The sequence below is a fragment of the Rhodnius prolixus genome, unplaced genomic scaffold (assembly GCF_049639745.1).
Source record: "Rhodnius prolixus isolate KJV_2025 unplaced genomic scaffold, Rpr scaffold_23, whole genome shotgun sequence".
In the NCBI taxonomy this organism is placed as follows: Eukaryota; Metazoa; Arthropoda; class Insecta; order Hemiptera; family Reduviidae; genus Rhodnius; species Rhodnius prolixus.
This window is the reverse complement of record NW_027411627.1, coordinates 1,422,158-1,944,343: the sequence shown is the minus strand read 5'-3', so window position 1 is coordinate 1,944,343 and position 522,186 is coordinate 1,422,158. Positions and strand designations below refer to the sequence as shown.

General features: G+C 32.5%; 10 protein-coding genes and 1 long non-coding RNA gene across 44 annotated transcripts; 5 read left to right on the top strand and 6 right to left on the bottom strand.

Annotated features, from left to right (window-relative positions):
• The first annotated feature begins 76,104 nt into the window (after positions 1 to 76,104).
• Positions 76,105 to 90,756, top strand: Elp4 (Elongator complex protein 4). 6 transcript variants are annotated; one of them, XM_074139191.1, is made up of 9 exons: positions 83,743 to 84,063; positions 84,142 to 84,263; positions 84,350 to 84,601; positions 84,840 to 84,875; positions 84,955 to 85,070; positions 85,347 to 85,557; positions 87,397 to 87,644; positions 87,719 to 87,925; positions 90,590 to 90,756. In XM_074139191.1, the coding sequence occupies exons 4-9, from the start codon at positions 84,848 to 84,850 to the stop codon at positions 90,680 to 90,682; spliced, it is 903 nt and encodes a 300-aa protein (XP_073995292.1). In that variant the 5' UTR covers positions 83,743 to 84,063; positions 84,142 to 84,263; positions 84,350 to 84,601; positions 84,840 to 84,847; the 3' UTR covers positions 90,683 to 90,756. The 6 variants fall into 6 exon arrangements, 3 of the variants coding, with proteins under 3 accessions (XP_073995292.1, XP_073995291.1, XP_073995290.1); XM_074139190.1 differs by lacking the exon at positions 84,350 to 84,601 and having other exon boundaries at positions 83,744 to 84,063; XM_074139189.1 differs by lacking the exons at positions 84,142 to 84,263; positions 84,350 to 84,601 and having other exon boundaries at positions 83,754 to 84,063.
• Positions 90,757 to 95,129: 4,373 nt separating this feature from the next.
• Positions 95,130 to 138,735, top strand: LOC141459785 (mothers against decapentaplegic homolog 6-like). 4 transcript variants are annotated; one of them, XM_074139225.1, is made up of 8 exons: positions 95,130 to 95,288; positions 100,698 to 100,821; positions 102,972 to 103,469; positions 116,261 to 116,314; positions 117,327 to 117,389; positions 123,687 to 123,968; positions 132,865 to 133,074; positions 133,209 to 138,735. In XM_074139225.1, exons 3-8 carry the CDS (start codon positions 103,112 to 103,114, stop codon positions 133,532 to 133,534), a joined length of 1,293 nt encoding a protein of 430 aa, XP_073995326.1. In that variant the 5' UTR covers positions 95,130 to 95,288; positions 100,698 to 100,821; positions 102,972 to 103,111; the 3' UTR covers positions 133,535 to 138,735. The 4 variants fall into 4 exon arrangements, with proteins under 4 accessions (XP_073995326.1, XP_073995324.1, XP_073995323.1 ...); XM_074139223.1 differs by having other exon boundaries at positions 100,698 to 100,829; XM_074139222.1 differs by lacking the exons at positions 95,130 to 95,288; positions 100,698 to 100,821 and having other exon boundaries at positions 102,751 to 103,469.
• Positions 138,736 to 139,827: 1,092 nt separating this feature from the next.
• FER (tyrosine-protein kinase Fer) lies at positions 139,828 to 189,050 on the top strand. Of its 6 annotated transcripts, none has more exons than XM_074139210.1 (14): positions 139,829 to 140,568; positions 160,592 to 160,688; positions 163,314 to 163,509; positions 165,301 to 165,438; positions 166,728 to 166,928; positions 168,878 to 169,034; positions 170,807 to 170,956; positions 171,096 to 171,287; positions 179,574 to 179,750; positions 180,432 to 180,645; positions 180,714 to 180,866; positions 181,224 to 181,346; positions 181,511 to 181,633; positions 187,932 to 189,050. In XM_074139210.1, exons 1-14 carry the CDS (start codon positions 140,104 to 140,106, stop codon positions 188,072 to 188,074), a joined length of 2,529 nt encoding a protein of 842 aa, XP_073995311.1. In that variant the 5' UTR covers positions 139,829 to 140,103; the 3' UTR covers positions 188,075 to 189,050. The 6 variants fall into 6 exon arrangements, with proteins under 6 accessions (XP_073995312.1, XP_073995311.1, XP_073995313.1 ...); XM_074139212.1 differs by lacking the exon at positions 139,829 to 140,568 and adding an exon at positions 140,687 to 144,324; XM_074139211.1 differs by lacking the exon at positions 170,807 to 170,956 and having other exon boundaries at positions 139,828 to 140,568.
• On the bottom strand, positions 188,960 to 193,077 carry eIF2Balpha (eukaryotic translation initiation factor 2B subunit alpha). Its single transcript, XM_074139227.1, has 9 exons — positions 192,925 to 193,077; positions 192,650 to 192,751; positions 192,435 to 192,574; positions 192,236 to 192,352; positions 190,519 to 190,631; positions 190,284 to 190,428; positions 190,089 to 190,214; positions 189,812 to 189,999; positions 188,960 to 189,097 (listed from the first exon to the last, which is right to left on the bottom strand). Exons 1-8 carry the CDS (start codon positions 192,935 to 192,937, stop codon positions 189,850 to 189,852), a joined length of 906 nt encoding a protein of 301 aa, XP_073995328.1. The 5' UTR covers positions 192,938 to 193,077; the 3' UTR covers positions 188,960 to 189,097; positions 189,812 to 189,849.
• A 285-nt stretch (positions 193,078 to 193,362) lies between these two features.
• On the top strand, positions 193,363 to 201,332 carry LOC141459784 (xylulose kinase-like). 5 transcript variants are annotated; one of them, XM_074139221.1, is made up of 14 exons: positions 193,363 to 193,515; positions 193,634 to 193,838; positions 193,951 to 194,033; positions 194,224 to 194,371; positions 194,527 to 194,706; positions 194,967 to 195,068; positions 195,150 to 195,281; positions 195,385 to 195,538; positions 195,812 to 195,956; positions 196,754 to 196,869; positions 197,905 to 198,078; positions 199,900 to 199,997; positions 200,251 to 200,388; positions 200,464 to 201,332. In XM_074139221.1, exons 2-14 carry the CDS (start codon positions 193,791 to 193,793, stop codon positions 200,530 to 200,532), a joined length of 1,587 nt encoding a protein of 528 aa, XP_073995322.1. In that variant the 5' UTR covers positions 193,363 to 193,515; positions 193,634 to 193,790; the 3' UTR covers positions 200,533 to 201,332. The 5 variants fall into 5 exon arrangements, with proteins under 5 accessions (XP_073995322.1, XP_073995318.1, XP_073995320.1 ...); XM_074139217.1 differs by having other exon boundaries at positions 195,150 to 195,293; XM_074139219.1 differs by having other exon boundaries at positions 193,403 to 193,515; positions 193,621 to 193,838; positions 195,150 to 195,293.
• A 2,178-nt stretch (positions 201,333 to 203,510) lies between these two features.
• Positions 203,511 to 229,199, top strand: Vha100-2 (V-type ATPase subunit a family protein Vha100-2). 7 transcript variants are annotated; one of them, XM_074139203.1, is made up of 19 exons: positions 203,511 to 203,690; positions 209,347 to 209,475; positions 210,671 to 210,847; positions 211,128 to 211,256; positions 213,564 to 213,590; positions 215,097 to 215,161; positions 215,857 to 215,983; positions 216,076 to 216,252; positions 216,938 to 217,150; positions 218,945 to 219,095; positions 219,177 to 219,316; positions 219,396 to 219,632; positions 221,744 to 221,853; positions 223,312 to 223,436; positions 224,543 to 224,679; positions 226,057 to 226,170; positions 226,290 to 226,524; positions 228,213 to 228,384; positions 228,959 to 229,199. In XM_074139203.1, the coding sequence occupies exons 2-19, from the start codon at positions 209,359 to 209,361 to the stop codon at positions 229,059 to 229,061; spliced, it is 2,556 nt and encodes an 851-aa protein (XP_073995304.1). In that variant the 5' UTR covers positions 203,511 to 203,690; positions 209,347 to 209,358; the 3' UTR covers positions 229,062 to 229,199. The 7 variants fall into 7 exon arrangements, with proteins under 7 accessions (XP_073995304.1, XP_073995309.1, XP_073995307.1 ...); XM_074139202.1 differs by lacking the exon at positions 203,511 to 203,690 and adding an exon at positions 206,778 to 206,929; XM_074139208.1 differs by lacking the exon at positions 213,564 to 213,590.
• osp (myosin phosphatase Rho interacting protein outspread) lies at positions 227,244 to 291,012 on the bottom strand. 8 transcript variants are annotated; one of them, XR_012461620.1, is made up of 29 exons: positions 290,480 to 291,012; positions 276,037 to 276,117; positions 269,608 to 269,673; positions 266,916 to 267,104; positions 266,079 to 266,163; positions 265,396 to 265,554; positions 265,160 to 265,318; positions 264,897 to 265,069; positions 263,686 to 263,823; positions 263,455 to 263,616; positions 262,193 to 262,317; positions 261,180 to 261,371; positions 260,962 to 261,097; positions 259,482 to 259,598; positions 259,323 to 259,405; positions 256,150 to 256,470; positions 255,830 to 256,064; positions 242,928 to 244,097; positions 240,405 to 240,895; positions 240,219 to 240,321; positions 238,900 to 239,106; positions 238,663 to 238,810; positions 237,477 to 237,600; positions 237,250 to 237,402; positions 235,987 to 236,059; positions 233,364 to 233,421; positions 233,055 to 233,132; positions 232,788 to 232,967; positions 227,244 to 231,863 (listed from the first exon to the last, which is right to left on the bottom strand). XR_012461620.1 is itself a non-coding variant. In XM_074139193.1 (28 exons), exons 1-28 carry the CDS (start codon positions 290,606 to 290,608, stop codon positions 231,748 to 231,750), a joined length of 5,271 nt encoding a protein of 1,756 aa, XP_073995294.1. In that variant the 5' UTR covers positions 290,609 to 291,011; the 3' UTR covers positions 227,244 to 231,747. The 8 variants fall into 8 exon arrangements, 6 of the variants coding, with proteins under 6 accessions (XP_073995294.1, XP_073995295.1, XP_073995297.1 ...); XR_012461621.1 differs by lacking the exon at positions 233,364 to 233,421 and having other exon boundaries at positions 290,480 to 291,011; XM_074139193.1 differs by lacking the exon at positions 232,788 to 232,967 and having other exon boundaries at positions 290,480 to 291,011.
• Positions 291,013 to 292,055: 1,043 nt separating this feature from the next.
• On the bottom strand, positions 292,056 to 380,620 carry Sur (Sulfonylurea receptor). Of its 2 annotated transcripts, none has more exons than XM_074139200.1 (31): positions 380,474 to 380,620; positions 371,512 to 371,701; positions 369,967 to 370,144; positions 368,433 to 368,624; positions 340,130 to 340,351; positions 339,703 to 339,876; positions 339,121 to 339,270; positions 338,874 to 339,041; positions 338,584 to 338,721; positions 338,354 to 338,516; positions 336,055 to 336,233; positions 335,861 to 335,977; positions 334,592 to 334,784; positions 334,070 to 334,175; positions 333,718 to 333,979; positions 332,279 to 332,416; positions 331,857 to 332,057; positions 302,025 to 302,278; positions 301,097 to 301,174; positions 300,923 to 301,015; positions 300,752 to 300,849; positions 300,474 to 300,685; positions 296,657 to 296,878; positions 296,420 to 296,577; positions 296,151 to 296,346; positions 295,289 to 295,526; positions 294,359 to 294,483; positions 294,095 to 294,282; positions 293,886 to 293,989; positions 292,634 to 292,830; positions 292,056 to 292,437 (listed from the first exon to the last, which is right to left on the bottom strand). In XM_074139200.1, exons 2-31 carry the CDS (start codon positions 371,649 to 371,651, stop codon positions 292,282 to 292,284), a joined length of 5,040 nt encoding a protein of 1,679 aa, XP_073995301.1. In that variant the 5' UTR covers positions 371,652 to 371,701; positions 380,474 to 380,620; the 3' UTR covers positions 292,056 to 292,281. The 2 variants fall into 2 exon arrangements, with proteins under 2 accessions (XP_073995301.1, XP_073995302.1); XM_074139201.1 differs by having other exon boundaries at positions 336,055 to 336,206.
• Positions 380,621 to 381,696: 1,076 nt separating this feature from the next.
• On the bottom strand, positions 381,697 to 443,022 carry LOC141459852 (matrix metalloproteinase-2-like). 3 transcript variants are annotated; one of them, XM_074139388.1, is made up of 11 exons: positions 442,693 to 443,021; positions 420,097 to 420,152; positions 414,817 to 414,918; positions 414,310 to 414,473; positions 389,677 to 389,826; positions 388,282 to 388,430; positions 388,034 to 388,192; positions 387,224 to 387,483; positions 385,526 to 385,667; positions 385,185 to 385,445; positions 381,697 to 384,086 (listed from the first exon to the last, which is right to left on the bottom strand). In XM_074139388.1, exons 4-11 carry the CDS (start codon positions 414,420 to 414,422, stop codon positions 383,770 to 383,772), a joined length of 1,551 nt encoding a protein of 516 aa, XP_073995489.1. In that variant the 5' UTR covers positions 414,423 to 414,473; positions 414,817 to 414,918; positions 420,097 to 420,152; positions 442,693 to 443,021; the 3' UTR covers positions 381,697 to 383,769. The 3 variants fall into 3 exon arrangements, with proteins under 3 accessions (XP_073995489.1, XP_073995487.1, XP_073995488.1); XM_074139386.1 differs by lacking the exon at positions 420,097 to 420,152 and having other exon boundaries at positions 442,693 to 443,022; XM_074139387.1 differs by lacking the exon at positions 420,097 to 420,152 and having other exon boundaries at positions 414,358 to 414,473; positions 442,693 to 443,022.
• On the bottom strand, positions 414,957 to 419,202 carry LOC141459853 (uncharacterized). The gene is made up of 3 exons (XR_012461644.1): positions 418,954 to 419,202; positions 417,374 to 417,489; positions 414,957 to 417,290 (listed from the first exon to the last, which is right to left on the bottom strand). It is a non-coding gene; the product is annotated as an uncharacterized lncRNA (long non-coding RNA).
• Positions 443,023 to 454,994: 11,972 nt separating the features above from the next.
• On the bottom strand, positions 454,995 to 468,412 carry LOC141459821 (beta-glucuronidase-like). The gene is made up of 12 exons (XM_074139336.1): positions 467,190 to 468,412; positions 466,922 to 467,098; positions 460,291 to 460,457; positions 459,116 to 459,258; positions 458,662 to 458,876; positions 458,423 to 458,575; positions 457,229 to 457,395; positions 456,705 to 456,842; positions 456,545 to 456,632; positions 456,287 to 456,460; positions 455,889 to 456,027; positions 454,995 to 455,280 (listed from the first exon to the last, which is right to left on the bottom strand). Exons 1-12 carry the CDS (start codon positions 467,505 to 467,507, stop codon positions 455,117 to 455,119), a joined length of 2,043 nt encoding a protein of 680 aa, XP_073995437.1. The 5' UTR covers positions 467,508 to 468,412; the 3' UTR covers positions 454,995 to 455,116.
• Positions 468,413 to 522,186: the final 53,774 nt, after the last annotated feature.

The following is a 522,186-nucleotide window of genomic DNA, read 5'->3' as shown; positions in this document are numbered from 1 at the left end:
AAATGCTACAGTCCTCTAAATAAATTAACCCTATTCCTTCCACTAAAGAAAACTTTTAACATATAAAACTCTTATCTCTCTTAACTTAACTAACCCAAACAAAATTCTAAAACATTATTTCCCACCTAACTTCCAAAACCTTTTATTACTTCCTTCATTTCCCAACCACACACAGCCAGGCTTCCTCTTATTTCTTTCTCTATACCTAAACTTTCTTATAAACAATGTCATTATTTTTACACAATCAAAAAATTACAATTTTCCTTTACTATATTCATTTAATTCTTCAAAAATTTACATACTATCATCCATAAAACTATACATTTCTTTTTTTATATCAATCAAATAACAAACATATATGTATGTACATTAAAATTATTATGAAAACATATAATCCTTAACAAAGTACTTTACAAGTATCAATCCTTTCTCAAACCATAATCAACACAAACAACTAATCATAACAGTATTTACCATTCTATTCTTTAAACACTAATATTTTTCAAAATACCCACTTTCACTACATAAAAAACATTAAACTCACTCAAACCTTCCATCTGGTTACAATTTCACCAAACGCGCGCTATAATAACGCATAAAATAAACTACTCCAACCAACAAACAAACTTCCTTTCGTCAAATAATACTACACACATTAATCAACACCCAAATTCATTTCTTTTAAACAATATTTCAATCAAAGTTCACACACTACACAACCACTTCTAATTCTCTCACAAAACATAGTTTTACTACTCAATGCACTCACTAAACACATATTACCAACAAATACATTCTACTTTAATTCTTTATTCCTTCTTTCTTTCTTCATCATATTTCATCAATGTACAATCAGTTTTATTCATTCATACAAATTCTTAACTATAAATCACCAATTTCTATACAGTGTCCAACAAAAGTCTACATACCCCACAATATTTCCGGAATTTTCAAAATAAAAAATTATTACAGTAAAAATGTTATTTCTAACATTTCTAACTATTCTTACTAAATATATATATGAGAGATGAAAATATCTCTGCCATCTCCCATTGCATATAAATAAAAAGATGGCAGTTCATGCCTCAACAAAAGTCCATATACACAATTCATAAATTCAATATTATAATAATACTTACTAGTTAGGGTGGGTAAATCTTAATATTTACAAATTTATTAGTTATAGTTGAAACATGAAAATAGGTGGATTTAGTTAACAATTTATTATTATTTTAAATGCTTCACCAAAGAAAGGAAATTCCTGTGTCAGAACGCACATTAATAGTTACATTAAATAATCAAGGATTTTCATATCGTAACATTGCAAACATTAATCAAAGAAGCCACGCAAGATATCCTTTCCCACCGAGATAAAAGACAGATTTTCAGGGTGTGTGCAAACTTTTGATCGCCACTGTATGTACATGTATCAAAATTCAATTCATTCAACACATCTTCTTCTTCATTTATTTACTTTTTTCCTAATAAAAACCTTCATCAAACAATCCCATCAACTTCAACTAAAATATTAAACAGAAAAAAAAATAATCACAAATTTATTTCTATTCAAAAATTACAATTAAATGTACTTTGCTTCCCGTACGATCCGCTTGTATTCTCCCTTACTAATCAAATGCCTCTTCACCGGGCTGGGGTCCGCATTTATGCTCCCTCCTTCTCACTTTACCACCTTTCTTTCCTAAAACAATAGAACATGTTCATCATTATTTATTTCTTCAAATACTCACTAAAATCATTTATTCTCATTTACTTTCTTCAAAAATCATACATGCATCTCCTACTTAACACTTCATTCATAACAACTATTTCTCTTACAATAATAATAATAACATTTCCATTATATTCAATCTACATAAATAGAATATCTACTTTCTTTCTCCTCTTCTTCTTTAACTACATCAACTCATTTATCTTTTATTCTCCAAAAAATCATCACAAACATACCAACATAACCAATCCTTAACAAAAACTTACACTTTAAAAACTCAAGTATAAGGGTTGATTAAACGCCAAAAGCTACACAAATCACCAAGTACCCAACATTTCATTAATACTTCATTCATACCCTTAACAAAAACTTACAGTTTAAAAAGTTAAGTATAAGGGTTTGTTTAAACGCCAAAAGGTACACAAATACCAGCACCAACTAACCTCTAATCCCTCACAGGATGTCACGTACATCCATCCACCTATCTAGCACGTCATCTTTCTTCCTGTCTACCCTAAACACACCAAACTTTACACTTTATATCACACTTCAAAAATTACTTCTTCATTCTACAATATCTACTTCATTCTATTTTATTTCTTATTTACTATTTTTACTATTACATTACAAATATTACACGCCGCCCACCGCTTTATTTTCTTACCACCCTCTTATAAAACAACATTCATCTTTCATTAACCTTCATCATTCAATTCACTCAATCTAAAATTTAACTAATTTACTTTTTCTCATCTATTATTACTCATCTACCTCAGTCCGCCTCAATTTAACCATACTCATTCCCTCACTTTTCCTTATCTAAACATTTTATCCTACGTATTAACCTATAGCTTAAAGGTCAAAAGCTTCTTTCTTTCTCCCCCCCCCCCCCGTCCACAAACCTTTTTACAATCATACACTAACATACATTTCTTCCTTTATACACCAAATACCAACCATCATTAAAACTGTCCGCTAGCACACTTCTATAAGGCTTAATCGTCAAAAAGTCCACCGAAATAGTCTAACCTTCAAAAACACACAACTTTCAACATTTTTTCTCTCTTCTTCTATAAAAAATTCAATTCTCAAATTTCCTTTCAAATATAGGCCAAGTCCTCCTTTATAACTCTAATTTTTTTGTCAAAACCCACATTTAACACACTACCGAGACAAAAGTTGCTGAAAATGAGCAAAAAAAGAATTTTCAGAAAATCTTCTTCTTCTTCTTTTTGTTGTTACCTTTTTTGTAAACAACGTAGCGCCTAAACGCGCGAACCGATTTTCATTAATGAGGTGTCATTCGATTCGGAATTTTATCTCCTTAACAAAAACTTACAGTTTAAAATGTTAAGTATAAGGGTTGATTAAACGCCAAAATGCACACAAATCAGCAAGTATCCATCATTTCATTCATACTTCATTGATATTATTTAAGTAATTTTACTACATTAACTTTTCCTTCACATTTTTTGAATTTATTAGATGTTTCACAGACCCTTATGCTGGCCATTTTAATCTACAAAATATATGTTCAAGTAGAACACCATTTAACTTAGATTGACTGTAATATCTACTGTTTTTTTCTACTTTAACATGCATGTATAGATACTACATTAACTTTTACATTATTTTTGTACCGTACATTAACAATGTAATTTTACTCCATTAACTTTTTATAAATTTTTTTAGAATTTATTAGATGTCACAGATTATGAATGAACTGGCCAGCATAAGGGTCTGTGAAACATCTAATAAATTCAAAAAATGTGAAGGAAAAGTTAATGTAGTAAAATTACTTAAATAATATCATCAATGAAGTATGAATGAAATGATGGATACTTGCTGATTTGGGTGCATTTTGGCGTTTAATCAACCCTTATACTTAACATTTTAAACTGTAAGTTTTTGTTAAGGAGATTTTTGTACCTTTTGGATAGATTTTTCTTTTTGTCTATTATTTGGGTGGGGCAAACTCCCCTCCTTATGAGCCATAGCGTCGAGACTTTTAAAATACAAGTCTGAACAAAATTTCGATTCGAATGACACTTCATTCATGAAAATCGGTTCACGTCTCGATAATTTGAAACGATTGCTATACTTCCTCTCAACAAGTGTAAGAGCAGAATGTCGTTTTAATGTTACGTAGGGAAGCCATAACCCTATGATCCTACCAAATTTTATCAAAATCGGGCCAATTTTGGAGGGGGCCTTACATAAAGGGGGCTAACTCCTCTCCCATTCGATGTACAGCGTCGAGACCCCCAAAAGGCACATCTACATAAAATTCCGAATCGAAGAACACCTCATTCATGAAAATCGGTTCACGCGTTTAGGCGCTACGCAGTTTACAAAAAAGGTAACAACAACAACAACAACAAGAACAACAAGAAGAAGAAGAACATCCATTTTTGAAAATGCCGTTTTTGCTCATTTTCAGCAACTTTTTTCTCGAAATCTATTATATCTATGTTTTTGAAAAAAAATTACAGTTGTAAAGGAGGATTTGCCCTATATTTTAAAGAAAATTTGGGAATTTTATCTTTTATAGAAAAAGAGAAAAAAATTGTCAAAGTTGGGTGTTTTTCAACGTTACGCTTTTTCGTGCAGTTTTTGACGATCAACCCTTATACAACTGCCCTACCGGACAGTTTTAATGTAGATGTGCCTGTTGGGGGTCTCGACGCTGTACATCGAATGGGAGAAAAGTTAGCCCCCTTTATGTAAGGCCCCATTTTTATATGGAGACTACTATTGTCTATAATCGTGTAAATTTTAGAAAAAATCTATCTAGCAGAAAACAAGATATTTAGTGTTAATGTTTGTTTCCGTTTTATAAAGTGAAAATTTTAACATGAAATATCTCGAAAACTACTCAATAGATTTTCTTTATATGTGACTTGTTTATGGAGACTACTATTGTCTATAATCGTGTAAAATATAGTAAAAATCTATCGCGCAGAAAACAAGATATTTAGTGTTAATGTTTGTTTCCGTTCTATAAAGTGAAAACTTTAACTTCAAATGTCTCGAAAACTACTCGATAGATTTTCTTTACATTTTACTTTTAAATGGAGACTACTATTGTCTATAATCGTGTAAAATATAGTAAAAATCTATCTAGCACAAAACAAGATATTTAGTGTTAATGTTTGTTTCCGTTCTACAAAGTGAAAATTTTAACAAGAAATATCTCGAAAACTACTCAATAGATTTTGTTAATATTTTACCTGTATATGGAGACTACTATTATCTATAATCGTGTAAAATATAGTAAAAATCTATCGAGCAGAAAACGAGATATTTAGTGTTAATGTTTGTTTCCGTTCTATAAGGTGAAAATTTTAACATGAAATATCTCGAAAACTACTCAATAGATTTTGATTATATGTTACTTGTTTATGGAGACTACTATTGTCTATAATCGTGTAAAATATAGTAAAAATCGATCGAGCAGAAAACGAGATATTTAGTGTTAAAGATTGTTTCCGTTCTATAAAGTGAAAATTTTAACATGAAATATCTCGAAAACTACTTAATAGATTTTCTTTATATGTTACTTGTTTATGGAGACTACTATTGTCTATAATCGTGTAAAATGTAGTAAAAATCTATCTAGCAGAAAACAAGATATTTAGTGTTAATGTTTGTTTCCGTTTTATAAAGTGAAAATTTTAACAAGAAATATCTCGAAAACTACTCAATAGATTTTGTTAATATTTTACCTGTATATGGAGACTACTATTGTCTATAATCGTGTAAAATATAGTAAAAATCTATCGCGCAGAAAACAAGATATTTAGTGTTAATGTTTGTTTCCGTTCTATAAGGTGAAAATTTTAACATGAAATATCTCGAAAACTACTCAATAGATTTTGATTATATGTTACTTGTTTATGGAGACTACTATTGTCTATAATCGTGTAAAATATAGTAAAAATCGATCGAGCAGAAAACGAGATATTTAGTGTTAAAGATTGTTTCCGTTCTATAAAGTGAAAATTTTAACATGAAATATCTCGAAAACTACTTAATAGATTTTCTTTATATGTTACTTGTTTATGGAGACTACTATTGTCTATAATCGTGTAAAATGTAGTAAAAATCTATCTAGCAGAAAACAAGATATTTAGTGTTAATGTTTGTTTCCGTTTTATAAAGTGAAAATTTTAACATGAAATATCTCGAAAACTACTCAATAGATTTTCTTTATATGTTACATGTTTATGGAGACTACTATTGTCTATAATCGTGTAAAATATAGTAAAAATCTATCGCGCAGAAAACAAGATATTTAGTGTTAAAGTTTGTTTCCGTTCTATAAAGTGAAAATTTTAACATGAAATATCTCGAAAACTACTCAATAGATTTTCTTTATATGTTACTTGTTTATGGAGACTACTATTGTCTATAATCGTGTAAAATATAGTAAAAATCTATCGCGCAGAAAACAAGATATTTAGTGTTAATGTTTGTTTCCGTTTTATAAAGTGAAAACTTTAACTTCAAATGTCTCGAAAACTACTCGATAGATTTTCTTTACATTTTACTTTTATATGGAGACTACTATTGTCTATAATCGTGTAAAATATAGTAAAAATCTATCTAGCAGAAAACAAGATATTTAGTGTTAATGTTTGTTTCCGTTCTATAAAGTGAAAATTTTAACATGAAATATCTCAAAAACTACTCAATAGATTTTGTTAATATTTTACCTGTATATGGAGACTGCTATTATCTATAATCGTGTAAAATATAGTAAAAATCTATCGAGCAGAAAACGAGATATTTAGTGTTAATGTTTGTTTCCGTTCTATAAAGTGAAAATTTTAACATGAAATATATCGAAAACTACTCAATAGATTTTGTTAATATTTTACTTGTATATGGAGACTACTATTATCTATAATCGTGTAAAATATAGTAAAAATCTATCAAGCAGAAAACGAGATATTTTGTGTTAATTTATGTTTCCGTTCTATAAAGTGAAAATTTTAACATGAAATATCTCGAAAACTGCTCAATAGATTTTGTTAATATTTTACTTGTAAATGGAGACTACTATTATCTATAATCGTGTAAAATATAGTAAAAATCTATCGCGCAGAAAACAACATATTTAGTGTTAATGTTTGTTTCCGTTCTATAAAGTGAAAATTTTAACATGAAATATCTCGAAAACTACTCAATAGAATTTGATTATATGTTACTTGTTTATGGAGACTACTATTGTCTATAATCGTGTAAAATATAGTAAAAATCTATCAAGCAGAAAACGAGATATTTAGTGTTAATCTTTGTTTCCGTTCTATAAAGTGAAAATTTTAACATGAAATATATCGAAAACTACTCAATAGATTTTTTTAATATTTTACTTGTATATGGAGACTACTATTATCTATAATCGTGTAAAATATAGTAAAAATCTATCTAGCACAAAACAAGATATTTAGTGTTAATGTTTGTTTCCGTTCTACAAAGTGAAAATTTTAACAAGAAATATCTCGAAAACTACTCAATAGATTTTGTTAATATTTTACCTGTATATGGAGACTACTATTATCTATAATCGTGTAAAATATAGTAAAAATCTATCGAGCAGAAAACGAGATATTTAGTGTTAATGTTTGTTTCCGTTCTATAAGGTGAAAATTTTAACATGAAATATCTCGAAAACTACTCAATAGATTTTGATTATATGTTACTTGTTTATGGAGACTACTATTGTCTATAATCGTGTAAAATATAGTAAAAATCGATCGAGCAGAAAACGAGATATTTAGTGTTAAAGATTGTTTCCGTTCTATAAAGTGAAAATTTTAACATGAAATATCTCGAAAACTACTTAATAGATTTTCTTTATATGTTACTTGTTTATGGAGACTACTATTGTCTATAATCGTGTAAAATGTAGTAAAAATCTATCTAGCAGAAAACAAGATATTTAGTGTTAATGTTTGTTTCCGTTTTATAAAGTGAAAATTTTAACAAGAAATATCTCGAAAACTACTCAATAGATTTTGTTAATATTTTACCTGTATATGGAGACTACTATTGTCTATAATCGTGTAAAATATAGTAAAAATCTATCGCGCAGAAAACAAGATATTTAGTGTTAATGTTTGTTTCCGTTCTATAAGGTGAAAATTTTAACATGAAATATCTCGAAAACTACTCAATAGATTTTGATTATATGTTACTTGTTTATGGAGACTACTATTGTCTATAATCGTGTAAAATATAGTAAAAATCGATCGAGCAGAAAACGAGATATTTAGTGTTAAAGATTGTTTCCGTTCTATAAAGTGAAAATTTTAACATGAAATATCTCGAAAACTACTTAATAGATTTTCTTTATATGTTACTTGTTTATGGAGACTACTATTGTCTATAATCGTGTAAAATGTAGTAAAAATCTATCTAGCAGAAAACAAGATATTTAGTGTTAATGTTTGTTTCCGTTTTATAAAGTGAAAATTTTAACATGAAATATCTCGAAAACTACTCAATAGATTTTCTTTATATGTTACATGTTTATGGAGACTACTATTGTCTATAATCGTGTAAAATATAGTAAAAATCTATGGCGCAGAAAACAAGATATTTAGTGTTAAAGTTTGTTTCCGTTCTATAAAGTGAAAATTTTAACATGAAATATCTCGAAAACTACTCAATAGATTTTCTTTATATGTTACTTGTTTATGGAGACTACTATTGTCTATAATCGTGTAAAATATAGTAAAAATCTATCGCGCAGAAAACAAGATATTTAGTGTTAATGTTTGTTTCCGTTTTATAAAGTGAAAACTTTAACTTCAAATGTCTCGAAAACTACTCGATAGATTTTCTTTACATTTTACTTTTATATGGAGACTACTATTGTCTATAATCGTGTAAAATATAGTAAAAATCTATCTAGCAGAAAACAAGATATTTAGTGTTAATGTTTGTTTCCGTTCTATAAAGTGAAAATTTTAACATGAAATATCTCAAAAACTACTCAATAGATTTTGTTAATATTTTACCTGTATATGGAGACTGCTATTATCTATAATCGTGTAAAATATAGTAAAAATCTATCGAGCAGAAAACGAGATATTTAGTGTTAATGTTTGTTTCCGTTCTATAAAGTGAAAATTTTAACATGAAATATATCGAAAACTACTCAATAGATTTTGTTAATATTTTACTTGTATATGGAGACTACTATTATCTATAATCGTGTAAAATATAGTAAAAATCTATCAAGCAGAAAACGAGATATTTTGTGTTAATTTATGTTTCCGTTCTATAAAGTGAAAATTTTAACATGAAATATCTCGAAAACTACTCAATAGATTTTGTTAATATTTTACTTGTATATGGAGACTACTATTGTCTATAATCGTGTAAAATATAGTAAAAATCTATCGCGCAGAAAACAAGATATTTAGTGTTAATGTTTGTTTCCGTTGTATAAAGTGAAAACTTTAACATGAAATATATCGAAAACTACTCAATAGATTTTGTTTACATTTTACTTTTATATGGAGACTACTATTATCTATAATCGTGTAAAATATAGTAAAAATCTATCGAGCAGAAAACGAGATATTTAGTGTTAAAGATTGTTTCCGTTCTATAAAGTGAAAATATTAACATGAAATATCTCGAAAACTACTCAATAGATTTTGTTAATATTTTACTTGTATATGGAGACTACTATTATCTATAATCGTGTAAAATATAGTAAAAATCTATCGCGCAGAAAACGAGATATTTAGTGTTAATGTTTGTTTCCGTTCTATAAAGTGAAAATTTTAACATGAAATATATCGAAAACTACTCAATAGATTTTGTTAATATTTTACTTGTATATGGAGACTACTATTGTCTATAATCGTGTAAAATATAGTAAAAATCTATCGCGCAGAAAACAAGATATTTAGTGTTAATGTTTGTTTCCGTTGTATAAAGTGAAAACTTTAACATGAAATATATCGAAAACTACTCAATAGATTTTGTTAATATTTTACTTGTATATGGAGACTACTATTATCTATAATCGTGTAAAATATAGTAAAAATCTATCAAGCAGAAAACGAGATATTTTGTGTTAATTTATGTTTCCGTTCTATAAAGTGAAAATTTTAACATGAAATATCTCGAAAACTACTCAATAGATTTTGTTAATATTTTACTTGTATATGGAGACTACTATTATCTATAATCGTGTAAAATATAGTAAAAATCTATCGCGCAGAAAACAACATATTTAGTGTTAATGTTTGTTTCCGTTCTATAAAGTGAAAATTTTAACATGAAATATCTCGAAAACTACTCAATAGAATTTGATTATATGTTACTTGTTTATGGAGACTACTATTGTCTATAATCGTGTAAAATATAGTAAAAATCTATCAAGCAGAAAACGAGATATTTAGTGTTAATCTTTGTTTCCGTTCTATAAAGTGAAAATTTTAACATGAAATATGTCGAAAACTACTCAATAGATTTTGATTATATGTTACTTGTTTATGGAGACTACTATTGTCTATAATCGTGTAAAATATAGTAAAAATCTATCGAGCAGAAAACGAGATATTTAGTGTTAAAGATTGTTTCCGTTCTATAAAGTGAAAATTTTAACATGAAATATCTCGAAAACTACTCAATAGATTATGTTAATATTTTACCTGTATATGGAGACTACTATTATCTATAATCGTGTAAAATATAGTAAAAATCTATCTAGCAGAAAACAAGATATTTAGTGTTAATGTTTGTTCCCGTTTTATAAAGTGAAAATTTTAACATGAAATATCTCGAAAACTACTCGATAGATTTTCTTTACATTTTACTTTTATATGGAGACTACTATTGTCTATAATCGTGTAAAATATAGTAAAAATCTATCTAGCAGAAAACAAGATATTTAGTGTTAATGTTTGTTTCCGTTCTATAAAGTGAAAATTTTAACATGAAATATCTCGAAAACTACTCAATAGATTTTGTTAATATTTTACCTGTATATGGAGACTACTATTATCTATAATCGTGTAAAATATAGTAAAAATCTATCGAGCAGAAAACGAGATATTTAGTGTTAATGTTTGTTTCCGTTCTATAAAGTGAAAATTTTAACATGAAATATCTCGAAAACTACTCAATAGATTTTGATTATATGTTACTTGTTTATGGAGACTACTATTGTCTATAATCGTGTAAAATATAGTAAAAATCTATCGAGCAGAAAACGAGATATTTAGTGTTAATGGTTGTTTCCGTTCTATAAAGTGAAAAGTTTAACATGAAATATCTCGAAAACTACTCAATAGATTTTCTTTATATGTTACTTGTTTATGGAGACTACTATTGTCTATAATCGTGTAAAATGTAGTAAAAATCTATCGCGCAGAAAACAAGATATTTAGTGTTAAAGTTTGTTTCCGTTCTATAAAGTGAAAATTTCAACATGAAATATCTCGAAAACTACTCAATAGATTTTCTTTATATGTTACTTGTTTATGGAGACTACTATTGTCTATAATCGTGTAAAATATAGTAAAAATCTATCTAGCAGAAAACATGATATTTAGTGTTAAAGTTTGTTTCCGTTCTATAAAGTGAAAATTTTAACATGAAATATCTCGAAAACTACTCAATAGATTTTCTTTATATGTTACTTGTTTATGGAGACTACTATTGCCTATAATCGTGTAAAATATAGTAAAAATCTATCGCGTAGAAAACAAGATATTTAGTGTTAATATTTGTTTCCGTTCTATAAAGTGGAAAATTTAACTTCAAATGTCTCGAAAACTACTCGATAGATTTTCTTTACATTTTACTTTTATATGGAGACTACTATTGTCTATAATCGTGTAAAATATAGTAAAAATCTATCGCGTAGAAAACGAGATATTTAGTGTTAATGTTTGTTTCCGTTCTATAAAGTGAAAATTTTAACATGAAATAAATCGAAAACTACTCAATAGATTTTTTTAATATTTTACTTGTATATGGAGACTACTATTATCTATAATCGTGTAAAATATAGTAAAAATCTATCAAGCAGAAAACGAGATATTTTGTGTTAATGTTTGTTTCCGTTCTATAAAGTGAAAATTTTAACTTCAAATGTCTCGAAAACTACTCGATAGATTTTCTTTACATTTTACTTTTATATGGAGACTACTATTGTCTATAATCGTGTAAAATATAGTAAAAATCTATCGCGTAGAAAACGAGATATTTAGTGTTAATGTTTGTTTCCGTTCTATAAAGTGAAAATTTTAACATGAAATATATCGAAAACTACTCAATAGATTTTTTTAATATTTTACTTGTATATGGAGACTACTATTATCTATAATCGTGTAAAATATAGTAAAAATCTATCAAGCAGAAAACGAGATATTTTGTGTTAATGTTTGTTTCCGTTCTATAAAGTGAAAATTTTAACTTCAAATGTCTCGAAAACTACTCGATAGATTTTCTTTACATTTTACTTTTATATGGAGACTACTATTATCTATAATCGTGTAAAATATAGTAAAAATCTATCAAGCAGAAAACAAGATATTTAGTGTTAATGTTTGTTTCCGTTTTATAAAGTGAAAATTGTAACATGAAATATCTCGAAAACTACTCGATAGATTTTGTTAATATTTTACTTGTCTATGGAGACTACTATTGTATATAATCGTGTAAAATATAGTAAAAATCTATCAAGCAGAAAACAAGATATTTAGTGTTAAGGTTTGTTTCCGTTTTATAAAGTGAAAATTTTAACTTCAAATGTCTCGAAAAATACTCGATAGATTTTGTTAATATATTACTTGTATATGGAGACTACTATTGTCTATAATCGTGTAAAATATAGTAAAAATCTATCAAGCAGAAAACAAGATATTTAGTGTTAATATTGGTTTCCGTTTTATAAAGTGAAAATTTTAACTTCAAATGTCTCGAAAACTACTCGATAGATTTTCTTTACATTTTACTTTTATATGGAGACTACTATTGTCTATAATCGTGTAAAATATAGTAAAAATCTATCAAGCAGAAAACAAGATATTTTGTGTTAATGTTTGTTTCCATTCTATAAAGTGAAAATTTTAACATGAAATATCTCGAAAACTACTCAATAGATTTTGTTAATATTTTACTTGTATATGGAGACTACTATTGTCTATAATCGTGTAAAATATAGTAAAAATCTATCAAGCAGAAAACAAGATATTTAGTGTTAATGTTTGTTTCCGTTTTATAAAGTGAAAATTTTAACTTCAAATGTCTCGAAAACTACTCGATAGATTTTCTTTACATTTTACTTTTATATGGAGACTACTATTGTCTATAATCGTGTAAAATATAGTAAAAATCTATCAAGCAGAAAACGAGATATTTTGTGTTAATGTTTGTTTCCGTTCTATAAAGTGAAAATTTTAACATGAAATATCTCGAAAACTACTCGTTAGATTTTCTTTACATTTTACTTTTATATGGAGACTACTATTGTCTATAATCGTGTAAAATATAGTAAAAATCTATCTAGCAGAAAACAAGCTATTTAGTGTTAATGTTTGTTTCCGTTCTATAAAGTGAAAATTTTAACATGATATATCTCGAAAACTACTCAATAGATTATGTTAAAATTTTACCTGTATATGGAGACTACTATTATCTATAATCGTGTAAAATATAGTAAAAATCTATCGAGCAGAAAACGAGATATTTTGTGTTAATGTTTGTTTCCGTTCTATAAAGTGAAAATTTTAACATGAAATATCTCGAAAACTACTCAATAGATTATGTTAATATTTTACCTGTATATGGAGACTACTATTGTCTATAATCGTGTAAAATATAGTAAAAATCTATCGAGCAGAAAACGAGATATTTAGTGTTAATGTTTGTTTCCGTTCTATAAAGTGAAAACTTTAACATGAAATATCTCGAAAACTACTCAATAGATTTTCTTTATATGTTACTTGTTTATGGAGACTACTATTGTCTATAATCGTGTAAAATGTAGTAAAAATCTATCGCGCAGAAAACAAGATATTTAGTGTTAAAGTTTGTTTCCGTTCTATAAAGTGAAAATTTTAACATGAAATATCTCGAAAACTACTCAATAGATTTTCTTTATATGTTACTTGTTTATGGAGACTACTATTGTCTATAATCGTGTAAAATATAGTAAAAATCTATCTAGCAGAAAACATGATATTTAGTGTTAAAGTTTGTTTCCGTTCTTTAAAGTGAAAATTTTAACATGAAATATCTCGAAAACTACTCAATAGATTTTCTTTATATGTTACTTGTTTATGGAGACTACTATTGTCTATAATCGTGTAAAATATAGTAAAAATCTATCGCGTAGAAAACAAGATATTTAGTGTTAATATTTGTTTCCGTTCTATAAAGTGAAAACTTTAACTTCAAATGTGTCGAAAACTACTCGATAGATTTTCTTTACATTTTACTTTTATATGGAGACTACTATTGTCTATAAGGAGTTTGACCTTGTGTTTGGTGCAGGCAACACGTTCATAATTTGCTCTTCAAATAAACTAAATTTTTAGTGGTTTAAAGTGCTTTGAAAGAAGTGATTTTTTGCACAGAGATTATTTAAATGTAACTTTATTAAAATTGACTATTCTTACAAAAATTTATTTAATACATTCTGTGAATTTGGTGAAAACAGTTTTAATTTAAAAGATAACAGTGCTGGGAGATATGGCCGAAACACAAATTAGTGCAGGTGGGAGTAGTCTTAGCAAGGTAAGTGGGGACAGCTTGTTGAACTTATTATTATCTCGCATTGATGCAATGTGTGCTGACATAAAATCAGTGAGAGAAGAAAATAAAGCAATTATTAACAAAGTTGATTCATCAGAAAAAATTTTGAAAGAAACACTTTCATCTTTGCAAAAAGAAACTATTAATAATAAAAAAGATATCACAAACCTGAAAAAAGACAATATCCTGCTAAAACAAGAAAATTTCCACATGAAATCGAAACTTAATAACATCGAACAACTAACACGTTATAACGCAATAAGAATAACTAATGTGCCTGTGGTTGAAGGTGAAAATTTAGGAGAAATAATTGATGCCATTTGCAAACACATTAACTTCAACTATAATAATAACAATATTGAGTATTTCAGATTGAAATTAAATAATACAGAGTACCCTGCTCCGATTATGTTAAAATTTTTAAAGCAAAGTGACAAAGAAGAATTCATGAAGTCATTGAAAAGCATTAACTTTAATGTAACCACGGATATAATAACAGATCTGACTCAGAAAAACCCAATTTACTTCTCTGAAAATATGTCACCTTTTTACTCCGCACTTTTTAGGAAAGCAAAAATCCTAAAGAATAACAACTTAATAAAATTCGTTTGGTTCAAAAATAATAAATTATTTATAAAAGTCTCAGAAAATTCAAAACCTACGGTTATTCAGTGTGAAGAGGATTTGCATTTGCTCAATGAAAGGGAAATGTTCAACATTAGGAGATCTAGTAAATCTGTAGACGAGGTGGAAATTTCTGACTTAGACACTGACGTCTCGGAATCTTCAAGAGCGTCTTATAAGAAAAGGAAACTAAAATCAGCTGGCTCTGCCACTCTCCATAACTTTTTTCGTCAAACAAGCTCTCTCTCTCAAGGAAAGTAACAACTCTACTACAGTACAACAACAACAACAACTACATCAGTCAAAGGTTCCTGTCCAACATAGCACATTTGAAATTCGTTGTAATTTAACAAATTCTGTAAGTCTCTCAAATCTAAACATTATTTTTCAAAACTTAAATGGGCTTAACTCTCTAAATAATTTAGATATTTCATCACAGAATTCTTTAACAAAATATGACATTCTTTGTTTCTCTGAAACTTGGAACATCGGTGATAGACCTAAAATCCCGAATTTTTTAAATAATTTTGAATTATATTCAGTTAAAGCGGTAAAAGATAAATCGCAGGGTCGCCCTAGTGGCGGTTTGTTAATTTTGTTAAATAAAAATTTGAATTTCATTGTGAACATTTTATATAAAGATGATTTTTTAATTATTCTGAAATTGGCTGAAGGCTTTAATATTATTATATAGGGGTTAATTTACTGGAGACCCGGTAAAATTTATGATTTATACTTAGATACTTTAACGGAAATTATAGAAGATTTGTCTGGGGAATATGGAGAGTACCCTGTTATATTGGGTGGCGATTTTAACTCACGTATAGGCCATTCAAATCAATTATCGAGTGAAGTAACTGAAAATTCGTGTTTACTTTCTTACCGTGACTCATTAGATTCAATTTTTAATAAGAGGGGAAAGAAATTGGTAGAAATGATGGAAGAGAGTGGTATGATAGTGTTTAATGGTCGCTCACCAAATGATTTCCCGGCACAGTTCACTTTCATTTCCCAACAAGGACGCAGTACGATAGACTTGGTTTGGGGCAATATTAGTAGCTTAGATATATGCATAGATTTATCGGTAAATAACAATATTTTCCCCTTCCTTAACCACCTATCTTGTTCATTAAAACTAAGTTTACCTGGACTCCGCCCTCAACAACAACCCACTGAGACGAACTTCATTGTAAACACTTCTATCACAAAATATAAATGGTCCAATATTTTAAAGAATGGTTATCATTTAAGCATGAATGAAAACAGAAATTTATACTATAATAGTAATAATCCAGAAGATCTTTATCAAAATCTTAATTACGCTATAAGTAACTCCGCTAAGTACTTAAATATGGTGAATTTGACTCGGTGTACACATGTAAGTAATTTTAAACAAAGTAGAAATGATTGGTTCGACGCGGAATGCTCAAATGCTAAAAGAATTGTCAATAAAAAATATAAGGAATGGAAGAAAAATGGAAGCGAAAATGTATTCTTGGAATTCATCGATTTACGTAAAAAATATTGTAATCTATTAAAAATTAAAAAGAAAGAAAAAATAAATCAGAAGATTGAAAATATATCCAACGTGAAAAATTCCAAAGAATTTTGGTTAGCGGTGCGGGAATCAACATTTAAAATAAAACATGAAAAGCCTCATGTGAATGTGGACACCTGGACTAAATATTTTAATGATTTTTACTCTACCCCAAAAAATAATTTAATTATATACCCCCCTTCTTTTAATTATACTAATTATGACTTAGAACGAAATATAGACCTTTCTGAACTTCACTTAATTATATCCAAATGTAAAACCAATAAAAGCCCGGGTAGAGATCTTATTCCTTACGAATTTTACTGTAACCTACCTCCCTCTTGGATGCATTATATTATAAATATGTTTAACATTATCTTGAGGAAAGAAGAGGTTCCCGATTCATGGTCTTGTGTAGACATGAAGATGCTGCATAAAAAAGGCGACCCCTCCAATCCATCTAATTATAGGGGCATAGCCCTCTTGAACAGTCTGCCCATGATATTCACTTCGATTCTTTCGGAAAGGCTGATAAATTGGGCTGAAGATTCCTGTTTAATACCAGAAATACAATCTGGTTTTAGAGCTGGAAGGGGCTGCCGGGATAATTTATTTATTCTTTCAACCTTAATTGACGTTAAATTAAATAAAGGTAACCCTTTCTTTGGAATTTTCATAGATTTTTCGAAAGCCTTTGACACGGTTTCACACAATCTTTTATGGTCCAAGCTGCTTAAACTTGGTGTCGGCCTAAAAATAGTTAACATTATAAAATCATTTTACCAATCCGCAAAAATGCGCGTTTTATCACGAATGAATTATACCTCAAACATAAACATAACCACTGGCGTCCTACAAGGTGACCCACTTTCCCCCCTTCTTTTTAACTTGTTCACATCAGATTTATTACAGTTCTTCTATTCGAAAAATGCAACCCTAGTACGTTTAGACGGTGATAATAAACTCCTTATGCTGGCATATGCGGACGATATAGTCATTTTTGCGAACTCCATAATAGATATTAATGAAAAACTGAATATACTGGAGGAATACTGTAAGCTTAATGAACTCACTGTTAACACTGCTAAAACTAAAATTTTATATTTTTCAAAATCTACCCGTCCAAAAAAATTTAAAAAGATACTCTATGCTGGTCAACATCCAATCGAAATAGTTCAATCATTTCATTATCTTGGCATTCCATTCTCCTCTACTGGAAAATTCTATCAAGCCTCCAAGCACTTTGTGTCAATGGGGAAACTGGCCACTAACAAAATTAAAAATATTTTAATAAACGCAATAGCCACCCAACATAACTCAAGGTTAAAATTATTAAATTCAATAATAAAACCTACTATGCTGTATACGTGCGAAATCTGGGCATATCGATATTTAGACGAATTAGAAAGAGTTCAGCTTCAATGTATAAAAAGTCTGTATAATCTACCCAAAACAACACCTAATTCATTTGTCCGTATGGAATACAGAATCACACCAATCAGAGTAACCGTACTGAAAGCCATAATTTCTTTTATAATCAATTTACTAGAAATGGATAACTCCCGTCTACTCCGCGTTTGTTACAACACTTTATATTTGAATAATGCTACATCTACTAAAAAATTTGGATTAATAAACTATCTGGAAAAATCTTTAGAATCAATCAATAGTTTGGACACCTTTATAACACAAGACTCGCTGATCATTAGAAAAGAAAAAAACAATATAATAAATAAATTTATTAATAAACTCCATAGCGAAGATGTCGAAAATATTCTAAATAGTAAATACAATAATTTATTTAGGCTCGTTTCAAATTTTGGAGTGGGAGAGTTGTATTTAGAAATGAATTGCAAAATAAAGAAAATAAGAGTGATTTCCCAGCTTCGCCTTTCAAATATAAACAATGCCAGGCTACATATTAATAATTCTTTTTATACGTTTGATTCTGATAACGTTTGCTTGTTATGTGATTTGAAATCGCCAGATAATTTGTTTCACTTCCTGTTCCACTGTCAAACCCTAAATCCAATCAGATCTTTCTTTTTAAAACAATATTGCTCTCCAGGTATTTCAGATAAAGATAATTTCGAACAACTTTTTACAATTGACTCAATTCAACAGATAAACAATATCTATAATTTCTGTAATCAGTCTGTTAAAATAAGAAGTTTTGTACTTTCAGAATTTTAGAAGTTACTTGTTCTGTTTTCTTGATTTTTTCTTGTAAAAGTTTTCTATATTCATTAATTGGTTCTTTTTTTTATAATTGTATAGATATACTGTAAACAAGTCAAACTCCCTGCCAAGGGAATGAAATGTATTCCTTATGCAGACACAAATAAATAAAAATAAATAAATACTCAATAGATTTTGTTAATATTTTACTTGTATATGGAGACCACTATTGTCTATAATCGTGTAAAATATAGTAAAAATCTATCGAGTAGAAAACGAGATATTTAGTGTTAATGTTAGTTTCCGTTCAATAAAGTGAAAATTTTAACATGAAATATCTCGAAAACTACTCAATAGATTTTTTTAATATTTTACTTGTATATGGAGACCACTATTGTCTATAATCGTGTAAAATATAGTAAAAATCTATCGAGTAGAAAACGAGATATTTAGTGTTAATGTTAGTTTCCGTTCAATAAAGTGAAAATTTTAACATGAAATATCTCGGAAACTACTCAATAGATTTTGTTAATTTTTTACTTGTATATGGAGACTACTATTGTCTATAATCGTGTAAAATATAGTAAAAATCTATCGCGCAGAAAACAAGATATTTAGTGTTAATGTTTGTTTCCGTTCTATAAAGTGAAAACTTTAACATGAAATATATCGAAAACTACTCAATAGATTTTGTTAATATTTTACTTGTATATGGAGACTACTATTATCTATAATCGTGTAAAATATAGTAAAAATCTATCGCGCAGAAAACGAGATATTTAGTGTTAATGTTTGTTTCCGTTCTATAAAGTGAAAATTTTGACATGAAATATATCGAAAACTACTCAATAGATTTTTTTAATATTTTACTTGTATATGGAGACTACTATTATCTATAATCGTGTAAAATATAGTAAAAATCTATCAAGCAGGGAACGAGATATTTAGTGTTAATGTTTGTTTCCGTTCTATAAAGTGAAAACTTTAACTTCAAATGTCTCGAAAACTAATCGATAGATTTTCTTTACATTTTACTTTTATATGGAGACTACTATTGTCAATAATCGTGTAAATTTTAGTAAAAATCTATCTAGCAGAAAACAAGATATTTAGTGTTAATGTTTGTTTCCGTTTTATAAAGTGAAAATTTTAACATGAAATATCTCGAAAACTACTCAATAGATTTTGATTATATGTTACTTGTTTATGGAGACTACTATTGTCTATAATCGTGTAAAATATAGTAAAAATATATCGAGCAGAAAACGAGATATTTAGTGTTAAAGATTGTTTCCGTTCTATAAAGTGAAAATTTTAACATGAAATATCTCGAAAACTACTCAATAGATTTTCTTTATATGTTACTTGTTTATGAACACTACTATTGTCTATAATCGTGTAAAATATAGTAAAAATCTATCTAGCAGAAAACAAGATATTTAGTGGTAATGTTTGTTTCCGTTTTATAAAGTGAAAATTTTAACATGAAATATCTCGAAAACTACTCAATAGATTTTCTTTATATGTTACTTGTTTATGGAGACTACTATTGTCTATAATCGTGTAAAATATAGTAAAAATCTATCTAGCAGAAAACAAGATATTTAGTGTTAATGTTTGTTTCCGTTTTATAAAGTGAAAATTTTAACATGAAATATCCCGAACACTACTCAATAGAATTTGTCAATATTTTACTTGTATATGGAGACTATTATTATCTACAATCGTGTAAAATATAGTAAAAATCTATCGAGCAGAAAACGAGATATTTAGTGTTAAATATTGTTTCCGTTCTATAAAGTGAAAATTTTAACATGAAATATCTCGAACACTACTCAATAGAATTTGTTAATATTTTACTTGTATATGGAGACTACTATTGTCTATAATCGTGTAAAATATAGTAAAAATCTATCGAGTAGAAAACGAGATATTTAGTGTTAATGTTAGTTTCCGTTCAATAAAGTGAAAATTTTAACATGAAATATCTCGAAAACTACTCAATAGATTTTCTTTATATGTCACTTGTTTATGGAGACTACTATTATCTATAATCGTGTAAAGTATAGTAAAAATCTATCGCGCAGAAAACGAGATATTTAGTGTTAATGTTTGTTTCCGTTCTATAAAGTGAAAATTTTAACATGAAATATATCGGAAACTACTCAATAGATTTTGTTAATATTTTACTTGTATATGGAGACTACTATTGTCTATAATCGTGTAAAATATAGTAAAAATCTATCGCGCAGAAAACAAGATATTTAGTGTTAATGTTTGTTTCCGTTCTATAAAGTGAAAACTTTAACATGAAATATATCGAAAACTACTCAATAGATTTTGTTAATATATTACTTGTATATGGAGACTACTATTATCTATAATCGTGTAAAATATAGTAAAAATCTATCGCGCAGAAAACGAGATATTTAGTGTTAATGTTTGTTTCCGTTCTATAAAGTGAAAATTTTGACATGAAATATATCGAAAACTACTCAATAGATTTTTTTAATATTTTACTTGTATATGGAGACTACTATTATCTATAATCGTGTAAAATATAGTAAAAATCTATCAAGCAGGGAACGAGATATTTAGTGTTAAAGTTTGTTTCCGTTCTATAAAGTGAAAATTTTAACATGAAATATATCGAAAACTACTCAATAGATTTTGATAATATTTTACTTGTATATGGAGACTACTATTATCTATAATCGTGTAAAATATAGTAAAAATCTATCGAGCAGAAACGAGATATTTAGTGTTAAGGTTTGTTTCCGTTCGATAAAGTGAAAATTTTAACATGAAATATCTCGAAAACTACTGAATAGATTTTCCTTATATGTTACTTGTTTATGGAGACTACTATTGTCTATAATCGTGTAAAATATAGTAAAAATCTATCTAGCAGAAAACCAGATATTTAGTGTTAATGTTTGTTTCCGTTCTATAAAGTGAAAACTTTAACTTCAAATGTCTCGAAAACTACTCGATAGATTTTCTTTACATTTTACTTTTATATGGAGACTACTATTGTCAATAATCGTGTAAATTTTAGTAAAAATCTATCTAGCAGAAAACAAGATATTTAGTGTTAATGTTTGTTTCCGTTTTATAAAGTGAAAATTTTAACATGAAATATCTCGAAAACTACTCAATAGATTTTGATTATATGTTACTTGTTTATGGAGACTACTATTGTCTATAATCGTGCAAAATATAGTAAAAATCTATCGCGCAGAAAACGAGATATTTAGTGTTAAAGATTGTTTCCGTTCTATAAAGTGAAAATTTTAACATGAAATATCTCGAAAACTACTCAATAGATTTTCTTTATATGTTACTTGTTTATGAAGACTACTATTGTCTATAATCGTGTAAAATATAGTAAAAATCTATCTAGCAGAAAACAAGATATTTAGTGTTAATGTTTGTTTCCGTTCTATAAAGTGAAAACTTTAACTTCAAATGTCTCGAAAACTACTCAATAGATTTTGTTAATATTTAACTTGTATATGGAGACTACTATTGTCTATAATCGTGTAAAATATAGTAAAAATCTATCGAGTAGAAAACGAGATATTTAGTGTTAATATTTGTTTCCGTTCAATAAAGTGAAAATTTTAACATGAAATATCTCGAAAACTACTCAATAGATTTTCTTTATATGTCACTTGTTTATGGAGACTACTATTATCTATAATCGTGTAAAATATAGTAAAAATCTATTGCGCAGAAAACGAGATATTTAGTGTTAATGTTTGTTTCCGTTCTATAAAGTGAAAATTATAACATGAAATATATCGAAAACTACTCAATAGATTTTGTTAATATTTTACTTGTATATGGAGACTACTATTGTCTATAATCGTGTAAAATATAGTAAAAATCTATCTCGCAGAAAACAAGATATTTAGTGTTAATTTTTGTTTCCGTTCTATAAAGTGAAAACTTTAGCATGAAATATATCGAAAACTACTCACTAGATTTTGTGAATATTTTACTTGTATATGGAGACTACTATTATCTATAATCGTGTAAAATATAGTAAAAATCTATCAAGCAGAAAACGAGATATTTAGTGTTAAAGTTTGTTTCCGTTCTATAAAGTGAAAATTTTAACATGAAATATCTCGAAAACTACTCAATAGATTTTGTTAATATTTTACTTGTATATGGAGACTACTATTATCTATAATAGTGTAAAATATAGTAAAAATCTATCGCGCAGAAAACGAGATATTTAGTGTTAATGTTTGTTTCCGTTCTATAAAGTGAAAATTTTAACATGAAATATATCGAAAACTACTCAATAGATTTTTTTAATATTTTACTTGTATATGGAGACTACTATTATCTATAATCGTGTAAAATATAGTAAAAATCTATCAAGCAGGGAACGAGATATTTAGTGTTAAAGTTTGTTTCCGTTCTATAAAGTGAAAATTTTAACATGAAATATATCGAAAACTACTCAATAGATTTTGTTAATATTTTACTTGTATATGGAGACTACTATTGTCTATAATCGTGTAAAATATAGTAAAAATCTATCTCGCAGAAAACAAGATATTTAGTGTTAATTTTTGTTTCCGTTCTATAAAGTGAAAAATTTAACATGAAATATATCGAAAACTACTCACTAGATTTTGTTAATATTTTACTTGTATATGGAGACTACTATTATCTATAATCGTGTAAAATATAGTAAAAATCTATCGCGTAGAAAACAAGATATTTAGTGTTAATGTTTGTTTCCGTTCTATAAAGTGAAAATTTTAACTTTAAATGTCTCGAAAACTACTCGATAGATTTTCTTTACATTTTACTTTTATATGGAGACTACTATTGTCTATAATCGTGTAAAATATAGTAAAAATCTATCTAGCAGAAAACAAGATATTTAGTGTTAATGTTTGTTTCCGTTCTATAAAGTGAAACTTTTAACATGAAATATCTCGAAAACTACTCAATCGATTTTTTTTATATGTTACTTGTTTATGGAGACTACTATTGTCTATAATCGTGTAAAATATAGTAAAAATCTATCGCGCAGAAAACAAGATATTTAGTGTTAAAGTTTGTTTCCGTTCTATAAAGTGAAAATTTTAACATGATATATCTCGAAAACTACTCAATAGATTTTGTTAATATTTTACCTGTATATGGAGACTACTATTATCTAAAATCGTGTAAAATATAGTAAAAATCTATCTAGCAGAAAACAAGATATTTAGTGTTAATGTTTGATTCCGTTTTATAAAGGGAAAATTTTACCATGAAATATCTCGAAAACTACTTAATAGATTTTGTTAATATTTTACTTGTATATGGAGACTACTATTATCTATAATCGTGTAAAATATAGTAAAAATCTATCTAGCAGAAAACAAGATATTTAGTGTTAATGTTTGATTCCGTTTTATAAAGGGAAAATTTTACCATGAAATATCTCGAAAACTACTTGATAGATTTTGTTAATATTTTACTTGTATATGGAGACTACTATTATCTATAATCGTGTAAAATATAGTAAAAATCTATCTAGCAGAAAACAAGATATTTAGTGTTAATGTTTGTTTCCGTTCTATAAAGTGAAAATTTTAACATGAAATATCTCAAAAACTACTCAATAGATTTTGTTAATATTTTACCTGTATATGGAGACTGCTATTATCTATAATCGTGTAAAATATAGTAAAAATCTATCGAGCAGAAAACGAGATATTTAGTGTTAATGTTTGTTTCTGTTCTATAAAGTGAAAATTTTACATGAAATATCTCGAAAACTACTTAATAGATTTTGTTAATATTTTACTTGTATATGGAGACTACTATTATCTATAATCGTGTAAAATATAGTAAAAATCTATCGCGCAGAAAACGAGATATTTAGTGTTAATGTTTGTTTCCGTTCTATAAAGTGAAAATTTTAACATGAAATATATCGAAAACTACTCAATAGATTTTTTTAATATTTTACTTGTATATGGAGACTACTATTATCTATAATCGTGTAAAATATAGTAAAAATCTATCAAGCAGGGAACGAGATATTTAGTGTTAAAGTTTGTTTCTGTTCTATAAAGTGAAAATTTTAACATGAAATATATCGAAAACTACTCAATAGATTTTGTTAATATTTTACTTGTATATGGAGACTACTATTGTCTATAATCGTGTAAAATATAGTAAAAATCTATCGCGCAGAAAACAAGATATTTAGTGTTAATGTTTGTTTCCGTTTTATAAAGTGAAAATTTTAACAAGAAATATCTCGAAAACTACTCAATAGATTTCCTTTATATGTTACTTGTTTATGGAGACTACTATTGTCTATAATCGTGTAAAATATAGTAAAAATCTATCTAGCAGAAAACAAGATATTTAGTGTTAATGTTTGTTTCCGTTCTATAAAGTGAAAACTTTAACTTCAAATGTCTCGAAAACTACTCAATAGATTTTGTTAATATTTAACTTGTATATGGAGACTACTATTGTCTATAATCGTGTAAAATATAGTAAAAATCTATCGAGTAGAAAACGAGATATTTAGTGTTAATATTTGTTTCCGTTCAATAAAGTGAAAATTTTAACATGAAATATCTCGAAAACTACTCAATAGATTTTGTTAATATTTTACTTGTATATGGAGACTACTATTGTCTATAATCGTGTAAAATATAGTAAAAATCTATCGCGCAGAAAACAAGATATTTAGTGTTAATGTTTGTTTCCGTTCTATAAAGTGAAAACTTTAACATGAAATATATCGAAAACTACTCAATAGATTTTGTTAATATATTACTTGTATATGGAGACTACTATTATCTATAATCGTGTAAAATATAGTAAAAATCTATCGCGCAGAAAACGAGATATTTAGTGTTAATGTTTGTTTCCGTTCTATAAAGTGAAAATTTTGACATGAAATATATCGAAAACTACTAAATAGATTTTTTTAATATTTTACTTGTATATGGAGACTACTATTATCTATAATCGTGTAAAATATAGTAAAAATCTATCAAGCAGGGAACGAGATATTTAGTGTTAAAGTTTGTTTCCGTTCTATAAAGTGAAAATTTTAACATGAAATATATCGAAAACTACTCAATAGATTTTGATAATATTTTACTTGTATATGGAGACTACTATTATCTATAATCGTGTAAAATATAGTAAAAATCTATCGAGCAGAAACGAGATATTTAGTGTTAAGGTTTGTTTCCGTTCGATAAAGTGAAAATTTTAACATGAAATATCTCGAAAACTACTGAATAGATTTTCCTTATATGTTACTTGTTTATGGAGACTACTATTGTCTATAATCGTGTAAAATATAGTAAAAATCTATCTAGCAGAAAACCAGATATTTAGTGTTAATGTTTGTTTCCGTTCTATAAAGTGAAAACTTTAACTTCAAATGTCTCGAAAACTACTCGATAGATTTTCTTTACATTTTACTTTTATATGGAGACTACTATTGTCAATAATCGTGTAAATTTTAGTAAAAATCTATCTAGCAGAAAACAAGATATTTAGTGTTAATGTTTGTTTCCGTTTTATAAAGTGAAAATTTTAACATGAAATATCTCGAAAACTACTCAATAGATTTTGATTATATGTTACTTGTTTATGGAGACTACTATTGTCTATAATCGTGCAAAATATAGTAAAAATCTATCGCGCAGAAAACGAGATATTTAGTGTTAAAGATTGTTTCCGTTCTATAAAGTGAAAATTTTAACATGAAATATCTCGAAAACTACTCAATAGATTTTCTTTATATGTTACTTGTTTATGAAGACTACTATTGTCTATAATCGTGTAAAATATAGTAAAAATCTATCTAGCAGAAAACAAGATATTTAGTGTTAATGTTTGTTTCCGTTCTATAAAGTGAAAACTTTAACTTCAAATGTCTCGAAAACTACTCAATAGATTTTGTTAATATTTAACTTGTATATGGAGACTACTATTGTCTATAATCGTGTAAAATATAGTAAAAATCTATCGAGTAGAAAACGAGATATTTAGTGTTAATATTTGTTTCCGTTCAATAAAGTGAAAATTTTAACATGAAATATCTCGAAAACTACTCAATAGATTTTCTTTATATGTCACTTGTTTATGGAGACTACTATTATCTATAATCGTGTAAAATATAGTAAAAATCTATTGCGCAGAAAACGAGATATTTAGTGTTAATGTTTGTTTCCGTTCTATAAAGTGAAAATTATAACATGAAATATATCGAAAACTACTCAATAGATTTTGTTAATATTTTACTTGTATATGGAGACTACTATTGTCTATAATCGTGTAAAATATAGTAAAAATCTATCTCGCAGAAAACAAGATATTTAGTGTTAATTTTTGTTTCCGTTCTATAAAGTGAAAACTTTAGCATGAAATATATCGAAAACTACTCACTAGATTTTGTGAATATTTTACTTGTATATGGAGACTACTATTATCTATAATCGTGTAAAATATAGTAAAAATCTATCAAGCAGAAAACGAGATATTTAGTGTTAAAGTTTGTTTCCGTTCTATAAAGTGAAAATTTTAACATGAAATATCTCGAAAACTACTCAATAGATTTTGTTAATATTTTACTTGTATATGGAGACTACTATTATCTATAATAGTGTAAAATATAGTAAAAATCTATCGCGCAGAAAACGAGATATTTAGTGTTAATGTTTGTTTCCGTTCTATAAAGTGAAAATTTTAACATGAAATATATCGAAAACTACTCAATAGATTTTTTTAATATTTTACTTGTATATGGAGACTACTATTATCTATAATCGTGTAAAATATAGTAAAAATCTATCAAGCAGGGAACGAGATATTTAGTGTTAAAGTTTGTTTCCGTTCTATAAAGTGAAAATTTTAACATGAAATATATCGAAAACTACTCAATAGATTTTGTTAATATTTTACTTGTATATGGAGACTACTATTGTCTATAATCGTGTAAAATATAGTAAAAATCTATCTCGCAGAAAACAAGATATTTAGTGTTAATTTTTGTTTCCGTTCTATAAAGTGAAAAATTTAACATGAAATATATCGAAAACTACTCACTAGATTTTGTTAATATTTTACTTGTATATGGAGACTACTATTATCTATAATCGTGTAAAATATAGTAAAAATCTATCGCGTAGAAAACAAGATATTTAGTGTTAATGTTTGTTTCCGTTCTATAAAGTGAAAATTTTAACTTTAAATGTCTCGAAAACTACTCGATAGATTTTCTTTACATTTTACTTTTATATGGAGACTACTATTGTCTATAATCGTGTAAAATATAGTAAAAATCTATCTAGCAGAAAACAAGATATTTAGTGTTAATGTTTGTTTCCGTTCTATAAAGTGAAACTTTTAACATGAAATATCTCGAAAACTACTCAATCGATTTTTTTTATATGTTACTTGTTTATGGAGACTACTATTGTCTATAATCGTGTAAAATATAGTAAAAATCTATCGCGCAGAAAACAAGATATTTAGTGTTAAAGTTTGTTTCCGTTCTATAAAGTGAAAATTTTAACATGATATATCTCGAAAACTACTCAATAGATTTTGTTAATATTTTACCTGTATATGGAGACTACTATTATCTAAAATCGTGTAAAATATAGTAAAAATCTATCTAGCAGAAAACAAGATATTTAGTGTTAATGTTTGATTCCGTTTTATAAAGGGAAAATTTTACCATGAAATATCTCGAAAACTACTTAATAGATTTTGTTAATATTTTACTTGTATATGGAGACTACTATTATCTATAATCGTGTAAAATATAGTAAAAATCTATCTAGCAGAAAACAAGATATTTAGTGTTAATGTTTGATTCCGTTTTATAAAGGGAAAATTTTACCATGAAATATCTCGAAAACTACTTGATAGATTTTGTTAATATTTTACTTGTATATGGAGACTACTATTATCTATAATCGTGTAAAATATAGTAAAAATCTATCTAGCAGAAAACAAGATATTTAGTGTTAATGTTTGTTTCCGTTCTATAAAGTGAAAATTTTAACATGAAATATCTCAAAAACTACTCAATAGATTTTGTTAATATTTTACCTGTATATGGAGACTGCTATTATCTATAATCGTGTAAAATATAGTAAAAATCTATCGAGCAGAAAACGAGATATTTAGTGTTAATGTTTGTTTCTGTTCTATAAAGTGAAAATTTTACATGAAATATCTCGAAAACTACTTAATAGATTTTGTTAATATTTTACTTGTATATGGAGACTACTATTATCTATAATCGTGTAAAATATAGTAAAAATCTATCGCGCAGAAAACGAGATATTTAGTGTTAATGCTTGTTTCCGTTCTATAAAGTGAAAATTTTAACATGAAATATATCGAAAACTACTCAATAGATTTTTTTAATATTTTACTTGTATATGGAGACTACTATTATCTATAATCGTGTAAAATATAGTAAAAATCTATCAAGCAGGGAACGAGATATTTAGTGTTAAAGTTTGTTTCTGTTCTATAAAGTGAAAATTTTAACATGAAATATATCGAAAACTACTCAATAGATTTTGTTAATATTTTACTTGTATATGGAGACTACTATTGTCTATAATCGTGTAAAATATAGTAAAAATCTATCGCGCAGAAAACAAGATATTTAGTGTTAATGTTTGTTTCCGTTTTATAAAGTGAAAATTTTAACAAGAAATATCTCGAAAACTACTCAATAGATTTCCTTTATATGTTACTTGTTTATGGAGACTACTATTGTCTATAATCGTGTAAAATATAGTAAAAATCTATCTAGCAGAAAACAAGATATTTAGTGTTAATGTTTGTTTCCGTTCTATAAAGTGAAAACTTTAACTTCAAATGTCTCGAAAACTACTCAATAGATTTTGTTAATATTTAACTTGTATATGGAGACTACTATTGTCTATAATCGTGTAAAATATAGTAAAAATCTATCGAGTAGAAAACGAGATATTTAGTGTTAATATTTGTTTCCGTTCAATAAAGTGAAAATTTTAACATGAAATATCTCGAAAACTACTCAATAGATTTTCTTTATATGTCACTTGTTTATGGAGACTACTATTATCTATAATCGTGTAAAATATAGTAAAAATCTATCTAGCAGAAAACAAGATATTTAGTGTTAATGTTTGATTCCGTTTTATAAAGGGAAAATTTTACCATGAAATATCTCGAAAACTACTTGATAGATTTTGTTAATATTTTACTTGTATATGGAGACTACTATTATCTATAATCGTGTAAAATATAGTAAAAATCTATCTAGCAGAAAACAAGATATTTAGTGTTAATGTTTGTTTCCGTTCTATAAAGTGAAAATTTTAACATGAAATATCTCAAAAACTACTCAATAGATTTTGTTAATATTTTACCTGTATATGGAGACTGCTATTATCTATAATCGTGTAAAATATAGTAAAAATCTATCGAGCAGAAAACGAGATATTTAGTGTTAATGTTTGTTTCTGTTCTATAAAGTGAAAATTTTACATGAAATATCTCGAAAACTACTTAATAGATTTTGTTAATATTTTACTTGTATATGGAGACTACTATTATCTATAATCGTGTAAAATATAGTAAAAATCTATCGCGCAGAAAACGAGATATTTAGTGTTAATGCTTGTTTCCGTTCTATAAAGTGAAAATTTTAACATGAAATATATCGAAAACTACTCAATAGATTTTTTTAATATTTTACTTGTATATGGAGACTACTATTATCTATAATCGTGTAAAATATAGTAAAAATCTATCAAGCAGGGAACGAGATATTTAGTGTTAAAGTTTGTTTCTGTTCTATAAAGTGAAAATTTTAACATGAAATATATCGAAAACTACTCAATAGATTTTGTTAATATTTTACTTGTATATGGAGACTACTATTGTCTATAATCGTGTAAAATATAGTAAAAATCTATCGCGCAGAAAACAAGATATTTAGTGTTAATGTTTGTTTCCGTTTTATAAAGTGAAAATTTTAACAAGAAATATCTCGAAAACTACTCAATAGATTTCCTTTATATGTTACTTGTTTATGGAGACTACTATTGTCTATAATCGTGTAAAATATAGTAAAAATCTATCTAGCAGAAAACAAGATATTTAGTGTTAATGTTTGTTTCCGTTCTATAAAGTGAAAACTTTAACTTCAAATGTCTCGAAAACTACTCAATAGATTTTGTTAATATTTAACTTGTATATGGAGACTACTATTGTCTATAATCGTGTAAAATATAGTAAAAATCTATCGAGTAGAAAACGAGATATTTAGTGTTAATATTTGTTTCCGTTCAATAAAGTGAAAATTTTAACATGAAATATCTCGAAAACTACTCAATAGATTTTCTTTATATGTCACTTGTTTATGGAGACTACTATTATCTATAATCGTGTAAAATATAGTAAAAATCTATCTAGCAGAAAACAAGATATTTAGTGTTAATGTTTGATTCCGTTTTATAAAGGGAAAATTTTACCATGAAATATCTCGAAAACTACTTGATAGATTTTGTTAATATTTTACTTGTATATGGAGACTACTATTATCTATAATCGTGTAAAATATAGTAAAAATCTATCTAGCAGAAAACAAGATATTTAGTGTTAATGTTTGTTTCCGTTCTATAAAGTGAAAATTTTAACATGAAATATCTCAAAAACTACTCAATAGATTTTGTTAATATTTTACCTGTATATGGAGACTGCTATTATCTATAATCGTGTAAAATATAGTAAAAATCTATCGAGCAGAAAACGAGATATTTAGTGTTAATGTTTGTTTCTGTTCTATAAAGTGAAAATTTTACATGAAATATCTCGAAAACTACTTAATAGATTTTGTTAATATTTTACTTGTATATGGAGACTACTATTATCTATAATCGTGTAAAATATAGTAAAAATCTATCGCGCAGAAAACGAGATATTTAGTGTTAATGCTTGTTTCCGTTCTATAAAGTGAAAATTTTAACATGAAATATATCGAAAACTACTCAATAGATTTTTTTAATATTTTACTTGTATATGGAGACTACTATTATCTATAATCGTGTAAAATATAGTAAAAATCTATCAAGCAGGGAACGAGATATTTAGTGTTAAAGTTTGTTTCTGTTCTATAAAGTGAAAATTTTAACATGAAATATATCGAAAACTACTCAATAGATTTTGTTAATATTTTACTTGTATATGGAGACTACTATTGTCTATAATCGTGTAAAATATAGTAAAAATCTATCGCGCAGAAAACAAGATATTTAGTGTTAATGTTTGTTTCCGTTTTATAAAGTGAAAATTTTAACAAGAAATATCTCGAAAACTACTCAATAGATTTTTTTATATGTTACTTGTTTATGGAGACTACTATTGTCTATAATCGTGCAAAATATAGTAAAAATCTATAGCGCAGAAAACAAGATATTTAGTGTTAAAGTTTGTTTCCGTTCTATAAAGTGAAAATTTTAACATGAAATATCTCGAAAACTACTCAATAGTTTTTGTTAATATTTTACCTGTATATGGAGACTACTATTATCTAAAATCGTGTAAAATATAGTAAGAATCTATCGAGCAGAAAACGAGATATTTAGTGTTAAAGTTTGTTTCCGTTCTATAAAGTGAAAATTTAGCATGAAATATCTCGAAAACTACTCAATAGATTTTGATTATATGTAACTTGTTTATGGAGACTACTATTGTCTATAATCGTGTAAAATATAGTAAAAATCTATCTAGCAGAAAACAAGATATTTAGTGTTAATGTTTGATTCCGTTTTATAAAGGGAAAATTTTACCATGAAATATCTCGAAAACTACTTAATAGATTTTGTTAATATATTACTTGTATATGGAGACTACTATTATCTATAATCGTGTAAAATATAGTAAAAATCTATCGAGCAGAAAACGAGATATTTAGTGTTAATGTTTGTTTCCGTTCTATAAAGTGAAAATTTTAACATGAAATATATCGAAAACTACTCAATAGATTTTGTTAATATTTTACTTGTATATGGAGACTACTATTATCTATAATCGTGTAAAATATAGTAAAAATCTATCAAGCAGAAAACGAGATATTTAGTATTAAAGTTTGTTTCCGTTCTATAAAGTGAAAATTTTAACATGAAATATCTCGAAAACTACTTAATAGATTTTGTTAGTATTTTACTAGTATATGGAGACTACTATTATCTATAATCGTGTAAAATATAGTAAATATCTATCGCGCAGAAAACGAGATATTTAGTGTTAATGTTTGTTTCCGTTCTATAAAGTGAAAATTTTAACATGAAATATATCGAAAACTACTCAATAGATTTTTTTAATATTTTACTTGTATATGGAGACTACTATTATCTATAATCGTGTAAAATATAGTAAAAATCTATCAAGCAGGGAACGAGATATTTAGTGTTAAAGTTTGTTTCCGTTCTATAAAGTGAAAATTTTAACATGAAATATATCGAAAACTACTCAATAGATTTTGTTAATATTTTACTTGTATATGGAGACTACTATTATTTATAATCGTGTAAAATATAGTAAAAATCTATCGCGCAGAAAACTAGATATTTAGTGTTAATGTTTGTTTCCGTTCTATAAAGTGAAAATTTTAACATGAAATATCACGAAAACTACTCAATAGATTTTGTTAATATTTTACCTGTATATGGAGACTACTATTATCTATAATCGTGTAAAATATAGTAAGAATCTATCGAGCAGAAAACGAGATATTTAGTGTTAAAGTTTGTTTCCGTTCTATAAAGTGAAAATTTAGCATGAAATATCTCGAAAACTACTCAATAGATTTTGATTATATGTTACTTGTTTATGGAGACTGCTATTGTCTATAATCGTGTAAAATATAGTAAAAATCTATCTAGCAGAAAACAAGATATTTAGTGTTAATGTTTGATTCCGTTTTATAAAGGGAAAATTTTACCATGAAATATCTCTAAAACTACTCAATAGATTTTGTTAATATTTTACTTGTATATGGAGACTACTATTATCTATAATCGTGTAAAATATAGTAAAACTCTATCGAGCAGAAAACGAGATAATTAGTGTTAAAGATTGTTTCCGTTCTATAAAGTAAAAATTTTAACATGAAATATCTCGAAAACTACTCAATAGATTTTGTTAATATTTTACTTGTATATGGAGACTACTATTATTTATAATTGTGTAAAATATAGTAAAAATCTTTCGAGCAGAAACGAGATATTTAGTGTTAATGTTTGTTTCCGTTCTATAAAGTGAAAATTTTAACATGAAATATCTCGAAAACTACTGAATAGATTTTCCTTATATGTTACTTGTTAAAGGAGACTACTATTGTCTATAATCGTGTAAAATATAGTAAAAATCTATCTAGCAGAAAACAAGATATTTAGTGTTAATGTTTGTTTCTGTTCTATAAAGTGAAAACTTTAAGTTCAAATGTCTCGAAAACTACTCGGTAGATTTTCTTTACATTTTACTTTTATATGGAGACTACTATTGTCAATAATCGTGTAAATTTTAGTAAAAATCTATCTAGCAGAAAACAAGATATTTAGTGTTAATGTTTGTTTCCGTTTTATAAAGTGAAAATTTTAACATGAAATATCTCGAAAACTACTCAATAAATTTTGTTAATATTTTACTTGTATATGGAGACTACTATTATCTATAATCGTGTAAAATATAGTAAAAATCTATCGAGCAGAAAACGAGATATTTAGTGTTAATGTTTGTTTCCGTTTTATAAAGTGAAAATTTTAACATGAAATATCTCGAAAACTACTCAATAGATTTTGTTAATATTTTACTTGTATATGAAGACTACTATTGTCTATAATCGTGTGAAATATAGTAAAAATCTATCGAGTAGAAAACGAGATATTTAGTGTTAATATTTGTTTCCGTTCAATAAAGTGAAAATTTTAACATGAAATATCTCGAAAACTACTCAATAGATTTTCTTTATATGTCACTTGTTTATGGAGACTACTATTATCTATAATCGTGTAAAATATAGTAAAAATCTATCTCGCAGAAAACGAGATATTTAGTGTTAAAGTTTGTTTCCGTTCTATAAAGTGAAAATTTTAACATGAAATATCTCGAAAACTACTCAATAGATTTTCTTTATATGTTACTTGTTTATGGAGACTACTATTGTCTATAATCGTGTAAAATATAGTAAAAATCTATCTAGCAGAAAACATGATATTTAGTGTTAAAGTTTGTTTCCGTTCTTTAAAGTGAAAATTATAACATGAAATATATCGAAAACTACTCAATAGATTTTGTTAATATTTTACTTGTATATGGAGACTACTATTGTCTATAATCGTGTAAAATATAGTAAAAATCTATCTCGCAGAAAACAAGATATTTAGTGTTAATGTTTGTTTCCGTTCTATAAAGTGAAAATTTAGCATGAAATATCTCGAAAACTACTCAATAGATTTTGATTATATGTTACTTGTTTATGGAGACTACTATTGTCTATAATCGTGTAAAATATAGTAAAAATCTATCTAGCAGAAAACAAGATATTTAGTGTTAATGTTTGATTCCGTTTTATAAAGGGAAAATTTTACCATGAAATATCTCTAAAACTACTCAATAGATTTTGTTAATATTTTACTTGTATATGGAGACTACTATTATCTATAATCGTGTAAAATATAGTAAAACTCTATCGAGCAGAAAACGAGATATTTAGTGTTAAAGATTGTTTCCGTTCTATAAAGTAAAAATTTTAACATGAAATATCTCGAAAACTACTCAATAGATTTTGTTAATATTTTACTTGTATATGGAGACTACTATTATCTATAATTGTGTAAAATATAGTAAAAATCTTTCGAGCAGAAACGAGATATTTAGTGTTAATGTTTGTTTCCGTTCTATAAAGTGAAAATTTTAACATGAAATATCTCGAAAACTACTGAATAGATTTTCCTTATATGTTACTTGTTAAAGGAGACTACTATTGTCTATAATCGTGTAAAATATAGTAAAAATCTATCTAGCAGAAAACAAGATATTTAGTGTTAATGTTTGTTTCTGTTCTATAAAGTGAAAATTTTAACATGAAATATCTCGAACACTACTCAATAGATTTTCTTTATATGTTACTTGTTTATGGAGACTACTATTGTCTATAATCGTGTAAAATATAGTAAAAATCAATCTAGCAAAAAACAAGATATTTAGTGTTAATGTTTGTTTCCGTTTTATAAAGTGAAAATTTTAACATGAAATATCTCGAAAACTACTCAATAGATTTTCTTTATATGTTACTTGTTTATGGAGACTACTATTGTCTATAATCGTGCAAAATATAGTAAAAATCTATCTAGCAAAAAACAAGATATTTAGTGTTAATGTTTGTTTCCGTTTTATAAAGTGAAAATTTTAACATGAAATATCTCGAAAACTACTCAATAGATTTTCTTTATATGTTACTTGTTTATGGAGACTACTATTGTCTATAATCGTGTAAAATATAATAAAAATCTATTTATCAGAAAACAAGATATTTAGTGTTAATGTTTGTTTCCGTTTTATAAAGTGAAAATTTTAACATGAAATATCTCGAACACTACTCAATAGATTTTCTTTATATGTTACTTGTTTATGGAGACTACTATTGTCTATAATCGTGTAAAATATAGTAAAAATCAATCTAGCAAAAAACAAGATATTTAGTGTTAATGTTTGTTTCCGTTTTATAAAGTGAAAATTTTAACATGAAATATCTCGAACACTACTCAATAGATTTTCTTTATATGTTACTTGTTTATGGAGACTACTATTGTCTATAATCGTGTAAAATATAGTAAAAATCTATCTAGCAAAAAACAAGATATTTAGTGTTAATGTTTGTTCCCGTTTTATAAAGTGAAAATTTTAACATGAAATATCTCGAAAACTACTCAATAGATTTTCTTTATATGTTACTTATTTATGGAGACTACTATTGTCTATAATCGTGTAAAATATAGTAAAAATCTATCTAGCAAAAAACAAGATATTTAGTGTTAATGTTTGTTTCCGTTTTATAAAGTGAAAATTTTAACATGAAATATCTCGAAAACTACTCAATAGATTTTCTTTATATGTTACTTGTTTATGGAGACTACTATTGTCTATAATCGTGTAAAATATAGTAAAAATCTATCTAGCAAAAAACAAGATATTTAGTGTTAATGTTTGTTTCCGTTTTATAAAGTGAAAATTTTAACATGAAATATCTCGAAAACTACTCGATAGATTTTCTTTATATGTTACTTGTTTATGGATACTACTATTGTCTATAATCGTGTAAAATATAGTAAAAATCTATCTAGCAAAAAACAAGATATTTAGTGTTAATGTTTGTTTCCGTTTTATAAAGTGAAAATTTTAACATGAAATATCTCGAAAACTACTCAATAGATTTTCTTTATATGTTACTTGTTTATGGAGACTACTATTGTCTATAATCGTGTAAAATATAATAAAAATCTATTTATCAGAAAACAAGATATTTAGTGTTAATGTTTGTTTCCGTTTTATAATGTGAAAATTTTAACATGAAATATCTCGAACACTACTCAATAGAATTTGTTAATATTTTACTTGTATATGGAGACTACTATTATCTATAATCGTGTAAAATATAGTAAAAATCTATCGAGCAGAAAACGAGATATTTAGTGTTAAAGATTGTTTCCGTTCTATAAAGTGAAAATATTAACATGAAATATTTCGAAAACTACTCAATAGATTTTGTTAATATTTTACTTGTATATGGAGACTACTATTGTCTATAATCGTGTAAAATATAGTAAAAATCTATCGAGTAGAAAACGAGATATTTAGTGTTAATATTTGTTTCCGTTTTATAAAGTGAAAATTTTAACAAGAAATATCTCGAAAACTACTCAATAGATTTTCTTTATATGTTACTTGTTTATGGAGACTACTATTGTCTATAATCGTGTAAAATATAGTAAAAATCTATCTAGCAGAAAACAAGATATTTAGTGTTAATGTTTGTTTCCGTTTTATAAAGTGAAAATTTTAACATGAAATATCTCGAACACTACTCAATAGAATTTGTTAATATTTTACTTATATATGGAGACTAGTATTATCTATAATCGTGTAAAATATAGTAAAAATTTATCGAGTAGACAACGAGATATTTAGTGTTAAACATTGTTTCCGTTCTATAAAGTGAAAATATTAACATGAAATATCTCGAAAACTACTCAATAGATTTTGTTAATATTTAACTTGTATATGGAGACTACTATTGTCTATAATCGTGTAAAATATAGTAAAAATCTATCGAGTAGAAAACGAGATATTTAGTGTTAATATTTGTTTCCGTTCAATAAAGTGAAAATTTTAACATGAAATATCTCGAAAACTACTCAATAGATTTTCTTTATATGTCACTTGTTTATGGAGACTACTATTATCTATAATCGTGTAAAATATAGTAAAAATCTATCGCGCAGAAAACGAGATATTTAGTGTTAATGTTGATTTCCGTTCTATAAAGTGAAAATTTTAACAGGAAATATATCGAAAACTACTCAATAGATTTTGTTAATATTTTACTTGTATATGGAGACTACTATTGTCTATAATCGTGTAAAATATAGTAAAAATCTATCGCGCAGAAAACAAGATATTTAGTGTTAATGTTTGTTTCCGTTGTATAAAGTCAAAACTTTAACATGAAATATATCGAAAACTACTCAATAGATTTTGTTAATATTTTACTTGTATATGGAGACTACTATTATCTATAATCGTGTAAAATATAGTAAAAATCTATCAAGCAGAAAACGAGATATTTAGTGTTAATGTTTGTTTCCGTTTTATAAAGTGAAAATTTTAACTTCAAATGTCTCGAAAACTACTCGATAGATTTTCTTTACATTTTACTTTTATATGGAGACTACTATTGTCTATAATCGTGTAAAATATAGTAAAAATCTATCGAGCAGAAAACGAGATATTTTGTGTTAATGTTTGTTTCCGTTCTATAAAGTGAAAATTTTAACTTCAAATGTCTCGAAAACTACTCGTTAGATTTTCTTTACATTTTACTTTTATATGGAGACTACTATTGTCTATAATCGTGTAAAATATAGTAAAAATCTATCGAGCAGAAAACGAGATATTTTGTGTTAATGTTTGTTTCCGTTCTATAAAGTGAAAATTTTAACTTCAAATGTCTCGAAAACTACTCGATAGATTTTCTTTACATTTTACTTGTTTATGGAGACTACTATTGTCTATAATCGTGTAAAATATAGTAAAAATCTATCTAGCAGAAAACAAGATATTTAGTGTTAATGTTTGTTTCCGTTTTATAAAGTGAAAATTTTAACATGAAATATCTCGAACACTACTCAATAGAATTTGTTAATATTTTACTTGTATATGGAGACTACTATTATCTATAATCGTGTAAAATATAGTAAAAATTTATCGAGTAGACAACGAGATATTTAGTGTTAAACATTGTTTCCGTTCTATAAAGTGAAAATATTAACATGAAATATCTCGAAAACTACTCAATAGATTTTGTTAATATTTAACTTGTATATGGAGACTACTATTGTCTATAATCGTGTAAAATATAGTAAAAATCTATCGAGTAGAAAACGAGATATTTAGTGTTAATATTTGTTTCCGTTCAATAAAGTGAAAATTTTAACATGAAATATCTCGAAAACTACTCAATAGATTTTCTTTATATGTCACTTGTTTATGGAGACTACTATTATCTATAATCGTGTAAAATATAGTAAAAATCTATCGCGCAGAAAACGAGATATTTAGTGTTAATGTTGATTTCCGTTCTATAAAGTGAAAATTTTAACAGGAAATATATCGAAAACTACTCAATAGATTTTGTTAATATTTTACTTGTATATGGAGACTACTATTGTCTATAATCGTGTAAAATATAGTAAAAATCTATCGCGCAGAAAACAAGATATTTAGTGTTAATGTTTGTTTCCGTTGTATAAAGTCAAAACTTTAACATGAAATATATCGAAAACTACTCAATAGATTTTGTTAATATTTTACTTGTATATGGAGACTACTATTATCTATAATCGTGTAAAATATAGTAAAAATCTATCAAGCAGAAAACGAGATATTTAGTGTTAATGTTTGTTTCCGTTTTATAAAGTGAAAATTTTAACTTCAAATGTCTCGAAAACTACTCGATAGATTTTCTTTACATTTTACTTTTATATGGAGACTACTATTGTCTATAATCGTGTAAAATATAGTAAAAATCTATCGAGCAGAAAACGAGATATTTTGTGTTAATGTTTGTTTCCGTTCTATAAAGTGAAAATTTTAACTTCAAATGTCTCGAAAACTACTCGTTAGATTTTCTTTACATTTTACTTTTATATGGAGACTACTATTGTCTATAATCGTGTAAAATATAGTAAAAATCTATCGAGCAGAAAACGAGATATTTTGTGTTAATGTTTGTTTCCGTTCTATAAAGTGAAAATTTTAACTTCAAATGTCTCGAAAACTACTCGATAGATTTTCTTTACATTTTACTTGTTTATGGAGACTACTATTGTCTATAATCGTGTAAAATATAGTAAAAATCTATCTAGCAGAAAACAAGATATTTAGTGTTAATGTTTGTTTCCGTTTTATAAAGTGAAAATTTTAACATGAAATATCTCGAACACTACTCAATAGAATTTGTTAATATTTTACTTGTATATGGAGACTACTATTATCTATAATCGTGTAAAATATAGTAAAAATTTATCGAGTAGACAACGAGATATTTAGTGTTAAACATTGTTTCCGTTCTATAAAGTGAAAATATTAACATGAAATATCTCGAAAACTACTCAATAGATTTTGTTAATATTTAACTTGTATATGGAGACTACTATTGTCTATAATCGTGTAAAATATAGTAAAAATCTATCGAGTAGAAAACGAGATATTTAGTGTTAATATTTGTTTCCGTTCAATAAAGTGAAAATTTTAACATGAAATATCTCGAAAACTACTCAATAGATTTTCTTTATATGTCACTTGTTTATGGAGACTACTATTATCTATAATCGTGTAAAATATAGTAAAAATCTATCGCGCAGAAAACGAGATATTTAGTGTTAATGTTTGTTTCCGTTCTATAAAGTGAAAATTTTAACAGGAAATATATCGAAAACTACTCAATAGATTTTGTTAATATTTTACTTGTATATGGAGACTACTATTGTCTATAATCGTGTAAAATATAGTAAAAATCTATCGCGCAGAAAACAAGATATTTAGTGTTAATGTTTGTTTCCGTTGTATAAAGTCAAAACTTTAACATGAAATATATCGAAAACTACTCAATAGATTTTGTTAATATTTTACTTTTATATGGAGACTACTATTGTCTATAATCGTGTAAAATATAGTAAAAATCTATCGAGCAGAAAACGAGATATTTTGTGTTAATGTTTGTTTCCGTTCTATAAAGTGAAAATTTTAACTTCAAATGTCTCGAAAACTACTCGTTAGATTTTCTTTACATTTTACTTTTATATGGAGACTACTATTGTCTATAATCGTGTAAAATATAGTAAAAATCTATCGAGCAGAAAACGAGATATTTTGTGTTAATGTTTGTTTCCGTTCTATAAAGTGAAAATTTTAACTTCAAATGTCTCGAAAACTACTCGATAGATTTTCTTTACATTTTACTTTTATATGGAGACTACTATTGTCTATAATCGTGTAAAATATAGTAAAAATCTATCGAGCAGAAAACGAGATATTTTGTGTTAATGTTTGTTTCCGTTCTATAAAGTGAAAATTTTAACTTCAAATGTCTCGAAAACTACTCGATAGATTTTCTTTACATTTTACTTTTATATGGAGACTACTATTGTCTATAATCGTGTAAAATATAGTAAAAATCTATCAAGCAGAAAACGAGATATTTTGTGTTAATGTTTGTTTCCGTTCTATAAAGTGAAAATTTTAACTTCAAATGTCTCGAAAACTACTCGATAGATTTTCTTTACATTTTACTTTTATATGGAGACTACTATTGTCTATAATCGTGTAAAATATAGTAAAAATCTATCGAGCAGAAAACGAGATATTTTGTGTTAATGTTTGTTTCCGTTCTATAAAGTGAAAATTTTAACTTCAAATGTCTCGAAAACTACTCGATAGATTTTCTTTACATTTTACTTTTATATGGAGACTACTATTGTCTATAATCGTGTAAAATATAGTAAAAATCTATCGAGCAGAAAACGAGATATTTTGTGTTAATGTTTGTTTCCGTTCTATAAAGTGAAAATTTTAACTTCAAATGTCTCGAAAACTACTCGATAGATTTTCTTTACATTTTACTTTTATATGGAGACTACTATTGTCTATAATCGTGTAAAATATAGTAAAAATCTATCAAGCAGAAAACGAGATATTTTGTGTTAATGTTTGTTTCCGTTCTATAAAGTGAAAATTTTAACTTCAAATGTCTCGAAAACTACTCGATAGATTTTCTTTACATTTTACTTTTATATGGAGACTACTATTGTCTATAATCGTGTAAACTATAGTAAAAATCTATCGAGCAGAAAACGAGATATTTTGTGTTAATGTTTGTTTCCGTTCTATAAAGTGAAAATTTTAACTTCAAATGTCTCGAAAACTACTCGATAGATTTTCTTTACATTTTACTTTTATATGGAGACTACTATTGTCTATAATCGTGTAAAATATAGTAAAAATCTATCAAGCAGAAAACAAGATATTTAGTGTTAATGTTTGTTTCCGTTTTATAAAGTGAAAATTTTAACATGAAATATCTCGAAAACTACTCGATAGATTTTGTTAATATTTTACTTGTATATGGAGACTACTATTGTATATAATCGTGTAAAATATAGTAAAAATCTATCAAGCAGAAAACAAGATATTTAGTGTTAATGTTTGTTTCCGTTTTATAAAGTGAAAATTTTAACTTCAAATGTCTCGAAAACTGCTCGATAGATTTTCTTTACATTTTACTTTTATATGGAGACTACTATTGTCTATAATCGTGTAAAATATAGTAAAAATCTATCAAGCAGAAAACAAGATATTTAGTGTTAATGTTTGTTTCCGTTTTATAAAGTGAAAATTTTAACATGAAATATCTCGAAAACTACTCGATAGATTTTGTTAATATTTTACTTGTATATGGAGACTACTATTGTCTATAATCGTGTAAAATATAGTAAAAATCTATCAAGCAGAAAACAAGATATTTAGTGTTAATGTTTGTTTCCGTTTTATAAAGTGAAAATTTTAACTTCAAATGTCTCGAAAACTACTCGATAGATTTTCTTTACATTTTACTTTTATATGGAGACTAGTATTGTCTATAATCGTGTAAAATATAGTAAAAATCTATCAAGCAGAAAACAAGATATTTTGTGTTAATGTTGGTTTCCGTTCTATAAAGTGAAAATTTTAACATGAAATATCTCGAAAACTACTCAATAGATTTTTTTAATATTTTACTTGTATATGGAGACTACTATTGTCTATAATCGTGTAAAATATAGTAAAAATCTATCTCGCAGAAAACGAGATATTTAGTGTTAATGTTTGTTTCCGTTCTATAAAGTGAAAATTTTAACATGAAATATATCGAAAACTACTCAATAGATTTTTTTAATATTTTACTTGTATATGGAGACTACTATTGTCTATAATCGTGTAAAATATAGTAAAAATCTATCTCGCAGAAAACAAGATATTTAGTGTTAATTTTTGTTTCCGTTCTATAAAGTGAAAACTTTAACATGAAATATATCGAAAACTACTCAATAGATTTTGATAATATTTTACTTGTATATGGAGACTACTATTATCTATAATCGTGTAAAATATAGTAAAAATCTATCGAGCAGAAACGAGATATTTAGTGTTAATGTTTGTTTCCGTTCGATAAAGTGAAAATTTTAACATGAAATATCTCGAAAACTACTGAATAGATTTTCCTTATATGTTACTTGTTAAAGGAGACTACTATTGTCTATAATCGTGTAAAATATAGTAAAAATCTATCTAGCAGAAAACAAGATATTTAGTGTTAATGTTTGTTTCCGTTCTATAAAGTAAAAACTTTAAGTTCAAATGTCTCGAAAACTACTCGGTAGATTTTCTTTACATTTTACTTTTATATGGAGACTACTATTGTCAATAATCGTGTAAATTTTAGTAAAAATCTATCTAGCAGAAAACAAGATATTTAGTGTTAATGTTTGTTTCCGTTTTATAAAGTGAAAATTTTAACATGAAATATCTCGAAAACTACTCAATAAATTTTGTTAATATTTTACTTGTATATGGAGACTACTATTATCTATAATCGTGTAAAATATAGTAAAAATCTATCGAGCAGAAAACGAGATATTTAGTGTTAATGTTTGTTTCCGTTTTATAAAGTGAAAATTTTAACATGAAATATCTCGAAAACTACTCAATAGATTTTGTTAATATTTTACTTGTATATGGAGACTACTATTGTCTATAATCGTGTGAAATATAGTAAAAATCTATCGAGTAGAAAACGAGATATTTAGTGTTAATATTTGTTTCCGTTCAATAAAGTGAAAATTTTAACATGAAATATCTCGAAAACTACTCAATAGATTTTCTTTATATGTCACTTGTTTATGGAGACTACTATTATCTATAATCGTGTAAAATATAGTAAAAATCTATCTCGCAGAAAACGAGATATTTAGTGTTAATGTTTGTTTCCGTTCTATAAAGTGAAAATTTTAACATGAAATATATCGAAAACTACTCAATAGATTTTGTTAATATTTTACTTCTATATGGAGACTACTATTATCTATAATCGTGTAAAATATAGTAAAAATCTATCGAGCAGAAAACGAGATATTTAGTGTTAAATATTGTTTCCGTTCTATAAAGTGAAAATTTTAACATGAAATATCTCGAAAACTACTCGATAGATTTTCTTTATATGTTACTTGTTTATGGAGACTACTATTGTCTATAATCGTGTAAAATATAGTAAAAATCTATCTAGCAGAAAACAAGATATTTAGTGTTAATGTTTGTTCCCGTTTTATAAAGTGAAAATTTTAACATGAAATATATCGAAAACTACTCAATAGATTTTGTTAATATTTTACTTGTATATGGAGACTACTATTGTCTATAATCGTGTAAAATATAGTAAAAATCTATCGAGCAGAAAACGAGATATTTAGTGTTAAATATTGTTTCCGTTCTATAAAGTGAAAATTTTAACAGGAAATATATCGAAAACTACTCAATAGATTTTGTTAATATTTTACTTGTATATGGAGACTACTATTGTCTATAATCGTGTAAAATATAGTAAAAATCTATCTAGCAGAAAACAAGATATTTAGTGTTAATGTTTGTTCCCGTTTTATAAAGTGAAAATTTTAACATGAAATATCTCGAAAACTACTCAATAGATTTTCTTTATATGTTACTTGTTTATGGAGACTACTATTGTCTATAATCGTGTAAAATATAGTAAAAATCTATCTAGCAAAAAACAAGATATTTAGTGTAAATGTTTGTTTCCGTTTTATAAAGTGAAAATTTTAACATGAAATATCTCGAAAACTACTCAATAGATTTTGTTAATATTTTACTTGTATATGGAGACTACTATTATCTATAATCGTGTAAAATATAATAAAAATCTATTTATCAGAAAACAAGATATTTAGTGTTAATGTTTGTTTCCGTTTTATAAAGTGAAAATTTTAACATGAAATATCTCGAACACTACTCAATAGAATTTGTTAATATTTTACTTGTATATGGAGACTACTATTATCTATAATCGTGTAAAATATAGTAAAAATCTATCGAGCAGAAAACGAGATATTTAGTGTTAAAGATTGTTTCCGTTCTATAAAGTGAAAATATTAACATGAAATATTTAAAAAACTACTCAATAGATTTTGTTAATATTTTACTTGTATATGGAGACTACTATTGTCTATAATCGTGTAAAATATAGTAAAAATCTATCGAGTAGAAAACGAGATATTTAGTGTTAATGTTTGTTTCCGTTTTATAAAGTGAAAATTTTAACAAGAAATATCTCGAAAACTGCTCAATAGATTTTCTTTATATGTTACTTGTTTATGGAGACTACTATTGTCTATAATCGTGTAAAATATAGTAAAAATCTATCTAGCAGAAAACAAGATATTTAGTGTTAATGATTGTTTCCGTTTTATAAAGTGAAAATTTTAACTTCAAATGTCTCGAAAACTGCTCAATAGATTTTCTTTACATTTTACTTTTATATGGAGACTACTATTGTCTATAATCGTGTAAAATATAGTAAAAATCTATCAAGCAGAAAACAAGATATTTAGTGTTAATGTTTGTTTCCGTTTTATAAAGTGAAAATTTTAACATGAAATATCTCGAAAACTACTCGATAGATTTTGTTAATATTTTACTTGTATATGGAGACTACTATTGTCTATAATCGTGTAAAATATAGTAAAAATCTATCAAGCAGAAAACAAGATATTTAGTGTTAATGTTTGTTTCCGTTTTATAAAGTGAAAATTTTAACTTCAAATGTCTCGAAAACTACTCGATAGATTTTCTTTACATTTTACTTTTATATGGAGACTAGTATTGTCTATAATCGTGTAAAATATAGTAAAAATCTATCAAGCAGAAAACAAGATATTTTGTGTTAATGTTTGTTTCCGTTCTATAAAGTGAAAATTTTAACATGAAATATCTCGAAAACTACTCAATAGGTTTTTTTAATATTTTACTTGTATATGGAGACTACTATTGTCTATAATCGTGTAAAATATAGTAAAAATCTATCTCGCAGAAAACGAGATATTTAGTGTTAATGTTTGTTTCCGTTCTATAAAGTGAAAATTTTAACATGAAATATATCGAAAACTACTCAATAGATTTTTTTAATATTTTACTTGTATATGGAGACTACTATTGTCTATAATCGTGTAAAATATAGTAAAAATCTATCTCGCAGAAAACAAGATATTTAGTGTTAATTTTTGTTTCCGTTCTATAAAGTGAAAATTTTAACATGAAATATATCGAAAACTGCTCAATAGATTTTGTTAATATTTTACTTGTATATGGAGACTACTATTATCTATAATCGTGTAAAATATAGTAAAAATCTATCAAGCAGAAAACGAGATATTTAGTGTTAAAGTTTGGATCCGTTCTATAAAGTGAAAATTTAAACATGAAATATCTCAAAAACTGCTCGATAGATTTTCTTTACATTTTACTTTTATATGGAGACTACTATTGTCTATAATCGTGTAAAATATAGTAAAAATCTATCAAGCAGAAAACAAGATATTTAGTGTTAATGTTTGTTTCCGTTTTATAAAGTGAAAATTTTAACATGAAATATCTCGAAAACTACTCGATAGATTTTGTTAATATTTTACTTGTATATGGAGACTACTATTGTCTATAATCGTGTAAAATATAGTAAAAATCTATCTCGCAGAAAACGAGATATTTAGTGTTAATGTTTGTTTCCGTTCTATAAAGTGAAAATTTTAACATGAAATATATCGAAAACTACTCAATAGATTTTTTTAATATTTTACTTGTATATGGAGACTACTATTGTCTATAATCGTGTAAAATATAGTAAAAATCTATCTCGCAGAAAACAAGATATTTAGTGTTAATTTTTGTTTCCGTTCTATAAAGTGAAAACTTTAACATGAAATATATCGAAAACTACTCAATAGATTTTGATAATATTTTACTTGTATATGGAGACTACTATTATCTATAATCGTGTAAAATATAGTAAAAATCTATCGAGCAGAAACGAGATATTTAGTGTTAATGTTTGTTTCCGTTCGATAAAGTGAAAATTTTAACATGAAATATCTCGAAAACTACTGAATAGATTTTCCTTATATGTTACTTGTTAAAGGAGACTACTATTGTCTATAATCGTGTAAAATATAGTAAAAATCTATCTAGCAGAAAACAAGATATTTAGTGTTAATGTTTGTTTCCGTTCTATAAAGTAAAAACTTTAAGTTCAAATGTCTCGAAAACTACTCGGTAGATTTTCTTTACATTTTACTTTTATATGGAGACTACTATTGTCAATAATCGTGTAAATTTTAGTAAAAATCTATCTAGCAGAAAACAAGATATTTAGTGTTAATGTTTGTTTCCGTTTTATAAAGTGAAAATTTTAACATGAAATATCTCGAAAACTACTCAATAAATTTTGTTAATATTTTACTTGTATATGGAGACTACTATTATCTATAATCGTGTAAAATATAGTAAAAATCTATCGAGCAGAAAACGAGATATTTAGTGTTAATGTTTGTTTCCGTTTTATAAAGTGAAAATTTTAACATGAAATATCTCGAAAACTACTCAATAGATTTTGTTAATATTTTACTTGTATATGGAGACTACTATTGTCTATAATCGTGTGAAATATAGTAAAAATCTATCGAGTAGAAAACGAGATATTTAGTGTTAATATTTGTTTCCGTTCAATAAAGTGAAAATTTTAACATGAAATATCTCGAAAACTACTCAATAGATTTTCTTTATATGTCACTTGTTTATGGAGACTACTATTATCTATAATCGTGTAAAATATAGTAAAAATCTATCTCGCAGAAAACGAGATATTTAGTGTTAATGTTTGTTTCCGTTCTATAAAGTGAAAATTTTAACATGAAATATATCGAAAACTACTCAATAGATTTTGTTAATATTTTACTTCTATATGGAGACTACTATTATCTATAATCGTGTAAAATATAGTAAAAATCTATCGAGCAGAAAACGAGATATTTAGTGTTAAATATTGTTTCCGTTCTATAAAGTGAAAATTTTAACATGAAATATCTCGAAAACTACTCGATAGATTTTCTTTATATGTTACTTGTTTATGGAGACTACTATTGTCTATAATCGTGTAAAATATAGTAAAAATCTATCTAGCAGAAAACAAGATATTTAGTGTTAATGTTTGTTCCCGTTTTATAAAGTGAAAATTTTAACATGAAATATCTCGAAAACTACTCAATAGATTTTCTTTATATGTTACTTGTTTATGGAGACTACTATTGTCTATAATCGTGTAAAATATAGTAAAAATCTATCTAGCAAAAAACAAGATATTTAGTGTTAATGTTTGTTTCCGTTTTATAAAGTGAAAATTTTAACATGAAATATCTCGAAAACTACTCAATAGATTTTGTTAATATTTTACTTGTATATGGAGACTACTATTATCTATAATCGTGTAAAATATAATAAAAATCTATTTATCAGAAAACAAGATATTTAGTGTTAATGTTTGTTTCCGTTTTATAAAGTGAAAATTTTAACTTCAAATATCTCGAACACTACTCAATAGAATTTGTTAATATTTTACTTGTATATGGAGACTACTATTGTCTATAATCGTGTAAAATATAGTAAAAATCTATCAAGCAGAAAACAAGATATTTAGTGTTAATGTTTGTTTCCGTTCTATAAAGTGAAACTTTTAACATGAAATATCTCGAAAACTACTCAATCGATTTTTTTTATATGTTACTTGTTTATGGAGACTACTATTGTCTATAATCGTGTAAAATATAGTAAAAATCTATCGCGCAGAAAACAAGATATTTAGTGTTAAAGTTTGTTTCCGTTCTATAAAGTGAAAATTTTAACATGATATATCTCGAAAACTACTCGATAGATTTTGTTAATATTTTACTTGTATATGGAGACTACTATTGTCTATAATCGTGTAAAATATAGTAAAAATCTATCTAGCAGAAAACAAGATATTTAGTGTTAATGTTTGTTTCCGTTTTATAAAGTGAAAATTTTAACTTCAAATGTCTCGAAAACTACTCGATAGATTTTCTTTACATTTTACTTTTATATGGAGACTAGTATTGTCTATAATCGTGTAAAATATAGTAAAAATCTATCAAGCAGAAAACAAGATATTTTGTGTTAATGTTTGTTTCCGTTCTATAAAGTGAAAATTTTAACATGAAATATCTCGAAAACTACTCAATAGGTTTTTTTAATATTTTACTTGTATATGGAGACTACTATTGTCTATAATCGTGTAAAATATAGTAAAAATCTATCTCGCAGAAAACGAGATATTTAGTGTTAATGTTTGTTTCCGTTCTATAAAGTGAAAATTTTAACATGAAATATATCGAAAACTACTCAATAGATTTTTTTAATATTTTACTTGTATATGGAGACTACTATTGTCTATAATCGTGTAAAATATAGTAAAAATCTATCTCGCAGAAAACAAGATATTTAGTGTTAATTTTTGTTTCCGTTCTATAAAGTGAAAACTTTAACATGAAATATATCGAAAACTGCTCAATAGATTTTGTTAATATTTTACTTGTATATGGAGACTACTATTATCTATAATCGTGTAAAATATAGTAAAAATCTATCAAGCAGAAAACGAGATATTTAGTGTTAAAGTTTGGATCCGTTCTATAAAGTGAAAATTTAAACATGAAATATCTCAAAAACTGCTCGATAGATTTTCTTTACATTTTACTTTTATATGGAGACTACTATTGTCTATAATCGTGTAAAATATAGTAAAAATCTATCAAGCAGAAAACAAGATATTTAGTGTTAATGTTTGTTTCCGTTTTATAAAGTGAAAATTTTAACATGAAATATCTCGAAAACTACTCGATAGATTTTGTTAATATTTTACTTGTATATGGAGACTACTATTGTCTATAATCGTGTAAAATATAGTAAAAATCTATCAAGCAGAAAACAAGATATTTAGTGTTAATGTTTGTTTCCGTTTTATAAAGTGAAAATTTTAACTTCAAATGTCTCGAAAACTACTCGATAGATTTTCTTTACATTTTACTTTTATATGGAGACTAGTATTGTCTATAATCGTGTAAAATATAGTAAAAATCTATCAAGCAGAAAACAAGATATTTTGTGTTAATGTTTGTTTCCGTTCTATAAAGTGAAAACTTTAACTTTAAATGTCTCGAAAACTACTCGATAGATTTTCTTTACATTTTACTTTTATATGGAGACTACTATTGTCTATAATCGTGTAAAATATAGTAAAAATCTATGTAGCAGAAAACAAGATATTTAGTGTTAATGTTTGTTTCCGTTCTATAAAGTGAAACTTTTAACATGAAATATCTCGAAAACTACTCAATAGATTTTTTTTATATGTTACTTGTTTATGGAGACTACTATTGTCTATAATCGTGTAAAATATAGTAAAAATCTATCGCGCAGAAAACAAGATATTTAGTGTTAAAGTTTGTTTCCGTTCTATAAAGTGAAAATTTTAACATGAAATATCTCGAAAACTACTCAATAGATTTTGTTAATATTTTACCTGTATATGGAGACTACTATTATCTAAAATCGTGTAAAATATAGTAAGAATCTATCCAACTTAAAACGAGATATTTAGTGTTAAAGTTTGTTTCCGTTCTATAAAGTGAAAATTTAGCATGAAATATCTCGAAAACTACTCAATAGATTTTGATTATATGTTACTTGTATATGGAGACTACTATTGTCTATAATCGTGTAAAATATAGTAAAAATCTATCTAGCAGAAAACAAGATATTTAGTGTTAATATTTGATTCCGTTTTATAAAGGGAAAATTTTACCATGAAATATCTCGAAAACTACTCAATAGATTTTGTTAATATTTTACTTGTATATGGAGACTACTATTATCTATAATCGTGTAAAATATAGTAAAAATCTATCGTGCAGAAAACGAGATATTTAGTGTTAATGTTTGTTTCCGTTCTATAAAGTGAAAACTTTAACATGAAATATATCGAAAACTACTCAATAGATTTTGTTAATATTTTACTTGTATATGGAGACTACTATTATCTATAATCGTGTAAAATATAGTAAAAATCTATCGCGCAGAAAACGGGATATTTAGTGTTAATGTTTGTTTCCGTTCTATAAAGTGAAAATTTTAACATGAAATATATCGAAAACTACTCAATAGATTTTTTTAATATTTTACTTGTATATGGAGACTACTATTATCTATAATCGTGTAAAATATAGTAAAAATCTATCAAGCAGGGATCGAGATATTTAGTGTTAAAGTTTGTTTCCGTTCTATAAAGTGAAAATTTTAACATGAAATGTATCGAAAACTACTCAATAGATTTTGTTAATATTTTAGTTGTATATGGAGACTACTATTATTTATAATCGTGTAAAATATAGTAAAAATCTATCGCGCAGAAAACAAGATATTTAGTGTTAATTTTCGTTTCCGTTCTATAAAGTGAAACATTTAACATGAAATATATCGAAAACTACTCAATAGATTTTTTTTATATGTTACTTGTTTATGGAGACTACTATTGTCTATAATCGTATAAAATATAGTAAAAATCTATCGCGCTGAAAACAAGATATTTAGTGTTAAAGTTTGTTTCCGTTCTATAAAGTGAAAATTTTAACATGAAATATCTCGAAAACTACTCAATAGATTTTGTTAATTTTTTTACCTGTATATGGAGACTACTATTATCTATAATCGTGTAAAATATAGTAAAAATCTATCGCGCAGAAAACAAGATATTTAGTGTTAAAGTTTGTTTCCGTTCTATAAAGTGAAAATTTTAACATGATATATCTCGAAAACTACTCGATAGATTTTGTTAATATTTTACTTGTATATGGAGACTACTATTGTCTATAATCGTGTAAAATATAGTAAAAATCTATCTAGCAGAAAACAAGATATTTAGTGTTAATGTTTGTTTCCGTTTTATAAAGTGAAAATTTTAACTTCAAATGTCTCGAAAACTACTCGATAGATTTTCTTTACATTTTACTTTTATATGGAGACTAGTATTGTCTATAATCGTGTAAAATATAGTAAAAATCTATCAAGCAGAAAACAAGATATTTTGTGTTAATGTTTGTTTCCGTTCTATAAAGTGAAAATTTTAACATGAAATATCTCGAAAACTACTCAATAGGTTTTTTTAATATTTTACTTGTATATGGAGACTACTATTGTCTATAATCGTGTAAAATATAGTAAAAATCTATCTCGCAGAAAACGAGATATTTAGTGTTAATGTTTGTTTCCGTTCTATAAAGTGAAAATTTTAACATGAAATATATCGAAAACTACTCAATAGATTTTTTTAATATTTTACTTGTATATGGAGACTACTATTGTCTATAATCGTGTAAAATATAGTAAAAATCTATCTCGCAGAAAACAAGATATTTAGTGTTAATTTTTGTTTCCGTTCTATAAAGTGAAAACTTTAACATGAAATATATCGAAAACTGCTCAATAGATTTTGTTAATATTTTACTTGTATATGGAGACTACTATTATCTATAATCGTGTAAAATATAGTAAAAATCTATCAAGCAGAAAACGAGATATTTAGTGTTAAAGTTTGGATCCGTTCTATAAAGTGAAAATTTAAACATGAAATATCTCAAAAACTGCTCGATAGATTTTCTTTACATTTTACTTTTATATGGAGACTACTATTGTCTATAATCGTGTAAAATATAGTAAAAATCTATCAAGCAGAAAACAAGATATTTAGTGTTAATGTTTGTTTCCGTTTTATAAAGTGAAAATTTTAACATGAAATATCTCGAAAACTACTCGATAGATTTTGTTAATATTTTACTTGTATATGGAGACTACTATTGTCTATAATCGTGTAAAATATAGTAAAAATCTATCAAGCAGAAAACAAGATATTTAGTGTTAATGTTTGTTTCCGTTTTATAAAGTGAAAATTTTAACTTCAAATGTCTCGAAAACTACTCGATAGATTTTCTTTACATTTTACTTTTATATGGAGACTAGTATTGTCTATAATCGTGTAAAATATAGTAAAAATCTATCAAGCAGAAAACAAGATATTTTGTGTTAATGTTTGTTTCCGTTCTATAAAGTGAAAACTTTAACTTTAAATGTCTCGAAAACTACTCGATAGATTTTCTTTACATTTTACTTTTATATGGAGACTACTATTGTCTATAATCGTGTAAAATATAGTAAAAATCTATGTAGCAGAAAACAAGATATTTAGTGTTAATGTTTGTTTCCGTTCTATAAAGTGAAACTTTTAACATGAAATATCTCGAAAACTACTCAATAGATTTTTTTTATATGTTACTTGTTTATGGAGACTACTATTGTCTATAATCGTGTAAAATATAGTAAAAATCTATCGCGCAGAAAACAAGATATTTAGTGTTAAAGTTTGTTTCCGTTCTATAAAGTGAAAATTTTAACATGAAATATCTCGAAAACTACTCAATAGATTTTGTTAATATTTTACCTGTATATGGAGACTACTATTATCTAAAATCGTGTAAAATATAGTAAGAATCTATCCAACTTAAAACGAGATATTTAGTGTTAAAGTTTGTTTCCGTTCTATAAAGTGAAAATTTAGCATGAAATATCTCGAAAACTACTCAATAGATTTTGATTATATGTTACTTGTATATGGAGACTACTATTGTCTATAATCGTGTAAAATATAGTAAAAATCTATCTAGCAGAAAACAAGATATTTAGTGTTAATATTTGATTCCGTTTTATAAAGGGAAAATTTTACCATGAAATATCTCGAAAACTACTCAATAGATTTTGTTAATATTTTACTTGTATATGGAGACTACTATTATCTATAATCGTGTAAAATATAGTAAAAATCTATCGTGCAGAAAACGAGATATTTAGTGTTAATGTTTGTTTCCGTTCTATAAAGTGAAAACTTTAACATGAAATATATCGAAAACTACTCAATAGATTTTGTTAATATTTTACTTGTATATGGAGACTACTATTATCTATAATCGTGTAAAATATAGTAAAAATCTATCGCGCAGAAAACGGGATATTTAGTGTTAATGTTTGTTTCCGTTCTATAAAGTGAAAATTTTAACATGAAATATATCGAAAACTACTCAATAGATTTTTTTAATATTTTACTTGTATATGGAGACTACTATTATCTATAATCGTGTAAAATATAGTAAAAATCTATCAAGCAGGGATCGAGATATTTAGTGTTAAAGTTTGTTTCCGTTCTATAAAGTGAAAATTTTAACATGAAATGTATCGAAAACTACTCAATAGATTTTGTTAATATTTTAGTTGTATATGGAGACTACTATTATTTATAATCGTGTAAAATATAGTAAAAATCTATCGCGCAGAAAACAAGATATTTAGTGTTAATTTTCGTTTCCGTTCTATAAAGTGAAACATTTAACATGAAATATATCGAAAACTACTCAATAGATTTTTTTTATATGTTACTTGTTTATGGAGACTACTATTGTCTATAATCGTATAAAATATAGTAAAAATCTATCGCGCTGAAAACAAGATATTTAGTGTTAAAGTTTGTTTCCGTTCTATAAAGTGAAAATTTTAACATGAAATATCTCGAAAACTACTCAATAGATTTTGTTAATTTTTTTACCTGTATATGGAGACTACTATTATCTATAATCGTGTAAAATATAGTAAGAATCTATCGAGCAGAAAACGAGATATTTAGTGTTAAAGATTGTTTCCGTTCTACAAAGTGAAAATTTAGCATGAAATATCTCGAAAACTACTCAATAGATTTTGATTATATGTTACTTGTTTATGGAGACTAATATTGTCTATAATCGTGTAAAATATAGTAAAAATCTATCTAGCAGAAAACAAGATATTTAGTGTTAATGTTTGATTCCGTTTTATAAAGGGAAAATTTTACCATGAAATATCTCGAAAACTACTCAATAGATTTTGTTAATATTTTACTTGTATATGGAGACTACTATTATCTATAATCGTGTAAAATATAGTAAAACTCTATCGAGGAGAAAACGAGATATTTAGTGTTAAAGATTGTTTCCGTTCTATAAAGTAAAAATTTTAACATGAAATATCTCGAAAACTACTCAATAGATTTTGTTAATATTTTACTTGTATATGGAGACTACTATTATCTATAATTGTGTAAAATATAGTAAAAATCTATCGAGCAGAAACGAGATATTTAGTGTTAAAGTTTGTTTCCGTTCTATAAAGTGAAAATTTTAACATGAAATATCTCGAAAACTACTGAATAGATTTTCCTTATATGTTACTTGTTAATGGAGACTACTATTGTCTATAATCGTGTAAAATATAGTAAAAATCTATCTAGCAGAAAACAAGATATTTAATGTTAATGTTTCTTTCCGTTCTATAAAGTGAAAATTTTAAGTTCAAATGTCTCGAAAACTACTCGGTAGATTTTCTTTACATTTTACTTTTATATGGAGACTACTATTGTCAATAATCGTGTAAATTTTAGTAAAAATCTATCTAGCAGAAAACAAGATATTTAGTGTTAATGTTTGTTTCCGTTTTATAAAGTGAAAATTTTAACATGAAATATCTCGAAAACTACTCAATAGATTTTGTTAATATTTTACTTGTATATGGAGACTACTATTGTCTATAATCGTGTAAAATATTTTAAAAATCTATCGAGTAGAAAACGAGATATTTAGTGTTAATATTTGTTTCCGTTCAATAAAGTGAAAATTTTAACATGAAATATCTCGAAAACTACTCAATAGATTTTCATTATATGTCACTTGTTTATGGAGACTACTATTATCTATAATCGTGTAAAATATAGTAAAAGTCTATTGAGTAGAAAACGAGATATTTAGTGTTAATATTTGTTTCCGTTCAATAAAGTGAAAATTTTAACATGAAATATCTCGAAAACTACTCAATAGATTTTCTTTATATGTCACTTGTTTATGGAGACTACTATTATCTATAATCGTGTAAAATATAGTAAAAATCTATCAAGCAGAAAACGAGATATTTTGTGTTAATGTTTGTTTCCGTTCTATAAAGTGAAAATTTTAACATGAAATATCTCGAAAACTACTCAATAGATTTTGTTAATATTTTACTTGTATATGGAGACTACTATTATCTATAATCGTGTAAAATATAGGAAAAATCTATCGCGCAGAAAACAACATATTTAGTGTTAATATTTGTTTCCGTTCTATAAAGTGAAAAATTTAACATGAAATATCTCGAAAACTACTCAATAGATATTGATTATATGTTACTTGTTTATGGAGACTACTATTGTCTATAATCGTGTAAAATATAGTAAAAATCTATCGAGCAGAAAACGAGATATTTAGTGTTAATGATTGTTTCCGTTCTAAAAAGTGAAAATTTTAACATGAAATATCTCGAAAACTACTCAATAGATTTTCTTTATATGTTACTTGTTTATGGAGACTACTATTGTCTATAATCGTGTAAAATATAGTAAAAATCTATCGAGCAGAAAACGAGATATTTAGTGTTAATGATTGTTTCCGTTCTATAAAGTGAAAATTTTAACATGAAATATCTCGAAAACTACTCAATAGATTTTCTTTATATGTTACTTGTTTATGGAGACTACTATTGTCTATAATCGTGTAAAATATAGTAAAAATCTATCTAGCAAAAAACAAGATATTTAGTGTTAATGTTTGTTTCCGTTTTATAAAGTGAAAATTTTAACATGAAATATCTCGAAAACTACTCAATAGATTTTCATTATATGTTACTTGTTTATGGAGACTACTATTGTCTATAATCGTGTAAAATATAGTAAAAACTATCTAGCAGAAAACAAGATATTTAGTGTTAATGTTTGTTTCCGTTTTATAAAGTGAAAATTTTAACATGAAATATCTCGAACACTACTCAATAGATTTTGATTATATGCTACTGGTTTATGGAGACTACTATTGTCTATAATCGTGTAAAATATAGTAAAAATCTATCGAGTAGAAAACGAGATATTTAGTGTTAATATTTGTTTCCGTTCAATAAAGTGAAAATTTTAACATGAAATATCTCGAAAACTACTCAATAGATTTTCTTTATATGTCACATGTTTATGGAGACTACTATTATCTATAATCGTGTAAAATATAGTAAAAATCTATCGAGCAGAAAACGAGATATTTAGTGTGAATGTTTGTTTCCGTTCTATAAAGTGAAAATTTTAACATGATATATCTCAAAAACTACTCAATAGATTATGTTAATATTTTACCTGTATATGGAGACTACTATTATCTATAGTCGTGTAAAATATAGTAAAAATCTATCGAGCAGAAAACGAGATATTTAGTGTTAATGTTTGTTTCCGTTCTATAAAGTGAAAATTTTAACATGAAATATCTCGAAAACTACTCGACAGATTTTCTTTACATTTTACTTTTATATGGAGACTACTATTGTCTATAATCGTGTAAAATATAATAAAAATCTATCTAGCAGAAAACAAGATATTTAGTGTTAATGTTTGTTTCCGTTCTATAAAGTGAAAATTTTAACATGAAATATCACGAAAACTACTCAATAGATTTTGTTAATATTTTACCTGTATATGGAGACTACTATTATCTATAATCGTGTAAAATATAGTAAAAATCTATCGAGCAGAAAACGAGATATTTAATGTTAATGTTTGTTTCCGTTCTATAAAGTGAAAATTTTAACATGAAATATCTCGAAAACTACTCAATAGATTTTGATTATATGTTACTTGTTTATGGAGACTACTATTGTCTATAATCGTGTAAAATATAGTAAAAATCTATCGAGCAGAAAACGAGATATTTAGTGTTAATGATTGTTTCCGTTCTATAAAGTGAACAGTTTAACATGAAATATCTCGAAAACTGCTCAATAGATTTTCTTTATATGTTACTTGTTTATGGAGACTACTATTGTCTATAATCGTGTAAAATATAGTAAAAATCTATCTAGCAGAAAACAAGATATTTAGTGTTAATGTTTGATTCCGTTTTATAAAGGGAAAATTTTACCATGAAATATCTCGAAAACTACTCAATAGATTTTGTTAATATTTTACTTGTATATGGAGACTACTATTATCTATAATCGTGTAAAATATAGTAAAACTCTATCGAGCAGAAAACGAGATATTTAGTGTTAAAGATTGTTTCCGTTCTATAAAGTAAAAATTTTAACATGAAATATCTCGAAAACTACTCAATAGATTGTGTTAATATTTTACTTGTATATGGAGACTACTATTATCTATAATTGTGTAAAATATAGTAAAAATCTATCGAGCAGAAACGAGATATTTAGTGTTAATGTTTGTTTCCGTTCTATAAAGTGAAAATTTTAACATGAAATATCTCGAAAACTACTGAATAGATTTTCCTTATATGTTACTTGTTAATGGAGACTACTATTGTCTATAATCGTGTAAAATATAGTAAAAATCTATCTAGCAGAAAACAAGATATTTAGTGTTATTGTTTGTTTCCGTTCTATAAAGTGAAAACTTTAAGTTCAAATGTCTCGAAAACTACTCGGTAGATTTTCTTTACATTTTACTTTTATATGGAGACTACTATTGTCAATAATCGTGTAAATTTTAGTAAAAATCTATCTAGCAGAAAACAAGATATTTAGTGTTAATGTTTGTTTCCGTTTTATAAAGTGAAAATTTTAACATGAAATATCTCGAAAACTACTCAATAAATTTTGTTAATATTTTACTTGTATATGGAGACTACTATTATCTATAATCGTGTAAAATATAGTAAAAATCTATCGCGCAGAAAACGAGATATTTAGTGTTAATGTTTGTTTCCGTTTTATAAAGTGAAAATTTTAACATGAAATATCTCGAAAACTACTCAATAAATTTTGTTAATATTTTACTTGTATATGGAGACTACTATTGTCTATAATCGTGTAAAATATTGTAAAAATCTATCGAGTAGAAAACGAGATATTTAGTGTTAATATTTGTTTCCGTTCAATAAAGTGTAAATTTTAACATGAAATATCTCGAAAACTACTCAATAGATTTTCTTTATATGTCACTTGATTATGGAGACTACTATTATCTATAATCGTGTAAAATATAGTAAAAATCTATCGCGCAGAAAACGAGATATTTAGTGTTAAAGATTGTTTCCGTTCTATAAAGTAAAAATTTTAACATGAAATATCTCGAAAACTACTCAATAGATTGTGTTAATATTTTACTTGTATATGGAGACTACTATTATCTATAATTGTGTATAATATAGTAAAAATCTATCGAGCAGAAACGAGATATTTAGTGTTAATGTTTGTTTCCGTTCTATAAAGTGAAAATTTTAACATGAAATATCTCGAAAACTACTGAATAGATTTTCCTTATATGTTACTTGTTAATGGAGACTACTATTGTCTATAATCGTGTAAAATATAGTAAAAATCTATCTAGCAGAAAACAAGATATTTAGTGTTATTGTTTGTTTCCGTTCTATAAAGTGAAAACTTTAAGTTCAAATGTCTCGAAAACTACTCGGTAGATTTTCTTTACATTTTACTTTTATATGGAGACTACTATTGTCAATAATCGTGTAAATTTTAGTAAAAATCTATCTAGCAGAAAACAAGATATTTAGTGTTAATGTTTGTTTCCGTTTTATAAAGTGAAAATTTTAACATGAAATATCTCGAAAACTACTCAATAAATTTTGTTAATATTTTACTTGTATATGGAGACTACTATTATCTATAATCGTGTAAAATATAGTAAAAATCTATCGAGTAGAAAACGAGATATTTAGTGTTAATATTTGTTTCCGTTCAATAAAGTGTAAATTTTAACATGAAATATCTCGAAAACTACTCAATAGATTTTCTTTATATGTCACTTGATTATGGAGACTACTATTATCTATAATCGTGTATAATATAGTAAAAATCTATCGCGCAGAAAACGAGATATTTAGTGTTAATATTTGTTTCCGTTCTATAAAGTGAAAATTTTAACATGAAATATATCGAAAACTACTCAATAGATTTTGTTAATATTTTACTTGTATATGGAGACTACTATTGTCTATAATCGTGTAAAATATAGCAAAAATCTATTGCGCAGAAAACAAGATATTTAGTGTTAATGTTTGTTTCCGTTGTATAAAGTGAAAACTTTAACATGAAATATATCGAAAACTACTCAATAGATTTTGTTAATATTTTACTTGTATATGGAAACTACTATTATCTATAATCGTGTAAAATATAGTAAAAATCTATCAAGCAGAAAACGAGATATTTTGTGTTAATGTTTGTTTCCGTTCTATAAAGTGAAAATTTTAACATGAAATATCTCGAAAACTACTCAATAGATTTTGTTAATATTTTACTTGTATATGGAGACTACTATTATCTATAATCGTGTAAAATATAGTAAAAATCTATCGCGCAGAAAACAACATATTTAGTGTTAATGTTTGTTTCCGTTCTATAAAGTGAAAATTTTAACATGAAATATCTCGAAAACTACTCAATAGATATTGATTATATGTTACTTGTTTATGGAGACTACTATTGTCTATAATCGTGTAAAATATAGTAAAAATCTATCGAGCAGAAAACGAGATATTTAGTGTTAATGATTGTTTCCGTTCTATAAAGTGAAAATTTTAACATGAAATATCTCGAAAACTACTCAATAGATATTGATTATATGTTACTTGTTTATGGAGACTACTATTGTCTATAATCGTGTAAAATATAGTAAAAATCTATCGAGCAGAAAACGAGATATTTAGTGTTAATGATTGTTTCCGTTCTATAAAGTGAAAATTTTAACATGAAATATCTCGAAAACTACTCAATAGATTTTCTTTATATGTTACTTGTTTATGGAGACTACTATTGTCTATAATCGTGTAAAATATAGTAAAAATCTATCGAGCAGAAAACGAGATATTTAGTGTTAATGATTGTTTCCGTTCTATAAAGTGAAAATTTTAACATGAAATATCTCGAAAACTACTCAATAGATTTTCTTTATATGTTACTTGTTTATGGAGACTACTATTATCTATAATCGTGTAAAATATAGTAAAAATCTATCGAGCAGAATACGAGATATTTAGTGTTAATGATTGTTTCCGTTCTATAAAGTGAAAATTTTAACATGAAATATCTCGAAAACTACTCAATAGATTTTTTTTATATGTTACTTGTTTATGGAGACTACTATTGTCTATAATCGTGTAAAATATAGTAAAAATCTATCTAGCAGAAAACAAGATATTTAGTGTTAATGTTTGTTTCCGTTTTATAAAGTGAAAATTTTAACATGAAATATCTCGAAAACTACTCAATAGATTTTCTTTATATGTTACTTGTTTATGGAGACTACTATTGTCTATAATCGTGTAAAATATAGTAAAAATCTATCTAGCAAAAAACAAGATATTTAGTGTTAATGTTTGTTTCCGTTTTATAAAGTGAAAATTTTAACATGAAATATCTCGAAAACTACTCAATAGATTTTCATTATATGTTACTTGTTTATGGAGACTACTATTGTCTATAATCGTGTAAAATATAGTAAAAATCTATCTAGCAGAAAACAAGATATTTAGTGTTAATGTTTGTTTCCGTTTTATAAAGTGAAAATTTTAACATGAAATATCTCGAACACTACTCAATAGATTTTGATTATATGTTACTTGTTTATGGAGACTACTATTGTCTATAATCGTGTATAATATAGTAAAAATCTATCGAGTAGAAAACGAGATATTTAGTGTTAATATTTGTTTCCGTTCAATAAAGTGAAAATTTTAACATGAAATATCTCGAAAACTACTCAATAGATTTTCTTTATATGTCACTTGTTTATGGAGACTACTATTATCTATAATCGTGTAAAATATAGTAAAAATCTATCGCGCAGAAAACGAGATATTTAGTGTTAATGTTTGTTTCCGTTCTATAAAGTGAAAATTTTAACAGGAAATATATCGAAAACTACTCAATAGATTTTGTTAATATTTTACTTGTATATGGAGACTACTATTGTCTATAATCGTGTAAAATATAGTAAAAATCTATCGCGCAGAAAACAAGATATTTAGTGTTAATGTTTGTTTCCGTTCAATAAAGTGTAAATTTTAACATGAAATATCTCGAAAACTACTCAATAGATTTTGTTAATATTTTACTTGTATATGGAGACTACTATTATCTATAATCGTGTAAAATATAGTAAAAATCTATCGCGTAGAAAACGAGATATTTAGTGTTAATGTTTGTTTCCGTTCTATAAAGTGAAAATTTCAACATGAAATATATCGAAAACTACTCAATAGATTTTTTTAATATTTTACTTGTATATGGAGACTACTATTATCTATAATCGTGTAAAATATAGTAAAAATCTATCAAGCAGAAAACGAGATATTTTGTGTTAATGTTTGTTTCCGTTCTATAAAGTGAAAATTTTAACTTCAAATGTCTCGAAAACTACTCGATAGATTTTCTTTACATTTTACTTTTATATGGAGACTACTATTGTCTATAATCGTGTAAAATATAATAAAAATCTATCAAGCAGAAAACAAGATATTTAGTGTTAATGTTTGTTTCCGTTTTATAAAGTGAAAATTTTAACATGAAATATCTCGAAAACTACTCGATAAATTTTGTTAATATTTTACTTGTATATGGAGACTACTATTGTATATAATCGTGTAAAATATAGTAAAAATCTATCAAGCAGAAAACAAGATATTTAGTGTTAATGTTTGTTTCCGTTTTATAAAGTGAAAATTTTAACATGAAATATCTCGAAAACTACTCGATAGATTTTGTTAATATTTTACTTGTATATGGAGACTACTATTGTCTATAATCGTGTAAAATATAGTAAAAATCTATCGCGCAGAAAACAAGATATTTAGTGTTAATGTTTGTTTCCGTTGTATAAAGTGAAAACTTTAACATGAAATATATCGAAAACTACTCAATAGATTTTGTTAATATTTTACTTGTATATGGAGACTACTATTATCTATAATCGTGTAAAATATAGTAAAAATCTATCAAGCAGAAAACGAGATATTTTGTGTTAATGTTTGTTTCCGTTCTATAAAGTGAAAATTTTAACATGAAATATCTCGAAAACTACTCAATAGATTTTGTTAATATTTTACTTGTATATGGAGACTACTATTGTCTATAATCGTGTAAAATATAGTAAAAATCTATCGAGCAGAAAACGAGATATTTAGTGTTAATGATTGTTTCCGTTCTATAAAGTGAAAATTTTAACATGAAATATCTCGAAAACTACTCAATAGATTTTCTTTATATGTTACTTGTTTATGGAGACTACTATTGTCTATAATCGTGTAAAATATAGTAAAAATCTATCGAGCAGAAAACGAGATATTTAGTGTTAATGATTGTTTCCGTTCTATAAAGTGAAAATTTTAACATGAAATATCTCGAAAACTACTCAATAGATTTTTTTTATATGTTACTTGTTTATGGAGACTACTATTGTCTATAATCGTGTAAAATATAGTAAAAATCTATCTAGCAGAAAACAAGATATTTAGTGTTAATGTTTGTTTCCGTTTTATAAAGTGAAAATTTTAACATGAAATATCTCGAAAACTACTCAATAGATTTTCTTTATATGTTACTTGTTTATGGAGACTACTATTGTCTATAATCGTGTAAAATATAGTAAAAATCTATCTAGCAAAAAACAAGATATTTAGTGTTAATGTTTGTTTCCGTTTTATAAAGTGAAAATTTTAACATGAAATATCTCGAAAACTACTCAATAGATTTTCATTATATGTTACTTGTTTATGGAGACTACTATTGTCTATAATCGTGTAAAGATAGTAAAAATCTATCTAGCAGAAAACAAGATATTTAGTGTTAATGTTTGTTTCCGTTTTATAAAGTGAAAATTTTAACATGAAATATCTCGAACACTACTCAATAGATTTTGATTATATGTTACTTGTTTATGGAGACTACTATTGTCTATAATCGTGTAAAATATAGTAAAAATCTATCGAGTAGAAAACGAGATATTTAGTGTTAATATTTGTTTCCGTTCAATAAAGTGAAAATTTTAACATGAAATATCTCGAAAATTACTCAATAGATTTTCTTTATATGTCACTTGTTTATGGAGAATACTATTATCTATAATCGTGTAAAATATAGTAAAAATCTATCGCGCAGAAAACGAGATATTTAGTGTTAATGTTTGTTTCCGTTCTATAAAGTGAAAATTTTAACAGGAAATATATCGAAAACTACTCAATAGATTTTGTTAATATTTTACTTGTATATGGAGACTACTATTGTTTATAATCGTGTAAAATATAGTAAAAATCTATCGCGCAGAAAACAAGATATTTAGTGTTAATGTTTGTTTCCGTTCTATAAAGTGAAAACTTTAAGATGAAATATATCGAAAACTACTCAATAGATTTTGTTAATATTTTACTTGTATATGGAGACTACTATTATCTATAATCGTGTAAAATATAGTAAAAATTTATCGCGTAGAAAACGAGATATTTAGTGTTAATGTTTGTTTCCGTTCTATAAAGTGAAAATTTCAACATGAAATATATCGAAAACTACTCAATAGATTTTTTTTATATGTTACTTGTTTATGGAGACTACTATTGTCTATAATCGTGTAAAATATAATAAAAATCTATCAAGCAGAAAACAAGATATTTAGTGTTAATGTTTGTTTCCGTTTTATAAAGTGAAAATTTTAACATGAAATATCTCGAAAACTACTCGATAAATTTTGTTAATATTTTACTTGTATATGGAGACTACTATTGTATATAATCGTGTAAAATATAGTAAAAATCTATCAAGCAGAAAACAAGATATTTAGTGTTAATGTTTGTTTCCGTTTTATAAAGTGAAAATTTTAACATGAAATATCTCGAAAACTACTCGATAAATTTTGTTAATATTTTACTTGTATATGGAGACTACTATTGTATATAATCGTGTAAAATATAGTGAAAATCTATCAAGCAGAAAACAAGATATTTAGTGTTAATGTTTGTTTCCGTTTTATAAAGTGAAAATTTTAACATGAAATGTCTCGAAAACTACTCGATAGATTTTCTTTACATTTTACTTTTATATGGAGACTACTATTGTCTATAATCGTGTAAAATATAGTAAAAATCTATCTAGCAAAAAACAAGATATTTAGTGTTAATGTTTGTTTCCGTTTTATAAAGTGAAAATTTTAACATGAAATATCTCGAAAACTACTCAATAGATTTTCATTATATGTTACTTGTTTATGGAGACTACTATTATCTATAATCGTGTAAAATATAGTAAAAATCTATCGCGCAGAAAACGAGATATTAAAACTGTCCGGTAGGACAGTTGTATAAGGGTTGACCATCAAAAACTGCACGAAAAAGCGTAACGTTGAAAAACACCCAACTTTGACAATTTTTTTCTCTTTTTCTATAAAAGATAAAATTCCCAAATTTTCTTTAAATCTTACTCCAAACCCTCCTTCATAACTGTAATTTTTTTGCAACCACCCAGATCTAATAGGTTTCGAGAAAAAAGTTGCCGAAAATGAGCAAAAACCGCTTTTTCAAAAAATGTTCTTGTTCTTGTTCTTCTTCTTGTTCTTGTTCTTGTTCTTGTTCTTGTTGTTACCTTTTTTGTAAACTGCGTAGCGCCTAAACGCGTGAACCGATTTTCATGAATGAGGTGTCATTCGATTCGGACTTTTATGTAGATGTGCCTTTTGGGGGTCTCGATGCTGTACATTGAATGGGAGAGGAGTTAGCCCCCTTTATGTAAGGCCCCCTCCAAAATTATTATTACTAATTACTCTGTAAATCTTGGCCCGATTTTGATAAAATTTGGTAGGATGATAGGGTTAGGGCTCCCCTACGTAACATTAAAGCGGCGATCAGCTCTTACACTTGTTAAGGGGATGTATAGGAATCGTTTCAAATTATCGACACGTGAACCGATTTTCATGAATGAAATGTCATTCGAATCGAAATTTTGTACAGATTTGCACTTTAAAAGTCTCGACGCCGTGCCTCATAAGGAGGGGAGTTTGCCCCACCCAAATAAGGCCCTTTCTAAAACTATTATTACCAATATTTCTATAACGCTTAGTTTGATTTTGATAAAATTCAGCTCGAATAAGTGGTTAAAGCTCCTCTACATTGCTGATGCTCTTGCACCTACTAAGAGGAAGTACTGCAATCGTTTAAATTATCAATGAGTGAACAGATTTAAATCAATGAATTGTCGTTCGATTAAAAAATCTTTGCCTCTTTGCCTAGAAGTTCTGCAATCGCAGTTTATTTTTCTTACTCCTCTTAAAAGGAAGTAATGAAATCGCAGTTTAATTTTGCTATTCACGCACAAATACCTTCCTATGTTATTCAAAACGCTTTTTCAAGAAAAGTTGTTACTGAGGATGGTTTGGGGGACCTTAACGATAATCATTCTTTAAAAAGATCTCTCTAGTGGTAGTTACGGTTCCGACTTACCATCTTATCAGGTTATAATGATAGAATTGCTTATTCCAAATTTAAAAAAATCTGTAAAGCAGATATGTAACTTTGTAAAATAGACAAAAAGGAAAATCTATCCAAAAGGTACAAAAATCTCTTTAACAAAAACTTACAGTTTAAAATGTTAAGTATAAGGGTTGATTAAACGCCAAAAGGTACACAAATCAGCAAGCACCCAAAATTTCATTAATTCTTCATTAATATTTAAGTAATTTTACTGCATTAATATTCATTAATATTTTTTAGAATTTATTAGATGTCACAGACCCTTATGCTGGCCATTTTCGTCTACAAAATATTTGTTCAAGTAGCACTGTAGATTGACTGTAATATCTAGTTATTTATAATAATCAAACTGTTAATTACAGGTTAAAAAGGAAAACGATATAAAAAATAAAAAAAAATTATGAGGCTAAAAAATTCAAAACTTTTTTTTATAAAAAAAAATGTAATATGTAAAATAAAGTAAATAAGATATGTTATTTTTAGGACAGCTAATTATTCCAGTATTTTACTATAAGTAAAATTAAATTAAAATAGAGAAATCAATAATTGTTGTTGAATAATCTACTTGTTATAACTGTGTGTTATTTGTGCTCTCGAATATTTCGGTAAGACGAATTCAAGACAGTAGCCTACTCTAACTTTGTCTTTTTCTACTTTAACATGCATGTACATATGTGTGATTTATCATAATTATAACAAAAAAATATTATAAATGAAGTGGCCAGCATAAGGGTCTGTGACATCTAATAAATTCTAAAAAATATTAATGAATATTAATGCAGTAAAATTACTTAAATATTAATGAAGAATTAATGAAATTTTGGGTGCTTGCTGATTTGTGTACCTTTTGGCGTTTAATCAACCCTTATACTTAACATTTTAAACTGTAAGTTTTTGTTAAAGAGTTTAGTGTTAATGTTTGTTTCCGTTCTATAAAGTGAAAATTTTAACAGGAAATATATCGAAAACTACTCAATAGATTTTGTTAATATTTTACTTGTATATGGAGACTACTATTGTCTATAATCGTGTAAAATATAGTAAAAATCTATCGCGCAGAAAACAAGATATTTAGTGTTAATGTTTGTTTCCGTTCTATAAAGTGAAAACTTTAACATGAAATATATCGAAAACTACTCAATAGATTTTGTTAATATTTTACTTGTATATGGAGACTACTATTATCTATAATCGTGTAAAATATAGTAAAAATCTATCGCGTAGAAAACGAGATATTTAGTGTTAATGTTTGTTTCCGTTCTATAAAGTGAAAATTTCAACATGAAATATATCGAAAACTACTCAATAGATTTTTTTAATATTTTACTTGTATATGGAGACTACTATTATCTATAATCGTGTAAAATATAGTAAAAATCTATCAAGCAGAAAACGAGATATTTTGTGTTAATGTTTGTTTCCGTTCTATAAAGTGAAAATTTTAACTTCAAATGTCTCGAAAACTACTCGATAGATTTTCTTTACATTTTACTTTTATATGGAGACTACTATTGTCTATAATCGTGTAAAATATAATAAAAATCTATCAAGCAGAAAACAAGATATTTAGTGTTAATGTTTGTTTCCGTTTTATAAAGTGAAAATTTTAACATGAAATATCTCGAAAACTACTCGATAAATTTTGTTAATATTTTACTTGTATATGGAGACTACTATTGTATATAATCGTGTAAAATATAGTAAAAATCTATCAAGCAGAAAACAAGATATTTAGTGTTAATGTTTGTTTCCGTTTTATAAAGTGAAAATTTTAACATGAAATATCTCGAAAACTACTCGATAGATTTTGTTAATATTTTACTTGTATATGGAGACTACTATTGTCTATAATCGTGTAAAATATAGTAAAAATCTATCGCGCAGAAAACAAGATATTTAGTGTTAATGTTTGTTTCCGTTGTATAAAGTGAAAACTTTAACATGAAATATATCGAAAACTACTCAATAGATTTTGTTAATATTTTACTTGTATATGGAGACTACTATTATCTATAATCGTGTAAAATATAGTAAAAATCTATCAAGCAGAAAACGAGATATTTTGTGTTAATGTTTGTTTCCGTTCTATAAAGTGAAAATTTTAACATGAAATATCTCGAAAACTACTCAATAGATTTTGTTAATATTTTACTTGTATATGGAGACTACTATTATCTATAATCGTGTAAAATATAGTAAAAATCTATCGAGCAGAAAACGAGATATTTAGTGTTAATGATTGTTTCCGTTCTATAAAGTGAAAATTTTAACATGAAATATCTCGAAAACTACTCAATAGATTTTCTTTATATGTTACTTGTTTATGGAGACTACTATTGTCTATAATCGTGTAAAATATAGTAAAAATCTATCGAGCAGAAAACGAGATATTTAGTGTTAATGATTGTTTCCGTTCTATAAAGTGAAAATTTTAACATGAAATATCTCGAAAACTACTCAATAGATTTTTTTTATATGTTACTTGTTTATGGAGACTACTATTGTCTATAATCGTGTAAAATATAGTAAAAATCTATCTAGCAGAAAACAAGATATTTAGTGTTAATGTTTGTTTCCGTTTTATAAAGTGAAAATTTTAACATGAAATATCTCGAAAACTACTCAATAGATTTTCTTTATATGTTACTTGTTTATGGAGACTACTATTGTCTATAATCGTGTAAAATATAGTAAAAATCTTTCGCGCAGAAAACGAGATATTTAGTGTTAATGTTTGTTTCCGTTCTATAAAGTGAAAATTTTAACAGGAAATATATCGAAAACTACTCAATAGATTTTGTTAATATTTTACTTGTATATGGAGACTACTATTGTTTATAATCGTGTAAAATATAGTAAAAATCTATCGCGCAGAAAACAAGATATTTAGTGTTAATGTTTGTTTCCGTTCTATAAAGTGAAAACTTTAAGATGAAATATATCGAAAACTACTCAATAGATTTTGTTAATATTTTACTTGTATATGGAGACTACTATTATCTATAATCGTGTAAAATATAGTAAAAATTTATCGCGTAGAAAACGAGATATTTAGTGTTAATGTTTGTTTCCGTTCTATAAAGTGAAAATTTCAACATGAAATATATCGAAAACTACTCAATAGATTTTTTTTATATGTTACTTGTTTATGGAGACTACTATTGTCTATAATCGTGTAAAATATAATAAAAATCTATCAAGCAGAAAACAAGATATTTAGTGTTAATGTTTGTTTCCGTTTTATAAAGTGAAAATTTTAACATGAAATATCTCGAAAACTACTCGATAAATTTTGTTAATATTTTACTTGTATATGGAGACTACTATTGTATATAATCGTGTAAAATATAGTAAAACTCTATCAAGCAGAAAACAAGATATTTAGTGTTAATGTTTGTTTCCGTTTTATAAAGTGAAAATTTTAACATGAAATATCTCGAAAACTACTCGATAAATTTTGTTAATATTTTACTTGTATATGGAGACTACTATTGTATATAATCGTGTAAAATATAGTGAAAATCTATCAAGCAGAAAACAAGATATTTAGTGTTAATGTTTGTTTCCGTTTTATAAAGTGAAAATTTTAACATGAAATGTCTCGAAAACTACTCGATAGATTTTCTTTACATTTTACTTTTATATGGAGACTACTATTGTCTATAATCGTGTAAAATATAGTAAAAATCTATCTAGCAAAAAACAAGATATTTAGTGTTAATGTTTGTTTCCGTTTTATAAAGTGAAAATTTTAACATGAAATATCTCGAAAACTACTCAATAGATTTTCATTATATGTTACTTGTTTATGGAGACTACTATTGTCTATAATCGTGTAAAGATAGTAAAAATCTATCTAGCAGAAAACAAGATATTTAGTGTTAATGTTTGTTTCCGTTTTATAAAGTGAAAATTTTAACATGAAATATCTCGAACACTACTCAATAGATTTTGATTATATGTTACTTGTTTATGGAGACTACTATTGTCTATAATCGTGTAAAATATAGTAAAAATCTATCGCGCAGAAAACGAGATATTTAGTGTTAATGTTTGTTTCCGTTCTATAAAGTGAAAATTTTAACAGGAAATATATCGAAAACTACTCAATAGATTTTGTTAATATTTTACTTGTATATGGAGACTACTATTGTCTATAATCGTGTAAAATATAGTAAAAATCTATCGCGCAGAAAACAAGATATTTAGTGTTAATGTTTGTTTCCGTTCTATAAAGTGAAAACTTTAACATGAAATATATCGAAAACTACTCAATAGATTTTGTTAATATTTTACTTGTATATGGAGACTACTATTATCTATAATCGTGTAAAATATAGTAAAAATCTATCGCGTAGAAAACGAGATATTTAGTGTTAATGTTTGTTTCCGTTCTATAAAGTGAAAATTTCAACATGAAATATATCGAAAACTACTCAATAGATTTTTTTAATATTTTACTTGTATATGGAGACTACTATTATCTATAATCGTGTAAAATATAGTAAAAATCTATCAAGCAGAAAACGAGATATTTTGTGTTAATGTTTGTTTCCGTTCTATAAAGTGAAAATTTTAACTTCAAATGTCTCGAAAACTACTCGATAGATTTTCTTTACATTTTACTTTTATATGGAGACTACTATTGTCTATAATCGTGTAAAATATAATAAAAATCTATCAAGCAGAAAACAAGATATTTAGTGTTAATGTTTGTTTCCGTTCTATAAAGTGAAAATTTTAACATGAAATATCTCGAGAACTACTCAATAGATTTTGTTAATATTTTACTTGTATATGGAGACTACTATTATCTATGATCGTGTAAAATATGATAAAAATCTATCAAGCAGAAAACAAGATATTTAGTGTTAATGTTTGTTTCCGTTTTATAAAGTGAAAATTTTAACTTCAAATGTCTCGAAAACTACTCGATAGATTTTCTTTACATTTTACTTTTATATGGAGACTACTATTGTCTATAATCGTGTAAAATATAGTAAAAATCTATCAAGCAGAAAACGAGATATTTTGTGTTAATGTTTGTTTCCGTTCTATAAAGTGAAAATTTTAACATGAAATATCTCGAAAACTACTCGATAGATTTTCTTTACATTTTACTTTTATATGGAGACTACTATTGTCTATAATCGTGTAAAATATAGTAAAAATCTATCTAGCAGAAAACAAGCTATTTAGTGTTAATGTTTGTTTCCGTTGTATAAAGTGAAAATTTTAACATGATATATCTCGAAAACTACTCAATAGATTATGTTAAAATTTTACCTGTATATGGAGACTACTATTATCTATAATCGTGTAAAATATAGTAAAAATCTATCGAGCAGAAAACGAGATATTTAGTGTTAATGTTTGTTTCCGTTCTATAAAGTGAAAATTTTAACATGAAATATCTCGAAAACTACTCAATAGATTATGTTAATATTTTACCTGTATATGAAGACTACTATTATCTATAATCGTGTAAAATATAGTAAAAATCTATCGAGCAGAAAACGAGATATTTAGTGTTAATGTTTGTTTCCGTTCTATAAAGTGAAAATTTTAACATGATATATCTCGAAAACTACTCAATAGATTATGTTAATATTTTACCTGTATATGGAGACTACTATTATCTATAATCGTGTAAAATATAGTAAAAATCTATCGAGCAGAAAACGAGATATTTAGTGTTAATGTTTGTTTCCGTTCTATAAAGTGAAAATTTTAACTTCAAATGTCTCGAAAACTACTCGATAGATTTTCTTTACATTTTACTTTTATATGGAGACTACTATTGTCTATAATCGTGTAAAATATAGTAAAAATCTATCAAGCAGAAAACAAGATATTTAGTGTTAATGTTTGTTTCCGTTTTATAAAGTGAAAATTTTAACATGAAATATCTCGAAAACTACTCAATAGATTTTGTTAATATTTTACTTGTATATGGAGACTACTATTGTCTATAATCGTGTAAAATATAGTAAAAATCTATCAAGCAGAAAACAAGATATTTAGTGTTAATATTTGTTTCCGTTTTATAAAGTGAAAATTTTAACTTCAAATGTCTCGAAAACTACTCGATAGATTTTCTTTACATTTTACTTTTATATGGAGACTACTATTGTCTATAATCGTGTAAAATATAGTAAAAATCTATCAAGCAGAAAACAAGATATTTTGTTTTAATGTTTGTTTCCATTCTATAAAGTGAAAATTTTAACATGAAATATCTCGAAAACTACTCAATAGATTTTGTTAATATTTTACTTGTATATGGAGACTACTATTGTCTGTAATCGTGTAAAATATAGTAAAAATCTATCAAGCAGAAAACAAGATATTTAGTGTTAATGTTTGTTTCCGTTTTATAAAGTGAAAATTTTAATTTCAAATGTCTCGAAAACTACTCGATAGATTTTCTTTACATTTTACTTTTATATGGAGACTACTATTGTCTATAATCGTGTAAAATATAGTAAAAATCTATCAAGCAGAAAACGAGATATTTTGTGTTAATGTTTGTTTCCGTTCTATAAAATGAAAATTTTAACATGAAATATCTCGAAAACTACTCGTTAGATTTTCTTTACATTTTACTTTTATATGGAGACTACTATTGTCTATAATCGTGTAAAATATAGTAAAAATCTATCTAGCAGAAAACAAGCTATTTAGTGTTAATGTTTGTTTCCGTTCTATAAAGTGAAAATTTTAACATGATATATCTCGAAAACTACTCAATAGATTATGTTAAAATTTTACCTGTATATGGAGACTACTATTATCTATAATCGTGTAAAATATAGTAAAAATCTATCGAGCAGAAAACGAGATATTTAGTGTTAATGTTTGTTTCCGTTCTATAAAGTGAAAATTTTAACATGAAATATCTCGAAAACTACTCAATAGATTTTGTTAATATTTTACTTGTATATGGAGACTACTATTGTCTATAATCGTGTAAAATATAGTAAAAATCTATCAAGCAGAAAACAAGATATTTAGTGTTAATATTTGTTTCCGTTTTATAAAGTGAAAATTTTAACTTCAAATGTCTCGAAAACTACTCGATAGATTTTCTTTACATTTTACTTTTATATGGAGACTACTATTGTCTATAATCGTGTAAAATATAGTAAAAATCTATCAAGCAGAAAACAAGATATTTTGTTTTAATGTTTGTTTCCATTCTATAAAGTGAAAATTTTAACATGAAATATCTCGAAAACTACTCAATAGATTTTGTTAATATTTTACTTGTATATGGAGACTACTATTGTCTGTAATCGTGTAAAATATAGTAAAAATCTATCAAGCAGAAAACAAGATATTTAGTGTTAATGTTTGTTTCCGTTTTATAAAGTGAAAATTTTAATTTCAAATGTCTCGAAAACTACTCGATAGATTTTCTTTACATTTTACTTTTATATGGAGACTACTATTGTCTATAATCGTGTAAAATATAGTAAAAATCTATCAAGCAGAAAACGAGATATTTTGTGTTAATGTTTGTTTCCGTTCTATAAAATGAAAATTTTAACATGAAATATCTCGAAAACTACTCGTTAGATTTTCTTTACATTTTACTTTTATATGGAGACTACTATTGTCTATAATCGTGTAAAATATAGTAAAAATCTATCTAGCAGAAAACAAGCTATTTAGTGTTAATGTTTGTTTCCGTTCTATAAAGTGAAAATTTTAACATGATATATCTCGAAAACTACTCAATAGATTATGTTAAAATTTTACCTGTATATGGAGACTACTATTATCTATAATCGTGTAAAATATAGTAAAAATCTATCGAGCAGAAAACGAGATATTTAGTGTTAATGTTTGTTTCCGTTCTATAAAGTGAAAATTTTAACATGAAATATCTCGAAAACTACTCAATAGATTTTGTTAATATTTTACCTGTATATGGAGACTACTATTATCTATAATCGTGTAAAATATAGTAAGAATCTATCGAGCAGAAAACGAGATATTTAGTGTTAATGTTTGTTTCCGTTCTATAAAGTGAAAATTTTAACATGAAATATCTCGAAAACTACTCAATAGATTTTGATTATATGTTACTTGTTTATGGAGACTACTATTGTCTATAATCGTGTAAAATATAGTAAAAATCTATCGAGCAGAAAACGAGATATTTAGTGTTAATGTTTGTTTCCGTTCTATAAAGTGAAAATTTTAACATGAAATATCTCGAAAACTACTCAATAGATTTTGATTATATGTTACTTGTTTATGGAGACTACTATTGTCTATAATCGTATAAAATATAGTAAAAATCTATCGAGCAGAAAACGAGATATTTAGTGTTAAAGATTGTTTCCGTTCTATAAAGTGAAAATTTTAACATGAAATATCTCGAAAACTACTCAATAGATTTTCTTTATATGTTACTTGTTTATGGAGACTACTATTGTCTATAATCGTGTAAAATATAGTAAAAATCTATCTAGCAGAAAACAAGATATTTAGTGTTAATGTTTGTTTCCGTTTTATAAAGTGAAAATTTTAACATGAAATATCTCGAAAACTACTCAATAGATTTTCTTTATATGTTACTTGTTTATGGAGACTACTATTGTCTATAATCGTGTAAAATATAGTAAAAATCTATCTAGCAGAAAACAAGATATTTAGTGTCAATGTTATGTTTATGTTGTGTTGTAAAAGATAAAATAAATATTGTGTTTTGGTTTTTGTTATTTTGTTGTTGTTGAGCTACCATTTTAGTACTACAATTCTCAGGTGTGGGGTTCACAATAAATAAACTATAAATAAAAGACAAACAATTTTTGGTGATAGTGAGGTGAGGTTAAGTGGTTAATTTAAACTGTTTAAAATATTTTTTTTAGTAATAATTAGACATTTGTTTTGTTAGAATAGTTCTTTAGTTTATCTTTAAAAAAAGAAATGAGTAAATTAGGAGATTATCAGGCAATAGCGGCCAACATTAGTAATGCTGCACTTTCAACTATTGTAAGTTTCCATAAATTTATTTTTTCTGAAGAAGGTAATAGGAATAAGAGGAAAAGAATTAAAGAATTTACAGGTTTTAATTTCTTAAAAGATTCTGAGAGCTATAAAGATAAATTTAGTTGGATTAAAGTAAATTTGAAAATAAGTGAACTGTACAAGATTTGTGCTTTACTAAATTTGGAATGTGAAGATGATTTCGATGATATGACTATTACATTATTGGATTGCTTTATCGATTTAGCACTACTAGCGCCTAGAAGTAAGGTGGAAGAAGATTCCGATAGTGAGGCAGAAGGAAAGAGTTATAACGAATATGTTGATGCAGAGGTTATGACCACTAGAAAAGAGAAGGCCAATAAATTTGTAATGTCTTTTCGCGATGTGCAAGATTCCATACGTTCATTTAGCGGCGAAAATGACTATTCCATCGAAGCTTGGGCCTCGGATTTCGAAGAATTATCTGATATAATGGAATGGAGTGACATACAGAAGCTAGTTTTTGCAAAGCGTTCTTTGACAGGTTTAGCAAAATTGTTCGTACAAAGTGAAAAGGGATTGTGTACTTTTAATAAATTAAAAGCTGCTCTGTTGGAGGAGTTTTCTCACCGTATAAGTAGTGCAGATTTGCACCGCCTTCTTAGTGAGAGACGGGCTAAGAAAAATGAAAGTCTGCAACAATATTATTTTACCATGAGAGAAATGGCATCCAGAGGGTCAGTGGAACCGAAGGCGTTAATCCAGTATATTGTAGACGGAATACCAGATGCGGTTAACAATAAAATTACGTTGTATGAGGCCAAAAGTTTAAAGGAACTTAAAGACAAGATAATTATTTATGAAAGCATAAGAGAGAAATTGGAAAATAAACAGAAACCTTCCGCTCTGACTTTCAAAACTGAGGGTAGCAAGGCATCTAAATTTACGCAGAACAACAAGTGCTACAACTGCAATGGCGAGGGTCACCGAGCAGCAGAATGTCCTCGTCCTAGGCGGGAAAGGGGCTCTTGCTACACCTGTGGAGAAAAGGGCCACCTACAAAACAGTTGCCCGAACAGAAAGCGCTCAGCAGGAACATCCGTTGCAGCCTCAACTTCTAAGGTGGTGGGCATTGTGGCAGAAAAACCTCCACTGCCGCCATATTATACTTCTTTGGTGATAGATGGAAGCCGAGTACAGAGTGAAGTAGAAGCTGTTATAGATTCCGGATCATGCATTTCATTAATTAGGAATGACATGGTGGAGTCTGACAGAATTCTAGTCGCCCCATCCAATATTAAGCAGTACGAAGGTATAAATAAGTCCAAATTAAGCATTATAGGTATATTTTGTACAAAAGTATTTTTAAATTCATGTAATATATTTTTAGATATTAATTTTTATGTTGTTAATAATAATGCAATTCCTTGTAGTTGCCTTTTAGGTAGAGACTTCATCTCAAATAAACAAATATGCATAACGTTTTCTGATACCGTTAGTATTGTCGCTAGTAAACATAATTTAGATATTAAAGATGAAAGTTATGACTCGAACGTGCAAGCTTTAATGCTAATAAATAATAACGTAGTAACGAGTGAAAAAGAAATTATTTTGAATCAGAATCTAAGCATAGAGAATAAGCTCTCTGTAGAAAAACTTATTAAAAATTATTTAGGTGCCGATAATACCGCGAATAACAAGTCAGTCATTCATCCAGAGGTAGAAATCGAATTAGTGCCTGGTCACAAACCGTTTAATTTCAGTCCGAGAAGGTTAGCATATACGGAGAAAATTGAACTTCAAAAACTTGATGATCTGTTGTCGAGGGGAATTATTCGTGAGAGCAGATCCCCTTACGCTTCGCCTATTGTACTTGTTCGGAAAAAAACGGGGGAGTTAAGGTTATGCGTTGACTACAGAGAACTAAATAAAGTCACGATTAAAGATAGATTTCCGCTCCCATTAATCGATGACCAATTGGATAGGCTCCAAGGAAAGAAATATTTTTCTAAACTCGATCTTAAGAGTGCGTTTCATCAGATTAGGGTAGCTGAAAAGTCCGTTAAATACACTTCGTTTATCACCCCGCTAGGACAGTACGAGTATTTGCGAATGCCGTTTGGGTGGTGCAATAGCCCAGCAATTTTCGCTAGGTTTATTAATCAAATATTCAAATATCTCATTCTCGATTCAAAAGTGTGCGTTTTTCTCGATGATATTTTGATTGCGACGGAAACAATTGATAACCATTTGACAATTCTTAAAGATGTTTTAGGTTTACTGGCGGATAATAAGCTGGAATTACGTCTGGACAAGTGTGTGTTCCTGATGACCAGTATAAATTACCTTGGGTATTCTGTAGATGCAAATGGGATCTCTCCTTGCAGTGAACATATTGATGCGATATCTAACTATCCAGTTCCACGGAACTCAAAGGAGCTACATAGTTACTTGGGGTTGATTAGTTATTTTAGAAGGTTCGTACCCAATTTTTCAATTTTAGCCTCTCCTTTATATGATCTTATTAAGAAAGGGATCGAATTCAAATTTAATGCAGAACATATAAAATGTTTTAATAATCTTAAAAAACTTCTAGTGACACCTCCTGTTTTGTCTATTTATTCACCCACCGCTGAGACCCAGCTACATTGTGATGCCAGCTCTCTAGGATTTGGGTCGGTACTTATGCAGCGACAAGGTGACGATGGGAAATTTCATCCCGTTGCTTATTTCAGTAAGCGTACTAGTGATGCAGAAAAAAGCTAGAATGTCTGTGTTTGATATATTCTATAAAACGATTTCACATTTATCTTTTTGGAATACCCTTTAAAATTTTTACAGACTGTCAAAGTTTGAAATTGACCTTAGATAAAAAGACATCTGTCCAAGAATAGCTAGATGGGCACTAATGCTGCAAAACTATAATTATCAAATAGTTCATAGGTCTGGGAAGGGTATGGGTCACGTTGATGCCTTAAGCAGATGCCAGAATGTTTTAGTACTGCATGAGAACACGTTGGAGCAAAATTTAGCTTTCCAGCAGTCTCAAGATAAAGCTATTATCAAGATAAGAGATTATTTAGAACACAACGAACATAATAAGTTTGAATTAAATAACGGCTTAGTCTATAGAAAGAAAGATAAAAAGATTTTATTTTTCGTGCCTGAAAGTATGGAGAATAGTGTTATTAAGATTTATCATGATGAAATGGGACATTTCGGTGTTGACAAAGTAATTGAGTTAATAACAAGATCTTACTGGTTCCCACACATGAAAGACAAAATCAAAAATTACGTTAGGAATTGCCTTAAATGTATTGTCTATTCACCCAACTCTGGTAAGCGTGAAGGGGAACTGCATAGTATTGATAAAGGGAATGTTCCATTTAGTCATCTACATATAGATCATTACGGGCCCTTGCAAAAAACATCCGCGGGATTTAAATACATATTCGAAGTAGTTTGCGGGTTTACGAAATTTATCAAACTATACCCTTGCAAAACTACCAATAGTAAGGAAGCGATTAAACATTTAACGAACTACTTTAGACATTATAGTCAACCAATTAAATTAATTTCTGATCGAGGAACTGGCTTTACCTCCAATTTGTTTGAGGAATTCTTAGAGAAGAGGGGGATTCAACATATCCTAATAGCTACTGGTACCCCTAGAGCCAATGGGCAAATAGAGAGATTTAATCGCGATATTACGCCAGTTCTAGCTAAAATTACGCCTGAGCTACATAAATGGGACACTGTTTTAGATCGTGTAGAATTCGCGTTTAATAATACCTTCTGCAGATCTATTAAAAATACTCCTAGTAGATTACTGTTTGGTGTGGATCAACAAGGGGAAATACTAGACGCGTTGAAATTTTACTTAGATGAAAGTGATAAGAATAGAAACTTAGTTGAAATTAGGGACTCCGCTGCTAAAGCAATCGGGGGTACGCAAGCACATAATAAAGAACTCTTTGATGCACGGCATAAAGCACCTAGGAGGTATAAAGAAGGTGACTATGTTATGATAGTTAATACGGACGTAACACCGGGCATTAACAAAAAATTATTACCAAAGTATAGGGGGCCGTACGAGGTCAAGAAAGTGTTACCCAATGATAGGTACGTGATAGCGGACGTGGACGGTTACCAAATTACTGGCATACCGTTTGAAGGAGTCTTTGAATCAGGTAGAATGCGACCATGGCAAGAAAGTTCGAACTCTGGCATGGATTTTGATTTTTTAACTGACAATTAGTTAATCATTTTAATAAAACTTGACACTTATGTGATGATTGCCACAAATTTTATGAGTTGTGAATTAGCATAGACTTCTGCTATGTTCAATATTATGTCATTTTGTGGTTATTGTTTTAATGTATTATTTATGTATCATTTTTAATTAATGTTATTATACTTTAGTTTATGAGTACTGCTCAAGAACAAGTTTGCACCGTTTTTATGATTAAGTTTTAAGATTATTTGTCAACAATAATTTATGATTATCTTTCATTTAAGGCAAAAGAAATGTATTTTCCAATTATCTTCCACTATGTTAGTTAAAGGTTGATTGATCGGGTCGCTCAATCGTCAGGTTGGACGAGATGTAGTAGTAAATAATAATAATGCCATGTGGAGCGCTGGTGTGCGCGCTAGAAAAAGTCAAGTTGGCGTCTTATGTGTCTTATGGCGATTGCTTGCGATCAATGTTATGTTTATGTTGTGTTGTAAAAGATAAAATAAATATTGTGTTTTGGTTTTTGTTATTTTGTTGTTGTTGAGCTACCATTTTAGTACTACAAAAGTGAAAATTTAACTTCAAATGTCTCGAAAACTACTCGATAGATTTTCTTTACATTTTACTTTTATATGGAGACTACTATTGTCTATAATCGTGTAAATTTTAGTAAAAATCTATCGAGCAGAAATCAAGATATTTAGTGTTAATGTTTGTTTCCGTTTTATAAAGTGAAAATTTTAAAATGAAATGTCTCGAAAACTACTCAATAGATTTTCTTTATATTTTACTTTTATATAGAGACTGCTATTGTTTATAATCGTGAAAATATAGCAAAAATCTAATGAGCAGAAAACGAGATATTTAGTGTTAAAGTTTGTTTCCGTTCTATAAAGTGAAAACTTTAACTTCAAATGTCTCGAAAACTACTCGATAGATTTTCTTTACATTTTACTTTTATATGGAGACTACTATTGTCTATAATCGTGTAAATTTTAGTAAAAATCTATCAAGCAGAAAACAAGATATTTAGTGTTAACGTTTGTTTCCGTTCTATAAAGTGAAAATTTTAACATGAAATATCTCGAAAACTACTCAATAGATTTTGATTATATGTTACTTGTTTATGGAGACTACTATTGTCTATAATCGTGTAAAATATAGTAAAAATCTTATGATCAGAAAACGAGATATTTAGTGTTAAAGTTTGTTTCCGTTCTATAAAGTGAAAACTTTAACTTCAAATGTTTCGAAAACTACTCGATAGATTTTCTTTACATTTTACTTTTATATGGAGACTGCTATTGTCTATAATCGTCTAAAATATAGTAAAAATCTATCAAGCAGATAACAAGATATAATGTGTTAAATTTTGTTTCCGTTTTATAAAATGATAATTTTAACTTCAATTATCTCGTTAACTGCTTGATAGATTTGGTTTATATTTTACATGTACATGGAGACTACTATTGTCTATAATCGTGTAAATTTTAATAAAAATCTATCTAGCAGAAAACGAGATATTTAGTGGTAAAGTTTGTTTGCGTTTTATAAAGTGAAAATTTTGAATTGAAATATCTCGAAAACAACTCGATAGATATTCTTTACATTTTACTTTTATATGGAGACTTCTATTGTCTATAATCGTGTAAAATATAGTAAAAATCTATCGAGCAGAAAACGAGATATTTAGTGTTAAAGTTTGTTTCCGTTCTATAAAGTAAAAATTTTAACTTCAAATAACTCGAAAACTACTCGATAGATTTTCTTTATATGTTACTTGTTTATGGAGACTACTATTTTCTATAATCGTCTAAAATATAGTAAAAATCTATCGAGCAGAAAACGAGATATTTAGTGTTAAAGTTTGTTTCCGTTCTATAAAGTGAAAATTTTAACATGTAATAACTCGAAAAATACTCAATAGATTTTCTTTATATTTTACTTTTATATGGAGACTGCTATTGTCTATAATCGTGAAAATATAGCAAAAATCTAATGTGCAGAAAACGAGATATTTAGTGTTAAAGTTTGTTTCCGTTCTATAAAGTGAAAATTTTAACATGAAATATCTCGAAAACTACTCAATAGATTTTCTTTATATGTTACTTGTTTATGGAGACTACTATTGTCTATAATCGTGTAAAATATATTAAAAATCCATCGCGCAGAAAACGAGATATTTAGTGTTAATGTTTGTTTCCGTTCTATAAAGTGATAATTTTAACATGAAATATCTCGAAAACTACTCAATAGATTTTCTTTATATTTTACTTTTATATGGAGACTGCTATTGTCTATAATCGTGAAAATATAGTAAAAATCTAATGAGCAGAAAACGAGATATTTAGTGTTAAAGTTTGTTTCCGTTCTATAAAGTGAAAATTTAACTTCAAATGTCTCGAAAACTACTCGATAGATTTTCTTTACATTTTACTTTTATATGGAGACTACTATTGTCTATAATCGTGTAAATTTTAGTAAAAATCTATCGAGCAGAAATCAAGATATTTAGTGTTAATGTTTGTTTCCGTTTTATAAAGTGAAAATTTTAACATGAAATGTCTCGAAAACTACTCAATAGATTTTCTTTATATTTTACTTTTATATGGAGACTGCTATTGTTTATAATCGTGAAAATATAGCAAAAATCTAATGAGCAGAAAACGAGATATTTAGTGTTAAAGTTGGTTTCCGTTTTATAAAGTAAAAAATTTGAATTGAAATATCTCGAAAACTACTCGATAGAGATATAAAACCTCTATATCTGCGTTCGTATTGTTCAAAATTCTATGATCTCTTTACCAAATTGTAGAGAAAAGTTAGTTCTATAACTTATGTAAGTGGGAATGTTTTAGTAATAATTGTTAATGAGAAATGGAAGGTTAAATTTTGGAGGTTTTCAAATATTTCAAATTTGAAACCTCCTATATTGTTCAGCATTCAATGATCTCTCTTCCAAATTGAACATTTTATACTCTTGCTATTAATTCTATATTACACACCCCTCCCAATGATCTTTCTAATTACAACAATTAAGTAACAACAATTAATTCGCCTACTAGTATCGATTCACTTATTAACATGCCAAGTATCGATCTTCCGTTTCAGTATTAGGACAAGTATTTCATATTTATAACCTTATGGATTTGTCCAACTGTGTTTTCTACAAGAAGGGACTGAGGTTCAGTACTCAATTAACAGTGGCAAGTGATGTAAGGGAAGAGAAGTGATTATACAAATTAAGAATTTTTATAAGGGACAGGAATGAATTTTGATTCCTCTTTTATTGGTTTAAAACCACACGAGACAATCGCTTCAGGTATCCCACAGTTAGATGCTGTTCTAGGTTAGTTGAATACACTTTTGTTTATAAATAAAATCTGATGTCTGTCTGACTGTCTTTTACTAAATTTTCGACTTGTAGGAAACGTATAAATAATACTTCTACGAATTAAGAAGGCATTTTGGAAAATCTCTGAAAAATCCATTGAGTTATTCGGTACTTACTCTAGTTTGGAAATTGTCTATTAACTCGGAATTAATCAGGTCACTTAACCGCCTTTTATCGCATAAAAAATAGAATTGTACTTTTTATTGAATTATATATATTTTTTTATTTTATTACTTTATAGGAAGGAATAGACGCTCCTAAATTCTTATTAGGAATAAATTTTTCAAGAATAAATTCTTATTATTCTTGAAAAATTTATTCCTAGTGCAAACGAGAATGGAATATAAAAGCCATTATTAGATATTCCGGAACCATTAAATAACTCATACAGTATAGTGGTTATGACCTTTTTTTTGTGATCAACTGGATTCGAATATTCTTAATGCTTCAGACTCTGAAAAACTGTCTTGATGTTCTGTGAGACAGGATCCAGGTAAAAATGTTACAAGAAGAAATGAAACTAAAAAAAGTAAAAACAAAAAATAAAAGGGCATCTCGTAATCAATTTTTCTAATTGGCTGATAGTTCACTTATTATATAAACGTTTTTGGTTAAACCAAAAGTAATAATAATAAAAAAAAGGTTTTGTTTATTCTGTGTTTTGTTCTCTATTATTTTATACATGAATTAGCTTTAATAAATCAGAATCAACGTATCATCTTTCTGTATAGGAGGTGGAATGCTCATAGGCTCGCTAATACTGTTAAGTAAGTAAAAGTAAATAAATTCATATTCATTATTTTGATTTGTATACCTAATTTTAATATATATATACTTAATTTACAGGCGAAGATGAATTAGGTACTTATTCAGATATGTTGCTTAAAGTATTCTTGGCTCAAGGCATTGTAAGGGAAGATGAAGTACTGCTAGCTAGCTGCGACACATCCCCACGATCATTTGTAAATATCGCTCAGATAGGTATATATATTTATACCTATGTATATGCCTATACCTATATATATTTATTTATTTATATATAAAGGTTCTTAACCCCTAGTCATTATGCCCAAATATATATTGATTTATTTCCTAAATTTAGCTATAAATTACAAACTGTAATAAATCTTGAAAGGAATCAGGCTTTGAAACATAAAAGAAAGATAACCTCTCTTGTTCTAAAAAATATGTTCACACAATGGAAAGGGCTTTTCTGATTTAACTCAATTTTGTGATAGATGAGAAAACTGCCACAAAAAACAAGGAAAGAAGTGAGCATCACCAGACAAGTCCCCACTGGTCCCTTACAGATAGCCTGGCGGTATGAAAATAGTCCTGCAACATCCACTTTAGACGGAACAAAATCTAGTAGTGATAGCTTTTCTTTCAGAGGTACCATACCAGAAGAGATAGTACAATCTTCAGTGCCACATTACTGGTCGTCTAAAGGTAATAAATTCTAATTAAATTAAATCCTATCATGTAAGGAAATATTTTAAACAAGTGCTATTCTTATAAGCGAAAGTTAATTTGCTTAGTTTCAAATAGGGTACAATAGAAAATTTTGAAAGACCAAGTCTAACAGATCAGGGAAGTTTATTTGTAAGATTCCAAGTTTTACTAGTTAATACCTAATTCCGATATAAAGGTGATCTGTTAGTGGGTTCAAAGGTTTGTTAAGGCTTATTCACATTTTTATCTTTTTCAACAGAGCAATTGTGTGTGAAATTGAATTTGGAGTAAATACAAATTATATGAATTTTTGTTTAAGTACTTGTTTAAAATATTTCCTAACATTTTGTCAAATATTTCAGAGAGATCAGAATTAAATGTTTAAAGTTCAATTTGAAACCTTTGACTTCCGTATTTTAAGACAGCCTACATTAAAAATTAACTACTAGTTCATCTAAAAGAGTTTTCAATGAATTAAACAACTTGATAAACTAACATTGTTGTGTGCTCGTGAACACGTTTTCTTGCAAAACAAACTTGATTTCTCATTCGAAGATAAAAGGAATCCTGGAAAATGATATACCATTAGGAAGCCTATTAGTCAAGGAAACTTTGATAAAAAGTGCCAGCACCTAGGTCTGATAATGATCACATAAAGGCCTAATGAGTTTTCTTAAACATTTCGATTACTTTTATTTTTCCAGTATCCGGAAGAAGATTGAGGCTGTTGGGAGAATGTTTTATGCTTCGAAATGGTATCAATTTTTAGAAAATTTATCTGTCTTTCTAACCGTATTATCAGATTCGAATTCGGACTAAAACTTTCTGAGTAATAACACTTTTATCGCAAAAAAGTAATGTTTTTAGAGAAAAAATATTGTGACATCATTCAAGAACAGTGGAAAATATGAAGTTGGCCAATTCGTCATTGAACTCCACTTTAGATGTACTACACACAGTAGGCCTATGGACATTACTTACTGGTTCACCCTGTATGATTGAGAGGACTTGAAGTAAACTGAAAAAATAAAAATAAATAAAACTTATCTCGATAAGTAAATAGTGGTTCTCGTTTAAATTTTTGTCTTATTCAAAATCTGAGATCATTGACACTAGGGCTTTTTTTCACTACACTCCGGCTTCCGGCCAGATTTCTCTCGTTAGAGAAAATATAGTCCAACATCAGACCGTGAGCTGTAAGAAGTACTATTTTCTATTAGCTGGATTTAAACAGGGAGCTCTGCTTGGGAATCCAGTAAGCTGATTGAGCTTAACCCGCCGCCGCTCTCTTTTTCTTATTGTATTTTTTTTTCTTTTAATTTAAGGCGCGAAAACAACTGAGGTCACTCCGCCCGGATCTTTTTCTAGCATTGCCGGTCTCCGAACATTGTTCTTTCTATACAGACAACACTATCCATCACTGGACCGTCAGCTGTAGGAAGCTTTTAAGAGGAAAAGTAAAGACCAGTAGTTGGATTCGATCCGGAATCTCCACGTTCGAATCCAGTATACGCTGACCACTGATTAATCCCTTCCCTTATTTATTGTTTGCATTTTGGGTGTCGTATGTAATTAGAAATTAAAGAAGACAACCATAAAATCATACATATAAGCAAGTTTTTCTTGAAAATTTAAGCATTGAGTAAAACATTTAAGTGAGGGCATTATTTTGATCTAATGAAATGAAAATTTTCCTATTAGGGTTTTTTTTTTTATTTTTTTTTATGATAAATAAAAATTGTGAGTGATAGAAATGAATTAGCTTTTTTTTTGGATTTTGCACATTCGTGAATAAGATACGTTGTTTTCTAATGAAATTTAGCTTTTCTCTTTTAGAAAATCCTGAAACCTATGTGCATTTGCTGGATTTTATTTATAAAAAATTAATTTGTGGCCAAAATTTAAACTATCAAACACCAAAGAAGCAGAGTAAAGCCGTATTACGCATTGGTATACATCGCTTGGGATCATTATTTTGGAAACAGCCTCAAAGGCAACTACCTCGATTTTTGTACAGTTTACGTGGAATGTTGCATCACTCTCGTTCTGTTGCTGTTGTTACATTTCCAAAACATTTGATTCAGGTAAGCACCTTTAATATTTAATCGGTGGCGGCAGCTAGTACTAATTTCTGAATTGATTTTAACGTTTATTTCAGGATTCCGAAATAATTTCTCGATGCGAACAACTGTGTGATTCTATTATTGAATTAGAATCTTTTGGAACTGATAATAATCCGTTATTTAAGGAGTTGGATGGATATATCAGGTTTAACAAGATGTGCACTTTGAATTCACTTTGCCCTCTAATGAAAGATCCCGATGATTGGGCCTTCAGATTGAGTGTTAAGAAACTATTGATTGAGGTATTGTCTTTCTATTCTAGGCCTGTTAGTTTAATTTACATAAGTCTGAATTATCTCAATTCCATGATGGCGAAAATCCAAGAGGTAATGGAAATTGTTGTTTCATTATTGAGATAGATATGTATAAAACATGGATGATAATCCCGTAACACGCATTTGATTAAACGTTCAACTGTACCGACATCATCATTTATTATTAAGTAACTAAAGTCCATTTCGTCAAGTTCACTTTTTGTAACGCTATAACATTTAACAATACTAGGTCTTATGATGCTATGTAAGTAATTTCTTATGATCAGAATATAAAAAAGAGTTTTACTTAATTATCTCTGATGAAATTTTTATGATGGAAATATTTCCATTGGCTAGTATGAGAAAGTAATAATCCACGGAAAGGATGGCCGTTGAATGAAGACACGTTCTTTAAGAAAAAGGTTGTGATGCTATGAATAAAGAAAAAGGCCGCCAATTTTCTGACAATCTTACCATCTTTTAGCGAGAGAAAATTAAATAATAATAAAATGTATTAATTTTTTTCTATTTTGGAGCACTCCATTTCCATTAAAACTCATTCAATAAATTTGAATGAATTGGATGAAATCGTAAGAAACAAAAAGGCGAGTTTACATAATTTAGAACACACACAAAAAATAAAATACTTTATTTCAACATTTAGTAGTTGTTTTCGTTCTTGCTGTGAGAGTGATTACTTCATGTAGCACATCGGGCTTTGATGAAGTGGGGTTTTGAACTTCAATTTGGCAATGTTTTCCAATGATTCATTAACCTTATAATAGATCTTGCTTAAGGATATAGGACATACTATAGTTATTAACTAATAACTTACTTAGTCCCCACCTCATCTACCTTGAGGTGTAGAGGTATAACTAATAACTTGTAGTAATAATTTTTAATTTTATTAATTTATATTTTGATAATCATTCTACGTATTTAAAATATGTGGTACCTAGTGGCTAGGGCGAAAGCTGGCAATTAAAACATATTCATTTAAAATTATTAATAAAACTGGAAATTATCTAGCTACCCCTTAAGTCTAGAACCTTTAATTGAGATTATCTAATTAAATTTTATTAAATAATTAGTAAAGTATTTTAATAATTTCTTTAATTGTAAAGTTTTATAATCAAATAATTTGTAAAACGATAATTGCCTATCCTAAAAATATGCATGTCTTTATCTATTTTATATTAAAATACATGTACATAATATTATAATAAATAATAAATAAATGGGCAAAAGATCTGGGGATAAATTACAATAATTAAAAAATATAAATATTAATGCATGCAATTCAATATAAATATTAATGTTGTTAATATTATTAAATGCAATTGTTTAATGAGGTCAATTGAGAGTCAAAAGTTTTCGAACTCCCTTTAAAGCAAGAAAACATTTTTTAGTAATCTGTTGGATCTCCTTTATTTCTTAACACAGCTAATAAGCGATGTTTCAAGGATCCAACTAAATTCTTTGTAATGACGGGAGAAATATTCCACTACTCACCTAAAAGTTCTCTTAAGCTTTGTTGTTTTTATTCTTGTTTTTAACATTTATTTTTTAAATGTTCCTTCCAATATGTTTTCTAAGATTTAAGTCTAGCGACTGGGGTGGTTTTTGGATCTGTCTGGTGCATTATATAGCAGCCATTCCTGTCATCCTTGCCATGTGCTTAGGACCGTTATCCTGCTGAAAGCAAGCCCTTGGTACGAGTCCCTTCAGTACCAAGTTTTATAGCTCTGATCTTTAAATTTCTTTCCAAAAGATAAAAGTACAGACACTGATCGATTATCCCATTAGTTTACTTACTCCATCTTGCGCCATCATCCCCACATTAGCGCATCCCATTCCATCCCATACTTTACAGGTGGCATTGTTTTCTCTTTTGTGTTCCTCTCGTTTCCTCCATACTTTTTTTATCTTATACATTAAACTTGCTTTCACCCGAGGAGATTACAGTTTCCCAGAAACTGTGGGGTTTATTCTCATATTCCCTTGCGAATTTCAGGTGTTTTCCTTCATTCTTCTTACTCGTGAAAGGCTTTTTCGAGAAACGGGACCGTCTAATCTTAGTCTTTTTAAAGTATTGTGAACTACTTGGGAGTCTTGATTTAGCACACCTGCTGTTTTGGTATCATATTTTTATGGTATACGAGTAACTCGTATTACATCCAACACAGCTTTTTTGGGATATGATATTATTTTTGAGGGAGGCCAAAACGATGCCTATTAGCTATAGTTTTAAGCTCGCGATATCCTACTTTTATGAATGAAGCGTGGACGCAGATTTGTTAAATATTTTCCAATTTCATAACCTGATCCCAATCAGTTCCCAAACTTCTATAATGAACTCTATAAACTGACTTGAGTTCTTTATTTCTCATAAGAGATTATTTATTAGCGGAAAATAGAAAAACAAACAATTGTTTACATAATTTGGACTGGCAATATTTACATACGGAGTATTAATGCTGAAATGAAAAGAAACTTTGGTTGAGGGAAACTCAAAAAAGTCCTAAAAAAAAAAACTTTCAAAGTTTACGTTTTGATGTTTTCTTGGTTGTTTTTAACTTGATTGTGAATTAAACTTAATACAAATGCAGGCAGAAAAATAAATATTCGTGTTGAATTTGTGCTGTGTTGTAGAAACTGAGATTACCACCAGAAGATGCTAAGTCTACCCAGAGAGAAAAGCAAACCAAGACAGTTTGCTATCAAACAAAGAACATGGACTTTTGATTCTACTTCTTGAAAAGCTGGAATGATATCATTGTAAATTTATCGTAATAAATAAATCTTTTACATTACGATTCCTTATTTGTATATTATTGTAATACCATCAATTTTATCGAAGGGTGCACTTAAAAACTTGTAACTTTAATAGGAATAAAATGGACTGCTATAAACTATTATTTAAAGTGAATGAAACATTGAAGTCGCCATCTTGTTATTTACTATATGTTTATTATAGCCTATGAGAATAATAACTATGATGAAGCCAAAAATGACCTATATTGAAGAAATAAAAGTTCCTTTTCTACGTATGTGTAGCAAAATATCTTTCATATATGTGCTACAAGAGATTTTACAAATCAGATACGAGTATACATAGCTTCGATCTTAATGGCAACACAAATGTTGATTAATATTAATTGGTCAATTAATACAAATACTCCTTATTTTTTGCTATTTTCCCTTCAGTAGGTTTTGTTGAATTGTAAGAATATGCAAATTTCATTCAGAAATACTTAGTTAAAATAGTTTTGAACAGTCAAAATTTTATGGTTTCTCTCGTCATTGTAGTGTAAAATATGTATGTATATTTACATTTTTAAATATGGCAGAATTTTCATAGAAAAAGTGGGTTTTTTTAATAAATTAATGCACCGAACTGGTAGTAGAGCTATGAAGAATTGTAATAGTAGAAGAGACTTACATCAGAACGCTCAAGTTTTGATTATTTAAATGAAATAGTTTTATAGATACCTTCATATTTACGAACAACTACTGTCTTCTCAGTAAAGGGGAATTTCATCTGATACTGCTAAGAGAGAATACCTTTTGAAGTAGACTTTGAAAAATCAAAATTTGATCTTTTGCAACTTGGCTGAATTAAATGGAGTTTTCACAATGCTGTCTTAATAGAATTTCTATAAAAACGGAACCGTAATCGAAAATATATCGAATGGGGGGGAAAAAATTAAAGGTATTAAAGTACTTTTCTCGCATATAATGGGGACATTATAATTAACTTGTGACATAATTAATATTTGATATCTAATTTAAATAGTCATCAAGAGGAATATATATAAATTTTACGATATTTTTGCATGGGAAATCCCAGTGAGATGATGTTTCACCAGAAGAAAGACTTCTTTTCAGAGGGAATGCAATGTGATGGATATCTACTTTCCATCGTAATTAATTAAAGTAATCCAGGAAAGTCCCACTTGGTAGCCGAATTGCACCAAACTAGTTTTAGGCATATTGATGAGGGAAACAGAAGAATAGAATATGAGAAGAAGGAACGGAATAAAGGATGCTAGCGTGAGAAATCCCTTGAATGTAGGTAGTTATTATCAAGTATTAGTTGAGGACGTTCTTATGTTTTAAATAGTAGACTGAGAGTTTTTTTTTTAAGGTTGCTAAGTTTCGGATGGTTTTTTGGTTGGAGGTGCTAATGGAAGAGTTAATGCTTAGATATATGTTAGTATGTAAGAGAACATTCCTTTTGGAAGGTTCGTGATTTTGTTGTTTTTTAAAAAAGGCGTTTATGTGTTGTATTTATTGAATCAATTTGAAGTTTGATTGAACTGTATTTTAAAAGTAAAATACGGCAGTGATTTGTTATTAAAATAAAAACCTTCGTTATCCCCTTCGCTATGATTAATTATAGAAAATGACCAATACATAAAAACGCCACGTTTTCGTACTCAGGAGATCTTAAAAAGATATTTCCATTAAAAACTCTATTTGAAATGTTGGACAAGGCAGAAAGAGTTTGGGGAAATAATTGAGCATGAGGGTGTGAGTGGATGAAATTACAAGGAGCAGTAGCTAGTGGCGCCGACTGTGGCCGCGCTGGTAAACAACTAGAGACGACCAGACGCAACTCTGTGCCGCCGTCAACATCTCAACATAGATACATTACCCCTCACATAGTCACTCACATTAGCAACCAAACAATCCTCAAACATCTTATCACCTTGCATAATGGTCCTAATTAGCCTACGACCTAATCCGCAGAGTAGATAAACAGTCAGAAGGTGGCATTCTAATCCTCGGCCTGAACAATTTTCTCTTCTAATACATTATGTTTGGTTTATCATAATACTTTCTCTAACTACTAAGTGTAGTGTGTAGAGTTTAAATTTGGATTTATGTAAAGAAAATGCTCAGAATGGAGGCAGAAAAGAAAATGTTAGCGAAATTGCTAACAAAAGAGTGGACTGCGGTCTAATTCATAAATTAATTTAAATAATTAAACTAAAAAACATAAAATTGAAAATTGAAGGATAATCCAAAAGTTCTCTTCAACTGTCATTAGGGATATGCACACAAAAATATCCCAATCCTAACGAAAATTGGCAAATAAATGTTAGATCGTACTTAGCTAATCGGGATAGTCTTGATGTTCGGTTTATAGAGAGTGAACTGAGCTTGAATTAAACATGGATAAAACCGAATCTGAATTTAGAGTTACAAAGGTGGCAAAGATGGTAAGGAGGAACTTTAATTTTGAGTTTCTATCATCTTTCCAGAAACTTGGTATCACTACTCTAAAAATTTGTCTCACTCTGCATGTTCATACCAATAACATTGTACTTTATACCCTATAACTTAACAAGTTTTCTTACACTATGCATCTAAGGTAGCATTTACGGTACCATTCCTCCATAATTCTAGCAATTTTCTTATAACCAAGCGTAATTACCCGAAATACTTTCCACTTTTATCCGAAACGTTTTCTTAAGAAAATTGTTTTAGTGGAGTTCTTGGAGGATATTAACTCGTAAGCTTTCTTTAAAATATTCTCCAGAGCTAGTTACTATTCCGCCGTCTACACAATTTCAAGTTATATTGAAATTTTTGCTTATTCTAAATGTTAAGAAAATCTGTAAACCAAATACGCATCATTCAGAATAAACTTTTGAAGGATTAGAATTTTCTGAAGAATAGCTTTATCGATTATTTCTAAAGTTATGGCTCCCTTTTAAACATTTATTACTTTTATTATAACTATAAATCTTATCCCGATTTTGATAAAATTTGGTAAAATGATGAGGTTTAGTCTCTCCTGCATAACATTAAATTGCTGTCTTACTCTTACACCTACTAACGGGAAGTAATGTAATCGTTTCAAATTATTGACGCATGAACCGATTTTAAAGAATGAAGTGTCACTTGATTCAAAATTGTATGTAGATTTGCATTTTAGTGGTCTCCACACTGCGCATCATTAGAAACGGAGTCACTAATAACTAAGTAAATCTTAGCCCAATATTGATAAAGTTTGTCAGGAAAAAGTGATTTGAGCTTTGACATTAAAGTGTGTCATTAAGTTATCCTGCTCTTTCTAAGGGGAAATACTGCAATTTCAAATTATTAACTCGTGAACTGATTCTCATGAATGGAATGTTATTCAATTTGAACTTTTTTTTGTAGATAAGAAATTTCTAACTCTTAAGAGGAATTATTGTAAAAAATTAAAATGCGTTTACAATACTTCTCCCTTAAAGAACAAAGATAAACCAAACTGCCAATATGGTGCTGTAGCAACAATTCCCGTGCCACTTCTTCCTGGCAAGTTTTATTAAAAGATGGCAAAGATTTACAGAGTTATTATTTAATTATAGTTTAATAGGGGGCCTTCTTAAGGGAGGTCAAACGCCCTTCTTAAATATACGTCATCGAGACCCTAAAAGCCATATGTACAATAAATTTCTAATTGAATGGCAATTCATTAATGAAAATCAGTTCACGCATCGATAATTTGAACAATTGCAGTATTTCCCTTTAGTAGATGTAAGAGCAGAATAACTTAATTATACTCTTTATAAGTCAATAGTTTAATACTTCCAATAACAAGTTAAATGGTGTGTTTGCTCTTTACAGAACAAATATTTTGTGTATTAACATGGCCAATATTAACGAAAATTTAATGCAGTAAAATTACTTAAATGATGTTCTTGTTATAAAATTTGAATAAAACACATAAGCTTTTACGAACTTTTCTAAATGGCTGAAATTACGAGCTGAAGTATGAATGAAATGTTGGGTACTTGCTGATTTGTGTACCTTTTGTTGTATAATCAGCACTTAACTTTTCAACTTTAAATTGTGGCAAGGAGTAAATATAACATTGAGTTTATCCAGTTTCTTACATCACAACATTTTGCAGCGTTCCTTCCCTCGATTACGATTTTTTAGGAGGGTCCTCGAATAACAGATACGGGCTAAGCCCCCCACTACTGATAGGAAGTAACTTTTTAATTTATCCTATCAACTTTCTCTGGCAAAAAATTAAATAATAATCAAAGTTATCTTACACATATTCTTGCCTTCTATATTATTAATTTATTTCTTGTCAAATGCGTTGAAGGGTTGTGTGAGTCCAAGAAGACATGTGCAGACAATCAGACGGAGGATGCGCGACGGTAGGAGTTAAATAAGTGGCGGGCTCCAGCCTGCCGGTCGGTCAGGCAGTCGTGCCGACTCCACAGTGCTGGCCTGTGCCGGGGGTGGCGCCGAGAGTGGTCTTTGGAGGCAGCAGTACCACTCCACCATCTGCCGCCTGCCACCTCACAGCACTGTTGCCAGCACAGCCAACTCGACTCTCTACCACGTGAGTACTATCTTAATTATAGCTTCTTCTTAAGTCTGGTGCTAGAATTATCAATTATTAAAACAATAAATGATAAATATAATGCTCTTGTAAGTGTTTCTCAACTACTAGTTCATAACTGTCAAATTTTCCATGTCTATGGAAAAATATATCATATTTATCGAGGTGATTTTTTTTTTCCTATCTCAGTTTACCTTTTCACAGCTATAGCATTCATTATTTTCATTTTTTATTTTTCTAAACTATTTATCACACTTAAACTAACCATTATTGTATTGCAAAAATTATACGTAATTCTCAAGATGCTAACTCATATATTTTCTTAAAACACCAAAAATTTTAAATATATTTAATTCTTAGTAACATTAGAAGTTTGTAAAACCGCACATAAAACGGAAATAACTTTAGTGGGAAACCCCGAAACTGTCCTAAAATGAATATTTCTTGAAAAATTATGGAATCAAAAGTGTCTCATTTTACTCTCATTAACACATATTTTGACTCATTTATTATTTTTCTTGATTACCTGGGCTATTTGCTTATATTAATGTAATAATTCTTCGCCTGCAAATAGTTGTAACAAAAAAATTGGCAGTTCTGGGGTGTAGTACTTATATAAATCTCCTTAACAAAAACTAACAGTTTAAAATGTTAAGTATAAGGGTTGATTAAATGCCAAAAGGTACACAAATCAGCGAGTACCCAACATTTCATTAATATTTAAGTAATTCTACTGCATTAATTTTCATTAATAAGTTATTTTTTAGAATTTATTAGATGTCACAGACCCTTATGCTGGCCACTTCATTCATAATATTTTTTTGTTATAATTATGATAAACCACATATACGTACATGCCTGTTAAAGTAGAAAAAGACAAAGTTAGAGTAGGCTACTGTCTTGAATTCGTCTTACCGAAATATTCGTGAGTACAAATAACACAGTTATAACAAGTAGATTATTCAACAATATTTACTCATTTCTCAATTGTAATTTAATTTAGTCCCCCTAATTTTACTTATAGTAAAATACTGGAATAATTAGCTGTCCTAAAAATATGCATATCTTAAATTTAATATTACATATATACAACATTGTGGGATGAATACCTAGATTGAGAATGTAATTGAAGAAAACTATATTATTTGCGATAAAGCCAGATAATTATAAACGTTTGACTACTTCATAAAATAACAATTACTTTAATCGAAGAATGAACTTAAACCGACGATTTTTATTTAAAAATAAAAATAAATAAATAAAATATTCAAAATCATTGATGTATGTTGGTGTAAGTTTTTTTTTAAAAAAAGGTTTTGAATTTTTTAGCCTCATATTTTTTTTATATTTTTTTATAACGTTTTTCTTTTTAACCTGTAATTAATAGTTTGATTATTATAAATTACTAGATATTACAGTCAATCTACAGTGCTACTTGAACATATATTTTGTAGATGAAAATGGCCAGCATAAGGGTCTGTGACATCTAATAAATTCTAAAAAATAACTTATTAATGAAAATTAATGCAGTAGAATTACTTAAATATTAATGAAGTATTAATGAAATGTTGGGTACTCGCTGATATGCGTACCTTTTGACATTTAATCAACCCTTATACTTAACATTTTAAACTGTAAGTTTTTGTTAAGGAGATTTTTGTACCTTTTGGATAGATTTTCCTTTTTGTCTATTTGGAACGTTACATATCTGCTTTACAGATTTTTTTAAAATTGGGAATAAGCAATTCTATCATTATAACCTGATAAGGTGTTAAGTCGGAACCATAACTACCAATGGAGAGATCTTTTTAAAGATTGATTATAGTTGCGGCCCCCCAAACCATCCTCAATAACAATTTTTTTGAAAAAGCGTTTGGGGTAATATAGGAAGGTATTTGTACGTAAATAGCAAAATTAAACTGCCATTTCAGTACTTCCTTTTAAGAGGAGTAAGAAAAATAAATTGCGATTGCAGTACTTCTCCCTAAAAGGCAAAGAGGCAAAGATTTTTTAATCGACAATTCATTGATTTAAATCGGTTCACTCATTGATAATTTAAACGATTGCAGTACTTCCTCTTAGTAGGTGCAAGAGCATGATAGCACTTCACAGCAACGTAGAGGAGCTTTAACCACTTATTCGAGCTGAATTTTATCAAAATCGGACTAAGCGTTATAGAAATATTGGTAATAATAGTTTTAGAAAGGGCCTTATTTGGGTGGGGCGAACTCCCCTCCTTATGAGGCACAGCGTCTAGACTTTTAAAGGGTAAATCTGTACAAAATGTCGATTCGAATGACACTTCATTCATGAAAATCGGTTCACATGTCGATAATTTGAAACGATTGCTTTACTTCCCCTTAATAAATGTAAGAGCAGATCGTCGCTTTATTGTTACGTATGGGAGCCATATCATCCTACCAAATTTTATCAAAATCGGGCCAAGATTTACAGAGTAATTAGTAATAATCATTTTGGAGGGGGCCTTACATAAAGGGGGCTAACTCCTCTCCCATTCAATGTACAGCATCGAGACCCCCAAAAGGCACATCTACATAAAAGTCCGAATCGAATGACACCTCATTCATGAAAATCGGTTCACGCGTTTAGGCGCTACGCAGTTTACAAAAAAGGTAACAACAAGAACAAGAACAAGACCAATTTTTGAAAATGCCGTTTTTGCTCATTTTCAGCAACTTTTTTCTCGAAATCTATTAGATCTGTGTTGTTGCAAAAAATTACAGTCATAAAGGAGGATTTGCCCTTTATTATAAAGAAAATTTGGGAATTTTATGTTTTATAGAAAAAGAGAAAAAAATTGTCAAAGTTTGGTGTTTTTCAACGTTACGCTTTTTCGTGCATTTTTTGACGATCAACCCTTATACAACTGTCCTACCGGACAGTTTTAATATTTCTACATCCCTCAAAATCAGTCACCTTGGTCTTCTTGATCCTACAAGGAGGTGTTCTTGGGTCACACGATTTTGTCAAAACCTCAGCTTTGTTTTTACTGACGAAGTGGACAATTCTCATCTGGTACTATCGTAAATGTAACCTGACTAAATGTGACAATTTTCTTTATGATGTTCCAGTGTTGCTTTATTTACAGTATTCATTGGTTCACTGTATTTGTTTCAAAATAAATATACTTTCTTTTTTGTAAGCTTGTTGCTCATTGGATTACAATATTTGATCTGCTTTTTCATTGCCAGATTCGCCAAAGTGGCCTGGTATCATGCAAGTCACGTGAGCGAAGTTCTTTTTTAGTTTTTTAATTAAAATCATTGGGTCATCTGAGAATGTATCCTTCAGAGTCATCAGAGCACCTAATGAATCAGACAACACAAGTACTTCATTGTAATTTTTATCCAATTTAAATTTCAGGGCCTGGCTATTCCGTCCCTTTTTGCCGTTACTGGAGGAAGAATTCTTGCAAGTTTAACAACCTCTATCTCTTTACTATATAGAATTCCAATCCCTCTGTTTACATTAAATATTTAGCCTGCACCCTAAGAGGTACTTTTAAAGAGGTATTGTACGTCCGCGTGCTTTGCTGAAGAAATTCTTCGACTAGATTTTTTTCGAGTACAGCTTGAATAAATGGATTCCCTGGATTCTCCCATATTCCAGCAATGCAACACAGTGAGTACAATTTTCTTCTTAGCTGTGGCGGCCGCAACACCAATTCTAGAAGGAAGAGGACTGGTACGAAAGGTGCTCATTATTAATCTCATTCCTTCATTATCATGCAATTTGCGCACTAACATGTATTCCTAGACATTCCAATAACAGTGTTTTTTAAAATATCACGGACTGTTCCTCCATCTGTAGTCAGGCAAGAATTTCAACATCAAGCGATCTCTCATGTAAGAAAATTGTCAAAGTTGGGTGCTTTTGAACGTTACGCTTTTTCGTGCAGGTTTTGACGATCAACCCATATACAATGTCCTACCGGAAAGTTTTAATTATTTACAGTTTCGTCGCATTGAGTTCTGTGTTCACTTCAGAGTATGCAACATAGAATAGAAATTTGGGTGCAGTTGCTGGTGGCTCCGGGACTTACTGGACTTGTACGCATATAAAATCTAAATAATTTCTTTTCTCAGGATACCCATTTTAAATCCTGGAACTTTCTTCTGTCAGGTAAATACCTTCTACTGGTCGGACCATTTATATATATTCGTTTAACCAGCGTATGAACACGATAAAATAGATCTTGGTTTTTGTTTCTTTTTGAATGGTTAGTCATGTTATCTTAAATGGAATTTTTCTCTACAGGTAATTAAACAAATGAAAAATTGGAGTCTAAATTTTCTATCAATGAGAATGAAGATCGAATCGTTTAGCGGTAATTAATCTAAGCACTGTTTCATTAATAGATCAAGATTATTTTTATTAAAATGACTATTTTTTTCGGCTCAAATTTTAACTGTGGAATGAGTTATGTTTTTTAAAAGACGAAAACAGCCATTACTCAGTTTACCTGTTGTAACTCAATGCGCTCTATTGGCAGTAGGCTGAAGTAATTAATTTATAGAATTGCATTATTTGACTATTTACTAATATTCTTACTACCTTCTACTGATAATCTTGTTAAAATTATTTGATTATCTTAAATTAAATTGATATAACGTTTTTTTAAATCTTTTTATTATTTCATTATCATTCCTTAAATATCGTGATAGGGTTTTGAGAATATTGAAAAAACCTTCTCTCACTCTTAACCCTTATACAACTTACCTATCTACAAGACAATTTTAATAGTCTTGGGCGGAAATACCATCGCTGATTTAGGGTTTAATCCTGAAGCCTTCTCATCATATCTTCAAAGCTAAACCACAGGACTATATCAAGCAGAAAAACCTTCTATTTAGCACGGCAGGGGGGCCTTAATCTTAATATTCTGGAGGTTTTCCTTCACTGTTTTGAACACCATGACGATGACAGTCGGCGCCCTCTGTGATATAATTATTTTTTTGTGATTGAAGATAACAAAGTTTTTGAGATTGTTGTCTTGAGATCACTTCTGAGAGATAATGATTTATTTTATTTTTTAATATTTTTTTTTATAGAGGACGATAGCGTTGTAGCCTCATTTAGTGCGCTGCTAGTCTCCGGGCAGTAAGTTCTTGTGACAGACGACAGTGCCCAACACTGTAAAGAGGGGGCTGTAACAAGCTGTAAAGCTTCTGATAACAGAAGATAATGTTTTTTAAAATATGCTCTTTTGATCACTCTAGAAGATAATAATTGTTTTTATTTTTAAATTTGTATAGCAAGTATAAATGCTGCTGAGTTTCTATGAAGCTGCAAAGAGGAGGCTCAGGAATTAAGAATCTCTTTGAATAAAATACACAAATTTTTTTTTTTTACCAAACCATATAACAATACTGGTATTTTATGTTACAGAAGAGTCTAAGAGACGTGAAGTGCAGGAGAGGTCTTCAGCATCAAGCTTGGTCAAAATTACATCGCTAACTCTTCAAAGCTTTTCTTCCTTTAAGTTGTCACCATCTTATACACTTCCCTCTATGTGCGTCAGTAGGTGTCATAATTCTACATTTCGTTTGTATGATTCAAATTTTATTTCTGAGATACACACTTTTACCAAGTGGCACCAAGGACAATTTATTTTCTATTAATTTCCAGAAAGATATGTTGTGATCTCAACATATTGTATGAAATGTTCATCACATTAATCTGTGTTTTTAATGGTGGTTTTTCCATTCTTTGGCTCTTTGCTGGAAAGTGGCTAACCATTCACTTTGTACTTTGAATGTTTGCCATCCAGCTATTAATGAAAAAGGCCACTAAATGCTATTCAGAATCCTAAGTTTAAAAATTATAGAATATCCGGACACTCAACTTTATAAATAAGTTTTTCGAATAACAGAAATAAGTTTTGTAGAACTTTTTCGAAAATGGCTGCTTTGTGTTTGTTTAAGGTAGGCAAGTCGGCCAACGTTGCCATCACTTTCATCTATTTATCTCCCAAGAACATTGATATTGACAGACCTGTGCGATGAAACTTGAGCTTAAAATATTTTTGGTTCAGACCCATAAGAGGTCCCAACTGTAAATTAACGAATAAAATTACAAACTGGGAGTGTTACTTTATTGACTGAAATTTCCCCTTTTGAGTTTTTCTTGAAAATGGCGCAATTTCTTCAAAAACATGTGCACATTAGATTTTAAGAGAATCATCAACTTTTATTTGACATATTTCTCAAGAAAATTCTATTAAGAGACTTCATTAATGATTTTAGAGAGGGTTAGAAATTCGGAGTTTGAGAAAATTTATTGCAAATTTAGAAAGCCTAAGAATTGTAGTGTGAAAAAGTGGTGTGAGTTTACTCACCAATTTCTACTTTCTCCTTCTAAACTAGAAATAACTGTGGGCCTAATTTTGGAAATTGAATTTTCGCCGCAAATATCTTTTTTTAAGTCCCACCCCCTGAGTCCACAAAAGTTGGTCTCAAAATTTTCAGGTTTTTCCTTTCTTTTACTTTTCCAGAAAGGAAAGGTATTGTAATCGGGCAGATTGTTTATCTTGACATTTTACTGGAGATAACCGCTTTTACCTGAGTACAAAGAAAAAATAGTTTTTATAAATTGGAGTGGGTATTTGTTTGCGTACTCACCCGTCTTAACCCAAACAAAAAAACCGAGCAAGTTAAAATTTAAAATTTCGATTTGATGCTCCCAGGGGATTGCCACAATAAAGTTTTGGTCGTCGAAATCGGCCAACAAAAACCACTTTATCTGGATTGTTCTTTCAGATATTTGTGACTATCGAAAACAGCCTCTATTTTAATTGAACTTGTAATAGTAATTGAATGAGTGCAAATCTATAACGTTCATTGGTAACAAACATCAAATGCGGAACTAAATTTCCAAATTAGCAAGTTAGCTAACCGCAAGGGATATTCTCAAAATGGGCTTCTATGATTTTTCTTTTTTTAACTTGGGTAGTGATTAAAATCGTAATAATCTACTTCGTCTATACAAAAATTTTCTTGGGATGTATTATTAAAAGGATTCTTCTGAGTTAGGGGTAGGTTAGGCTTACAATAGTTTATTGTATGAATAAAGATTAAAAATGTCATCCTAACTTTTTATTTTAAGAAAACTGGCATTTCACTCTAGGTTTTTTTAATTTATTTTTTAGCGATTTTTCCGGAGAAGATGCTTTTAAAAGGAGCATGTATCGTATATTATTGTATCCAACTACTTTAGCACAAGCCTAAGTTAAAAAAAAAAAATGAATTGAGTAAACTGTGATTAGAGAAAGTCGTATGAATGTTCACACAAGATTTACAAATTTGAACTATGGCTTTCAAATGCGCTGTAAATTAGAATAAAATTGTAGTTATCGGGCGGCTAATTTGAAGTAATCACCTACACACATTCATACTGCATTGGTGGCAGCTTGGGCTATCTGCCGTTAACGCGCTAGTGTCGACACAAGCAACATGGCCGACTTGCTCAGCCACACTAGTCGAGCTAGTGCTCTCATCATGATCGTGTGTAGATTCAGTTCTCTTTGATCTTTTTTTTGTTTTTATTTACTACTTTTTTATTTTTTTATGTTAGTTTGTGTTAATTTCCACTTGTTTTCTCAAGTGTGTTAGTAAATGTAATCAATAAAGTGAAAGAAAATGTGCCTTGTTTGTGTGTCGACAGTGTTTAGACGAGTGGTGTGATCAAGTGTAGACTGGAAGCTGGAGTTTGTTGGCGTTAGGCAGCAGCAAGAAGCAGTAGAAGAAGTGTTTGTTTCCTGTGGGACCAAATGTCCTGCGCCGGAGGCGGATCTCCGGAGGCACATGTTGATGTTCCGGAGCCGTCGGAACGCATTAATTAAGCGACTGTGGAAGGCTCGCCTGGGGGGTAGTGATGAGGAAGGTCGCGAGATAAGGAAGTGGTTGTTGAGGCGTCTAACCGAAGACCAGTTGGATACCCTGGCTGCAGCCATAGAAAGCCGAGGAGGTGGTTCAGCCGATTGTGTACTAGTCGATCAGCTAGAAGAGTGCCCTAGTCCAGAGTTGTTGTGCTGTCAGGTCTGGCGTTGGCCAGATCTTCATTCTACCAGACAACTGAAGAAGCTACCAATGTGCAAGTCGGGCGTCCTCGCCGGCTCCAACTGCTGCAATCCGTACCATTGGAGTCGCCTGTGCCAAGCGGGTATGTTTTTTCTTTCTATCTTTTTTCATATAATTGTACTAACGAAGAAAAATTGTTTCCTAAATTCTTATTTGAGTGTGTGAGCGTGTGTGTATATATGATGAAAATTGATTGCGGAGACAGAGCCGAGAGGTCGGTCGAGGCGTGTAAGTGGCGCCAGTCCGGCGGAGGTAACCTGTTGCTAACCTTGCTGCTACCCCACCCGCGCCTTCCCGGACTGTCTACAGTGCCGCCTCGACGTCACCTTACGATTTCACCTCCAGTCACAATACTGCCTCTTCCTTTAAAATTATTATTTTAATTATCTGGGAACAAAGCCGAACTCCTCAAAAAGTAATGTTCAAATTAAAACTGTCCAGTGGGACAGTATCGTCAAAAACTGTATGAAAAATTTACTTTTAAGGGATGATTCAGTTAACTTGTCCCACCCCCTTTAGCAAATGAACATATTGTGATATCGTAGAACTGATTTCTGTTTCAGTGATTTTTTAAGTTTATGTACATAATTTTTCGTGCGTTTTAAACATTTAATTTGAAATTTGTAGAATTCTAGGGATACTGCGATTAATTATTATTGTATTAGATATAATAATATAATATTTATAGTTATTATTCGGATGTTATTACTTTCTATTACTCTATTTTTCAAGAAGGTATTGAAATCGACTTGCTTATCACCGGCAAATTGAGGTCTCTTTAGTCAGAGAAAAAAGGGTTTTTAAAAAGTAGTCATAATAATAACAATTTGTTGGTTTGCTCTAGAATATTACATACATATGTAAATATGTACGATGGTCGTTTGAAAAGTCCGTGCAAAGTCAGAGAGATAGCACTACTGGCGCGTATCGAGGTTATGTTTAGTTAGTAGCATCTCTAGGAAGAACACACACCAAGTTTCAGCCAGATCGGTCTATTTCTTTGTGTTTGGCATTCGTTTGAATCGAGGAAGTCGAGTGATTTTCAAAAAATGGACGAAAAAGAATTTCGTGTGTTGATTAAACACTACTTTATGAAAGGCAAAACGCCTCAGGAGACTAAAGAGAAGCTTGATAAACATTATGGTGACTCTGCACCTTCGATTAGAACAGTTTATAAGTGGTTTCAAAATTTTCGGAGTGGCCATATGGGCACAAGTGACGCTGAACGTTCTGGACACCCTGTTGAGGTTACTACTCCAGAAATCATTGATAAAATCCGTGATATGGTGATGGATGACAGAAGAGTGAAGGTGCGTGAGATTGCTAGTGCTGTGGGCATCTCGAATGAACGGGTACATAATATTTTGCATCAACATTTGGACATGACAAAGCTATCCGCAAGATGGGTGCCGCGGTTGCTCACGCTTGACCAAAAACGAAATCGTGTGAAGTGTTGCAAGGACGGTTTGCAGCTGTTCCAGAAGAATCCGCAGGACTTTAAGCGTCGTTTCGTCACTGTGGATGAAACATGGATACATCACTACACTTCTGAGACCAAAGAACAATCTAAACAATGGGTTACCAAGGGGGAATCTGCGCCAAAAAAGGCGAAGACCGTTCCTTCGGTCGGAAAGATTATGGCGACTGTCTTTTGGGATTCGCAAGGAATAATCCTCATCGACTATCTGGAAAAGGGTAAAACTTTTACAGGTGCATATTATTCATCGTTATTGGACCGTTTGAAAACCGAGCTGCAAGAAAAACGCCCACGATTGGCCCACAAAAAAGTCCTTTTCCATCACGACAGCGCACCAGCTCACACCTCAGCAGTTGTGGTCGCAAAATTAATGGAAATAGGGTTCCAACTCGTTTCACATCCCCCCTATTCTCCAGACTTGGCTCCCTCGGACTACTATTTGTTCCCCAATATGAAGAAATGGCTGGCGGGAAAAAGATTTTATTCAAACGAGGAGGTGATTGCAGAAACGAATGGCTATTTTTCAGACTTGGACAAATCCTATTATTCGGAAGGGATCAACAAACTAGAGCAGCGTTGGGCGAAGTGTATAAGCCTAAAAGGAGACTATGTTGAAAAATAAAAAAGGTTTACCCCAAAAAATTAAGTAGTTTTTATTTTTGCACGGACTTTTCAAACGACCCTCGTATATATGTATATTATATATATAAATTAAAAATTTATTTCCAATAATTCAGAAATTATTTTCTTTTCTTCTCATATTACTGTTTTTTCTTTTTTTGAACAGAGCACATTTTTATAAATAATAATAGTGATACTTTATAGAATAATGGCAGAAAATTAACAAAAATAATAATATTTTAATAACAGAATACTTCTAATACAAAACAAAAAATAATAGATTTGTTATACATATAAAAGTCACAAAGCAAATAAGTAAAGTTAATCACTAAATGCCAAAAGTAAACTTGCGACTATCTCAGACTATGGATAGATAAAAAGAGTAGTAATAAAAAATTAAATAAAGAAAATATACTGGCTCCAATAGATTTACAGATCATCCAATTATTTCACAAAATAGTATGTGTGTGTATCTAAATTGTTAGTTCAAATTTGATATTTCACAATAAGGTTTTGTTTGGGCTACTAATAGTACCACTTTTCTAACTCAATTTTTTAGGAATCTCTCAAAAACGAGTCCAATGATTTTATTTAAACTACGTATTCTAATTGTAAATATGTAGAACTGTTACTTTTGTTTGAAACATTTTTAAGGGCACTTTTGGTTTAGATTAGTTTTGGTTAGGTTTTCCTTTAAAAAGCTATTTTTATATATTCTGCTACCTTGCCACTAATACAGTTTTGTTAAAATCCCAAATGGGACTAAATTGCTAAATTTAATGAAAATCAGCCTTCCGGAAATACCACTTCCAAAGTCAAAGTCATCTTTCGCTGTTTTTTGACACTCTTACGATTTGATTTTATCTTCATATTGATTATTAAAAATTATATTGATCTACAACTTACATATATTTGAAAATTTTATCTGGACAATTCGATTAAAGGTACCTCTGAGAATGGGTTTGGTAAGCGGATTTCCTCTTGAGAGCTAATTTTATGTAAGCTACGATCTTATTTGTTGCACTTACCTAGGGCGCTAAAATGCATATTTAAAATCAGGTTTGAAGATCATTATTACTCTTCGGAAGAACCTTTTTATTCAGTGTTAGTTCACCCTCTCGAAAATGGCTTCTTGGCTATCTTGGAAGCTGTAAACTTCTTAATGATTGGAGTGGACTTTTCTCTTAGATTATATTTCAGGGTAATTGACGGTTTTGTAAACTAAAATTCATTTAACGGTGGGAATTAATATGGGTAAAATATTCTGGGTTTGAAGAAATTAATGAAACATTGAGAATTGTAGTAATTGAAGTAAGTGGCGCTTTTAGCTAAATGAAACATTTCTAAAAGGTTGATTCTCTTCAATACAATTACTCCTTAGAACCGCACAAAATTTAAAATAAAATTTACAGTTATTTATAATATGTTGATACATATATTTAATAAAATTAAAAATATATTAAATAAAATTTAATTCTTACATTTTATTAACCTTATCGGTTAATTCCAGTGATACTTTGATCAGCTTTTTAAGCATTAAGGCCTGATAAAAATTAACATTATTCTTAAGTAACTTTAAAAGCATGGTTTCTTTTCCCTGAGAACCCCCCACCAAATAAATGAGGGAAACTTTCAATAAATGTCCTTTACATATGACGCCTAAAGCAAATCGATAGGACGACTTTCGAAAACCCTTTACTGAAAAGAATCACGTCGCATGATGATTTCAGCCGAAACCTTGGAACTTTTACTAAATCCAAAATGCAAGATTGAACCTTCTGCCATTTTTCTGTTTTATAATAATCTTTACACGCGCGCACAAAAGGCACTAAGAACTTTTGACTGGTACTCGAAATATGTATTTCGGCGAAAACTCAATTTTGAAAGGTTTTGTACAATCGCAGAAGTTGGTACTTTGAATCGAAATAGTACCTTGAAACACCTTGAACTGAAATGGTACCTTAAAGTATAATGAAACCTACCTACCTTCTTTTCCAAAAATTAATGTTGTAAACCACTCATCTCAAATGAGTCCAATAAGTAGGATATTTAAAGAAAAACCATTGCAGCCATTTTGGAGAAAGCCTCAGTGAAGTCTGTTCTGTAAGGTGTACTTCTGTATCTGTACACTGTCGCCATTGTGGCGGCATCTCCTCCAAATGTTTCATCCTTTTCTTTTGCGATCAATACCATAATATCTCCTTAACAATAATGATTTTATTAGTTACAACAAGTAACTCTTACTATAATAGTTACATAAGAATTATGTTCAACCAAATAAAGAAACTACGTACATTTAAGTGCGGCCCAAATAATTATTCTTATAATATGGTTGTCTGATACTTTTCTGTCCGATTTTTTGAAATTTTATAATTTCAATTTTTTAAAAAAATAACTTTTTGTTGAAATTCTCAACTGCAACAACTGTTGCAACAAGCAAACGCGATATAAGATAAAAATATCATGAATATGGATAGGAGTGGTGGTACTCCATTAACTAACGGAATTAATTTTTGATTTCATTTTTTTTTATTTTAAAAAAACCGACGGAAAAGTTTCAAACAATCTCGAGTTCAACAACAAGGAGAGTCAAGGAATAATAATTCACCTTCTTCCAATGTGACTAGCAAAGCCAAAAGGTAGGACACTCATGGTCTAGACCAGGGATGAGGCCCGCCACACTTTCTTGTGTGGCCCATTAAGAGTTCCAGAAAAAATTATAGTAAATTTAAAAAAATATATAAAATTATAGTTATTTGTATTTTTAACCTAAATACACTCAACAGCAAAAAAAACCGGACACTCAGATTTGGTCTCATAATTTTGTTAAATACGCTAATCTTTTTAATTTATGGTAAGAATTGGTTTATTTATAAGTTATTTACAAAAAATCTGCCACAAATGACTAATTTTTATTAATTATTAACACAAAAATATAAAATAAAGTAAAAATAAGAAATTAACACATTTTTTTTAAAACTTTATTCTTCATTTTTATCAGGTTTTCTGACAAGGGATGTTCTTCTAATAGTGGGTATTTCTCCCTCTTCTACGGCGAAGGGCCCTAATCCTGTCAGGTTAGAAGAAATTAAATTTTGGACGTACTCCACCGGCAGAGCATCCCACTCTTCACGAAGAGCAATTTGGAGCTGATTTAAGTCACTAGGAGGAGGATGACGATGTCTAACACGCCTTCCTAAATTATCCCATAAATGTTCTATGGGATTCATATCAGGAGTTCGTGCAGGCCAGTCCAGAACTGTGATTCCCACTTGCTCCAAGTATTCGGTAACAATTCTGGTGGTATGTGGGCGAGCATTATCCTGCATCAAAATGAATTGGACACCAATAAATGGAGCCGACGGGATCACAGCTTCTAGGAGCAGTCAGAGCCCCCATTATCAATGAAAATCAGTTCAGTACGGGCGTGGAAATTGATTCCACCCCAAACCATAACTGATCTCCTTTCGAAAGGTCGTGACTCGCGAAGAGTACATTGAGCAAATCGCTCCCCTGATCGTCTCCAGACTCTGTCTCGATCGTCTGAGTGGTATAGACCAAAGCGAGACTCATCTGTGAATAAAACTGTTCCCCATTGCTCTACAGTCCAATAAAAATGTTGGTCCGCTAATAATTGCCTTTCTCTACGATGCCTTTCCAGGAGTTGGGGCCCTGCCGCGGGGCGCCTTGCTTCAAGTCCACGCTCCCTTAGTCTCCGCCGTACTGTGTCCGAGCTAACACGCGTATTTCGCGCCACTTGAAGCCTGTCCCGAACCTCAGGAGCAGTTAAATGGCGGTCTCTCAATACTGAGAGCGTGATAAATCGATCGTCAACTTCAGTTGTGGCCCTTGGTCGGCCACTGCCAGCCCTCCGCTCGTAACTGCCAGTCTCCCGGAAACGCCGGAATGCATCATTAATGGCGGACTTTGCTACTCCAAGGGTTTCTGCGATAGATCGGACGCTCCGGCCTTCTCTTGCCAAGGCATCAGCTCAGGCTACGTCTACACTCGAAAGAACCATTATTCTGGACCAAAATGAAAAAAATCACGTCTATTAATGACAGAAAGGCGCGGTTAATAAATTAAAGATCTTTAAAGGTGCGAAAACCTACTTACAGTTTAGAAGAGTTCCGTCAGGTAAAGCAGCTTCAAGACAAATAAGCCACATCTGAGTCTTATCTCATGCCCTACTAATCCTGACGGGATTAGTTCAATGGACTTAGACCCTTCCTTCACTGTAAAAACCAGATTACCCATAAAAACAAACACATTACTGATAATCAGCTTTTAATATAAAAAATATTAAGTGTCCGTTTTTTTTTGCTGTTGAGTGTATCTCCAAGATTTTGGTTTCAAAATTTTTTCTTCCCACCATTTAGTGTAGAGGTGGAAGCCGTTCCAGATGATTTACAATTGAAAGTAATGGATATTCAAAATGGCAGAGAGACCAAAGAAAACAAATTTCAAAATGTTGACCGGCTGAGTTGTCTCATCACTAAGGGATTTGTAAGAGTAAACAGTTTGGCTTACTTGGGCACTCAATAGCCACAATTGTTCGTTTGATCCAAAGCACAATAACCAGTTCCTAAAATGTGACAGCTAGACAGCTGTTTGATAGGTTCGTTTTAGGATATAAGAGAAAGAGGTGCCGACGCCCCTTCTAGTCAAGGCCTCACTATTTGTTGGTATAATTTACGTTTCTAAGTTTGGTAAAATTATTTTTCCCATTGAAGTTGGTCGCTATCTACGGTGATGTTAGAAAAGAAAGCGCAGCGATAACTATCGATCAGTTCACTCAGTTCTAACGATTTTTCATAAAAATGGTAAAATTTCCGCAAAGATAAATGGTCCATAAATTAATTTCACTAATTAAGTATTAATATTATATGAGTCCTTTTTGTTTTCGGTAGATTTCAGAATTGATGTTTTCCGAGAAAACTATGTTTGAAATTGTTTAATTATAATGGAGGGGGGGGGAATCTATTCATATTTTTCTGTAACTGAGGGGGGGGGAGAAATATTCCGGTCATATAGTCTTTTTTTTTATTTATTGTTTTATATTTCCCACCTTTTGTTTGTATAGCTTCCGGCCTATGGACTGTGATCATCTTTATTTTTTATGATCATAAAATTAACATAGTAACAATCAACACATAGTCTTTGGAGTTAACTTCAAGTTACCTTCTTCAAACATACTTGTAAAAATCGCCAAGTGCAGTTTAATTATCGTATTAAAAACAAATGTAATATGTAAAGGTTGTGGTAACAAGCCATGAAGATGATTTACCACCCATAAGTCGAAAGCTAGAAAACATAAATTAAACATATGGAATTGGCGATAATTACTCTACCCTTCTTGAATAAAAATGCACTTAATAAAAGTGTAATTGAATGCTTAATTATCATGTTCAATTGTTATAGTTAATGCTAAATTTTTATTATGTTCTTCTCTATTAATATTACATGTAATTTATTTACTAAAGGACCTTTTTTAAAGAAAGTAAAAATTATAATGGGAACGTCATTTAAGTAATGTCTAATATATCGTGCTCGAAAATTTAGAAATACAATTCTTCGAGCTATCAGCATGGTCAGCATGAGTCGCGTGGCAGCACTTCTTTGTCAGTTTGTAAGGTACAATCTAGCTGTTGTGTGCTGTAGAAATTTTGTCAGTTAGCAGACAGCCAGAGAAAGTGCCGGCGACTGCAGAATGTGCTTACACAATGTTGACAACAGTTTGGTAGCTCGTCAGGCGCCGGGGGCTGGTGGTGGTGGTTTGTTTTGCAGAAGTGTCTTTAAAGAAAAGATGTCAGCACAACAAGGCTATAGCATAATTGTGAAGATTATTTCGGTCTGAGTACCAGTTTATTTGTTCATTAGGGAGGCGCGCGCGGGGGGTATTTGTGGAGGGGGAAAGGCGGCGCCGCTGGTTTCTGGTGTCGCCGGCGCCCCCACTATGCCGCCTCTCAGGCGCCAGCTGCCAGCTCGGCGCCTCTCTCTCGGCGCACTCCACTCTCCTCCATCTTCTCTTCTCTTCTCGCGCTACTAATCACTAGTCACCCCCTCCTCACTAGTCACTCCTTATTGCTGCTGCACAATATTCTTCTTTTAGTTTTGATCTAAAAATAAAATAGTCTTCTTGTATGTTCCGCGCTCCAATCCTATCAACAAACCAACTAGCCCCACACCCATCAGCAAAGCCTCCAATATTTGCATTTTTTAGCTGTTAAAGTGTTACAATTAAATATTGGCTCGCTAAAGAAATGTTTACTGGTAAATCTCCTGAGGTTATCGCCCCGCTCAGTCGACCTTACCTTCCTTTACTAATTCACTCTCCCTTTATTCTTCCCCCCTACCTTAGGAGAGTTCAATTGCGATCATGCGAAATCTCATTTGAGTACACTATTAACGTACAATTTGAGAAGAACCCGAAGTCAGAAAAACTGGGTTTTAAAAAAATTATAGTCAAATAATCCCAGGGAGGTGAAGCATAATAGTTCGAGTTATACCAATATGTTAGAAGTTCTAGAATTTTAATAAGAGTTTTTCTGTCAGTTAAGATAAATTAAGAAATTAGAGATTGATTAATGTGATTTTCATAACTATGGAGAAGTGAAGTTTTGCTTCTCCGTTTGTATGTATGCATTACATATGTATTTGTCAAGTTTGCAGACCGAGGTTTTTCGAGTTTTTTAAAACCAGTGCAAAACCTCTATAAATAAGGAGGACCTTCTTTGTTTTTATTTTGCAATTTTTTGGCGTTTTCTCTTTTTAAATGCTTTGCTGCTTGGGTTCCGATCTCAATATAAGTTGGCAGGGGCAATTGTTCTTTAATAATTATTGTAAACCACTTGGACACCAATTCTGTGAGAGGTGTGTGAGTTTAAAAGTGTAAATGTTTGGTGAGTTAAAAGGATAATGACATTGGACTGGCTGAAGACACTGACTGGAGTGGTTCCCCTTGAGCGGACAGAAGACCGCCAGTGCTGCAGGCGCCTGACAGGCGGCCGCTCTCAAGGTGTTCCACAGTCAGACTCCCCGATTTGCGTAGCACTCTATTTTTAGTGTTGCTCTCCATCCTTGTCGCAAGGTCGTCACATTCCACTGTCTCTACCTCCCTCCTCCACCTCCATCTTGCTAACCACTCTCTATTAATTACCTTTCTTAATTACAAACACCTCTAGAATTGTGAGAGTCACACAGAATGATCTCCTCTTACCTGCCGCGCCATGATTTTCTTCAACAGTACATTTTATTTACATTCATTGCCAGCGATTACACTATTCTAATGGAAAAAGTTGTTGGAAGCTTCTGTTGCTTCTATTCTGATAGAGCAGGATCTTTTGTGAAATTTGGGTTGGCTTCGTATAATAGTTGTCGGAAATGGCATTTATGGTAATTAAAAAAACCCATTTTTTCAGATGGGCTTTACGTCCAACTACCTAATTAGGGATCGTGTACGGAGGCGATTAGCAAACATAATTCACTGTTAAATTCTCATATTATTCTTTAAATAAAGTCCTCGACCTAGACGAGGAATCGAACCCAGTACCTCAATATATCCTAGCATTGCGGGTGCCGCCTCTAGTCGCTCGGCTATCGTGGTCTTAGTAATTATCTAAACAATTTAAAATAATGATCGTCAATAAGTGCACGAAAGAGCTAACGAAGAAAAACCCCCAACCTGTACTATTTTTTTTTCTTTTTCTTTAATAGATAAGATTCTCAAAGGTCTGGTTAGATCTACTAACCAGTTTGGCACATCCATATCTATTAAATAATCCTCTTTTACAAGAGTAATTTTTTGGAACTAGATTTCATAGATTTCGAGAAAAAAGTTGCTTAAAATGTGGAAAAACGTTTTTTTAAAAAAATCGTTTAAAAATAAAACTTGTTGCTTCAACCTCAATGCATTTAAGGTAGTTCACAATTCAGCTTGTTATTGCGTTTCTTATTCTCTGATACAGGAGAGCATCTGTGTTGTTGGATGCCCCAATTTCTTCCCAGAAGTAAGGTAATTCAGAGTGGCTTCTACGACGATGGAGATGACCTAATCCTAAAAAAAATTATTTTCTAAGGTCTGAATGTGGAAGGGGAACATCTTTATCAGGGTATGTTTAGACCCGGCTCGAAAGCAGAATGGGATAACTCTTATGTGTATTCATATAAATAATGACATCACTACAAAGAATGACGTACTGTAATAAGTGGCATGTTTAAATGAAAAGATCGACGCAATTGCAATACTAATCTCAACTAGTGAAAAAATACTAATATGCCAAGTACTTTCGCTGCCAAGTATTTAAGAAGATTGGTACTAAATGAAATGAAACAGTTACGAGCAGCCTTTGAGGCAGAGAAAGAGCAGTCTGTATTAGCGTGGGTGTAGTTAGGAGTTCATCGCTAGTGGAGAGTTTAAATACCTTGGAATAAGAACATGAGTTTTCTTCCAGCTCCATCACCATCACTAGATCTCCAGAATTTGTGCATAAATTCCAGTCAGACAAGAAACTTCTCATATTCATTCGTACATGAGCAAGAAGAAAGAGAATCCAAGTTGAGTGACTAGTCCTTGGCATCTGCTTTCTCTCAGTCTCTCAGTCTCTCTACAAGGCCACTAAATAGCCAAATCTCAGCAGCCTAACCAACTATTTTAGTCCCCAGCATTTTTAGCCTTCCTTTATGTTTTAAGAATTTTCTTCTTTTTTTTTTCTGGAACTCTAGATTTACTAGAGTTCATGATGTAACTGGGGTGCATTGCGCAAATCTTCTTGTTCTCTGGATCAGTGATTCTCAACCTTTTTTTACTCGTGGCCCTCCAAAAAAATATATTTGCACGCGTGGCTCCCTTCCCACTTGCATTTATTTTATAATTTTTTTATTATGTTTTATACAATATACCTACCTACATATAGAAAAAAAAATGTGCAGTATAAAAAATTATATCTTATTCTATAAAATTTCTCAAGGATCCAATTTTCTTATATCTGGCTCCATAGTTGTCAGTGACAGGCGAAGATCTCCCCTTTTTTCAATATCAAGTCGATTTCGTTCTTTTGATAATAAATAAACCACTCTACTAAATGCAAATTCTACTAGGTAAGAACTGGGAAATGCTCTAAAAAATAAATTAGCTTTTTCCCAAAGCAAGGGAAACTTACTAGCAATTTCATTACAAATCTCGAAATTTTGTTTATTAGATTTATATTTAGCTTGAGCTGTAATATCGCATTTTAGCTCAATAAGTGTTTCTTGTATATCTGTATCAACTTCAGCAGTATCTACTCCAAATACACCTACTTACCAGTTTGGCACATCCATATCTATTAAATAATCATTAAATCGGTATTGCACATCATTATGCAGTTGTTTCAAATGCTCAACATATACTATAATGTCATCATCTTTCAATTCTGCATTAAGGGTAGCTAATGATGAAAACTGTATCAGAACACGTCGTCCAACATTGCGTCAAAATAGTTTGAGTTTTCGAAGGAAAGATTCTTTCGAAGAAATAAGACTGCTGATTCTTCCTTGCAACTCCTTATTTAATGAATTTAATTTTTCGAATCTCCTATCTGAAAGATAAAATATATCACATTTAACAGCAATATTTTCTTGCCCAATCGATTTATCTCGTAAAAATGATACAATGCTATCTCAAAGTGTAACAAAACGGCGGAGGCAATTTTGTTATAACTGAAATTCACATAGATAATTTTAAGATCACAATTTACGAATGTATTTTTGGCGCGTTTTTAATGTGAGATACGATTTCTAAAAAAATGAATATACGAGGAAATATAAAGTGCGAGCAGATCAGCGCAAATGTGCGCATAATTGCACTCTTGCACTATTAGCTATAATTTTGTTTTGTGTGTGAGTAATGGCGCGCCATAATATATCCACAGATACAAATTGACGTGAAAATATTCATTTTTTTCTATTAAATTGCTACGTTTGTTTTTTATTCATTTTTTAAATATTTAAAATACTGTTAGTGAAAATTTTTCTGGCCCCCTACAGAAGTTTCCGTGGCCCCCTAATTTGACTTTTTTTTCTGTGGCCCCCTTAAAATACGTTGTGGCTCACTGGGGGCCATTGATAAACACTGGTCTAGATCATATGTCTACCTTCAACAGCATGGTCATATCTGGGATATTAACTTGGTTGAAGTTTACCACAAATCCTGTTAATTTTATTCTAGAACTTCAGGAGACTGAAGACGATTCAACAGGAGATTCCTGGCAGAAATTTCTTGCTGAAAGACATAATAACTTAGAAATTGATGGAATTTTTTTTTTCTTTTTTGCTGATTTAAACAGTTTGTGATGCCAATATACTTTGAGGGTTGGAAGTTCGTTTGGATTGATTATTAAAGGATATTGGGTCTGCATATTAGCTCTTAGCTCTTACTACAGGTACTGCTATTTAACTAATTAACAAAATCTCTAATTAAGACTAATCTCTTTAACTAATCAAGAGTATTTCATGCAGATGCTAAGGCGATAAGCTAAGGGTAGAATGTATTACGATTGATGGGAAAAGTTAAAGAAAGACGAAGAGATAATGCTGAGGTTGTCCTGATGTGAATTCTTTAATTTGTCTTATCTAGAAACATGGCGATAGTGTCCAGTCTTTGTTCCATTATACCTAATTAATAGTTAATTATATCATTAGTTTCTGAACATATGTTAACTTATAACACCTTTAATGTTAATTAATTACTTTTTTTTTCTGCTCCAATTAATGAGAACCTTTTCTGTTGTTTGCAGAATGCCCGCCACCTCCATATTCCAGATTCAGCAGTGAGAGGCTTAAACCTGAAGGTAAGTGTCTCCATGATTATTCACTCAATAAAAATTGCTTCCCTCCTACATGGGTAGCTCAGCAGCTAAGAACGCGAGCCAGACCTATGTTATGTGTTTACCATTGTTATCTGAAATTCGCCTCAAGATTTTTTTGGCGTTTTTTCCATGGAACTAAAACTTTTAGCAACCCCCCTCCCAACCCCTCATCAATATAGAAGTGCCACTTTAGTATAATTTACACTTTCAACGCGTGTGTAACAAAGAAGAAGAGATAGTATCACAAGCAGGCTACAAGTCCGAAGTTTTAGATTGTTTTTGATTTATCGGAAGTGCGCTTTTTTATTTCAACTGCTCTCTAAATGCACCCCATCTGTTGTGCTTTCTGCTGATGCCAGGTAAGTCACTATGGCTCCCCCCAGGTGAAGAAACCTTCAAGGATGATATTTTCTCAAGGAAGAGAGGGAAACCGCTAGTCAGAGATAATCACTCTTTGTACCCATACCCTCCGCTCCAAAGAGTCTCCTAAATTGAATGAAACTAGATTAATTCTAGATAGGGTATGTTTCTCTTTTTAGGGATTTCCCAGGCTCTGGAAGGAAGAGCGGAAAGCTGGCTGTAGGGGATTACCTTTCCTACCTCAACATGCTTTCTATTGAGATAAAGGAATCACGTTCTAGTCTGGAGGTAAACTTGGTGACATAAGAACACTCCTTGATGCTTGGCGACCCCTCCCCTAAGCCCTCTCTAGTTATTGAAATAAAGAATTCAATTTCTGAATCGAAAATGTGGGAAAGAAGTTGCGTTTTGTTATCGAGTTATTTTGGGCTAATATCTTGCTTTATCTGCGAAACTCGATAATTTACAAATTAGAGTTTTCTGGGATATTTAGTTACATTGAGAAAGCAACCTGTGCTCATTATTGACGCTGTAGCTTTACACTGACGCAACAATAATTAATTACATGTGCTGCTGAAGGAGCACTATTTGTGAAATAAGTGGTGCTGTTCTAATAGAGTATTCTTATGTGTAGATCGAGCACCCAGTGAGACCAGCCAGCTGGAACTTAGAGGATCGTTGAGCACCAGCGGCCAAGGTACTTGTTTGTTGGTTTTGTTTAGCTAGCTCTATTAAAACTCAGTCTAGTTTTGAAAGTATTTAAATTTGTAACTTCCTAACTAAAATGTCTACAAAATGGGTGAGAGTTGCCATTGGCGAAGCGGGTAAGCAATCTAAAAGCAATATCACTAAATAATACTAAATCTGTACAAAATATTATGCGATAGATAGTTCTAAAGTCTTCCTATTAGAAAGTAAAATCGAATATGGCGGCTCTCTTATGACGTTCCACGCATAGAAATCCGGGAGTATTGTGGACGTGAGGCTCACTCTCCCTAGGGCATTGTGCTGATTGCTGGGCAATACGTACATTATTTTTTCTAACAGTGTACTAATTTTTAATAGCGAGGAGTTGTCTACAGACTAAGTCGGATCTGGGACTATTTGAGCGTGTTCGGTTTGATGAAACGAAACAGATTCAAATCGCTATTATTGTTTTTTTCCATGATGCCGCCAAAATTAATGGAATTAAATTCAAATAATTTATTAAAATTAATGTAACTCAGTTGTCACACACACACACACACAAGATTTAATTAGTTTCCCTAATTTAGTTTTCATTATCAGAGGTTTGACGTTTAAAAGACATTTGCTTTTACGGTAGTAATACAATTAGTTTTGCAGTTGGAAGGATAAATTCTATTTAAATAAAGTTTTTACAAAATAAAAAATGTACCTATGTTTGGATGTATCAAAAGATCACAATTAAGTGGAGATAAATAAAACAAAGGACCAAAAATGTTTATTGAAGATTACTACTCGAATTAATAATTTGCTGTATTTATTTCATTGTGGTAGAACGCCCATGTGGTAGAAGGCGGTTATTTGTTTTGCCCATCATTATTGGTCTCCGGGTACTTTGAAGTTACGACTTTTTGCAAAATATGAAATCTAAATTTCTTTTCACACTCCTCAAGTTAATAAACTTGGCAACGGCGCAAACTGTTCAAATTTATTGACTCCTTAAAAAGTATTCTTGATATCGTTTTAAGAGTGTCGAAACTATTTAGTGCATTTTCCATATTTTTTTTTATAATTTGTGTACAAAGTGGTCTTACCCAGGGAAAGTTTGAGGCAGTAATCTTTTATTATCCAAATAGTTTTTCCGACCAAAGCTGGTCTGGTTTGTGATTGAGCTAATCTTTTATTAAACTAACTAATACTATTGTTAATAGTATTAAAACTAAGTAGCTAAACTTAATAGTGTTGCTTGTATTTTCAAACTAATACGTTAACAAAAAATATTACTAATTCTGAAACTAGCCCATTCTCAAGGATCCCAAGAAGTTAGAAAATAGAGAATAGTCGACCACTAGTCAGTACATTCATACTTTTAGAATTAATTTTGCTGAATGTTAACCACAGTCAAGAAAATACTTGTACATATAACTAAAATGGACGTAGTTTGCCTTTCCATGTCAGCTGTCTAGAGAATAAAGTGACCAGAATGAATAATAAAATAGAGGAATATCCAAAAGAACTCAGGATTTACTGATTGTGGTCCAATAAACGGAGGTTGTAAATTCAAAAAAATTATTCTAATAGTTGTCTTTAGGAACTCTGTAATTTCGGCTCCCACTCATCCCAACTGGGACTTCCTCTAATTAGCCTTAATTCCGAGTGAGTCTGCCCCTCCGTCACGCGGCCTTTAAAAAAAAAATTGCCGTTTGAATCACTGCAAAAGCGAGGTAGTGAGACACCCACGGAGTTGCTTTGAAGAAAGACAAAAACATTGTAACGGGGATGCAGCCAGAGGTGACCTTGAGCGGTGCGCGTAACTGTGCGATAGTAATTAGAAGTTAGGTGCTGCAGGTTTCGCGAATCTAACAGTTAACATATGTCCGCTCTCTTTACGCTGACATGCTGACTACGCTCATGAGAGTTTCTGTTTTTCATATTATCACGTTTTACTTACCTTTGGAATATTGTGACGCATAAATATGTAAGAAGTAATGTGATAAAAGAAAACTGATTGATTATCTACAGAGGATGTCCATTGAGCAACCTCTAGATATTTGCAAGGAATGAGGTTCGGTTGTTTGCAGATGATATGTAATATACGGAGTTTGCTGGTGAATTAGCAAAGAAGTTGACGAGAGGTGTTTGGAGAATAAAAATAATTGCAAAGCAATAAAATATAGAGCGAAGATTTGTTGTGCGAGCAGAGGTTAGGTACAAATACTTGCTGTGCTAGTCTTACTAAGCGTTTTGTTGCCTCCGATCGGGCATCCTCCATCGTCAAGATAGATCCATAACAAAATGTTGACTTTACATAACTGAGGCTACTACATATTATAGTTACTCTCAAGTGCAAGGTTTACTAAATCACTTTAAGATCAGTTATCAATAAAACATTCTTAAATGAGTGTGTAGTGAGAATAAAAAGGATTTACAAGCTCCTAACTGCAAGTGTTCTAGGTCCCGTGAACGGTGAAGCATTTTTTGGCAATTTTGAAAATATTGCTTGCCAAATCCAAAACGTAACATTGCATAATTATTTCAATCACATCTTTGAATGTACAATGAATTAATAGTTTTTAGGTAAAGAGTAAACAAGCTGAAATATAAACTGCTGCAGCATTCAGATATTATCTCTCAAACACTCAGACTCAGATGGCATAACACGAAAACAATAGGATTTATTTTTTTAAAAAAACATCTTTGTGGACATTCTCATAAATGGTCGTGATTTGATTGATCCTCTCAAATATTATATTTTCCAATACTCAGTGCTCAGAATACTAAGTACTCAGTACTTAGTACTCTGCCTCCTAACCAACCGATCTACTGGCCAATGTCTCAGAGGAATCTTCCTTATCTCTTCCACTTCTTTGTCTGTTAAAAAATCAAACATCCATACAGAAATACAAACAATGAACGATTTCTCATCTGACCATAGACCTAGATCCTAGAAGTGTACCCTAAGCCATACCTAGGACACACCCTATTCTAAAAAAAAGAAATAGGACTTCACTCAGGGATAAGTCTGATGAGAAGTTGAGAGAAAGGAAATTTCTTTAATGCTCCCTCTTTCTCATGCATTCTTTGTTGGGTTCTCTAAATTCATGTTAATTCGATTCTTTTTTCTGTTGAGAAAATTCATTAAATTGATTGAATGAATCTAGACCTAACCTAACCTAACACACTAGCCAATAGAAAACTATCAGTGTTACCCTCTTTTTTTCTTTTTTTTTTTAGAAAACATTCTATATCTCCACAGCTGCTGCTGTCTACCTGTGCTTACAGCAGCTTTTTTTGTTACATTTCTGCATCTTAGCTAGCAAGTTACTGTTCTTCCTCACAATATATTGGTCTCGAGTGTCAGCTGCATAAGTGAATCCTTGGGCTGATTACTGTCCCAGCCGGACTGTATATTGCGCTTGGTTTCAATCTTCAGTCTTACACTACCTTTCACATATTATCCTCTCACTTGACTTCCATCCAATCAATATGTTATCGCCAGTGTAACAACACTCTTCCACAACTACTTTACTATCCATGAGCCCCTTTAATTGAAGGATTCCGAATCTCTCGTTTTAGCATGGTTTAATAAAGAGCACCTCGAAGCACTTCTTTGGCTTAATGAACAGATCTAGTAGCGTTTAGATAAAAACACCTGTTGCATTCAGACCTCACACTATTCTTTCTTATTTCTGATCTCTCTAATTCTTCTTCTTCTGGATTCTTCTGCCCACTTGGCATCCATTGAATTGGTAGGTTGGTAGGAGAAAGTTTTTAATCGAAACGAAAATAATTGTAGTGAAGAGTGCCTTCTCTTCCTTCCACGTTATACTTATTTTGTGTTTGTTAATAATTGTGGTTTGAAGTAAGGTCGGCGGCAGCAGCAGTCTGTGAGGGCGGTCTATTGAGGGTGCGATGACAAAGCGAAGATGACGGAGAGCGCCGTCTGCAGGGCGCCAGGCCTATCGACTGCCCCCTCCTCTACTCAACTTGATTTACCTGCAGTTCATTCTCTTCTACACGGCACTATTCTATTCTACAAATATTCTAGTTTTCTTGTTTATGTTCCCTTTTGTCGCAAATATTTATCAATAATTATTTCTGGCATAATTTATGATATGGTAAAATTTACTTAATTTTCTTTTATGCTTCCAAGTAAATTGGTTTGTTCAAATTGTAAATGAATAATGAACACAAAATTAGTGCCGATATCAAGGTAAACAAAATCTTGCATTCATTGGTAAATTGACGTTGAACTTATACACTCATTGGGAACGTCCCACTTTTAAAATAAGATCGATAAGACACAATCGATAGTGGGCGAAGGGTTCACCTGTCAGAGCTCCTCGGTTCTGTTCAGTTTCCTTATTAAGCTCTTCTTTAATATGCGGAAATACGATTTATCGATTCACCTTGCTCATTCTTGATGATCACTTCAACAATCTTCTAGAAAGATGTCATCAAACCACTGATTTTGCTTGATTCAGTCGGCTCTCACAAAACTGAGGAAGATCTAAAAACTTAGATCCAAAACATAGATTCTAAGAAGTTCACTTAACGCGAATATTGTATTTTTAGTTGAAAAATCTTTTCAAAATCGAAACTTTCAATAAGTTGAGATAATTAAGTTGAGATTCTATTAATAGAAATATCATATCATTTTATAGTAAATAGAAATCTCATAATAATATTTTTTTGGCAAAAAGCGGTCCCGATGCCTCCATTAGGTTAAGTTTTCCTTAAATTATTTTAAAGTGATCGCAGGCCAATTTTTCTTGAGGCAGATTTTGCCTGTCTCTGTTATGTTTGTTAGGTCATCAAACTACAGATTATTCACGCCGCCGCATAACGACTTAAGTAACATGAAAGATTTAAGTTTGTGTCTCTGTATTTTATTCAGACCACAGACTCTTTTTCTTTGTCGTCAGGGAGAGATCATATTAACGAAAACAATTTCTATACAACGCACTTATCCCATGCTCGTGGCTGTTCTAGTTTCTATAGAAAAATGGTTTAAATTTGAGCTTGATGCCATATTACTGTAAGAGCTATAACGAATTGAAAAAAGCTCTCCCTGCGTTCTAGTTCTTTTTAGAAGCTAAAGAAGAAAACAGCAGATTAGACCTTCCAATAAAGAATTCCAATAAAGAAATCACAGGCGTACTAACCCTCATAAACTCCACGAATGTAACACGGCTGAGCAAACCCTATATAACCTCTTTAGAAAATAAAGCATACCAAACCCTCAGTACCGAATTAAGTAGCAGGGCATACAAATCTTCCAAATTTCGTAAAAGGAAACTCAGATGACAGGACCCTATTGGAGCCCATAAAGTTGAGATATGGCATTTCCAACCAATCTGAATTTAATTAAATAAATTTAAGTAAATTGTTTATAAATGTGCACTTTAAGTGTGTAATTGGAATACCAATTTCAAAACTGATGAGATCTTTGCTAGGTAGGGGGGGGGGATGGGCGCTGGAGATTGGATCAAGAAGAACTTTCAAGTTTTACAATTCTCAGCATATATCAGTCAACTTTGTACAAATTTTGTTGCTGCTGGCATTGACTAGTTCCGGTAAGATTGCTTGCAGATAGATATTGAGATATCAAACCTGCTTTGTACGCAAAGTTTGTAAAAGTCAGAATCGGTAAGCTGAACGTTTTGGCTATAAATAGTGAAGTTTTCATTCTGGTACAACAGTACATGTTGGCCTAGAAGGTGAAGAGGTGTCACAGGAAAGGGCTTAACTATCCTCTTTACGACTGATAACTTTTCTATGACAAGAGGGAAGAATCTCTTTAAGAAAAACTGCAAATGGAGATGGGAGCCAGCAGTCCTCGAGTACAGCCCAGAACCAGACAGAACTATAGACCGGCAAGGAAAACGAAGTGATGCTTTCATCAGCCTTCGATTCACATAGCCTTGATCTCGTTTAGAATGAGCATTAATATATTTTCCTATGATTTTGTAGAATTGTGCAATTTTCTTTCTGCTTTTGGTTTTCCTAATTGTATGAAGAATTGACCCGTTGTGTTAGAGGTTCCGTCCCTTTGAAAGCAACTTAGTACAATCTCCTTTTCCTCTTCTTCGTTGACATCACCTTAGCCTTTCTTGAAGCTATCAAGCAACATGCCACATCTTACAATATGCAGACAGCAATTATTAGACAAACTCAGATGATCGTATGAAAACCTTAATGAGGGTTGATTGTTAAATTAACTTAACGAATGTCTTAGAAGCTCTAAGTGCAATATGTGAATTATATTGTCTGAATGATTGTTTAAAGCTCCTATTTATGCGGTTTGTAGAAACTGACTCGTCAGACGCTTCAGACATGGACTTGCAAGTAGAAGAAAATTTTGGTAAATCGATGGATCAGTTAGGGCAGCGGAATTCGGATGCCACCGAGGGACATGGACAGAATATTGAAGCTGATCAACGCTCGAATACAGCGCTGCCTGGTGAGCACGAATGCAATCGATCCGCTTGTGAACCTGCGAGCGGCCGACAAAGAACACTGTTGTCCAAACCCGATCTTGTTTATTCCAAATTTGATGAAATTAATGTTTTCACAACGATACAACAATCAGGTGAGGAGAATCCATCATTTCCTGTTATTTAATAACAAAAACTGCATGTCTAGCATCCACATCAACATTCATTCTTATTTCCCACTAATGAAAGAATCGCTGGATAAGTCTTTAAATTGTATTGCGTTTTCCATTAACTTATTTTGCTACTTGCTCATCTAAGTACCATCATTTATTGGAAACTTTTCCTAAATTGCATTTTTTTTGCCCCCGGAGACTCTCAGGGAATTTCCTGTAGAGTGTCACTTCAGACACTCTACAACATCCCGTACCCTTGCCTTTAGTATCATTAAATGATGTTAATACGTCATGCTTAAATCCCGGGGTGAACCGGAATTGGGGCTGTAAAGAATGAAATTTTAAAATGGTTGGAGTTACTGGAAAACTGTTGTATCAATTTTATTTAAGCTTGAAATGACAGCCACACACACATACTGTTCTGTGTATATTTATATTCAATAAAATATTTTTCAAAAATATTAAAACCAACCTTTTGAAAATATTTGAAAATTTAATCTTTTAAAATATTTTTCCAGTAAAGGCAATTGTAGAATGGATTTGAGAATCTGGAGGGAGAATGTGTAAAGTTAAGGTCAAATCTATCAAATCTGGGTTGTTGCAAAAAAATTACAGTTACAGAGGAGGATACGCTCTATAATTTAAAGAAAATTTAGTAATTTTATCTTTTATAGAAAAAGAGAAAAAAATGGTCAAAGTTGGGTGTTTTTCAACGTTACGCTTTTTCGTGCAGTTTTTGACGATCAACCCTTATACAACAGTCCTACCGGACAGTTTTAATAATTAGGGGCTTGGCAATTAACCATCATGATCCTCCGATTCTGTGGATACACAATGTTGTCTTTTATATTGTTGTAGGAGAAAATGGTCTGAGTGTAACAATATTTGTTGCTCTGAGTAAACTGAGCATTAACCTGAGTAAATTTTCCAAGAGAATCAATTCAAATAAAATATTTAGATCTACGCATATGAAATGTTCAAGTATATATGAAGTTTAGAGGCAATTGTAGGAGCCTTTTTGTTTTTTTTTTTTAAAAAAAAAAAAATCCGTTATTTATAAATTAATTTTAGAAAAGTAAAATAGTTTTTATCTATTAGAAACTATGTAGTGATTTCAATGGAACGATGGAGGTGACTTCTAATGAAGAATATTAAAAATGCATTTCGTTACAGTGGTTATCAGCACATTCTCAGAAGACCGGATGATAGCAATCTTCTGGTGGTATATCGTCCGGTTCGCTGAAACTGGCGAGCAGCTGTTTGAGGTGAATCAACGTATTCTACGCTTGAATCGGGAGAACGAGCTTCAAATTTCTTCTTTTTTTTTAGTTTAACAAATTCATACTACGAGAAACCGAGCGTTTTATTATCGGAAGATGGTACCAATAGATAGAACTGGCTACTAAGCCAGCATGACCGTTCAGCATGGTATATCCAACCTGGTCTTAAGTACCCGACTTATTCCGATGAGTATTGAGTCCGTCTCAACTGAAAATCAGAAGTGACATACCAAATCAGTGGCATTGATACACGATCTCATATCAGCCGTGTTAACTCGTCAAGCAAACTCAAAAAAACGTCTGATTAAAACTGATTGGAAAACTGAATTTTCGTGAATCAGACTCTTTATTTTTAGTATTGGCGGTTCCAGAAAAAAACTGATTACGAAAATGAAGGTTTTGGTTTTTTTAGTTATGATATAGCTCTACATTAAACTTCACAAACTTTTTTATAATACCCTGAAGAAGGTAGTAAAAATTATCGAAACGTTGGTATAAAGCAAAAAAGTTGTATTTATTGATGACCGCACTTCGATATTACCCAAAAATCATTTATAACGAAAAGTTTAAGTCCTCGACAGGTTCCTTTTATTTTATTTTTTAAATTATTAATTTACATACGGATCAAAAAGATAGCTGCCTCAACCTTCACTCGTGACGATGTTCTTGTAACTGCCATATCAGATAGCCTTTTAAACAAAAGTTTATATTTTCGAAGGAACTGGAGATGGTAAATAATAATATGGATGCTCTGTAGTATTGTGGAAAGATGAAAGATCAAGTCGGAAACCAAATTGGTGAAAACCGAATATTTGGCCCGATGATTCCTGTGATAGTAATTTTTAGGATGATAAATTAAAGCGGATGGATTTCTTTTTCTCCTAATTGGAGATTAGAATATGGAGCCAAGTTTGACTGTTGGAAAGAGGAAGAGATGGCAAAGCTGAATGATAGATGAATAGCAGCAGATTAAAGATATGTGAGGTGAACAGGCCATCTAGTGCGATTGATAGTAACTCGCCATATTTACAGATGGCTATCTGAAGTGGCTATCTAGAGTGGCTCCACGTGATCGGTGTTTGATAGGCGAGGTGGTGAATGGTTGTGCAGACGGCCGCAAGATGGCAGTGGCGAGGCGTCACCACAGATGTTTCCTCAATCACCACCAGTTTGACTACTTCCCTCCCTCCATCTGACCTGCCACCTATCTCTTAGCTTGCAGCTTGCAGCTAGCTTATATTAGTTATTATTCTCTACGCAGTTGCGTAACTAACTGGGGCAGAGGTTGTGAACGAAGCTCCGGACACCTGACTTAAGGGCGCCGCCAAGATAAATGTTGCTTACTTAAAGCTTGGCCCATTTTAATATTCTAATATGTTATAATTATAGTTTGTTGGTTAAATGACACTATTATCTATTCTCTACTCACAAACATGTATCTCCAATTAACTTACAAAAGTGGTCAACAATAACCTCAACAACAATCAATTGACCTAATTTCTATAAAATCACGTTTATTTGAATGTCCTTTTTAATTCATACACTAAATCACGAACAAGTGGACCCCGAATTATTTAATAACTACATTAAATTAGCATTTATTGCCAAAGAAATTTTTAAAGATTCTGTTTAATAATCATTGTTTTGCTGAATCAAACTAATTTCTTTCGTTTCCTTGGTTAATGAAAGTGTATTGGTACAGATTAATGATTTCTAGTTTCACCTGATTTTGCGGTGCTCTGAGTACGAAAAGTATCTTTTAAAAATTTGTCAGCCTGGAAGAATGTGAGCACCATGATTAAGCAGCTTGCATATTTGATATTTATTTTAGATGCTACTACGTATTAAGGTCCTGTTTCATTTACCTTTAATCCGAAATGATGGCATATCTATGTGAAACATTGCTCTGAAACTTTGATTTTAAGGAGAGGTTCGTGGGATTCGATTGTTGCGAGGCTGCTTTCTTACCGGCGGGGGATTGTACTACAGCCGCACAACATTAACTTGAACGAAGAGAACTTGTCATTTATAAACGTAATTATTAGTTCTCTACTCCGTGTTTTCTTTGGGTAGCCACAGAGATTGTCCCCTAGAGGGAGCGCAATTTGAAAATTGACAGAGTAGAACAATAGTTGCTATGAGGAGCCGCCGGAGAGTGAAGATGAGAGAGTGATTGTTGAAATTATTGAGCAGGGTAAAGCGGGAATTTGGTGCTGCTGCCGAGCAGCCGCTTCACTGTTATTAGGGAGCTGAAGAGGCGGACAGACGGGCCAGTACAGCCTGACGTCAGAGCGAGCGGGCCGTGGCGCCTGTCTGCCCTGAGTGCGGCTATTTTTACTCCACACACACAGAGTAAGTCTGCTGCGCATGCGTGCCAACCTCACATCTCCACTCCAACCTAGGCTCACATATGCTACCCCAAAATTGCACTCTCCTATTTTACAAATTTTTTGAATTGCGTTTCAGTCCGGCTAAGCGTAACTAATTTCCACTGTAAGCGCAACTTTATTGAATAGAGCTTTCTGTATTTTGCAATAATGGTTCCGTCACATTTGCTCTTCTCAATGGCTCAATCTTCTTTAGCCCCTCCCTACGATCTCATCCTGTGTAATGTATAGGCTTTAGGTGGCCAAATTAGGCCTTTTTTGACAAATTCAATTGTTATTAACGTAGACATGTTTTCGCCTTCAAATCTATAAACATGGAATATACTATCCTCAGCAATTAGAAAGCTAAAACATTTTTCTTTTAATTCATAGCTAAATATACACATGAAGACTGCACTTTCCTTAAAATATGTTGAGGATAGTAGACGTGGGAGAGAGGTGGAACGGATTAAGGACGTACTTCCTACAAAAGTGCCAACATTTTCCAAGATAAATATAAAGGCTTTCCAGGATAAGGCATTACCTCCATAAATACCAGTCGAACTGATTACTTTTAGTTTTTAATTACTGTATTTTTGTTTCCTTTGTTATTGGCCTCTTGAGCTAGCAAATCATCCATAATTACTGTACTTGATCAATAAAATCAGGTTTATCTAATTTCTGATCAAGTCAGCTGGGCAGAACATATTGGGTCTGATGGGAAAATTTCCTTTTTTTTTTAATGAACAATTTAACAAAATGTTGCTCCGTGCCCTAAGACTTGGAGCACGAATATAAGTTATGTAATTTAGTTGTGTAGACATTATATTCTAGATCTAGATGAAAACGTTGTACTTTCTTTTCTCCATCTCTCCGTAAAAGAAAGTAGTGGCCTCGTGGTTGATTTTGAGTTTTTAACAGAATTAAAATTTTGCGGTCATCAGGCCGCAGAAAAAGAGGGAAAGAGGAAATGGTCCACGGAGTTAGTCCATGTTTCCGTATTCTGATCTGTGACGGTGGTCAGCACAGCTCAAAATAAAAAGAGGGAAAGAGGAAATGGTCCACGGAGTTGGTCCATGTTTCCGTATTCTGATCTGTGACGGTGGTCAGCACAGCTCAAAATAAAAAGAGGGAAAGAGGAAATGGTCCACGGAGTTGATCCATGTTTCCGTATTCTGATCTGTGACGGTGGTCAGCACAGCTCAAATTAAAAAAAACAACTTCAAAATTGCAATTTGATTCAGATGCCTCCAGAGTTTTGGTAATGCACTTTGCTAAATATGTACCTAGATTTTTATTTGTCTGCCACTTTCTCTAATACTTTTCAACACACTTCACTCATAGAGTTCTGGAATTTATTTTTGAGTCATTATAGAAGGAAGTCAGAAAATTAACTAACAAATTGCTCTCAGAATTTGAGATTATTAGTAAATGTTAAATCTGATCTATGGTGCAGGTTCAGTTAAATTTTGCATGAGGTCACAGCTTCTCAGAACGCCCCTTTATCTCAGTAATAACTAAAAACAAAATTTAACTGAAAGAAAAGTGTGGCCCTACCCCCTTCCCTCTTACCACAAAAATTTTTATGTCCAAAATTTATAAACTATGCAAATTTGGAATATCCATCATTTACGGTGGTCATCTTGCCATTACAGTGAAATGGCTGTCTAGAGGAAAGCCTTTTCTCTTTTCTTCTCTCCGGAATTACCCAATTTTTTATTTTTTTCTTGAAAAACGATTTGAAGAAAAGTTATAGATTTCCGTAAATAATGTAGACATGATGTTTCAAGTGTGTGTTCGTATCCATTAGGTTTTCGCAGGTAATGCACATTTTGGGACTGGAAAAATTGATTTTTAGAAAATAAACTGTTTGCTCCTGAAGAAGCATGTAGCTTAAAAACAAAAAATCACTTTTATTTACCTCCTCGAAGCCGAGAATAACTCAGCGATGAAAATCCATAGCTCGAAGTACCACTTTATTGATTCGGTTTTCATTCTTTTTTGCGGTTTGTTCGAAAATCGGTTTCTACCATTTTCAATTTTACGCCTTATTTTATAAATTTGTTTGTACAGCCTTTACTTTTAAATTCTTCCTTGGAAAGTATAATTAGGTGTATGTGAGAATGGGAACAATGTATAACCTTATTTATTGTTGCCGCTAATTATCCAAAGGGTTTTCCCATTTTTTCACGTTTTTCTCCAAAACTATCCGCTGAATTTTTAAATTTCTTAAATATCACACTATAATTTTTCTCGTGTAGATTGATCTTTGGAGCGTTCCAAGAAGGGGAACTTATTTATTCTCTCTCAGGAAATTGAGTAAGCTGAAAATGGGACTTAAAAGTACATGAAGTACTAGAAATTCCAAGTTAAAAAAAAAAAAGATAATTTGCCGAGGCCTGCCCAGTCGGGTTGTGGTGAGTGAAAACGATGACGGTACTGGAGTCACTGGAAGCTCGATTGGCCCCATTAGTGAAGTGACGTACCTGTGAGGTAAGAGTCTGCTACTCTGCTGCTCTTACTCTACCACAGAAGGACCGCTCTGATTGGCTGCAACAAAAAGAATGACCGGAAAAGTGAAAAACAAAATTGCCTCCTTATTAAAGGATCTCTTTAAATTTTCTGAAACGAATTTTCACGGGATGTGCCCGTTTTAAAGTCTTCTGATTCGAAAAAAATAGTTTCTTAGGGTCGGCGGGATGGGGATCACCAATGTTGATGATGATTTTGATTTCTAAGTCGGTGGACGGAGCATAACGGTCGAAGATGTGAGGAGGAAATGCCATTTTATCTGAGTTATCAAGCCGAAGGGCATGTTGCTCATGTGGGCAAGCGCCTTCTTCCAAAGCCTGCTCTTCCACGCCCATCTTGACCACATATTCTCTCCTTCGAGTTCCAAACTTTATTTCTTTTCTTTCTGTTTATTATTAAGATGCTTTAATAATTTACCAACTCTATTGTATAAGAAATTTCTTAAATTAATAAAAAATAAATAATAACAATTATTATTATTATTATAAAGGAAGGGATTAACTATGCGGTTAGCGTATTGGAGATCCGGGGAAATCCAGCTGCTGGCCCTTAGATTTTCTCTTCCTAGGAGCTTCTTACTGCTCACTGCCCGCTGATGGACAGATGTTGACGCGCCTTAAATAATTAAAAAAAAAAAAATTAAATAGTACTATATGAGAATCAAAAAATAATGTTAATAAACTAGGTGTATGCCAAGAAAGCTTTAGCATTAATTAAAGCCAAATGTGATCTAAAAGTTCATTGAACAACAAAACTAACTAGACTGCGTTATCTTACGTGTATGTAACATAACTCCCTTCCGTATTTGTTCTGTTTTCAAATAATATTGATTTTTTGTTTGAACTTTTTGCATCGGTTTTGCCGTCTGTGTTAGGTTAGGTTAATAATTTGAACCTTGGAAGTCCTTTAATTTCATAGTATAATTAAAAGAACATTTTTAATATTGGGTGGGGGGGCTCCAATTTTTACAATGTACAGTTTATTCCGGATAGTGCATATTTTGTTTTTTTAGAAGAGTTTTCTTTCTGACTCAGTGCATGCTGCAATGTCTCCGTGTAATACGGAAATCGTATAGGAAGTTGAGCACATGAATCGGGATAGGGGTATTTGTTGTTTGCCTGCGTCAGTTATACAGATTATAATGACTGACGAAGGCCTAATGACACAGGTAGAGCCATCAATTGAGAATGCGGCGGTGAGTGGTCTGTACTTGGTCTAAATGTTTGGAAATGCCGGCGACTTTAAGACGGTGCTTCTTGCTGTGTGGTGGTGGGGGAAGCGATACAGTCGGTCTGAGAGGCACCGTCTTGGCGTCGACTGTACGGGCAGTATGCTAGGCTAGCGTTCGAGCCCTCAGAAAACAGCGTCATTCATTCAACAAAATTTTGTTGTTTTTGGTGATCAGTGATCACTCTACTGAGACAATAAGATAACTAAGACTTACATTAGGGCAGAAGTTCTGCGATTATCATCATTGTCACCAAGAGTAAACAGATTTACAATAAGCTGCAAAACATCGACTTTTTTTTACAATTCTTAAGGTTAACACATTTTCAGTTAAAATGTTTGTATCTACACATATTTTACGATGCACAGAAATAACCTTCAGAGGACGACTCCTAAAAATAATTCAAAATAGTTACAAAAAATAAATAGTTCAAATTAAAGTTATGGAGGAACTGTTTTATAAAATATACTTGCAAAGTTCCATCTCGACAAGTTTTCGAAATTCTAGTTTTTGATAATTATTATCTTTACTGTCGTTTAAACATATTGAGTGTCCAATTTAATAAAAATTATCGTAAAACTGGATATGAAGGTACCAATTTCATGAAAAAGGAAGTAGTTATATTCCGTGGTAAATACTTTAGAAGGTGGAGAATAAAACTACGAATTGAACAATGTTAGCCAAGTTTCCACTTGTAGATGCAAAAGACTTGATCTATCACGATATTTTAGCTATGGTTGGATGCTGGATGCATATAAGGATGCATGTAGCTCAAAAATAAAATTCAAGGAAATTTTAAATTTGCTTTCTGGCTAGAGAGGAAGGATAATCAGGTTTCGATCCTAATAGATATACCTTAAGTTCCAATTTACTCAATGGGTTTTCTTGGTTTTGAGATTCTCTCAAAAGCGACACTTACGACTTTTTTTTATAAATTTTATAGAGCAAAAGAGTTTTTTTACTTTTATTTTAAATATTCTCCAGGGACGTTCGATTAAGAGCACTTCTCGACGAGGGTGTTTTGGTCTAATGTAAGGTTATCACCTATTAGATATTATTAATGTGATCTGTAACCAAAAGTACTACTTTATTTAAAGAATTTTGCAGTTTTTAAAAGTTTCATCAAATTAAAAATTTATGGTAAAGAGCTTTTAGTAGAAAATCTCAATTTCATAGCCCCTGCTATGTTATTGTTTTTTCGTGTCCTTTTTTCATTGTTTGTTCAGTGACGGATATCTCAGAGGCAGCGCCAACTTATCTTACGTCCGATGTTGGTGGGGAGATTAATTTTATAAGAGCTTATTTTTCACTTTTGTTTAAGTTCGTAAGCCGTGTACGTTAGGTGCTCAAGTCTGGGTCAGAATTTTGGAAAAACATATATTGCTGTTTTTATGTTTGGAGTACTTTATGAGTCCAACGGGCTTTGGATTGTATCGTCTTCGGTCAAATAATAGTGTGATGTGAATGTGTAGAGGAACAGCTGGACGCTGGCGATCAGTGGTGCAGACTAGCCTATTGGGAGCTGGCTACCAGGGTGGGACGTCAGTATCCGGTCCAGAGTCCTGCCATAAACGTGTTCTGGAGTACACCTCACGGAGATGGGCTGTGTCTAGCTACGTTGGCCATGCATTCCTTCTCTCCGCCCAACATTGTCCGCAGAACTAGAGAGAAAATTGGCGAAGGTAATCTAAATTATTTTACTTGCAACCATCAATAGTGCTTATTTAAGTTACATTAGATTGGATTGAAGAAAATATTTATTTGTACAAGTGTTCCCGTAAGAATCACGTTCTTAAATTTTTTATTATTTTTACAGGTATAACATTGAGTCGAGAAGATGATGGTGTTTGGGCGTACAACCGTTCCGACTGCCCAATGTTCGTAAATTCTCCAGCTTTGGACGACGAAGATGGCCGCTTTATGCTGGTCTATCGAGTTCCGCCTGGACATTGTCTGAACATATTCTCGGAAGCGGCAAGAGCACATCTACCAGTAGGGTCTATGTCTCGACCTCATGTCGGCCCAATCGATCCTAATTCTGTGAGGATATCTTTCGCCAAAGGATGGGGTCCCAAGTATTCTCGCCAGGAGGTTACTTCCTGCCCAACGTGGTTGGAAGTATTGTTAGCACCGTGTAGGTGACTCTTACCAAAAGTAATTGTATATATTCTATCGTCATCAAACAATTGTCGCAGTTATCATCGTATACATTCTCTGAAAGTTCTTGAACTAACGTTAACTTCTACTGTAATTTTAGCTACATGTATCTTTAAGCAAGTATTCCATCAACTGAACACAATAGGTTGACATGTTTTTGCGAGTTTGCCTCCTCTGTGTGTGTATGTGTGTGTGTGAGTGTGTGTGTGTGTACGTATATGAGCGTTTGTGTTTTGGGAATATAACTAAGTACCTAGAAAATGTTATTTTTTAAGCGGTTTATCAAGTGGTATGATTCTTAAACTGTAGGGACAGTCGGCCGCGTCTGCGCAACCAGAATATTACCATTCTCAGATTGGTAAGTTGCCGGCGAAACTCTGCCAGGCCTCACAAAAAAGTGTAACTTTATTTTCTTCTAAAACTCAAAAGTTGGAAAGTTTTATCGACTGATTTTAAAATTTTATTTACTGAAAGTTTTTATTTACTGATGAAAGGTTAAAAAGATAATATTAGCCCAGAAAGAGTAAACTTTAGATTGAGCTAAGAGCGGGCGAGTTTCCAAGTGCTTAAGAAAATTGCTCAAAAATTAGTTTAAAAACTTTGAAATGAGTCAATAATTCGTAAATCTCTTAATTGTCATCTCCCTCCATTAGTTGCTTTAACTTTGCTATTTTCTCATTGATGTACGAATGGCCGGAGGGTTTTCACCCAGTACAGCTTCGGCTATTTGTTCATCTAGCTTTCTAGGCTCCGTTACTGCTTCATTTGGGAGTGTCATAAATGACTGTAGGTTCTTTGATGATACGAAGGAATTACTTTCGCACAAAAAGATGCCGACTCCTTGTGCATTAGTCCTGAATGCTTTCTTAAAAATTTTACCTCCGATTGGCGCCGGCTTCCGCCATTTTTTTTGCCTTGGAGTCGTCCTTGAACCATGTTGAAGCAAATTTTGTTACATCTATTTTATTTCACAACGAAGAGAATATTATTTTGCCGAAATTATTTTATCACCGTATTCGGAGAAGCGATTTCTCATATAGAATGGTTGTTCTCAGCTCTAAATGAAGTGAATAGTTTTTGAAAGGGGAAGTAACGCATTCACTTCTCAAACTGAAACCCTCCAAACAAATTGTGTATATACTATTTCACTATCTCTACAAATACTATCTCTAGGTGAATGTCCATCTCTTTAAAATCATCACATAGTTATAGGTATTGCATTATATAACTGAACTTTTTTTTAAAAAAAAAGAACATGGATTACAGTAACCAAATTAACTCCATGACATAATGTGGTCCATTAATTAATAAACTGAAAACTAATTATTTCACTGGACAGAGTTTGTTGCGGGAGAGTAACATGTCGTACCTTTGAGGGGGGGAAAGGTAAATATTGTAGTGGCGTGACGTTTTGCCGGCCCCGACTTAACTCTCTAGCCCCCTCACAAATAAAAGAAATTAAAGTTCTCCACTATTTTTGGAATTTACAATAGAAAAATGTAGACTCAAATGAAACAGGGCCCCAGACAATCATTACCATTATATTGCAACTGCGGCCAAACACTCAATTAATTGATTAGTAATACAATATTTTGAGAAAGAAGTTGTGTTTATAAAATAAAATGTATTAAAATTTCACGCAATTTAAGCCAACGGTATCATGTTGTTCCCGATGTTAAAGAATCATCCCAGTTGATTGTAATTTAATGTATTGCAAATACATTATGAGGGAAATATTTTATTCGTAGTCGAGTTTATTCATTTTATTCGATTCGTTCTGTCGATAAATTTGAGAGCTATGAAGTAAATACTGAAACAGTACAGTGCCTTCGACTATGTTATGTTAATTTGTATATTTCTTTTTTCAACATCCTCTCAGGGTCAAAAATTGTGTATTTTGGGGTAATTTTTTAAAAAACAAAAGCTTCAGATTTTCTTTGGTTTATGTAGTGCCTACACATTTATGTAAAATATGCCTTAGAGGTGAAACAATACTACTTCGTAACTTCCTTTCAATAAGTGTGTTTAAAAAAAATCTATATTTTCGCAGGTCATAAAACAGGAATATTGTTCGTAAGAAAGTTGAAATTAAATAGTGAGGAAACTATCAATGAAATGTACTGAATAGACTAGAACTGCCTTAATTAACTAAAGTAAAACATAATAATTGTAAATTGTCTCCTTAAGAGATTATTAACTAACTGTAGATAAACATAATGCCTGTTGTAAATGGTATGGAAAGCATAATTATTTTAAATTATTTAGCAAAATTGAAGCAAAAAATGCCTTTTCGATGCTGAGGAGGGGCAAATGACCCCTTACTCACATAGGACCGGCATTAAAACTGTCCGGTAGGACAGTTGTATAAGGGTTGATCATCAAAAACTGCACGAAAAATTATACACTGTGATGTCACAATGTTCCAGGCTGACTGAACTTGTAACAAGCGCATTCCCAGCTCAGTAGCTCTCTCACATCCCGGGAGTGCCCGCAGCCCATACCTCGCTAACCTTTTCCTTTCTTCAGAGGAAATTCCCATAATGCGTCTTCAGGAGTTCATTCTCTTATAGCTATCTCAAACAGTCCAATTTGCCAATTTACAAGAGCCTGTTCTTTTAACTTTGTGTCCAGTTCTTGACCGTGATTTTGTTGAGAATTCAATTTTCTGTCGCAGAAAAGTTCGTCCGCCTGTGTTATGTTTAGGTTTCGGATGTGTGCGGAAGTGTTTTATTTATCTTCGCCTAAATTCCGCTTATATCAGACACTTCTCTGTAAGTATTCGTCCAGAAACATTAATGTAGAGAGCGCTGTGGAGGTTAGTTTGTTAAGTGTTTACAGTCTACCCTGTGAGAGATGTGGCATTCGATGTTCTTATTATCAGGTGGTTTGTAGTCTGTTTAAGTGAGTGGGTACTTACCGTTCAGAAAACTCGTCTTTGCTACATTATTTCTCTTTTTTATATAATTGATAATTATGTAAACTAGGGAGGTCTGTAGACTGGCTCAACCATAATATAAATAAATATATTTTCCTAACGTATACAATGCAAAGTTGTTAAAAAGCAGCTGAGAAATTAATTAGATTCGCTGGTGCCTTCATTATAAAGTTTTAATATTTACAAACAAAAAGTAAAGAAAACAATAAATAATATATTATTGCAACTCAAACTTTATTGTCTTGGTTCCAAGTAAAAAGGTTTTACCTGGTTTGTGCCTATGAATTATTTAAGTTAATTGATTTGTTATGATGTCCGTCTTGATGTTGCTTCACAACTTGTAAGAAAACCTGGCGCGCTTCCTAGCTCCCACTATCAGCAATCACCAATTAAAGAATCGCTGAAGATGCCTTTTTTGTGAATTGGTTGACTGGCCAGCCAATTCACTAGATATCCTAGTGCCTTTAGCATTGTTCTTTTTAGCCGCCACTGTAGCCGATTACCAATGTAATACCAGTATATATCACCAATGTATTAATTATATAATGTAATAATAATAGTATCTGACCTAAAACTTTACCCTGAATCTGCCTCGCACCATACCGCCTGGGAACCACTTTTTACAAAAAAAAAACTTTTTTTTAACTAAAGTTACAAAAAAAGTGATTGGTTATTTTACGGTCAATATAGAGTGAGCACCACCATGAAGACATAAAACATTTTTAGGTCGAGGGAAGGCTTGAAAAGAGAACTCTGTATCGAAAAATTTGGTGCTTGCGGCAGAGGAGAGATTGACGTGTATATTGGTAATGTCATGGTTGTAGTGCAGAAAGTACCGCCCTTGTACTTTAGTTAGTATTTGCGTGCCTTGTTCCTTGCAACCCTCAGCTACTGATAATTGTTCATTAAAGGATAGCGACTGAGACGCCTCTACGAACGCATATTCTACGTCATGTAGTTTATAGCTTACTTACGGCTTTTGCACGGGACCTTGTGAATTTTTTTAATATTTTATGGGAAGGTTATCACAAACTATAACTGATCAAATGTTTGTATTTGCTGTTAGACTTCCAAAGAGATCTGTAATTTGGGAATAAAAACCAGCGTGCTATCTGCTCTGATGTCGACATCGAGCTTTTGTGAATGGTAATGTGATATCATTACCTCGTCGCCCGCCCTTCCCTCACTTTTATGGCGGCTACATTCAAGGAAACAGCGTATTAAACAACAGTTACGATGCTTACCAAAATCATTCTATTCTAGTCGGATGTTTAGTTTGAGGGTTAGTCAATGGTGTTTATGAAAACATTAACTAAGGTTTTTTAAATGTCACTGGGTACTGGCGCGAACTTATGGATGTATTCGTGTTAAAAGTTTGCCAAGATCGCAGTTCTCCTTGCACCAGTAGTAAGAGAAGATAAAAAATGTAATAACATTTAAAATAATACTGAACGTTCAAAAAATTATGAGTTATGTAAGAATCCAAAGCAAATATAAACAAAGTTGTAAATGCACTTTCTACCAGCAGTAACGCATGCGCTCCAGGTCTCTTACGAAGTTGTCTAGCAAAGAAGAAAAATTTCTCCAATAATCGCAGTTATTTACAGAATTGTTTGATCACTTCTAACGCTCTAATCAGGATAAATAGAAATAAAAAAAATTAATTGATGTTTCCCAGAATCTGAGGATTCTGCTTCCCAGTAGCAGAATGTTTAGCTCTCATCTTGCTGCTAATACTCAGTATATATATATATATATATATATTTCGTGGGACTTCCATATTGTTGCTGTAAACGGCTTTATTTTCATTCAAACGTATTTATTTTTAATTAATGTAATTAAAAAACAATTATTTTTAATTTATACCACCCACTGAATCATCACCTTTCGATAACATATTTGTTTGTGTTAAATTATTTTTGTTGTTACTAGGTTATGTAAACAGTTAGACTGTATCTTTGTTAATGTTAATAGTATTTATTACAAATAATTATTGTAAATATTTATTATAAATATATAAATGCGTCCGAAAAAATCAGGTGTGCAAAAGTGCCTGATAAAGAGAAAGAAATCTGTCGCCAATGTAAATAATTTGTAAAATCTCCTGCAAAAAGTGCAGAAAATCTTTTAACAGCATAATAATAATAATAATAATAATAATGGGTATTTATGTACATAGTTTACATAACTTGTAACTAAATACAGGGAAACATATTTCTCATTTATATTGCATTAAACAAGTGAAAATAAATGACACATTTATTAATTCAAGCCCTTTTTTCTTTTCGAATATTGCTGCAGCGATAGAGGGTCCCTTCAACCTTGATAGTGGTTACAATTAAAATAATAATTTTAGGTCATCGGTAAGCATGAGAGTTCTGATGGAAGGTCATTTATCATCAGCAGAAATAATATAGGGCCAAGGTTTGGGGTTCTCCAGAGTTGACACTAAGTGATGTAGAATAGACCGAACTTTTGTCGACGACCGTATTCAGGTAACTCCGAAACAATTAAAGCAAAACTCAATTAAAACCATGGCTTTAATTTCAGAATTAATTTAATCAGAACTTGTACTAGACTGGTGTAAAAACATCTGCTGCTGAGAAATCTAAAGGCTTTCTTTTACAATCCTCCTATTGTTGAATTAAAAAGAAAAATTTTAACATCTAAAAATGCCTAAAAGGAATTTTTAATACGCTAACCACTGAGCTAATCCCTTTCGTTAGTAAATAAACAGGTACTTCCGGTCGAGGAATTTTAGCAAAACATTTAAAACTCTCTTTGGTTATATACAGAAATAAAACTGTGGATTGTATTCAAGTGCTCCTTTAGTGGAAAGCCTGGGAACATTTTTAAAATAAGTTCTCGAACACCAAGAGTCCGTGAGTACATTGTTTAACGCAAAATGGTGGAGCAATGTGTGAGTAACCTCAAACAAGTGAAAAATTAATAACTAGTACATCCCTTTAAGTGACTGATGACTAGGTTGCAATCAGATCCGCTACAGAAACCAATCTAAAGTTCCAGAAACTTGGATTCAAGAGGGCCACCCAACGGATATTTCTGATGAAATCTCGAAATACTTTCCTTTCCGGGTTAGATAATGTGCATACTGATGTTGCAAGAAGTATTGATGGATTGAATCATTCAAGATTCAAGTCTAAGTGACCGGGAAAGGTGCCTAAGGTTACAGAAGATATACATGTTAAATCTAGTTCTGAGCATGACTGTAACTTTTAGTGCAGTAATAGTTGCCATGGGGGGGGGGGGTTCAATGTTGTGACGGAAACATTGTAGCGCCAAGTGCTGCTATCTACTCACCGGCAAATTCACTCAATACAAACAACTAGACGGCAGTCACCGTCGGTCCGTCCAGTCAGTAGTCCGTATCGGATAAATTTGTACAGTCAGTTAGTGTTAGTTTTTACTCACTGTTCGGTTTCTCCTCACCAACATGAATAACGATCGCTCCGACATATTTTCATCTGCTGTATCATCGAATATTCTTCTCGATTTTATTTTCTGTTTGGATTTTTGATTTTTATATTGGCATACTTGAATTACAAATAGTGTTACCTTCATATTTCTTAACAAAATGTGTTTTGGGTAAGGTTGATTAATGACTTATGAAGAAGGCAGTGTGGTACAGGTAAAATGTTTTCTGTCGAAAGTGACTAAAAAGTTCAACTGGCCAAACATGGGCTTTTCAACCTATTTACAGAGCAAGGCGGCCCACGAGGCATTGCTGTCAAGACAGGATGCTGAACTGAGGTTGTTAGAAACTATGCGGAGGTGCATAACGAACAAAGTAAAGTGCGATAAGGATTATGCCCTAGCTTTGACCGCTATTGCAGGCCTAGGACAAAAAACTGAACGATCTGAAGATTTGTTTGGATCGTTGGTCGGTCAAGCTTGGAAAGGAATGATGGAAGAATTAGACAGTGCTGCTAAGCTAATAAAATTAAATGCGGAAACAGTTGAAAAGGACACTTTGGAGAAGGTGAACACACTTTGTCAGGAGAAGAGAAAAGCCCGGAAACAGTATCTTGAAGAGTATACAAGGATCACACAGCACTTCTCCAATGTTAGTTATTTAATTTTATTGCATTTTTATAAATTCAACCAAATTGTAATTCATGGTCAAGAGGTGGGATTAAAATGCACCTATTCATTACTGCTAATAAACAATATCTAATTGCAGAATTTGCATTTCTAACTTTTTAAAAACTGGTGATAGTTGTGTGTATATAAGCGAGGTACAGTCGCGTAGGCGAGTTTAAAGACCTGCTGCACACAGCTGACCTCTGTCGCACTCTGCCGCCATTCCCATTATTTTCTCTTCACTCCGATTTATCTTGGCTTCCTCCCGTCTTATTTAACTTCTTGTAAAAATGACCTCTATCTCCAACCTGTAGAGTTTAATGGGTTGAAAATATCCGTTGTAGATGACCTCTCTAGTCAATTGGTATTATCTAGTACGGATAGGTACTGTTGATGCATTTTCAGACGGTGCTGGGTGGTTTTGGAGTTTTGACTCAAAAGCAGAGAATGCAGTGCTGACTAAGGCGCTACTTTAGCTTTGTCTACATCAATTTCACCAACAACATAATGACAAGGATTAATGCATAGTTGGACACATGGGCTAATTTCTAAAGGATTTTTTTTGGCCTTATTACCTTGATTACCATTCAATGTTTCACTTGAAACTTAAAACAGCGCTTTCTAAAGAATTTCATTGAAAATTTCACACTACTTTTACGTAGTAAAAGTGTTAAGATTTTAATTTGGCGGAACATTTTAATTTTTCGTATCATATTACTCTCCATTAATTAGCATATTAATTAGACATTAGAGATAAGAAGCTAATCTTTCTACTCCTTCTCCAAAACTCCTTAAAACAAATTATTTATTTATTCTACAAATTATCTTGATTAAAACTTATAGATGTGTTTTAAAAATGAAAAAATCTTATCGGCCCTTTTCTAAAAAATTTCAAGTAAGTGATAAATCTGTAAAGAGGATACGACCGTTGAAAAAAATTCATTTAAAGTGGAACTTGTAACAGAATTTAATTCTTCTAAATTGTACATAAGTGGCGAGTGCGAAATAGTATAATAGTTTTGTGAGAAAAACTGTTTTTGAAAAATTAAAATTGCTTTTGTAGTTCCCAAGTTATGCATTTTTGAACAAAAAAAAACAATTTTTTTTTACCGCTATCTGCTGGAATTTTATTAAAAAACAATGAATAATGATTATGGATTGAGCAAAAAGGTCTTCCGAAGAGCTAAAACAAAAATGCAAGATGAATGTTTACACAAATGCTCTCTTGTTTACTGTTTTAATCCCATAAGTTGTAAATCTTCAAGAAGCTTGGGAAGTATTTCTGACAAAAAATTAAAAAAAATTCTCTCCATTAAGATTTTGTTCTTAAAAGTATGGGCCGATTATTTATTTTCAATCAATCCACACCATACATTTATGCTTATATAACAACTTGATTGGAATCCAGCAGCTGACCCTTAGATTTTCTCTTCCTAGGAGCTTCTTACAGCTCACTGTCCGGTGATGGACAGTGTTGTCTGTAACGAGAGAACACTGTCCGGAGGCCGGCAGTGCACTGGAAAAAGCTCCGGGCGCTAATGACCTCAGCTGTTGATGCGCCAAAAAAAAAAAAAAAAAAAAAAAAAAAAAAAAAAAAAAAAAAAAAAACAACTTGATGATGTGACCCATAAGATAGATGGGGATTTTGGTCAGCCCACGAACGGAAATTCAACAAGCGGAACGTTGTAGCAATATGAGCAATTTTTCCGGTTTGGTGTCTTCGTTGAGGGTTTTGGTAAACCCTTGCAGCTGTTTGAGCTTGACGACGGCAATCAACAAAAATGTCGTACATATCAGTTTTTCGTTTTTAGAATATGGACGGTTCATCTTGCCGGAACGAATGGAAGATTAAGGTAGACTGAAAGTAATTTTAAAAACAAGGCATTGTTTACAACTTATGGGATTATAACAGTAAACAAGAGAGCATTTGTGTAAACATACATTTTGCATTTTTGTGTTTGCTCTTTGGACAGACCCTTTTGCTTTATCCATAATCATTATTCATTGATTTTTAATAAAATGCCAGCAGACAGCGCGCGCGCGGTAAATTTTTTTTTTTGTTCAAAAATGCAAAACTTGAGAGAACTACAAAATTGATTGATTGATCAGTAAATCAATTTCAAATTCTAACAATAAATGCAAAATATTCCCTAAGTTAGAAGTTTCAGTAACCAAAATTATTTGCTTTTAAATTCTGTACGAAACACATAAAAAATGAAGTGATTTTAACGTTAATTAATAGAAATTTTTCAAAAATGTATTTTTTTTTTTAAATACAGCTTCTTTAATTATTCCATAACTTTGAAAATAAAAAGGCCATCAAAATGATTCCAACTGCATTGTCTTAATAGCAAATTATATTTAAATAAACTTTGTACAATTAACATGTTTTGCTAATAATTTGAAAAGATACAAAACATTTAATTAGGATTTTTTATAAAGAAAAAAGCAAAACAAAAATTTTTTGATCAATGGTAGCGACCTCTAAATATTAATCGATTTTGCTCTACTACGGACGAAACTTTTTGTTTTTAAATGAACTTTGATTTTCCGTTCGGCGCTCTTTAAAATTTAATAGTTATCATTTTTTGAAACACCCTAATATATATATAAAGGGTCGAGTCATAAATATCTTCCGACGCAGAGCTAGGTACAATCTATATTCGTATTTACCCATCATAAGTCATCGGGACAAACGAATTTTTGTTTTCACTAAATAGATGAAAGTTCATTTAGTCATCTGACAGTTATGAGAAGTGCACGTTTAAATAAACTGGTGTTCATTAACCCCTAAAATAGAGAGTTAAAAAGTGCCATATTGGGCATGTGATCTTTGGGAATTTAAACAAGGCAATATTGCTTCTGTAACAGCTGAAAAATATGCATTGTATACGGTGATGGTCTAATAAGCGTTTGGGCAGTTAGACGTTGGTTTGCCAAATTCCGTCCTGGAGACGTCCTTCCGACCTTGAGAGAACCTTTTAAAGTCAATAGTGGAGAAAATTCCACGTCAATCAACAAGAGATATAGCAGGAAGGTTGAATACTTCACAATCAACTGTTTGCCGCCACGTGGAGAAATTAGGGAAAATGAAGGTACCTCACCATGGAATAAAGAAGATGGCATGTCAATCGCTACAAGTCTACTATTACGGGCGAACCGAGCCTAATACCGAGAATTTTTTAGGCAGGATTATAACAGGGGATGAAAAATGGGTTACCTATGACAGTATCGTCCGCAAAAGACAATGCTTGATGTGGATCAACCACCCCCTATCACATCCTAAAGCAAAACATCCTTGGAAAAAAGATTTTGTTGTGTGTATAATGGTATTGTAGAGGTAAAATTCATCATGAGTTTAATGATTATTGCGAATGCATACGTTCACAGCTGCAGAGTGAAAGAAAAACTATTAAAAGCATTCTGCACTCGTCAGTCGCAAAAACATCATTCTTTTAAACGACAACGCGTGACCACACACAGCAAGATTGATTCAAGAAAAGATTCTTGAACATGGATGGTCAGTTTTACTACACCCACCTTACTCCCCGCGCCTTGCCCCAACAGACTATCATCTTTTATGTTCCTTGCAAAAAGTTTTGAATGGATAAACCTTCAATTCTGAAGAGTAAGTCAGTCCAGGATGTGGAAAAGCTCTTCCAGTCCAAACCAACCACATTTTACTAGAAAGGAATTGATAAGCTGTCACGAAGATGGGAGAAAGTCATACATAACAAAGGTAAATACATAATAAATTAATATAATCTATTTGTTATTTAATGTAATCAAAACAAATGTCTGGAAAAAAAACGGAAGTTATTTTTGACTCGACTTAAATGGATACAAGGTGATCCATTTAAAACGCACCAATCGCTAATAACTTTTTAGGAAAGCGGAATTTCGAAAAAACCCACGAACTAAACTATATGGTTTTTGGGTCTATTTTCAAATTTTCCATCCTCAATGGTGTTTCATTTGTGGCGGAGTTACGGGCAAAAACCTGATCGAGGTTTCATAAGGACCACGGGTTTTGACAATGATTATGAAAACTAAATAAAAAATTGTGAAAAATGACGTTGACCCCGTTTCGATATTTCTAATATTTGTCGAGATATTTAAGATCAAAGTTACAATTTTATCTTATTCGTGAACGGTTTTCAATATTAATTTTCCACCAGAAATACACGTTTTGGTGACCCTCTGACTGCAAGAAATGTTATTTGCGACGCAAAGAACAAAAGTAATAATAATTGAAGCTTTAAAAAAATGTAGTTTTATGTAATGGTTGTGGGTGAATCAGGATAAATTTGTTTCATCATCAAATAAAAGCAACCATCACATCAGTTTAATGTACCCCGTATGCAAGACTTCTTGACCTGTGATTACGGTAAGAAAATCCTTTGGGGAAACAGCTTACGTAGTATTATTTAAAAAAAAAAAATGCCGCGGAAATAGTTTAGATAATTGGTCTCCCTATTTTAAAGAGTATTTTCTTGAGAACAGCCCAACTAGCTGACACAATCTATTCTATCCAACATCTCTATTGTGTTATTGTATTATTGAATGCTACATGAAGTGTGAATGTGAAATAAAATCACATCGTATCCATGACAATCAAAAGGGAAGTGATGAAGGAGGGTAGTGAAATCGAAACTGCTTGTTTCTCACCTGGAATTATCTTCATCCTTTTGTTCCTTCTTCAACTCAGACGGGTGTCTGGCTTCACCTTCATTGCTAAACTGCTGCTCAATGTGCGATGATTTCCTCTAAATCTACTTTACTGAAAGCTGCTCTTCTATGCTTGACAATCCTTAATTCTATAATTACAAGCCTAAATTCTTCCCTCTCTTCCGTGGCTTCTTGGTGATCATCACGTATTTCAAAAGCTTGAATTCAACTTACTTGAATAGCACACACTGTTCCAAGAATAAGCAAAAACTAGATCTTCCACTCATACGAACAGTTCTTGAAACAGATTCTGTAGAAGGAAAGTAGAGTAATCGCATCTTTATTTGAGAACTAGAAGTGATCACTTCTTCATCACTCTTATATCTTCTACAATCACACCAAGTGATTGTTTTATCAATTATTAGTTATTAGTAATTAATTAGTAATGATTTTATTTTTTCTTTAACGATACCGCTATAAGAAGAAGACTAACATCATCAACATTTGCCCGGCCGTATTTCTTCCTTTCCTTCCTTGATATTGGCAAAATAAGGTAATTGATACTTCACCCTGAAGCAGCTGTTTAGGAACGGTCTAGTGGATTCTTCTGCAAGCTTCTTTGTAGGGCAATGACGTAATGGATGAGCAGCACATCTTTAAGTGCCGTGCTTGTGTTAATGATGCAGGCGAAACTCTGACCTCGGCGGGGTTCACCCTAAGCATTAAATTCTCTGAGAAATAAATTGGCACCCTTGCCAGCAGACTAGGCGTAACAGAAAATAAAAAAAATTAATGCTGGAGTGCTATTATTTAAATAAAAAGACAAAGGCATAACCATCTCCATTACTTTTGCACATATTTACAGAGCTAATTTATTTCTATTTTCACTAAGTTAGAGATCGCTCTAAAGTTAAGTGATGTATGTTTAGACGATCAGAATAATGTGTGAAGAATTAAATATTTATTTTTCACAAATTTGCATTTTTCAGACCTAGGAGATCTCAAAATGGATATTAAAACTGTCCGGTAGGACAGTTGTATAAGGGTTGATCGTCAAAAACTGCACGAAAAAGCGTAACGTTGAAAAACACCCAACTTTGACAATTTTTTTCTCTTTTTCTATAAAAGATAAAATTCCCAAATTTTCTTTAAATTAAAGGGCAAACCCTCCTTTATTACTGTATTTGTTTTGTAACGACCCAGATTTAATAGGTTTCGAGAAAAAAGTTGCCGAAAATGAGCAAAAACGGCTTTTTCAAAAAATGTTCTTGTTCTTGTTCTTCTTCTTCTTGTTACCTTTTTTGTAAACAACGTAGCGCCAAAACGCGTGAACCGATTTTCATGAATGAGGTGTCATTCGATTCGGAATTTTATGTAGATGTGCCTTTTGGGGGTCTCGATCCTATACATGGAATGGGAGAGGAGTTAGCCCTCTTTATGCAAGGCCCCCTCCAAAATTATTATTACTAATTACTCTGTAAATCTTGGCCCGATTTTGATAAAATTTGGTAGGATGATAGGGTTAGGGCTCCCCTACGCAACATTAAAGCGGCGATCAGCTCTTACACTTGTTAAGGGGAAGTATAGCAATCGTTTCAAATTATCGACACGTGAACCGACCGAAGTGTCATTCGAATCGAAATTTTGTACAGATTTGCACTTTAAAAGTCTCGACGTCGTGCCTCATAAGGAGGGGAGTTCGCCCCACCCAAATAAGGCCCTTTCTAAAACTATTATTACCAATATTTCTATAACGCTTAGTACGATTTTGATAAAATTCAGCTTGAATAAGTGGTTAAAGCTCCTCTACGTTGCTGATGCTCTTGCACCTACTAAGAGGAAGTACTGCAATCGTTTAAATTATCAATGAGTGAACCGATTTAAATCAATGAATTGTCGTTCGAATAAAAAATCTTTGCCTCTTTGCCTTTTAGGGAGAAGTACTGCAATCGTAGTTTATTTTTCTTACTCCTCTTAAAAGGTAGTACTGAAATCGCAGTTTAATTTTGCTATTTACGTACAAATACCTTCCTATGTTATTCAAAACGCTTTTTCAAAAACATTGTTATTGGGGATGGTTTGGGGGACCGCAACTATAATCATTCTTTAAAAAGATCTCTCCAGTGGTAGTTACGGTTCCGACTTAACACCTTATCAGGTTATAATTATAGAATTGCTTATTCCAAATTTTAAAAAAATCTGTAAAGCAGATATGTAACTTTGTAAAATAGACAAAAAGGAAAATCTATCCAAAAGGTACAAAAATCTCCTTAACAAAAACTTACAGTTTAAATTATTAAAACTGTCCCGTAGGACAGTTGTATAAGGGTTGATCGTCAAAAACTGCACGAAAAAGCGTAATGTTGAAAAACACCCAACTTTGACATTTTTTTCCTCTTTTTCTATAAAAGATAAAATTCCCAAATTTTCTTTAAAATAAAGGGCAAACCCTCCTTTATAACTGTAATTTTTTGCAACAACCCAGATTAAGTAGATTTTGAGAAAAAAGTTGCCGAAAATGACCAAAAACGGCATTTTCAGAAAATGTTCTTGTTCTTGTTCTTCTTGTTCTTCTTCTTGTTGTTGTTACCTTTTTTGTAAACAACGTAGCGCCTAAACGCGCGAACCGATTTTCATGAATGAGGTGTCATTCGATTCGGAATTTTATGTAGATGTGCCTTTTGGGGGTCTCCACGCTGTACATCGAATGGGGGAGGAGTTAGCCCCATATATGTGAGGCCCCTTCTCAAAATTATTATTACTAATAACTCTGTAAATGTTAACCCGATTTTAATAAAATTTGGCAGGATGAAAGGTTTAGGGCACTCCTACGTAACATTTAAACGACGTACTGCTCTTACCCTTATTAGGGGGAAGTATGGTAATCGTTTCAAATTATCGAAACGTGAACCGATTTTTATGAATGAAGTGTCATTCGAATCGAAATTTTGTACAGATTTGCACTTTAAAAGTCTCGTCGCTATGACTCATAAGGAGGGGAGTTTGCCCCACCCAAATAAGGCCTTTTCTAATACTATTATTACCAATATTTCTATTACGCTTAGTTCGATTTGGATAAAATTTACCACGAAGAAGTGGTTAAAGCTCCTCTACGTGGCTGTGAAGTGCCATCATGCTCTTACACCTACTAAGAGGAAGTACTGCAATCGTTAAAATTATCAATGAGTGAACCTATTTACATCAATGAATTCGATTCAAAATATTTGCCTTTTAGGGAAAAGTACTGTAATCGCAGTTTATTTTTCTTACTCCTCTTAAAAGGAAGTACTGAAATCGCTTTTTAATTTTGCTATTTACGTACAAATACCTTCCTATTTTATTCAAAACGCTTTCTCTAAAAAATTGTTATTGAGGATGGTTTGGGGGACCGCAACTATAATCATTCTTTAAAAAGATCTCTCCAGTGGTAGTTACGGTTCCGACTTAACACCTTTTTAGGTTATAATGACAGAATTTATTATTCCAAATTTTAATAAAATCTGTAAAGCAGATATGTAACTTTGCAAAACAGATAAAAAGGAAAATCTATCCAAAAAGTACAAAAATCTCCTTAACAAAAACTTACAGTTTAAAATGTTAAGTATAAGGGTTGATTAAACGCCAAAAGGTACATAAATCAGCAAGTACCCAACATTTCATTAATACTTCATTAATATTTAAGTAATTTTACTGCATTAAATTTCATTAATATTTTTTTGAATTTATTAGAGGTCACAGACCCTTATGCTGGCCAGTTCATTCATAATTTTTTTTTTTATTGATTTAAATCGCGTCAACATCTGAGGTTATTGGCGCCCGGAGCTTTTTTCAGTGCACTGCCGGCCTCCGGACAGTGTTCTCTCGTTACAGACAACACTGTCCATCACCGGCCAGTGAGCTGTAAGAAGCTCTTAGGAAGAGAAAATCTAAGGGTCAGCAGCTGGATTCGAACCCGGAACCTCCACGTGGGAATCCAATACGCTAACCGCATAGCTAATCCCTTCCCTTAGTTCATTCATAATATTTTATTTTTTGTTATAATTATGATAAAATGTATATTATATCTTCGTAATTAAATAGGTACTTTATTATAGCTTTATTCCAAATTATTCTTTTGATTTATCTTTATTAGGCCCTTTATTCTGAATAGTCACATATACATGCATGTTAAAATAGAAAAAGACAAAGTTAGAGTCGGCTACTGTTTAAATTTGAATCACGGATTTAAAACAATATTTCAGTCTAGAATTCTTCTTACCGAAGTATTTGTGAGTACAAATAACGCATAGGTAATATCCAGTAAATTATTCAACAATAATTATTCATTTCTCAATTGTAATTTAATGTAGTCCCTCTAATTTTACTTATAGTAGGTAAAATACTGGAATAATTAGCTGTCCTAAAAATATGCATATCTTATATTCCAAATATATAACACTGTGGTAAGAATACCTAGATTGAGAATTGAAGAAAACTATTATTTACTATAAAGCCAGATTAATTATTACCTATTATTAAAAACGCTTGACTACTAAATAAAGTAACAATTACTTTAATCGAAGAATGGACTTAAACCGAAGATTTTTATTTAAAAATAAAAATAAATAAATAAAATAAACAAAATCATTGATGAATGTTGGTGTAAGCATTTTTGAAAAAAGTTTTGAATTTTTTAGCCTCATATTTTTTTTTTATAAAGTTTTTTTTTTTTAATCTGTGATTAATAGTTTGTTGATTAGATATTACAGTCAATCTAAGTTAAATGGTGTTCTATTTGAACAAATATTTTGTAGATTAAAATGGCCAGCATAAGGGTCTGTGACCTCTAATAAATTCAAAAAAATAATGAAATTTAATGCAGTAAAATTACTTAAATATTAATGAAGTATTAATGAAATGTTGGGTACTTGCTGATTTATGTACCTTTTGGCGTTTAATCAACCCTTATACTTAACATTTTAAACTGTAAGTTTTTGTTAAGGATTAAGTATAAGGGTTGATTAAACGCCAAAAGGTACACAAATCAGCAAGTACCCAACATTTCATTAATACTTCATTAATATTTAAATAATTCTACTGCATTAATTTTCATTAATAAGTTATTTTTTAGAATTTATTAGATGTCACAGACCCTTATGCTGGCCACTTCATTTATAATATTTTTTTGTTATAATTATGATAAATCACATATATGTACATGCATGTTAAAGTAGAAAAAGACAAAGTTAGAGTAGGCTACTGTCTTGAATTCGTCTTACCGAAATATTCGAGAGCACAAATAACACACAGTTATAACAAGTAGATTATTCAACAACAATTATTGATTTCTCGATTGTAATTTAATTTAGACCTCCTAATTTTACTTATAGTAAAATACTGGAATAATTAGCTGTCCTAAAAATATGCATATCTTATTTACTTTATTACATATATACAACATTGTGGGATGAATACCTACATGGAGAATGTAATTGAAGAAAACTATGTTACTTGCGATAAAGCCAGATAATTATTATAAACGTTTGACTACTTCATAAAATAACAATTACTTTAATCGAAGACTGAACTTAAACCGACGATTTTTGAAAATCATTGATGTATGTTGGTGAAGTTTCTTTTAAAAAAAAGTTTTGAATTTTTTAGCCTCATAATTTTTTTTTTAATTTTTTGTAACGTTTTTCTTTTTAACCTGTAATTAATAGTTTCATTATTATAGATAACTAGATATTACAGTCAATCTACAGTGCTACTTGAACATATATTTTGTAGACGAAAATGGCCAGCATAAGGGTCTGTGACATCTAATAAATTCTAAAAAATAACTTATTAATGAAAATTAATGCAGTAGAATTACTTAAATATTAATGAAGTATTAATGAAATGTTGGGTACTTGCTGATTTGTGTACCTTTTGGCGTTTAATCAACCCTTATACTTAACATTTTAAACTGTAAGTTTTTGTTAAGGATTTCTAATGAAATCTGAAAATCCAAAAACCGCTCAATCGCAATTGCTCAAGAACGTCGTACAGGAAGGAGAAACTTGATGTGGTTTGATACCATTTTGTTAGGACAAGAAATGCATTTTTTTTTTTTTGCTGATATGCACTTTTAATTTTAACTTTTAGTTCATCATTTGATGCTTTTGAATTCGTTACCCTTCAAAAATTAAGGGAAAATAAATGAATAAGTGTGACAATAATAGTCCTGGTACATTTCACTGCTGCTAGCAAGAGTATTGGTGGTGAGGTAGAGGTAATTAATATAAAGAATACTGATGAACGAAATTGTTGGTTGATAAAGATAAGCAAACGAGATATTGGTTATCTTATCAGTGAGCAGAGCAAACAGCTGTTTTGCTGCACAATTTTTAGCTTTTAATCGTTCTAAATAACTGTTCGGAAATCTGGCTTGGAATTTTTAATAATTTAAACTGGAATCGTTAAGCTGTTGAAGAATTAAGTGTGTTACATTTAGTCATATTGCCAACTTCAAACGAATAATTTGCAAAGAGAAGCACTTTCAGCAGCAGTGGGGGGGGGGGGGAGCGCTTTAAAAAAAACATCAGAAATACTTTCTGCAGCACGCAGATATATATATCTGGAGATTTTATATTATAACTAAGATAATATTTAGGTAACGGCTCTAAGTCAGTGATTTCTTTTCAATAGTTTTATTTACTCGTAACTACTTCTAAAAGAACGAAAGGAAAAAAAGGGTATTGTAATCGAGTAGAATTTCGATTTTAAGTTTAACCAGAAATATCCGTAATTGGGAGCTATTTATAAATTGGATTACTTTATTATACAAATAAATGATTTTAAGGAAGGCAGTGGCCGACTGGCGAGAGCACTGTCTTCCTTCGTATTCGAATCCAGCTGCCAGCTCATATATTTTCTGTGTATAGGAACTCCTTTCGACCAATTAATTGGAACAATGTTTTGTTAGTTTAGAAAACTGAAACGTGTATCTATGCGTAAACTGAATGTCGAAAATTAGACAATGGCCGCCGTACTTGCTACTTCTCGCCCTAGTAATACCAAAACAGAAAGTAGTTCTCTATTTCTTGCAGTATGTAACGCGTTTGAAGTTGGTTCGAAATGAAGAGGACAGTTTTGCCAAGATCAGCTAATTATATTTATAGGCGTGACGTAAGTTAGAAGTGATTCACAGATCTGTTGGTCACCAGCCACTTTGCACCGTGGCTCACGAAACCCAGTTCTCTGCCATATGTAGCCAGCTGTGACCTGACTGGCACCAAGCTCTTCTCTGACAGAGGTTAAGCGGTCATCAGAGTTTTAACAAATTATAATTAGAAAAACTAAAATTAATTTTAAGAAATTCTAATTTGTTTTATAAGCAAGTTTTTGTCCGAGACAGATTTACTGTTATTTCAATGCTAGTGGTCACATTACATATTTCTACCAATTGTGCAGACTATCATCATTGTTATTGCTCATCTCCTCCTCATTCAATCCTGCATTTACTTCCTCTTGAACATATTTCTCTCCAATGGTGAGCAACTATAAGTGTTTGCAACTTTACCACTGGAATACGCATTCTAGTTTTAGAAAATAGAATTCTATCAAAATGATTTTCTGCAACAATTTTGCGAATATTCACTGTTGTGCACACCCTTTCACTTTCCTCAAATTTCAGGTACATTTCCTCCATATTACAAATTTTGTTAGCATATTTACTTCTTACAAATATGAGACTGCCAACAGTTCCGAAAATGGAAAAACACATCTGTGGGAAAAAAATTGAACAAAAGAATTTTAGATTTGATTGGTTTTAATTATAATCTTTGGAATTAGAGTTATAAGTTAACGTACTCGATTCCCACGCGGAGGTCCCGGGTTCGAATCCAGCTGCTAACCCTTAGATTTTCTCTTCCTAGGAGCTTCTTACAGCTCACTGTCCCAGTGATGGACAGCTTTGTCTGTAACGAGAGAACACTGACCGGAGACCGGCAGTGCACTGGAAAAAGAGAGTTATAAGTTGTTCGGATAGTTATTACCTTCACCAACTTACTGCGAAACACCTAATACGAATATTTTTGACAAAGGCAACAATTTTACTTGCCCAAAACAAGTCCATTTTAAAACCAAGCACACTCAGTACCTAAACAGTCAGGATAGGAAACCACCTTTTAAATTAACTCCCGCAACTTAATGCAAATTATAATTGTTCATAAGTATGATGTAAATAATTTGAGAAAACTATTGATCATGGCTGGCGAGTCTGTGTTAAGGAGGCCATGATTTGTAGCGTCATCATTAAATTAACACGTGTTTAACTAGTAATCTTTTGACAACATGCTTTTTTTGACGTCGGACTGATAAAATCAACGTTATTATCCTAACCTCATTTTAAATAGCTTTTATCTGTCAATAATAAACTAATACTGCATCGATATTTTAGCTTGGAGTTATACTGCGTAAAAATCTTCAAGTTATAAATTATTTATTTAAATATTTCCTAATATATATATATATATATCATGAAGAATTCAGGTTGATTGAGTAGTAGCGACCCGCACTAGTTGAAGGTAAATGTTGGAGTTGATAACTGGCGGTTCAGTCCGACGGAGAAGTGTTCGCTTAGCACGCTTAAGGTAAAATCAGCAGTATTTTTTGCAATTCCAAAGTAGCGCTCAAGATCCACTGACATGGACTAAAAAATCTTTTTTTTATTATTGTCATTTTACCAGCTGACACCTCCGCCCTGTCCACGAAGTAAATGAGCACTGTTTTAGAGATCCACCGTCTGATGGCTAAATTTTCTTTACCAGATTTTTTACTTGTTTCTGCCCTTTAGTGAAATAAATAAACTATTTTAATCATTTCTATACAGTATTCAACAAGATTGTTCATCAGTTCGTAAAGAAAGCTTTGAATTAAAGCAAATGACAGGATTAGAGTATCTGCCCTCAAGAGTGAAACAATGACGAGTGATTGAAGAGAAGAGGATGTGGTGGCCAATATGGCGGCGAGGAATGTCAGGGTTGACCCAGATCGGAGTTCAGATCGGAGAGGGGGCCATAGTTGAGAAGAGTGTCTCAGCTAGCCGCTCTATCTTGTCCTCTGCGTATGGTCAGGGCAGACTCATTTCTTAAGTTGCCGAGTATCTTCCGTTAACACTAATATTTTTATATATTCATTAAACTTGTTTTGAAAAATAATTTTTAAGATTCCCAGAAAAATTAGCTTATATCTAATGTTTTTGCATTAGAAAAAGACAGTGGTATAAAAATTGCAAGATAGGAGTGTAATTATGTAGTAAGTCCTCTCGCATGGAACTTGGTGGTAAAACAAGGAAAGACGGAAAGCAGTTTGCTCTTAATCTTTGTTTCAGCACCAAGTTTCTCTTATCGCTATTCATCAACTGTCAGTGAAAAAATTGCCTATGCCAATGGTACAAAACCTAACCTATGCCAATGGTACAAAACCTACCTACGCCAATGGTACAAAACCTAACCTGTGCCAATGGTACAAAACCTACCTACGCCAATGGTACAAAACCTACCTACGCCAATGGTACAAAACCTACCTACGCCAATGGTACAAAACCTAATGCACGGCGCTCAAACACTTTTCAAATCCTTCGGATAAAATTAATGGAGAGGTAATTAAATTAAAATTTCGAGCCGGGGCAGTAAAAAATGTGCTACAACTATTAAAAAAGCTCCCCTTGCTTTATCTGGTAGGAACTAATAGCTCGTAGAGCAGCCTGACTATCCGGAGGTTCAGGGAGAACCGGGCATTAAGTCTTCGTGAGTTTAGCTTTTCTCGTTGGAATATCAACAAGGCAAAGTAGAAGTCATATTGTGAACAGCTCATTGATAAGCATATAACGAATTTTGGAACAGAAACGTAGTATTTAACAAAAGGATTATTTGATTTGTGTATAACCATTAAATTTAGATCCAAAGTGGCGTAGGCCTTGAGGCCTCCCTAGTTTAATCTAATCTAACCATTAAATTTGAGCTTTAAAAAGTGTTTTAAGGAGTTTTAAGTAACACTCGCCTTCTAAATCGATGCATTTCAGAATTTGAAGAAGGAAAGTGACTGAGCAATATAAAAGCGAAAAACACTAATGACTTTAAGATTATAAAGAAACAAAGCAGATGTCCAAAGAAAATGATTACCTCGGAATAAATGCTGACGAAAATTGAGAAATATTGTTTTCAATTCTATATATTTCGCCAATTCTTAAAATTGTAACAATCATTTTTTGGCAACTTGAAAGAAATATAGGAACTAGTATTTAATTTAGTTATCTATTTTAGAAAGCTATTTAAAATATCAAGTCTGTAACCCAGTCCTTAAACTATCGTATGAAAATGGGCCATTCAAACCTAAAACTTGGCATTGCCATTTTTTTTCTATTAACGCATATTAATGAAGGAGGAAAGTGACTGAGCAATATAAAAGCGAAAAACACTAATGACTTTAAGATTATAAAGAAACAAAGCAGATGTCCAAAGACTTATTACTTCATACTACTACTTCTACGACTACTACTTCATTAGAAAGGGACTTAAAACTTGAAGAATAGTTTATGTGAAGAAGGCTTGTCACTTCCAGTTTTGAGGATACAGAAAGAGAAAGTGGATTGTTGCTCAGCAGGTTCTTTTTGCACCAGTGGTATAGAGACTCCAGGCAGGAGAGCTGGTGATTGTGGTAACCATGAAGACAGGTTGCTGGAGGTGTTTACTGGTGCGCTTCCACTTTGTTTTAAAAATTGACCATTTGGTGTGATATGTGGAATGGGCGGGGCGAACACACTTGGCACGGCTGCAGCTCTATTTATAGGGCACGCTCTGATCACTAAACTATTTTAGTCGTATGTCTCCTCTAACTGTTCCACTCTTTAATTTACTTCAGCCTACATGTTTTCTTTTATTTCTCTGTTCAGAGCAGCGTCAGTATTGCAGTATTGATGGTCTGCCTGTTGGATAGATACTTACTTCTAAAATTGTTGGCAGTTTTATTATGTGAAAAATTGGCCAATGGCTAATGAGCTGGCTAGGCTCTGGCTGGCTTCTTCCACTGGAAAATATTATTTTTTTATTTATTCTTTTCTGTTTCTTCTTAAACCATCGGCGGCTGATGACCTCAAATCTTAAAGATGTTTAATGAAATTACTTGTTATTATAATGCATAGTCTCTAAGTTAAATAGATCAGCCGAAATACATGTGGCTTGAACATATTCAACTTTAAACCCTTGGACAACCCTCAGATTGTAGAATTCTCACAAACTTCTCTCATATAATTTTCCAATTTATATGGTATTTTCGTTAGCCATTTATGTAATAATAAAAAATGTACGAAGGCACAACAATGTGGCCAAGTAAAAGCGCGCAAGAAACTTTAGTTTAGTGCTGGATGTCATCCCTTACTGCAAGAACAACCACCAGTCCGTGAAGTCACTTTGCTATCTTCTCTAATGAGAGCTTTTTTACATGCCAGCAAAATACAAAGCAATTATAATAACAGTAATAAAAATGAGGGCATATTCAGTTCAAACTATATTATATACATACTTGTTTGAACTATTTAATAAGCCACCGCCTTCCAATTTCATGTATATAAAATAGAAAATTAAGAAATCAATGCACACTCCTTATACACAAAAAGGCACAAATTTAATTTATTTCCTCCACACAATAAATCTTATTTATTGAATTTTAGTGAAACAGATATAATAAATACATTAATACGAAATGCCCCCAAAGCACGCCCTCTGTCATGCCTACCGGATTGCAATGGCTGCTAGTTGAAATTTACATCACAAGCTCATAACTACCATTAGCATAGTTTATAAAAATCTGTTGTCACATGACTTTCTTTTTGAAGTTTCTATCTCATTAAAATTCTTCAAACTTGGTAATATGGTACACCCATATTATACTCACTCATTATACTTGTAGTTTGTAAATCCGTACATTACAAGGAAATGTAACCTTACAAAGAAGGTTACTCCAATCAATACGAAATCTACAGAACAGCCCAGGAGCCATTTTCGATAAAGTGTATTATTCATTAAATAAAGGGGTACTTCCGGTAATGGATTTTTCTTCTAACTCGTGCCAGAAACGTATTATAGCCTCCTCTATAATTTGATCTTTCTGCAATTTTGCGATCGGGAGGGGGTTACGACGGATATGGCCAAACTGACAAACTGGCACATACCACTTTTTAGGTCACAGGTTTTTCGGATATTTCCAGTGAAATATAAAAATTCAAAATCTGCACTACTACTATAGTAGAGTGAGAGAAAATAAGAATAAACTATGGAAATTTTTAGCGCTTTTTTAAAAAGTCATTGTTTTTCTCAGTAACTTGTGCAAGCACTGGTTTAGATCAGATATTCTCAAGTTGCACATTATTTTTAGGTCAGTGGGCTGGGTTTAGCTACTAAGTGGCTGCAACGATTTTCTTTAGACTTCATTTCCGTTAGTACTCTATCGGCTTATCATCGTTTGAAAATTTTGCCAGAAAAACTGATTTTTTGGAAAGCTTTAAGAGCCTCAAATTTCTCTCTAGAGTTAACTTTATCAATAATTTACTATTGTGTCGCAATAAAATATTTATGGAAATCAAAATCAATACTAGAAATCAAGTTTGTGGAAGAAAAATGGCAAAAACTATTTTTTTTTTTTCATTTTATTACTAACCACTATGACATAAACCATAAAAATCTGTCATAAATCATGAAGAAAAATTATTTTGAGAGTACTAAGATCTGGTGTCGGGTATGGTAAGGGAGGAGAGCTCATAAAGGGAAGGAAACCAGTTTGCAGAAGTGAATGAGATCCATTCATAAAACTTGGTCAGAACTTAGAAGTGCTGCACCCCACCAGCTACATTTTAGTTTACATGAACACTTTTAGTTTTAGGAAAACTTGTAGACAAGATTGTAACTTGTAAGAGAATGTTCAGTTCTTCAGGAGGCAGTGTAAGGCTGGGTTAGAAGATAATTTGCACTATATTCATTATCAGCGCCCTCTGTAGGCAAATTGTCCTCGCAGATAGGGAGTAAAAATCCATTTAGACCTCTACCAGAGCGAAAGTGTCCTCCACATCATGTTCATACTCCTTCCCGAGGCGGTCCTTCTGTGAACTAGAAACACAATAGTAAGCCTCATTTCCATGGAATCTACTAATTTCACCTTGAAATCTAATTAATGAAATGTAATATAAATACAGTTATATTTCCTTCCAATATTCTCCTAAAAATAACCAAAAATACTTTTAATAAATAATAAATGTAATAACAAATTAATCAATTAATTATTTTCTGCAATTTAAGGCTCCTTTCAAGTAATTACTCAGATTTGCCCAATTAAATTGTTAATACAGCACAAGGATCACATGATAGGTCTAAAAATAGGACATGAATGACAGGCAAAATGAACTTTGACATCTACGAGTACTTGGATATTACAGTGTGCGTAACTGCCACAAATCAGATCTAGAAGGTCGATAATTTAAACTCAATGTTTCGATTCAAGCCTTCAGTATGAGTTCTTCTCATCTTAACTGTCGTTCTAGTAGATAAATAGTTTACATTTTAAGTTAATTTCGGTTTTAATTCCACCATTCCGTTGATTCTGGAGATGTCTTCTTCTCTATCTTACAACTAATTTCATATAAGCTTTCCAAATATCTGATTCTGATTTCATTTCCACAATAGCTATATCAAATAGTGAGCATAAATATTCCACTCTCTCTATTTGCAGTACGTTAGTAGAAATTACTTTCTCTGCGACAATTCTTGGCAGTTTAGTAACTTCATTACCTTAATTATATAATTAAAGTGTAATTGCATATTGATAAAGGTAGATAGATACATTAGATGTAACTCAAAATCCAAAGAAAGGTTTGATTTTTGGAGGGAGAGATAAACTATTTAGATCCTTCTGCATATTCATATTTTTTGTGTAGCCAAACTTTGGCTTCATACTTGCCCTGGTCACCTCCAAGCAATATAAAATAATTTGTATTTACAATCTAGCGGAAACATTCAGACCAAAATTGGCGGTGCCTAATTTTGTCTTTAAAAAGGGTTAATAAGAACGTTTCGGCGCTAATCGATCTTCTTATTACTTCTTGGTTATCTTGACCTTCCTAGAGCTGTCGGGCACTCTTTGCTACCTTTCATTCTGCAAATTCAGATTTCATTTCACACTTTTCCAAATTTACAATAATCGCCAATGTTGCCAAGAATTGGTTGAGTAATTAATCATTTATTGTAGAACATCCTTATTCAGTACATTTGTTTGATAATGTTTGATATATTTGATATTTTCTGTCTGAGCGATACTTCAGATAAGGGCGCTAAAGACCATTGTAGCCGATGCAAATAAAAAAGCAACCATCTTCTAAAACTTCAAAGGAAAACTCCAAATCCTACAAAAAAGTTTCTTATTCCTTTGGTCTTTTCCTCTATATCGTGCTCGAAACGTTTGTATAAATCATTAATCAGAAGCTGTGACTTATAAAATCAACAATAAAATTTTGCAATAATTAATTTATTATTTTTTATTAAGCAGTTAAAGAGAAATACACATCTTAATCAATGTACTACACCTCTTAACTATGTGTGACATAATTTATGTTTATCATGTAAGAATATTTTCTATAAATTGTAAAAATAAAATTTAAACATTGCTTAGCTGGACACACATCTGGGCAATTAACAGCTTTAAAAAAGCCGAAATCTCGTTTAAATATTCAATTTAAACAAATTTTCAATCTGCCGATTAGTAGCGAATATTATTCTGGAATGATAAGTGTCACCTAACTTTTTGCAGATGGTTATATCTGAAAAAAGTACTCACAGCAATCAACTATCAGGGAAAGGATCAATCTTGTAAAGTAATGTCGAAAATAATTGGAAATCTTGTTTTGTATATATCTTATTTTTCATTTTGTGTCTGTATTAGGGCGTCTATTAAAATTAAAATTACTAAAGTACTACTTAAAATGTCGGCTTGTTTAAAGAATTTAAAACTAAAAAATGAGTTTTTAGTTTTTATTAGTTCATTTTCAACATCTGGTTGGATTATCCAGTACTAGTCATTTTCTGTCTGCACGATACTTCAGATAAGAGCACTAAAGACCATTGTAACCGGTGTAAATAAAAAAAGCAACTATCTTCTAAAACTAAAAAAGTATTCGAATACATACGAGTACATATCAGCCAGCACAGTTTTTCTTTTACTCACATTGTATTTATTAATGCCCTCCTTCCAATTAAAGGCATTATTATTATTATTGATCAGCTCGTATATTGATTAATATTGTATTAACAGGCCTATGACTGTTCCAGGTAACCGAAGAAGTAGGACGTAAGAAATCTGATTATCAAAAACATTTAGAATTTTACAAATTAATGAGATCCAGATTTGAAGAACATTATGTTAAAAGTAAGTATTATATTTAATAATTAATTCGACCTGATGAGAATATAAAGAACTGATGGATGTCTGAAAAAACTCGTTAAAGTCGCCCCTTGTAGCATTGACGCAAATTCTTTGTATAGATTTTACTTAGATCATTTCCTCCAAAATTTACTCTTACAGTACTCCCTTCTTCCGAACATTGTTTTCTCTGAAAATGTAAAAGTAAGATAAGTGGGGGGGGGGGCAAAACCTTCAGTTGGGATTTCACTAGGACTTAGGAATTGTTCTAAGTTTTGTCATTTCAAAATGAACTAAGAAAAGGCTGTTGATTGGTTGCTCGCTAAGATGAAAAGTATGACTCACCCCAACAACTAAAAAGACAAGGCACATTTGAATTCTTTACTTTTATTTAATTGGCAAGAGCGCATTTAACATTAGATAATATCTGATTGAATGGTATTTTCAGTTTCTTCACTACTAGCTGAGGGACTGATTGAATTCCGGAGGGAAGAACTGTCAAATGAATGTGTCTATTCTGTTAGATTAAGCCCTCATGCTGGTGTTGTCTGTGGCAAAACCTCTAGGATTTCTTGATGATCAGTCTAATAATAAATACTCTAAGAATAGCTCTCTCGACTTCAGCTTATTTGCAGCTGAACGATATCATCGAAACTTCTCCACTACTTTTCTGTTTACATCAATTCATTCTCTAAATGATCTTTTTCCTAATTACTAGCCAGTTCCCTTACTAACTGACTCTAGGCCTACTATTACCCTTGGTGAATCTGGCTGGGAACTATCCCACACAACTATTTAACGACAAACTGAATTTATAAAAATAAAATAACAACTTGACGAGCTAGTGTACGACTTAACAAGTGAATCTTCACAAATCTTCGTTACGAAACTTTTCAATAAATCGTTCTTCCTCTTTAAGTTGCAATGGTAATAATAACTAACAAGCAAACCCAGATCAATGTGGCGTCAGTCTAGGCATCTTTCCTGCAAACCAGTTTATAATAGTCTTACAAGTCATGGCACTTGAGCGAAACATGCACAGTTACAGTCTTACTCACTTACGAGTGAAAACAAAAGCATAGAATTACTTACGAATATCATCTTCTTTTTATATTCTAATAATCTCTGTTCTTCATTCAATGAAAATTCTTATCTACCTTACCGACCTAGCGATCTACCTTACCGTTCTAGTTTTCCACCACTAATGGATACAATTTTAGAGATGTTTCTTAAACGTTTTCATTCATTTCTTGAAGAACAAAAGATATTACGATCGTACTTCATCAGTTATACTTTGTAACCTCTATTCGATTATTCTTTAAATGACATTGTCTAGCCGTTTAGTGGGAGAGTGTCGAATGCTCGAGTGTCTTTCTTAACAGTACTCAACCAAATAATCGGGTCTGGCATCCACGATTACTGGGAACCTACCTTATTGTTAGGTAATTAGAAGCCTAGGCCCTGTTTCTTAGGACACTTGACTGGAATAGTTTTACTGCCTTATTCTCATATAATAATATCTTTCTAAAAGATACTTCTTTATTAATGAGGACTCTTCTCATGCTCATGCTGAGATTTCTCAGGCCAGCATTATTTGGTCTATTTCCTTCAGTTTACATCCATCAGAACATCCATTTCATTCTAACCTAACCTAACCTACACCTATCAGACGATGTAGTAGCCATCTTTGGTCCAGTACAATCTTCTCTCATCTTTCAGCAATACTTACATCTTCTAGAACATGATTTTGGAAAATCAAAGGGGTACAGAGAAGAGCTAGAATATGACTTTCTGATTCAGACGTACAACTTTTCAAATCTTGGTTTGGCCCCTCTTTCTAGGGAACAACAGTTTTAAGGAACTATAGAAGTTAAATTTCAACAACTCTTTATTATTTACTTCTCACTTAAAATGATAACGTATATTTTTCTTCTGATTTAAACAAATTTTATTTTATTAATTTAACGATCTTTTAATTTAAATGAAGTAAAAACTAACTGCGTTTTTTGCTTGCTTAAACACAACTTAACTATCTCATTTAATTTATACAGCACTTCCTTGCGGCGATATTGTCAACATGGGCAAACGACTTATATAGAATACTGACATACAAAACTCGATAACATAAATTAACAATCGTTTGTCAGTTGCTCTACTACTTGACGCCATCATTACAGTAAATATCGTATTCATCAATAATTAAAGTCCAGTGACCAATCTCCATATTTGTTTCTATAAAAACAATTCATAATTTTCTTAAAATCCATTATTAATCTTAAAGAAAATATTTCATTCTCTCTTTTCTGTTCATCTTATACCATTAATTCACCAGCTCTCATTTCTGACAATCCCAGTCTCTGGGCGAAGGCAGTCGTCTGTGCGTGGTAGCAATTCTCATGTTTCTATCTCAGCTTCTTTACTCTTGAGGAGCTAAGAGTTTTGATGTCCTACAGGGCAAAAAAAAACTTGTTGCTCTTCTTCGTCTTCCTTGTTATCTGCATTAAGAATGTTTTATTTTCTTTGGATTTCAATTTATTTTTGAGGAAAACATTTTAATTTCAAAGGTCGTAACATTAGGTTGACATGTGAGCTGGATGAGGTAGAGTGATGAGTGATGATGTGATGTTGCAGGCGGACGAGGCGGGCGGAAGCTGGATGAGGTGCGCGAGAAATACCAGCGGGCCTGCCGGAAACTGCACCTGGTGCACAACGAGTACGTGCTACTGCTGTCCGAGGCGGAGCAAGTGCAGCGGGACGTGCGTACTGCTTTGCTGCCCGCGCTTCTACACCAGCACCAGGCCTCGCTGCAGGCCTTCGTCGCCAACTGGTCAGTATTCTAGAACTCACTAGCTTACCTGATGCTCTGCTGCTTAACAGCAAACACCAAATCTAGATCCTAGATTCTTCTAGTCAAGGAAAATAACGTTCAAGCACCAACCAGAGCTGACATTCAAACAACCGCCTAACAGAAACATTATTTATTCCAAATATGCGTGTTTACTTGTGTTATACCTACATCTGCACTTAAATTTTCTCCATATTAGCTATGAACTTTACTAAGTAAGATTGCAATTATCATTATTTTATTACTATTATTATTGTGATATGAAATTTCCTGTGTAAGGAGTATTTATCGGAAATATCAATTTCGAGGTCCCAAGAATCCAAAATTTACAAATTGGTCTAATTGATTGTAATTGATTATTGATGTGGTAAGTTTGTAATATATTGTCTGTATATTTTGAGCATAAATTAAAAAAGTTGAAAATCACATAAAGTTTAAGTTTCAAAAAGTTTGGTTGCTGGCCATCAGAGCTGAGAATAAGTAGTTAGACAAAATTAGCCATTTTGAAGGGTCACTATACTGAATAGATTTTTCATTTGACTTAATATTCAGTCGAGTCTGAGAACAATTACAACTCGAATTTATAAGAGCAGATTACATCTCAGTAACAGAATGTTTTAGCTACTAGTTTTGGCTGAATATGGTTGTGACCAGTTTTTCTAGGCTTATCTAGCCTTGCATATACGCCATTCCGCCCCTTCTCTTCTTGTAGCCGTTCAAGAACCTCACAGAGATAACTTTAATCATAGTTACTTATTTAAAAATGACTGTCAGTTATTAATCTTTAGGTTTCCGCTTAAAGAGATCACATTGACTAAACATTACTTTGTAAACTCTCAGAAAAAATCACGCCAAGAAACTAAGTGTGTTGACCTAACTAAAACCTAACCTAACTAAAACAAAAAAATTTTCAAACTAAAAATAATAAATACAATTCTGAAACAACCGTCTGATAACTAAATACTGGCTGTGCTAATGCGTGAAAGTATGATTGTTAGCATGAGAATACATCGTGCTGGGGGCATCATGTTGGGAAGAGAGATTATTGTTTCTACGGCAGAAAGTATTTTGTTATTGGGAGAAATATTACGTTAACAAGGAAATTTAGTTTACATTGAGAAGATAGTTTTTGGCTTCCCCAATACGGAAAATCTTAAGAAATATGTTTGTGTAATGTGTGATTTTCAGCAAAAATCGTAATAAAAAAAGTAAAATAGAATGCATAGATCAGTTACTAGGGGCAGAAAGCGTATTTAAAACAGCAGAGTTAAAAGTGAACTTAATGTTGTTAGGCATCTAAAGGGAAAGTAACGAACACTTAAAATTAATAAATTAATTAACGTAAAATTGATAAACCGTAGTTCTTGATTGAAAAGGTTGCTGAAGTAGAAAATGGTAGAGTCTGGAAAATAACATTGTTGTAGAACGGTGTGCTCTCCAATATAAATGTTAGGAACAATTTAGGGACGAACCTGCCGTTACCTCTAACTTTAATTTCTGCAGTGTCTAGTAGTTATAACTGATGGCTGGATGCTGTGCGCTTGTGTAAAAATAATTTGTTTTCCCAACTACTTAAAAATAAAGCTACAATTTTTTTGTGATTATCAACTATTCTCTTTACTACAATTCTTTTGTGTTTAAACAACACCTTCTTATTACATTTCAGTGTTTTGGGTGCCTTTTTTTAAAAACTTTAAATGATCCACTACATATTGTGTATCCGGTATCATTGAATTGTTTTTTTTTTATCAAATTACACTTTCTATATTTTAGGCGAAGTATCTTGAAAGAAGTGTGCTCTCATTGGAATTTCGCTTCTAAAGAGTTTGTCGATAAATTTACCAAATCTGCAGACCATGTGGACGCCATTATTGCAGCTAACGAATATACTGATTTTCTACAGAAGCAGATGTAAGTAGTAATAGCACAGTTTGATTTGGCTACCAGCATCAAAAGTTGGGTTGGAAACCCAACATTGACAATTGTATCCTCTTTTTATATTCCCTTAACAAAACATTTCAGTTTTAAACATCAAGTATACAGGTAGATTGAAAGACAAAAAGCAAGTGTCCAGTTCGTAATTTCAGCCGGATAGAAACGTTCAAAAAAAAACTTGTGGGTTTTATTCTAATTTTCCTCTATTCTATCGAACTGACTTCCCTTACTAGTTTTTTTTTTTTTTTTTTTTTTTTGTGATTTAAGGCGCGTCAACATCTAAGGTTATTGGCGCCCGGAGCTTTTTTCAGTGCACTGCCGGCCTCCGGGCAGTGTTCTCTCGTTACAAACAACACTGTCCATCACCGGACAGTGAGCTGTAAGAAGCTCCTAGGAAGAAAAAATCTAAGGGTCAGCAGCTGGATTCGAACCCGGGACCTCCGCGTGGGAGTCCAGTATGCTAACCTCATAGCTAATCCCTTCCCTCCCTTACTAGTATTTGGACTTTATAGTTCACAAAGCAAGTGCCAACTTGAAATTAAAAAGTTTTCATGAATCCTTACAGAAGATATTAAGAACATATCAAAATCCATTGCACTTTTGAAACTATTGACTTCATTTAAATAATTTTCTGCATTACATTTTTTATTAATACGTATTGTTTAGAATTTATTAGATGTCACAGACCTTTTGTTGGCTATCTTTAAAATATTTGTTCAGTTGCACACTTATATTGATTGTAGTAGGTGGGCATTATGCATTAGTTTTTAAAAAAATATTAATGGAAAAAATAATTATTATGACATTAATTATTATTATTATTATTTATTTATTTTTGGCCTTATTGGAGTACGCAAATTAGCCATTGGTACTGTGTACTTGCGCTTAATTTAAAGTCGAACAATCGGATTTAGTACGTGTGAGTGGGGTTGCGAGATGTTATAGTGCTAAACTTCTTCACGAGTACTCTATTGAAGTATATTAAATTATACTTTAGAAGTGGATTCTCTATATGTAATTTAACCTTTTGATTGTACTTGTGCATGTCTGGCTAGGATAAATGGTTCTTGATGTCTGGAAAGGTAAACGCGAAAACATCTAACTCATCCAATAAATGTATGTAACCTCCACCTTTAACCTATGGCTGTCTTTCTTAACCCTTAAATAGTAATTTATTTAATATAAAGTTTAAATTTTAAACTGACCTGTAGGACTCCTTATGGCAGAAATGTACATAGTAGATCCAAATGGCTGAATGGTTACAGGAGTGTTCCTGCTGATATGGCAGACTTGTCATTCGACAATAGTTTGGTAGAAGACACCAGTGGCAAACTGTTGGCCAACACTTTGACAGTGGACAATCTAACGGTAGAGTGGGTTAGAGCTAAGTTGGCTGAGATGGAACCGCGTCTAAGAGATTGCCAGGAGAAGCTATCTAATAAAAATACTCACCTGCAAGAATTAAGGTAAGGAACTTTGTACTTCTACACATAGTTCATGACAAGAATAATTGCTACCTAAATAAATGAAGTTCAAGTAAAATAGGTTAGGGTGCGATAGTAGCACCAAAACTAGGAATGAAATTTGAAATTTTAGTGATTTAGCTTGTTTGAGTTGAGGAAAGGATTGAAGATAGTCAATGAGCCTTCTGCATATAATAGCCGAAATTAAAGTTGAGAGTTCTCTCTCTCAAAGTTAGACGTTGATAAGAAGTTATAAATGACATATCAATTTTAGAAGATTAATTGGAAAAATATAGAAGACCTTCCTTAAATGTTTTTAGAACACAATTATGTGAAGTTTATGTGATTGTAAGAAAGTAACCATTGTGTTGCTGAAATACTCTTGCTTTAGTTCTTTGTTGAGGCCATCCTTAACAATTTTCAGTGTAGAACTCTACAGATTTATATTCCCAACGATTTCCTGCCAACTTGATTTCATTATTGCAAATGTAATTACAACTGTCATTTGGAACTTTTGTCCAGAAAATTAATTCTTAAGAACTTGAATCATAATCATAAGCTTCCCGCGGCTTTGATCCTTCTTATCAAATTCCTGTTTTGCATCCATAAAATATTTAGGGAAATTAAAAGCAATACTAGAATTTCAAGTTTTATTTTAAACATTTATCTATAAAAATTGTTTTTGTTTAGTTCTTAGTTGTGAGCATTAGGATGTCTCCATCCTACTCTTGTTCGTAAAAGCAAAAAGAGCGAAAGGTTCGATACTAACATTTAAACCCAGAAACGCTTAAGTGCTTTTCCTCCCTCAACAACTTTTGAGTGATAAACACGTTGTTTAAGGAAATTAGTATTACTGTGAGAATGACTAAGAAAAAGTTCGGACATTGAGTTGAGAGTTCCTCGCCAGATTCATTTTCTTTTTGCCCCTGTATAATTCTATTATTATTTTGTTTTTATTATTGAAATAAGCGACATCAGTCATATTTTCTTGGTATTATGTTAATTATCTTTCATAGTCCGGCTATGAGCAACTCTTCAGTACTACTTCCAAAGGTTGTGCACTCGTGCTATAGACTATTATTTGTCTTTATAATTTTTTATGCTAAATATTGCACCGTTATATTTAGAGCCATTATTGGGACTATTCAGTTTTCTATTGGTAGCGCCTGATTCGTGTAATTCATGGGAAAACATATATTGCACAAAATTCAAGGGCCAAAAATATAACATATTTAGAATGTTACCGAAAAAGACAGACATGTAACATAGTGTCCATACTACAATCCTAATCATGTACAGAAATATGTACGCAAGTATATAAATAACTAATAATATAAACAAGTATAATTTTTGTAACAAGTATAATTAGTGTAAACCGATAGATTTTTTTGTATATGCTGTATTTGTTGGTGTTGAATATTGTTTTGTTTTTGTTGTTTAAAGTATTATCTTGATCAGTTTTCTTTGATTTTTGTCGATTTCATTTTTTCAGATTATTTATTTACTCATGGTGGTTTACAATGTTTATTTCTATAATATTCCAGTAATTTTCTTTATGGTTTCTATAATATTAAAGTAATAATGATAATTAATATTTTTAGAAATCGGAGTTTGAAAAACGTATTAATAAGATCGTGGAAAATTATAGCTAGAGTAAGTCTGGTTAAATTTTGTTTAATGCCTCTTAACCACACATAGTGCAATATTGCAATCCTGCAGATTTTGGATTTTGAATTTTCACAAAAAATATATGTTTAAGCGTCCATTGAGCAGGAAAAAAATGTTTTAAGTTGGTGGTTAACTCAAAAACAAAGCTTTACAGAATTCAAATTTGATACTTTTGGTTGTCAAAATCGATTTAGAGAGATTTTACATTTAGATTTATAGTTTTTTAGATGTTCTCGAAAACTACTGTTGTATTATTTATCAACCAAAATCTTACTATTCCACAGTGAAGTGGAACTGGCAGAGTTGAAGTGTGAAGAGAAAAAATTAAGCCGGCAATTAGATGTAATTAAGAAAGCGCTGACGGAATTAGGTTGTGAAGAAATCCCTCCAGGTTGTGATCTTCCTATGGATGCGTCCGCTGATCCAACTCCTGAAAGTCAGGTAAGTACCCATTTAGCAAAGGAAATTGTTCAATAACAGATTGAATTTACTCTTCACTTTATTAACAACTTAATGTAGCCGAGCAGTCAGACTTTGAACATAAATTTTTTCCTTTCATTCTCCTTTAAATTGTCATGCAAAAATACTGCATGCTAATTTGGTAACCAAAAAACATTTATCTGCAACCTGCCAAATATACCTATGAGTACATAATAAATTCGCTTCATTATCTTCAGTAGTACCGGACGTACCACAGACTGCCCCTAGTCAAATAACAAGAATATCTTTGATTTTTAATTAGGCCCAGAACATTATCCAACTTTCATTCAAGCAATAAAAACACAATCCGCACATTTTAAAATTAACTGAAAATTTCATTCAGCGCAGAATTTTTCCTGATATTAACAGAAAGATGGTCGGTGCCGGTATCGCTATTTTTGTGGGTACTCATTTGATGCAGATAGCTTATGTACGTGTTCAAGAGGATAATCGCCACATACCAGACATGAAGGTTTCAATATTCACTTATTAAAAGCTGATGGTATGTGAAGGAGGAGCATGCAGTGGCATGCGGTGGTTATCCTTTTAAAGGTGAGCATGGGCGAAGGTAGTTCTGGTTGATTGAAATCCATTTCTCCATTCGTTAGCAGATCAGCCACTTCATATTCGGACATGTGACGGAAATACGCGACCCAACTGTGACATAGGTTCATCATGTTATTAATCATGGAGGCACAGAAGACATTATGTGATAAAAGGTGCCCTAGAGAAGTTACCTAGACTAGCAGAATTATTTATTTCATGTATCCATATGCGTTAGCCGAAAATTACAAACAATAATTTGATACTAAAATTATTTTAAAACTCCGTGTGTAAACTTTAGTATCACGGTGATGAATACAACAACTTAAATTCAACTAAAAGAAATTTGTTCAAGTCCAATAAAGCTACGAGCGTGATGACTACCTAAATTTTAGAACCAGCGAGAAGTCTAAAAAAGTTATAAAATAGAACAGTTCTTCGGAAACAAACGGATTATTGTTGACCCAAGTCAACAATAACTGAATTGGTTGTTTAGATTACTTGAAATACGTAATCGTGTATATGTAGTTAGTTAGCCTTATGTTAACAAGTCTGTTGTAAATTAAAATTGAATGTTTTAGCAAATATATATACATTCAAAAATATATTCTATAAATTAAGTTAAGTCGCAACAATTACTTTAAAAATAAAATAAAATAAATAAAACGTAAATAATGCCTTTCTTTAGACAGCATGCATTGCGTAAAATTTGAATTTGTATCTAATTAGACGAGTTTACTCTGTGATAATTCGGATTACAGTTTTTCTACAGAAATGGGTCTGGATTCGCTGCTGCACAATACGATCCTTAAAAACGGCATTCTAAGTCCTTCTTCAGTCGAAGAAACGTGATATGTGTCTAGAAGCGTGGTTTGATCACAAGGACTTGCCGAACTGTGAATGATTTTTTATCGCTTCAGATGAAGTTTTTTTTATAAAGAAGGTATCACTTAAATAAACTTGGAACTGTCCTGCGCATAGTAGGTCTAGCGCAAAACTACAAAAGATATTTTATCATAACGATCTAGACAATCTATTGTATCTGATATCTTTATCCAAGGCTATGTTTATTTTAGATAAACACAATTGAATGTTTAATATATTTAATAACATAGCTGAAAAAATAAAAATTAAAATAATAAAAAATAAAAATAATAAAAGTCTGCTTAAAGAGTGCAAATGGTTGGCAGGTTGTTGAGAACTCAGTGATAACCAGGAAACCATCCCTTCCGTCTCCTCCTGCGCCACCTCTTCAGCCGACCAGCAGCCTAGTGGATATTCTTAGGAAACCCTTCAGACGTAAATCGGTGCCAAGTTCTCCAATTAGTGCAAGGCATAATGTGAGAATTTTGATTTCTACACTTTTCAGAGATATTTGAGTACTCATGTGTTTTTTCACATAGCCACATAAGCGATTCTTTCATATAAAATAATATTTCAAAAATGTGAAGGTACAAAAAACAATTTTTTGGTTTGTAGGTTGGGCCAGCTAGATCTCTAGTCGATGAGGAATGGTTCCATGGCGTGCTGCCCAGAGAAGAGGTTGTTAGACTTTTGACGAGGGAAGGAGATTTTTTAGTTCGAGAAACGACTAGAAATGATGAAAATCAAACAGTTTTGTCAGTATGTTGGGGCGGACATAAACATTTTATCGTTCAAACTACTACCGAGGTTTGTATACTAAATAATCATTATAGTATAAAAGAAAAGGTTTACTTAGCTGAGTGGTTTGCGTATTGGATTCGAATCCAGCTGCCGGACCTTAGGTTTTCTCTTCCTAGAAGCTTCTTAAAGCTTACTTTACGGTGATGGTGTTGACTTAAACAAACTGTCCGAAGACTGACAATGCACTGAAAATAGCTCCGGGCACCAATTACTTAAATGCAGATAATTATAAATATATAATAATAATAAATAATAATAATAATTATTATTATAATGTACAATAATAATAATAATAATAATAATAGCGCATTTATTAAGAAGTATAATACATTATACAGAATTGATAAACGTAAATTAAGCACTTATCAGCATGGATAGTAATGTACAATAATAATATATAATAATAATAACTTTATTTAAATTAATTTACAATCTTTACAGTGGAAAAAACAAAACAAAAGGTTATGCATGCGGCTTGGTAATCCGTCAGCCGGAAATTAGATGCTTTTTTTTTTATAATTAAATACAAATAAAACAGAAAATGACTCATTAGAAATGGGATTAGAACAAAACAAAAATCATCATTAACGAGGAAGAAAGAACACAATTATTTTATAAATGTAATAAAGAAAAATTGCTTCCATGAAGTACATTAAATATTCGCAGGAAAATTAAAGAGAAAATTAAAAATAAAGCCTCAAAAATAATAATAAAATTAATATACACGTACATATTCATAACCTAATAATTAAATTCTTGAATCAATTGGTATGTAATTAAAATTTAAACAGTTAGCAGATCTTGAAAGTTCTCTTAAATTAGGCAAAGTTAAGAACGAACATCAAAGTATCGCTCTCTAAATTCTGCCAAGATAGGACAAATAGCCAAAAAATGAACAATGTCCTCTCTTGCCTTTAAATTACATAGATAGCACAACTCCACTTCTCTGTCAACACATGGGGTAAAATTCAAATAGAGTAGTTCGCCTCTCATCTTAAACAGTCAATTTAATTCTTTTAAATTTAATGCTGTAGACTGACTTGAAAAAGAAAATAGACAAGCATTAACATTAAGCTCTCTGTAAAAAAGGTATCTACTTGTGTCTTTAGCGCTTGTAACAAACACTTCCCGATGAACTATATTTATTTTATCTCACAGGACAGCAAACTGAATGTGCCATAATGACACGTCATTATAGGAAAAACTGAAATTAAGACTGTATTTTTCAAACAGTTTTATCCATCTGTCAAACTAAAAAGTCTTGTGTTTCACGATTTCTAGTGCAACTACTTTAGGGGAAGTCTGTACGCCGTTAATTCAAGGATTTTCAAAGCATATCTGAAATTGAGCCTCAAAATAAACGTAAATAACAAATCAACAACAGTTTCAAGGTACAGCAAGATGTTTGGAGTAATTGAAGACCGGGAATATAATTTTTTAATAAAAAAAAAACTCAATAATACCTCATACTGTTCAAACCCCCAAACCTGAGCAGCGTTACAAGCGATAGGTCTGAAAATAGTATTAAAAAGTTTAAACTTATGTGACAGGGGAACCATACTCTGAGCAACAAGGACTGACCAGACTGTATTAAAGGCCATTTAAGCCATACGAACTCTCTTCCTTAAAATAATTTTGGAAAGAAAAGCGATGAGTCATATACATATATATTTATAATATAAATAATTATCTGCATTACGCATTATATACAAATATATATTATATAATTTTATACATACTTATATGTATATAGAATAGAAATGTACTGAAGTAAAACTACAGGCAAATAACAACGGCTACTTTTTAATTAAAACTGTCCGGTAGGACAGTTGTATAAGGGTTGATCGTCAAAAACTGCACGAAAAAGCGTAACGTTGAAAAACACCCAACTTTGACAATTTTTTTCTCTTTTTCTATAAAAGATAGAATTCCCAAATTTTCTTTTAAATACAGGGCAAATCCTCCTTTATAATGCAATTTTTTTGCAACAACCCAGATTTAACAGTTTTCGAGAATAAAGTTGCTGAAAATGAGCAAAAACGGCTTTTTCAATTTTTTTTTTTAAATGATTTAACATAAGGCGCGTCAACATCTCAGGTTATTGGCGCCCGGAGCTTTTTTCAGTGCACTGCCGGCCTCCGTACAGTGTTCTCTCGTTACAGACAGTGTGCTATAAGAAGCTTCTAGGAAGAGAAAATCTAATGGTCAGCAGCTGGATTCGAACCCGGGACCTCCGCGTGGGAATCCAATACGCTAAACGCATAGGTAATCGCTTTCCTTTCTTCATGTTGTTGCTGTTACCTTTTTTGTAAACTGCGTAGCATTTTTCATGAATGAGGTATCATTCGATTCGGAATTTCATGTACATATGCCTTTTGGGGGTCTCGACGGTGTACATCGAATGGGAGAGGAGTTAGCCCCACTTATGTAAGGCCCCCTCTAAAATTATCATTACTAATTCCTCTGTAAATCTTGGCCCGAATTTGATAAAATTTGGTAGGATGATAGGGTTAGGGCTCCGCTTTGTAACATTAAAGCGACAGTCTGCTCTTACATCTTTTATTATTATTATTTATTTTTTTATTTATTTTGTGCATATCAAGTTACAACAAAAGAAAATTTACAACAAAAATAATACCAAAAAATAAAATAAAATAAATAAAACAAATCATACTTCTATTCACATCTATGCACATAGACAATGGATAAAATCCGTCTGTCAAGTCTGTATTTTACACAAAGTGTTTTTAAATAAATAAACATATAAAAAAACAATAACCAATTAATTAAATAACTTAAATTAAATAATAAATGTGTAACACATTTTAAATAATGATAAATTAACAGATTCTTTTTCTTTTCTTCCTTATCTCTTCTAATTTTTTTTTTTTAATATATAACAAAAATTAATTACTTTTTACGCCCTCGAAAATATAATTGCAAATAAACAAACAACATTTCAGTAAAAAAATGAAATAAATAAACATATACCCTTTCTAACAAAACAAATACAAAAACAAAAGAATAGCCGAAATAAATAATGGCTCAAAATTTAACTTCATAAAATAAAATCATAAAATAAAATAATCCTCCTATGCCCTTTACCAATTAAATTCATTTATTAATTCATTTCTGTAATAACTGGCTTGCCTTAGGTACATAACGAGATTTGACCAGTTTCCACCATTTAACAAATTAAAAACCTCTTCCTTAGACAATTTTTTCTTTTTTAACCATTTGACCCTCCATTCAGATAGAACGGTACACACCCCAATGAAGTGATATGTATCCTCTTTTTCACTGGAATTACACAGTGAGCATCTAACTGTATTGTCTCGTTTCCAGTGTTTAAAATTCAGATTTAGGGATTTAGTTCTAGCCTTACAAATCCATCTCATCGTATATAAATCACTACCATCATTCAAATATATAGTGCCGTCCCCGACAGAACAAAGCTTACCGTACAATTCATACCTTGATTGCATACAGTTATTTAAGGCTTCTTCTTTTTGAACTTTTGTTACATCTTGCCTCAAACTTTGTGATTTTTGCCGCAATGATGGGATATTTGACAAAGGTAAATGTGCTGCACCCAACTCCCCCCATTTTTTATACCAGTATATATTCCTTTTAATAGTCTCATTACACATAATGTGGGGCAAACGAATGGAAGGCATTTCTAAAACTTTTAGTATATACTTGAAGTGAAGCTTCAAAGTATAAGAATATATAGAATCAATTCCGGTTTCAAAATCAACTATATAATTTGGGGTACACCGGGGAAGTGATAATAATTTCTTTATAAAGTACCTTCTAAATTTTTCTAAACAGTCATAAGGCTCAAATCCCCAGACTTGAGACCCATAGCTGACTACTGAACGAGAAACAGAATGAAATACTTCTAACTTGGTGGAGTAGGGAATATCCTTTTTCATCATTAAGTTATGCCAAGTAGTGTTCAGCCCAAATTTTGCATGACTAATTCTTTCTAGAAAATGCTCGCTAAGAGATACTTTTGAGGAGATGGTCATACCAAGGTATTTATAAGAATTTACAATATCGATTTGTCGCCCCTCTAAATACCACTTTTCAAATCTTGAAAGTTTACCACCATTTCGGAACACTACGACTTTCGATTTTGCTAAATTTATATTCGTATGGTATTGAATCAATTCCTGGGGCTTTGTTATTTTTCGCTTTTCTAAGAACATCTTTCAATTCTAGTAGTGTAAACTGTTTATCTAAATCTGAATTAGACCAGAACGGTTCGGCATAGAGAATTACGGCATTAGTTACTGAAGGGTTTAACAATTCCTGAAAATAGTTCATAAATTGGATCTTAGATATATTCGACTCATTAATATAATTACTAACTTTAAATTGCTTTATTAGTTTCCAGTAGTCTTTCGAATCTCTCACATTTTTAAATTTATCTTTTAAACTTTCAATATATTTTTTCCTTTTATTTTGGCATACCTGTTTGAAACTACTGTTCGCTTCAAGGTATAATTGTCTCACATAAGTATTATTATGTTTTCTAAAGATCTGTAAAAATCTAAATGAACGCTTGCGATACTTTTTACATTCGTAATCAAACCATATTTGTTTACCGATTTTAGCGATATTTGGATTATATATTTGGTTACCGTAGTGGGAACAATCTACAATACAGTTTAACAACGCATCTAGTTTTTCTTCCGGCTTAATATGTTGTTTTGCCAGCAGCCCTATTTTCTTACTCAATTTTAGTTTAAAATGTTGTTCGTCTTGGTTTGACCAGAGCAATTTTGAAAGCATGCGATGTTTGCTAATATTGTTTAACAATTGTTTGTACTCGAAGGTAATCATAATTGGCATGTGGTCAGAATAAATTTCTGGAATTACCTCAAAATCAGAAACCAGGTTTAACAAATTAGGACTGACGCAACAAAAGTCAATTACTGAATTACCTCTATCTGAAATAAAAGTAAATTCTCCGTTACTGTCACCCTTGGTACGGCCGTTTAATATAACAATGTCCGAATCTTCACAAAACTGTAAAAATAATTTACCCCTATTATTCAAACATAAATCTTTTGAATTCCTAAAACTTTCTACAATACACTTTTCTTGTGCAATACAATCAGGTAAGCTTTGTCCGTCAGCAACTCTTGCATTCATGTCCCCTATCACCACACTATTACAATTTATGGTTTCCATCACATTATTTAATTTGTTAAAATCTGAATCCCAGTGTGAAAAATTAAGATATACTGGTATTAAATAAAATTTCTGGTCATAAGCGATAATCTCGATAACATCATAATCAAGAATTTTAACAAATTTACAATTTAAATTCGGATAAATATTAGATTTGTAAGCTAATAACATACCTCCACTAGGTCTTCCAAATTTATTTAATCTTTTTGCACCCAGCCAGTTAAGTTTAAAGCCATGAAAATATTTACTAAATCTATGACACTCCTCACTAACTAAGAAAGTTTCATACAGCAATATAATTTCATATTGTTTTAAAAACTCAAAAAAAGAAACATCATTAAATTTACTAAACAAGCCATGAACATTATATGAACATATTTTAAATTTGTTTGTTATGCACTTACTTGTGTTAACCTGACAGACGTCTTTAAATTATACAACTTGTTTATTACAGACATTTACTGAGGTTGTTTCTCTAAAAGAACTTTGGTCTTCTTTCTTCTGTTTATCTTCTCCCATCTCTTCTTTTCTTAAATTTAACTTCTCAGCTGATACTTCACTCAATAACTTTTGAATAACTGTGGAAAAATCGTAATTCGTAATTTCTTTTAATTTACTTATTCCACACTCTCTGCCAAAAATAAGCCCTTCTTCCTCTATCCAATGAAATCTGGAATTGTTAATAAATAAATTTTGATTCCATACTGATACTTGCAATTTAGGGTTTGTTTCTTTTATGCATTTTCTCAGATATAAAAGTTTTCTTTTTATATCTCTCTGCAACCCTGTGAGATCTTTCTCCACTGATATTCCCGTTCCCCTCAGTATTCTGGCGTTTTTTAAAATGTTCTTCCTTTCCGCTTCTTTTGGAAATTCCGCTAGAATGATTTTCTTACTGGCATTTTTATTACCTAAAGGCTGAGCTCGATTTATTGTAATATCTTCTGGAGTGTTTAATTGATTCAATCACAAGTTTTTTACCTTTTGTAAACAGTTTTCTTCAGGGCTCATTATAATACCTTTAAAAATTAAATTTTTTCTTTTCACTTCCCTTTGAGTAAATTCCATCTGACTTCTTAATTTCCTATTTATGTCTTGTTGCTTTTTTATTTCTAATTTCAGGGTGGAATGTTCATGACGAAGAAGCTCCAACTGGGCGGAGAGGATAGAAATATCTTGTTTTGTCGCCATATTTTTCAACTTTAAGTCAAATAGCTCACTTAACTGATTCACATTCATATTTCCTACCTGTTCCATTGGGCTTGCCATGATGTATTTTTCCCTTCTCTTAACTTCCTCCTCAGTTTCCGGAGAACTATTACTCCTCTGTCTTTTACCTTTTGATGGTTTTGGAGGGTAAAAATCCTCAGAATTTTTGCTCATAAATAATTTAATGTAATGAAGTTTTCTAATTCAATTTAATTTGCTATAGACAAATAACATGTATCAATATATAAGTGCAATTTTTTCTTCTTTTTTTTTATTTATTTTTTTTTTTTATTTTAATTCTTCAGAATTAAGATCTAATTAGAAAAAAGTAAAACCACTTCTCAAAAGTTCGGCACAAACGTAACTGAAGAGCAAGCTCAAGCCAAAGTTCAACTGGCCTTGAAACTTCCCCACCACAATTCCTATCACGAATTTGCAGATTTGTGCATTAAATTTCATCAATTAATTGTTGTTAATTACTCACTTATTTTAAGTTCTTAGGCGGTAATTATTTTCTGAATCAAAGGTCTTTTCATATAGAAAACTATTATCCAAAAATTTTTCCGCAAAAGTCACTTTAACACAAAGAAAAAAACACTTTAACTTAAGAGAGGCAACAGCACGTCTTACCTCGTTCGCTACTAAATACAGACTCCCTTACATCTTTTAAAGGGAAGTGAAGCAATCGTTTCAAATTATCGACACGTGAACCTATTTTCATGAAAGAAGTGTCATTCGAATCGAAATTTTGTACAGATTTGCATTTTAAAAGTCTCGACGCTGTGCCTCAAAAGAGGGGGAGTTTGCCCCACAAAAGTAAGGCCCTCTCTAAAACTATTATTACTAATATTTCTATAACGCTTAGTCTGATTTAATAAAGTTTATCACGAAGAAGTGGTTAAAGTTTCCCTACGTCAGTCTAAAGTGTCATTATGCTCTTGCACCTACTAAGAGGAAGTTCTGCAATCTTTCAAATTATAGACGCGTGGACGGATTTATGTCAATGAATTGTCATTCAATTCGAAATTTTATGTGGATAAAGCTTTTGTGGATCTCGACGTTATCATCATTAGAAACGGAGTTTGCCCCACTTATTTATGGCCCGCTTACAGCTACTAAAGGGAAGTAACGCAATCGTGCGTTTTTGAAGTTTAATTTCCCTTCGCCCACAGTGTTATATGTTTATATGGAATATAAAATAGATAAGATATGCACATTTTTAGGACAGTTAATTATTAAAGTATTTTACTACAAGTACTCAATTAAAGGGACTACAGTAAATTACAATATAGAAATCAATAATTATTGTTGAATCATTTACTTGTTATTAACTGTGTGTTATTTGTGCTCTCGAATACTTCTGTTAGACGAAATGAAGATTCAAATTTTGTTCTAACTTCGTGATTCAAATTTAAATAGTAACCAGCACTACCTTAGTCTTTTTTATATTTTAATGTGTATGTGCAATGTGCATTTGATTACTCAGAACAAAAGGTATAATAAAGATAAATCAGAAGAATAATTTGGAATAGAGTTAAAATAAAGCTTCTACTTAATTATGAAAATCAAAAATACGTTTTATTATTTTCGCAATATATATATATATATATATATATATGTATATAAAAATGAAGGGGCCAGCATAAGGGTCTGTGACATACATCTAATAAATTCTAAAAAAAATTTAATGAAAAGTTAATGATTCAAATGACGTCAATGAAGTACATATTAATGAAATGATGGGTACTTGCTGATTTGTGTACCTTTTGGCGTTTAATCAACCCTTATACTTAACTTAATAGGATTACCTATTACAACGTTCACATTCTCTTGAATGGGATACTTCCCGTTAAACCAATAAGTAAATAAACAATATTTTTTCAGGGCCAGTACCGTTTTGAAGGACCGGCATTTGGAACCATACAAGAGCTAATAATGTATCAGTACCAAAGTGGGCTTCCTGTTACGGGTCGTTCCGGTGCAGTACTCCGGCAGCCAATAGCTAGAGAGAGATGGGAACTGAACAACGATGATGTCATACTTCAAGATAAGATTGGAAGGGTCAGTTCTGTGAAAATTGAATTACTGCTTTGTGTGTGTAATACTAATTTCTGCTTTCCGCTTCTTGGTTCGGGTCCAGTCAGAATTTCGGCACAGACTCTTTGAAAGTAAATTAGAATGGAAGTTCAGCGAGTTTGGGAACTTCACGAAAGTGTTCTTGAGCTATCTCCATTCAAGGCATTTCTCTTGTGGTATTTTATACAACACATCTGTTTATTCCAAACGAAAGATCATTAAATTTTCTATAAATCTGCTTAACCCAGCGCCTCAAAACGTTCCTTATAAATAATGAAATTTTAACTTAAATGTCTAAAAAATTCGTTCTCGATGATTTTTGTTAAAAATTTCCATTTGTATTTTTTCGATGATTAATGAACCAAGGAGTCACCCAATTATAGCACCAATTACAACATTTTAATTAACACCGCATAACCTGGCTACCCCACTTAGCAAGTGCAATGTGAAACGGAAGGAAAGGTATTTAAGGCAAATTCTCTGCACCAAACTGATTGACCAACCTTCAATGTTTGATGAAAGACAGGTTTACAACAAAAAACTTGCATGCCACCACAAATAAAGTTAGTGATATTTGTAACGCTCTGGCACAGTGGTATTGGAGAATTTTACACAAAGTTGATGAGTCATTTTATATCTTGCTGCTCCTTTCCCTAAATTTTACAGGGAAATTTTGGCGATGTGTACAAAGGGCGACTTAGGGCGACCGACCAGGAGGTAGCGGTGAAGACTTGTAGGATTACAGTGGCTGAAGAACATAAAAGAAAATTTTTACAAGAGGGAAGAATACTTAAGCAATATGATCATCCGAACATAGTAAAACTCATAGGAATATGTGTACAGAAACAGCCGATCATGATAGTCATGGAACTGGTTGTAGGTGCGTATGTCTGAATACCTACATCTTCCTTGACATTAACTTCTATCTGAGCCATGTGTTCTGTATAGGTGGTTCATTGCTGACTTATCTGAGAAATAATTCCACAGTGGTTACCACCAAACAGTTGTTGACGATGTGTAGAGACGCTGCTGCTGGGATGAGGTATCTGGAGAGTAAAAACTGTATTCACAGAGATTTGGCAGCTAGGAATTGTCTTGTTGGTCAGTATTTATTTCCTTAAAGAAACTTACGTTAGATCATTATTCTAAATTAAGTAATTAAATGTGTTAGTGCCTGTTTAGTTTATAACTTTTTCCTCAAAATATTTTGCCTGATCAATGATAATATCTGTGTCAGTCAATTCCCAAATACTTGCAACAAATCGCAACATCCACCTTCTTTTCAGCATAATGTCATTCTTCATTTTGCAAGTTTTTTTCGTTTTAAATAATATTACATTTCACTTATTGAATTATATCAATACCTATATAAACTACATTTTTGATCACTAACTTTAAAAAATTCTAACTACGCACCCAAATGTGTTCTATAATTTTAATAACTTGATTTAAATGTAGGAGAGAATAATATTGTGAAGATATCTGACTTTGGTATGTCCAGAGAAGAGGAAGAGTACATAGTTTCAGACGGCATGAAGCAGATTCCTATAAAATGGACCGCTCCTGAAGCATTGAACTTTGGTAATACAATTTTTGATAAATTAATGAATGTTTTGGCCGTTATTAAAATATAAAGAAAATTGTGTTTTTTTGGCTTCAACAGAAATAGTATTAAAATTTCGTTTTCTTCTCAAATCTATTTATAGTACAAGCTCATGAATAAAAAATTTCTCTTTGATTTTTAGGTAAATATACCTCATTGTGTGATGTTTGGAGTTATGGTGTGCTTTGCTGGGAGATTTTCGCCAAAGGTGGCACACCCTATCCAGGACTTAGTAACTCCAAGGCCAGAGAAAAAATTGATTCAGGTATTACTGGTGACAACCTTGAAATAGTCGATAATTGTTTTTTATCACTCTTTTATTTAATTTCCTACGACCATTGCAAAAAAGTCAAATTTGCATAAATTAACTGATACCTAAATAAATAGAGCATGAAAGATATTTTGATAAAATAATTTTGACTGAAGTAGATTGACATCAATTTAATTGGCGGCCTAAAGTAGGATATCTTGCATTCCTGCGGAGAGACTTGCACTAAGAGCCGTGCTAAACGTAACTTGTCCGGACAGCATATAACCTGAACAAATAAAACTATTGTGCAATTCGCACGAAAACTTAAAACTATCTTTGAGAAATTAGTAAAATTTTGTGCCACTTTTACTAATATAATATTTTAGAAAAATTTATTTAAATGTTTCGATTAGACCTCTTAATTTTTGTTTTGTTTTTGTGTTTTTGTACCAATAACATTCGTAGCTACGAAAAATGGCAATTTTTCAGCAAAATTAAAGTTCAGACAATTTTGGGCACCTTTCCTAGTTATATTAAAACTGTCCGGTAGGACAGTTGTATAAGGGTTGATCGTCAAAAAGTGCACGAAAAAGCGTAACGTTGAAAAACACCCAACTTTGACAATTTTTTTCTCTTTTTCTATAAAAGATAAAATTCCCAAATTTTCTTTAAAATGTAGGGCAAATCCTCCTTTATGACTGTAATTTTTTTGCAACAACACAGATATAATAGGTTTTGAGAAAAAAGTTGCTGAAAATGGGCAAAAACGGCATTTTCAAAAATTGTTGTTGTTCTTCTTCTTCTTGTTGTTGTTGTTACCTTTTTTGTAAACCGCGTAGCGCCTAACCTTCATGAATGAGGTGTCATTCGATTCGGAATTTTATGTAGATGTGCCTTTTGGGGGTCTCGACGCTGTATACTGAATAGGAGAGGAGTTAGCCCCATGTATGTGAGGCCCCTTCCAAAATTATTATTACTAATTACTCCGTAAATCTTGGCCCGATTTTGAAAAAAATTGGTGGGATGATAGGGTTAGAACTCCCCTACGTAACATTAAAGCGACGATCTGCTCTTACACTTGTTAAGGGGAAGTATAGCAATCGTTTCAAATTAACAACACGTGAACCGATTTTCATAAATGAAGGGTCATTCGAATCGAAATTTTTTACAGGTTTGCACTTTAAAAGTCTCGACGCTAAGCCTCATAAGGAGGGGAGTTTGCTCCACACTTTCTAAAACTATTATTACCAATATTTCTATAACGCTTAGTCTGATTTTAATAAAATTTAGCACGAAGAAGTGATTAAAGCTCCTCTACGTGGCAGTGAAGTGCCATCATGCTCTTACACCGACAAAGAGGAAGTACTGCAATCGTTAAAATTTTCAACGGGTGAATCGATTTACATTAATGAATTGTCGTTCGATTCAAAATCTTTGCCTCTTTGCCTTTTAGGTAGAAGTACTGTAATCGCAGTTTATTTTTCTTACTCCTCTAAAAAGGAAGTACTGAACTCGCAGTTTAATTTTGCTATTTACGTACAAATACCTTCCTATTTTATTCAAAAACGCTTTCTCAAAAAAATTGTTATTAAGGGTGGTTTGGGGACCGCAACTATAATCATTCTTTAAAAAGATCTCTCCAGTGGTAGTTACGGTTCCTACTTAACATCTTATCAGGTTATAACGATAGAATTGCTAATTCCAAATTTAAAAAAAATCCGTAAAGCAGATATGTAACTTTGGAAAATAGACAAAAATGAAAATCTATCCAAAAGGCACAAAAATCTCCTTAACAAAAACTTACAGTTTAAAATGTTAAGTATAAGGGTTGATTAAACGCCAAAAGGTACACAAATCAGCAGTATCCAACATTTCATTAATACTGCATTGATATTATTTAAGTAATTTTACTGCATTAATTTTCATCAATATTTCTTAGAATTTATTAGATGTCACAGACCCTTATGCTGGCCAGTTCATTCATAATATTTTTTTTTTATAATTATGATAAAATGTATATTATATCTTCGTTATTAAATAGGTACTTTATTTTAACTCTATTCCAAATTATTCATCTGATTTATCTTTAATATACTCTTTATTCTGAGTAGTTACATATCGTGCATGTTAAAGTAGAAAAAGACAAAGTTCGAGTCGGCTACTGTTTAAATTTGAATCTCGGAGGATTTAAAACAATATTTTAGTCTTGAATTCGTCTTACCGAAATATTCGTGAGCACAAATAACACACAGTTAATAGCAAGTAGACTATGCAACAATAATTATTCATTTCTCAATTGTAATTTAATTTAGTCCCCCTAATTTTACTTATAGTAAAATACTGGAATAATTAGCAGTCCTAAAAATATGCATATTTTATTTATTTTGTATTACATATCTAGAAGAACACCTAGATTAAGAATGTAATTGAAGAAAACTATTATTTGCGATAAAGCCAGATTAATTATTACCTATTATTATAAACGCTTGACTACTACATAAAGTAACAATTACTTTAATCGAAGAATGAACTTAAACTGAAGATTTTTATTTAGAAATAAAAATAAATAAATAAAATAAAATCATTTATGTAAGTTGGTGTAAGCATTTTTTAAAAAAAGTTTTTGAATTTTTTAGCCTCATAATTTTTTTTTTTATAACGTTTTTCTTTTTAACCTGTAATTAATAGTTTGATTATTATAGGTAAATAGATATTACAGTCAATCTACAGTGCTACTTGAACATATATTTTGTAGACGAAAATGGCCAGCTTAAGGGTCTGTGACATCTAATAAATTCTAAAAAATATTGATGAAAATTAATGCAGTAAAATTATTTAAATAATATCAATGCAATATTAATGAAATGTTGGATACTGCTGATTTGTGTACCTTTTGGCGTTTAATCAACCCTTATACTTAACATTTTAAACTGTAAGTTTTTGTTAAGGAGATATTCATATAAGAATTCCTCATTTATTCATTTTAGGCGGACGTTTTTTCTTTGGCTTCTACGCTTTGCCAGTGTGTCAGAGAAAGAGGAAAAATTTTATTTAAATCAGAATTAATTTTTATCTTTAGGTTTATATTTTGAATCGTGAGTGTACTAGTTTTTGCCGCTGAAGCAGCTTTAGGAGGGTTGGACAACTTGATTCTGCCAATACCATCAAACAAGTTTCACCTTCGTCAGTCATTATGAAACAAACCTCGAAAGAGTCGTTCATTTTACCTGAAGAAGCCTTAGCATTTTTGTTTGACTCTGAAAAACGTCCTAACACAAAATTTAATCTGATTATTGACAAATTATTTTAAAAACCAGTCGTTAATTGAGCTTTTAATAAAAAGTGTGAAACGAAGTTTTTTCAGCTGCTTTAAATATATATATATTTGTGTATATTCGTAATCTATGGATCATTTTCTGTTAGGTTCTGTTTTCCAGGATTTTTTGTCCTTTAAATTAGTCAGTCGCTTTACTATTCAGTGGCCCTGATGAAAAACAAGAAGCGGAAGTTCAGTCTGTTTTCATTTTATGAGGCATTCTTGAGTTAATATTCACTTTTACAGTTGGTTTTGAAATTTATAAATTATGTGGTTAAAAAAGTTGCTTAATATTATCGAGACCATATTAACGATTTCTACAGATATGGTCTTAGAATTGATGAAATGGCAAATAGAAGGCAGGATGTATGTATATTAGGTCTTATGTAAATGCTGCAGACATCTCTGTTATAGAGAACTGTGAAATTATCGGCAATGAATAATGAGAACGCTACTCGTGTGGAAGAAATGTAAACAAATCGCAGAACTTCAATCTTAATTAATTAGCTGGATTGACTCGATCAGAAAATAACACATCCCCTCTAACAAATGTAGGCAACTTCATCCAACATACTTATTAGGAACAATAACGCCAATTTCGTTTGTTGACATTATGTTTTGTGTTATGTTTTTGCATTGCCTCTTTTTTTTTTTTTTATAAGCGTAACGTTGAAAAACACCCAAATTTAACAGTTTTTTCCCCTTTTTCTATAAAAGATAAAATTCCTAAATTTTCTTTTATTATAACTCTTTCCTACGTGACATTAAAGTGCCATCATGCTCTTACATCTACTAAGGGGAAATCGTTCAAATTATCGACGAATGAACTGATTTTCATAAATGAATTGTCATTCAATTTGAAATTTCATGTTACGGCTTTTTGAGGTCTATTATGGTGTATACTTTAGGAGGGGAGTTTACCCCACGTAAACGAAGTCCCCTCTTAAACTACTATACTAATAACGTATTGAATCTTCGCCCGTTTTAGATCAAATTTGGCAAGAAGAAGACTAAAGAGTGCATGATATTTAACTGCCATCCTGCTCTTACTCCTATCAAAGGGAAGTATTGCAATCATGCCGTGCAGATAATTTTTCTTTCCACTATTTAGTAGAAGTTATTGTGATCACAGCTTAATTTTTCTTACATTCCTTGAGAGAAAGTTAAGTTATCATTTGTCTTACCAATCATACTGGAAGGTACTGTAATCGCAAGTTTTATTCTATTATCGCTTACAACACGATGTAATTACACTTTATCATCCATCACTTTATCCCACAACTTTTTTTTAGTCTTATCTTCCAATTCAAAGGAACAAAAAGAAATAGCTATCTAAAAAGCACAAAAATCTACTTAACAGAAACCTACAGTTTAAAAAGTTAAATATAAGGATTATTAAACAACAAAAAGTACCCAGATCAGCGAGTAAATATATTTTCATTAATTTTTTTTCTAAATTTATTAGATCACACAGACCCTTATGCTGGCCACTTTTACCTATATAAAATGGTTCAGTAAAATATAGGCACTCATTTTATTAGATTGACTGTAATAAAAATAATAAACTACTCATCCACCTGTTAAAAACAAAAAAAAAATTACAATGTGATGCGAAAGGGTAAATTCTGTGGTTTTCAAATTCGTTAAAATTTCAAACGTTTATATCTTTTATCGTATTGTTCAGATTTTAATGAATTATTTACCGCACTGTAGAGGAAAGATAGTTCTGTAACTGACATAAATTGCAATATTTTAGTGATAATAGTTAATGAGGTATAGAAGGTTGATGTTTGGAGGTTTAAAAATTCGCCCAAATTTCAAACGAAATTTTATGTGGATATAGCTTTTGTGGATCTTGATGTCTACAACTATCAAAAGGAAGTTTGCCTACTTAAGATAGGCCCCTTTTAACCTATTATCAATCATCTTCGCCTAATTTTGATTAAATGCGTGTCATTAAAGTGCTATCCTATTCTTACTCTGTTCAACAATAATTATTTATTTCTCTATTATAATTTACTGTGTTCTCTTTAATTGAGTACTTGTAGTTTTATTAATTTATTGGCTGTCCTAAAACTATGCATTTCTTTACCTACTTAATATTACATATATACAACATGGAAAAACACGCAGATTAAGAACGTAGTTGAAGAAAGCTATATTATTCAATATTAACTTTGATTAATAATTATTACCTATTATTATTAACGCTTGACTACTTCATAAAGTAACAATCATTTTAATTGAAGAATGAACTTAAACAGACGATTTTTATTTAAAAAATAAATAAATAAACAAAATCATTAAGTATGGTGGTGTAACCTTTTTTTTTAAAAGGTTTTGAAATCTTTAGCCTCATAATTGCTTTTATATTTTAATCTTTTTCTTTTTAAGCTGTGATTAATAGTTCGAGTATTATAGATTAATAGATATACGGTCAATCTTAGTTAAATGTTGTGCAACTTGAACTAATCTTTTGTATATGAAAATAGCCAGCATAATAAAGTCATCTAATAAATTCTAAAAAATATTAATGAAAAGTTAAAACAGTAAAATTAGGGAACAATGGGCATTTTGGATTGACTGCGTACCTTTCCCTTTTTGGTGGAACCACCCTTTATTACAATCTAAAACAGTAAAATTACACAAATGAAATCAATGAAGTATTAATAAAATATTGGGTACTTGCTAAGTTGTGTACCTTTTAGCGTTTAATCAACCCTTATTCTTTAAGTTTTTGTTAAAAATATTCGTTATAAATTGTTCCATTCTTTCATTTTGACCGGTTTCATACAGAGTCTCCATTAGCTTTGGATATAGAATTTGATTTCCACTTTTAAAGCTCGATCAGGCGAGCAACATAACAAATTTCTATTTTTTTTTTTCTAGCTACATATACAATAATTATAACTTCAAGAATACGAATATCCTGAAATGTTTACTAATTTTTTGTAAAGATCATAAAGTACAATAAAATCAACAGTTTTTATGTTGCAGGATATCGTATGCCGGCTCCTGAGGGAACACCTGAAGAAATGTATAGAGTAATGTTGCACTGCTGGGAATACCAACCAGAAAATCGTCCTCATTTCGATCAGATTTACTGCATAGTTGAAAATCTTAATTCATCCTACAGATAACCAATGTTACAGGGCAGTTTGCCATTTCAGGCTCAGTTCTCTAGCAAGCCTGTTGAAATTACTTTTTAAATAGACATGTAGTTTTTAACAGATACATACTCTTCAGAATTAGACAAGACTCTTAGTTTCTTATTTCCAATTTATGATCTCAAGATTTTTATTAGACTTTTTATATTGTTCCCAATTAGCTTACCCCGGTTCTTCCGCCCAGTTACTTCATTGATCGTCCCAAACCAAGAAAGTGATTTCTGTATCTTTTATATTATTATTGAAGTAAGAGCAGCTTCATATCAAGTTAGACACGCGGTCTTCTCTCCAGGAAAGCTTGTGCACTTTCAACAAAAACATATAACAATACAGAAACATTGAACCAGCCATACTTGTTACTTTCTTCCTACCCATTTCACTGTATTATGTTTTTTTTTTTTTAATTTTAAGTTAATTATAAATATTTAACCTTTTGTTGCACATTCTTTCTTTCCTTTTTTTTATTTTTTTGTGTGACAAGCTTTAAGAAGCTGGAATCAAACAGTTAAAATCATTTTATGGTGTAAAATTTATAACCTCTATATACCTAGCAATTATACATACATATGGTTACAAGTCTCGTAATAGTAATTCCTCTTCTTGTGCAGCTTACCAAGTTACTTTTGTGTACTAATGTGAACATAAGTTTGTTCAAAATAAAGAATCTGGACTTATTTAGGAAAATATTGAGTGCCATTTTAAGAGAAAGTTGTTTTCAATTGTATTAATTTATTTTATTCTTAATTTACGAGGCGCGTAAGGGTGCCCCAATGTAATTATTTCATTTTACATAAACTTTAATTAAATTATACACAAATAAGTAAGTATTGTAAATATATTTTAATTTAATATGTAAAATTAAGATTCCAAAAGTGCCACTTTATTTTTAAATTGCAAAGTGATAAAACAAAAAAATTATTTTGTACTAATAAAAACAGTAAAATGTTTACATTATGTGTTTTCTGAGATTTTTATCCAGCATTGCGGATCCAACATCTAGAAAGAAAATTGGGCGTTAATTGATAAACTATCAACATGAAATATTATTTTTCTGTTATCGCCTAATAATGGGTCAATTTTTGTAATAAATTTAGAGAAGGAAGTTCAAATTACAATCACTCTTTTGCATGCTATAGTGCTTAATCAGCAAGGAATACTTTAACATTAACCATGCAACCAAAATAATTATACATTTAATATAATGCTAAATTCAATTAATTAAAATAATTTAAAGAAATATGCACAAAAAATTAATAAAAAATTTATTAACCACCTATTCTGTAATGAGAAAATCTCTCATAATGGTTTAGCATCAACGTAGCGACTAACTTCAAAAGATAGTACGAATATGTTTTTTGAAAATACTCCTAGAATTGAATCAGCTGCAAGATCGAACAGGTAACTCATTTAAATTTACTAATGTAATAATCCATAGCTTAACTAGATTACCTAGCAACGCAGTTTTGGAAAAAATTGTAAGCACAATAAACATCAATGTTACGAGACCATCGTGAGATAGTCTTTGTGTAAACAGAAACTATTTTAAAGTAGCCACGTTTTTGGATTTAGAGGACCTCAAAACGAATATTTTTGATTAACACTCCATATTAACACAATGGTTATAATCTTTCTGATTAGTTTCTGTAAAATTAGCGTGTCACACCGTCTGGAAAGAGACAACCAGTGAAAACAACTTTAAATAATGCTTACTTGTAACGACAGCCAACAAAAATGCATGTCTTTTGTATTTATAAATATAATTTGATGAGCTCGTCGCTGACGGCTGAAGGAGTCAGAATACCGAGATCAGTGAAAAGTAATGAAATATAGGAAGGGGGAGTGTAATCCACCAGAGGATGTTCTTGGCTCAAATCTTTCTTTAAGGCACTCCATTTATACTGAAATATATTCAATGTTTAGGTTCGGTTTAGTGATGAATATATAACTAATAATAATAAAAAAAAAATTATAAATCAAATTAACATACTTTAAATTCGTCTGGCAGATCTCTTTGATTTAAAGGATATAATCTGGAGAATTTGAAACTTTCTGTTAATACATAAAAGGGTTTTTTCATTTCTCTAGCACAAAGTGCCATTGTGTAGCTGCCTACCTGCAAATTTATTTGCGAAATGAATTTAGGATTTATTTTAGGCAAAATTAGATTAATTGATTCTTTTACTTTGTTAATAACGCCTCCACTCTCCACCACACCTTCTGCACCGATCATTACAATATCCATCTGCTCCATTACATAACCGATCGCTGAATCTAGTATTACCGTGCAAGGAATATTCATCTTTCTCAGTTCCTCAGCCATTTCTTCCCTTGAAAACAAATAAACACAAATGGTGTCTTTGGACAAAATAATGATAAATGGAGCTCTAATACAACAAAATAGAGGAAATTGACCTTACCCGCTACTGTCTGGTGAAGATCTTGTCACGTACACATGAAACCTCTTATTTGATTTAGTCGCTTCTTTAAAAGTTTCATATACGACTCTAGACTTAGAATGAGTCAGTACTTTCTAGAAAACAAAAGAGCACATTGCTTGTTAGTGCAGCAACAATCAATTCATAAACTCACATTAAAATAAATAATTGCAAAATCAACAAATGTGCAACTAAATGAATAATTCTTGCTAAATGTTTACGGTAGATCCCAGATTATCGTAACTAGGTGATTGGGTCCAGGGGTGCTTCTTATTACCGAAAGGTTGGGGGAAATTAAATAAACAGTACGAGCAATTCTTTGAAACCTTTCATAGTAACAATAAGTTTTTTAAAATGTTTTATTTTAATGTGAGTAAAAAGGGGCTTGCAAAGCTTGCAATAGATATACAGGGTGTACTCAGAGGAGAAGTCGAAACTTCGGGAGATGATTCAGCATCTCAAAAGCCACAAAAAATATTCTATTCACTTGGCCCGATTCTCAATAGTGTCCAATGTATTTGCATTTTTAACTTTTGGATCTATATTCGCGTTTTCCACCATATAAACAGTCGTAACTCAAAATTCGTGTTCAGCCTTCCCACCGGCGCAGAGTTCGAGCTCTCTACAATAAACGCGTGCCCCTGCACTGATCCATCCATATAAACATGGAGTGAATCTTGTACGGGATATCGGACGTGGATGGTTTCTAGTGCCAAAGATCTCATTTCCCACATGGGGTCAGATCCTTAATTTTTGCTTGCACTTGATCTGCCCCATATGCAAGCGGCACATAGCTATTTTCTAAAGGCTGCCTTGCGCCTAGATCCAAGTCTCTTGACACCAAGACCTCATTCACTCTAACAGCAAAAGGCTTTTGCGTTTTTAGACGCTGTGCCGATGTTTCCTGCCTATTCCAATTTAGATGTTCAGTCTTTTTACTCTTTCAAAGATGCTAACTGCCGCTATTTTTCTTCTGATTCGGAGGGGTTCTAGGCCAGCTTGGATCTCAATAGCTACAATCGGTGTAGATTTTACAGTTCCTGTTATCAGTCTTAAAGCCCTATTTTAAACTAGATCTAACGTTTTCAATGAGTAATCTGACGCAGTCAGTAATATCTCATTCTCGTATTCCATGACAGGTCTGATTTAAGATTTATAGGTCCATGCCATGAGGTCCTGGTTTTCACCCCATTTAATTCCCGCCAGCCTCTTCAACAAGCCGAGCCTACCTTCTTCCTGTTGCGCTAGCTTCTCAATATAGTTCTTCCATCCAAGCTTACCGTCCATCTTAATGCCGAGATACGTGGCCGAGTCAGTTTGTGGCAGCACCACATTCAACTTCCTCCCTTTGCCTTTTCGTACAGAGACTGAGGAACTGAAACTCTGTTTTAGAGATGTTAACTTCAAATTTGGTTTCTGCAGACCATTCGCACAGAGACTCCATTGCCTTATTCTGGTACTACTCAATGACATCTATATGGCTACTGGTAGCCCAAATGACTAAATCGTCCGCGTGTAACAAAGTTGCACACCTGGAATAGCTTCCAGGTGTGCAACCACGTCGAAATTGTTTTTGTCTTTGATTAACGTTACTTGATGTTAGTAGTTATTTTCTTTCGCTCACTATTTTTGTCTAACTTTGTAGACCACGAATATACTATATATTCTGCAATATAAAAGTAGCAAATTGTTCACTTACCGAACCATCAACAATAAAAGAGGAACCCAGTTTGGCTACTTTCCCTCTGGCTTCTTTCAATTTGTTAAGAAAAACTTCTCCGCGATGTAACATTATTTTCTTACAATCTGCAAATGTCTACACATTCAAGAAGAAAACTTAAGATAAGTATGAAACTTTTGAAAATAATGCAACCACAAACTACTTAATATTCACTTGCCGAATAATCTAACGTAGCTAATGTAATAAACCTTAGAAAAAGTTCGGAGCCGGAGACAACTGCTGTAATAGGACAGTCAGTACTCCGCATAATTTTTACTGCTCTTTTCAATTTTGTCACAAGTTCTTGTATAGTTTCCGCTGTAACCACTCAAATAATTAATCACAAAATTCCATAGGAAAAATAACAAATTTCTATTTTTATTTTCAACTTACATTTGTCATGTTCCAAATATTTTAATAAAGTGCAAATAGCAGCTATGCCTGCAGAAACTTGCTTATCATTGGCCATGATATTACAGAAGAATGCTTCTATTTCTAAATCACAAATTAAGTTATTACTTTATACACGAAAATTTCTAGTTAAAAATTAGTAGAAATTTTATAAAGCTATCTATGCAAGTAAAATAAAATGGCAATTTTATGAAATTAAATTAAAAAAGACCAATCTACTGCTTATGAAGATTAAGTAATTTCAGATTCACGACTACCTTTATCATTCATGATGAACTATTCCATAAAACTGAATCTTAGAACTATTGAATAACAGTATGTTATGTGATTCTTAACTTAACCTTCTTCATATAAACTTCAGAGAATTTGATTACAATATCCGCGGTCATTATATCATCTGTTATCGATACATAAATATCGGACAGTGTTTTACTTTATTAGATTTATTATTCTTAAAAAAACTTTTTTGAGAATTAATTTCTTGTAACAAGGCAAAGTTGCTGATCTTTTTACCTAAATGTAACTTCTGTAGGCACTTGTACCTACTTTATCAATTTGTTTTCCATTTATTTTTAAAGTTTTTTTACAATTTTATTTTTGAAAAATTGAAGTATAAAAATTTTTAGCTGAACGTCTGTTGCAAGTGACTAGATACAGTAAAGAGACAAATAATCAAAAAGTAAGTTTTTCGATATACTGAATCTTGTCGGGGCGAAATTGTACTAAGTTTTAGGCACTTATGCAATATTGGTCATTTTGTTGTGCAGTAATGAAACCTCTCCTGGTATTCACTTTAGGTTCACTTTTGAAGAGAGAAATGCATAATTATTTTGAAGGTGCCCTCAACAGTATGTCTTCAAGAACAATTTAATACCCATATTCTTTAATATATATGTATATATTTTTTAAAGTTTGACTGTAAGAGGTATAATTTTTATTTTATTGAAATTTAGTTGTTATGTATAGGTAAATAATCTTTACAAAAAATTGATTTACTTTGGTGCCAAAGGAAGCACAACATGTGAAGTAAAATCAAGTTAAGCAGTGACAATTGATATGAAATTGTACACCAATTCATCATGCACTAATTTTTATTGTGATAATAACGAAATTTTATTACACGATGGTAACGAAGGATGCTTTTATTGGATTTGACTTCAGCACCCAACAGGTAAAGCACTTTTGTACAGAGAGCAATCTGTCTTAAAACTTACTTTTTCAAGGCATAGTATGGTCTTTTATTTTATGATAATGATATTCGGTTACTTTTTTTTTTTTTTTAGTTAAAAAGTGTTGTTATCAACAAAAAGCGGGAAATCATATACGATGCTGTTGTTGAATTTGATAGCGATCTTCCGGAGTTCAGGTAGGACAGTTCTATCAATTGTTCATTTTACTTAATTTTTCCTTTACATGTAATTCTTTCCAACTTCATTGTTTATATTGATCTTTAAACTCGTGAAAGGCGAGAGCTTTGTAACGGAGAGGTCAAATTTCACAAAATATAGATTCCCATTTATTTACATTTGTGATGATTTTTAAATTTTCGTTTGTAGAACACAAAAAGGAGTAGTCCATAGCGGTAAGAACACCGTCAATGCACCCGTCCTAATGTGGGTTAAGGCGCTAGACATGGTTCTTGAGAGATTAAGGATTTGCGGTGCTGATTTTTCAAAAGTTGCTGCTCTCTCGGGATGTGCACAGGTAATTCTCTGTTAATTTCTCTAATTTTATACAAGTGAGCTATTGCTTTCATGCGTTAGACTCGTTTAGTTAGCATCAGTATATTGTGATTTTAAAGTAGTTATCGATCAATTTTTTGTTCGAATGGTTGTTCTGAGAAAACGATTACATTTCAGCAACATGGCACGGTATACTGGGCCGTCGGTGCCCAAGATGTATTGAATTGCTTGACGTACAGCCATTTCCTTCACACTCAACTTGCATCCTGCTTTTCTATAAATAATTCTCCAGTATGGTTAGATACTAGTACGAAAATTCAGTGCGAAGCTTTAGAGAAAGGTGTCGGTGGTTCATTGGTTAGTATTTTTTAAAAATAGTATTAAGTATTGCATTAAATATAACTTGATAATGGAATAAAGTTTTGAAATGTTTTGTTGAGAAACGTAAAATTTGTGAAATATCGCTGGACCCTTTTGGGGGCCTTCATCTGGGTTCCTCTTTTTATTGTCCACAACAATCTTTCTCTTGTTTAAAACAAGAGGACATTGTCTGGAGGCACTTTTATTGTTCAAAGTGATTACAAAATTATGTTTACTGGTAAAGACATTTTTCCTAGGAGCTGGCCAAAGTGACAGGTTCTAGGGCTTATGAGAGATTTTCTGCCGCACAAATTTCTAAAATATGTCGTCTTAAACCAACAGCCTACAAAAACACCGAGGTTATTACTAATGTTAAATTTTTTGTTGTGGAAGATTAATTTTTTAATGGTACGTTAAGTGTATGATACAATCCAAAACAGAGAATATCGTTGGTGAGCAGCTTTGCATGTAGTCTGTTTCTTGGAAGATACGCACCTATTGACTACGCAGACGGTTCTGGCATGAATCTACTCGACATCACCACCAGAACCTGGTCGTCAAAGTGTATGGAGGTGGGCCATAACGTGAATATACTGTCATAACTTGCATGTCAACGTTCAAAGGACATAACTTGTTCTGATTAAATAATGACACAAGTTGTAAAATATTTTTCAGTTTACTGCTCCTGATTTAGGAGATAAACTTGGTGAACCAGTTCCAACTGCTACCTGCTTAGGGAACATTTCCAATTATTTTTGCGAAAGATTTGGTTTCAGTGAAGAGTGTAAAATATTTGCCTTTACAGGTGATAATCCGTCATCGCTGGCAGGTGAGAGTTTTTTTAGAATTTATTTCTCAAAAATTTTGTAATGTAATAGTTGCGTATTTATTGTTGGGGATGAGTGTTTCTTGGGAATTGGTTGTAAATATAAACTTTTTATTGAAAGATTCCCAGATTTTTTTCACGTGTGGCTTCCTTTTTTTATCCAGCAAAAGTGTTAATAAGCAGATGTGTGCTTCCGCCCTGCGTAGATGAACGTTAGGCCTCGCTTAAAAAAAAAAAAAAAAAAATAAGGATTGCTTTATTTTACTTATTGTTTAGGAATGAGTATTAGCGGCAATGATATTGGTATTAGTCTGGGCACTAGTGACACTCTGTTCGTGACTTTGTACCGGCCGGTACTTCTCTCAGAAGGTCATCTGCTTATTAGTCCCATATCGTGTGAAAAATTCATGGCCCTCATTTGGTAAGTTGAAGTTCCATTGCTTTATTTGTCATTATTGCGGATTTCTGTATAATTTTTAATGTTTACTGCATAATGTATCCCACTTCAGCTTTATTCACCCATGATCCCAAATTTTGGCCCTTTTCCAGAGTCGTACAGCTATGCTCTGGTCACGCTAACACCGTGTTCAATTTGTCAGGGTTTTGAAGCAAATTTGTGAATATTATTTCTCAAGAGGGAATGGATTAGCCATTTCTTTAGGGCTCTGAATGCACGGTACAAACCTCGCTTAACACTGATACCCTATCATCACTCAATACTCTATAGAATCTGCAAAGTTAGTTAATTGTGATTTGATTGATCATGCAACTAGCTGCATGAGTGTCTGCAGATATTACATTTAGCGAAATCTTAGGTAAAATTAAGTTTAGTCCAATATAAGTTTTCATGCGACCTATAATGGTACGGGGTAACTGTTTAAAGAACATAAACATAGTTGTCTAAAAATATGGAACTTCTGGTCTCCTTGACAATCCACAATTCAGGATTTTCGAACAGACAACCCTTTAGCCGCATCACATAAAAATTTAATGATACTATATTTCAAATATAATTTTCATCGGCACAAAAAATATATGATCCTGCAAATAATCCTGAAACTTTTCAGTGCGAAGTTCTGCATTTTAACTTAATACAAATTGGTAATCAGCAATGAATAGATTATAACTCAAGTATTAACCATTTTTACTTACATACAACTTCATCTTCATCTTAGATAATTATTTATCATTAATTAAAGCAATGGTTTACATTCGCAGTTATAAGAATGGTTCATTAAGTCGGGAGAGAATCAGTCAGATCTACACTGGCGGCAATTGGACAGAGTTCAACAAGTTGTTGGAAAGCACACCTCGAGGAAACTTTGGCTACATTGGTTAGATATTTTTTTTACTACTAACTCTTCATTCTACTACTCTACTCTTCATTGCTGTAATTGTGATTATATTACATAGCCAATAGTGAGTTTAAACAGCTTCATTAAATATTTCAAAAATAATTTGAGGTTTTCAAAATATTAATACAATGACACAGGGCAGTTAAAATTTCTTAATAATTTGGTCAGATACCTTTTATTAAACCTACTTTTGTTTAAAACTGTACCCTGACTAATTATATTATAAAATCTTTAAGCTATGATGGGCAGTGAGGGAGTCCGTTCTGAGAGATTATCTAGGTATTGTTTTCGGAACTTTATGGAACTCACGTACAACTATTGACCTAGGAATTGATCAGGAGAATTGAAAATCATCTCGTTTTTCTATGGGCTGGGAACATCTCTTTCTGATGCTAGCTTAATTAAATTTCATTTCAATGATAATTTAATTTTTTTTTTTTTTTTTAATTTGATGAATATTTAATTGTGATGAGTAAATAGATGTTTCGAGTTTTTGGGTCAAGCTGAACATATAATATTTATGGTTGGACATTCATTTTTCTAAAGTGAAGTTAATCGTACAATTACGTCCAGCTGGGAAGCGAACATCTTTAGTCATGGAAAAAAAATAATAATAATTTAATTGAGACCAAATACATATATGTTTGTCATTTTTTGTAAGAGCGATGATATTTCATTTGTTTGCTCATTACATATTTCCCAGAAAACAAGATACGACTATTTATGCTATTAAATGTGTCAGACAATGTATTTAATTGCTGAATATTTCCTACTGAGGACACATTAATATTTTTATTTTGTAAAATGACTTAAGTTAAAACTTATACTTAATTCATCATGAATACAACTAATTTTATAACCAGCAGTTTTTTTCTTTTTTTTTGCTTCCTGGAGTTTGTAGATCGCCATAACCAGCATTTTATTTTATGTAATTTATTTAGCAAATAATGTCAAAATCAACTTGTTACTTGCATATATGGTCGAAATTAAAATAACTTATACTGTATTTTTCAGGGCTGTACTATGACGTTGAAGAGATTGTCCCTAATTTAGAAGGAATCTATCGATATGACAGGGCTGATAATTCTATAGAAAAATTTCCCTCGGCAGAAATTGAAATCAGAGCATTGATTGAAGGGCAGTTTTTGGCGAAAAGAGCTATCATTGAAGATTTAAACATGAACATCGGTAAGCTTTACAGTAATTTCAAGTTAAGGAATTTTTCTTTACTCTAAACGAATTCTAGATTTTTAATATAATAACCGAAGTATTTTTAGCCTCCAAACAATTTTTTTTTTTTAATTTCATCAATACTCTTTTAGAACGTTAGTATCAGGGTCATAGAAAAATCTGGCAAATTCTGATTCCCCTAAGAGAATTTTAGTTGGGATTTATTAGAGTAAGAAAAATGTACTATCAATGCACATAGCCTCTACTGAGAATGCCCTTCGAAGTGGCAACAACAAGATGAAATGGAGAATCAACTCCGCTGAGGAACTAGGTCCTCGTTGCTCCCATTTTGCTTGATACCTTAGCAAATTGCAGGATTAGTAGGGGAAGCACTAACCAGAGGTCAGGCGAGAAATTTATAAGCAGCTACCGGGCTGAAGCCCGGCTAATGAGATGATCGCCTTTTCTCTGGCCTTTGTAGATTGAATAAACATACATTGCACTGGCTCAGAAGTTTTCGACCGAGGTAAATTTCTCATTAAGTAATCTTGAAAACTGGCAAAAACATCAGTCAGATATCCTAATAAAAATTAAAGATAGTTTTCGAGAGCAGTCTCTTAGGCAGGCCAGATGTACAGAACGCTTTCTTTTGTACAGGCACTGGTGGACTTAAGTTCTCAATTTGGACTGTTCTTTGGTGAAAATGCAAAAAAGTAAGTTGCTATTGAGTGATATGCGTTGGCTTTTTAAACTCAGAGGGGAATTATTACCCTCGAGTTGTGTCCCTTGGATTAAAAAAGCGGACCCTCAGAAGCTGCGTCCTCTTTGCTCCCAAAGTGTCCAAGAAGACCTTTTTCACTTCTTGATTGATTGTCCGATATTAACGGAGCTTCGATCTCAGTGTTTAGGGAAATCTAGTGTTACAGGTTATCACATAGTTAATCTTCCCGTTATTACTTTTGCCTGCAACTACAGATTAAAGCACTTCAATTGTTAATTTTCTTTAGTACATATATTTTCTTTGTCAGAGAAGAATTGAAAATCTTTTGGTATAACTTATTTTTTTATTTTTACTCTCCAAGTATCTTTTATTTTTTCATTTTATAATTGTATATTATCTCTTTTTCCTCTCTTTTCGTTCTCATTAGTGTATTAATATAACATTGTAATAAATATCTTAGTAATTCATTCTTCTGAATATATTTTTCACTTATTTTCTATAAGCAGCTACTCCAGCAGAAGGCACTGGCCATGCTGTTACCTTGTGCACTTGTCACTTTTGTAAAATTGTATTTATTAAAATAAAGGTTATAAACATACATCGCAAAGTCTGGGCGGATGACAGCCTAAGTAGGTTTTGTCAGTAAGAAGGTAAAACAGTACTGTACATATTGTACCAGTGTTGAAGGGCTAGTTTGGTTTAAAGTTCGGTTCTTCATTGAAGAAAAATTTACGCCTTCAAACTTTGCCCTGGTGCCTCTCACGGAACTTCTAAATGTAGTCAAACAGACATGGCTGGTGGGGTTGCTTTAATCAGTGGGTGTCACAATAAATTCTGTGCTCAAAGAGGTGGCGTAGACTTTTCGCCAATTTTCTTAGATATTATCTAATCATGCTTGATGTTAGACCTTTTTATGGATCTTCTGAATATGTCCGAAAATTTACGTCTCCATGCAAGAGGCCAGGAACCAGCCCTGGTCTAATTCTTGTATACTATGAGTACTTGTGAGCGAGTAATGCACCTTCTTTTCATGTAATAATTACGTCGAGATTTAATTTATACTTATACTTTTATACTGCTTTTTTTTTTGTTTTGTTTTTTTTTTTGTTTTGTTTTAGGGGAAAGTACAAAAGTTATTGTATCTGGAGGAGCTTCTGTAAATGAAACCATTCTACAGGTTATATCGGATATTTTTGCAGCCCCTGTTTACAAGTTGGTAAGTTTTTACGAACGTTTCTAAATTAAAAGATGAGATGGAATGAAATTTTAGGTACTTGCTGATTTTTCAACGTGACAATCACTGGACAGTGAGCTAGAAGAAGCTCCTGGATGAGAAAATCTAAGGGCTAGCAGTTGGGTTCTAACTGGGAGCTCGTCGTGGAAATCCAATTCGCTAAGCATTCAGCTAGTTGTCTCCTTTATTGTGTTTATTTTGATGCACTTGTGGGCATGTTCATTTCTTGTTGCAGAGGTATGCTCATTCCGCAGCCTTTGGTGCAGCCTACCGTGCAGCTAGTTGTTTGGAGAATTTAGTTGAAAACCTAGAAGAAGAAGAATATGACGCTAATCTTTTATTCGTGTGCAAGCCGTTTGAAGATTGTAAACAGGTAACTAAATGTTGAGTTTGTGCCAGATCAGGTTGTTTCTGACATTTTGAAGTTGATAATGTTTTTCTTTTCTAGATATACGATCCAATGGTAGCTCGATTTAGGCAAATCATACAGAATCTTCATCTTAAACGGAATCAGTGACTTGGATTTTTACATTTATTTCAGTCTATAAACATTCCTTTATTTTCTGCAATAAAATATATTTTTTATCTCCGTTTGTTGACTTCCTCTTTCGTTAGATGACAACAAAGAAGGCACTGTGTTGGCAGCCATTTAAAAAATCGCCCCAATCTGGTGGACTTTAAATATTCAGGAACGATAGTGGTATTTTAGTGCGTTACTTTAATATCTTATGTAACGAAAAGGAAATATGAATTTATAACTAAATGACACCAAACGGAATCTATCACAGAATGCTCTGCCAGCTCTGTGGAGTTGTTTACATAAATAGCAGCTTGCAACCCTACGATTTAGATGTAATTGTGAAGTTTAGAGGGGAATTTTAGTGAATAAATTTCAAACTTTTCATCCTGAGAAAAATGTACACTTGTTCTCTGTGCAACATAGAAGAATCGAAGAAGACCATTTCCTTGGTCGTTGCGCTCCTCTTCCAAAAAGTTGGGTGGATATTTCCAAAACAAAACTTGCTGTCAGCTCGGAAACGTTGGATGACTAAAATGAACCAATGGCAAATTTATTTGATTATCTTAATAATGCATTGATTTACAAGATATTTTTCTTAATCAATTTAATTATAAATTTCTAAAAGTATTGTTGATTTTGCATTTTTTTTTTTTAACTATTGCTCGATGGTGAGAAAACAATTTAGTTATTGTATTTTTTTAATATTTATTTATTTATTCATTTTCTCTTTGTATGAATTTTTAAATTTTAACTAATATGTTTTAATATAAAATAAAAATGTATTTCAAAGTGTAAAATGCAGTGTCATTTCAAATTATAGGTAATTAATTAACTTAGTACTCCTGATCCTGACAGCAGACAGCGTCTGCTCTAATACTTATTTTTTGGGATTTCTTGACGATTTCAAGAATAAACTATTTTTCTTTATATGATGAACTTCTCTAGTTTCACTGAATATCAGAAGGGCAACTCCATCCGTTCTATTTTATCAGGAGAGAGATTCAAGTGCAGTCTGCTTGCATAGATTATTGTTAAATTCCTAAAGAGGATTCCAACTTTCGGTTTAAAATAAGGGTAATTGAGATATCTGTTCAATTTTTTCTTGAATAAAAAAGGGTTATTCTCATTTAGGTTTCTTGACTTTGGTTAGCATTCGACATGTTTGGTTGAAAATAAATTTGTAGTTTTTTTACTTAGAATGTAATATAAATATTTGGTGCCAATGATCACAGTGTGTGCAAATTTATATATATATATATATATATTTATTTATTTAAAATAAATCAAATATTTGTTAAGTAGTCCTGGACGGGTTATCAAATGTGGATTGCGAATTTCTATTTATACCGAATTTAGTTTTTAATAAGGGAGAATTTCAAATTTTGCTAATAAATGATTGTTCACTGGGTAACTTCTCCCCTCAATTAGTGAGTTTGTAGTGGTCAGTTATTGTCATTGTTACTAATAGTGCATCTAGCGCTAGTGTAACTTAACAAATAAATAAAAAAAAAAAAATAATAAAAAAAATGATTGTTCTTTTGGTTTTACCTGGCTTGAATTGTATGCTTCATTTATAGGAAAGTACTTAAATTATTGATTTGAAACAAAGTAATGCCCATTTTACTAAAAATAAAAATGGGGTTTTAATTCATTTATTTCTATTAATTTCAAAGAAGTTTTAGTTGTTGAAACTTGCAATGTTTGTTTAATTTTAAAGTTATTTTTGCAATTTGAGAATTTTTTAGAGTTAATCTTGGGAAAAGTGATCGCATTTTAAAATTAGACTGCCAAGTTATAGAAATAAACATAAAAATGGGGTTTTAATTCATTTATTTCTATTAATTTCAAAGAAATTTTAGTTGTTGGAACTTGCAATGTTTGTTTAATTTTAAAGTTATTTTTACAATTTGAGCAGTTTTTAGAGTTAAAATTTATTATAGATTTGTTTGTGACTTAGTCTACGTGATTTTGTTTTTTCGTCTTTTGAGAACCGAGACATTTCAATGTAAAAGTATGTTATCTCTTTGTCATGGCAACAGTTTGCTAATGATATTACCACTCATTGTTAATAGTTAATTTATTACAGGTTTTATTTATATTTTATAATCGTATTTTTTTTTTGTAAATTCTTTTTTGCTCATAGGGAATGGTCCCACAATATTGATTGTGTGTAGCCAGTGTGGACGTGTTTTCTTACCCGTGCGGTTACGACCTGTCTTAGAGGTCGTTCGTAATAAAGCTTTCTTTCTAAGCGCATGTGGCCCGCTCTTATTATTTTTTAAAATCAGACTTAAGTGGCATTATAGAAACAAAGCCTTATTTTCGTAATTTAGAAAGACGTTGGAGGCCATGCTGATGTTTTTAGATTGACTGAAAATTTTCCCTATTGCCCAGTCGCCTTTTTAGTGGAATAGGTCCTTTTGTAAATAAACATAAGTTTAAACCAAAAGTAAAAGAGGCAGCTAATAACGACGTGTGTACAAGATGTATATTCATATCATTATATTTTTTTTGTGGTAGTGAATTTTGAAATTCATTGAATTTTGTAAATTGAAAATCTTCTTTTTCGGGTGCAATAGTTTCATCGCGCACTTGCTCATCAAACGGTTGGCCACATCGAGCTCTACTTTTTATAAAGATATCGATGTACAACCCTCTTTCTAGGAGCTTCTTACAGCTCACTGTCCGGCGATGGACAGTGTTGTCTGTAACGGGAGAACACTGTCCGGAGGCCGGCAGTGCACTGGAAAAAGCTCCGGGCGCCAATAACCTTAGATGCTGATGCGCCTTAAATCATTAAAAAAAAAAAATATCGATGTACAACATCGTTCTGGGGCTAATAGTCGATGAACAAAAAAATAAAAAATAATAACATCTAATAGATAACGTAAAAAGTATGGCTTGTGTGCGAGACCAGACCCCACCATACATTCCCTCTCCAATCATCTGGCCCTGCATTCTGCTGAGTACAGCCAGTACATTACACATTGCATGCGCACTATTGCTTACGGTTCTTTGGGCAAGTGGTCTATAACATACTCTAAAAATTCGAAAGTACAATATTCACATCTTCGAAGAACAAAATTGTGGATAAAATTTCAGGACAGAACTTTCCATATCAATGGCAAAGATTTAGTAACAACAATTATTTTCAAGTGAGTACACAATGTTATTAATCTTATCACAATTTTAAACAATCGAGTTCACATAGATAAGATAAAATTGTTGAGATTGTTTACCAGTTTATTTTATTTGAGGACTGATTTATTTTGTATTTTTTTGGCCCAGTCAAAAAAAAAATGTAAGACAAAAGTTTTTTCGTTGAGGAAAATTATTGCTTCTTTTTTAATCTGATTTTTTGATAAAAATGACCCTCATTTATCCTTTCATTAATTATTTACTTTTACAATAATTATAATAATTTATGACGTGATAAGTGATCAAATGCTGTATAGGTGAAATGTAAATTAGAGCTAAGCACCTTTGGAAAACAATATTATGTTGAAGTAAATTATGTATTATGAAGTATAGTTCAGTATGTAGGTGAATTAGTGTGCTAGCGACAAGTCATTTTATTCTTCTCTTTGGTTACTTGTGACTTTAAAGCTATCTCTAATTTCCGAGGTTCAGTTTCATTAACCCGTTGTAATTGTTAAAATTAATCTTCTCCCCGTTTGTTGAAAATTCTTAGTACAGTATCATTTTTATAGTAAAGTAATTTTCTCCTTAAAGTACGTTTTCTTAAACGTTTTTAACTTGAGCAAAAATTGAATTAATGACGAGTAGAAGATTCAATGTACAAAAATATAGTGAGTGCCTCTGTAGAGAGTGATTTAATAAAGTTCCTACATATTGGCTAGAACAGGGTGATAGCAATAAATTATGTAAAGAGACGATTGATTGTCGAGTCTACGCGTCATCTATGCTTCTTCAATTACTCACTTGAGCTCATTGATTTATTGATTGAAATAATTTTTTTCTTATTCATTTAAATTATCATATTATTTTTTATTATTCAGTTAATGAAATTAATTCAATTGCAATATAGTAGGGTGAAAATTCAATGTCAAAAAAAAAAAGCAATATATCGGATAACAATTTTTAGGTTTAAAGATTCCCATTTAATAATTAATGGTTTCTGAACATTACTAAGCGAGATATTCGGACTCCTTCTCTCCCGAGAATCTACAAATTCAGCATCCTGTATCTACCGGCCGTATGTTGGCGCTTCTGCCATATTTCTATGCTTTACGAATAGAAACGATGTTTTATTCTTTCAAAAAAACAAAATAAACTTTGTCAAATAAAAGTGACAGGTTTTTTATCTAGACTGTTAGTATCTGTATAAAGGAAGTGAGGTATAATTTTCATCTATGTGAGAGTGACGTCACAAGAATCTTAGTTATCTAATAAGAGACATGAAAGCATCAAATCTTCATGAATGAATCTTCAAAAAACGTTGGAAGTTCAATCTAAAATTTCGTACTGGTTCTGCTTAGTGACCCGTCCGAAAAAGTTGGCGGTAAAAAATTATTTTTTCCTTAATTGCACTATATCACGGGTTTACCACTTTTTAACATTTTCTCAAAAATGATGTAAAATTTTTCTTGACTACTTACTCTCATTGCACTAACATACTTTTAAACATTTTGTTTGAAACATTTTTTATAGAGAATTCAATTAAGGTCTAGGAAAGGCTTTCTGTGAACACATATATTTTCATATTTTGTTTGCACAAACGTAGACCGGGCACATGTACCTCTACGGTATTTACAATATGATATATAGAATAAGTGTTTTATATTGTTCGCTATTTTCGTTGTTTACCAGCCGGAACGTGGTTCTCATGGTTGTGTTTAGTCAGCCTTGGCGGGATGACAAAGTTCCAATTTAGAGACATGTCAGTTAGGGTGCTGCGAATTACAATTCTGCCGCCATCAGAAGTATAATATGGCTTATGTGTGAGAAGTAAGCTAATGAGGGCAAACAAATATAATAGATCTGTGTGTTTGGTAGAAAGTAATACAGCTGACGCTATGTAGTTCAAGGTGTGAACTGTTCACCACATAGTTACATCTCGTACAACTTTAATCGCATATTTTTTCGAGGATTTTCATAATGACGTAGATTCTCTCACACAAGCTTTTCTCTTTTTACTCTACTGCATTAAATGAAGGTATTGTTATAGTGCAGTTTTCCACTTTGTGTTTTCACCGGAAATAACAGATTGCCTCGAATTACATGTACAGGGTGACCAGAGTTATATGCTCCACCCTCTTTTTTTTAAGCGACGGGAAATTTCGAAAAAAATAAAAAACACTTATTTAATCATTTTTAGCCTAGTTTATTTTCTGTGATTGACTCATTTTTTTAAACCCCAATATCCCGATATACAGCATCCAACTTTTTTTTCAAATGGAACGTTATCTTTTTTTTTGCATATTTTTATAGTATTTGAGCTCCTAAAAAAACAAAAAAAAAATTTAATCGGTTAGGTTTTGCAAAAGTTATGGTAATTTAAAATATGAAAAACAAATTTCAGTTCGAAATTACATTACTTTTTTTTAAAGAAGCTATTCAAACGGGGTACCATCAACGGATAGCAAGCCAAAACTCTGGACTCCCACACTCGGTTTGTAGCAGCACTTATGGTAGCGAATTCAAGATCTCTCTAGACTAGGGTTACGATATCGTGTCATAATAGGTTTTGTCCTGACATTTAGAATTCGATTTAAATGAGTGGTGATTTTTGTGATATAAAGTAAATGCAGTTTATAAGGATGTATTTAATTTGAGAAGTTGATTAATTGAGACAGTTTAGGTTGACTCTTTTTTCTTTCTAATCTTCACCAGTTTCATTCCATTTCGGTAGGTCCTGTATAATTAATACAATTAGTGCGTGACGGAAATGGTTTGAAACTCTGGATCTTTCCGTTGAATAACTGTTTTATTGGCTTTCAACTGTTGACTGTAATGTAAAAGTGATATAGTGCCTACTATTTCAGGCAGCTTTACGTACATCAAATTTGGTGTCGCGAACGGAGTTGACTACCAAACATATTTTACTATAAATTTCTTATAACACCATTAAATAAAGTCCAAGGCCTTGATAAGGAATCAAACACATTTGCGGACCTCGCCTCTAACCGCTCAGCTACCGTGACGCCTAAACTTTGATAGTTTAGGAGACGTTGCTTTTTTGTAATGAATTAATATTTATTTTTATTTGGCCGTAAAAATAAATTCTGATGGAACTGTGCCCCTCCTAGTTACCTGAGTTCGTTATCTCTGTCCCCTACTTTTCACTGATAAGGGCAATGTCTTACCTCTGGGCTCATTAGACATTCCAGTCTAATAATCGACTACTTGGCAACGTTGACTTCAATACTCTCAGGTGAGTGTAGTTTAGCCGATTCCTGAAACTCAGGGTCAAACTGGCATCTGCTGTAATGGTGTCATAGACAGTCCAGCTGTGTCACGGAAACTCTCTCGCTTTCGAACAAGCAGCTCAGCCCTATTATAATGTAATTATTAGCGCAGCGGGGATTTACCCGAGGTGATTCCATTCGCAAGTGTTGCCATCGTGTTAAAACATTGTTTTACAAAAAATAAGTTTCTAGTCTGACTGTGTGTGGAACAGGGGTGAGAGTTCCCTTAAGTGATCTGTCGCCATATTTTATTATCTAACAGTTACTTGCTCTGATCTTAAGAATTAAAACATTTTTATAAAAATAGCAAAATGAATTAATGAATAAAATTAATAAAATAAATTAATGTAAGTGTTTAAGTTTTCTGTATGTGTTCTACATAGGTGTTGTTTTAGATTGGTCCAGTTGGATTTGTATTTTAGCAGAAAACATTGAGTCGATGTAGTTCCCTTGTGGGCATTTTTAGCAATCTACTCTCTAGGCCAAATATAATCTACTTGAAAGTTCCAAGAAATTTGTATTACTATGCCACCTTAGCATCATTATATCTATCCTATTCTGAAAGGGCTCCTGAGATCCGGAGCAGTTGGCCATCGTGTAAGTCAGGAATGTCAAACTCAATTAAACCACGGGCCACTTGGTACAACAGTCAAGATTCACATGGGCCACAACATATTTACAAATTTTTCCTTGATTTCCAATATCTGGATTTAAAGGCTGAGAACAGACTATCTTCATTAAGGTAGATAGATGTTTATCAGTCAATCTTGATCTGTATGCTGATTTATTTTATTTCATGGACGGAAATAGTTGCCGACATAAGTACTTACTCCAAAAATAACACAAACTTTTTACAGCAGTCATTTTTGGATATTTCTCAACTAAATAAGAATATAAATATTTTGGAAATACCTACTTCTACCTTCTTTTAACTCTTAACTTTTTTTAAACTCGTATGACTTCCAAACATCGCCGGAACTATGTCTGCACGTTTATATAAGCCCACAGGAAAGGCCCTGGGCCACGTGTACACTCGCCTTCAGTAGTTAACGGAAACTGGGAATCGTGTGTACGATGTTGCCTCGATCTCCTCTAAGCGCTATTTCCTTCGTAAAAACTTTTTATATTTTCATTTTATTTCACAACAACGTTGACCACAAGAAATGGCCTCGGGGGTCTCATGCGGCCCGCGGGCCACCAGTTTGACACACCTGGTGTAAGTGAATGATTAACTAGATGTATTAAAATAAGGAACATCATAGATGCGTATCGAAAATGATCTCGTTCACGGAAATGCTTGATTAGATGTCGAAACTTAATTTTGAGAACTACCAGGCTATCTTGATGAGTACTCTAACATGACAAACGATACCATTTAAACCACCTACACTCTCCTAGAGATAAGATAATATTGTTTATTAAATAGTTAAATTTATGATATTATTTAGTGTTTGCATATTTGCACTACTATTTGAAGATTTTTTCAACATTTTGGAACCAGCATACATACATATGTACATATTATATATATAATATGTAATACATATATATTATATATATGTATGTGTGTATGTCTAGTATATATGTATGCTTATGTATATATATAAAGCAGCAGCTTTAACGATTTTTTTTGAAAACTTAATGCACATGTGTGTTTGACTTCGGCTGCCAGGGCATAGCTTGCATTATCAGTGACGTCATTCGATATAAGAATCTGTTTCAGAAGGAAGAAAAGAATAACGTAAATTTCAGTCTTGATTTTTAGTCATGATTTCAGTCACTAAAACAATGAACAATACTAGAACCTGTCTTCAATCCATTTATATCGGCAACCACGTGATACTCCTTGCTATTCGTTTTTCTTGAATTTAAATTTATTATTGAAACCTTAAGCTTCATCTTACTCCATTTTGTTTGTAAAATTTAAAATTTCATCTCAACTTTATGGTTTGTGCAAACTTTATAAAAATTTAACAACCAGAGGGAACAAATACAACAGACGTGTGATTCCTCGTTGTTCCATGACTTAAACGTACGGGGAAATAAACCAAGTTTTTAGAAAGGTGTACAACGTGGTTGTACTGGTTTTCGTACAGTCGCCAAGTAAAATTCATTTGAACTTGGACATAAAGAATGTTAAAGTAGGTTTGAAAATATTTTCTGTGAACAATAATTTATTGAATGCGGTGGAAGCTCTGACTTTACACTTCCTTCAATAGAATTATTGAACAATATTGAAGTCAACTATTTATTTAGTTCAAATTATGAGTCAAGAGAAATTAATTATGCATATTGTGGTAGGAGGGTTTTGTCAGATTTTTAAAAATAAAAATGAGCTTCAGAGGATAACTATAAATTAAAAATATTTAATATTTGTTTTCAGGTAGAAGTGAAAATGGGCAGTTTGTTCAGAAGCGAGCAGATGTCTCTTTGTCAGCTGTTCATACAGCCAGAAGCTGCTTACGCTTCTGTCAATCTGCTTGGCGAGGAAGGCATCGTTCAGTTTAGAGATGTAAGTTTCTAGATTGGTGCATCATGAATTCTGAACTTCTTCTTTAGTCTATTTTCATCATTTCTAATGGTCTTTTAGTTAAACAGCTGTTTAGAAACAAGCCTTTTAGAAAGTAGGCAACCCAGTTCTTACACCTTAACTAAACTAAAGTATAATCTTATCTCTGAAACAATCAAAAAGGGCTAGTATGATATGATTTTTTTTTTCACAGACGGCTATAGTCGTTTGCCACCGAATGCTGGCCTCCATTTCATGACCCAAAAGCAGCTGTAACTCATAGATATTTGTTCTCTTGCCAGAATTAAGGGCCAATCCTAGTGCTGGCAAGTGCAAGCTTTGAAGTACGAGTAAATACACAACTTATTGGCTTCAAGAAGAAGAAGAAGAAGAAGAATTTATGGAACATAGAAATTTATTTCTACATTCGGACCCAGTCTTTCTAAATAAATTTAAAAAAATCGTGTTGATCATTTTCTGTCATTGTAACCCTACCGATTTGTCCTTTTTAGATCATATTTTTCGACCTCAATAGCTCGTAACAGTATCCGAACATCTCCACAGTCCTTTCCTTGCCTTAGATGACAGTTGCAGATGTTCTTTTAAACGTCACATAACATATCTTCGTGTCAATCAACATTCACCCTGAACGCGTTTCAAATCCGCTTTTTAGCTGTGAGGGATGATGAAAATGATCCTCACAATGAAAATTGAGAGTTTGAAGTTTGTCCTAAAAAGAGCGGTTGAGAGAATTGGTTTGAGCTGTTGGCGCATGCGCTCACTCTCCCTGATAAAAATTCTGAAATATATTTAAATATAAGAGTAACCACAAAAAGTGCATCAAAGAACCGATAGACAGACCTAGTTTATTGTACAGAAATGAGAATTGGTGGGACCTGTAGCGGGTCTATTGCATGTTCAGCTAGAACCGTTATAGCTGCTGTCGGTGCTGTGCAGCATTTCATTGAAGCTGCTAGAACTCCTTATTCTCCGTGGATCTCAGTCAAAACCTGTTACTAGTTGCTCCCTGTTATTTTCAAGAAAGAGATTCTCTTCTATTATAAATGAAACATTTCTAAAATGAAAAATCCATGCATTTACTTGTGAAACTAAACAAATGCATGAAAAAAATTCTGGCTGCCTCTGAGGGAGCGAGTGAGTTAGGGACAAAACCTCTCTACTTATTAACGAGTTTCAGCTTAACGGCGAGATGAGTGCTTTCCAAAGGAAATTTGTGTCAGAAGTAAGACGTTGCGAGGAAGTTGAACGCAAGCTGCGCTACATCGCTGCGGAAGTGAAAAAAGATGATGTTTGCATTCCTGAGTTGCAAGAGATTCCAGAAGCACCAAATCCTAGAGAGCTCATCGATTTGGAAGTAAGTCGTGCATTGTATTTTGTTCTAATTTATGTAAGGCATATTTAGCCTTATATAATTCTACAGGAAATTTAATTGAAAATCTTTCTATTTAGGAGTTAAAATAATTTGCCTTCTAATTTATCCATTACATCTAAAATTCTATTTCTGTCAAATGAATGGACAATTACTTTGTACTTGCAGAAATATTCCATCATTGCAATAATAATAAAATAAATAAAAATTTATGTTTACTCTATTTAATTATATCCGTTCACTTCTGTGGTATTTGTGTTTTTAGGCCCAAGTGGAGCGCACTGAAAATGAAATTCAAGAACTAAGCCATAATGCGACGAACCTCAGATCAAACTTTGTAGAACTGACCGAACTAAGAAATGTTCTGGAAAAGACTGACGCTTTCTTCCAAGAAGTAAGTAAAGTTACTGCACCTAATTAAGAATGCAAGGCTTGATCTTGCAAATCGGATTGAGTTTAGAAAACCATATATTTTAATGCTCAAATTATCTGTCAGTCGCGTTCTCCTAATATTTAAAAGTAAATATGTATTGGTCTTTCTTGACAATAGAAAAAATACGTTCTACTGCAGACACTAGTACAGTAATCGTCAATACCTAGTTCGTTAACTTATAAATTTCAGTAAACGCTTTACTGAGGCAACATTTTTGAAAATCTTTATCAATTTTTGAAAACTGGTTTATTAAATTCTGAAAAATTTACTCTGCCAATTTATTAGTTTTTAATGAGAAAAAATATATCTAGGAAAGTTATGAAATAAGGTTTATTTAACAGTTGAACAAAGTATAATTTTGATAACAACTTACAGCGTGATTCTGACTTATGTGTCATCAATAATTTGGTATTGCGTATACTTTCATAATTACTGGAATTGCAATTTCTCGTTTATATTAAGCTATGTTTCATCAAATTCAATCTAATTTTTTCGACGAAAAAATTTAATTTTTAAAATAAGTTTAAATGCAATTAAAGTGTGTCTACTAAAAGATATTTTAGCTGTTGTATTAATTTTCGCGTCTAATCCAATTGCCTTTTTTTTTGTTAAGTCTTTCTCAAAATATTGAGGAACGATCTAATAAAAACCCTCACGCCACTAGAATGTAGGGAAAAGTTATTCTTGTGCACTTGGATGGCGTAGTTTTTTTTTTTTTTTAATTGTTGGTACGAATAATGCAAATAGTCAACTTGATCTGACTAATATTTATGTTTCATTCGACTTTTCAAAGTAGGCATCTCAGAGAACTTCCTGTAATGGATAAACAGGAATCTGATAAGGGAATTTCGATTTCAACTGCCGAAGCAGTCACTGCCACTGTTTTCTGGAATCCAAAAATAATTAGTTTTATTACTTACTTGCAAAGAGTAAATGAATATCTGGTTAATAATACGCAATTCTTCTGGACTAAATAATGAAAATTTCGTGATAAGAGAATGGATTATCATAATGCGACTGCCTCATATACATAGGTGGTTTGGCAATGGGGGAAAAAAATTGAAATTAGAATGGTTTGTAACTTCCACCTATTTTCCACTATTCCTATTAATTTAGCACTCTCCAGTTCCCACTATCCCCAAATCTAAAAATATTTGGTTGGAAAATATCTTGAGTCGAAAGAAGAGAGGATAGCAGCCGTATGTGGATATTTTGCCCACATCCAGAACTGCACTTCAAAAAAAGCGATACTTTTTTTTTACGGCGCATCAACAACTTGATCAGTAGCGCTGTTTAAAACCTCGTCGTCTAAAACCTCTCGTACTGTGTATGGAGCCAAGGGATACTGGAGCTTATCGCCCCATTTCAGCCCTTAACAAATACAAATGAAATAATTTGTTGGTTGTAACCGCAGTGCTGTAAACGTGAAAGGTAGTTTCCAGCACTGCGGATTCAACGAAGTACGTTAGTCCTTTATCTCAATGTATACTTCACACTAAATAAAGCGGCTTCAAGACAAAATTTCCCATACTTTTCAATCACACTCAGCGAACTTATCGAAAAAAAAATAAGGTAGAATCTTTTTCCTGATTGTCAAGCAGCTTTTAATCCGCAAAGGTCAAATTTTGATAGTAAAATTAACAATTAATCGGGCATCGGCTTTTGGGCGGAGAGTAAAAAAACTATTGTTGACGTTTCGACAATCTTCAGGCGGATAAAAAAATATAACCAAAAACCATGTTAATTAAATTTAACTGTCCGAGATGAATAACTGTTGCATTACTCCCAGGAATGGCAGTGTGTAGTTAGAAGGCCTTGGCGAGGAAGCCTGGTGGGGGCCTTCCACCAATTTATTGATAATCTCATCATTAATAATTATTTTACAATAGGATAAAAAATAATTAACAGCAATTATTCTTTTGCCATAATTGGCTTAAACCATGGTATCTTTTCGTGAGGAGTTCCATTCTTTATGGGAGAATATTTATGAAAATATTTATTCCAGAAGTTTTCCTGGCTATTGTTTCCCAAACTTGCTGCATCTTACCTCAACTGAAAATACCATAACTTATTAATACCACTTTTGAATTCATGTCGGATTTTCCAAAATGTTAGAGCAATTCTTATATTCTGCTAGTGTACCACTTCTTAACGTTTCTATTGGGAACAAATCAGCAGGCCATTTCTGAGAGCTACCACCTTTTTTCTTAATGAAATTACTTACATAGTCTAAGGTAAATGGCTAATTGAAGTTTTATTTCTGTTGAGCTTGACGAGGATGTGAACTTTCTAGAAGTAAGTTATGAGAAAATAGAGGAAATTTTGTAAATAAGCCACTAATTTCAGATATCTCGCTTTAGCAAAATAAAATAAAAATGTCTCATCCTTTTTATATCTTAAAATGCAAATCTGCTTAAAATTCTGTAAAGCTCTATACCGAATGTATTTTAGAGAGTTGCTTTCATTACGTAAATAATCTTATAGATGGTAGTCTAAACGGCTGAATACTGTTTTCATGCTTTTATCCGCCGCAGCATTCGAGTTTTCAGATTTTCTTTTTTACTTAGAGAAAGGTTCATCAGATTCTGTCGGCTAATGTCACATGTGGAAGTCAAATTCCCTTAACAAACGTGATATCCTACTTCAGAAGGTGGATGAAAAAAATTGAACTGAAGAAAAGAAAGCTTGGTATGTGTAGAAAATCAAGGATACGAAGGATAAATCCTCTGAATGCAGCCAATGGGCTTAGACGGCAAGCGCCAAATATCCTCTTACAAGAAATTGACCAAATACGATTTTTCATTTGTAAACGTTGCACTGTATATATTTCAAGGGAATGCATGTGGATCACATCTGTGTTAACTTTTATTTTTTTTCACTCACACCTTGATTATGTTCGTATATCGATCTTACTAACATCGTTCACTAATGTAATCTATTCTAGTAAATCAAACAATTAATTCTAGTAGATCATAATACTCATAAATTTACAAACTAAACTGGGTATAATTCGTTAGAAGATAAACCAACTGCTCTTCAGGTGATTGTACAAACTAGATAAATGTTATTAAAATGTCATTCGTCCCAATTGATTGTATTTTAAGTTGCCTCATTTATTGAATATGGAAAAATACTGAATTATGTAAATATAGTAGTGGCACCGCTTTTAAGTCACAAGTAAAGAGCTTCGCGCAGAACTATTGCTTACGATCATTGAGACTGGACGGCGTTCTTTTCTCAGGAGCAAAATCTGTAATCATATGATTAATGAGCGCAACTAGAAAGTTTGTGTAAATCATTCAAGTTTTCTTGTGCATTATCTATATTGCAACAGAAGAGTTATAACACAGTTCCACTTAAAAAAATTAACTTTTTAATTTTCTTGATTTAGGACTTGTTTCTATTTTTCAGTTAAAAATTCCGAACTATTGAACCAAGTATAAAAATCGTGTTCATCTTTTATTATCGACAGATTTCCAAACTAAGATGAGCAATTGCAAACTTATACTGCTGCTAACCGGTACTGTTCTATTGTTATAACCATAGAACAATGATTGCAAGATCGCTGGCTAATTAGTTTGGCAGAGCGAAGATTTTATAACTTAACGGTTAAATATTTGTAAATATTTATTGAAGATAATAAATTACTTTTCTATTGTTGTTTTTATTAGATGATTGAAAAGTAAAATGCTTACTAATTTTAATTGCTTTGCGATTAGTTTGGTGTTTGGTCAATGTTTGCTTGTGTTAGCGCCTCTTGTCCATAGGTTCTGTTTTCTCCAGAGTGTTTGTTTCCAACAGCAAGAAGGTGAAAGTGTCAGCCGGGCACTGATTGGAGATGAACCTTCCTCAAGGACCCAGTTAGGGTAAGATTTTTTTTATATACATATTTGCAAGACATGTTAATGTACATTCAAAGATAATGTAAAATGTAATATTCCTTCATCTAAGAATTTTCCATCTTAAAAGGGTTTCTTAAGTTAAAATTACAGAAGCCGTCATAGTAAAAAAAAGAAGAAGAAGAAAAAAAAAAAGTCAAACAGGAAAAGGCTGATTACTGAATCTTGTGGGCGACTCAGACCAGATATTGAGTTTAGACATCTTACTTTATTGAAACGAGAAAATAGCATTAACGAAATGTTGAATATCTCAACTGTAATGCCTTATTCAAAAGTTTTCTAATCCAATAGAAAGATTGTCCATTTTCAAAGAAAAAGTCCATAGAAAACGTGTCAATTTTTCTATTCTCTATCAAGACTGTTTGAAAACGGTAAAGACTGCCACGGTACTTTGTTTTGTATTAAATACTGAGGCAATATATACTTGTTAAGTTGTGTACTATGTCTCCATTCTGTTCTTGGCAAGTTCTGTTCCTTGTCTCTTTTTGGATGAGTAAAATCTCACCTTTAAAGAAATATGTGTTGTCAAACAATTCAGAAGGATAGCTTTTGACTTTACTCCAAGATTAATGAGAAGTTGTTAATACTAATAATACCTAATAACGATAGTATCCATTTATAAATATTTATTATTTATTTAATTCAATACATTGGGATTTCAGTTTTGTAGCTGGGGTAGTGCCCCGGGAAAGAGTGTTTAGTTTTGAGAGAATGCTGTGGAGAATCTCCCGAGGCAATGTATTTCTCCGAAGGGCCGATATTGAAGAACCCCTTTTGGATCCAACAACTGTAAGTATTTCCCAGTAACTAATAGCCTAACTTAATAACAACTAACTAATAGAACAACAATAATATTCTTAATTCTAAGTTTCCTTTTGTAGGGTAAACTCTTAGTTAAAACGGTGTTCGTGGCGTTCTACCAAGGGGAACAATTAAAAACTCGAGTGAAAAAGGTTTGTTCTGGGTTTCATGCAACTCTTTATCCATGCCCTTGCACTCTCGCCGAAAGAAATACCATGGTCACCGAGGTCAAAACAAGATTAGAAGATTTAAACATGGTCAGTAATGTTATTGATTTATTCATTTCTTTCCAGCTCAACAGTTAGAATAGCCAGCAGGTCAAAACTGGAATGTACGGAGTATTCACCCCTCATTCTCTCACAACAAATCCATTCCATAAATTCCCATGTGAACACATTCAAAACTTTTAAAAATTCCAATTTTAAGTCGTCCTTGAGCATCACTCAATTGGAGATGTTTGACCTAGGAGTAGATCCTACTGACCATCACTATTTTTCCACTCTCTAAACATTGTAACTGATTAAATTGAATGAAGGGCGCGCCTTGTTCTGAATTCTACAGAAACTAGAACGGACAACAAACATTTGTTGGGACCAAAAATCATCACGCCCCGTGCTTTCTTACTAGACCATACCAGTTAAGGTTTATGAATGTATGAGAATATAATTTCTATGGCAAACGGGTACAAATAATATTATGTCTAAAACATTCTCCTGAAATTGAGGGACGTTATCCCTGCTTCAGAGTACAACAGCACTTAAATATTATTTGGAGAAGAAGCACCTTTTACCAACCTGAGCTTTTGGTCATTACTGTATTTAACTGCTTCAATCTGCTCCGCTTGCAGATATAAGTGACCATATTATATTTACTCATATACCCGACTAATTATTTGTTTAAATTTTATTATTGTCAATTATTAAATAAGATAATTGTTCTCAGGTTTTAAATCAGACCGACGATCACCGGCAGCGAGTATTAGTTACAGTGGCCCGGGAAATTCCCAAGTGGACCGTGATGATCAGGAAAATGAAAGCAATATATCATACAATGAATATGTTTAACATGGATGTGACGAAGAAGTGTCTTATTGGGGAGTGCTGGGTGCCGACCAGGGATCTCGGCACAGTCAATAGGGCCTTGGCTGACGGAGGGGTAATCACATCAATATAATTAAATTGCTTTAATAGTAATTAAAATTTAACGATTTTTCCCCAGAAACCTTTTATATTTGCACTCAATTATTTTGCAACAGTCATTGGTTGCAAAAATTGTACTTTAATAGGGACTTAAAATCTCAACTGAATCATTTAAATTACAAGACAAGGCAAATATGTACTGCTTTTTCAGTACCTGAAGAAGTTCTTTGTTTGAAAAGAAATTTATTTTGTTCGCAAAAGATTTAGAATGCAACTTTATTCCCACTTTCAAGACAGATGCAGTTTTAAACGTGTGAGAATATTTTTCTGGGCAGGTTTTATGACGGATGGAACGTAGGAGTGCTTGTCATAGCAGGTGAAAACAGTATTCAGAAACAGTACACAGAAAGGCCATACTACTTTGCTGCCTTGCCCTCAGGAACATACAATCTTGGAAGCTCACCATTGTAACCAGCCGAGCTGTGGTTTCTTAAAATCCCACTCTCTATTCTCTGGATCTCTTTGGAAAATATAAAAATAAGCGAATAAGATCCGTCTATAGCTTAACAATTTTTTTCCACATTTTTGTGAGTGGACTTTCTCATTACGACTAAGCGAATTTTTCCTAGAAAGACGGTCACGTTTTGAGTTTTGGGGATGAGCTGGCTTCGTTGACCAGCTGGTGGACGAAATGGAAGGAAGAAACAATTTTTTAGTCTCCCAGTCGAACAGACATCTCATGAAAGTGGAAAGTTCTTGCCACAACAAGAGTAACCTGCTTTTTTATTCTGAGCCTAGACGAAATATATCCTGTCTATTATTAGTATTATTTATATTATTATTGTTTTCATTATTATTTATATTATTATTATTTTATTTATAATTATTAATATTACTATTATTTATATTATTATTTTTTTATATTTTTATTATTTAAAAGAGATAATAATTAATAGATTACATTTAAGTTAACTCCCCCCTCTCAAAAAAATAAGTTAATTAGTTAAATAAAATTAAAATAAATAAAAACCTCCAAAATTAGGTTTTAATTAAACTAACAGAAAATAAGAGCGGCCTACAATTGAAGATAGTGTAGGTTATTTTCATTTAATTTAAAAAAGAAAAAAAAGTATTTCAGGACAGACGAATAATGAGGGTACTAAATTGCTTACATGGGATAAGTAAGTCAGCCTTTAAATGAAGAAAACATTATTTCTTTTATAATTCCCTTTTTACGGCGTAGAGACTTAGATTATTAAGAGACGATAGAAATGGATTTTTCGAGGCGCGCGTCCGGTCGGATATAGCTGGAGCATGTTCTCCATTGTGAAATAAAGAAGAATGCCAACCTAAATGAGGTATTTCACTCCATTGATACGAGGTTTCTGCTGTGGTACGGCCATATGATGCGAATGGGAAAGAAGAGATGACCTAAGAAGCTGTTCCAGTCTGTACGTTCAAGCAGAAAAGTGGAAACGAGACCAACCGAAAAAGAAATGGTGGTAAGGCATGAGGAAAAACTTATGAGACGAGCACTGCAAGATTCGGATTAAATGGACAGAGCATAATCAAGCAAGGGGTTTTGGGCATCTATGTATGGCATAATGGTCGAATAAAAAAATAAAATAAAAATAAAAAATTAGTTAAAATATAATTGTTCAGAATTTTCTTTAGTTATTTATAGTAGCAGTAAATTTAATTTTTCTAATATATTGCTTTTCCGCCAAACCGACCGACATTGGCCGGGTAATTTGATGTTCACCTTTCCTCTTCGGGTCTAAGATATCTTCAATGTAGATTCACTTTGCAGAAATCAGTTGGCAGTTCAATTCCCTCCTTTTTAAATGTGATTCAAGCCTGTGGTCCGCCACCCACCTTCAACAGGACAAATAAATTTACTCAGGGATTTCAGAATCTTATAGACAGCTATGGTATTGCATCCTACAGAGAAGTGAACCCAGGTAAATGATGAATCGTCATAGATTGGTTTATTTTATGTTTTGGGGGAAATAAAGAAGTGAAAAATGTCAAAAATCTTTCAGCTCTGTACACTATAGTTACATTTCCATTTCTTTTCGCGGTGATGTTTGGTGATCTGGGCCATGGCATCATTCTGGCAGTATTTGGATTGTGGATGGTCCTGCGCGAACAGGCGCTCACCAAACAAAAATCCAACAATGAGGTCATTATATTCATACTAACATGAGTGTGAACACTGCCATAAGGTTTGGATTGTGAATTTAGATTGTTGTTTGTTTTAGATTTGGAACATATTCTTCGCAGGACGATATATAGTGCTCATGATGGGGCTCTTCTCCATGTACACCGGCTTTATCTACAATGATATCTTTTCAAGATCTCTGAATATCTTTGGGTCATCATGGAAAATTAATTATAATACTTCCACAGTTTTTACTAACGAAATGCTACAATTAGATCCGGCCACTGATGATTATAATAAGAAGCCTTATCCATTTGGAATAGATCCTGTCTGGCAGGTAATTTATTCTAGAATAATTTTTTTTCATTACTTATCACTAGCAAAGATTCCATTGTGTTTTGAGTGAGATATGTAGCAATATATTGGTGTCTGATGAGGAAAAACAGAGCAAGTAATCAGGAGTTGCTGTAAATTGTCAACTTCGCCAGATTTACAGAGTCCACAATATTTAGGTTCCGAGAATTCATGCTTTATTCCAGATAGAAATAAGCGAATTTTTTTTACTTGGTTAACGAATTAGCGTTATTAGCCTTAACTTCTTTATTTGAGAAAGAAACTCAAAATGTGGCTCAGGGAAACCCAGAGCGCTAATTTTTTTATAATAATTATTAAATGAAGAGTTGACAATTTGGTCATTACAATTCAGCTTGTGGCAAACGTTTTAGTGCAAGAAAGCTACCGTTTTTCTTAATGCTTTTTGCTTTCGATACCCAATCCTGTATCAAAAGGTAACTTTATAAAACTCACCCTGGAAGTAAATGCAAAGGTTTTAATACTTTCAAAACCAAAATAGATTATTTTTTAGATTACCACATTATTTTCTGGTACATGTTGGCGTTAACGCATTTCATCATAAAGGAAACGATTTATTAAAATTATTTTTAATTTATTTCTACAAGTCACAGACTATTCCTTCGATTACAACCCCTTGGTGTGTTGGTCTATTTCTTCATTGTATTTTATTCTTAACATTAACAAACACTATTAATTTCTTACACCAGCTTCGATTTCTACCTCTATAGTGCGAGTGAGTACTTGTATAAATACAGATATCGTCCGCGTATTGAATTACTTTTTCATCAGACGGCAGGATTTCTACTCACGCAGCAAACTGTAAAGGACTTTCCACCTTGAAGAAGGCCTTATTAGGGCCCAAAATAGTGCCATTTAATCTGAAATATACCTCTCTATCTGAATTAATTTCACATTATAAACGAAATAACTGGAAAAACTTATTTTTTTTTTTTAAATTTTGGGCTCAATATTTCATCGTAATTTAATATTTTTGGTTTAATTTATATTATCTTATGCAACATATTTGCCCTAGAACATTACAGATTTATTTACTGTAAAAATCAAAGGACAAAAATAAATTGTGCATTTCTAGAGATAAGGAATTTACTTTTTCGGATTCCAATATTTTGTCCAGTCTATTCTTTCCGCTTTTTACTAAATCTAAAGGAATGAGTGTGAGGAATTAGTCAATGAGACGGGTGAATGTTCTGACAAGTCGTCTATAGTGGGTACAATAGTAAATAGCCCATGTAATATTAGGTATCTCAGGTAGGTTTCTTCCTGGCGTAGCCAATAATTGCTTCAATAATTATCAATTATGAATTGATACTTATTACCAACAATAACCTTTTGAAGATGAGTTTCTATTGGGTTTGCTAACCCTACTTTGAAATATGGGGTGTTTGACGTTAAAATCCCCACCAGCAATAAATGTATTCCCTAACGATGAAAGAACATACGAAATTTGTTTAAGTCAGAGCTTCTATTTGGAGAAAAGTAAATAGTTTTAACTATTGGATTCAGCTGGCATTCAACTTGGTCTGTAAGTTGACTTCAGTCCAGCTTTGCTGGACACTGTAATTTAATCCTATTATCGTGGTGATCAGTCCTAATGGTTGTTGATTTCGAATATACAGATTAGTTTATGAAGTCAGATATGATTTCGTCAGAAGAGAAATGCCTCTCCCATTTTCCGTTCAATAAAATTTCAACAAATTCGTTTCTGTGTGAGGTGACACCATTACAGTTCCCTTTGAGAACTTCATTGAGTCGTCAGCCATTCGTTTTTTGTCATAAAAGTTCTTGAATTATTACGGTTAATAGTGTTATTAGTGGTGTGATAGTGTTTTTAAATTCATTTAAGAATTATTTGATATTAAGAGTAATGTCTTGGTAGTTAAAAGTAAAAGAAAAAACTAGATATTACTTTAATTTTTTAGTACACGATTTTTTAATATTAAACAAATTATTGTACAGTATATTAACGAAAACAAACTTCTTTTAGTATTTAAGCTTAAAACGATGAGTAAGAAATCACAAAAATTTTAATTTTAAAAGCCTCTTTTTTTCAACCTCTAATTTTTTTGTTTGTAGTTGGCAGAGAACAAAATTATATTTCTAAATACATACAAAATGAAGTTATCCATCATCCTCGGGGTCGTACACATGATCTTCGGGGTTTTCCTCAGCACTGCAAACCATGTGTAAGTTAATAGTTGAAAATATTAAATAAAGTTAAGGTAAATCTTAAGAATATTGGAATCCTTTTCAAAACTAGCTCTAACTAGTAGTGATGGCAAACGCATTCAATGGTGACACGCAATGACAGGGACAAAAAATTATTATATAATTTTAAATAATTTAGCGAGTACTTTGAAGAAATTACGGTAATAATTGAGAATAAGTATCTTGTAAACTTTTCTCAGATCAATTACCATAAAGTGCATCATTTAATAAACCTTTTTTTTTTTACTATGATTGCAAATTTCAAAAATTTTTGAATATTTCTATATTGACACAGCGCCAGAAGTTAGGTAGGGTTTTCCAAAATTTTGACACGCCGAGCTCAAAAGGTTCGCTATCACTGGACTAGTAGATGGCTTCTTGTTCTGAAAGTAAATAACTAAACATTCCTTTCTATCGAATAGTGATCTGTGGACGATTCTTAAGTTTAAGAACTAGGTAAAAATTTTCGTCTCAATATAATTTTTTTAAAATAAGCCAGCAAATTCTTGCTTTGTAAACTATTTAAAAATTAAGATTAAAATATCGATTGCTATTTAGGTGACAAAATATAAACTTTTTTGCTTGTACTGAAACGTATGAATTTAATTTACAATTTACGTAAACAAAAACTTCATTTAATTTTCAAAAGTTCCTTTTTTACACACTCGTAGAACACTAATCTTACACTCTCTTACAACTTTTATTACTGCTTCTAATTACTTCTTCTACAGCTACCCTTGATGTCTTCAACAACTTCCTTTTACCCACTTCTTTCATGCGTTTGTTGCCGTTTAAAAAGACAATCCCATCTACATTTCTTGAAAGATGAAAGATTTCCTTTCATTATGTAGGTGGACACAGCGAACCTTTCTTTCAGTATTCTTCAAATCAGATCAGCCTTGAGCTATTACTTTTTGCCTTGTCTTCTTCGTGACACCGATATAAAATCGTGGCATTATTTTGTTGAACTTGTTGTAATGACTTTTATTTGTATTTTAAGGTTACCAATACTGATTGTAGTTATACTCCTCACTCAATCTCATCTACCAACAACTACTTTTTCTTTTTCCTGACATTCGGAATTTTATCAAAATAAGCACATTAATTAGTATGGACTTTGGATGTGTGCGTTTATTACATTATTCTTCAATTGATTAAGCGCAGTGAGCATTTATAAAAATTTTAATGTGGGGTACACCGGAAAGGCGATTTCTTTACTTTATAAATTTCACTCATTTAATCCTATTAGTAGCTTCATGAAAATAATTTTGCTGGTAAATTTTGTTAGAATTCTAGGGAAAATGTTTTCCCCGCTCAGGAGAATATAGTTCGTTAAGGACGTACGATTCAATATCACAGTATTAAGAACATTTGTGATTAAGAAATTATTAGAATTTTGTTATTATTTAATTTGATATGTAACTGTATAATTTCAGACACTTTCGCAAAGCTGTTTATATAGTTCTGGAATTTCTACCCCAGGTATTGTTCCTAATTCTTTTGTTCCTCTACATGGTTGTCATGATGTTTATGAAGTTCGTCATGTACGCCGCAGAAAACCGTAAGTGTTCGTACTTTTTATGAAAAAAATTCAGTTCAAAATAAATAACTATATTATTCCAGTCAAAAAATTTATTTTTTTATCAACATGGTATATTTTATTTTCTTTCTAGGTTTAAAAAAAAAAAAATGGATCTAAAAATGTAATTTACTTTAAAATAGCAAAAGTAGTGTTCGTTGCCCTAGTGTCAACAAGCTAGAGCCCTGAAGATGACCTAGTCCATAGGCAGAAAATAAAATAAAAAATCATGACTGAAATTGGCAATAAATAATCTTCCTTCCTTAATTTTTTTTACATTTTCTAAAAACTAAAAGTTATAAAATTTTAAGATCTCATATGCATTTCAAACCGTTGTAATATGCATAAAATAAATATAAAATATAAAATGCGTAAAATACCGTTCTAAATCAATAATAGGTACACGCAGAAGATGTAAAATTAAAACTGTACTTCAAATTTATTTAAATTAATTAAGAAATGACTATAAAAAAGGCCCTCCAGTGGAGCAGGAGCAATCTACTCCGAATAATTTGGAAGGCGCTTCTATGATTGCTGTGACTGCAACTTCATCATCATTTATATTGATCATCTAAAGAAAGGAGACTGTATCGATATGTTGTAATTGACAGAAATATTTGTCTTTTCTAGATAACCCTGTTATCTTCGAATGTCCTCAAGGGCTTTATTAAGTCAATTTTTTTTTTAGCAGGCTTAACAGCCAACTTCCAGTAATGTATTAGAGGACAGTCTAGGGTTTTATAGATTACTTATGATTCTTCTTTAGCTGAGTTTAAAAGCTCACATGAAGGAAAGCTGAACTGCTAGCCGTTCATAATGAAAGCTGGCCCAGTCTGGCCCTCTAGTGGTATGTGAGCGTTTTTAGCACTTACGCATTAGCCCTTCTTACAAACGTGTTAATATTAACTAAAAATTAATATTACAATGAGTAAATAGGAAAAACCTTCTTCGTAACGGTATGTAACATCTGAAAGAATTACCGTAAATACCTGACAAATTATCGTAGGTAGGCTTAAAGATTTTTCTGTGGGTTGGGTGACTAAGAGAGCAGTGTCTGTATTAGAGCTCTAAAGTAATCTTTGTTGCAGCTCTGAAGAGAAGCGCTCGGTGCGCGCCATCCGTTTTAATCATGTTCATCAACATGATGTTGGTTAAGACTCCAGAAGATAAAGAAACTGATAAGCCACCTGAGAAAAAATGCGACCTTTTCATGTACCCTGGACAGGTAAGTACATTAAAGTTTTACAAATACACTTTTAGACAAATTTTAATGCCCTTAATTTTTATTTTCTCTTACTTTTTAAGAGGAAGTATTGCGATTGCGTCAAATTTTCGATTTTGAGTTTTCACCAAAATACGAGTATAACTTGCGGCACCCCTGAGTCCAAAAAAGTTGATTTAAGAAAACGGTATGTGTGTGAATTTCTCAAAAACGTCTTCATAAATAGAACACGAATACAATTTTTAATGAATCATTTTTCCAAACAAATTTTATTAAGGGTCTCACTAGGAAATGGTGGGATATGAAATGAAAGAATGGCCTTCCTTTGAAATTTCACATTGCAGTAAAATTTTCGGTTTTCATCTTATTAATAAAAAATAATAGTTTATTTAGGTATATGCAGGCAACCGAATCCTCGCAAACATAATCCTAATTATGATGTGGAGATGGTTTAATGGCAAATGCTATATCATCTTTAAAAGTCAGAAAAATTAAGAAACCTGAATGAAGTGAAATTAAAGTTCATTTACAGTAGAAAAGCCTAGTTACAAATCATATGTAAGAGAAAGAGTTTTTCTGACTGTAGTTCCAATATACACTCTCATGAAAACTATTCTTATAAGTAGTTATAACCTTAATTTACAAACTAAGGGGTAAAAATAAATGAACTGTAACTACTTAACAGAGTTTTTGAAGCAAAATGTGCCAACCTTTTTAAATAGCGAACTCTGAACGCTGCAGATAATTACTTAGTCTAAGGTAAGCTTTCTGGAAATCCACAATAATTGAACCAAACTGTAAAGAGTGTTCTGCATAAGCGAATAAGTGGTTAATGTAGACTTTTGTTTTCAAACCGTGTGATTCCAGTTTTATATATGTATGTAAGTAGAAATTAGAGAAGAGGCTTGTTGACTTTCAGTTATTTTCGCTTGTCACAATAAGTTTGAAATTGCTCGGTAATTTGTAATGATAGATATCACTCTCATTGAAAATAGGAATTATGTAACCCGTTTTTAGCACTCAGGAAATTTTCTCGATAGAAGAATTTGTTTATTACCATTATTAAGAACCAGAGTTATAGTTTTAAAAAACTAAGGGCTAGGTTAACTAGTCCGTCATTGCTAGATCCTTTATGAGTGTTAAGAGAAGAAAGTTTTATATTTATGTCATCAACTGAACCTGGAATGTGATCCACTTAATAAAATGTCTTACAAACAGAGTTTGAAGTAAAATCCTCCACCTCATGAACCATTCAACGTCTGGATTTATGTTTTCTTGGTTTCGAGAATGTCATCAATCCTAGATTCGTCCTAGACTGTGTGTACCCATTGTACATGTAAATGTACATTTATTTTTTTGAAAATTAATTTGTTCGAATAGCACACTGTGCAGTTAGTGTTACTATTGGTTGCCCTGCTATGTATTCCTGTTATGCTGATCGGAAAGCCAATGTACATCCTAATGTGCAGCAGCAGAAGAAGAGACCGCAAAGTGGTAAGTTTCAGAGTGAAATATTAGAATTCAAAATTTTGATCTACTGTCAGCAGTTACAAAAAAATGATTTCCGTCTTTAAATTTTACAAAAAAAAAAAGAAAAACAAATTGTTTTTTAGGGATCGAACGGTACGCAAAGTACGTCTATCGAAATGCAGGTTTTGAATGGTTCGGCTGGAATTGCCGGAGCTCCATCCAGTAAAAGTGAAAATGGAGGTCACTCCGACCACGAAGATGAACCTCCCATGGAAATCATTATTCATCAGATCATTCATACTATAGAATATGTACTAAGCACTGTGTCACACACAGCTTCATATCTGCGACTTTGGGCCCTGTCGCTGGCGCATGCTCGTAAGTACATACTAGTTACATATTTAAAAATGTAGCCCTGCACTTTATTCTTCATAATTATTAATTTGCATATAATAAAATTCAAGGTAGCTACTCCCGTTGTATTTAAAATAGAGAGCAGTAAATTTAGATAAAATTCAAGTCTTTCCAACTACCTTTAGAGCATTCAAATCTCACTTGTTGCAATGAACCTATTAAAATCGTAATATTTTATTTTCTGTTATCAAATTAAATTTAGAGATTTAGTTCATGCTCATTGAAGGACCACTCCTTGTTTATATATTTTCTAGGAATTCAGGAATATACTGTATTTATTCAGGTATTCTGACCATCATCTTAACTGTTCCAATAATTTCGACCTAATATTCGTACTTTGCTCACCTATATTAAAAATGCATAATTTAAAACCCTTTCTTATGCTATAATTCATTAAATGCTTCTAAATTTACTATTAAGTCCAACGAAGTAAACGTTATATATTTTAGAAGACGGTTGAATAACTCTTAATTTTTTCTCTTCAAAATCTAATTAAAATGTGTTTTAGGAAGTTAAACAAAAAAACTTGTGAATTTTAATATTTTTAGTAAGCTCTGTTTTCTTACAATAGTGTGCTTCTTAAAATAAGCAGCCCCTGACTTATTTTGATTGGACCACCGATGATGGCTAGTAAGCAATGCAAACATAAAACACCCAGAGGCTGGGAATTAATTACCAAAAAATGGAAGAAGAAAAAAAATAAATCACCTTTATTTAATTTTTAGTTCATGCATTGATTCAAATGCATACCTGCAAATATGAGTATAATCAATACACTTTTTATAGAAAAAAACTTTATAAAATGACCATGAAGTAAATTATATCAGAAACGAACTAAAAATCTCACCTGCCTCTCCTATCAAAAATAATCAACACTAAAAGTTTGAAATTGTTCTAAACGCTTCTCCAACATATATACACAGTTTTTACTAAATCTATCTTTATACCCCATTTTTTTGTATGACTCTATAATTTTGCTCACCATACATTCACACCCTTTTACTCAATGATGTTTCGCTTTCACCACTTCGCATACTGCGCCCTATTAAGGCATATTGATTATGTTACAGCCATTATTCATTTCCAGAACATATTGATACCTTTAACGAATGGTGTAGGAATTGGAGAATTCAATTCAAAAGTTGTGGGGAGATTGTAGCTCTCCGAATCCTTTCCTGAATGTCATATTGATATGGGTTAATAATATCAGTTATTAGTCTGTGATGTGCTATGACCTGCTTAGAGATTGTACAATACCCAAGCAATTAGGAATTGATGTTCCTACAGATTTCAAACCGATTGCCAATTGTTTGTTAATCGTAAGTTCCAACAAAATCGAATTAACTTCAACTGGTTTCAGTGCAGTCAGAGAACTAAAATGTACTAACTACCCGGGCATGCACTACAGGGCACAGGAACGTTAAAATAAAATTGCTTGCAAAATTTGTGGGTGTGCCTAGAGTATTAAAGCTTACCAAGAGAACTCTAATTCGAATTAGGAGCCGCACTAGCGTGCTAGGGTATCAAAACAAGTTGGAAACTAACAACAAATTGCTTGTAACAAACCTATTGTAATGTTCGATATTTAATTGTACTCATTCTAAGCGTTTTCCAAAAATACAGACAAGTTTTCCATCTGTATTTGATTTCAGAATTGTCGGAAGTATTGTGGACAATGGTGATGCAGAACGGCTTTATGTTTCGAAACTATGGAGGAAGTGTACTTCTGTATGTAATATTTGCAGTCTGGGCTGCACTTACCGTCTCCATTCTCGTCATGATGGAGGGTTTATCTGCATTTCTGCATACACTGAGGCTGCACTGGTTGGTATTTTTCTCTGGAAAATTAATATGCATTTAGATTAAGTACGTACTCAAAGTGACAATTTTTCCGCCATGCAAATTTTTGATTCATTCTTATTGTTGGTTTATGTAAATTCACGCAAGCCATTCTTTTTTTTCCATCATTTAAACTAGTTCGTTACGCCTCATATCTTCGCATGCTTGGCTCCGAATGTGTATGTCCTTGGTTTAGTTGTTCCAATCTCATTAAAAAAAATATTTTGATTAACTAAGAATTGTTTCCATAATTCATAAATTCTTATCCTGAATGAGGTATTTTAGGGCAGCCTTAATTACCGCCACAAGATTGATACTTTATTTAATAAAATATTTCCATTATTTCCTTATTGATTTTTTGGCAAAGCACCTATTGTACTTCAGAATGTGAAACATCTTCAGAAGTTTCTTATTAAGTTTAGCTCAGTATTGACTTTTGGTTTTCTTGACCTATGTACGATTTTTGTAACAGTCAGCCCTCTCAAAGTTTATGAAGGCGATTTATGCTGAAGTGACCATTTTTTCCAGTTCCACTCAATTTGTTTCAACAATATTTTAGGGTCGAATTTATGAGCAAATTCTACGAGGGACTTGGCTACCCATTTCAACCGTTTTCTCTGAGGAAGGTGATGGATGAAACAGAAGAGCCCATTGAAACTTAGTGAACAATTTTAAATATGTTTGAACCGAAAAAAGCAGATTGTTTGAAGTGAATAAATATATCGTACTCTAAAATATATTTAGTTTATGTGTGTAATTTATGTGGTTATAAATAATTAAACATTAAAAGAGTGATTTCAGTTATGGTCCTTATATTGACTACCTATGTTCTTTTACTTAACATCTGTGAGGGCACCAAAACTATTCTCCTGAAGATGTTTTTGGCAAGCGATGTAGATAATTTTCATACATCTTAAGGGATGTGTTTAACAACTTTAAAAAAGTTGAGAAAATTGCAAAAAAATCTGCTTCAAACACTCATAAGACTTTCTTATTTATTATAATTGTAGTTAAAGGTTCTTTCTCAGTTTTTGGGAATAGGATTTTTACTAGTTACTTTTAACTTTGGAGTTGAAGAATGTATAAGTTAAAATTCTAGAACAGACAATTTTTCCGGAAAGCGAGTCCTAACAAAATATTGAAGTGACATTATCTACGCGGGTGAGTAGTAAGTAAACGAGGTTTAAAGAAAATCTTTGCAGCGATTTTTGCAGTAATTTTCCTGGAAATCGCTGTGCTAAAAGCCAATTTCTAAATTTCAGCCGATACCTCAGACTTCTTAGTGCCCAGAAGCAACTCATTATCCAACCTTATTCTTTCATTCCCTTACCACCTCATCCACCACTAATTACTACCACCTACGGTCGTCTTCAAACATGTTCTTTCGTTGAGAACTGATTTCGAAAATGTGGTAGGATGCAAAATAAGAACGAGTACAAAAATTGAAATATCTTTAGATAATAGAGGATGGTGATGATTATTCGATTCATTGGTTTTGAAAAATTTCCTGCTGGCGCCTAAGCGAAATATGAAATATCTGTATTCTGGCAAATTGCTGATCACCATATTAATGCACCACCACTTTTTAAAAGCGACTTTTTTTTACTCTAAAGAGATCAAAAGGAGATTTCCTCTGCCAACTGCAATCAAGGAAGTAAAGTAATCACCTATTTTTTTCAGGCGGGGCTTAACGTCCAACTACCAATTAGGTATCGTGGCCGGGGGCGGAATCTCATACTTTACTGGAAACAATTTTTTCCTAACAAATAAAAAGTAGCCATACGCGGGATTCGAACTGGGGACCTTCCACTTAAGATAAGATTCTAATAGGTGGCCCTTAAGGCCTACGCCACTGCGGCCCCCTTTGGATCTAACCTCCCACTTCCTAAGTCATGTTCATGACTATTAGACCAACTACCGCCCCCCCCCCACGATTGCAACAATACTTATTTTTATAACGGTAAGAGAAAGTCGTGTGAGTACTCCAGATTTGTTTCGAAAATAGACTCTTCGCAGCAATGAGATGAAAGTATTTGGACAGGAAAATTGTTCTCAAGGGAGCGACATACTCGCATCACTAGCATTCAATATTCACAACCAAATCAATAACAACACATGGTTTCTTAAAAAAGTTATATAATACCAAAACAACGAAACTCTTTTAAGATTAGGTACATTTAGTAAGTTGCTGGTTCTCTTTTTTGTTTATAACAATCATTATACAATTGAGGGTTGGTACAAACAATATTTGTATACAAGTGTACAAACATACAAAATATCCTTGGTAAGAACTCAGATTGGTATTTAGCAGGAGGTGATTGGAGAAAATGCGCTAGTGCCTATCTAACATACCAGTGAGATTTTTACAAATTAAACTAGATGGTGTACACACACAAAAAGGCGCGTGTTTGAGCAAGAATACAAACTTAATAGATAATACCTGACCACCGGCGCCAGTATCTTTCACTGGATTAGTACCGTATGAACTAATGGTAGTGTGTGTATTTACATGAATTTAAATTCAAGTTATTTTTGAAGAATAAAATACTATTATGCGCAACGTCTCTTCAATGAAATCAAATAATCCAATAATTAACAATCTCAACAATAGTAAAATATTAACACAAAAAATAAAATGAAAATCCATTACATATATTTATATTCTTTAAATAAAGTTGAATGTTAGTAGAATGGCCGTCTACTTGAAGTCTGTCTGCCCTGAAATTCTGACTTTCAGACAACACGGCTAGCATACGAATTCCAAGAATATTTCTTAACATCATAGTCTAACAACTGAACAGTTGTTACAAGTAACAATATTTAATTTTGTTAAATTATTACAAATTAATAAACCCTAACTAAACTGCTTCATTAATTTCTCAACTATTAGAATTTTTTTTTATTATATCTATATTTATTAAACAACTTCTTTTGTTACTAATATATTTAGACTGTTTAAACAGTGGTAACAAACAGACAAAATTAAAATTAACTTTAGACGGCAACCAAAATATCTGAGAACAACCTAACCACAGTTAAGAGTGTAATCATAAAATTATTTAAGTCATAAAAAAAAACAATTATTTATAATATACTTTGGTGAATTGGGATATACAATGCTTCATATAACTATATCAAATTACTTTATAACATAATTGGTGTTGCTCTTACAGACCAATATGTACATCGCAATAAATACTGACCTTTTCGTTACTACTTTTCTTCGCTGACAAAACAGAGATAGATATAAATGGAAAGGTAACTGTAAAAAAAATCAACGTCACCCAGAAAATGCAGAAATTGTTAGGAGAAGAATGGAAGGAAAGAGAGAAGAAAGTAATAAAAGGTTCAGACTGGCGTGCTGTTGAAGCGGTTGGGGGCGCAGCGCCGCTCAAACTGCAGCCTCCGTCTGGAAACCATGCCGCTGCACACGGCTTCCACACCTTCAGGACACCTACTCACCTCTGCAACAAAATAGTCTCCTTAATAATCTACATCAACTTAGAAGCCGGCTCGCTTACAAACAATTCATCAATAGCTAAAGTCGTACCCATATTTAAAAACTGAACCCAAACATTTCTAACATATGTACCGCTCGCAAAGTTGTACTAAAACAGTATCGCGAAATACTTCCAAACTTGACAAATTTTTAGAAACAGTTTCTGTACAAAACTAACACATTTCTTAATTGTTTTAACGACTCGGAGGAGAATGTGACAAACTGCTTTACAGACGGTTCCAGGCAATAGCCGGGCGAACATTATAGTCCGATTACTATTTAATTAAAATTCTTTAAGGCGGTTTTAACAATTCACTTTTGACGATCATCAAGGATGATTTACTAGGAGGGAAACAAAGTTACTTTGGTAAATTCAATTTTCTTTAAAAGGATCATCCAAAATGAATTGATCAGTTCTCTTCGTTTGCTGAAATGAATTTAATTTGCATCCGTATGAAAAAAGTATCTTTCCTTTGTTTTATGCATTTTAAAGCGTCAGCAATACATAACAAAAAAATTCATGTCCGTCTACGACACCTAATTTGGTAGTTGAACGTAAAGCCTGCCTAAAAAAACATGCAATTACTTTACTTTAGATAAAAAAAAAAGTAAAGAAAAAGAAAGTAAGAGAGTCATGTTCGATTTGTAAACAACGTTGTTTTGATCTCTAAAATCAAAATTAGCTGCTGTAGACATGAAAAAGTTTAGCCATATTAATAAATTCTTATTAATTTTTTTCTCACAAGGAAAAATTTTCTTGGGGTCATTCTGGATGAAAACTCTTGATGTTTGCTGATTAGGCTGTACACTCGAATTCACTTTTGATAATCCTCCCAAAGTCAAAGGTAAACAGTTTACTACCGCTTTTACGTACAAAATAATAACATACCTGAGGGAATGGATTAGCTGAGTGGTTAGCAAATACTGGACTCCAACGCAGAGACCCCGGGTTCGAATCCAGCTGCTGGCCCTTAGATTTTCTCTTCCAAGGAGCTTCTTAAAGCTCACTGTCCGGTGATGGACAGTGTTGTCTGTAATGAGAGAACACTGTCCGAAGGCCGGCAGCGCTCTGAAAAAAGCTCCGGGCACCAATAACCTCAGATGTTGACGCGCCTTAAATTCCAAAAAATAAAAATAAAAAATAAAAATAACGTACCTGACTTTAAAAGAGGTGGTGGTTCCAGGTTTGTTACACTCAAACTGGACTTCGCGTAGGCCTGGCCTCCATTGGCAGCTAGTAAAACAGGTTTAGTTGTCAAAATACAATTTTACAACGCCAATTATTTAAGCGATAATTAATTCAAGTTTGTCAGTTTATAAACAAGTTAGTATTATTATTGAATATTATAAATAAAATCAAATATGCTTGAAGGCTGATAATGTAAGCAAAAAGAGAAGTGGCGTAATGATTAAATGATAGGCTAGAATGACTAAATTAGTTGAATAAATAAATAAGTTCACTGACCTGTCTGTTTGGCAATGGGACTCACTACTCTCCGTCGAGTTGTAACACCCTCGCCATGCTAAACACACCATGCGCATGTCACTACAAGTGCCCTCTACATCTATCTCTCTTGCTGCACCTTCTTACTTTTTACATTGCTCTTTTATAATTATACTAGTGCACAGCTTTTTTTAGCCAATTACTTACTACTTACATATTATTATAAAATGAACTTTCTTGAATCTGGGTAGGAACGATGCAAGTAAATTGGTTGAACACAAGAAAAACACCACTTGGATTTGTCTATTTAATCGAGTTCAGGATGCAGCCGCAGCTGTAATGGGACAAAAAATTAGTAAATAGAAGCGTTTGCCTACTTCTCGAACTTAAACCCAGTATTATCTGTAAACATAGGTAAGGCCAAATAAGAAGACAAAATAAATTGGCCTTCTTCTCCGCCACCAATAATATGTAGCTACTTTGGAGGAACCGAACTTTGAACAATATACCATCTTATCCAACAACGGCTAACTTGAGATATGTAAGAGAGCATCTCCCAATCTGTTCAGCCTTAACAAATAGTCCCTGCCCGGATAATTCCACCTTCGTTAGTTGGCAACGAAAGTTCTTCGATTCACAAGGCTGGTGGAGGTGGACACAAGATGGTTTTGGGCGGCTGTTTGAAGGCTAACCTCTTGAAACGTAGTGATTACGCAGCAAAGGTAGAATGAATTTTTCCAGGCCCCCAAGTGCCCCATCTCTGAAAACCCAAGTGCCGACCAATTGAACTTGCATCGAATCCTTCTTTCTACATGCTAAAAAAAAGTGGTCATGCGCTTCTTGAATAATAAAAGAGAGTTGCACTTTTGAAACAAAAAATGGAAATTGTAAACGCTTTGAAATATTTATAAATAAACAAACAATTAGGATGGGAGGGGGCAGCAAAGACAAAAGCAAGTGTAGAAGATATAGTTATAATAAAGCCGCAGGGGAAAACATCAACATTTTGCCATGATACAATAACTAATTAAGACCAAAACCATACATTAAACTAAAATGGCACTTTAGAGGAAACCTACCCCCCCCCCTACTTCAGCGTTACTCTTATTCGACTATTTTATTAATAAGTTGTTGATTTATAGGTTTCACTATTAAAAGTTTTAATAATAAATTGAGGACCGTTTTGGAGAAAAATTCAAAATGCTGGAAAATTTATTTAGTAAAGTGGCACTTCCGGGGGAAGGGAACTGATCGTTATGTTTGAAGAAAACGAGTTCCATGATTAATCAAAATAATTATTATACAGGTGGCACGACAATATAATAAACCATAATGGCTTTTTAGAGGAAAGCCTCTAGCCTACCCTCTCACTCTCTCTCTCTCAGAAGTGCCCCTAAAATGTTTCAAGTTTTAAAGTTTAGACAAGAAACCAGTTGACCAAGTTTAAAGAAATTAACTCGAGCTGTTTTCGAGAACATCTTGAAGACCGATTTTGACCAAAATCTTATTGGCTTCCTCTAGTGGTACCTCATCGCAATATCCGGTTTCTACTTCCTGCGTTTCTTCGTTTTTGAGTTAATATTAATATTAACCATATACGAGGCATGTCCAGAAAGTAAGTATACTGAGGCTTTCACAGTCGGAGGGATTTGTTTTTCGACATGTTGGCTACACTGCCGTGTAGCCTGATTCCTCCCCTCCGCAATGAGACCGGTTCGAGGTCAGTACGTTGAGAACTGTCGACGCGACAACAGGTTTCGTGAAAAACGTCAATCCAATCTCCCCCAAGTGCGAAATACTCGGCATCATCCGCTACCTCGTTTTGAATGGAAAAAATCCGGTTGAGGTTTATACTGAGGTAAAAACTGCAAATGGTGATAAAGCTATGAATCGTACGAGTGTGTTCAAGTGATGTCGCGAGTTTAAAAACGGTTGTACGTCTGTACATGATGATCAGAGGAGCGGAAGACCTTCAATTATTGTGACTGACGAAATTGTGGAAAAAATCGTAAATGCGCTCCGTGACGATCGCAGATTGACTGTGGATGAACTTTCTGCGATGTTTTCGCAAATCTCCCTTTTCCCCTTCCTAACGAGATAACGGATGACGCTGCGTATTTCGCACTTGGCGGGAGATTGGATTGACATTTTTCATGAAACCTATTGTCGCGTCGACAGTTCTCAACGTACTGACCTCGAACCAGTCTTGTTGCAGAGGGGGGAATCACTGCCGTGTAGCCAACATGTCGAAAAAAAAAAATCCCTCCGGCCGTGAGAGCCTCAGTACACTTACTTTCTGGGCATGCCTAAAATCAGTCTTTACTATTTAAAAACAAAATTATAATACTCGTGCAATCATGAATTTTTATGGTACAATGCAAAGAAGTGAGAGTTAAAGAGTTAAGGTGGTGAGTAAATAAGGGAACCATCCAGTCATGCGTTCAAATTAAGGTGATCAATAGATTAATTACTAAAAGTATTAGAAAATATTAGAAATGATGGTCTTCTATAGTGTTGAAAGTACGTTAATCTGAAGGTAATTATGAAAAAGGAAATCAGGACAGCTGTTACTACAGCTCAAATCGTATTTACATCAAGAACAGCCAAAGGACTGCAATAACGATAGCAGGTGGAAATTACTTACTGGATGGTCGTGCAGGCGCGACACGGACTCGCTGCTCGCCTCTGCCACAAGGTGCGCCCTTAACTGTCTGTTTCTGCAACATCCATACAAAATACAGTAGTTATTCATCCAGGTTTCCCATCAGCTCGCAAACTAGAAACTTTTTTATTACGAACGATTACAACTAAAAGGGACGATGATCTTAATCGAGCAACGCTAGGAATTTGATCACACATTTTAATTAACCTAGAAACGAACTTTTTAACATTTTAATTAGATAAGAATTGACTTCTAAAAAAAAAAAATTGCGCAGAATATTGCTAAAGGTATTATTACTACATTGAAATATCCAAATACATTTGCAAACCTTGGTTTTGTCTTGAGAAAATTAAAAATTTTAATTTCTTTGGAATTCATAGAACCAAGATTTTCCAATTTACAAAACTGATGTAAGCTATCTTATAGCTATGTTGATGTCGTTGTCCCAAAAACATTATTTACATTAACATAATTACAAATAGAGCCATTATTGTGTAAGTAACAATGTGTCCTTAGATTTTCTCTTCCTACAATTCTTTTACAGCTAAATGTGTGGTCTGCAGTAAAAAGCCTACAGTCGCAAATGATCTGAGCCATTTCATTTTAACCACCATTTAACCATTTGACCCCCACCCACCTGAAAAACATTTGCTCTGAAAAAAAGTAATAAAAGAAAGGTGCGAACTCTTACACAACTTTTTCTTACTACATTCTCTTGGTACTAATTTTCTTCAAATTCTGATAATTTGAATCATTTTTAATTCTTGCCCACATTAAATATTAAAAATGTGGAATGGGCCTGTGCTTGAAAATCTTACACCCAAAAAGTCAAATGCTACCACAATTTCTTCGACTCAACTAAAATATTTTTATTTTCTTTTTTCGTACGCCTTTACAAAAACACTATTTTGGTTTAAGATGCATTTGCAACTAGATTACTATTTCTGTAGTATCTAGCAAGAATTTCAATCTAAAAAGTCTGGACACAAAATCCCATCTTGGTCATGGATATTTCAGCAAGTAGAAGCTGGGTCTCCTACTCTTAAGGATGCATAATTAAAAGAACTTTATTAACTGGCAACTGACGCGTCGATTTTTTATTCTCTGAGTCGTTTTCCAACTTTTATAACACATCGTAAAAATGAAAAAAAGTTACATTACAATGTCCTAGTACTGACGACATTTCAGTAAAGGTGAAAAGGTAGCGAAGGAAAGTGGTGTGATAGAAAATGAGGTATGAGTTACCTGGCGTCCAGTTGGATGATATGTTGATGAGCGTGGGCCAGCTGTTGAGTGGCGACTCTTAATTTATCCTCTAAGGAGACACTCTCCACACACTTTATCGAATATTTGTCAGTAAGTGACAAGATCTCCTTTTTAATTTCTTCCATTTCAGCTCTGAAACAGCCGAGTTTTAACAAACGATGCCGCACTGCACACTTGGACTAGACACAAGTTCTCAAACTACTTACTGGTGCTGTTTGTGGAGCGCCGTAATGTCATGGGTTGACTGCATCTTACTTACGTATTCAGCTTTGAACTTGGCAACTTCTTTCTGCACTTCTGCTTCATGCGCCTTTCGCATTGCATCCAAGGCTGAAAATGTCACACAGGTTTAAGGTAAAATCGGTATGAGATCAATTTTGTAAAAACAACTTTTTCGCGCTCAGGGAACTTCAAAACGGGCATTTCTGGAGAAAACTTAAAAACTATAATCTGCACGATAACAATACCTTCTTTTAGTAGAGTAAGAGAAGGTAAAAAAGGGTAAAACTTGTAATTTTTCTAACTAAATGCTACTCTTCTAATTGCTTCTGCGCAGTTCTCATATTTGGTAATATAAAATTCGTTGCTTCTCTTTTATTATTACTTTTGAACTCCAGTTCAAATCTATTCCAATAGATTATGGTTGGGTATAATTGATACAAGACTGATACAAACCTTCGTGATTACACTACCAAATCATCCCAGTTTTTCTTAATGTAATCCATTTTCTTGTAGGGTAACAACTACTTTTATTTAAAGTTAGATGATTCCAATAGATAACAATGGAAAGTGGTCCGGTCAGTACCTATGCAGACTGAATTGTTTCTCTACAGAAAGGTGTGCAGTTATAATTGCCACTACTTTCCACTAGAATGGAGAATACAGTCGTTTTCACATTCTCTGAGGGATGTTATGATGCGAGAAATAATATCAATATAGTCTATTTAGTATTAATGCTGTTTAAATTTACAGATGCATCGAAACACTAATACCATTTAAGAAAAATAAGTAGATTTTCATTTTGTTTTTTGTTTAATGCCATCCCACCTTTCATATATTCTAGATCTTCTTTATTAAGGAAAAACGGAAGTGCCTTATCACATGGAAGTCCCGGGAAAATGTTTGAAACATAAGTTTTAGAACTTCTTGTATACAATTAGAACAACAAGCAAGCTTTAAGAAAAGTAGCTATTTTCGAGAAAATATCAACAGTAAATTCTATTAAGTAAAGCGGTATCTCCGGTTGATCGATCTTGTTAAAACCTTATCGATATCACTTGTAGGCTCTCTGAAGAAGCCCTTAAAATGTTAAACTAAAATTTAAAGTGTGAAATAAAGTAATATTAGGTATTGGGTAGTGAGCTGAATGTAAAGTAAGCAAAGCTAACGCACCGGCTAGAGTAGCGTGAGTTTCTTCCGCCAGAGCTTGCTCTTTCTCTAATTTCAGCGACTTCAGTTCTCTTTCATGTTTTTCTTGAAGTTCCACAATTTGTCTCCTGTGGGAATTCTCCATTCCTAACAGACCTTTTTCACAAACAGCCTGCAAATTACCATTACCAATATTTTACTAATAAATAATTCTTGAAGCAGTATCAAAATAAAGCTGTCAACATGATTATAGTTCTTTACGCGAAGATGTTGTATTTCCGCTTGATATCTTTGCCTCATGTTCTCTTCTTCGTCCAGATCAGCAGCTGTACTGTTGAGTGTTTTATTATAGGCCGTCTTAATATCTTCAGATTCTTTCATAAATTCCTCCTCCCAAGATTCCAGTTTTAATTCCAATCTTTTGTTACGATCAATCAGTTTACTTTCCTCGGCCTTATAATGCTGCAACTAATAAGAGCACAAGTATTTATTAACGTAATAATGAATTAAATTTTGAAGGGGCTTTGGCTTGCATCAAGTCAAACATCGGAATGTCTTTAACAACCAACCGATATCCCAATAACAAACAATCTCTAGTTTAAAGAATTACGCACTCAGCTATCCACGATTTAATACAACACACCACTAATTTTTACTTTGTGTAGAAGAAGTGATCCGATCATTTCTAATTTTTAACTACAGTTATTATCGGAAAATTTCGTTTTGACGTCTCCTAAATGAACAAAAAAGAAGAGAATTTAGAAAATGGTCTGTTCATGTCTGACGCTATAAAACGAGAAATCGCTGGATGATGAGGACGAGTAGGTATTGGACCTGGCCATAACTTAGCGATAAAAATCCCTTAACCGTAAGTTCTACTGCAATGGAACAGATTTATTGATTTCTTATTATTGCAAATCGGCTCTTATGAATTTTCTTTAAATATGAATCAAATTCCTAGTAATTGCTTTTCTGGGAGGTATGTGGATGTTTTGTTGTAATAGGTATGCTGCTAATTCTTACATAGTCATAGCCAAGGATTAAATAAAATCTAAGTTTGAAGACTGGAAATGCTAATTTCTTGCTAATGTTCTCGAAAAGAAGTTTATCCTTAACTTTGTTTACGCGAGAACACCTCAATTCAAATATACTTTTAATGTGTTTCTGATAAAATAGATTTTAGGAGCTTATCCCAGGGTGTGAGGTATTTAAGGCTTCCTTCTAAAGTGTAATGCCTCAAAATTTCATGGTTTTCAATCAAACCATTTATTGTTAATGAAAATTATATGCCACTATAACTCTCAAGATTTTGATTGTTACTTTAATTGGAAGAAGAGTATGTGTGTTTCATAGAAAACATTTTTATTGATAAGCCACAAACATGACTAGCGTATTGCTAGTTCGAATCCAGCTACTGGATTTAGACTATCACTTCCTAGAAACTTGCTATGCTTGTCCGATGATGAATAGTGTGTCTTTAACAGAGAATACTATCCGGAAGATGATAGCTCATTGAAAAAAGCTCAGGGCATTTCTCTGTCAATGCGATTTAAATAAATAAAAAAATAAACATGACTTACAAGATTCGCTTTCTGTTCTTCGAAATCGGCCTTCATTTTATTCAGTTCCAGTTCCTGCTTCCTCTCTAACTCACTAATCTCCTTTGAATGATGTTTTTCAAGGCTAGATGAGAAAAACTTTGTTTATTTATGGAAAATTATCATGCCAACCTAAATAATCATTTAGTAAGAAAAAAATTATTTTACCACATTATTTCTTGCTGCATTTCTATACAATTTTTACATTCTTTACTACTTTCGCCAAGTTTCTGTAAAGTTATCAGCTTTTCCCTTAACTGTTCACATTTTCTGCAAAGACTATCAATCCAAGCATCATTTTTTCCTTCGCTTTTTTCTGGGCTTGATATTTTTTCTTCAGGATTTAAAATTTTTGAAAGGCAACAAACTTCTTTTGAAATACGTTCAACGGCTTCTTTTAAACGTTCCTCATCTTTAGAATCTTGTGACAATTCACGGCAGAATTTTACATACAGGAATTGTATTTCTGATAGAAGACTATTTTCATCGAAGGAGGTCTGATCGGGATCCACCATTGGATCGGAGTAGTCTGAAGAAGAGAGGACAGCTACCCGGGCGTCCAAGAGCGCCTTGTGTGCTACTACATCCACCAGCTTACACAATATCTCTCTGTTGTGCGCCTCGTCTTCCTCAGTTGCCCTGACCACCAGTCTTTCAGCCTGCAGAATTGGTCCAAATCTTAGAGTTTCCAATGTTTTATTTCTATTAATAAAGAAATAACCCCACCTAATATAAATGATGGTTTCGCTACCGATTCAAGTTTATTTCAGTTCAGTAACGAGATCAGTGGATCATGCAAGTTCTCTTTGAATATATTCTCAACTGTGTGCTTTGAATGTTTTCGAAGGGTTTGCGCACTGAAATTTAATCTTACTATCTATTTCATGCACTGAAAGATACACTTTTTACAGATTCATACACAAAGATTCAAGTTTCGGTATAAATTAATAATTAAGGATTTTTTGGCCAGATAATGATCAACAGCTAACATATATCCGGAATATTGCAACATTTCTATTGTACCAATAAGCTTCATGTATCCCACAAGATCGAATTATTAAACTCATCGAATCAAGTACATTCGCAATAGCTTCTTAGGGATGGCAACGAAGTACTGATCATACTATAACTTTTCAAGTGCTTGTGTTCAATTATGTCTTTAAATGTGAAATACTGATTTTGACCCAATACTTTTGAACACAGTCAAAATTAAATTTGTTACCTATCGGTTTTAGCTGCATGTAGAAGAAAGTAAAGCAGCCAAGGCCTTTCAACACAGGCTTCCTCACATTACTCCGTTGTTATAGCAGAGTTTGTGATTGAAAAACCTCAAATTTTTATGCGTAGCAAAGAAGGTAAGAGAAAATGACACTCTAAACAGATTTGTAGAAAGTAAAAAAAGACCTCATACAACCAAATTTGAAAGATACCCACTCTTAAAAATCTACATTTTTTTTCCAGAATCTTTGATTTATTTTATTAAATATAAATAATAAATTTGAACTTATAAACATTTAATTGCAAAAACTGTTACATGCAAACAGTACTTTAAAAAGTGAATAAGTTTTTGACCAATTCTTTACTATTTGTGATGAGTATCTTTCGTTTCTAATTACCCCTCTTAGTTTTGAGAGTTAATAAATTCTATTTGAAAAAAGTGTTCATTAGGTACCGGGGTGTAACAAAAGTCTCTGGTTTTTTGCAGTTTTAAAGAACAATTCAAAAATAAGACTTACTTTTTAAAGTAAACTCCATCTATTTTGTATTTAAGGCGCGTTAACACATGAGATCTTTAGCCAATACCAACGCTAAGTTTAAATAAACCGACTTTCCAACTAAATGAAAGAAAAAGCACAGTTCTCAGCCATACACTATTATTATTTTAAACTAGAGAAAATTTCAATGACCATCACTTGGATAATTCATATTATTTCTTCCAATATTAAAACTATCCGGTAGGGTTGTAAAAGGGTTGATCATCAAAACGTGCACGAAAAATCGAAACGTTGACAAAAACCCAACTTTGACCAATTTTTTTTCTCTTTCTCTGTAAAAGATAATATCCCCAAATTTTCTGTAAAACTATAAACTATAAAGGAAATATCCTCGTTTACAAGAGTAATTTTTTTGCAACTACGAAATTTAATAAATTTCGAGGAAAAGGTTGCCAAAAATGAGTAAAAATGGAATTTTCTTATTAATATAGTGGTGGCCATAATCCCTATACCTTAAGCTCTGCAGCAGCTGAAAACATTTAAAAGTATTATAACATTAGAAGGATTGTACAATATCATAAAAAAGAGAATTATTCTGTTATTAAAAAAAGCGGTACGTTGACTGCTCAAAAACTACATTTTTTATAACGAATCTTCTATTAATATTAAGTTCAATTTTTTTTTTTTTTTTTTAATTAAAATAAAAGTTAATTTGGAATAATTAGAAGGTGTATAGATTAAGTCACAAAAGAGAGCAGTGAGGTTAAGTAAGAAATCGCCTACTTTTTCGGACGAGGCTTAACGTCCAATTACCAAATTAGGTGTCGTGGATAGGGCTATAAACTTCACTATAAACAATTTTTCTAACAAATAAAAAAAAGTCAAACACGGGATTCGAATGGGGGATCTTTCACTTACAAAGCCACGCTCATGACCACTCGACCAACACCCGCCTCAGTAGAGTGGTTAAACGAACCTTAAATTGATGCAGACGAGCTTTATACTCGTGTTCCAACCTTGTGACTAAGGATGCCATATCTCGAGCCAAGCCCTCATCAGCCAAAGCCATCCACATTTCAAGATTAGCTCTCTCCTTGACAATACCAGCAAATCTAGTCTCATTTTCCGCTTCTATATAGCTGCGATAAGTCTGCGATGCTTGTGACAATACTTGAGTAATTTCCACTTGGATGAGTTCCTGATTGACGGCTTCCTGAGCCATGGTCCATGCATCTTTTATTCTATCAAGATTTCTGTCTGGTTGAGTGTCATCTGCCAAACTTTCCATGGAGAATGCACTTGCTAATTTATGAACAACTTCATTTATATATTTTTCTACTTTTGAATCTAACGCAGACTTCTTGTTCATTAGTTCAGCGATCACAGGATCATGTTTCTTCCTCTCTTTAACTTTACGGCTCACCCTCTTCACCCCTTGCTGGGTGAGATGTTTGGCCAAGGATTTCACTAGATAATCTAAAGAAGTTTCAATATTTGGTTTGCCGCCACTAATTTTACTATCTAAACTATTAATAAGTCTCTCTGCATCGGTTACATCTAAACATTTACTCTCCATCACGGCGTCGTGCAGCCTTCCAATAAGTACAGATTCATAGGCCAACTTTTCAGCCAAAAGGTTCAATTTTGCTTCATTAGTCCACTGGCCAGCCTTCATCAGAGACTCTTTCTTCTTCGCCAATACCACTAATTTTGTTCTGAGTAAGTTTTCCATTTTTTTCACTTCATTTACCATTTCCGATTTCTGCGAACCATCCATTTCATCGCATTCACCATTGAATAATTTCAATTCCACCTGTTTGTTATCTGAAGTCTCGATTTGTGTCATTGCTAGTTTTGCTTCTAAATTGCTAAGCCTTAGAAAAACTTTTAGCGGTTCAGAACCTGTAGCACTGTCTAGAGATTTCCTGCGCAAACGAGATGATACTTTGTCTACTTTCTTATTCTCCAGAGGAACAACACTCACAGGCGCTGTTGAAGGGTTTATTATGTTCATTTTATTTTCTAATTCGGTCAATTTTTCTTCTAGCTCTTTACAAATTGTGAAAGATTCACGTCCTTTTAAGGAAAGCGATCTCCTCTTTTCTCTTGTTTCAGTTTTGGCAAGCTTCTGCTTCAAAGATCGAATCTAAAATAAGAAACAAGCACTGTTAATGAAATAAAATCTGAAGTAAACCATAAATAAGACTGTAGAACAAAATGCTTTCAATTACCACCTACTTTCATGATTTTAAAGAACTACTTTCCAACCAGAGTTGGGCAAAAATTTAATCAATTAAAAAACAATTGAATTAAACCGAAATTTAATTTTAATCATGATTAAAATTAAAAAATTTAATCGGCCAAAATTAGTTGATTAAAATTAAATTCACTTTTAATTTAATCGGAATTTAATCAATTAAAATTTTTAATTATAACTAAAAATTAAGATTAAAATTAAATAATCAGAATTTTAATTGATTGAATTAAATTCCAAATTTAGTTTTAATCACTTTGGACGATTAAATTTTTGAATTTAAGCAAAATTTGAGAGATTAAATTTTTAAAACCAAACATTGCCAATGGTTAAACCAGAATCGGACCAAAGCATCTTTATTCCGCCTAGCTGGTGCCTCTTCTCTATCAATATTATCCACCTTTTCCAAACTTGGCACCTTCATTCTACCAGTCTGGTGTCTCACCTGTACCATGTTGGTGACTCTCAAGACTTACATAGGATCACCTTACACTCACATTTAACAACGTTTACCACTCACTAGACTTAGATAGGACCACCTTACACTCACATTTAACTATGTTTACCACTCACTAGACTTAGATAGGACCACCTTACACTCACATTTAACTATGTTCACCACTCACTAGACTTAGATAGGACCACCTTACTCTCATATTTCACCATGTTTACCACTCACTAGACTTAGATAGGACCACCTTACACTCACATTTAACATAGTTGGCGACTCACTAGACTTAGATAGGACTAACTTACACTCACATTTACCTATGTGCAGTGGTTCTAAACATTTTCATAGACGCGGAACACAATTATATGTATATATTTTTCTCGCGGAACATTAACATTCAATAGTTTGAAAATCGGTATTTAGCAAGAACTAAAATTAAATTCAATTAAAAAAAAAAGGAAGAATTTTTTGTTTTCGTATCTTTCCAAAGTTTCTAAATTTCAATACATTCAAAATTGAAACTTCGCGGAACACTTGGACCATATTCGCGGAACACCGGTTAAAAACCACTGCTTTATATCTTCCAAAATTATAGATCTGTGCACAAAATAACTATAGTTTATAATTGAGAAAAACAAATTGTATAAGAGAAAAAAATTCCATGTCAATACGTGCTTCACAGTGGGAGATATAGAACGGCCATAATATTAAAGAATTTCATGACCCAAAAAGTTTTCAACCCTTTATATCTTCTACATTTATAGATCTGTGCATAAAATAACTATAGTTTATAATTGAGAAAAACAAAGTGTACAAGAGAACAAAATTTCATACGAATACGTGGTTCACAGTGGGAGATATAGAACGGCCATAATTTTACAGAATTTCATGTACCAAAAAATTTTCAACCCTTTATATCTTCTACATTTATAGATCTGTGCACAGAATAACTATAGTTTATAATTGAGAAAAACAAAGTATATAAGAGAACAAAATTCCATATCAATACGTGGTTCACAGTGGGAGATATAGAACAGCCATAATTTTACAGAATTTCATGACCCAAAAAATTTTCATCCCTTTATATCTTCTACATTTATAGATCTGTGCACAAAATAACTATAGTTTATAATTGAGAAAAACAAAGTGTACAAGAGAACAAAATTCCATACCAATACGTGGTTCACAGTGGGAGATATAAGAGGCCATAATTTTACAGAATTTTATGACCCAAAAAATTTTCAACCCTTTATATCTTCTACATTTATAGATCTGTGCATAAAATAACTATAGTTTATAATTGAGAAAAACAAAGTGTACAAGAGAACAAAATTTCATACCACGGTTCACAGTGGGAAATATAGAACGGCCATAATTTTACAGAATTTCATGACCCAAAAAATTTTCAACCCTTTATATCTTCTACATTTATAGATCTGTGCATAAAATAACTATAGTTTATAATTGAGAAAAACAAAGTGTACAAGAGAAAAAAATTTCATACGAATACGTGGTTCACAGTGGGAAATATAGAACAGCCATAATTTTACAGAATTTCATGACCCAAAAAATTTTCAATCCTTTATAACTTCTAAATTTATAGATCTGTGCACAGAATAACTATAGTTTATAATTGAGAAAAACAAAGTATATAAGAGAACAAAATTCCATATCAATACGTGGTTCACAGTGGGAGATATAGAACAGCCATAATTTTACAGAATTTCATGACCCAAAAAATTTTCAACCCTTTATATCTTCTACATTTATAGATCTGTGCACAGAATAACTATAGTTTATAATTGAGAAAAACAAAGTATATAAGAGAACAAAATTCCATATCAATACGTGGTTCACAGTGGGAGATATAGAACAGCAATAATTTTACAGAATTTCATGACCCAAAAAATTTTCATCCCTTTATATCTTCTACATTTAAAGTTCTGTGCACAAAATAACTATAGTTTATAATTGAGAAAAACAAAGTGTACAAGAGAACAAAATTCCATACCAATACGTGGTATACAGTAAGAGACATAGAAGGCCATAATTTTACAGAATTTCATGACCCAAAAAATTTTCAACCCTTTATATCTTCTACATTTATAGATCTGGGCACAAAATAACTAGAGTTTATAATTGAGAAAAACAAAGTGTACAAGAGAAAAAAATTTCATACGAATACGTGGTTCACAGTGGGAAATATAGAACGGCCATAATTTTACAGAATTTCATGACCCAAAAAATTTTCAACCCTTTATATCTTCTACATTTATAGATCTGTGCATAAAATAACTATAGTTTATAATTGAGAAAAACAAAGTGTACAAGAGAAAAAAATTTCATACGAATACGTGGTTCACAGTAGGAAATATAGAACAGCCATAATTTTACAGAATTTCATGACCCAAAAAATTTTCAACCCTTTATATCTTCTACATTTATAGATCTGTGCACAGAATAACTATAGTTTATAATTGAGAACAAAATTCCATATCAATACGTGGTTCACAGTGGGAGATATAGAACAGCCATAATTTTACAGAATTTCATGACCCAAAAAATTTTCAACCCTTTATATCTTCTACATTTATAGATCTGTGCACAGAATAACTATAGTTTATAATTGAGAAAAACAAAGTATATAAGAGAACAAAATTCCATATCAATACGTGGTTCACAGTGGGAGATATAGAACAGCCATAATTTTACAGAATTTCATGACCCAAAAAATTTTCATCCCTTTATATCTTCTACATTTATAGTTCTGTGCACAAAATAACTATAGTTTATAATTGAGAAAAACAAAGTGTACAAGAGAACAAAATTCCATACCAATACGTGGTTTACAGTAAGAGACATAGGAGGCCATAATTTTACAGAATTTCATGACCCAAAAAATTTTCAACCCTTTATATCTTCTACATTTATAGATCTGGGCACAAAATAACTAGAGTTTATAATTGAGAAAAACAAAGTGTATAAGAGAACAAAATTCCATACCAATACGTGGTTCACAGTGGGAGATATAAGAAGCCATAATTTTACAGAATTTTATGACCCAAAAAGTTTTCAACCCTTTATATCTGCTACATTTATAGATCTGTGCACAAAATAACTGTAGTTTATAATTGAGAACAACAAAATGTACAAGAGAACAAAATTTCATACCACGGTTCACAGTGGGAGATATAGAACGGCCATAATTTTACAGAATTTCATGACCCAAAAAATTTCTAACCCTTAATATCTTCTACATTTATAAATCTGAACACAAAATAAATATAGTTTATAATTGAGAAAAACAAATTGTATAAGAGAAAAAAATTCTATGTCAATACGTGCTTCACAGTGGGAGATATAGAACGGCCATAATTTTAATGAATTTCATGACCCAAAAAGTTTTCAACCCTTTATATCTTCTACATTTATAGATCTGTGCACAAAATAACTAGAGTTTATAATTGAGAAAAACAAAGTGTACAAGAGAACAAAATTTCATACGAATACGTGGTTCACAGTGGGAGATATAGAACGGCAATAATTTTACAGAATTTCATGAACCAAAAAATTTTCAACCCTTTATATCTTCTACATTTATAGATCTGTGCATAAAATAACTATAGTTTATAATTGAGAAAAACAAAGTGTACAAGAGAAAAAAATTTCATACGAATACGTGGTTCACAGTGGGAAATATAGAACGGCCATAAATTTACAGAATTTCATGCCCCAAAAAATTATCAACCCTTTATATCTTCTACATTTATAGATCTGTGCATAAAATAACTATAGTTTATAATTAAAAAAACAAAGTGTACAAGAGAAAAAAATTTCATAAGAATACGTGGTTCACAGTGGGAAATATAGAACGGCCATAATTTTACCGAATTTCATGACCCAAAAAATTTTCAACCCTTTATATCTTCTACATTTATAGATCTGTGCACAGAATAACTATAGTTTATAATTGAGAAAAACCAAGTATATAAGAGAACAAAATTCCATATCAATACGTGGTTTACAGTGGGAGATATAGAACAGCCATAATTTTACAGAATTTCATGACCCAAAAAATTTTCATCTCTTTATATCTTCTACATTTATAGATCTGGGCACAAAATAACTAGTTTATAATTGAGAAAAACAAATTGTATAAGAGAACAAAATTCCATTCCAATACGTGGTTCACAGTGGGAGATATAAGAGGCCATAATTTTACAGAATTTTATAACCCAAAAAATTTTCAACCCTTTATATCTTCTACATTTATAGATCTGTGCACAGAATAACTGTAGTTTATAATTGAGAACAACAAAGTGTACAAGAGAACAAAATTTCATACGATTACGTGGTTTACAGTGGGAGATATAGAACGGCCATAATTTTACAGAATTTCATGACCCAAAAAATTTTCAACCCTTTAGATCTTCTACATTTTTAGATCTGAGCATAAAATAACTATAGTTCACAATTGAGAAAAACAAAGTGTACAGGAGAACAAAATTCCATACCAATACGTGGTTCACAGTGGGAGATATAGAACGGCCATAATTTTACAGAATTTCATGACCCAAAAAATTTTCAACCCTTTATATCTTCTACATTTATAGATCTGAGCATAAAATAACTATAGTTTACAATTGAGAAAAACAAAGTGTACAAGAGAACAAAATTTCATACCAATACGTGGTTCACAGTGGGAGATATAGAACGGCCATAATTTTACAGAATTTCATGACCCAAAAAATTTTCAACCCTTTATATCTTCTACATTTATAGATCTGAGCGCAAAATAACTATAGTTTATAATTGAGAAAAACAAAGTGTACAAGAGAACGAAATTTCATACGAATACGTGTTTCACAGTGGGAGATATAGAACGGCCATAATTTTACAGAATTTCATGAACCAAAAAATTTTCAACCCTTTATATCTTCTACATTTATAGATCTGTGCATAAAATAACTATAGTATATAATTGAGAAAAACAAAGTGTACAAGAGAAAAAAATTTCATACGAATACGTGGTTCACAGTGGGAAATATAGAACGGCCATAATTTTACAGAATTTCATGACCCAAAAAATTTTCAACCCTTTATATCTTCTACATTTATAGATCTGTGCATAAAATAACTATAGTTTATAATTGAGAAAAACAAAGTGTAAAAGAGAAAAAAATTTCATAAGAATACGTGGTTCACAGTGGGAAATATAGAACGGCCATAATTTTACAGAATTTCATGACCCAAAAAATTTTCAACCCTTTAGATCTTCTACATTTTTAGATCGGAGCATAAAATAACTATAGTTTACAATTGAGAAAAACCAAGTGTACAAGAGAAGAAAATTCCATACCAATACGTGGTTCACAGTGGGAGATATAGAACGGCCATAATTTTACAGAATTTCATGACCCAAAAAATTTTCAACCCTTTATATCTTCTACATTTATAGATCTGAGCATAAAATAACTATAGTTTACAATTGAGAAAAACAAAGTGTAAAAGAGAACAAAATTTCATACGAATACGTGTTACACAGTGGGAGATATAGAACGGCCATAATTTTACAGAATTTCATGACCCAAAAAATTTTCAACCCTTTATATCTTCTTCATTTATAGATCTGAGCATAAAAAAACTATAGTTTACAATTGAGAAAAACAAAGTGTACAAGAGAACAAAATTCCATACCAATACGTGGTTCACAGTGGGAGATATAGAACGGCCATAATTTTACAGAATTTCATGACCCAAAGAACTTTCAACCCTTTATATCTTCTACATTTATAGATCTGTGCACAAAATAACTGTAGTTTATAATTGAGAAAAACAAAGTGTACAAGAGAACAAAGTTTCATACGAATACGTGGTTCACAGTGGGAGATATAGAACGGCCATAATTTTACAGAATTTCATGACCCAAAAAACTTTCAACCTTTTATATCTTCTACTTTTATAGATCTGTGCACAAAATAACTGTAGTTTATTATTGAGAAAAAGAAAGTGTATAAGAGAACAAAATTCCATACCAATACGTGGTTCACAGTGGGAGATATAAGAGGCCATAATTTTACAGAATTTTATGACCCAAAAAATTTTCAACCCTTTATATCTTCTACATTTATAGATCTGTGCACAGAATAACTATAGTTTATAATTGAGAAAAACCAAGTATATAAGAGAACAAAATTCCATATCAATACGTGGTTTACAGTGGGAGATATAGAACAGCCATAATTTTACAGAATTTCATGACCCAAAAAATTTTCATCTCTTTATATCTTCTACATTTATAGATTTGGGCACAAAATAACTATAGTTTATAATTGAGAAGAACAAAGTGTATAAGAGAACAAAATTCCATATCAATACGTGGTTCACAGTGGGAGATATAAGAGGCCATAATTTTACAGAATTTTATGACCCAAAAAATTTTCAACCCTTTATATCTTCTACATTTATAGATCTGTGCACAAAATAACTGTAGTTTATAATTGAGAACAACAAAGTGTACAAGAGAACAAAATTTCATACGATTACGTGGTTTACAGTGGGAGATATAGAACGGCCATAATTTTACAGAATTTCATGACCCAAAAAATTTTCAACCCTTTAGATCTTCTACATTTTTAGATCTGAGCATAAAATAACTATAGTTCACAATTGAGAAAAACAAAGTGTACAAGAGAACAAAATTCCATTCCAATACGTGGTTCACAGTGGGAGATATAGAACGGCCATAATTTTACAGAATTTCATGACCCAAAAAATTTTCAACCCTTTATATCTTCTACATTTATAGATCTGAGCATAAAATAACTATAGTTTACAATTGAGAAAAACAAAGTGTACAAGAGAACAAAATTCCATACCAATACGTGGTTCACAGTGGGAGATATAGAACGGCCATAATTTTACAGAATTTCATGACCCAAAAAATTTTCAACCCTTTATATCTTCTACATTTATAGATCTGAGCGCAAAATAACTATAGTTTATAATTGAGAAAAACAAAGTGTACAAGAGAACGAAATTTCATACGAATACGTGTTTCACAGTGGGAGATATAGAACGGCCATAATTTTACAGAATTTCATGAACCAAAAAATTTTCAACCCTTTATATCTTCTACATTTATAGATCTGTGCATAAAATAACTATAGTTTATAATTGAGAAAAACAAACTGTACAAGAGAAAAAAATTTCATACGAATACGTGGTTCACAGTGGGAAATATAGAACGGCCATAATTTTACAGAATTTCATGACCCAAAAAACTTTCAACCTTTTATATCTTCTACTTTTATAGATCTGTGCACAAAATAACTGTAGTTTATTATTGAGAAAAAGAAAGTGTATAAGAGAACAAAATTCCATACCAATACGTGGTTCACAGTGGGAGATATAAGAGGCCATAATTTTACAGAATTTCATGACCCAAAGAACTTTCAACCCTTTATATCTTCTACATTTATAGATCTGTGCACAAAATAACTGTAGTTTATAATTGAAAAAAACAAAGTGTACAAGAGAACAAAATTTCATACGAATACGTGGTTCACTGTGGGAGATATAGAACGGCCATAATTTTACAGAATTTCATGACCCAAAAAACTTTCAACCCTTTAGATCTTCTACATTTTTAGATCTGAGCATAAAATAACTATAGTTTACAATTGAGAAAAACAAAGTGTACAAGAGAACAAAATTCCATGCCAATACGTGGTTCACAGTGGGAGATATAGAACGGCCATAATTTTACAGAATTTCATGACCCAAAAAATTTTCAACCCTTTATATCTTCTACATTTATAGATCTGAGCATAAAATAACTATAGTTTACAATTGAGAAAAACAAAGTGTACAAGAGAACAAAATTCCATACCAATACGTGGTTCACAGTGGGAGATACAGAACGGCCATTATTTTACAGAATTTCATGACCCAAAAAATTTTCAACCCTTTATATCTTCTACATTTATAGATCTGAGCACAAAATAACTGTAGTTTATAATTGAGAAAAACAAAGTGTACAAAAGAACAAAATTTCATACGAATACGTGGTTTACAGTGGGAGATATAGAACGGCCATAATTTTACAGAATTTTATGACCCAAAAAATTTTCAACCCTTTATATCTTCTACATTTATAGATCTGTGCACAAAATAACTATAGTTTATAATTGAGACAAACAAAGTGTACAAGAGAACAAAATTTCATACGAATACGTGGTTCAAAGTGGGAGATATAGAACGGCCATTATTCTGCAGAATTTCATGACCCAAAAAATTTTCAACCCTTTATATCTTCTACATTTATAGATCTGTGCACGAAATAACTATAGTTTATAATTGAGAAAAACAAAGTGTACAAGAGAACAAAATTTCATACGAATACGTGTTTCACAGTGGGAGATATAGAACGGCCATAATTTTACAGAATTTCATGACCCAAAAAATTTTCAACCCTTTATATCTTCTTCATTTATAAATCTGAGCATAAAATAACTATAGTTTACAATTGAGAAATACAAAGTGTACAAGAGAACAAAATTTCATACGAATACGTGGTTCACAGTGGGAGATATAGAACGGCCATAATTTTACAGAATTTCATGACCCAAAAAATTTTCAACCCTTTAGATCTTCTACATTTTTAGATCTGAGCATAAAATAACTATAGTTTACAATTGAGAAAAACAAAGTGTACAAGAGAACAAAATTCCATACCAATACGTGGTTCACAGTGGGAAATATAGAACGGCCATAATTTTACAGAATTTCATGACCCAAAAAATTTTCAACCCTTTATATCTTCTACATTTATAGATCTGAGCATAAAATAACTATAGTTTACAATTGAGAAAAACAAAGTGTACAAGAGAACAAAATTCCATACCAATACGTGGTTCACAGTGGGAGATACAGAACGGCCATAATTTTACAGAATTTCATGACCCAAAAAATTTTCAACCCTTTATATCTTCTACATTTATAGATCTGAGCACAAAATAACTGTAGTTTATAATTGAGAAAAACAAAGTGTACAAAAGAAAAAAATTTCATACGAATACGTGGTTTACAGTGGGAGATATAGAACGGCCATAATTTTACAGAATTTCATGACCCAAAAAATTTTCAACCCTTTATATCTTCTACATTTATAGATCTGTGCATAAAATAACTATAGTTTTTAATTGAGAAAAACAAAGTGTATAAGAGAACTAAATTTCATACGAATACGTGGTTGAAAGTGGGAGATATAGAACGGCCATTATTTTACAGAATTTCATGACCCAAAAAATTTTCAACCCTTTATATCTTCTACATTTATAGATCTGTGCACGAAATAACTATAGTTTATAATTGAGAAAAACAAAGTGTACAAGAGAACAAAATTTCATACGAATACGTGTTTCACAGTGGGAGATATAGAACGGCCATAATTTTATAGAATTTCATGACCCAAAAAATTTTCAACCCTTTATATCTTCTTCATTTATAAATCTGAGCATAAAATAACTATAGTTTACAATTGAGAAAAACAAAGGGTACAAGAGAACAAAATTCCATACCAATACGTGGTTCACAGTGGGAGATATAGAACGGCCATAATTTTACAGAATATCATGACCCAAAGAACTTTCAACCCTTTATATCTTCTACATTTATAGATCTGTGCACAAAATAACTATAGTTTATAATTGAGAAAAACAAAGTGTATAAGAGAACAAAATTCCATACCAATACGTGGTTCACAGTGGGAGATATAGAACGGCCATAATTTTACAGAATTTCATGACCCAAATAATTTTCAACCCTTTGTATCTTCTACATTTATAGATCTGTGCACAAAATAACTATAGTTTATAATTGAGAAAAACAAAGTATATAAGAGAACAAAATTTCATACGAATACGTGGTTCACAGTGGGAGATATAGAACGGCTACATTTTTATAGAATTTCATGACCCAAAAAATTTTCAACCCTTTATATCTTCTACCTTTTTAGATTTGTGCACAAAATAACTATAGTTTATAATTGAGAAAAACAAAGTGTACAAGAGAACAAAATTCCATATCAATACGTGGTTCACAATGGGAGATATAGAACGGCTACAATTTTACAGAATTTCATGACCCAAAAAATTTTCAACCCTTTATATCTTCTACCTTTTTAGATCTGTGCACAAAATAACTATAGTTTATAATTGAGAAGAACAAAGTATATAAGAGAACAAAATTCCATATCAATACGTGGTTCAGAGTGGGAGATATAGAACGGCCATAATTTTACAGAATTTCATGACCCAAAAAATTTTCAACTCTTTATATCAGTGGTTCTTAACTTTTTTATACACGCGGAACACAATTATATGTATATATTTTTCTCGCGGAACATTAACATTCAATAGTTTGAAATTCGGTATTTAGCAAGAACTTAAAATTAAATTCAAATTAAATAAAAAGGAACAATTTTTTGTTTTCGTATTTTTCCTAAGTTTATAAATTTCAATACATTTAAAATTGAAATTTCGCGGAACACTTGGACCATATTCGTGGAACACCGGTTAAGAACCACTGGTCTAGAGACTCATGAAGAAGTCCAACTCTAGAAAAATTAACCGAAAAGTAGTTATTGAAGACGCTCAGAAAAATTGCCTTGCCAAAACGTGGTTCGAACCATTGGTTGAATTCCATAAAAGTGGATGATTAAATTAGTTTGATTAACGATTGAAATTGAACTAATTCGGTGATTAAAATTAAAGTAAAATTTAATTCTCAGATTTAATCATAATTTTTTTAGTTTAATTAAATTAGTTTGATTAACGATTAAATTTGAAATTAATTGATTAAATAATTGTCATATGATTAAAATTACGATTAAATTCGCCGATTAAATTCTGATTAAAATTAAAAATAAATTTAATCAATTAAAAAATTTAATCAATTAAATTTAGAATTTAATTGTTTTTTTAATCAGTGCCCAACTCTGTTTCCAACAATGATTTTGTTATCTAGTGTTTTCTATGTTTACATACTCATCAACAATGCTCATCGCCGAAAAGAGAGATGTAAGAGTTAGCCACTGAACCACAAACCTCAATTCATTCCCTTTTTCAACTGTTTATCGCTACAAAATAGTATTTAAATTAGAAGAAAGTACCTGTTTTTCAGCGGACGATAATTTGGAAGCCAGATCTTGTATCCGCGCTGCCATCAATTTACTGCTAGCTTCCGCTTCTTCCTTCATACCCTTAGCTTCCTGGCGTGCGCTCACCACACTCAACTCCAACCAATCGGCCGCCGCTTGTGATTCACGTAATTCTCTTTTTAATGCTCTAATTTCACTCACCGCTTTCTCGAATCGCGTTCGTAAATCATTATATTCTTCAGCAATCCTGATTAAAACATGTTAGATTAACTAACTCAAATCTTCTATTAGATTGGTATTTTTACAATAAATCCTAAAAACACATAAATTACCTGTCCTTGTCTAGTTTGTCTAAATCTAAATCCAGATCAATGTTTGTAAGATCGGAAAGGGAATCCACGGAGCGAGCTCGATCTCTGGCCGCGGAGGAAGGTCGGTCTAACTCTCGAACCCGTTGGTACAGAGCTTCATTGTCGTCAATGGCGCAAGCCAGCCTAACTTCTAACCTGTGCAGTTCACCCTCTAATCTAGTCTTCATCTCACGCTGCTCCGACACTTCTGTACATAAGCTAGCTACCCGGGAGTTTGCATTCTCTAGTGCACTCTCTACAGACTGCATCGCTTTTTCCCACTCCACCTTTTCCTCAACATACCTGTTACAACAATTTAAATTAAGATTGCTTAAATTTAATATTACTTAAAGTGAAAACGCTACTGAAATTTTTACTCCTATCTATTTTTTTTAGTCCCATAAAAGTTGAGAATTTACTTTTCTTTTCAATTATGCGTGGATGTATTATATATATGCACTACGAATTATGAATTTTAACAAAGCCATGGACCCACCCAAAAAAGCCACTGTTTTCTTAGACGGGCTACAGATAATCAAAATGTGACGAACCCAGTTTTTAAGGGAAGTCCTGCTTAAGATGTATAAAATGAAATCTTCATGCATCCTAACCAAGGAGCTGAACAGTTAGAGCGTTTAAACTGGCCTCAAGTTAAACAGTAAATGTGGACTTTCCCCAACTAATATGCTTGATACATTTTTTTGCTTAAATTTCCTTAAAAAATCTAATCATTTTAAATAACATTTTTTCTAACAAAACATTTTACTGTATGTAACCGAACTTTAAATTAAAACCTAACCTTACAGGAAAGCCTACCCAAACCCCACCCCCCACGATTACTGCTCTAAAACGAATTTTCCTAGGAATAAAGTGATTAAAGTTAAAGTTATAATAACAGATATTTATAAAGTTATAATATAATATATTAGCTTTTAGAGAATAAATTTTTCATTGCTAAGGAACCAGATGTGAAACGAAAAATGAAAGAAAAAAACTTATTATCTTGGAATTACAAATAATGATAATCTTATTGCTATTGGAAAGAAATTTAACTATCAAAATAATAAAAACATGTCTCACATACATGAAAAATTAAGTTTTTGAATTTTATATCAAATTTGAATCTCACAAAAAAGGAAAAATAAAAAATCCGTGAAGTTTAAATAGTGGAACTTCGATCAGGTTCTGGAGGGACCCAATAGAAATATTTAGTTCTTGTTTACTGCGACTTTTTGTTTTAGAGATAATTGGTTCAAAATCAAATCAAATCAAATCAGTAGAGTGAAGAATGCTCAATCTTGAGGAAACATTCTGGAGTGGCGAACGTCTTTATATTTGTCTTTCTGCGGAGGTCTGGCTGAATAGAATAAATATATCATTGGTAATTAGTATTATCAAATGTAAATAGCTTTTATCTGGGACTATATCTCTCAACTCAAGGGTTCATCCAGCTTTATACAGGGTGTTCATTTTAAGACGGCTCAAACGCATTTCATGCTTAAACGGTTAATCTCAGCAAAAAATGGTAGAGGAAAAATTTGTTGCCCGTCACCTCTAGTTTCAGAATATGTGACTTGATTTTAGATTCCTGCCTGCGTACGCGGCTGACGCGCGACCAAAAGTAAGGGTTCGCAGTTGACCCCCATTTTCATATACACAGTTTTAAAGAGTTTAAAAAGTTATGAAAGAAACCGGAAACCGCAATTCGATATTTTCAAAATTAAAGGTGCTAGGCCATTTCAAAATCTGGAATTTATTAATCATATTTCAATTTTTTAACTTGTTATCAAAGAGAAAGAAGAGCACGCGATAGGTCATTTTTATGTATTTTTTCATCCCCTTTCTACTGAAAATATTGCCAAGGCAGTAAAGCTAGTATTTCTATTAATATCGGGAAATAAGTCGTTTTCCGAGTGATTTTTCTAAGAAAAATCAAATGTTAAGAGCTTTAGATGTTCTCAAGCATACTCAAAATGGCTAAAAAATAATTTTACATCTGTTACAAACAAGAAGGTTTAATAATTATTTGGTAATTTTGGGAGAGTTGCGTTTAATTACCAAATGATTATTAAACCTTCTTGTTTGTAACAGATGTAAAATTATTTTTTAGCCATTTTGTGTATGCTTGAGAATATCTAAAGCTCTTAACATTTGATTTTTCCAAGAAAAATCACTCGGAAAACGACTTATTTCCCGATATTAATAGAAATACTAGCTTTACGGCCTTGGCAATATTTTTAGTAGAAAGGGGATGAAAAAATACATAAAAATGACCTATCGCAAGCTCTTCTTTCTCTTTGATAATAAGTTAAAAAATTGAAATATGATTAATAAATACCAGATTTTGAAATGGCCTAGCTCCTTTAATTTTGAAGATATCAAATTGCGGTTTCCGGTTTCTTTCATAACTTTTTATACTCTTTAAAACAGTGTATATGAAAATAGGGGTCAACTGCGAACCCTCACTTTTGGTCGTGCGTCAGCCGCATATGCGGGCAGGAATCTAAAATCAAGTCACATATTCTGAAACTAGAGGTGACGGGCAACAAATTTTTCCTCTTCCATTTTTTGCTCAGATCAACCGTTTAAGCATGAAATGCATTTGAGCCGTCTTAAAATGAACTCCCTGTATATAAACGGAACCTAATGAGCAACATTATGATTATTGCAGAGAATCTCTTCTGTAGCCTGCTTCTAATGGATGCTGACCGAAAGAATCTAGTTTGTCTGCTCTTACTGAGTATTTATATCTAATAACTACGTACTTAATTAGTATACTTATGAGAAGAACCTCATCCCTGGGATCACTTCTTATTTGACTAAATAAATGTTCACAAATTTATTTCTAAAATCTTTCGTTTTCTAAACTTTACTAATGCTAAAATATTTATTAACATTTTAAAGAGGTTTTTTTTAAATAAAACATTTTATACAAGTACTTGTCATGTTTATTAAATAGATAGCTTTGTTTGTAATGACCAACGTTATATTATGCAATAACCTTTCGCGATTTAGTTACTTCAGTAACCTAACAGGCTATATAATATAACTCTATTAACCACACCTATCTAGAAAGCTCTGGAGTTAATTCTAAACAAGTCTCCTTGCACACAAGAGCCACCTCATCTTAAAAAAGTTACTTTATAGTTAGTTACCTGCTTTTAAAAGACTGAAGTTCTGCAAAATCTTTCGCTCTTAGATTGCCAGTTTCTTCGCCTTTTTTAAATAAATTTTCAACCTGAAATATACAAGGTAATAATTAAAAAAGAAAAAACAAACACAAAATTCGGAACTTGAAATTAAAGTCTTTATACCTTTCGTTCGAGTGCTACGACATCTGGGGAATGTTTCTGTCTAAATGATTCATCCTTGCTGTTCTTTTTCTCTTTAAACACAGCGCCATCTTGATTAGCATCACTCAATTCCTTAGCCTAGACATTACAAGTTTATTATTGATTGGAAAGCGGAAACAAGATACTAGCAAACAAGTAAAACTAGATGAGTCACTTGACAAGGCGGTTAACTTGATAGAATTGCAAAAACCTTCATTTTAATATTATTTTTGACCTAACTAAAATAAAACCCTTTTATTTTTTCTCACCATGCAAAGGAAGAAATAATGAAGTGTCAAATTTTCGAAACTGAGTTTCCACGGGTATTTTCCCCAGAGTCCAAAAAATGGTTACTACAAAATGATCCATAAATACATATAGTTATAAGTAAGGAACGGATTTTTATGTATTTAAAAATGCCAAATATTTAATTAAAATATGCATTTATTTTCGTCAATTATGTGGAAAATATGTGATTTTCTTAAAATATTTTCTGGAATATTTAAGTAAAATGGACATTTTTTTTATGAAAATGGATTTTTTTTTGGGGCGGGCAAGTTATAATTATTTATACAAGAAAAGAACATTTTTACAATTTATAATAATTTATTAGGAACAAAATAATTTGTTTTTACAAGTTATAATGATTTATACAACAAAGAACATTTTTACTATTTATAAAAAGATGTGTTAAATTTTCAATTTTGAAAACTTCACTCTTCGAAATTGTTTGCAACCACATGAAATTTCAAATGTTGGAACGTAAAGTGACGGCGATCTGGGCATAAGATGTACTTGTAACGACTAAAAGATCGTTCAACATCTACAGATGTTATAGGTGCCTTGCTGAAAGAAGTTATCTCGTTGGTTGTAAAGGGTACACGATGTTCTGAGGTGACTTCTGTTCCACTGATAATATCAGAAATCTAGCAGATGGTCTCCCACCCTTTGTTCTTGCTCAGTACTTCTAACAGTTTTGATCTGATCAGATCTCCCTTTTCCCAGGTATTCCTTCCACCTTTTCGATGTCTTTTTTAACGTTAGACACGTTTTCTGTCAGTCGAACATTTTGGGACTCAAGTTGGGTAATGGGCTTGAAAAACGTCTGTAAATTGCCTAGAAAAAAATATGTAAATACATACGAATCCGTTCCCTAGTTATAAGACAGTCAGTCTGTGTGGAGAGAGAGACGTCATCATAACTCAAATACGAAAAATATCAGGAAGTTCAAATTAGTTATTCAGTTTAGATTACACAATCGCAAGTGAAAATAAACTTACTCGTGTAGATCAAATTAACCAAACAGTTTTTAAAATCTCTTTATAGATTTTAAAACATTTTTTCGAATATCAGTTTTGGGTTTTGTGAAAATTGGCATCTACAATTTTTTTAAAATTTGTCATATTTCTTGTAATGCAGACCTACCTCTTTTCTCTTTAAACACAAATTTAAAAATAACTACCTTATTTTCTGGAATCAGTGGCTGACTGCAAGCAATGAGCTCCTGACTTGACACAGAATCAAGTGTTGATCTTCGAGAGTTTGGCGGTGAAGATCGGGATCTTTTATTCCCATAACCTCGCCATTTGGACACTCCTCTGTTAGAAAAAAAGTTTCAGTGAGATATAGCAGTGAGTTTGTTAATTTTTAGATAAAAATATAGTTTGGAGATTAGAGAACCTTGCTCTTTCTTTCACTCTAGACATGGGTGTTCTGTTAAGTGGGGGCGACGGAGGTAAAGCCTCGCCCCACTCGCCGCTCTCCCTCCTAGCACTACCAGACTCTGAGGCTGTTTTGTAATCGTCGTCAGAAGACAAGAGCAACGATCTAGCCGTCAGCGTGCTGGACGAACTAAGTGCTAGCTCACCCTCCCTGCAACACAACGGATTAATACTGCAAATAAGGAGAGAAATTCCCAACCTAAATAATATGTATTTCATCATAAATAAATAACACTTCGGTTCGCTGTGCAACTACAAAGAAAACGAGGACAGTTTCCATGTAATCGATGGATGCTCTTTTTTTTTTTAATTTTTGCCTAAATATATGATACGCTACTGTTTAGGTTAGCTGACGAAACTTGCGCGAGCGCAGTAAACACAGTTCATGGCAAATTTGAAAGAATTCAAGACTTCAGTGCAATTGAAGTGATTGAAATGATTCAGATATTTTTAGTATACCTTTTAATGTAAACTGTGAAGTAGTGAAAACTTAACTGAAGCTTAAATTAATTGAACTCCAATCTATTTATTATCTCAAACAAGTGTTTCTAAATGTTCCAAATTCAGAGTTCTACAAGGGCTTGTAGAAATCCAGTTTATCAAATTTATATCACACGCTCAGAAAATTTGTGCCATGTTTGCATCTTCATATATCAAAATTAGATTGACTGACGAATGAACACTTCAGTTCCCTCTTAGGAACAACTACGTTCCAATTTGAACCAAAGTATGACGATCTATTATCAAAACATTCTCAGCTTCATCCATTGCATTAGTTTAATTTTGATATTATCAAAATGTCTTACTCAGTATTTTTTTTTTTTTAAATAAACAAATTATTATGGCCATCTAAATTTGTCCTTTTAGCTTTTGGCCCTCTACTAAAAACGTTTGCCTATCACTGGTCTAGAATATAGAAAATTAAAAGGATTGCTATATAACCGCTGTAAAATCTACTAAAAATGAACTTACTGGGTAGGAGATGACAAATCTAAAGAGGAATCTTGAATCCCAGCAGCTTTGCGTAGCGCTGACATCCAGTTAGTTCTAATTCCAGCAGTCACAGCTGACAGGACAAACTGTCTTCCATCCCACGTCTGAAACATTAATAATCTATCAATGAGCTGAAAACATTTGCATTATTACACTAAAGCAAAAGTACAATTAGCTAAACAATATTTTCAGCAGCTTGAGAAAACTGAAAAAATACAGGTTCTATGTCAAACAACTATTATTCCTAAAGCCTAATATTTCTGAATTTTCTAATTTCAATTTTTCTCTTATTATTTACATGTTTGTTCGATTATTAATTGAAAATTTCCCAACTTTGTAAACGGTTATAACAATTAGTATTTAATTTGTAGAATCTATATATCAAATAGATATTAAATAAGATTTTATAATATGAAGTGCACAATCATGTTATCTGATATAAAACGCTTAATCTAATTAAATATGAATGAAAGAATACGAAAAAATGCTCGGATATACTCCACTACTTTTCTGGCTCTTTTGAGATGGCAATATATGGTAGCATTACACTGTCACCTACGATGCAATAATAAGGTAATTACAAAGACTTGTAAAATATGTGGTATGCGGTATAAGGGAACCACCACCCAGATAAGCTCCATTCTAGCCTCAGAACTTAGTTCATCTCCCATAAAATGATGTTCCTCCGAAATAGCATCCGTTAGGCTACTTTTTGTTTTGGACTTCTTTTACTGTGCTCCTGAAGCCGAGATTAGATCGCCATTAAACTTTATTAATTTCGCCCCTTAATGAAATTTATTTATGCTCCAGTCCAAAAACGTTTCTTACATTAGGTACATTATAATGGTCAAGATCAATGTCCTAATGTCTGATCTAGTTCCTCTCAGTTGAGGAAATATCTAGGCAAGCTAGTTCTCAACATCCCAGTAGCCTTAGTACATTCCTATTGGGTAGCGACTCATAGGAGAGCAGCCCGTTGAAAACGCAACAATGTCTGACAGACTAAATTAAGAAATCCAATCCAGAGTCGAAATTACTATTTTGTAAGTACACCTATTACATTTAATATTTATTTTATTTAAATTCGATTCGACTTATTTAATTTAACTATTTAAGAATATGAACTTCAAATGGAGTGTTGCATTTCTGTAGTTTCCACTTCCAAAATGGACTTCTAGATCCTGAAAAATGGCCAATCCTATTTCCCGAAGGAAATTATCCTACAGATAAGACAAACTTACACACAATTGAAGGCCATAATTTCTTTGGACTTGGCTTTCTATCACAGAGCTAATGCTGGACAGATCTATAACTCCATCCAGTATGCCTTGGTCTTCCGCTTTAGGATCTCTATAATACAGCAATCCATTTCCGCGTAGAACAAACCAATGTTTAGTCCACTCCTAAAAAATGAATGGTTTTTAAAATACGCGTTTGTGAATTTTCAGATGTATTAATAGAAATATCATTACCTTATCCTGTCCTTGTTTCATCAACCAGCCTCTCTTGATGTTCAACAGATCTTCTGCCGGAAGATCAACTCTCAGATCACTTGGCGAGTATCTCATCAACGAAACATCAAGACCACATCCATCTGGATCTCCTCTTACCTGTTCCATTGCACAAAACGAATACTTTAGTATCATATAAATCAAATGTGTCCGCAAATTATTAAATTAAGTTTTCAATATTTTAGCTTGCTTCTTTTCCTCATAAATTCTGAACTTCATTTCGTCTTGTCTCGTTAAGAGTGCAAATCATCAAGAGTGAGATGGGGCATTAACCTCCAAATTCTAAGTGTCCGTCTTATTTATTTAATGTGGGAGCAACGACTCTTCAATAACAATGGAGTTTAATCCAGAATCTGTCAGAAGTGAGGAAAAGAAGGCAGCTGAGGCCGGCCACTACGCGTTATTAGGCAGAACATCTATATCCATCACCTTGAGTCTATGGCAGAAAAGTCGCTGAAAGGCGTGTGGCAATAAAAATAAATGAAGACTGTCAAGGAGCCTTAACTTGAAGTAGCATAAAGCTATGCATTATGGTAAGGAAGTTGGTAGAATTTTTTAAAAATAGTTTTATTTGAAATTTAGAATTTAGAAAAAAAAGTAATTATAGATAGAATTACTATAAGAAATATGCTTCTATGCTTTACAGAAAGTTCAAAATATAAGAACTAACTGCCAGTGTACAGTGTTCTGAAGCATAATAAGACCAGAGTGTCATCAAACCCAGTGAGACGGGTTTCGCCAAAGGATAATTAAGTATCATTAAACATGTCAAAAACATCATCTTCTTATAAAATGTGCGATCGTATCGATGGAGAACAGAACCAATGAGGAGCTACGTATTCTCTACGATCTGCCAAATTTAGAAACCTTTGTAAAAAGCGGTCCCTTAAGAAGGGTGTTTCACGTTAAGCGATGGAACCGGAACACATCCCTCGGAGATTGCTATAAGGGAATCCGGGTTGTGACCGCAGATGTGAAAGCCCGAGGTCTGGTATGGTTAATGATGCTGAAGGTTATTGTTGTAAGGAAAGAATGACAAAAGATCTCTAAAAAGGCCTTGTTAAAGCGCTGGTCAGCGGAAGAGAATTTGCTAACAAATAAATATTAACAATGAACATATTAAGATTGTTTAATTCCTGATTTGAGTGTAGGTATTGTTAGAAGCGAGAGACCTGTTTGTGAGCGGAAGGATCACCGTCTCTGGTGGGCTCAAGACAATGCTGTTGGCTGCTGGCTGATATTGCAGTTCTGCTTCTCGGTCGAGTTATGCTGTCTGCGATGTTCTTTAACTTGCACTCACTTTCATACTCTTCAAGCAGCAAACGATGCGAAACTTCAGGATGATCTGCAAAATAATAATAAAAAGCTCTGTTCCTAATTTGGATTATCCAAATAAGCTGTCTCGACCTTCATTGATAAATGAAGTTAAAGTTACCTTTTGAAGACGGTTTGTCTTGCCAGGATGGCACCATTTTCGTAATATCTTCCGAGAAACTTCTGCCGGACTTCAAGCCCCTTTTCTCCCTGTTGGCCATCCTTCTAGTTCTACTTTTTTCCTCCACTTTATCTCTAGTCGGCGGTGACCCCATATACACTAGACACCATATACATTCTTAGTACTGCATACTACCACACTTTAGAGCTAAATTAATGTAGTAAATAAATAAAAACCTTTTCTAGTTTCTGAAGAAGTATTATTCCGAGATATCTGTTCGATAGGTGAAGATTTGGGTGATGCATTATCTTTGGTGGGGAATACATCGTCTCCTTCCCAGACAGGAGTTGATATCCGACTGTTGTATTGGTTTCTTATGGCGTCACTTACTGGTCCTATGTATTGAATAATAAAAAAAAAAAAGCAAATTTAGACTACAACTTTCATTTTAAAAAGACCAAAAACTTTTACTTATTTAGCATATTAAGACCTTTCAGGATCTATCATCTTATTGATCGAAAGAATAAGTTGTGTTAGAGGAAAGAATGGTATGGCGATTCCCCAAGAAAGTGTCAATATATTATAAGAAGCAATTCTTTTCTCCTTTAAAGCGCAATTAACAGCCAGAAGAGACAACGAAATAAAACAATAAAGAAATAAGCTCTCTTGGCCACAGTTACTATATTTGTAATATAATTTAAAAAATAAATAAAATATAAAATAGAATTTTTGTTTTCTCCAGTAATTGGAAGTTTTTGGTGGACCCATTCAAGAACCAAATAGAATCGTCTGCCGTGTAAATATGGTATATTAAAAAATCAAGAACCCGTCGGTCGTCGTGTCGTTATACAAAACACTGAGCAACCTTTTTGCTACTAAATACACTGTCTATTACAAAAAATTCTGAAGGAATACTAACCCCTGATTGGTGGAGTCTGCAGGATGTGGGTACTTTTTGATGAGCACTGAGTGCCTGGAAATGTTGCGTTCCTCTTGTGCCGGCCCTGTAATTTTGTCTCGATAAATAAACAGATTTTCTTTATTTATTTATATAGTAAAGCTATAATTGAATTCTATCCCATAATTTTGCATCACAGCTGGTTAGACTAAGTATTTCGATAGGACAGAATTTTTGGTCGAAACGAAAGCTTTCAGGTCCCCTGAATGAGATGGTGGTTCTGGGCAGAATGACAATATGGCAGAAATATGAGCCATCAGGAACAGTCATACCGCCACTTTTTCCAACAGTTACTCAGTCTAACCCTGAAACTTTTTCTGTCCCACCTTCATTTTCAATATGGCTGCTGCCACTGAGCTGTTTTTTTTGCCATTGCGCATGACCCAACCATGACAATCCTCTAAATAATCTCTTATCGCATCCTCTCTTAGATTTATTCCTCCTTTCTTGATTAAGCAGCACTTCACATCCAGCCAGTAAGTCAATACTGATATAAGTATATATTTAAGGTGTTCAATAGTAACGTTTCCATTAGATGTTTCTGTACTTAAAAAAAATAAACTGAATATCTGGGAAGGGAGGAGCGGGATGAATTGGCAAGGACAGCCATCCTTCCGGTCTACACTTTTCCTGGATGACCGTGGAAAGAGGGTAAATCACCTTCGGGAGCATCACCAGCAGGGCCTTTATAGATAATCAGAGTTCTTTATTACTTATTACGTGACTTTTATGTATCCATAAAATTCTATTATTTTCTAATCATCTGTAAATATTGTATTATTTTACCCTTGTACGGACCTTAGATCTAGGAAAGACAGAGAGCACGTCATTCCAGAAGCGAGCCTCCTCTCTGGAGGTGCCTTTGACAAAGTGAACTATATCTGGGGCGGTGATGGCGAGACTGAATGGGTTTCCAGTGATCTCCTCAGCACTTGCTACTTCCAGCACCTTGTTCATGTCTATACTCGCCTGGGGCACAGTTTCCGGCTGCAACACAACCAAAAAACAATTTAAAAACGTATTTGCAAAATACATAAAATATGTGTTTATATTGAGTTTGAGGATTTCTTGAGCCCATGAAGCAACATTTGGATACTTTAATGGACAATGATGTTTAAAACATGTTCGTGAGCTTCAGCTGTGAATCTAGTTACAAAGGCACGGAAAAAGTACACAGAATAGCAAGAAAGGCTATCATAGCGTACAACAATTTACAGTAATAAAAGAAAATGCGGAAATGCAGCTGGCTAAGATGCAGTTTGCCTAAATATAGAGAAGAAGAAACCACGAGATTAAAGCTAAGCATGCTCTGGATTTATAGCTGTCACCTAGTTGGAAATTACGAACAGTAATTGGTTCGAGGGTCTGTCCGAGAAGGTAGATATATCCTCCCCTACCGGAAACATTCAAAACTCCGCTATTTAAACGTTTCAGTCATCAATAACCAAAAAAAGTAAGTAAAAAAGCCATAGCACTAGTGAACGGGCTTCGAAGTTGTGTCCATTGAAGCGCGCAATGTGGGCATACATATCGCACATACCGGCGAGTCTAATACCGATCTACTGTCTATATTCAAACGCCTGGAATTGGAAAAAAAACACTTAAAAGATGCTCATCAAACCCTTAGCACTTTAGAGCACCAAGTTATTGAAGCAATTTTGGGAGACCTCGGAGTAACTGGAATATTTTGCAACCAACATCTTTCAAGGAGGAAATAGAGAATCCAGCATCATTAAAAACAATCGAACCAATAAAGTAACAAAAAAAAATAATGAAAAAAGAAGAAAAAGTGGCCTCAGGATGGTTGCTGGGAAAAATGGAAAAATAAAAAGGCGAATTATCCTCTTAAAAGCCAAAAAATACACTTCGGAGAAGGCAGGTTTGGTCACTGAGGAAATATTCTAAAAAATAATTGAAATTAGCACAATAAAATATAACATGGTTATAGGACAGTTTAGATGTACTACTATCCGGACGGGGATTCCAATGCCTTCTACTAGGTGTGGGGATGTTGCCGGAAGGACGGATTCTAGCGGTTAAATACAGTATGCGCTTGAGACTTCAACAATCCCAGAAAATTATCTGGATAGTTGTAGTAGGAGTGAGGATTACTGAAAGTCTTGTGTGCCTTTCACAATAGGTTTCACACAAAGAAAATTAGGCCCAAAGCTATGTCGGTGTAAAATTGTAAATGACCTACATTTGTGTGAGTAGAATGGAGAATAAGATAAAAAGGTGGCGCGCAGGTGGCTAGAGAGGGGACACTGAGGAATGTGGGTAGTGGCTGCCAGCCCACACGTGCAGCGCTAGTATCGTGGACACACCTATATACAGACCACCACAACTATTTATACTACTATTACGCACTGAATATTCCAACGCAAGTCGCCTGCCACCTTCGGACATTCAAGCGCATACAAACGGAAGAACCCAAAATGAAAGAGATCAGTACGTCATCACAAGACCAGCCTTCATTGGGTTCGCCCATTGGCTCCAACGAACAGCCCACCTACAGCAACCAGAAAAACTTCTAAAATGTTGTTTTTATCGGATTTACGCGTTTACAAAGCTCCGATTTCGAAGATTTTTTTTTTTTTGAAAGCTACTTGCAGTTTAAAGAGATCATGTTGCATTAATTCTGAGGCATTCCCAGTGGCTGTACCAATTGATTAAAAATCCATTATACTTGATTAACCACTTTAAAATATAGGTTAATTATTAATGTAAAGGAAGAAATCGTGTGTTGTTTTAATCTTTATAAATTGTCTCCATAATATGGAGTATTTCCCTGGCGGCAATGCTACCCCCACTATTTCCAATACTTCGGTTTAGGGTATCCAAGGATCAAACTGGCACTCATTTCTCGGGTGGAAGCAGTGAGCAAATACGGTGCGAACACTCGCACGACCTTCTTTTACCACGATTTACAAGTTAAATTTTCTTAAAATTTACAATTTTGTATCAAAAGGCAATACGCTGACTAACTGGAACGTATGACGTCACAGCTCCACCAGTTGCCGCCGAAAAAAGTACAAATGAGAACTTACAGCAACTGACCAAACAAACAATACATAAGAATGAAGATGGCGTTCAGCACAGTCTCATCTACAAGGATAAGTAAATTTGAAGCCTTGGTGGCCAACTCAACAGATCATTGAACTACTAGAGGGGGAATAACGCATCGACAAAAACTTCATCTCCGATCCGAAATTCATATTCATCATAATGTTTTAACGCAAACATCACTCATCTAAAGCACTGATTTGTTGCTTTGACCCGAAGAAGCAGTTGCTGGAATAGCGAGACCCGTTAGCAGGATGGACAGGTGCTTATTTCCGGTGTGCATAACACGTATGACGGCGCTCACTAAGTCAATCAGGGCGAATTAAAGCCAGTCGTTATACTTAACCCGCTGAGATCAGCTTTGTAGCAGCATTGAAACTGAAAAAATTAAATACAAGAAAATCACCTGATTGGGTTGAATACTCACGTGTTCGTCCAGGGAGTAGCTCAGCTCGCCGTCGTCGTACAGCACGAACCACCTGCGCTGCCATCTCTGCAACAGAAGCAATTAGTTACACAGTGTGTGTTACGTTAGTGATTGACTAAATTAGTCCATTTGAAATTATAACTACAGAATCCATTAATCCATTTGAAATGATAACTACAGCAGCTATTAATCCATTAATCCATTTGAAATGATAACTACAGCAGCTATTAATCCATTAAGTCACTCACCCAAGTTCCTCATAACGCAGTTCAGCTAATTAATTTTTCTTAATCTTGCGACTAAACACTTTAATGTTATAACTGTTTATCTTAAATGCACCATTCTAGGAAAAATCCATAAATACTAGAATTATCTATTCTGCCACTCGGTTGGCTGTTTTTTATAAAAGCTTTTGTCAAAATATCGATAACCTAAACCAGGAATCAAATTTGCACTTCCATTGATTTATAGTTTAAACTAAGTTGACCTCATTTTTCAAAGACAGACACAATCCTAACTGGAAAACCATTTTTTTGAATTCATGGTCTTAAAACGATATTTCCTGTGAAGCAAAGCGGCGGTGTTTTAAAGGCAAGGATTGAGGATAGACTTTCTAGATGAGAATAGCAATGTTTCAAGTAAGGCAGAATATATTTATACGTAAATTGGTTATATAATTAATTTACATAATGTCTCAAGTATGGCGGGTTACAGAGCGTTGGAGATGTTCCATTCAGGTACGCGGTCCCCAGACGGCGAACATGCACAGTGAAGGAGATAGATCGCCCTCTGGTACTGAATATACAGGAGCTAAGATAGTCGAAGACTGCCTTCGCGTTGCGATCATGACCGCCTCGATCATATGTACATCTTTTTACATTATTATATTACATACTTCTAGTCATTTAATTCATAGTATTTTTATTAAGAGTTGCAATTTTTTATTTCTAAAAGTTTTAGTTTAGAGATGTGGAAATCTCCTCACCAAACTAATTAATCTACCTCTAATGATGGATGAAAATCCGAAACCGGGGGCAGAGATAGAATACTCGTACACATGCGCGCTCTGACGGATGCTGTGACGTAAAGACATAATTTTATCTGACCGAAATTTACGTAATTAAATTTTCTTGAAACTTACAATTAGTTCGCATCTGAATTAAAAAGATTCTGGAGCAGATAGGCGATAAAAAGCAAAGCATTGACAGTTATTATGTCACCTCACAGTAAACAGACTGCATTTACCTTGTGTATGGTATCAATTAATTAACTGAAGCTCAAGAAGATAACACTGCTGAAACTGTGCTGAGAGATTTCAAGCCCCCTAAGTTGGGCATGTGAGAATGCGACCACTACTTACACCTCCAGCCTGCTGATAAAGAGAGTTGGAGCCCCGAGTGAACGACCTCAGCACTGATACTGGCCAGTGAAAGTACCTCAGCTGGCAACTTTCTCTCTGGGTGCTCCTTTCTAACTTGTAACTGCACATTGGTAACCTGTCGCCACAGTCCAATAATAAATTGTCCCTTCAAGATTGCCGGCCAAATAGAGATAGCGAGTAATGTATGATGAGAGTGACTTTGTGTTCCAGCTCGGGGACACATCTTATTGCCGTATGAGAAGATCTACTGTAGAGCAACAATTCACAGCTATATCCCTTAATACAACACATTCCAGCTTCTTTAAATAATCGAAGGATTGGCGTATTATTAGTTCTCTGCTGGCGAAACGGGATTGCAATCTGGGTGCTCCTAGAACACTTGAACCTAACCAACTCTTACCCCAAAAAATTAAGAAACAAGGAAAAGTTTGATGACTAATATCTGCAGAGCGTAAGCATTTCAGGCTTACGAAAACGCGATAAAATAGAAAGTAGCTTAAGCAAATAGCTTAATTTTGCAATGGTCAATCCCCAAATTTCTATTTTCTTGAAATACTAGGATATGAGGAATGGAGCAAAATATTGAGGATATGTCAAATACAACTTCAACAGTTACGAAGCCGCGAGTTGGGAGCGTCGGTCACAACCTCGTTTTTTCTGCTCCGACAGACATTTAATCCAAAGGCTGCGACTTTCCGATCACGTGTGACCGCAGACCGGGTCCAAGGAAGTTTGTTTCTCCCAAGACAGCTGGCGTGATCGAAACTGGTCATCCTCTAGCCAACTATTGTTACACTAAACTTCCGCTACTCCGGCGTAGCTTCAGTGGAGACGGGGTGGGCCGAGGTGTAGGCACCAGAGATAAATAAATAAAAAAAAAATAAAATAAAGTGTATAAAAATTGGAAATATATATATATATATATATACCTGCGTTATATTTGGGCGCCACGCCGTTTTAACATGAACTTCCGTAGTAAACGGCGAAACCTACGGGGGAAGGGGGAGCAGGAAGAAAATCAAAGAAAAGGCAAGTAGGAGTATATAAAGCGTATATTAAAAACTATTAAGCACAAAGAAACAGAAATAATAGCAAATGCAACCTAGTTTACTTGTTCAAGTTTGAACGTTACGCTAATTACCTTAATTACGGAAGCTTCCTTACACAGACAATAAAAACTAGAACTTATATAAAAGCTGAATGTTAACACAAAATTACTAGAAACACTTTTTATAATGAAAACCTTAATACCACAAAGAAAAATTAATTACATGCAACAAAAGAAAGAATCGAAATAGTAGAAAAAGGAAAATCCGGTCCTTCACACCGCACGCTAGCTCTCACACTGTCCTCCTAGCCCTTTCCTTTCCAGAACTTCCCTAATTTCCCAACCAGGAAAATTAGAGGTCCAAATCCGGCCTAGCCGCAGGAAAAGGTGGCCATGTGCCTCGCACCGAGCTCCAGCGCTCACTGACCCTCACACCTCTTAACTATGCGCCGCTCTGCTTTTTTTTCCCTTCGTCAGCAGTACGAAGTACACCTTCACTATATTCTATTGTTTTGTGCATAAAAACTACGTATTGCTTATGCTAGGCTTGCATTTGCTTAATAGATTAAATTATTTAAAATTAAAAGTATAACTAAATTTTGTTACCCGAATTTTAGTCGGTAACACTATAAAAGCGAGCCTTAAGGGAAGAAATGAGTCTGTGCAGAGTAAGTTTTTAGTCCGGTAAAGTTAGTGGTGGATCCTCCACTTAATCTTATCATTTTTGTTTTTATTTTATCTTTGTTGAATTTTTGAAAAAAGTTAAATGATATTTCTCCAAAATCTCTCAACAATCACATGTGTTAAGACTCATAAAATTAATACATTTTTGAAGCACGAGTGTTATAGCCAATATAAAATATAATCGGTTCTATAAAAATTTACGAACCATGTTTATTGAAAAAGTAGGGCGCGCAGCGCAAAAACTCAGTTGCTATATCGCAATCCCCACCAGTCTTTCAGTTGGGCGTGTCCTTAACATTCACACACACCAACACAACTTTAACAACACCAACAGTTTATGTATGATTTGAATTTTTCCTAAACCCAGCAACTATAACTCCCTTTTATTCCAATAAATTTCTAATCCAAATGAGAAGAAAACACTGCGAAATAAAGAAATGAAGTCCCCGCAAGTAGCGCGAGATATAAGACAAGTGACAAGGCCATTCAACAGCATTAAGGCCACTTCTAGCAAAAGTAATAGCGCTCAAAGTATTATTATTTAGAAAGGCCAAAATGATAAAATAATTTTTTGAAATAATGAAAAAGTGAAACACTGGTGTACGTAGCATCATGTCCAACAGATCGGAACCGGTGGTTGTAGGCAAGAAGATCAAGGCCGCTATGACTGATAGAAGGTCGTGTGTTCTTCAAACAGCAAGAGTGAACGAGAAATACATGACAAAAAGAACAATCATCGCCACATCATACCGGCTACAGGATAACTACATACTAGCAGGTATACTACACTTCTGAAGACGACATTTTACCCATCCTATACAACACGTCTACCGGGTACCCAACTACATACTCGTAGCAGGCGTCCAAAAGTGGAAGCCAAGATTAACACCTAACCGCTGCTAGACTCTCAGTCTCCGAAGTCGGCCGGGCCCAAAATTGAACAAACTGTTCATTTTGTTCTGCTTTTCAAATCTGTAAGCCATATGGGTCAAGATGATTGCTCGAAGAGTATCTTTGAAGACGAGAGATTTGAGTTTGAGTGTAGTGTAAGTACACACCAAGAGCTAACATTGCTGAAGGCGCCACGCGCGGACATCGTTTCTTCACCTATTTTAGCTCTTTAGCAACCTGTTGATGCTAAAATTTCTCTCCTACACCGCTGCCATTGGCCAAATCTAGAATGGCGAGATAAAATAAGCTAAATTTATCTGTAAGAGAGTATAGTGAAATTGAAACTGGTTAGTTGGGAGGGACGACCAGATCGCGGCTCTAACACTTTCACTGCAACCTCAGCGCACTATGCACTTTCTCGGTAACTACCAACCTCGAGACTATTTCTAGCTGGAGAATTAATGTTCTCCGTATTCCTCTATTCTTACCTCTCACCTAGCTGAATTCTCAACTCCCTCTAATGGTAACTCCTACTCTCAAATGACCCTGTGTGATGAACACCACGTTGCTCACTTCCAAATAGGGACTTTGCACTCCTAGATAGTGAAACAATCCCACACACAATCATCAGCAAATCTGACTATGTCCTGAAGAAAGGGCAATCTTCTAGGCATTGGCGTTTCAATGTGGACCTATTGAAATTTGAGATTACTTTAAACTAAATATTCGTTATAATTTTCCAGCTTGTTGCATCCGTCGTTAGGTGCAATTCTTGGAATTAAAAGTGCCCCCCACCATGAGATACCATGGGGAGTGGTCAGAAAGCTATGCCCTAAGAACAACCACCGCGACCCAAGGCGTAGACTGTACACTAAAGTGGCATATCAGTTCAGGTTACGGAATTATCACTGTACAAACAAGCTCTTAGAAGAGCTTAAGTTGGCGCTGAAATATAGGTTAGCAAAAAATATAGGTTTTAGGAAGGAAGTGAAACAATTTTTTGAGGAAATATCTCTGGAGTTGGAGTTTTACTAATATCTAGATTACAGCGAGACAAATGCAGTGCAAAAAGTATGAAATTGAACATTTCATTATCACACAAGCAATATTTAGCCTTTAGGAGAAGTGCATTTAATGGCAAAAGGTGATTTCTGACTCGGTTAGGGCCAAACTTGCTGCAGAAAGTTTTTCTTTCAAATAGTGAACTTAGGAGAAGAGCAATGTTATTATACCAAGATATTTGGATCAGTTATTTCTGTAGAGGCACTGCAAACTTGGCTATTTCTCTCCAAAACTACTATACTACACTTTGATCTTGGCCAAATACCAAACAAATTGTTTCTCTGCAAATCAACTGGACTATTTGGATTAATTGCTGTCGGCTTTTAGGAAGGTGTTGATCTTCAAGTTGTCCATCAAATCACCACCCTTGAATGGAGAAGGAATATGGTCGTCGAAGTGGGAGGGACACCCTTGCTCCACAGGCAGACATCAAAAACTCCCATCTCTTCGGCGCTCTGCTCAGCTTCCCTGATCTTTCAGAATGCTAACAAACTTGGATGAAACACCGACATTAAGAAATTCAAGTTTTTACGTAATTCTGAGCTGTGCTTTAAAATTGAGGAATAATCGGTACAGTTTTGTCCCAGTTGAAGAAATTGAATATTTATTAAAAGTGTATATTTGCATTTGTGCTTTAGTAGTTAGGACATAATGTTTGTATGCAACTCTCCCAGGGAGGGCGTGTGTGTGTGTGTGTGTGTGTGTGTGAGAGAGAGAGAGAGAGAGAGAAATGCATAACCTTGCCATAATAAACAGCAAACTGCATAATGAGAGGAAGTTTGCTGGGACTGTCCTTGGCTCGTAAACCAGAATGACCACCTCATTCATGTTTTGTGACGTGTTCGCCCTGATTGTCTCCATACCTCTCTTTTGTTGTTCGAGGTGTAGGTAAGAAGTGGCAGATGTGCCGGATTGGACGCTGTATTGCAGAGAGACGCCCAGCTTCACATTTCATGTTTCCATTTTCACACACTCCATAGTTCAGAGGGGTAGCTCCATCTAATATTAGATTCCATCTACTAACCCTAATTTAGCATCCTCCTTGGCTTTTCAATCGAACATGCATGCCAAGAGAAGAGTGACTGCGCCAAATATCCAATCCCCAGGACCCTTATAGCCACTCTAAAGTGAAATTGCCCACATTTTCGACGGTTTGTGTGATCTGCTCTTATTCAGTTTTAGACAATTTTCAATGGCAGCTCCGAACTGAAGTTGCCAATTCTGTGACTAAGGCATTGCTACACTTCATTAATGAGACATCCACCGAACCGAGAACTAATTATTGCTTTTAAACTCCAACAACAAAACAGATAATGATTCCAAAGCAGTGACATTACAAATAATCTATGATTACAAATAATACCTTGGTTCGGTTGATCGGGATGGTGAAGTCCCAGCCTGGCGCCACAAACAGGTACCCACATTTTGCAACTTTCCTGGTAGCCTGTCAACAGATTGTCTCAAATTAGTAAGAATATCTACTCTATCGTACATGCACTTTTCGGCGTACTTCTTACACACAAATGAATATTTAAATAATTTCTCTTTATTTTGGTTTGTTTCTATTTTACTTTATTCTATTTTAGTTTCTACTTCATATTTATGCAGTATTTTACGTTCGTCATAAATGCTTGTTGAGTCAAAGTATTACGCAGTTGCGAATTGATCAATAAAGGTAAAAAAAAAAAAAAATCACGATTAAATATTTTATACAATAAGTAAATAAGATGAGGGGCGAGCAAGGAATGAAGAATAGAAGAAAATTTACCCATTGGTAGCACTCTACACGAATTAATAACAGTCCCGAAGGATTCCTCAGGATTATAACAGTCAGAGAGAACTGTAAGGTATTTTTTCCTGAGGAGTTATTATGTTGGTACGTTGAGGTCGTTATGAAGAAAGTTTGGATAGTAGAAAGGAGCGTTCAACTAATGTCGGAGAAACTTGAATTGCTACGTCCATCGTACTGTTCGAATGTTTCTCAGTTTAGCTGAATCTCATCATTTCTTTAGTTCCGTAGTTAGTGTAGTGACTTCCGGATAGAAACCTGTGGTGCGTTGGCCGTTACCGAAAAGAATTTAGTTCTGTCGTTTAATATCCAGTTTCGCAATTAATCCTAAGGTCAATCGAACATGAGTCGTACTTGTGGAAGGGGTAATACTTATGACCTTCCTTTACTTTACTTTTTCTTAATTTATTGTTAGATTAGGCTTAATGGGCGGACGTGAAACAAAGTTTTAGAAGCTGTATAGAGGCTAAACGTTTCACGAGCCATTATTTATAAAATGATACTCTAGAACTAGAAAAAAATTATTTGCACTTGATTAATCTCTTTCCTACAAAAAGTACTAGGCACGGCACAATAGAACATATTACAAAATATAAAAAAAATAATTAAGCCTACGAAAACTAGAGATAAATATACAAAAATACTAACTACGCTAAAACAATTTTGCCCTCTAATTTTTTTGATAGAGAAACTATCAAGGAGGAATAAATCTGTTGGCTGAACACAATGAACTACTTCTTCACAGGTTTGTCGGACGATTTGACGCATAGTAACGATGATATGGTAACGAGAGAGCCTCTGATACCACTCTGAGCACACTTATCATCAAACCAATAACTGTTAAATACCGTCACCAACTGACAGGTTGGTAACCTTCCTTTCGTGATCAATAAAGATAGAAATGAAAGATATAGGTAAAATAAGGCAGTTAGAAACAGCGTTAACTAAGGTCCTTCATTCAAACGAAACAATTCTGAATATAAATTCTGATCTCCGATCAGAAAAGATGGTGGCCCTTCGGAATGTGGGACTAGCCTAATAAACCACCAACAATATGCACACACACACACACACACACAATGAAACCCTTTATTTACAAACCCGAGCATGCACGAGTAAAGACGAACTCTTACGGACAGTAATTTAGCACTTGGACCTTTAGGATCACATTTTTAATTAAACGGATTTACTGGATATTTGAATGCATTTTGTATATCAGTCAGCTATCCACTCTGCACTGCTGGTCTCCGTCCATCACCGGACAGTGAGCTGTAAGAACCTTCTAGGAAGAGAAAATCTAAGGGTCAGCAGCTGGATTCGAACCCGGGACCTCCGCGTGGGGGGTCCAGTATGCTAACCGCATAGCTAATCCCTTCCCTCTCTACTAACTGTTATTGCCATTAAGAAATAAGGAGGCCGACCGACTTTCCATTAAGACTCGACTAAGAGAACGCGGCAGTCACTATTTACTACCCATATTTGCAACAATACACCTGATGAGTGAATATAAAGTTGTTTAAAAGAAGATAAGATTTGAAGGGAAGAGACGGGCTGCAGTTGTGATTTGGAGGAGCTGGTTAAGGTTGGTGACTGCAGCACAAGTGTCTTGAAGAGGATGGCAGTTGTACGTGCAGCCATCTCACTACCGTTGCGCACACAGTTCCAACTGTTATACTAACGGTTCGACACACAAACACTTCTCTGTGTCTATGTATGTTAGATTTCCGGTGAGTACAAGTAACTCTTCTCCGTAGTGCAACCTAACCTAACCTACTTAGCCTAGTAATACCAGCTGACCGGCGCGAGGAAATCTGATCAAAGCTGTGGCTGCCTCCCCCATTCAGCAGACTTCACACCTCCAGCCCAACAGCACTAACATCACTTTCTCTTCTATTACAATTTCCACTAGTCTAATTCATAAACTTTCTTCAAACTGCCAGTATTTGGGCCATACCAACGTTCTTACCAATATTATACTGTTTGACACCCTTGGGTGGTGGTAGTGGTGGGGGGGAATGCGACCCTCATTTTGTTCACACAACTCTCATAAAAAACAAAAACATTTTAATAAGGGAAATATTTAGTCCACTGTGTGTATGCGTAATGAATGCAGTCAGGTAAGAGATCGTAGGAGCTATTTTCCTAGAAATCTCTAGAAAGAGTAAAATCTGACATGTGACTTCCGGTAAAACTCGGCATTCTAGACATACGTTTGCCAGAACGCTAACAACCCTTTTTTCGGCTACCTTTTTGGATGACATCATTCGACTTCAAAGTCAAAATTAGTCTTTCATAACGAAATTTCAATTTTTACCTTATGGATAGTAGTTAATTTACGAGAATAGATTAAGTAATTAAGAAATAATATGAAATTTTCAAATCTTAAGAAAAAACGTACCCCATAAAAAAGGTTTTGGGAAAAGTAGGGGAATGAAGTTTGCACGTTAAGCTCCGCATCATTGGTGTAAAGTGCATCAGTGAATTGCGATTAGATGGTGATGATTGGAATTGTATCTCAGATGTGCAGACACAGCACGGAATGTGTTGGTTGCTAACATGCTGAACATCTATTTGCCACAACTATCCACCACCGGCCAACTTAAACATCTATATTTCTTCATCACAAATTCTACTCAGGGTCTGTTAGCAATGTGACCCAGTTATAAGGAGCCAAACAAGCTAAAAGAGCTGCTTTAGAGCTGTTCGTCCAACACCAGGCAGCTCTTCTTCTAACTTGCCTGAGAAGAATCCGCACGTCCGGATACGCTCGACACTTCTGTTAGCTACTTCTTCTGCTACTGGCTGCCAACTTCGCGTGATTATTCCAAATTCGTTAGGGCCATTTTTAATCGCTCGGCCATACATAGCAACCTCCTCTACTTACTAAATATTCAAGGCAACATTATTACCACCATCTTAACTTTCCTCACTTAATACCTACCCAGCGCAATGGAATCTACTTCTCTTGGAACGGCCAACAAGCAAACCTTTCTTCAAAGTACACATTGTACAGAACTTTTCCTTCGGCTACTTCAATTAGACGTATAATTTCAACAACGGTTCGTTTGACCACTTTTGCTCTTTAAACTTTCCAAAATTTAATTTGGAACTTTACTTAAATGGTTGGTTCCAATCAATACCCTACGGTGATGAAGCCGTACATTGCATTTAAATGCACTTTGGAGAGAGCATCTTGCCACCCTCAAAACAGTCTATTCGAATTTTTGTGGGAAATGCTAGAAACAGAAATTATATGTTATTTAACGGAAGTGTTAGAAGTAGGCTGAGATTATTCAAACGAGTTTCTCAAACTCTCAATGAGCAACTAACAGAAAGGAAGTGCATACATCTTCAATAGGCCGCAAGGCATTCATTGAACCCATTTCATTCATTTGCCTCAAATTTGGGCAAAGGTTGTTTCAAAAACCATTTTCCGAATGATTTCAAGTAATATCACGCGCTTAGACTCCTCTATTATGGCGGCTCAAGTTATTCCTCAAACCGCAAGTTCACTTTACTCGACACATTTTGAGATTTCCTTATCTCCTTTTTCTTCTACATTGTTCTACAATTTTGATTTTTTTTTTTTTAAGAAGATATGTTTTATGAAAGCTGTGGAGATTGGGGAGAGACTAACCCTCCGACATTACAAGTGGTTTAATTTAAATGAATAAAACTTAATTTCGCAAAATGTGCCTGGATGTATGAGTGTAAGAGAAGGGAAAAAGATGGCCAATCATACTGAGTGTAGACAAACCGTTACAAAAGCACTGCGATTTGGAGGACATTAGGAGTGTGTACAAGGTAAACACGTGTGTGAGCGTGCGCTTCAAGGCCATTCACTTCGCAACAAAATTCAGGCAAATATTTACAGGTAAGGCAACACACAGCTTACTGTGCTTATATACAGGGGTAAGGTTCCCAGCTCCCACTTTCAATATTAGGAAAGCACTTCTCTTAAGACCGTCAGACCTGTTTTCCGCACTAAGCTAGAAGTAGAGAGGAGCTGCTCAACTTATGGTTCACAGGAAAAGGAAGATCACCAGCGTTACCAGGAGTATGCCTATGGTCTCTCCTACACTGACGGTAGGTTTTTTGATTGAAGCAGCTTCTAACTTTTTCTTCCAAATTTGGCAACTTTTTATCAAAATAAACGTCACTCATAAACAAAATAAACCTTTAGTTTACAGAAAATTAGGTGATTTCATATTTTTTATATCCAAGAGAAATCAAATTTGGGTGCTTTTAAATAGTATGTCTTTTCGTGCAGTTCGACGATCAACCTTAGTGGAAGTTCGTACTGGAGAGTATTAGAAGGAGTTTGGCACTTAGTATGCATAATAAAGATAGCACCAGATTCCAGTCCTTCAACCTAGATGCTGGATGAGCCCTATTATATCAACTAATACTTACGAACTGCACTTGAATCATCTTATATAGTCATCTTCAACTTTATCATCCTAGTCATTACACACTAAGCGTCCTGAGCCACCTCGAAGAAAGGTTAAAGATATTTAGGACAAGGGCCAACGGTCACAGCCACGCCCGGTAAATCGTACACGTGACATTCTCACAAATACATTTGGCAATCAAGGTCACCGCCGAGAAGTACATAAATGAAAATAATTCTAAGTGGCTAGTTGGGCAATTTAACATGTAAAAGGAGCACATGTGCAATATATATTGAGGGGAGAGTATGGCGACTAGTCCGGAAATTCTGCCATTCCAAGCGCTGCTTGGCTCAGACTAGTGCCAACAATCTGATCTACTTCCATCTGGCTTATTATCTACTAAATGCAGTTTAATTTGCATTATAACCTTCACTTTTGTAGACTTTTGCTTGATTCAACCAAATGACATGTTTCTTTCATAAACACAATTTAGTTGCGAACATCGGTGTATATCGTATTATATTTGATAGGCAGGCAAAGAAATCTTGCCTGTAATGTTGTTTTCAAAAACAAGAGAGTTGGGGCAAGATCTCTCCGCGTCAAGTAACTGTCAATCAACTGCCCCTTCCTAACTTGAGTGTATCACCAGAGTGAAAAATGTTCTACTTGCGAGTAGTACTCAGATTACCTAAACGAATTTTAGTTGAGACCTTTACCATCTGAGAGATTTACCACTTATGGTGTGGAGAATTCGACCAACATTCCTATATTGTACGAGTATTTGTCACCTTCCTGTTAGAAACATTAAACAAAAAAGGTCCAATTAACTAAACCCATCTGATAAGGCATGAAAATCCAAAACCAACCAAAAGAGAAAAGAAGATAATGAGGACAAAGGATAGAATCACTTTGCAGAACAGTAGAGGACAGCAGAGTTGTCTGATGGCCAAACCAGAGCATGCGACAGTTGAAGGCGGTGACGTAGTTGGAGGACACTCCCCTTGGTCCACTTACCCATCACAACACTCCACAATTAGAAACTACATCCGTTCGACTGTCATTCGCAAACAATACTATTGCCACTGTACTGCACTCGGTTCTACGTGGCACAATTATTACTTCAATTACTAATTCTTCAGTGCTATTTATTATCTAATTAGTTGCTATTTTATTATAATAATAGTTCTAATGGGCAGTAAATAAAGAGCGGTCATTTGTAGCAAGCATTTATACCTTTAGTGGGGGAACTCTCCTAGATCTTAATAACGTCCATTGTGAAACCCAACAAAGTCAAAGCCCAAGAAGGTGAAATGGGTGGCCGACGAGCTAAGGAGGCATCCAGCGCACTTCCGTCCAAAATCTTACGTTGAATACATGGAAAAGAATCATTGCAGTTGAGACCTAAGTTGGAAAAGGTATTCAGATTACAGTTATCTTTGCAACATTTAGCGCATGAATCTAGCTAATAATTACCATCAGGGCGAATGGGAGCCTGCCTCCACCGCTTTAATAAAATTGAAAGCCCTCAAGCTCCTGTGAAAGGCACTGACGGAGCAAGTATCTCTCAGGTAATGGAAACTGAATCAGAGAGAATTCAACAGGCCCAAATAGTAAACAGATATTTCCGTGTTAGAAAATAATAATTTGACGATTACAACCCCTTCTTTTTATGATGAATAAGAGAAATTAGGCAATTATTCTACCAAAATTAATCAAATTAATATGAAAATAAAGTTGCTTGGAAGATCCCCAAAAAATACACACTCAATGAGTTAACTTCATTTGCGAACTTCAATTGAAGTGCAAGTTCGAGTCACTTCTATTTAATTATTCCTTCAATTGCACTACAGAACAATAAATATTTCAAAATAACTTGAAATGAAAAACAATTTGTTTTATTGCTAATAAAATTATTGGCATTATTGTTGAGGCCTAAAATGCCTTAACTTTCCTTATCATTCCTTAAATCCATGGCATAGAATAAAATTTAAAACCCTCAAGGAATTGGTGAACTAGTTTTAGGAATCAGTAATGCACCCGTAACGAATAGTGAATTTAAAGCAGGTGGAGAATTTTTGATAAAATTTCTGACTGAAATAAGATACTGTCTTGGCCTGATCCAGTCTGGGGCAGAATACTCTATCCAGCAATCAACCACTAAAACTAGCGGCAATCAAATTAGTTTAAATTGATTGCTTGTGTTCCGGTCACTTAGAATGTACGAGATAGATACCCAGAAATCTAACTTTACTATTTTCGTTATATTGTAAAAAAATCCTGCTCCATACTGCACCCAGTGCTAGGACACTACCGCAACAGATGGAGGGAATCGTTTGTTTGTTAATGGACGGTTGTCTTTAACCCCGAAGTGGGCAGTGCACTGGTAAAAACTTCGGGCGTCAATAACCTCAGATGTTGTCGTGCCTTAAACTGAAAGAAAAAACTACCTGTAAAGATGACATACTGGCAAGAAGAGGGGTTAGTCAGCACTGCCACCAACAGTCCAACAAGCACTGCGCACCAAACAACCTTCCACTGCCACTGCCTCCTAGCTTGGCTTGCCATGACAGAAACAGGTGACTGTGGTCCTTGAGAGTTTCCCTAGCTGCAATTGTAATCATCACGTGTAGCCACACAAACATCCACGAGATACAAAACTAGAAGCAAGCTTAAGAGGTGAGATAAACTCAGTGCAGTAACCTTGACTCTGCATGTTCCCTTCTTTAGCAGGCTATATCAGCTGAATTTCATAATCCATTTTAGTTACAAATAAAGCTTTCTTTAGGGAAACAGAAGAGAAGAACAGCTGGTATCAAATTTTGGAAATAATTTCTTAAAGGAGGAAATAAATGCACAAATTGCTTGCCAATAACTTGCTATGCTCAATCACACTAAATCTCGTATAAATCACTCAACAGTTTATATCGTAACTGTACGTATGTTTGTTAGGCGCCTCCGTCCATGATATTTAATTAGGTAGTTGGGTGTAAAGCCTGCCTGAAATAATAGGCATTTCTTGACTTCTTACTTTACTTTTCCAAATTATAAAATCGCTTTTTATTCGAATGCTAGCAAAGGCGAGTGGTAATAGTGGGCCTAAACTCAGCCACAGGAGTTCCACACTTCTAACGCCCACATGGAAACCAAACATTTTTTTACAAAAATATGTAATATCAGGCTCCTGATAAGAAAACTTAAGTGGCACTTCCTGTTCTGGGATTCTGATGGCTAAGTCCTGCGATTTACTATTTCCGAGCAATTTTTACCAAATATGAGAAGTTCTTCTTACCTCAGTTCAGATGAAGATTTTAATTCGGAGAGAATCGTTCTTTTGTGGAATTCGCAAGTTGCTATTTCTTCACGCTCGGAACTGCAATAATTCTGTTTTTATGAGAAAAGCCTATGGGTAACTGTTTTGAGGGAAGTCTGACCGACCACCTCTTGTCCCAGTAGGTCTTTAAGCGACAAGACAATACTAAAGCGTAACCATTCGCTGAAGTTCAAAGTTGATAAAATGCGGTCGTACGACCGGCTAGCCAGATGGAAATGTTTTCGGTTTCGCCGTGGCCATTGTACATTAGAGTTGTACACAATGCGATCGATTAATGTTTAGCCCATCGGACAGCTAGAACTGTGTGAAAAATCGTAGGCTACTTTGTATGTATGTGAGCCTTATAACGTCAGATTGTTCCAATTAAGTGCCTGAGGTAAGGTTGGACTGACGGAAGGTGACGGTTGGTCAGAATAGAGTGAAAACGAATTCAGGAAGGAAATACAACCAACATAATTTCAGATATCCACCCTTATTAAAGAGGCACTGGTCACACTGAAGCAGCTAAGTGTCTTAATTACAAGCAAAAATGGGGAAGTTAAATCTGGCGGAACAGAGTGTACACACGTTTATTACTGCAGTGTAACACAGTAATTAGATAATTCTCTGTCCACAAAGACTCGTTTACGTTATAGAATTAGTTATGTAATCGACGGGCCGAGTTGAATGAACATTCAGGTGAAACTTCCAGCTTCTTGACTGGAACGAATAGAAACGGTTCGCTGGCGCAATTCTATTCTGGCCATACATTCAAGCAACACAATCACTTGGACCGTTAGCAAGCTCACCAACTACTACAATGCTTCTAAATTAAACATATGATTTAATGAAAAATCAATGTACTTCTTTAACCCTCTGATTACAATATCTCTGATCGTCTATCTCTTAGAAATATGGCGCAGGGAGATCGGCAGATTTTCCATTTAGGGTTATCTCTTGATTTGTTTATTTTGAGTCCTCTGGTAGCAACACACGGAAGATCGCGTTGTTTAACTTTCAGTTCAGCTGCATTGGATCAATAAAAATTTTTTTTTATAAGATTAGCAGTGGATGTGATCTAGACCTGGCCGATTTTAATAAATCCCTGATATTACTCAATGAAAGCTTTCTTCTTTCAATACAATTTAAAGTCTGTTTCTAAAACATTATGTCTAGAAATAATATGGCCGTAACTATTACTTACTACTCGTAATGTAAGCTCGGGGTCAACAACTGTCTCAGGCTCCTCAGAGAAACTAGTCCCATTTTGACTCGCAGACCAATTTACCTTCCAGTGAGGAGCCCTCAGCCCACACGACCCCCCCCCCTTCATTTTATTTAGCATTTCAACTTTTATTTTAATATCCATATGAAGGTGAGGTTTCGTTCTGTGTGCAAAAAATTTACTAAAATGAGGAAATTATATTCTTAGTGGGAGAAATTTTCTTCAAGTTAATAATTTTGTTGGGATGGATTTTATTTAATTGGAAAATTTGGCCAAATTGAACTTTAATTTAATTTTAAAACTGAATTCAGATTTGACACCTGAGACACTGAAATAGATGAGTTCGAACAAGACACAACAGTCTGTGTTATGTTTCAGCGATTTTTAACAAAACACATTCTTAAAAAAATTAAATACCGGTTATATTTGATTAGTGAGGGCTGTAAATTAGATTTGCCTTAATTAGTTTAACAGCAGCTGATTGTATGGATTCCTTGTGTTGTTTGCCCATATTAGGAGTGATCGCTTAGACAGCCCAGAGTGTGCGCTCAGCAATATACGGTGACTCCCTTTTATTTGGTACAGTCATGCAACATTATCCACCACCAATATTCACCAAATTCACGTAATTTAAGCACAAAACTAGTGCGAGAGGTCAAGTTAACCAATATGGCGACCTACCAAAAAATCTTCTGAAAATTATTAACAAAACCCAGTCGTACGTTATTCGTACTCTGCATTCCTGAGCCAGGGCGCTAATGAATATACTCAGTTAAGATTAGATATCCTGATCAAAGTCAACAATCCACATACTCACTCGACATTCATTTCTTTTAGTTGAAGAGAGGTCAACATTCGAGGTCATTGGTGCCCGGAGCCTTTTTCAGCGCTCCGCTGGCCTTCGGACAGTGACCTCTCATTACAGGCAACACTGTCTAACCGCGGACGAGCTGCAAGAGGCTCCCAGGAAGAGAAAATCTATGGGCCAGCATCTGAATTCCTCACCCCTTTAGGTCATAATATAAAATAAAATGCCCCAGACTAAAGCTGTATTAAACATATGTTCACCAGCAAATTTTGGACAAGCTCAGATATTGACTCCGTCACGGGAGACTAGTGGCGCTCTCTGGAAGTAGCCACTGAGATCTGCTGGGTCTGATAGAACCCCTTCCTCTAACACTATTTAAGGTGGGGTAAAGGACAGGTGCCGTGACTCAAACACAGACATATTCACGAGATGTTGGCCAACAGTTTCAGGTATTTTGATGAAGAAATCCCACACACACACCACACTGCTGTTCCCCTCCACCCCCCCCCCCCCGCATATCTATTAACATTAACAATAATCACTAGTTTAAAAATAATAATGGTATTGTACGAGTAGTTCAGCTGGTTACTTCTTCTATCAACATTCTGCCTAAGATTCTCTTGGCCCATTTAACCTTCACATTATCTACCCTAACTAGCAAAGATTTTACCATGTACCAAAGCTTCACATGGACCCTTACCAGAATTGCCCCTAAATCTTAAAACCAACGAAATAGAAGACTAGCAATTTGAAGTGCTAGGACTAATCCGACCATGGTCTCAATCAACAAAACTAGGGGTGTTGATAATGTATTTGGGTAGAATAAAGGTAGAGGTTAACACATACATAAAAATAGCACGGAACAAAGTAAGATCAAGTATAGAAACTTACCAGATAAGTTCACAATAATTTAATTAACAAGTGCAGTTGAAAGTTGCAAACTGGCTAGAGGCGGTGCTTGTATTTAATAAATCAGAAGTGAACTTTCTGAGGGTCGAGGTCAAAACTAGGAAGACTATGGATTAAATCTGTGTTATAAATCCATAGTGGCTAGTGTGTACTAAACTGGATTAAAGTTTAAGAAGACCTGGTGGGCAGTCATAAACGGGCATTTTGAAAGAAAAAGATATGGATAGAGTAAAAAGGCGATAAGATTGGATTTAGAAAGCAGCGCAATGCTGGAGCTAGCAGGTAGATGGCCGGCCGCAGGTAAAATGGGGTCACTGACCTACTTGCAGCACCATCTCGCACTGTCTCCAGGAGGTCACCCTAGTCTAGATTCTGCATTGCTGTAAAACTTTCACTCAGATCGTCCTACACTTTTGAGATGGGAATTCGAAGCGATCCCAGGGCTTCCTTTACAGGCTGCCAGAAAAAGTAAAAAAGGTGGAACTGAAGAAACCTCAAAATAAGATGCGCCGATTTAAGATCTAATCTCTCATTTAATACCAAACGACTATTGTACACATCTATTCTAAAACCTAGCAGGATGTACCGTACTGAACTGTGAGGTTTAACGAAACGTTCTAATCATCAACGAATTCAACCCCTCCAGACCAAATTCTTCATATTACATTAGCACTCCAATTTTCTCTGGTCAGAGTAAGACAGCAGTTAGTGCTCACATAGCGAGTGAGTTGATGTGTCAGCAAAGTGGTCAATCTCGAGTGTACTATTCAAAATGAATTGAAAATCACTTTGCACTTTGAGAACTGGCCCCTCACTCCGTGCAGACTTCACTCACACCTGCTGTGAGGAGAGTGCAGGACTGTTTGCGAAGGAGGCAGAGATCGAGACGGCTCAAGCTTGGCAACTGTCTGTAGAGAAAGCAAACAGCTTGTCGCCAATAAGAAAGCAACAAACATGACAGCAGTACTGCAATCATACAATTTCATTTGGGCGAAAATAGTGAAACTTTGTAGTGGTGAGCAACCTGAATTGGCCACTAAATTGACAGTGAAAGTGACTGGTCCATACCAGAAAACGGGCAAGTGAACTGAATTTCTAAAGCAAGCCCCTCTGCGAGAGATTTGGTCGCTGGAATTAAAGATGTCTGCACCTCAATATCGTCCGTCAGTGATGGCTAGAGGATCTCATCTAAAATCCACAACACTAACACCGCTAACCACAGAATGATACCCTCAGTTGTCGTTTTTATATGTTATGTACAAACGCAGTTGCAAAGCGCAGATCACAAGAAGGAGAAACAGTTTAATAGTGGCTACTCACTTATACTCAGCCTATCCACTGTTCATTTAACAAACAAAAGAATCGCCAGCGGATTGCCAATGAGCTTCTGTTTTTTGAGAAGATAAAACAAGATACAACAAGCTGTCAGTCTAGTCTGACTCAAAATAAATGCCTTCTCTCTTTGCCTGAACTCACAGTTTGAGTACGGAGCGGTGTTCTCTCTCAGTTCATACCTTTTAATTGAAACCTGGCTCTTCTGTCATCCTTGAGAACCATTGGTTTATTCCTTTACAGTTGAATAAAAAGTAAATATGTTTCTCCTAATTATGGAGTTTCAAAACAAGTTCACTCGATCAGAAGTGTGAATTACAGTTCTGGCATCGGGAAGAATGAATGCGGTGTATTACAACTCAAATCTCTTGTGCAACAGGTGCTCTTCTTTTTACTACAATTCCACAGTTCTCTCACCAGCAGAAAAATTGATTTTATAAAAGTTTCAGCCTAGTTAGTAGTAGAGTTAGAGAAGCCTCTAGGGATATTTCAGTGAATTGATCCAACTAAGTTTAGGAAAAGCGGAGAGAAAGCGAGATTTGAAAACCAATTTTAAGTATTTCAGAGGAGGAGGTGGTGTAACAGATATCACAATTACATAATAAATAAACAGATGATAAGATAATGTTCTTACCGTCCGGGTTGGTTCCAGGAATAGTCTGGTAATTGTTTCGTAACACTATCACCTAAAACTGAACTACCGCTTAGATGAAAATTTCTGACCGCCGACGGTCAACTTGCGTACGTGCGAATAATTATGAAGTTTATTTGACTAAAGCGAAAACTGATATGAAACGGAAATAGCACTGCAGATGGAAGCCTTCCCAACCCCCTTTCAAAACAGGTTCCAGTAATTTCGAATAAAAGTTGACGATTTTAAATGCGCAATGAGTAGTTTACCAAATTTAAATAAAAATTTAAATTAAAGCCATTTCCGGAGAAGCCCAAAGAGGGTGAACAAAAAATTCATCACAGGAAACTTCCTGGAGTCTGATTTCGGCAAAGCACTTTCTAACGCCCCACAACAGTATTAAGACTAAACATAAAATTTGACAGCCATTTTCCGTTTTACATACTCTGCAGACATTATACATTAATGTTTTCACCGTAAAAACCACATTTTCTATCTTTGGGGGCTTCCTAACTTCATTTCAGGCGAAACTTCAAAATAGAAAATGTGCACGATTTCAATACTTTCTCTTTCGAGCGGTTAGAGTAAATGAAAATATAAGCAAGCGAATGTCTTAATAAAAAATAAAATAAGAAACTCGACGGCAACAGAGCAGTAAAAGAGTGAAATAGGTTGTACTGTTAGTTCAATGACCCACAACACAATTATGACACTTTCTAATCAATGTATTCACTTAGCTGCAGATGGTCATAATTTGTGCATTTCCAAAATACTGATTTTTAGTTTTCGTTGAATTAAAAAAAAGGTTTCAAATTTAAAAAAGAAACCCTAAAACAGTCTAAACTTTGTGACGTTTGTGTAGATTTTTTTAAAACATAAACCATTGTAATAAGGTAATTTAAATTTCCCAAAAAAGAAAGAAAAAGATATTTTTATTTTTCAACAGCGCTATTTCATTAACTCTTTGCAAGCCGTCCCAGAAATTCAGGTAATTGAAAGTTGCGAAAATGGTCTCGAGATTTGGTAATAGTTTACATAATGATGGAAGATTAGTTCCAATGTGTTTCTTGAGAAGTTTTGGGCCATACAATCAACACCTACATATCCACTTCAATTAAATTTACCTTATGCACTTTCTGATTCTCAATAGAGTGAAAATAATTCGTTAAAGAAGTGTATAGACAGATAAAATGTCTCAGGCTTATTAAATTTAAGTTTCCCTCTTTTCCATAAACAATAAGCTTGCAAATAGGAGACTGAAATTAAAGCTATGGAAATTTCCCAGTGAAACAAGACCAATGCCAGCAAATTGAATTTTCTAAGCCCATGTAAATGATTTCAATACACATGTTAAAATGATCACAAACATTAATCAGGCATTCAAACAAAGCTTTACTCTAGAACTGCTTACCCTATTGCTTTCCAAAGCTTCTGCACTATGCTCTTCTTTTTGTCGAAAACAATTAGTACACTTAGTTTTATTAAATATGTTTGGTGAAAATTTTCTACATTCACCAGAGCGAATTAATTGGCTTGACATATTTTTTTTTCTTTTTTTGGCAAGAGGAATTTAAATCTGAAGCATTGTTACTAAATTAACTCACAGAGCACAATTATCCAAACCACAGTATATTTTAAAAACATGAAAACAAAATTATACAAACTGCGAACTTTTTTACATCCAAGCTCCCAGACAAAGATATAACTGTGTTCAACACCGGTACTGGGTTTACTACATGGCGACGATGTATTCCAATATTGTATGCAGCAGAACATTTAATCACTCTGTTAAACGATAAAACATGAGATTGCACAATTACTCTTTTATGAAAAAAATATGACGAAGGTGAGCATTAGATATAGGACAACATTAACTACCGCACCTCGCCGTTTTGCGATTCAACAAGAACTGAATTCCTACAAGCAATATGGCCACCACACTAACCAATGTACAACATGGCTGCCCACAACCAGGCAACCTGGCGGCCTTATGCCCAACTATCGTCTGCGCGAGTTTAGAGCGCCCAAACTTACGTTTCAGTGAGCTCATTAATTTGAATTTTGACTTGATAACAAATAGTTACAAATCTAACCTGCCTCTCCTAAATAAAACTGCAAACATTACTGACTTAAAATTCCTCTTCTTGGGTTCACCGTGCAGAAAATATATGTAGTTGTATGATTGTAAAATTTGGGGATCCATCAAATCTTCTAACTTCAAGAAAATATAGACATTTCAATCTAAACTGATACGATTCATTACTGACAGATCTTACTATCCTTAATCCTTTCGCTAAACACCGGTATTAACATACACATATTTTGTTACTAATAATAATAAAAAAGTTTCCAGAAACAGCACAACTCAACTTTCCCATAATCCAAGTACCCCCACTTTGTATTTTAATGTATGAATTCTTCAACTTAATTACATCTTTGAACTTTTTTTAATTATTATTTATCAGGCTATAATTTTAAGAGAAATATTCTATCTAAACATATTAGATAAGTCGGGAAAACTAATTGAACTTGTAATACATATTTGTACAGGCTACATTGGTTTCTAGTTCTAGAAACTTTACAAAATACAGTCACTTATAAATTACAAATGTTTAATAACTTTTTTCAAACATTATAGGACCATCAAAAAATCTCAAACCCGTTATTTGTTACTATATTTCCTCTCTCTCTCTCTCACTCACTCTCTCTCTCTCTCTCTCTCTCTTGGTGGACGTTCTTACTTTTCCAGAAAGAATTCAGCGGTAAAAATAGACAAATTTGAGACAGTTGTAATAATTATACATATAGCTACCAGACATCTCTACATTCTGAGATTGAACTCAATAGGAATAAGTCAGAAATTGGACTTCAAAATAAGCAATATTTTTAATTGAATTTGATAGCGCATGGCGAGCCTGTATTCTCCGAACTCATATTGGAGAATTCATCACTCTTTAAAGAAAAGGATAATGTTCATACTACTCTCATACTCTTATGTTATATCAAAATTTATTTGTGCTTTACACTACCTCGAAAAACCAATGTAATTACACAAAAATATAATATTTACATTTTAACACAAAATATAAACTATATCAACTCTTATATAACTGTCCTGCCGGACAATGAACAAATTCTGTCTGTACATTTCTTCACAAATGGTCATTTAGTTGATGATGTACTGCAAGGAGAAACTTAGAGGACAGAGACAGGTCAAGGATGTTGTACGCTGCCCATGGAAGATCTCAACATTGATGAGAATATACCCATTGATCGGCTCAATAGTTCAGAAGGTGATCCATCTTCAACTATCTTTCCTAATTCTAATACTATGATACGATCGCACGATAGCAACGTTGTCAGGCGGTGCTGTATCAAGAAGCAAAAAAAGATTATAGACATTTGTATTTGAGGGTCTCTGTTCAGGATGAGACTTTGTCCTATACAAGCGTTCAAATATAAAGCTGACACTTTATTTCGATCTAAGAGGAGACATGTCTCATTCTAAGCAGGTTTCCACGACAATTACATTAAATTGACTTTAAGTAATATAGTAATTGCTTACAGCTATTGTTATAACAGTCTTATTTGCAAAGGCTTTCTCAGCGGCATGAGTGAAAGTTTTTTCTGTGGTTAAATCAAGTGCACTTGTGGCCTCATCCATAACTAAGCATGCAGCGTCATGCAGTACAGCTCTGGCCAGGCACAACAGCTGACGCTGTCCTGCACTCAGGTTCACTCCTCCTTCTTTCACAGGCCCATCTGAAAGAACCCCAACAAGAATATAGAGTTTAACAATTTCTCTCTTGTCAGAGGAACGCTTGAACAAACCATATTTGCAAACGTCTTCAGACACGTTCCGTAACTAACTGTGAAAACTCTTAAAGCAAGAGCATTAACTATAATATGGAGTAAATACTCACTCGGCTTCCACTCACCCTATTTCACATAAACATCCTTTCTTTGTTTTAAATAGGTGCTTCATTCCTATCTTCCACAAATAAAAATGATTCTATTGAAGGAAATTTAACTAGTCATTTCCCCACAATCCCACAATAGAATTTTTGTTCTCTGACAAACTTCGAAAATCAAAGTATTCGCTCACTTAAGTTATGTCCAAGCATTCTTTGGCACTCTTTAGAAGAGCTAATATTTTTCGAACTCGGACTTTTCGATAAAAAATTGTTATTCGCTCAATTTTTTTAATTTAAGAAGCTTCTTAATTTAAGATCAATGGCGCCCGGACCTATTCAATGCACTGCAGCCCTCCAAATAGTGTACAGAAAAAAAAATCAATCAGCTGATAATGAGTTGTAAAAAGCTCCAAAGCTGTAAGCCATAACTGTGTCTGATGCTAGACTTCTGTCGCCCTCATCAAAATAATTATTGCATTTTTTCTGGAGGGGGCTCGCTATGGACGTACTAACTCAATCACATTATTATTATTATTTTTTGAGCACTGTAGAATTAGATAATAACTTATCACATAAGATGTTACTTAAGGATAATAATTAATTATTGCTAAAAATCCAAAATTTGAAAAAATCAGTTGATGTCCCTGAAGGGATTGTTTACTGCTGTTGCAAGAATTTTAATAAAATTCTTTTAAAAATTTGTTTTATAGCTTTATCACATTAGTGAGCAAATATTTCTTGTAAGACTGAATGGAAGGTCCATTCGTGATAAGATCGTGAGCAAGTCCAAGTCCAAGTTTAACAGTTTCTCCTATAACATTAAAAAAAAATACCGAATTGTAGTCGTAGAACCTAGCTTTGATTCTACTAACTGTACCACTCTAAAAGATTATTTATGTGAACCTAAGCCTCCAAGTTGAGAAGATATGATTTCTTTCATTTGTGCCATTTCTAAGGCTTCCCACAACTTCGCATCGGAATAACGGTTTTCCATATCCAAATTTTCCCTGAAAATAAATATTTCTTTTAAATCTTAATAAATTCCAAGATGGTAATGTAAGATAATAAATCAGCTGACTTATCGATTACTTCCAAGTTATTTATCAGATTACCTAATAGTGCCACTGAACATGATGATATCTTGAGGTATAATGGACAGGCGAGAACGCAGAACTTGTAGTGGTAGGGACGATATGTCAATACCATCGATTAGGATACTGCCTTCGATGACCGGCGACATTCCAAATAGTGACATAACTAAGGAAGATTTCCCACTTCCAGTTCGTCCGCAAATACCAATCTATGAGCAATTAAAACAATAAATCCCTTGATAATTAAATTTCATGTCAAAGATGCAGATTTTGTGGAAGACAAACCTTTTGTCCTGGCGGAATAAACAGGTTCAAATTTGATACAGCCACCTCATGCCTTTGATCGTAGCGCAGTGACACTCCTATAAATTTGATTTCACCTTTCGCCGGCCAACAGCGGGGGACAAAACCTAAAAAAAAAACACATGGCTCTAAAACAAATTACTTCTGAACTAAATTGACATTAGGTAGTCACCTGGAAATCAGGAAAGGATTAGATTAAATCAAAAGACTTGCTTCTTTCATTTGAAATGTTTCGTGATCGAGTTGATGAAATTTTGGTTTTTAATGTAACCTAACCTTTAAAATTAGATGTAAGTGTGTAAATGTTTATATATCCAAAATTTTTGAAAGTTTATTTATGTCAATGCATTGCAAACTAACTCTATTTGTTTGGGGGAATATCCCTACACATGCAAATAAATAAATCTATCTATCTATCATTTAAATAAATTTAAAGGCTGATTAAATTGTAATCGAACTCATTGTATTATTTTAGAAGGTGTGAGCTAAACTAGTAATGACAAAAATATTCTTTGTGGTTTCTAATATTTAGTGAATATATCTATTCACTAGTGAAAATATCTGTAAATTGACCATAGCCACATTATACCAACTGCAATTTTAACAATGGTTGAAAATTTGCCATGAACTTATGACTTTTTCCATTACTTTTTCAATAAAATATTACCAATACAAGTGTTTCTTCTTTGTTCTTTGATCTTTCTTTCTTGTAAGTTTTATAGGGTTTGAATTCGCGGACGCTAAAGCCTTAAGAAAGTGGGCATTTCCTATGCGTTACGGGAATCTGTAGAAGGTTATATCCAGCGGAAGTTTAAAGGTACTCATATACAAAGAACGATTGAAAACGTCAGAAACACACTGACAATAGTCAAAAATTCCCACGGAAGAAATACCAAGTAACTGATGGCGTACCATTAACTTTATAATCTTCCGGTTGCATCTTGATATAATGGCATACTCTTTCTACGCCTGCCATGTACATCTCCACATCTGAGGTGAATTTGACGACCCAGTTCAGGTAGATAGGAACTAGAAGGGTATAGTTGATGGCCAGACCTACCAACGCTGGTGTCACAAGGTCAGGCATCAGTTGGCTGCATATTAGTGACACCAACATGGCCACTAATACTATCGCCGCTCCAAGATAATCCTGCAAAATTGAATAGTAAGTTATTCATAGCATTTAAGAAGGCGGCTAAACATCTTGTCTGACTTTAACCACTATTTATTGTACAAACCAAATCTAAGATAAATAAATACATAATTGTCATTGCAGGCAAATGAGACGTGAATAGCGTGAGGAGAGTAGCCCTCCATTAAAGATTCTCCAACATTGAACAAGTTCAGTCGCTAGGGATATCCTTAGACCACTTCCTTTTCAGTCTCCTCGCGGTGTTTGGTGTAATAGAAGAGAGAGATTAGCTATGAGAGACCTGTGTTGGGCTAATGTTTTATGTTAACTGTACAAAGGGGGGGAAAAAAAACTTGACGTTCGATGAATAGTGTAAGGTTTAAAAAGTAGTAAGGTACGAAAGTTATTTGCCATAATCGTTAAGATTAAAATGTCTAAATCCTGTTGAGGCTGGAAGGTTTGGCGCATCCCCAAACTTCACAACCTTTGTACATAGATCTGATAACAGTCTTGTAAATTAGCCACACTGTGTAGAGGCTAAAAATTCTAAAATAGTTTAGATTCAATTTGCATTTTAATTAAAAATATCTTCATCTGAGAAACAGATTTTCAATTCAACATTATCAAAATAATAAGACTTACAAGAGCGATTCCAAGCCATCTGGCAGCTGAGTTGGCTATTAAAAATGCATTTGTATGATTATCTAATTTAAAAAAAAGCGCCGCGATGAATCTTCTCTGCTGTTTGTACGCCCTGATTGTTTCAAGGCCAGATATGGTTTCACACAGATGAGACAAAATAGGTGTTCGAGTCATACTGTCCAGCCTTTGTAGCTCCCTGATTATAAAGACAGCAAAATTATTGTTTGTTTTAAACGTTTAAGTTGATGAAGTTACAAATTTTCACCGACCTGGATGAACAGCGATAAAACTTTTGTACAGCGTAATATACTATACAAATTGGCACAGCTAGAATTAGAAACCATGGAGTAACTATTGCATTCACTAAAATTGCTGAAAAACATAGCAGAAGGAATTGTAGTAGTCTCTGAACAGAAGTAGTTAATTTCTGAAATCACACCCGAACTACAATGAGAGATCGTTTTGAACATTTATAGTGAATTAGCTAAAAATATTTGCTGACTTACCTTGTCAATAACCGTTATATCAGTTGAAAATCTAGCCAGTATCCTGCACAGAGGAGTAGTTTCAAATATTCTCATTGGCAGTGCGAGCACTGAATACAACAGATATTTGTGCAATCTTCGTCTGGCCTTGGCGCCGCAGTACTGCCCAATCAGGTTGGCCATTAGAGCTATTAGGACGCAGCCGAATGAGAAACCACAGTACACTATCAAGTAGTAAAACGTCTGAAATATATTTAGCTAGCTGAATAAGTTTGCTAGATTAAAATATACCAGAGTAAGATAATAAATATTAATTCGCTAGGATAATACAGAGCTAAGTTAATGTACTTTACTTCGTACTCACACACTCTAGTCTTCTTCAATTCTGACCAGTCTTAATTAAATCGGATAAGAAACTCATTACAAATTATTAGGACATGGGTTGAGGCTAGCCCACAAAAAGGAACATAATCTTACTCAAATTATGTGAAAATAACATTTTTTTTTTTTAATTAGCACTTATGAAATAATCGAACTTGAATTGGATACATATAATAATTTAACACAATGTAGGTGAAAAATAAAAATTTATTAATAACAATAAAATTGTATCCTAACCAAAGTCAATTTTTGTTAAACATTTTTAGATTAAATTGACAAATTTTAAAAAAATTAATCATCAATAAAATTTGTCACTGTTTTCTTTATTCGTTGCTGTTCTAGTTTTCAAGTTGCAAAACGACTGCGGTGCTGTGCACTCTTATTTATAGACACACTCCTTTCTTTTCATGCAGCTCCTAAATCCACTTTCAATCTAGCATCATTCTGAAACTATCTAATGCAAAAAAGTAACACATTATCTAATGCTTTTTCTTTATTTTTATTGTAGTCAAAAATAGAACAGGACTCATTTTACATAAGCCCGTTTTACTCAAGAAAAGATTATATTTTCTTTTTAAGTTTCACTCTAAATGTACTTACTCGTAGTTTGGATGAGTGTGATTCGTTTTTAGCTTAGGTCTACGTAAAAAAATTGCTTAAGATATCCAATACATCCAAACCTATCACAAGCAGTAGAGGGAAAAAGAGAGATCTGGCGCATGACGTCATCAACGTCGGATCCAAATCCCCTCCTTCCTTCATGTGGGTTGGGGGGTTGGGGGTCAGGTTAATATAAGAAAAAAAGTTTTTTAAAATACTCCTAGCTTCGATCCTGCGATCTTTTACTCTAAAGTCAGCAACTCTAACCACTAGACCATCAGTGTTACTGGTAAAAATATGTATTATTTAAGGTCTATCAAGTTGGGGTGGTCACTCCGCCTTTCCTCGCCGTAGCTGTGCCGATGGAGCGTGAGGTGTATGTGTGTGTGTGTGTGTGGGGGGGGGATGTATTGCATTCTCCACAGCTTCATCTATCATCTTTTCCTGGTTAAGACCACTAACCTTTTTATATTAAAATTCATAGCTCTCTATATGGTCACATATTGAAATGCTAGGTCACCAATACTAGAAAATGCATATTAATCTTTAGTAAATTAGTTCTACACAATGGGGAAATATTAAAGTACTAAGTGTCCGTTCATTACCCTCCGCATCTCTACATACATTGTATGTATGTACATACATTACATTACTTCCGCATTAGTTGAAAGTGCAAATGCTAATATTACTTTGAATTGCTGATATTAAATTTTTCCCACGCACATAAACATTCTATAGCCCATCTTCATAAACATGGCTGTTAAAGTACGAAGAATCATTTACCATCGCAAGTTAAATACGAGTTGGTGGGGGAGGATATTATTGTGTTTATAAACCACCTTCAGCTAGGATTTTACTGAGTTTGCTGTCCTGTGTGTCTGCTGAAGAAAACTCCCATATCACAGTTAGTACGATTTGTATGTTTTTTTACTTTTTTTCTTTCAGAGTCTATAGTAACTAGTAGTTAATTAGCATTACTTTTAATTTCCCTGTTTTTAGATGTTATAAAAGTAGAAATCACTAAAAGTCTTGTAGATCCCCCCCACTCACTCTTCGCCAAAACGTTTAAAAAAATATCGGTAAAAAATTAAACTGAGAGAGGAGGTGGTATAACGGAAGTTACTTGAGGAACTGTACAGCTAGGGACGTGGAAGAGCACCCTCCTACCCATCGAATAGGGGGGGATCTAACCGTGAACAGAGATGAAGCTGTGGAGAATGCAATACATCCCCCCCCCACACACACATACACCTCACGCTCCATCGGCACAGCTACGGCGAGGAAAGGCGGAGTGACCACCCCAACTTGATAGACCTTAAATAATACATATTTTTACCAGTAACACTGATGGTCTAGTGGTTAGAGTTGCTGACTTTAGAGTAAAAGATCGCAGGATCGAAGCTAGGAGTATTTTAAAAAACTTTTTTTCTTATATTAACCTGACCCCCAACCCCCCAACCCACATGAAGGAAGGAGGGGATTTGGATCCGACGTTGATGACGTCATGCGCCAGATCTCTCTTTTTCCCTCTACTACAAGCTCTTTCGATACTACAAAAAATGAGCGATTGATACTAATATTACGCATTTTGGATTGAATTTTCCAAAACATCCTAAGGATCCATTCTTATGAGGCCACTATGAAGTCGGTCTGCTGCTTGCGTAATCAGCTGATGGCATTTCTAATAGCTTATCTTCTTCTTCCTTTGGCACTGCGGCCCTTGTAGGACCTTGGCCTCCTTAAGCAGATTAGACCAGCCGTCTCGATCTACTGCCTTTCTTCTCCATTGGTGTATCTGCATTTTTTGGAGGTCATCCTCCACATCTTGCAGCCAACGGAGTCGCGGTCTACCCCGCGGTCTTTTCCCCCCAGGATGCCCCTCAAAAGCCTTGCGTGGGCCTCTCCAACGATCCATTCTTTCTAGGTGCCCCAACCATCTCAGTCTTCCGATTTTAATAGTGGTCACCAAGTCTGCATCCTTATACAGCTCCTTCAGCTCGATGTTCCTTCTACATCTGAGAACTCCATTGTCAGCTATAGGTCCGTAGATAGTTCTAAGGACCTTCCTTTCCCAGCAATTTAGTCTACTTTCATCGGCCACCGTCAGCGCCCACGTCTCCGAGCCATACATAACAACCGGTCTAATAATCGTTTTATAGATGACCGCTTTGGCCAGCCTGGACAAGTTTTTGTTCCGGAGCGTTTATCTTAGCATGCCCAGGCATCTATTCCCAGCTGCTATTCCGCTCTTAACATCGTGGCTCACCTCGTTCTTGGATGTAAGGGTAGCTCCCAAATATTTAAATTCCCTCACTCCTTCGAAACTGTGTTGGCCAACTTGTAGCTCCCTAAATTGCCTGGCTCTTCTCGTAGTCACCAGATACTTGGTTTTTTGAGCGTTGACACACAGTCCATTCTCGGCAGCGTTTTTCTCTAGTTCTATAAAGGATGATTTTAGTGACGCTGCGGATCGAGCTATCATCCGCATAGGCGAGACACTGCACTAGCCGATTGTATACATTGCCGCCGGATATTGACAACATATTTCTTATCGCCACTTCCAATACCAAATTAAAGAGAAGCGGTGACATTGGATCTCCTTGTCTAATAGCTTATAGGATTACAAAAACCAAATAAATCTTCTTTTCATTATCCTTCCCAATGTTTCACACACGGAGCAATAGAGCTGGGATATTAACGCCCTGTGTATCGTTATTAGTATGTCGCCTGCAGTAATATTTCGGTCCGTAAATGTATCTCTCGCATGGAGGACCGCATAATGCACAATTAAGCCGATTGCTATAAAACCAATCAGGGCCACACACACTCAATGATGAATAAAACAAAAACATTATACCTCATTGACTTTGTGAACAGGAGAATTCTGGGTCCATTTACTCAACCAGAAATCTGTGTACACTTTAAAAGATTGCCACGATATGGCCAACATGATGTAGAATGCTGCAGCAACAAGACCGCAAGCTCTGATGTACGATAAGTAGACATACGGAGATATTGTTCCATATTCTCGTTCGTCCAAAGAACTAGTGCCGCACCAATCTGCATTCACTGCAAACATTGTAACACAATTAAAGAAAGTCTACCAACTGTATAGCCTGACAAAATAATTCTTACAATTTTCCTCTTCATCATATAAATCATCGCTACAGTCACTGCACACAGAAGGAATTCTCTGTATTGGATGTCGGTCGTTGTCATTGAATACAACTGATCTAAAGTCAAAAATGTGATATTAGTCAACTAGCCGATCACTGATCTTTAAAGGTCAAGTCACACTTTACCCACTTAATAGATGAAGATGACATTAACCTCTTCAACAGATTCTTCTCTTTGAAACTGGTTGTGTGAGCAGGAGGTTCGCTACCACTGGTTACGTGCCTAAACATACCCCCCCACCAATAAATTAATAATCTGTTACGTCTGTAATTTGTCAGAAAATGGTTATTTTACAATTCTTACTTGCTGGTAGTGATGAAAATTTGTTTTAATAAATTTTCTCCATGCGAAGTCATACCATCAAATGTATACGTTCTATGTCTGAAAGTTTTAATAACAAATGATTAAGAAACTCCATGAACGTGGGCACATCGTTTTGTATATGTCTGACGTGCTAGGGTATTAGTACATCTTAGGTCATGGGTGACAAGATGCCAGCATCGGTGGCGGATTTACACTTTTAAGGCCCCAGGAACAATTCAATTTAGCCTAATATTTTCGTACGACTATAGTGAATGTTCTAGGCACACATTAACTTCAGGTCCCACAGCAACCTCGTGGCAGGAGAACAGAACAGAGGGTACTAATATCAGCGCATAAGTTAACACGTAGTTGCTGCAGATAGAAATTCTCTTCTATTAATCATTACTGATCACCTCTTTTTACATCTCATGGTTAAATTCAACACCGAGTTCCCTCTCCAGCTTGGGCTTCCATGGATAGACGGGCACATAGTCGGAAGAAGAGATATCCTTCCTTGAACCCTCTAACTTTAACTTGGGAAGTGACTGGGTTGAGGTGAGTGGCGCCATGAAATGGTGATTACGCGTAACTGCCGCCTTCCCCCGCTTTTGTTGGAACCTTCCTCAGTGAACCTGGGCGAATAGTTTCATCACCTGGAGGTCACACCTGGCACCTGAAGCATTTAAGGTCGCAGAACACCCTGTTACCAAAAGTAAACCAACAAATAATATTCGCACGAGTTTACTCACTTTTCATATTGACTTTAGTTCTATTCAATTCAGTAAATAATAAAGAGGAGAATAAAACATTAAACTGACTAGAAGAGACTAGAGGTCCCCTTGGTATAAGAGGAAGTAGAATAAAGTCCGGCACTGACCTGCATGTCATTACTAATTTTGCCATATAGATAGGTCACTGGCGTACCTACCTTGAACCTTGGTTGATGGAGGGAGTGGACGCCTGCCGGGTTACCGAGTTAATGTGAGTAGGAGCCAAGGAATGTGGCTGCAGGGAGCTGGCACGCGCCACAGGTCTGTGCCTCGGAAGCGTGCTGGACCTCTGCAACGACTCCATTTCTCCCCTTCCACTCTGCAACGGACTTGGCAGTGGCAACTCCTGTGCCCAGTAGTACTCACTTCCGGCGCTCAGTCTTTTTCTGAATGGAATGAATAACTGTTTCCCCTGCAACAAAAAAATTATTAATTCTAAATCTAAAAAAGTGTCAACTGAAATAAATCTTTTTATAATCAGTGCCTAGAGTAGTGTATAAAATTTTCAAATTGAGAATCGCCACATGTCCCAGTAGTAAGGACGGCAAATGAAATTTCAAAACAAACCATTATCCAATATTTCCCACTTTCGAATTATTAGGTGTTTATGCTTAATTAATTGTATAATTAATGGGCCAACCCCATCTCTATGTCTTGTTGACTATAACAGAGGTAAATGTAAATAAATAAATAAAATAAATTATTAGGTGTTTTAGTCGAATTCAAATTTTTTTAGAAAGTCACAATTCTGAACTTCCTCAAAACTAGATTAGAAATTAGACTTTGCTTCTGACAGGTGAGAAATAATAAAGATTTAGAAAAAGAAAGCAGATTTCAAGGAGGTACATGATGCCATTGAAACTAACTTGCTGAATATTATTGCCGTTTTTTGATAAATTGATATATGTATATACAGGGTGACCAGAGTTATATGCTCCACCCACTTTTTTTTTAAACGGCGGGAAATTTCGAAAAAATAAAAAACACATTTAATCATTTCGTGTCTAGTTTATTTTCAGTGATTGGCCCATTTTATTAAACCCCTGTATCTCAAGATACAGCATCCAATTTTTGTTTTTCAAATGGAACGTTATATTTTTTTTTTGCATATTTTTATAGTATTTGAGCTCCTAAAAAAAACAAAAAAAATTTTTTGAAATCGATAAAGTTTTTCAAAAGTTATGGTAATTTAAAATATGAAAAAAAAAATTCAGTTTATTGTCAAAATTGCGCTATTTTTTCAAAGAATCTGTTCAAACTGGGCACAATCAACGGTTAGGCAAGCCAAAACTCTGGACTCCCACGCTTTGGTTGTAGCAGAACATATGGTGGCGATGTCAAGATCTAGGCAGGCTAGAGTTATTCGACGTTTCAGGTCGTCGACTAAAGCCACGGGATTAAGGTTACTGTACTCTTTATTTTTTAGATATCCCCACATAAAATAGTCCATTGGGGTTAAGTCCAGTGATCTAGTTGGCCATTGGATGGGACAAGGAGTCCCTAAGCACTGTCCAGGTAACCTCGAACAACTCTCGCATTATGTGCCGGGCAACCATCTTGTTGAAAATACATATCGTCGCCTAAGAAGTGATACCTCGTAACTAGAAAATATCAACTTTACAGGAGAAGGAAAAAACAGGATATAAAATTCATTTTAAGGCATACAGTAATTCTTCTTTCAATATTAACTATTAGTGTGACTGTCGTCTTGAAAGTGTAATTTATAAAAAATAAATTTTATATATATATTCATTTTTTATATATAAAAATGTAATTTTCGTTGAAATTGTAGTTACGAGGTATCACTTCTTAGGCTACGTTCTAGCCGACGTTTTAGAGGAACATCTTCAAGCAGAACTGGTTTGCCAGTACTGTTAAAAAAAGTTAGATACCTTGCACCACTTAAGTTCTCTCTGTAGAAGTATGGGCCGATTAGTTGATTTCCTAAAACTCCACACCAAACGTTTGTAGAAAAAACAACCTGAACGTCGAATAACTCTAGCCTGCCTAGATCATGACTTCGCCACCATAAGTGCTGCTACAAGCTAAGCGTGGGAGTCCAGAGTTTTGGCTTGCCTACCCTTTGGTTGTGCCCATTTTGAACAGATTCTTTAAAAAAAATAACGTAATTTTGACAATAAACTGTTTGTTTTTCATATTTTAAATTACCATAACTTTTGAAAAGCCTAACCGATTTCAAAAATTTTTTTTTTGTTTTTTTTAGGAGCTCAAATACTATAAAAATATGGGGAAAAAATATAACATTCCATTTGAAAAACAAAAGTTGGATTGCTGTATCTCGAGATACAGGGGTTTAAAAAAATGGGTCAATCACTGAAAATAAACTAGACTAAAAATGATTAAATACGTGTTTTTTATTTTTTCGAAATTTCCCGCCGTTTAAAAAAAAAGTGGGTGGAGCATATAACTCTGGTGACCCTGTATACAGGGTGTTCATTTTAAGACGGCTCAAACGCATTTCATGCTTAAACGGTTAATATGAGCAAAAAATGGTAGAGGAAAAATTTGTTGCCCGTCACCTCTAGTTTCAGAATATGTGACTTGATTTTAGATTCCTGTCTGCGTACGCGGCTGACGCGCGACCAAAAGTGATTGTTCGCAGTTGACCCCCATTTTCATATACACAGTTTTAAAGAGTATAAAAAGTTATGAAAGAAACCGGAAACCGCAATTCGATATTTTCAAAATTAAAGGTGCTAGGCCATTTCAAAATCTGGAATTTTTAATCATATTTCAATTTTTTTAACTTGTTATCATAGAGAAAGAAGAGCACGCGATAGGTCATTTTTATGTATTTTTTCATCCCCTTTCTACTAAAAGTATTGCCAAGGCAGTAAAGCTAGTATTTTTATTAATATCGGGAAATAAGTCCTTTTCCGAGTGATTTTTCTAAGAAAAATCAAATGTTAAGAGCTCCTGCCACATATTTGAGAGATCAATATCTTTCACATATGATCGTTTGAATAGTGGAAGTGTTTTTGCTCTCTTAAAAAATAAGTTCTATTCTAAGCAAAAACAGTGGAAACAGTGCTCGCGACAAACCTGTAAACATTGGAAAGTGTTTGTGAATTGTTTTTTCCTTTTATTGTTTTTCTCTTAATTATTTTACACGGTGAGTATGTCTGCGGATAGTGGGGGCCAAGGGCCTCCGGAAAAGCAGAAGATAAGTGCAGATACATCAGGAGCTACGGGTAACAAAGTAACAGAAAGTTCTAACATCCAACTAGCTCCTAACGATACCCTAATTAATGTTAATTACAGTAACCAACACGTTGACATGGAAATGGATTCTCACACACTTAACCCAAATAAACGTCCAGCTGATTCTAATAATAATGGTTCAAGGAAAGTGCATATTTATGAAAATAAACTTTCGGTAAACCAAAGTAATGCAACAATAAAGGACGATTATATGAATAAAACCTTAAATAATAGATATAAAGTGAACGACAAAGGGCCCTATGTAGTGAACCTAGAAGGCAACCGCGGGAATCTGGGGAAAGTGCATAGAATGGCAGTGGGAAAGTGGCTATTGAAATCGACTTCCTCGCTTAGAGACAATATTATTGACATCGCTGTGAGCGGTAAAAACCGAATAAAGATAACAACCAAAACTCCACAAGCAGCTAATAACCTACTGACACTGGAAACCCTTAAAGAGAGGGAAATAACAGCATATATCCCCAACTTCAGGGTACAAAGCACAGGAGTCATCAGAGATGTGGATATCGAATTGGATGAGCAAGAAATAATAACGGAATTGATCTCCGCTGTTACACCTATAAATGTTCGAAGGGTGACAAAGAGAACCTATAACCAAAATAACATAGTTCACGAAAAAACCCCGGTCTGCTTTGTAACATTTGACGGCCAGTCATTACCCGAATATGTTACATTATATGGAGCAAGATGCCGGGTCGATCCCTATGTACCTCCAATACGACAATGCAGAAATTGCCTGCGTTTCAGACATGCTGAAGACCAATGTCGTAGTGAGCCTAGATGCGACCATTGTTCTGAATCTCACAACATTCAGGAATGTACAGCAACCGAAGCGATGAAGCCCGTCGGCATACACTGTAAGGGTGAGCACAGGTCAACCTATAAGGACTGCCCAGTAAAGCTAGCCCACAATGTTGAGGCTAAAAATAAAATTCTGAACAAACCCTTATTCTCAGCTGTCACCAAAAACAAGTACCAACTACTAACTGACACAGAAAATTTTCCACAATTACCGGACACTTACTCAACCCCTCAGCCATTTAACAAATCAAAAAATTATAAAATAAACAACAAAAACAAACCTATAATTAAACCTACTATGTCCAAAGAGTATCGTGACAGCCTCAAACACTCTCCTGAATTGGAAAACTTTGAACCTCTAAATGAAGAGGCGAGTGCACCAATCGTAACTAAGAAGCCACCTCAGAAAAAGGCTCTTAATCAAAGCAGCAACATCAACTACATTATAAATCTAATTGATAAAATAGATAGTCATCACTCCAACAGTGAGGAAATATTTAAACAACTCACTAATAGGTTAGAAGAAATTTTAATTGAAAATAGCAAAAAATCAGCGGACCAAAACCCTACAATCAGAGCTGCTACACGATCAAGTATCTTACCTTTAAACAATAATCCAACACACAGTGTAATAAGCCCAACTAACATTTCCCAACAAACGACGTAATTCCATTCTGCGTTTATATGTATTCCCAATTCACGTCCCTACTAAATAATATTTGTGCAGTATGGTCCGCTTCATATAGTTGTATTCCTTTTAATACGTTACTCGACTCCCTTAATGCTAATTGGCTGATATAATGATCTCAGTGTTACAATCAAATATTTGTAGTATTTCAAGTAACAGAAATTACCTAGAGGCATACCTAAGAATTAACAGCATAGACATCGCTTTGCTATCTGAGACCAGAGTTGGGCAAAAATTTAATCAATTAAAAAACAATTGAATTAAACCGAAATTTAATTTTAATCACGATTAAAAGTAAAAAATTTAATCGCCCAAAATTAGTTGATTAAAATTAAATTCACTTTTAATTTAATCGCAATTTATTCAATTAAAATTTTTAATCATAACTAAAAATTAAGATTAAAATTAAAATTAAATAATCAGAATTTTAATTGATTGAATTAAATTCCAAATTTAGTTTTAATCACTTTGGACGATTAAATTTTTTAATTTAATCAAAATTTGAGAGATTAAATTTTTAAAACCAAACATTGCCAATGGTTAAACCAGAATCGGACCAATGCATCTTACTCCGCCTAGCTGCTGCCTCATGTCTATCAATATTATCACTTTTCCCAAACTTGGCACAATCATTCTACCAGTCTGGTGACTCATCTATACCATGTTAGTGACTCTCAAGACTTATATAGGACCACCTTACACTCACATTTAACCATGTTTATCACTCACTAGACTTAGATAGGACCACCTTACACTCACATTTAACCATGTTTACCACTCACTAGACTTAGATAGGAACACCTTACACTCACATTTAACTATCTTAACCACTCACTAGGCTTAGACAGGACCAACTTACACTCACATTTCACCATGTTTACCACTCACTAGACTTAGATAGGACCACCTTACACTCACATTTAACTATCTTAACCACTCTCAAGACTTAGATAGGACCACCTTACACTCACATTTCACCATGTTTACCACTCACTAGACTTTATATCTTCTAAAATTATAGATCTGTGCACAAAATAACTGAAGTTTGTAATTGAGAAAAACAAAGTGTATAACAGAAAAAAATTCCATACCAATACATGGTTCACAGAGGGAGATATAAAACGGACATAATTTTACAGAATTTCATGACCCAAAAAATTTTCAACCATTTACAGTGGAACCTCGCATAACGAGCACCTCGCTTAACGAGTAATTCGCATAAAGAGTAAAACAAATTGATTCTTATAGCGAGCGATGTTTCGCATAACGATAGTTTTCTAATGACATTTCGCTGACTGCGCAGTTTTCGCTGACTCATCGAAAACTGCGCCTTCTTCGATTAGTCATTCCTGTTTACGCATATGCGTTTCATATTCTCCACGTATCTAATGCACTGATACAGTCGAAACCGAACTTCACCGAATGAGTGGTGTATAGGGAAAGTCCATATAGTGACATTTGTGTTTAAATATTGTAACGAAGTTGCCCTGGGCAGAGAAGAAAGGCTTAGATTGTTCTAGGGGTTGAACGATCATAGTCAAGAGCTATCCACAGAGGAACTTGTTGAGTTGCAACACATTTCACAACAAGAATTGGTGGAAGAGAATTTATTAGACAAAGAGGAGAAAATATCAGAGGAACAACAATCATCCAGCGCAATAAGAAAAATGTTGAAAGCATGGGAAACTGTTGCAACACACGTAGAAAACTATCACCCGAATAAGGCTGTGGCTATGCGATCTATAAATTTATTTAATGATAATGCTGTGTCACATTTTGAAGACATTTTAAAGCGACGGCAGAAACAAGGAACATTGGACAAATTTATAATTAAAAGGATTAATTATGAATGTACATATTTATCTCAATTAATATATGTAATTTATATTATATTACATAATATGTACATATGTATATAATTTTTTCAAAATAAATGTTATAAAAAAAATTTTTATCAATATTTTTTTTGCATGGAACCAATTATCCCCTTTTATTTTAATTTAAATGAAAAAAATTGTTTCGCTTAACGAGTAATTCGCTTAACGAGTAAGGTTCTGGAACGAATTACGCTCGTTAAGCGAGATTCGACTGTATATCTTCTACATTTTTAGATCTGTGCACAAAATAACTATAGTTTATAATTGAGAAAAACAAAATGTACAAGAGAAAAAAATTCCATACCAATACGTGGTTCACAGTAGGAGATATAAAACGGCCATAATTTTACAGAATTTCATGACCCAAAAAATTTTCAACCCTTTATATCTTCTACATTTATAGATCTGTGCACAAAATAACTATAGTTTATAATTGAGAAAAACAAAATGTACAAGAGAAAAAAATTCCATACCAATACGTGGTTCAAAGTGGGAGACATAGAACGGCCATAATTTTACAGAATTTCATGACCCAAAAAATTTTCAACCATTTATATCCTCTACATTTATAGATCTGTGCACAAAATAACTGTAGTTTGTAATTGAGAAAAACAAAGTGTATAAGAGAAAAAAATTTCATACCAATACGTGGTTCACAGTGGCAGATATAAAACGGCCATAATTATACAGAATTTCATGACCCAAAAAATTTTCAACCCTTTATATCTTCTACATTTATAGATCTGTGCACAAAATGACTATAGTTTATAATTGAGAAAAACAAAATGTACAAGAGAAAAAAATTCCATACCAATACGTGGTTCACAGTAGGAGATATTGAACGGCCATAATTTTAGAGAATTTCATGACCCAAAAAATTTTAGACCCTTTATATCTTCTACATTTATAGACCTGTGCACAAAGTAACTGTAGTTTGTAATTGAGAAAAACAAAGTGTATAAGAGAAAAAAATTCCATACCAATACGTGGTTCACAGTGGGAGATATAAAACGGCCATAATTTTAGAGAATTTCATGACCCAAAAAATTTTCAACCCATTATATCTTCTACATTTACAGATCTGTGCACAAAATAACTGAAGTTTGTAATTGAGAAAAACAAAGTGTATAGGAGAAAAAAAGTCCATACCAATACGTGGTTCACAGTGGCAGATATAGAACGGCCATAATTTTGCAGATTTTCATGACCCAAAAAATTTTCAACCCTTTATATCATCTACATTTATAGATCTGTGCACAAAATAACTGAAGTTTGTAATTGAGAAAAACAAAGTGTATAACAGAAATAAATTCCAAACCAATACGTGGTTCACAGTGGGAGATATAGAACGGCAATTATTTTACAGAATTTCATTACCCAAAAAATTTTCAACCATTTATATCTTCTACATTTATAGATCTGTGCACAAAATAACTGTAGTTTGTAATTGAGAAAAACAAAGCGTACAAGAGAACAAAATTCCAAACCAATTCGTGGTTCACAGTGGGAGATATAGAACGGCTATAATTTTACAGAATTTCCTGACCCGAAAAATTTTCAACCCTTTATATCTTCTACATTTATAGATCGGTGCACAAAATAAGTATAGTTTTAAATTGAGAAAAACAGAGTGTACAAGAGAAAAAAATTCCATACCAATTCGTGGTTCACAGTGGGAGAGAAAGAACAGCTATAATTTTACAGAATTTCATGACCCAAAAAATTTTCAACCATTTATATCATCTACATTTATAGATCTGTGCACAAAATAACTATAGTTTTTAATTGAGAAAAACAATGTGTACAAGAGAACAAAATTCTATACCAATTCGTGGTTCACAGTGAGAGATATAGAACGGCCATAATTTTACAGAATTTCATGACCCAAAAAATTTTCAACCCTTTATATCTTCTACATTTATAGATCTTAGCACAAAATAACTATAGTTTTTAATTGAGAAAAACAAAGTGTACAAGAGAAGTAAATTCCATACCAATTCGTGGTTCACAGTGGGAGATATAGAACGGCCATAATTTTACAGAATTTCATGACTCAAAAAATTTTCAACCCTTCATATCATCTACATTTATAGATCTGTGCACAAAATAACTATAGTTTTTAAATGAGAAAAACTAAGTGTACGAGAGAACAAAATTCCATACCAATTCGTAGTTCACAGTAGGAGATATAGAACGGCCATAATTTTACAGAATTTCATGACCCAAAAAATATTCAACCCTTTATATCTTCTACATTTATAGATCTGTGCACAAAATGACTATAGTTTATAATTGAGAAAAACAAAATGTACAAGAGAAAAAAATTCCATACCAATACGTGGTTCACAGTAGGAGATATTGAACGGCCATAATTTTAGAGAATTTCATGACCCAAAAAATTTTAGACCCTTTATATCTTCTACATTTATAGACCTGTGCACAAAGTAACTGTAGTTTGTAATTGAGAAAAACAAAGTGTATAAGAGAAAAAAATTCCATACCAATACTTGGTTCACAGTGGGAGATATAAAACGGCCATAATTTTAGAGAATTTCATGACCCAAAAAATTTTCAACCCATTATATCTTCTACATTTACAGATCTGTGCACAAAATAACTGAAGTTTGTAATTGAGAAAAACAAAGTGTATAGGAGAAAAAAAGTCCATACCAATACGTGGTTCACAGTGGCAGATATAGAACGGCCATAATTTTGCAGATTTTCATGACCCAAAAAATTTTCAACCCTTTATATCATCTACATTTATAGATCTGTGCACAAAATAACTGAAGTTTGTAATTGAGAAAAACAAAGTGTATAACAGAAAAAAATTCCAAACCAATACGTGGTTCACAGTGGGAGATATAGAACGGCAATTATTTTACAGAATTTCATTACCCAAAAAATTTTCAACCATTTATATCTTCTACATTTATAGATCTGTGCACAAAATAACTGTAGTTTGTAATTGAGAAAAACAAAGCGTACCAGAGAACAAAATTCCAAACCAATTCGTGGTTCACAGTGGGAGATATAGAACGGCTATAATTTTACAGAATTTCCTGACCCGAAAAATTTTCAACCCTTTATATCTTCTACATTTATAGATCGGTGCACAAAATAACTATAGTTTTAAATTGAGAAAAACAGAGTGTACAAGAGAAAAAAATTCCATACCAATTCGTGGTTCACAGTGGGAGAGAAAGAACAGCTATAATTTTACAGAATTTCATGACTCAAAAAATTTTCAACCCTTCATATCATCTACATTTATAGATCTGTGCACAAAATAACTATAGTTTTTAAATGAGAAAAACAAAGTGTATAGGAGAAAAAAAGTCCATACCAATACGTGGTTCACAGTGGCAGATATAGAACGGCCATAATTTTGCAGATTTTCATGACCCAAAAAATTTTCAACCCTTTATATCATCTACATTTATAGATCTGTGCACAAAATAACTGAAGTTTGTAATTGAGAAAAACAAAGTGTATAACAGAAAAAAATTCCAAACCAATACGTGGTTCACAGTGGGAGATATAGAACGGCAATTATTTTACAGAATTTCATTACCCAAAAAATTTTCAACCATTTATATCTTCTACATTTATAGATCTGTGCACAAAATAACTGTAGTTTGTAATTGAGAAAAACAAAGCGTACCAGAGAACAAAATTCCATACCAATTCGTGGTTCACAGTGGGAGAGAAAGAACAGCTATAATTTTACAGAATTTCATGACCCAAAAAATTTTCAACCATTTATATCATCTACATTCATAGATCTGTGCACAAAATAACTATAGTTTTTAATTGAGAAAAACAATGTGTACAAGAGAACAAAATTCTATACCAATTCGTGGTTCACAGTGGGAGATATAGAACGGCCATAATTTTACAGAATTTCATGACCCAAAAAATTTTCAACCCTTTATATCTTCTACATTTATAGATCTTAGCACAAAATAACTATAGTTTTTAATTGAGAAAAACAAAGTGTACAAGAGAAGTAAATTCCATACCAATTCGTGGTTCACAGTGGGAGATATAGAACGGCCATAATTTTACAGAATTTCATGACTCAAAAAATTTTCAACCCTTCATATCATCTACATTTATAGATCTGTGCACAAAATAACTATAGTTTTTAAATGAGAAAAACTAAGTGTACGAGGGAACAAAATTCCATACCAATTCGTGGTTCACAGTGAGAGATATAGAACGGCCATAATTTTACAGAATTTCATGACCCAAAAAATTTTCAACCCTTTATATCTTCTACATTTATAGATCTGAGCACAAAATAACTGTAGTTTGCAATTGAGAAAAACAATGTGTATAAGAGAAAAAAATTCCATACCAATACGTGGTTCACAGTAGGAGATATTGAACGGCCATAATTTTAGAGAATTTCATGACCCAAAAAATTTTCAACCCTTTATATCTTCTACATTTATAGACCTGTGCACAAAGTAACTGTAGTTTGTAATTGAGAAAAACAAAGTGTATAAGAGAAAAAAATTCCATACCAATACGTGGTTCACAGTGGGAGATATAAAACGGCCATAATTTTACCGAATTTCATGACCCAAAAAATTTTCAACCCATTATATCTTCTACATTTACAGATCTGTGCACAAAATAACTGAAGTTTGTAATTGAGAAAAACAAAGTGTATAAGAGAAAAAAAGTCCATACCAATACGTGGTTCACAGTGGCAGATATAGAACGGCCATAATTTTGCAGATTTTCATGACCCAAAAAATTTTCAACCCTTTATATCATCTACATTTATAGATCTGTGCACAAAATAACTGAAGTTTGTAATTGAGAAAAACAAAGTGTATAACAGAAAAAAATTCCAAACCAATACGTGGTTCACAGTGGGAGATATAGAACGGCAATTATTTTACAGAATTTCATTACCCAAAAAATTTTCTACCATTTATATCTTCTACATTTATAGATCTGTGCACAAATTAACTATAGTTTATAATTGAGAAAAACAAAATGTACAGGAGAAAAAAATTCCATACCAATACGTGGTTCACAGTGGCAGATATAAAACGGCCATAATTTTACAGAATTTCATGACCCTAAAAATATTCAACCCTTTATATCTTCTACATTTATAGATCTGTGCACAAAATGACTATAGTTTATAATTGAGAAAAACAAAATGTACAAGAGAAAAAAATTCCATACCAATACGTGGTTCACAGTAGGAGATATAGAACGGCCATAATTTTACTGAATTTCATGACCCAAAAAATTTTCAACCCATTATATCTTCTACATTTATACATCTGTGCACGTAATAACTGTAGTTTGTAATTGAGAAAAAAACAAAGTGTATAAGAGAAAAAAATTCCATACCAATACGTGGTTCACAGTGGGAGATATAGGTAGAACAGCTATAATTTTACAGAATTTCATGACCCAAAAAATTTTCAACCATTTATATCATCTACATTTATAGATCTGTGCACAAAATAACTATAGTTTTTAATTGAGAAAAACAATGTGTACAAGAGAACAAAATTCTATACCAATTCGTGGTTCACAGTGAGAGATATAGAACGGCCATAATTTTACAGAATTTCATGACTCAAAAAATTTTCAACCCTTTATATCTTCTACATTTATAGATCTTAGCACAAAATAACTATAGTTTTTAATTGAGAAAAACAAAGTGTACAAGAGAAGTAAATTCCATACCAATTCGTGGTTCACAGTGGGAGATATAGAACGGCCATAATTTTACAGAATTTCATGACTCAAAAAATTTTCAACCCTTCATATCATCTACATTTATAGATCTGTGCACAAAATAACTATAGTTTTTAAATGAGAAAAACTAAGTGTACGAGAGAACAAAATTCCATACCAATTCGTAGTTCACAGTAGGAGATATAGAACGGCCATAATTTTACAGAATTTCATGACCCAAAAAATATTCAACCCTTCATATCTTCTACATTTATAGATCTGTGCACAAAATGACTATAGTTTATAATTGAGAAAAACAAAATGTACAAGAGAAAAAAATTCCATACCAATACGTGGTTCACAGTAGGAGATATTGAACGGCCATAATTTTAGAGAATTTCATGACCCAAAAAATTTTAGACCCTTTATATCTTCTACACTTATAGACCTGTGCACAAAGTAACTGTAGTTTGTAATTGAGAAAAACAAAGTGTATAAGAGAAAAAAATTCCATACCAATACTTGGTTCACAGTGGGAGATATAAAACGGCCATAATTTTAGAGAATTTCATGACCCAAAAAATTTTCAACCCATTATATCTTCTACATTTACAGATCTGTGCACAAAATAACTGAAGTTTGTAATTGAGAAAAACAAAGTGTATAGGAGAAAAAAAGTCCATACCAATACGTGGTTCACAGTGGCAGATATAGAACGGCCATAATTTTGCTGATTTTCATGACCCAAAAAATTTTCAACCCTTTATATCATCTACATTTATAGATCTGTGCACAAAATAACTGAAGTTTGTAATTGAGAAAAACAAAGTGTATAACAGAAAAAAATTCCAAACCAATACGTGGTTCACAGTGGGAGATATAGAACGGCAATTATTTTACAGAATTTCATTACCCAAAAAATTTTCAACCATTTATGTCTTCTACATTTATAGATCTGTGCACAAAATAACTGTAGTTTGTAATTGAGAAAAACAAAGCGTACCAGTGAACAAAATTCCAAACCAATTCGTGGTTCACAGTGGGAGATATAGAACGGCTATAATTTTACAGAATTTCCTGACCCGAAAAATTTTCAACCCTTTATATCTTCTACATTTATAGATCGGTGCACAAAATAACTATAGTTTTAAATTGAGAAAAACAGAGTGTACAAGAGAAAAAAATTCCATACCAATTCGTGGTTCACAGTGGGAGAGAAAGAACAGCTATAATTTTACAGAATTTCATGAGTCAAAAAATTTTCAACCCTTCATATCATCTACATTTATAGATCTGTGCACAAAATAACTATAGTTTTTAAATGAGAAAAACAAAGTGTATAGGAGAAAAAAAGTCCATACCAATACGTGGTTCACAGTGGCAGATATAGAACGGCCATAATTTTGCAGATTTTCATGACCCAAAAAATTTTCAACCCTTTATATCATCTACATTTATAGATCTGTTCACAAAATAACTGAAGTTTGTAATTGAGAAAAACAAAGTGTATAACAGAAAAAAATTCCAAACCAATACGTGGTTAACAGTGGGAGATATAGAACGGCAATTATTTTACAGAATTTCATTACCCAAAAAATTTTCAACCATTTATATCTTCTACATTTATAGATCTGTGCACAAAATAACTGTAGTTTGTAATTGAGAAAAACAAAGCGTACCAGAGAACAAAATTCCATACCAATTCGTGGTTCACAGTGGGAGAGAAAGAACAGCTATAATTTTACAGAATTTCATGACCCAATAAATTTTCAACCATTTATATCATCTACATTTATAGATCTGTGCACAAAATAACTATAGTTTTTAATTGAGAAAAACAATGTGTACAAGAGAACAAAATTCTATACCAATTCGTGGTTCACAGTGGGAGATATAGAACGGCCATAATTTTACAGAATTTCATGACCCAAAAAATTTTCAACCCTTTATATCTTCTACATTTATAGATCTTAGCACAAAATAACTATAGTTTTTAATTGAGAAAAACAAAGTGTACAAGAGAAGTAAATTCCATACCAATACGTGGTTCACAGTGGGAGATATAGAACGGCCATAATTTTACAGAATTTCATGACTCAAAAAATTTTCAACCCTTCATATCATCTACATTTATAGATCTGTGCACAAAATAACTATAGTTTTTAAATGAGAAAAACTAAGTGTACGAGAGAACAAAATTCCATACCAATTCGTGGTTCACAGTGAGAGATATAGAACGGCCATAATTTTACAGAATTTCATGACCCAAAAAATTTTCAACCCTTTATATCTTCTACATTTATAGATCTGAGCACAAAATAACTGTAGTTTGTAATTGAGAAAAACAATGTGTATAAGAGAAAAAAATTCCATACCAATACGTGGTTCACAGTAGGAGATATTGAACGGCCATAATTTTAGAGAATTTCATGACCCAAAAAATTTTCAACCCTTTATATCTTCTACATTTATAGACCTGTGCACAAAGTAACTGTAGTTTGTAATTGAGAAAAACAAAGTGTATAAGAGAAAAAAATTCCATACCAATACGTGGTTCACAGTGGGAGATATAAAACGGCCATAATTCTACAGAATTTCATGACCCAAAAAATTTTCAACCCATTATATCTTCTACATTTACAGATCTGTGCACAAAATAACTGAAGTTTGTAATTGAGAAAAACAAAGTGTATAAGAGAAAAAAAGTCCATACCAATACGTGGTTCACAGTGGCAGATATAGAACGGCCATAATTTTGCAGATTTTCATGACCCAAAAAATTTTCAACCCTTTATATCATCTACATTTATAGATCTGTGCACAAAATAACTGAAGTTTGTAATTGAGAAAAACAAAGTGTATAACAGAAAAAAATTCCAAACCAATACGTGGTTCACAGTGGGAGATATAGAACGGCAATTATTTTACAGAATTTCATTACCCAAAAAATTTTCTACCATTTATATCTTCTACATTTATAGATCTGTGCACAAATTAACTATAGTTTATAATTGAGAAAAACAAAATGTACAAGAGAAAAAAATTCCATACCAATACGTGGTTCACAGTGGCAGATATAAAACGGCCATAATTTTACAGAATTTCATGACCCTAAAAATATTCAACCCTTTATATCTTCTACATTTATAGATCTGTGCACAAAATGACTATAGTTTATAATTGAGAAAAACAAAATGTACAAGAGAAAAAAATTCCATACCAATACGTGGTTCACAGTAGGAGATATAGAACGGCCATAATTTTACTGAATTTCATGACCCAAAAAATTTTCAACCCTTTATATCTTCTACATTTATACATCTGTGCACGTAATAACTGTAGTTTGTAATTGAGAAAAAAACAAAGTGTATAAGAGAAAAAAATTCCATACCAATACGTGGTTCACAGTGGGAGATATAGGTAGAATGGACATAATTTTACAGAATTTCATGACCCAAAAAATTTTCAACCCTTTATATCTTCTACATTTATAGATCTGTGCACAAAATAACTGTAGTTTGTAATTGAGAAAAACAAAGCGCACAAGAGAACAAAATTCCAAACTAATTCGTGGTTCACAGTGGGAGATATAGAACGGCTATAATTTTACAGAATTTCATGACCCGAAAAATTTTCAACCCTTTATATCTTCTACATTTATAGATCGGTGCAAAAAATAACTATAGTTTTAAATTGAGAAAAACAGAGTGTACAAGAGAAAAAAATTCCATACCAATTCGTGGTTCACAGTGGGAGAGAAAGAACAGCTATAATTTTACAGAATTTCATGACCCAAAAAATTTTCAACCATTTATATCTTCTACATTTATAGATCTGTGCACAAAATAACTATAGTTTTTAATTGAGAAAAACCATGTGTACAAGAGAACAAAATTCCATACCAATACGTGGTTCACAGTGGAAGATATAGAACGGCCATAATTTTACAGAATTTCATGACCCAAAAAATTTTCAACCCTTTATATCTTTTACATTTATAGATCTGTGCACAAAATAACTATAGTTTTTAATTGAGAAAAACAAAGTGTATAAGAGAGCAAAATTCCATACCAATACGTGGTTCACAGTGGGAGATATAGAACGGCCCTAATTTTACAGAATTTCATGACCCAAAAAATTTTCAACCCTTTATATCTTCTACATTTATAGATCGGTGCACAAAATAACTATAGTTTTAAATTGATAAAAACAGAGTGTACAAGAGAAAAAAATTCCATACCAATTCGTGGTTCACAGTGGGAGAGAAAGAACAGCTATAATTTTACAGAATTTCATGACCCAAAAAATTTTCAACCATTTATATTTTCTACATTTAATCTGTGCACAAAATAACTATAGTTTTTAATTGAGAAAAACAAAGTGTACAAGAGAACAAAATTCCATACCAATACGTGGTTCACAGTAGGAGATAAAGAACAGCCATAATTTTACAGAATTGCAGGACCCAAAAAATTTTCAACCCTTTGTATCTTCTACATTTATAGTTCTGTGCACAAAATAACTAGTTTTTAATTGAGAAAAACAAAGTGTACGCGAGAACAAAATTCCATACCAATTCGTGGTTCACAGTGGGAGATATAGAACGGCTATAATTTAACAGAATTTCATGACCCAAAAAATTTTCAACCCTTTATATCTTCTACATTTATAGATCTGTGCACAAAATAACTATTGTTTTTAATTGAGAAAAACAATGTGTACAAGAGAACAAAATCCCATACCAATACGTGGTTCACAGTGGAAAATATAGAACGGCAATAATTTTACAGAATTTCATGACCCAAAAAATTTTCAACCCTTTATATCTTCTACATTAATAGATCTGTGCACAAAATAACTATAGTTTTTAATTGAGAAAAACAAAGTGTATAAGAGAACAAAATTCCATACCAATACGTGGTTCACAGTGGGAGATATAGAACGGCCATAATTTTACAGAATTTCATGACCCAAAAATTTACAACCCTTTATATCTTTTACATTTATAGATCTGTGCACAAAATAACTATAGTTTTTAATTGAGAAAAACAAAGTGTATGAGAGAACAAAATTCCATACCAATACGTGGTTCACAGTGGGAGATATAGAACGGCCATAATTTTACAGAATTTCATGACCCAAAAAATTTTCAACCCTTTATATCTTCTACATTTATAGATCTGTGCACAAAATAACTATAGTTTATAGTTGAGAAAAACAAAGTGTAAAAGAGAAAAAAATTCCATACCAATACGTGGTTCACAGTGGGAGATATAGAACGGCTATAATTTTACAGAATTTCATGACCCGAAAAATTTTCAACCCTTTATATCTTCTACATTTATAGATCGGTGCAAAAAATAACTATAGTTTTAAATTGAGAAAAACAGAGTGTACAAGAGAAAAAAATTCCATACCAATTCGTGGTTCACAGTGGGAGAGAAAGAACAGCTATAATTTTACAGAATTTCATGACCCAAAAAATTTTCAACCATTTATATCTTCTACATTTATAGATCTGTGCACAAAATAACTATAGTTTTTAATTGAGAAAAACCATGTGTACAAGAGAACAAAATTCCATACCAATACGTGGTTCACAGTGGAAGATATAGAACGGCCATAATTTTACAGAATTTCATGACCCAAAAAATTTTCAACCCTTTATATCTTTTACATTTATAGATCTGTGCACAAAATAACTATAGTTTTTAATTGAGAAAAACAAAGTGTATAAGAGAGCAAAATTCCATACCAATACGTGGTTCACAGTGGGAGATATAGAACGGCCCTAATTTTACAGAATTTCATGACCCAAAAAATTTTCAACCCTTTATATCTTCTACATTTATAGATCGGTGCACAAAATAACTATAGTTTTAAATTGATAAAAACAGAGTGTACAAGAGAAAAAAATTCCATACCAATTCGTGGTTCACAGTGGGAGAGAAAGAACAGCTATAATTTTACAGAATTTCATGACCCAAAAAATTTTCAACCATTTATATCTTCTACATTTATAGATCTGTGCACAAAATAACTATAGTTTTTAATTGAGAAAAACAAAGTGTACAAGAGAACAAAATTCCATACCAATACGTGGTTCACAGTAGGAGATAAAGAACAGCCATAATTTTACAGAATTGCAGGACCCAAAAAATTTTCAACCCTTTATATCTTCTACATTTATAGTTCTGTGCACAAAATAACTAGTTTTTAATTGAGAAAAACAAAGTGTACGCGAGAACAAAATTCCATACCAATTCGTGGTTCACAGTGGGAGATATAGAACGGCTATAATTTAACAGAATTTCATGACCCAAAAAATTTTCAACCCTTTATATCTTCTACATTTATAGATCTGTGCACAAAATAACTATTGTTTTTAATTGAGAAAAACAATGTGTACAAGAGAACAAAATCCCATACCAATACGTGGTTCACAGTGGAAAATATAGAACGGCAATAATTTTACAGAATTTCATGACCCAAAAAATTTTCAACCCTTTATATCTTCTACATTAATAGATCTGTGCACAAAATAACTATAGTTTTTAATTGAGAAAAACAAAGTGTATAAGAGAACAAAATTCCATACCAATACGTGGTTCACAGTGGGAGATATAGAACGGCCATAATTTTACAGAATTTCATGACCCAAAAATTTCCAACCCTTTATATCTTTTACATTTATAGATCTGTGCACAAAATAACTATAGTTTTTAATTGAGAAAAACAAAGTGTATGAGAGAACAAAATTCCATACCAATACGTGGTTCACAGTGGGAGATATAGAACGGCCATAATTTTACAGAATTTCATGACCCAAAAAATTTTCAACCCTTTATATCTTCTACATTTATAGATCTGTGCACAAAATAACTATAGTTTATAGTTGAGAAAAACAAAGTGTAAAAGAGAAAAAAATTCCATACCAATACGTGGTTCACAGTGGGAGATATAGAACGGCCATTATTTTACAGAATTTCATGACCCAAAAAATTTTTAACCCTTTATATCGTCTACTTTTTTAGATCTGTGCACAAAATAACTATAATTTTTAATTGAGAAGAACAAAGTGTATAAGAGAAAAAAATTCCATACGAATACGTGGTTCACAGTGGGAGATATAGAACGGCCATTATTTTACAGAATTTCATGACCCAAAAAATTTTCAACCCTTTATATCTTCTACATTTATAGATCTGTGCACAAAATAACTATAGTTTATAATTGAGAAAAACAAAGTGTACAAGAGAACAAAATTCCATACCAATACGTGGTTCACAGTGAAAAATATAGAACGGCCATAATTTTACAGAATTTCATGACCCAAAAAATTTTCAACCCTTTATATCTTTTACATTTATAGATCTGTGCACAAAATAACTATAGTTTTTAATTGAGAAAAACAAAGTGTATAAGAGAACAAAATTCCATACCAATACGTGGTTCACAGTGGGAGATATAGAACGGCCCTAATTTTACAGAATTTCATGACCCAAAAAATTTTCAACCCTTTATATCTTCTACATTTATAGATCGGTGCACAAAATAACTATAGTTTTAAATTGATAAAAACAGAGTGTACAAGAGAAAAAAATTCCATACCAATTCGTGGTTCACAGTGGGAGAGAAAGAACAGCTATAATTTTACAGAATTTCATGACCCAAAAAATTTTCAACCATTTATATCTTCTACATTTATAGTTCTGTGCACAAAATAACTAGTTTTTAATTGAGAAAAACAAAGTGTACGCGAGAACAAAATTCCATACCAATTCGTGGTTCACAGTGGGAGATATAGAACGGCCATAAATTTACCGAATTTCATGACCCAAAAAATTTTCAACCCTTTATATCTTCTACATTTATAGATCTGTGCACAAAATAACTATAGTTTTTAGTTGAGAAAAACAAAGTGTATAAGAGAAAAAAATTCCATACCAATACGTGGTTCACAGTGGGAGATATAGAACGGCCATTATTTTACAGAATTTCATGACCCAAAAAATTTTTAACCCTTTATATCGTCTACCTTTTTAGATCTGTGCACAAAATAACTATAGTTTTTAGTTGAGAAAAACAAAGTGTATAAGAGAAATAAATTCCATACCAATACGTGGTTCACAGTGGGAGATATAGAACGGCCATTATTTTACAGAATTTCATGACCCAAAAAATTTTTAACCCTTTATATCGTCTACCTTTTTAGATCTGTGCACAAAATAACTATAGTTTTTAATTGAGAAAAACAAAGTGTATAAGAGAACAAAATTCCATACCAATACGTGGTTCACAGTGGGAGATATAGAACGGCCCTAATTTTACAGAATTTCATGACCCAAAAAATTTTCAACCCTTTATATCTTTTACATTTATAGATCTGTGCACAAAATAACTATAGTTTTTAATTGAGAAAAACAGAGTGTACAAGAGAACAAAATTCTATACCAATTCGTGGTTCACAGTGGGAGATATAGAACGGCCATTATTTTACAGAATTTCATGACCCAAAAAATTTTTAACCCTTTATATCGTCTACCTTTTTAGATCTGTGCACAAAATAACTATAGTTTTTAGTTGAGAAAAACAAAGTGTATAAGAGAAATAAATTCCATACCAATACGTGGTTCACAGTGGGAGATATAGAACGGCCATTATTTTACAGAATTTCATGACCCAAAAAATTTTTAACCCTTTATATCGTCTACCTTTTTAGATCTGTGCACAAAATTACTATAGTTTATAATTGAGAAAAACAGAGTGTATAAGAGAAAAAAATTCCATACCAATACGTGGTTCACAGTGGGAGATATAGAACGGCCATAATTTTACAGAATTTCATGACCCAAAAAATATTCAACCCTTTATATCGTCTACCTTTTTAGATCTGTGCACAAAATAACTATAATTTTTAATTGAGAAGAACAAAGTGTATAAGAGAAAAAAATTCCATACGAATATGTGGTTCACAGTGGGAGATATAGAACGGCCATTATTTTACAGAATTTCATGACCCAAAAAATTTTCAACCCTTTATATCTTCTACATTTATAGATCTGTGCACAAAATAACTATAGTTTATAATTGAGAAAAACAAAGTGTACAAGAGAACAAAATTCCATACCAATACGTGGTTCACAGTGGAAGATATAGAACGGCCATAATTTTACAGAATTTCATGACCCAAAAAATTTTCAACCCTTCATATCTTCTACATTAATAGATCTGTGCACAAAATAACTATAGTTTTTAATTGAGAAAAACAAAGTGTATAAGAGAAAAAAATTCCATACCAATACGTGGTTCACAGTGGGAGATATAGAACGGCCATAATTTTACAGAATTTCATGACCTAAAAAATTTTCAACCCTTTATATCTTTTACATTTATAGATCTGTGCACAAAATAACTATAATTTTTAATTGAGAAGAACAAAGTGTATAAGAGAAAAAAATTCCATACGAATACGTGGTTCACAGTGGGAGATATAGAACGGCCATTATTTTACAGAATTTCATGACCCAAAAAATTTTCAACCCTTTATATCTTCTACATTTATAGATCTGTGCACAAAATAACTATAGTTTATAATTGAGAAAAACAAAGTGTACAAGAGAACAAAATTCCATACCAATACGTGGTTCACAGTGAAAAATATAGAACGGCCATAATTTTACAGAATTTCATGACCCAAAAAATTTTCAACGCTTTATATCTTTTACATTTATAGATCTGTGCACAAAATAACTATAGTTTTTAATTGAGAAAAACAAAGTGTATAAGAGAACAAAATTCCATACCAATACGTGGTTCACAGTGGGAGATATAGAACGGCCCTAATTTTACAGAATTTCATGACCCAAAAAATTTTCAACCCTTTATATCTTCTACATTTATAGATCGGTGCACAAAATAACTATAGTTTTAAATTGATAAAAACAGAGTGTACAAGAGAAAAAAATTCCATACCAATTCGTGGTTCACAGTGGGAGAGAAAGAACAGCTATAATTTTACAGAATTTCATGACCCAAAAAATTTTCAACCATTTATATCTTCTACATTTATAGTTCTGTGCACAAAATAACTAGTTTTTAATTGAGAAAAACAAAGTGTACGCGAGAACAAAATTCCATACCAATTCGTGGTTCACAGTGGGAGATATAGAACGGCCATAAATTTACCGAATTTCATGACCCAAAAAATTTTCAACCCTTTATATCTTCTACATTTATAGATCTGTGCACAAAATAACTATAGTTTTTAGTTGAGAAAAACAAAGTGTATAAGAGAAAAAAATTCCATACCAATACGTGGTTCACAGTGGGAGATATAGAACGGCCATTATTTTACAGAATTTCATGACCCAAAAAATTTTTAACCCTTTATATCGTCTACCTTTTTAGATCTGTGCACAAAATAACTATAGTTTTTAGTTGAGAAAAACAAAGTGTATAAGAGAAATAAATTCCATACCAATACGTGGTTCACAGTGGGAGATATAGAACGGCCATTATTTTACAGAATTTCATGACCCAAAAAATTTTTAACCCTTTATATCGTCTACCTTTTTAGATCTGTGCACAAAATAACTATAGTTTTTAATTGAGAAAAACAAAGTGTATAAGAGAACAAAATTCCATACCAATACGTGGTTCACAGTGGGAGATATAGAACGGCCCTAATTTTACAGAATTTCATGACCCAAAAAATTTTCAACCCTTTATATCTTTTACATTTATAGATCTGTGCACAAAATAACTATAGTTTTTAATTGAGAAAAACAGAGTGTACAAGAGAACAAAATTCTATACCAATTCGTGGTTCACAGTGGGAGATATAGAACGGCCATAAATTTACCGAATTTCATGACCCAAAAAATTTTCAACCCTTTATATCTTCTACATTTATAGATCTGTGCACAAAATAACTATAGTTTTTAGTTGAGAAAAACAAAGTGTATAAGAGAAAAAAATTCCATACCAATACGTGGTTCACAGTGGGAGATATAGAACGGCCATTATTTTACAGAATTTCATGACCCAAAAAATTTTTAACCCTTTATATCGTCTACCTTTTTAGATCTGTGCACAAAATAACTATAGTTTTTAGTTGAGAAAAACAAAGTGTATAAGAGAAATAAATTCCATACCAATACGTGGTTCACAGTGGGAGATATAGAACGGCCATTATTTTACAGAATTTCATGACCCAAAAAATTTTTAACCCTTTATATCGTCTACCTTTTTAGATCTGTGCACAAAATTACTATAGTTTATAATTGAGAAAAACAGAGTGTATAAGAGAAAAAAATTCCATACCAATACGTGGTTCACAGTGGGAGATATAGAACGGCCATAATTTTACAGAATTTCATGACCCAAAAAATATTCAACCCTTTATATCGTCTACCTTTTTAGATCTGTGCACAAAATAACTATAATTTTTAATTGAGAAGAACAAAGTGTATAAGAGAAAAAAATTCCATACGAATATGTGGTTCACAGTGGGAGATATAGAACGGCCATTATTTTACAGAATTTCATGACCCAAAAAATTTTCAACCCTTTATATCTTCTACATTTATAGATCTGTGCACAAAATAACTATAGTTTATAATTGAGAAAAACAAAGTGTACAAGAGAACAAAATTCCATACCAATACGTGGTTCACAGTGGAAGATATAGAACGGCCATAATTTTACAGAATTTCATGACCCAAAAAATTTTCAACCCTTCATATCTTCTACATTAATAGATCTGTGCACAAAATAACTATAGTTTTTAATTGAGAAAAACAAAGTGTATAAGAGAAAAAAATTCCATACCAATACGTGGTTCACAGTGGGAGATATAGAACGGCCATAATTTTACAGAATTTCATGACCTAAAAAATTTTCAACCCTTTATATCTTTTACATTTATAGATCTGTGCACAAAATAACTATAATTTTTAATTGAGAAGAACAAAGTGTATAAGAGAAAAAAATTCCATACGAATACGTGGTTCACAGTGGGAGATATGGAACGGCCATTATTTTACAGAATTTCATGACCCAAAAAATTTTTAACCTTTTATATCAGTGGTTCTTAACCTTTTCATAGACGCGGAACACACGAAAAGTGGATGATTAAATTAGTTTGATTAACGATTGAAATTGAACTAATTCGGTGATTAAAATTAAAGTTCAATTTAATTCTCAGATTTAATCATAATTTTTTTAGTTTGATTAAATTAGTTTGATTAACGATTAAATCTGAAATTTAATTGATTAAATAATTGTCATATGATTAAAATTACGATTAAATTCGCCGATCAAATTCTGATTAAAATTAAAAATAAATTCAATCAAATAAAAAGTTTAATCAATTAAATTTAGAATTTAATTTTTTTTTTAATCAGTGCCCAACTCTGTCTGAGACTTGGCTGAAAAATAATAAACCTTTTCATATCTCTGGCTACTCTACAGTCCGAGCTGATCGGGAAGATGGCTACGGAGGTTCCTGCATATTAATTAGAAATAAAATATACTTCTCTGAGCTTAGTTTTAATCGCAAATTTAATAATCGCTTCATTCAGACATGCGGAATTACTTTGAACATACAAAATACAGAACTAAAAATCCTTTCCTTATATTGTTCACCTAAACACAAATTATCTTCCGATTTCTGGGTTTCATTAATGAGGAGCGTTAAACACCCTGTTCTTATCTGCGGTGACTTTAATGCGCATCATCATAGCTATGGATGTGCGTTCGGTGACTACGAAGGCAGACAGTTGCTAGATGCAATTAATTCGGAAGACCTTTGTATTTTGAATGATGGATCCCCCACACTATTCAGTAGATTGGACTGGCGACCTTCCGCAATTGATATTTCTCTGTGCTCTCCCCCCTAGTAACTAGATGTGAATGGAAAGTAATTGAAGAACCTTTCGGATCCAACCATCTGGGCATACGCATAGATGTAGACAAAACTAATTGCCAAATACCAGCCAATCAAAATCCCCACTTTAAAAAATGGAAATTGAAATCCGCAAATTAGGAGAAGTATTCATTGCTTTCCGATCAGTTTCTCAGCAATAGGTGTCTCTCTTCCGAACACTCCTCTAATTACAACAGTTTTATCAGTGCCATTCTCAAAGCCGCCGAAGATTCGATACCTCAAGCCAAGCCTTATAAGGGATGTAAACCAAAATTCCTGAAAAAGCCGTGGTGGGACGATGAGTGCGACGAGGTCAGAAATGATAACATACAAGCATTCAAACAATTTAAAAGATTCCCGACTCTCTCAAACTTTATCAACAGCAGGAGATGTACAGCGATATGTCGCAAAATTTATAAATCTAAAAAGCAAACTAAATGGGTCGAGTTCTGTAACTCGTTTAACGCTCAAACGCCTATAAAACAAATTTGGGATGGGGTGCGGGCGCTCAGTCGTGGGGGCCCTTCCCCCCAAAATGATGGTAAATGGCTCCCAGATTTCCTAGATTCTCTTACCCCAGAAACAGTACCTGAACTAGCTCCTGAGATCCCCTCACGCCCCCATAGAATCAGTGGCCCTTTCAGCTATGGGGAACTGCTCCATGCACTAAAAACAAATGCGAATCCTCCTGGAGTGGACACCATACACTGCCCAATGCTCTTTCACCTGCCTGATGCAGGGAAAAAAGTATTCTTGCGAATCATCAACGATATATGGATCAACCACATTTCAGTTGAAGACTGGAGTAAACAAATTGCGGTACCCCTGCTAAAACCAAACAAAGACCCGTCTGAGTTTACGTCACACAGACCAATAGCGCTATCATCGTGTGTGTGTAAGACCTTTGAACGCCTAATAAAAACGCGTCTTGAATGGTGGATTGAAGCAGAAGGCAAGCTCCCGAGTCATCAGACTGGGTTCCGTAAGAAACGAAGCACACAGGATGCGCTCTCCAACTTCGTAATGGACATCCATAGTGGTTTCTCAGACAATATGTTCACAGTTGCTGCTAATGTGGATCTAACCAAAGCGTACGATAACGTCAGCATCTCAGTCTTGGTTAAAAAAATGATAAACATGGGTGTTCCTTCTCGTATAACTACTCACATCTATAACCTGTTTCATGAACGGCTGATATCAGTACGTCATAAGGGGAAAATATATGGGCCACGACATACCCACAATGGATTACCACAAGGGGCAGTACCTAGTCCCATTTTGTTCAACCTATATACGGCGGATATGTGTATGACTCTGTGTCCTTCCATCAAAATTTCCCAGTTTGCAGATGATATCATCCAATACAGTAAAGCGAAGTCACTCGAATCAGCCATTGATGCTCTGGATACGGCTATGTACGCTTTTAATGACTGGTGCATCAGTGTAGGCATGTCTATCTCTGATAGCAAGAGTAGTGTAACCATCTTCACGAGACGTAGAAAATATAATGTGACATCCCCGGTAGTTCTCGGGGGATGCAGTCTACGACTAGAACCAGTGATGAAAACTTTGGGAATGTATTTGGATGGAAAACTCCTCTGGAGGACTCACATAGAATATCTCATAGCTAAGTGTGAACAGAGTCTGAATATTTTGAGATTTATGAATCATAAAATGTATGGAGCAGATATAAAAATATCCTTGATGATATACCGTCAGCTAATTCGCTCCAGGATTGATTACGGCTGCTTTCTCTATGGGGATTCGGCACCTACACATCTCCAAAAGATTGACCGCATCCAATACAAAGCCCTTCGTACATGCCTGGGCGCTCTCAACTCAACCCCCATTAACGCGTTACTAACGGAGGCGAAGGAACCTATTAGCCTCGCGCTATATCGCTGACAGACTGCCCTTGTTGAATCAACCTGTCATTCAGAAAATAAGCAGACTCGCTCCCCGAATCCTCACTGAAAGTTATTGGTATAAAAAAAGTACACCAATTCTTGTACATCAGTTCTGGTCTCTGTCGCAATTCATGCAGTCCCTACACCGGAGTAATCATCTCCCAACATTTTCTTTTGACCTTGAGTGTACACTGGGAGCTCCAGAATGTGTCATACTCATAACTAACTTCTACCAGTACGATAAAAGCATCCCTGAATCGGCAAATAATGAATACTTATCGGCGAAACTAAATACCAGGTTCCCAAGTGCGTACTTCCTCTACACTGATGGGTCTAAATCCCCTGAAGGGGTGGGATGTTCAGTGTATGACCCGCAAACCAACCTCAGTAGACTATATAAGTTACACCACCATGCCTCAGTCTTCTCGGCTGAACTCACTGCCATCAATAAATGCGCAAATCTAGTGGCCTCGACAGAGGCACAAACAGTTATCATACTTTCTGATAGCAAGAGTGTGCTCAACAAGCTTAAATGTCCCGGGTATAACGCCGATTTCACGGTGCTCGAAACTGTCCACCTCCTGAAGAGAGCGGGTCTTAGCGGAAAGACAGTTCGATTGATATGGATTAGGGGCCACTCAGGGATAACTGGCAATGAAATTGCAGACTCTAAGGCAAAAGAGGCAATACATCTGGAGAATCTAAAGCTCGAGAAACTGTTACCTTCAGATCTAAAGAACTTCGCTAAACGTACCTATTACAGGGCATGGTCTATAGATTACGAAAATTCAAAATATGCCAAAGGTAAATTTTACACTTCACTGCAGCCGACAATACCTAAAAAACCGTGGTACTCTGACTTAGCAGAAGGTAGAAAGTTCTTTACTACTCTGATCCTACTGCGCTTCAACCATAACTTCTCGCCCCACCACCTCAGCCGTTTAGGAATCTCAGTCCCTCCAATTTGCTCTTGCCCCTCTGATACAATTATAGACGCCAACCACCTGATCCTTGATTGCAATAGTCACCAGATGATAGGGACAAACTGTGGAATGCAGTCATCAAAGCGAAATGTCCACTTCCTGCCAACCTACATACCATCCTCACAGAACCGATATCCGAAGCGTATCTGGCTATTTTTCAATTCATTACTAAAAACAAAATCAAACTTTGAAAATAAAAATAAAACATAAAACATAATAGCCACTAAAACAAAAATAACAATAGTACTCATAACACATATCATTAAATAATACACTGGTACATCTCTGGCTAATCTGCACAGACAGGAAGCCATAAAAAAAAAAAGAAAAAAAAAAAAAAATATATATATATCTTTTATGTAAAGGATCAAATTTATTCCTTAATTTATCAAATAATGCACTTTTGCAGCATGAACTGTGTCTTGAAAGGTGCCTCCTCAGACTCGCAAGCCAGGTAAGCCAGGAGGTTATCAACTGCTCTCTGTATCTGAAGAGACACCTTTGAAGGCACAGTACATGCTTCACAAGTTGAGTAAAGTACATTATTTGATAAATTAAGAAATAAGTTTGATCCTTTACATGTAAGATATTGATCACTTAAATATGTGGCAGGAGGTTTCCAAATTTTTTGGTAATTAAACGCAACTCTCCCAAAATTACCAAATAATTATTAAACCTTCTTGTTTGTAACAGATGTAAAATTGTTTTTCAGCCATTTTGTGTATGCTTGAGAATATCTAAAGCTCTTAACATTTGATTTTTCTAAGAAAAATCACTCGGAAAACGACTTATTTCCCGATATTAAGAAAAACACTAGCTTTACGGCCTTGGCAATATTTTTAGTAGAAAGGGGATGAAAAAATACATAAAAATGACCTATCGCGTGCTCTTCTTTCTCTTTGATAATAAGTTAAAAAATTGAAATATGATTAATAAATACCAGATTTTGAAATGACCTAGCAACTTTAATTTTGAAGATATCAAATTGCGGTTTCCGGTTTCATTCATAATTTTTTATACTCTTTAAAACAGTGTATACGAAAATGGGGGTCAACTGCGAACCCTCCCTTTTGGTCGCGCGTCAGCCGCGTATGCGGGCAGGAATCTAAAATCAAGTCACATATTCTGAAACTAGAGGTGACGGGCAACAAATTTTTCCTCTACCATTTTTTGCTCAGATCAACCGTTTAAGCATGAAATGCATTTGAGCCGTCTTAAAATGAACACCCTGTATATATTTTTTTTGTGTAGACCAAAATTTGTCTTTTTTACCAAATAGCCGCAATGATATTCATTCTATGATCAGTACTAAGTCATCAAAAATTATTAATGTATCAAATTAAGTGATATGTTCCAGCTAGGTCCTACTCAGTGACGCATCCACAAGTATGTAAAGAAAATCTGGATATTAAAAGTAGCTAACACTAAAAAAATCTATTTAACAAACTCCTCTGCTCATTGTCCGAGAGTTTGGAATTTTATGTAAATATTTAATTCTAAAAAATGTTAAACCAAGAGATTTCACAGAAAGAAACTCTTAAAAGTGGAGGTAAACTTCTGATTTAAGAAGGGTTTCTACATGAACACATACTCATGCAATGGGCACACCAGCTTCGATCGATACATCTTTCTTTGAGAAAATCTCAATGATGTGAACAAATCCATAACTCCCGACACTTCCCGTTGGATTTTCTTCATTAAGTTATAGTCAACTCCCATGGAGAACTCGAACGAAATATAAATTAACAACCACATCGCTATTCATTTGCCAGGACCAAATTCTATCAACACGACATTTTACCAATTTCTTTCACATTTTCAGTTAAGCATATTGTAAATGGTATATGTGCTTACTTGGTACTTTATGTTCTGCTGTCTGATGTGATGCCCCAACTTAGAAACCAGCTTCACTAATTGCCAGCGCTCCCTGGCGGTCCTGCCTCGGGAATCAAACCTCAAGTCGGGTTGCTCCATCCCGGTCACAACCCCATCAATCAACTGCATATCTCTCAGTTTGCCACACGCTCGCATCTTGCCATTCTCCAGTGCTATCACCTGAAACAGTTATCAGATCTTGGTACTTAATATACACTAACTTTTTCAACCATTCCTTTTCTACGACCAGTTAAACCTGGCATATAAACTAAAGTGGCAATTAGGTAAAAAGATAACGCGAGAGCGAACAAACTAGAAGTAAAATATAAAAGCCTTAACTTCACTCTTAGGCACTTTTAACAACCCGCCTTCAAGTGATGAAAGAGCACGTTGACACACACCTTATGCGCGTAAGTCAACAGGTGCCAGGAATGGGTCACCATGATTACAGTTTTCTTTTGCTTCGTCACCAAACTCATTATCCCGTTTTCAAAAACATGTTGGGCCACATGATAATCCACAGCTGACAGGGGATCATCCTAAAACAAACAAAAAAACTCTTGCATCCATTTCTATCTCGCTGGTCATAATTACTCATTGAAAACTTTAACCAAGAAACTAGGTACCCATAAAATTAATCAGTTCGTTAATTAATTAAAGTTTTATTTTTCCAATCATGCTGTACTCAATTCGTTTTATTATCCATTAAATTTACAAAAGTATTTTACTTTTTTCTGTAAAATAAAAACGAAAAGTTGAAAAACTCTTCTGCTGACGGTGAAGTGTGATCCAATCAATCAAATAACATATTAAATTTTTGTTAAGAAGAGTTAACTCTTCCACATTTTTTAAATACATATATTTTAACTGGTGAGATGCTTATTTTAATGTTCGTTAGTTGACAAAAAAATTAAAAAAAATAAACACTGCTTCTGAACTAAATGTTAGGTTACATATTGTGGCAAACAGAATTTGCGCTTTATTTGCAACAGTCGAGTAATTCATTCCAAGCATATTTTGCGACGAAGAAGCAAATGAATGAAAATTTTAAACTATTTCTTGTTAATCTTGATTCCATGACGATAATTTAACTAAAGATGGAGTAAAGTAAGTTCAAGTGGATTCCAAAAAATGCAATATCTGATACGACATTTCTGCTAAAATGTGCTAAATTGGAATCGTTGCCACCGCTGTTGAAGAAAACCCTGCAAATTCTTGGGCCATTCGTCAGCTACTGTGGAAGATGGGCTTTTATGTATTTATTCAAGTGACAATAAAAGGCAAAAAATCTTTTGCATAAAAGCAGCGATTTGAGTTTGGCTATTTCAAAGAAAGAGCCAAGTTTCAGGAAAAAAAGTAAAAAAAAAAAAAATGGATTGATACAAACAGCCAATAAGAATTAGCCAAATACACAATCCATTAAAATAAAATTATCCAAACAGTTAGGGGGGGGTGCATTGATGTTTGAATTATTTAATCTTCTAGAGTAAATTGCTTCTTCACGCTGCGAGTGTTTTACTGTGCGGTGAATACAGTTATTTTATAATTATTTGTATGTAGCTACTATTTAGTGTAGGTTAAACTGCTTTAAAATATATAATGGTCATGAACAAACAATTTTCTGAAATCTGACCGCCAGATATGTTCTAATCAAAAGATCTGGGGATTTTCATATTTTAAACGTTGCACAAAACAAAATAAATAAATAAACGATTAAGATGAAATAAATGCCTTGATCTATGGAGAAAACTCGAAAGTACTTTAACTACAACCTGACATACGGCGACTTCCATTTCTGGTGAATATTTAATTTCAAAAATGAAAAAAGGTATGCACTTACCAGGATGATTGTAGTTGCCTTAGAGTAAAGTGCTCTGGCTAGAGCAACTCGCTGTCGCTGACCGCCCGAAAGATTAATCCCTTTCTCACCCAACTCCGTCAGATCCTTATTTGGCAGAATGTCTATATCGGGCTGCAGAGCTGTAGCTGCGATCACCCGGTCAAATCTACGTGGTTTGTACGACAATCCCATCAGGATATTTTCCCGTAAAGTTGCATTCAGAAGCCAAGGCTGTTGCGACACGTAGGCAAAACTAACATCTCTAAAATTTCAGACATAATTTCTTGTACAACATTTAGCAGAGGTAGTGAGTAGAAATATCATTTTTTACCAACAGTTCAGATAGACTTACTTTTCCCACTTCAGTAATCCAGATGTGCACTTGATTTCGCCTAATAAAGCGTTCAAGAAGGTAGTTTTACCGCAGCCAACTTTACCAATGACAGCAGTTAGTTGTCCTACACATTACAATGTGAGCAGTTAGTTGTCCTACACATTTGGGAAGAAGGATTCTGCGTAAAGATTTGCTAGTGGGTGCAGAATGTTAAATATCATGTAAGTAATAAGATTCATAAATTGTAAATTTATATATTTTTAATTTGAGTAGCTTCAATATTGGGACAAATTAATTATTGCTTTTATATTTGGGATTATATTGTTAAGTCCAGTGAGAAACAAAGGTTACTCTTTTCTTTTCTAATTTAACTGAATAGCTTCAACTTGTGATTTAAAATTTTTGTTGAAGCCTCTCACACTCAATAATGAGTGTTGTCTACTGTTACAGAACACTTTCTGAGAAGGAAGCGAATACTAGAGTATGATAGTAGTTGGTATTATGAGGAAGCAGAATATGGTGTGTATACGAAGATCGCACCTTTAGGAATGTTGAGGCTACTGATCCATAGCGAAGGTTTGCCGTTGTCAGTCCAAGAAAAACTCGCTTCTCTCAGAATGCAAACGTTACTTCCTCTCAGGGAGCTTTGTTTGCTTTCTCCGCTTCCGTCTTCGTCCAGCTCCTCTTCCTCCAGCTCCTCAACTATGCCTCCCAAGCCAAACATTCTGCCTTTCTATAAGTGTAACAAACTAAAAATAAGTTTCTAAAGATAGTGAATTTATATTTTTCATTCACCTGCCTGAAAGTGTACTTAAGTTACACCACATTACCAACCATCAATATTACGGCAATTTTAGAACTAAAACTGAAATCTAGTCCTCCTTCCTAAATCTTCATCAAGTTATCGATAATGACAATGCTTTATTTGCGAAACATATATTATTTTTGTACTGCATGTATCTATAAATTCGATTCCGGAAATCAAGTAACCCAAAATTTAACGTATAAATGAATAAAACTAAAGAGAAGAAGAAGAAAAAAAAAAGAATTAGAATCAAAGGCTCTGCTTAAGGCTTAGGTTTAAGGTAATTTTTTATTGTTTTAAGTCTGGTTTGCTCCCAACTAGAATATGTCTTCACTAATTGGACACAATATTCTGCCAAGGACTTTCTATTGATTGCATTAACTACAAAGAAAATGAGTCCGTTTTTTTACGAGGTGTTATCACAGAAACTAATGTTTATTTTAAAATTCACATCGGAGACAAAGATTGGCCAGAGTTTTGGACTATCTGGGTCTCCTCAGCGTCGTTGAGATGAACTAATTTTCGAGTTTTCAAGGCGAACAGATATTTTCGTGACAAGCCAAGTCCTTTTTTTTATGATTGAAACGAATTTATTATTTGTTTAGACCAAAAATTTTATCTGGTTTGCTATCATTTCTAAAGTCTAGACCTGCTGGATTCGTATAATTAGTATTAAATTTAGACTTGAAAGCTTTTTGTTAATAGGATGGTTGCTGACAACTACATTCTTCATCTCTAAATGTTCTGTAAGTAAAACAATTTTTTTTTGCCTAGGTACCTAGACTAGAACAACCATATCTCGAGGATATTAGTCTTTTTGAACTTTCTTCATCAATCAATCATTCATCTTTTTCTATTCAAGATCCTGATTTTTCAAGATGATGATTCAAGATGATTTTACTCTGCAAAAATCACTCAGTATTGAATATTTTGTACGGTCGCCATGTCTCAGACAGGGAGTTTTTTTGTTCACTAAATGATTAGAGATATTCACTAGATCTCACATCCTGCCATTTTTTCTGGGGAGTTTTCTTAACGGTGACCAATGATGTAGAGTCTACTGGGAAATAGCTGGACGTTTCTTGCTGCCCCAGGAATTCTTCCAAACGTCTTGTACTAACCTACGCAAAATGTATGAGTTGATTAAAGTGCTTACAGAGCAGAGCGCTAAAGAAATGAATTGACTTAAGTGACCTACCATAGCGCTAATTACGATTGGTACTGTGATGGGGAATATGAATAAGGGCACGGTGAGCTGGTTGAACAAGGCGAGTGCACTGAAGACGTTGGCTGCGGAAAGCTGGCCGCCTTCCAGGTAATAACAGGCGACTAGGGTCACCAGGGTGATCACTGTGGATGATGCTTGCGTTAGAAAGGCTGTAAAATAGGCAACCTTCAAACAAACATTATAACAATATGCTTTAAGTTTAACTGGCTGCCAACGGATCTTTTAGAAAAACGTCACATGTTATTTTCCAAATCTAGGCCTAATGCCGCCAAACAGACCAAGTAGTTAAAAAAAAGTTTCCATTTTAAATTTTCTTCTTAACAGACATCATTCTTTTAAAGGGATACCGGCTCCTTCTGTAATGTGTTTAACAGGAATGATCACACCATGTACTGGTCTGAAACAAAATGGAATCTGTTACTAAGTCGAGACATTCAACGGCACGCAAGAAAGTTGATGCAGATTAGAAGCTCAGCAAGTTATTACTTTAGTAGAAATTAACTGCGAAAATGTTTTAATTTTATCAAATAAAAGCCTAAATAGAACTCCTTAACAAAAACTTACAGTTTAAAATGTTAAGTATAAGGGCTGATTAAACGCCAAAAGTTACACAAATCAGCTAGTACCCAACATTTCATTAATACTTCATTAATAGTTAAGTAATTCTACTGCATTAATTTTCATTAATAAGTTATTTTTTAGAATTTATTAGATGTCACAGACCCTTATGCTGGCCATTTTCGTCTACAAAATATATGTTCAAGTAGCACTGTAGATTGACTGTAATATCTAGTTATTTATAATAATCCAACTATTAATTACAGGTTAAAAAGAAAAACGTTATAAAAAATAAAAAAAAATTATGAGGCTAAAAAAATCAAAACTTTTTTTTATAAAAAACTTACACCAATGATTTAGTTTATTTTATTTATTTTTATTTTTAAATAAAAATCGTCGGTTTAAGTTCATTCTTCGATTAAAGCAATTGTTATTTTATGAAGTAGTCAAACGTTTATAATAATAGGTAATAATTATCTGGCTTTATCGCAAGTAATATAGTTTTCTTCAATTACATTCTCAATCTAGGCATTCATCCCACAATGTTGTATGTATGTAATATAAAGTAAATAAGATATGCATATTTTTAGGACAGCTAATTATTCCAGTATTTTACTATAAGTAAAATTAGGGGGACTAAATTAAATTACAATTGAGAAATGAATAATTGTTGTTGAATAATCTACTTCTTATTAACTGTGTGTTATTTGTGCTCACAAATATTTCGGTAAGACGAATTCAAGACAGTAGCCTACTCTAACTTTGTCTTTTTCTACTTTAACATGCATGTACATATATATGTGATTTATCATAATTATAACAAAAAAATATTATAAATGAAGTGGCCAGCATAAGGGTCTGTGATATCTAATAAATTCTAAAAAATATTAATGCAGTAAAATTACTTAAATATTAATGAAGAATTAATAAAATGTTGGGTGCTTGCTGATTTGTGTACCTTTTGGCGTTTAATCAACCCTTATACTTAACATTTTAAACTGTAAGTTTTTGTTAAAGAGATAAAGTAAATAAAGTGATGGAATGCTCCATACTATTTAATGGTCCTACTCATAAAAATTTCCAACAAGAATTATTCATTAAATTTGAATCAATTCCTTGGTGGAAAGTTATAATCTCCTCAATAATTTTTCTTCTATTTTATTATTTAAGAAGCATGCTAAGTATTTCCTATGATATAATTCATAGCAGCACTAATTGTCAGAATTATCTTTTTAGGTTTTTTGAACAAATATTTCTTACCTATTGGACCTTTCAAAAATAAATTTAGGTTCGATTCGAAAATTTGAAATAGCTTTATATCTTCTTTCGAACTTTTCTAGCATTATTGTTCTTCCTTTCAAGACTGGTGAAGTTCATTAAAACTGAGATAAAGCAATTTCTCTACATCGACTGGGCAAAAAAAAAAAAAACATTTGCTTTTTTAGAATTTACAAGTTTGCACTGATCAGGTTCTATATTTTAATTTAATTGATTCAGTTAGAGTTTTTTTTTCTTTTCTTTCCGCTCCAACTAGTACGGATTCATCAAACAATATTGTGATCGAAATTACCCCAGTAACACATGTTTTTAGTGGTCCAGCGAACCTAAAAATTTGTTTAGCCAACGGCCTGAGTGAACGGCAAGCACAAATGGTGGGCTATAATTTGGTGACAGATACAGTGAGTATTTACCTACTAATTGCGATACGTACTCATTAGAGCCCAGTAAAGAGAATCTCTGTCCAAAAATTTCAATTCTTTGTTTCTGGACACCATCAGTCTTGAACAGAAGTGAGTCTCCCAGGCGCACAGCTTAAGCGCTTTGATACCTTGCAGCATCTCATTCGTCATCCGTAGCCTCTCATCGCATAGATTCTAAATAAAACGAAAAAAAGTCATATTTTTGGTATACTAACAAAGTTGTATTGGTTCTCTTACTCACAGATATAATTTTAGAGTTTATCGATATTTTCTTTCCAATGAAAAACTGTAAAGGGGTCATGAGGACGATGCAACATGAAGCTCCGATGACTGCGCTGATGCCAAGTTTGCAGTACAACAAGTACATGAGGAGAGAGATCTACAATCAAATTTGGTAAAATCAGTAAACATCCTTGTTTGCAGTTTGCATTCTATAATCTAAGTAAAGTTGAAAAATAGCATTACTAGGTTTGCGATATAGCCTAGCAATTGCCATTTTGTAGTGATAGTGTCATGCTAAAAATGTCATACTTTTACGGGAATGGCCCAGATGTAGTGTCCAATCCATAAGCCGGTCATAATATTGAAAGTGTCCTCTGCCATCAAGTTAGTGATGTTGCCAACTTTAGAATCCGTATTAGTAGATTCGTCATCTTGATTTGAAAGGCTTAGTTTTAGTGCTTTTCCATAAATTATTCCCTAAAAGAAATATATTACTTCTTTTTAATTTGCATATAGTTTTTATAGCTATTGAATTCTAAAGTAACTAAGTAACGACCTGCAGAGCAGTTTTCAGACGGATGCCCTCCACGGTGACGAGGTGTGTGCTGGCCTGGGAAAAGCTGCCCTGAGCCACAGCACTGATAAAGATGATTGCGGTCATGATGTAGCCATTTGATAGGAAATCTTTCACTGTCACAGAATACCCCTGTAAGAATACCCCTGTTAATTAATATTTACTTTTTTAAGAGTTTCAACTGGTAGATTCCATTCTGGCCCCACCACACCAAAATTCCCCACCCTTGATTTATTGTTTTTGTTCATGAGGATTTTGCATTCTACATTTAAAAAAGTTACTGTATCCTTCACTGGAGCCAGGCTCACCCGTCAACTCAGATATGAATCTAGAAACTCAAATGCTACTTTAAAAGATTCTGGTGTCTAAACTTCAAGTTTAAACCAGTCTTTCTCCTGCTACTAATCTTGACTACAGAGGATTTACTTCATTTTAATCAAAACCGGAGCTGCGGCTGAGAAGTCCGATCGCTTATTGCGTTTAAGGACTCAGCCAAACACATTAGCTATTAGATCAGAAACAATGAATTCTGGAAATCAAGATGACAGTTTGTCTGAAGACTACCTGACTTTGTTCAGCCAGCTGGGATTGAGCAGCGTAGTCGACGACCACTGCAATGCCCAGCGGCGCCACCAAGCCCACCAGGTCCCCTGCTAGTTTCAGGATGCCTCCCAGCAGGAAGTTCTTCCAGTGACAAAGGAAGTAACACTTCCACAGCGACGGCACTTCCTTGCAGCCCTGGTATAACAAACAAACAATAAAACTGAATCTTCGCAGACCAGACCGGAGTGGCTCGTGTTTAAAAATTATTGGAAGCAAAATAAACTTGATGGTCTTGAAAGAAATCAATAATATCAAATTAAAAAAGCGTTGCATCTACATGAGTAGCAACTTAAACTAGTCATCTCATTGAATGCTGCAGAATGTCAATCATGGCGGCAAGTCATCAAGAAAACATAATGACTTCGAACAATCAAATCCTTAATATTACCTTAGTTTTATTGAAAACCCTGATGAAGGTTTCGTACTGATGAGCAGAAGACTCCTTGGCAGGCAGTTTACCTAGATCGTCCAGTTCCAAGGGATTCTTGAAACCCATCTTCAAGAGTGGTATGAGCCAGAAGAAGGTTACTCGGGAACACCACGTGGCTTTGTGGTGTCTGTAGCTCTCAAAGGCTCCTACAAAGGCTTTCTCTTCCTCTTCCAACTTTATCTGCATCAATTCAAGACAAACTTGAACTACATAACTGACATAATCCAAAGATAAGAGTAGGGTTTGAGCGCGGACTTGTGGGGAGGAACTAGGTATTAAAACTGTCCAGTAGGACACTTGTATAAGGGTAGATCGTCAAAAACTGCACGAAAAAGCGTAACGTTGAAAAACACCCAACTTTGACAATTTTTTTTCTCTTTTTCTATAAAAGATAAAATTCCCAAATTTTCTTTAAATTATAGGGCAAACCCTCCTTTATCACTGTATTTGTTTTGTAACGACCCAGATTTAATAGGTTTCGAGAAAAAAGTTGCCGAAAATGAGCAAAAACGGCTTTTTCAAAAAATGTTCTTGTTCTTCTTCTTGTTACCTTTTTTGTAAACAACGTAGCGCCTAAACGCGTGAACCGGTTTTCATGAATGAGGTGTCATTCGATTCGGAATTTTATGTAGATGTGCCTTTTGGGGGTCTCGACGCTGTACATTGAATGGGAGAGGAGTTAGCCCCCTTTATGTAAGGCCCCCTCCAAAATTATTATTACTAATTACTCTGTAAATTTTGGCCCGATTTTGATAAAATTTGGTAGGATGATAGGGTTAGGGCTCCCCTACGTAACATTAAAGCGGCGATCAGCTCTTACACTTGTTAAGGAGAAGTATAGCAATCGTTGCAAATTATTGACACGTGAACCTATTTTCATGAATGAAGTGTCATTCGAATCGAATTTTTGTACAGATTTGCACTTTGAAAGTCTCGACGCTGTGCCTTATAAGGATGAACCGATTTAAATCAATGAATTGTCGTTCGATTAAAAATCTTTGCCTCTTTGCCTTTTAGGGAGAAGTACTGCAATCGTAGTTTATTTTTCTTACTCCTCTTAAAAGGAAGTACTGAAATCGCAGTTTAATTTTGCTATTTACGTACAAATACCTTCCTATGTTATTCAAAACGCTTTTTCAAAAACATTGTTATTGAGGATGGTTTGGGGGAACGCAACTATAATCATTCTTTAAAATGATCTCTCCAGTGGTAGTTACGGTTCCGACTTAACACCTTATCACATTATAATGATAGAACTGTTTATTCCAAATTTTAAAAAAATCTGTAAAGAAGATATGTAACTTTGTAAAATAGACAAAAAGGAAAATCTATCCAAAAGGTACAAAAATCTCCTTAACAAAAACTTACAGTTTAAAATGTTAAGTATAAGGGTTGATTAAACGCCAAAAGGTACACAAATCAGCAGTACCCAACATTTCATTAATAGTTAAGTAATTCTACTGCATTAATTTTCATTAATAAGTTATTTTTTAGAATTTATTAGATGTCACAGACCCTTATGCTGGCCACTTCATTTATAATATTTTTTTGTTATAATTATGATAAATCACATATATATGTACGTGCATGTTAAAGTAGAAAAAGACAAAGTTAGAGTAGGCTACTGTCTTGAATTCGTCTTACCGAAATATTCGTGAGCACAAATAACACACAGTTAATAACAAGTAGATTATTCAACAACAATTATTCATTTCTCAATTGTAATTTAATTTAATTATACCTAGATTGAGAATGTAATTGAAGAAAACTATATTACTTGCGATAAAGCCAGATAATTATTACCTATTATTATAAACGTTTGACTACTTCATAAAATAACAATTGCTTTAATCGAAGAATGAACTTAAACCGACGATTTTTATTTAAAAATAAAAATAAATAAAATAAACTAAATCATTGATGTAAGTTTTTTATAAAAAAAAGTTTTGATTTTTTTTGCCTTATATTTTTTTTTATTTTTTATAACGTTTTTCTTTTTAACCTGTAATTAATAGTTGGATTATTATAAATAACTAGATATTACAGTCAATCTACAGTGCTACTTGAACATATATTTTGTAGACGAAAATGGCCAGCATAAGGGTCTGTGACATCTAATAAATTCTAAAAAATAACTTATTAATGAAAATTAATGCAGTAGAATTACTTAACTATTAATGAAGTATTAATGAAATGTTGGGTACTGCTGATTTGTGTACCTTTTGGCGTTTAATCAACCCTTATACTTAACATACTTAACTGTAAGTTTTTGTTAAGGAGTTTACAAGTTTAAATAAAATCATTAAGTGAGAGCATTTAGAAATTATAAAAGGGAAGGCGTTTAAGTGGTTACATTAGATTTACTTTTCGAGTTAGACAACATCAGAACATGAATTTCGGTGGAAAGTTTAACTTCGGATCGCACCTTTTATATCTTGGTGTCAGAGAAAGCTACACAATTCAAGAGTAGACCTTAGAGTATATTCTACTTCTTAATTAGTATCAGCTGGGTAAGAAGACAATGAAGGTTAGTTAGAGGAAACTGGATGAGCAGAGCAAATAGTCTAGCAGATTAGAAAGAGATGCTGTGAGCTTGTCTGGAGAGGGGCAGTCCATACTGGAGCGACTGAAAGAACAGCTGGAGAATGAACAGCCTTCTCTTATAAATATTGATGCTCTATCAATCAATTTTCATCATCTCATTACTCTGGTGCTGACATTTACACAGCTCTTCATGGCCCCTTCGTTTCATGTTCATGATCACGTCTCTCCTCCATGTTATCTCCAGTTTGTTTACATAAATTGTTACTAGTCCAACGTAATTGTTTAGATTGACGAAGCAATTAACTAGCCAGATTAACTAAGACGATTTCTCTCTTGATGAATTCCCCTCCTAGTGAGAGAGTAGGGCTGCTTCGTGCTCCTGGTGAGCCAATGAGATAGTTTTATCAGAGTTTAAAAGGAAATTACATTACCGGAAGTGCTACCATATTGGATGAATTTTCTCTTTTATTTTGAGATTTTCTCAAAAATGGCTGGAATTCCTTAACAAAAACTTACTGTTTAAAAAGCTAAGTTGATTAAAGGGAACACAAAACAGCAACTATCCCACATTTAATTTATACTTGAGCTCGTTATTTCAGCTGATTTGCGTAACTTTTTGTCGTTTAACCAATTCATTTACTTTACTTTTTAAACTAAAAGTTTTTGTTACGGAGGTTTTTTTATCTTTTAGCATAGATCTTTTTTTATTCCTTGATTTAAAAAACTTTAAATATATCTAATAATAAATAAATATTAAGATACCTGGAATTATTAGGCTGATATACGCCGGAAATAGAGGATAAGAAGATTTCATTAACGTTTTGAGGTTCTGCACACCCAGGCGCATAAACATTTCACATCAATATCATAGATTCCAGAAATAAATCCAACTAATTATTTGTTTGTACTTCCTAATAAAATTAATAGATAAATATTTCTTTAATTTTAACTTTTAAAATAATCGACAATGCCGTTTTCCAGAAGATTCCAAATCTTAGAAAGTCTATTCGGTAAAGTTGGTTAACCGAAAGGTTAATACTGTTAATCTGTCGGTAAATACTCTTAGCTATTTCGTATTCAAAATTAACAAAAATTAAAATATTGTAAAGGAAATTTGGGAATTATAACTTTTATAGAAAAAGAGAAAAAAAGTTGTCAAATTTTGGTGTTTTTCAACGTTACGCTTTTTCGTGCAGTTTTTGACGATCAACCCTTATACAATTGTCCTACCGGATATTTTTAATACATTTTATGGGCAGTTTGGAGAGGTGTTGGGTTAGGCTTCCATGTGTGTAAAATGGGATGTTTTGATGCGATCACGGATGCTATCTCTTACTAAATAAAGGAACGTAATGAAAGATGACAAGTTTAAAGAAAAAGAATCCCGATAAGTTGTTGGGTTCACATCTGACCGGAAATTCAAAACTTGTTTTTATCCTTTTCTATCTTTGTTACTTTCTGCATTTAAAGTGAGAGGAGCGCTAGTTGGCTGTTGCGATTGCGATGAGGCGAGTTAATCTGTTGCACAGCACTAGTACTTGCCCCTGGCTGCCTGTATGAAGTAGACAGATGATGAGAAGCTGCTCGGGTCATCTTGATTACAATGATTACCCGGCCTACCTATGTTTAGCTCCTCCACCATTCATCATTCCTTCATTTAAAATCGGTTAATTTAATCGATTTATCGAGCCGAAGTGTACTTAGTTAATAAGAGGAAGTCAATGGCGCTGCGCCATGTTAGAACCTAGTGTTACCCGGGTACTGGGTGGTCCTCAGCTCAAATATATTTCGGTATGCTGCTTACAGACTTCTTGTTAACCAATTGTTGGCCTCTCTGTAATCCCTAATTCTCTCTGTTATTCCATTACCACTAAAAAGTGATTTTCAGAAAAACCACTGTGTTTGTGCTCTACCTGTTTCGCGGTTCCGGTCAGTTCAAAACTTTGCGGTGAAAATCGCAACAATTGTTACCAATCTCAAGGTTTAAATCCGACTGTTTTCCGAGATTTATTGTTTACGATTTGTTATTACTCAAACACACAAGCCACAGCAAGCAAAAATAACCACCATTGAATTTAAGCAATAATTTAAAAAATTATTGTTTCCATATGTAATTTATACGTTGCATTATGCCCAGGAATTCCAAAATTTCATCTCAATTTTCCACTATGCTCAAATTAAAGTTTCTGCTGAGCCAAAGAATCAGCATTTTGTTCCAGCGAGACACCTTAACTCGTTCATTATATTATTCATAAACTAATATTATTCATTACTCATCGAGAAATACAGAAACCACGACGAAAGTTTAAAATTTGGCGCATTGGTGAGGTATAGGCCGCAAAACGTGAATAAAAAATTGCCGTTTGTTCTAAATCAACTTGGTTTTTACCATAGTTTTACCATTGCGGACACAGATTCACTATGAAATAACTTTAAATGTAAACCAAAGGTTTTAAAAACTATAACGCCTACCCGCGAAAGAGAATATCTGTCCCTAAAATTGCACCATTTTAAATTTTGACGCCTCCTAGAAGTTTGTCTTTATTTATTTTCTTTTTGCCTGCTTGGAATTTACTCTAACCATGAAAAGGTGGACATTGAAACTTCAGTGAGGGTTTTATGATGTGGATATCCCTCAGATAAGCAGCTATAGATCATGAGCAAATAGATAGCTTTCTGTAGAGCGTCAGCTTATTGCAACAATGATCTCGCTTAGCAGCTGACTTGGCTACGGACATCATCAGCCCAAAACCCCCTCCCCCTTCCTACTGAAATACTCATAATAATACTGATTCATTCGAAGCTCGGGTATTCAGATATATTTCAATATAATTAATAAATAATTATTTTTCAATAATTTTGATATTTTAATGTGAATATTCTTGTCTATTATACTGCTGTTTGATTGGATTAATTAAATATTACTTATTGGAAGCACAGCTGAAGCAGTTCATTTAACTGGTGTCTCTAACTGAATGGTGCAAACCAATTGGTCCAATTAAATAGATAGATCTTATGTCCTGGGGGCCAGTTGGATAGATGGTTGCATTCAGCATCAATAGTCTACTGAATATGAGGAACATTACAAAGTTACACCGCGTACTCTCCGCAGTGCTTGGAGCACTCGCCCACCTGCCAGACGTTCGGGCAAGTTTATTATGAAGGTGTTCGTCCAAGGATCGATCAGATGGTGTGACGTACTCAGTGTCTATTGCAACGTTGCACCTATTCAATTGAATGAATTCTTGATTTTGGTTTAAATCCACTTTGGGTCTGCTAGGTACAGAAGAGTTAGACAACATGTGGCTAGAAGCTGCGATAATTAGAGCAGCTGATTAATGAACTATGTATCTGCTCCAACAAAGAGCTAGGAACACTTGATGCTCTGGAGTTTTCAACTTAAAGCAAATCGTACCTATAACATCAACTTCTAATCTCTATCAACGTATGGAGTGTTGTAGATTGCAAAAACGGCGTAACTAATCTGGATACTTTTTTAAACTTGGAGCTCCCATTGGGTACTAACTTCGCTATTAGTATAAGACGACATTCGCGACCATAAATACGACTAGTTACTAAATAACCTCAATTATCCCAATAGTTCACGATTATCTTTAAATGTTCCAAGGCTTTTCTTGTTTATGTAATTTTTAAATACCAATTACTTTAATTAGAAACGTTTTCATATTAAATTGATTTTTGGGGACAATTTCCAATAACCTTTTTCACATACGTAAATGCATGAGCGAAATTTAACAACGGAAAATCTAGTGTAATATGACGTCTGTCACGGACTATTTCCCTACTCCTTTAAATTTCTTTAAAATTCGAATTGTTGAAACAATTTTTAATTTCCTTTTTACCAAAACAAAATTCAGTTTATAATGCAGACTAATACCGGAGTGGCATTTGACGACATATTCGCTTACTGTAGAGGGGAAATGTTACAGTGATACTGTTGCCGTTATTGCTGTAAATAACATGGCCGTCCTAATGTTCTTACCCACCTTCTGGGTAATATATCCATTGAGCAGTATTGCAAGTCTGTCTTCGAGTCTTCGGAGCGTGCTGGCGGGCAACTACAACCATCTGAAGAGCCAAATGTTTCCAAATAGGTTGTATCAAGAGAAATGAACTTGGGAGGGGGGAGTAGTTGAAAGACTGGATATTCAGGAAGGCTAGAAATCATTTACACGTCATTAAGTAAATAGACAATATTCAAAAGAAATCTTAATCAAGTAAATTCTATTTTCCCTGAACGTTTTTTAATGAAATGATTTGTAATTATTGATTAGGTGTTAAGATTGGTAATGGCGATAATTATCAAGTTGGAGACGGGACTTGTGCAGAGACAGGGAGCTGGCACTAAAGACTGAAGGGGCGCCATTATCGTCGTAGTGACGGATCTGCTGGCTCATCAGGATGTATCAATGTGATAGTTTATCTCCCTGCCAATGACCTCAATTTGTGAATCTAGTTCACCAGCTACCTACACTGCATACACCTGGCCCTCGCTCAAATATTTCTAAATTTCTTCAAAAATATTTTAAATAACCCCTTACATAATCCTTAAATAACCTCCCTAACCTGCACCTCACACATATTATTCTTTCTAATAATCGATTTAACAATCATAAAAGAAGCATTAAGATGATCCATGGTTGAAGTGATTAAATATTTGAAAGAGATTGCTATGAAGCCATTTCTGAGAGAAAAGCAGAAAATTGAAGAGAAAAACTTCGGCTGTTAAATAAATAAATAAATGGATCAAATCCCGCGATTAAATAAAGTTCCTTAGATCAAATGGACACACAAAAGTTTATTGAAACTTGAAACGAAAACCATTTCACTGAAGTAACTATTAATGTCCATTGTTCTCTTCAAAATTTCAATTTTGAAGTTTCTCTTAATTTATAATTTCGATTATGCTGCGGACGAAGTACTTAACAATAAAGTACTATAGTACCCCCGAGGAAAGCCTAGTTTTCCGGGAATATATTTCTAAGAATGGGAACAACAAGTTAGTTTTACTATCCGTATACCTGGTTTAAACAAACCGAAAATTGAAAAATTGATTTATTAAAATGGTACTTCCGCGAGAAGTTTACAGTCTGTTCCTACCATTGCGGCTAGTCTAAATAGCCAACATAATGCTCTACGATTCTTTTTTAGTTAGGATAAATTCTACTGGACCAACGGCCACAACGCGACGGTTTGTAAACATTTTCAGCTATTAAGCTCAAAATGGATACTTCCAATTATAAAGACTGCCTCCATATTAGAATAACCTGTGACGCGAAGTTAGAGGAATTAAAAGTAATATAGATTATATAAGTTGAAAAATATTTTGATCACTCTGCATAAATTGCCTCATTGAACATTATCTTGCAATAATATGCAGAAAAATGCATAATATGCCGCCTTTGTAGATTTCAAGCGTGCCTTCGGTTCAATTGATCGTCTTAAACTATGGAATAAACTGTTTCAAAAGGGAATCAGTTGTAAAGTATTGAAATTATTAATGAACATTTATGAAGGGGCAAATAAAAAGTAGTTCTAAATTCACTAGATCGTTCAGAGTAACGGAAGGGGTGTTACAGGGAGATCTGCTCAGCCCAATTTGTTTTTAAGCGATATCGAAAAATACTATAGGGAGAATGGTCAGACTGGTATTTTTGTCTCACCTACCTGTGATACATTACTGCTATTATACGAAGACAATTTGATTATATTTGGTGATTGCTATAGATATAAAGAAAAAATTAGATTTACTACAAATGTACACCTTAACAACAACTCACTGACAGTAAACACAACTAAGACTGAAATTCTCAAATTCCAGAAAGGAAGGCCAAAGAAAACATTAAAACTATTTTATGATGCTATAGAATTGAGTCAGATTGAAGAATTTAACCATTTGGGTGTTCAGTTCTTGAACTCGGACCTCTTTATTAGGGCAGCGAAGCAGGCAATTTCAAAAGCTCGTTTGGCGGCGGGCTCGGTTTTGAATATCTGTTTGAAAACTAGGCTGTCCTCCTAGGCCTCTAAGAAGAGACTCAATGGAGCTGTAATCTCTAGCGTGCTGATTTATGGTGTTCAAATATGGGGCCTTCGATACGTAAATGATTTGAAGAAAGAAGCGCTATATTTTCAAAAAGTACCCCGAATTATATGATTCGTCCGGAAACGGGACAACTAAATGTAACTTTCAGAACCTTAAAGTTAAGCCTAAGTTGGTTGTTGAATATTTTGGAAATGAGTGATCAAAGATTACTAAGAATATGTTACCGGAAGTTGTATTTCGTTATTTAATTCGGACTCGCGATTTAACTGGCCAGTCCAGATCTCCTGCAACCAATTAACCGATCCGACAGAGTACATATTGAAGATGCCTATAATTTAAAAAAGAAAATTCCAGAAATTTTAAAGTTTTACCGAGAGTATTTAATTAATTTAGATAATACAAGAATCCAACAATCTAGATGTAACAGCCACTATGTAAATGTTTTTAACCCTTCAATTGAAACTCAGTCGTACCTAACATATAAAATGCCGTTTAATTATAGTAAATTATTATTGCAACTTAGGACAAGTGGAAAGTACTTAATAAAGTTAACCCATTATCGATTAATATGCAAAATAGATCCTCAGTTAGACTCCGGGTTATTACAGTTACAAAAGAAAGAGGACCTGGTGCATATTCTTGTGGAATGCCCATTTTACAAACCCATTAGATAGTATAACTATTCTGATGAAGTAAGGGGAGCAGATTGCAAAATTGTTGAACCCAGACACTGTCAACTCGGCCCATGTACTTTATAAATACTATGTAAGATCCATTTTGAAATTAAGGTATTTTCTCTCAAAATAAGTATGAATAGTTTTATATAAACTTACATAAGTTTGGTTTGCAAACTTATTCTGTTTGTAGTATCTTATTACATGTTTCTGTATAAGTAATTCATTTATCTAATTTGCATGTTTTTTTCCCCTTTTCAGCATTTGTTTGTTTATCAGTGTATGAGATTAGTCTGTACCTAAACTACTTTGCATGGAGTCTGCCCCCCCTCTATAACAAATAAATAAAATTGAATTTGAATTGAATATGCAGAAAAATAAGGTAAAAGAGGGCCATAGATGTGAATAAATCACTTTTTCTGACAACTTGAATGAAGGGAGAAATGGTATTTGAAGGAACTGTGGGGAATGAAGCGCGTTTGTTTCCAAGCGGCTGTTTTGTTTAGTCTGAGCTTCTACTTCCTGTGCAGCATTTAGGTGTTTTAGAGTATTCAAAATGGAAAGAAAATGAGTTAATCGTAAGTACTACTAAAATTCTTTTGAAAAGGGGCCGCGTGGGAAAAATTAGTTTTGTGATGAGCGATAGCGTCACGCGCACAGCCAGAACTATCGGCGTGCACCTGAAACAATGTCGCTGCCAATTTGATTTATTATTTATATGAAATAGGTATATAGATAAAAATCAGCAGGTCGGAAGTAGTGAGTTCCCTTGTTAGAAACTAGAGATATTCAATTAGATAGATCCGGTAGCAAATGATACGGTGAATGCGCCAGCAAGGTCGACCATTCTTTGTTCGCGCAGTTCGCGATGTGCACCGGACCGCAATCAGCAATTGTCAGTCTCACGTCGGAAACACAAAATACATGGTTTGTGTTTAAGCTGACTTTCTCTATAATCTATCAGTTTCGAAATTTCAGGGTGGGCCGTAGGATGAAACATGGCACAAAAAGAGCTACGTCTTAAAAGATGGACGTTAGAAAGAAAGCTGACTAGTGAGTCTGTTGGCTATCAGTGCTACCTGACCAAGCACTTTACTTCCGTTACAGCCTGCCACAGATTCTGCTAATTCCCACATTCTCCATTTCTCCTTCCACTTTGTAGCAAATACTTCCAATTTAGTTATCAAAAGAACTCATCATTTTGAGATCCGGAGTGAACCAAACGATTAAATATGTTGGGAAATTCATACTTTAGAAGCTCTAGAGGAAGTGGAGCGAATACAGGCCTAGTTCCGTTTATTTTGAATAGATGCAGCTTTCCGATTGGTAAATAATTCAGAAAGTGGCTGACTCAGATACTTGACGACTGACCATCAGAATTTGGGAAAGTCTTTGCTTAGTTTTAATTTTCCGATAAATTATTGAGGTTAACGGCTTCTCTAAAATAATCGATAGGAACGTAATCAGTCTAATCTGAGCGTTATTTATTGTCAGTGACGCGGCTATCAGATTACCCGAATGCCTGGTATCGCTGGCAGGCCTATTCATTAGTCCTTCTCAGGGAACTGCTGTAGATACAGAGAGATGATGGCTGTGTGACGCGTCCAGGTAGAGAGTGGTCCTCTGTAAATATTTGTAGAGATGGCGTCATGGTGATAATGTACCTGTTCACCTCCTGCCGTTCGCCAGATTCATCTCATCATATTCATTGCCATACCCTTTCATCTTTCATTATGGAAATTTCATAGTTTCCAACAATATCGATGATAAAGGGGACGCCTTGATTTGTTAAAATAATTTAGAGAACAACAGCCTAAAACAAGTGTTCTCAAACAACAAATTAATGAACGAGAACAATATAGCCATGTGGCAGTGGCAAGTGGACATGTGATTCTAGTTGGGCACATTGTGCTCAAGTTTTGCCGCCGCGATACCGCCTCCAGTTGGGCTTTCTGCCCCGCGCTGCTACTCCTTTGTTCAAACATTCTATCTACCAATCATTTCTCCATTTAAAACACCTTCTCACCTCTGCTACACTTACTTTTAAATTGTTGATTTTTCATGTTCTCTAACAAAGCTAATATTTGCGATCGTACAGATTTGGACTTGATGTTTCCAACGGAAAAGCTCATCTCAAGGCCCCCTTGTTAAAGAAAACGTTGTGAGAACCAATACGGAATTTGGTCTGAGCATATGCCTGGCTGCCTCGCTGGTGGAAGTAATGGAAAAAGACTCTACGCGCAATTCAAAGTTTGACCGAGAGGAGATGTATTATAGTGAAAGCTTCTCCCTAGGCGTCTTCTAACCTTAGATATTGGCTAATCTGCATGTCCAGAAGGCCAAACAAAAAAAAAAAAAAAAAAAAAAAACCTTAGATATATCTCTTCAGACATCTGAATGATACAGCGTAGATTGCACAATCACCAGGAATCTTTCAGGAGAATAGATACTCCCACCCACCTGTGAGCAGCAGCCGAATCATTCCACATTTCGCGAGTTGTCGCCCAACAGGCAGAGTGGAAAACACTTCATCAAGCGAATTGTTAAATTAGATTAAAATTTTATGGTGATGCCCCAACTGAGACGAAAAACAAGAAAGGACAAGGTCCTGAAATGTAAAGATAATATATTAACAAGGATCTAACCCCTTAAAGCCACTGCTGAGATCGCAGGAACTAGATAGTTATGTAGGTTTGACCAGGTACTAAGAATGGAGGAAGGAAGACTAGCGGGCAAAGTAGGAGGGAACGTTCAGCAGTTTCTGAGAGACCAGTTTGACTATAAACGTCAATCAAGTATGTCTAGAAAAAGTTACAGATTTATTTGGCTTGATAATGAATCCAAACTGAAATGCAACAATCAAAGTTCCAGTGAAGACTCCCATACATTCTTCTGTTTAGTAAATTTAAATGAAATTTCCATTATCCCAACCGAACATGATCTTATCAACATCTGCGGCCAGTTACCTGTCATCCAGCATCTCTAGCTGGACCGTCCTGTCATCAAGCGATTACAAATTCCCATCGTGAAGAGAACCGAAATTATTTCACCAGCTGACTATAGTTATCAAGAGGCGTTGACATTTCTTCCATCCAATTCAAATATCCCACAGAAACTAGTTTATTTAAGTTAAACCCTTTGGATAAATAACTGTAAGAAAAAAAATTGGGTTTTTACCTTTTACAGGGATCTCACGCTAAAAAAGGTTATAATCTACAAAATGATTTATTATTAATTGATTAATTTTCTAAGGAACAGGTTTGAGAAGAATCCTCAATTTGAGGGGAGTCACTAGCGGCTTGAGACAACACTGTTTTCTCCTTTGAGAAGTTTTTGCGAAGTCATAAAATGGTGCTCTTTCACTTTCATTTAATGATCTAGATTTTCTTACTTATACTTCAGGAAAATATTTCGATAACTTTTTTGATTCTGCACTACGTTAGAAGTATGAAACCGGAAATATAATGTTCAGAACATGTTTATTTTGGACATTTTTACGATAGTATTTTTTCTTAGAAATAATTACCAAAAACTATTGGCTAATCTCATTGGCGAACGGGATGTGTGAAGTGGGCGGTCTTTAGCTGATGACGTATGGCACCGTAAGCCACTCCCTCACCAATAACTGCACAGTTATCCAGTACATAAAATGGTGCTCTTTCACTTTCATTCAATGATCTAGATTTTACTTACTTTTACTTCAGGAAAATATTTCGTTAACTTTTTTGATTCTGCATTACATTAGAAGTATGAAACCGGAAATATAATGTTCAAAACATGTTTATTTTGGACATTTTTACGATATCAATTTTTAATGCATTATTCGATAATTTATTAAATACCTATGGGGGAAAAATTAGTAAAAAAATTTTAAATAGTATTTTTCTTAGAAATAATTACCAAAAACTATTGGCTAATCTCATTGGCGAACAGGATGTGTGAAGTGGGCGGTCTTTAGCTGATGACGTATGGCACCGTAAGCCACTCCCTCACCAATAACTGCACAGTTATCCAGTACATAAAATGGTGCTCTTTTACTTTCATTCAATGATCTAGATTTTACTTACATTTACTTCAGGAAAATATTTCGTTAACTGTTTTGATTCTGTATTACATTAGAAGTATGAAACCGGAAATATAATGTTCAAAACATGTTTATTTTGGACATTTTTACGATATCAATTTTTAATGCATTATTCGATAATTTATTAAATACCTATGGGGGAAAAATTAGTAAAAAAATTTTAAATAGTATTTTTCTTAGAAATAATTACCAAAAACTATTGGCTAATCTCATTGGCGAACAGGATGTGTGAAGTGGGCGGTCTTTAGCTGATGACGTATGGCACCGTAAGCCACTCCCTCACCAATAACTGCACAGTTATCCAGTACATAAAATGGTGCTCTTTTACTTTCATTCAATGATCTAGATTTTACTTACTTTTACTTCAGGAAAATATTTCGTTAACTGTTTTGATTCTGCATTACATTAGAAGTATGAAACCGGAAATATAATGTTCAAAACATGTTTATTTTGGACATTTTTACGATATCAATTTTTAATGCATTATTCGATAATTTATTAAATACCTATGGGGGAAAAATTAGTAAAAAAATTTTAAATAGTATTTTTCTTAGAAATAATTACCAAAAACTATTGGCTAATCTCATTGGCGAACAGGATGTGTGAAGTGGGCGGTCTTTAGCTGATGACGTATGGCACCGTAAGCCACTCCCTCACCAATAACTGCACAGTTATCCAGTACATAAAATGGTGCTCTTTTACTTTCATTCAATGATCTAGAATTTACATACTTTTACTTCAGGAAAATATTTCGTTAACTGTTTTGATTCTGCATTACATTAGAAGTATGAAACCGGAAATATAATGTTCAAAACATGTTTATTTTGGACATTTTTACGATATCAATTTTTAATGCATTATTCGATAGTTTATCAAATACCTATGGGGGAAAAATTAGTAAAAAAATTTTAAATAGTATTTTTCTTAGAAATAATTACCAAAAACTATTGGCTAATCTCATTGGCGAACAGGATGTGTGAAGTGGGCGGTCTTTAGCTGATGACGTATGGCACCGTAAACCACTCCCTCACCAATAACTGCACAGTTATCCAGTACATAAAATGGTGCTCTTTCACTTTCATTCAATGATCTAGATTTTACTTACTTTCACTTCAGGAAAATATTTCGTTAACTTTTTTGATTCTGTATTACATTAGAAGTATGAAACCGGAAATATAATGTTCAAAACATGTTTATTTTGGACATTTTTACGATATCAATTTTTAATGCATTATTCGATAATTTATTAAATACCTATGGGGGAAAAATTAGTAAAAAAATTTTAAATAGTATTTTTCTTAGAAATAATTACCAAAAACTATTGGCTAATCTCATTGGCGAACAGGATGTGTGAAGTGGGCGATCTTTAGTTGATGACGTATGGCACCGTAAGCCACTCCCTCACCAATAACTGCACAGTTATCCAGTACATAAAATGGTGCTCTTTCACTTTCATTCAATGATCTAGATTTTACTTACTTTAACTTCAGGAAAATATTTCGTTAACTGTTTTGATTCTGTATTACATTAGAAGTATGAAACCGGAAATATAATGTTCAAAACATGTTTATTTTGGACATTTTTACGATATCAATTTTTAATGCATTATTCGATAATTTATTAAATACCTATGGGGGAAAAATTAGTAAAAAAATTTTAAATAGTATTTTTCTTAGAAATAATTACCAAAAACTATTGGCTAATCTCATTGGCGAACAGGATGTGTGAAGTGGGCGGTCTTTAGCTGATGACGTATGGCACCGTAAGCCACTCCCTCACCAATAACTGCACAGTTATCCAGTACATAAAATGGTGCTCTTTCACTTTCATTCAATGATCTAGATTTTACTTACTTTTACTTCAGGAAAATATTTCGTTAACTGTTTTGATTCTGCATTACATTAGAAGTATGAAACCGGAAATATAATGTTCAAAACATGTTTATTTTGGACATTTTTACGATATCAATTTTTAATGCATTATTCGATAATCTATTAAATACCTATGAGGGAAAAATTAGTAAAAAAATATTTAATAGTATTTTTCTTAGAAATAATTACTAAAAACTATTGGCTAATCTCATTGGCGAACAGGATGTGTAAAGTGGGCGGTCTTTAGCTGATGACGTATGGCACCGTAAGCCACTCCCTCACCAATAACTGCACAGTTATCCAGTACATAAAATGGTGCTCTTTCACTTTCATTCAATGATCTAGATTTTACTTACTTTTACTTCAGGAAAATATTTCGTTAACTTTTTTGATTCTGTATTACATTAGAAGTATGAAACCGGAAATATAATGTTCAAAACATGTTTATTTTGGACATTTTTACGATATCAATTTTTAATGCATTATTCGATAGTTTATCAAATACCTATGGGGGAAAAATTAGTAAAAAAATTTTAAATAGTATTTTTCATAGAAATAATTACCAAAAACTATTGGCTAATCTCATTGGCGAACAGGATGTGTGAAGTGGGCGGTCTTTAGCTGATGACGTATGGCACCGTAAACCACTCCCTCACCAATAACTGCACAGTTATCCAGTACATAAAATGGTGCTCTTTCACTTTCATTCAATGATCTAGATTTTACTTACTTTTACTTCAGGAAAATATTTCGTTAACTTTTTTGATTCTGTATTACATTAGAAGTATGAAACCGGAAATATAATGTTCAAAACATGTTTATTTTGGACATTTTTACGATATCAATTTTTAATGCATTATTCGATAATTTATTAAATACCTATGGGGGAAAAATTAGTAAAAAAATTTTAAATAGTATTTTTCTTAGAAATAATTACCAAAAACTATTGGCTAATCTCATTGGCGAACAGGATGTGTGAAGTGGGCGGTCTTTAGCTGATGACGTATGGCACCGTAAGCCACTCCCTCACCAATAACTGCACAGTTATCCAGTACATAAAATGGTGCTCTTTCACTTTCATTCAATGATCTAGATTTTACTTACTTTTACTTCAGGAAAATATTTCGTTAACTGTTTTGATTCTGCATTACATTAGAAGTATGAAACCGGAAATATAATGTTCAAAACATGTTTATTTTGGACATTTTTACGATATCAATTTTTAATGCATTATTCGATAATCAATTAAATACCTATGAGGGAAAAATTAGTAAAAAAATATTTAATAGTATTTTTCTTAGAAATAATTACTAAAAACTATTGGCTAATCTCATTGGCGAACAGGATGTGTAAAGTAGGCGGTCTTTAGCTGATGACGTATGGCACCGTAAGCCACTCCCTCACCAATAACTGCACAGTTATCCAGTACATAAAATGGTGCTCTTTCACTTTCATTCAATGATCTAGATTTTACTTACTTTTACTTCAGGAAAATATTTCGTTAACTTTTTTGATTCTGTATTACATTAGAAGTATGAAACCGGAAATATAATGTTCAAAACATATTTATTTTGGACATTTTTACGATATCAATTTTTAATGCATTATTCGATAGTTTATCAAATACCTATGGGGGAAAAATTAGTAAAAAAATTTTAAATAGTATTTTTCTTAGAAATAATTACCAAAAACTATTGGCTAATCTCATTGGCGAACAGGATGTGTGAAGTGGGCGGTCTTTAGCTGATGACGTATGGCACCGTAAGCCACTCCCTCACCAATAACTGCACAGTTATCCAGTACATAAAATGGTGCTCTTTCACTTTCATTCAATGATCTAGATTTTACTTACTTTTACTTCAGGAAAATATTTCGTTAACTTTTTTGATTCTGTATTACATTAGAAGTATGAAACCGGAAATATAATGTTCAAAACATGTTTATTTTGGACATTTTTACGATATCAATTTTTAATGCATTATTCGATAATCTATTAAATACCTATGAGGGAAAAATTAGTAAAAAAATATTTAATAGTATTTTTCTTAGAAATAATTACTAAAAACTATTGGCTAATCTCATTGGCGAACAGGATGTGTGAAGTGGGCGGTCTTTAGCTGATGACGTACGGCACCGTAAGCCACTCCCTCACCAATAACTGCACAGTTATCCAGTACATAAAATGGTGCTCTTTCACTTTCATTCAATGATCTAGATTTTACTTACTTTAACTTCAGGAAAATATTTCGTTAACTGTTTTGATTCTGTATTACATTAGAAGTATGAAACCGGAAATATAATGTTCAAAACATGTTTATTTTGGACATTTTTACGATATCAATTTTTAATGCATTATTCGATAATTTATTAAATACCTATGGGGGAAAAATTAGTAAAAAAATTTTAAATAGTATTTTTCTTAGAAATAATTACCAAAAACTATTGGCTAATCTCATTGGCGAACAGGATGTGTGAAGTGGGCGGTCTTTAGCTGATGACGTATGGCACCGTAAGCCACTCCCTCACCAATAACTGCACAGTTATCCAGTACATAAAATGGTGCTCTTTCACTTTCATTCAATGATCTAGATTTTACTTACTTTTACTTCAGGAAAATATTTCGTTAACTGTTTTGATTCTGCATTACATTAGAAGTATGAAACCGGAAATATAATGTTCAAAACATGTTTATTTTGGACATTTTTACGATATCAATTTTTAGTGCATTATTCGATAATCTATTAAATACCTATGAGGGAAAAATTAGTAAAAAAATATTTAATAGTATTTTTCTTAGAAATAATTTCTAAAAACTATTGGCTAATCTCATTGGCGAACAGGATGTGTAAAGTGGGCGGTCTTTAGCTGATGACGTATGGCACCGTAAGCCACTCCCTCACCAATAACTGCACAGTTATCCAGTACATAAAATGGTGCTCTTTCACTTTCATTCAATGATCTAGATTTTACTTACTTTTACTTCAGGAAAATATTTCGATAACTTTTTTGATTCTGTATTACATTAGAAGTATGAAACCGGAAATATAATGTTCAAAACATGTTTATTTTGGACATTTTTACGATATCAATTTTTAATGCATTATTCGATAGTTTATCAAATACCTATGGGGGAAAAAATAGTAAAAAAATTTTAAATAGTATTTTTCTTAGAAATAATTACCAAAAACTATTGGCTAATCTCATTGGCGAACAGGATGTGTGAAGTGGGCGGTCTTTAGCTGATGACGTATGGCACCGTAAACCACTCCCTCACCAATAACTGCACAGTTATCCAGTACATAAAATGGTGCTCTTTCACTTTCATTCAATGATCTAGATTTTACTTACTTTTACTTCAGGAAAATATTTCGTTAACTTTTTTGATTCTGTATTACATTAGAAGTATGAAACCGGAAATATAATGTTCAAAACATGTTTATTTTGGACATTTTTACGATATCAATTTTTAATGCATTATTCGATAATTTATTAAATACCTATGGGGGAAAAATTAGTAAAAAAATTTTAAATAGTATTTTTCTTAGAAATAATTACCAAAAACTATTGGCTAATCTCATTGGCGAACAGGATGTGTGAAGTGGGCGGTCTTTAGCTGATGACGTATGGCACCGTAAGCCACTCCCTCACCAATAACTGCACAGTTATCCAGTACATAAAATGGTGCTCTTTCACTTTCATTCAATGATCTAGATTTTACTTACTTTTACTTCAGGAAAATATTTCGTTAACTTTTTTGATTCTGTATTACATTAGAAGTATGAAACCGGAAATATAATGTTCAAAACATGTTTATTTTGGACATTTTTACGATATCAATTTTTAATGCATTATTCGATAGTTTATCAAATACCTATGGGGGAAAAATTAGTAAAAAAATTTTAAATAGTATTTTTCTTAGAAATAATTACCAAAAACTATTGGCTAATCTCATTGGCGAACAGGATGTGTGAAGTGGGCGGTCTTTAGCTGATGACGTATGGCACCGTAAACCACTCCCTCACCAATAACTGCACAGTTATCCAGTACATAAAATGGTGCTCTTTCACTTTCATTCAATGATCTAGATTTTACTTACTTTTACTTCAGGAAAATATTTCGTTAACTTTTTTGATTCAGTATTACATTAGAAGTATGAAACCGGAAATATAATGTTCAAAACATGTTTATTTTGGACATTTTTACGATATCAATTTTTAATGCATTATTCGATAATCTATTAAATACCTATGAGGGAAAAATTAGTAAAAAAATATTTAATAGTATTTTTCTTAGAAATAATTACTAAAAACTATTGGCTAATCTCATTGGCGAACAGGATGTGTGAAGTGGGCGGTCTTTAGCTGATGACGTACGGCACCGTAAGCCACTCCCTCACCAATAACTGCACAGTTATCCAGTACATAAAATGGTGCTCTTTCACTTTCATTCAATGATCTAGATTTTACTTACTTTAACTTCAGGAAAATATTTCGTTAACTGTTTTGATTCTGTATTACATTAGAAGTATGAAACCGGAAATATAATGTTCAAAACATGTTTATTTTGGACATTTTTACGATATCAATTTTTAATGCATTATTCGATAATTTATTAAATACCTATGGGGGAAAAATTAGTAAAAAAATTTTAAATAGTATTTTTCTTAGAAATAATTACCAAAAACTATTGGCTAATCTCATTGGCGAACAGGATGTGTGAAGTGGGCGGTCTTTAGCTGATGACGTATGGCACCGTAAGCCACTCCCTCACCAATAACTGCACAGTTATCCAGTACATAAAATGGTGCTCTTTCACTTTCATTCAATGATCTAGATTTTACTTACTTTTACTTCAGGAAAATATTTCGTTAACTGTTTTGATTCTGCATTACATTAGAAGTATGAAACCGGAAATATAATGTTCAAAACATGTTTATTTTGGACATTTTTACGATATCAATTTTTAGTGCATTATTCGATAATCTATTAAATACCTATGAGGGAAAAATTAGTAAAAAAATATTTAATAGTATTTTTCTTAGAAATAATTACTAAAAACTATTGGCTAATCTCATTGGCGAACAGGATGTGTAAAGTGGGCGGTCTTTAGCTGATGACGTATGGCACCGTAAGCCACTCCCTCACCAATAACTGCACAGTTATCCAGTACATAAAATGGTGCTCTTTCACTTTCATTCAATGATCTAGATTTTACTTACTTTTACTTCAGGAAAATATTTCGTTAACTGTTTTGATTCTGTATTACATTAGAAGTATGAAACCGGAAATATAATGTTCAAAACATGTTTATTTTGGACATTTTTACGATATCAATTTTTAATGCATTATTCGATAGTTTATCAAATACCTATGGGGGAAAAATTAGTAAAAAAATTTTAAATAGTATTTTTCTTAGAAATAATTACCAAAAACTATTGGCTAATCTCATTGGCGAACAGGATGTGTGAAGTGGGCGGTCTTTAGCTGATGACGTATGGCACCGTAAACCACTCCCTCACCAATAACTGCACAGTTATCCAGTACATAAAATGGTGCTCTTTCACTTTCATTCAATGATCTAGATTTTACTTACTTTTACTTCAGGAAAATATTTCGTTAACTTTTTTGATTCTGTATTACATTAGAAGTATGAAACCGGAAATATAATGTTCAAAACATGTTTATTTTGGACATTTTTACGATATCAATTTTTAATGCATTATTCGACAATTTATTAAATACCTATGGGGGAAAAATTAGTAAAAAAATTTTAAATAGTATTTTTCTTAGAAATAATTACCAAAAACTATTGGCTAATCTCATTGGCGAACAGGATGTGTGAAGTGGGCGGTCTTTAGCTGATGACGTATGGCACCGTAAGCCACTCCCTCACCAATAACTGCACAGTTATCCAGTACATAAAATGGTGCTCTTTCACTTCCATTCAATGATCTAGATTTTACTTACTTTTACTTCAGGAAAATATTTCGTTAACTGTTTTGATTCTGCATTACATTAGAAGTATGAAACCGGAAATATAATGTTCAAAACATGTTTATTTTGGACATTTTTACGATATCAATTTTTAATGCATTATTCGATAATCTATTAAATACCTATGAGGGAAAAATTAGAAAAAAAGTATTTAATAGTATTTTTCTTAGAAATAATTACTAAAAACTATTGGCTAATCTCATTGGCGAACAGGATGTGTAAAGTGGGCGGTCTTTAGCTGATGACGTATGGCACCGTAAGCCACTCCCTCACCAATAACTGCACAGTTATCCAGTACATAAAATGGTGCTCTTTCACTTTCATTCAATGATCTAGATTTTACTTACTTTTACTTCAGGAAAATATTTCGTTAACTTTTTTGATTCTGTATTACATTAGAAGTATGAAACCGGAAATATAATGTTCAAAACATGTTTATTTTGGACATTTTTACGATATCAATTTTTAATGCATTATTCGATAGTTTATCAAATACCTATGGGGGAAAAATTAGTAAAAAAATTTTAAATAGTATTTTTCTTAGAAATAATTACCAAAAACTATTGGCTAATCTCATTGGCGAACAGGATGTGTGAAGTGGGCGGTCTTTAGCTGATGACGTATGGCACCGTAAGCCACTCCCTCACCAATAACTGCACAGTTATCCAGTACATAAAATGGTGCTCTTTCACTTTCATTCAATGATCTAGATTTTACTTACTTTTACTTCAGGAAAATATTTCGTTAACTTTTTTGATTCTGTATTACATTAGAAGTATGAAACCGGAAATATAATGTTCAAAACATGTTTATTTTGGACATTTTTACGATATCAATTTTTAATGCATTATTCGATAATTTATTAAATACCTATGGGGGAAAAATTAGTAAAAAAATTTTAAATAGTATTTTTCTTAGAAATAATTACCAAAAACTATTGGCTAATCTCATTGGCGAACAGGATGTGTGAAGTGGGCGGTCTTTAGTTGATGACGTATGGCACCGTAAGCCACTCCCTCACCAATAACTGCACAGTTATCCAGTACATAAAATGGTGCTCTTTCACTTTCATTCAATGATCTAGATTTTACTTACTTTAACTTCAGGAAAATATTTCGTTAACTGTTTTGATTCTGTATTACATTAGAAGTATGAAACCGGAAATATAATGTTCAAAACATGTTTATTTTGGACATTTTTACGATATCAATTTTTAATGCATTATTCGATAATTTATTAAATACCTATGGGGGAAAAATTAGTAAAAAAATTTTAAATAGTATTTTTCTTAGAAATAATTACCAAAAACTATTGGCTAATCTCATTGGCGAACAGGATGTGTGAAGTGGGCGGTCTTTAGCTGATGACGTATGGCACCGTAAGCCACTCCCTCACCAATAACTGCACAGTTATCCAGTACATAAAATGGTGCTCTTTCACTTTCATTCAATGATCTAGATTTTACTTACTTTTACTTCAGGAAAATATTTCGTTAACTGTTTTGATTCTGCATTACATTAGAAGTATGAAACCGGAAATATAATGTTCAAAACATGTTTATTTTGGACATTTTTACGATATCAATTTTTAATGCATTATTCGATAATCTATTAAATACCTATGAGGGAAAAATTAGTAAAAAAATATTTAATAGTATTTTTCTTAGAAATAATTACTAAAAACTATTGGCTAATCTCATTGGCGAACAGGATGTGTGAAGTGGGCGGTCTTTAGCTGATGACGTACGGCACCGTAAGCCACTCCCTCACCAATAACTGCACAGTTATCCAGTACATAAAATGGTGCTCTTTCACTTTCATTCAATGATCTAGATTTTACTTACTTTAACTTCAGGAAAATATTTCGTTAACTGTTTTTATTCTGTATTACATTAGAAGTATGAAACCGGAAATATAATGTTCAAAACATGTTTATTTTGGACATTTTTACGATATCAATTTTTAATGCATTATTCGATAATTTATTAAATACCTATGGGGGAAAAATTAGTAAAAAAATTTTAAATAGTATTTTTCTTAGAAATAATTACCAAAAACTATTGGCTAATCTCATTGGCGAACAGGATGTGTGAAGTGGGCGGTCTTTAGCTGATGACGTATGGCACCGTAAGCCACTCCCTCACCAATAACTGCACAGTTATCCAGTACATAAAATGGTGCTCTTTCACTTTCATTCAATGATCTAGATTTTACTTACTTTTACTTCAGGAAAATATTTCGTTAACTGTTTTGATTCTGCATTACATTAGAAGTATGAAACCGGAAATATAATGTTCAAAACATGTTTATTTTGGACATTTTTACGATATCAATTTTTAATGCATTATTCGATAATCTATTAAATACCTATGAGGGAAAAATTAGTAAAAAAATATTTAATAGTATTTTTCTTAGAAATAATTACTAAAAACTATTGGCTAATCTCATTGGCGAACAGGATGTGTGAAGTGGGCGGTCTTTAGCTGATGACGTACGGCACCGTAAGCCACTCCCTCACCAATAACTGCACAGTTATCCAGTACATAAAATGGTGCTCTTTCACTTTCATTCAATGATCTAGATTTTACTTACTTTTACTTCAGGAAAATATTTCGTTAACTTTTTTGATTCTGTATTACATTAGAAGTATGAAACCGGAAATATAATGTTCAAAACATGTTTATTTTGGACGTTTTTACGATATCAATTTTTAATGCATTATTCGATAATTTATCAAATACCTATGGGGGAAAAATTAGTAAAAAAATTTTAAATAGTATTTTTCTTAGAAATAATTACCAAAAACTATTGGCTAATCTCATTGGCGAACAGGATGTGTGAAGTGGGCGGTCTTTAGCTGATGACGTATGGCACCGTAAACCACTCCCTCACCAATAACTGCACAGTTATCCAGTACATAAAATGGTGCTCTTTCACTTTCATTCAATGATCTAGATTTTACTTACTTTTACTTCAGGAAAATATTTCGTTAACTTTTTTGATTCTGTATTACATTAGAAGTATGAAACCGGAAATATAATGTTCAAAACATGTTTATTTTGGACATTTTTACGATATCAATTTTTAATGCATTATTCGATAATTTATTAAATACCTATGGGGGAAAAATTAGTAAAAAAATTTTAAATAGTATTTTTCTTAGAAATAATTACCAAAAACTATTGGCTAATCTCATTGGCGAACAGGATGTGTGAAGTGGGCGGTCTTTAGTTGATGACGTATGGCACCGTAAGCCACTCCCTCACCAATAACTGCACAGTTATCCAGTACATAAAATGGTGCTCTTTCACTTTCATTCAATGATCTAGATTTTACTTACTTTAACTTCAGGAAAATATTTCGTTAACTGTTTTGATTCTGTATTACATTAGAAGTATGAAACCGGAAATATAATGTTCAAAACATGTTTATTTTGGACATTTTTACGATATCAATTTTTAATGCATTATTCGATAATTTATTAAATACCTATGGGGGAAAAATTAGTAAAAAAATTTTAAATAGTATTTTTCTTAGAAATAATTACCAAAAACTATTGGCTAATCTCATTGGCGAACAGGATGTGTGAAGTGGGCGGTCTTTAGCTGATGACGTATGGCACCGTAAGCCACTCCCTCACCAATAACTGCACAGTTATCCAGTACATAAAATGGTGCTCTTTCACTTTCATTCAATGATCTAGATTTTACTTACTTTTACTTCAGGAAAATATTTCGTTAACTGTTTTGATTCTGCATTACATTAGAAGTATGAAACCGGAAATATAATGTTCAAAACATGTTTATTTTGGACATTTTTACGATATCAATTTTTAATGCATTATTCGATAATCTATTAAATACCTATGAGGGAAAAATTAGTAAAAAAATATTTAATAGTATTTTTCTTAGAAATAATTACTAAAAACTATTGGCTAATCTCATTGGCGAACAGGATGTGTGAAGTGGGCGGTCTTTAGCTGATGACGTACGGCACCGTAAGCCACTCCCTCACCAATAACTGCACAGTTATCCAGTACATAAAATGGTGCTCTTTCACTTTCATTCAATGATCTAGATTTTACTTACTTTAACTTCAGGAAAATATTTCGTTAACTGTTTTTATTCTGTATTACATTAGAAGTATGAAACCGGAAATATAATGTTCAAAACATGTTTATTTTGGACATTTTTACGATATCAATTTTTAATGCATTATTCGATAATTTATTAAATACCTATGGGGGAAAAATTAGTAAAAAAATTTTAAATAGTATTTTTCTTAGAAATAATTACCAAAAACTATTGGCTAATCTCATTGGCGAACAGGATGTGTGAAGTGGGCGGTCTTTAGCTGATGACGTATGGCACCGTAAGCCACTCCCTCACCAATAACTGCACAGTTATCCAGTACATAAAATGGTGCTCTTTCACTTTCATTCAATGATCTAGATTTTACTTACTTTTACTTCAGGAAAATATTTCGTTAACTTTTTTGATTCTGTATTACATTAGAAGTATGAAACCGGAAATATAATGTTCAAAACATGTTTATTTTGGACGTTTTTACGATATCAATTTTTAATGCATTATTCGATAATTTATCAAATACCTATGGGGGAAAAATTAGTAAAAAAATTTTAAATAGTATTTTTCTTAGAAATAATTACCAAAAACTATTGGCTAATCTCATTGGCGAACAGGATGTGTGAAGTGGGCGGTCTTTAGCTGATGACGTACGGCACCGTAAACCACTCCCTCACCAATAACTGCACAGTTATCCAGTACATAAAATGGTGCTCTTTCACTTTCATTCAATGATCTAGATTTTACTTACTTTTACTTCAGGAAAATATTTCGTTAACTTTTTTGATTCTGTATTACATTAGAAGTATGAAACCGGAAATATAGTGTTCAAAACATGTTTATTTTGGACATTTTTACGATATCAATTTTTAATGCATTATTCTATAATTTATTAAATACCTATGGGGGAAAAATTAGTAAAAAAATTTTAAATAGTATTTTTCTTAGAAATAATTACCAAAAACTATTGGCTAATCTCATTGGCGAACAGGATGTGTAAAGTGGGCGGTCTTTAGCTGATGACGTATGGCACCGTAAGCCACTCCCTCACCAATAACTGCACAGTTATCCAGTACATAAAATGGTGCTCTTTCACTTTCATTCAATGATCTAGATTTTACTTACTTTTACTTCAGGAAAATATTTCGTTAACTTTTTTGATTCTGTATTACATTAGAAGTATGAAACCGGAAATATAACGTTCAAAACATGTTTATTTTGGACATTTTTACGATATCAATTTTTAATGCATTATTCGATAATTTATCAAATACCTATGGGGGAAAAATTAGTAAAAATATTTTAAATAGTATTTTTCTTAGAAATAATTACCAAAAACTATTGGCTAATCTCATTGGCGAACAGGATGTGTGAAGTGGGCGGTCTTTAGCTGATGACGTATGGCACCGTAAACCACTCCCTCACCAATAACTGCACAGTTATCCAGTACATAAAATGGTGCTCTTTCACTTTCATTCAATGATCTAGATTTTACTTACTTTTACTTCAGGAAAATATTTCGTTAACTTTTTTGATTCTGTATTACATTAGAAGTATGAAACCGGAAATATAATGTTCAAAACATGTTTATTTTGGACATTTTTACGATATCAATTTTTAATGCATTATTCGATAATTTATTAAATACCTATGGGGGAAAAATTAGTAAAAAAAATTTAAATAGTATTTTTCTTAGAAATAATTACCAAAAACTATTGGCTAATCTCATTGGCGAACAGGATGTGTGAAGTGGGCGGTCTTTAGCTGATGACGTATGGCACCGTAAGCCACTCCCTCACCAATAACTGCACAGTTATCCAGTACATAAAATGGTGCTCTTTCACTTTCATTCAATGATCTAGATTTTACTTACTTTTACTTCAGGAAAATATTTCGTTAACTGTTTTGATTCTGCATTACATTAGAAGTATGAAACCGGAAATATAATGTTCAAAACATGTTTATTTTGGACATTTTTACGATATCAATTTTTAATGCATTATTCGATAATTTATCAAATACCTATGGGGGAAAAATTAGTAAAAAAATTTAAATAGTATTTTTCAGTAGGTATAACAGAATCGCCCCCCCGTATCGATATAACACTATTAGGCATGTAAAGAGATTTCTCGATAGGCAATTTGATGGGCGTGTTGTATCGACTCGGGGGGGGGCGATTCAGTGGCCACCTCGTTCACCGGATTTGACACCTATGGACTACTTCCTTTGGGGATACCTGAATAACAAGATGATCATTCATACCTTTTTTCTTTCTTTTCTTATTTCTGCTTACCTAAGAGCATTTCTAAATCTAGGTGTGTCAGAATCAAGCCGGGATTGCATCTGTAGATGAACTAAAGCAGAGAATAATAGATGCCTGTAACTCGGTGAAAGCCGAATCTATTTCTTTGGCAGTAAGGGTCAATTGGTAGGAAAGAGCATGTCTATGCAGCTCTAATGGTGGAGGCCAGTTCGAGCATGGTCTGTATTAATGAGGAGTAAAATTTATAATAAATTAGTACTTTTCTTCTTATTCAATCAAAAAACCGTTATTATATTATCATATTGAAATTTCTTATAAGAATCATGTTTTCATTCATAACTTGTAAAATATCGCTCACAGAAAAAAACCGTTCAAGTAAATTTTTCTTTAAAAAAATAGAGGAATCTATTTCTTAAATAAAAACCTCAACGGAGCATCGAAAAAAATTTACAAATTAAATTTGAATTTATAACAAAAAACTATGGGAACACTTATTTTTTAGTTTTTTTCTAGCTATCTTAGTTTCCGAGAAAAAGTCGTTATACATATAGCTTGGGGCACCCTGTATATATACTTATATACATACATACATATATATTTATATATCTTATTTTTTAGAATGTACAAGTGACGGAATCAAACTGAACGCAAGTATGGCAGAAGCGGAAATGTTGAGATACTTGCCTCGTGGATGAGTGCGATGATGTCGTTGAAGGCGTGAGCGTAGTAGATAGAGGAAGAGAGAGCGGCCGTGCACGTAGTCAGGTGCCGGAAGTCGCGCAGTTCCAGCAGTCTGTAGAGAAGCACTCCGCGTGCCAGACCGCAAGCAAGGTACAGCATGCCTGTGGCTGCCAGGTAGCCGCCCCGACCAAAGTTCTGCTCACAATAGAAGTCTCATTTAGCTAATATTATAATCGATAATGCAGAGTACATTGCAAAGAACAAATCATTTACGCATTATCAATCAGAGAAAAAAGAAGAGGAATGAAGTGGCAAGAACTCGAGAAAGCAAGGAGATGATCACCTTAGCTGGTATGAGACCCACCGCATCTTTCACCATGTTTGTGAAGACCACACAGTTTGCGCATGCGCACAAGCAAGTTTCTAAGATCTTGTAATTTACAAGCTTCTATTGATGTCGGTTTCTGTTAACTAGCTAACAAACCTATTGGCCTCATGAAGATTACTAAACCAAAACCAGTGATTTTTAATCTCGAATAGCCAATTTCTAGAGCAGGGCTAAATAATAATACAATCTCTATTGTCCTCATCTACCTCCTACTTATTTGTAGGCAGGTATAGTGCTCCACCTCCTCTCTCCGCTTTTATTATTTGAACTGGAGCATTACGCTATCAAGTTGCCCACTAGAAAACAGATAGAGTGCATTGAATTTGTGCAGATTAGCAAGACCGAGTTGGGCCAATGCATGGGTTACCGCTTCAAGAAACATGCCAGTTTTGTCCAACTCCAAGTAGAAAGATGGCTCACAATGCCTCCTGGACATGTGTAATGTATGCACTCTACAACATTATTAAAGTTCACCTGAATGCACGAGAGAATTATGTGTGTTTAGTCAGGTGGCAGTTAATAGATTTTATAGCCCGCAGCTATGGCCTGCCTTTGAGCTGGTTGCCCTCGCTTCTTCAAGAGAATCCTCACTTCAAGTTGTTTCGTTGTGGTGAAGACCGTACCTGTTGAGGTAAGTAGGCATTGAGATTCTTTCGAATCTCAGTTGCGGGTAGGTTTTTTCGAAGGCTTTTTCATCTATTCTGTAATATGATCGTTTAAAGAAAAATTAAAGGGTTTTAAAATGGTCTCTAATGGTAGTTGGACGTTAAGCTCCACCTGAAAGAATAGGCTGTTACTTCACTTCCGCTCCACCTGAAATAATAGGCTGTTACTTCACTTCCTTTATCTAACCCTTAGGTTAGGGTTATTTGCCCAGAAACTTGATTAAAGCAGAAACTTATGCAGGGGAGATTCCAAGCTTCTTAAGTAGAGGGAATCCAAGCTCTGTCTAAAGTGATTGAATAGTCAACTAGTATAGTAACTAATACAGTCTGGTACGCTGTTAAGCTGAAGTTTAGCAAAACCAAGCATTTACATCACTTACTTCTTATGTCTTATTTGTGAAAGCGTTTTCTCATGATGACTGAAAATATGTTGTACGAAGAGCATAATATACACAAAACATGTTGCTGCTGGAGAAGTACTTACTTCGATAGTAACATAAAAGGCTTGGACTGAGACGAAGGCAAGGTTTGCAAGAACTGGCTGCAGCCAGAAGTGTCCTGCCGCCAGGAGCTCGCCGAGTTCGGCCAGGTGCACCAGGAGCAGCAACAGACTGAGCACCGCACGCGGCCCATGTCCTCGCAGCAGCCGGCCATATGGGATTCTGCACACACAAACACACACAAGGATCTCCTCAAAGATCTGCAACTTAGGATCTAGAAAGCAGCGACAGACTACGTATTTCCCAATAAATTGTTTCCTAAGTTTGTTGCGTCCGACTCGCAACCACAAACCGCAACATTTCCTCGCATTTTCCTAGAACTAGCTTAGAAGTATTTTCCTTGAAATATGTATTAAATAAAAACTGTACTATCTTCAAGTGTGCAATGAACGTACCAACTTTAAAATTTTTGGATTAAATGCCAAATACTGAAAACTCGATCCTGCCGGTTGGCTAATTTGTCCAAAAGCTTTAGACCCAAATATCAAATATAACTTTCTGCAACTTTAAGTTATCTGTATAGAATGTATATTTGGATGATTGCAACACCATCTTTTCTATCGTAAAGCGAAACGGAATCTAGTATGACTATGATTAACTTCCTCGTTCTACATTATCTAGGTTCAATATTGTTAAAAGTAATTATCAAGACAAATACTTAAATTTACCAACATTTGGAATATTCAGTGAAATAACGATTTAGAGACGAGCTTTCCTTCAATCCTTTGTAAAACTGCCATTAATTACAAATGATCAAAATGGCTGGATATGGTATGTATGAAATAAGGCAAACTGTAAAGATACGTTTCTGTGTTTCTGTTAATTGAAATTCACTACAATCTGTCACACTGTCACCTCCTTATCCCTTCCCGACTCGATAGAGACCTAGAGACTGGCTTCTAAAGGTATCTCCCTTGACCACTTCAAAGATCCTGATTATGCTCTTGGTGTCCAGTCAACAATCATCACCAGTGTATCCGTAGCAGTAGATCCCACTGCACCTGAATTTGCTGAAGAAATAGATCTCAGTATTTACCAAATTGATTGTTCTCTCAATAATAACCGGTATTTGATACAAATTTGTAGAACAACTCCTTGCTGGTTGTGCAATAGTGAAGAAGTTTTAAATACCTTTAAAAAGAAACTAGGAATCAATATCGGTTTCTAATTCCTTTCTTTTATATAATATTTCATTCGGTAGTTTCTCTATTCTAGTTAAGTTAAACTACCAGTTCTTACTACATTTTTCCTTATTTTTTCATGACGAAATTTTGTTGGACCTCCAAATGACGACTGTATTGTGATCATGACGTCACGTTTCCTCAAAGATAGTTCTTTTAAATCAAATATCTTTCTATTATAAGTTCTAAGTTACAAAAAGAATAATTTGTGTTAAAAAAAAGTATTTCTATTCAGACCAGGTTTTCTATTTCCAGTTGTCCTTGAGTGATTTTCACTCTGATTACTAACTCCACGTCTGGGAGTTGATCCCCTCTGGGTCGGAGTAGTAGCGCTGGACATATACTTACGGAGATTTGGCACAGCGCAGGTAGATATTGAGCAGCAGAGTGAGGTAGCCCAGGGTGGCGAAACACACGCAATTAGCCAACTCCACGTAGCAGTGAACTGCCGGCCCGCCAGTTAGGTTAATGATGCATAGTGACGTCATCTTTTTAATGTTCCCTTGGTACAGAAGTACATCTTCCTGATCTCTGCACTCTGCAATTTAGAGTAGTATTTAATGTTATTAGAGAACTTAGCAGTTACTCTGGCTCCTCGCAACGGGGGCTTGTAAGTTGTAAGTTCAAGAATAAGTTTTTACCAAAACATGGCTGAAAAAATGTCTAAACAGTTTGAGAAAAGATGATTTAGAAACTATAAACAAGAACTGTTAGTGAATGTAGACCATAGGTTTCTGAGTTGAAAACGCCAATGGCCTCCACTTTTACCAATCATACGAGAAATCACAGTCAGACAGATTTTCCCGGAAATAACTAATGAGTTCTCCGGGTCAGGAAGAAGTACTTCCTACTTCCAGTGTGAGTATCAACATAACTAAATAATGGATAAATTGTAGACACTTCAAATTTTATATTTAAATAGGTGACTTCATAAGCTTCATGAGTCTCCGCTATTCCAAATATCAAGTTCATCACTCGGCAACTTGAGTCATGTTAACCAACAGATTAACTCAATACTTTATCGTACTTCGGGTGAAAACTCATAATCTGATATCGAACAACCGGAATACTTGTTCTTAGAAAGAGGAAATGGGAGGTAAACTAATCATAATTTGTTAACTAATCAAAAATTGTTCCGTTGTTTTGATCGTAAGATGGAGAACATGATGTGATTTCTGTTGAATGCCAGGGCTGAAGTAACCGCTAAGAGTACAAAGACCCTGACTCATGAATCACAACAGCCGGAGATGATTTCAAACAGGGCCTCTCAGCTGACTGACTAAATATAAACACTAACATTAGTGGCTTTGCCAAATGAGCCTCCTCGTGTTACGTCACATCAACCTGTCACATTTCTACCTTGCGACCGACCGGGTGTCTCCGACCGTTCCTCACTTACTTTTACTTTCACTTGTTATTTTTAGGGGAAAATTGGTTTTATAGTTTTTCAGTATCATTAATAAATGTCATGAAGTCATGTAAGAAATGTCATTAAATAATGTAAGAAATGTAATTCTACAATGTATAGAAATACAAAAACAAAAACAATGGTTTTTCAAATTTACGCTTTTTACAGTTTTTGATGATCAATTCTTGTGCAAGAGTATCCTACAGGACAGTTTTAATCTCATAATACTAATCCACCGGTTTAGTAACCTTCCGGTAACCGGTAACCAACTTTCCAAGAAAAATTAACTTTATAAAAGTTAGGTTACTCGTATTGTGTACTAGTTCAGAAAATATAGTAGAAGCCATTTAAGAGAAAATTTTAAAAATGATTTTTTTGGAACATGGAATTTTCAAATTCACTTAAATCTCCTTGGCATCACACTTGATAGAACTCACCTTATTGAATCTCTGCTCATACAATTACATCTTATAATAATTATACGAAAGTAGGGCTTCATTACACTCTCCTAGTCGTGACCTTTTTTCAATGCACGCCGACTGCCGGTCAGTAATCTCTCGTTACAGGCTGTAAAAAGCTCCTGGGAAGAGAAAATCTAAGCTGCTGAATTCGCACCCGGGATCTCTCGTTGGAATCCAGTATTCGCTAACTATTAATATTCCCCTTAATCAAATTATTGTGGAGAAATGTTTCTTTAAAACATGTGACGATAGCACACATACACACACCCACTGACACCCTTAATCGAACATCGAGAAATTTTTCTAAAAACTACTTTTCCGGGCACAGAGAAGCTCAAAAAAAGAAAATTGCAGTGCTATAGATGGCAAAATTTCGGGATGATACACGATCGAAGAGCACCAATTCCCCTAGCTAGCCATAAGGAAAACGATGAAAATCAATGGAGTGGTAGCCCTATTCCGCCATCAAGAGGGACCTGCAAAGATGCTGAAAAATAAAAACTACCGTTTTAGAAAAGATGTGTTGAGACTGCCAGAATAAAGAGTAATAAAGAGCTTGTGACGCAGGCAATCCAGGCAAAATGGAGCCAGAACTGCTATTGCACCAGACAATAGTGGACCAACAGCATTGCGGAAGTTAAAAAATGGCCGAATTCTTTGCTCTCACACCCGAAAGTGAGTGACCTATTTTTCTTTACAGTCTGGAACTACCGATCGACAAGAGTAAGTTCCATATTTCCCTGCGCCATTTGTATACATAGTTTTTGCCGGGAGAAATGACATTAGTTCGAGAACAATGACGACACTTCGTATAGTTGGTCAAGCCAAAACGCAGTACGCGAACGCACATGTTATTGAGGCCAACTGCTAATTTATAAGACCTAAATATTTACAGATTTGCAGCACAATTGCAAACAATCAAATCCAGACAGCACTTTGACCTCTTACAAATCTAACTCAACAATCGATCTTGGCCCATTGGTCAGCTGTTCTCTTAATTTTCTTAACTTAATCCTTTATTTCTTACTGCTCTGCTACAAACTTATGTCTTAAGTGTTTCATTAACTTTCTGTCGAGCACACAAAAAAGGAAATTAATAAGATTTATTAATGGATCTAGTTAGCCGCCACGCTAGCCGGGGAGCGGTCAGAGGCGAGACCTGTAAAGCTTATATGTATTGTGGTTAGTGGGTTCGATTCCCGGTCTTAGGCCTTGGATTTTATTTAATGGTTAATAAAAGAAATTTACAGTAAAGTATGATAAGATGATGATAAGTAAGATGCTAGTCGCCTCCTTCCACGACACCTAATTGGTAGTTGGACGTAAAGCCCGCCTGAAAAAATAGGCAATTACTTTACCTTCACTTTTAATGGATCTAGTTAGCAGGTGAATGTTAGTATTTTTAAGTAATTTACAATTTACTTATTCCAATAGTAGCCGTTGTTTTATTTGGACCAGAATTCTTTTATTCGATAGAAAAAGGTTTACACCAGAAGAAGCAGGCCGTCCAAGAGCTCAACTCTTAATCATCTTCCTAGACTAAGCCAGGCAAAGGTTCGAATGTGAAATTATATAATTATAATTATAAGTGTTCTGAAGCGTGGTTTGGCCTGAGCAAGAATGGGCTGCAGCAGCAGTTGGGTTTCCTGGCTGAAAGCCCAGGCGGTGGTATTGTAGGCGGAGGGATTAATAAAGCTTGTACTTGTATTTTCGACCAGAGGGTGTTAGCAACAAAATGGTGACTGTACACAAAATAATAAACGTTTGTAACTATTATGAATAAAATGGCCATTTTCAAATTTTTTCGCTCTTAAAACATTTCGACTTTAGTTTGAAAGGCGTCCTACTACCACCCTACCCTTTGAAAATGTACGGCCCCCCACTTGAAGCTTTGCTAAGCGGCCGGCAAATATAAAAAGATAGGAACTGTCGGTAAGAGACGCAGAAATCATTGCTAAAAAGTACAGCATTCTACCATGTTATTTCTTAATCCATCACTTATTCTACCTAAGTGTTCTACTCTGAAAGAAAGTACAGTCGGTAGCAGAATCATCAGTTGGGGGCCAATCACTTATGAAATGGGTTTGGACAGCAATCACGTACAAACAACCAGGATGCTTGATCGTATTTTTCCTTGAAGGGAATTTCAAACAAACCTCCAGATTTTAATCACTTATGGACAGGATGAACATGCATATTGTTCATAATTATCAAATTGTCGCGTTTTTAAATAATCAGCGCAGACACGAACATTGTGAGCCAGAATTAGCTCCAATTGAATAGCCACTCCTAACCGCAGGAACCGGCTTTCTCCTTTAGCGAACTTACCATTGGATTATAGCTGCTAATTTAGCCTTCCCCCTCCATACTCTGCTGCTCAGAATCAGCGAACGGTTGAAAATCCTTAACATCTGATAGCTTTATGTATGCCCCACTTTAGGAGAAATGTAGTTAACCGAGGGATAAAAGTAAATTACTTTCAGTTATGAATGTTTACTTTAAAGGACTATCACTCGGTAGTGCTTGCTATCTTTATTTGAAAAAAGGGAGGTAATTTTTAAACAGAGTGAACTTCGGATATTACCAACAATTGTTTAAAAAGTAAGATTTATTGTCTAACAATTTCATAAATTGAACTAATTCAAGTAAAAAATGTCTAAATCTTTAATGTGAATATGAACGATGAAAGATTTAGCGTAAGTTCACGGTACTTTAACCAATCATTGCGCATGATCAGTTGATTGTGGAAATTAATAGTGCTACCTGCATGTGCAGTGGAGGGTATGAAGTAATTTAACCTTGAAACGCCAATTCGAGTGACGGCTACTGAGGCGACCATAGCAACGGCCGCATTCAGCAGACAAGAGCGCTTCCAGATCGCTCCCAAAGGGAGCGCTTTATTTCTCTGAACGCTCTGCTACTAATATAACCAAAACATAACCTTTTTTCGAATTAATATTGGCGAGGAATCGGTCCAATAAAAAACAACTCGTCTTTTAAATTAAAAAGTGCTAGGCCATTTCAAAATCTGTTATTTATTAATCATATTTCAATTTTTTAACTTGTTATCAAAGAGAAAGAAGAGCACGCGATAGAACATTTTTATGTATTTTTTCATCCCATTTCTATTAAAAATATTGCCAAGACAGTAAAGCTAGTATTTTTCTTAATATCGGGAAATAAGTGGTTTTCCGAGTGATTTTTCTAAGAAAAATCCAATGTTAAGAGCTTTAGATGTTCTCAAGCATACACGAAATGACTAAAAAATAATTTTACATCTGTTACAAACAAGAAGGTTTAATAATTATTTGGTAATTTTGGGAGAGTTGCGTTTAATTACCAAAAAAATTGGAAAAATTTCAAAATTGTTTTTATAAATACTCGTACTTTGCTAGTAGCGATCACCGCTCCGTCGAAGTAGCATAGAAAATTTCCGCTCCATAAGATGGTGTCCGCTGCCACAACATATTGTGAGAGCGATGCTAAAAGTGCGCCATTCAGCGGATAGTTCCGTAGCGCTCTTGTCTGCTGAATGCGCCCAACATTAGGAAAGGGGCGTGGTCGCCATCTTCTGATTGGCTAACTCATCCGCCTATATTTTACACATCTACTGTTACATTCTGATTGGATAATTATTTAACACTAGATGTTTATTTGAAATAACAAGTATAGATTTTTTTTACTAATTTGTTAAATTTTCAGATTATGCATTAAAAATTCTATATGAAAAACACCTATTTAATTGGGTTTAATTTAAACACCTATTTAATGCAAATTTATTCGTTTATCTTATTGGATAAAAGAAAATTAGGTATGTTTGAACATTTTTAGGTTAGAAGAAGGGAAAAACAAAGTCTGCTTAGAAGTGGGTCCGGTGAAGAAGTCCACCATTTAGTCGAGTTGATATGGTGGATGCCTTTTATTGAATAAATATTTATATAGTTGAAGAGATGATTTGTTAGTTATATTGAAGAATATCAAATCCGAGGAATAATGCACGATTCGGTTGGTAACTGTATTAGGTAACCCTCTACATTCTCCAACACAGCATTTGACAGAGACTTGGAATTTGATCTTTCACATCTCAAGCAGTCAGAAATCAACATTTCGAACTGATATTATTATGTTTATATAAATTAGAAACAACTTGTTTATTGCTATTTATAAAATAAAAATTAATGTTTCATTATCGGTTTATAAAAAGTTATGTACGATATTACACTAAATCTTGTCTTTTTATTAATACTTTTTTCCTGCATCTATTTTTGGAGAATTTCATTTTATATGTATTTATCATGTCTTTTTCAATAAAAGTGCAAATTCACTGCAGTTCTTGTGGAGACTCCATTTCGAAGATTTAGCTAGCGTAGAGAACTTCCTCTTGACCGAAGTGGCAGTTCTAAAGTTTTCATCATATAAATAAATTAATTGCAAAACTTTATTCATTGATTGCTAACTAAATTAGTCAGCTGACAGAGCTAGTTAAGGCGTATTCTCGTGAGTTTAGGGCTTTAGATTCCATGAATGCACGCGCGTGTTTGAATGTGTGTGGACGGGTGAGTGCATTACTGGTGGCAGTACGCCAAGTTGACATTCCTCACCATACCGTGTTAACTCGTACACTTTGGAAGCTGATTTCTTCCAGACATTAACTTGAGGAGGAGAGGAGTGAGTGTGGTCTAACGGAGGCGGTGACGCACTTGTCTGCAAATATTTGCATAACTAGGCACATCATCCTCTTCTAGATGGCTGTAATTCAGGTCAAGTAAACATCTCGATCGATCTTAGTTATTTATGTACAGAGTCATCGTAGTTTGGGCTTCACAAGTGGCGGTTTCTTTATAATTGCATAAATAAATTGCAATTGTGACTCACATTAGTATGAAGCATTTAAATAGATTCAGCAATGTCCAGAGTGCAGTTCCTTCTTTGCCTCCAAGAATATCTATTCAATATACGTATTGTTATAAAGAAATTTGTTTTTAAAAAATATTTTCAGCAATTGAATGAAGCACTCTAGGGTGGTGGTGGTGATTTTGGATTTTAGTTCCTTGGCTAGCCTGCAGCAATTAGAGCTCGACCGGAAGGTAGCTCAGACTGTGGCTCGAGCAAAGTTCTTGTTGGATGAACATATGAGTCAGATGAGAGAACTGAGACGAGGACCAAGTCCTGAAAATATTAGTTTATGGAAGTCCAAATCAATACATGGTAGTGATTTTAATAATCTGTTTTGTAAATACTTGGTTTTAAGAGAAAGTAGGAATGTAGGAAATAAATTACTTGAATAAAGTAAGGGCTAAACTGATTAAGTAGTTGGATGTTAAGCTCCAACTTAAGCAAAAACAGGCGATTACTTTATTTTTTACATATCTCAGGAAAACGTTTTGTAAAGGGTAACCAACCATATTGATAGAACTAGAATTTTTGTTTTCCAGGGCGAAGGTTGAACAAATAAGGGTGTAAATATATAATGTAGGGTAAAATTTGAATCAAAATCAAGAGAGTGATTCCATAACTGGACTTCAAAGGGCAGTCGATTTCGCAAATGACATGGAATCGGACAAAAGTTCTCAATAAAAATGTTAAGCCTAGCTTCTTCACTGAGCCGTTAGTATTTTCAGTGCGAGGAAATCCGTGGAGAGGTTTGCATAAAATTGGAATCTTGAACTGGAATTCAACATTTCCAGAAGGTCGGCAAATAATTTAATTTTCTTCGAAAAAATTGAAATTAGCTTGTGGAATAGTTTAGAAAGATTGGCGGCATTATTAGAAAATGGCTAAAAACTGAACAAAAAAAAATAGTTTAAAATGTTTCACTTCCGCTTTAGACATATTGTACTTAGTTATACAATCTGATCTTATTCATGGAACAAGAATTAGAGACTGCAGAGATTATTTGCGGAATTACTGTGCGGGTGGGCTTTCCTTAACATTCAGGAGACTGTGTACTCGTAGAACAGATGAGGTGAAGACGAGTAAAGAAGACAATGAGTGGTCACCTTGCGATCTCAATAGAGGGAGGAGAGCGCGCTAAGCAACAAGTGGCTGTAGACAAAAGCTCTCAACTGCTCTCTCTTCATGAGCATCAGAGCCACTAAAAGCTCTCACTTGTAATAAAAGAAAGAGTGGCGATCGTGTCGTATACCAATTGAGTGTCACCGGAAATACATTTCTGAGGTCCCTCCAGGAATGGGAAGTAGTTTTTAGGACATCAAATCGTGTTCAAGCACCATATTACGTCAGTACGATGCGAAAATAATTGTGGCCACCTTAGATTCTCAGCCTGAATCATTAAATCTCCTTTAAAGCCAGTTTACTCAACAGATAGCTTTTCTTGGTTTTTTATACGGAAAGAATTTCTATTCCTTAAAACTGCGCATGTACTCTTGGAAAGTTTATAAGGAAATTAATTTTTGGAGGATTGTTGGGGGTGACGAGGGCAAACCTCTAACGTGCCTTTTTAGCTCAATGATAGAACCAATCACCATTACTAAAGTTTAATAGAACAGATCAATGATCAATGTAATACCGAGTTGACAGAAATTCACTATAAACAAGAATATCTTGATTTGTTTCTAGTTTTGGAAAATTGTTGAGAAAGCAATGAAGAAAATCCGGCGTCAGGCAGTTGAACATTTCTTCCTTTTCACAACCCGGAAAGCGCAACGCTAGTCATTTCACTTTAGTTTGCAGTGTTGTTTTCTCTTGTTTTAAGAAAACTAATTCTAAAAATACACACCTTCCAATACAAACATCTAATGCGCACACTCATTAGACTTTCTTAGTTCCAATTCTTCCGAATTCCCTCTTGTCCTTGTATTTCCTCACAGGAAACAATTTTATCTTTTAGAACAATTATTCGAATAAAAGTTATGTCTTAGTGAGTGAAAGGAAATGTAAAAAACGTTTTCTGGCAAACGACGAAGCATTATTCCCACAATCTTCTGAAAATGGGAAAAGCTAATAAGTAGTATGGCAATGCAGGATGAGGGTTTATTAGCATTTGTCTGACGTCTTTAACATTACTGAGTGACGTCACTCATGGCAAAGAAACCACCCCTACCTTCCCACCATCACATTTTTCTGGAAAAAGTTTTTTAAAAAAAGTAGTAAAGTTATTTCTGTAACCTATTTGTTCATAAAGAAAATGGTTGAGTCGTTTTCTAGATAATCGCGGAATATTTCAAAATCTATACCGGAAGTAAAGACTCTTCCGGTTGAGGGATTTTGGTCGCTTCTTGCCTAAAAGTGGATTTGCTACTTCTTTCCGGTTTCGTTTTCCACAATTGGACACTATTTTCTAAATACAACTTTTTCAAAGTTAGGGCACCTCATCATAGTTAAAAAATTTAGGACTGCTGGTTTGATATTTGGAATAAAATTAAAGTGGAAAATGCTTTCGCAATGAATAATGTAACAGAAAAGAAATCAAGTGAAATACCTAGTGAGGAGAGTATAGTTGGCTGGAAGACGACTGGTGCTGTTAGAGTGCTGGTGATGGCAGAGTGTGTCGCGCGCCGAGGATCTCAGCCGACTGATCGGCCTCCACGTTCTGGCGAAGCGCCCCTGGTGCAACTATGTGCAGTCTAGCGCGCGTCTTCTGCCCGCTGCCCGCTACTCATAGCTGCACTTCCAACTGGCATGCCTTCAACTCCATTCTAGTGTTTTCTTTTTATTTAAGGGTGCATTGGATTCCCTCTGGGACTGTGTAATATTAAGGAGGTTTAAAGAGCCAAGTATAAAAAAAATAGAGTGATTCGGAATGCAGATTTCTTTATCTTCCGCCATTTCTGTGGAACCGGAAGTGTAGATTTCCTTACATTTGGTATGACCGAACATGCGAGGTCATTGCTATAACAAGACCTTGAATATATGAAAATTAATCATATCCTGTTAGTCCTAGCAAGAGGAAGATCCGCAATATTCACCAGAAAAACACGTTTCCAGGACCTCCGCATTCATTTAGAGATGTTTTATTTATTTTTCGTGATTCTCTCACAAAGCAATTGGGCTGAACTCTCAACCGCCTTTATCAGCTCTCTAACGATATTTACTCTCTCACAATGAAATTAAAAATAGTTATATTTTATGGTTTACTGATTTTGGTGAGTGATTGATTCACTAATTCAGTCGGAAGAAAAGAATGCCACTTTCAGTCATGATTTTTTTTATTTTTTCCGAGCTTTCCACCTTGGGTCTAGGTCATGTAAAGTTCATAAGCAGAAAGGAAAGAAGATAAACCAACTTTATAATAATCAATATGCCCTGAAGATGACCTAGTCATCAGGTCGAAAGCTTAGCAATATAAAAAAAGTCAAGACTGAAATTGGCATTATTCTTTTCTTCCTTCTGGTTGTACTTTATATTAATATTAATTTTAATTTAAATTAAAATTAAATAGTTTATACATAGGAGAATTTAGTCACTTAACCGTGTTATACAGTTGCAATTCGTTTAGTAAAGTGTACGATCTACATTACAATTGCACTTCTTGCAGTAAATAATAATTGGAAAACAATTATTTTTGATAAATTTTTGGGGCTACAGGGAACATCCAATGTAGTTTACTCCTCAAACCATCCACTATAGTCCAATCCTCAAAACATCTTCTGGAGAAATATATTAATAGAAAAAAATCTGATTGAATATAGGTGAAAGATTCCGTATTTTGTTATATTTTTTATTAATTTTTGACAATGTGAATGTATACATCCTTAATTACAAGTTCAATAATTAGCCATATTATATTTATATTATGTTATTATTAATAAAAACAGAATTTACAAAAATAACATCTGTAAGAGAATCTTATTTATTTAGAACATTACAATAAAGAAATAGAAACGTTCCATATTTAGGTGAGAAAAAAAAAACCAAAAACATGCCCTTTTAGAGATAGTCAGATCACTTAACCGAGGATGAATGGAGGTAGATTAGAAATGGTCATCGGTCTATTTTACTGCTAGAAAAGCAAGTGGCGAAAAGAAGGGGATCTTTGGGCCAATAATAAAGTTGAAAATTATTCCCGCAGAGAGACAATTTACTGTCATGTACTTGTAAAACTTAACATAATATTCCATAAATAATGTAGAATATATGTGACCTGGTCTTAACCAAATCAAAAACCCATCTTTTATTGTTACGACGATTTTAAAATACTTCTTTATTGGAATGCACTGAGACTGAAGATGATCAACTGTGGATCGAGAGAACTAAGGCTGCCTCGAACAAAATCTGTGCATTACCGGTTCACTTGCGCAACTTACGCCTCGGTCCAAATTATATCAAAATGGCTTCCAAATTAAAAGAATTCTAGAGATGGTACATTTTCAAGAAATCTTCAAGGTATCCAACTTCTTCAAGTAATTCAAGGGAGACCGAGGAGCTGAAGATTAGCGACAACCTCTCCCGGATTTCAAAAGTTCCCACGTTGTCCCATTGAAGCAAAGCAACAAAACATCTGTTAAAAGTGGACTACAAACTCTAGAATCAACGGCCAGTTACTACCTAACTGTTATCTGCAGCTAATGTATAGAAAAACGTAATGCTAGAAAAGGCAAATTGGTCAGCCATTTTGGTCAAATCCATCATTTTAAACGACTTACACTTATTTTTTGCATATTTTTATTCAATCTATCAAATTTATTTTAAGAAATCTGTGCAGGATGAAAACGAGTAGGTACATAAAATATCACAAGTTTGAAGCCACACTTGTTGAGTGAATACAGTTTCAGTGTTCATTTATATTTGTCATTACATAAATATAAATAGGGGATGTACCAGACTGAATTCGGCATATTCACATAGTCATTCGCGACAAATAGTTTGTTGAATCCATCGTACGATTCTCAGTTAAAGCGGTCATTTTATGATTATTTTTTTAATGCTTCACGTTATGACTGTAGAAACAACCTTAAATTTGCCAAGAGAAATAAGAAAACTTGACTGTTAAGTAGGGAATTAGGGACAGTACGAAAATTTGGTGAAAACATAAAAGTCAATGAATAGATTTGCAAAATATTTGATACGTTTTCTTTATTTAAGAAAATTGAAAATTATTTCACTTTTTCTTTTTTAGTTTTACTTTTAACATTTTCCAGTAAGAATATTAAATATACATCACTGTTTTGAGTTTCATATTTTTCACCATTTATATTTATATATGAAAGTGCAATTTATGCGGCATCTCTTCAAATAAATGTGAAATAGAAATAGAATTAGCTTGAAGAGCATTAAATATTTGTATTTGATATATTTTATGAGATTTCAGCTTATTCTCAACGAAACGAAAGAATGTGATCAATTTTGCCTAATGAAAATGATAAAAAAAAGTCAAATTAAATTGCATTACTAAAATACGCAAAGAAACATGGGAAAGCTTCGATTTGTATTAATAAATTTGCTTCAACTATGTTCCCCCAAAGAGTTGAACAAATTTTTGCCGACAAAAATACCTGAAGCATTATAAAATGGCCGCTTTCTTGAAAACTGTTGAAATGCGAATGAATTAAAGTAGCTTTTTTGTCGTAAATAAACCAACTCTTTCCTGTTCAACCTGGTACTTCCTGGGTACTGCTGAATTACAGACAAAGTATTTTTTACAATTACGTACTAACAGACTTGCTTCATGGTGCTCCAATTTCTATATTTATATTGGAGCGTATTAATTAAGATTTACAATTTTATCACAACTTCGGCACCCAAATTAAGTCATACATTTCCTCCATTCTACATACATCATACATTCATATATATATTTACACAATATACATGGTGAGACAATAATACTAATGTCATATATGGCAGTGTTAGTGATGTCAGCATAACAAACATATTCAGATTTATTGTGTTGGCTGAACTGGAATCTTTTATTCTATTAAATCTATACTTGGGTTTATCAGTGGGCAGAGAATTGACAATTATCGGATCCTCACTTTCTACAGCTGGACAACCAAACCAAAATTTTGACGACTGCAGCGGTTTTTCATTGATCACTCGCATCTGCATATCATTAAACTTCCAAAAACCTGTACCCTTAAAGAAATATGTGGAACCTGAAAGAAAATAACAGTAGAATAAGAAAATAATAACATTATAACATCTGAAGTCAGAGATTTATCATAACTGAACTACAATTTAAAAGGATCATCAAGAAGATCGGATCACTGCGCCCTCCCCATAACTGGGTTCCGTCAATTTTTATAATGAATGCAGGCGTTCCGAGACGGATCAACTTCCTCATATCTAGTTTCTCTTACTGCAGCTGGTAAGGTAGTGTTGTAGTGATCGCTAGAAATGCGTTTAGGTTTCCTGATCACTTAAAAGGTTATTAGTGGAATGCGTAACTCTCAATAAACTGTCAACTTGACAATGTCCTAAAATATCGTTAATACATATGTATATAATAGAACTTGTTGACAAAATCCGGAAACAATCTTTTCAGCCCATGTAAATTACAAAAACATGACCCCCATGAAGTCCAAATTCCCATAATTTGCCTGTGAACGACTCACCTGCCGCGCTTTGAGTTTAAGTATAACATTTATAAGAAGAATAGAGTGATAAAATCGAAATGAAATCTTACACTTCCATTTTGGGGCAGATAACTATTAGGAAAAACTGTCTGGCGCCCAGAGTGCACATAGCATCTAGAAATGCTTAGGGAATGAAAATATTTTCCTTTCACAAGTATGCAAGCAGTTCCTCGTCAAAAGTGTCGTCAGTGGCTCAGAGCTGTTAAAGGTATAAGGGTGATTCTGCAATGAATCCAGTATAGATACATCCTACATCACAGAAGGAAATTTCAATCATAATTTAGTATTAAATCATTATTTAAATTTGGGACAGTAGGAAATTCCCAGAACTTTCTGCCAAGTATTACTACAATCCTACCGACTCAGAAAAGAAAAATCGATTAGCCACAATAATTGCGAAAATAGTATGATTTTTAGAAATCCAGAGCTGAAGACGACTTGGAATGGCTGCGCGCTAGGGCAAAAATTTTGCTGTTAATTGTAAAATAATAAGTTAAATATTTAATAAAAATCATGCCACATAATTAAAATATAATATGAATAAACGATTATAAATGTTTCAAGTAGACAGGAATAAGAAGATTGGAAGAGGTTATATCTCATTCCAATTATACCTACCATCTTTCCAGAGAAAAACAGTGTCGATGTTGTAACCGACACCCCGCCATACGGACATGTCGCGAGGGTAATCCAGTTCGACCTGGCCGTCGTCCTCCAGCCGCCAGTACATGGTCCCACTGAACAGGTAAGTCTTACTGTTGTGACCCCAGATCATTGCCGCATCTATTTTGTCCAGTGTGCTGGGCAGCCCCAATGCTGTAAGTGGCTTTGGATAGCCAGGTTCTAGTGCGACCGCTTGAAATACATAAAACAATTTCCCTACAATAAACGGCCAAAGTTATTTCAATGTTCCATTCTGATAATTAATATTTCTGAAATAGAGTGAAATTATTAGTTACCGATGAAGAAAACAATCTTCTTATCGTGGCGTTCGTAGACTGCATCCACATGAGTAAGGTTCTTTGGCAGCTTCACCCACAGCCTTGAAGTCATAGCAGGGTATCCTTGATACAATCCACGGTCTCCAATCCGCCACATGTACTATATTTAACAATGTTAAACTAAATGCCCAAAATTCTGATTGATAGTTGCGTTTTGTAGTTAAGTATGAGCGCAAGGGGGCGCTCCATATTAGGATATGGCCGAGCAAGTTTAAAGAGTAGGACCAGTTCAGATACGACCAGATTAAAACAATTTAGCGCACCAGACAAGTATTTCTTTGGCACCACCTTTTTGTACTTTCACTTACTCTGGTACTCTGGATAACTAAAGCTTTTCTCAAATGATTAACAGTTTTTTACTAAAGAATAAATTATAGAGTGTATTTTTTATATATCATTTATAAGTTACACAGTTTATGGGCACTTTAGTTAGATCTTAAAACAGCTGGGTCTTTGAAGGTGAGAAACATTCAATAGTTTATTTAATTTTAAATCTGTTTTTTACAAGAGGAGAGTTTGTCACATAACATATTTATTGAATGATCACTAATGATGTACATTAAGAAATAGAAATATATAAATATAAGGTAGTTCGATAGGGCCAAGGGTCTGCAACCTGTATACTTGTTCAACAGAGCCAAGGGCTACCATCTCTAAATTTGTTCGATAAAAGTAATGTCTAGCAGGGAAATAACATGATTTACATTGTTTCCAGCTTATTTGAATCTAAATTCTAGTTATGAGGGACTCTTTAGGAGTTTTAGATGTTTGAGGGTGACTCATTCGTCAAATTATATAGTATTTTAAAAAGAGAATCCAAAGTAGTTGGGAAAGAGTAATCCTTTCTCCCATTCTTTTTAAATTAACAGCTGTAATTATAATTCTACTAGTCTGACCCAACAGTAGGTCATCGTACTGAAGCATCCGTGTGCTTTACCGTGGCAAAGTTGACCTTCAAGATGGCTTTCTGTTCAAGTCAACCTGCTGTAATATCCATAGCCGTACGTAACCCGCTGTTTGCTAATTGTGGGCCTTGATTTTATGTACTAATAATTTTTCGTTTGTTCCTTTATTTTAACATTTCATTCTTGCGTATATATTGAGCTCAATTTTAATAGTTTTAGTACACTAGATAAAACTTTTATTTCAGGTGACCAATCTTATTTTAAAAGTGTAATTGGACAGTTCTGGATAAAATCAAAGATATTTTGTTTTAATTTCTTAACTCTAATAAAACCAAGAAATAGAAAGTACGTGAAAAAATGCCCTGCATGTTAGGATTGACCAAAAATTTGGAAAGTTAGATCAAACAAAGAAACTTTTTTAAACATGCCGAATAATGCTGAACCAATATTCAAACTTTTGTGGAAGTTTAGTTTAGTCGTCTGTCGTTGTCACCCGCCCGTTCACCAGAGACTTCTCTCTAAAGTGCCTTCTTCGCCTTTACGAGGACCCATAGACTTAATGGGCCTCTTAATCCGGCACTACAGTCATTTATGATTTCATTTTCTCCAACTTTACAAGAAGACGTGATTAAAAGAACTCTTTGTTTTAGTTCGCTATTAGTAAATATCTAGACAGATGAGGATGCAAACAGTGGAGTAGTAAACATTGAATAACCTCCACATTCAATTGCAGGTAAAAAAGAGTGAATACCTTTCCTCTGAACACAAACACTTCTCCTCTGATGATGGAGATGGCATCGTACGACGTATTACACTTGTTCGGTTTGTCGAGGTCCAAGATAGGCGTGCTGGCCTTAGGCGTCGTTGGCCGATGTGTGGTTGTGCTGGCCGTAGTTGTCGAAGAGGTTGTCGTTGTGGTGGTGCTAGGCCTGGGTGTGTAGCTGGGGTACAGTGTTGTCTTCTGCCCAGGTTTGTCCCCGTAGTTTTTGCCCCACAATCTTGCATTCGCTCCTGAATTCACAATTTTTCACACTTACACAAGTACAATGCTAATAAATAAAATCGCCATATTATTGAGAATTTATCGCAATCGAGAGATCCTCAAATCACCATCAGAAAGAGCGTTTTAAAATTTTACTTAACTTCCACCTGAATGGCCGGGCACCTAAACAATAAGGCTAACGAATTTTTATCTTTAGTTCAGGGCCACGTAAGACATTGCCACGAGAGCTGACAGTCTATCTAAGAAAATGGCGATCCTGTTGTTGACAATACTCGTCTTATTAGCAGCCCAACTGAATACTTCACCTAGCCTTGACTGAAAAAGTGCGACTAGCTTTTATATTTATTTTTATTAACAGTAAAATATATCGTTATTTTCAAGTCCATTCGACCTCGCTTTCAGTACGAATGGACTCTTTTTGAATGGACAGCTGTGAGGAAGGTGACAGTTTCCAAGAGGATATAACTTAATTTAAGAATTAAATTAAGATTATTAAAATAAGTAATTAAACCAATAAAACTACCGAATATAAAAGGGAGATGTTGATGCTAGAATTACCATAAATCTGTTGGATTCCATATTTATCGTCATCAGGTAGGTCATAATCTTCTTTGAGTCCTTGGTACCAGGGGTACATGAGTGCTCCCGGCACCGAAGAGTGCGACAAGCCGAGGGAGTGGCCGAACTCGTGCGCCGCCACTGCGAACAAGCTTGTTCCTGCAACAGTAGCGTCACCTATCACCCTCCGAAAGAGAAACTAAAATGTTCTAACTGGGTATCACACTCAAAAATAATGCTAAAATAACCATCTTCTTTGAGTTGGTCGTCTCCAATTAGTTGCCAGATCTCTTCAATGTCAAAATGGACGTCACCTCCTCGACCTGAGCCAGGGAAGAAGGCGTGTGCCAGGATCTGCCCCAGTCCGTCGAATGGATACCCATCTCCGTGATAGCCTCTGCAACGACCACAAATAATTTTATTATATAATTGTTAGATGTGGAATTTTAAAAGAAGATATTAGGTATGTCTTTCTCTTTCAGTCGGAGTTTGAGTGTAACCTATATTTCCGACGAGTTCTCAGCTTTTTTGCAGGAAGGATGTGGAGGAGCTGCCATGTGAGAGCTGTCATTGAATCGAAGACTCTCTTCAAATTTATGCCCTTATTATGAATTCAGTGGTCCCATAGGGTGGCCTAGACAAACCTCAAATCCAGCTATTCCATGCTCCATGGCTCCTATTCTATATTCAAACAGCTCCTTAACATCTAAAGGACATCTCCCACCTCCATCCAGGCGACATTCCCAGTTAAACTCAGTGGCAACCCTATCTGTTTCTGCGGCCTCCATGTTCTGAATGTCAAGAAAGCTTTTGTTTTAACTACCATTTCTCGTCAAGAAGTTCAATGTTCTTCCTATACAGTTTTAGATAATATAAATGGGAGATCTCTCAAAAAAGAAAAGAAAAGAGAAAAAGAAAAGTATATCGATGTTGGAGGAAAAGGGTCTATTGATGGTCATTGTATCGTGAACCATAACTAAACAGTTCACATGAATGCCTAAGGTGTTTTAGGCAGCGGAGACAAATATTCTGTCATTATCAGATACCGATTATGTTTATTTATTGTGCCTGCCAAGAATAGGTCAAGGGATGTCACTCAATTGCAGTAACGTAAATTAGAGGAATACATCCCCACCATTTCGTATAAGTAAGCACTAGGAAGGAAGCTTCTGTCCTTTTTCTTCACTCAAGCGGAGTTCTTACTGGCATTGTATGATTTCTTCCAAACATTTACCCATTATGACGTATATTTTTAGCTTTTGAGTGTATTTAGATCAGCTGGGCTATTTGTACGATGTAGATACGATACATAGATCTGTAAACAGCAGTAAATAGAATGTGGGTGTAGATCTGTATGCAACTGCAAATAGAATTTTAAATGAGGTTTAGGTTTCTAGAGGTATGACAATATTGAGTAGTGTCCTCGACTATGTCACTTAGAGGATAAACGAGAGGTTTGTAGTGTTTGTAGTGAAATGGGAGATCTGATATTGTCACGTGAAGTGTACGAATACGATTGATCCTTCTGAGACACTACAATTCGATGCAAAAAAAATTGGGTTGCAATAATTAAAGCAGAATTAAAACATTATTATGAAAATAATTTATTACTTAAGAGAACGACTTGAATAAATGATCATTACTTTTCGAAATAGACAAGTATGTCAGCGTCATCACTGTTGATCTCTCGAAACTGCAGCTTGGAGTGCCTGGCCCATATCTGGAGGGCCTTGCTCAGGTCGTACCTCAGTCGGCCGCGGTCCAATCCGCTGACGAAGAACTTTGTCCTTAAACTGAAAGAAAAATCTTATGAAAAATCTTCTGGGCTTCAGTTGGAGACAAATCATGTCTCTTTACACAGAAATTTCTGCTGCGAGACAGTACCAGCTAATTCGATAACACAACAGCTAAACTACCTACCATTCTTCTGCATGTTTTCAGTTAAAGAGTACCTAATTGTAAAATACAAGTGCCCTTCAGTAAATGTGCCATAGCATTTACAAATCCATCACACTCCTCATTGAATTCACACTGCCCACGTAAATTCTTGACGAGTCATCTCTATCGAGGTTGGATCTACCCAGCCGGTTTGAACACAACAAGCTTTAATTAATAAGATGGTTCTCCTGGGCCAGTAAGAATTAGGGTGGGAAAATTCAAGAATGATTAGAGACATAGGGTGCTGTCCGGCATATTAAGTCTGGGTGAGGCTGTAAAGAGGTAATACTGTGACGCAGAGGGAGATTGATTACGGGTCTGGCGACGCCAAGGGGCTCTGAGGCGGCGCCCCAAGTCTGCCGATCGATGGCCCGGCTCATCTCTTCAGCTCAACACGCCACAGGTCTGCTCGCCATCCCCCTCCTCCCCGCCCCGCGCGCTAATTGATACATTTCTGGTCACCCTCTTTATGTCTGAGCAGAGATATCCGGAAGTTAGCTCCACACTTCCACAAATCTGGAGAGTGAACACTTATTTCTAAAATTATCAAACTAACTCAAACTTTCAAATTTTCTTCAACTTGAACTGCTTACGAAAACTTAAGCTGCCTTCAAAACTAGTAAACTTCAAACACTGTGATGGTGCCGTTTGTTCTGTGTGCCATTATATATAAAATAATTAATATCTAATTATTTAAATCGTATGAAATGAAATCATATTTGTTAAAAGATTGGTTTTTAAATCATTCTAAAGAGCATTAACTTGGACTTCTGGTTCAGTATATTTTAAATAAAATAAGAAAGGTAAGATTAATTATCGGCTTGCCCCTCGCACAGAGAAAAGTAAAGGCAGGATGATAAAATAGGAGGAGAGATTTTCTAAGTAATAAGTTTCTTTCAACTTGGTTTATTACTTGAGGGTGACTTTAAAAATTCGCCACGCCAAACTTCTTTTACTCTGCACAAAATTATTGAATACCTACGTAAATAACACATGTAATAAAACAAATCTGAAGATTAAAATTCTCTTCGAACCATGAATATATCAATCAATTTTAATTCTTACTAACACTAGAGAGGTTATAAAATCGTATCCTGCACTTCAGGAGCTGAAAACTACATCAGACCCGTCACCAGGACTGTCCAGAAAGAACTATCTCACGGAAATAATAATATCAAAATTTGGAGCAGAGCTCTGTATGCACATTGTCAATATTTTATTTATCTTTGCTAAGTTTAAGTCCTGGGGACTAGGACACAAAAATGAACTTGGTTCAATCGGCCCATTTCTTGATTTTGCTACGTTTCCTCGAACATACTAATTTGATGAGGTTATGAAGGAGCTGTCACGCCAATGACATCACGCTTCTAACATCTTTTTATTATAGCAATACGATAAGATGTCAGACTATCATATTAGCATAAAGTGTAGTTTTATGAAAGTTTAATTACGAAAAAGGAGGAAGTGAAAGTGTTGTGTGTTAGTAATAATAGTAGAGATAACAATGTCCTGCACGTTACTTCCGGTAACTCCTTTGGCAGGAGTTTGGAGCTAAATTCCAAATTGATCAATTTTGAATGTAGACATGTGCGATGTCTGATGTTCATTAACCTGACAATCGGACCAACTTGGTCTTGGCGTCAGTTCTAGTTTAACCGTAAACAAGATGTTGCTTAAAAAAGAAAACATCTGTTTAAACATTAAACGACTTTTGCTAAACGCATTGACTTACATAAAGTTTGACTGAAACTTGGGTTATGTAGCCAATTGGCTGCGCATTATTGTAGAACTCTTCACAACAATAAAATGTTTTTTGTTGAAGTATCGATGTCTCAGCTTCCACAGAACTCTACCTTGAGAAACAATTTCAACCAAAGTACAGTTACAAATATTCGGCCCTCTGAGTGATTGGGGAACAGATGTTATGTATGTTCTGTGCGCGCTATGCAGTAATTCTAAATGGAAAAATCGATGAGTAGAATCGGTTGTAGCCACTATTTTATAATAAATTACAGAGAGTATAATGCAAGTAAAAATACACTTTATAACTAAATAATAAATTCATCTACCACGGAAGTTCGTGAAAGTTTAAAATAAAAGAATAGTTATCAAAAAACACAGTTTAGTACATTTTAACTAGACAAACAAAAACCAGTGTAGTAATATTTTACTTATTAGTATGATAAAGCTAACCAAAGTTTATTTTTAGATAAATCAGATGAATTCTTAATGGAACGTACGGGTTTACTAAATGTACAAAATGTGAGCAGAATTAAACATCTCGCTCTAGGGAGCATATTGAGTGTAACAGCGTTTGAAATAGCTATAAATAGTATAACAAGATATATTCCTTCTCTGGTTAAATCAGTTCTCTTTGGGGCGATTTGACTGCCTTCGTCACCAAAGACAGTGTCCTGCAAGAGCAACATGCCCTAAATAATTTGGATTAATGATCCAATCGTAATGGCCTCAAATTCCACTCTTCTTAAAAAACTAAATACATGATTTTTTCTAGAGAACGTCCTCAACTTTGCTTATGCTTGAATGAAACTGTAGGAACTGCGGTAAAAACTTGCTACCTAGGACTAACAGTGGATCTAAGCCTCACATCCGAGATATTCGCTTATCTTTTATCTTGAACTTGAGGGGTGGAGTCAGCGAGGTATTGTTGGAAGCATAGAGGACAATAATCTGATCAAAAATCGACTATAGTAGTTTGTAAATAGTTCTGTCCGAGAAACTGCCTTAAAAGTTTAAACCCTAAACAAAACCAAGGTATCGGAGCACGCTATCGTTGGGTGCTTTCAGAACTAGCCCGGTGCCCAGCATGTATGAAGAAGCGGCTGAAATAAGGTACACAAGTAACTTGTTATCCAACACAGAAAACAACTTAGTCTCACCTTCAAAGTTGTGAACTGTTCGTCTTTGGAACATGGGCTCATTATTCCGACAAGAAACCTGGCGAACTCCATCGATATTTTATATTTAAACTTGATAAAACATCAAAAATATATAAAACAGAAGAGGTAGAAAGTTGGAAAAATGTAGATAAGATATTATTAAAGACGGCTCTAAAAATCTTGATGGCTGAGATACAGTAGTCGCCATAGAGAATAAAAAAATATATATTTCTGTTATATCAATCAAATGGGATCTGTACAGCAGAACTATAAGCAATCTAGATGGCACTGAGCACAGTGGGTGTGGGTTGGGGGACTGATGCTCTGATTTCATGCTTCATTCAGTTCTTTACAATCATTAAAACTCAACTATCCAAAGCATTCCAACGAATAGGATATTCATAGATTATTGTTCAACTTAAAAAATGAAGGAAATTGTTTGGGTTCTTGAGATGGTAGACTAAGTGGCAACATGATTATTGGCTCGAAAGCAAGGGAAGCTGCTGCCATGGTGATGAGGAGCATTCCTACTGAAGTAGTAGAGGCACGGCAAAGGTGATTGTCTACTGCTCCAATGGAATGTTATAAGTATTAAGAAAACTGTGGGACACTTCCCTCAGGTCTATCCGGGGAGAAGAGGTAGTAGTAGCAGGACTGACAATCGTTAGGGGCCTACTTGGGTCTCCTGAGATATACAGCTCATGCATCATGTTCCAATTGAATGCACTTTATTCGCACAGCGTAGGAGAAACAATATGTTCCTTAACTCATCGTTGATACCCTGAAAATTTATCTAAACAACAAAGATCGGAAGAATCTCTTCTTAAAGGTGACAGCAATGCACCAAAAAATTGAAAAACAATATTAAGATGTTTATGAAATTCGGAGTTTAAGGTTATATGGGGTACATCACAGTAAGAAAGATAGTTTGAAAGCGTGCCAGTGTCGCAGACTACTAAATATTTAGTGACACTGAGCCTAGTTTTATCGAAAGCTGTAACTGCAACAAAGACAAGGCTGCCAGGTGGCATGGTTACATAAATGAATAAAATCTAGTTGGTTAGCGTAACTGATGTAAACAAACTTCTTCTAGCTGAGTAATGTCCTTAGCAGCACCGTTCTCATGATCGTTGCACCAACATCCATCTGACCACTCATACCACTTTCAGTTACTGCAATGTCTCAAACTTCTTATTTACTGCTTCAAAGTCATATTGTAAATGAATTAATGGTTAGTTGGCTTCACTATCCACATCGAATCCAATTCCGAGGGAAGCGTGACGTATCAAACCCCCAAAATGGAATAACTTCTGTGCTACTTTCATTTCTATTTACCACTTTGTATTTATTTTTGTAATAAGTTAGAGCTACCTCCCGATATTCAGAATGTATCAACTAGACAGTATCAAATTCTATAGAAAAGTAAAAAAGTGAAGCCATTTAATCTCAGAGCTGAAATTTCCCAACTCTCTTAATAACAGTTTGTAATACATCACATTCATTGAAAACTGATGTCTTCTTTTTACACACGAGGGGAGGGTAAGCTAACTTGGGTGGGGCAGCAATTTATTGGCGATTCGAGACCTAAAGGTACACTATGATTCATTATATATAATTAAGATAAACAGATCAGTGGGTAACTGATGTAGGAACACTGCTATCACCCGCACCGTCCGTCAGCAATCAATGTGGTTGTTGGAAGGTACGAGCAGGGTTATATTCGCTCACTCAAGGAGGTTGTGATGGGGACATTAACTTGCACATCACACCCAGATTGAGTGAGTCAACATAACCTGCACGCATTCTGCTTCTGAGCGCTGGACCTCAGTTCACCTCCTCTAGTTCTTACTGCCGCTGGGGCGCCATCCATTCTGCCACTGCGAGCATCCTAAAAAAACATTCTTAAACCATGGCCAACTATTCATTCCGTGCCTGGGAGCCAACTTTTTTAGGCCCCCTCTGTAAATTCTTATAATAAAACATTAAAAAAGAAAAAAAAATAGTACTGAATATTCAAACTTCTAGGAAATGTCATGCTCATGAATGTAATCTAAGGAGTTCAAAAAATAAGGTTCCTGAAAGGGTTCTTTACAATAACCTCGGATGACTCCGCACCTTAAATAATTAAAAAAAATAAAATAATAAATTAAAAAAAACAAAAAATGGAACATTAATTTAGTAAGGGGGCGCTTCCTGGAAGATTTGGTCCAAAGCCAAGCTCTCATCTTTTCTGAACGCCACCACTAAACCAAACACCAAAATTGAACTACCATTAATTTTCTGTTTTTAATTTATGCTGACAGCGCACCCAAACAGATCAAATTATAAAAAAAAAATCCACATTTTTGGCCACAGAGTAACTCGAAACGCACATTTACGATACAAAACAAAGTATAACATTTGATACGATTACAATATTTTTTGTCCAACTACTAGCTGGAAGTAGTAAGAGAAAGTAAGAATCTAGGCAGCAGTCGGAGAAAACTTTGCATAAATCTAGCGTCTAGCGGTAGCGGATAGACAGTGAAGATTCGGCTAGATAGAACTCTACAGCTGTAGACGTTGAATAGAAATGGAGTAAGTTATGTGAGGGTAGCACACGTCACAGATGTGCAACACAGATGTACATATGAGGCGACAGAGCAGGTTTACCAACTGCAGCCAGCCACTCTCTGCTGCAATCCTGGCTTTCATCCACTCGCATTGAGAGTCAACAACAACAATGATACGATTTCTTCTTACCAAAATCTGCCACAATGTTTCCCTTCACTAATTTTAAATGGCGGCAAAGATCATCCTGTTAAAAGTAATTATACAAGTCAAATACGATAAATGTGTACAGCTTGCAACGTGAAAAGATGGAATAATTCCAGTTGCAACAGGTGGTTTTTAATGAGACACTGAGATAGTGTCACAAAATTCAGTTGAGTGCACTTGACCCAGAAGAATACGTTTAATGGAAATCATCTCTGCTCTGTCGAGAGTATCGATAAATAATTAAATATATATGGAATAATAATCGGGAGTTGGAACAGATAATCCCGCCTGAAAATAAGCGATTACTTCTCTTATAGGATATAATTTAGGTTAGAAATTCGAAGCAGATAAAACATTGTGGTCTGGTACTAGAGAAGGATATTCTTATATATCAAAAATGGGTTCTTCTGAGAACGTTTTTTTCAATTAGGGCCACGTTGGCATCTGAGGGTCATTGTGCCGGAGTCTTTTTGTGCACTGCTGGCCTCCAGACTGCGTTCTATGTAATCAATCAACAATAAGCTGGAAGCAGCTCCAGCACAAGATAATCTGAATCCAGACCGACAGCTGAATTCGAGCTAGGCTATAGTATGCACTAGTGAACGCTGAAATGCTACTGTTACCAGATTGTGGTCTGAATAGATACTGAAGCACATGTAGGCTAGTCAGTCAGCAGGTGTTTGACGCACCCAGTTCCATGCAAAGCTCAACTCTTCCGCCCTATTTTTAGTTACCATAGTTTCGCTTGCGCACTTCTTTTACAAAACCAATCAAGCACAATTAGAAAACACCACAAGACTGATCCCCGCACAATTTCGCTTCTAACGAATAAATTTGCAGAATGAAGAAGTAATTGCTATAAAAAACTTCTATTGGACGCGCAGATATTCTTTTTTAACTTAGGCTTCCCCAACTTCTTTATCAGATTTCTTGATGGGGGCATGAAGGTTGATGTAACAATATTTGGACCAAATATTGCAGTTCCAGCGGCATCCAGCATACAATGTTGGCAGCAATGCTAGCAAAGTTACCACCGCAATAGCCCCTCGATACCGCTCTATCTTACGCCTTTTCTTTGAGGAACTGTTGACTCAAAAGAAACCTGAAGAGGCCAAGTCTGAACTTGATGGCGCCTGCAAATTAAGGAGGATGGAGGAAACCTCAATCAACTCCTGACTGACTGCGATTTCATTATCCAAGCAAGATTTTTACAATTGGCGAGTTATCAGGTTGCGAAGGCAGATATACTCTCTCTGGAAACAACTAGGGTCCTACTTTTCAAGGCTACTTAGACTGGAAGAGATGTTGCAGGCCTCTTGTGGCGCCAGTATGGATCTTGAAAGTTCGACAGTATAACACTTTTATACACCGAATAAAGATACTATCGCTCAATGCTCTCTGGTCAGCTGAACTGCTAATCTCAGACTAGTTCGGCACCAAAACAATTTCTATCAAAAAAACTAAGCTAAATGTGAACTAACAGAACACAGTGAAAGGAGGATCCCAACAAAGTTCCCTTCGAATCGGGAAATGTCACAGGTCAAAGAGTTTCCACCTGACCTTTCTTGCAACTTGTAATTCCAAGGAAGGTTTATAAAGGGCACAGGTAGCTTTGTAAAGGGTAGAGGTAGTTTTTTACATGGCAGAGGTAGCTTTATAAAGGGTGCAGGTAGCTTTATAAAGGGTGCAGGTGGCTTTATAAAGGGTGCAGGTTGCTTTTATTAAGGGCAAAAAGACAAGGAAAAATAATGCTGCCTTAAATTTCAATATTGAGTCACGTGACGTGTTCAGCATCAAACGTGGAATTTTATGCCAACTTTATTTATTAATAAATACTATGTGGCAGGTTTGCGTCTTTGGAAAATTTCAAGATTTGAAGATAAAATATTAATTGTATTATTTCGAGTAAGGGGGTCTTTTTGCGCGGCCACACCAGATTTTAGCGGTAACCCGATTCTACCAGGTGTAAGATGAACAAATCTGCATCAATACCGAAAAAAGTGTGTAATTACGTAAGAAGGTTTTAAGGGATCAGCGGTCCCCAGTAAATATTTGTTCTAAGTTCGGCCCGAAATAGTTACAGCAGTAGCGTGGCCGGTGGGAGTATAGTTCTGCCCTCTCCTTGCTCCAACACCGTGTATTGTTTACAGATACACACATGGGTCTCCATGGAGACGAACACGTCACAACATATACCAAAATACACAATAACCCGAGCGCTCAGACAAGTGATGACGCTTCTTGCCTAGCAGCCTGCTTAGCTTATTGGCCCCATCACATTCCTACCCAAAAATCTGCTATTTACTGCCCCATTTGAGGGCCTAATTAGAAGGTTCCAACTGCCTTTCCTAAGGATTTTCCAAACTTTATTTCAATAATTGTCCTCCTCCTCCTCCGAGGATGACGTGACATTTTCCAGAACCGAACTTTACACGCCCAGTTACCATAGGATTAGCCAGCAAGGCGCCCAGTTAGGTGCTCCTTACCTCCACCACACACCGCTTAAAGAAAAAAGCAATATTTTGTTCCGAAGAAAAGGAAATAGATCATAAAGTTTTGCAAAATATTGAGAGCAATATTAAAACTATGCACACGCATAGATTGTTACATATGATCATGATTTTAGAAGGACAAAGAAAGTAAATATGTTTACAAATATTTTAGTAGTTACAAACTTGACGATTAAGGGTATTGGATGCTCTCAAGCCAGCGGATCTCAGACTAGTTCGGCATCGAAACATTTTCTATCAATAAAACTGAGCTAAATTTGAACTAACAAAGTAGCAGCGAAAGGTCGTTTTTTTTAGGAGGATATGGTGGAGCAATTTTGATGTATCTGGCGGTACCCAAATGTAATGTTGGGTTTCCCGCGATATTTAGCTGCAGTTATCGTGAATGTAAACAATTTTAAATTGTGAATGTAAACATTTTATAACTTTAATTTCATTTCTGAGACCTCTCTCAGCTTCTCGATTATTTGACCTTAGTTAGGAAAATCTCACTTCCAAAAGTTCCACTTTTCCCGATGTTTGTTTATTTGCGATTTTTTGGGAGAGGTTTTCAATGATTTTCTTTAAATTTGGAACGCTCATTGAATGATGTATGTTGATGTATTTTCCAGGGAAATTCTATTCAAGAGCTTTCAGGGACGGGGGGAGATGTCTTTAGGCTTTTCTTATAGAATTGCCTATTCAGTGTCACTATACGATCATATCACTTATGTAGAATTAAAAAGGTTGAAGTTGTTGTAGAAATCGCAATTCGAATAGCATTCCTCGATCGTAAGTAGTTTTCTTAGTGAGCCCGAAAGTTTGTAAAAACATTACATGTACATCTTCTACTTGGAAATGTTCACCACCAAGAAACAGCTGATATAGAGGAAGAACGGCCCTTTAAAGTAACACTCGAATGTTTTACAAACTAAATAATGGGAGTTTTTCATTTTCGAGAATTCAGTCAGAGAAAATGCGTGAGAATATGTAAAGCATAATTTTCGGATGGAGAGCCAATCAAAACGTGAATTTCCTGTGAAAGCCAAGTTTGAATAGTTGGCACAATCCTTATATTTCCTGCCAGAGATAGAAAGTGAGAGCATAAGTTGGAGTTGGAAAAGAATGAGATATTGGAGGGGCGGGGGGGGATGCGGATGAAGTTATCAGCAGCAGAGATAAGGAAGTGCAGAGACAGGCGGATAGGGGCCGTCACAGTTTGTTATCTGCACCACAGGCACCATTCTCGAGTCTGGATGCTGCTGCTATGCTGATGCTAGATGAAAGTATGGTATGATTAAAATTACTGGTCTAAGTGGATCCCACTGAGCACGAACAGCCCAATTTCCCTGACTTCTAAAGAAGAAGTTACAGCACTTACGGTAGATTTGGAGTTTTTACAGCAAATATCCGTTTTGAAATCTCCAGAGTGCGAAAAAGTTGTTTCATGATATTTTGGGTATCCAAGGTAACTAAAAAAATCGCGGATACTTTTAATCTGCGAACATGACTGGCAACAACAATGTTACTGACTGGATTTTCTGAGATTTTCTCTTGGGGACCCCCTTCTAAAATTTTTCAAAAATTTGAATGCTCATGAAAGAAATTTGAACGTTGGTATATTACGATCTATAATAACTAGCATTTGAAACAGTTGGCCTAGAAAACTTATTTTAGCGGCCTTCCTAGAGAAGGGTTCTCCTACAAAGGGCTTCTTAGTAAATGCACTAAATCCAAGTGCCTAAATAACAAAATAGTACTTGATTGAAAAAAATATTACATAGGAAAGTAAGGACAAGCAATCCATGACAATGGACTCTTTTATTAAATTAAATTTAATTTGAATACAACAGAAATTCTAAAACTAGTAGTCAAAAGGAACCAAATAATCAAAATAAAAGTGGAACATGAAAACACCAGCAGTGATGGCTGTGCCATCTGTGACAAATTGTAGCGACAAGTCCGACACGGAAGAATTGCAATCTCTGAAGCGGCATTGCTTTCTCGAGTAGTTAGTTCCTCTCTGAAAAATTTGAACTTGGACATGAATTATATTAGACCTAAACTTTGGTTTAAAATTTAGTCAGAGAACAATTTTCTGCTGAGGTAGGGGAGAATTGTGACGTCTGACTTCCATAAGGATAATTTTATTATATTAAGCTTCCTGTTAAAATGTCATTTCGGCGCCATTTCTAGTCCACCCTCTCTCATACACTTTGTTAAGCCAGATTAAATGTGTTTCTAAAATCCGAGGGTCGGAAGTAACACTCCTCAATACGGATTTTTCTTTCACGATTTGTTTCCGTTTATCTATTTAAAGTTTCCAAGGCAATAGAGCGCCTTGAAGCATTTGAACTGGCGTGGGACAAGCCATCAGTAATATTTATTCTTCGAATTAGGTGCCGAATTCGAAAATGGCGCGGCAAGGATTGTCTGGAAGTGTCAAGAGGAGAGCGAATAGAAAGCTTTGGGTGATCGGATAAGAGAGACTGAAGCCTCCAGAAGGGAATGTTTTGGGCCATAGTGAACGTTTGGTACTCACAGGACCAAAATAAGTAACTCTGGATACTCTGGGAGAAATTGAAGTTAGCAATTATTTAGCATGGTAAGATATTCCCAAGTTCCTAAGTGCAAATCGCTTGCACTAGGATGCTGCTATCCGTAATTTGATGAAGAGTTAGTTTTGAACGTGTGTCAACGAGTTGTGCTGGAAAGTAACAACATAACTTTGGTTCTTGTCATTTTTTGTCAGACGTTAATGTACATTCTTAAATATGAGGCAGTGTCGGCACAAAGAAGCGTGACCTCTTGCAAGTAATCATTTAAATAAATAGAGTTGTAAGGGAAGGTTGTTGAGATGGGTTTAGGCGGAAGTGGCGTAATAAATTAAAATAATGAAGAAATTATTTAAGAAACTTACTAAGTCTGTTGAAGAACAGTAGCTGTGAAAAGGCAATCTTCACCGTTTAGTAAATGAGGAGGTGGAAGACGAAGCGGAACTGAGACTGACCGTGGCAAAGACACGGCTATCTTGTGCTCCCACAGTGCGCATGCCCAGAACACATATGGGGCGGCTCGGCACAATTAAATTCTGTTTACAGAGAAAGAGACAGAGAGAGTAATGGTAATGCTAATTCTTCTTCGCCTTTTATTATTCTATCGCCCCAACTAACACTCGCCGCCCCCGATAGTTGCCGCCAAATATACTCGTATAGTTCCTCTCACTCCCTCCCACAGCTGAAATCGCGCTCATTTTCAATTTTAATATTTTCACCGGAAATATTATGTCCCTATCTCTGTGTGAGTACCACCGCAACTCAAATACCCAAAATCGCAGAAAGACTAAACTTGAAATTTCGCTTAGGTGCTTTAAGAGAACCTCAGATTAAGGTATCAATTCAAAATGTGACCGCGGAAGTACCACTATACCGAATCGATTTTCCAGTTTTTTAAGATTTTATCAAAACTATCTTTAAAATTAGGGTACTTTTGGGGAAAAAAATGATTATGCCTTCCATGCTCTAAACTATCTGTATTGTTTTGTCTTGCCATCTCAATAATATTAATAAGAATAAATTGTAAGGCTAAATTGCCCAATTTAAAGAGATTTGTACCTTATTAGTACCTTATCGAATAGACGTTTACATCGCTGCTACCATTTTATTTAAATTTCTAATATTTATTAAAAACTTTAAAATCTACAGCCCCCCCTTCCTATTTGAAGCACATCCCCAGAAAATTCTATTAAAAAGTTTGAAGTACTTTTGGGTGAGGAAGTGGATAGATTTCTTCAAATTAATATTTCTATTGTATGTATTGAAGTCCAACTCTCTTTGCTACACTAATTAAGCAATGTCTGATGATGGAAGAAGCAGCGAAAGGGTCAAGGGTACCAATACGCATGCGTGCTAAGAGAGAGATGGAAACAATGATAACCTTCCCAGTTATTATGATTTTGTCGAAAAGAGTTCCTACGATTTATTTAAATTTTGTAATCTATTCTATAAATCTAGATGACAACTTTTGACACATTTTCTTAGAAGGCAAATGTAACGGAAAATTGTTGAAGGTTCAAATTTGATATTTCGAATCGGTGCAACTATGGACCGGCAATAAGCTTGCGATATTCGCTACAGGGCGTTGGTTTGTTAATCCAGCTGGAACATTATCTACCATTTCTTCAGCAATAAGTATCAGATGCTTCTTTAACATTTGGCTGCAAATCACAGCCCCTTTTCGTGGCGTCGCCGACTTGGTCACTTTCTCCCAACTTCCGCACTCAAAATTAACTTCACTTTCAATGATTCTACTCTTTTACATGAATTTTTGATGGATGCAATAGTTTGGCAGTTATTTAAGTTTTAGAATTTCTAGTGCTCAGGGATGTATTAGGATGCCAAGGTATAAAGTTTTTCTTGTAAAGACAGCTTCGCCACCCAGATAAAAATTGTCTGCGTTCCTGTATGAGTCGCGATCTAGGGATTGGTAAACACTTATCTAAAGCGACTGGAAATCGTTTTAGTTAAAAAAAAAAAAAGGAAAAGAAGAAGCAGAAGAAAAATGGTAGCAATTTTGTGGATGCTGGGAATAGATAATGCCATCATTCAGACCAGAAGGACAGATTTTCGCCGATACCATGTCGCGGGAACGCAATACGGAACCACAGCAGCAGCGGTTGAATGTGCATGAAGAAGGAGTTAAGTAACGATCAGTGCCTCCAACAAGTTTAGAGTGTTGATATGCTAGAATTGCCAGAGACCAGCGCGAAATAACGCTATCCATGCTCTCTAAACACCTCTCTAGCTGATACACTCACTGGGCAGTGTACCCCGCCGCCCAGGTTTGCCTCTCTAATCACCTCTCTAGCTGATTAGTCACTAGAAATAAACTCACTGAAAGTTCTGAACCTCTTCTGATTACGTCCTGAAGAACGCCTTCTAATTTAATGATCTAGGTATGTAAGTGCGCATTAATATCACTAATTCCTTATCAATAATATAACCCCTTATCCTTCTAGATAAACAGAAAATTAGCATTTTTAGTGAAGTATAATAATATTGTACAGGTGGTATAATCGTACATTGTGCTGAAATAATACGAAACGGAAGTGCTCGCAGCAATGTAGAGCTACAAAAAAACTCTCAACATTTAAATCAGTCAATCACAATGTAGCCAATAAAGCTAAAGTAATAAGTTCTAGTCCGTTAGTAAGTTATTTGTACAGATTTTCCGAATTTGGTTGCATTTCCGCAGAAATTTAAAGAAAATGACTGAGAGTCTGCAGCAGAGATAAGACTTGCCCTTCCAAATGGGGAAAATTAGACTTTCTTTTGTTAGATGTTACGCTACACCATTCTACTCAAACAAGCTGTGATTTTAGCCGAATCAAGTTCTTATAATAAAAATATTTATTGTTGCCATTAATAAATTAACGAAATGGTTTTACGACAACAAAGAAAACGTGTACTTCTTTTATTTCAGTATTTAAAATTTAAAGGTTAAATAAAAACACCTATCTCCGCCAGACGGAAATTTCTAAAATGGAAATATTTGAGTGTGATTATCTATCTTATTTATGTTTGGATTGTAAACAAACTTAGCGGACAAAGTCTAAAACCGAGAGAAAGTACCACTCTCGTACTTGAGAGAATGGAATTTCCATTTATTCCAGATTTTCTCTGGAATAGTGGCAATGATTTTTCTTTAGGAACTTCATTAACTGTTGGCACAATGTTAATGAAGAAGGTTCAATTGGAACCGTTTTTCTGGTACTATTTTCAGACGGCAGCTATTGGAAGGTTAGTTCCCTTTTGAAGGATCATTTCGGTGTTATTTAAGCTTTCACGAAACTCTACTTTTACACTTTGTTTCAAAGACTCGCAGTTTTTAGATTAATTTTGAGAGGACAAAAGAAGTGTAGTCGTTTGAGGGTTCCCGTTCGATTTTTTTTAAGAAAATAAAGTCGTAATAACAGTTATTATGATCGCACACTCAATGGTATTGTATATATTCGATAATTCTAGATTCATATTTCTACTTGCAATCGATGCACTCCCAAGGGTTTCTACTCTACAGATTAAACTGTGTCAAATTGATAAAACTTGTTACTTGAGCTCAATATAAAAGAAAATGGACGATAATAGGTATCTGCTCACATTTTTCGGACTCGCACGCTTTCAATTATACGGCCAGACGTACTCAATCCGCTAGTGGGACTGGAGCAACGGCCAAACTACGTCCTGGTCGAAGTTATCCAAAGTACATGTTGGATAGCAGACAACTAGCAGGCGGTCGACTGCTGGCTAAAGTGATAAACTTTTCATTGCTTTTAATTTAACTATTCAATAAGTTTTAAAAAAAAGTTTTGAAAGTGCATAGCGATCAGCTGTAATCTAAATCGCACACATGGGCACACTTTGATAAGAAGGGGCGTATCAACAAGGGGCGTGTTCGCAGATAGCAGTTTTCGACGTTGGCCAGCAACATGTTTATACAGCCTGTCGCCATGCTTGCTGTACGAATTACACAGCCGCTAGAAACAATGTTAGGAAGGCTCATTACTTGACAGCCCCCCTCTCATTTTTCTTTCTAGAAAAAATAAAAATGTAATAACTACAAATATACTAAATATATATATAAATATAAATATGAATAAATATATATATATAAATATGAAGATCAGCTGAGAAGATCTACAACATTAATGAAGTCATGGGATCGTGGAAGGTTGGTATCAGAGAACAGGAAGAACCGATGAAAGTTTTAAAAATTGTTTTGAAATTTAGAAACAAGGAAACCGGAAGTTAGTTTATCGAAAAGCTTTCAAAAATAGATGAAAGTCTGTTCTCATTCATAAAATTTTAAAATAACGATCTATCTTTTCATAAGTTTTTTGTGAATTTGTAAAGTTAATTTAATAAAATTCCTAGCGGACTATTAGCCTTAATAATGTCGTAATAAATCAGACTATTAGACTGTCTGCAGTCCAAGCTACTTAACGATCTTGAATAGTTCTGTCTGGGGAGATCCACTGTACAGGGTAAAAAGTAGTATTGGCGGCTAACTTTGGTTTCAGGAAACACTTTACAGACTGCTGCAATCACTTCTCGAATTGATTGAGTAACTATCCTACACCCACTCGGCAATAAAGAAAAGTTGGCAAAATCTATAGTAGGTTGCAGTTGGAGTATGTTACACTTGAGAGGACGTTGCATTTTCCATTTTATCGGATCCTTTGAGTACTCGAAGAAGCTAGATGTCAGCTTTATAGGCGGCCACCAAGGTGAGCTGAGAGTCCAAGATGGGGACTGCAGTACTCTGAAACTGTGAGTCAACTTGCTTCCGGAGACAAACAGTGTGTACGCTGAGGGCGCTCCTAGTGGAGACATCTCCCCACCGGGTCTATGGTTCATGTATGTTTCAGTCCTCGAGTTTCTCTCAGTGTCACTCTTGGCCTATACTAGTGGTCTTTATTTATCCTCGTAGGAAGAGTTTCTATATGTGAAATCTGAGAGTAAAACGCCCTACAACCAAGACAAGGATCAGGACTGCAGTCTGATTGTCTTTCTCAGCTCGACTTTCTGTAACCGAATCATGTTCGGCAATCGTGCTAATTTCTCAATTTATCTTGATTCCGATGAATGCTCTGGAAGAACATTGAACAGGATATCCCTAACAGAAACGCAGAGGACTTCCTTGCTCCCTTGGAAAGTGCCATCTTTCATAAACAGAGTTGATAATTTTATGGCGAATTAAATAAGTTGGTATGATTGCAGATCACAGAAAGTCTGAAGCAACATGGTCGCTTACAGCTGCGAGAGAATATTGTCAGAAAAAATCGTGTACAGGTTAAACAACAAATTTTTTTCTTAATTATTTCCTGGATACAGACATACCTGAAAAAATGTACCACTTTCTCGCACTTTCCTAGAGCCGCCTTACAACTGATTTGGTGGCAACTATAATAGAGCAGCAGAATGAAAGGTTGATAAAACTGGAGTCTCTGGCAAAGTGTAAGCCAGGTGACGTCAGAGTAAATGGAGATGGCCTGTCAGATAGTGAGGCTTCCAAAAAGAGTGATAGCTGTACAACACGAACCCCTCACTCAGGACGGCTATCTTCCTTGGCCTACATAGCCCCTGCTGTTTATTGTAATTAATGGTGGAATCGCCAGTGTAAGATAGTCTGCCGGACAGATCCACCTCCTAGCCCCCCAAACTGGGGTAGCAGCCCCTATACTCTGGGGCACTCTCAACTCTCGCCTCTAATGCAACTATCTTCACAGCTTACAGCACTAGTTATTACGTATTACTGGTGCGTCCCTGATACAAGTGGCTACTGTCTAACTGGTTGGCACTCAGGTAGTTCATGAGATCACTATTACTCTATTTATATTCGGTCTTAATTAACTATTCAGTTCTTAATTATATTGTAGGTGTGATAATATCTTAAGAGCAGGGGCGTTTTGGAGAAATGTCTGACTCCATCCAACCTCCAAAATGCCGAGTAGAAATGCTGCGAAACAGATCTGCACAGAACTCCATGAGAGAATTCTTGGAGCCATTCTCCAGAATACCCAAAAAGTATTAAAAGATTTCTTTGAGTAGTCACACTTCCGACAAAAAGCTGATTGACCGACTGACAGTTTCTTTCTCTCTCACATTTGGCAGGAAATCGCTAGACCAATTTACAGCGATAATTCTAATTCGCAAATTCATTTCAAAGTTTTCTGCAATGAATAAAAAAATAATGTTTTGTTCGCCTCGCAGTGCACTGCGCAGAAGCACAACTCAGGTTCCCCCACCATTTCCACAGAAATGTTTCGAATAAAAGTTTCGGTTAGGGAATTAAAACTAGGGATTGTCAACTGTTTTTGGTGATTTGATTCATTAATCCAGAAGGAAGATAGATTATTGCCAATTTCAGTCATGATTTTTAATTTTTTGACAAGCTTTCGACCCAGGGACCTAGGTCATCTTCAGTAATTTTAAATATTGCAGACAATAATTTTTTTTTTTTACAGTGTTGTATATAGGTAAGGTTGGTATGTCTTCCATCCTCTCTACATATGTACTGTTGCGTTGTAGACGCCACTAATTCTTCTTGTCCTACTTTTCAATTCTTTCTTAGTTCGAAAAAATAGAGAGGAAGTATGGTTTGATGAAGAGTGTAATCACGGAACCAAGAAATTATTCAAGTTTTTGAAGCTATTTCGTCAAGCGAAATTCAAAATTATCAAATTTAAATTAAAAAGCTGTAACTACATTTCTCTAGGGTTTCTGATGCAGATGCTAAAAAAGCATTGAATTTCTAATAAAATAAATGGAAAATTTCCTCCACAAAAAAGTTGACCTTTCTACAAACTTTACTTACAAACTTAACAATAAGGAGGTTTCAACGGTGTGGGTGTTTTGTTTGGAGGACCTGGATTTCTTTTGAAAGGAATTAAGGATCTGGACCGGCACGGCACGGCAGACAAATTAGGTCTTAAGTTTAAATCATTAAAAATAAAGGTGGAGTAATTCTAGTTGGCACATGGGGTGACAGGTGTATTGTTCTGGATGAGTCGGGCTGCCACGTGAAGGTCAGGTAGTTAAGATGCCCTTTCAACTTCAATGATATTTACGGAGGATAAATGTCAGGCAGGCTGCCGGCGCCGCTAAGTCGCGAATTGTAGCCTCTCCCAGTGGCCCCGACTTCCACAGACCTTCCATTTCGCACAAAGGCAGTTAATACCACTGGCATATATTATCTACCAGACGTCATTCATCACGCCGAAAGCATCTTCTAGAAGATCAACCAAAATAAGCAAATTCTATAATTGTGATTTTCTTTCTAGGTGAGATGTGGCAGGCGTGTTTACTTCTATGGGGAAAAGACATTAAATGCGTACTGCCACAGCACTTGCGCTGAACCTCTCCAGAGCTCCCCGGAAGTGACGTTTGTTTTATTCTCTGGGGTAAAATATTTGCATTAAAAAAATGTTTGTAGATAGCTTGTAGTAAACAGGGTTGCATACAAAGTATGATTATTGAGCTACGATGATAAGGTTACGTAAAAGTGATCAAAGCTGTGTATATATTAGATAGTTAAGTTTTTAATGTCCAAAATTATTTAGATTATTATGAAGTTTGGAGAATAATATAAAAGACAATTAAAGGAAAAGGCATTATCAGCAGAACTTTACGGGAACTGAGATTTCCGGAGAGAGATATCGCTATCAGCGGGCGATACGCCACCAACTTGTCGCCTTATCACCGTTCTACAGCCAGATCAGCTCTCTTCTCGCTGGTTACATTTCTTTTACAGCAATCTGGGAACCAAACTGTGCTGCTAACATATACTTTCTATCTGCCCAATTTCTATCTGATGGTAGAGTGCACCTTCTTTTCCAGATGTTTCACTAAAAGTTTAGTGGTTGTTTGTAGCTATTCGAGCTGTAATCTATTAATTTACTTAAAACCTTGATGTAGCACATTTAGGTATATAGGTTGTTTGTATGGCTGATGGCTCCTGAACAGGGAGCGTTGACAAGACAAGTTAAGCCTTTTAGATGCAAGTATAGGATTCTCTGGATGTTGGAGTATTTTGCGGAGCCCCCCAAACACCCAGGTTGAACCCGTTTTCAGCAAATATCTGAACATCGTTTTTGAAGGATTCAACCCAGTAAAACAGATTAATTAAATCCCTGGACTTTTCATTTTTTTTTTTTTTTTTTTTTGAAGGGAGAGGTTTCAATTCTGCTTTCTCCACTAAATTCAGAAATTCATAAAATAGGTATCATTAGAGTATTTGATTATGACGCGAACAGATGGTTACTTCCAGATCTGAGAATAGCGTGGACCGGAAGAGAAAAATGAGCTAGTTGAAGAAGTGCAGCTGAAGATGTTCTTCAAACAAAGCCTCACTCTAACGCGTCACGATCAGTTAATGGTAGGCGAGTTGACCCAGTTTTAAAAGGTCGCTCTGGCTTTTCTACTGGACAGATAGTTCTAGGCGAGCCCCGTGAAGGGCCAGCCAGACAGCCATCAAATTAATCTTATCGCGCTGCCCTCTCTCCAATGAGGCCGGGCGCTAATTCCGGCCAGATATTGATTGCTATTTAGAAGGTGTCCGATCCTTTAACCATATCGTTATTTCTAAAGAAATGGAAAAACCTGAGAGAGGGCAGCAAAAGTATTCTCTCCCTGAAAACTATCCTAAAACAATTTATATTGTAATCTATAATTATGACAAATTAAATGAATATGCTAAATTACTATAGCATTGGAGCCGTTAATACGAATGTAACCAACCATTGATATCATAGTTAAGGAAAGATTTCGACGAATGAAGGGAAGGTAGGCTTTGCCTGAAGGACCATTTGCTTTAGATTTTAGGTCCAACGTATTGCAAAGGAAAGTAAAAATTCAGGATTTGAGTGAAAAGAAAACATCAAAAACTACCAGAAGAATTGCTGAATGGATTCATTTTATTTCTGAGATTTTTTTCAAAAATAATCTCAAAATTTCTTTTATCTGACTGTTCAGATGAAAAACTAAAATTTGGATATTATCCGCTTATTTTAGCCCTAGGAAAAAAGTAGATGAAACAGAAAGAGAAATAGAAATCTAGACGATCTAGAATCCAACTCGGTGTTTTCCCTTGTATTTTACATTTCATTTTCCAATGAAGGCTACCCATTCCGATAATTTTAGCCATGGACAAAAAGGTAGATGACTGAGGGTGAAAAAGAATGAATCCACACGAATCGCAAGATAATCTGCAAAACCAGGTAAACCTTTATTTTTATTTCTTTTCCTAATTTATTTCTATATTAAAGCAACTTTTAATGTTTGTGCTATCTATGGCCATAAAAGAAGGTCAGAACCAATAAAACCATAGAAATCGACACGAACTGGAAGATAACTTTATGTTTTTCACATGATGACAACCCATTGTTGTCTTTCATTGTTCGTTTTTGCCATTCCCACAAAGTAGGTGCAGAGTAGGAGACTGAAAAAGTAAATTCCTAGTGGAACCTAAAATGGTACCTTTTTCCTAGTATTTTACCGTTCTACTTCCAAATGAAGGTTACTCGTTATGATTATTTCAGCCCTGCTCCTATGAGCAGGTGACAAAGGCAAAAAAGAAATCTGACGAACTGGAATTTAATTCTGTATTTGTTCCTTGAATGTTACCTATCATTATCCAAATGAAGGCAGCCCTATGTGTTTCTTTCACCCCTGGCCATGAAAGTAGATAACAGAGACAGAAAAAAATTAGTAACTACTGTTCTGCATTGAGCAGTCCAGGAGTTGTATTGGCCTGTAGTAAGTTGTTGACGGCTGGCTATACTGTTATTTAAGAATGTGTAAAGAAAAATATATTATTTCCTTGAGCCCTTTTTCAAGGATTGAGATTTAGCGAACAGAACACACAGAGAGGAAGTGAATTAAACAATGTATCTGAGAAATCCATGAAAACAGAGAACAAAACTAAACTATTCACAAGTGATGAAAGAGATGTTATGTGGAATTCTTGACTTGCTTAATAATTGTAGCACAAGTGCATTCTGCCGGATAAAGCTGTAGGTAGAATGCAGGGGTAGAACGCTCAACCACTAGATAGCATTACTGTGTGCAGTATTTAATTCTACATGCAGCAGCGCTTTCTCTTGAAATTTCTATGAAGTTCTTGCTTTGAACTAGCCTCGCCCACTCTATTGCAGTTTACAACAATTTTCGTTTTTCCTCTCTTTTCGTAAGAAGAAGAATTACGAACCCGTCAAATTTTCGATACAGAATTTTCTCAGGATGTAGTTTCTGAAATCTCGTAAATATAAAGTTTTTTTTTTAGCGCACGGTAATAGGGTGTAACAATAGTCTGAATTATGTTATTTTATTGAAGTAACTGCTTATGTGAACTTAGCGTTAAAAATCTACCTTAATTCATAATACTTAACTTCACTTTCTGTATAATATTTAGTCAAGTTTCGACAAAGAGCTAATGTAAAACATAAATTGTGTGAATAGTATAAAAAAAAAAAAAGCTTTGGAGCATTTAGCTGGGGCAGCCGCTCTTTTTTCCGGGCCCTGAAACAGTTAATTATAAAGGGAACCTGAAGAGCTTGGAAAGAATATACAATTGCCGCAAAAACTAAAAATTGCTTTGTCATTACTTAATTATGAGGAAAGAAAAATTTGCTGGAAAATGCATTACAAACCGCCGTTCACGAAACTACTGGAGTTACCCCTGCTTTTTTGAACTTCGGTAAGGAGCTCAAGAGGAGCGGAAAAGATTACCCTTGGTAATTTCGGTGATCAGGTTCCAGATGTTTCTACAGGAAGCCTCAATGAGTAGCTACAAAAACTTCCCGTTTTGTACAAAGAAGTGCGATATCGAGTGGCGAGAGCTTATGAGAAAGGCCGAAGAACCTACAATCGAAATATCGACGTGGTGACATCGTCTGGAAGAAAAATTTCACTCAGTCAGATGCGAGTCAACATTTTACTCCCAAACTCGCACCAAGGTTTGGGCAATGTAAGGTGAGGCGAATGCTATCTGATGTTGTAGTTGAATTGGAGAACTTGGAAGGGAGAACCCTAGGGACTTGGCATGTGCAAGACCCAAAACCTAATCCTCCGAGTTCCTAATACCTATTGTACCTTCGAAATCCATAGATCCTCTCGGCGCGACGTTCCGTCCTGGAGGTAAAAAAGGGAAATTTTACCCGAATATAATTTGGGAAATATAATTAGTAATAAGGTTTGATTAATTATATTTTATTTTTGTTTTAAAAAAGAAAACTTTGGGAAAAAAGGTTTAAATGTTGGAAACGTAGTAAAGTAGAGAGAGAGGAGGGGATGATTGTTTATTTTGTAAAAGAATTTTTGAAGACTGCCGAAGGCCCCAAAGTTCAGTGGGGGAAAATCAAATTTTGGAAAAGGGGACTAGAGTGCGCGGCGGCAGAGGGGGGAAATAGAGTGTTCGAATGTCGCTGAAGCAAGAAGGTCCTGATCTCGCTCACGGATGTATGCCGGATATTCACCTTTTCTTCACCAAAGGAAGATAGGCGAATATAACCCTGCTATTACAACTACTTGTACTTGAAGAAGATATCCAAGTAGCTTACCTCAATTAGGATTTAGGGACATCGCCGGCAGCGAGCAGGCCCGAAGAACTGGCAACTTATTCACCAGATTTCATAGATAGAGGAAACCGCTGAGGTATCCTACCAGAAATTATTTCATGCTTATGCAGTTGGCCAAAATAAGATCTAAATTAGTTTGAGACTTGTTAGTGGAATAGTTTTTAAGCCAAAGAATCGTATTTTGTTTTCTTTTGTTTGCTACTCCCTCTCTCTTATTTGCTTTTCTTGCTTTACTTTTTATGTTGAATTTATTCTTCTTTTTGTATGTTGGAATATTGTTAGTGATAAATAATTTGTTTTTCTTTTCTTATAGTTGCTTTCATTTTACTGTTAACACCATCCCATTTTATCATTGTTCTTTTTTTAACAGCGTGGCGCTCAGCCGTTTGCTTAATCATTTAATTTATTTATCTGTATTCCCTTCTCTTTTGGTCCTTTAAATTCTTTTTTGCGATTGTTGTCTGTTAGCAGTCCACCCCATCTCCACTTAGCTGAGCCGGGCCTTAATTATTTGGGGGTGATATCCACTTTTCCTTAATCCTAGTGAGAAGAACTTTCTCCATCCAAGTCAAGTTTTAAAATCAAAATTTCACAGGAAGTGCGTGTATTAAGATCCCCGGAATACGAAAAGGATGTTTTTGGTGATGTAAGTGAACACTTTCGCTCGAAAATTTTGAATCGGCGAAAGCTATTCACTATTTTGTATTTTGATTGGCTGAGCCATGGGATTGTACCTTCGCTAAGCCAATCCCTTTATAGGAAATACTTTCCCCTTGGTGCGCGACTTCTAAGAAATTTGCTCCAACGATTTTCTACCAACTTCATGCTCACACCTAAAACTTTTACTCGAAATATTTTACAATGAAATTCTATTAAAAGCACTTCAGGAGGAAGATTTGGGTTGGTTGGCTTCTAACTAAAGTACCACTTCGGAATAATGTACGCTACCAAATCTTTCTTTTAATTAGTTGGAAGAAACCTTTTAACCGGAAGTAGAGGATCTTCCCGAAAATAGATTCTACTGTTTCACTAAAGTCCATTTAGGGATAACTAAATTAACTTTACAATTTTTCAAGATGGGCGAGATGGGTTTCCCTCGAGTATTACTTCATTGAAATATCGGGTTTTATTAGTTATAGTAACTTATATTCAGATTAAATCTTTCGATACTAATTTTCAGATTATTAAAAATATAATTATAAGGTTAAATAAATAGAGTTTACTTATTTATAAACAGAATATGACAATAATTAGTTTAGGTTAGGTTTTGAAAGTCCGAGTTTGACAAAGTGTGTAGGTGGTGGAAGTGGTGAGGGGGGGCGTTATAGCGACTAGTTTAATGGAGATTCCATTTGTGCCGTTTTTAGTATCTAATTTTCATTTTTTGTTAAGGAGATATTACATTGGGTGACAGAACTATCTGGGAAAATTTAGAAATCAAAAAACATTGGGCAGTCACTTGGTCCAGTCCTGCTTTATTATTCTTGCTATCCACTGGTTCTGCTGCGATAGAACGTCACGCTTTCCTCGAAGAACGATTTTATTGAAGTGGACTAATACTCGTACTGTAGCTGGCTGCAGTACATTACTGGCTATTTAGTAAACATATACAACCATGGCAAAAACATTCTGGGAAAGCCGTGACGTCACATTGTGTCCACATTAAATGTCTACAATTTTAATATGATGATTGCAGGAAATAGCGTGTGTGCCTTCTAATTTCCGCCTAACATGGTGGAAGTGTGGTATGCCCTGATTAGATGTAACTTCCTGACCCGCCAGTTGCAGACAATATGCATCACCAATCGTCTTCAGACAGATTTGGTTTTAGTTTTGTGCTTGAAATATAATGAAACATTATTAGATCTTTTTAGATTATTAAATCTTAATAGATCTATTTAATTAATTTTCACTTTTTCTCGGATTTAATTGATGGTAGGTCTGTGGCTAAGAGGAAACTGTGCGGTTCCTTATATCAGACCACACTTAGGAAAACTTTAGAATGTGGTTGTATTTGAAATAGTTGGTAAGTTGAGAAATATTTCAGAACAAGGTAACTACCTCCAAGTCAGATTAGTGGATAGCCATTTCTGTCCGTGTACCGTGTACCTGCGCTTCCTTTTGCTGTCCTCCATGTTGATGTCGGGCACTCCACACCGTGGCCTGGACATCATCCTCCGGGTCGCGCTGTCCAACTCGCCGGTCACAGGAATATTTGCGAAGTGCTGCAAACATTTTACTGTCTAATATCTGTCTAGACTCCTTTCTCTCGCAGGCTTAGAAACTAAGAAGAACATGTTAGAACTATTATTTATTTTTAAAATATTTAGTTCAGATTTTTTTTGTGTTTAATCATAAGATAACAGATTGAATCTGTCATCTGTCTGCACTACACGGCGTAACTAGTAGTCATTAGCTAGGCAACTATTTGAATATTTAATTTACAACAATCTAGATTGTTTAACTAATCTGTTAAATCTAAGATGAAAGTATTGTCAAAGGCAGGCTGGCCGATGTTACACTTGATGGCCAGAACTAGCTCACCTTAATGGTGCCTCATGCACATACCTGCAGCTGTTTGACCGCCTGCCGCAGCTGGACGTCAGTTCGCAGATAGCCCGTCTCACGATCAGATTCAGGTAGATAGCCGAACTGCGTCAAGTAGGATATCTGCAACAAATTAAATAGAAATCAAATTACACTACCGTTTACGTATTCTAGTGGGTTCTAGAAGGTACCTAACAGATTTTTCCAAGCTAGGTGCTCACATATTATTCATCATTTTTGTTCAGGGTGACACTTTCATGAATAAATCAAACTTCAATTTACAAGCTACAAGAATGACCAATAAAAGCTCCGGTTTGTAACATTTACTTTCTGCATCGAATTTTCAGATCATAATTAATTGTTACCATCTTTAAACAGTTCGAAGCCTATTCTAGTCTTATTTCTATTGTAATATTTATGGTTTATTCTTATAAATTATGTTGTTCTTTGGTTTGGATTACAAATTTGAATTTTTTACGGTTGCCTATAATAGTTCAAAAACTGAAGGTTAACTTCAAGGGTCAACCTACTTTACTACATCTGTTTTTATGGACGTCGTCCGAACATTAGGAAATAAAGAGTTGTTATTTGTTAATGTGCATTCGATAAGTCCTCGTCCTGAGGTCGAAACAAATGAAATAAGTCTGAAATTGGTGATAATTCCCCCTTCTCACCCTTCTTGGATGAATCTATCGGAAAAAGATTAACAGTTTTCTACAATTAATAGTTTTAAAAATGTGGGCATTTCACTTTCAATAATTAGGAAAGGCCAGTAACTTGCTTCAAATAAAAAAATTGTATTTCTCTTTCTATTAATGTTTAACAAAGTTTCAATGAAATCGGGGAATCATTTGGCTGGCGCAAGACAATATTAATCAACATTTTGCCCGATTCAGTAATTTGCTTCCATTGAAACAGTGGTTTATTTGTTTTATCAATCCTTTTATTTGTAAAATAAATACATACGGGCATGGACTTGTCAGCCTTCATTGTTGATTTTCTTTCAATCAATAATTATTTTATCGTTTAATGACTCTTCTGTGAGTAACAGGACTTGTTTAACTCTCGAGTTTCTGAATTAAAATAAGCGACTGATTCCTCAAAATGCATCGTCACGATTCATCAATTCAAGCATAGAGTAACAGTTTATAAAGGAAACAGTTTAAGTGAAAGGTCTGTTTAAAATTATAAGTTTAAGATCTGATTTGAAAATTTTCCCAAACCGTTTGCATTATTTAAAATTCTTTTGTAGAGAGATCTTTCTATTCTTAGAGAGTTTTATTGAGGCAGCCGAACTATCAAAATTTTGTATTCCAAGGCAAGTTTATACACTTTGACATTTCATGGCAAGGTATTAATTTTCCCTATTTATGTCATTTTTTGTCCGTACTGATTAACAAACTAAATTTTTTTCGTAGTGATGTGTCCATTTCTTAAAAGTCAAAACAAACTACAAATGATTGAACCCAAGTCATTAAATTTAATGAATAACAAAAAACATATCTTTAATTTAGAACATTAGGTCCTCTAAGAATAGAAAACCAATAACTAAAAAATTGCTGAATCTGGCAAACCAAAATAAATCATTAAAAACACCAAAATTGGGAAAGCATACAAAAATTAAATATAGGTAAATTATCTTCACCAAACATATTAGTTTAATAAATTAGACATAGAAATTTAAGATAAATTTATAGAAGATTCAGGATGATGCAGAAATGGCAAGCTTGTCTGGTAGAGGTAATGATAGGGACGAGTTTTGTACAGAAGGTGGAAAAAAGGAAGTGAATAATGTAAAAGAGGAAGAGTGCCAAAGAGAATCGCAAAAAATATTTAAAAACAAAATGTTGAAGGAATTGATTTGGTGTTTTTGTAAAGAAAGGGGTTATGGTCTGCTATCCGAATAGAATCTTGAAGAGTTTTGCAACATCATCAAAGGACCGCCACATTCTGTCAAACCGCTAAAAACATGTTTTTATTCAAAGATTTGCAGATACTTCTTCCAGGGACAATTCAGTTTGGTGAGGTTGGCCCGACGAAACGTTCGCTGCTGCAAACTATAGAGGAACTAAGAGTGCTGTGAATAGTTAGTAGGAGCCGGTCAGCGGCGGCTCCAATTGTGTAGAAGCGGCCGCCAGGAAGTAGCTGACTCATTGCAATACAATTAGTCGGACGAACTGGAGCCAGCCACTATTCCATTAGTGGATCCCCCCGCTAAACATTAGATATTATGGTTTCTTCATATTTCTTACACAAAACTAACTAATTGTGGTAAAATTAAAAATTTATTGTTGTTTGAACAAAATTTTGTTTTTAAATATTTTCTAAAAACAAAACAAAAAAGAGATATTCATTTCCAAACAATGATTTCTTCATACTGCGGGAACAGGCGGAAAGCAAACAATGATTTCTTCATACTGCGGGAACAGGCGGAAAGCAAACAGAGACTTTCTTCAAAAATAATCCAAGCCATCACTCCAAATTTTCTTTGTTATCTGAAAATGAGCGAGTGTAATTTTTAGTAAAACAAATACTGGCTCACCCGTCACCATTGGGCCATTTCAGTTGCGTATATCACCTAGTTAATATTAGCGGGCATTCTTAATTAGTCTTGCTGAAATTCTTAGCTTGTAGTAGTTAGCAAAACCGGAATTTTCTTTCTTTCAGCTTTGTGCGACTTTCTAGAAGACCACTCTAAAAATTCAAAAAAGTTTTTGATAAAATTATTATATCATTAGGTCGGTGGCGATAAACCAAGGAAATGAAGATCAGAAGCTTTTGTAAACTTCCTTACATTCCTCAGACCACCTGCACACCTGCATCCCATAAAATAGAAGTTGACAAAGCTAACCAAGTTGACAACTGGTTCTGATAATTCCAATGACCAAAGCTGGTCTGAGTCCATGATGTTACTACAGAAAGATGGCACAGCAACTTCTAGAAATCTTTTTAAAAATTAATGTTCAAGTTAAGGCTTAGTGCGGTTTGACGTCGTGGTCTGGTGTGGACGGAGAGACCCTTAGATCTGTATCTGACATTGCAGTGACCATTGACACGTATGTCAGACCTGCTGGACAACATCTCCACCCTAACAAACCCTATGCCTAGTTATGTTTACACAAATGCAGTTTCTACTTACCTGATTAAGAGAAAATTTAATAACCCGCCAGTTTGTAGGGCCTATCGCCCTCAAGTCTGTGGATGTGGATTTAGTGATGGTTTACGACTTGTACAGTGAACTTAGAGTATCTGGTGACAGAGCGTCTGAGGAAAAATTAAGACAGAAACCTTTAACTTAAGGAGCGACAACTTGACTGGCTAAGTGGCCGTACCCGTTGCTACGATCGGTCCGAGCATGCAGCGCGGATGGGTGCAGTGACACAAGCCGTTCAGCACAATTAAGACTGAAACAATGCAAGGGTGTGGCCCGCAATCCAGCCTTATTTTCTTAAAATATCGTTAAATGTAAATTCTTCTAATTGGCGTTGATCACAGAACTGATATTCTAACATGCGACAACTTTATTGACATTTCTCTTGGATACGTTGCTCTACCTCCAACTAAAAACGAAAAGCTCAGTTCTGTATTATCTAATCGTGACATTATTCTAGATATTATGTGCAAGAATGGCACGATGTCAGTGATCACTTCATCGGGAAAAGACATTCAGGAGTTTAATGGAATGTTACTGGAAGGCCTACAGGGCCCCGAGGTGAGTTCCAGAAGTGATGGGAATTGATGTCAAACAGAAGGGGGGAGGATTAAGTTCTTGCATCGCATGACCAGATTCTCTCCCTGTGCACGAATCTTACGCTTTTTATTTGTTGCCCTCCAAGTCCCTTGATTAATCAATTAATGCAGGGATTAGCTCTAAAACGCTGTCGAAACCCTCGGGCCCAAATAGTTGCACACATCAACTATCCCGACAGGCCGAATGAACAATGTTCGAGGTAAGTGCTGTTTGTATAGTTAAACTTGGGTACTGTATGGTCGCTAAGATCTCTGAAAAAGTGGTATTTTGTGTCCATATTTGTACTAAAAAAAATAAAAATCTTATAGATAGTAATCGATACATTGTTACTAAATAGGTTTCTGAAAAAGATTAGTAAAATTTACCTATTATTATTTACCTACATTTATTATTATTAAAATACCTACATTTATCTTAGCCATATATCAACAATCTTCATATTTTAATCAAATAAGTAGAAAGCTGTTAGTTTAGAATTTCGCACAATAAGAATAAAAATATTACTCAGAATTTGGTTTTCACACATTTAATGTAGACTTTTCACATAGAATTTTTCACCTGATTTTTACCGTTCCGAATTCAATGTATTTGGGCACACAACTTACACTGCAATAGTGACCAATGTAAACATTACTGAAGGTAATGAGAAGACAAATGTTACCTTATCATTCAATATGGACTAAATGCACAGTCGTAATATTTCGATTTCTATCGGACATAATCTTAGGCATTTTGGATGACTTATGAAATACAACAATCCCCGAAATTGGGGGAAATTTATACATGGTTAATGCAATACTGAATGAGATAAAGAGATAAATTTTTCTAATTTTACTCCTTACCTAAATCTTGAATCGTAATACCTCAATCCCTCATTCGAAATTCTATTTACTTTGGCACAAAATCTACTACAACATATCTTTATTTAAAGAAATACATTGTAGTTGCAGGCGCCACGGTAGCCGAGCGGTTAGAGACTAGACCCACAATGCTAAGATGTATTGTTGGTTTAGTGGGTTCGATTCCCGGTCTTAGGCCTTGGATTTTATTTAATGGTTAATATGAGAAATTTACAGTAAAGTATGTTTGCTACTCGGCTCTCTCGACGACACCTAATTGGTAGTTGGACGTTAAGCCCCGCCTGAAAAAAGTAGGCGATTACTTTACTTTACATTGTAGTTGCAATGCTACAGGAGATATAGTTACATAAATTTCATTACCACACGCTATGTCGATTGAGAATCTACAATGTTCATATTTCTATCAATTAAGCAGATAGTTGCAGTTTATAAGTGAGCTAATTAACATAGACTTCCATTTGATAGAAATCGAGATATTATAATCGAGTCGAGGATAATTCCTCTTTAAATTGAAACAATTTTGACTACGTATAACTTTGTAACATCCATTACTAGGGTTTTGATTACTGAAATGTCCATAAATAAAAAAATAAATACGTGAATTTCAACCCCAAAAATAATAATTAAAAACAAAAAATAAATAACCCTAACCTAACCTTATTTTAAGTATTAAAGAAAATATTTACTTACCCCTTCCACCTGCTTCGGCCTTTTATTCACATCGTTTAAAAAGCCAATTTAGACATCTGGAAGAAGAATTTTATGTGAAAGTGTCGCATCATATTGTCAAAATAAATTTATTTTTATTCAAGTATTATTATATACCTTTGTAGAGTGAGAGAGCAAACCTTTCAGAGTTTAGACAACGAATAAATAATTTCTCTCAACCTTCGCATTTTGACCGTTTTAGATATCTCGACACTCCATTACGTCGCTTACAGTTAGCAATTCGATTTGCGATTGCCATACTCCTGCAAACTATTTCTATCACTATGGTGAACTTTACAACTGGACTTTTCTCTCATTACTTATTAATTAATAAACTTTGAAAATTTGGAGACTTAAAACTTATTTTTTCAAAATACTAAAGTAAAGTAATCGCCTATTTTTTCAGGCGGGGCTTAACGTCCAACTACCAATTACTAGGTGTCGTGGACGGAGGCGACTAGCATCCTTTACTGTAAATTTCTTTTATTAACCATTAAATAAAATCCAAGGCCTGAGACCGGGAATCGAACCCAGTACCACAATGCATATTAGCTTTGCAGGTCTCGCTTCTTAACCGCTCGGCTACCGTGGCGAACTAATACTAATACACTTACATAACATGAATAAACGGGTAAGTAAAAAATGTAAACGTGGGAGAGAATAATAAAATTTAACTTCTTATATTTCCTTTAGAACTGCAGAGTTTAGGTAATTAGTAGTAAAGGTTATCTTCCAATGTCTCCTTTAGCATTGCATCAATATTGTTTACGTATATGCCTCTCAATGTGTTGAAAAAAAAAAGTTAGTATGGTAGAAAACGAGATATTACCGCTCAAGGTTTAGAGAATTTAAAAGATTACTAAATTTTAAATTCCCATATCTCTTTTTGTATTGCGTTTAGAATAATCATATTTCTTAAGTCCACTGTTGCATAGAAATATGGAGAATTCTGTATGGTAGCAATCAAGATATTCCACATAAAATTTAGGTAAGATGAAGGATTAATACATTTTATCTTCCTAAATCCCCGATCTCTCGAAAACAGAATTCTACTTTGGTTCAATTATTTAATACAGCTATCAACAATTCAGAGAAATATGAACGTAGAAGATGCAAAACGAAAGGAGATATAGGGAGATTTTCTAATCTTTTATTCAATAGGTTATAAAAAATCATGCCAATTTCAGTAATGATTTTTTATTTCTGCCGAGCTTTCGGCCTAGGGGCTAGGTCATCTTCAGGGCTTGTTGTCTATATAATAATCTCATTAACAAAAACTTACAGTTAAAAAAGTTAAGTATAAGGGTGGCATAAACGCTGAAAGGCATACAAACCTAACATTTCATTAATATTCCGTTGATATCATTTAAGTAATTTTACTGCAGTAACCTTTCATTAATATTTTTTAGAATTTATTAGATGTCACAGAGCCATTTTCATCCACAAAAATTTTGTTTCCAGTAGCACTCCATTTAACTTAGATTGACTGTAATGTTTATTAATCTGTAATAGTAAAACTATTAAACACAGCTTAAAAAGAAAAACTTAAAAAAAAATAAAAGTAATTATGAGGATAAAGATTTCAAAAACTTTTTTTTAAAAAGCTTACACCAACATACTTCAATGATTTTGTTTATTTATTTATTTTTTATAAAAATCTTCAATAATTTTAATAATTTAATAAATTATTAAAGGATTTTACTGCGCGAGTCCTCTTTTAAAGGAACTAAAGAAATCAATAATTATTACTTTAGTGAGGGGCCACTCCCATTCTAATGTAGATATCAAGATCCACAAAAGTGTTTCCACAAAGAATTTCGAATCCATTCATGTAAATCGGTTCACATGAGAGTAATTTGAACGATGGCAGTACTTCCCATTGTGGGTGCAAGAGAAGGTTAGAACTTTAATTTCACGTAGAGAAGTCAAACATTATCTAAATCGGGCTAAGATTTACAGAGTTATTAGTTTTAATTTTTTTAAAGAGGGCAAAGGTTTCTCCTTAACTGTGTTCAGGGTGGAGACCGACGATAGCCATATCTTAATATTAAAAATTTAACCATCTATATGTCATTACCTACTATCACTGGAACATTCCAACTCATACTGCTTATAGAGCTAACTTTACTCTACAATTCAGCAAAGGATTCACTGAAATCTAAAAAATACAAAGAGGGATATAAAGGTTTGAAATTCGAAGGATTTAAAAAACTTCCAAAATTTAACCCTCTATAACTCAAAAACTATTATAACTAGAACAATGAAATATATACCAGTTATAGTGCTACGTTTTCTCAACAATTCGGTAAAGAATTCATAAAAATCTAAACAATACGAAGATAGACACAAAGTTTGAAATATGAACGAATTTTGAAAACCACCAAAATAAAACCTTTTATATCTCATTATCTATAACCATTAAAACAATCAAATTTATACCAGTTATAGAGCTACCTTTTATCTACAATTCGGTAAAGAATTCATTGATATCTTAAAAATACGAAAAGAGAAATAAGGGTTGGAATTTAATAACCTGAAAAAATTTTTACATTCTAACAAGTTATATCTTATAAACGATTATAATTAGAACTTCGCAGTTTATGCTAGTGATAGAGCTAACTTTTCTCTACCACTTTGTAAAGAAACAACTAGTAGCTGGTAAGTAGATTCAAGGCGCCCTCAGTCAATCTCTTGACGGTTACAGAAACAAGCTTACGTAATTGTTGGGATAAAGGAAGGAAAGATGAGGGGAATAATGTCGTCCAGGGAGATGGTTACGTAACTATAAGTTAGCAACCTGAATCTGTAAGTTTAGCCAGATGAATCTGGAAGTGAGCTGGGTGTGAGGGCTGCTTGCCGTGGTCGAAGAGATGTTCCGACTTCCTGTCATCTGCACAGCAATCCCTCTTCTCACCAGTCAGTTTCGGGCTCCATCACTCTTTTTGGACTGCCCAAACTGAACTCTACCTTATCCACAACATAGTTTTTCAACTCTTTATGACTTCAAAGCTAGCACTATATTCTCATAGCTCATAGCCGAAAGACGAAGGAAAAAAATCAAAGGCACTATTCGACCTCTAATTCACTTCCTGTAAGCGCACCATTTTTATCTCTACCATTATAAAGCACAGTAATTCCTCTGTGATCTGTAAATCAGTACGTTAGACTTTAAGAACTTGATAAGTACGGTAAGAGAGGAAACCACTCTTCCGTTGTTTTTGATCTTTAACTCTATCTTTAAGGCGATCTAATCTGTAGCAGCCATCAATTACCCTTCAAAATATAACCTCCAATATCTCATGAATTATAAACAGCAAAACAATTCAATTTATGTCGATTATAGTGCTAACTATTATGTACCTTTTGGTGGCGATTTCATTGAATTCTGACTAATAGGATGAGAGATATGAAGTTTTGAAATTGGAAGGAAAACGAAACTCTTAAAAATTTAACCTCTAATATCTCATTATACTTCCTTAATGTAGTTTGCTTGCATAATCGTAAAAAGATAAGAGCGTCAGATGAATGAATGAGAGATGGCATAGCAGATGACGGCAAGTGCAGTGGACAGGAACTGGGTGTAGACCTTGTGAGTCGGTCTTATCACTTCCCGGAAATGACTCTTGCCATTGCTTGCTTTCACCGATTCTTCCCATCAACTATTGTTTACTGAATTCTAACATTTACAGACGGCAGACCGCAGCTTTTGGTTTTCGATAAACTTGTGTCGCGAACAGGTGTTGGTTAACCTGCTTCAGGTAAAACCAGCCTAGTCACAGTTGACAATATTTCTGGGTGGTTGGGGTGGGGGGGGGGGGGGTTGTTAAAATGTCAACTTGCTCACACGATCTTCATGAACTGTAATGATTGTAATGTGATAGCAACATGGATTGGTCAGATGTGAATTGTATCTATCATTGGTGACTCTCCAAAAAATAAAAATAAATAATAATAAAATTGCGAGTTAGTCCGCACTTGAGAAAAGCTTTCTCGAGATTTCAGTAATGTTGTTGGCAGTGCCACAGTGTAATGTTGGTTGTGTGTCACAAGTACTTGTGTATCACTTGGATTTGTGATCAGGGGAGGAAAAAGATTTCAAGGATGGATCTGGGGCGTTGTGTTAATTGCACAATTAGAAAACAGATGTAACTCTGAGAATTTAATCATGTAAATTGAGATAAGAGAAAACCGGATCAGTGATCAAATCAGATTTCTTTCATACTCAGGGGAACTAAGACCGAATATTTTAGGCGCATCTCGCAAAAGAATATTTCACTTGGTAGCATATTTCCTCTGTATGGGATTTGAAGAAAGTAAAAACGTTTCTCTGCAGTGGGGGCGCACCCGCATTAACATACGAGGGAACATGTTAGAGAGGATGACTCATAAGGGTTAAAAATAGCCCTAATCGGTTGGAGTGGCCTTCACCGCTGCTTGGCCGCAGCCGTTGTTAGAATTAACACAGTGCCCTTCTGGCTCTCCTTCTTTGTTTTGTTTACAGCTACTTGTTAAGTAACCACCCGAGTCGATCAAGGAGTCACTCAACACACGGCTGGTCAATCTACCGTTTGGTGAAGTATGTTGGCGGCCCTGCTGCACTCCATTTGGCTCTTCACAACTAATTTGTTTTTATTTGCTTCCCGACCAGAGGGCATGTCCACGTTTAAAACAAAAATACATTCTTAATTGCTCTTATTTCATGCCAAAAAAGACCAACAGTTCTGGGTAGACAGAATTTACTAATTGCATTTGTTCCTGTAGTTTGGAGACACTTCCGGCCAGCTAATTTTTTAATGGTAAGGAGATGCATCCATGTTTATTGTTTCTCTGAACGGTTTTGGATTGATTCTAATTAAGGTTTAAGGTTCCTTCATTTGTTTAAAGATGTCCATACGTCTTAAAAGACAATTGCTGACTTGCATGTACACAGTCCTTAAACAAGGTACTAGATTAACATAACATAGTCCTCATATAACCGCCCTTCTCTCAGCAAGTATATTGTGAGACCGGAAAGTCGAATTCTCTACATCAAACTGATTAATCCATTTCTGATAATGGATGAAAGTCCTAAACCAGTCAGAGATACAATAAACATGCTGCGACAGGATAAAGTCAGCTTTTCGAAGTTTGAAAAGAAATCTTTACCTTGCTAGATTGATAGTTATATCACAAAGTAAAAATGTCATGCGATTGGAACCCTGATGCAAGCTGTCTCCTTGGCAAGCTACCTGACTGCCCAAAGATGGCTGCCTAGGCAAATTGCTGGTGTCGGTAACCGAGCTTGCATCGCGTAACACATGGCATTGCCAGGAGAACTGGTTAGTTTTAGGGATAGCGCCTGTATCTGGCCGGCCCAAATGTACTTCGCATTTAATAATTGCTATGTAATAAGGCCAGTTGTTTTTTGCCAGGCAAATAGCGTCAGCTTAAATACATGTTAGGGAGATGCTCGTCGCGCTCTATTCTACCATTTGTATAGGTTAAACGAATGTCTCCTTTCATTTATTTATTTGCAGAATGACCACAGGTATTTGCCTAAAGTTTTTGTGCAAAATAAATTACCAATTCCACATAAACAAGTGGAATAAATTACGAACACTGCAGGAAGGGGCCAGTGTTTCATTAAATTGCAATAGGCTTCTGATTTAGATAAATTATATTTCATCAATAATCATGTTTGTCATTTAATCTCAGGTAATGTTAAAAGAGTGCGATCCTGCCAAGTACATAATTGTAGAGAAGAAAATTCTTAACCTCAAATGGTGTTAGAGAAAATCTTGCCCATTATTTCTTAACGTACTTTAGTAATGTTAGAGGCAACAACGTCAAAAACTTATTACAAAACATAACTAAGTTACTTTTAAAACAACTTGCGCGCACAAAGCACTAAAACGGAGAGAAATAGCCAACAGAAGAAACCTGCAGTTTACACTTTGATGGAAGTGTCACTAAAAGACCCGAATGTAACTTATTGATCAAAATTCCTCAAGTTCGAACCTTTGCCCAAAGAATTTTCGATATAAGAGATTCTCCAAGATTTCTTTTATCATTGGTACAAAACTTTTATTCCTTTTCTTCAAAGAAATCGAGGGCACTTCCGGTAAAAGAGATGGTTCCCTCTAAAGTACCTTTTTTAATCTAATATCCGGGTTTTCAAGCAGTATGAAGCTAATAGAAATTAGGAGAAGGAAGGAAATATATAAGTTTTGAGTGATCAAGATGGAGTGTGGGTGTTCACAGCTCCAAATGCCAGCTCGAACTGCGTAGTCAATCAATCTCTAATCACAGTTGCTAGACTCACAGTGCTTGATCTTCAGCACTAGATTAATTGATAGGTGATCAAGTCCTCTGCTCGATCACTTCTCGCGATTTTTGTGAAGGACTGCAGCTTAGTTAAATGACGTGGCTATCTATGCGTCATTAGAGGATGCTAGTGCTTGGACAGAGTCGTAAGCGGCGACTTCCCTTCATCAGTATGCGAGCTACTCACTCAGGTTACTCGGACCGGCAGCTACTTCCGGCAACTCTGTCTCTACCTCGCTGTTTGTTTCTTCTCCTTTTTATTAACACTCACTCACCTTTCTCTTAGTACATACGAGAAATTAGTCCTTCATTCTCCCCACCACCAACTTTGGAAACCCTTTTTTGGGACAAGTGCTCAGCAATATAGATTTTGGTTTTTAGCGATTCCGACTTCATTAGTTTATTCGCACTTACCATGTTGTTACATTCGACTTTAGTCCTTCCCTCACTAACTTTTCGAGCGCAGCCACGTTTCGGGCACTTTCCGAATGTCTTGTTAGTTAGTTTTATAGATATATACACGCGAAATACGTTTCTATTCTCATTAAGGCTTTCCGCCAGAATCTGAAAGGGTCCCGCCATCTCATTTCTGTTAACTATTTTGTCAGGGAGGATCTGCTCTTTTTGCCGGATGGTCTGTGCTTATGATGCCTCTTCCGGATATGTTCAAAAAGCTAAATAGCTAATTATTAGCCCGTTTAAAAAATAAACGCTTTCATTCTTAACAATATCCACTTTGCACTCTCACTTAACTTGCTAATTAATTAGTTATATGTCTTCTTATTTGTTACATGCGGGCACAATTACTTTTAAAATTGTGAAAAAAAACAATTACTGCCAACATTTAGTTGCTGTAATAGAAGCAAGTGTGACATCAGATTTCTGCCAGAACCACTCTGAAAATTAATGAAAGAAGTTTAAAAGCAAACTGATAAGTCCTCAAGCAATGAATCTCATTGGCGAAAGTGTCTAAACTTACAGATAATTTGAAAGGAATTCTTCCACCCCGGACTCTAAGTTGTTCTTTTCCAATTTGTTAAGGCTAAACTACAACAAATTCCAACCAAAGTGGAAAATCTTTTTAACATTAACACTTCTTATCAACTCCCTTTATTTGAATTCCGGTTACGCCCCTGCGCCACACAGAAACCGGAAATACTTTCTTTGTGACAATGTAAGTAGGCCGATTGTGACTAACTAAATCATTTTCCATTCAGGCACAATAACCGTCAAATAAGTTTTAATGATTCAATATAATTCGTAAATAAATTGTGATCAATAAATAATGAGTGAAAGTCGGGTGAGTTGGCTGTGACTCTGAGGAGCCTTGAGGCGCCCGGAGCCTTTTACAGCTTTCTTAATCATCGTGCTTCAGTGTGCTAGCCACCTGCTAATCCCTGCCTGCCAGATTAGTATTATTTCGAGATGTTTTGTTTGCGCAGAGACTCATGTGTACTACTTGTATTTTGTTCGATCTACTGGGAACTCCGAGTTACTGATTGGAAGCGATTGCAAAAGTCCAACAGGATAGAATACTATTTGTGAAATGTGTATTTTACAGGGGGTAGGGAGGTTGCACGTCATTCGCGATCCGCAGCAGCTGCCATTTCCGTCCAACGCGCTCATTGTTCCACTCTGAGCTGGCCAGTATTTTTCCGCAATCCGCAGTTCCAAGAAGCTGGACATCAGTATTCTCCTCCTCTACACTGCTATCACTTCCTGACGGTCACTTTCCTTATTAAATAAAAGTATCCCCATTGTGAATCATCTAAATGGTTACAGAAGTTAATGAAATCAACTTGTAGTAATTGATTGCGACAGTGTTGTCGTCAACATCAGTTTCCGAATGAGCCGAATCTCACCTCTTGGATACTGTGAGAGTGAACAAATTCCCAATGTTGGAAATAAATTTATTGCACTCTAAAGTGGAACCCACAAAATGGCCGGCCGTGATCGCCAACGATACCAATGGCACCCAAGTTTCCATTCAATTTTTCTTTCAATGAATAACCTCCTTTTTGACAATTTGGGACACCTGTAACAAGACAACCACAGCGTTGCAACTTCTTCGCCAATAATTCTGCTTTCTCTTCCACACTAATGTCTGGTTTCCTTCGAGCCAGAAGTAAAAAGAAATTCCATTTTGTTCTACAAATTGTTTTAGGTGCACTACATTAAATATTTAAAAAGAATCAATATTAATGGAACTTCCTCAATTTCCGGTTTCGAACATTGTATTTTTTATGACGAGCGTATTTTAGTCGCATTAGATCGGCTGTTTTTGGATCCAGTAGTTCAGAAAACAGAGAAAAATACAAAAACGTCATCAGTTTTGCTGGAATTTCCATAATTTCTCTTGACATAATTTGTCAATAACACGGTAATTTAATGCCAAGCATATATTATTCACATTAGATCGGCTGGTTTTGGAAGTAGAGGTTTAGAAAAAAGGGAAAAATTCGCATCCAAATCAAATTTGTGTATTTGTGATCGTCTGCTCTCATATATCTCCAACAGAGTAGTAGTATACGTATAAATCAGAAATATAAATCGCTCGTGGAATTATGAAGATATTTTCCGCCGAATACGCAAAGAAAATTCCAATATGAGCACGTATTTCCCGGTTGAATTCTACAACGAAGCGTTGATAATTTGAGAATCCCATCACCGTATCGATCACTGTTCGATGTAGAATTGCATCGTGAAACAAATTACAACATGGGTATGGGTGATCTTATCTTTTGCCGAATGTGCAATTCTGAGCTAACGCTTGAGCATAAAGGCATTTAGACAACTATTTAAGGCAGCTAGTTTAATGTAATTTTACTAAATATTAAACTGATATTTTATTTATGAATAATATTTGTAAATATTGCTACATTAATAAATAAGGTTTCTTGATAATTACAATATTTTTGTATCTTTATAAAACGTACTCTATGTACTGAATTACACAGTTAACCTAACCTTACTACACATATGGGTAAACGATGCGATTAACCCGTGTCCCTAAATCATCAGGGCTACCATCTTGTTCGGTTACGGTTCTTGAACATTAATGTCATCTTTAGAGAAAAGTGATAAATAAGAAAGGAACTAAAATGAAATGTCATAAGTTTATGGATTTTTGGCATCAATTTGTGGGAATGGATTGGTGTCAGTCCGATCTCGACTGTTCTAGGGGTAAATACGAACTCACAGATCACCCGTCATTGGCCTCTGTTGTCGCGCCTAACACCACTTCACACACTGCTAACCTAACCTACACCATCTGGGCTATAATAGAGTTCTCTAATCGATAGTGTAACTATATTATTAAGGTAACTACTGCTTGTCATTCAATCCCAGAACAACGAATAACACTATTTCCGCGCGACGCAGGAAGTCTATTTTTAAAAAGTATTGCTGGAAATTTTATTCTTTAGGAGAAAGTTAACTACAAAATTCACAGCCAACTGCGATGGATGCGATTGTTTTTCAATTTATATGCAACTTCCGTTCCTTTACCAACTTAAACCACGCGTTTCCACACTGCTAATTTTCCCAACTCTACTTTTACCTTTACCACTGTTTATCATAATTTTCTGTTCAATTTGGTAAAGTCGTTTCATCAAAATCCGCCTAATATCCTTCCAAGTGTACTTCTCCATCATATAGCTGACGTTTATTTTGGAACTCGCACTTTGGACATTGCAACTTCCCAGTATCAAACAAATCAAGTATCCTGAGATGACATACCAGTGGAAGGTGATTGGCTCTCAGATCGTTAAACAGTACACCAGGTTATCAATTCAGCAGTTCCAGAAGAAATCGCAGAGAAATTAAATATCTTATCGCGCTTCGGATTGATGTATTTCCGCCAAAATCTTATTTTCAATAGCGTCAAAAGCACCATAACAGAATACTCAGCTTCCACTTCTGCTAATCTTCGTTTTTGACAGATCGTGCTATAGTATGTCTTTAGGGCAGCATGACGAACTCAATTAAGGAAGTTCGCCACAATCGCAAGACTTGCACTTCTAGAATTCTGTGGAAATTAAATAAAGAGATCTTGTTAGACTGGCTATTAGCGATCTAACTGAAACAGACTAGTAATGCCACCTCTAGGATCTAGATATGGACGTAGGCTTTTAGTGTCAAGGTGGATGTGGGACACTACTCTCCGCTCTTCTGTCCTTGCGTGAGTCTGTCAGTCAGTACCAGAGAGAGTCTACACCAGCTGACTGCTTTCCTCTAGTCACTACTCTAATCTGGCTTATTAGAACAGATGGCGCGCCTAATTACGCAACATTCTAGCATTTATATAAAATATTGTTGTTCTCTGCACGTCAGCATGCGCTGTCCTCAGACCTGCTTGTTTACTTACGAGAGAAAATATTAAAATATACATAAATTAAAATTGTCCAACTATATTGGAATGTGGCCTGATACTTTTATGGCAGTTGGTTGGCAAACCTGCTCGCTCCCTTTCCCTCTTCCTCACTGAACAAATACACACGCACACATATACTAATACCTCGATTCTCTTGCACTTTCAACTTTTCATTTCCATTCGCACCAACCTTATTTGGTAATAGAAAAAAACATAATATTGATTACGTAGCTTGGAACACGTCACAGTTTCTCTCTCTCTCTCTATCCAAGTTAAAAGCTGTTTTGTAATTTATTTTAATAACTTCTATGAGAGTGGGGGGGGGGTAAAAGCAGAGAGTCTGCGTCTTACATCAGATTTATATCAATACAGATGACAATCTATCGATACACACGACAACGTGCCCCGCTTCCTTCCTACGAAAACTGTTCGAGGCTCACTTTCCAAAAATAAAATGTTTCTTCAAACGTTTAGTTCCTCTAAATAGGTTTCAGAGGTCCAAGAGCGTCTAACGCAGGTTTTACCAAATTGGGCGCAATTCGTTGGCTGAATTCTAGCTGTTAACCCCGGCTCTTAAACGCCGGAAATCAATGGCAGATTCTCTATACTTCAAACCACTTCCTCAGGAAAATGTTTGAATAAAATTGATGAATACTAAGAGTTTAATTTCAAAACGTCACTTGCCTGTTTCCCTAAAGTTTTCAGGAATAGAAATTTTACTTTCACTCCCAGTCAGAAAAAGTGCTTCGCCAATTTTGAAGTTGTGGGTTAGGAGAAGGCTTCCCGCTTCAGTTCATTCGAGTGTGACGTCGTCGTATTCCCTTTGTAATACTCAAAGGAATTCCGGAAAGCAGATTCAGCGGAAGTGCGAATTACTGAACAATTCATTGTTTTAGCGCTATTTCTTTCTTGAATCGTTTCAAAACAATTTCATTTTATATTAATTTTGTAATAAGAAAGCCACGTGAGTGTAGCCCCAGATTTTTTAGAATATTTGTGAGGGCGATGCGCTGCTACCCGCAAGGAACCCGTACAGATGCGCAATGTTGCCACCACTGTCCGAGCAAATCAGCTGTAATAGGGTTTCGCCCAGTTTCAACACACGGCCACAAACATTCAATTAATATTGTCCAAAACATCGGCGATAGAAGATACCCTTCTCTCTGTCTGACTTCATGTCACAACTTTATTGAACAACTTCTGTCCAAACCGGGAATTTTCATTAGTTATAGTTTCTAACTAGTTAGAATTGTGGCGACATATTTCACTAGTACTATGGTAACCAGTTCTTACATTAGAGAGTGAAATGACACTTTACAGGGAGAGCTTAGTTCGCTTAATTTCGAGAAGTCGTCCTCAGAAACGTGGAAGGCGATACGAGGGGATGGCATGAATTGCCCAGAAAGTGGTTATCCTGGGTGAGTGGTTTTCTCACTGAGGATGCTGGCGGAAGTGTTCTTACCTGTACAGGAAGAGAGATCTGTCAGGTGCAGCGCAGGATATCCCTTATAGGAATTAAAATTTAATAAGGAATTTAAATACAGCAAATTATATTACCCCTTATCGTTTATGAACTATTTGGACTTGCGGATTCTATGCCAGTACCCCTATGAGGACGCCCTACTGGTAAGAAGTAAATAAGAGTTTTAGAAGGAGAAACTAGACCTAGAGTTTGACATGAATATCGCTTCAGCAGGGCGGCTACAGGAAGGAAACTAGAACTCCAAGTTACCTTATAAGGTAGTATCTGGAGCGGCCGTGGAACCTCCGGACGAACAGTTCTGAGGTGGAACCTCCGGCACTTACTTCGATCTTGACTGTGATCATTATTCTCGCTAGTTTTGCTCCAGTTTCAGTTGTATTGTAGCTGCAAGTATTTGGGCCCTCCAATACACATTTTTACTGCCTAGGCCATTTTCAGATTATCTGTACCACCACACTGGATTAAAGGCTTTAAAAGACCACATCCTGCCGATGACTAAAAATTTGTAATCTATTTTTGAGATAGATCGCAGAATCTTGTCGCAAATATGTAATGACAACAAAAATGCAAATCCTGGAATGGAAAGCAACCTCCGGAGTGTCCATCCGGTTAGCAAAAGGACACTCATGGGTTCCTGCTGCAACTTCCTCCATATGGTCAACAATTATCTTAGCCAAGTCTGACCGTACCTTAAGAGAAAAAAGTATCCTTTTTTGTATTGAAAGGAATTCGCCTGTTATATCGTGTTGCACACAGTGAGAGTTGTCTTGTAAGCGTGTTCCCAACGGAAGTGTGTGTTTTAGGGATTCCTGAATAGCAAGAAATGGCCATTTGTGTGTAACTAAACCAACTGTTGCAGAAAGCTTGATCAGGATACTTCAGTCTGAGTCAAAGATACCAATTAAGTGAATTTGAGATTGCAAATTGTGATAGCGGATAGATAGATAAGTGTTCAACTAGTAATTGGTACAAAGTGAAATTCGGGATTTGGTAAACTAGAAACATGAAAGTTCGAGTGGGGAGAGGCAGCGGTGGACATCTTGTCGTACCTAAGACTTGAACATCTGTGGCAGCTAATTTACTGGCCTAGATGTTCGACCACGTCAGCTGATTGTGACCTCTTTCAATCTTTCAAAACTAAAAACACCCAACTAAAAAGCTCCCCTAACAAACTGCTGTTGCTTTGTCTGCAGTCCATTTTTATGATTTGCTTTATTACAACTAAAGATTAATTATCTAAATTATGTAGATTTCGCACAGTTCTTCCCTTTTTGTATTGTATCACCAGCTACTTCTTTCAGCCTGAATCAAAACATATAGTTTCTCATTATCAAAATTCTTATCTCTGGGTTATCTGGATCTATTTAGCATAAATTATAATAAAAAGACTCAACTTTTAATAGATTATCCTTCATTAAAGTTTTAGATTTTCTTTATGATGAACTCATTAAAAATATTATTTAGTGTATCCCGTATTTCAAAAACACTAGATTAATACAGTAATTCAGGAAACAATAAAAATGAGAACACAATAATTACTGGTTTAATGTTCAGAGCGCATGCGCTACTACTGAAGTGGCACTTCAGAGCCACTGACGCCCCTCCCACAGAACTCAAAACAAAAAAACTAATTTTAAAGGAAATCACAAATTAAAATTCTGTGCGGATGTAATATTTGTATAAAACCCAAATCGGATATCGTCGGGGCTAGTTTGGAAAGCCGGAAAAAAAGTAAAGAATCCATCCTTTGAAGAGCATCGTTTTCCAGAAAACCTTGAAAACAATAACTTTGTTTAGAGGAACATCCGGTTGAAGCTGTCCATACTCTAGATAACTGTCGTCACTTGAACTCCAACGCGTCCAGATTTTGAGAAATTCAGCAATTTTCTAGAAATCACTTTTCAGGACTCAGCGGTCGAAATTTTGGTTGAAAATTCGATATAATTGATGAAATAGCCACAGAATTCTGATCATTAATAATTTCTTCAAAATAAAGAGATTGATTCACCTAGCAGATATTTGTGTGCGTGAGGAGGTATTGGCCTCGTTCGGCTCGCTGCCAAATTTGCCACCAGCTGGGTCCAGCGTGCCAACATCTTCACTGAGACTGTCTGCCCGATACAAACAAAACTTTTATGCATGCAGATGTGCTGTCTGTTTAATAACGTGGGCGACTCGTACATCTGGACGAAATCCTTTTTCCGATTGTTCACATTCTACCTTAAGCTAAGCTTTGAATGAACCGTTTGGAAAAAGCAGTAATAATTTCCTAGACATATCAATTTATTTTTGATCACAGTTTCTAATGTTGCCGAGTATTTTAAATTAGACTATAATAATGTGTGTCATATGGAGTTGGTATGATATTTAGAGCATACGTCATACACCATACGTCATGCTTTTCTTGGCCTAATAAAATTTAATATCAATTATTTAATATTTCCGGGGCTTGGCGTGAATATCTTCAAAGAGTGTTCAAGCAATCCATCAAACTCTCTATTAAAATCAAATTACCAACTCAGACTTCCTTCGTCTTTGGTAGTAGGAAGCAAACATTTCCAGTTCATGGTAGATTTACCTTGCCTTCAGAAGAAAGAAGGAACAAATCAAATGTTACATTTAAAATTTCTTCCACGTGTCTGACACGTGGCTGACCCAAAATTAAGCAACAAAAAATTGCTTCCCAAAAACTGAAATTGATCAGTAAAGTTGGTGTAGACAATTTGATTTCCACTTTATAATGCGTCTGTTATTCACTACATTTCTGCAGGTTAGAGAACTCACTGCACTACCCACATTTCCGCAGAATGAGGGCTTTTTGGGGAAGTGGGATAAGATCATCACTCTTCTCTAAAGATTCATTGGGTAAGTTCATTACTACAGAGGAGTGAAGTATATTGAGAACATTTTATTATGAAAGGCCATTTTACGAGTAGAATCTCGGGAGCTGGCTAGCGAAGTGAATGGTATGACAGACGTTTTATAAGTGGAAGCCAAATTTCTATACATCAGTCTGATGAACCAAGCTCGGCAGATGGATGAAAAACAAAACCTGTCAGAAGTATGATTTAATGGGGAGTCTTGTCTAGAGAAGTATAAAAAGAAAATCAGGGGACATTTTCGAGAAAGTGTTCCTTCCGGTGGAGAAGTATGATGGCCGCTTGGCTTCCGCAGTCTTTAAAACAAAATATAAAGTACACATTAATATGGATATTTCCGGTGAAATTTCTAAAGCGGAAAGATGACGGTGGCAGTGGCATAGTTACCCTTGTCTTAAGCACCTAAGTAGTTTAGAAGATTGATGGGGCTGCCAATGAGAGGATTGCTGGACTCTAATTGTTTAATTTTACAAATGGAAAACATTGCTGAGCTGCTGATTACTGAAGAAGGCCACTTGCGAAGGAAGAAGTTTCAAGAGAGTTTGTGAAGTGGAAACGGTCTGTGAGCCGGCCGGCCATCAGATCAGTTGCCATATGGTCAGTTGGGGCACCTAGCCAGACTGACTCCTCTCGGGAACACGCTCTCTCCCGACGGCTTAATTTATTATCCGCTCCTCTGGACCATATTGAATAAAATACCTTGTTACCTTGATGCTCCAAAACCAATAAAAATTGGTGGTAAAACAGAATTAAATAGTGAGCCGTCCCAGTTTAATGGCAATAATTGTTGGCAGTCGCCGCCGAGATATTGTTTGAAAAACTCAGTAACCAAACCTAAAATAACTTGACCTGTACTTACCTCACGTCTATAATTAACTTTTTTTTGACACTTCGACTTTGCATAAATAGTCATCTTCTTGAGTTAGATAAAAATGTTGCAGAAAGAGAAAGTTTGATATCACAACTTGAGAACCTCTCAAATAAATGTCTTCAGAAGAAAAGTTACCTACCCTAATTGAGGCATAACTTACCTACTTGACCCCATTTTGCCTTGTCGAACGAAGTAAACAAAACTTAGACCTTGTGTCGACTGCCCAGAAGGACTTTTAGAAGTCTGAGGGTCGGGATTCGTGCAATGGGGATGATAAATGCCAGCTTTATCCCGACCTCCACTTTTCCTTAGAGTCATGGGATTCCTCATGAGGTCATCTTATTATAATAAAATCATTGATGGTGAAATAATTTACAGGTTAATGACTGTGTCTTGTCTTTTCAAATTAGAAAAAAAAAGGAAGTAAAATAATGCACTTAAAATTTCGGTATTTTCAAGTTGTGAGTCTGACGAGAAACACTCCTAAATGTTCGTACTTGAACTCCACTTCCTCTAATTGCCATTCTAACAGTGATTCTAATTTAAGAATTTTCATAAACCTAAAAGTGTTTTTATAACTAAGAATGTAGAAATCTCATAAATAATAATTTCTTAGAAATTTTTAAATAAAAAAAATTCAAAACAGTTTCTGATAAAATACAAAAGAAATCGTTACTAGCCACTTCCGAAAACGACAGAAAACTCTAATCAAATTTTGGAAAACATGAGATTCTAGCTTCTTTTTTTTAAATATCCATAGTGATATGTTCTAGATGCATCTCTCTGGCCAAAGTTCTAAATCTCAGTGATACGAAAAATTAAGAGAAAACTCGGTAAGTGTTCTTTCGATAGATTGATTCTGAAGTAAAGCTTATTGCCAGATCTAGTTAGCATCTGATCCAAATACCGAAATCTCTCTCTTATTCTCTCTGACATCACATACAGTGAATGTTGTAAACATTGTGAACACATATTTCGGAACAAACATCAATCAACCAATCAACTTTAATCCATAGGCGACTTTAAAATAAACATTTTAATTAATTTCTTGGCATCGGAATTTAAAAGTTTAAAGAGAAACATGTGAGAATCGGTAAACGAGTTTTGGAATTATTACTAAATCAAAACGAATAAATCTAGAGGTAGTCTTGAATAGCCCTTCACTAGTTGACAAGAGCCGTTTGGTAGAACCACAATCACGTTGATACGGATCAGAGGCTGTAATTCCACCGCCCGCCGCCATTATGCTGCACCGGATACAGTGTCCCTCAGGTCCACCATAATTCCGACCGGAGCGAGAAGAGATAGCCCTTCAGAATAATTATGAATATAAAGAATTCTCAGCTAAAAATAAATAAATCTAATATTCGGTGTGAGACCCACAACAGTGTCACCTTTCTGTGATTACATATATCCAACTGGGAAGTTCATGTTCTCTTTATAACCAGTGGGTAAATTAACTTGCGTCGCATACCCCCAGTAAAACTGAGACCATGAAACATGACGGCAATAAAAGATAAGAGTCAACTTCCCAGAACATATAGCCATAAGGCCATTCCAAGCCGTGTTGGATACTCGAACATCTTGGTGAGAATTGTACGCCAAACAACGTCTTCCTTGTCTGGTTCTGGAAATCCAGAACACATAAGAAGGATTAACGGGCGATCAGGTCTTAGCGTTAATGAGACATGAACTTTTTACGAACACATTGAAATGGGGAAATTGAAAACTCAAATAAACAGTCCTTCACAGACAGGTAGCAGCTTGCCTAAACCTGAGCTTAAATTCAAATGGATTCAGTGATCCTAGATGGAGAGATAGAGTTCTACTTGACCAGGGCTGCAGAAATTTTTAAACAATATCTTTAGATAGTGGTGAAAAATTAGAATTACGTGAAAAGAACCAGCTACAAGAGTAGTTCCTCTCTCATTTCATTCGCAACGGTAACTGTATTATGGGGAATAGAATAGAGTAAAATGTTAACTGAAAATGTAGTTGTGGCCCTACAAACGATATATTGTATTGAGGTTGATTTTATCCGTCACATAGTTGGTGTGTTTTTGGTTTCTGGCGGTTTCGGATGTTCACAAATCATCACAAGTTGATTGATCGATAATTTTGTCGAGAATTTAGTCAAGGAGAAGAAAATTCCATTCTGTCACACAATGCACTGAAAGTCTGTCGGATACTTAAACGTGTCTGACATCACAATGCGAGAATATACTATCTGGGGTGGTGAAGTCAACACTTTCCATCCTTTTAAGAGCAGTATGTAGAGAGAGGTCTTGAGCTATTGTTCTCCTAAGAGAACGTCTATCTTGTCAAAATTGCTAATATAAAAAAAAGAAGAAGTAATAATAATAAAAGTTTACTGCAATTGTCCATTGACCGCTGGCCGCCCTACCAAACAGTCTACAATCGAGTTAAATAAAAACAATCAATGTTCACCAGACAGATTCCTATTGTTTAGTTGATAAGAAGTTCGTTGAACCGATGTCAAAACTAAAGATAAAACGATTCAAACAAAGGCGAGCTTACTATTGGAACAAACTGATTTTAGGCTCACTAATTCTGGGAGAAGACGAGCAAAGAGTGTGTCTGCTGGGAAGTATTAGGGGTCGGAAACCTTAAATAACCTCTGATCACGTGAGTCCCTTCGCAGCAGTTCACTTAAATCTAACCCCCAGACTTTGGGCAAAATGAGCGTGTTCGTTCTAATAATTAGTTTCAGTCAATACACATATTTACAACGATAAAGTAAATCAGTGTGAATCCAGACCCAAGACCAATTCTCAAAACTCTCTTACTCATTCATTTTTTCGAACTGCTCATTTGTGTACCTTTTGTCGTTTAATAAACTCTTATACTGTACATTTTCAATTTTATATTTTTTGTCAACAAGACTTGTTTTCTTTTGGGAGAGTTTTTCTTTTGTTTTGTTCCACGGTTAAAAATTTAAAAATTAATATCTCGCGCCACATTGATCAGATCATTCAGAAATTATGAACATTATAGGTTATTTCAGTCTTATTATACAACTAAAAAGAAAAAAAAGAGTAAAATACAAATAGCGGCTAAACTTTGCTTAGATTACACCAGTAGTTTCATTAGAGTAAAAGATTGATTTTAACAATAGATTAGTTTAGAAGAAAGTGGCAGCTAAGTAGTTCTTAGTTCCAAAAACGCCCTACATTTGAGTCCCAATATCTCGTTACTGCATTCATTTCTTCAATATTTAATTTTTAACACTTACATACTAACAGTAGTATAGACTAATAGTAGTATACAAAAATTAAACTTATGAGTACATTCTCTTGTTGCGGATAAATGAAATTACTTTGCCAATGCAATACTTTTTATTAAACGTAAGACAGATAAAACTCTTTCATGGATATGTTGAGAAAAACGTACTTTGATCACATCTTCTTAAGGGGTACAAGAGTGATAAAACTAAGATTAATCGAACTAAAATTCGAGTACATCCTCTAAAAGAGGTAAGAAAATGGTACGATTTCAGAGTTTTTTCTAAATAGAAGTAAAAGTTGGATGGCAACTTGAACTGAAGGAGGAATTAGAATCCTCAAAATTTTACGGGGCAGATTTATTGCTGAAGAGGGTGGAGCCAGGCTTTCCTCTTGAAGCCATTTACAGCTTTTACCGTCACGAAATAGTGAATGTTCACCGCTAATTGTTTTCCAACTTAAGATAACCCCCCCCAAAAAAAATGAACTTGCGGTGAAAACACAATTTCCAAAATTTAATTCGAACTCGTCCTGCGAGGAGTGAATGGAGCAAATCAAATATGAAGTGGTGGAACAGTACAGCTGTAGACTCTGTGAGAGCTAGCAGCTGATTGTCACTCCAGTCACACTGATATGGTCAAATGTCAATAACACTAGCCTTTATCAGCGTGCCGCTGTAATTCTCCAACTCGCCTCAGTTTATTTATTTCCGCTGACCTTCCAATTGCTTTCCTCTCCTCTCCCACAACTACTACTTCCCTTTATTCCACACCCTCTCGTTCGTTACTCTTAGCCCCTTTCGGTCCCGCAATCGTTTAGCAAGAACTTAATATTTTGTACTAGTTTGGAGAACAGATAGAATGCCGCTGGAGCAGAGAACTCATGTGCCTTCCAGGAGCCAACCATTCGTGATTTTTGATGTCAAATCCTACATCGAATGTTCTAAAATATCACAAAAACGTAACCGTTTCTGTGGACCAGAATGTTTCTATTGATGATAATGTGATACCTCATTTGAGAGAATTTTTTTTTTTTTAATTAAGTATACGAGGTGTGTTCAAAAAGTAACGGGAACTTTAAATTTCGCGGGTTTGGAGAGTCTGATTGTAAAATTTTTTTTTTTTATTATGTTGGTACACATGCCCCTGAAGTACGATAAAATTTTCAGTAATATTCATTGTTTACTTCTTAAGTGGCAGCCGTTAAGGTTAGACGTGTTTTTCGAGCTTGGCGATTTTTGTTTGTTAAAAAAAATGGATCAAAGAAGTTGTATTAAATTTTGCGTAAAAAATGAAATAAAGTGTAATAAAGTGTGTGAAATGTTAATAAAGGCATATGGTGAGTCTGCTATGAGTAAAACAAGGATTTACGAGTGGTATAAGCGTTTCCAAGATGGCCGCGAAAACGTTGAAGATGACGAACGACCTGGACGTCCAAGCACATCAACAACCGATGAAAACGTGAAAAAAGTGAAAGAAATGGTTATGAACGATCGCCGAATCACAATCAGAGAAGTCGCTGATGATGTTGCCATATCAATTGGCTCATGCCATGAAATTTTTTCGGATGTTTTGGGTATGAAACGTGTGGCAGCAAAATTTGTTCCAAAATTGTTGAATTTCGAACAAAAACAGCGGAGAATGGAAGTTGCTCAAGAGTCACTCAATGAAGTCGACAACGATGCGGATCTACTGAAACGTGTTATAACAGGTGACGAAACATGGGTTTACGGATATGATGTCGAAACTAAGGCTCAATCGTCCCAGTGGAGGCATTCTGGATCGCCAAGACCGAAAAAGGCTCGACAAGTGCGGTCGAATGTGAAGGTTATGCTCACTGTGTTCTTCGATTTTAATGGCATAGTGCATCATGAATTCTTGCCACAAGGTCAAACAATCAATAAGGAGTACTACCTACAAGTTCAACGCCGTTTGCGTGAAGCAATCCGAAAAAACGCCCGGATTTGTGGCAAAACAATTCATGGATTTTGCACCACGATAATGCACCTGCTCACACTTCATTGCTTGTTCGTGAATTTTTGGCCAAAAACAAAACTTTAACGATGCCCCAGCCTCCATATTCGCCAGACATGGCTCCATGTGACTTTTTTCTATTTCCAAACATAAAGAGAACATTAAAAGGCCGTCGTTTTACAAGCATAGATGACATTAAAAGCGAATCGCTGAAAGAGCTGAAAGCTATCACAAAGATCGAGTTTCAGAAGTGTTTCGAGGATTGGAAAAAGCGCTGGCACAAGTGTATTGTATGCGAAGGGGACTACTTTGAAGGCGACAATATTAATGTAGATGAATAAATAAATATTTTTTTCAAAAAACGAAAATTCCCGTTACTTTTTGAACATACCTCGTATACTAACTACTGCACAATTGCAATTGAGAAACTGCAAGTCCTGTTCATTGAGCGGCCCCTCTGGAGAGAAACTGTCAGCTCGTGGCTCTTTAGTAAATTAAATTAAAATTTTGAAACGTTTTTAGGGATTGGTTCTCTATATGTTCGACCTGATAAAGCAAGGCTTTAAAGAAAAATAAATTTTGAAGCAGGAACATTAGCTTTTTACAAGGACTTGAAATAAGTTTAGTTATCCTCTCTAGATTTAAGAGAGTAACGCTTACCCTGGAACGCCCAAGGTGCCATAGAGTACTTCTTTCTCTTGTCCAAGCATTCAAATCAAATTGATAAAGAACTTCATAGCACATTTAAAGAAAATCGGTTGATACCAACAACTGATGAACCTGTGGAGAAAAGGCTGCGCGATTCAGGCGTTTTTCTTCGAATTAGGAATGCTGTTGATTGGTGACCAATTAATATTGTGCAGGTAAAGAGGCTACATTAGACTGAAAGGGTTCTTCGGAGGGAATCTGGAATTTTTTTTCGCCTGAAAGGTGCCCTTTTTTTGGGGGGGGGGCAATGAACCAATGGGTTATTATGCCCTCGGTTGATTTACAAGTTATTCAAAAGTTACAGCTTATCCATAATCTAAAAAACTGATGACAAACCATGATTCAAACTGATGTCGAAAACTTTCTGAAGCCGAAACTCAGGTCATAATTATGACGCGGATCGCGTCAAATAAACCAAAAATCCAATTTCTCTCGTTTTTGAGAATTGCTGATGAAATTCTACAACAGACTAACAAGCATATGCATAACAGTTTCGCAGACTTCAAATTCTTCGAAAGTATTTCAAAATTGTGAATATGCACGAATTCACAGAATATGCACGGATTATTGCTGTTAGGGGAGCAAGAAGAATTAACAGTCCTTAAGTTTAGACATTTTGGAACAATTATTATTACAATTTCTGTAACAAATACTACAGTAGGTGAGTCACATCCACATGATTGCAAACTGTTTACAAGGCTCAGGAGGTAATCAAATGAGGTATAAATAGAAGAAGGCGGCACTGACCAATGTGTCATCGAATGGTGGCCCTTTCCCAAGCTGGCGGCCTGGCGCTGCGGCACTTTCGGTCATGTAGTAGCTAAACAACAGGAGCAATATTAAGACAGGGTCAGGACAGGCACAGTTTGCAAACTGCTTGCTGTATCGCCTCTTCCACCGGTGACACATCTTCCAGACTCACACACAACAAGAACCAGCCAATTATTGCCCGGAACTAGGTCTCTCAAAGTAGAAATGTAAACAGAAGGTTGGCGTGTAGCGCGACATTACTCACAGAGGCAGGCAATCACTTCTGCGAGTGGATAACCGTAGCGCGCGCGGAGCACTGATCGACTGACTGTGGCGGCAACGTTCTGAACGCCTCCCACCATCGGCTTCTCCTCGCGCTGCACTTTCCACCCCTAGACTCAATTCAACCACCACTTCAACCGTGTCCTTCGCCGCCTAGTGGGTGTGAAGCCGTAGTTCGTGAGCGCAACTGTCTGCCAAACAAACATACTGAGAACACGTTACTTTCCCTTGCAATAGAAAGTGACAAATCTACTGAATGGTCTTAGAGCCAGGCTCAACAACCTTTTTCAGAAGGAAAGCAAATATATTTATGTAGAAATTATGTAAATTAAAATTTTGGAAAACGTGCAATTGGAAATCAATTTCCTCCATTTATTACAAATTTAATTAATTTTATCGCGATATACATCGTCACAACGGATGCACTTCCTAGACAAAGAGATCTCAAGAACGTACCTCCATCTCCATTTTTAATTTATTTTTTCAGGAATTAACATCATTTAATTTCAATTTTATATTCATTTAATTGTTAACTATCGAACTTAAATCGTAATACTTCTCTGATTGTTTGCTTTAGAAGTAAACATAAACGTAATTGGAATGATAGAAGAGTACGTTTATGGAGGCAATAACTAGATTTTTTTAAAGTCATCAAACAAGATTCTGCCGAGTAGTTTATAATTTAAGTAAGGAAAATTTTAGCGAATCATTTAAAAAGCTGGGTAAATAAAGTTAAAAAAATTGTAAAAAATGCTTTCCATTACAAAATAAATAAATCATTTAGAACATAAATTATACAACCTTAAAATAACAAACAAGAACAAGAATTTAAATGGGGAAAACAGCGATCTTCAGGTACTCAAACTACCGTATTCTCAAACATTCATAGGTATGTTGGTATAAAAAGTGATCAAGTCGAACCAGAAGTTATAGTTTGCCATATTGACACCATTTAAGGATGTCTACCATTCCGAGACAAAGCGAAAGAATGTTTGGCGCAAGCTCATTTCTCAGTGTTCTTTGTGAAAATTGCAGAATAACCAATTTGCATCCTATTGGGTTCCATTACTTTATTTTCGTCCGAAAAAACGCAAACTAAAGTGCGATTTTTCTTAAAATGTCTCCAATATTGATTTATTCTTGTTAATATTATATTGCGTGTTGTATTTATAACTGTTTAATTTGTTAACAAGTAACTTTGTTCCAATTTGATGTGTCTAGTTTGGAGAAAACTGCTACTTGAGCTCTTCAAAGATTCCATCAATATTTACCGTTCTGCTTCCTGTAGAACTAGAGGACTTCGCAAGCTCCTTCGGATTCCTTAGTAAAAATGCCATTTTAAGAATACTTTGTTCAGAGTTTCTCGGAAATGTCTGGAATTAAGATTAATCACTTTTTTCCAAACCTGTCTATGGACACACTACCTTCCCAGTTATGGACCTATCAAAGTTCAAAATGCAATCTACCGGGCAGGCCGCCTGTAACAAGGCAGTCGGTCGTCAATGGAAATTCCCGTGACTAATTCTAAAATATGGAGCACACTGTACGGCTAGCGGAACAGAGAATGCGCTCTTCGTCTCACAATTTGTTTTAAATAATTATTTCTCTAAATGTAATCTTGTCTAATTAAGCATATTACGGGCCAGCCTGGCAGGCAACAATGACGCACAGTGTAATTATCAGGCTTACCAACACCATCTAACATACATAGTTGGTGCAGTCCACATAAAGGCGACTTGTTAACTTCGTTCTGTTGATAACGCTGACAAGTCATAACTGTTTCGTCACTTCTTCTTGTCTAGCTTCCACAATTGTAACTTCCATTGGCAGTGCCCTCGGAGCGCCTTGAGCTGTAATACGAGCAAGACTACTCACACGACTTTCTCAAACTTAAAACTTACATATTTTCTATTAACTTTAGTTGGCATCCATAATACTTGGAAAATATTTCCGTCCGAATAAGCCACACCCATTTCCTCGGAATCCCACTGAAATTAACTCCCTAGAAATAAATGTAATAAAATTGTTGCAACCGTTTTCGAAAACTCGATAATCCTAAAAAGAAATTATTCATAAAGTCGCTCTTCCATAAAAAAATATTTTATCAAATCCCAAATTGTACAAAAAAATTTTAACAGTAATTTTTATAAATATAAAAATAAAAATCCTCAAAGGAAACTTCATTTAGTTATTCATTCTTTCTCATTTGAGGGACGAATCGTGGAGATCTCCGATTTTAGTTTTCACTGGGGCACTGTCCATTTTCCTGTCAAGGGGGAGGGAGTTCGCATTCAGCCAAAAGATGGATGGACACATCCGCTTTTGTTAGTTTGATGATTGAAATGAATCCACAATTCGTTTCAATTAATAAGTGGTTTGAGAAGAGATCTACTCGGTCTTGAAGGACGTGAAGTCGCTTAATTCAGGCTGAACTGAATGCTGCTGCAGCTGTATGCGCTTTGCTTGCATGAATCTCAAAATGGTTAATTGGAGACACCTGATTTAACAGAAAGTGGATGGTGATGTGCAAGGATTTTCTTGCAGATCGGCAGTTAGAGGCCGCTTGAGATAAAACTTGTTTTCTAAGCTCAAATTGACTTCCCTAAAATTTTAGAATTAGACTAAAGTGGCCTTAAAACAAAGCCTTACGGTCCACTTCCTTGATCAAAGAATAGGCGTATTGGTTTTCAAAAAAAAAAAAAAAAATGGTCTTTTTGCACATCTCTCATCATCAGTAAAAATTAAAGTTTAAATTGGTCAATTTATTATTGTACATCATTTAAGGCCCAAAGATCGATCGGTAATACTGCTTTTGATGAAATTAAGAACATCAGTTCCTGTCAGAAAATTTTATTGCTGAGAAGTTTCAAATGTTTTTGGTTTGAAAGAGCGTCGAATGTATCTAGAAAGAAGGTTGGAATTTCATATTGTACCCCGGCAGTTGGATCAAATAAAAAAACATTTTTTTTTGTGGGCGGAGTTTAGACTGACAACCATTTAGATGAGTCAGAGCAGTATTGTAACATACAACGAGTACAAGGCGCGAACTGCAGTAAACATCGCGTGGTTCTGATCTGCACGTCAAAGAGTTGAGCAGTGATGTACAGTTCCAGACAATGGTGGGGGCCGGATATTTTAAAACGGCGGGAAGTTTGGAGAATGTAAACAAGACCAATATTATTGTATTTTTAGTATTCATTAACCTGGACGAAATTATTGTGCTCAAGTCGGAGCAATGATTACTTATTTATCGAAACAACCGTTTTATCCTTCTAGTTTTGAATGGAAATATTCTCGCTAAGTGTATACATACTATATATACATATGTAGGAAAAGAGAAATAGAAGAATAGAATATGAGAAGAAGGAACGGAATAAAGGATGCTAGCGTGAGAGATCCCTTGAATTTAGGTAGTTATTATCAAGAAGTATTAGTTGAGGGCGTTCTTATGTTTTAAATAAATAAATCGCAGTTGTTTAAAGGAGTTTGTTTTCTTAAGGTTGCTAAGTTACGGGTGGATTTTTAGTTGGAGTATATTATTATTTGGTCTTGTTTGTTTTCTAATTTTGTATTATCTGTAATTTAAATTCATTATAATAAAATTATTTATTATTATTATTATTATTATTATTATTATTATTATTATTATTATTATTATTATTATTATTATTATTATTATTATTATTATTATTATTATTTGGTCGGACAACAGAAATCTTCAGCAGTTTTACTAACATTCATTAAAGAAATTCCTTATTTTCTGTTTTGACATAGTAATTCACAAATGCTAGGAGCATACACTGACATTAGGTCGGCTATTACTATTTTCCCCTCCGCACGCAATTAATAATGGAATTTTGCAACAAAATATTTTCTCCATAAAAACTTTTAAGAAAGTTTTTTATCGCTTAGTGTTTTATTCTCCATTCTAAAAATGTAAAAGCAAACAGAAAATTGGGTAATAATAATGGTTATTTTCTTGTGAAGTAGGTAAAAGAAATTGTTGGCCATGTTTCTAGTATTGTTCTCCGTCATTAAAACTGCCCGGTAGGACAGTTGTATAAGGGTTGACCATCAAAAACTGCACGAAAAAGTGTAACGTTGAAAAACACCCAACTTTGACAATTTTTTTCTCTTTTCCTATAAAAGATAAAATTCCCAAATTTTCTTTAAAATAAAGGGCAAAGCCTCCTTTATAACTGTAATTTTTTTGCAACCACCCAGATCTAATAGGTTTCGAGAAAAAAGTTGCCGAAAATGAGCAAAAACGGCTTTTTCAAAAAATGTTCTTGTTCTTGTTCTTCTTCTTCTTGTTGTTCTTGTTGTTACCTTTTTTGTAAACAACGTAGCGCCTAAACGCGTGAACCGATTTTCATGAATGAGGTGTCATTCGATTCGGAACTTTATGTAGATGTGCCTTTTGGGGGTCTCGGCCCTGTACATCGAATGGGAGAGGAGTTAGCCCCCTTTATGTAAGGCCCCCTCCAAAATTATTATTACTAATTACTCTGTAAATCTTGGCCCTATTTTGATAAAATTTGGTAGGATGATAGGGTTAGGGCTCCCCTACCTAACAATAAAGCGACGATCTGCTCTTACACTTGTTAAGGGGAAGTATAGCAATCGTTTCAAATTATCGACACGTGAACCGATTTTCATGAATGGAGTGTCAATCGAATCGAAATTTTGTACAGATTTGTACTTTAAAAGTCTCGACGCTATGCCTCATAAGGAGGGGAGTTTGCCCCACCCAAATAAGGCCCTTTCTAAAACTATTATTACCAATATTTCTACAAAGCTTAACCCGATTTTGATAAAATTTAGCACGAAGAAGTGATTAAAGCTCCTCTACGTGGCTGTGAAGTGCCATCATGCTCTTACACCTACTAAGAGGAAGTACTGCAATCGTTAAAATTATCAATGAGTGAACCGATTTACATCAATGAATTGTCGTTCGATTCAAAATCTTTGCCTTTTAGAAAGAAGTACTGTAATCGCAGTTTATTTTTCTTGCTCCTCTTAAAAGGAAGTACTGAAATCGCAGTTTAATTTTGCTATTTACGTACAAATACCTTCCTATTTTATATAAAAAGGCTTTCTCAAAAAAATTGTTATTGAGGATGGTTTGGGGACCGCAACTATAACCATTCTTTAAAAAGATCTCTCCAGTGTTAGTTACGGTTCCGATTTAACACCTTATCAGGTTATAATGATAGAATAGCTTATTCCAAATTTTAAATAAATCCAATCTGTAAAGCAGATATGTAACTTTGCTAATAGACAAAAAGGAAAATCTGTCCAAAAGGTACAAAAATCTCCTTAACAAAAACTTACAGTTTAAAAAGTTAAGTATAAGGGTTGATTAAACGCCAAAAGGTACACAAATCAGCAAGTACCCAACATTTCATTAATACTTCATTGATATTATTTAAGTAATTTTACCGCATTAATTTTCATTAATATTTTTTAAGAATTTATTAGATGTCACATACCCTTATGCTGGCCAGTTCATTCATAATTAAAACTGTCCGGTAGGACAGTTGTATAAGGGTTGATCGTCAAAAACTGCACGAAAAAGCGTAACGTTGAAAAACACCCAACTTTGACAATTTTTTTCTCTTTTTCTATAAAAGATAAAATTCCCAAATTTTCTTTAAAATATAGGGCAAACCCTCCTTTATAACTGTAATTTTTTTGCAACCCCCCAGACCTAATAGATTTTGAGAAAAAAGTGGCCGAAAATGAGCAAAAACGGCATTTTCAGAAATTGTTGTTGTTCTTCTTCTTCTTCTTCTTGTTGTTGTTGTTACCTTTTTTGTAAACTACGTAGCGCCTAAACGCGAGAACCGATTTTCATGAATGAGGTGACATTCGATTCGGAATTTTATGTAGATGTGCCTTTTGGGGGTCTCGACGCTGTACACCGAATGGGAGAGGAGTTAGCCCCCTTTATGTAAGGCCCCCTTCAAAATTATTATTACTAATTACTCTGTAAATCTTAGCCCGATTTTGATAAAATTTGGTAGGATGATAGAGTTAGGGCTCCCCTACGTAACATTAAAGCGGCGATCTGCTCTTACACTAGTTAAGGGGAAGGATAGCAATCGTTTCAAATTATCGACAAGTGAACTGATTTTCATGAATGAAGTGTCATTCGAATCGAAATTTTGTATAGATTTGCACTTTAAAAGTCTCGTCGCTATGCCTCATATGGAGGGGAGTTTGCCCCACCCAAGTAAGGCCGTTTTTAAAACTATTATTACCAATATTTCTATAACGCTTTGTCCGATTTTGATAAAATTTAGCACGAAGAAGTGATTAAAGCTCCTCTATATGGCTGTGAAGTGCCATCATGCTCTTACACCTACTAAGAGGAAGTACTGCAATCGTTAAAATTATCAATGGGTGAACCTATTTACATTAATGAATTGTCGTTCGATTAAAAATCTTTGCCTCTTTGCCTTTTATGGAGAAGTACTGTAATCGCCCGTTTATTTTTCTTACTTCTCTTAAAAGGAAGGTCTGAAATCGCAGTTTAAATTTGCTTTTTACGTACAAATACCTTCCTATTTTATATAAAAAGGCTTTCTCAAAAAAATTGTTATTGAGGATGGTTTGGGGACCGCAACTATAATCATTCTTTAAAAGATCTCTCCAGTGGTAGTTACGGTTCCTACTTAACACCTTATCAGGTTATAATGATAGAATTGCTTATTCCAAATTTAAAAAAAACAGTAAAGCAGATATGTAACTTAGCAAAATAGACAAAAATGAAAATCTATCCAAAAGGTACAAAAATCTCCTTAACTAAAACTTACAGTTTAAAAAGTTAAGTATAAGGGTTGATTAAACGCCAAAAGGTACACAAATCAGCAAGTACCCAACATTTCATTCAAGCTTAGTTGATATAATTTAAGTAATTTTGCTGCATTAACTTTTCCTTCACATTTTTTAGAATTTATTAGATGTCACATACCCTTATGCTGGCCATTTTCATCTACAAAATATTTGTTCAAGTAGCACACCATTTAACTTAGATTGACTGTAATATCTATTTATCTATAATAATCAAACTATTAATCACTGGTGAAAAAGAAAACGTTATAAAAAATAAAAAAATATGAGGCTAAAAAATTCATAAACTTTTTTAAAAATTGCTTACACCAACATACATCAATGATTTTATTTATTTTTATTTTTAAATAAAAATCGTCGGTTTAAGTTCATTCTGCGATTAAAGTAATTGTTATTTTATGAAGTAGTCAATCTGGCTTTATCGCAAATAATATAGTTTCCTTCAATTACATTCTCCATCTAGGTGTTCTTCCCACAATGTTGTGTATATGTAATATAAAATAAATAAGATATGCATATATTTAGGACAGCTAATTATTCCAGTATTTTACCATAAGTAAAATTAGGGGAACTAAATTAAATTACAATTGAGAAATGAATAAATAATGTTGAATAATCTACTTGTTATTAACTGTGTGTTATTTGTCCTCACGAATATTTCGGTAAGACGAATTCAAGACTGAAATATTGCTTTAAATCCTCCGTGATTCAAATTTAAACAGTAGCCGACTCTAAATTTGTCTTTTTCTAATTTAACATGCATGTATATGTGACAACTTCAGAATCAGAAGAATAATTTGGAATAGAGTTAAAATAAAGTACCTATTTATACGAAGATATAATATACATTTTATCACAATTATAACTATTATGAATGAACTGGCCAGCATAAGGGTATGTGACATCTAATAAATTCTAAAAAATGTGAAGGAAAAGTTAATGCAGCAAAATTACTTAAATTATATCAACTAAGCTTGAATGAAATGTTGGGTACTTGCTGATTTGTGTACCTTTTGGCGTTTAATCAACCCTTATACTTAACTTTTTAAACTGTAAGTTTTTGTTAAGGAGTAGTTATAATTGTGATAAAATGTATATTATATCTTCGTATAAATAGGTACTTTATTTTAACTCTATTCCAAATTATTCTTCTGATTCTGAAGTTGTCACATATACATGCATGTTAAATTAGAAAAAGACAAATTTAGAGTCGGCTACTGTTTAAATTTGAATCACGGAGGATTTAAAGCAATATTTCAGTCTTGAATTCGTCTTACCGAAATATTCGTGAGGACAAATAACACACAGTTAATAACAAGTAGATTATTCAACATTATTTATTCATTTCTCAATTGTAATTTAATTTAGTTCCCCTAATTTTACTTATGGTAAAATACTGGAATAATTAGCTGTCCTAAAAATATGCATATCTTATTTATTTTATATTACATATACACAACATTGTGGGAAGAACACCTAGATGGAGAATGTAATTGAAGAAAACTATATTATTTGCGATAAAGCCAGATAATTATTACCTATTACTATAAACGTTTGACTACTTCATAAAATAACAATTACTTTAATCGAAGAATGAACTTAAACCGACGATTTTTATTTAAAAATAAAAATAAATAAAATCATTGATGTATGTTGGTGTAAGCAATTTTTAAAAAAGTTTATGAATTTTTTAGCCTCATATTTTTTTATTTTTTATAACGTTTTCTTTTTCACCAGTGATTAATAGTTTGATTATTATAGATAAATAGATATTACAGTCAATCTAAGTTAAATGGTGTGCTACTTGAACAAATATTTTGTAGATGAAAATGGCCAGCATAAGGGTATGTGACATCTAATAAATTCTTAAAAAATATTAATGAAAATTAATGCGGTAAAATTACTTAAATAATATCAATGAAGTATTAATGAAATGTTGGGTACTTGCTGATTTGTGTACCTTTTTTTGTATGTTCATTTGAATAGGGCTGTTACTTAACGATTTTTAAAGATTTAATGACTAATAGTTTGATACCTTCTATTTCAATCAATCTAAGTTAAATTAGTGCTACACCTTTCTGAACAAATACAATATTTTGTATATGAAATGGAAAAAGTGTATATGAAAGGGTGTGTGATATCTTCCCTTATCTTACCTTCCTAACGGTCAGTTTTAATTAGTGATTATACTTTTTAAAGGAAGTTTCAAAAATGCTGGAAAATTTATTCATTAACTGGACCTCAGTTGATTGCCTTTAATCGATCGTTTGATTTTTTGAGTTCATTGTTTTCTAAAAGAGCCAAGTTTATTTTTAGGGCGCCTTTGTATGATGGTTTTCACATGCACTAAGACCAGTAGATCATAAAATTTTATTATTTTCAAAGTAGTCTATATCTTGTCTCTGGATCTGAATTCAGACTCTCCACACGCGACTATTCGCTAGTTACCCAATATTCAAGTTAATGACATTTAAAGAAAACGTTTAGTGTAAGAGAATCTAAGATGATGAGAGGAGTGACAATGAGTGATAAACACCAGATTTCAAGTTCTCTGCGACTCCGGTGTATATAAACTGAGTGCGATATCCGGTGAATTGCCTGCACGGCTGGTGCGTTGTAACACGTGAATGGAGATGCAGAGGCGACTGCAATCAAACGCGGAAGCCGGACTAACACCCACGCTCCACCCACAACTGCACAGTTCCGCCGGAACAGCAACTTTTTAATTCAGTCCACATTACTGTTCCTTGTTTTGTCTGCCTGATGTCAACAATTAAATTAAATTCCAACAGCAGTAAATCCAAATTATTATTTACATTACAGTAAATTTAACTTATATGGATTTATAAATGCACACAACAATAAAGAAATTGGAAATTTCTTGACTGCGGCATTCAGTAGAAAGTTTGGAGATGAGTTTGCCTGGCCAAGATAGGCTCAACAGATGAATATCTCGATTACTTCTTAAGAATTCCTTGCTTAGGCACCAACTTTAGCCCACTGAGCTCCAGCAACAGAGCTACAGTTCACAACTGGCGGAAGGAAACAATCTGCCTCTAAATTTCAAGCTGCACCAGTGCTCCGAGCTGCAATGACACCACCGTCTCTACACATTCAAATGTTCCTCACCGTGAACATTTAGGGCAATCAAACTTATCCCCAACTTTCAGCATCACCATCATACTTCTCAACCATATCGATTTATAGAAAACCATTTCAGCACATTTCCAGATAACTAAAACAAAACACTCCAATCGACTGTTCCAGTACATTCATACTTCTGGTTAAACGATTTCTTTTATACTACGGACCATCATAGGGTGCCATCAATGATGAACATTGCTGGATCAATAATTAATTGCGAGGAGGTCTATGGTTTTACCGGTACTACGGATAATAAGCACAATGTTTGAGTTTCTATTTTGTATCATTGTTCAAACTGGAGACAGTTCATCAATACTTAACTTCCGTATTATGATCGTACTAAAGGAGTTTGGCATTAGCGCTGGCTGTGTTAGTGCTCTCTCGCTACCCCCCAGAACACATTCTACATTCTTTACTTTAAAAAAACGCTGTAATATGTACATACACACTCACCCACTAGCCAATCGGTTTTTTACATACGTGAACACAGATTGGGCGTATTTGGAACATTTATTTTGAAATAAAATTCACTTTCAAGTAAGTAAGGGAGGGAGAAAGATAGTTGGGGGAGGGGTGGAGAGTGGGAGCGGCAAACTGGAGGCAGCTGGCGCCAGACGGCCCCTCACTCTTCCCTCTTAGCACAGCACTAATTGAAAGCATAACAGCATCCGGTTTGGGTATTTGGGCTTCTAATCCAGATCTGGGATGCAAACTGCTTCAAATTTGTAACTTCACCTACTTTTTAAATGAAGCCGTTATAACAGTTGTTATAGCAACTGTTGTCGCGTTAAGGAGTTCCCTTTCACTCATTCCTAACTGCAGAATCGTACCAACTGACCAACAGTCTGTTTCTTTGGGCAACATTATCACTAATTCGTCGCTTGCTATTACTACAATACCCAACCTAAATCTTTGAGGAAGGCTGCGATGTGTTCGACGTCTAAGTTCCAAAAATCTCAGCCTAGAAGAGTTTCATCACGGCAACATGTTTAACCCACCCACCCCACCCCACTTTATTTCGTTTAAATAACTTCCACAGGAAATTTTCTCCTAACTTCACCTTCACCACCGCCCTCCAAACAAACTCAACCAGGTTCTCCAGAGAGGTTTTGGGAGGAGCAAGAAGCCGCTAGTCAAGAATAGTTCCAACACATAATCTCTCCATCAAATTAAAAGAATTCTAGGGAGAGTATATTTTCCACCAGAATTCGATACAGTCCAGAAGGTTCCCATAGGCAAACCAGGAGTCGGGAATAACTACTCCCGGGTGCCAAAACTCTCCTCCACAAAGCCACTCTTCAGATTTCAATGTCGCTACTGCAGATTAGACTGGAAAGTTTCCACGAAGAGTACATACCCCTCCAACTCTGGTGACCACCCAAGATTTCCGGAAAGTCTCCAAGAATTACAGGTGCAAGAAGGAAGCTTTTGCTACTGAACGCAACATTAAGTATAAATTTAAAGTTGAAGGTAACTTTTTAAGATACTTGAGAATTCCAGTGTGGCGCGATACCACTTGTAACAATGGTGACCACCAAATAACCTATTTTTATAAACAGCTGAAGAGACCAAATTAATAAACCGAATAAGCTATTATTTCTGCTCTGATTTTTAACATCATTTCATGATACATCTGAAGATAGGTCTGGACCATGGGCGTTGCCAGAAAGCGACAGGGGATAGCTGCCCTGGACAAATTGAAGATGAAAACGGTGAACTAAGGGAAAAATAAGTTTATTCATAAACTAAAACTAAATCGGTTTTATTGCCTTGAAGGAAGTAAAGAGTGTTGGACAGCTGACTCATTCCATTAAATTCCCTATTGCCAGCATTCTAAAACGACAACTCTCCTGCTTTCTTCAGGCAGACGTATCTATACTGCTTGCCAAAAAAAATAGCACCACCCTTATAGTTAGGTTACAGACTTGAAACTTTCACTGATTATTTATCCAAGTTTCCAACAATTTTAATATAGAAGAGAAGAAAAATGAGTGGTTTGTAAAACAAAACAAATAAGCGAAGTTTTGAAAAGTTTTAATACAATAAAATGATCAGTATTGTCTGCTGGCAGAAGTATTCTGCGGACATCTGAAAACTAAAGAAGCTGAGCAGCGGTGAAATGATTAGATTTAGAAAGGATTCACTCTGCTGGAGCCAGGTACAGAGACTGTGGTAGTGGCTGGCCGTTAATCTCATTTGCCAACAGATGGTATCTCCTGCGGACAATAGTGGCTCCACTTTTCGGCTCTCTCTGCCTTGTAAAAATTCCTTTCCGGTCAAATTCTACACCGTCTACTGCATTAACTGAAATAAGTAATCACACACTATTAGAGGTACCAGGTAGAAACTTCCTGAAACAAAATGATGGAATATGTTTATCATTATGTTTATAACAATCAGTGTTCTGAACATGGCAGAATAAAAAACTGTTAAATATTTGTAACTGTTCAATATGTTTTGAAACTGGGAGCTTTAAGAAAAGATTGAAGAAGGAAAGTTATGAGTTGTAGTAGGACGAAGTCCTGTGGGTGAGGAAGAAAGGAAAACCGTGAAAATGGTATCCAAGGCCAACAATGGAAATCCAATGGCGCAGTTCGTCTCAGCTTTACCGACTATTGTCTGAAAACTCGATTATAGGCATCTATTTAGCGACGGACTTTTTTCTAGTGTGCAATCATGGAGATAATTGATTTTCAGAAGCGAAATCTGAAAGTTTTTCGCTCTTACACAAAAAACAAACAAACCAAGAAAGCACAATTGTTTAAACTATCTGGAATCAATTATTTATAGATATATCAAATAATCAAAAGGGTGCTCCTCCACTGTGAATTCTTCCCCTCCAATGTTAATGTTAGCACGTGGGTGCTTCAATCCAGAAACTCTTATTTCTTATCACATAACCTAAATACTACCTTTCGTTTTGTAATCATTGTAAGTCCAGATAACCTCGCCGATGAACCCTTCGCTCTGATTCCTCAATGCGTCGAAAACTTCAAAGTGCTTTGACAGAAACTGTATTTGATATTCCTCAGACCAAGGCCAATCTGGAAGCTGGTGATAAAGGACAAGTGAATCAGCCAAATTTTTACAAGACTGGACATGTAGTCCATAACAGGTGCATCTACGGTAACGGTGAATAAATGGGTTTGTAAAATTTTGTTACTTTTCAGGGCTACGTTTTTAAAACTTCTTGTCGATTCCTATTTTATGAACATTTTTGTTGCATTAAATTTCTAATTTTCACTAAAAGTGAACTCTGCCACATATTCACCGTTGCCAAGAACATATTAATTCAGTTGAATGCTATTACTATATGAACTCCTGGCATTGCGTCCGCTCCGTACTCCATCATGAATATGGGTTTACCGTATTTCTGCCAAACATGTAAATCTTTTAGCGCGGCCGGCACGATAGCGTCCAACTCTCCGCGATAGGAATACCAGCCGAAGTAGGCAGCAACGCCAATAATGTCCAAGTATTGCGCCTAAAATTTTGTTGTCACTAATTTAATCAATGTAACATTATTCGGTCTCAAATATCCACAAAAAAGATGAATGAATTGGCTTACCACATTTCCGGTTTGCAGGTGGATCTTAGTAAGGGGAGCGGTGATTGGTCGAATTCCGTCGAGGGACTTCACGTGTGACACCACAGATCTGTAAGGAAGCAGTCACAGCAGTTATCTGTCTACTTGTGCACTCTTACCTTGTCTGTTTGCCGCCAATTACCTGTAGTAGCTATCATTCTCGACTGCCAGAAGTCGATTACCAAGTGACCACATTATCACTGACGGGCGATTTTTGTCTCGCCGTATTATCTCTGTTAAATACTGTTTATGTTTCTCCAATAAATCTGCATTTAAAGATCTAAAACATTTTTAATTAGCAGCTTAGAAGTGGTAATGTTCAACTTCAGCCCTTTGAACAGTTGAGAATCCCAAAATTGTATTGGACAGAAGCTAAGCTATAAGCAAAAAGATTGTTAGAACAACATCCCTTGACAATGTCTGGGAGGAAGGGAGCCACATCACATTTCGTACTTGCAAAGGAATCGCGACACATTAACCACTTTTTTATAAAATGGGGATCCTCAAGTACATGTATCCTTGTATTAGTGTTTTTCGCATCAATCGCCACGGTCATTAACGCCATGTAATTTGCAACATTGTTTACTTTTTTTTGTTTTTGGGCAATGAACCTGTTGGTTATTATGCATGTTCACTGATTCTTTAAATGCCTAAATGTATACTGACCTGGTAATGAAAGGACACTCGTCAATAATGGCAAGGCTCTCATCTACAGCATCCATTATTAACTCATTGAGCAGTCTGTTGACGGAGCGGTAGATATTGATGCCCAACCACGACGTTAAGTACAGATCTCTGTATAATACTGGAAGATCAGGAGCTTTGCCTCGTTGCTGGAACATCATAAACAACTCGCCTGAGTAATCATACTTGACTTACATCAGGTGGACACTTACTTGCTACTTCAGCAAGTTCATTGCCTTCCTATCAAAGTGACCTCTCACGCAGATAGATACTTGTTGATTCACTAATCTAATAACAAACTTCGTCGTATCAGTGTGAGTTTGTATTAAAGTAAGCAATTATTTTAGTTTCTCTTTAATTTTCAAACTGCCCAGTTTGTTGAGAAGTATGCAAAGAAAATAAGCGCACCTCTTCCCAACTATGGATTTAGAGCTTCAAGTCTGCCCAAGTTACCTTTTGGTAAATTGAAATTGCCTAAAACCTGTTTCACAATAACATATTCTTAACCGAAAATTAGCTCTAAGTCCACTCAAGCAGTAAACTTTATTGTGAATTAATGTAACCTGAAACTTGTTTTATAACCTTTATATAACCTGTATATAACCATTAGCTATGGGGTTAGCGAATTGGATTCGCACGCGGAGATACCGGGTTCGAATTCAGCTACTGGCCGTTAGATTTTCTCTTCCTACGAGCTTCTTTCAGTTCACTGTCCGGTGATGGCCAGTATTGTCTGAACGAGAGAACGCTGTCTGGAGGCAGCAGAGCACTGAAAAAAGGACGCTTCGGACGCCAATAACCTCAGATACAAACTAATTAAATAATTTAACCAAAAAAAACTTACCAAAGTACTATATGAACGCAATGTTCACAACGTTCGTTCAAATAGATTTTTCAGAATGTCAGGCCGACCAGCGCGAAGTCATAGCCAGCCGAACTGGCCGAACGTCCCCGATCGCGACCGAACACGAGGTTTGCTAATACTAGTTTTAATTTTAATTGTTGAGGGGGAGAGGGGCTAAAATAAAATTGTAGAGATGGTGTGAGATTGAAGGACGTTCTGTGCGCAAGTTTTGGAAGTAAGTTCTTTAGAGTTCTTTTTTAATTTTAGGCACACGGAATCTATTAAAGGTCCAAAAGGATGAAAGGGATGAGTAACAGAAATCAGCTACTCACATCTGCATCTTCATTGCCTCCTATTCCTCTTAAATAGATGGGCTGGCCGTTAAGCAAAAGTTGAGTGGCAGTAAAGTGAACTGTTCTAACGCCGAACTTTAGTCTGTAAGTATCCTGTACTTCCACTCCATCCAGTAAGGTGCTCACTGTGACCTGGAACGCCAAATGAAATCTCTTCATCACCATCCAATGTCATTACCCGGGGAGTATGCTCTTAAGTAATATCACAGAATCATTACCTGGAAGGTGTACAAATATCCAGGATTTCGATTCATGAAAGATGGCCACCAAAGATTGACGTTAGGGATTCTGATGGTACCAGAGAACACATTGCTGTTCATTGTGTCCATCGTCACCGCCACACAAGATTCTGTTGCGTCCAAGATCCTTATTGTAAAGCTGAGCTTACTGAAGGAAGTCAGCCCTTCACAGCTGACCGTGAAATTAACAATACCTGCGAAATCAGAGAAAAATTATTAGTCTCTAACTTATTATGAGTGCTTAGATTAGATAGAAAAGGAGAGCAATCATCTCAGTTCTCTAATGGTTATAAATTCAAGGCAGTGTGGAGCTCCCTGAACATCCTGAAAGTCAAATAAGGTCTTTCTGGTTGCTCGAGCATTTAGGAAGTAGGACAATGAAACTTTTTGCAGACACCGATAGAGTGCAGTGGTGCCGAAGTAAAGTACTCACCATTAGAACCATTAAAGTCTGTGAACAGGGTGATGTCGTCCACGTACACGATAGGAGTAGTGTACAGATGCACAAAATCATCGATTCCAGCGTAATTGAAGTGACGAAAAGGAAACCGCTGTGTCAGCCTAGTGCCGTTAGATCTGCAAACGAAAAAAGAGTTGTTACTCATAATATCAGTTCAATGTTACAACTTCTAGGACCGGCTGCCCACCTTATAAAAGTAAACTAATTGCGGATGATTTTTTTTATTTCCCCTCCCCCGACAATTAGCATGCCTTAATGCAGAGTAATATTCGAAATTTGCGTTTCAAAATAAAGTTCGGTTCTAACGTTTGTGTAAAGTTATGAGTATGGAAAGTATTACCCAATTCCGAATTGGCTGAAAATCATTCTACAGGTCAAAACGGCTGTTTTTGAGGGACTTCAAAGGGTCTCATTTAAATTTGGATTTGACTTATGAAAACTCTATTGTTTTTATTCTACGAATGCATTGATTTTAGGTGAGACCTGGGATGACTGAGTCCTTCATCTGTACCATTTTATTACAATATTCAAGCCAACTGCCATGTTAGAGTCAATACTAATTTTTAGGTCAATTTAGTTATTATATTCATTGAGGCAAGAAAAATTGATGCAGCTATTCTCACTAAATTTATGGTTAGTTTTCTGAGATGTAGATTAGTGTATCTACGAGTTATTGTAGTTCTGACATTTTCAATAATGAATTTCCTCAATTTTGGAAATAGAAACGCATTGAGTTTCGCAATAGAAACTCTGAGGTCATTGAACCCCAAAGTTTTCTCGGAATGGAGGTCAATTGGAGGTGAACCGCTTCTGAGAATTCTATCTCAATAAATATGTAACTATTTGGTAAAACCTGTGCTGAAATCTTTGTTCGATTTGTTGTACCATTTGTGGTTGGCTTGATTGTTTTCATGAGTTAAAAATAAAATTGCGACTGACCGAGCAGATTCCTGTTAGGAGAAGATGGAGTACAAAACAACGAACCACTCTAAGACAAATAGTAGCAAAAAATATAATTTCACAAGGCGACATAATGGTTGGTTCTGGTTAAAAGTCAATGTGAAATTATTAAGGGACCACAGGGGAGTTAAATTCAAGCAGCCCAACCAAAGATAAAGCAGCAAGATACATAAATACAGTAAACTTACGTATCTATTTCTTCCAGTTCACCGGATGGTATGGTGATGTCAGTGAGGGTGTTGTTGACAGACACTGTGACCAGGTTTTCCGCGCCATATTTGAGGGCTGAAGTCACCTCTGCTTGGAAGGGCACTCCTCCGAACTCATGACTGGTGATGTATTCTCCGTTCACCCACTAAATACCAAATGTACTCTCCATGAACAGGGTGCAAGAAATTCAAACATTTATTGACAAGGTGATGAAAGTGGCCCTAAAGTGATGTGCAAAATGAACACTTCAACTCTATACTCCTTAACAAAAACTTACAGTTTAAAATGTTAAGTATAAGGGTTGATTAAACGCCAAAAGGTACACAAATCAGGTAGTACCCAACATTTCATTCATGCTTAGCTGATATATTTAAGTAATTTTGCTGCATTAACTTTTCCTTCACATTTTTTAGAAATTATTAGATGTCACAGACCCTTATGCTGGCCATTTTCATCTTCAAAATATTTGTTCAAGTAGCACTGTAGATTGACTTTAATATCTATTAATCTATAATAATCAAACTATTAATTACAGGTTAAAAAGAAAAAGTTACAAAAAAAATTATGAGGCTAAAAAATTTAAAAACGTTTTTTAAAAAATGCTTACATCAACATACATCAATGATTTTATTTTATTTATTTTTTTAAATCGTCGGTTTAAGTTCATTCTTCGATTAAAGTAATTGTTATTTTATGTAGTAGTCAAACGTTTATAATAATAGGTAATAATTATCTGGCTTTATCGCAAATAATATAGTTTTCTTCAATTACACTCTCCATGTAGCTGTTTTTCTCACAATGTTGTATATTTGTAATATAAAATAAATAAGATAAGCATTCTTTTAGGACAGCTAATTATTCCTGTATTTTACTATAAATAAAATTAGGGGGACTAAATTAAATTACAATTTATTGAGAAATGAATAATTGTTGTTGAATAATCTACTTGATATTAACTGTGTGTTATTTGTGCTCACGAATATTTCGGTAAGACGAATTAAAGACTGAAATATTGTTTTAAATCCGTGATTCAAATTTAAACAGTAGCCGACTCTAACTTTGTCTTTTTCTACTTTAACATGCATGTATACTATGTGACTACTCTGAATAAAGGGCATATTAAAGATAAATCCGAAGAATAATTTGGAATAAAGTTAAAGTACCTATTTAAAAACGAAGATATAATAAACATTTTATCATAATTATAACAAAATAATATTATGAATGAACTGGCCAGCATAAGGGTCTGTGACATCTAATAATTTCTAAAAAATGTGAAGGAAAAGTTAATACAACAAAATTACTTAAATTATATCAGCTAAGCATGAATGAAATGTTTGGTACTAGCTGATTTGTGTACCTTTTGGCGTTTAATCAACCCTTATACTTAACATTTTAAACTGTAAGTTTTTGTTAAGGAGATTTTTGGACCTTTTGGATAGATTTTCATTTTTGTCTATTTTGCAAAGTTACACATCCGCTTTACAGATTTTTTTAAACTTTGTAACAAGCAATTCTATCATTATAACCTGATAAGGTGTTAAGTCGGAACCGTAACTAGTACTGGAGAGATCTTTTTAAAGAATGATTATAGTTGCCATCCTCAATAACAATTTTTTTAAGAAAGCGTTTTGAATAAAATAGGAAGGTATTTGTACGGAAATAGCAAAATTAAACTGCGATTTCAGTACTTCCTTTTAAGAGGAGCAAGAAAAATAAACTGCGATTACAGTACTTCTCCCTAAAAGGCAAAAAGGCAAAGATTTTGAATCGAACTACAATTCATTGTTATAAATTGGTTCAATCATTGATAATTTTAACGATAGCTATACTTCCTCTTAGTAGTTGTAAGAGCATGATAACACTTCACAGCCATGTAGAGGAGCTTTAATCACTTCTTCATGCTTAATTTTATCAAAATCGGACTAAGCGTTATAGAAATATTGGTAATTAAAACTGTCCGGTAGGACAGTTGTATAAGGGTTGATCGTCAAAAAGTGCACGAAAAAGCGTAACGTTGAAAAACACTCAACTTTGTCAATTTTTTTCTCTTTTTATATAAAAGATAAAATTCCCAAATTTCCTTTAAAATATAGGGCAAACCCTCCTTTATGACTGTAATTTTTTTGCAACAACCCAGATCAAATAGGTTTTGAGAAAAAAGTTGCCGAAAATGAGCAAAAACGACTTTTTCAAAAAATGTTCTTGGTCTTCTTCTTCTTCTTCTTCTTGTTACCTTTTTTGTAAACAACGTAGCGCCTAAACGCGTGAACCGATTTTCATGAGTGAGGTGTCATTCGTTTCGGAATTTTATGTAGATGCGCCTTTTGGCGGTCTCGACACTGTACATCGAATGGGAGAAGAGTTAGCCCCCTTTATGTAAGGCCCCCTCCAAAATTATTATTACTAATTACTCTGTAAATCTTGGCCCAATTTTAATCAAATTTGGTAGGATGATAGGGTTAGAGCTCCGCTACGTAACATTAAAGCGGCGATCTGCTCTTACACTTGTTAATGGGAAGTATAGCAATCGTTTCAAATTATCGACACGTGAACCGATTTTCATGAATGAAGTGTCATTCGAATCGAAATTTTGTACAGATTTGCACTTTAAAAGTCTCGACGCTGTGCCTCATTAGGAGGGGAGTTTGCCCCACCCAAGTAAGGCCCTTTCTAAAACTATTACTCTTTAACAAAAACTTACAGTTTAAAATGTTAAGTATAAGGGTTGATTAAACGCCAAAAGGTACACAAATCAGCGAGTACCCAACATTTCATTAATACTTCATTAATAGTCAAGTAATTCTACTGCATTAATTTTCATTAATAAATTATTTTTTAGAATTTATTAGATGTCACAGACCCTTATGCTGGCCACTTCATTCATAATATTTTTTTGTTATAATTATGATAAATCACATATACGTACATGCATGTTAAAGTAGAAAAAGACAAAGTTAGAGTAGGCTACTATCTTGAATTCGTCTTACCGAAATATTCGTGAGTACAAATAGCACACAGTTATAACAAGTAGATTATTCAACAATATTTACTCACTTCTCAATTGTAATTTAATTTAGTCCCCCTAATTTTACTTATAGTAAAATACTGGAATAATTAGCTGTCCTAAAAATATGCATATCTTATTTATTTTATATTACATATATACAACATTGTGGGATGAATACCTAGATTGAGAATATAATTGAAGAAAACTATATTATTTGCGATAAAGCCAGATAATTATCTTTAACAAAAACTTACAGTTTAAAATGTTAAGTATAAGGGTTGATTAAACGCCAAAAGGTACACAAATCAGCAAGCACTCAACATTTCATTAATTCTTCATTAATATTTAAGTAATTTTACTGCATTAATATTCATTAATATTTTTTAGAATTTATTAGATGTCACAGACCCTTATGCTGGCCATTTTCGTCTACAAAATATATGTTCAAGTAGAACTGTAGATTGACTGTAATATCTAGTTATTTATAATAATCAAACTGTTGATTACAGGTTAAAAAAAAACGTTATAAAAAATAAAAAAAATTATGAGGCTAAAGAATTCAAAACCTTTTTTAAAAAATGCTTACACCAACATACATTAATGATTTTGTTTATTTTATTTATTTATTTTTAAATAAAAATTGTTGGTTTAAGTTCATTCTTCGATTAAAGTAATTGTTATTTTATGTAGTAGTCAAACGTTTATAATAATAGGTAATAATTATCTGGCTTTATCGCAAATAATATAGTTTTCTTCAATTACATTCTCAATCTAGGTATTCATCCCACAATGTTGTATACATGTAATGTAAAATGAATAAGATATGCATACTTTTAGGGCAGCTAATTATACCAGTATTTTACTATAAGTAAAATTAGGGGGACTAAATTAAATTACAATTGAGAAATCAATAATTGTTGAATAATCTACTGGTTATTAACTGTGTGTTATTTGTGCTCATGAATATTTCGGTAAGATGAATTCAAGACAGTAGCTGACTCTAACTTTGTCTTTTTCTACTTTAACATGCATGTACGTATATGTGATTGATCATAATTATAACAAAAAAATATTATAAATGAAGTGGCCAGCATAAGGGTCTGTGACATCTAATAAATTCTAAAAAATAACTTATTAATGAAAATTAATGCAGTAGAATTACTTAAATATTAATAAAGTATTAATGAAATGTTGGGTGCTTGCTGATTTGTGTACCTTTTGGCGTTTAATCAACCCTTATACTTAACATTTTAAACTGTAAGTTTTTGTTAAAGAGATTTTTGTACCTTTTGGATGGATTTTCCTTTTTGTCTATTTTGCAAAGTTACATATCTGCTTTACAGATTTTTTTTTAATTTGGAATAAGCATTTCTATCATTATAACCTGATAAGGTGTTAAGTCGGAACCGTAACTACCACTGGAGAGATCTTTTTAAAGAATGATTATTAGTTGCGGTCCCCCAAACGCTCCTCAATAACACTTTTTTTTAAAAAAGCGTTTTGAATAACATAGGAAGATATTTGTACGTAAATAACAAAATTAAACTGCGATTTCAGTACTTCCCTTTAAGAGGAGTAAGAAAAATAAACTGCGATTGCAGTACTTCTAGGCAAAGAGACAAAGATTTTTTAATCGAACGACAATTCATTGATTTAAATCGGTTCACTCATTGATAATTTAAACGATTGCAGTACTTCCTCTTAGTAGGTGCAAGAGCATGATAGCACTTCACAGCCACGCAGAGGAGCTTTAACCACTTATTCGAGCTGAATTTTATCAAAATCGGACTAAGCGTTATAGAAATACTGGTAATAATAGTTTTAGAAAGGGCCTTATTTGGGTGGGGCGAACTCCCCTCCTTATGAGGCACAGCGTCCAGGCTTTTAAAGTGCAAATCTGTACAAAATTTCGATTCGAATGACACATCATTCATGAAAATCGGTTCACGTGTCGATAATTAGAAACGATTGCTATACTTTCCCTTAACAAGTGTAAGAGCTGATCGCCGCTTTAATGTTACTTAGGGGAGCCCTAACTCTATCATCCTACCAAATTTTATCAAAATCGGGCCAAGATTTACAGAGTAATTAGTAATAATAATTTTGGAGGGGGCCTTACATAAAGGGGGCTAGCTCTTCTCCCATTCGATGTACAGTGTCGAGACCCCCAAAAGGCACATCTACATAAAATTCCGAATCGAATGACACCACACTCATGAAAATCGGTTCACGCGTTTAGGCGCTACGTTGTTTACAAAAAAGGTAACAACAACAACAACAAGAACAAGAACATTTTCTGAAAATGCGGTTTTGGCCTATTTTCAGCAACGTATTTCTCGAAATCTATTAGATCTGGGTGATTGCAAAAAAATTACAGCTATAAAGGAGGGTTTGCCCTTTATTTTGAAGAAAATTTGGGAATTTTATCTTTTATAGAAAAAGAGAAAAAAAATGTCAAAGTTGGGTGTTTTTCAACGTTACGCTTTTTCGTGCAGTTTTTGATGATCAACCCTTATACAACTGTCCTACCGGACAGTTTTAATAATTTTTTTTTTTTTAATTGTGGAGTATTCAATTTCTTCTGGGGAAAAAAATTGGTACTTTTTAAAATATTTAAAAGAGATTTAATGAAATTTATTTTTAAAAAGTTATTATGATCGTCTATTGTATGTTCAATTATGGTTGGAAAAACTTGTATTTAAATTTCCCTGGAATTTGAATGAGTGTAAAATTCCAAAAATTAAAATAAAAAACCTGAAGGAATCATTCTGCAGTTAGCTCATGGATTTTATTCAAATCCAATAATTCGAAAGGCGAACTTATTTTGCCAATAATTTTTGCCTATTTTGGGGAGCTGTGACGACTCGCTTTCTTCAACTATTTTATTGTTCTATTAGTTTAAGTAACATTTTACTGTAGCAACATTGAAGTCAGCTATATTTTTATTTCAAAATGGTGACTTTCCAAATCATTTAATAGAAGTTCCCACCCTAAGTCATGAGTGTTCCCATCGGATTTTTCTTTTAGTATTTACCAATATAAGTAAATTCATCAAGGTCTGAAGGCTTTGATGTATGTAAGTTTTGGAAAGTTTGAAGAGGATCGATGGTTCAAAAACTAAACAAAATACGGCAACATGCCCTCTGAGAGATTTTAAACCAGAGTGATAAGCCTGACAATGTCACTCTTAAAATGTAATAAAACCCGGGGTCTAGACTGCAAGTCACGAAGACATTTAGCAAACAAAAATTCATGTATTCATTTTACTAGAACGTCTGATGTAAACCATAACAAGAGAAGTGTAAAGATAGAATCATCAAATTGATTGGAATAATTTCTATTTTCTAGCGCTTAATTATATTTTTTCCAAGACTTGGCATTTTTACGGCATTCGCTGTCGTTTAATGGTAAACACTTTTAAACCTAACGAAACAAATACTGACGACAGTAAGTCATGAGCTGAGGAACTTCATAATAGTTTTCATCCTTGAATAGTTCAAGTGGCGCAGTAGAAGTAGCGAGGCCTCTCTTGTGCAAAACCATCATTTTCAAATCATTATGCGGCAAATTAAGATGACCTAATTGTTGGCCACACTTACCACATGTGCCAGGTAGAACACACTGGCAAATCGAAGCCACACTCTCAATCCTTGCCAGAATTTTGGAACATAGAAGTTGCGGTCGTACCAGACGATTCCGACATGGCCTCTGATGTTAGGATTCACAGTCACGTCGTTGTAACTGCTCGGCACGGGCATCGGTAGGGTGGGGCCGCTCTGAAACAGTGTTTATAATAATACACCCCCTGACTTTACAATTGGTGTTTTTAGCAACACTGGTAAATTGGTACCAGAAGTGATTACAAACCAGAGACATTTTCTGTGAATACCACTTGTCGCGATTTCCTATTCCCGGGGTGTCTTCCAGTCTGAATTGCCAGATATCATGTAGAAACCTCACGTCTCTGGACTCTGACCCATAAGGGTACAGAATACCTCTTCCGTCAACTGCCAAGCTGCAGCACCATAGTAGAATAAATGTAGTCAACATCCTAACAACTGAAATTAAAATTACGCCAGCTGAATTAAAACATGTAAGACTTTTAGTGCAACAAGATGAATCGAGCATTACTACACAGTGCGGTCTTGGGGACCAAAAAACAAGTGTTGCACCAGGGTCCCCCATGCGGGCGCTCTACGCTTCAGAGTCTCCACGCTCGGTCAGAATTTTGCCTCATAATTGCAAAAAAAAAAATCAATTTTCTACTTTACAAAAATGTACCACTACTATGTTCGGGAAGGGCCTATTTGCGTAGACTATGTAAATCACTTACTAAACCGGATTAGCCCTTCTTGTCAACATTGGTTTAATGTAACGGAAATCACTTGGAATAGAAAAAGGATATTACAGTCTCCAGGTCAGCGAACACCTCGCTGGTAAGATGATAAGAAATGTTTCAGCAACTTCTTGAGGCAGCCACTGGTAACAGTTGTGGGTCACTGGGAGTCGCTTATTCTCCTGAAACTTTTCTCTGCTGGTGAGAGGATACGCAGCTTCTTATTTTAAACTTGTTCACTTTCTCTTGTAAGTGATATTTAATTAATAATTTACTTTTTAGGGTATCCCAAATCGCCACCAATTACGTACAAGTCACTAACGGTGACACGTGGCCAGAAGGGCTGAATCTAACGATAATGGTCACTCTTTCGAACTACTAAATTTCTAGTCCCATATCAGCCTCTCTAATTTGGTTGAAATAGATCTTAGAAGCCCGTCCATCCTCCTCTCTCTTTGGTTTCAGTAATTTCGAAAGTGGCTTTCAAACATTCTATTACAATCTGTGGAAATCCTCAGACCTTTAGACATTCGGCCAGTTTATTAAATTAAGCTTAGAACTTTTCATGTTCTAAAAAAGGCATTAACTGAAAAGACCTGTTAAGCAACTTTTGCGTAACATAGTGAACATGGTTATGGATAGGAAAAACAGCTCAAATTTGTTCATAACCCAATGAAAAGAATTTACAGAATAAGTTGCATAGACTACAGTACAGTTTATGCAGGAACACAACTTACCATCAAGCTGGCTTACCATCAAGCTGACTTACCATCAAGCTGGCTTAACATCAAGTTGCCAATGTTCTATGAGAAACTCTTCTAATTTAAATGCAATTTTATCTCAGTAAAAATAAATTATCAAATTAATGAAGTAATTAAAAACTGTAAAATGAAATATTGCAGCGTTTGTAATATAATTTTGTAATTACTTAATGAAAATTTAGATAATACTAGCCATAATTATAGTAGTGTGCTATTTTCCTTAAAAATACTTTCACTCAGTATCAAACCTAATTTAAGGCAACACTTAAGTTATCTTTAACCATTATTTAATTAAGTAGTTTCTGAGTTAACAATTTTATATAATTACAGTTGTTAATAATTTTTGTAAATTGTTATTTACATCCAATCAAGGAACATTGTAGTACATTGTAGATGTGCCTTTTGGGGGTCTCGACGCTGTACATTGAATGGGAGAGAAGTTAGCCCCCTTTATGTAAGGCCCCTTCAAAAATTATTATTACTAATTACTCTGTAAATCTTGGCCCGATTTTGATAAAATTTGGTAGGATGATAGGGTTAGGGCTCCCTACGTAACAATAAGGCGACGATCTGCTCTTTATCGACACGTGAACCGATTATCATGATTGAAGTGTCATTCGAATCGAATTTTTGTACAGATTTGCCCCTTAAAAGTCTTGACCTGAGCCTCATCAGGAGGGGAGTTTGCCCCACCCAAATAAGGCCCTTTCTAAAACTAATGTTACCAATATTTCTATAACGCTTAGTTTGATTTTGATAAAATTTAGCACGAAGAAGTGACTAAAGCTCTACGTGGCTGTGAAGTGCCAACATCCTCTTACACCTGCTAAGAGGAAGTACTGCAATCGTTAAAATTATCAATGAGTGAACCGATTAACATAAATGAATTGTCGTTCGATTCAAAATCTTTGCCTTTTTGCCTTTTAGGGAGAAGTGCTGTAATCGCAGTTTATTTTTCTTGCTCCTCTTAAAAGGAAGTACTGAAATCGCAGTTTAATTTTGCTATTTACGTACAAATACCTTCCTATTTTATTCAAAACGCTTTCTCAAAAAATTGTTATTGAGGATGGTTTGGGGACCGCAACTATAATCATTCTTTAAAAAGATCTCTCCAGTACTAGTTACGGTTCCGACTTAACACCTTATCAGGTTATAATGATAGAATTGCTTGTTACAAAGTTTAAAAAAGTCTGTAAAGCGGATATGTAACTTTGCAAAATAGACAAAAAGGAAAATCTATCCAAAAGGTACAAAAATCTCTATAACAAAAACTTACAGTTTAAGAAGTTAAGTAAAAGGGTAGATTAAACGACAAAAGGTACACAAATCAGCTAGTACCAAATATATCATTAATACTTCATTGATATTATTTAATAATTTTACTGCATTAATTTTCATTAATATTTTTTTAGAATTTATTAGATGTCACATACCCTTAAGCTGGCCAGTTTATTCATAATATTATTTTGTTATAATTATGATAAAATGTTTATTACATCTTCCTTTTTAAATAGGTACTTTAACTTTATTCCAAATTATTCTCCGGATTTATCTTTAATATGCCCTTTATTCAGAGTAGTCACATAGTATACATGCATGTTAAAACTATATTATACACGATTATAGACAATAGTAGTCTCCATATACAAGTAAAATATAAACAAAATCTATTGAGTAGTTTTCGAGATATTTGGAATTAAAGTTTTTCTTTTATAGAAGGGAAACAATCTTTAACACTAAATATCTCGTTTTCTGCTCGATAGATTTTTACTATATTTTACACGATTATAGATAATAGTAGTCTCCATATACAAGTAAAATATAAACAAAATCTATTGAGTAGTTTTCGAGATATTTGAAATTAAAGTTTTTCTTTTATAGATGGGAAACAATATTTAACACTAAATATCTCGATTTCTGCTCGATAGATTTTTACTATATTTTACACGATTATAGATAATAGTAGTCTCCATATACAAGTAAAATATAAACAAAATCTATTGAGTAGTTTTCGAGATATTTGAAATTAAAGTTTTTCTTTTATAGAAAGGAAACAATCTTTAACACTAAATATCTCGTTTTCTGCTCGACAGATTTTTACTATATTTTACACGATTATAGACAATAGTAATCTCCATATACAAGTAAATTATAAACAAAATCTATTGAGTAGTTTTCGAGATATTTGAAATTAAAGTTTTTCTTTTATAGATGGGAAACAATCTTTAACACTAAATATATCGTTTTCTGCTCGACAGATTTTTACTATATTATACACGATTATAGACAATAGTAGTCTCCATATACAAGTAAAATATAAACAAAATCTATTGAGTAGTTTTCGAGATATTTGAAATTAAAGATTTTCTTATATAGAACAGAAACAATCTTTAACACTAAATATCTCGTTTTCTGATCGATAGATTTTTACTATATTTTACACGATTATAGACAATAGTAGTCTCCATATAAAAGTAAAATATAAACAAAATCTATTGAGTAGTTTTCGAGATATTTGAAATTAAAGTTTTTCTTTTATAGAAGGGAAACAATCTTTAACAGTAAATATCTCGTTTTCTGCTCGATAGATTTTTACTATATTTTACACGATTATAGACAATAGTAGTCTCCATATACAAGTAAAATATAAACAAAATCTATTGTGTTGTTTTCGAGATATTTGAAATTAAAGTTTTTCTTTTATAGAAGGGAAACAATCTTTAACACTAAATATGTCGTTTTCTGCTCGATAGATTTTTACTATATTTTACACGATTATAGACAATAGTAGTCTCCATATACAAGTAAAATATAAACAAAATCTATTGAGTAGTTTTCGAGATATTTGAAATTAAAGTTTTTCTTTTATAGAAGGGAAACAATCTTTAACACTAAATATCTCGTTTTCTGCTCGACAGATTTTTACTATATTTTACACGATTATAGACAATAGTAATCTCCATATACAAGTAAATTATAAACAAAATCTATTGAGTAGTTTTCGAGATATTTGAAATTAAAGTTTTTCTTTTATAGAAGGGAAACAATCTTTAACACTAAATATCTCGTTTTCTGCTCGACAGATTTTTACTATATTTTACACGATTATAGACAATAGTAATCTCCATATACAAGTAAATTATAAACAGAATCTATTGAGTAGTTTTCGAGATATTTGAAATTAAAGTTTTTCTTTTATAGATGGGAAACAATCTTTAACACTAAATATATCGTTTTCTGCTCGACAGATTTTCACTATATTATACACGATTATAGACAATAGCAGTCTCCATATACAAGTAAAATATAAACAAAATCTATTGAGTAGTTTTCGAGATATTAGAAATTAAAGTTTTTCTTTTATAGAAGGGAAACAATCATTAACAGTAAATATCTCGTTTTCTGCTCGATAGATTTTTACTATATTTTACACGATTATAGACAATAGTAGTCTCCATATACAAGTAAAATATAAACAAAATCTATTGTGTAGTTTTCGAGATATTTGAAATTAAAGTTTTTCTTTTATAGAAGGGAAACAATCTTTAACACTAAATATGTCGTTTTCTGCTCGATAGATTTTTACTATATTTTACACGATTATAGACAATAGTAGTCTCCATATACAAGTAAAATATAAACAAAATCTATTGAGTAGTTTTCGAGATATTTGAAATTAAAGTTTTTCTTTTATAGAAGGGAAACAATCTTTAACACTAAATATCTCGTTTTCTGCTCGACAGATTTTTACTATATTTTACACGATTATAGACAATAGTAATCTCCATATACAAGTAAATTATAAACAAAATCTATTGAGTAGTTTTCGAGATATTTGAAATTAAAGTTTTTCTTTTATAGATGGGAAACAATCTTTAACACTAAATATATCGTTTTCTGCTCGACAGATGTTTACTATATTATACACGATTATAGACAATAGTAGTCTCCATATACAAGTAAAATATAAACAAAATCTATTGAGTAGTTTTCGAGATATTTGAAAATAAAGATTTTCTTTTATAGAACAGAAACAATCTTTAACACTAAATATCTCGTTTTCTGCTCGACAGATTTTTACTATATTTTACACGATTATAGACAATAGTAGTCTCCATATACAAGTAAAATATAAACAAAATCTATTGAGTAGTTTTCGAGATATTTGAAATTAAAGATTTTCCTATATAGAACAGAAACAATCTTTAACACTAAATATCTCGTTTTCTGATCGATAGATTTTTACTATATTTCACACGATTATAGACAATAGTAGTCTCCATATACAAGTAAAATATAAACAAAATCTATTGAGTAGTTTTCGAGATATTTGAAATTAAAGTTTTTCTTTTATAGAAGGGAAACAATCTTTAACAGTAAATATCTCGTTTTCTGCTCGATAGATTTTTACTATATTTTACACGATTATAGACAATAGTAGTCTCCATATACAAGTAAAATATAAACAAAATCTATTGTGTAGTTTTCGAGATATTTGAAATTAAAGTTTTTCTTTTATAGAAGGGAAACAATCTTTAACACTAAATATCTCGTTTTCTGCTCGACAGATTTTTACTATATTTTACAAGATTATAGACAATAGTAGTCTCCATACACAAGTAAATTATAAACAAAATCTATTGAGTAGTTTTCGAGATATTTGAAATTAAAGTTTTTCTTTTATAGAAGGGAAACAATCTTTAACACTAAATATCTCGTTTTCTGCTCGATAGATTTTTACTATATTTTACACGATTATAGACAATAGTAGTCTCCATATACAAGTAAATTATAAACAATATCTATTGAGTAGTTTTCGAGATATTTGAAATTAAAGATTTTCCTATATAGAACACAAACAATCTTTAACACTAAATATCTCGTTTTCTGATCGATAGATTATTACTATATTTTCACGATTATAGACAATAGTAGTCTCCATATACAAGTAAAATATAAACAAAATCTATTGAGTGGTTTCCGAGATATTTGAAATTAAAGTTTTTCTTTTATAGAAGGGAAACAATCTTTAACACTAAATATCTCGTTTTCTGCTCGATAGATTTTTGCTAAATTTTACACGATTATAGACAATAGTAGTCTCCATATACAAGTAAAATATAAACAATATCTATTGAGTAGTTTTCGAGATATTTGAAATTAAAAATTTTCCTTTATAGAAGGGAAACAATCTTTAACAGTAAATATCTCGTTTTCTGCTCGATAGATTTTTACTATATTTTACACGATTATAGACAATAGTAGTCTCCATATACAAGTAAAATATAAACAAAATCTATTGTGTAGTTTTCGAGATATTTGAAATTAAAGTTTTTCTTTTTTAGAAGGGAAACAATCTTTAACACTAAATATGTCGTTTTCTGCTCGATAGATTTTTACTATATTTTACATGATTATAGATAATAGTAGTCTCCATATACAAGTAAAATATAAACAAAATCTATTGAGTTGTTTTCGAGATATTTGAAATTAAAGTTTTTCTTTTATAGAAGGGAAACAATCTTTAACACTAAATATCTCGTTTTCTGCTCGATAGATTGTTACTATATTTTACACGATTATAGACAATAGTAGTCTCCATATACAAGTAAAATATAAACAAAATCTATTGAGTAGTTTTCGAGATATTTGAAATTAAACATTTTCCTATATAGAACAGAAACAATCTTTAACACTAAATATCTCGTTTTCTGATCGATAGATTTTTACTATATTTCACACGATTATAGACAATAGTAGTCTCCATATACAAGTAAAATATAAACAAAATCTATTGAGTAGTTTTCGAGATATTTGAAATTAAAGTTTTTCTTTTATAGAAGGGAAACAATCTTTAACAGTAAATATCTCGTTTTCTGCTCGATAGATTTTTACTATATTTTACACGATTATAGACAATAGTAGTCTCCATATACAAGTAAAATATAAACAAAATCTATTGTGTAGTTTTCGAGATATTTGAAATTAAAGTTTTTCTTTTATAGAAAGGAAACAATCTTTAACACTAAATATGTCGTTTTCTGCTCGATAGATTTTTACTATATTTTACACGATTATAGATAATAGTAGTCTCCATATACAAGTAAAATATAAACAAAATCTATTGAGTAGTTTTCGAGATATTTGAAATTAAAGTTTTTCTTTTATAGAAGGGAAACAATCTTTAACACTAAATATCTCGTTTTCTGCTCAACAGATTTTTACTATATTTTACACGATTATAGACAATAGTAGTCTCCATTCACAAGTAAATTATAAACAAAATCTATTGAGTAGTTTTCGAGATATTTGAAATTAAAGTTTTTCTTTTATAGAAGGGAAACAATCTTTAACACTAAATATCTCGTTTTCTGCTCGATAGATTATTACTATATTTTCACGATTATAGACAATAGTAGTCTCCATATACAAGTAAAATATAAACAAAATCTATTGAGTGGTTTCCGAGATATTTGAAATTAAAGTTTTTCTTTTATAGAAGGGAAACAATCTTTAACACTAAATATCTCGTTTTCTGCTCGATAGATTTTTGCTAAATTTTACACAATTATAGACAATAGTAGTCTCCATATACAAGTAAAATATAAAGAATATCTATTGAGTAGTTTTCGAGATATTTGAAATTAAAAATTTTCCTTTATAGAAGGGAAACAATCTTTAACAGTAAATATCTCGTTTTCTGCTCGATAGATTTTTACTATATTTTACACGATTATAGACAATAGTAGTCTCCATATACAAGTAAAATATAAACAAAATCTATTGTGTAGTTTTCGAGATATTTGAAATTAAAGTTTTTCTTTTTTAGAAGGGAAACAATCTTTAACACTAAATATGTCGTTTTCTGCTCGATAGATTTTTACTATATTTTACATGATTATAGATAATAGTAGTCTCCATATACAAGTAAAATATAAACAAAATCTATTGAGTAGTTTTCGAGATATTTGAAATTAAAATTTTTCTTTTATAGAAAGGAAACAATCTTTAACACTAAATATCTCGTTTTCTGCTCGACAGATTTTTACTATATTTTACACGATTATAGACAATAGTAGTCTCCATATACAAGTAAATTAGAAACAAAATCTATTGAGTAGTTTTCGAGATATTTGAAATTAAAGTTTTTCTTTTATAGAAGGGAAACAATCTTTAACACTAAATATCTCGTTTTCTGCTCGATAGATTGTTACAATATTTTACACGATTATAGACAATAGTAGTCTCCATATACAAGTAAAATATAAACAAAATCTATTGAGTAGTTTTCGAGATATTTGAAATTAAAGATTTTCCTATATAGAACAGAAACAATCTTTAACACTAAATATCTCGTTTTCTGATCGATAGATTTTTACTATATTTCACACGATTATAGACAATAGTAGTCTCCATATACAAGTAAAATATAAACAAAATCTATTGAGTAGTTTTCGAGATATTTGAAATTAAAGTTTTTCTTTTATAGAAGGGAAACAATCTTTAACAGTAAATATCTCGTTTTCTGCTCGATAGATTTTTACTATATTTTACACGATTATAGACAATAGTAGTCTCCATATACAAGTAAAATATAAACAAAATCTATTGTGTAGTTTTCGAGATATTTGAAATTAAAGTTCTTCTTTTATAGAAAGGAAACAATCTTTAACACTAAATATGTCGTTTTCTGCTCGATAGATTTTTACTATATTTTACACGATTATAGATAATAGTAGTCTCCATATACAAGTAAAATATAAACAAAATCTATTGAGTAGTTTTCGAGATATTTGAAATTAAAGTTTTTCTTTTATAGAACACAAACAATCTTTAACACTAAATATCTCGTTTTCTGATCGATAGATTATTACTATATTTTCACGATTATAGACAATAGTAGTCTCCATATACAAGTAAAATATAAACAAAATCTATTGAGTGGTTTCCGAGATATTTGAAATTAAAGTTTTTCTTTTATAGAAGGGAAACAATATTTAACACTAAATATCTCGTTTTCTGCTCGATAGATTTTTGCTAAATTTTACACGATTATAGACAATAGTAGTCTCCATATACAAGTAAAATATAAACAATATCTATTGAGTAGTTTTCGAGATATTTGAAATTAAAGTTTTTCTTTTATAGAAGGGAAACAATCTTTAACACTAAATATCTCGTTTTCTGCTCGATAGATTTTTACTATATTTTACACGATTATAGACAATAGTAGTCTCCATATACAAGTAAAATATAAACAAAATCTATTGTGTAGTTTTCGAGATATTTGAAATTAAAGTTTTTCTTTTATAGAAAGGAAACAATCTTTAACACTAAATATGTCGTTTTCTGCTCGATAGATTTTTACTATATTTTACACGATTATAGATAATAGTAGTCTCCATATACAAGTAAAATATAAACAAAATCTATTGAGTAGTTTTCGAGATATTTGAAATTAAAGTTTTTCTTTTATAGAACACAAACAATCTTTAACACTAAATATCTCGTTTTCTGATCGATAGATTATTACTATATTTTCACGATTATAGACAATAGTAGTCTCCATATACAAGTAAAATATAAACAAAATCTATTGAGTGGTTTCCGAGATATTTGAAATTAAAGTTTTTCTTTTATAGAAGGGAAACAATATTTAACACTAAATATCTCGTTTTCTGCTCGATAGATTTTTGCTAAATTTTACACGATTATAGACAATAGTAGTCTCCATATACAAGTAAAATATAAACAATATCTATTGAGTAGTTTTCGAGATATTTGAAATTAAAAATTTTCCTTTATAGAAGGGAAACAATCTTTAACAGTAAATATCTCGTTTTCTGCTCGATAGATTTTTACTATATTTTACACGATTATAGACAATAGTAGTCTCCACATACAAGTAAAATATAAACAAAATCTATTGTGTAGTTTTCGAGATATTTGAAATTAAAGTTTTTCTTTTTTAGAAGGGAAACAATCTTTAACACTAAATATGTCGTTTTCTGCTCGATAGATTTTTACTATATTTTACATGATTATAGATAATAGTAGTCGCCATATACAAGTAAAATATAAACAAAATCTATTGAGTAGTTTTCGAGATATTTGAAATTAAAAATTTCTTTTATAGAAGGGAAACAATCTTTAACACTAAATATCTCGTTTTCTGCTCGACAGATTTTTACTATATTTTACACGATTATAGACAATAGTAGTCTCCATATACAAGTAAATTATAAACAAAATCTATTGAGTAGTTTTCGAGATATTTGAAATTAAAGTTTTTCTTTTATAGAAGGGAAACAATCTTTAACACTAAATATCTCGTTTTCTGCTCGATAGATTGTTACTATATTTTACACGATTATAGACAATAGTAGTCTCCATATACAAGTAAAATATAAACAAAATCTATTGAGTAGTTTTCGAGATATTTGAAATTAAAGATTTTCCTATATAGAACAGAAACAATCTTTAACACTAAATATCTCGTTTTCTGATCGATAGATTTTTACTATATTTCACACGATTATAGACAATAGTAGTCTCCATATACAAGTAAAATATAAACAAAATCTATTGAGTAGTTTTCGAGATATTTGAAATTAAAGTTTTTCTTTTATAAAAGGGAAACAATCTTTAACAGTAAATATCTCGTTTTCTGCTCGATAGATTTTTACTATATTTTACACGATTATAGACAATAGTAGTCTCCATATACAAGTAAAATATAAACAAAATCTATTGTGTAGTTTTCGAGATATTTGAAATTAAAGTTTTTCTTTTATAGAAAGGAAACAATCTTTAACACTAAATATGTCGTTTTCTGCTCGATAGATTTTTACTATATTTTACACGATTATAGATAATAGTAGTCTCCATATACAAGTAAAATATAAACAAAATCTATTGAGTGGTTTCCGAGATATTTGAAATTAAAGTTTTTCTTTTATAGAAGGGAAACAATCTTTAACACTAAATATCTCGTTTTCTGCTCGATAGATTTTTGCTAAATTTTACACGATTATAGACAATAGTAGTCTCCATATACAAGTAAAATATAAACAATATCTATTGAGTAGTTTTCGAGATATTTGAAATTAAAAATTTTCCTTTATAGAAGGGAAACAATCTTTAACAGTAAATATCTCGTTTTCTGCTCGATAGATTTTTACTATATTTTACACGATTATAGACAATAGTAGTCTCCATATACAAGTAAAATATAAACAAAATCTATTGTGTAGTTTTCGAGATATTTGAAATTAAAGTTTTTCTTTTTTAGAAGGGAAACAATCTTTAACACTAAATATGTCGTTTTCTGCTCGATAGATTTTTACTATATTTTACATGATTATAGATAATAGTAGTCGCCATATACAAGTAAAATATAAACAAAATCTATTGAGTAGTTTTCGAGATATTTGAAATTAAAAATTTCTTTTATAGAAGGGAAACAATCTTTAACACTAAATATCTCGTTTTCTGCTCGACAGATTTTTACTATATTTTACACGATTATAGACAATAGTAGTCTCCATATACAAGTAAATTATAAACAAAATCTATTGAGTAGTTTTCGAGATATTTGAAATTAAAGTTTTTCTTTTATAGAAGGGAAACAATCTTTAACACTAAATATCTCGTTTTCTGCTCGATAGATTGTTACTATATTTTACACGATTATAGACAATAGTAGTCTCCATATACAAGTAAAATATAAACAAAATCTATTGAGTAGTTTTCGAGATATTTGAAATTAAAGATTTTCCTATATAGAACAGAAACAATCTTTAACACTAAATATCTCGTTTTCTGATCGATAGATTTTTACTATATTTCACACGATTATAGACAATAGTAGTCTCCATATACAAGTAAAATATAAACAAAATCTATTGAGTAGTTTTCGAGATATTTGAAATTAAAGTTTTTCTTTTATAAAAGGGAAACAATCTTTAACAGTAAATATCTCGTTTTCTGCTCGATAGATTTTTACTATATTTTACACGATTATAGACAATAGTAGTCTCCATATACAAGTAAAATATAAACAAAATCTATTGTGTAGTTTTCGAGATATTTGAAATTAAAGTTTTTCTTTTATAGAAAGGAAACAATCTTTAACACTAAATATGTCGTTTTCTGCTCGATAGATTTTTACTATATTTTACACGATTATAGATAATAGTAGTCTCCATATACAAGTAAAATATAAACAAAATCTATTGAGTGGTTTCCGAGATATTTAAAATTAAAGTTTTTCTTTTATAGAAGGGAAACAATCTTTAACACTAAATATCTCGTTTTCTGCTCGATAGATTTTTGCTAAATTTTACACGATTATAGACAATAGTAGTCTCCATATACAAGTAAAATATAAACAATATCTATTGAGTAGTTTTCGAGATATTTGAAATTAAAAATTTTCCTTTATAGAAGGGAAACAATCTTTAACAGTAAATATCTCGTTTTCTGCTCAATAGATTTTTACTATATTTTACACGATTATAGACAATAGTAGTCTCCATATACAAGTAAAATATAAACAAAATCTATTGTGTAGTTTTCGAGATATTTGAAATTAAAGTTTTTCTTTTTTAGAAGGGAAACAATCTTTAACACTAAATATCTCGTTTTCTGCTCGATAGATTTTTACTATATTTTACACGATTATAGACAATAGTAGTCTCCATATACAAGTAAAATATAAACAAAATCTATTGTGTAGTTTTCGAGATATTTGAAATTAAAGTTTTTCTTTTATAGAAAGGAAACAATCTTTAACACTAAATATGTCGTTTTCTGCTCGATAGATTTTTACTATATTTTACACGATTATAGATAATAGTAGTCTCCATATACAAGTAAAATATAAACAAAATCTATTGAGTGGTTTCCGAGATATTTGAAATTAAAGTTTTTCTTTTATAGAAGGGAAACAATCTTTAACACTAAATATCTCGTTTTCTGCTCGATAGATTTTTGCTAAATTTTACACGATTATAGACAATAGTAGTCTCCATATACAAGTAAAATATAAACAATATCTATTGAGTAGTTTTCGAGATATTTGAAATTAAAAATTTTCCTTTATAGAAGGGAAACAATCTTTAACAGTAAATATCTCGTTTTCTGCTCAATAGATTTTTACTATATTTTACACGATTATAGACAATAGTAGTCTCCATATACAAGTAAAATATAAACAAAATCTATTGTGTAGTTTTCGAGATATTTGAAATTAAAGTTTTTCTTTTTTAGAAGGGAAACAATCTTTAACACTAAATATGTCGTTTTCTCCTCGATAGATTTTTACTAAATTTTACATGATTATAGATAATAGTAGTCTCCATATACAAGTAAAATATAAACAAAATCTATTGAGTAGTTTTCGAGATATTTGAAATTAAAATTTTTCTTTTATAGAAGGGAAACAATCTTTAACACTAAATATCTCGTTTTCTGCTCGACAGATTTTTACTATATTTTACACGATTATAGACAATAGTAGTCTCCATATACAAGTAAATTATAAACAAAATCTATTGAGTAGTTTTCGAGATATTTGAAATTAAAGTTTTTCTTTTATAGAAGGGAAACAATCTTTAACACTAAATATCTCGTTTTCTGCTCGATAGATTGTTACTATATTTTACACGATTATAGACAATAGTAGTCTCCATATACAAGTAAAATATAAACAAAATCTATTGAGTAGTTTTCGAGATATTTGAAAATAAAGATTTTCCTTTATAGAACAGAAACAATCTTTAACACTAAATATCTCGTTTTCTGCTCGACAGATTTTTACTATATTTTACACGATTATAGACAATAGTAGTCTCCATATACAAGTAAAATATAAACAAAATCTATTGTGTAGTTTTCGAGATATTTGAAATTAAAGTTTTTCTTTTATAGAAGGGAAACAATATTTAACACTTAATATGTCGTTTTCTGCTCGATAGATTTTTACTATATTTTACACGATTATAGATAATAGTAGTCTCCATATACAAGTAAAATATAAACAAAATCTATTGAGTAGTTTTCGAGATATTTGAAATTAAAGTTTTTCTTTTATAGAAGGGAAACAATCTTTAACACTAAATATCTCGTTTTCTGCTCGACAGATTTTTACTATATTTTACACGATTATAGACAATAGTAGTCTCCATATACAAGTAAATTATAAACAAAATCTATTGAGTAGTTTTCGAGATATTTGAAATTAAAGTTTTTCTTTTATAGAAGGGAAACAATTTTTAACACTAAATATCTCGTTTTCTGCTCGATAGATTTTTACTATATTTTACACGATTATAGACAATAGTAGTCTCCATATACAAGTAAAATATAAACAAAATCTATTGAGCAGTTTTCGAGATATTTGAAATTAAACATTTTCCTATATAGAACAGAAACAATATTTAACACTAAATATCTCGTTTTCTGCTCGACAGATTTTTACTATATTTTACACGATTATAGACAATAGTAGTCTCCATATACAAGTAAATTATAAACAAAATCTATTGAGTAGTTTTCGAGATATTTGAAATTAAAATTTTTCTTTTATAGAAGGGAAACAATATTTAACACTAAATATCTCGTTTTCTGCTCGACAGATTTTTACTATATTATACACGATTATAGACAATAGTAGTCTCCATATACAAGTAAAATATAAATAAAATCTATTCAGTAGTTTTCGAGATATTTGAAATTAAAGTTTTTCTTTTATAGAAGGAAAACAATCTTTAACACTAAATATCTCGTTTTCTGCTCGACAGATTTTTACTATATTATACACGATTATAGACAATAGTAGTCTCCATATACAAGTAAAATATAAACAAAATCTATTGAGTAGTTTTCGAGATATTTGAAATTAAAGTTTTTCTTTTATAGAAAAGAAACAATCTTTAACACTAAATATCTCGTTTTCTGCTCGACAGATTTTTACTATATTTTACACGATTATAGACAATAGTAGTCTCCATATACAAGTAAAATATAAACAAAATCTATTGAGTAGTTTTCGAGATATTTGAAATTAAAATTTTTCTTTTATAGAAGGGAAACAATATTTAACACTAAATTGCTCGTTTTCTGCTCGATAAATTTTTACTATATTTTACACGATTGTAGACAATAGTAGTCTCCATATACAAGTAAAATATAAACAAAATCTATTGAGTAGTTTTCGAGATATTTGAAATTAAAATTTTTCTTTTATAGAAGGGAAACAATCTTTAACACTAAATATCTCGTTTTCTGCTCGACAGATTTTTACTATATTTTACACGATTATAGACAATAGTAGTCTCCATATACAAGTAAATTATAAACAAAATCTATTGAGTAGTTTTCGAGATATTTGAAATTAAAGTTTTTCTTTTATAGAACAGAAACAATCTTTAACACTAAATATCTCGTTTTCTGCTCGACAGATTTTTACTATATTTTACACGATTATAGACAATAGCAGTCTCCATATACAAGTAAAATATAAACAAAATCTATTGTGTTGTTTTCGAGATATTTGAAATTAAAGTTTTTCTTTTATAGAAGGGAAACAATCTTTAACACTAAATATGTCGTTTTCTGCTCGATAGATTTTTACTATATTTTACACGATTATAGACAATAGTAGTCTCCATATACAAGTAAAATATAAACAAAATCTATTGAGTAGTTTTCGAGATATTTGAAATTAAAGTTTTTCTATTATAGAAGGGAAACAATCTTTAACACTAAATATCTCGTTTTCTGCTCGACAGATTTTTACTATATTTTACACGATTATAGACAATAGTAATCTCCATATACAAGTAAATTATAAACAAAATCTATTGAGTAGTTTTCGAGATATTTGAAATTAAAGTTTTTCTTTTATAGAAGGGAAACAATCTTTAACACTAAATATCTCGTTTTCTGCTCGACAGATTTTTACTATATTTTACACGATTATAGACAATGGTAATCTCCATATACAAGTAAATTATAAACAGAATCTATTGAGTAGTTTTCGAGATATTTGAAATTAAAGTTTTTCTTTTATAGATGGGAAACAATCTTTGACACTAAATATATCGTTTTCTGCTCGACAGATTTTCACTATATTATACACGATTATAGACAATAGCAGTCTCCATATACAAGTAAAATATAAACAAAATCTATTGAGTAGTTTTCGAGATATTTGAAATTAAAGTTTTTCTTTTATAGAAGGGAAACAATCATTAACAGTAAATATCTCGTTTTCTGCTCGATAGATTTTTACTATATTTTACACGATTATAGACAATAGTAGTCTCCATATACAAGTAAAATATAAACAAAATCTATTGTGTAGTTTTCGAGATATTTGAAATTAAAGTTTTTCTTTTATAGAAGGGAAACAATCTTTAACACTAAATATGTCGTTTTCTGCTCGATAGATTTTTACTATATTTTACACGATTATAGACAATAGTAGTCTCCATATACAAGTAAAATATAAACAAAATCTATTGAGTAGTTTTCGAGATATTTGAAATTAAAGTTTTTCTTTTATAGAAGGGAAACAATCTTTAACACTAAATATCTCGTTTTCTGCTCGACAGATTTTTACTATATTTTACACGATTATAGACAATAGTAATCTCCATATACAAGTAAATTATGAACAAAATCTATTGAGTAGTTTTCGAGATATTTGAAATTAAAGTTTTTCTTTTATAGATGGGAAACAATCTTTAACACTAAATATATCGTTTTCTGCTCGACAGATGTTTACTATATTATACACGATTATAGACAATAGTAGTCTCCATATACAAGTAAAATATAAACAAAATCTATTGAGTAGTTTTCGAGATATTTGAAAATAAAGATTTTCTTTTATAGAACAGAAACAATCTTTAACACTAAATATCTCGTTTTCTGCTCGACAGACTTTTACTATATTTTACACGATTATAGACAATAGTAGTCTCCATATACAAGTAAAATATAAACAAAATCTATTGAGTAGTTTTCGAGATATTTGAAATTAAAGATTTTCCTATATAGAACAGAAACAATCTTTAACACTAAATATCTCGTTTTCTGATCGATAGATTTTTACTATATTTCACACGATTATAGACAATAGTAGTCTCCATATACAAGTAAAATATAAACAAAATCTATTGAGTAGTTTTCGAGATATTTGAAATTAAAGTTTTTCTTTTATAGAAGGGAAACAATCTTTAACAGTAAATATCTCGTTTTCTGCTCGATAGATTTTTACTATATTTTACACGATTATAGACAATAGTAGTCTCCATATACAAGTAAAATATAAACAAAATCTATTGTGTAGTTTTCGAGATATTTGAAATTAAAGTTTTTCTTTTATAGAAGGGAAACAATCTTTAACACTAAATATCTCGTTTTCTGCTCGACAGATTTTTACTATATTTTACACGATTATAGACAATAGTAGTCTCCATACACAAGTAAATTATAAACAAAATCTATTGAGTAGTTTTCGAGATATTTGAAATTAAAGTTTTTCTTTTATAGAAGGGAAACAATCTTTAACACTAAATATCTCGTTTTCTGCTCGATAGATTTTTACTATATTTTACACGATTATAGACAATAGTAGTCTCCATATACAAGTAAATTATAAACAATATCTATTGAGTAGTTTTCGAGATATTTGAAATTAAAGATTTTCCTATATAGAACACAAACAATCTTTAACACTAAATATCTCGTTTTCTGATCGATAGATTATTACTATATTTTCACGATTATAGACAATAGTAGTCTCCATATACAAGTAAAATATAAACAAAATCTATTGAGTGGTTTCCGAGATATTTGAAATTAAAGTCTTTCTTTTATAGAAGGAAAACAATCTTTAACACTAAATATCTCGTTTTCTGCTCGATAGATTTTTGCTAAATTTTACACGATTATAGACAATAGTAGTCTCCATATACAAGTAAAATATAAACAATATCTATTGAGTAGTTTTCGAGATATTTGAAATTAAAAATTTTCCTTTATAGAAGGGAAACAATCTTTAACAGTAAATATCTCGTTTTCTGCTCGATAGATTTTTACTATATTTTACACGATTATAGACAATAGTAGTCTCCATATACAAGTAAAATATAAACAAAATCTATTGTGTAGTTTTCGAGATATTTGAAATTAAAGTTTTTCTTTTTTAGAAGGGAAACAATCTTTAACACTAAATATGTCGTTTTCTGCTCGATAGATTTTTACTATATTTTACATGATTATAGATAATAGTAGTCTCCATATACAAGTAAAATATAAACAAAATCTATTGAGTAGTTTTCGAGATATTTGAAATTAAAGTTTTTCTTTTATAGAAGGGAAACAATCTTTAACACTAAATATCTCGTTTTCTGCTCGATAGATTGTTACTATATTTTACACGATTATAGACAATAGTAGTCTCCATATACAAGTAAAATATAAACAAAATCTATTGAGTAGTTTTCGAGATATTTGAAATTAAACATTTTCCTATATAGAACAGAAACAATCATTAACACTAAATATCTCGTTTTCTGATCGATAGATTTTTACTATATTTCACACGATTATAGACAATAGTAGTCTCCATATACAAGTAAAATATAAACAAAATCTATTGAGTAGTTTTCGAGATATTTGAAATTAAAGTTTTTCTTTTATAGAAGGGAAACATTCTTTAACAGTAAATATCTGGTTTTCTGCTCGATAGATTTTTACTATATTTTACACGATTATAGACAATAGTAGTCTCCATATACAAGTAAAATATAAACAAAATCTATTGAGTAGTTTTCGAGATATTTGAAAATAAAGATTTTCCTTTATAGAACAGAAACAATCTTTAACACTAAATATCTCGTTTTCTGCTCGACAGATTTTTACTATATTTTACACGATTATAGACAATAGTAGTCTCCATATACAAGTAAAATATAAACAAAATCTATTGTGTAGTTTTCGAGATATTTGAAATTAAAGTTTTTCTTTTATAGAAGGGAAACAATATTTAACACTTAATATGTCGTTTTCTGCTCGATAGATTTTTACTATATTTTACACGATTATAGATAATAGTAGTCTCCATATACAAGTAAAATATAAACAAAATCTATTGAGTAGTTTTCGAGATATTTGAAATTAAAGTTTTTCTTTTATAGAAGGGAAACAATCTTTAACACTAAATATCTCGTTTTCTGCTCGACAGATTTTTACTATATTTTACACGATTATAGACAATAGTAGTCTCCATATACAAGTAAATTATAAACAAAATCTATTGAGTAGTTTTCGAGATATTTGAAATTAAAGTTTTTCTTTTATAGAAGGGAAACAATTTTTAACACTAAATATCTCGTTTTCTGCTCGATAGATTTTTACTATATTTTACACGATTATAGACAATAGTAGTCTCCATATACAAGTAAAATATAAACAAAATCTATTGAGCAGTTTTCGAGATATTTGAAATTAAACATTTTCCTATATAGAACAGAAACAATATTTAACACTAAATATCTCGTTTTCTGCTCGACAGATTTTTACTATATTTTACACGATTATAGACAATAGTAGTCTCCATATACAAGTAAATTATAAACAAAATCTATTGAGTAGTTTTCGAGATATTTGAAATTAAAATTTTTCTTTTATAGAAGGGAAACAATATTTAACACTAAATATCTCGTTTTCTGCTCGACAGATTTTTACTATATTATACACGATTATAGACAATAGTAGTCTCCATATACAAGTAAAATATAAATAAAATCTATTCAGTAGTTTTCGAGATATTTGAAATTAAAGTTTTTCTTTTATAGAAGGAAAACAATCTTTAACACTAAATATCTCGTTTTCTGCTCGACAGATTTTTACTATATTATACACGATTATAGACAATAGTAGTCTCCATATACAAGTAAAATATAAACAAAATCTATTGAGTAGTTTTCGAGATATTTGAAATTAAAGTTTTTCTTTTATAGAAAAGAAACAATCTTTAACACTAAATATCTCGTTTTCTGCTCGACAGATTTTTACTATATTTTACACGATTATAGACAATAGTAGTCTCCATATACAAGTAAAATATAAACAAAATCTATTGAGTAGTTTTCGAGATATTTGAAATTAAAATTTTTCTTTTATAGAAGGGAAACAATATTTAACACTAAATTGCTCGTTTTCTGCTCGATAAATTTTTACTATATTTTACACGATTGTAGACAATAGTAGTCTCCATATACAAGTAAAATATAAACAAAATCTATTGAGTAGTTTTCGAGATATTTGAAATTAAAATTTTTCTTTTATAGAAGGGAAACAATCTTTAACACTAAATATCTCGTTTTCTGCTCGACAGATTTTTACTATATTTTACACGATTATAGACAATAGTAGTCTCCATATACAAGTAAATTATAAACAAAATCTATTGAGTAGTTTTCGAGATATTTGAAATTAAAGTTTTTCTTTTATAGAACAGAAACAATCTTTAACACTAAATATCTCGTTTTCTGCTCGACAGATTTTTACTATATTTTACACGATTATAGACAATAGCAGTCTCCATATACAAGTAAAATATAAACAAAATCTATTGTGTTGTTTTCGAGATATTTGAAATTAAAGTTTTTCTTTTATCGAAGGGAAGCAATCTTTAACACTAAATATGTCGTTTTCTGCTCGATAGATTTTTACTATATTTTACACGATTATAGACAATAGTAGTCTCCATATACAAGTAAAATATAAACAAAATCTATTGAGTAGTTTTCGAGATATTTGAAATTAAAGTTTTTCTATTATAGAAGGGAAACAATCTTTAACACTAAATATCTCGTTTTCTGCTCGACAGATTTTTACTATATTTTACACGATTATAGACAATAGTAATCTCCATATACAAGTAAATTATAAACAAAATCTATTGAGTAGTTTTCGAGATATTTGAAATTAAAGTTTTTCTTTTATAGAAGGGAAACAATCTTTAACACTAAATATCTCGTTTTCTGCTCGACAGATTTTTACTATATTTTACACGATTATAGACAATAGTAATCTCCATATACAAGTAAATTATAAACAGAATCTATTGAGTAGTTTTCGAGATATTTGAAATTAAAGTTTTTCTTTTATAGATGGGAAACAATCTTTAACACTAAATATATCGTTTTCTGCTCGACAGATTTTCACTATATTATACACGATTATAGACAATAGCAGTCTCCATATACAAGTAAAATATAAACAAAATCTATTGAGTAGTTTTCGAGATATTTGAAATTAAAGTTTTTCTTTTATAGAAGGGAAACAATCATTAACAGTAAATATCTCGTTTTCTGCTCGATAGATTTTTACTATATTTTACACGATTATAGACAATAGTAGTCTCCATATACAAGTAAAATATAAACAAAATCTATTGTGTAGTTTTCGAGATATTTGAAATTAAAGTTTTTCTTTTATAGAAGGGAAACAATCTTTAACACTAAATATGTCGTTTTCTGCTCGATAGATTTTTACTATATTTTACACGATTATAGACAATAGTAGTCTCCATATACAAGTAAAATATAAACAAAATCTATTGAGTAGTTTTCGAGATATTTGAAATTAAAGTTTTTCTTTTATAGAAGGGAAACAATCTTTAACACTAAATATCTCGTTTTCTGCTCGACAGATTTTTACTATATTTTACACGATTATAGACAATAGTAATCTCCATATACAAGTAAATTATGAACAAAATCTATTGAGTAGTTTTCGAGATATTTGAAATTAAAGTTTTTCTTTTATAGATGGGAAACAATCTTTAACACTAAATATATCGTTTTCTGCTCGACAGATGTTTACTATATTATACACGATTATAGACAATAGTAGTCTCCATATACAAGTAAAATATAAACAAAATCTATTGAGTAGTTTTCGAGATATTTGAAAATAAAGATTTTCTTTTATAGAACAGAAACAATCTTTAACACTAAATATCTCGTTTTCTGCTCGACAGACTTTTACTATATTTTACACGATTATAGACAATAGTAGTCTCCATATACAAGTAAAATATAAACAAAATCTATTGAGTGGTTTCCGAGATATTTGAAATTAAAGTCTTTCTTTTATAGAAGGGAAACAATCTTTAACACTAAATATCTCGTTTTCTGCTCGATAGATTTTTGCTAAATTTTACACGATTATAGACAATAGTAGTCTCCATATACAAGTAAAATATAAACAATATCTATTGAGTAGTTTTCGAGATATTTGAAATTAAAAATTTTCCTTTATAGAAGGGAAACAATCTTTAACAGTAAATATCTCGTTTTCTGCTCGATAGATTTTTACTATATTTTACACGATTATAGACAATAGTAGTCTCCATATACAAGTAAAATATAAACAAAATCTATTGTGTAGTTTTCGAGATATTTGAAATTAAAGTTTTTCTTTTTTAGAAGGGAAACAATCTTTAACACTAAATATGTCGTTTTCTGCTCGATAGATTTTTACTATATTTTACATGATTATAGATAATAGTAGTCTCCATATACAAGTAAAATATAAACAAAATCTATTGAGTAGTTTTCGAGATATTTGAAATTAAAGTTTTTCTTTTATAGAAGGGAAACAATCTTTAACACTAAATATCTCGTTTTCTGCTCGATAGATTGTTACTATATTTTACACGATTATAGACAATAGTAGTCTCCATATACAAGTAAAATATAAACAAAATCTATTGAGTAGTTTTCGAGATATTTGAAATTAAACATTTTCATATATAGAACAGAAACAATCTTTAACACTAAATATCTCGTTTTCTGATCGATAGATTTTTACTATATTTCACACGATTATAGACAATAGTAGTCTCCATATACAAGTAAAATATAAACAAAATCTATTGAGTAGTTTTCGAGATATTTGAAATTAAAGTTTTTCTTTTATAGAAGGGAAACAATCTTTAACAGTAAATATCTCGTTTTCTGCTCGATAGATTTTTACTATATTTTACACGATTATAGACAATAGTAGTCTCCATATACAAGTAAAATATAAACAAAATCTATTGTGTAGTTTTCGAGATATTTGAAATTAAAGTTTTTCTTTTATAGAAAGGAAACAATCTTTAACACTAAATATGTCGTTTTCTGCTCGATAGATTTTTACTATATTTTACACGATTATAGATAATAGTAGTCTCCATATACAAGTAAAATATAAACAAAATCTATTGAGTAGTTTTCGAGATATTTGAAATTAAAGTTTTTCTTTTATAGAAGGGAAACAATCTTTAACACTAAATATCTCGTTTTCTGCTCAACAGATTTTTACTATATTTTACACGATTATAGACAATAGTAGTCTCCATACACAAGTAAATTATAAACAAAATCTATTGAGTAGTTTTCGAGATATTTGAAATTAAAATTTTTCTTTTATAGAAGGGAAACAATCTTTAACACTAAATATCTCGTTTTCTGCTCGATAGATTATTACTATATTTTCACGATTATAGACAATAGTAGTCTCCATATACAAGTAAAATATAAACAAAATCTATTGAGTGGTTTCCGAGATATTTGAAATTAAAGTTTTTCTTTTATAGAAGGGAAACAATCTTTAACACTAAATATCTCGTTTTCTGCTCGATAGATTTTTGCTAAATTTTACACGATTATAGACAATAGTAGTCTCCATATACAAGTAAAATATAAAGAATATCTATTGAGTAGTTTTCGAGATATTTGAAATTAAAAATTTTCCTTTATAGAAGGGAAACAATCTTTAACAGTAAATATCTCGTTTTCTGCTCGATAGATTTTTACTATATTTTACACGATTATAGACAATAGTAGTCTCCATATACAAGTAAAATATAAACAAAATCTATTGTGTAGTTTTCGAGATATTTGAAATTAAAGTTTTTCTTTTTTAGAAGGGAAACAATCTTTAACACTAAATATGTCGTTTTCTGCTCGATAGATTTTTACTATATTTTACATGATTATAGATAATAGTAGTCTCCATATACAAGTAAAATATAAACAAAATCTATTGAGTAGTTTTCGAGATATTTGAAATTAAAATTTTTCTTTTATAGAAAGGAAACAATCTTTAACACTAAATATCTCGTTTTCTGCTCGACAGATTTTTACTATATTTTACACGATTATAGACAATAGTAGTCTCCATATACAAGTAAATTAGAAACAAAATCTATTGAGTAGTTTTCGAGATATTTGAAATTAAAGTTTTTCTTTTATAGAAGGGAAACAATCTTTAACACTAAATATCTCGTTTTCTGCTCGATAGATTGTTACTATATTTTACACGATTATAGACAATAGTAGTCTCCATATACAAGTAAAATATAAACAAAATCTATTGAGTAGTTTTCGAGATATTTGAAATTAAAGATTTTCCTATATAGAACAGAAACAATCTTTAACACTAAATATCTCGTTTTCTGATCGATAGATTTTTACTATATTTCACACGATTATAGACAATAGTAGTCTCCATATACAAGTAAAATATAAACAAAATCTATTGAGTAGTTTTCGAGATATTTGAAATTAAAGTTTTTCTTTTATAGAAGGGAAACAATCTTTAACAGTAAATATCTCGTTTTCTGCTCGATAGATTTTTACTATATTTTACACGATTATAGACAATAGTAGTCTCCATATACAAGTAAAATATAAACAAAATCTATTGTGTAGTTTTCGAGATATTTGAAATTAAAGTTTTTCTTTTATAGAAAGGAAACAATCTTTAACACTAAATATGTCGTTTTCTGCTCGATAGATTTTTACTATATTTTACACGATTATAGATAATAGTAGTCTCCATATACAAGTAAAATATAAACAAAATCTATTGAGTAGTTTTCGAGATATTTGAAATTAAAGTTTTTCTTTTATAGAACACAAACAATCTTTAACACTAAATATCTCGTTTTCTGATCGATAGATTATTACTATATTTTCACGATTATAGACAATAGTAGTCTCCATATACAAGTAAAATATAAACAAAATCTATTGAGTGGTTTCCGAGATATTTGAAATTAAAGTTTTTCTTTTATAGAAGGGAAACAATATTTAACACTAAATATCTCGTTTTCTGCTCGATAGATTTTTGCTAAATTTTACACGATTATAGACAATAGTAGTCTCCATATACAAGTAAAATATAAACAATATCTATTGAGTAGTTTTCGAGATATTTGAAATTAAAAATTTTCCTTTATAGAAGGGAAACAATCTTTAACAGTAAATATCTCGTTTTCTGCTCGATAGATTTTTACTATATTTTACACGATTATAGACAATAGTAGTCTCCACATACAAGTAAAATATAAACAAAATCTATTGTGTAGTTTTCGAGATATTTGAAATTAAAGTTTTTCTTTTTTAGAAGGGAAACAATCTTTAACACTAAATATGTCGTTTTCTGCTCGATAGATTTTTACTATATTTTACATGATTATAGATAATAGTAGTCGCCATATACAAGTAAAATATAAACAAAATCTATTGAGTAGTTTTCGAGATATTTGAAATTAAAAATTTCTTTTATAGAAGGGAAACAATCTTTAACACTAAATATCTCGTTTTCTGCTCGACAGATTTTTACTATATTTTACACGATTATAGACAATAGTAGTCTCCATATACAAGTAAATTATAAACAAAATCTATTGAGTAGTTTTCGAGATATTTGAAATTAAAGTTTTTCTTTTATAGAAGGGAAACAATCTTTAACACTAAATATCTCGTTTTCTGCTCGATAGATTGTTACTATATTTTACACGATTATAGACAATAGTAGTCTCCATATACAAGTAAAATATAAACAAAATCTATTGAGTAGTTTTCGAGATATTTGAAATTAAAGATTTTCCTATATAGAACAGAAACAATCTTTAACACTAAATATCTCGTTTTCTGATCGATAGATTTTTACTATATTTCACACGATTATAGACAATAGTAGTCTCCATATACAAGTAAAATATAAACAAAATCTATTGAGTAGTTTTCGAGATATTTGAAATTAAAGTTTTTCTTTTATAAAAGGGAAACAATCTTTAACACTAAATATCTCGTTTTCTGCTCGATAGATTATTACTATATTTTCACGATTATAGACAATAGTAGTCTCCATATACAAGTAAAATATAAACAAAATCTATTGAGTGGTTTCCGAGATATTTGAAATTAAAGTTTTTCTTTTATAGAAGGGAAACAATCTTTAACACTAAATATCTCGTTTTCTGCTCGATAGATTTTTGCTAAATTTTACACGATTATAGACAATAGTAGTCTCCATATACAAGTAAAATATAAAGAATATCTATTGAGTAGTTTTCGAGATATTTGAAATTAAAAATTTTCCTTTATAGAAGGGAAACAATCTTTAACAGTAAATATCTCGTTTTCTGCTCGATAGATTTTTACTATATTTTACACGATTATAGACAATAGTAGTCTCCATATACAAGTAAAATATAAACAAAATCTATTGTGTAGTTTTCGAGATATTTGAAATTAAAGTTTTTCTTTTTTAGAAGGGAAACAATCTTTAACACTAAATATGTCGTTTTCTGCTCGATAGATTTTTACTATATTTTACATGATTATAGATAATAGTAGTCTCCATATACAAGTAAAATATAAACAAAATCTATTGAGTAGTTTTCGAGATATTTGAAATTAAAATTTTTCTTTTATAGAAAGGAAACAATCTTTAACACTAAATATCTCGTTTTCTGCTCGACAGATTTTTACTATATTTTACACGATTATAGACAATAGTAGTCTCCATATACAAGTAAATTAGAAACAAAATCTATTGAGTAGTTTTCGAGATATTTGAAATTAAAGTTTTTCTTTTATAGAAGGGAAACAATCTTTAACACTAAATATCTCGTTTTCTGCTCGATAGATTGTTACTATATTTTACACGATTATAGACAATAGTAGTCTCCATATACAAGTAAAATATAAACAAAATCTATTGAGTAGTTTTCGAGATATTTGAAATTAAAGATTTTCCTATATAGAACAGAAACAATCTTTAACACTAAATATCTCGTTTTCTGATCGATAGATTTTTACTATATTTCACACGATTATAGACAATAGTAGTCTCCATATACAAGTAAAATATAAACAAAATCTATTGAGTAGTTTTCGAGATATTTGAAATTAAAGTTTTTCTTTTATAGAAGGGAAACAATCTTTAACAGTAAATATCTCGTTTTCTGCTCGATAGATTTTTACTATATTTTACACGATTATAGACAATAGTAGTCTCCATATACAAGTAAAATATAAACAAAATCTATTGTGTAGTTTTCGAGATATTTGAAATTAAAGTTTTTCTTTTATAGAAAGGAAACAATCTTTAACACTAAATATGTCGTTTTCTGCTCGATAGATTTTTACTATATTTTACACGATTATAGATAATAGTAGTCTCCATATACAAGTAAAATATAAACAAAATCTATTGAGTAGTTTTCGAGATATTTGAAATTAAAGTTTTTCTTTTATAGAACACAAACAATCTTTAACACTAAATATCTCGTTTTCTGATCGATAGATTATTACTATATTTTCACGATTATAGACAATAGTAGTCTCCATATACAAGTAAAATATAAACAAAATCTATTGAGTGGTTTCCGAGATATTTGAAATTAAAGTTTTTCTTTTATAGAAGGGAAACAATATTTAACACTAAATATCTCGTTTTCTGCTCGATAGATTTTTGCTAAATTTTACACGATTATAGACAATAGTAGTCTCCATATACAAGTAAAATATAAACAATATCTATTGAGTAGTTTTCGAGATATTTGAAATTAAAAATTTTCCTTTATAGAAGGGAAACAATCTTTAACAGTAAATATCTCGTTTTCTGCTCGATAGATTTTTACTATATTTTACACGATTATAGACAATAGTAGTCTCCACATACAAGTAAAATATAAACAAAATCTATTGTGTAGTTTTCGAGATATTTGAAATTAAAGTTTTTCTTTTTTAGAAGGGAAACAATCTTTAACACTAAATATGTCGTTTTCTGCTCGATAGATTTTTACTATATTTTACATGATTATAGATAATAGTAGTCGCCATATACAAGTAAAATATAAACAAAATCTATTGAGTAGTTTTCGAGATATTTGAAATTAAAAATTTCTTTTATAGAAGGGAAACAATCTTTAACACTAAATATCTCGTTTTCTGCTCGACAGATTTTTACTATATTTTACACGATTATAGACAATAGTAGTCTCCATATACAAGTAAATTATAAACAAAATCTATTGAGTAGTTTTCGAGATATTTGAAATTAAAGTTTTTCTTTTATAGAAGAGAAACAATCTTTAACACTAAATATCTCGTTTTCTGCTCGATAGATTGTTACTATATTTTACACGATTATAGACAATAGTAGTCTCCATATACAAGTAAAATATAAACAAAATCTATTGAGTAGTTTTCGAGATATTTGAAATTAAAGATTTTCCTATATAGAACAGAAACAATCTTTAACACTAAATATCTCGTTTTCTGATCGATAGATTTTTACTATATTTCACACGATTATAGACAATAGTAGTCTCCATATACAAGTAAAATATAAACAAAATCTATTGAGTAGTTTTCGAGATATTTGAAATTAAAGTTTTTCTTTTATAAAAGGGAAACAATCTTTAACAGTAAATATCTCGTTTTCTGCTCGATAGATTTTTACTATATTTTACACGATTATAGACAATAGTAGTCTCCATATACAAGTAAAATATAAACAAAATCTATTGTGTAGTTTTCGAGATATTTGAAATTAAAGTTTTTCTTTTATAGAAAGGAAACAATCTTTAACACTAAATATGTCGTTTTCTGCTCGATAGATTTTTACTATATTTTACACGATTATAGATAATAGTAGTCTCTATATACAAGTAAAATATAAACAAAATCTATTGAGTGGTTTCCGAGATATTTGAAATTAAAGTTTTTCTTTTATAGAAGGGAAACAATCTTTAACACTAAATATCTCGTTTTCTGCTCGATAGATTTTTGCTAAATTTTACACGATTATAGACAATAGTAGTCTCCATATACAAGTAAAATATAAACAATATCTATTGAGTAGTTTTCGAGATATTTGAAATTAAAAATTTTCCTTTATAGAAGGGAAACAATCTTTAACAGTAAATATCTCGTTTTCTGCTCGATAGATTTTTACTATATTTTACACGATTATAGACAATAGTAGTCTCCATATACAAGTAAAATATAAACAAAATCTATTGTGTAGTTTTCGAGATATTTGAAATTAAAGTTTTTCTTTTTTAGAAGGGAAACAATCTTTAACACTAAATATGTCGTTTTCTGCTCGATAGATTTTTACTATATTTTACATGATTATAGATAATAGTAGTCGCCATATACAAGTAAAATATAAACAAAATCTATTGAGTAGTTTTCGAGATATTTGAAATTAAAAATTTCTTTTATAGAAGGGAAACAATCTTTAACACTAAATATCTCGTTTTCTGCTCGACCGATTTTTACTATATTTTACACGATTATAGACAATAGTAGTCTCCATATACAAGTAAAATATAAACAAAATCTATTGAGTAGTTTTCGAGATATTTGAAATTAAAGATTTTCCTATATAGAACAGAAACAATCTTTAACACTAAATATCTCGTTTTCTGATCGATAGATTTTTACTATATTTCACACGATTATAGACAATAGTAGTCTCCATATACAAGTAAAATATAACCAAAATCTATTGAGTAGTTTTCGAGATATTTGAAATTAAAGTTTTTCTTTTATAAAAGGGAAACAATCTTTAACAGTAAATATCTCGTTTTCTGCTCGATAGATTTTTACTATATTTTACACGATTATAGACAATAGTAGTCTCCATATACAAGTAAAATATAAACAAAATCTATTGTGTAGTTTTCGAGATATTTGAAATTAAAGTTTTTCTTTTATAGAAAGGAAACAATCTTTAACACTAAATATGTCGTTTTCTGCTCGATAGATTTTTACTATATTTTACACGATTATAGATAATAGTAGTCTCCATATACAAGTAAATTATAAACAAAATCTATTGAGTGGTTTCCGAGATATTTGAAATTAAAGTTTTTCTTTTATAGAAGGGAAACAATCTTTAACACTAAATATCTCGTTTTCTGCTCGATAGATTTTTGCTAAATTTTACACGATTATAGACAATAGTAGTCTCCATATACAAGTAAAATATAAACAATATCTATTGAGTAGTTTTCGAGATATTTGAAATTAAAAATTTTCTTTTATAGAAGGGAAACAATCTTTAACAGCAAATATCTCGTTTTCTGCTCAATAGATTTTTACTATATTTTACACGATTATAGACAATAGTAGTCTCCATATACAAGTAAAATATAAACAAAATCTATTGTGTAGTTTTCGAGATATTTGAAATTAAAGTTTTTCTTTTTTAGAAGGGAAACAATCTTTAACACTAAATATCTCGTTTTCTGCTCAATAGATTTTTACTATATTTTACACGATTATAGACAATAGTAGTCTCCATATACAAGTAAAATATAAACAAAATCTATTGTGTAGTTTTCGAGATATTTGAAATTAAAGTTTTTCTTTTTTAGAAGGGAAACAATCTTTAACACTAAATATGTCGTTTTCTGCTCGATAGATTTTTACTAAATTTTACATGATTATAGATAATAGTAGTCTCCATATACAAGTAAAATATAAACAAAATCTATTGAGTAGTTTTCGAGATATTTGAAATTAAAATTTTTCTTTTATAGAAGGGAAACAATCTTTAACACTAAATATCTCGTTTTCTGCTCGACAGATTTTTACTATATTTTACACGATTATAGACAATAGTAGTCTCCATATACAAGTAAATTATAAACAAAATCTATTGAGTAGTTTTCGAGATATTTGAAATTAAAGTTTTTCTTTTATAGAAGGGAAACAATCTTTAACACTAAATATCTCGTTTTCTGCTCGATAGATTGTTACTATATTTTACACGATTATAGACAATAGTAGTCTCCATATACAAGTAAAATATAAACAAAATCTATTGAGTAGTTTTCGAGATATTTGAAAATAAAGATTTTCCTTTATAGAACAGAAACAATCTTTAACACTAAATATCTCGTTTTCTGCTCGACAGATTTTTACTATATTTTACACGATTATAGACAATAGTAGTCTCCATATACAAGTAAAATATAAACAAAATCTATTGTGTAGTTTTCGAGATATTTGAAATTAAAGTTTTTCTTTTATAGAAGGGAAACAATATTTAACACTTAATATGTCGTTTTCTGCTCGATAGATTTTTACTATATTATACACGATTATAGACAATAGTAGTCTCCATATACAAGTAAAATATAAATAAAATCTATTCAGTAGTTTTCGAGATATTTGAAATTAAAGTTTTTCTTTTATAGAAGGAAAACAATCTTTAACACTAAATATCTCGTTTTCTGCTCGACAGATTTTTACTATATTATACACGATTATAGACAATAGTAGTCTCCATATACAAGTAAAATATAAACAAAATCTATTGAGTAGTTTTCGAGATATTTGAAATTAAAGTTTTTCTTTTATAGAAAAGAAACAATCTTTAACACTAAATATCTCGTTTTCTGCTCGACAGATTTTTACTATATTTTACACGATTATAGACAATAGTAGTCTCCATATACAAGTAAAATATAAACAAAATCTATTGAGTAGTTTTCGAGATATTTGAAATTAAAATTTTTCTTTTATAGAAGGGAAACAATATTTAACACTAAATTGCTCGTTTTCTGCTCGATAAATTTTTACTATATTTTACACGATTATAGATAATAGTAGTCTCCATATACAAGTAAAATATAAACAAAATCTATTGAGTAGTTTTCGAGATATTTGAAATTAAAGTTTTTCTTTTATAGAACACAAACAATCTTTAACACTAAATTGCTCGTTTTCTGCTCGATAAATTTTTACTATATTTTACACGATTATAGACAATAGTAGTCTCCATATACAAGTAAAATATAAACAAAATCTATTGAGTGGTTTCCGAGATATTTGAAATTAAAGTTTTTCTTTTATAGAAGGGAAACAATATTTAACACTAAATATCTCGTTTTCTGCTCGATAGATTTTTGCTAAATTTTACACGATTATAGACAATAGTAGTCTCCATATACAAGTAAAATATAAACAATATCTATTGAGTAGTTTTCGAGATATTTGAAATTAAAAATTTTCCTTTATAGAAGGGAAACAATCTTTAACAGTAAATATCTCGTTTTCTGCTCGATAGATTTTTACTATATTTTACACGATTATAGACAATAGTAGTCTCCACATACAAGTAAAATATAAACAAAATCTATTGTGTAGTTTTCGAGATATTTGAAATTAAAGTTTTTCTTTTTTAGAAGGGAAACAATCTTTAACACTAAATATGTCGTTTTCTGCTCGATAGATTTTTACTATATTTTACATGATTATAGATAATAGTAGTCGCCATATACAAGTAAAATATAAACAAAATCTATTGAGTAGTTTTCGAGATATTTGAAATTAAAAATTTCTTTTATAGAAGGGAAACAATCTTTAACACTAAATATCTCGTTTTCTGCTCGACAGATTTTTACTATATTTTACACGATTATAGACAATAGTAGTCTCCATATACAAGTAAATTATAAACAAAATCTATTGAGTAGTTTTCGAGATATTTGAAATTAAAGTTTTTCTTTTATAGAAGGGAAACAATCTTTAACACTAAATATCTCGTTTTCTGCTCGATAGATTGTTACTATATTTTACACGATTATAGACAATAGTAGTCTCCATATACAAGTAAAATATAAACAAAATCTATTGAGTAGTTTTCGAGATATTTGAAATTAAAGATTTTCCTATATAGAACAGAAACAATCTTTAACACTAAATATCTCGTTTTCTGATCGATAGATTTTTACTATATTTCACACGATTATAGACAATAGTAGTCTCCATATACAAGTAAAATATAAACAAAATCTATTGAGTAGTTTTCGAGATATTTGAAATTAAAGTTTTTCTTTTATAAAAGGGAAACAATCTTTAACAGTAAATATCTCGTTTTCTGCTCGATAGATTTTTACTATATTTTACACGATTATAGACAATAGTAGTCTCCATATACAAGTAAAATATAAACAAAATCTATTGTGTAGTTTTCGAGATATTTGAAATTAAAGTTTTTCTTTTATAGAAAGGAAACAATCTTTAACACTAAATATGTCGTTTTCTGCTCGATAGATTTTTACTATATTTTACACGATTATAGATAATAGTAGTCTCCATATACAAGTAAAATATAAACAAAATCTATTGAGTGGTTTCCGAGATATTTGAAATTAAAGTTTTTCTTTTATAGAAGGGAAACAATCTTTAACACTAAATATCTCGTTTTCTGCTCGATAGATTTTTGCTAAATTTTACACGATTATAGACAATAGTAGTCTCCATATACAAGTAAAATATAAACAATATCTATTGAGTAGTTTTCGAGATATTTGAAATTAAAAATTTTCCTTTATAGAAGGGAAACAATCTTTAACAGTAAATATCTCGTTTTCTGCTCGATAGATTTTTACTATATTTTACACGATTATAGACAATAGTAGTCTCCATATACAAGTAAAATATAAACAAAATCTATTGTGTAGTTTTCGAGATATTTGAAATTAAAGTTTTTCTTTTTTAGAAGGGAAACAATCTTTAACACTAAATATGTCGTTTTCTGCTCGATAGATTTTTACTATATTTTACATGATTATAGATAATAGTAGTCGCCATATACAAGTAAAATATAAACAAAATCTATTGAGTAGTTTTCGAGATATTTGAAATTAAAAATTTCTTTTATAGAAGGGAAACAATCTTTAACACTAAATATCTCGTTTTCTGCTCGACCGATTTTTACTATATTTTACACGATTATAGACAATAGTAGTCTCCATATACAAGTAAATTATAAACAAAATCTATTGAGTAGTTTTCGAGATATTTGAAATTAAAGTTTTTCTTTTATAGAAAGGAAACAATCTTTAACACTAAATATCTCGTTTTCTGCTCGATAGATTGTTACTATATTTTACACGATTATAGACAATAGTAGTCTCCATATACAAGTAAAATATAAACAAAATCTATTGAGTAGTTTTCGAGATATTTGAAATTAAAGATTTTCCTATATAGAACAGAAACAATCTTTAACACTAAATATCTCGTTTTCTGATCGATAGATTTTTACTATATTTCACACGATTATAGACAATAGTAGTCTCCATATACAAGTAAAATATAAACAAAATCTATTGAGTAGTTTTCGAGATATTTGAAATTAAAGTTTTTCTTTTATAAAAGGGAAACAATCTTTAACAGTAAATATCTCGTTTTCTGCTCGATAGATTTTTACTATATTTTACACGATTATAGACAATAGTAGTCTCCATATACAAGTAAAATATAAACAAAATCTATTGTGTAGTTTTCGAGATATTTGAAATTAAAGTTTTTCTTTTATAGAAAGGAAACAATCTTTAACACTAAATATGTCGTTTTCTGCTCGATAGATTTTTACTATATTTTACACGATTATAGATAATAGTAGTCTCCATATACAAGTAAAATATAAACAAAATCTATTGAGTGGTTTCCGAGATATTTGAAATTAAAGTTTTTCTTTTATAGAAGGGAAACAATCTTTAACACTAAATATCTCGTTTTCTGCTCGATAGATTTTTGCTAAATTTTACACGATTATAGACAATAGTAGTCTCCATATACAAGTAAAATATAAACAATATCTATTGAGTAGTTTTCGAGATATTTGAAATTAAAAATTTTCTTTTATAGAAGGGAAACAATCTTTAACAGTAAATATCTCGTTTTCTGCTCAATAGATTTTTACTATATTTTACACGATTATAGACAATAGTAGTCTCCATATACAAGTAAAATATAAACAAAATCTATTGTGTAGTTTTCGAGATATTTGAAATTAAAGTTTTTCTTTTTTAGAAGGGAAACAATCTTTAACACTAAATATCTCGTTTTCTGCTCGATAGATTTTTACTATATTTTACACGATTATAGACAATAGTAGTCTCCATATACAAGTAAAATATATACAAAATCTATTGTGTAGTTTTCGAGATATTTGAAATTAAAGTTTTTCTTTTATAGAAAGGAAACAATCTTTAACACTAAATATGTCGTTTTCTGCTCGATAGATTTTTACTATATTTTACACGATTATAGATAATAGTAGTCTCCATATACAAGTAAAATATAAACAAAATCTATTGAGTGGTTTCCGAGATATTTGAAATTAAAGTTTTTCTTTTATAGAAGGGAAACAATCTTTAACACTAAATATCTCGTTTTCTGCTCGATAGATTTTTGCTAAATTTTACACGATTATAGACAATAGTAGTCTACATATACAAGTAAAATATAAACAATATCTATTGAGTAGTTTTCGAGATATTTGAAATTAAAAATTTTCCTTTATAGAAGGGAAACAATCTTTAACAGTAAATATCTCGTTTTCTGCTCAATAGATTTTTACTATATTTTACACGATTATAGACAGTAGTAGTCTCCATATACAAGTAAAATATAAACAAAATCTATTGTGTAGTTTTCGAGATATTTGAAATTAAAGTTTTTCTTTTTTAGAAGGGAAACAATCTTTAACACTAAATATGTCGTTTTCTGCTCGATAGATTTTTACTAAATTTTACATGATTATAGATAATAGTAGTCTCCATATACAAGTAAAATATAAACAAAATCTATTGTGTAGTTTTCGAGATATTTGAAATTAAAGTTTTTCTTTTATAGAAGGGAAACAATATTTAACACTTAATATGTCGTTTTCTGCTCGATAGATTTTTACTATATTATACACGATTATAGACAATAGTAGTCTCCATATACAAGTAAAATATAAATAAAATCTATTCAGTAGTTTTCGAGATATTTGAAATTAAAGTTTTTCTTTTATAGAAGGAAAACAATCTTTAACACTAAATATCTCGTTTTCTGCTCGACAGATTTTTACTATATTATACACGATTATAGACAATAGTAGTCTCCATATACAAGTAAAATATAAACAAAATCTATTGAGTAGTTTTCGAGATATTTGAAATTAAAGTTTTTCTTTTATAGAAAAGAAACAATCTTTAACACTAAATATCTCGTTTTCTGCTCGACAGATTTTTACTATATTTTACACGATTATAGACAATAGTAGTCTCCATATACAAGTAAAATATAAACAAAATCTATTGAGTAGTTTTCGAGATATTTGAAATTAAAATTTTTCTTTTATAGAAGGGAAACAATATTTAACACTAAATTGCTCGTTTTCTGCTCGATAAATTTTTACTATATTTTACACGATTATAGACAATAGTAGTCTCCATATACAAGTAAAATATAAACCAAATCTATTGAGTAGTTTTCGAGATATTTGAAATTAAAGTTTTTCTTTTATAGAAGGGAAACAATATTTAACACTAAATTGCTCGTTTTCTGCTCGATAAATTTTTACTATATTTTACACGATTATAGACAATAGTAGTCTCCATATACGAGGTGTGTTCAAAAAGTAACTGGAATTTTTAAATTTCGCGGGTCTGGAGAGTCTGATTGTAAAATTTTTTTTTTTATTATGTTGGTACACATGCCCTGAAGTACGATAAAATTTTCAGTAATATTCATTGTTTACTTCTTAAGTGGCAGCCGTTAAGGTTAGACGTGTTTTTCGAGCTTGGCGATTTTTGTTTGTTAAAAAAAATGGATCAAAGAATTTGTATTAAATTTTGCGTAAAAAATGAAATAAAGTGTAGTAAAGTGTGTGAAATGTTAATAAAGGCATATGGTGAGTCTGCTATGAGTAAAACAAGGATTTACGAGTGGTATAAGCGTTTCCAAGATGGCCGCGAAAACGTTGAAGATGACGAACGACCTGGACGTCCAAGCACATCAACAACCGATGAAAACGTGAAAAAAGTGAAAGAAATGGTTATGAACGATCGCCGAATCACAATCAGAGAAGTCGCTGATGTTGCCATATCAATTGGCTCATGCCATGAAATTTTTTCGGATGTTTTGGGTATGAAACGTGTGGCAGCAAAATTTGTTCCAAAATTGTTGAATTTCGAACAAAAACAGCGGAGAATGGAAGTTGCTCAAGAGTCACTCAATGAAGTCGACAACGATGCGGATCTACTGAAACGTGTTATAACAGGTGACGAAACATGGGTTTACGGATATGATGTCGAAACTAAGGCTCAATCGTCCCAGTGGAGGCATTCTGGATCGCCAAGACCGAAAAAGGCTCGACAAGTGCGGTCGAATGTGAAGGTTATGCTCACTGTGTTCTTCGATTTTAATGGCATAGTGCATCATGAATTCTTGCCACAAGGTCAAACAATCAATAAGGAGTACTACCTACAAGTTCAACGCCGTTTGCGTGAAGCAATCCGAAAAAAACGCCCTGATTTGTGGCAAAACAATTCATGGATTTTGCACCACGATAATGCACCTGCTCACACTTCATTGCTTGTTCGTGAATTTTTGGCCAAAAACAAAACTTTAACGATGCCCCAGCCTCCATATTCGCCAGACATGGCTCCATGTGACTTTTTTCTATTTCCAAACATAAAGAGAACATTAAAAGGCCGTCGTTTTACAAGCATAGATGACATTAAAAGCGAATCGCTGAAAGAGCTGAAAGCTATCACAAAGATCGAGTTTCAGAAGTGTTTCGAGGATTGGAAAAAGCGCTGGCACAAGTGTATTGTATGCGAAGGGGACTACTTTGAAGGCGACAATATTAATGTAGATGAATAAATAAATATTTTTTTCAAAAAACGAAAATTCCCGTTACTTTTTGAACACACCTCGTACAAGTAAAATATAAACAAAATCTATTGAGTAGTTTTCGAGATATTTGAAAATAAAGATTTTCCTTTATAGAACAGAAACAATCTTTAACACTAAATATCTCGTTTTCTGCTCTACAGATTTTTACTATATTTTACACGATTATAAACAATAGTAGTCTCCTTATACAAGTAAAATATAAACAAAATCTATTGAGTAGTTTTCGAGATATTTGAAATTAAAGTTTTTCTTTTATAGAAGGGAAACAATCTTTAACACTTAATATCTCGTTTTCTGCTCGATAGATTTTCACTAAAATTTACACGATTGTAGACAATAGTAGTCTCCATATACAAGTAAAATATAAACAAAATCTATTGAGTAGTTTTCGAGATATTTGAAATTAAAATTTTTCTTTTATAGAAGGGAAACAATCTTTAACACTAAATATCTCGTTTTCTGCTCGACAGATTTTTACTATATTTTACACGATTATAGACAATAGTAGTCTCCATATACAAGTAAATTATAAACAAAATCTATTGAGTAGTTTTCGAGATATTTGAAATTAAAGTTTTTCTTTTATAGAACAGAAACAATCTTTAACACTAAATATCTCGTTTTCTGCTCGACAGATTTTTACTATATTTTACACGATTATAGACAATAGTAGTCTCCATATAGAAGTAAAATATAAACAAAATCTATTGAGTAGTTTTCGAGATATTTGAAAATAAAGATTTTCCTTTATAGAACAGAAACAATCTTTAACACTAAATATCTCGTTTTCTGCTCGACAGATTTTTACTATGTTTTACACGATTGCAGACAATAGTAGTCTCCATATACAAGTAAAATATAAACAAAATCTATTGAGTATTTTTCGAGATATTTGAAATTAAAGTTTTTCTTTTATAGAAGGGAAACAATCTTTAACAGTAAATATCTCGTTTTCTGCTCGATAGATATTCACTAAAATTTACACGATTATAGACAATAGTAGTCTCCATATACAAGTAAAATATAAACAAAATCTATTGAGTAGTTTTCGAGATATTTGAAATTAAACTTTTTCTTTTATAGAAGGGAAACAATCTTTAACACTAAATATCTCGTTTTCTGCTCGACAGATTTTTACTATATTATACACGATTATAGACAATAGTAGTCTCCATATACAAGTAAAATATAAACAAAATCTATTGTGTAGTTTTCGAGATATTTGAAATTAAAGTTTTTTTTTTATAGAAGGGAAACAATCTTTAACACTAAATATCTCGTTTTCTGCTCGACAGATTTTTACTATATTTTACACGATTATAGAAAATAGTAATCTCCATATACAAGTAAATTATAAACAAAATCTATTGAGTAGTTTTCGAGATATTTGAAATTAAAGTTTTTCTTTTATAGATGGGAAACAATCTTTAACACTAAATATATCGTTTTCTGCTCGACAGATTTTTACTATATTATACACGATTATAGACAATAGTAGTCTCCATATACAAGTAAAATATAAACAAAATCTATTGAGTAGTTTTCGAGATATTTGAAAATAAAGATTTTCCTTTATAGAACACAAACAATCTTTAACACTAAATATCTCGTTTTCTGCTCGACAGATTTTTACTATATTTTACACGATTATAGACAATAGTAGTCTCCATATACAAGTAAAATATAAACAAAATCTATTGAGTAGTTTTCGAGATATTTGAAATTAAAGATTTTCCTATATAGAACAGAAACAATCTTTAACACTAAATATCTCGTTTTCTGATCGATAGATTTTTACTATATTTCACACGGTTATAGACAATAGTAGTCTCCATATACAAGTAAAATATAAACAAAATCTATTGAGTAGTTTTCGAGATATTTGAAATTAAAGTTTTTCTTTTATAGAAGGGAAACAATCTTTAACAGTAAATATCTCGTTTTCTGCTCGATAGATTTTTACTATATTTTACACGATTATAGACAATAGTAGTCTCCATATACAAGTAAAATATAAACAAAATCTATTGTGTAGTTTTCGAGATATTTGAAATTAAAGTTTTTCTTTTATAGAAAGGAAACAATCTTTAACACTAAATATGTCGTTTTCTGCTCGATAGATTTTTACTATATTTTACACGATTATAGATAATAGTAGTCTCCATATACAAGTAAAATATAAACAAAATCTATTGAGTAGTTTTCGAGATATTTGAAATTAAAGTTTTTCTTTTATAGAAGGGAAACAATCTTTAACACTAAATATCTCGTTTTCTGCCCGACAGATTTTTACTATATTTTACACGATTATAGACAATAGTAGTCTCCATACACAAGTAAATTATAAACAAACTCTATTGAGTAGTTTTCGAGATATTTGAAATTAAAGTTTTTCTTTTATAGAAGGGAAACAATCTTTAACACTAAATATCTCGTTTTCTGCTCGATAGATTTTTACTATATTTTACACGATTATAGACAATAGTAGTCTCCATATACAAGTAAAATATAAACAAAATCTATTGAGTAGTTTTCGAGATATTTGAAATTAAAGATTTTCCTATATAGAACACAAACAATCTTTAACACTAAATATCTCGTTTTCTGATCGATAGATTTTTACTATATTTTCACGATTATAGACAATAGTAGTCTCCATATACAAGTAAAATATAAACAAAATCTATTGAGTAGTTTTCGAGATATTTGAAATTAAAGTTTTTCTTTTATAGAAGGGAAACAATCTTTAACACTAAATATCTCGTTTTCTGCTCGATAGATTTTTGCTAAATTTTACACGATTATAGACAATAGTAGTCTCCATATACAAGTAAAATATAAACAATATCTATTGAGTAGTTTTCGAGATATTTGAAATTAAAAATTTTCCTTTATAGAAGGGAAACAATCTTTAACAGTAAATATCTCGTTTTCTGCTCGATAGATTTTTACTATATTTTACACGATTATAGACAATAGTAGTCTCCATATACAAGTAAAATATAAACAAAATCTATTGTGTAGTTTTCGAGATATTTGAAATTAAAGTTTTTCTTTTATAGAAGGGAAACAATCTTTAACACTAAATATGTCGTTTTCTGCTCGATAGATTTTTACTATATTTTACATGATTATAGATAATAGTAGTCTCCATATACAAGTAAAATATAAACAAAATCTATTGAGTAGTTTTCGAGATATTTGAAATTAAAATTTTTCTTTTATAGAAGGGAAACAATCTTTAACACAAAATATCTCGTTTTCTGCTCGACAGATTTTTACTATATTTTACACGATTATAGACAATAGTAGTCTCCATATACAAGTAAAATATAAACAAAATCTATTGAGAAGTTTTCGAGATATTTGAAAATAAAGATTTTCCTTTATAGAACAGAAACAATCTTTAACACTAAATATCTCGTTTTCTGCTCGACAGATTTTTACTATATTTTACACGATTATAGACAATAGTAGTCTCCATATACAAGTAAAATATAAACAAAATCTATTGAGTAGTTATCGAGATATTTGAAAATAAAGATTTTCCTTTATAGAACAGAAACAATCTTTAACACTAAATATCTCGTTTTCTCCTCGACAGATTTTTACTATATTTTATACGATTATAGACAATAGTAGTCTCCAAATACAAGTAAAATATAAACAAAATCTATTCAGTAGTTTTCGAGATATATGAATTTAAAATTTTTCTTTTATAGAAGGGAAACAATGTTTAACACTAAATATGTCGTTTTCTGCTCGATAGATTTATACTATATTTTACACGATTATAGACAATAGTAGTCTCCATATACAAGTAAAATATAAACAAAATCTATTGAGTAGTTTTCGAGATATTTGAAATTAAAGTTTTTCTTTTATAGAAGAGAAACAATCTTTAACACTAAATATCTCGTTTTCTGCTCGACTGATTTTTACTATATTTTACACGATTATAGACAATAGTATTCTCCATATACAAGTAAATTATAAACAAAATCTATTGAGTAGTTTTCGAGATATTTGAAATTAAAGTTTTTCTTTTATAGAAGGGAATCACTCTTTAACACTAAATATCTCGTTTTCTGCTCGATAGATTTTTACTATATTTTACACGATTATAGACAATAGTAGTCTCCATATACAAGTAAAATATAAACAAAATCTATTGAGTAGTTTTCGAGATATTTGAAAATAAAGATTTTCCTTTATAGAACAGAAACAATATTTAACACTAAATATCTCGTTTTCTGCTCGACAGATTTTTACTATATTTTACACGATTATAGACAATAGTAGTCTCTATATACAAGTGAAATATAAACAAAATCTATTGAGTAGTTTTCGAGATATTTGAAATTAAAGTTTTTCTTTTATAGATGGGAAACAATCTTTAACACTAAATATCTCGTTTTCTGCTCGACAGATTTTTACTATATTATACACGATTATAGACAATAGTAGTCTCCATATACAAGTAAAATATAAACAAAATCTATTGAGTAATTTTCGAGATATTTGAAAATAAAGATTTTCCTTTATAGAACAGAAACAATCTTTAACACTAAATATCTCGTTTTCTGCTCGACAGATTTTTACTATATTTTACACGATTATAGACAATAGTAGTCTCCATATACAAGTAAAATATAAACAAAATCTATTGAGTAGTTTTCGAGATATTTGAAATTAAAGATTTTCCTATATAGAACAGAAACAATCTTTAACACTAAATATCTCGTTTTCTGATCGATAGATTTTTACTATATTTTACACGATTATAGACAATAGTAGTCTCCATATACAAGTAAAATATAAACAAAATCTATTGAGTAGTTTTCTAGATATTTGAAATTAAAGTTTTTCTTTTATACAAGGGAAACAATTTTTAACAGTAAATATCTCGTTTTCTGCTCGATAGATTTTCACTAAAATTTACACGATTATAGACAATAGTAGTCTCCATATACAAGTAAAATATAAACAAAATCTATTGAGTAGTTTTCGAGATATTTGAAATTAAAGTTTTTCTTTTATAGAAGGGAAACAATATTTAACACTAAATATCTCGTTTTCTGCTCGATAGATTTTTACTATATTTTACACGATTATAGACAATAGTAGTCTCCATATACAAGTAAAATATAAACAATATCTATTGAGTAGTTTTCGAGATATTTGAAATTAAAGTTTTTCTTTTATGGAAGGGAAACAATCTTTAACACTAAATATCTCGTTTTCTGATCGATAGATTTTTACTATATTTTACACGATTATAGACAATAGTAGTCTCCATATACAACTAAAATATAAACAAAATTTATTGAGTTGTTTTCGAGATATTTGAAATTAAAATTTTTCCTTTATAGAACAGAAACAATCTTTAACACTAAATATCTCGTTTTCTCTTCGACAGATTTTTACTATATTTTACACGATTATAGACAATAGTAGTCTCCATATACAAGTAAAATATAAACAAAATCTATTGAGTAGTTTTTGAGATATTTGAAATTAAAGTTTTTCTTTTCTAGAAGGGAAACAATATTTAACACTAAATATCTCGTTTTCTACTCGATAGATTTTTACTATATTTTACACGATTATAGACAATAGTAGTCTCTATATACAAGTAAAATATGAACAATATCTATTGAGTAGTTTTCGAGATATTTGAAATTAAAAATTTTCCTTTATAGAACAGAAACAATCTTTAACACTAAATATCTCGTTTTCTGCTCGACAGATTTTTACTATATTTTACACGATTATAAACAATAGTAGTCTCCATATACAAGTAAAATATTAACAAAATCTATTGAGAAGTTTTCGAGATATTTGAAAATAAAGATTTTCCTTTATAGAACAGAAACAATCTTTAACACTAAATATCTCGTTTTCTGCTCGACAGATTTTTACTATATTTTACACGATTATAGACAATAGTAGTCTCCATATACAAGTAAAATATAAACAAAATCTATTGAGTAGTTATCGAGATATTTGAAAATAAAGATTTTCCTTTATAGAACAGAAACAATCTTTAACACTAAATATCTCGTTTTCTCCTCGACAGATTTTTACTATATTTTATACGATTATAGACAATAGTAGTCTCCAAATACAAGTAAAATATAAACAAAATCTATTCAGTAGTTTTCGAGATATATGAATTTAAAATTTTTCTTTTATAGAAGGGAAACAATGTTTAACACTAAATATGTCGTTTTCTGCTCGATAGATTTATACTATATTTTACACGATTATAGACAATAGTAGTCTCCATATACAAGTAAAATATAAACAAAATCTATTGAGTAGTTTTCGAGATATTTGAAATTAAAGTTTTTCTTTTATAGAAGGGAAACAATCTTTAACACTAAATATCTCGTTTTCTGCTCGACAGATTTTTACTATATTTTACACGATTATAGACAATAGTATTCTCCATATACAAGTAAATTATAAACAAAATCTATTGAGTAGTTTTCGAGATATTTGAAATTAAAGTTTTTCTTTTATAGAAGGGAATCACTCTTTAACACTAAATATCTCGTTTTCTGCTCGATAGATTTTTACTATATTTTACACGATTATAGACAATAGTAGTCTCCATATACAAGTAAAATATAAACAAAATCTATTGAGTAGTTTTCGAGATATTTGAAAATAAAGATTTTCCTTTATAGAACAGAAACAATCTTTAACACTAAATATCTCGTTTTCTGCTCGACAGATTTTTACTATATTTTACACGATTATAGACAATAGTAGTCTCTATATACAAGTGAAATATAAACAAAATCTATTGAGTAGTTTTCGAGATATTTGAAATTAAAGTTTTTCTTTTATAGATGGGAAACAATCTTTAACACTAAATATCTCGTTTTCTGCTCGACAGATTTTTACTATATTATACACGATTATAGACAATAGTAGTCTCCATATACAAGTAAAATATAAACAAAATCTATTGAGTAATTTTCGAGATATTTGAAAATAAAGATTTTCCTTTATAGAACAGAAACAATCTTTAACACTAAATATCTCGTTTTCTGCTCGACAGATTTTTACTATATTTTACACGATTATAGACAATAGTAGTCTCCATATACAAGTAAAATATAAACAAAATCTATTGAGTAGTTTTCGAGATATTTGAAATTAAAGATTTTCCTATATAGAACAGAAACAATCTTTAACACTAAATATCTCGTTTTCTGATCGATAGATTTTTACTATATTTTACACGATTATAGACAATAGTAGTCTCCATATACAAGTAAAATATAAACAAAATCTATTGAGTAGTTTTCTAGATATTTGAAATTAAAGTTTTTCTTTTATACAAGGGAAACAATTTTTAACAGTAAATATCTCGTTTTCTGCTCGATAGATTTTCACTAAAATTTACACGATTATAGACAATAGTAGTCTCCATATACAAGTAAAATATAAACAAAATCTATTGAGTAGTTTTCGAGATATTTGAAATTAAAGTTTTTCTTTTATAGAAGGGAAACAATATTTAACACTAAATATCTCGTTTTCTGCTCGATAGATTTTTACTATATTTTACACGATTATAGACAATAGTAGTCTCCATATACAAGTAAAATATAAACAATATCTATTGAGTAGTTTTCGAGATATTTGAAATTAAAGTTTTTCTTTTATAGAAGGGAAACAATCTTTAACACTAAATATCTCGTTTTCTGATCGATAGATTTTTACTATATTTTACACGATTATAGACAATAGTAGTCTCCATATACAACTAAAATATAAACAAAATTTATTGAGTTGTTTTCGAGATATTTGAAATTAAAGTTTTTCCTTTATAGAACAGAAACAATCTTTAACACTAAATATCTCGTTTTCTCTTCGACAGATTTTTACTATATTTTACACGATTATAGACAATAGTAGTCTCCATATACAAGTAAAATATAAACAAAATCTATTGAGTAGTTTTTGAGATATTTGAAATTAAAGTTTTTCTTTTCTAGAAGGGAAACAATATTTAACACTAAATATCTCGTTTTCTACTCGATAGATTTTTACTATATTTTACACGATTATAGACAATAGTAGTCTCTATATACAAGTAAAATATGAACAATATCTATTGAGTAGTTTTCGAGATATTTGAAATTAAAAATTTTCCTTTATAGAACAGAAACAATCTTTAACACTAAATATCTCGTTTTCTGCTCGACAGATTTTTACTATATTTTACACGATTATAGACAATAGTAGTCTCCATATACAAGTAAAATATTAACAAAATCTATTGAGAAGTTTTCGAGATATTTGAAAATAAAGATTTTCCTTTATAGAACAGAAACAATCTTTAACACTAAATATCTCGTTTTCTGCTCGACAGATTTTTACTATATTTTACACGATTATAGACAATAGTAGTCTCCATATACAAGTAAAATATAAACAAAATCTATTGAGTAGTTATCGAGATATTTGAAAATAAAGATTTTCCTTTATAGAACAGAAACAATCTTTAACACTAAATATCTCGTTTTCTCCTCGACAGATTTTTACTATATTTTATACGATTATAGACAATAGTAGTCTCCAAATACAAGTAAAATATAAACAAAATCTATTCAGTAGTTTTCGAGATATATGAATTTAAAATTTTTCTTTTATAGAAGGGAAACAATGTTTAACACTAAATATGTCGTTTTCTGCTCGATAGATTTATACTATATTTTACACGATTATAGACAATAGTAGTCTCCATATACAAGTAAAATATAAACAAAATCTATTGAGTAGTTTTCGAGATATTTGAAATTAAAGTTTTTCTTTTATAGAAGGGAAACAATCTTTAACACTAAATATCTCGTTTTCTGCTCGACAGATTTTTACTATATTTTACACGATTATAGACAATAGTATTCTCCATATACAAGTAAATTATAAACAAAATCTATTGAGTAGTTTTCGAGATATTTGAAATTAAAGTTTTTCTTTTATAGAAGGGAATCACTCTTTAACACTAAATATCTCGTTTTCTGCTCGATAGATTTTTACTATATTTTACACGATTATAGACAATAGTAGTCTCCATATACAAGTAAAATATAAACAAAATCTATTGAGTAGTTTTCGAGATATTTGAAAATAAAGATTTTCCTTTATAGAACAGAAACAATCTTTAACACTAAATATCTCGTTTTCTGCTCGACAGATTTTTACTATATTTTACACGATTATAGACAATAGTAGTCTCTATATACAAGTGAAATATAAACAAAATCTATTGAGTAGTTTTCGAGATATTTGAAATTAAAGTTTTTCTTTTATAGATGGGAAACAATCTTTAACACTAAATATCTCGTTTTCTGCTCGACAGATTTTTACTATATTATACACGATTATAGACAATAGTAGTCTCCATATACAAGTAAAATATAAACAAAATCTATTGAGTAATTTTCGAGATATTTGAAAATAAAGATTTTCCTTTATAGAACAGAAACAATCTTTAACACTAAATATCTCGTTTTCTGCTCGACAGATTTTTACTATATTTTACACGATTATAGACAATAGTAGTCTCCATATACAAGTAAAATATAAACAAAATCTATTGAGTAGTTTTCGAGATATTTGAAATTAAAGATTTTCCTATATAGAACAGAAACAATCTTTAACACTAAATATCTCGTTTTCTGATCGATAGATTTTTACTATATTTTACACGATTATAGACAATAGTAGTCTCCATATACAAGTAAAATATAAACAAAATCTATTGAGTAGTTTTCTAGATATTTGAAATTAAAGTTTTTCTTTTATACAAGGGAAACAATTTTTAACAGTAAATATCTCGTTTTCTGCTCGATAGATTTTCACTAAAATTTACACGATTATAGACAATAGTAGTCTCCATATACAAGTAAAATATAAACAAAATCTATTGAGTAGTTTTCGAGATATTTGAAATTAAAGTTTTTCTTTTATAGAAGGGAAACAATATTTAACACTAAATATCTCGTTTTCTGCTCGATAGATTTTTACTATATTTTACACGATTATAGACAATAGTAGTCTCCATATACAAGTAAAATATAAACAATATCTATTGAGTAGTTTTCGAGATATTTGAAATTAAAGTTTTTCTTTTATAGAAGGGAAACAATCTTTAACACTAAATATCTCGTTTTCTGATCGATAGATTTTTACTATATTTTACACGATTATAGACAATAGTAGTCTCCATATACAACTAAAATATAAACAAAATTTATTGAGTTGTTTTCGAGATATTTGAAATTAAAGTTTTTCCTTTATAGAACAGAAACAATCTTTAACACTAAATATCTCGTTTTCTCTTCGACAGATTTTTACTATATTTTACACGATTATAGACAATAGTAGTCTCCATATACAAGTAAAATATAAACAAAATCTATTGAGTAGTTTTTGAGATATTTGAAATTAAAGTTTTTCTTTTCTAGAAGGGAAACAATATTTAACACTAAATATCTCGTTTTCTACTCGATAGATTTTTACTATATTTTACACGATTATAGACAATAGTAGTCTCTATATACAAGTAAAATATGAACAATATCTATTGAGTAGTTTTCGAGATATTTGAAATTAAAAATTTTCCTTTATAGAACAGAAACAATCTTTAACACTAAATATCTCGTTTTCTGCTCGACAGATTTTTACTATATTTTACACGATTATAGACAATAGTAGTCTCCATATACAAGTAAAATATTAACAAAATCTATTGAGAAGTTTTCGAGATATTTGAAAATAAAGATTTTCCTTTATAGAACAGAAACAATCTTTAACACTAAATATCTCGTTTTCTGCTCGACAGATTTTTACTATATTTTACACGATTATAGACAATAGTAGTCTCCATATACAAGTAAAATATAAACAAAATCTATTGAGTAGTTATCGAGATATTTGAAAATAAAGATTTTCCTTTATAGAACAGAAACAATCTTTAACACTAAATATCTCGTTTTCTCCTCGACAGATTTTTACTATATTTTATACGATTATAGACAATAGTAGTCTCCAAATACAAGTAAAATATAAACAAAATCTATTCAGTAGTTTTCGAGATATATGAATTTAAAATTTTTCTTTTATAGAAGGGAAACAATGTTTAACACTAAATATGTCGTTTTCTGCTCGATAGATTTATACTATATTTTACACGATTATAGACAATAGTAGTCTCCATATACAAGTAAAATATAAACAAAATCTATTGAGTAGTTTTCGAGATATTTGAAATTAAAGTTTTTCTTTTATAGAAGGGAAACAATCTTTAACACTAAATATCTCGTTTTCTGCTCGACAGATTTTTACTATATTTTACACGATTATAGACAATAGTATTCTCCATATACAAGTAAATTATAAACAAAATCTATTGAGTAGTTTTCGAGATATTTGAAATTAAAGTTTTTCTTTTATAGAAGGGAATCACTCTTTAACACTAAATATCTCGTTTTCTGCTCGATAGATTTTTACTATATTTTACACGATTATAGACAATAGTAGTCTCCATATACAAGTAAAATATAAACAAAATCTATTGAGTAGTTTTCGAGATATTTGAAAATAAAGATTTTCCTTTATAGAACAGAAACAATCTTTAACACTAAATATCTCGTTTTCTGCTCGACAGATTTTTACTATATTTTACACGATTATAGACAATAGTAGTCTCTATATACAAGTGAAATATAAACAAAATCTATTGAGTAGTTTTCGAGATATTTGAAATTAAAGTTTTTCTTTTATAGATGGGAAACAATCTTTAACACTAAATATCTCGTTTTCTGCTCGACAGATTTTTACTATATTATACACGATTATAGACAATAGTAGTCTCCATATACAAGTAAAATATAAACAAAATCTATTGAGTAATTTTCGAGATATTTGAAAATAAAGATTTTCCTTTATAGAACAGAAACAATCTTTAACACTAAATATCTCGTTTTCTGCTCGACAGATTTTTACTATATTTTACACGATTATAGACAATAGTAGTCTCCATATACAAGTAAAATATAAACAAAATCTATTGAGTAGTTTTCGAGATATTTGAAATTAAAGATTTTCCTATATAGAACAGAAACAATCTTTAACACTAAATATCTCGTTTTCTGATCGATAGATTTTTACTATATTTTACACGATTATAGACAATAGTAGTCTCCATATACAAGTAAAATATAAACAAAATCTATTGAGTAGTTTTCTAGATATTTGAAATTAAAGTTTTTCTTTTATACAAGGGAAACAATTTTTAACAGTAAATATCTCGTTTTCTGCTCGATAGATTTTCACTAAAATTTACACGATTATAGACAATAGTAGTCTCCATATACAAGTAAAATATAAACAAAATCTATTGAGTAGTTTTCGAGATATTTGAAATTAAAGTTTTTCTTTTATAGAAGGGAAACAATATTTAACACTAAATATCTCGTTTTCTGCTCGATAGATTTTTACTATATTTTACACGATTATAGACAATAGTAGTCTCCATATACAAGTAAAATATAAACAATATCTATTGAGTAGTTTTCGAGATATTTGAAATTAAAGTTTTTCTTTTATAGAAGGGAAACAATCTTTAACACTAAATATCTCGTTTTCTGATCGATAGATTTTTACTATATTTTACACGATTATAGACAATAGTAGTCTCCATATACAACTAAAATATAAACAAAATTTATTGAGTTGTTTTCGAGATATTTGAAATTAAAGTTTTTCCTTTATAGAACAGAAACAATCTTTAACACTAAATATCTCGTTTTCTCTTCGACAGATTTTTACTATATTTTACACGATTATAGACAATAGTAGTCTCCATATACAAGTAAAATATAAACAAAATCTATTGAGTAGTTTTTGAGATATTTGAAATTAAAGTTTTTCTTTTCTAGAAGGGAAACAATATTTAACACTAAATATCTCGTTTTCTGCTCGATAGATTTTTACTATATTTTACACGATTATAGACAATAGTAGTCTCTATATACAAGTAAAATATGAACAATATCTATTGAGTAGTTTTCGAGATATTTGAAATTAAAAACTTTCCTTTATAGAACAGAAACAATCTTTAACACTAAATATCTCGTTTTCTGCTCGACAGATTTTTACTATATTTTACACGATTATAGACAATAGTAGTCTCCATATACAAGTAAAATATTAACAAAATCTATTGAGTAGTTTTCAAGATATTTGAAAATAAAGATTTTCCTTTATAGAACAGAAACAATGTTTAACACTAAATATCTCGTTTTCTGCTAGACAGATTTTTACTATATTTTACACGATTATAGACAATAGTAGTCTCCATATACAAGTAAAATATAAACAATATCTATTGAGTAGTTTTCGAGATATTTGAAATTAAAAATTTTCCTTTATAGAAGGGAAACAATGTTTAACACTAAATATCTCGTTTTCTCTTCGACAGATTTTTACTATATTTTACACGATTATAGACAATAGTAGCCTCCATATACAAGTAAAATATAAACAAAATCTATTGAGTAGTTTTTGAGATATTTGAAATTAAAATTTTTCTTTTATAGAAGGGAAACAATATTTAACACTAAATATCTCGTTTTCTGCTCGATAGATTTTTACTATATTTTACACGATTATAGACAATAGTAGTCTCTATATACAAGTAAAATATAAACAATATCTATTGAGTAGTTTTCGAGATATTTGAAATTAAAAATTTTCCTTTATAGAACAGAAACAATCTTTAACACTAAATATCTCGTTTTCTGCTCGACAGATTTTTACTATATTTTACACGATTATAGACAATAGTAGTCTCCATATACAAGTAAAATATTAACAAAATCTATTGAGTAGTTTTTAAGATATTTGATGTTAAAATGTTTCCTTTATAGAACACAAACAATTTTTAACACTAAATATCTCGTTTTCTGCTCGACAGATTTTTACTATATTTTACACGATTATAGACAATAGTAGTCTCCATATACAAGTAAATTATAAACAAAATCTATTGAGTAGTTTTCGAGATATTTGAAATTAAAGTTTTTCTTTTATAGAAGGGAAACAATCTTTAACACTAAATATCTCGTTTTCTGCTCGATAGATTTTTACTATATTTTACACGATTATAGACAATAGTAGTCTCCATATACAAGTAAAATATAAACAAAATCTATTGAGTAGTTTTCGAGATATTTGAAAATAAAGATTTTCCTTTATAGAACAGAAACAATCTTTAACACTAAATATCTCGTTTTCTGCTCGACAGATTTTTACTATATTTTACACGATTATAGACAATAGTAGTCTCCATATACAAGTAAAATATAAACAAAATCTATTGAGTAGTTTTCGAGATATTTGAAAATAAAGATTTTCCTTTATAGATCAGAAACAATCTTTAACACTAAATATCTCGTTTTCTGCTCGACAGATTTTTACTATATTTTACACGATTATAGACAATAGTAGTTTCCATATACAAGTAAAATATAAACAAAATTTATTGAGTAGTTTTCGAGATATTTGAAATTAAAGTTTTTCCTTTATAGAACAGAAACAATCTTTAACACTAAATATCTCGTTTTCTCTTCGACAGATTTTTACTATATTTTACACGATTATAGACAATAGTAGTCTCCATATACAAGTAAAATATAAACAAAATCTATTGAGTAGTTTTTGAGATATTTGAAATTAAAATTTTTCTTTTATAGAAGGGAAACAATATTTAACACTAAATATCTCGTTTTCTGCTCGATAGATTTTTACTATATTTTACACGATTATAGACAATAGTAGTCTCCATATACAAGTAAAATATAAACAATATCTATTGAGTAGTTTTCGAGATATTTGAAATTAAAAATTTTCCTTTATAGAAGGGAAACAATGTTTAACACTAAATATCTCGTTTTCTCTTCGACAGATTTTTACTATATTTTACACGATTATAGACAATAGTAGTCTCCATATACAAGTAAAATATAAACAAAATCTATTGAGTAGTTTTTGAGATATTTGAAATTAAAATTTTTCTTTTATAGAAGGGAAACAATATTTAACACTAAATATCTCGTTTTCTGCTCGATAGATTTTTACTATATTTTACACGATTATAGACAATAGTAGTCTCTATATACAAGTAAAATATAAACAATATCTATTGAGTAGTTTTCGAGATATTTGAAATTAAAAATTTTCCTTTATAGAACAGAAACAATCTTTAACACTAAATATCTCGTTTTCTGCTCGACAGATTTTTACTATATTTTACACGATTATAGACAATAGTAGTCTCCATATACAAGTAAAATATTAACAAAATCTATTGAGTAGTTTTCAAGATATTTGATGTTAAAATGTTTCCTTTATAGAACAGAAACAATTTTTAACACTAAATATCTCGTTTTCTGCTCGACAGATTTTTACTATATTTTACACGATTATAGACAATAGTAGTCTCCATATACAAGTAAATTATAAACAAAATCTATTGAGTAGTTTTCGAGATATTTGAAATTAAAGTTTTTCTTTTATAGAAGGGAAACAATCTTTAACACTAAATATCTCGTTTTCTGCTCGATAGATTTTTACTATATTTTACACGATTATAGACAATAGTAGTCTCCATATACAAGTAAAATATAAACAAAATCTATTGAGTAGTTTTCGAGATATTTGAAAATAAAGATTTTCCTTTATAGAACAGAAACAATCTTTAACACTAAATATCTCGTTTTCTGCTCGACAGATTTTTACTATATTTTACACGATTATAGACAATAGTAGTCTCCATATACAAGTAAAATATAAACAAAATCTATTGAGTAGTTTTCGAGATATTTGAAAATAAAGATTTTCCTTTATAGATCAGAAACAATCTTTAACACTAAATATCTCGTTTTCTGCTCGACAGATTTTTACTATATTTTACACGATTATAGACAATAGTAGTCTCCATATACAAGTAAAATATAAACAAAATTTATTGAGTAGTTTTCGAGATATTTGAAATTAAAGTTTTTCCTTTATAGAACAGAAACAATCTTTAACACTAAATATCTTGTTTTCTCTTCGACAGATTTTTACTATATTTTACACGATTATAGACAATAGTAGTCTCCATATACAAGCAAAATATAAACAAAATCTATTGAGTAGTTTTTGAGATATTTGAAATTAAAATTTTTCTTTTATAGAAGGGAAACAATATTTAACACTAAATATCTCGTTTTCTGCTCGATAGATTTTTACTATATTTTACACGATTATAGACAATAGTAGTCTCCATATACATGTAAAATATTAACAAAATCTATTGAGTAGTTTTCAAGATATTTGATGTTAAAATGTTTCCTTTATAGAAGGGAAACAATCTTTAACACTAAATATCTCGTTTTCTGCTCGACAGATTTTTACTATATTTTACACGATTATAGACAATAGTAGTCTCCATATACAAGTAAAATATAAACAAAATCTATTGAGTAGTTTTCGAGATATTTGAAAATAAAGATTTTCCTTTATAGATCAGAAACAATCTTTAACACTAAATATCTCGTTTTCTGCTCGACAGATTTTTACTATATTTTACACGATTATAGACAATAGTAGTCTCCATA

What these genes read in the sequence shown, in the direction of transcription:
- Elp4 (XM_074139189.1), top strand. Translation starts at nt 83,982, where the DNA reads ATGAATTTTGATTCCTCTTTTATTGGTTTAAAACCACACGAGACAATC. An exon ending in AGGCTCGCTAATACTGTTAA is followed by an intron (nt 84,876 to 84,954) that starts GTAAGTAAAAGT and finishes CTTAATTTACAG; the next exon opens with GCGAAGATGAATTAGGTACT. An exon ending in ACATTACTGGTCGTCTAAAG is followed by an intron (nt 85,558 to 87,396) that starts GTAATAAATTCT and finishes TTTCTCTTTTAG; the next exon opens with AAAATCCTGAAACCTATGTG.
- osp (XM_074139193.1), bottom strand. Translation starts at nt 290,608, where the DNA reads ATGTCAAGCCAATTAATTCGCTCTGGTGAATGTAGAAAATTTTCACCA. An exon ending in CACTGATTCCAGAAAATAAG is followed by an intron (nt 259,599 to 260,961) that starts GTAGTTATTTTT and finishes TGTAATGTCTAG; the next exon opens with GCTAAGGAATTGAGTGATGC. An exon ending in TCGTAGCACTCGAACGAAAG is followed by an intron (nt 259,406 to 259,481) that starts GTATAAAGACTT and finishes TGTATATTTCAG; the next exon opens with GTTGAAAATTTATTTAAAAA.
- LOC141459821 (XM_074139336.1), bottom strand. Translation starts at nt 467,507, where the DNA reads ATGGGGGACCCTGGTGCAACACTTGTTTTTTGGTCCCCAAGACCGCAC. An exon ending in GAACTGGAAGAAATAGATAC is followed by an intron (nt 459,259 to 460,290) that starts GTAAGTTTACTG and finishes TTTCGTTTGCAG; the next exon opens with ATCTAACGGCACTAGGCTGA. An exon ending in GAGGCAATGAAGATGCAGAT is followed by an intron (nt 457,396 to 458,422) that starts GTGAGTAGCTGA and finishes ATGATGTTCCAG; the next exon opens with CAACGAGGCAAAGCTCCTGA.
- LOC141459852 (XM_074139386.1), bottom strand. Translation starts at nt 442,854, where the DNA reads ATGTGTCACCGGTGGAAGAGGCGATACAGCAAGCAGTTTGCAAACTGT. An exon ending in TGGAATCCAACAGATTTATG is followed by an intron (nt 387,484 to 388,033) that starts GTAATTCTAGCA and finishes TTGTGAATTCAG; the next exon opens with GAGCGAATGCAAGATTGTGG. An exon ending in TGTTTGTGTTCAGAGGAAAG is followed by an intron (nt 385,668 to 387,223) that starts GTATTCACTCTT and finishes TGTTAAATATAG; the next exon opens with TACATGTGGCGGATTGGAGA.
- Sur (XM_074139200.1), bottom strand. Translation starts at nt 371,651, where the DNA reads ATGACGTCACTATGCATCATTAACCTAACTGGCGGGCCGGCAGTTCAC. An exon ending in CCCAGAAAAAATGGCAGGAT is followed by an intron (nt 334,785 to 335,860) that starts GTGAGATCTAGT and finishes TTACACTTATAG; the next exon opens with AAAGGCAGAATGTTTGGCTT. An exon ending in GGATTACTGAAGTGGGAAAA is followed by an intron (nt 333,980 to 334,069) that starts GTAAGTCTATCT and finishes CTGAAATTTTAG; the next exon opens with AGATGTTAGTTTTGCCTACG.
- FER (XM_074139210.1), top strand. Translation starts at nt 140,104, where the DNA reads ATGACTTATGAAGAAGGCAGTGTGGTACAGGTAAAATGTTTTCTGTCG. An exon ending in CAATTAGTGCAAGGCATAAT is followed by an intron (nt 170,957 to 171,095) that starts GTGAGAATTTTG and finishes TTTGGTTTGTAG; the next exon opens with GTTGGGCCAGCTAGATCTCT. An exon ending in TCCTGAAGCATTGAACTTTG is followed by an intron (nt 181,347 to 181,510) that starts GTAATACAATTT and finishes TTTGATTTTTAG; the next exon opens with GTAAATATACCTCATTGTGT.
- Vha100-2 (XM_074139203.1), top strand. Translation starts at nt 209,359, where the DNA reads ATGGGCAGTTTGTTCAGAAGCGAGCAGATGTCTCTTTGTCAGCTGTTC. An exon ending in GCATCGTTCAGTTTAGAGAT is followed by an intron (nt 209,476 to 210,670) that starts GTAAGTTTCTAG and finishes AACGAGTTTCAG; the next exon opens with CTTAACGGCGAGATGAGTGC. An exon ending in CATGTACGCCGCAGAAAACC is followed by an intron (nt 223,437 to 224,542) that starts GTAAGTGTTCGT and finishes TCTTTGTTGCAG; the next exon opens with CTCTGAAGAGAAGCGCTCGG.
- LOC141459785 (XM_074139225.1), top strand. Translation starts at nt 103,112, where the DNA reads ATGTTGATGTTCCGGAGCCGTCGGAACGCATTAATTAAGCGACTGTGG. An exon ending in CACAACGATACAACAATCAG is followed by an intron (nt 123,969 to 132,864) that starts GTGAGGAGAATC and finishes GTGAATGTGTAG; the next exon opens with AGGAACAGCTGGACGCTGGC. An exon ending in TAGAGAGAAAATTGGCGAAG is followed by an intron (nt 133,075 to 133,208) that starts GTAATCTAAATT and finishes TTATTTTTACAG; the next exon opens with GTATAACATTGAGTCGAGAA.
- LOC141459784 (XM_074139217.1), top strand. Translation starts at nt 193,791, where the DNA reads ATGGTAACGAAGGATGCTTTTATTGGATTTGACTTCAGCACCCAACAG. An exon ending in AGGAAACTTTGGCTACATTG is followed by an intron (nt 196,870 to 197,904) that starts GTTAGATATTTT and finishes TGTATTTTTCAG; the next exon opens with GGCTGTACTATGACGTTGAA. An exon ending in AGATTTAAACATGAACATCG is followed by an intron (nt 198,079 to 199,899) that starts GTAAGCTTTACA and finishes GTTTTGTTTTAG; the next exon opens with GGGAAAGTACAAAAGTTATT.
- eIF2Balpha (XM_074139227.1), bottom strand. An exon ending in CTTTTATTGTTGATGGTTCG is followed by an intron (nt 190,632 to 192,235) that starts GTAAGTGAACAA and finishes TTTGTTTTCTAG; the next exon opens with AAAGTACTGACTCATTCTAA. An exon ending in TCTTCACCAGACAGTAGCGG is followed by an intron (nt 190,429 to 190,518) that starts GTAAGGTCAATT and finishes TTTGTTTTCAAG; the next exon opens with GGAAGAAATGGCTGAGGAAC.